This window comes from Excalfactoria chinensis, chromosome 3, assembly GCF_039878825.1.
Source record: "Excalfactoria chinensis isolate bCotChi1 chromosome 3, bCotChi1.hap2, whole genome shotgun sequence".
Classification (NCBI taxonomy): Eukaryota; Metazoa; Chordata; class Aves; order Galliformes; family Phasianidae; genus Excalfactoria; species Excalfactoria chinensis.
Genome location: NC_092827.1, coordinates 74498168 through 75041089, shown reverse-complemented (window position 1 = coordinate 75041089; position 542922 = coordinate 74498168). Strand labels below are relative to the sequence as shown.

The following is a 542922-nucleotide window of genomic DNA, read 5'->3' as shown; positions in this document are numbered from 1 at the left end:
AAAACAGCCAAAAACGAACACCACGGCCAGAAAAACACAAAACTTGCACTCCAAATACCCTGTTTGTAGGACGAGACGTAGTTGCTACCTTTAGATTAGGCATTAGGAGAAAAAAAATCCTGATGGAAACTTTGCAAAGCCTTGCAAGATGTTCCCAGAGAACATTTTAAAATCATTTACACAGTAAGGTTGCAGATGCACACTGGCTCTGAATTTGGGCCTAGGCTACCTATGAACATTTGCCATTAAGTTTCACACTTGGAGATGTGTGTGATAGCTGCCTTTAAGCCTTTATTATACCTGTGGTTTTATTCCATGTTATTTTAAAGAAAAATTCTCATTTACAAAAGAAGTTACTTATCTTTCCATGAAGCCTTCTAAACTATAAACATTCTACTGTTTTACTTTTTACTCCTCTCTTGTCTATGTATGGAATCACAAGATGCCATCTGTAATCGAAAGGCTGGTTTTAATTATTTATTGTAAGTCTGTCAGAGTTTGCAGAAATATTCCTCGCACAGGTAAGAAACTGCTGTTTTATAAACAGGGTATTTTGTGCTTTTTATGTATATATATATAATTTCTGGTTACTGTAAATGAGCGTTCTCAAATACTTCATGTTTTCTGCTGTGTTAATCTTAGAGTTTTTAAAATAGAAGTGTGTTCCTTACATTGTTCTCTAATGGCTCCTTGGAAGAAAGCTTTTGCATGTAGCTCTAGGCCTAGGCTATGTGTTCTCTGTGACATATCAGCTAGAGAAACTGCAAGTAGAGTTCCAGAGGGCCATATGTTTTCTTTTTTGTTTAAAATATCCACAAGCAGACATTCGCTTCCGTAGTTTTGTCTCCTTGGAGGAGCTACAAGTTAACCAGATTAACCCCTACAGGCCTTTAAGCTGCATGGAGCAGATAAGACTGCAGGCAGTCTGGGGCTTCAGTCTCCACTACCTGCTTTAGCTCTTCACTGTGACCTCTCATTTGGCCTCAGTCGGTCTCTGCTCCTGTGTACATGTTGTGTATTCCTGGAGGAATTTTGTCTTTTTGTGTCTTTGTAGAAGGTGAGTTTGGGGACCTTGACCCATTAGTAGGGTTCTTGTGCTTCTGAGTAGTTAAAACTACTTGTTCTGCCTTCCTGGATAATTGAGATTACTTTTCATTCTTGTGGTGAAAGTAAAGACTCTGGTAGTGGTTCCAGATCCCTTTGGGATTGCCCCTCTGCAACAACAGATGTTAACAGGTGGTAACATCAATGCACCGACTTTTGGAATGAATTAAAAAACAGTCCAACAGCAGTGAGCAACTGACAGTTTAGAAAGGCAAGTGACAATTCCTCTGCCCAGTTAAACTAACAAAGAAAAGCCCCACCCAAACCTAAATCTGCCCCCACAACCCTATCATTATAGTAAAAAAACACAATAATAATAAAATCAGCATTGAAGAATTGGCTCACAGCGATCCAACCCTATCATCCTAAACATATTGCTTATCTGGATCTAAATATCTTTCTTCAGTCACTGCTGCCTGAACTGCTGCCCTGTGAAGTATGTGGGGCTGTTGGGGGGTCCCATGGACTCCAGCAAGGCCCATGGGTTTTCGAGTCTTTTACTGGATGCTTTGGAATGTGGTTCTGTAATGTTTTCTTCCATAGGCACAGTAATCGTGATGGACGTGTTACACCTCTTCCAAAACAGAAAATCCTGCAGTAGTATGACAATTTAAGTTGCATTGCAAACTCAGAAGGAATAACTGTCTGAAGAACCAACATTTCTATTTGCATTTCTGAATTCTTTCTTGTGTTCATAGGTTATATTCTTGTTTTCCAGCACTTTTCCTTTTTACAGATTCTCCCAAGTTCCTCAGAGAAGAAACAAATCAAACTGCCTTGACAGTACAAAAAGAATGAAGCTTTTCTGGCCTCCTGTGTTTGTGTAACCCATGCATGAAGCACTAGAACTATGAATATGAAACATTAATATTTTTCGAGAAAATATTTTACTCCATTTCATTAACATAAACAACCAGTCACTCTAGAAACATCTGTAGAAGCAATGTTCAACGTGAGCTGAACTGAGCCCTCTGTCTCCCAGTGCTACTGACCCATGATGGGGATAAGCTACTTGCTCAAGTTACACGCATGCAAACACCATCGATCACAATTAAGCATGAGCTGGTTTGAACAGCCTGCCTACAACAAAACAGCCTCACCATTTTATCTAGGAATATTGTAAACTAAACATGTCCTATGGATACGGGCATGAATATGGATGTGCTTCTTTAACTCAGTTCGGTAGGTTAAAGTTTTTAATTAAAGGACAAAGGATATCAAGCTGGCTGATGAAATTTCAGCCCCTAAGTGATAGAAATGTTCCTGTTTTAAGTGGTGAATCAGCAAAGTGGATTAAACAGTTTGGCACTGTGGCTAAGCTTTTGTTTTGCTCATTTCTTTTTAATATTGGAAGAGGATCATTTCTGAAGGAATGTTATGAATTCAGGGATAGCCTGTGTAGCTAAGTATATGGACACACTCTGGAACAGGCTGCCCAGAGAGGTTGTGGATGTCCTGTCCCTGGAGGTGTTCAAGGCTAGGTTGGATGGGGCCCTGGGTAGCCTGGTATAGTGTTGAGTGTGGAGGTTGCCTGTGACAGGGGGGTAAGGGGTCAGATGGGCCCTTCCAGAGAAGAATCAGAAGTTAGATATACGTGACTGAGCTAAACCTTCTCCAGGGGCTCTGGAAATATCTTTGGAGGAGTTGTGTTTGTCGCTTGGAGGCTATGTTGCCACAGGAGCTTCAGGGAGACAGGCCAAGCTGCTGCAGGCAAAGGAGCAGTGAGTTCCTGCTCTGTGGAGCACACAGCTCCATTCGGCTGCTTCTGCGTGAGAGACCGTTTGTGGCACAGCCAGTGTGTGCTGTGATGGACGGTGTTTTACAAGCTTGTGCGCTTGCCCTCCAACCTGCCAGGGTCTAAGAGAAAACCTGGAAGCTGCCCTGAGGGAAGTTAACTGAGGACAGAAAGGATTTAGTAGCTCCTAGCTATGAGGTGTGTTAAGTCTCAGGCCTGTAATTAGCTGAATGCAAGAGTCTCTTCCGTGCAGAGCTTTGCCTGCCTTGGGGCCTGCAGCCCGGCCTGAGGGTGCCTCAGAGTCTCCTCCCACCCCTGGCTCTGCACTGCAGGGGGCTTATGTGGGTGGGTGTTGGTCTGCAGTGAAATTAAAGCAGGTTTGTTTGGGTGTTTTTTTTCATTTCTTCCCAGCTTAAAATTAATCCTTAAATTAAGATTGGAGAGGGGGCTTGAATAAAAATGAATTTTTAAAAGTTTCATACTGAACAGATGTGGATATTTTGTGTGCTGACAGTGGTATCAGATAAAGGCGAACCAGCTGAGTGCATTCATCTGGTTTCTGTGGGTTTCACTGGATTTACTCCGGCATGAAGGTTGTGGTTTTCTGGCTTGATCCGTTCTTGTTTTGAATGCCTTCTTTTATTTATTCAGAAGTTCAATGCAGGCCACGTTTTCTGTGTTTGTGTGTAAATACACATGAGAATATTTGCGTAGATTTGAAACTTCTGTGTCTAATACGTGAACTGAAAATTTAAGAAAGGCAGGAGAAGGAAAATAAGAGGATGTGCGGGAAGAATCTGACTTCCAAGAGCTGAGGTGAAACTGGCTCGTGAAGGAGGGTTGCTGCAGTTTGATACTTAGGTGGGCTTCTCTCTGAAAGACAGGATGAGTATCCCTTGAGTGTAGGGTGTTGCTAGGGGCCTGGTAAGCTGGGGAGGACATACTGGGCAATGGCACTACTTGAGACTGTAGGTTCTTTGTGACCTGGAGCTGGCAGTTCCTATTGGAATCCCCTTACATTTCTGACTTGAGGCACGTGGGCAATACAGGAAAGAAAAGTGAAAATTGCTGTAAAATTGGGTATTGGCTTCTTGAACTGTGAGCTTATGAACTTGGAAGGGTTCACGAACTTGGAACTGGGACGTTAGTAACCAATCTGTAGTCTATCAGCTGTGTCTCTTAGTGAGCTGATTGTAATCAGCATCTCCAGACATTGTGCATCCTTCTAGGGAATCTGTGGCTGAAGGGAGGGAGAGAGGAACCTTATGCAGTTTGAGGTGGTTTTTTCTGTCTTTTGAGGGTGTTTTTATTTTTTTGTAAGTAAGGATTATAGTGTGGACAGAGACGTGCTGGTGGAAGTTTGCTTCCTAGCTGTGTTATGTTTGACTTCCACTGGTTTCTTGAACTCAGTAGCCATTTACTGGCTGATTAAACAGAGTGAGCATAGCAGATACAAAGCAGAAAGTTTCAGGTCCACAGATTAGTCTTGGACTGTCTATCTTCTAGGTTTTTCTCCTTCAACAGACAGCTGTTAGAAAGACAGGGTGTCTAAGATGTAAAGTAAACCCTATGGGGGTGAGAGAGAAAATTTCAGGCAAGATTGAAACTATCTTAAGACATTAGGCCTGAAAAGATTATGCCAATATGCTTTCATAATTGCTGTCCTGTTCATTCTATAATCTCAGATATTTTCAGTGTAGAAAACTGGAAAGGAAGTCACCCATGGCAAACGCAGAACAAAGCTAAGTCTTTCTGGAGAGCAGAAGCCAGGGACAGAGGCTTCCGCATGGCAGGGACTGCTTCCTTCTCCTGCTCCTCTTCACAGTGGGTTCTGCTTGCTGGTGAAGCCTCTCCCTGCTGCCTCTCTCCTCCTCATAGGTATACAAGTGAGCTGTGAGAAACCAAGGGCAGACATGAGGCAGGACACAGGCAGGGGTTCTGTGGCCAGGAGAACAGGTGTCCATAAAAAGGCAGTCCTCAGAAGACGTGTGCATCTCCAAGACTTCAGTTTTCCAGGGTTTTAGAAACTGATTTTCAAAGCTGATCATGAGTGACTCCTCCTTTCTGGAGCTGCCTTTGATTATTATTCAAGTTCTGCCACAGAACGTTTAGAAGTGAGCAAGCCTGGATCCCTACTTTTACGTTTGCCTTCTGCATTGATATCTTAATGACTAGGTACAGCCTCCAAAATGTCTAATGCTTAACTGTATGGGAGATCGGTAATCACAGCCTGAACCTCTGATTAATCAGCTGTGGCAAGTGTGGGGTCAGCTGTGGGAGCACAGGTGAGAGTGATGTAGCTGTGCTCACAGAAGGGGTGGAGTTCGACTCCACCTCCTCTGAGACCTCATTTAAGGGCTGACCCCCCACTGAGGTGGTATCTCTTGGAGATTGCTCTTCAGTGAGGACTGCTCCAGCTTCCTCAGCTAAGGCACCACCACTGGTGAGTTTCTCTTTCATTATAACCTTTGTACATTTACTACCATCTTTGCTAACATCTGTATATTAGCCACCTATACATTAACACATAGAATGTGAACAAGTAATGACATATTTGCTGACTTAGTCATCATGTAACCATGTTACAGAAGGCAAGCTGGATGCCTCTAAAGGCAGAGCAGGTCACTTGAAGCTCAGGGTGATGTGGCATGTGTCCACCAGAGTGTTAGTGGAAGGGTGCCAGGCTTCTCTTGGCTTGCAGTGGTTTTGGAGACCATAAAGCAATCTCTTGCCCTTCACAGTCTTTTTGCATAATGAGATACATAGGAAACAGCATTTTGGTGGCCCCGTGCCTGGCTCCGTATTGAGCTACTTAGCCTAGTTGAAGAAGTAATGATGAATAATTTCTCCTTTCTTTCCCTTTTTGGGAAATCGCAGCCTAACAGTAACTTAGAAGAAAGTCTGTCTGCTTTGAGTTTGGTTTTTTCTAGATTGTTGTTATTTGGATGGGGGGGAGTGGGGGAAGAGAGGCAATAAAGATATCTTAAATTTCATGAGGTTAGTTGTTTCAGCATCTGCTTATGAGACTGTAAAGTCTAAAGACTCTCAAAGTTTATTAAGTATGAAAAAGCTGGAAATGTTAAGCCATAAGTGCAGCTGTTTTACTTACTTGAGTCTTGTATCAAGCAGAGTCCCCTCAAGTCAGAAAGAGAAGTCTTTGCCACAGGGCTAATTATTTCAGGTAATACAGCACTGCAGTATTACAGTAGTGACTTGGAACCGTCACTGTCCCTTAGGAATGTCCTGAAGTAATGAAACCTGTGAAAAGCTTTTTGTTGTGCTTCTGCATAGTCCAGTTTCTTCTTTAGCATAACTTAGCTGTCTTGTGCAGTTTAGTTCTGCTCAAGGTTGAAAATTAAAATAAATAAATAAATAAATAATAGAATAGCAAAGCCTTCAACCCAGCCTCTAAATCTGATCCTGAAAGGGGAGAGGGACCCAGATGGCCTGAAGCTCAGCAGTTTATGCTGAATTTAAGTGGATTGTTCATGGAAGTGATAGCCAGTAAGGTGTCATAAACTTAGCTGTAATCTACTTCTCTTGCTGCCCTGTAAGGTTGCAAAGTGACAGTATGCTAATGCCTTGGAATGAAGCTAGCTGGTGAAGTGTTCAGAGATGGCTGTTTGCACATTATGAAAGCCATAGTTCCTAAACCAACTGCAAGCCTGAGGGATGGGGGAAATTGATAGATTAGGTGGTGTAGTAAAGAAAACAGTGCATATCCACTGTAATGTTATGAGTGGTAATTCTGCAGGGAATGTAGGAAAATCATGATAGAAACAGATTATGTGAACTGTGATATATACTTTTCTTATTAATCCTTTTTTTCTTCTTTTTTTTCATGGAAATGTCTTCTGCACTTTCCTGGTATCAATATGCAAAGATGCGTGTATATCAAATAAAAGCAAATAAATGCTGGCATCTTGTCATCGTCTAACCATAGATCAGATCTCAGCCTGCAGGTAAGCCCTGATAAAGACTGCCATGTGGGGAGGTGTGGGGAAAGCTGATGCTCACGGCCCGGTGCTGGGCTGCCAGCCATGCAGCTTCATCTGTGACGAGGGGCTGCTGTGTGGAAGCCCCGTGTGTTGATTCAGTTGTTGGAGTTTCCATTAGTTGTGCGAGGGACAGCAATGCAAACATCAAAAAAGAAAAGAATGAGAAATGCGAGTGTGTGACAGAGTTTCTCCTTTGGCTCTTGGTGGTCTCCAGCTGCTTCCCAATTCGGCCAGCAGGAGCTGATAAGCCCACAGCTGCTGAGGTGCCTGGGGCAATGTGCTCCTTCTAGGAACACCATGGTTTGTTGTTTCCAGAGTTAAGTACTATGGGTTTTTAATTTGCCGTTTACTTGTTTCTTATTTACTTCATTTTTAGCATTCAGGCCCAACTTTGAAGATTGCTTGGGGACATAAGTAAATGCTTTCCTGGAGCTGGAAGTCAAATTACAGAACTTTCCAAGGACTGTCTCCTTAACACATGACAGTCTAGGGGGAGGGGAGCATTGCTATGAGGTCCGTAGCTTAAAACGTTAACTTAGCTTTCACTGGGCATCCCTAGCAACAGATTTGGTGAGGGGCACTGCAGCACTGATGTGCTGGTGTTATGTGCAACTTGCACAGTGATCATCCAGTTTCAACCCCCCTGCTATGTGCAGGGTCACCAACCACCAGAACAGGCTGCCCAGAGCCACATCCAGCCTGGCCTTGAATGCCTCCAGGGATGGGGCATCCACAGCCTCCTTGGGCAATCTGTTCCAGTGCTTTACCATTCTCTGAGTGAGAAAAGTCCCCCTGATATCTAACCTAAACCTCCTGTCTCAATTTAAGACCATTCCCCCTTGTCCTATTGCTATCCATTCTCCTAAACAGCTGTTCCCACTCCTGTTCCTATGCCCCCTTCACATACTGGAAGTCCACTTATTTCCATGACCAAGATATATTTTTCTGCCCCTTATGCCTAAGGTGTGAAACTTCAGGGTTTGCTCAGCAGATGTAGATATTGTGGCCATGAGCACAGATAAGTTAACATTCCGAGCTTTTCTATAAACTTGGTATTTAGATACAAATGCTGGAAGAGCCTGAAGCCTGGTGTCACTGCAGTCCTATCATCCATTCATTTGCATGGCTTCTCTGCCAGTGCTGGACAGCCCTACCAATAGTGAAAGCAGTTTATCATAAGTTTAACAGGGATTTTTGGATGAAATTCTAGGAGCTACGCAGACTGTGAAATTGTGTTCTGTCATGGACAATGCTGTGACTGGAAAGTGAAAGGAAAGGAATTAGCTAACTGGGATGCAGATGGCAGCTTTCTAAGGATTCACATGTTTTACATGGGAACAGAGCTTCCCTTCCAGCAAGGAGGCAAAAAGGGATTTACTGAGCTAGGAAATAATTGAAGTCACCCTGAAACGTTCCTAACAGGTGCTCAGTGTGGTCTCCCTGGGCAGAGCTGCCTTCCCCTGCATAAGATATCTCAGTGTGAGCATGTGGATAAGCTGTGCTTTTATGGCACTTGAAGGGCACTTTGGTGTAAGAGATTTTGTATGTATCTTATAATCTTGATCTCTGATGACTTTAGCAGAGCTGTCCAGTTTTCAAGGCAGGCTTCAAAGGCAGGATGAGGGTTGTACCTGTGTGTTTTTAACTATATTACTAGCTAAACAACAACAACAAAGCTGCATACAGCTGATGGCGTTGTGGACCTTCAGTGCGTTTCACTGGTAGAAGTTGGTGAAAGTTCTGTGGGTCAGAAAAGTGCCGATCAAGCTCTCTGTGCCCTTTGGAAACCCTTCTGCTTGTCTGGGGGAATGGGGAAACCTGGCAGCCCTTGAAATGTGCTAACATCCATCAGGATCTTCGGGCTTTTATAGAGTTGTGACTGACTGTGCACTTTAACCCCGTGCTCTGAATGAAACAAGTGGCTGCACCGTGCCTCACCAGCTACCAGCACAGTGGCTTCCGATGGTGTGTGCAGGAAGGTCCTGGGGCTGGGGCTCCAAACTTGGCAACCACAGGGGCAGAGTGATGCTGAGGGTGGTCTAACTTTCAGAGCAGCTCAAGGATGTGGTGACTGTCTTTAATTTGTTGGCTGGTGGTGTCTAAGCGGCTTTGTGAGTAATGGGGTTGGCAGTTGGTTCCAATACAGAAATTCATGTAGAAGTGCAGACTAATTACTGAGCACGAGTTGAAGGCTGTGCCCTTGAAAAAAACATGTCTGTCTCTTCTAATGCTGCTGCCACTGAGCAGTCAGAACTATACAGGCAATGAATTTGGCATTTGTGCCCAAACCATTTTGTACCTTCTAATGAATTTGGAGGTGATTTCTGTAGCATTTTACGAAGACTTATTCTAGTGAACCTCTGTAAGGAGATGTTTCCATGCAGTGAAAGAGGCAGCAAAAGCCTCTGCCAAATCAGAGATGCACTTTTGATGCCTGTGTGGGTGATTCAGCAGAAAGCTCCAGGGCTGTGGAGGAGCAAAGCTGATGTGAGAGATTGTGACCAACCTTTGAGCAAGGAGAGAGAGGAAATAGTCACCAGAGGCCAAAGGATAGAGTGGTGATTTTTCAAGTGCTCTGAATTTCCTCTGTCAAGATTTGGACTGACAGATGAAGTTTGTTTTGAGATTTAATTTTTGACATATGCTCAGTAAATGGGCATGACCTAGTGCCATGGCCTAGTAAAAAGTGCCATGGCCTAGTTAGGGACTTGGGTGTTTGCAAATATGTTGCTCTGTCTTTTGCTCTCTCCTTGACTGTAGGCCCAGGTCCTGGCAGGCAGCTCCTGGCTAAGGCACAGGCTTGGAGCACCCTGCAGCAGCCCTGAGGTCAGGTAGAGATTCACCCTTCCTGTGTGAGCTGGCTGGGCTCTGCAGGGAGAGCTGACAGTACATGTGGTTCCTATTAGCTCCAAAAACAGGAACATCTGGGGGAGGCATGGATGGCGTGCTGGCTCTGCTCAGCAGCAGGAGAGCCTGTGACAGATTGCTCTGGGCAGGCAGATCCTCTCCATAATATGCTGAAGCAGGGAGCAAACATTCATAAAATCCAGCTTGGAACAACAGGATACAGGCAGCAAAGGCTGTCTCAGGTTTTCTCCTCCTCTTCCTGCCTCAGTGGGTGCTTTTTGAAGGAAGGTGAAGGCGGGAGAGCCTTTGCCCTCCAGCAGCACTGGGACAGTGCTGAGGAGAAGCACTACTGAGGACAACAGGAGATTCCCCATTGAGTTGCCCATATGGGTTTCACTTAAAGAGCAATGGGAAGCAAGCCAGTGGTGAACATAGTATTTACAATGTGTTTACTGGAGGGGAAAATAAAAGGAAAACAAGTGAAGTGAAAGACTAGTTTGAGTAGTTACTGTGAAAGCAGAGTGACCACACCAGCTCCTGTGGCACTGCTTAGGCATGGGGTTGGACCAGGTGACCCCCTGGCCCTTCCCACCTTAATTGTGCTGTGATTCTGTGGCATTAGTTAGTTAAATGAGGGTAGATACTACAGTGTGGCCATGTTAAATCAGGGTGGCTCATTGAGTGCTGGTTCTCCTTATCTCTCTGCACTACTGAGAGGGTCTGGTAGCTTGTCTGCTTCTGAACAAGGCAGATGTTTGTCTGTACCATACGGTGAGTGGTCAGGGAGGGACATGGGTCATCAGTCACCCAAAGGTAGGTGTTCGTTGTCCACAGGCTGTCTGTGCCAGAGGAGATAAAAGGGCAGATGGGAGGAATTACCATCTTGAGGGGTAGTAGTGTCTTTCGTCATGAATTATAGTTTGTGGTTTCTGAGGTTCTGCAGGAAGGTTTAACTGCATTAGGAAATCCTTCAAGCTCATGTTAGCAAGGTCACGCTGGTGGTCGTGCTGAGCATGTGAGAACTGGGCTGGTGGCATTAGGGCAGCTGGGGTCAGAGGTTCAGGTGGCCCTGACATGCAGTTCTCAGTGGGGATCAGCTCCTGCCGTGTTAAAAGCAATTTAGACGTGACCCACACAGTTGTGGTGCAGATGAGGCCTCCCAGGCAGTGCAGGGCATGGGAGGGCAGCAGGGAAAGGGCTGGCTCTCTGAACCCACACAGTTGGTATTGCTCTGAGGACTGGGCCATTGTACCCGAGGGTGACACAAATGAATGTTTGAACGTGCTTCTTCTCCGTTCGATTGCACATCTCTCTCTGTTTTCTCTGGGCTGTTATTTTATTGTTGCTCTGTTTCTCCCTCTCATTTCTCAGCTGCCCCCCTTTCCCCTACACATACCAAATCTGAAGAACTATTGCTTCTATTCACACATGACCAAACCTTGCTGGATTTCCCCTGAAGACAAGCAGGTGCCTACACTAAAAATACAAACAAAAACAGATCAGGCATATTTTTATATTATTACAAATGACTTAAGTTCAATGAAATAACTGATTAAAACTTCAGAAGGCAAATGATTTCTATATGTTTTGGGGAAATAGTTGAAGAAAAGGGGCAGCAAATCTGCAGAGAAAAACTTAGTAGTAGTTGTACAAGGACCATGGCAGCAAATAAATGTAAGGATGTGGGATGTCCTGCCACTTGGATCTTTAGTAGGGAAAATGATGCTGGATACAAATCAGGATCCAATCTAGTGCTATAGAGAGCTCCAGTTACTCCATTCATTAACTTTTAATAAACCCTAGAAGAAAGCACTTGTTCTTCTAAGAGCAGAAGTTTATTTTCTGTATCCAGTTTTTGCGTATCGGTTCTCCTTTCAGACAGTTGATGGAGCATCTTTGTGTTCCAAACACTTCCCGAGAGGGTTCAGTTCAGCTGTAGACAGTTTTATGATTTTTATATGGAATAAAAACTATTGTATGCACTTATTCTGGGAACAGACTAGAACTACTCCAGCAGAAAAGCATTGTATTAATATGAGAGATAACTTGTGAAGATATGAAAGGAATCTTTCTGGCTGTTGAGAGGCATGAAGGTATTTGGAAGTGTTGTACAGTGAATACATCATCAGCCAAATGCTTTGAATTCTGGCTCTACTGATGGCTCTGAGGAAACCAGAAGCTGCCTTATGCTTAAAATGCAGAGGATAATACTGTCAGAGTGCTGTGCATCTGTGTGCACAGAGCTGAGTGTCTGGCTGCCAGCAGGAGTCAGACTTCTTGCTAGAAGGTTTCAGTTTTGGTACCGCTCAGCAGAGCTGCCCAGAAAGCTTCCCTGCAAAGCATGTTGTCCTGGGGTGGAGGTGTGGCCCTCCAGCTGGAAAGATGAACCCAGTTGTGTGTTGGAGCAAGCGGCAGCGTGACTCCGTGTCCCAGCAGCTTCGTGCATGAATGAAGGTATGAGAAGGAGTTCTACCCAAATGAAGACTCGTCTCATTGCAGAAGCTCAGTTTTCATTAGAGAAAGTAGTTTTTGTGAAGTCTGAGTTTAATCTCTAGTGGTGCTTTTATTTATAGTTGTACCGAACTATTCAAATCTCCTGAACTGCAAAGGACTGATGCCTTTATAGTTCATGATATTTTTTTCTCTCTAGAATGAAAAAGCTGAATCAAAAGTAAGGGTTACAAAAGAATTAAAATTTCAAGCTGCAGCTTTGAAGTTTTTCACATAATGCAAAATGTAAAAGGAACATGGAGCATTGTTTCATGCTGTTCTGCAGATGACTGCAAGTCATACCTGCTTTGTCAAGTCACAGTTGTCTTAAACGTTGTTTTTAATGGGAATAAGGGAGTCTCACCACATCATCTCCACTTCATGTGAGTAGAGAGAAGGCCGAATAAGTGGAAGTTATTTTAACACAGGAAATATGGTTACATTTAATCCCATTTATTGTGATGAGAGGATTAGAATTCTGCTTCTGTGCAATGAGTGCTATGCTCTAATCCAAGCTCAGGTTGGGAAAAGGGAAATGGGGGAAATAATCTTTATTCTTGTAGAGTACTCCTTGACAATAAAATGTGATCAATTGTGGAAAATGCCACTTCCCAAATCTATCACTCTGAGGTAACAGACAGTTGAGAGCTATCATTTAAACATCCCTAGTTTGCCCAGGGTTTCCTTGTGTTCTTTCTGTCATCAGCCTGGTGTGATGGTAAGGTCTGGTCGATGTGCTCTCTGACACTCCCTGTTGCTGATGTGGGTGAACCTCTCTAATGCCATTCGGAACTCCTGTTATCCTCACCCTGAAGTACTGTGAGTAAAGACTCTGCCTCTCTTTACCTGTCAAGGAAGCTGTGCACAGCTCCTCCCTAGCTGGAGGGCCTCCCAATGTGTTCAACATCTGTTTTCCTCTGCCAGCTCTCAGCCACTCCTATGTAGATCTGCAGTTGATTTATGTACTTCTAGTAAGTCCCATGTACGGACATTCCCTCCTTCTTCACATTTGCAGTTGAAATGCTTCAGCATCCTATGTTTTCTGAGTTAATTCCACTGATGAGTGTGTCCAGCATGGAAAGCATTGGAGTGACTGGGAGACTCGTTTGCTTAAGGTATCTCTAGTTTTGTCCTTTCAGGAAGGAGTAAGACTTGCTCAAGGCATTGAAGGACAGGGCAACAGTAAAAAAAACAAGCAACTTTTTGGCTAGTGGAGCTGTCTCAAAAGCTGACAAAGAGCCCTGAAGCAGGGATATCAGAACATCAACTACAAACTTCTTAAATGCTTTTGTGCTGTTTGTGCTCAGCACTAAGCTTGTTTTCACCTGACAATTGGTCTCAGTACAAATGACTACAACACGAAAAATCTCAGTTGCAAAAATGCAGAGCAGTAAACAGTGGTTATTGCTGAAACTTGAGATGCTGCATCTGTGCTGTGTCTCATATCAAAATAGCAGCACCATTCAGAATCCAGCCTTTCTCTTCATCTGTGGAACAGTCAGGTCCACCATCCCAGCTTGGACTCTTTGTGTGGGTGAACAGGAGATCTAAGTAAAAGTTCTCCAAGCTAAAGATACAACAAAGGTGAATGTTAACCATTCCCTTTCCATGGTAAATTCCTCAACTACTCTCAGGTACAACGTAAAATGCCTGGTCTCTGGTTGCCCTGCCTGGGAAATCTGCACCAACTTCCTATAGACAGCCCTATGCATCAGATCCTGCCACTCACAAAAACATACTGGATTAGATGCAAAACTAGTTGGAATTTGTTGCTGTGAATTTGCGTTTGGTTTTCATTGCACCATGCTGGTATTGATAGCTGGTCCTGCACTGAAATCCCCTCTCCTCTTTCTAGCAATGGTTGTTTCTCAGGTTCTGATGAACTCCTTATTGTTTTATCTTTGTCCTTTGCTTCAGCCACTCTGAATTGCCTTCTTCTGAAACCTGCGTGTTTAGCTACTGATTTCATGAGGAATGTAATGGTGCACATGGACAGTATAAATGTATTTCATCTGAAATCACTGGCCTACTTGCTTCCCCTCGTTGTTATGTAATGCGGTGGTTTGACAGCTACTGTTTTCCCAAGGAACATGTGATTATCTTAAATTCTCTCTGTGCTTCCTTTAGTCACTTAACCTGAATTGTGAAGGTGTTTCTAAAATTCTGGGAGATAGACCAACTGTGTGCACACATGGAAAGCAGACATGAGTTGACGTTTGGCTTTCCTGGCCCATGGTAATCACTGCAACCCAAGCATGAATATTTGAATGGGAAAGCAAATGTCTTCAACGCAGCTATTCCAGCTCCATCCATTCATTATTTTGTGCTGTATTTCATGAAGAAAGCACAACACGGACTTGCCCAGTATGGCTGTGATGACACCCAGTCACAGGCTGCTGAGTGAGACATTGATGGCACCAACACAAAATCACATGAGATGTTCATGGTTTGCTGTTAGACGTGACCTTGCCCAGCAGACAAATGACCTCACAGGGACAGTGTAGAATCATCTCCTGACCTTGTGATACTGCTCTTGGGTCTTTCCCCAGAGAGGAAACTTGTACTGTACTTATGCTGTGTGCCCCACTGGTCTATCTAAGCCATGCATGGGGTGTCTCTGTACATGGAATCTACTCTACAGGTTCATAGCTACTTTTAGGGGGTATTTTAAGTCCTCTTCAATGTGCCCTGCCTTCTTCCCCTCTCAGCTTTTGGGAGCGAAGATGTGAACATCTTGTCTGAGATAAGCAGCCTCATGGAGGAGACAAAGTGGGGGGACCTCATGGTGAGGAAGTGTTTTACACAAGCAGCATAAGGCATTCTTCACCATGGGATGGTCTTCACTTTGTGGCAGGTTGCACTGCAGGAGAATCACAAAATCACCAAGACTGGAAAAGACCTACAAGATCATCCAGTCCAACCATCCACCCATCACCAATAGTTCTCACTAAACCATGCTCCTCAACACAACCTCCAAATATTCCTTGAAAACCTCCAGGGTTGGTGGCTCCACCACCTCCCTGGGCAGCTCATTCCACGGCCTGACCACTCTTTCAGAGAAGTAATGTTTCCTAACATCCAGCCTAAATCTCCCCTGGCACAGCTTGAAGCCATTCCCTCTAGTCCTATCACTGGTTACACAAGAGAAGAGGCCAACCCCCAGCTCACAACAACGTCCCTTCAGGAGGTTATAGAGGGCAATGAGGTCTCCTCTGAGCTTCCTCTTCTGCAGACTGAACAGCCACTCTTCATAAGGCCTGTGCTCCAGACTCCTCACCAGCTTTGTTGCCCTTCTTTGAACATGCTCCAGAGCCTCAATGTCCTTCTTGCAGTGAGGGGCCCAAAACTGGACACAGTACTTGAGGTGCGGCCTCACCAGAGCTGAGTACAGGGGGACAATCACTGCCCTGTTCCTGCTGGCAGCACTGTTACTGATGCAAGCCAGGATGCCATTGGCCTTCTTGGCCACCTGGGCACATTGCTGGTTCACGTTCAGCCAATCATTGACCAACACCCACAGGTCCATTTCCTCTACACAGTCTTCCAGCCACTCCGCCCCAAGCCTGTAGAGCTGCCTGGGGCTGTTGTGGCCTAAGTGCAGGACCCAGCATTTGGTCTTGTTGAACCTCATCCCATTGGCTTCAGCCCAGATATCCAGCCTGTCCAGATCCCTCTGTAGGGCCTTGCTACCCCCAGGCAGATCCACACTTCCAGCCAACTTGGTCTCATCTGCAAACTTACTGAGGGTGCAAAGAATTCAAAGGGCTGTTTGGCCCTGAGATGTCTTTCCTAGTGCTCCTGGCTACACCAAGGTCAAAACAGAATAAACTGGCTTCGGGTAAACTGGTGTGGACCCAACAATATTGGGAACGTGTAGGTGCTAACACTAGGTACAGACAGGGGAAAGAAAGAAGGGAAAACCAGTTTGTGGGCTTGAAATCAGGGGAGGCAGAGGTGAAACTGAAATGTCAGAGGGAGGAAAATAACATAGAAGATTGGCAGGTATGAGAAGAAAGCAAAAGATGCTGAGAATTCAAATTCTGAGGAGAGCATCAGGGAACTTAATTAGCAAGGCATATAAGGAAGCTTAATGCAGACACTAAGGTGTGAATGAGCAGGGAGGCCTGAGAAAGATCTAAGTTCAAGATGCAGAAAGACCTTAAAACTTGGAAGAGAGTGAAAAGTATGTGAGCAAAACCTGTCTAAAATTCTAACACTTTCCAAATCAGTAATAAGAAAGTCACAAACAAAGCAAAGTCAGTACAAGAATAATTTTATTTAATGTTTTGGTAACAAGATGATCCAACTCAGAATGATCATAAAAGTTAGCTCACTGAACAAACTGCCGTACATTCTAATTGGGTGCTACTAAATTGGAGTAACTTTGCAGGTTATATGAGGCACTAATTGACCAACAGCTTTATAATTGGTGACCCCAACAGATGTGAGCAGTGTGAATGGAAGCTGCATTAGTAGCCAATGCATAGTTAAAGCTTTTGGAAGAGTACAAAATTGCAAAAGCTTTTTTTTTTAATTAAAATAATAATTAGTGATCTTTGAGTTAGACTAACTATTCAGTTGTCGGTTATATCCTCTATACTTTTTTATTTTTTTAATAATGATGTTCACAAAGGTACTAAGAAAACTGTCTTCCTACAAATTGATCTAATGTAGATCTCCATATGAAAATGCTGAATATCATATAAGGCTTTTCACAGGTATAGGCTAAGTTCTGGGATATCACAGACTCGTAATTCGGAAAAACACCTGAGGTTACTCCTTTTGCATGGAAATTTTCTTCAGCTTTGAAAAAGAGGATCAATGCCATTTGAAATCAGAGATGTTCAACAGGTATATCAGTATGACGTGGGGTTATGAAGTAGTACTTTTAGGCTTGGTTCGGGTTATTGAAATCAGTAGTAAAGTTTCTACTTGAGAAGGCCAGGATGGTGCCACTAGCCCAGCTCTTACCTATGTCAGCATGAGAACTGCCACTGCTGCCAACAGGATGGAGACTGGCCATTTACAAGATGCACATCTGTACTTGCTTGGGTCTCAACAGAGCTACTTTATATTTAAGCCCTTATTCTTTCTAGGTCCTAGACTTGATCACAGTAAGTCTTCTGAGATGCTCTCATTTCTGATAGATCTTGTATGTAATTGAAGGTGATCTGTATCTCCTAGGAAATATCCAACGCTTCTCAAAATCAGGCATTCAGATGTGACAGTTTGTTCTTTAGAGAAGTGCATGCTGCTTCATGTGCACAAACATTAGCCAGAAGTTCAAGGTTCTAAAGTTTCATCTATAAGTTTTACTTCAGAATAGTAGTGTTTTTTTTTTAACTTCTTGATGTCTTTTGCCCCACAAAGAAGTTGGAAGTTTTTTGGTGTTTTTTTTTGTGCTCAAATTAGTTTGCTCAGTTATTCAGGACACAACACGTTAGCTTTCCTTCTGAGACTTTGTTTCAAGCAAAGCTTGCTAAAAGTATTTAGTTAATTTAGGATAATAGCATTAAACTTGAGCTAACAGATTGACCAGTGAGCCAGGCTGTACGTGCTGTATGCATTACATACATACTTGTGACATGAGAGTTTCAAAACAGAACCTCAAATTCTTATTTCTACATACCTTGGCACACATGAATCTATAGTGGACTTACCTATGTGCTGAAGAACGGGTCTTTTACTCTTTGCTGGAAAGACACAAAGTTCAGCTTTTCCTTTACAACAGCTTTCTAATTCAAATATCCATGTTATTCATACTAAGGAATATATTAGCACATGGATTATATCACACTTACCATTTGATGAAGTATCAAATCCGATCTGTCTTTTCAAGCCTCAATGACAAGTTACTGTATTAGGACATCCTGTTCATTCTCACATAAAATACAAACGGTATTTTAAAATGCTGTGCTCATAAGCCATTTATGTAAACACTTTGGAAAGCTAAAGGCAAGATTTTACATTGGCATTTTACCAAAAATCATTTAAACATTTATTATCAAGGCATCGATACGCATCCCAGCAGTCACAACACGGGATATGCCATATGCTTATGGCAGGCTCCAGTAGGGTGAATTCAGAGAGAGGCTGCAGTGTTCGAAGCACTGTCTTGTTTTTCTGTTCTGCTTTGTTTTGTTTCTATAAGGAATTTTACTTTGGGATGTGGAGTCACTGAAGGCAAACTTAAGAGTTAAGGCAGAGCGCATGGAGATGTGGAAAGGATTGCACCCGCAGTTTCCAGAGATGCTCCAACCAGCCAGTAGATAAAATGTGCTTTACAATGGCAACTTTGTGAACATGCAAGAAAACGAAAGGCATACTTTCAAACTGCATATGTTTTATCGTTTAGTACATTAAATCATTCCCCTGGCTCTCCCTCTAGAATTAAAGAGGACTGAATTATGACTTGCGAAGTTTTCCTTCCTGCTCTTGTACCTTCAGTGCTGGCTGTTTTCCAAAAAGATCAGCAAAGCAAACTATAACTTATGTAATTCTAAGAAGAGAGGAGCGTCTTTCAATGCACGGCTCGGCGCTTAGGTGTTTGACGATGGCTGGTTTTCGTTGGCTGTTTTCTCTGCTTGCAGTCTTTGGACAGCCTTATCAAGCAAATCCATACTATCTCTAAGTGTGACATTCAAAGTAAATGGCTTGGGTTTGATGGTCAACCCGTATGTATAGTCCATTTTAGGATCCTCGTTTGGATTAGCAGTGAAATGGCACTGATGCACGAGAATGGAGGTAAAGAGAAACAGCTGCACCTTGGATAATTCCTCTCCAATACACCGCCGTTTCCCCATGGAGAAAATCATCACGCTACTGGTGAGATCTTTATTGATGAAGCCGTTCTCATCCAGGAATCTTGTTGGATCAAAATCCTCGGGGTTGGTCCATTTAGCTGGATCGTGATTCACCGACCACTGATTGACAAATATCACGGTGTCCTTGGGAATGAGGTAGCCCATGATGAAGGTGTTGGTCGTGGTGGCGTGTGGGATGGTAACGGGCACGAAGCTGCTGAAACGCATGGATTCGTACAGGAAAGCCACGATGTAGGGCAAGTGAGGCTGATCTTCAGCACAGGGCAGGCGGTCTCTCCCAACAATCCTATCCACTTCTTCTTGCATTTTAGCCTGCACTTTTGGATACCTGTCATTTAAAGTAAGCGTGTGTAGATGTGTGACACTGACACTCGTTTTTTAAAACAACACATGCTGCAAACACCTCTCACAGAACCTCGCCCCTCCTCTAAGTTAGGCAGGCTGAGCAAAGTAAATGCAAATGGTAAATGCGCTGCACAAACACGCAGATCTTGACAGAAAACTCTGAGGGAGGGTTTCAAGTTTCCTACACAAGAGTGTCATTTAGGTTTGCTCTGTTTTTCCCCTAATGCAATCAATTTTAAATGTAAAAAGTGAAATAACCTCCTGAAACGGAACGTTCTGATCCAATTTTAAAAATCCATTCCATAGCAAAGATTACCTTTGTTCTCAATTTTGGGGCTTTCTGTCCAAATGGGAACTTGGGGTTCTGTCTCTGCATCTGGCTTCTTTTAGCTAGCAGGGAGTTTACCAATAGGTGTACGGCATGCAGAGGGAACTGAACATTCCCTGCTTTGCTCATAACTGTCCGGACAGCTTTAGGAACATCCCACTCAGAGGTAGTTAAAGCTTCTACAATCACTACCTAAATGTTTTATTTACATTGTATTTTAAGACCACCGCCTTGCAGTGCGCCAGACCGTGCAGACTTCACATTAAGCAAGCACGATGCAAATATTCGTGCATTTTCTATTAGTTCTGCCTGGGCGCTTCTGGGGAGCTTTCCCCAGCACACGCAGTGCCGGCGCCGGCAAACGTTAAGGGCAGCAGCATAATAGCGGGCTTGTAACCCAGCGCACGAACTCTTTATCTCGCCTAAGCAGCTGTTATCCTTTTCCTATGATCTCCTTGATCTCGACCTGCTAAAATCCGTTACTTTCGGGTTTTACTCTGCTGCCTTTTTGCCAGCCGCTCCTTATGCACCATTACCGGAGCAGGGTTTTTTGTTCTTGTTGTTTTGTTTTATTATTATTATTATTATTATTATTATTATTATTATTATTATTATTATTATTATTTTCTGTCGGGCTTCCCCGAGCTCCCGTGTTAACTAAACGCCCCCTTCTCCCCGCGGCCCCCGTTATCCCCACGCCCTGCCCCGCCGCCGCTGCGGGAGCGGAGCGCCCACCTGATGAGGAAGATGAGGAGCCAGAGCAGCGCCGTGGAGAGCGTGTCCTGGCTGGCGCCGAAGATGTCGGTGACGGTGGCGGGCACGTGTTCGAGCTGCAGCCGCGGCTGCTCGCGCTGCAGGCGGATGAAGGCGTCCATCATGTCGCGGGGGGCCGCTCCCGGGCGCAGGCTGCGCTGGTGCTGCAGGAACTTGGCGCGGACGAAGCCGTAGAAGTCGCGGTTGAGGTCTCGGAAGGCGCGGTAGGCGGCGCGCACGGGGCTGGGGAAGCGGCGCAGCCAGGGCAGCGCGTCCACCAGGCTGCCGGCGCCCACGGCGCGCCCGAACTGCTCGTTGCGGCCCACCAGGCGCAGGAACTCGCCGTCGCCGTGGCTGTAGCGGCGGCCGAAGCAGAGCGCGCTCATCACGTTGGCCACCGCCACCACCAGCACGCGCGACGGGTCGAGGAAGGCGCCGCCGGCGCTGCCCCGCACCAGCAGCGCCACCAGCGCCCGCGCCTCGCCCAGCAGGTGCCGCTCCAGCAGGCGGCGCGTGGCCGGGCTGCCGGTGGAGAAGGCGCGCACCGTGGCGTGCGCCGCGCGGCGGTGCAGCTTCCAGAGCTCCGAGTAGCCGCCGAAGGCCAAGCTGCGCCCGCCCGACACCAGGCGGAACGAGGGGAAGGCCGGCCGGCCGGCGAACGCAGCCCCCTGGCGGACGAGCGCCTGGCGGATGGCGCTCTCGCCGTTCAGCACCACCACGGGCCAGCGCCCCAGGCGCAGCTGGAACACGGCGCCGTACGTGCTGGCCAGGCGAGCGAAGGAGAGGTGCGGGGCGCTGCCCAGCTGCGCCGCGTTCCCGATCAGCGGCCACGGGAAGGGGCCCGGCGGAGCCCGGCGCTGGCCCTGCCGCCGCCAACGCCGTCGCTGCAGGAGGAGCTTGCCCAGGTGCACGGCGGCCAGCAGGCACAGGAGCAGCAGCAGGGAGCTCTGCAGGGGCGGGGTGCCGCGCAGGGCTTCCCCGAGCCTCTCGAAGGCCATGCTGCGAGGAAAAGGAAAACGGGGACGGTCGGCGGGCGACGTCCCCCTCGGACCCGGGCGGGCGAGGGCGCGGTGGCCGACCCCGCTCCCGTGCCCGAAGCGGGGGCCGGCCGGTAAGAATGGGACGGTAGCCACGCTTAGCGGCTAAGCCGCCTCTCTGCCCCCCGGCAGGGCAGGTTCGCATCGGCGGATGCGGCTGAGGAAGACTCAGCAGGAGGCGGGAGGGATGCTCCCGCACGGCCCGCTGCCCGCAGCCGACTTCGCCCCGGGCGGAGCAGCGGGATGCCCGCTCTCCCGGAGCGGCTGTCGGCACCGCTGCCGCTTCTTGCTGCCGCCCGGCTGAGGCGGAGAGGGGAGGGAAAAGGGAAACGAGCGGCTGTCCCGCGAACTGACCTGTTGCGCGCAGCTTCCATCGAAGGTCTCGGAGAGGATGGAGCGGAGCCGGGCGGCGGTGGCGGTGACGGGCGGGGAGCGCGGCGGCGTCGGCGTTCAGATCCCGGGCTCTGGGAAACTCATCAGAAGCGCCGGCTCCTGTCACCCGGAGCTCGACGGGTCGTACGCAGGCAGACGCCGGTGGCACTCGTTCCCAGCATGGAGCCGCTGTCACCTTCCCGGAGCTGCAGCCCCTCGGAGCTCGCCCCGCCCGCGACCACCTGCCCGGCGCTGCCGCCTGCGGGCCGGGGGCAGGGTGGGTGCGAGCGGCTCAGGAGGTGACGGGGGGACCGAGGCTGAGCCGGAGCGGCAGCGGCCGCGCCCGGGCTCCTGGCATAGCCGCTCGAGCCTTTAAACCCCCGGCATCCGCGGTGCGCGGCGCGGTGCGGGCGTGCCGCAGACGGCCCCGCTGACAAATCGCCGCTGCCCGGCCCTTCCCCTGGCTCGAGGGGTCGCCGCTATTTGCCAGCCGCCCTTGGGGCCTCGCCAAGCGGAGCGGCTGAGCCGCGGATGCTTTTATGGCCCGGGCCCAAAGTTTCGGCGTCGGAGCCTCAGGGAGGGAAGCGGGGTGGCGGGCGGGCTCGCCGCCCCCCGTGTCAGGAGGCAACGTCTCGCCTGCATCTTGGGGGCTGAGGGAACTGGAGAGCTTCCCCTCCTCCGCCTGTCGCCTCCCCGTTGCGTGCGGAGTTTGCATTGCGTGAGCCGGGGCTGGAAAGCCTCCAGCCATCTCCTCCCCGGGCCCCTACCCCTCCTCGCAATACCTGACACCGGCTCGGGGGGAAGGCGGCGGGGAAGCGCCGGGCGGCCCGCACCCGGACAGCCCCGCTGCCCTCCGGCCTCTCCCCCGCTGCTCGCCCTCCTTTCTCTCCCGCTCCCGGCGCTTTCTTGATCCGAAAGCCGCTCCGGGAGGATGCCGCGCTCCGAGCCCCGTCGGATTCCCGGCGTCCCAGAACGGGAACCCGGGCCGCAACCCCACCCGCCCCTGCATAAAGGAAACCCTTCCCCGGGAGGTCAGAGAGGCCGTGATCTGTCGTTGTACCGAGCAAGACTAAAACTAAAACTCTTTCAGATGTTATACAGTCGCATCGTAAGGAGAAAAAGGTGTTTGGTAGCATTTAGGGATTAGGCAAAATTAGGCGCTGGGAGTCAGCCCAGACCAGAGCATGATCCCAGGCCTGGCTGGGGTTCTGCTGCTTCTGACTTTGCTAAATACAACCCTTTCTGCTGTCACTCTCAGGCTCCAGGGAAGTAATACTGCTACCCAAACCAGCATCAGCCACGTCTCTCTGCATGTCTCCAAACTGCTGTCTGTGTGCCTCAGTACACGCCGTGCTTCTTCCTGCCCCTGCCAAGGGGCACTGACAGGGGTGTCAGATCGTTTTCCCAGCAGTGCCAGAAGAAGCCAACTTCCTTCCTCCCAGCCCCATCTCTGGATGAACTGAAGGATGCCACAAGCCAGCCCCACGCATGGTCCAGCTTTAAAAAGCAGCAACAAACAGCTCTGTTCCTATAGCACGAGAGCTGAGACAAGCTTGGAGAGAGACCTCGGGCTTTGATCTCCCCCACAGCACCTCAGGTGCTTGAGACCTGATAGAAAACTGATTTCCCACAGTGTAACTGCTCAGCAGTGGCAAAGTGGCCTGTCCCACCCTGACGGCCACCCCTCCTGCCTTCATCAGTCACATGTCAGAGAACACAGGGCTTCTCCCTGCAGGCTGCTCTGGGTGCTGCAGCAGGCAGGAAGGACTTAGCTTGGAGCAGTTACCAGAGTTCTGGATTATAGTGTTGGGCAATTGCCATTGCCGGCAGGCAAACGCCTTTTTCTGGTAACTGTGAGAGTCAGTTACCTAAAACTCAGCCATTACAGCTTTTTGTAGAAAGTCCCCAAATCCTTTCTTGGAGGCATCACTCAAAATAGTTTATTGCTCTCACGGTTACAGATTGCCATTTGCTCTGGAGCAAACAGAAGAGATTCCATTGCAGCTCCCATGCAAATACTCTGTCATGACAGTACCCTGATGGCCCTGTGCTGCACTAACGGGGTGTCTGTAGTCTCAGGCTACTACCCCATTTCAGCTAGAGCATTAGGATGACAATATAAAACGAATGTGCACCTGGTTTTCTAGGCTCCGATTCTATATGACCTTGATTGGTTCATTGATTAGTCAAGCACAGCTTGAATGAAACCTCACACCTGTGTATTAGGGTAGTGCAAGAAAGCAGGCAGGGGATGACTGTGCCCTTGGTCTCAGTATATTCCGTGAACTGCCCTCCTGCCTACCACTTTATTCACTCATGTCTTTTCTTCTTGTCTTTGTAGAAATTCAGAATCACTCCAAGACAACGCATGTTTCTTTTCTCCAAGTTCAGGTGACTTAATGCTGATATGGGTCCTAATGAAGACAGCCCCAGATTTCTGAGGTTAAGTTAGTTTTGTTCAGGATACAAGACTGAATCTCTGCAAAGGTACACTGCCTAAAGTGAATTATTTCTGAGCCCCTACTTCATGCAAGGCACGGAAGACAGTAGGAGTTGAGGGGGCAGAAGTGGGTGGGTTTGGGATTAAGGGAAAGGAATTCGGGCTTAAGCTGTTAAAAATCCTGATTGATTTGACAGGAAAACCAGATGGAGGGGCTGGCAGAGTCTGTGGGGACATCAGTACCTCTGAGCTCTGGCTGGAGGTGCTTTTTGTAGGCAGACATAGGCCCTCGTTCTGGAGATGAAAGATTAGTAAAGGGAGAAGAAATGCAAAATCTGGAGAGTCTTCACTTGTCTTTTGAGAGGAAACTCTTAGCTCTCTGCCGCAGTCTTCCCTTCTTCAAGAAACCCCCTGAATGGGATTTTTGCACATGTTAAGAAAGAGCTATGTACCTAAATAAGGGTTTGCAGACTCAGTTCTCAGTTTTTCTTCTGTGACAGCCATTGGCTGCTTTTTTGGGTACTGGCAAGGTCAGCTAGGATCTGCCGCACATAAATCCTCATGAGCAGCAACTGGAATTTCTCAAGGACTTGTCACTGTCTCATTCTCTTTCCTTACCTCTTGCTTTTGCACCTTGCCATGGAGAACCCACCTATACCGGGTTTCTTTGGCTCTTCCCCATACCTGGGTGCTCACTCTTGATTTTATTACTTCTTAAGGCAGATTATACAATGGTTAAGCAATGCTTTATCCTGGAGTTGCTTCAGTACAGAACTTGTACAAATTGTTTACAGTTTATAGAGCGATCCAACCCATTCTTCATTAAACAATCCCTTGGAAATATTGTTTCCGATTGTCTGTTCCTGAATGTTGCACAATTCTCTATAAGATGAAGAAACGAATAGCGTCACTGTAAAACACAGCATGCTTGGAAACGTAAATGCAATATCCTATTGTTTCAGGCTGCTTAAAATTTTCCAGGCATTTGTTGGTACCTCTTGAGCTTGATTCTAACCTCAATAAACGGTTGGACAACAGAAAAATTGCCATTAAGCCAATCAGAACTAGCACCTTGTATGCTTCTGCTTTTACAGCAGTCTGCTCCAATGATGTCTGCGCAGCATTCAGCACGATGAGGAGTTACTGCTGTGCTTCAGGTAGATTCTGCAGCAGCCACTTCATCCTGGGGCAGTCAGAGCTGACATCTGCTCTTGCTGCTCCGCACCATGGAAGATGTACCTGCTTGCTCAGGGCTGTTGATGTAGCACTGAATTACTCAGTGATACGACTGCCCTAAGATTTGGGTACCACAACGTGGAAGGCAATGAGATTGTTCTGATGCACGTTCCTGCTGTTCCTCATTTTGGTACCTTTCCCATGACACCAGGCATGACATGCCAGCAAAATACGGGTAGCTGTGTCCTCAGTGCTACTCAGTGTTAGGTGCACACAGGAGCCGGCTGCAGCTCTGTGATTCAGGGATATTCATGTACTTACTTTGGCCTAAATTAAAGCATTTTTGGCGTGCTTTTTGAAGTATATGTATTTGTGGTCACATATCACATTCTTCACCTTCATTAATTTGCAGCTTTCTTTGGACTTTCACTCTGCCCTGCATTCCCACCGACTTCCCAGCTCCCATTTTCAGCTCTCCTTGGCTATTGTAAAGCCTAAGTCGGACTCCTAGCCCCAAGCCAAGTTCTCACAGCTGCCAAGGGAAGGGAAGGAACCTCCCAGTACTTGCTGGGGCTCAGCTCAGTGCCGGTCTGGTTTGTTGCCTCCCCATCTGTTTGCGTTTTCCACATTACTTGCAAAAGAAAGGCATATATTGTGGTGTGCTTCCACACAGGTTACACACAAATATGATTGCAGAAAACGAGGACATAATGTTATACTTAATTCCAGCATCAAGCTCATTTATTGAACTGTTTCAGTTTCGTGTTTCCAAATTCCTACAGGTTTTTTTTTTTCCCAAGCTTTTCTGCTTTTTCTTGACAGCATTATATGTAGCCACACAATTAAGTTTTCCTTGAGAGGCAAACACGGAGCTGATCACTTTGTGGCTACCCTCAAGGCAGCCTTTTTAAACAGTCCTTTGCTGTGAAGCAAAAGAGCAAAATCAGACTTATTACACTGCTGGGCCCTCATCCATGGCACTGTGTGTGTGTGGTTGTATTTATGCCATACAAGCAATCCTTACCGAAGTGCTCTGAAACACTTGAAAGCAAGATGGATGAAACAGCAACACTCAGGAAAGTTTAGACCCTGCTCAAGATTGGTGTCATTATATCTGTCCTCAGACACATTGTGCACGCAGGTGTTTACGCCTGTTCACTGTCCCTCTTCAGCCAAGGGATTCCCCATGGCACCTACCAGCTTCACCTTATTGTGCTTGTTCTGAGTCATGCTGCTGGGGGCCAGCATTATTGTGAGCTATAGGAACTTTATAGCCTATATGATACGATGGCTGACTCTGCAGCTTAAAACCAAAGGCATCGATTAGAGGTAATATTGTTAACATGTTAACAAGCAGAAATATTGTCTTTTTCATATATTTTCTAGACTTTGTTGGATGTTGTATTAGGAGTTATGTTATGGAGTTTACAGTTGTATGGGAGATCGGTAATCACAGCCTGAACCTCTGATTAATCAGCTGTGGCAAGTGTGGGGTCAGCTGTGGGAGCACAGGTGAGAGTAATTTAGCTGTGCTCATGGAAGGGGTGGAGCTCGACTCCATCCCCTCTGAGACCTCATTTAAGGGCTGACCCCCCACTGAGGTGGCATTTCTTGGAGATTGCTCACCAGTGAGGACTGCCCCAGCTTCTTCAGCCAAGGCACCACCACTGGTGAGTTTTCCTTTGCTTATTCCTTCTGTACATTTGCTACCATCTGTATGTTAACAACCAATACAACAGTGCAATTGTTTTATTAACTTGAAGAGTTTAGTACTTGCCAGTTTAGCAAATGAGAGTGCGTTGGTGTACTTAGGGCAGTGACAGGTGGTAGCTCAAAACATCCCCAGGCTGCAGTTGAAAGCAAAGTCTCCCTCACTCATAGGTTTTTCTTCCTAACATCTTACCTAAAAGTCCCCTCCTTTAACTTAAAGCTATTCCCCACTGTTGGAAACTGGAAATTTGTCCAAATCTGAGTGAATTATCAATGGAAGAATAAAAAGCAGACATGGGAGACAGAACATTACCTGGACAAGTGACAAGCCCCTGCTTTAGAGCCTGAGGCTACAAAGCATTTCAAAGTAAAGGTCACACAGTGTTTGTATTATCAGGCTATTTCCCTTGTTCTCACATGTAAGATTTTCAGCTGTTTTTAGACTGAACCTTTCTGAAAATTTCTAGGTGAAATGAGGATTTTCCTGAGACAGGAAATTTCGGAGCAGCTGATGGCAGTTGGACAAAGTTATATGTAACAGTGTCCTGGAGTTTCCAGCTAAGGGAACTCTGCATGTAGACACAGTGCACAGAGAGAAAAGATGGTGAAGCACAGATGGAAGAAAGAAACTTACAGTTCTTTGATGAGAGTTTTCCTGTCATGTGTCCTAGCCATTGGTTAAACAAGCCTATTAGTTTCTCCATTACAGAATACCAGTCATTTGGGTTCTTTAGTTTACATTACGTGTGCACCATCCTTTGATCCCTTAACAGCAAAATAGCCTTTCAAAATAAAATAGGAAATGCATTTTGAGTATTGCATCCTCTAGAGCTATCCAAGCTGAATTTCAAGTTTCTTCTTCCTTCAGAGAGATTAAATCTGGTTGTACAGTGGGTGTTGCAAGTCTGATCTAGGTAAGAGAGCTGCCCAAGGGCCTGACCATTACTTTGTCCTTGTTATCATACCTCCAGTCTTATAGATTAAGGGAGTTCTTGATCTAATAGTACTTCAGGAAGTGATGCCAGAGGCCTAGCATTGTGCAGATACACCTGCTTTCTCTTTCGGTGTCAGACTAGAGCCATTACTCTTAGAATCATAGAATGGCCCAATTTGGAAGGGACCCACAAGGATCATCTAGCCCAGCTCCTGGCACCACACAGAACTATCAGAAATCAGACTGAGAACATTGTCCTAGTGCTTCTTGAACTCTGTCAAGCTTGGTGCCGTGACCACTTCTCTGGGAGGCCTGTTCCAGTGCCTGACAAACCTTTTCCCGGTATCCAACCTGACCCTCCTCTGACACTACTGAGGCATAATATCAAGTGAAAAAGGCATGGCTTGGCTACCCATTCTCATTCAGGGCATTCATGGCAATGGCAGCATGTTTCTCCCTTCTCTAGTCTTCAGTTTTAACTTCAGAAAATCCTGTTCTACTTACTGGAACGTTCAAGTGGTTGTGCCAAACTTGCCTGTGCTGTTAGGCACGATCTCCTCAGGGTCTGGGGTAATTTCTTGTCCAAGTGGTTGAAATTTGGTACTAGGAAGTTTTTGGTGTTTTAAATAAATGTACATCCTTCACATAAGTTTGCCCCTTTCAGGTTTTCTGAGAGAGGAGATCGTGTCGGGCGCAGGCTGATTGTCAAGAGCACAGCAGAACCAAATAGGACACAATGGCATGTGCATCATGAGGACTATCCTTTGCTTTTAGTCACAAAGAACTGGGATTTCTCAAAGAAAATTCATGTCATGTACCTGAGAAATTTCATGTCATTCAATGTCATACATTGAAAAGTATCACCCTTGCTTAAACACACCAGGAAATTTGTTCACCCTCCTTCTCCCTTCCATTCGTGCAGTTCAGTAGTATTTGTGAAGAAGCTGCAAATAGCTCATCCACCAGAAACAGTGGGTCTCACTACGATGGCGAGGCAGAAATCTCCTGTCAGATGCAAATACATGAATCCAAAATGAACTTTCAGTGACATAAGTACTCATCTAAGGAAATGTTGCACATCCTTCCGAAGTAAGGGCACTCTTGGCTTCGTTTGCTCTGTTGTGCAAGGGTTTGGTGTATTCGCCTCCAGCAGTAACTGCGTTTTAGTGGTAAATGAAATGACTCAAATTCTGAGGACTGGAATGCGTGAGGGTAATATTCTAGCCTATAAAATTATTCATGCTTTTTCCCTGGGGTGTGGGAAATGTGAGTTGTTTATTTGCGTACTTTTTAATTCGAAGAAAGGCTTAGAGAAAATGGAGTCAAACCAAAGGGATCAGAGAAACTCCCTTTGCGGTATCTGTGGTCACTCATGGAAAACAGAGCATAGGATGTTTTTTCAGCATCCCCCTATAGACTTAATCAGGAGAGTTGACTCCTCCTGTAAGACAAACAATAGTAATTAAGGTTTCCTCTGAGTAAATTAGTCAGGGAGAGAAAACACTCTTGACACAAACATATCACTCCTAGCATTTGGAAGCAAACCCAGAAGAAGTGTCTGCTTCTGAGCCATTCAGGTCTTCTAACCTTCAGCAATGGCAGATCAAAGACTACAAGGGAAACCGTCCGCAGGTGCCAGTTGGGGCAGGTTTCATCTTGTCACAGCACTTCGGTAAGAGGCATTTGCTAATGTCTGTTAATCTCCTGGCACGCCAAGGGAGAAAAACAGAAAAAAAAATTGCCATAAATTCTTCCCTTTCCCCAGCAGCCCCCAGCCAGGCTCTGAATGGCTATGGGAAGATTTGCTGCTGCTACTAGGAGGAGAGAAGTGGGCAGCCCGTGCCCTTTTGGTGGTGGTGCTGGGGTCACCCTGTGGGGACCATCTCTGCTGGGGAACAGAGGTGGCATCTTGGTTCTCAGAGCAAAGAGAAGGACAGTAAAGGTCTTCCAAAGGAGAAGGCCGAGGGCACATTTTGGCCACCAGTGTCTGCCACTGAGATGCCCTCAGGATGTCAGGGTGGAAGTGTGAGACTCTGCACTGCGCCGTGAGGACGGTAGCAGCAGCAGAGGTCACTGGGCACTTCACCAGATGCAGGACAAAGGCAGGACTTGGCATAGCTTGGGGCTCTTGGGGTGGCTTTGGCCAGCAGCCAGCTTTGCTCCGTCTTTCTTTTTAGGTGTAAATGGCATGCAAGCCAGCTCCTCTCAGTGGCTTCTCCAGGAAGATAAATAACCTGATCCCCCGGTTATTATCCCCCTGCTCTCCTCCCCTTCCCCCTGACTGACTTTGATTATTGTAACTTTACATGCGCTTTTAATTTGCGTGCAGGCAAGTACAAAGGCACAACCGGATATACCTGTTATTTGCCAATGACCTGAAAGTGTATAGTTTATGTTAAGCCTTGGGTTATGGTAACGTTTGCACGCGATTCCTCAATATACATGCTGCAGGCAACTGATGGATGGAGGTGATGGAGGGTGGAGGAAACTTTTAAAGTGACAGAACCTGATTTAGTTTCTACTTAATCCACCAGTTATGTGCAGGTCTATGTTTCAGTTTTGTGCCAAGCACCACTCTTGTCCTCTTCAGGCAAGGAGCATATGGGCATGTTATCAGGGCTGTGGTCCGCTCATGGCTACTCCTGCAACTGCTGTCATGAAAGCTTTGTGACAACTAGGCAAAAATAGGCAGATAGGGTGTTTACACTGTAGCCTGGCAGGGAGAAGCTAGCTGGAGGAAGAGGAGGCTGTAGATGAGGTTCTTTGCTGCAGGGCAGCTGTGCTGAGTGTGCAGAGATGCAGCACCATCAGGGCTCCAGGGCCCATGCTGGTGTGGATCTCCCCATGTAGTGCATAGGTCTCAGCCCCCTAAGCTACTTGAAGAGACTGCACTTGAGCTAGCCTCCCCCAGCACAACTTAAAGAATACCTGTCACTCACTTCCCTGGTGCTGCAGGAGAGGAGGAGAGAGTGGTCTGCCTCATAGTTATAGCAGAAGACTGGAAGGAGATGTGAGGTCCGCTCCCAAACCTGCACACTGATTTACTTGCTCTTGACAGTAATCAGAAAGAGAGCCTAGTAATACTTATTCTTCAAACTTGCATTTCACTGATTCCACATTGAATTAGCCAAGTCTTCAAGCAGAAGGGAAGTCTGCCAGGCAAGGAAGTTTACCTTGAAGTCTCAAAGCTGAGTAATTTTATTTCAGGTATGTGTCTTAATCCCGTGCTGAAGACTGCACCAAAGGAATTAATCAGGCATTTTGTTTGAAGGCTTGGGAAAGGAAAGGATCCTTGTCATTCTTAACACGACCTCTCACACAATGTGATTTAAAAGCAGCTTTGGCCTTGTGGGGCAGACTTTTCCTTCAGAAACAAAGGGATAAAGTACAGAGAGTTGAATGTTACTCTTACAGATGAGAGAATCATAAAATAATGGTTAAGATAGCAGAAGACAAGATGGACCTGTTGTTAAGGGAGCAAATTTGTGTTTTTGGATATAAGCACAATTAATCTTTTCTGTGCCTCATCTTTCCTAAGAAACTGGGAATGGATGTGTGGATCTGTCCTGCCATACTCTAGGATGTTAAAATCGACCTTGTGCAGCCAGCATTTGGGAAAATGAAGTCTAAAATTGTGGGATAGTGATTGAGAAACAAAGTTCTTACTCCTATGAGCCAAACAAAACAAAGACATCTTCCTTTTCCCTGAAAGCCCACAGCAGGCAGCCATAGTTTGCTTGTGAAAGGCATTTATCTGAAGCAGCCTTGAAAGTAAGTGTTTGTATTTCTCTTCTCCACTCTGCTATTTCTTGCTTCCTGTTTTCATCCCTCTATTTATTTTCTGATTCAGGGAACTGGCTTTATTTTAAAAACTCTTCATTAACAGTTTTCTGCTTCCCATCGTGTTTTTCTGTTCCAAGCATCCAAAATACATGACGATTCTGCATATCTTCATTGTTATCCATCTCCCTTTGTCTTGGTTCTTTGGCTGAGTGTAGGAGACTCTCATCTACTGGCAGCTTCATAGAGACTGTGACATCCTAAACGTTTGGCTGGTCTTCCTGTGGTCAGGATATTTCTCTAAGCTAAAATGTTTGTACACACTTGTTCTGATCAAGAAGGTTTTCCTTTTGAAAATATCCACAAATAAATCACATTCACCATTCCTTGGCCTCAGTTTTGAATAAACCGAGCAAAATTATACAATGCTGCTGTAAAGTATTGGTGCACAAAGCAAGCCTTTCTAGTGCTGTGTGCTCAGAAACCTGAAAGTCCCATCTGTTCCAGTTGTGGAAGACATCACTTACAACAGTAAATGCTGTTGTGACAGGGTTAAACAGTTAGGAAAGGGTTACAGTCTGCCTGCTTGTCACTTGCTTCAGCAGGGGTTTAGATTGAGATGTGTGCCCTTTTTCTGGCATGAGGAGCTTGGGAGCCCCTGCAGCTGGCTTTGGATGAGGGAATAGTTTTTCTTTGTGTTACTTTATGAATTTGATGTTTAGATAATAAACTGTATCCTGGAGTGAAAGCTGAACTGGACTTGGGTATTTCTGTGCCTCAACCTTTCCTTTTCCTCTGGGCAACAAAGCCCACCAGTGTGCAGGCTGGAAACAAGCACATGACAAGAGGTGTGAAATATATATATATTTTCTTTTAATAAAGCCATTCAGGTTTACAGTGTGAAAAGAGAAGCGTGAGGAGGCAGGTACATGAAGCAGCAGGCCCATGTTTCACCTGTAGATGTAAGAGAAAGTCTCCCTTAAGGTAACACATCTTTGGATGAAAGCTCTGTAATTGAGATGGGTTTAATGATATCTGTCTAATACTCAGCATTTCCAGCGCCCATGTCATGCAGCAGTGAATGCTGGAGCATGAGATGTGTCCTTCATCCACTGAAGATTCTGAACTCGCAGACAGGAAACAACATTAGATGAGGGGAACAAACCAGCTGTTGTGACCTTCAGCTGGCTTAGAGTTGCAAACCTGAATGCAGAGTCCGAAGCAGCACACATTACCACGCAGCAACAGTAGGGTAGTGACTCTAAATCTGTTCCTGCTCTGAGGGCCCGCAGGGGAGCTCTGTCTGATTTTTAGCACCATATTTGAGAGATGTGGACAGACTTGTGGGGAGGGAGGAATAGAGCAGAAAGATTTACAGCAAAACTTTAACGTGCAGTTTTCCAAGCACTGGGGGTGGAGGGCATCCAGGAAGCTGCCTGCTCTGTGGAAGCCTTTGCACTTTGCTCCTTAGTTCTGGTAATATACTGGAGTGCTTTTTCAATCCTGTTAGTTGGCAGTCTAGTTAGATGATTTTACAGTTATTTTTAGTGTCCACACCAACAAGCATTTGTCCTTTCTGGCAACATTAACAACCACATCCCTTTTGTTTAGCTCTCTTATTTCTCAGAAGGCAGAGAAGCAGTGCAGTGTGCATCTGGCAGGTTGTCTCCCAGCACAGGCAGCTGTAGGATCACACACAACACCATGACAGAGTTGCGTCCCAATCACCCAGCAGGACAAATTTGATCTGACCAGGTTTTTGTGCTTCATGCCAAGTGTAGAAGATATACTAGTAAGAGGAGTATGAATAAGTCTAGGAAGGGATAAACTCTACATAGGTGATTTCTGCAGAATGCTCTGGACTGATTTGAACTGACGGAGCCAGACCGTAACAGTTTTACGGTGCCAAGATATTTTTGATCTGAAGTCCAAGTATACTTTCTTTGTGGAGTGGTTGAGCTGTACTTGTCCTGCCTGGTGTATAATTCTCACTGTTTCAATAAGATCGGCTGAAATTATCATTTCAGCACACAAGTATGTGGATTCTGTTTACGAGGCCCATGTCAGGCATTCTAACATGGGCTGCTTGCTGTGATTTTAACATCCATTTCCTTGACCTGTCCTGTACTACAGCATACTTCTTATGTATTACAGGATTGATTTTGAGTGCTCTCTCCATTGTTCTTTATTTAAGATTCATACAGCTGTCCAGATTACACAGCAAAACGGTTTAATAATAACCTATAATAAGTATTTCTGTCAGTCAATTGTGCTGAACCATGAAGGAGCGATCAAAGTGTAAGTAGCTGCATACCTCTTAATTTCAGGCAGCATATAAAACAGATCACTTGGGGATGCAGATGTATTTGCATAAGTGCAGATCACAGTGATAATGATGCAAGTAACATTTTTGAGGAAGTAATTGCAGACCCTTTCACTGTCACAAAGATGCCTAGCAGTGGAGAACAGTTGTGATGTGGGTAATTATTGAAATTCCAATTTAGGGTGGCAAACAAGATGAGGGACTTTCCGGAGACCACTCCTGACAATTATTTACTTAAAAAAAAGTCAAATGTAATTGCTTCTGTTCCTGTACCTTTATCCACAGACCTGTTTTTTCATTTTTTTCCCCCTTTCCCTTTTATTACCACTGAATATCACAGAATGGTTTGAGTTGAAGAGACTTTAAACATCATCCAGTCCCAGCTCCCCCCAGCACCCATGGGCAGGGACTAGATCAGACTGCACAGGGCTCCAGCCAACCTGGCCTTGAATACCTCCATCTCCATAGAGCTGTTGACCACAATTCCGGCTTTAGTCATCCAGCCAATTCCTTATCCACTGACTAGTTTTCTCTTCAAATGTGTGCCCAGAGAAGCTGTTGGTGCTTCATCCCTGGAAGGGCTCGAGGCTGGGTTGGATGGGGCCCTGAGCAGCCTGAGCTGGTGGGTGACAGCCCTGCCCAGGGTAGGGGGATGAAACTAGATAATCTAATTCTACAATCTGTGTGCCTTAACGTAGCTTCCAGGAGGATCTTCCCTGACACAGACATGTGGCTTACTGGCCTGTAGTTCCCTGAGTCTTCCTTTCTCCCTGTCTTAAAAATAGGAGTGTTGTTTTCCTTTTTCCAGTCGACAGCCATGACTTTCCAGATTTGATGGAGAGTATCTTGATGATTGCGTCATCCAGTTTCTTCATGACCTTTGGATGCATATCACTGGGACTCTTACACTTGTACTTGTGTCTTTGGGCACCGTAAACTTGTACTTTTTATTTTCAAGCAGACCCTTGCTAAGTGTTCCCACTGATACATGACTATGGACAGATATTTTCCATTTTACTAAGAAAAGTGAGGAGAAAACAATCATGTTCTATGCCAGCAGAAGTAAACACATAGTCAACTCCTCAGGCAGTCAGGGTGTTCGCCTTTTATTACATCTGTTAGGTATCATCTGGGACAGACGACTCAGCTCTCTGCTGTGGATGCGGTCATGTGCTGACTCGTGGGAGAAGAAACGCTCACAGTTCACACGCAGAGGCCTTGGCTGCAGATGCTCTGCTCACAGCACCAGCAACGCGTGTGTGAGCTGTCAAGAGTACACAAAGCTCCCCACTGTGACCCCTTGTTCCTTGGCTTCATGTCCCCACATGAAAGGTGGAACATCCTGGGAGGTCAGGAGAACAAAAACTGCAGCTGGAGATTGCAGAGGGGGAGTATGGAGCTGGAGCCATAGAGGACTGGGAAAGATCTCCAGGGAATCCCACCCTGCTGCTTCCAAGTCTGGATCAAATATGCCTGTAGCACTCCCAATAGATGCATGTCTGACTCCTCCTGAAAACCTTCCTTGATGAATATTCCACTCTTTCCTCTGACACTTTCTCTGGACTTCATTTCCCAAATGTCTCGCTTCAGCTCTGATTCTCACACTTCAGACACACCACCTTTGATCCACCAGGGACCCAGAGACCAGGCTGTTCTATCTACAGGCCCTTATATATTTGAGGTCAGACATAGCATCTCCCTTCAGTCCTTCTCCAGACAGAACCTTCCGGTCTCCTTATAGATTATAGTTCTTAGAGGTACGGCAATACTTGTCAGTTATTCCAGGCACCCAGCTGCACTATGTGTTATTCTTAAAGCCAGAGCCTAAAACAAGGCACACAAATGGGCACCGAATAGGACAGAATTATTATTTTTTTAAGGTAAATCTCATATCACACAGCTCCAGGGCTGCTATTTATATTATTTTGTTTCCTCTTTTCAGAGCTGAAAACAATTTCTTTTCAGTATTTTATGTTCTGCAACAATTTCTCAAGAGGTAATGGAAAATGCTGAGTAAACAGAGTATGAAGGAGCTATAATAGTTAAATATGTGTAACTAACTTCAAATTTCATTGCTTATATTAGTTTATTGTCATAGCGATGTTGTGGTGATTAGAAGTGTTTCCTGTTCACATGGGAATGACACAGAGGCTACTCATCCCCAGGAACAGCTACTTCTACTTCAGCAGGAGTTATTTCTATGATCTGCTTGGAAAACATTATTCTTAAATTCTCCTCCTCATCTGGCTGCTAAAGTTGTTTTGATGTTGAGAAAAATGCAGCACTGTGAATGTGGATATTTGGGTGGAGTACACAAGTAGGACCATCTTCTTCATCAAAATTATCTTTCATTTCCATGCTTCAGTAATTTCCCATCTCTTAAGAAACCTTTTCCAGTGACCGTGGAAATAAGACACTGCAATGACGTATCTTTTGTCACTTAAAATGTCCGGTTTGTTTTGTGCAGAAAGAGAACAATGCTGAAAACTGGGTGGACAGAGTGCAGCCAGTAGTTCTTACCAGGGTACATTTTCACCATGAAGTCAATAGATGTGCAGCTCTTCTGTGACCACACAGTACATTTTATTTCTCATAGCTAATGCGGAGAACTCATTTACTGACTGCACCCAATTACTGGGAACTTTCCCTAGTAGCCACATGAAATAGTAGCTGTGGGATTTGGAGGAAGTTACAAGGCATTTCCATATCCCAGTACGGTTCTTGGTGTGTTCAGTCCTCACAAACCTTTGGCTCAGCACACACCCGGTAGCATTTCTTCTGACTTGGACCATCTTTGGAGAAGATGACAGGATCCAGGCTAATATACTATGTTGAAAAGAAACAAGTTTTCCAAACCAGTTTCTTTTCTTTTTTCTCTCCTCTCCTCTCCTCTCCTCTCCTCTCCTCTCCTCTCCTCTCCTCTCCTCTCCTCTCCTCTCCTCTCCTCTCCTCTCCTCTTTTTTTCCTTTTCTTTTGCATGGGGGATGTAAACAAGCCATTTATTTTCACTAAAACTGTCTTTTCTGCCAGTGCCCATGCCTTCTAGCATAAGGGGCATCTGCTGTAATGGAAACTACATTTTGGAAAAGTTGTGAATGAGAAAGAAGGCAAGAATCCTGGGCAAAGAACGTTATGCTGAAGAAGCACAAAACACTGGCTATGCTGTGGAAAGTCAAAATGATTAAAAAGTGAGATATGTCATTTTATCTTTGAGCTACACGCAGCATGTGTTTCCCGTGTCTCATATTACAAGAAAACGTGAACTGAGGGTTTATGGTAATACCACCAAGGAAGTATGATATCATCTCTCCCACAGGTGTTAAGTCAGTTTTCCAAGGTGTGTTTACATGGTGTGCTTCAGAGCACTAGCACACATGAGTTGCTTAAGCAATATCTGTAATTACAGGAGAGTTTGAGGAATAAACATTGTCTAGCCAGGTATGAGCTGTAAAGCACCTCATGGCAAAATAGGTGATGTCATTCATCTTATCTTGATAAATACTTGCTAGGGCATGAATTTGAATGAAGGTAAATGAAGCTGATAATTTGGTTTATAAATGCACAGCACGTAGATCTTATGTAATAAGGCCAATCATTAATAAGATAAATGGCCTGATAGTGCAGGAGCAAATTTTCTTATATTTTGACATTTATAAGGCTATATTTCAGGCTAGTGGTCTGCCCTTATCCAAACGGTAAACCACAAACCAAATAAATGATTCAAGATTACGAGAGGAAAAGTGACAAAATCAGCATCAATAACACACCCAGCTTAATGCATTCATTTTCATTTTGGGTCATCAGGGGACTGGGTAACTTGAAATTGTTATTATTATAGAATCATTATCTGCCTTTCCATTCTTTGTTTTTATGTTTATTCAAAAAATGAATGCAGTTAAACATGATGGAAATGGCACATGCCTGCTAAGTCTATATGCAATTTGTTATCTTTTATATCAGGAGCAGGTATACTGTATACAGAAGCTGTGAAATTAAGTAAAAACCTGAACTTGTTATTTCAATTTAGTTCTAATGTATGGCCCAAGAACAGATTTACAGCTGTCTTTCTTTAAGGTCTGGGATATTTTGGAAAGAGAACAGTCTATCTTTAAAGTTCAGTGCTTGTGAAATACTTTAGACATTTTTAGCTTAGATGTTGCTGGCTCGTATATGAAGGTTTGGACACTACCTTTGTGACACCATTGAAACTCATCATAACCATTAAGAAGAGAGCATATTCACTGTGCTACAGACCCCGCCTTGACTATTGTCATAAATGTACAGTGAGCCACAGCTGCTGAGAATGATGGTTATTTGCATGGAGGGAGACATCCTTGAGATCTATATTGGCCACTGCAGGGGATGGTTACTAGAATGTCTGCTGGGCCAACACTGGCTCCAGGGTGGCTTCTCAGGGCCATCAAAATCAGCTCAGCAAAATGGTATTCATTACACAGCTCCTTCAGAGAGCATCACCCCTCGGCATTTCCTCCCTGGGAGCCCAGAGGCAGAAGGGGAAAGCTGTGTGTCTCATTGCTGCTGCAGTGCTGGTCCCTCACTTTGTTTTTCTTGGTGGTTTTTCACCGTCTGATCCCATTCAAGTGTCTTAGCAGATGTGCTTGACCACCTACAGTCTTTCTGGACTGTTTTCCTTCCTGGCTTTTCAAGTTCAGCTATTCATGAAATCTGAACTATGTGTTGATCTCTGAGACTCTTCCAATTTCACTTAATGCAGCAACTATTTTAAAAAAGAAGTGGGCAGCAGTTCTGCAAAATATTTGTCCACATTTCCCTTGGATGCTTTCCTTTAATAAGCAGATGAGGGAAGGGTCTGGTTTTAGCTGGTTTCCTGCGGAGGCAAGGCATGGGCAATACTTCCTGACTACACATGCGTGTGTCTTATTCCTCCCAAACAGCTTTTTGAATCCACTGGCTGCTCTGGGCTGGAGCTGCAGAGATCGGCACAATCCTGTATGTTCCTGTAAACATCAGTTAAACTGTGCAGAAGATAAACGCATTATCAAGGGTTTGCTTCAGCACAACTTCACCTTTTGATAGACAAAATGCAAGCACGAGACACAGATCAACAGGGACAGGTTCAGTGGCTCCACAACTCACATCACTCTTCATAGCACTAATCAAAGTGTGCTTCTTTATCTTGTGTAGGTGTAAGGCGGTGGGCACTGGGGTCTTGAATTTTATGGAAGTCTTTATTAGAGCTTATTTCTCTTTTACATTGCCTCTGGATAAGTTTGTTTTCTGGTTAGCATATGCATCAAGGAGCCCTACAGAGCTTAATGATGCACCTAATTCTTATGCATGCATGTTTTCTCAGTCCAGCTTCCCACTGAAGGCATTGCCATAAGGCATTGCTACATCAATCATTCTTCATCACGTCTTCTTTCCTGTTGTGTCATCTATTTCTCTTTCATGCTATGCTTGAGATTTAGTGTTTATAGGACATAGATTTTCAATAAAAAAACAGTACTGAGCAAAACTCAAGTGATATTTCATAAATCTCATTGTTTACAGCCTTTTCAGCTTCTATTTATAATCACTTTTTAATCTCTAAAACTATAATACTTCTGTCACCTCTTTTCATTCTTCTCTCCAAGGAGAAGCCCCAAGTTGTCACTGAGTTTTCAGACATAGCTTATACCAACATAGGGCCCAGTTGGATCCTCATGATCTGGGAATAGCAGGTCTCCCCTGTCCCTGTTCCCTCCCTGCTGTGTGTGTGCTGCTGCATCAGGGCTGCTGAATCAACCACTTCCCCAAGGGACCGACCTGGGGACAGCCAGGTTGCACAGCGGGCATGTGCATGCCTCGACGTGGTGATAGAAGCTGGCATCACACAGATCTCAGGCGGTGAGCACACCTTGCAGCAGTGCAGGGGCAGGCTGTTTCACAGCATCCTTGTCGTGCAAGAGATTCCTGCTTTCTAGGAACATATGAGCCTTTTCTAAGCTATTTAGTCTGCATATTTTAGATACCATGAATATGCACACTCAGTACTTGGGCCATTGGCTTGTGTTTTCACAGCAGGTGGTTTATCCTAAGTCTGACACAGTCAGGCTTGTTTTTATTCCTCACAAGCTCACACTACTCAATCCCAACTAACATTTTTTTGCAGGTGATACAATTTTCTTCTCACTGGATCAGCAACACATTCTTCTATAGTTGTTAGAGAGATATTTGCTACCCAAAGCCTGTATTTTTGACTACCAAGTGTGGTAAATTCAGTAAGGACACAGATGTATTCAGCTCATCTGAATTTCTTTATGAGAAAACCCTGTGTTTCTGCCTATACTTATTTGCTACAGATTCAGAAGCAGATGAGGTTACTTTTAGATTCATCAGTAGCTGCTGGTGCAGAAGAGCATCCGTTTGTGGCACTGCAAACAAAAGTGAGTGAGGTCTGGCACTGACAGCATATGGACATCTCTCATCATTTTCTATCTGCTTTGGTATATGAAATTGCTTTACGAGAAGTCCACAAGGACAGAAAGCTCTGTGCCCAAAAGGAAATTGTTTCATGAACATGGATGGATTTTTGTTGTTGTTGTTTGAGGGGAGTGCAGTGTCAGCATTATAAAGGGAAATATGAGACCTCCCAGAGGCTCTGATGTGGCTCAAAGGGATGAAGTGGTCCTGGGTAGAAAGTTTAAAAAGCTGTAGTAATTTAGCGCTCCAGTATTTGTAATTAGTGACACTTTAAATTTGTGCATTACACAAAGAAGAGCTTTAGGACCACTTTCCTGCTAAAGGTTTTGAGAAGAGGACTCTTGCTTGCATTAAGTTTTATACCACATCATGCAAATCATTTCTGGCAGTTCTCAGTTCTTCAGTAAGTTAATATCAGTAATGTGGGAAATCGGTTTGTGCTGTGAAAAGTACAAAGCAAACAATGGCACTTGAAATCTGAGTTTCTGCTTTCACTGGAAGAAAGCAAGTGTTCTCTTCAACCCAACATCACGGTGTAACCCGTATTCTTTTTAGGAAATGTGCACATTTCTTAGGTGGGTTTGAAACAGTAACGTTGAAATCTAACTATAACTACAGAAATCTGTGTGAAGGATAATGACTCGTGCCCTGCAACACTTGCTGTCAGCGTCTCTTTAGAAGAGGAGTGAAGTTTCTAACTTGAAAGGAAAGAAGGCAGCATTGGATTTAGAAGTGTCTTAAAGAGACTAAATGAACTACTCATGTTTCACCCGCTGACACCGGAGATAGAAGCTGTTTTTATTAGTGACTGACAGCACGGAGATGGAGTCACCCAGGAAAGCACCTGATAGTCTGATTTACTCATTGTCTTCCTGAACCTGAGAACAAAGAATTGTACAAGAAAATGATTTTGTAATGACGCCTCAGGCTGCTGCACGAAAAAGCCTTGTTTTCTCTGGAATATGCTTAGCTCAGCAGTTTGGTCTCCATGTCTTTAGGTATTCCCCACTAGGCATGATGTGTCTATCCCTTTCTGATTGCAGAGGTACTAAAGCCTTCCTAGTTTCCCCTCCTGGCAGAAGAAGAAGAGGGGGCTTCTGTCCCCTCCAATAAAGCCATAGAGAGTGAAAAGATGAGTTTTTTTGTTGTTGTTTAGGAGGGCTCAAGCAAAAGGGAATGCGTAAAATTAGACAACATAGGAAAGTATTTAGAGCAGTTAGATTTGTTACTTTTATTACCTTTCACACCACAGAGGAGCAAGGGGGCAGTAAGAGATGAAATATGAGCACATTCCAAAGAAATTAGAGGAAATATGTTTTACGTAATGTACAGCTGGAGCTTAAGTCTCATTGTCTACAGATAGCAACTAGTCTCAGAAGCAAGCAAGAGAAGGAAGGCAGATGGAGTATTTGTGTGAGCAGAGCAAATGTTCAGAGGAACTTTGGAAAGGCTCAGAAAAAGGCTTGGGAGGGATGTAAAACCTGAGACAGTTGTAAAATTTCCACAGATCAACCCTTTCAGCGTTAAACTTGTAACTGTGGTGCTCTTCATCCTTTGATCTTTTGAGCCTTTAGGTAAACGCACCCGTCAAACCTCTTTGGTGTTAAGCAACATATTAATTTGCCGGCATATGTGCCTAGCTTCTATGAGGTGCTGCTGTTTCACGGATGACATCCTGTCAGTGTCTAGCTTGTTGGTTTTTAAATTCTTCAAAAAAGACCTTTAATCTCCCAGGAAGAAGAATTCTACCCCTCCTCTCTCTTTGAGATTTTAGACAAGTGGGAGAGCCTGTTTCCCTGTTGGGAATGTTTGTATAGGAGATATATTTGGACAGGATCTAAGTACTTTACACGTAAAATAAGACTTGAACAGAACAGAATTTTTATCTCTGGTCACTATTGGCATGTAATGTTAGTTGGTCGCCTCTGAATCTAAGTGCTCACTCTCCAAAAGGGGGATTTGGGTACTTGCTGGATCTCTGCAGAAGATAATATTTATTTGCATGTTATTCTGTTCTATAAAGATGTCAGCTTGCAAGACTCTGCCTTCCAGCTCTGAGGAATCTTTACTTGGGTTGTGCTCTTTGTTCACCCTCTGAGCAAATGTATGGTCAACTTTTGCTCTTTTTGCCTACTCCAGGCATGGGTCTTTGGATTTGTCAAGAGGCTTAGAAGTAATCTATGGGTCAGAAAAGATGAAGTCCTTTCTGTCAGAAGGGAAAGACCTGTCTGTGCTCCCTGTGCCCCTCTGGTAAGACCAGGGAGGTGAGGGAAGAGACAACATAAGTTAGACGTACAGCGGTGACATTTGTGTCACCCACACTGTGAAATGCAGACCCACAAGCTAGACACTAAGATGAAAGCTTCCTTTGTCAAATGAGAAAAATACTTAGCAAACCACAGTGAGGCACTTCAGCCCAACTTCTTATTCATTCTTTAACTGCTTTATTATCTTGTAACATGAGCCATCAAAATAACAACAACAAAAAACTTTGATGTTTTTAAGAAGCATAGTTGCTTTTTGCTTGGTAAATAAGAAACAGACTTATTCTGCTGTAGCTGACTCTGAGATCTGTTTTTTGATCCAATGGAAAAGTGATGACAGGTGCTGTCACGCAGAAACTAATTCTTTCAGCGTAACTGTCCGAACTCTTGAATGATTTATTCTGTGTAAAGTATTTGGCAAAAGTGAAATCTACTTATCCTGTTTAAACAACAAGGGAAAATGGTTTAACCAGGCATTCTGTCCTGGCCTCCTGAGTGATGCTGGTTGGAAACCGGCACCCTCACCAGTACAACAGGCAGCGCAGAGGCTATTAAACTGATACTTGGCAAGTTCTCATAATGGGGGATTTTCTCAGTGAGAAGAATGCCCATGCTTGTTTTAGGCCAGCACCAAAACCATTGTTGTTGTTCTTGTTGTTGTTTTTCGCTGCATTAAAGCAGATTACAGCCTTAAAAACAAAGGTCTTCGCTCCCTGTGTCCATTACTTTGTTCTCATGAGAAGAAACCCGTGTCTGCCTGTAATAATAAACTGATGTACCAGATTATGGTGAAGTTAATCAATGCTGACAGTATAACAGGAGTGACTGCGGTTTACATTGCAGTAAAATATCTGTTTGTTTATAGATGGGATTTTGGAACAAACAAAGCGTTTTATAAATCAATGAGATCTCTCGCTGAACTTACCCTATTAAGGAGTAAGACATCTAATAACTAGAAAAAGATTGCTGTTTTGAGAAAGCCATTTATCTTAATTTCTTCTGAAAGGGCTGGTAGGTGAGCATTTTGTTTAATTCAGCCAGTGCAGCATCGCCATCTTTTATTTATGTCCCGCTGTTTCATGGGATTTATCCTACACCCCAGTGACATACAAATGCCAGTTTCCTCACTTCTCTCTTATTTCAAGTAAATTCACTTTGGATTTGAAAAAGATTATCAAACCAGGTGACAAAGTATGTTTTCTAAATTCTATTATGCATTACAAACATCATAAAATTCAACCCCTGTTACGAGACAGGTCCACTTTAGGAGCTTTTCATTCTTGTTTGGCAGTTTGGTTATTAATTATTCCCACTAAGATAGATACCATCAGGACTGTTGTCCCATTTGCATATCTCCCAGTCTTCATCTATAATTTGTAACCTGGTTGTAGGAATGAAGCAGCAGTTTGTGTCTCTTGGCCACTGTTGCTGTGTTAATCACCTATGAATTCTTCTTAGTCAGGCATTTCAGATATGAACAGATTTGGAGATATATTTAGAAAAACACTACCAAGAATTTTCTTATCACTCCGCTATTTCCAGAAAATGCATCTTTTGAATGTTGAGGATGGTCTGTGAGTACAGACTTCCCATCTTGTTGCACTCCTCCACATCTGCTGATACTGATCAATATTTTGTATGCTTTTAACAACTAGAAACCTTAAATGTGTTCTGTATTCTTCCCTCTGATTAGTTAAGAAAAATGGAACTATATTCATATTACGTACCGCAGAATTCCCTTTTCAATGGAACAAACTATTGACCAGTCAGTTGCAAGCTGACTGCAGGGAAGGTAACATCTCTTACTGGTCACTGCTGCATTAGTCACTTTGTCTAATCACATTGCTGGCTACAGGAGTTTGCATTTTGATAATGTACACAGAAGAAAAGGCAGCAGAGTAAAGAAACCCAGCTGCCAGAGTCCCCTGGTGCAGTAATTTGTAAAATATGAGAACTGAGTTCAGGAAGGATATTTTGGATCTTTGTACAACAAAACAACACTTAGTGTAAAGCCTGCTTAAACATGAAAATAAGGTTCATTCTTAGACTTAGTTGTTTAGCTCCTACATGTAGGTGGCTCCAAAGCCTTCCCCCCCAACAGTCAATCAGAACAGATCTTCTCCCACCGTAAAGCTCACCTGATGGAAGGAAATGGCAGCAAGATCATGTCTCTATTTTTCTTTCCTCAGGATAAATTGCTCCAGTTTTCTTCTGCATCATACAGTCCCACCGTCTATTGCCATCCTCATGGCCCTTCCTGGCCTGTCTCAGATTGAATCCATCTTTCCTGAACACAGGCTGCAAGAACTGTATTCATCTTTGTAACCGAGATTTCACCCATTTGTGCACATCAGTAATAACCTTGCTGTTGCTGGGAACACCCTGATTTTGTTAGCCTCACACTTGGTGTAACTCAGTGTAGTTGGTGTGATCCAGCATACTGTGTGCCAGCTTCACAGGGTGCACCATCATCTCTTAGGAGTCACTAACAGTAACTCAGCTAGCCCTTTTAAAATGAGTTTTAATTTGATTGTTAAGATTCACTGTTAACAAGTGCATGAGCCCTGTGCAGACAGGGTAGGCAGCAGCTGGCCTTGTTACAGGGAGCTAAGGGAAGCCGCACCACTCTCAAAATGGATGATGCAGTTTCTCCGTGAGGCTTGTTCTCAGATTCACCACTGTTTAGCACAGTGCATTGTTACTGCTGAGGTATTTCATGCTCATTCAAAACCCCCATTTAAGGGAGCCTGTCACAACCTGCCAGCTCCTTCCCTGGGGCAGCTGCTGAGCCCGGGGTGCTCTCAGCATGCTACTTGCTGGCCTTGTAATGTACCCATTTTTTTCTGGCTTTGTTGCAGACCTGTCAGGAAGGTAGCACGTCAAAACCACTCCAAAAGCAAAGATTTAGACAACTAGTGACCCTGCAGCAAGGTTTCCATAGCCTTCAGAAGAGCCAAGCCTGCTCCTCTGGCATGCCCCACGGAGTGGCTTACGACCCGTCTGCACCCTGCAACCCCCCACCTATTGCAGCATGGCCCCCTCCTTACCCCATGGCCCCTTCAGTTGAAATGATTAGGTTTTGCTCACACTCCTTGAGCTTACAGTGACTGAGAGGAACTGGAAGGCTTTTGCCAGCTGGATGTAACAGCCCAAATGAAGTTGTGCAGAGACATCTCTTCCCAGTGCCACAGAACCATTTGGAGACGCTTGTGTACAGCCAAAGGTTGCTTCCTATCACACAGCGGTGCTGTTGGAATTCTCTCATCCATGTACCTTCAGGGCTGGCCCTCCCTTCCCTGAAATGGTGAGATTTGAGATTAGCCGTCACGTTCTTTATAAACAATCTTAATTGGCAGCAAGTTCATGAAACAAATTAAAATGTGCTGTGGCAAAGCTGAGACAGTAGAATTAATAGCTTGGCTGTAGAATTAATAAGCAATGTTTAACTATGCTTGCAGCAAGAAACTCTGAAGAGTCTGTTCTATCATTAGCTGCCTCTTACCACAACAGTATCACACTTTCTCCTTGGCTGAGGAAGTTTGGTTACATAGGCACCTGCCTGCATCCTTTGTACTGGTGTTTCATCCCACTGACTTCAGTGAGACTGTTGCCATGCCTGCTTCTCGCAGTTAAAAAGAGCAATGGAGCCAGAGCTTAACTGTGGCTCTAGGCAGTCTGGGCTGGTGGTTGGCAATCCTGTCCATGGGGGTTAAAACTGGATGGTCATTATAGTCCTTTTCAACCCAGGCCATTCCATGACTCTGTGATATGATGATTATATGATTTGTTCAACGAATATTTTACTTTCTTGAACAAAACTGCTTTCTGTTTTATTTTGTGTAACAGAATCTATAGAAACACAGGATAATGCTAGAAGCTTTTGGCAACCCCTGAAGTTACACCAAATGGGTCTTTGAATTAATGTGGAAAGAATATTCACACAGCACAGGCTGTGTGAAGTACATTTTCAGGAGGTCAGGGTGAAGGCAGCCTGTCAGGAGGTGCCAGCAATTAGTGCACAGAAAGGGGACTGGCAGACAGTGGGCCACACAGGAACACAGCCATGAAGGCAGGCAGAGGTCAGAGGCAGTGGCACCGCAGCCCTTGTCTCGGGGTCTGGGCATGAGGGAAGTGCAGGTGTGATGCACCTGCGCATCATGGGGTGTCTGTCTCTGTTGGCACTTTTTGTCTGTCGTTTGTTGTACATTTGCAGGAGGTGTTTTATCATACCTAGCTCAAAGTGTGCTGAACCCAGAAGGAATCTGTTCAGTGATTTCAGTCAGATTTAAATTGCACTTTTAGAGTATGGCTCCTTTCCTATGCCAAATGCTCAGTTAAAATAATCTAGACTGTTTTACCAAATCCTACAGATCTAGCTTTTCAATTAAGCCTTTGGAAGTGAAGAATCAGTGAGGGATGCAGAGGGGAAAGCTATTGTCCATGTAGCTTTTGGGGCTGACTTTCCTGAGCCACCTATTTGCAGGTAAGCAGTGATTGAGCTGGCCCTGTGGTGGCCATGGGCTGGGCTGGGCTGGGTGGAGGAGCCCTCTCTGCTTGTCCTACCTGCAAGCCCATGCTCCTTCAGCACAGCAACACAAACTGCTTCAGTCAGGGCAGGGTGAGCACTCACATTCATCCATGCTCTTGATTCCATTATTTTGGTTTATTTCACATATCAGTTCCTAGTCTGCTGGGGCTGAATGGATGATACCATCAGTACCTGCATGAAGCACCTTTCCAGCTTAAAAATAAGAATGTGAAGAGAAAAGTAAATATGTGAAAAAAGAGGCAATCTGATTTTTTAAGACCTTTCTATTTCAGTTGATTTCCAAAAGAAAACCTTAAAAAAAAAAATCCAACTGAAATCCAATCATGAAAGAAAGAGCAAGAGATATTATTAATGAGATTGTATCTGCTGAAATTGGCCAAGTACTTACATAAGCTGCTGAAAGAAATTTGATGCTTAATTCTTTCAGACAATTTAGATGTTGCCAGAGGTGGTGTTCCACCTGCCTACAGGAAACTATCTGCAACTTTACATCTTAAAAAAAATAAATAAATTATATTAATCATCTCATTTACAAGCTACTGGTACTATACATGTTGCTGCAGATTAAATAACTCCTTGGCTGAGTTTCAAATAGTAGAAAACAAGGCTCTGCTCCCACATCTCCCCTTGCTGATTAGGTTGCTATTTAGATTCTTTTTATCGCATCTGGAGCTCTCAGCAGAAGGGATTGTTTGGCCCTGCAAATTAAGATTAAAATTGGTCTGATGACAATCTGATGGATATTTATCATGTTTTCACACTGACATTTAGGTCTGTGCAGGCAAACAAGTTACTGTGGTGCTAAATCAGCTAACCAGAAATGACAGGTCATGATCATGCTATTATATCTTGTACTCTATTCTGTAAGCTACCTGAGAGGGATAAGATCCCTTGCATTTCCTATGGATACTGAAGGGGCAGATCTTACAAACTGCAATCATTTTGAGCTAGCTGATGTGCTTCAGCCTTGGTATCTCCTTATTTTGATGATCTCCTAAGGAAGGAAAGGTGCCTATGAAGCTAAGGAACTGAAGAGGTGTATTTAGGTGTGAGGCAGGCTCTCCATCACTTCCTGCATTTGCAGATGGGTAAAGGGGTGAGGCATGATCAAGGGCACTTCTCACTCTTATAACAGGGTTTATGGTGAACAAATTTTTCTGAGCACTCTTCACTCTCTTGCTGCTTACTGACAAAGCTAGTTTACTGTCTGCAGGAGACACTTCTTTATGTCATTATGACTTTCAGTGCCTGCTTGTGTCTTTTCTTTCTTCCTTCCACCTTTCCTCTCTCCTTCTGTCCCTTTCTCTCTTCCTCCCACCCTCCATCAGTCCTTCCCTCTCTTCTTTCCTTCCCTCCTTCCTTCCTTCCCCTACTTTCTTCCTCTCCCAAGTCACTCTACATCCCCCGATGATAATATCTGGGTTAGGCGACGTTTCCTCCTGCACACAGAAGATGCTATTCTCCTGTTTTTCACATCCTTAGGACAGCATACTTTAACTTTACCAATTGTGTCTCACAAGATACATTACATTTATGCTCCCACCAAGGAGGATTAGTTTATTTATCTTGGCTAAGATCTTTGCATAAGGGTTGCACAGAATATATGAGCATGGTTAAGGTGTGGTATAATGTTGAGGTTGTCAGGATTGTGTGATTTTCTTTTTTTACAAACAAGGACACTACTAAGAGCACTAACAGAACTGAAAGGATCCCCTCAGGTGCCCTTCTTGCTCCTGTTTTTCCACTTATTTCCTAGAAGAGAAGGGCCATAATGGAAGATATGAGTATAGGATGTCATCAGAATCACCTATATGGATATGAGATAAACATGACACATGATCTACAGGGAATGCATACCTTTCTGGGTGGTGTCCAGAGGCCAGGAAATCCAGTGCACTTCAGATGCCTCTGAGTACTCACATTTCAGCTACTGCATTGATCCTTAGATTATGGCTGAAAAAACAACAACACAACAAGAAAAAAACCCACACAAAACAGACAAGCAAGTAAACAAAGACCTTACAATATGGTAATTATTCTCCAGAGGGGACAGGGAGGCTTACAATTACACATAAACACCACTGTTCCCTTTCTACCAAGCACGGGCTCAAGCTTCTGACAGCGGTGGTGGTCCTTCCTGATAATCTTCCTTGTTCACTTCTTTCTTTCCTTTTTTTTTTTGCGATTGTATGTGTCTTTGTGTCACTAAGCATTATATCCACATCTTGAGGCCAGTGCTTTGTGGGTTTAGAACCACACAGTGTTTGTGTGCCATTGCAGATGGAGATGTCTGGCAGAGTGTGAGGCTATTATCAAGCTCCTGGAAGCAAAGATGCCTTTATTGCATCTCTGTGAGCTTCCAGGAAATGAAGAAAAAGGGTGCCTTACAGATCAGTTTCTCCTCAAGTAATTGGGAAGAGTGGGTTGATTATTGATGACACACCATTAAATTGTAGTTGAAAACACTGAACTGTATTGTTTAACTTGGTTCTGGAGAAAAGTTACCATGATCCTGTAAATCATTGGTTTGAGACCTATTATTTCAGTAAACGAGATATTGCGGTCTCAGCTATTACACCTTATGTTTACTCTGAGTCCTATGAAGAGGCTTTCTATGAGGGCTTTTGACGACGGGAGATCAAAAGCTGATTATAAAAAATGATAATTTTTTATCCTTCTAGATATCCACACTTCTGTTGGTTCCAAAAGTTACTGTCCCTTACCTTGCTATATTTCCTACAGTGACTACTTATATTTTGCCTCCATTTTTTTTCTTCCCAAGATCACATTTGTCCCTTTGTCTCAGTTTGAGCAGACATCCATCCAGCCGTCTCCTGCCTGTTCTTCACTGGTTCTCATTTTTACCTTGTGTCCCTTGTGCAGAACTGAGAAACTCAAAGAAAGATCTGAATAAAGACGGTACATGTTACTCTCTTGTGCCTTCGGAAAATGCATATTTCAGTCCAACCATTTCTGAATACAGAATTGAGAGCTCTTGAAAAATAGCATTTGACTACAACATCTTCTTTACTGGGGAGCTTATTAGTGTGCTAAAGATCTACCATGTCGGCAAATGCTGATGAAGCCGCTTTATCTCTTTCAAGTGCAAGAAACTGTAAGAAATTGTAATAAATACCCTTTTATTCTTTTAAGCCTAGCAGACCTGAAAAGTCATCAACCTTGTTTCTGTGCAACTTTATGTGCAGTGTATTTACATGGAGCAGCAAACTATGCTATACCTTCTGTATTAATTAGAGGTACAAACCAGAAAGTTGATAAGGACTTTGAGCCTTATCATGAGCCTACGGATCCATTGTTCGCCACTGTTTTTTGGGGTATAGGCTCTGTTACATATTCAATCATTAATACAAAAGAAAAAACACTTATTCTTGGAAAATGCCTTTCATGACTGGGATCAGCAGTTTGGAGATCCTAATTGCAGTCTATTAGGAATAATGAGATTTGCATGGTAGAAGCCAGAGAATTACATGGATAAAGGAAAAAAATTCACAACATGAAAGGTTAATATAAACATATACTGCCTGAGAGTGCAAAGGACACATAAATTGGTGGCTCATTACTGCAGACTGACCCACGGGTAAGAATGTCACCCAGCTAGGAGGCTTTCCCAGGAAGTTTGGCTGCAAAAGTTACAAAAGATAAGGACATGCTTGTGGAAACCGCTAAACTAATGAGAGCTGAAAGTTGTTTGAAATATCCCGATGACCTCACAGATGGGATGCTTATTAAGGTATCTGCATCAGTCTCTTTTTTGTCTAACAGACTGTTGTAAAGCTTTGCCGAGGCGTAGCCAACAGTCCGTGAAGGTGTCTCCATGCTTTCTGACATACCAAGGGCATTTTTTTTTTTTTTTTGAATGAACACAAAATGAAAACCAACATGCATGTCCAATTTTTGTTTGTGGGCATATTTGTGGAATAGCACTGGCGAGGCAGTCAACTATGATTACTTCATCAACGCGGGGTCTGCCCACTACCTACGTGCCTATCTGCTCGAGTGCGCTGGTCAGGAGCCAACTGCAAATTTAGGTCTTGAAAGTCTGAAGAAAAGCGCTTTATGTGTGAGGGTCCCATGAAGGCTCCGTAATGCAATTAAGCCACATTTTAACAAAAGGCTGGACATTTTGCCGGAGCATGACATGAGTAATTAAAATATCATTTAATACAAAACAAAACAAAACACAAAAAACCACAAATGAGTGCTCTTTTCCACTCTCGGATACTGTTTGAAAAAGATCGAGGGACAAGAGTACAATTTTGTTTGTTCCGGTATCTCCAGAGGGGAAATCATGGGCAATGCCGTAAGCCAGCAACACTATATATGTACCCGAGCTCCTATGCAAAGCTATCAGTGTGACAGCCAACACACTTATAACCAAAAACAGCAGAAAAAAATATTTCCTTCTCTATTACAGAGAAATAAATAGGTTTTCTAGAAGTTTTTCTTAGTTTGTTGTAGATGACTGTGTGAGCATAGAAGTGGTTGTAGGAAAATCTAAGAGACACAAATCTAGAGTACAAATCAGTATGTGGGTTTTGCTTATAGTGAAACAAGGCTAGAATGGCATGAAATCATGGTTTGTCAACTGAAGTGGTGACAAATGGTGGTAGAATGAAAAACAGGGTCTGTAATTCCAGCAACATCCAAAGATGAGAATGGAAAAATAAATGTAAGAGGAAAAAGGTTGCACAAGGTGTGCCTAAGGAAGCAAATTTCAGTGACTTTCTCTCAGCAACACTTTTATTTGAATGCTTCCTGTAGGTGTCCCTAAGATTTAACAGTCGTAGTGCTTTTGGACAGATTGTACTTAATATATCCTATGAGACAGAGGTCCAGTGGATATCACAGCTCATTCAGCTTGGTTGTGATAGAGTATGTGGCTGCTATGTCATCCATTGTATTAAGAATACATATAGAGCAGTGAGATGTGACCTGCAACGAGGGATTCAGTAATAGCCCAAGCACTGCCAAATTCCACAAAAAATGTTTGGCAGCCTTTCTTTAGGGGCTTGCATTTAGATTTAAGAGCCTAATTTCAGGTTCTCATGACACAAAATTGTACCCACTCTCTTTAGGAAAAGAATAAATGAAAACAAATTAGAGAACTGCTATCTACAGCATCAGTTAGATCTTTCTGTGTGCCCAAAGCTAATAAACCCCCAAATACATATTTTCTTACCTGGCAGTTTTCCTGCATCACATTCAGGAAAGAGCCCAACAGCATGCTACAGAAACAGAAACACCATTTTGCTAAATTCCTTTGCTGACTCAGCCTGTCTTTCCCATCAGATCTGTTACCCTGAAGAAGTCCCACAAAAAATCTATATTCTTTCATCTGAAGCAGATGGGATCCCACCCAGGTGATGCATCAGACACCCTTGTCCTCTCCCTTCTTCCTGCTACAGGATCTTTCCTGAATTAAAATCCCAAAGAAGCCCAAGGATGATGATTAGAAAAAGACAGGGAAGATTCCACTCTGAGATCCACTTGGTCTGAACCACTTGAAGATGGGAGAAGTATGGCAGTGAATCTCAGAGAGACTCACTTAACGGTGGGGAAACTGTCATGAAAAACTTCTCTGGCTGATGTGATGTTCTTGAGACGGTGAGTCTTGCTGGCCAGCAAAGATATGTGTGTTTGCAGATGTTGCCAGACTCAGTACTTTCTTTGCAACTTCACCCTTCTCCCTGCTCTCCCAGCCAGCCCAGCAGCAATCCTGGGCTAGGAGTGGTGCTTTCAACCAAACATAATGAGTATTTTGTGGTAAAAATTGTTTTTTCACATGCTAGTACATTAATATCTAATAGATTTTTCCCTTAAGTTCACTGAGGAGTAAGTTCATTTTGTGGAATATGTTATTCCTACAAGTAAAGGTATTTAATAAACAATTATCACGTACAAATACATTATGATATTGCAATTCGTCACACTGAAAAATTGGGCTAAAAATGCCTGAAAATCTGGTGTGCTGTGTCTTTTACAACCCCCATACAATTAGGAGGGAAAGAGCAAGTCCATGATTATTCTTGGAAGTTACTCAAAAGAGTGAGGAAAGAGCATAAATATTCACACTGGAAGTGTGTCATTTCCAAGCAGCCCTGGTTATTCTGCTGTACGACACAACATACAGTGAGAGTGGTTGTGTGCTGATGGTGCTGGGAGTGTTGCTCCGAGTATTCAAGTTCAGCAAAGGTTGTAATTCAGTCTCTATAACCCTGTGCTGGGTCTGAACTTCTGAACTCCATATTGTCTTGGGTTTGTCTCCTGCCTGTATGCCCATCTGCAGCTGCGATACCATTACATTTCCATTTTCCCCAGTGAGCCGTCATGTGATTGTATTTTGAAATGAAATGGAAAGTGATTTACTGTGTTCAGTTTTTTTTTTCTCTTCTGTGGATGGATGCAAATCTAGGGCAATTTCCCATGCTCCTGCAACTAGACTTAACTTGAAAAAAAATATATAAAAAAATCTAGAATCAACAAATGAGAAAAACATTCCAGAACGCTAGAAAAATAGGAGCATTTCTCTCTGCCTTCCTGTGTTGATACAGCAGGTTTCTGCTGAGGTTGCTAATGACTGTGAAATGTCTTACCCGTAAGTTCTCTGAACCCCTCATAGTAATTACATTTCATAATGTTGTGCAACTGAATACACAAAAGACATTAAAATAACAGTCATGCAATACTGCTGAATTCTCGCTGTGAAGCTGTTTTAAGTTCAAGATAACCGCTACAAAGAGCTGTTCCACAGAATTAAAGGAGCTGTGAAAAAATGAATTCAGCAGGAATTGATGATAAAACTCATCGTGAATATTACTTGACTGGTAATACAACAGAAATCCAGTCAGTTGATAAGCTATCCAAACACTGAAATAGATGGGCTACGCTGATGTTAAATGAGGCACATATTAAGTATACGTCACTTAAATTACTAAATTTACAGTAATTGATGTTGTTTTAAGCTCTCGTTTTGTCCTCATACTCTCGGGGGATGAATTTCTGCCAATCTTAGCCGCATACCCAAGCAATTTTTCTCCCACTGGGATTGTGCTATTTCATGATGTGTGAGGTTTTGTTTTTTTTATATGGAAGATCATCTTAGTTTTTTGCCTTGTTATTTTAGACTATAAAATTTTAGGGTGTGTATCTCCATGTCGTGGGTAGCCCGTACCATCCTAAGGCCCTTATCTCTATTGAGGCTTTTAGTTTTGTGGTACAAATCACAGTAAATACTCTTAGGAAGAAAAGAAACATCAGCAGCTGGGTTTTCGATTTGCCTCATTCATCTAAGGAGATCTTAGCCCATTCTTAATGTGGCAAAGTTACTGCTATGTGAGTGATGAGGAAAGTCCCTCCTCAACAGTGGGTTGCATATGATGTTGCCAAAATACTCAGACTGAGAGCAATTTCCTCCACAATGTTGGCAGACACAGTGCTCTCAGAGCCAGAGAGATATCCAGGGGCTCATGTGGGACTGATAAGAAAACAGTTCAAGTGTATGGCATTTCTGGAGAGTATCAAACCTGGGAGCTTGGGAAGTCCTCTCCGTTGGCTCCTATCAATCCTGACTGCTGATTTTTGCTTCAGTATTTTCTTTTTTTCCAGTCAAAACAGTGAAGGACAATAAAAGTCTACAATATTAAACTCCTTTTCTGTTACTCAAGGAAATTCTAAGAAACAGGACAAACGGAAAAGGATGATGATTTATTAGAGATTTTTCTGCGTGGTGCTCTCCGCAATGGACACTGTGTAACCCAGGGGCTGTTTAGGGGCCTGGGAAAGGGGCACAACTTTGTGTAGACATCCTGCATTTTCTTGGAACAAAATGTGATTTGATAGGAAAGACAAGATCCCGCAAGCAGGATGAGGTGGCAGAAGCAGCAGTAATAGTCTCCAGTTTGGCAGGCAGCAGTGAGCTTTGCATCTTGCCTGGCATCAGAAGCCCATTGTGGTAGCTCCCAATGATTAATTTTGAGGATAACAACCTCCTTCCCAGTGCTGTGACCTGTGGCAGTAAGGGTGATGGGCTCCCCTTCAGATTGAATCACAGCACGATGGCTGAGTTGTTTTCTTAACCCTAACAAGATCTGTCATTAAAAGTTACCAAAGCCTGGCTTCCCCTTGCTCTGTCATTCCCCGTCAGCCTAGGCTGTGGGTCCTGTGTTCTTTGAAGCCAGCCAAGCTGCCACTCGCCTCACTGCCCCGCTTTGGCTATGTAATGGCAGAGGGCTGCTCTGCAGCTGAGTGCCCAGTAAGACCAGTGAACCATGGCTGGAGGAAAGGCCAGTGCTGAGGAAAGCCAGGGAGCTCTGCCTGTTGTATTACAAGAGTCTACAACAAACAGCAGTTCTGCAAGACCTCTGACGAGGAGAAAGTGGCCTGATTGTGCATCTGGTACCATGCAGGTTGCTTAATGAAGGAAGGCTGGGAGTTCTTTGTGTCTAAGGTTGCTGGCATTACATAACTGTACTAATGACCTGATGATTTTGGCTGGCAAAACAGTCTCATTAGCTAGGATGCTCAGCTATTATTTTGAAGCTCTTTATGGTATCACTTCAAAATAATAGAATGTATCGTTTCAGATTCATTCAATACCACTGTGCTTCCAACATGCTTCCCACGCTGGCCAGTGGCTGCAAGAAAACATGGGTTGGTGTTCTCTATCCAATGCATTCAGCTTCCTATGTCTTTTAAATATGTAAATAAATGTTCTTAATTCCTCACTCCTCCTGACTTCAGTTCTTTCCTCCTCTAGACATCTTTCAAGTTCTTGAAGCAACCATAACTCAGACGTGCTCCAGCTGACATGAACTAAATTGAAGTCAGCCAAAGATTTACAAATTGGAAGATTGTAAAAAACGTATTTCGTTTTTAATGAATGAAAACGTTAGCTGTAAGTTCCTGAGCCCTTCTAGTCTGTGCTCAATTACATGTGGTAAGCTCTTGCTCCTGTCCAAGTTTACAGTTGTGCATGATGATCTGCAGGGTAAGTCTGTTTACAGCTTCATTATTCAGCAAATTTAATTTGCATGGTTTATTGGTAATTAAAGTAATAAACACCTTGGAGTCAATAGTTCACCCAAATAACTTCAGTGAGAGAAAACAGTCTGAAGAAAGTCCAAGGCAAACACAAACAGCCACTGAAGACTCTTTTGCCTTTTCTTTTATTCCTCCTCAATTCCTGGCTTATGTATTTATTCCCACATCCATCTAAGGCCCAGGTTTCTTACTAGCTGTTTCACTGCTGCTATTCCTTGTAAAAAGCCTCTCAGCGTCTCAAAGAATGAGAGCAGATGCAGTGGGAAGTTGGGGGAGCAGTGCTGTCATTCCCCGTTTCTGATACGTACTGCCCACCCAGAAGTGGTCCTTTCCAACCCACCCCTTCCACATGCCCTTCTCCACCCAGCAACTCAAAGACTTGCACCTGAAAGGCAAGTTTAGATGACAAAGTTCACCACTCGTAGTATATAGGTATTTGAAACCATTTGTTTGCAAAACTGTACTGTTATGGCAAGTCCTTAGGACAAGTCCATAGCAGCAGCATTGGGCTCCCGTGAGGCTTTTCTTTTAAAAGGGAGGCTGATTGTCTTCTGCGAGATACTTCCAGGCTAAGACAAGTTGCCATCACCAGATCAGCCAGCTGGCTGAGGCACGATAATGGTATAATCAGGAGCCTGCTGCATTTAAACATCCTAAACAGCACTGTAAACTCTCGGTCATTGCAGAAATAAAATGCCACTTCATTTCTGTTCAGGTTACATCTCCCTCTGTGAGTTCAGCCAAGTGCAGGGATATTCATAATCTGTTTCCCTAGTGGGTTGTCCCACTCTGGCAGCTTCACATTCAGTGTGGACCTCTATACCAGTCCTTGCTTTCCACAGCTCTTTCAGCATTACATATTCCCACATTACTCCACTTCATAAACCATGGGTATTTTGAATTTTTCCCCGTAAAATGTCGGTATTTTTACAAGTCATGTCAATTAGGCATTAATCCCACGAATGTAAGTCGTTAGAGTAGAAGAGTAAGACTATTGATTTATATTTTTTCTTTCTGTTTCCAATTTCTGCTCCCATTGTACTGTTTCTCAGCTCTTTACCTTTTTATCACCTGGTTAGCCCAGAATTTGGCACAAGTAGCATATCTCCATGGACTTTCAATATGTGTGAGTCCGTTTGCACAACTGCTGAACTGGATGATTGCCTGTGTGTTGGAGGGTGAGTGAGGATATTGGAACTCAAACATTATTCCTTTCCTTTGGAAAGTGGCTGAAGACAAGGGGGCATGAAAACAGCAGGTTTTTAAACACCTTCCTAATCCCTTAAGCTCAAAACTGTAGAAATAAAGCAGAGCCACTCAAAACGTGATGGTTTGGGTTTTCTGCTTGGATGGTTCTTCAAGGATTGTTCCTGCTAATGCTGCTCTGGATTTCAGGCTGGGATTAATACCATGGAATTAGTCTTTATACCACACAAACCCATTGAGTTTCAGATGTGTTCCAGCTAAACTCATAAACTTCCTATCTAGACAGGTCTGGATGAATATCAGGTGGGTTTCCTTTGCACTCAACTGAAAATTACTAGGGATTCCAGCTGTCCCCATCTCTCATAGCACGTTAAACAAGACAAAGAGATACTGGGATGTGTCTGGCTGATGGTATTAATACTACTCTCTGATGGCAGATTCCTTCAATAGGAGAATCAGGAGAGCAATAAAAGCAATGAGAAGACCATATATTACTGGTCTTTCTTAAAAAAAAAAAAAAAAAAAAAAACAAAAAAAACTATTACCCTGGTTTAATTCCTCCTCCCCCTCCCCACTTCCTTCCCCCACCTTGTTTTTGTTTCAGTCATCTTTTTATTCTGGGAATTACATCAGTTTGTGTCTGATTAGCAATTCAAAATATTTTTCTCTAATCTTCTGAGGTGTATTTTTACTTGTCCGTTTGTTTTGTTTTCCCTCTTTTCATTATTGTAATCCTCATGTAATGGCAGGTCTGTACTCTCTCGATGTCACCTCCCAGCAGTGGCCCATGTTTAGGGGTTCTGCCTGTAAATGAGCTGATGTTGCACTCAGCATAAGACCTACCACGGGCCAGGCAGAAATATTACAGATACTATCTGTGTGCTATTTCTCTGGAACTTGGACTGTGAAGAAAAACAAAATGTCTGTGATGGATTAATAAGTACTGATGGTAGAAGCTGGCATACAGCCTGTGTAAGAGTGGTAATTAGGGCAGGTAAATATGCTTTCTGCAGAAGATTTTTTTATACAGTGAGCCCATGTTTTCATTTACAAGAACTTCACAGTTACTTTGCAAAAAAAAATCTAACTTTAACAGAATATTCTGTAGCCTTCAATAATATCAATGATACTGCTGAAAAATGAAAATGAAAACCTAAAGGAACCCCATGCTTTTATGGGGAAAAATAAAAAGTTGGTATGTAATGACTGAGATTAAAATGTATCCCTCCACTTAGAAGACATCTGTTCCCTATCTTTATGCACGGTATTCTATTCTGTGCAGATGCCACACTGTACATCAGGAGGTTTCTTAGCAGCTGTCACAATGTATTGAACAGAACTTCACATATCAGAATTAATTTTTGTCAGATTGTATGGTTTGCCCCCAATCCTGTAGCTGGAAAAAGTCTTAGAAGCTTAGAGACATTTTTTTTTTTTGCAACCAAGATGTGATTTGATAGAGGTACATGGAACTGAAAGGGTACTGCATGTCTCATAATGGTTATTCACACAGGCTATACTCCGTTGATGACTGGTTGGTTATGGACTGCAGGCTGTATCACAGCACAGACAGCAGAAATGGAGGAATCATAACCTTTCAATCCTCTGTCCCCACTAACCAGTGGATTGCACCAGTAAAGCATAATAGTCTTTGAGCTGAAAACAGCCAATACAGTAACATTCATATATAAATAAGGAAGCAAAAAGAGCATTAGGACGTTTATCAGTGGACACATACAGTTGATGTAATTTCAGTGTGAATAAAAGGAGGTCACCATACAAAGGTCCACAGATATCAACTTAGAAATGAAACTGCAAGGTTAGAAGGCAGTATTTGTAGTCACCCTCTGTGAATATAGTAAGAGAAAACTTCCAACATCTGTAAGTAGCCTATTCCATCAGAACTCAATAAAAAGATATTGGAGGTTTTTATTTCTTCTTTTTCAACTGTATGAGAAACTGTTAGTCACATCCTGAACCTCTGATTAACCATCTGAGGCAAGTGTTGGGTCAGCTGTTGGAGTACAGGTGAAGGTAATTCAGCTGTGCTTTCAGAAGGGGTGGAGCTTGACTCCACCTCCCCTAGATTTCATTTAAGGGCTGACCACCACTAAGGCAGCTTCTTTTTCCAGAGATTGCTCTTTTGTGGAGTTTTGGTGGCAAGCCTCAATATTTTCCATCTTGACTGAAGGCCTCAGAGTTGGTGAGTTTTTTCCCATAGATACCCTCTGGCTATCTATTTACAACTCTTTTTGTATTATTCTAACTATACATAACTTTTCTTGCTTTATTCCAACTGTACACCAACACCCAAATGAAATATTCTTTGCCTCAAATTAAGGTAATTTCTTCTTATCTTTCTCTGAGGGGAGAGAACCATCAGAGTCCTCTCTCAAAGAACCTTCCCAGCACACCACTGGAAATTTTTTCTTTAATCACCCTCCCAGACCTGCCTGCTTCTAGGATGAGTGAGCCAATCTTCTGTTGTAGTCAGTGCTTCAGCGTTTAGTCATCCAGATTCTCTCTCTGGTTTCTCATCTTTTAAAATTAAACACTGTGTAACATTTGAAGTCTTTTCCAGCAGAGAAGAAAGCTATCATTACCTCCTATGAAGTATGTATGATACTGCCATTAATACAGTTGAAATGAATTAGTATTGTTAAATTATTACTTTATATTCAGTTTACAGTCAGCTTCATCTCCAGCCTCCTTTTTTTGACACAACACTTAATTGGGAATTTGATTTTTCTTTCCCAAGTATGATACCATGCACTGTCTCTATTGAATGTGATTCTTGGCTTTATGTTTTACTCTTTCTGATTGTAGCAGTTAAGTCTGAATTCTCATTCCGGTCTCTAAAATGCTTTAGAAAAGCTTTTTATCTACCGCCTTTTCTGTTCTCTAAGTTCTCAGAAGTATTGATTAGAACTGTGCACAGGAACAGTCCTTGCAGGAGTATTGGAACAGGTAGACACTGAACTCTTGATATGTGCTGTTCCAAAGTGTTTTCTTTTCATCCACCTGAGCTCATTATACCAACTTGCTTATGTGAATGCTGTGTAAAATGCTGTTAAAAACCATGTTGAATCAATATGTATCAATAACTAGTACTTCCAACATACTCACTAAGCAAGAGACCAGTTCTTCAGATACCCACTCTGGTAGTCTTATTGATGTCTTCTAAACATCTGCAAACGGTTTGCCTAGTTATTTGTTCCTCAGCTCTTCCTGATATTGAGGCTAGTGCCACTGGTTTACTATTCATGAGATCCTTTCCAAAGACAAGCAAAATGTTTGATCTTCTCCCTGTGTAAAAGATATTCTCACTGCCTTGCATCATCAATGGCACCACTGTTTTCCTTTGAAGTGTCAGTGCAAAACGAAAACCTATAGTACTATCTTCACAAGATATGAACAAGATCTTTTTGGTACATGTTGGGTGTGGGAGAAAAGGCTATGAAAAGACAGACATCTTTACACTAACAAGATTATTCCAATGTGTCTTAACTATTCAGTGCTTTTATCTACCTGAGACATCTTGCTTTTTCTATATCAAATTAATTTCTCAAAGAATTTTCTTTGTAGGACCTGCTTCCAATGTATTTTAGAAACTCAGACAGTATCAGAGAGATCTCTTTTGTCTGCATGTATGTTGACTTCAAATAATTCCAGTGAATTTGTGGCATATGATCTGTTTGCAGTGTCAATATGCTGCCTGTATCCATGGGCTTACAGGCTGTGCTCTAGAACATTTCTGCTGTTAAGTCTGATGTAGATGTCAGGTTTGATTTTCTGAACGTTTCTTGGCTGGAGACATGCTGGTGGAGTGTCTTTTCACCCAAGATGGAGTTTGCCATCATTCTGCCTCTAGGACCCCTGTCTGAATTTGCTAACTTAGTTGTTGGTTAATGTTTAAAAAGAGGTGTTCAAGTGTTATATTCATGGTTCAACTATTCAGGTCTTAGAAAATCCCTACCGCAGAGAGAAGGGAAATAACAGAAGGCTGTTACAGTAAGCAGTAAGTACTATTCTCCATTTATCACCTTTCATTCACTAGAAGTGGATTACAGGAAGAAGCATGCCTTCCTAGCTCAGGGAGTTCCCTTGCTATTGTCTTAAATCTTCCAGTTTCTGAGGGCCAGTAGGAACGATGTGTTGTGAACCCAAAATCCAGAATTTCCCATTGTGTTATTGCATTATGGTTAAACCACAGAGCCAGCATAGCGTGACTGACTTGTTAAACCCAAGGTGTAGCATGCCAAGAACGCTGCCAGGTTTTTAGACTATGTCTTTGTTGTCTTTCAGGATACAGTCTGCCAAGGTATGTGGTTTGGATGAGTACCTTATTATTTCAGTGTATCAACATAGGAGGCTGGTAGATCAAAACATATTATTCAGTTCCAATATGCAGGGGATACCGGCAAAGAAAATGATTTCTTTATCTCTTCAACAACCGGACATCAGAGGATGTATTTCTGTCTGCGATGTTTGCTTTCAGTTCGTTATAGGTTTAGGAACACTGAAATGGATGCAATTTTATACCTCAAAAAAGAGTTGTGGATAGAGGAAGAAGCTGTTCTTGTTGGTGATTGGACTTTAGAGGAAATGAGGATACCTACCACAAATCTTCATGTGTTTAAAAAAAAAAGTGCAGGTGTTCCATAACTCATGACTGTGCATTCCTTGTTCACTGTTCTGTTGTTCTCTTGCTTCTAGGGATGAGGGCCATCTACCAATGCACCACAGGAAGCTCAGGGTTTCTTGTTTGCTTATGGCTTCTTATTGTCCTACCTTTGTCTTCTTCCAGTTTAGTTACACTTTAACTAAACACTCTCGCATTTGCTATGCATTGCCAGTTCTGCCTTCCATGGTACAATTATGTGGTTATCAGAAAAAGGAGCCTTCAGCCTTTGCAGGTTCTGGAATTACAAGATATATTGGATGGCACTTAGTTCCAGCTTCCAGGGGAGATGTAGTTATTCCTGTACAGGATTAACAGTGTTGTTTGCTGTCAGGCTACTAACCTCTGAGAAAGAATCTTTTCTCAATGGACATTTAAGGTGCTAGCAGGTAGAAATGACTACATTGACTAGAAAGAAAGATGCTTTCTGGTGCTTAGTCTGGTCCTGTGAATGAGACTGCAAGCTTACCAGTTCCCTGGCACAAATCAAGACAGCAGTTCTTCAGTATTCACCACTCAGAATATATATGGTGAGAACATCTAATGAACTCTAGTCCCTTTCAGGGAAGGGCAATGTCACATCCATGACCTTTTTGGGTGAAGGAGACCTGCTCGTAAGAAACCAGAGGAGATTTTAGGCCCTGGGAGATTGATTCTGCTCCTGTCATGGTCACTGCTTCAAATGCAGTAGTCCGGAGGTCATCTACCAAATTAACTGGCCTGAATGAATCTCAAGGTGTTAGTGGGGAATTACCAGCCCACAGGGGATTTTGGTAAGATGTGCTTCAGGGGGGACAAGTCACATGGAAACACTTGCTGGAATGTACTACTTCATCAGTGACATTGCTATTAATACCACAATCATAATAATTATCCCTGTCTCCAGCATCATTATTATCCGTGCTACTGTAGATCAGAATTGCTTTGTGCTAACAGGGGCGCAGTACCACTGGAGCATGGTGTGATAACCACAACAACAGTGTTCCTTGACCAAAAGACATTTTCCTCATCTATTAACATATAAAATGCATGAAAGAAATCGCATGTCAATCTTTCCTTCACTCTTCTCTATTTTTCATTAAACCCTGACCTTAGGGATCACAAGAGTTTACAACTGAAAAAAAATCCTGTTAGAATGGTAACCTGGTCTTTATAGTCTTTATTTTCCTTTTTTAGTGGATAGTGGGAAACCTAGTACGCATAGCCTAACTGGGTGTGTTTGGCTGCTCCTCAAACTGAAACAAGACTTGGAAGATTAAAGGAGAGCTTGGCTCAAGATCAGGTGAATCAGCACAGTTACAATGCCATCAAATGGCCTGCAGGATGGCCTTCTCTTCTGTAATTATAACAGGCTTTTTATGCCATACAGGCAAAGGAAGTAATTTACTTAATTTAATTCTAATTAAATATGTGACTTGAGGAAATAGTGACACGTCTGTCTGTGCTTCAGCTTCTTTTGGTGAGAAAGTGAACCGTTCTCTGCAGCATCTGCTTTAGCATGATCGTAGCCTTCCCATTAATGCTCATGCTCTTAAATGCCACTTATGTAAAAACTCTAATAGCAGGCTTTGGCTATGAGACACGGTGTAAAATTTTATTCCAAGAAACAGAATACTTTCCCCCCACCTTTTTATACTGTGTGAGTTTATGTTACAACTTGAAGAAGTCTCTTGGGGCAAATTCCCATACACACTGTAATGAAGTGAAATGTAGTTTATCATGACAGTGATGATTCTTAGGAAAATGAATTCCCATAGATGACAGCAGAAGTCAGGTTTGGCTCACAAGTGGCTGTGGTCTCTTTCAGCTGGGAAACAATAATGACTTATTAGAAGACATACTTGATGGCAAACATTCAGTATTTTCTCATGGGTTGGTAAAGGCCTGATCCTAAGAGCCCTGCTCTTGATTTGAAAAGCCCAGGTCAGCCCAGAGCAGGGATGTGCCAACGGAAAGAACTGGAAGGGGGGAGGATTGTGGTAAGTGAAGGAAAAGGATTTATAATGTCAGATTGTCAAATATTGCTCAAATATGGAACAACAAAACTAATAATTCTCCCACTGTGCTTGGCTCATCTGGGGCTGATAAGGGATGAGATAAGCTGAACATGGAGGAGGGAGGAGGGCATTCATTAGAATAAAAATGTTATCATTATTTTAGTACCACTGCGAATGTGCCTATTTAACACAACGCTATGTACTCTGTATGTGATCTGTGGGCACTTCCCTGTCTTTTTTTATGTGTGCTATTTGAAAAAGGACTGGGAATTTTTAAACCTTTCCCACCTCTGAAGAGGACGCTTCAGAGGAAAAATGATGCTTACCATTACCTGGCAGTGTTATTTCGTTGTGCAACCTTAGGTTATAATTGTAGAAGTTTTGCAGAAAGACTTGAAGTTCTGCCTGCTTAAGGATGAGAAAGTGTGCTATAAATTGGACTACAGCTTTTTGATGAGGCTTAGAGATGGGATTTGAGGGAGGAAGGAGCCTACAGCTTAGCCTGGGAACTTAAAGATAAAAGAGAAAGAGTGTTCTTAACTGTACTGTTCAGGAAGGCTTTGGCAAGTGCTACCCTGGAAAACTACCAAGGGAAAGTGATATTTCTGGGAGAAACTAATGGCTTACTCAGCTCCTGAAGACAGTGGTGTGAATAACTTGGGCAGTAAGGGGCTTGTTTTTGTCACCTGACATCATGCCATCAGTTGTCTGGGGCAGAGCCTTCCTGAAGCTATTGGCAAGCTGGGTGAGCACATGCTGCAGTCACTAGCCCCTCCACTGTGGTGCCTGCTGCTGTCTGTGGTTCGGGATGTGTTCTCATCACTTCCACTCCTCAGTTCTGGGAGTGCTCCTGGGTGGCAGCCCAAGCCTTGCAGCTCAGGAAGAGCATCGGACTGTGCAGAGCCTCTGCCTGGATGTGGCACAACAGCCTTTCCTCACTTCTTTTCCATCTTTTAAGCCCTCACCCTAAGAGTGCTCTAGCTGGATCCCTCCTCTCTGTTTGTCTGATGATCATGTGCTTGTTGACCTACACCCTAGGTCTGTAAAGCATCCTACCTGTGGCTTTCAGCTGGTTTCAACCTACAACAGTATATATATCCAAACAAGTTTACATATGGGTTTTGGTGAGGTTCTTGTGATACATCTGGTCTCCTGAGAACCTGATGTGTGCTTGAAATCTTGTCCCCTCTCCCTGTTAATCTTAATCATATTACTCAGATGTCAGCTGCACAGCCGTGTCTCAGAGCATGGAAGCAGGCAGACTGTCATTACTATTACCTGCTGGGGACAATGAAGCGACGGCCATGTCAGTGTTCTCCATAGATGAGCTGTCACACCCATAACATTTATGTTTCACCCAGTGGTATGATCCCTTTGTGAGAAAAACCATCTGATAACAAAAAAAGACCACTGTGGGAACCCAGCCTCCTCACAAAGGCAAAGCATTTAACAGAACAACTGTTCTGACATAACTAGGTGTAGTAGTAAGTTCTATTTAATTGCTGAATGTGCCTGTGTGTCTATATGTACCTTGCACACTTTACTGTTTCAGTTTTCCTGTTGGGTTCATGCTCAGCTGTTTCTGGTGCTGTTTCAGAATTTTTCCATCTTTTGCTAGGCCTTCCTTCATTATGCATGATAAGCATTTATTGATGTCTGGTGGCATCTTAGATCAAACACCTAGTGAGATCAAGCTCGGAGAGCATGCTAAGAGAAGACATTATACACTCTACAAAGTGACATACACCTTTCATGAATTTTAATGGATGTTTGTTAGTAACGAGGCACTACAATTAAATGAAATAAGCCTTGGCAATAGCTCTGCCATATCTGCCTGTGCAGTGCTCCCTCAGCAGCAGCACTCCCATGGGAAATTAAATATATGGCCTGTGCTATAGCCAGCCTTATTATCTGAGCATCTGCAGCAGAGTAAATGTCAGCTCTGCCTCCAAACCAAGCCTGTGTGGAAAGGGGGTTAAAAGCTTCTCTGAAATTTGGGTACAAGCTGGGGATGAGGCACTGCCCAGCTCCTGTGACACACCTGCCCCAGTGGAGTGGGCAACTGCAACGGGCAAGGAAGTCAGGAAAGGCCCAGCTCTCCCCTTGAGTAGGCTTGCTTCTGTAGGCTCTTCTCTCTACAGCAGACCGAAGCATTCTGAAATAGAAGCAGGAGCAGTAACAGCAACATGAAACAAGAGCACTGCCTTCCTGGGATGAAAATGTCCTCATGCAGACTGCTCTTTACCTGGGAAACCACTCAGTCTAAACCTTTCACCATCTTTATTCATCTTTTCTATTGCTGGGAAAGCTTGTGGAGCCTGAGGAGAGCAAGAACACCCTGGTGATAATGCTGAAATTCAATCTTCTTTTGGCAAAATAGGTGCTTTAGGGGACACAGTGATTGCCAAGGCTTTTTTGGATTAACCACCACTGCCATCCCACAAAAACATTGGGGGAGTGAAAGAGAGGAACCTCTTTGCTTGTATACTTTTGTCTAAAACCACTCAATGAGAACCACTTTCCATGCCCTCCTGGATCACGTGCAGTCCTTACCCGAGATACTGCTCACAAACTTGGTACTTGTTGTTTTAAGGTATTTTTATTTTTATTGTTATTTTAATTAAGTGTTAACTAGACTGGAGAAAAGAGCCTAGAAATGTATGAATGACTGATTTCATAATGATTTCTCTGGGCAGGAAAATAAGAAGACAATAATCGTTGCAGTGAATAAAATACATTGGTTGAGCACCTCTGACTTTCCAGAGAAAACTGAGTCAAATTCAGCCTGAGAGTTTCCTTTGGAAAACAAGTTTACTCAAAAAGGTTTCCCAGGTGCAATTAGCATTCTCAGATCTCCAAACTGCTCGGCTTCAGATGGCATTTTTTAAAATCAAGACATTAAAAACAGATCTCTCAGATCTAAAAATGATGCAACGCTTCTAGAATTTCTATTATACGTTTTTGTGCTATTATATCTGATGGTTAGGGTGGCAACATGATGTTGTGCTCCAATGTAATTTAGTTATGTCAGTTTTCCCGTGAGACTTAGCCACTTCAAAGTGAGCTCTGTGCAAATGCTGATGTCTCTAAACTAGGTAAGTCACACCAGAGCACAGTCATCAGTGCATTGCCACCACTTTCATGTAATCAAATATTTCAGAGACCTTTTACTTTTCAGGACATTTCAAAAATAGAACTAGAAAAATAGAGATAGTAGCAGTAAATATCAAGAAGCAGAAGTGGGAAAATGAAACTCAGCATTGAGAATGTGAGTTAGAACATTGGATGTGTGAAAAAGAATCACGAACGCAGTGAGAGAAATTAGGAGTTTTTCATCTGGAGTGAAACAAAAGATGACAGGGCTACTTTAGTTTTGGGAAGGAGATGTAATCAAGGTGAGAAGCTATTGATACATAAAGCCGTATGTAATTTAGAGATCAGTTCAGCATTTTTTTCCTGAAAGAATAATGGCATGAAGATACTCTAAGATATTCATTTAATCATTAATTGCACAATGCAAACATACAGAAAATACTGGAATGCATTTTAGTAAAGAAATTTAATGAAATTTATACAGAAAAATAGTAAAATCCAAAATCAAACCAGATATTTACATAATGAAAAGTATAAGGGCTGCCCTGAAAGTAATGCCTCCTGGCTTTATGACATTGGCCCACAACATCAGAGGTGGATGTTTAACACATCCTAAGATGTATTAAAGACAAGAATTAGAAAATGTAAATGCAACTTTTCACCACCGTGGAGGAGTTAGGAGTCCTGCTATTGTGCTCCATCACAGGACATAGGTCTTGGCTACTTTCCTCTTGTTGCTGGCTGATAGGAAGATGTGTGAATGGGAATTCTCTGAAAATGCTGAATTCACAAGTGAAACCCCTCTGCCGACCATTACTGCAGCTTCTTTTTTGTTATAACAATCTGCCACTTCAGCATATTGCAGTGCTATTTGCTGCATCCTTAACAAGCAGTCAGTGTTTTGTCTGCAGTGGTAATGGTTTATCTAAAGGAGTGTGCTGAATTCCTAATACAGGGGGAATTCTAAATGCAGGCAACAACACTTATGATTAACTGGGCTTGAACAGGCAAGACAAAGTGTTTGTTAACAGTGTCAGGTTATAATTCCCTTAAAAAAGAATGAACATAAAACCAGATTAGATTTGTGTGATATGCAGCATTAAAGTTATTTTTAAATAGACATCTTTATTAAAAAGGTCTCTCTGTTTGTGGCTGGATCTGTCTATCTGAGTTGGATAACATAGTATGAGCATGTTGTGGGAGAGCAAGCCACTTAGCTGAGAAAGGAATTTATTTAGCAGTTTTAGCAGAAGAAGAAATCCATCAGAATAAGGGATCCGGTCACCAGCTGCAGCAGTTTGTTACTTAAAAGCTGTTCGCCTTATGTACTCTGTTTAGAGCTCCTGCTCCTTTGAGTATGGACCACATCTTCTTGGGGATGGGTGTAATTAAAGGTGCATGTATCTTCATTTTTTTTCCTGATATATAAAACAGGAATCCCTATAATCTTTTGAAACAACTGTCTTTGTACCTACCCTACCACGGCACCCAGTTTTCACAACTTATTTCATTCAGTTCTTTTGATACAGAGTGCGGCTCGTTTGTTTGCTACCCACTGACATGCTGTCCTGAGAATCAAACAGCATCAGTGCAGAACTCCTGCCCCACACAGCTTATGGCACCAGGAACTGAGCCAGTGCATCACTGCACCCCCAGCCTCAGCTGCTGCTTTTGGGGCTCTAGTTTTGATGACAGCGGCTGCCCAGCTCCTCTCTTAAAACAGTGTTTCCCTAACTTAGGTGACATCTGCCTTCAAAATTATGTTGGTTTGCTGTATAATTTAAACTCAGCTGTAAAATCTCTTCTGTTCAGCTTTAGGAGATATATTTGCTAGTAGAAGGTGGCAATAAACTCAATTAACCAGGCTGATATAAACCTTATTTAAATCAAATTAAGGGCATTTCTGCAGCGGTTGGCATCTATTTCATTAAATGTGATTAAAAACTGCCTGGGAGTTAAATTGGTATGGCTTTGAATATAGATAAAGCCAGAGAAAATGGAGTTGGCAGCTGAGCCTGAACCGGGCTAGGAGGCTTGGAGGTCTCCTTTGTATCCAGAACACCAAAGCTTTGTTTGTTTTAATTAAAACTTGGATCCTGCAGAATGTAATGGATGTTGTTTAGAAAAGCCGCCTGCTTGTTTCTGATAATTGGATTTTTCTAGCCCAGATTAATATCCTACCATTCCACTTCACTATGTCCTAGAGGATTCCTCCAAATAATTAAAAAATGAGTGCTGAAGGCTGTAACTACCTCATTAAGATAAACTTACAACGGCGTCTTAGGTTTAAATAAGGAGTTATTTTCCTTTTTCCTGGAGAGAGGCCACAGTTTGTTTAGGCTCATAGTGGCAAGAAACTGATTTACATGTACGCAGAAAGCTTTTCAAGCCATTACTGCTGAATCATTGTGTCTCAAGTAGCACGCAAGTGAGCTGCTCTGACAGAGGGCTGGCGAAAAGGATTTCAAGAAAGTTAGGGTTACCAAATAATGAAAGAGAGATGCAAGAAATGCATCATTGTACTGCTCATGTATCTCATTCACAAGTGCAGATTTTGTTAGTATCTGATTATTATTATTACATTTTCTAAAGGACCAATACAGAAAAGTGCTGATACTTAGGTTCAGCCCTAAGAAACATACAGTCTGGGAAAGTTGACCAGCCTGTCTGGGAAAAAGCTGCTGGAAAAACCAAATAGGAAAATGGAGAATGGGAGAGACAGAGCTGCCCATGTGAAGGTTTAAAAAATATATTAAGATGATCGTAACTATATCTATATTTATCTATAACTAACAGGGTTAGGGGCAGCTATAGTTGCATGTGCACACACTCCTCACACACACAAGTCCCTGAGGCTCTGCTTGAATGAGGTATTCAGGTACAAGTTCAAATTTAAACCTGAGCAAACCAGTGACGCTCGCATATGTTGAAATGGTCGTAGGCTGACAGGGGCTCCACACTTTCCACAGTCCCTCTTTCTTTGCGAGAGGTGTTTTCAGATTGAAACTCACTTTACTGAGGACGTTTTCCAAGGGCAAATTTCACATAAAAAGCTATTAAATCCTACAATGTGACATTTAAAAGGGTAATTTTTTAGTGTCCATTTACAGAAATGTATTATTTTAAAGCAGTATTTTAAAAGTTTCTTAATCCTGGCTCTGGTCATGAGCAGTATCTTATATATAAATATAAACACCACGTGAAAGATCATGGCTTGGTTAACACGTGCCAACAGAAGGAAGCATCCCCACATAGAAGTGGAGGGCTGTTCCTCATCCTCAGTCAGGGCTGTAAATGACAAGCATTGTAGTGTGGTGGAGGTGGGATGTTTCCTTCACTGTGACATACCTTGGGTATTTTCTTGGTGCCACGCAGGATCATGGGGTATTTAAAATAATTATCATGGAGTTCTGGGTAACTGGGCAGCTCCCAGAAGTGTGTTTGAAAACATTTTCTTCCAAGTGTCACCTGTGTCTGGAAGATGAGTGATGGGGAAGTAAATAGATGGCAGAAGGCACAGTGACTGCATCTGAAACATCTGCAAGTTCTGCTGCATTTTCTGAGCTATTGATCTGTAAGGTTCAAGATGCCTTCTAAGATAATCTTTTCTAAATGAGAGCTGTGTATTTTATGCAAAGTACACAAACTTCTTCCTAATGATGGGGATATTTCATGGAGATTTTGGGGAGAAGAATATGTAGGAGAACATCAGTTCGGGTCCAGGTTGGATGAATGTCAGCCTTGTGCTGCCTGTGGGATGGCAATGCAAGGGAGGCAAGAGTAGATGCTGGGCAAGAAGGAAGAAAAGTGAGGCACCTTCTGTGGCAATCCTTTCCCTGTTAAACACTTTTAGCTGCCCACTGGTGATTTAGAGACTTCCTGAAGCTGTGCCCAAGCCTTTCTTTTCAGCATACACTTTTGAACGCATCCTCCTCAAACTTATTTAATCTTTCTGAGGCCATTCTTTAATCTTTCTTTGGCAGTCACAACATCCTGTGGGAATTAATTCTGCGTTTAGCACATAGGGTGTGCCAAAACAGCCCATGAGTTATTTATGTATACCTGTTTCCTGACGTTGCTGTAACTCTTGCCAGCCTTGTGCTCATCTGCAGAGGTGCCTGCCGTCCACGACTGAGATGTCTCCATTTCCCCATGGTGTTCAGGTTTAACACTCACTACTCAACATCCCAAGGTAGTTTTCTGCATGCCAGACTGCTGTGTGCTGACAAATACCTGCCAGCAGCTATAGGTTTTGTCTTGGGAAATTCCAGGTAAACATGATACCTCAGCTTCTTGGAGGTAGCAGCTGCTGCTTTTGCTCAAAGGGAATTCCCAGTGACTTTGATCTGTGAGAGAGGACATCACCCCCGAGTTGCTTTGCTGCAGCAATGTATAATGTTTGTTGAGGACATGTGGCAGGAGCAGCTTCACCAGCAGCAGGCCAGACTCCTTCATTACATCCCTAAGCCACACATGCCTTGCTTGCAGTTGGTCTCTTTGGTCACCCCAGTGACAGTGTAGCCAGAGTCTGAGGCAAAGAGCAGCCAGCAAGAGCTGAACAAATACTGGTTATTTCTCTCTTACGACTTGTGGGGATCTGCAGGAATGTTGGATCTTGGCCTTTTTAATATCAAAATTTGCTGTCTTTGGTGCATGGAAAGCACCGAAGCTTTTAGGAGGTCAGCTAAATGAAGAAATATTGTTCATTAGAACAGAATTCTAATTGGTTGTGCTTGCTTTGGGTGTGATGCACTGGCCAGCCTCCTGGGCTGATGTTATGCTGGGTACCGTGTCAACATGTAGTAAGAGTGCCTGCCCAGGGGAGCTTAGCAAACATGTCCTTTGAAGTGGATGAAACAAGAGAGAATTGGGTGGGCAGGAAAAGGAAAAGGAGGGTAGGAAATATGATATGAAGCACATGGCTCCATCAGCCTTGAGGAACAGCCTTTTATAGTCTTAGTGGTGAAAGCTGTGTAAACCATTTTCACCAACTATTCCAGTAAAACATCTGGACCAAAATATTGGTATTTTGTGTTATTCTGACCTGAGATTCTGACCTGAGCAAGGCACAGAGGTACTTCAAACTCATTGCATTCCCCCTATGTGATGTGCGTGTGTCAAGCAGGCAGCAGCTTAGGCAAGGGAGCATCCCACCTTCTAAGCATCAAAGAAAGGTCTTAGAGATTGTTTAAGGATGTTTTTCTCTGTGCAAATGTTTGATTGCATTATTCGACATGGAGAAGGACCTCCTCTAGCACTATTCCTATTGAAAATGCTCTCAGATGTGCCAGGGTCATTCACAAGACAGGCAGCTTCCGTGCAAGTGCCAGAAGTGCTTCCTTGTAGCAATACTCCTGCTGCACAGCTGTGTTCCCAGGTGGGAAGAGTTGCTGAGTGCCAGGGAATGTTTTGAGCCATTCCACTGCTGCACAGTTTGTACCCATGGTAATGGCAGAGCCTCACACCACACTGTTGTCCTTGGCCTAGAGAAGCTTCAGAGGAGGCTTTGTCTTGGCTTCGATGACCAAAGCCGCTGCCAAGGGCCAGACAGAGCTGGTGGCTGAGTCCCGTCTCCATCCAACGCCTGCTGTGTGACCACCAGCTACTCACTGGTTTTCTGAGGCTCATTCTCTCTTTATTAAGCTGGAGATAGCAACACGTGTGCCACACAATGCTACCCTTTGTTTCTCTGGACATATTGTATTTGTCACCGTATGAACAGGTGTTACTGCATGGGACATGCACTGAGCAAGCTCCATACAATTCAGAAATGAAGAATCACTCTGCAGGGGCTGCCAGGTTTGCTTTGCCGTTAGGGTCAATGTGAGTACTGTAGCAGAGATGCCCACGCAGGCTCCTGCAGAGGCGCGTGGCTGAGGCAGCCCTCCTGCTGCTCCTGCTCAAAGCCGATCCTCAGCTGCCACCTGCTGAGCACACAGAGAAAGGCAGCAGAATGCACTGCGTGGGTATGTGGGCTCCTCGTGGGGGGGGGGGGGGGGGGGAGCGAAAGTCATTACGGAGCATCAAACTCGCCAGTCGGTAGCCAAGGGGAGGTGGCACACACAGTGCCACGGGATTTGTGCATGAAAATCTGCCCGTGTTTTCAGGTGCCCAGGTAGGAACTGCCTGGAATGATGGCCAAGAATTCACCAGACGAAAAGAATAATGCAATGTGGTAGTGGGAAACAGCTTAAGGAAACCCTGTAGAAAGAGGAGCTCGGCTGAAGAACCTGAAATTAGCTGCAGGAGTTGAGTTCCTCTTTTGAAACTAAATTCAACAGCTACACAATGTAAATCGAACTCAGTTCAAGCACGGTGTGCCCATACCTTAATGGGGTGAACTTTCAGGCATCATAAAGCCAATAAACTTGTTGCTGATTTTAGGCACCTCACATTCCTGCTCAACAGACTGCTGTGCTTCTTGCAAAATATGCCTCAGACACCCATGCTTACAACAGAGATGGTACCAATCTGCACAGACCATAACTCCTAAGCAGGGCTGTTATGCCATGTATTTATACACTGCATAGTGAAAGAGGGTCTCCTCTCCATTTATGATGTCAGGAGGGTAGTGTGGAGTGAGAAGAAGAGTGCTCCAAATTATTTATGGCTGTCAGGTGTGTCTTGCATTTAAAATAGTGATTGGGGGAAAAATAAAGCTGTACCTACCAAACCTCTAACGCCATCTGCTGAGGAAACACTGGAAATGAAGACTTCAGCTGGCTACTTGTTGCACTATTCTTGATGTTGACGTCTTGCAAAATTTCCACTGTATAAATGCATTGAAAGGGTTGTAAGAAACTCAGCTGAGCAACTGTGAGTATAAGAAATAGAGCGTACTATTACAGATTCAAATGATAGAACTTTATTTTCAGTGCTACTCCAGACACCAGCTCCTTGTAATTAATAAATGCTACTGATATTCAGCTTTTAAAGTTTTCTTGCTTTGCTCCTAAGATAGGCACCTAAAAAAATTATCCTAAATTATATTTGCTTCATTCATTCACAAAGGGGAGGATACAAGGAGCACTGTACTCCTTAATGGCACTCGGTAATAGAGGAAAAAAGCCTTTTTCTCCAACAAGCTCCAATATGGAGCAAGTGCCTACAAACCTGAACAGAACACTGGCCCGTAGTGACTGAAAAATGGCACAGGAGAATAATGAAGCCTATTTTTAATAACCTTAAATTGCTTCATACAAGCAGAAATCTGCTGATACCTGAGCAGTTACTATGTATGGCAAAAGAAGGGAGGACAACGTTGGTGAGGATAGCATTGAACTGAGGCACAGCATTGAAAGAAAACAGACAAACAAAAAAAAAAACCCCAAATTGTTAATTTTGTAGACTTACATGAAAGTAAATAGATGTCTAAGGTAAGGGCTTGTTTTCATTTCAAGGTACAGCATAGAAAATGTAGAACAAAAAGTAATACAGTGTTAAGGTGAATCTCAGCCTGCAGTAGCATCTGTTTTTAACACACACAGAAAGTTTTCAGAGTAAAAGGAGAAAGGTAATAAATATCTGAAAGTATTTTAGCTGTCAAGATACCAGGTACCCTTAAAATACTGAGCTCAGAGGGATGGAAGCAAAACATATATTTGAATTACATTTACAGAAAGGAAAATAAACACGCTGTTTGTGTTGTTTATGCAATTCCTTACTGAAAGGGGAAAAAAGCACTTGGAACATTCAGGACCCTTCTTGTTTAGATGTCTGAAACAAAAGACAATAGAAGGCATCAACAGTTCAGCAAACAAAGGCTGTCAGTCCACCACTGCCGACTTCATGACAAATCAGTCCCAGTGAGATTTTACGTGCCACTAAAACACGCCACATCATGAACAGCAAAGAAAACCCAACCAATGTAACAAATGAAAACAGTTGAGACTGACAACCTCAAATAGGCAGACCTGACCTATTGCTCCTCTGGTGAAAACAGCACAGTAACTCTGAGGATACATGATGATCTAATTCATTGTAAGCATAGAAAACTTTCACGAGATTCTTAGTACTTGCAGAGCAAAAGAAGCACCAAGGCATATATTTAAGTAGTTGACACATTTTTATTTGTAATCATTAATCATTTCACAGACAGTTGGACCTTTCTTTTATACTGGTCACTACCTGGGGAAAATAGTCTTCCAATGCTTGCCTGGATGTTATGCTGGTGAGGACGCATGGTAACAGCATAAGTACATGAAAAATTGCTAGGGTGGTATATGGGAACTGTTGAATCACAGCCTGAACCACTGATTGAGCACCTGGGGAAAGGACCTGGTCAGCCCTGGGAGCACAGGTGAAGGCAATTCAGCTGTGCAACTTGAAGGGGTGGTGCCTGGCTGCACCTCTCTTAGGCCTCATTAAAAGGCTGACTGCCACTGGGGAAGGATCTTTTTCTGGAGGTCCTTTCTTGGTAAAGCTTTCCCTTGTGAACCTAGAATCTTCTGATGGGGTAAGCAATCCTCTTTCCTTCCTTTATAGTGCCTTACTGTCATGCTGGCCCTTCTGCCATCACACTTGTGTTGTCTTTCCCATTACATTGATCCGTCCAATTGCTACAGGTGGGTTTTGCTAAGGAAAGCAGAATAAATTGGATGTTTTTTCAGCTTTATTTCTGGAAGGGTTATTGAGCAGATGTCACTATGCCAAGTGACTTCCCAGAGCCACTGAAAAGTTCAAAGTTGTTCCTTAAATCTTTCAGCTGAAGTGTACATCTTAGGTGACTGCAGCCATAAATGTCCATATATACCACTACACCTTCAGCCTCTTACTGTATTTTTGCAGTACAGCTGATGTGGCAAAATAACCATTTCTGGAAATGTTTACTCCTGGAATATACTGAAAAACTGAATACAAGAAAGAAAGTAACAAAAGTGTATGAATGCACTAAGTGCATTAAATAAAATATGTATTCAAATGTAGTTTAAACTACATGCACAGCTCCTTCCATGTTGCCTAATAATATCTTATTTCCAAAGTATGAAGAAGTTAAATTTTAAGTGTGATAAAACTTTTCTTGAATGTGGTTATAGTAGAAAAGCCCAGTGCTTTGAGCCAATAATAATCCGAATGAACAGAGGTGGGGAAATGGTTGTCAGTGTTTTGCTTTCCATACAACATTCAGTTCTTTAGTCAGCTGTTCATCAGTGCTGATCTGGAAACTTTGAGGAAAGCAACTCAGATTTAGTATTTTAAACTTGCATTATGAACTTTGATATTTATAGGTGACTAACAGAAAACTTTGTTTTAAACATGCCGTTTACACTTTCTTTTAACAAATTGACAAATTTGCTTAGTTAGTTTGATATGAATGAAACTTTCACTGGAAGAAAGGTTATTAAAGCAAATGCATCCCAAACATGCTTGCAGCATACAGCTGCCAAGAAGCCAGTAAGAAATGTACGTACTCACATGATCTTGGTACAACAGCTGCCTCTCTCTCCTCTGATATTTATTATTGAAGTTCTCTGTGAAGTTTCTTCCAAGTATTTGATACTGCTGTGATTCAGGAAGAGAAGGACGTACAACCAAACAAATTAATGAATTGGATCAGATAGCAAAGGGAGTAGTGGGAGACAAAAGTTGCTTGCAGATGACTTTATAGAAAGGTGCACAGATTAAATTCAGGGAGTTCTATGTATCCAAATGGCAATATTAATACATGGTAAATGCAAGTTATAATGCAGACTTTCTTTAGGAAATGTGGTTTGCGTTTCTAAAAGACTTACTCTTCATGTTTTAGCACTATAATTTCACTTAACATTTTCAAAAATGCATCTTTTCCTGGTGTGTGAGAGCCTTCTGCTGAGCAGTCCTCAAACAACTGTTTTTATCGGATAGAATAAAAAGCTGTAATATGCTATATGAAACAGGCAGCGTGATTATCTGTGTTTAGGTCCCTTGCAACATAGGTGCAAAGTTGCAGTTTTTGCTTTAGACACAGCTGATGTCATCTCTGCATTGTTACGCCTCCTGTATGTGCACAGCACGATCTAGAAAGTGAGTTATAATGGAGACAATCCCATGGCAAGGCTGATAGAAAAGTAAAAGCTGCGCACAAAAGAACTGTATACACTACATACATTAGAGATACATTGCATTTCTATTTCTGTTCACATGATTTCCAGGTGATGAGTTTTATTAATACAGACTTCTGTTTAAAAAGTCCTCAAGATATCTTAGAAGCAAAAATAATAATCCTAATTTAGAGCCAGGCTGAAAAAAAAAAAAAGAGATCACTATGTATGTGAGCAGCCAGTGCTACTTGGCTCTGTCCTGCATTTTAATGCTGAGAGCAACCAGAATGGGATAGTTAGCTAGAGGGCAAATGCATAGATACAAAGAGTGCTGACTTCACACATACAGCCATGGGAGGAGGGACTGGTGCCCATACACTGTGAGGTTAAAAACAAAACTGAATAACTCATATTTATTTTTTATCACTAGAAGAATTAAGAGTATACTCAGTGCCTACAGGTCTACAATTATAGTAGTCCATAGCGTACACTGCAAACTCCTTTGAGGTAAGAGTATTAGGTACTATATATTTGCAGTTTTGTGACATGCTAGGTCCAGCTGCATTGAAGTCTAGGTGCTATTGAACAGTAAAGCTAAAATGTTAGCAATTTATGACCCTGATTGTGCCCAGGTTAGAAGTGTTTTGTTTTTGTTTTTTTTCCTGATTTCTGGCACAATTTATAGACAGGCCTTCTTGGCTGCTTTACAAATCAAATGGATGTACTGGCAAGAGCTGCATTCCTCCCTTCTTGCCTTTATGCTTACTTTTGAAGAGTGATCTTGTTCAGCCATGCACTTCATGTTAAGAACTTTGTTTACCATCCCTAGACAATTCTCATCAAAATCAGCCTTTGGTACTTTGCCCTCTGCCAACTCTGCCCTCAACTCTGGCTTTACCTGCATGACTAGTTGTGTAGGACTAGGGACAGGCTGTGTTTAAATATTTAGATAGGAAGCAGTTATAAAGTGATGGCTGTTCTGTATCTGGCAAATTATTTAGATATGGGAGAATGGTGTATTGCCACACATGCTGCTGCCCAGAACAATCTCTTGGAAACTGCAGTACTATGCGAGACCTCAACAGGCTTTGAATCGTGTGCTTGATCCTGAAGATGGTCATTTTTGAAGACAGAGTTATTCCATTTCAGCTCTAACTGAATCAAAATTTCATATTCATACAGTTACATTTAATGAATCTGTTTGACGCCATCATCCAGATATGATTATAACATATGAAGAAAAGATATTTGGGGAATATAAGTAATCGCATGGAGTAGATCAGCTGACCTGTGCTCTTAAAGTCCCTATCTGAATGACTGGAAGAGGTTCTGATGGTAATGTCACATTGTATGTATTTATACTGGGTGATAGGCAATCATGCCATAAATCACCTGTTTTAATATAAAATATAGAATACAAGCATGCATATAAATCTTCAGACCTTGTGTCTGGTAGCAGAGGAGCTCCTACAATTCAGCTATCCAAACTCATGTCATAACTCTTGGGGAATCTGTTAATATTTATTCTGCTTAGATAAACAGATTTTTCTTTCTTAGATTTTAGTGTTGTTTTAAAGCAATTATAGTGCTTCCAATTATAGTGCTATGACAGATCAAACTACTTGTCTAGCTCAAAAACATATTATTGGCATTTCCACATAACAAGAGCTTCACAGGAAAAGACAAATGGAACAGGTTCAGGGTGTCTGATGCATAGGAAGCTATGCGTTGTCTTTATTTCAGGAAGTTATAGAATATCCTGAATAGGAAGAGAACCGCAATGATCATAGTCCACCACCTTGCTTTACACAGCACTATCCAAAGTCCAGGCCCTATGTCCGAGAGCATTGTCCAAACATTCCTGCAACTCTATCAGCTCAGGGCTGTAGCCACTACCCCTGGCAGCCTGTTCCAGTGCTGACCACTGTCTGGTGCAGCGCCTGTCCCTAACCTCCATCTGCCCCCCCCCTTCCCTGACACAGCTCCGTGCTGTTCCCTTGAGCCCTGTTGCTGCCCTCTGCTCCCTGAGGAGCTGCAGCTGACATGAGGCCTCCCCTTAGCTCCTCTGCTCTGGACCTCAGCTTCTCCTCACACACCTTGCCTTGTAGGCCCTTCTCTATCTTCAAAGTCCTCCTTTGGGCACTCTCTATTAGTATTTTGTCCATCTTATATTTTCAATGATGAAAGCATTAAAGAGAACTGGTCCAAAACCAGAACCCTGCAGAAGCCTATACTAGTAACCGGCCATCAGACAGACATAACACTATTTACTATTGGCCCAACCAGACACCCCGTCATTCATCCATCACATTGTTTTTATTTAGTTTTAACACTGGATGTTTTATCTAGATGAAAAAAGTAGTTGCAAAATCTTTCCTGAAATCTGAAGAGATTATATCTGAGTAAACAAGGTAGGTAATTTTGCTATAAAAGGAGACTGAATTTGTTGAGTCGCTTTGATGAACTCTAATTTTGTGCTGAAGTTTTTCTGATGCTGCTACTATGCACCTTAATACTTTACATATACAAAGCCCCCCAAACAAGAACGGAGACTGAATGACATGCAGGTCCCATGGTACTTCACACATCTGGTAGAGCCATGTGCCTTCTTGGCGATTCCTAACCAGTGTTAGGAATTCACTGTGGTCCACACAGGCAGGTCAAGAAGTTTCCAAAATACAGAATTACTGCTTCAACCTTTGCAACGATGAGAACTACGCATATTCAACATACCTAAATATCAGGGTCATATGATTTTAGAGCAGATTCTGTGCTATTAGAAAACCAGTTACAATAAGACAGTAACAAAATGTTTTATAAACAAAATACCTTTATTAGACTAGTACATGGGTTGTCTTAAATACAGCTGGCATTAAACTGTTGTTACAGTTCATTTAATTTAAAGTCAGTGTTACTGAAATTAACCTCAGGAGATATTTATCTGAGAAATTGTGATTTAAAAACATAGATTTTCTCTTTATTTAGTGTGTTTTGGTAGCATAATTTAAACTAGACAACTTACCTAATAGAGCATATCACTAAGCAAAACCAGAACTTGACTGAAACTGAATACAGACAATTTTATTCATCTATTTTTTTTACTCTTGATTTGAAAATTATTCCACCATTACATGTATTTTTCCATTAATTAAACTATTTTTCACTTGGTTTTCTGTAACAGCTCCATCAAGGAAAACCATTTGAGTATTTAGATATTCCAGATACCTAATCCAGTTTTTTTGGGGTAATACTTCTTAGAAGATGCCCAAAAGAAAAATATCTTGTATCTTTTCTTCTTCTTTTATAGCAGCATCATAATAGCATTGCCCTAACTGGAGGCTGATAGTCACATCCAGCCTGGTACAGTACTCACGATGGAAAAGAAGTATATTCAGGTGTGGCCTCTACAGACCACACTATCCCCTGAGTGTTCAGTTACAGCATTTTCTTCATAGATGTAAGAAACTAACTGGCTAAAACCAAGGGCAAAACAAAGAACAGACTCATATAAGAGACCTTTTAAGCAACAAACAGGCTCTGCATCCTACTTCAGAATGATTCAACAGCAAGAGAATACAAGCCTCAACTTACATTAAAAAAACGTAACCTGGTAAATAAATACCCTTCAATCCTGAACTGTGAATTACTACTATTTGCTATTTTACATCACAGCTGGGTCAGAAACCTCATTGTGACACAAGTTCTTTCAGCCTGATGCTATGCAAGCAGTGCAGTTAAACTGCTTTGCTTCTATTCTGGGGTACTGTTGTAAACAGTTCCTCTAAACAGAATCCATGACACTGCGTGAAACTTCCTTAATTGTACTGTTGTTTACATGAATTTAAATTGATATACTTCTATACATTTCTTGCGCACGCTCACCCCAAATTCTCTTATTTCTTTTGTAGTAAGTATATGAAATAAAACAAATGTAAAGTAAGATAATAATCTGGGAAAGAGAAATCTTAGTGTTTCAGAGGGCCATCTCAGTAACATTTAGTTTCAAATGTTCCACCAAATGCATGTACATGTTAACTGTACACAGTGCAGCAATTACATATGATACCATGTTCCACATTTTCCATTTTTGTGGAAAAGTGTTAAGAAAGCCATTTACAAACAACTAACATCTCCAGAGTAAATCACATGAGACACATGGAAATGGGAGTAAGGAGGGACTGAATAGCAGTGCCATTCAGTCAAAAACAGCACTGATCCTGCACAGCTGAATCTGAGCGGTCATACACCTGAGCAAGACCAAAAACACTTTCTCCAATGAGTCTGATCAAAATTCCCTAATAAAATCAGACAGAACAATAATATGAACTGCCAAAGAAGTTACAACACAGTAAGATGATCACTGAAAATATCCCTGTTGTATCAGTGATGTTCTGACAAAAATCATCATCTGATTTACAAGTATACTGCTTATTTGCAGCACCAAGATGATATAAAGTAAAAACTTATCCATTGAGTTCCTCTGATAAATGGTCCCCTGTACAAATGCAAGTTTGTATGTACAATGAAGTACTTCTGGCTACAGGTACAGATTCCATAAAAGTCACTGCAAAGACTGGAAAAAAAATGCTAAAACTTGAAAAGGGATCAGAGAAAAATCACTTCCAAGTAGTTTGCTACATAATAAGTTCTATCAGTAAATTCCGGTTTTAGGAATAGCAAAATTCACTTCTGTTTCTGAGATAAGCTGTAGATGGACTGTGAAGGTCTGCAAATTGCACATCGCTTTCTCGCCTTCATGTTGTTTTATGTGCTGCCAGCAAGGTCTGAACTGAAGCTCTCTGCTGGACTTACAGGTCAGCAAAGCAAATAACTGCCACTGAATGATCAAAACATTCTGATTTTCTTTTCCAGTATAGAAACAAGGGACTTCCATCAGGGACAAATATGCTTTAGCCAGTCAGTCCAAGTAATTTCCAGATACAGGCAGCTAACTGCGCTTGCATCTTTTATATGAATCCAACACTCTGTTTTTACCCCGTTTCATTGACAACCGCGCTCCTCCTCGCCCACCCGCTGCTTAAAACATAACATACACGAGTTGAAAATCCTAGGGTCAGATTTTTATCAAGAGCACAGCCAGCAGCTCCCTGCCGCGCCGCAGCCCTCAGCGCGCCTCCGTCCCGCCCGCAGCACGGTCAGTTCCTAACTTGGCATTCACCTTGTGCTCTATCTTCTGCAGCACGGCCGGCAGATCGAGAACGGAGGAAATGATGTAATGAGGCACCGGGGAGGCATCAGCTGGGGCCGCCATCGACTTGTTTAACCAGACGGTCGCTCTCAGGCCGGCGTTCAGGCCTCCCTGGATGTCTGTGTCGAGAGAGTCCCCCACCATGACGCACTCCGCCGGCTGCACGCCCAGGAGGTCGCAGCAATAGTGAAAGATGGACGGCGCGGGCTTTTCCTCCTTCTGCTCGCCTCCCACCACGATGGCGTCGAAGTAGGGCTGGCAGGCGCACGCCTCGATCTTCTCGCGCTGCGTCTGCCGGTCGCCGTTGGTGAGGAGCAGCAGGCGGACGGCCTTGCGCAGCTCGGTCAGCATGTCCCGCGTGTCCTCGGCCAGCGTCAGGTGCCGCAGCCGGGTGGCCTTCCACAAGAAGTAGCACTCCGCGGCCAGGCTGCGGTTGGCCTCGCCGCCGATGGTCTCCTGGATCGCCTCCTCCCAGTGCGAGATCCGCAGGTCGGTGATGCACATCTTGGCGGGGTCGTGGCACTCCTTGAGAAGCTTCTCCTGCACCTTGTCGCAGATCCCGCGGGCCTCTCCCTCCCCGTAGTGGTGCTTGGAGCGGAGCGCGTTCACCACCTGCAACGCACAGCACAGCCCGTCCGGACACCGCCGCTCCGCCCCGCCCCGCTCCCGCTCGCGGCCGCCCCCGCGTACCTCCTCGATGGCGCAGCGCCCGGCCGCCGCCGTGTCCACCAGCGTGTTGTCCAGGTCGAAGAAGACCGCCTTGACGCCGTGCACCCCCATGGCGACGCCTCTCCGCCCCGCGCCCGAGGGCCGCAGCCGAGAGCGCTCCGCCCGCCGCCGCAGCGCGCAAAGCCGTGCGTGGCACACAGCGGAGCAGCCACCAAACCCTGCGGCCGCCCCGGCGCTGGGCGGGGCCGCAGTGGGAAGGGAGTTCTGCAGGGCGCGGGGCGGGGCCGGGAGCGAAGCCGGGCCTCTAGCACCTTTATTCTACTGTTAATAAATAAACTCCTTGAGTTACTTAACTCCGAGTGGGGTCAGGAATGGCTGCCAAAGGGGCCCTCCGCTCACTCAGCAAAAGCGGCCGTAGGGTTCCGTGCACCAACCCTGAGCCGAGCTGCCTGCGCCCGGAGATGTAAGCCGTAGCGCTGCAGGCAGGCAGGCAGGCAGGCAGCGGTCCGCCACGGCAGGGCGCTGTGAATGAGCCGCAGCCGCCCACCCGCGCTCCCCGTCCGCCTTTCACTTTCGTTTCGTGCCGGCTCCGCGCTGCTGTGGGAAACGGGGCGGGGCTGAGTCCGCCGAGCGCTGCGCGGGTCCTCGAGCGGTGCGGGACGGCGCGGCGGCGACAGCGGAGGTAACGGCGGCCGTGGGGAGCGGGGCTGGAGCGGGGCTGCCCGGAGTTCCCGTTACAAAGTAAGTGTCGCTGAGGCGGTCTTCCTGATTCGTCTGCTGTTTTTTTTTTCTGTCAGCGTTTTTCTCTTCCTGTTTCTATCGTGCGGGTCGCGGAGACTGACAGCCTCGTAGCCTGAGAGTGTGCGGGCTGAAGGAAGCAGTTTTAATTCTTTATGGAGAAACGTTACTGATTTCTCTCAGCATCTGCAGAAATCTGCTGAGAAATCGTCCTTCATCACTAAACACGCCATTCTGCTTTCTGAATCTATAATCTCTATCTCAGCAGGTTTGGAATACAGTTGCAAGCCAACGACTTGAATGAGAAATCAGAGTTCGTTCTCTGTGACCGTTCTCCTCTTGGCGCCGATCTGTCCCTTGTCACAGCGGTGCTCTGACAGAAGGGGGCTGTCTCTGTAGCACTGTGTGAGGCTCAGGCACGGCCCTGAATATTTCCCTACAGAATCTTTTGGTGCTCAGATATTGCATCGAGATGGACCGAAAGTATATGAGCCTGATCAACAGCTACTGCCAGAGGAATAATTACACACTCGATTACATCGACGTGGAAAAGAAAGGCCCACCTCATGACCCCGAGTAAGTTCACCACACGTACCAATGAACATCAGCACTAGGTAGAACTGGGTGAAGACAACAGTCAACAGAAGTTGATTTGCTTGGAAGTGTGTCAGAAAGCTGCCTGCAAACACCGAGGGGTGGGTGCAGGAGGTGTCACTGGGCACATAGGGCCTAAGGGAAACTTATCTCAGAGCTACAGGCTGCTTTTTGGGAGCACTTGTTGCTGGTGGTCATATTGCATTGATGCTTTGTGTCATGAATTATCTGAGGGGGTGGGTGGATTGCAGCCAGTGGTTTGTGATATGTGGTAATTTAAGTGCTTTGGTTTTTATTGAGTTTTACAAAGTAATTTGGTGATTCATGTTGTTAATTTCTAAGAGTAAAGGTTGGGTCTGCATTAATTGTTTGGTTAACAACATGTTTTTGTGTGGCGTTTTTGAACATCTCTTACAAGATATTAAACTGTTTTGCTTTTGTTCCTAGAGACAGAGGATGGAATATGTGGAGTTGTTTATTGTTTTAACACAAATGCAATGTCTGATGTCTTGCTTGTCTTTCCCTTACCACAGATACCCAATGTCTATAATATCTCCTTCTCTTTATTTGCTAGTTTGCATGAAGACAGATCTTATACTAATAATCAGGATGTTTCTTTTCAATGGTGGTCTCTTGTTGCCAGCCTGCACTGTATGTGCTGACTTATTCTCAGACTTGACCATAATCCCTGAGCAAATTATTATCTGTCTCTCAAGCCTTGATCTACTACCTTTTTTTTTCCCCCTCCCATGCAATTCATACTTCAATCATTGTATTAGTCACGGGACTAATACAATGTGCGTATAAATTCAAATCCATTTCATTGCACTTTTCCATTTTTCTGTATGTTCTGTTGTGTTTAAAAACGTAATTCAATCTGCTGCCTTGTATTTGTAGGTGATGTGAGCTGCAATAGTGTTATCTAGGAAAATCCTGTATGACTCAGGCTGTTCTGAGTAGAATACAAAGTTGGACTGCCATAATAAGCTGACCCTCTCGGGTGCCTTTGGTGCTCATTCTCAACAGACGGAACCAGAAGGGCAAAAGTGAGGAAAAACTGGGGAGTTAAAGTTAAGAAAACTGAAGCAAACTGTATGTGCAAGCAAAGCAAAATAAGGAATTCACTCACTGCTTCCCATCAGCAGGCAGATTATTAGCCATTTCCAAGAAAGCAGGTCTTCATCACACTACTGGCTGCTTGGAAAAGCACCAAACCCCCCTTCCTCCTCCTGTCTTTAATCTTTTTTTGCTGAGCCATATGGTATGGGCTGGGATACCATTTGGTTAGTTGGGGTCAGCTGTCCCCTCCCAACTCCTTGTGCACCCCAGCCTCTGTGCCAGCAGGGCAGAGTGAGAAGCTGAAAAAGACTTTGATCCACTGCAAACACTGCTCAGTAAAAGCTACTTTTTCATCAACACTTATCATTGCAAATCTAACACACAGTACCATACCAGCTCCTATGAAAAAAGCTGGCTCCACCCCAAGCTGACTGATGACAGTCACTCTCGAGTTTCCTGGTCTGACTCACTGTATTGCTGCCTGAGCAGTATGGCATGATTGGTTGTACACCAGAGATGGGAAGGATCAGTGGCTGGGTGTTCCAGGGTCAGGACTGGTTGCTGATATTATTACAGCAGTGACAGCAGAGAGTTACGCTGGAGCCTAGTACTAGACATGGAGGTTGGCAGCCCAGAGCTTAATGGTCCTTGAGGTCCCTTCCAACCCAAGCCATTCTATGAAGTGACTGGATAATACCATTCTGCATCTCTGATGCACCTCTGTTATTTTTTTGAGATTCAAAGTGGCAGAAAGGGACTGCTTCTAAATGTATAATATGGAACAGCAGTGTATGAGAACTGTTGAGTCATGGCCTGAACCATTGATTGATCACCTGAGTCAAGGACTGGGCCAGCTGTGGGAGCACAGGTGAAGGTAATTCAGCTGTGTGACCTAGACCCCATTTAAGGGCTGACTACCACAGGGGAATGATCTCTTTCTGGAGATCCTTCTTTTATGGGGTTTTCCACCATGAGCCTAGATCCTTGGATACTGGTGAGCATTTCTTCCATGATTGTTTCTTTTCCATTGTGATAATCTTTCCAACTATTACACCTGTAAAGTACCATCCTAACCATGCTACTCTTCTAACTGTACAAGCAGATGCATGTTTTGTGTTCACTAAGTAGTGCTTGCAGTACTCTCTGGAAGGTGAGTTTAGTGTCATTTCTGGATGCGTGAAATCAATTTTAGCACATCTTTAGCATTTGTGTAGTTTTATGGTGTACAGGTACTAGGGCTTCACAACCTTGTATTGTAACAATGACCACCTTATGCATTCTTTAGTAATTTTGCTTTTAGAAATGCTATTAGAACTAGTATATATGTGGTTGTGGTCTGGAAGGAGATAGTTTTTTGTTTGTTTGTTTGTTTTTTAAGATCTTTATAGTAAAGAATTATGATAACCAGGAGTTAGATACAATAAAAACACATGGATGCTCAGATACCTCCACAGGTAATTTAGTGCTTCGAACATACTACAACTGCAATTTTATCTGAAAAAGTTTTTAAGTATATATGAGACAAAACTTACTAATCTCACAGGGAAGTTTTCTTTATTGCAGGTTTACAGTTATGGTTTTAATAAATGGTGAAAAGTATGCTACAGGCGTTGGTAAAAATAAGAAGGAAGCAAAAGCAAAAGCAGCAAAAGATACATGGGAGATGATTGAGCGACGGGTGAGTAAGCTGTATGATTTATGTATTTATTTTACTAGCAGTGGTTGAAGATAAATCTCTGGAAGTAGCAAAGAAACTACCGTTGTTTAATTTAGAAGATATTCCAATTCCTTATGTTGTTTTTGTTTTGTCATATTCACTGTTTTCTACTTTTTTTTTTTAACCACTTAATTATTGGATTTATTTATTGTTATATAGAGATGAGGTAATTTATTTGTCTTCAAGCTTTAAGGCAGCTCTAAGCTGCCTCAGTGTACTTAGAGAGCACAGTGTTCCTTTTCCATCTTGGCAACTGTTCTGTATATAAAGTCCTTAGAATACATACAAGCTATTATTCAAGTGTGTGTTGCTGCTTTTCTCTTAAAATGGCTTACTTCCATTTGATCTGATTCGTTCTTCTTGCCATTATATTCTTTATGGTATAACTGATTCTGTACCTTCTTGATTTATTCACATTTGCATTTACCCTTCTTTTATGTGCACAGGAGCAGTAGCAGCCCTATATAGTTGCAGCATCAGCAGCTTCCTGCTGCCATCCCTTTTCTTGGCTCTGGTCCTTACTCTTTTATGAGACACTGCACTGCTTGTTCCCTGCCTTTTGCTAAAAGAGGTGGCTGATATGATAGTAGGTTGTTACACACCCTGTTGAAATACTTTGGAAACTTGTTATTGTTCTGAAATTCAAAACGTAATAATTTTGGCTTGTGGTGGCTGTCCTGTGTCATGTCCAAAGTTACACAATAATACAAATTTGGAATTTCTTAAAAGTATTTTGAAATGCTGGCAAACCTTGCAACTGTATTAGTTTCCACGTGCAGTTTATATTTAACTATTTATTAATCTGAAGTTTCTAAGTTATCTATTCTGTTTGCCTTGTAGCAAAGTAATCTTTCAAATGTGCATGCTCCAGATCCAGTGACATCTCCTCCAGCTGCGGATGTGCCTGCTCCATGTGACTACATCAGCAAGCTAAATGAGTATGCACAAAAGACATCACAGCTAGTTGATTACAGTAAAGTAAAGCGTACTGGAGACGCCCATGCTCCAATGTAAGGTGTACTTAGTGTTCTTTCTTGCTTTTAGTACTTCTTTATGTTAACTCACCATAAGATAAAAGCTAAGATTGATAGGAGTGGGGGGGATACTATTAGGATGACTGATTTTAATATAAGGGATGGTACAACACCATCCGAGGCTAATGGGGTCATCTGTGCTGCTCCAAGGAATACTGGGTTCAGGAGCTGAAATGCTTGTACGCCAATGCGTGCAGTGTGAGGAATGAACAAGATGAACTGTGAGCTTAGGTCCTTTCCCAAAACTGTGATATTTTTGGTATCATCAAGATTTGGTGTGATGAGTGCCATGACTGGAGTGATGGAACAGGGTTCTATGGGCTGTTTAGAAGGGATAGGCAGGATGTAAGAGGAGAGGCTAAGAGGACTGAGTCTGTTCAGCTGGGAGAAGAGATAGACTGATACCTCATTTGGAGTAGTGTGTCTGGGCCTGAGGTCCCTGGTGCAAGAAAGATATGGAGCTGTTGAAGCAGATCCAGAGGATGGCCATGAGGATGATCAGGTATTAGGAGGAAATTCTTTACTCAGAGGGCACTGAGGCTGTGGCACTGCTGCCCAGGGAAGCTATGGGTGCCCCATCCCTGGAGGGGCTCAAGGCTGAGTTGGATGGGGCCCTGGGCAGCGCAAGCTGGTGGATGGCAGCCCTGTGTGGGGCGAGGGGGTAGAATTATGTAATCCTTAAAATCACCTCCAACCTAAGCCATTCTATGGTTTTGTGATACAATGAAACGATAGCCAGTATTAACAAAGTGTCACTTAGTGCTCTGGCACCTCTGTGGATCTCTCTGCATGTGAGGACCCCTGGGAATCAAGTGTGAAGGAGAGACTGAATGCGTCTCCATATGCATGATAGTCAGTGAGTTGTGCAGACGTTCCAATTAATGACAGCAGAGGGGTGATAAAGAATATATACATGTTTTAGATGTCTAAAAGATATCTGTTGGAAAACTTTGTCGGCAAAACCAGTTGTTTTAAAACTTCCATGGTGGATAACTTGTGATTGTGGGTGCCTATGATAAGATGCTTTGAGTAGTTCAACCTTAAAAAAACGTGTTACATACCCACTTCCTGAAAATTACTTATCTGTCATTACTAATTATATTAAACATACACTGGAAGTACACTCTGGAAGATGCATATATCAGCTTTCTTTTCTATAATGTCAGTCAACTGTAGTGTTTAAGGTCATTAAATTTAAACTTCCATTATAGGCCGTAAGGAGATTCTATTCTCTGTTATATTTTACAGATATTCTTGTAGCTGTATAATTAGTGGTCACGTATACGGAAATGGCACTGGAAACTCTCTAGCTGCTGCAAAACAAGCTGCTGCAGAAGAAGCATATAAAGCGCTAAAGGAGCAAGAATCTTTAAGTGTATGTGCTATAGTTTGCCTTAAGACTGAAGTTAAATTCTCTAATCCCTTAAGCTGATTTCCTCATTTTGTATTAAAATATATTCTGTGGATTCCACTGGAGGTGGAAACAACCCACCTTATGCTGGTTGGGCTACAGGATTCTGTGGGTAAGATCTATCAGGGTTTCCTGTTCAATCGCTGGATCAAAAAAAAAAAACACCTCACAGTTGATCTGTTTTTATTTCAGGAAATGGTCTGATATGTGCATCCTTGAATGGCAATGTATATTAAAAAGTCAGACTCCTCCCTATTCTAATATGCCAGTTTTCTGTTCTGTGAAGTATTGTCAAGCTGACTGGCTGTAAGCATAAATCTTTGACTGCCTTCTGTTGGATCAATAATCTTTGAAGTGTGAGAATGGCAAAAGTGGCAGTTAGAATCAAAAGAGCCTGACTTCCATGATGTCCTAGGGGTGATTCTAGTGAAGCAATTGCTAATGCTGTCCTTCAGGAAGCAGAGCTGTTGTCTTTGTGACAGCCATTTTATTCCATACATGCACAAAAGTGTCAGAAATACAATACTGATCCCAAACCGTTTCTGAAATAAACAGAGAAGTAAATATGAAATAACTCAAACAATGGGAAGGCAGCACAGAGAAGGAAAGTAATCTTTTTGACTTTAAACAAAACGTAACAGGAGTTATATATTTGTGAAGGCATTAAAGGCCTTATTATTTTCTTACTGCTGAATTCAAATCTTTTAAAATTAATTTTTGTTGTGGGTATTATTGAAGTGTAAACTCTCACTTTTAGTTGGGTTATGGTCTGTAATAATTACATGTGTTGCTCTTAGCATTCTGTTATTAACATTGACACTGGAGACATTTAACTGTTGTTTTGTACAGTTGCACAGTTAGATTCTAAGTTAAGCAGATTATGTGTACCAAAGCCTGTGTACATCTCATTTTTTCACATAGACAACTGCTAAATGGAAACGTTCACTTTTAGTACCTGTTACTCTTTTCTTCATTTTTAATAGATCTCAGATTCCCATAAATGTGATCGCATTGAGCAAGGAAAAATGCTCACTGTGAGAGGGCCACGTTTTTAGTCTTGGGTGGAAGCTGGGTGGATGCCATCCTTATGTAGTGCTTTGAATGTTTAAGCCACTGACAGCTGTCTCTTAGGACCTTCCTCTTAGAAGGGTGTTTTTGTATTAGGGATTCTTTGTGATTTATTATTATTATTATTATTATTTTCAACTATTCTTTCTTTTTCCCCCGTTTTCAGCTGAAAAGTGAGAACTCCAATCATAGGCTTCATGAACTTAGTAATTCTTCTAGAAAGCAGAGTCTGTCTGAGTCATGGTAAGTTGGGTTCACTGGTAATATGATAATAGTACAAAATACTGATTTTTAGGGGATCATGTGATCTGATCCTAAAAAAAACTGTTATAGTTTCTTACTAATAGTTCTACCACATTTTTATTGCAACATACAATGAAGATACTCCTATCAGTAGTATTATTTCATGTTGTTTCTAACATTCATTTTTCTACTGTGACACATTTGTGAATGTAGTATAATTCTTTCAGTACTTTTCTGTACTCAACATTCTGATTTATGGGTTTTTTTTCCTTTCCTTTTTCATTCTTCACAAATCTTCATCCCTACTGAAGGCAAGATTTGCTTAACAAAAGCAAATGAATGCATATAGTGTTTTGTTTGTAATATCAGAATCTTGTGTCAAGCCGTTCATGCCTAGCAGTTAATTTGGCAGTAATGCCACTACCACTTTCACTTCATTTGTGGCAATGTAAAGCAATGTATTCTTAGCTGGCTGCACTGTGTTGAAATAAACCTCTGTATTTAATTTCTTTAATTAAAGGATGTCAGACTTCTTAGATTTTGTAGAAATGGAGGTGTATATTACAATATGTTACTGTTTTACTAGCTCTCCTGATAAAGTTTTGCAGTTTAAGTCAGTCATGACTGTTAATGCTTTCACAGATCTTTCATTTAAAAGCTGGCTTTATTTCTGTGCTTCATTTTTTCTCTATAGAAAGTTTGTTGTTGTTGTTTATAATTGTATACTTTCACTTAAAATCAGATGGTTATTTTCCATAACAGGGGTATTACCTTTAGAGACTCGGCTACCAACTTGGCAGAAAAAGTGAAAGACATGTCACTATCTCAAGAGCCTTCAAATTCTCGGGTATAGTATAAAAATAGTCCTCCTCAGAATTACGTTTTAGTCTCTGAATAGAGCAAGGATCATAGAATATCCTGAGTTGGGAGGGACAGCTCTCAGAGATAAAGTCCAACTCCTGAGTCCACCCAGCACCACCCAAATTCAAACCCTGTGCCTGCACTGGGGAGCCAGTTCTAGTGCCAGACCACCCTCTGGTGAAGAACCTTTACCTAATCTCCAGCCTGACCCGACCCTCCCCTGATGCAGCTCTGTGCCTTCCTTAGGGGTTCTGTAGCTGTCACAGAGAGCAGAGCTCAGTGCTGTCCCTCCACTCCCCGTGAGGAGCTGCAGCCACTGCGAGGCCTCCCCTTGTCTCCTCTGCTCTGGGCTGAGCAAACCATTAACCTCAGCTGCTCCTCATGTCTTGCCCTACAGACTGTTCACCATCTTTGTAACCTCCCTTTGGACACGTCACTCTAGAAAATAATGCCTCCTGTTCGTTTTCATGGAGACTGCTACAGATAAAGTACAATTGCACTATCTGATGGAGGAAAATTCTCAGTTACAAAACACTGTTTTCCAACAGTTACCACCATTAGCTGCATTTGTGCCAGTTTTAACTTAAAAGAAGTAAAAATACTCTGGATATCTTATTTGACTTTGTTTCTTTTTTTCATGTAGCAAAATGTGCCAGCTTCTGCCATAAAATCCAAAAGGTACGTGTTTATTTCTAGATTGCATCTTCCATAAACTATCTTTAAACCCACTTTATTGTTGTTGTTTTTTTATATGCAACAAGTAAGTGCCAGTTTTGGTTGTTATGTTTTGTTTTTTTTTTTCTCCTGTCACATATTAGAAAAACGGCTCACTATACATTTTATTTTTATCTGTTACAGAGTATTGGCACCTAATTTTGATAATGCAAGAAATGAGCGGAAGAAAGTTTTGTCAAATATCTGCAGAAATAAGGGTGAGGCAGATGATGAGTATACTGTGGATGAAAGGTAAGAAGTTTTTTCTTTCTAAGATCTATATAGCAATTACAGCATGTGGTGGTCTAGGTTACTTATTTATAATAGAATGTGAGAGAATATTGCTGTAAAAGTCATCTTCAAAGAAAACTGGTATTTGAGATTTGTTCTTTGGAAATTTCGAACGTACTGTGACAGCTGACTTGCAGTGATATTTAAGGCTTATAATCAAAAGCCATTTATGCGAAGATGAGAGGGGAAGTATCTTACCAGCTTTCAAACAAAATTTAAACTGAAGTTCAGCAGATAACATTGTCTTCTGCTGGCACAGTGATGTAGGTTACTAAGGTTATCCATAACATTAATAAAAGAGAAACTATCAGATATGCTGGTTTATGGCAGCTTATTATCATCAGGATCCTTCTTGATTAATCAAAGTGCCTCCTTGTTATTATCTACTGTCTGAAATATTAGCAAGTACTTTTTTTTTTATTTTTATTTCTCATGTTGTATTATGGGAAAAGTTCTTCATCCAAAAACTTACTAAAGATGGAATAGCTCATGATTAGTTGGACTTGCCATCTATCTGGGTTAAAACAAAAAACTGAAAGGACAGGGAGATGATATGAATTTGTCATCCCTTTTTCCTCCATAGAGTGGTTGAGGTTGGAAGTGATTTAAGGAGATCATCTCATGTAATCCTCTGCGCAGGCAGGGTTATTTAAAACAGGCTGCCTGGAACGATGCTCTGACAGGTTTTGAATATGTTTGAGGTTGGAGAGTTTGCTACATCTTCGGGCAAACTGATCCAGTGCTTGGTTAACATGGCAGTAAGAAAGTATTCCCTGATGTTTAGCTGATGACTCTTGCATTTCAGTTTGTTGCCATTGTCTCTTGTCCTGGTGCTGGGCACCACTGAAAAGAACTAGGTTCCATCTTCTTTGCACCCTTCCTTCAAGTATCTGTATATGTGATATCTATATGTATGGAATTTCCCTCTGGGCTTTTTCTTCTCCAGGATCTCAGTCCCAGCCTTAGCCTTTTCCTAGTTGGTCGTGTTAGAAGAAAGGGTATTCCTCAAGTTCAAAGTTACTCTGCAGAATATTAGGACCTAATTCTTAGAAATGTTTTCACGCTCTCTGTGCTCACTACTAGTACGAGGAGTTGATCTCCTTCAACTTTGTTCAGCTTGGTTCAGAACCGGACTTAAACTCACCATCTGGATGAGTCTCTTATCTTTAGGTGTAAGCACTCCAATGAAGTACTGCGTCTCTTTTTGTATACATTTTGAAATATTTACTAGCAGGATTGGAATCCATTTGTTCACATTTCAGATGAGAGCTGCAACTATGGAATATAGACTCAAATTCCCTTGTGTTGTTGTTTGTTTTGTTTTTGTTTTTTTTTATTTTATTTTTAAGACACTTTTATTTTTAAGATTCATATCTTTGTATGTATTGTTTGACTGTGGGACAGTTATATTTCAGCAGATGTATTAATCCTATCTAGGTTGTTCTTTTACCTTGTAAATTTAATGTTAAATAATCTCTCTCTCACTCTCCTTTTAAGATTTCGTCAAGGTTATAAAAATATAGAACCTATCGGTAAAGGTGGTTTTGGGAATGTTTTTAAAGCAACTTCCAAGACTGATGAGAGAACCTATGCAGTCAAACGAGTTGAGTTAATAAGGTAAGGACTGTATATCCGTTTGTGTTGGTTTTGTTGTTGTTCGCTTGTTTTTCTTTTAGGACATCCTTAATCAAGTTTTTTGTTATTTAGTTGTGTTATTTTTATTTTATTTTTTTTAGCAGGCTGTGGAACACTTAAGTGACTTTCACTATTAACTGTCTTTCTGATAAGCTGTTCATTTCTACACAAAGCTGAAAAGCATGCACTCATTTTTGCATGCACTGGAATTATTTCAGGTGCAGCCATAAGAAAGTAGATTTATTAAGCTCTGCTTTCTCCAAACACACTTGTACAGTGTTTTATGAATTCTAATTAATACTACACTATGTATTTAAGGAGAATTTGCTGCTTAATAAAAACACTGAAAGCAGCAGTGTTACTTCTGATGGGGTGCCTTGTCTGGAAATCTACTAATCCACAATTTACAATGGCTGTAGTTAGGGGAAATGGATAAAAGTGAAAGTAATACATTTGTGGTTTGTAATTGAAAAACGCTTTATGTATAACACATAATGTAGTTATTGTCCTTTACAAATCTCCACACAGAATCACGATACCAATATTTTAAAAGGCAATTTTCTGTAATTGGTACCTGGTAGAACAGACTTAAAACAGCAGCTGAAAAACTTGCATTGCTGTTCAATAATCTATCCAGAAAGTTTAAAGTAATTCCCTATGAAATAGTTAACTTAAATTTGGAAATAGCTGTCCCCTACAATATGTAACCATAGGGGTCAGTACTGAAAAACATTTTATTGATTCTTCTGTAAAGATTGCTAGTCTTCACTAAGCAATTTAACAGGAAGTGTAGGTCAAATTTACCAGTAGTTCACTGTGAATATTTACAAACTTCTGTGTATGTAAACAAACCTTTTGCAGCGTTTTTGAGTGCGGCTTTTCTAGTATGGTTACAACATTTCAGCAATTGAAAATAACTGAACCAATGGAAAAAAGAACGCAACAATTTGTGATTACAGTTTTGACCACATAAGAAGATTGTGCTATTTCTCAAAATTGATGTTAAGCTGTCTGAGTACCACTGCTTGATATCATGGCTTTTAGTTCACTCACTATTTAATTTTTGTAGGAAAATGCCACTTGTTTTGCTTGAGATTTTCTTTTTCTCCCAGTAGGAATGTAAAGCGTGAAGTGAAAGAACTCGCAAAGCTTGAACATGAAAACATAGTGCGGTATTATTACAGCTGGGAAGGGACTGACCATATGATTTACCCAGACGTAAGGTAACTACAGGACAGTCATTTGCACTCACAGACTTGTTTGCCATGGTGAATTTTGTATAAGCTATCATCAGCCTTTCTTTTTACAATACAAAATTGCACAGCTACAAATACATACAGATACTTACATACCTAAGGTTAGGAAATAAGGCATGGCACTTTTCAGCAGTAGATGGTTTATAATTAAATACCTTCTTGGTGAACACTGTCCATTTTGTATTTTTATCTTTCTCCTCTCTCTTAGCGTACAGAAGTTGCGGAATCTATAGAAAAGTGTAAGAAGGGAGAATTAAAGATATGAGGTTAGAATTAAAACTGGTAATTGGCTGTTGAGAGGGGATATACGTAATTAAAAGCTCTTTCACTAGAACTAGTCTTCTAGCACTAAGTTCTGGGAAGACAGAGGTGAGAATTTTACTGGTAAGTTAGGTTGTTAAAATTTCATAGCTTCTATGCTAAGCCTTTTTCAATAGCAATACATTCACGCTCTTTCAGGTAGGTAGCTGCATACAGCCATAAAAGGTCAATGCATTTGAAATTGTGGTGTGTGTGCTTCCTCTTCCTTATATTGTCCTTTTCCTCATCTCCAGTCTCAGATTATTCTATGGGCTGATAGTTAGGGAACTCTTCTGGAAAGCGTGAAGCTTCCAGCTCTGTGAATGTATGTCATTTAGACTTTCAACTTTCAGATTCTCACAGGCTTATCATATAATCATAGAATGGTTTGGGTTGAAAGGGACCCTTAAAGATCATATACTTCCAACTAACCTTGCTATATACAACTTGATCTTTCAGTAGACCAAGTTGCTCAAAGCCTTGTCCAACCTGACTCTGAACACTTTCTGTGTATGTAAAACATTTAAGTCATTTAACATTTAGTCCTTTCTTTAAAGGACTAAATTTAAAAGAATGTGATCATTTTGTGTAAGAGAGGAAGGTTAATGCTGTGCTTGGTTGTAATGGACCGGGGGTTTGCAGTAGTTCCTAGAGGGTGAGATGAGATCCAAGTACAGTGCCATTTCTTCCTTTATAAAACATTTTTCTACATACGGGGGGTGAAGGAAGAATTGGGGCACTCAGAGAATTTTCAGTGTAAACAAGGAGGTGAAGGAAATCTTCCATGGTTATATAGCAACTGAGCAGGGATTGCTTGTTTTGGGAAGTTATATAGTTAGATCTAGTACATAGTGGCGTAAAGTGTTATTTTAGATTTATAACAACTGAAAAGAGGAAAAGAAAAGAAAAAGTAGCTGGGTTTTTTGTTCATTTTTTTTTTTTTACCACTGGGAAAACCTGGGGATCGCTGATACGGTGGCTTAGGAAGAATTGTGTCTTGTCAATTTTCATATAGTATATATTTTCATTTATTTATTCATTTATTTTCAGTAAGAATTCTGTCATACCAGTTCCTTGCCTCTTCATCCAAATGGAATTATGTGAACAGGGGCCATTGGACAATTGGATTGAAAATAACAGACAAAACCAAAACTATCATACAGTGGCACAAGACAAATTCTTGCAAATACTGAAAGGAGTGGACTATATTCATTCTGAAAATTTAATTCATAGAGACCTCAAGGTAAGTAGAATAGGTAGTTAATATTTTTTTAAAGTCTTTGAGAAAAATAGTATTTATTGGAAGTTTAGATAAATGTCAGTTGTTCTAGTCTTTACTTACTGTATTATATGCTCTAGTACCATGCCTCTTTTGATAATACAGCAATATATTTTTTTCCCAATATCTGGCTGGATTTCATTCTAAAATCAGAAGGTGAACTAAAGGGCCTTAGCATGCAGTGCTTAAAGAACAATCAACAAGCCACCAGTTAACAGGCATTTCCAGCTTATTGTGTGTTACTGGTTCACAAGACAGCCCCTTAGAAAAAGGAACACTAACCATCTGTGGTAATAAAGTGATTAAAAGAAGTAAGATGTGAGTCTAGGAAGTTTTCACTTGTCAGATTTTAAGGGGACAGTATATCCTAATACATACTGCATTTGATTAAACATTGGTCTTGTTCTAGTATCATGTACTGCATACACATACTTGAAGGCTAGTTCTTTGGATACAATTTCACCATCTCTACAAGTGCATAACCATACAGTCTTAAAAAAAATATTTTTGAAGGACAAAATTCCAAGCCTTCACTGCTTCATGTACCAGCTATAATGATAATGTTGCTTATTGTTTTAAAACAGTCACTTTGTGAACAAGTTGTTAGAGTGGTGATGTTCCTAAATATTAAAGATGGCTGTAGTGCGTCACATCAAATGTTGATTCAGGATATTGTCCTCATGCAGTAACTAATTCCACGTACGAGGGAGCGTTAGAATATAGAGTTGATACAGTGATGCTGATCTTGATGCATATTCCATTCCTCTCAAGACCTTCAGTACATTTAACTTCATAGACTTCCTGAGTTAGAGGTTGAAATCTTCTGCTTTGCATTCAGTGTCCTTCCAGATGACATTCACTGCCCACTCTTAGAATCATGTCTCACGTGCACACACATTCACTGTCTTGTAGAATCCAGCCCTTCTTTGAGGCATATTGTTACAATACTAAAGTAAACCACAAATATACATTCATTTATATAGATATCTTGAAAAAAAGAGGTGTGCTAAATGCTCTTCACTCATTAACTCTTACCTCTGCATCTCTTCCTTCTTAGTCCCACTTTATTTTCACCTCAGTTCTATCTCCTGCTTTTCTGTGTTCCTATGAATCTACTGCCCCAATCTTTCACTTATAGAAACTAGCTGTAATCTGCTTCCAAATTTTATTGCTGTCTTGTCTGTCTGCATTTTAATTTAGGAACTTTGATCCCAATTAAATCTGTCAGCTTAGGTGCTTGGCCATCTGAGATCTCCCAGAATCACAGCTGCAGGATAGGTTCAAGCTTTCTTCATTCTGAGATCCACTTGTGCCTGGCATGAATGAAGCCTTCAGCTAGCGTAGCGGTGAGACACCATAGATACGGTTAATAAATGCGTATGGACTTTGTTATACTTGAAGAACTGTGCTGGGCATCCTTAACACAAAATCACTTTCTGTAAAATATTAAGTCTCTCCTGCCCTTTTAGTCCACCACATTTTCTTTGAGTAAAAGACGGGATGAGGCTGCTTGGTTTTGCTTTAATAACATTCAGAAATATAGTTTACCATCTTAGGAATGTTAGAAGATTTGGAAAGCCTCATTAAAAACAAACAAAAAACCAACAAATAAACAAAACCAATTCTATTCAATTTCTTTATGACTTTGTCAAATCTAAAAATGAAAGGTGGATGGTGAAAACTCAAAGTGATGCTGTGAGATGCCTGTAGTAAGCCCCAACTCTGCAATTAATTTTGTACAGATAATCCTACCGTTTCTAGGGAAAAATCTATAGTTTGAGTAGAATTTCATGTAAGCTTCCATGCTTTGCCCTAGTGCATAAAATCCCAGGACCCAGATTAAAGAGTAAAATGCATTTTAGTCTTTAACAAATGATATGCACAATGCAACTGGAGAACACTGAAGTATGATACAGTCATGACACCTAGTTAAAAGCAGTTAATGTAGCATATGCTATTTCAAATGGAGTTTGCATATTTAAAAATGAAGTTAATTGAAATTTCTTGGTTCGTACCTCCCACTGAATTCTTAAAGCTTAATTTCTGTGGACAATTAACAGATTTTTATGGGGAGCACTTCTGTGGTTGATTACACTTGATGATAAACCTTGGTCATAAAAAGTCTAACTGATTGACTTTTTTTTTTTTTTTACTACATATATGTATCTATAGCCTCAGAATATATTCCTATCACGTGAAGGTAAAATAAAAATAGGTGACTTTGGTCTTGTGACTTCTGTGACATATGACACTCTGACTAAGAACCGAGGAACACAGTCATATATGGCACCAGAACAGGTAATTAATTATCTTGCCATATTATTTGCCTTACTTGTGCGCATTTTTCATTATCAACTCAGCACTGGTTGTGTTCAACCAGTACTAAAGCAAGTTGTTTGAAGTTCTCTGATATGACTGTATACAAGGATAACCTTACTCTGCAGAGGGCAGTCTACAAATGCAATGGTTTAACTTAGCTAACCTCCTTGTATGAAGTCTGACAGTGGTGTGTTATGTAACTTAACATATCTGTAGTGGAAAGGGTTAAAGACTAATATGAAGATCAAGTAATGCTGGCCCTGTAGAGGTGCCATTTCCTGCTGATTTCAGATTTTGCCTTTAAGAAGTGCTTTCCAGACGGATTTCACACCTATATTGTTCTTGTGATCTTTGTAGTCTGGGGACAGATATGGAAAGGAAGTAGACATTTATGCGCTGGGATTGATTTGGTTTGAAATTCTTTCTGCACTGGTCAGTCATCATGAGAAAAACAAGGTATGTAATCTTTAAATTAAAAAATAGTCTTGCACTGACATTGTTTTGCCTTGCTGCTGCTATATATCACATGCTAATTATATGCCAAAAGGAATCTGTACAGCTAGAGTACTAGCTGTTTACAGACATGAATGAAGGGAAAATTGTCAGGCCCATTAATCCCTCATACTTCAGTTACAATATAACAACTGAAGAAACATTACTGGCTTTATTTTATTTTTGTTCTACTCATGTACTGATTAAAGCCTGACTCTTCTTAGCTATGTAAATATAACAATAGAGAAGCAAGTCAAAAAGCTAAAACATACATACAAAAACAATTCTAATTTCTGATAAAGCTTTGTTTGCTCAGAGTGTTGAAAAAGAATATTTCTTTATGTAAACAGAAAGTAAAAGTGAAAGAGTTTAGTCTGCCATACTTTTCTTCACTGCTGAGTGGGGGGCAAGAACAAAGTTGAAACATTTGCAGGTTTTCAAAATGAAAACAAAAGCGCTGTGAAATACATGAATTTCTTTCAATTGAAAACAAAAGGGTACTTCCACAAAGAAAACAATGTTACTTAAACTTTGCTTGAAAATGTATCTTTTATTTTTCTTTGCGTGTTTGCAGTACAACAGCACGTATGCTCAAACTTATGTACTTGGAAGATAGATATAAGGAATGTCAATACTTGCCCAAAGTAATTATTTGTTAAAATATTCATGTGGCTGGATCCAGAAGATCATGCACATTGTTAGCTTGACTCTGCCAATATAAGCAAACCATATCAAAGTATCTGTCTGACTCACAGATTCATCTTGGTTCCATTAGTTTACCTGGTCACATTTTCTAAAGACACCTTGTGCCTGCTTACAGCCAACTGCAAACATGCCCCTGGCCCCACAGTGTTCAAGGGCCAGACTAACTGGAAACCGTAATGTGAAAAACTAGTTGTTACCTACCAGCAGTTTTTGAAAGCCTTGCTTGCTTTGAGCTCTGCCTAACATTTTTTGTAGTGATACAGAAATGACTGTGTGTTCACTGGAACAGGTTGCCCAGGGAGGTGGTGGAGTCTCCTTCCCTGGAGATATTCAAGACCCACCTGGACGACTACCTGTGTGACGTGGTGTAGGGAGCCTGCTTTGGCAGGGGGGTTGGACTCGATGATCTCTAGAGGTCCCTTCCAACCCCTATAATTCTGTGATTCTGTGATTGTGTAACACTGAAAAAAGTAAAAAGGAGGAAGCACTCCTGCTTGGTTTGCCAATAACAACACCCAAACATTTTGAAAGTGGGAAACAATCTTCTCACATTGTGTGTTTTTTAATGTGGCAAGAAGATACAAAGCCATTACTTTTAAACTGAAAAGCGAATGGTAATAGTTATGAATTAGAGGTTTGCCAAAACAAAAGCCTCACTGTAGACTGTAAAGCTTTTAAGCTTACACAGGTGCAAGTTTATAAAAAAGACAAGATGAAGTGCAACTAAATGACAAACTTTCAAACTTCTATAGTTTCTTTTAGAATCCTTACATTATATAGATTTGTATTCTCTTAATTACTTCAGTAAATGATGTGGGTCATAAAATGAGATAAAGTATGATTAATGAAAGCGTACTGAAACTGTTCATCATGTATGAATTTCAGATATGGCAGGATGTTAGAGATGGTCGCCTTCCATTGGACTTCACCAAGCAATTTAAAATACAGGTACAGTATTTCAATACAGTATTTCAGTTAATTTATTTACTTAGTTGTTTAAAAAAAAATTACTCAAATTTTGTCTTTTTGCAGGCACCCATCATTAAAAAGATGCTTTCAGAAGACCCCTCAAAACGATGCCCTGCATCTAAAATACTTGATATTTTGAAGACTCCTGATAAAGGCAACTCACGACAAACTTTTAGTCATTAAGTGCCATTTTAGAAGGCTTTCAGACTGTGCTGTCTTGTGGCGTGATTCAAACCTTTCTGAATCATTCACAACAATGTCTGTATTAATTACTAGACTTCTCCCTTTTAAGACGAGAGGAGACTGGAAAGGCTACTTTTGGCAGAAAAAAATACAAGATACACATGGGTTACTCTTGACTGAATTTTACTTCTTTAAGATGAATTTTCTTCTCACTTCTCTCTAAAATTTAAAGATACTTTTTAAATTCAGGTCTTGCTTGGACATTCAAGTATTTAGCTTCTGGGAAAGAAAGGTATTTGTTCTGAACTTTTGAAAACCTCTGTTTTGTTTTGTTTTCTTCTTCCTTATAGGAACAGGTAGGGTCCTCTTAATACAGAAATACTCTGCAAGTTTTCTCAATAGTAGCCATTTAAAAACGTTTCTCAAGAGAGCACCTTAGACATCCTCTGCTATACTGTAAGGTTTTCATCACTTATTATGGCACAGGGGCATGCCTCACAGATTATAGGTGTGCTGAACAACTCTGCTGGCCTTGTCAGCTCAACAAAGGTATGAACAGACCGTCCATTACTATCTGGTTATATACTTATAAGATTTTATGTTTGACTTAATAAGAAAAACTGCAGGGAAGAAAAGATGGGCAAATTATTCCTTCTGACTCTCATCTTTGAATAGTTTGAAAAGGTGCTGCTCATTGCTGTGGCATCTGCTTATTTCCATAAATGAAAATGCACTTATAGGCAGGAAAGTATGATATGCATTAGAGATAAGGTAATATATGATTTGTTTTAAGTGTTAAACAGGTTAAAGGTGGGTGGTTGGTTAAAATATGTGAATTCTTGTAGTCTTGTCTGTAAATTTTTATAGTCCTGTGGAAATTGTTGCTAAATAGCCATCTGATGTTAACATTATTTTGTATGAATTCAAGTTGTTCCCCCTCCCCTTATAATGAATGTTATTGTTCATAAATAAAGCATTCTATTATTTTGGACTAATGCATGTTTCCTTGCAGTACTCAAGATGTGGGAGAGATTACATCCCGATACAGACAAAATAGCACTAGTTTTACTTCCTTTTAACTTTCAAATTGCTCTTCCAATATGGAAGTTGACATGGGACAAATTTCAGCTGAATTTCCTTTACAGTTCCTGGACAGAGCATCTATAACATCATTATTTATTTACTGATAGGAAATATTTACCTTGTACCAGTAGTTTTTGATAGTTTGTTTGTTTGTTTTTTGTGGTATTTATATACCTCAGTAATACTTTTCTATTAGTGGATATTTACAGCAGCAATTGTTATTCCCTAAGAATTTATATATATATATAAATGTATATGTATATATATACATATATATATATATATGATACTTATATATATATATATATAAATTCGAACATGCTGTATGATGTGGTAAGCACACATAATAGAATATTAATTCAAATGATATTAGTGGCATTTCAAAAGCTTCTAGAGTTCACAAACTCTAGAATAGAAAGAAAAAATAAATTGATGTTTAGTCACCCTTGTAAAAATTTAACACCCCCCCACCTGTTTAACATTCTTTACCACAGAGTAATTAGTCCATATATATACCCATTGTCAAACTGTCAATTTTATTATCAGTTGATCTTGCTCAGTTGCGGACAGCATTGAATAAAGACCGTGGAAGTCTTACTTGCCTTGAATTTACAGTAACTCAATGACAAACGTGAAGTTTTAATTCCTAATAAATGGTGCATCACCCAGAAAAGAAAACAAACAAAAAAAAAACATAGGAATGCTTCAGCAATGTGAAGCTGTCAGAATTACTACTCTTTGGCATACTTTAATATAAATTCTGGCACAACAATGAATTTTCTAAAAAAAAAAAAAAAAAAAAAAAAAAGAAAAATATGTCAGAGCATACCAACTATACATACTTATCTAGAACTCCTTTCTTTAGCAAGGCTTTAGTCATGATCTGCAGCACTGTCTCCAGGGCAGTTTGAAGACAAATCCTCAGCATCTATGGGATAAGCAGAAAAAAAGTAATCCCAGCTCAGAAGAGGAGAAAAAAAAAAAAGTTGCTAGATTATTTGAAGAAGCCATCAATGGATTAAGTAGAACTTAAGGTTGGTAGGTTATTAATTCCAAACTATAACTATGTTTTAAAAAACTGAACAGAAATGGCACCGCAAATTCTAGCCTCTCTGGTGCAAAGAAATGTTCTTATATGTTCTAAATATGTTCTTAATAATGTTCTAAACCTGCAACCTTTTTTTTCTTATGTTGCTATTTTCAATATCTGAATGTTTTATCAAAAAAGTACCGATTCATATAAGTGCCAGTATGAATTTTTTGTGCAGATACACACCCTTACAGTGGCTTACAGTGAGAATCTGTCATCCTTCTTGCAAACCAGCAGCTTGGAAGGAAAATGTGCTACCTATGTTTAAAACACTCCCATGTGAAAGTATATTCTCTGAAAACAACTGCTAGTGTGGGATAGTTCTATTTCCCCCACAACACTATAGCAATCAGACCATATAATGGTAAGGTTCTCATGAGCTAAAAGCCGGTAGCTGTAGGTTAGGTGTCATGAAGAAATTCTTGACTGAGAGAGTGATGAGGCAGTGGAACCCCTGGCTGAGCCTGCACAAATAAGCTGTAGATGCTCCAACCCTGGAGGCATTCAAGACTAGGTTGAATGGGGCTCTGGCCCCTGATCCTAAGCAGGTGGCAGCCCTGTCTGCAGGGAGATTAGAACTAGATCATCCCTTAAGGTCACTTCCAACCCAAGCCACTCTACAGTTCTATGATTCTATGATAAGCCAGTGTGCAAAACAGAAAACAAAACTATTCAGGTAGCATGTATAAGATGATGGGAATTCTCTTTGAAAAGTGTTTCTGATAATGTTGAAGCTATCTAGAATCAGCCATCTGCATTGTGAAATGGGATCAGACCCCCCCATATCAGGAAGTTGATTGTCTTTGATTCTGGACCTCAGAAATGGAGACATGACTTGAAAGAACAACTTCCACAGAAAGTGTGGGCATAGTTCTTATGAATGCATATGACAGGATTAAGGCTGAATATATACTGTATTAATTGAGTCTAACTACACAAGCAAAGTAAAACACTCAAATGCATGGCATTTTTACTCTCACCTTCATAGGTTGTTCCACACCAAATGCAATAGAAGTGTTCTTCTCTTAAATAAGCAGTCAGTATTTGTAGCTTTGCTGATACCTAGAGGTATATACAAGGATTCAGGATTAGGGGCTCATAGGATGTAAGACAGTTTGAGCTACTGGCATTGCTAAAACAGCTTGTTTAACCTTTTCCTGTGGAAAAGCTATTGTAGCTTGGTAAGTTTCCCACATTTGTAGTTTATGTGGCCTACTTGTTGGCTCATCATTCTTTCCAGTAACAAAAGTTTCACTGAAGATTTTGCTAAAAGTATTACCAAGCTAACTTATATTAAGTATATGATATTTTGGTGGAATTTTCCACACTTCATCTTTTCACTGTAAGTCAAATATGTTAAGCTAACAACAGTGGTATAATCTAGAGGTTCTCAGAAGTCATGAATTTCCAGTGTCCAGCTCAAAATCATCTGTAAAGTGTTCTCAGAAGTTACTTAAATGATTCTAAAGTTCAGCCTGAGATATGTGGTGGGGCATCCAAGACCGAAACTTAAAAGCAGATTATTTATCAAATATATAATTTTGTATACTGTGGCTAAGACTGCTCAGAATTTCATTTTGACTATTTCCAAAGATGTGCTCCAAAACAGATGAGCAATAAATCAGTGCTGTAATGTTACATATTTTGTCATTTAATTGCTGTAAAAATAACTGCTCTCAGATGGCAAACAGGTCATTTACTACTGCTTTGAAAATGATATATATACATACTTGATTTAAAAGGCACATTACATTTGATTCTGAATCAAGCCATTCATTTAGTTGCAAAACTTACACTTAAGTCTGAGCCTGTGCACTCATCATCCTTGTCTTCTTCATCCTTTTGATCTTCCTCTTCAGGTTGTAGCCAATACCAAATCTCTTTGGGTGCTTCGATATCCTTAAATAATGAAGGATTAGAATGAAAGTTATCTGCCTCTGCAGGTTCTCTTGAAATGCTGGATAAAAACAATTTCTAATGGCTGAGATGTTGGTCTCAAAACTTACTTGTATAGTATAATGAGGAATTACTGAAGTTGTAGGGGGAAACTAAGTACAGTAGTCCACAGGAAGGGTTATTCTCTTTTTTTAAATACAAATAAATGCACACTAACACTAACTATCAAGTTTTGTTTCATCTATGTTTGGTACATGTAAGGCCAAATCTGTGAACAGACATTCCTTCCTAGATGTAGTTCTACCAGCTGGAGCACACTGCTTAAAGACTTTATCACAACATCATTGGGTGCTTCCTAGTTCACCTTGGATGAAGTTAATTTAAAGAAAATAGTCAAAGATGATCTATGTTAATTCAGCTGACTGACTTTGCTCCTTTGTTTCAGTCTCAACAGAACTTGCAGGGCAGTATTTACCTCTATCATTAATAAATGAAGGAAAAAAAAAAAAAGCCTTATTTTGCTTTTAAGTTTTCAACTTATTATGAGGCAAAAAGGCTTCGGATGGGAGGGACCTCAAAGGTCATCTAGTTCCAACACACCTGCTGCAGGCAGGGTTATTCTTAGCCTATATCTGTAATACACAAACCTTCCTTCCAACCCCCCAAAAGTATATCTCACTTTCTGAATATCCAATTGCTGGCAGGCCCTCTGACTTTTTCGAAGGTCTCCTTCCATCTTACGTTCTTCTTGTTTGTTTTTGAATCTTATTCTGTTGAGAAAAGGTAGATAGCTAAAATAAGCAAGTAGACAAACTGAGATACATGGCAGTCAACAACATTTCTAAAACAGAAAATCTGCCGAGATTCTAGATAGACCACTTCCCTCAGGCAAATAACCCCATGCAGCGCTATAGGCTTGGGGCTGAGAAGAGGAAGGGACCTGGGGGTGTTGGTTGATGCTCAGCTGAACATGAACCAACAATGTGCCCAGGTGGCCAAGAGGGCCAATGGCATCCTGGCCTGCATTAGAAATAGTGTGGCCAGCAGGAGCAGAGCGGTAATCATCCCCCATACTCAGCTCTGGTGAGGCTGCACCTCAGGTACTGTGTCCAGTTTGGGGCTCCTCACTACAAGAAAGACATTGAGGCCCTGGAACATGTCCAGAGAAGGGCAACGAAAATGGTGAGGAGTCTGGAGCACAAGTCTTATGAGGAGTGGCTCAAGGAGCTGGGATTGTTTAGTCCGGAGAAGAGGAGCGTCAGGGGAGACCTCATTGCACTCTACAACTTCCTGAAGGGAAGCCTCTTCTCCCAGGCAACAAACAGAACCCAATGAAATGGCCACGAGTTGTGCCAGAGGAGGTTTAGATTAGACATAAGAAATAACTTTTTCTCTCAGAGAGTGGTCAGGCACTGGAATGGCTGCCCAGGGAGGTGGTAGTCGCCGTCCCTGGTAGTGTTCAAGAGGTGTCTAGATGAGGAGCTACGAGATATGGTTTAGTGGCTTGTGGTAGCAATGGTAACTGGAGGATGGTTGGACTAGATGATCTTGTAACTCCTTTCCTTTGTGATTCTATAATTCTATGAAATCAGGAGAAAATTAAAATAAAACCTGAAAGATTTACCCTCAATTTTAATCTGTTGCACATAAAAACTACTGCAGCAACAATGCCCTGGATTATCTGTGAATTTTATATTAAAAAATGACACAGTTCTCTAATTTAAAATGTTACAAATGACTTGAGAATTAGTATACATATTGTTTACAGTGTTAACAGTTAAAAAAGATGCAGCATACATTTCCAGTACTACGGTGTTTACCTGCTCTTGCTTTAGAGCTGAGAAGCAATACAAGTATATTTCAACCCATACCTCCCATTCAAACAACACACAGAATTGGTAACTCTAGAAGAATAACCAAACTAATGAATAAGAAGAACGGCCACTTACACCTTGTTTGGAGTTTACTGCATTTTACCTGAATTGATCTGCAGCTTGTTCGTTTGCTTGTTTTTTCATGTGGAGTTTTTGTCTGTAGTTTTCCAGCTTTTCTTCAGCTTTTCGTTTTTTGAACTCCTCATGACCAAGCCCACTTCTGCCTATGTAAGTACAACAGGAATGTAAGCAGCTGTGAAGCTGTAATGGACAACTAAGCAAATTAAGAAATGTCACAAACCTGTTTTTATGTTCAGAGGAATAGGTTCAACGATGCCTTCTCCTGTGAGGGGAAAAAATAGGCAAATTTGAGCACAGAGGTCTTTCTCAAACTATGGTTGGTGTGGTACAGTCAAGGAGCTTTTGCCATTAGACATGTACATCTTCTTCACATTTTGCTTAGCGTAAATAGAAAAAACTCACATTAATGTACACTTAGTGCTTTACAAATGACCCGGTTGAATTTGAGCCCCCTTTCCTTTTTCCCCCTCATCTGCTGAACTGCTGAGTGTTTTTTTCCAGGATGCTGGAAAAAGAGATAGAAAATGATGCTGGTTTCAGCATGCCTGCACTGAAAGCTGCTTTGCTACAGTCTCCTGTGGCATTTCTTATTCTAGGATTACACAACTTGAGAGAGATGAAGGATTATAAGAATCAGTCTGGGCCAGTTTATTTGCTGATCTTCTGCTACAGATGCACTTCCCCTCACGCAACCTGTGGCCGTGCCCTCTGTCAACCTTATCTAAGGATGAACAGATCTAATACCTCCCTGAGGGGACACCTGAGCACAGCGTGCTGTTCTGACAGTGACAAACTCACCGCTTTTGCCCAGGGCCTGCCCACTCTTGTAGCCCATCTTCTGGAGCAAGGCGAAGCCTTTGTTCTCGTTGCCTAAAGCGCTGCTCAGCACCAAGTCCCGTCGCTCTTTCTCTTCTTCCTTCACACTCTTCTGCCTGTTCTTCTCGTTGGCTTCTTTTTGCTTTTCCTCTTTCTGAAGAGCTTCTCTCACCCGCCGCACCATGGGCACCCCCGGCCTCACATCCTCCCTAAGGATACACGTCCCCAGCGAGCATTAGCCCACTTCTGGTTTTGGTTTTACGTGCTTACAATCACCGAGGATGAAACAAAAACGACTCCTACTTACTTAATAAATAAATCGGACATGTAATCTTCCTCTTCCTCGTCCCCCATAGCTAGCACGCATGTCCTACTCAGACCGGTTTCCTACAGACGCCGTGGATGAGGCTTACAGCACACAAGCCGCCTTTTCCGGGCTGACCGCCCCCCACCAGCCGGGTGCACGGCCAGGTAGGTAAGGTCTCCTACGGACCCCCCGCTCCCCAACACACACTCCACACAAGCGCTTGCGCGCGGCCGCCCCTTGCTCCGCCCCACCGGCGCCTGCGCACTTCCCGCTTCCTGCTGCGCTCCGCGGCCGGCTGTTTGCTGCTGAGGTGCGTTGGTGCTGGGGCTGCTCCTGTAGCGGCTCGGGGCGAAGCCGCCCGCATCTCCCTTTCCGCCGGTCCTCCTCTTGCCAGCCGGGTGGAGGTTCAGCGCGGAGCCGAGCCGCTGGCGGCGTCTCCTCAGCGGGAGCGTCTGGTCGCGGTGAGGGGGTGCGGCGTGGGGCCGGCGTCGCGCTGCGGGCTCCGGCTCACCGTTGTGCGGTGGGAGCGTAAGGTGCGCGCCGTTAGCGGCGGCCCTGCGGCCTGGGGGCGGCGCGGGGCTGAGGCGAAGCGGCGCTCTGAGGCTCCGGGCGGCTTCCCACGGGCTGCGCGGGCGTCGTTCGTTGTGCTCTCACGTCAAGGTGTTTTGAGGTGATGTACGTCAGTGATCGGCAGTGCTCGGAATTCTTCCCAACGCTAAGGAAAACAAACAAACAAACAAAAACCCCCAAAGAGCAGCGCCCCTCGCTGTCGTCAGATGGGGGGGCTGATTTCAAGGATGATCCGGTTATTTAATTGAAATCGTTTTGTTTCGCTTTAAGCTTTTGTTGGATTCGGCTGTGAACGGGGCAGCCTCGAGCACAGCAAGCATCCTGAGAATGCACGCTGTAGGAAGATGATGGCTTACATAACGCTTCTTAGGTGCTCTGCTTTTCCTGTTCTGCCCCATGCCCTCCTTCCTTCCAGCACCGCTGAGTTCAGGGTTTGGGTTCTGCTGTGCTTTTGTTGTTGTATTGCTTTGTTTTTGCCTTTTGGTTTGTTTTGCAAAAGACAGTTGACTTTATTTTGTGACTGTTAGGTTGTTTCCCCCCCTTTCCCCCCCCCCCCCCTTCTGTTGTGTATTAAACAGCTCTGTTCACCTAAATGTAACTCACTAAGGTTACATTGCCTTTGGTGTTTGCTTACCCCACCGGTGTGCCTTGCACCTACCCACCTTAGTCGTGCTGCTGCTACTTGTATCCTGGCAGCTGCCTGGATTTCAGAGGGCTCATCTGTCCGTTAAAGCAAGGCTGGTGTGTCTAGGGGTCCAGCCATCCCAAATTCTGTCATTCTTCCTGCCTCTCTCAAATGGATGGCAAATCCCTTTAATATCACTTCCACCTCCACACCTCTTATTCTTTCAGTTGCAGTTAAATAATTGCAGCCATCACAGAATTTCAAGTGCAAAGCTGTGTTAGGCTAAAGGATAACATCTACTGCTGTTTTTTTGCTCAATAGGTGAGTTGGTAGATCATACTGTGGATTCTTAGTGATGTATTCTAAACCATCACTAGTAAGTCTTATTTCTAGAATATATGTGTATCTGACTTCCTTAATGTGGTGCTGCTGTTTGCACGTGTCGCTGCTGGAGCTGTGTTGTGCTCTGGAGCTATGTTTAGTGGAGCACAAGCCTCGTGCTGTGCTATTTCTGTGGAACCCACGCTTTGTGTCTCAGGGTATGCACATATGAGAGAGAGAATCGGTCTGTCATTTCTGGAAGTAAAAGTAACTGATTCCCCACAGGTCCTCGTGGTGGAGATTCTTTCTCACCTTGTCTGTGGAAGATGCTGAGGAGGTGGCAAGATTCATGTCTAAGCCTCAGGAATGGGCTCAAGGTCTCAATTAGAGCAGAGTGAGAGCTGTGTGAGAGAAGGCAGTGAGATGTCTGTTAGTTCTTTTGTGTTTGTTTTATTTTTGTAGGCAGGGACTTTGGTATATATATCTTGGCTAAGGGTTTGCCCCTTAAGTTGCCCATAAGCTCTCCTTTTACAGTTAACAGCTCAGATCTCTGAAGTACTAATGGATGTACATGGTTGAAAATGAGTAGTTCTCATCTTGGACTCTGTAGTTAAGGTACATCTAGACAGGCTTGAATCATGTCATAATCTACAGGTTCCACCTTCACATTTTCATCTCACTGAAGTTTGATATTGTTGTACTGTATTTCATACTGATATTCCAATTTGTATTTCAGAGTCGCTGCCGTCTGTGATAAAACCAGAACTTACCCAGGGATGGAGCTGGCTCACAGTTTGTTGCTGAATGAGGAAGCATTAGCACAGATCACAGAGGCGAAGAGGCCGGTCTTTATCTTTGAGTGGTTAAGATTTTTGGATAAAGTGCTGGTTGCTGCTAACAAGGTCAATTGCTTTTTCCTCTTTCTGAAACATGTATTAATTTTATGCTTGAGACAGTAGGTAACATCCAAGTCATAACTGTGTAATTCTAGATTCAGCTATTATAGTTTGTAAGTATTGAATTGTAGGTACTCAATTGGGCTCTTTGTAAAAAGCCATTTAGTTTGGTTTCTGTTTTTGTTTGGAAAGCAAAACCTGCCTTTCCATTCTAAGGATTCTTGACAGTAAAGAGGATTAAAATGTTCTCTGTGCAAGTAATACTGCAATTTTAGTGAGTCATGTAAAAGAAGATAAAAATTACATAGAGCAACAGCTAATTCTGATCATTTATCACCCATCTCCCCAATTACTTGAGTGTATCTCATACCTCTGTGAGGCAAGCAATTTGTCAAATTATGTAGGAGTAGTGTGAGGTTTGCTTCAATCTCTTGTAGTTGTTACCAGGTGTCATAGGAAACAAGCTTTATTAATTTCATTAATTTTTGTTTCATTAACAGACAGATGTCAAGGAGAAACAGAAGAAACTGGTAGAACAGCTGACAGGACTCATCAGCAGTTCCCCAGGGCCGCCAACACGAAAACTACTTGCGAAAAACCTTGCTGCTCTCTACAGCATTGGAGACACATTCACAGTCTTTCAGACTCTTGACAAGTGTAATGACATCATCAAGAGCAAAGATGATACCGCAGCCTACCTGCCCACAAAACTGTACGTTTGGTATTAGTTGGGAAAAGGGGATGATTTTAAAGCAAAGCAGTCCTGTATATTGCAGAAATATCTGCCTGTATATGTGCGTGTTAAGTTAAATTTTGTCGAACTTACATTTTGCATGAGTAGTTAGAGTCTGTGCATGCTTGATTTAGAAGGAAGAAAGGAATACATTTGAATTTGGATCTAAATGTAGTAAATACACTTTTGTCTGAAAGTTGGATGCTTTCCCCTAGGAAAAGGAGTATGTAATGTTTCTTTACTTTCTTATGTCATAGGGAGGATAAGCAGTAGTTGAAATACTGCAGTAGAGAAGTTCTATTATTGGTAATTGGGTCCAGGTACCCAATTTACAGTGGAACCTGCCAGGATTGTCAAGTGGAAGTGGGAACGTTATTTATTGCTGAGGGAACTGTAACCAAATGAAGAAGTTTGTGTTGTTTTTGTTTTTTTGTTTTTCCTCGCCTCCTCAACCACTGCCAATTTATATTCCCCTGTTATAATGTAGCTTAAACCTCTCAAGGAGAATCTGTATACTTGGATGTGTCTGTGAGTGTGTCTGTGATCCTGTTTATCTTTGTAAGTAGGAGCAGTCTTATTTGTAGCAATCAATTAATACCACACAGCATTTACTGAAACTTCTTCAGTGCTCTCCCATGGTACGTGTGGGAGCATATCAAATATCTTGGCAGTGTCCGGCAGTCCCCAGTTCAGGCTGCCTTCAGATGTTATTGTTACCATTACGATAACATCTGAAGTCACCTTTGGGGCTGATACTGTCCTCCTTTTACCTGAAATTGTTGCAACTCTGTGGGAAACTTGCTGTTGTGTAGAAGAGCAGGGCAGGAGGCACACTAGTTAAGCAGCGGGCTGTAGGAATCTTGTACAATCAATGATGACTAAAACATCCATTTATACTTCAGTTTTTCTCTTCATTTATAAGATCCAGAAAATGAATATGCCTATGAATCCCTCTTTTTTTTTTTTTTTTTTTTTAGGGCTGCTGTGGCGTGTGTTGGGGCGTTTTATGAGAAGATGGGCAGAATGCTGGGTAGTGCTTTTCCAGAGACAGTGAATAATCTTTTAAAATCTCTGAAAAGTGCAGAGGTGAGTTTTGCAGCATTTTCCATGTATGGTCTTGATTCCATTTAAAATGACACTCTGTCCTTCCAAAGGGGTTTGCTAAAATGCCTTCCGTGTAGAAGAATGCAAATTACTTATCCCATGTTAAACCACGTGCATGTATTTGTTCTGCAGAGGGAGTTTAGAGTTTTGTCATATTAATGTTAGTGTAGTTGCTTTATTGTGGCATCAGCAATTAAAACTGAAAAAGGGTTGTAGGAACCATTTGAAATGCTGCATTAGGTTTCCACTTGGGTACCCTGAGTAAATGCTTATGTTTTGTAACAGAAATATACTGCTTGTGGGCAGGATACACTGTAAGAAGAACATCATATTGAGGGAATGTGCTGTGGGTTGTCAGTGGGTCTAACAAAACTGAAATAGCTCTTTTTCTTTTGAAATAAATGACAAATTGGAACAAGTGCTGACTGCGTAGATCTTGACTCCTCCTCCTGCACACATACTTACTCTCTGTGAGTAATGAACATTTATAATCCCACTGCTGGATTTAAAGTGGGGACTTCTATCAGCATTGAGTGTAACAATGGCTCTGCTTTCTGCCCTAAGAGTGCTTGTTTTCAGCAATACCTGTCAGTGGGTATGGCACAAAATGTGGGCTTCATGTTGACTCATATATTCTTTTTAGCTGCTTCTATTTAGTTTTTGTTTCTTTAACCCAAGGCTGCAGCAGACGGGGAAGGACAGCAGCAACTTTTGCCATTTATTGAACTGTGGGCACTCTTTTTAATTTATTTGATAATAGATGCAGTCTTACTAAAACCAATTCTAATGTTTACTGCCATCTACAACCAGACAGATAGAGACTGTGTGTGACTTCAGTGAACTATTATCCATTTTCACAAATATATATGTGCACTGAAACGAAAATGCAGAGGTGTGTACCTGGTACTTGGATATAAGCATTGTGTCTGCATTTCTGCATGAAAACCTCTTTATTTGTGCAGTCTCAGGGCCGCAGTGAAATCCTGATGAGTTTACAGAAGGTCTTAAATGGACTTGGAGGAGCAGCAGCTTCTTGTCACCGTGATATTTACAAGAACGCCCGGTCTCTGTTGACAGACAGATCTATGGCTGTACGATGTGCAGTGGCCAAGGTGGGTGTGTTTCTCCACAGATTTAGAAAGTCTTTGTTCTGTGATTGTGAAGTGCCTGCTTTTAAGCTTTCACCTGTTGCTTACAATGGGAAACTTGATTATTATTTGGGGAAGGTATGTCCTTGCTAGTTCAGATCAAAGGCTCAAATGTTTGACTTGCTACTTTGCATATGCTGAGGTACAATAGTATTGACTTCCTCACTTCATAAACAAATAATGAGATGCAGTAAATTAACTGTGGGTCTCAGCGGGAGTTTTAAGTAACAGGGTTCTTTTGTTGCATTTTTCTTATACTTTTTATTTATGTATTAACCTGTTCCTCAATTCTTTTGATAGCTCATTCTTACGTAATTTTTATAGAGTAGGGAGAAACTGAACTTCATATTAGAACGTTTGCTGAATAAATCTGACAATTGCATTGAAACTTAGTAGGCAAGAATAGTCTCCACTGGTTCTCAGCAAGTTTATTTTCAATGTCTTTTTTCCTCTTCAGTGTCTGTTGGAATTACAAAATGAAGCAGTGTTTATGTGGACAGCTGAGCTGGAGAATGTTGCAACGCTTTGCTTTAAAGCTCTGGAAAATTCAAACTATGGTGTGCGGGTTGCAGTGTCAAAGCTTTTGGGAACTGTCATGGCCACAGCACTGATACCGAAACAAGCAACAGGTACAATCCTCTGGACTTACCTTCCAAACAAATTACATCTTCCATACTGTGTTACATGATATGATGTTTTGCTCCAATACATGAACACCTGTAGTTGATTTGTTGTTGTTATTTTTGTTTTGTTTTGTTTTTTTAAAACTCCAAGTTTAAAAAGAGGTGAAGCTCTCTCATTCCCTCTTGTAGTCATACAAAGAAAGAGGAAATGGTCAAAAATCATTTGGGGAAAATAACTTATTTTGTAAGCACAAAATAAAGCCATTAACTGGAATGTTGGCTGGATTTATGCATCAAGACAACTCTGAATTGATCATTCTGATTTTCAGGATAATTACTTGTGTTGCTTGGAACTTTAGAATTAAATGGTTGCTTTTCTCTTGGCAAAAGTGATGCGACAGAACGTGAAGAGGGCTACTCTTGAGGAGGTCTTGGAACTCATGGCCACGGGATTTCTGCGAGGAGGGTCTGGTTTCCTGAAGAGTGGTGGAGAGATGCTGAAAGTAGGAGGATCTGTCAATAGGGAAGTGAGAGTTGGTGTTACTCAGGTTTGTGATAATTTGTAGTGTTTTTGTTTTTTTTTTTTCCTGTCAAATTAAGTGACATTTGTAACACTTTTAGGAGGAAAATATTTACTTCTGGTCTTTATTTGCTTACGGTAACTTGCAAGGCTAATTTGATTCACCTGTTTGGTGAAAAGTATGGGCAGTGTCATTCACCTGAGTTATATTTTATTACTGGTGTACTGTAACCATAGATTAAAATATGTGCTAGAGAAGGCTTATTTGATCAGGGTGTCTTGGGTGGGGCTAAAAAAGTTGTGAGAAATTAGTATCCTATCATGCTTCAGCCCTTTTGTGTGCTGGTTTTCTGAGGTTGCTGAGTAGTTTGCAGCCCTAGCTTATTAAACTGTGTTTCATTTCTCCATATGTCTTCCTTGAATGGATGAAATCTTGTGAATATGGAAGCACCATTTGTCTATTAGAGAAAGATAGCAGTGGCATATCTTCAAATTCAGGCCTTCCCACTCAGGCATATTTTTGCTGCAGACACTTGTTTGAAGGCAGATTTTTTTATCTAAGGGTATTTTTTGAAATAAATCCTGTTTGTTTTTCCTTTTTTCCCCAGTTGTTTTCCGGTTCATTTGGTAAAATTATGGTCTTCAACATGAACTAGAACATGTTTGTGTTGCTGATATTTATGTTGTTGTTGTAGATTGTTTTTTTAATTATTTATTTTCTATGAGAATAGATGTAGCTAGAACAGTGGGCAGGATGTCACTGTCATAAAATGAGTATTTTGCACTTCACCCTGCATGTAGCAGTAATAGAGAGCTACCCTTGGTGCTGGAAACAGTTCAGCAGTGACAGATACTGTCTAAATTCATCTTGTCTAGCATGCTCAAGTTTGCTTACAACTAACTGTTACTGCTGCTGCCGTGCAGTATGCATGGGTATTACTCTGCAATGACCAAATAGTCTTTTCTTACTATTTTAACTGGATCTGTATATAACTTCTGAATTTGCAGGCCTATGTTGTCTTTGTTACAACGTTAGGAGGTCAGTGGTTGGAGCGCAACTTTGCTACGTTTTTGTCACATGTACTTGACCTGGTCTCCCATCCTCGTGCGACTCAGACCCACGTGGAAGCAGTGTACTCTCGAAGATGTGTGTCCTTCATCCTGAGAGCAACTGTGGGCAGCTTACTGGGGGAGAAAGCACAGATTGCAGCTGCCAAAGATATATGTCAAGCCATTGCTAAACAGATGAAGGCAGTGGGTGAGAAACATATTTCCTTATTTGAGACTGGTTGTAAGTGATTGCTCTTTATGCTCTGTCAGCCATTTTTCCACTTAATTTTACTGTGAGAATTAGTTCTATTGCTACGGTAAAAGATAATTCAACTGCTTTCTATTTGAAATGTGATATCCAAAAAGTAATTTCTATCTAAAAGAAGACTGCATAAAACTTGCTTTTTATCCTCTGTTGGCTTTTGACATTGCATTTGCTTGAAATGCAAAGTGGAGCAAAAAGTGTGTTTTATGCAATCAGTCTTAGGATAGGTTGTACTAGAAGTTGCACAGTACGGCTGAAGACCAGATAATGTCCTTGTACCTGTCCTACCAATATGCATAATGAGATCCGGTTGAATTATACTGGTGGAAAATAAAGATGTAATTCAAAGGCAGATATTTAAGAAGATAAATGTGGACTCTCGAGTATGTGAGAGGACTGGGAATTAAAACTGTTGGCATTTGTTTCTTAGAAAACAGTGAATTTGAACTAGAGTTTGGAAGAGGAAGATGGAATTGCACAACGGTACATTGATTAAATAAGTGAAGAGTGTTTCGTTTCTTTTTCTTTCATTTTTGTTTTTAATACCACCATCTAATTTGATTTTAAATTAATGTCTTAATGTGTAGGAATGTAGTTGCCTTTGAAGCTTTTCCAGGTTTTTCTCGTAACCATTTTTTTTCTCAGGAGTGTTACGTCTGAGTTTAATTGAAACATCAATGTTTATCACAATCAGAACCCTTTTAGTTCTTGGTAAAAATATCCAAAATTCAACTTCTGAGATGCAGTAGTTGCAGAAATTTCTCCTCCTGCCACCTGCTTGTCAGAGTTAGAAGGAAATTCCATGATGTTTTTGAATATGAAGCAGTTCATCCCATCATAAATATATAAAATTGCAGGAATTTTGATTCTTTGTTAATTTATATTCTAGATCTCTGCAGTTTTATATATATACACATACATGTGTGTGTATATATGTATAAATTATTAGACCTATTTTTGTTTGTTAATGATTTGTTCCCTTCACTTAAGGAGGATCATTTGTTGAATTTGTATTGCATTGGATGTATAATTTTAAGCTGATACTCAAGTTCATTTTCTTTGAAGTGATTCTTGCAGCTTCCTTACCCATCAGGGTATCCTCTTACCCTTTACCCTGCTATTCCTGTGACATTGTGTTAGGGTAGAAAACAAAGTGGAGCCTGAGGAATTAATTGGATAACTGGACAAATTTATGATGATTAAAGGTTGACTCTAATTATTTAATAAAGTTCTTCAAAGTTCTTTTTTTTTTTTTTTTTTTTTACAGCTTTATGTTTTATCAATTCATGTAGACCTTACATGCATCAAGGCTGTGTTCTTAGTTCCTTCATCTATAGGTATATGTGTATACATAAATGCTGTTCATACGTATTATGTATGTGTATACTTATTTTTGCTGTGTTACAATGTTAACCCTATCTCTTAGCGTACTGTCATCCACAGTAACTTCTGGATGCCTGTTGTACATGGTCTTTGGATAATTATGTTTGACTGGTAGCTTTAAAATTTATTTCTCTTCAGGACGCATTCACTTTCAGCTCACAATATGAGCAAATTCTTGGTTTTATTTTAACATTTAGGGATGATGCTGAGACTAAATTGTTCCTTTCTATTCTGTGTATGCTGTATTCTTTGTATGTGACTCCCTCAAATGATGCTAAGCAGGATACTTCTTTCTTTTTTGCAGAAGCAGTGGTGAATGACGCTAACAGTGAAAATAAAGCAGGAGCTGCTGATGTGGCTGCAAGCCAGCATGTAATGGTGTGTGCTCTCCAAGAACTGGGCAGTCTGGTACAGAGTTTGAATGCTACTGCGTCTCCTCTTATTCAAGAACCCTCTATTGGTATGCAGATAAACTTACACTGATTGAGATATTAGAGCAATGAATATGAAATATGATCACAATCTGTTAATATAATAAATATGTAGGTAAGAATATTGATTTAACTGCATAGTGTTATTAACACTTCTGTACTTTTTAAAGAGAAGGGCAAAGTTATGAAGTTCAAGTTTTTCAATTCTGTCATTTTGAACTTTCATGTTGCCTGCTTAATACTGACTCAATTCAAATCTCGACTTACTAAGAAGCACATTGTGGTTTTAAAACTATAAACTCTTTTCATTTTTTTTTTTAATGTAGGTCTGTTGGAGACAGTAACGTCAGTTCTTCTTCATCCCAGCATGGCTGCTCGACTTGCTGCTGCGTGGTGCTTGCGGTGTGTAGCTGTGGCATTGCCTTTTCAGCTGACTCCATTTTTAGACAGATGTGCAGAAAGACTCAACAATCTGAAGACCTCTCCCGAAGCTGTTAGTGGTTACAGTTTTGCAATGGCTGCTTTATTAGGTGGTGTGCATCAGTGTCCCTTAGGTATTCCTCATGCCAAAGGAAAGGTGAGATAATGTGGTTTTTTTGTGAATAAACTAACAGATATAGTTTTTCAAGAAGTAATTGCTTTGCATAATGTGTGATGTAGTCACAAATTAAAAGGACTGTTGAAACTGAACTTGAACCTAGCATGAGCATTGGTTGGAGCCCTTGTTTGTATGTATGTCACTTCAAAATTAATGCCTCCCGTTTACTTCTGTAGAAGTTACAACAAATACGAAAAGCACAGTAACACTATTTGATAGAGCAAATTCTCAGCTAGAAAACACTCTCACCATAGTCACCATCATTAGTTCTGCATTTTTACCAGCAGTGACCAAGAGCTTGCATTCTGTACTTGTAGAAATCTGTACTAGCAGAGGGAACCCACTGTTACCACTGTTGGGATGAACCACATACCAGCTCACTGTGTTCACATCTACTGTTTGATCTTCGTGAGTGTTCAGCAAGTGTCAATGAATGTCAATGGGTGCCATTTTTTCTGCTTGGAGGAATTCAATTCCGTCTCATTTATAAGCAGTTCATTGTCAGATGCCCTTCTGTCACATGGCAACAGAATGTAATGCAATATTGGTGGGAAGGTTCAGCTTTCACTGCCACTGTTGGGATGCACCACACACCAGCTTGCTGTGTTCACATCTACTATTTGATCTTCATGAGTGTTTCACCCCTTGATGCTGTAGGCCAACATAATAAAGTAAGAGGCATTACTTTTGGAACAGCCCTCCTAACACTTCAGTTGCAATATTTACTAGCTTTTTGTTGCTATCTCTCTTTCAAACTTACACTGTTTGACATATTAGTTAATAACTACTAAAGAAAATATTACTTGTTGTATTTTCATGTGCATAAGGCTAGTTGTCTGCATGGAATATGATTGTTCTTTATGGAAGATCAGCTTAAATACTTGAGCATGTTTACACATAATCAGACGTTTTGTAATAGTGTGGTAATTTATATTTCTAAAATCCTTTTTATTTTTTTGTTATTGCAGATGGTGGTTAGTATTGCTGAGGATCTGTTACGAACTGCTGCACAGAACAGCAGGCTTTCCTTGCAACGGACTCAAGCTGGTTGGCTTTTACTTGGAGCGCTTATGACTTTAGGTTGGTAAAAACAGTTGTTTTATTTGATTTTAATGTTTGTCCAACATTTTTGATTATCCAGTGTAGCAAATAGTCTTTACAGATCATCAGTACTGTATTGATACCACAGGAAACAAAGTCTTAGTTCATTTATTTCAGCTGTGATGTTCATGCTGGGAAAACGTGGAATATTAGACTAAGCTGAAGGATAGCAGAAGGTGGTTATTCTTCAAATAAACCAACAAAATTAAAAGAAACAAAAATCAAACAAAAGAAAAAGGAATATTTTTTTTTTTTTTAAACATAGCATTTACTCATTCTGTGGAAATAGGAAATTCTGTGATGCAAGTTGTTTTATTAGCAGTGTATTTTTTGTCCAAGTGTGCCTCTGGATAAGCAACAATACTGATTAGGAACGATGGGAATGATGACACTTTAAAAGCTATTCAATTGCCTTTATAACAACAACAGTAAAACAAAAACAAGAGCAACAAGAAAAACACAGTCAAACTTCTTTTTGTGGTGGCAAGGCACTGGCACAAGCTGCCCGGGTGGATGGATGGATGCGCACAGATGCCCCTTCCCTGGAGTTATTCGAGACCAGGCTGGATGGGGCCGTGTGCAGCCTGATCATGGGGGTTGAAACTAGTTGAGCTTTACGGTCCTGTTCAATCTAAGCCATTCTGTGATTCAGCAGTTGATTGTTCATATGTGCTGTCACAGAAATATCAGAGGCGCTATTTTGAGAGCTTATAAGTACTCTTGAATTTTGAATCAGTAATCCTTTTTTAAAATTCTGAAAAATATAATAACGTTTTAATACATTCCTCGGTATTTTGATCTGTCAGCAAACACTGTGTTTTCTATTCCCTAAATTACATCATTTTGTCAAATCTTTTTCTGACAGTGTACCACTAGTTTGGTTGTCCTTCTGCAATATGCTTTTAGTGCGCTTTTATTAGATTTTTTATCTAAATATTTTTCATAAACTTTCTGTAAACCCAATTGTAAAACTAGTTTTCTAGTCAGTATCCACTGTTTATTTTTCTATCACATGAATAAGCTAAGATGGGTTAAAGAGCTTGCCTTCAAAATACTGGTAAAAAAATAATATTGGAAGTCATGATAAAAATACAAGCATCAGTATTTACATCTTACAGGATTCAATGTATGGAATTGGCTATTCCGTATTTTTGGTACAAATATCAATAAACAGTTGGAGAATTGTAGGGGTTGGAAGGGGACCTCCAGAGATCACTGGGTCCAACCCTCCTGCCAAAGCGAGTTCCCTACACCAGGTCACACAGGTAGGCATCCAGGCAGGTCTTGAATATCTCCAGAGAAGGAGATCCCCCTGGGCAGCCTGTTCCACTGATTCAGCACCCTCACCATAAAGAAGTTCTTGCGCACATTTGTGTGGAACTTCCTATGCTCTGGTTTCTGGATATTTCCCCTAGTCCTGTTTCCACACACTGCTGAAAAGAGTCTGGCCTCACCACTTTGCCCCCCACACCTTAGATATTTATAGACCTGGATCAAGTCCCCTCTCAGTCTTCTTTTCTCAAAGCTAAACAGACCCAGTTCACTTAGCTTTTCTTCATAAGGGAGATGCTTCAGGCCCTTCGCCATATCATATGTATCTTATTAAATGTCATTTTAATTTTTGCATAGGTCCGTCCGTTGTTCGTTATCATCTACCTAAGATGTTGCTGCTATGGAGAAATGTGTTCCCACGATCTCTGAAGGAGTTAGAGGCAGAAAAGGCAAGGGGAGATTCTTTTACCTGGCAAGTAACACTGGAAGGTCGTGCTGGGGCTCTATGTGGTAAGAATTTCAAATTTCAAAACTATAATTGTACAGTAGAACAGAATCCCAAATATTATAGAGAAAACTCCTATAATTTCCCTTCTTTCATTGAAAATGAGTAAGGCTTTTCAGAGTTCCACCAGTGACCTGTTTTAGGTACATAGTCTTATGAATGTGTCACATGGTTTTTGAATAAATATTTTTAGTTGCTGCTTTGTTTTTATTCTCTTAGGATCTGTAGTTCACTCATGCATTGTATTTGCATTGTGTTTTTGAGTGAAATTTTACCTACTTTGTTGCCAGCTATGAGAAGTTTTGTTGCTCACTGTCCTGAGCTCCTTACTGAGGATGTAATTAGGAAGTTGATGACACCTATAGAATGTGCCATGACAATGATGTCACAGTAAGTAAAAAGTTTTTGTTTAAGATGTTCTTGTGTCATTTTGAAGCACAGTGTGAGATTAAGAGACGGTCATTTGATAATAAAGTTATTACTAGTGGGAGGAAGTTTCTCTTCTAATGTGCAGGTGTTTTTACCCTTTGTTCTCATTTTTCCTGGGGCTGAAATACTATATTTATTTGTTTTAATTTGTTCTTTCAGAATTTAACTTAATACCATATTGTAGCTGCTTGTTCTTAGTGAGGGGAAAATACCACTTTATTGAGAACATCACTACTACAGCTTTTTCAAAGTATGTGATTCCATGGCATGTGCTGAAATGCTTATTGGAATAACTTTTATTAACCATACTTTGAATTTTCAGTGAGTTTTTTGACTTCATGGTTTTCTTATCCTTGTGCAATAGATGAGAAAGCTCCAATACTGGTGTACTACCAGATGTGAATCAGTAAACTGTCTGTTTACAAAATGTACTAGTGAGAAACTTCAGACAGTTTTTGGTCATATTTTGTGCTTTTAAGTAGCAGTTTAAATAAACTGGAAAAAAAAAATCCCTTCAATTTGATTACTTCAAAACTATCTGAAGTTATTTAATTAGTGCTGCTCACAGTGAAACTCTGAACACTATTTTTTTTTTGTTTGTTTGTTTAGAATAGGGACAAATCATGTGAAAAGAAATCTGAAATATTTTTTTCAGTAACTACAGTATTTCTAGCTGCCTGTTTTTCTTCTCTTGATCCTGTAGCATTCCATCAGTAATTAAAGCCCACGGAGCTCATCTGAAAGCTAGTGCAGCTATGGTCCGTTTAAGACTTTACGATATACTGGCTTTATTACCTCCAAAGACATATGAAGGTATGGGTTGTTTCTGATGATTATTATTAAAGTAAAAATTGCACTCTCTATTTTTGTGTGTTTGGTTTTTTTTACTACTTTTGATGTCTTTTTAGTGCTTGCTTCTGATACAGATACCAGGTGCAAAATAGAAAACTGGGAATCTGCAAGAGTCTTGCGTTGATCCTCGTTTTCTGTATGTTGTCTTGTCTGTGTAGATATTGCATTGTATCAGAGGAACACTGAGTATAAGTTCTGGTTTTGTTTGTAGGATTGAGAGATATGGAGATTGTGTTCTCCGTGTTTTATGGTGTTTTACATCAATACTTAAGATACAGAGACATGGGTTCTTACTCCCAATAGTGTTCTCAGATTTACTTCTGTCCATTCACTACTTGTAAAATTCAGATAATGGCACATGCTTTGATTTGGGACTTCTGACCTGTAGCTGAAATGTTTTGGTTAAGAAGTAACAATGATTCTTTTTAATGTCCCGTGTTCTAGGTTCCTTTAATGCGCTTCTTCGGGAGTTGGTAGCAGAATTTACTTTGACAGACAATTCTGCTAATACAACCACATCGCTCCTGAGGTCTCTTTGTCATTATGACGACAGTGTTCTTCTTGGCTCTTGGCTGCAGGAGACTGATCATAAGTCAATTGAAGACCAGGTAATAAGGAAGAAGGGCAGTAATGAATTGTCTGCAGCATCTCTCTGGGTTATGGAGCTTTGCTCCTTTTCTCTGGCCATTCTTCAGAGATCTGCCAAGTCTTTCCATGTACTGCACAATGTTTTGATAAAACTGCCTGCAGATGAAGTGGTCGTAACATTTACACAACTTGGATGGTTAGTCGGTTAACCTAGTTTCTTTAAAGAAACTATTTTAAAAATCTCTTTAGTGCAACAATTGTTCTCATACTTTTTTTTTTTTTTAAACAACTTAAGTTCCACTTGAATTGTTTTGTACAGAAATTGCTGTTGAAATACCAGTTGAGGAAGCATTTTCACAATGATGGGCATAAGCAGTTATAATACTATTTCAAAACCTTTTCTAGATAGAGAATCATTACAATCAAAGCTGACTTATTAGCATGCTGTATGTATTGTAACTCAGTACTCACAATGAATGAGTTGTTGTTTTTTTTTAAGTCAGTTTGTAGTTAACTGTTTCAGAAGCTGTAGCTGGTACCAGTAATTATATGCCTTTCTCTAATTTCTATATCTTACTGCTAGGAGTCATAGTTTGTGCACTTATTCAACTGTTAGGGACTGTCAGGGATTTAACTGGCCCTGTCAATGCTAATTTATGCATGTCTGGGGATGCTGCAGTTGCTTTTAATTGTTTGTAATGCAATTTTCTGTTCTTAGCGACTGCATAAGTCTTTGCAGAAAAAATTCTGACCTAATGGTAAACCAAAGATATATTGAGAAGTGTTCATGTTATGTGGCATTTTGCAGCTTCAGCCAAACAGTGCATCTGGAAGTGGCGCTTTGGAACATGATCCTTCTTCTATTTATTTGCGCATCCCTGCTGGTGAAGCTGTACCTGGTCCCCTTCCTCTAGGAGTATCTGTCATTGATGCATCTGTGGCTCTCTTTGGTGTAGTTTTTCCTCACGTGTCTTACAAACACAGGTCAGTTTACATCTGTGTTCAGTTTCAGCATCTAATGCCTTAGTTCCTCAGATAGTATCAAGTTTTTATTCTTGAAATAAGGATCTACTTTGAAATCAACTGTCTCTAAATTTAGTTGTCAGTATTTTGTGTTTGTTGTGCCTTAGGATTCCAGAATATATTTTCTTAGTTGAGAAACAAGATAATTCCCTTGCTTTATCAGTCTCGTAGATTGAGGTTAAGAGGTACAGGCTGAATTTCTCTCTCCTTTTACTTTTTTAACAGCAGTTATCTCTCTACAACCAAAAATCCCTGCAAAAATATCCATATAAATTACCTTAAATCAGCCTTGAAAACATAGCTGTGGAATTCTTTGGATTTCAGCTGGCTTCCATAAGTGAGACTGCATGATTTACACTAAGTGCTTTTATGCATAATAAAAAAAGAAGAAATGAATTCACATGAAACATGAAGGAAAATATGCTGGTCTTTATAGAGCTATCAGTTATCAGGACTATGTTTGTCATTTAATTTAGCAAGTCATTGCTGAGCACAAGAGTACAAGCAGCTCTAGGATTCATTTAAAATGAAAATTATCCTTCTGTGCAATACTGATGGAAACAGTTTTTTCTTTGAGTGGTCATTCTCATTTTGCAGTAAGCAATTGTAAGCAGTAAGCCTTAAGTCTAATCTCTATTGTTAATAGCTATGAAAAAACAATTAGCTTGTTAACTTAGTTGACTATGCAAGCTGCTCATTATACTCCTGATTTTGATGTCTTTTAGAAAGCATTCCTCTCAGTAATGCTTTATGACATGATGTTAAAGAGGGAAAATAATGGGAACAACTATAGGAGTGTGTAGAATAACACTGGCTTTGAATGATAGAGCAGTTGCAGCATTTTTCCAGTCTTATCTTAGTAGTTTTTCTAGTTGTACATTCAAGTGGTATCTGGAGACCTCCCCTCAGTGGTATTTCCTTCAAAAAGGACAGTAAGCACATATGGAAAGTGTAAAAGAACTAACAGCATCCAGAATAACTACCCTTTCTGCCTAAGTGGAATACTCTCTACAGTCCCTGAAATGTAAATTCTGTGACTGATTTTGAGTCTCTTTTGTTGTGAGTGTTGTTGCACTTCCTGCATTTTGGTTTGCATTTTGAAAACATCTCACTTAAATTATGCTCTTTCCTTTGTTTTAGATTGCAGATGTTGGATCACTTTGCTGAATGTGTCAAGCAGGCTAAAGGTGTTCGACAGCAAGCTGTGCAGCTTAATATCTTTACTGCTGTTCTTAGTGCCTTGAAGGTAAAACTTACAAGCTTGCTGTACGTGCCAAAATTCAGCAGTTTGATTCATAGATTTGTATTCTGTACAAAAAGCTGTTTGAAGAAACCCCACTGTACAGCTGAAGGGAATGCCCATTTAAGTACATGATATGGAGCATTTGAAACAGCAAAATTCAATCATATTTGGGCAAAAATGATTTTTTTGAGATTTTAGTTTGGTAAAGTTTTTGTGGTAGCAGCAAAAGTCAAATTTCTCCCCTAGGGGATGTCTGTCAAATGTCAAGTCTCTCTTTAGAACTTAGCAGAGTTTTTGGAGAGACAGTTGTCACAGATCTCAAGCTGGCAAAACATTACTTCTCTTTCTTGCTTGCTTCTTAAAAACATGAGCCATGTTGCAACATGAGACGCATGTTTCTGAGGCAGAAGCTTGTGTTTTGCCATGCTAAAAGTCCGGTGAACTTCAAAATTTCAGGGCAGAAAGTGGGAATGGTAAAGCCATTGGTGTTTTCTGCTCTACCACAGGCAGTTTGTACTTTACATGTGTTAAATTATTCTTCCCAAAGTAAGGCAATGTCTTACTAGTGGAACATGGGAACCAAAAAAGTTGCAGAAACTGTTGTATTATTTCTCTGTAACACATACAATGTACTGTATAAATTTTCAAAGATGTGAATGTTAAGGAAAAAATATTTATACCTACCTACAGTTTCTTTGAGCGTTTCTTGCAGAAAGGTAATAAAGTTGTGATTTTCCTCTCTAAGGAAGAGGTGTTAGTTTCCTCTAAACCTCTTTTTCTCCGTGCCCATCCTTCTTTCTTTTTCCCTCTCTTTCTTTCTTTTCAGACATATTCTGTGTGTAACTATGTTATATTAAATAGTACCAGTATGCATATAGCACTGTAACACATTTGTAAACAGAGACAGGTGTAACAAGTCCTTACTGTATGTGAAGTAGGTAGAATGCTGGCAAAGGTGAGACTGAGCATGTTACTGGTTTTGAGTTTTAAATGTTTTCAACAAGTATATTTTAGGAAAAGTGTACAGAAATGCAAACCAAAAAAATGTGTAATTCTTAAGTTCAAGCTCACTCTTAGATTAATATTGCTGTATCCCTCATCTGCTTACTTGGAGCATTCTTTCGTATTTGTCCATGTAGGGATTAGCTGAGAACAAAAGCACCTTGGGACCAGAAGAAGTTCGTAAATCTGCTCTAACACTGGTAATGGGTGCCCTTGATAACCCTAACCCTATTCTGAGATGTGCAGCAGGAGAAGCTCTTGGTAGGATGGCTCAAGTGGTTGGAGAAGCCACTTTCATCGCTCGAATGGCTCAGTACAGTTTTGATAAGTAAGCTGACTTTGATTCAGAAAAAGAAATAAAATGTAATTTAATGTATGTTGGAAAATCTTCTACTAATAACATATTGATTACTATTTCTTTTTCATACTTTATTACTGTGACTATGAAGGCCTTCAAACCGTGTCTTCAAACAAGTTATTAAAATTTTGGTGATATGCCTTATATGTAATCCAGTTTAATAATAGTATAGATTAAGTACAGATTCAGTAAGGCTTAAGATCTCTAAGGTGGATTGCAAAATGCTCTTAGAAGTAAAGTCATTTGAATAGATAGGGTACTTGAGGGATTTTCTTTTTTCCAAATAATTAATTGAATTACCTGATTTATTTAAATGTTTATAGGTTGAAATCTGCTCGAGATGTTGTATCAAGAACAGGCCATTCTTTGGCTCTGGGTTGCCTCCATCGATATGTTGGTGGGATAGGTTCTGGACAGCATCTGAAAACCAGTGTCAGCATTCTCTTGGCTTTGGCACAAGATGGAACTTCCCCTGAAGTGCAGGTAAAAATCAAAAGAAACCAAAACAACAGCAACAAAAAAACCCCCACAGTTGTCACAAAATGAATTTTAATTGTGAATGTTTTAAAATAGAAGTTAAATCACCTGTTTAGGTGCTTTCTAATAGAGATTGTCATATAAGCCAAACTGTATGGACATAGCATTTGGTAAGGGATGCTGAACCAGCAAATTTTGCTTTGTAGCTACAGTTGGTTAGGAATAGGCCCAAATCTGCTAGTGTTACCTTAGCTGTCTATACTAAGGCTCTAGTAACTGTCTCATGGTCAGCTGTTGGAGACTTAGCTGATAAATAGTAATTTTTCTTTGCCAAGCAATTCCAACTTGTATGAAATTCTGAACAAAGTAAAGCAGTACATCTTCCTGAGAAGGTTATACTATAATAACAAAATTTGAAAGCTCTTGTGGATAAACTGAAGTTTGTTTGCATTTAGGACAAAAAGAGAATATTAGGGGAAGTGGGGAGGCTTCTGCAGTTAATTTGTTTATCTACTGTTTTAATAACATGTGGAAGGTCTCCCAGGAAGGCCGTTTGACTACTAAAAGTTGTTGGTTGGGTTAGGGGGGAATAGATATGCTATTGAGAGCACTGCCTTTGGGACTACAGATTGTGTATGAATAATGTGTGATGCAGAATGTTTCCTAAGCTCAAAGTATTTGGAAATTGGGATAACAGGCTATGTCATAACTCTTCCAAAAGAAATGTGAGGGGAGCAGTGTCTTTTTCTATCTTTACTGCCCTGTAACTCCTTGTTTGTGGATGCTGCTGTAAAAAGAGCATACGGAGCAGTACATCTGTACTGACATGAAGTTAAATGTTAAAAGGCAAAGTGATGAATTTTTCATTTTCTTCAGCAATGAAATCTATCAGAGCTCTAGAATAATTGCTTTTCCATACTTTGTAGAACGTGTCTGAACTTCTCAGCTTGTGATGTAAATCAGTTCCTTAAAATGTCAAAGACGCTTCCTACGAAATGCTTTGACAACTGTCTGCTTCTGAATCTACATCCAGTTTTACGACAGAAGTGATTCTGTATTTTTCCTATCTTAAGGGTCACTTTTCATGTTTGCTTTTTTTTTTTTTTTTAAGGGGGGGAAGGGCTAAAGGGAACTTGTTTCTTTCTTTCTTTTTTTTTTTTTTTTTTTTAAATGTTTGCTCTAATTCCTTGTTTTCATCTCCATTATCCACAAAAGTGCTGACAGCCAAGCAGCATGCTAGAAATATTTCAACTCCCAGGTGATTGCTTGAGGTTATGATCTTTGAAACCCTTCTGGAGTCAGAGAAGATAACTAGATGTGCAGGGGTGTGCAGAACTAAGCTCAGTCTACATGTAGGTTTCTGTAACTTTCCTAAATACATTACACAAAAATCTTTTTTTCTTTTTTTCTCTAATAGACCTGGTCTCTCCATTCACTTGCCTTGATAGTTGATTCTAGCGGACCAATGTACCGTGGATATGTGGAGCCAACACTTTCGCTAGTTCTTACTCTACTCTTAACTGTTCCACCATCACATACAGAAGTGCATCAATGCTTAGGCCGATGTCTTGGAGCTATAATAACTACTGTTGGGCCTGAGCTGCAAGGTCAGTGTGAAGAGGAATTCTGAAGAGGAATAAAAACTTCTATAAAGCCAATTAATCTCAATCTGAAATGGAGGACAGTCAAATTTTGTCTGTTGCATTTGAAAGGTGTGGGGAAGGGATTTAACAGAGTGTCCTGCACAGAACTTCAATTCTGACTTTGAACATACGTGGTGGTGTTTTCTTATGGCATTTCATTTTTATTTTTATTTTTTTTCCCATCAATTTGAAATTTGTATGAAGGTGCTTCAGCAATTTATGGTGTTCCTTTTTTATAGCAACTGTGTTCTGTGTAAAAGATGGGAAGCACCATTGCCAGAAATGTTCTGTGTAGTACAAGAGGCAGTGTTTCTCCTTTACTTCTTCAACACATTAGTAGCTTTATTTTTGACTGACAACAAGAACTTAAGTTGGGCATAGTTGTTGGCGTTGTGAACAATAACTAGTTTCCACTCATTCTTGATATTTTTATATCATGGTACTTTATCTTAACTAGTAAGGGTTTTTTTCAGACCTAACTGTATCTGAAGTTCTGTGGCTGAGATGGCAAAAATATGGTCTGAGTCCTACTGGGATTTCTTTAGCAGTATTTTATGCTGGTCAAGACAGTGTCATAGAGCCACTTGAGAAATTAAAATTCTGAAAAACTGGACATACATTTCTGTTATGGGAAAGTTTCTTGATGGTTTGATTTAACTTGAGTGTCTGCTTGCTCTCTATTTGAATTGGGATGTTGTGACACCTTTTAATAAGCATCATCCTTATACTGAAAGTCTTTTGCAGGCAGTTTCTGTAATTCAGAAAGTTCTTGTCAACATCATACAGGTTAATTACAGGATTATTTTACAGATTAAGTTCTGCTCTTTAAACTATGTGTTCTGTTAGAGTAACGTGACTCATCCAATGGAGCTAACCAAAATTAGCTAGTATCTATGCTAGCAAAAGCATTGCCTAACACTTCAGAAAATGGTTCTGTGCATGAAATATTGCCCGTATATCATAGAATGGTAGATAATCACTGTTGAAATTCAATTACCCTTCCTGGTTTTATGTCCTGGGGAGGTATTTTCAAAATATTTTCATTTGAAGGTAGTTGATCCAAAATTTCATTTGCACTGAATGTTATTTAACCGAGCTGAAATACTGAGATGCTGAAATACTGAGATACTGGAACATGCTGTAGTGGTTCTTTCAAGTTGTACCATTTTTCAGTAGGAAGTCAAGAAAAGCTACATGTTAATTCATGTCAACTTTTTGTGCATCAGAATGTTTGTTGAAGATTTAAAGCCTACTGCTGTCATACAGAAGTCTTGCTGTGTTAAGGATGTCACGTTGTATCACCAGGTAATGGAGCTACAATTTCAACAATCCGTTCATCCTGTTTGGTGGGATGTGCAATCACACAGGACCATTCAGACTCACTCGTTCAGGCAGCGGCCATATCCTGCCTTCAGCAGCTCCATATGTTTGCACCACGGCATGTCAACCTATCCAGTCTGGTCCCCAGTCTTTGTGTGAGTACAAAATGCATGCCTTCTGTTTCTCCAAGTTTTATATGTGTGTCTAGCAAGGGGCACAGGAGAGGCATTTTGTAAGATGGCAAGGGTACCCGTTCATAACAAAAAAGTGACATCTGCAGAACACTGGAGTGCAGCAAAGGAGTATCTGTCCCCCAGCTCTTTTAGATGCTTTTCAGAATGCTGCCCAAATTAATATCATGAGGCTGGATTCACTCTGGCAGCACGCTAGCAAGAATTTATATGGTAACATTCAATAAAAAGATACTGAAATGCCTCATCCCTTCCAGTTGACTGCATGCACAGAGGGAAGAAAGTGAATCTGGGGAAGGTGGGAGGTCTTGGATTTGTTGTTACCACTGTCAGCGTAGTAGATGCTGATGCTCAAATTCTTGTGCTGCTGTTGTGATTAGCATTGCTTTCTCCCTGTGGTAGTGTTCTGTCAGCAAATCCTTTTTGTTTCTTTATTACTATTATTTATTTTTTAATTTATTTTAAGGGGTTTTAGCAGCCTAATGCTGAGAAGTTTGGAAAGCTTCTTCCTGAAATCTGTTCAGTGTTTTTGAGTTGTTCTTATTATTCAGTGTGAAATGAGTGTTTCTGTATTACCTTACGTCAATATTGGAACTTTTTCTTAGTCTCCCTTCCTGACTTTCCCCAAGACATCCTTGCATTGTTACATGCGTTTCCCTGCATGCATACTTTGACTTTCCCACGCACACTGGAATGATGCTGTGCAGCTCTTGTCCTTGTACAGAATTTTGCATGACAGTGTTGCAACATACCCAGAAATATCTAGGCCCTTTTGTATGAATACTGTGTGCAATGTGGCAAATAGTTCTTTGAGTTAGTTGCCTTGTAAGCACTAGTGAGTAATAAAAAATGAAGTTACTGCTGGCGTGACCAGTACTGTTTTGAAAGTTTTTTCCTAGGCTTTCTGCTATCCGTTTCATGTTTTCTAATGATCCTTTATTAAATAAAAGCTATTTTCCTTCACTTCTTTCATATTCTTTACTTCCAAGTCATGTGTAATTTGGTAAATTTTCCTTTGAATTGTCCTGTTTGCTTCTTTATACTGTGAACTTATAGCTAGGTAGGAAAAGTCTACCTTGTCTTTCCCTATTAACAAACTTTTCATTACGTTCTAACCTGCTCTTGTATGGAATTAATGCCAGGTATCAAAATTAAACCATGGAGTTACTTTCTGCTTTCCTGCATTGGCATCATAACCACTGGTTGTTTGTTTTGTAACCAAAAACAAGAAATGCTTCAGTGTGATATTTAGAGGATTGTATAAATGTGCATTTGTTTCTTCAGCATCGAAGTCTTGGATATTCATGACCGGAATAAAGATCTACTGTTAAAGTGCTTTATACACTATAAAACCCTTTCATTTAGGGTTGCAATTTCCATCCACATAATAACTTAATACTGAGAAAGCAAATGTGTATTCAGTTTATTAAAAACAATTTCCCCGGGGTAAATAAAGAGTCTGTTTCTTAAAGAGCACTCATCATCTCTTCCACTGTGGAAAAACATACAGTTCTGTGTACAGCTACTACCTCCCAAGGAAATAGTTACCATGCACGATTCTTCCTAAGAAAAATATTTGCTTGTACTTGAGGTGATTCAAAAGGAAGTAGAAGCCCAGTATCTGTTAGCAAAGAGACTTGAAGCTGTCGTCTTGACAGAAACATATAAAGACATATGCTATAAATTCTGGAGCATGCTTGAAATGGAAGATTTTATGGTAGTTGTGTGGTCTCTTTAAAAGTGACTTGTAGCTATGGCAGAATATGGTGTGGAGTTGGTGTTCAGTGTGAAACAGACTGGAAAGTATAATTTGTCTAAAATCATACTGACACAGTAGTTCTAATATTAAAGCTTTTGACAGGTAACAACTGTCAGCTCTGTATATGCCAGCTTTATTTTCAAACTTGTGCTTTCAATAAGTGCTTGCTTGTGAACTTTCAAGATCTTGTGAAGAGCTTAATACCTGGTGGCTCACACAGGGGCATGTAATTGGAAAATAGAATACTCGCAGTCCTTCATAGCACTTATTCATATGGGGGTGCAGTTCACTCACTTGCAATGGTTCTGATTTAGGTTCACTTGTGCAGCTCCCACTTGCTGCTTCGCCGGGCTGCAGTTGCGTGTTTACGACAGCTTGCTCAGAGAGAAGCAGCAGAAGTTTGTGAATATGCCATGAGCTTAGCAAAAAATGCTGGAGACAAAGAAAATAGTGGCATCAGTAAGTACTTCTTTCATGTGTTTTTTTGTTTTTTTGGGGAGACAGCTGAGTGCATGTATTCATTCACTTGTGTGATTTGCCTTCAGGAAGAAAAAAAAAAAACACTCTATAACCATCCCTACATACTCTAAAGCATTTCTCCTCACTTCTCCTTGCCTCTTGAATTTCATTTGTCATCTCATTTCCTGTGATAATTGGACTTAACCTTTTCTGCCCTACTGACTGATGGAAATCAAATAGGGAATACAGTGTATATACAGTAGGAACGTCTTACAGTTTTTCAAGTATTTTAGAGCTTACTCTGTAGAAAATTGACTTAACTGTGTGTTGTTTGGAGATAACTAGTTGTATTTAATTCTCTTAGCAGCACATCTCCTAGCGTTTGGGCTGTGCTGATTGGTTCAGTGCTGACATGCATCAGTTCTTTCTGAAAATAGGAAGTTCAGCAGTTTTGATCAGCACAGTGTTTTTTGAAGAATGTAGAATTGTAAGCTTAATTAGTATTAAATCCTACTAATCTCTAGAAAAACTCTTCAGAGTCAAGTATTATTGTTAGTGTTTATGAATTGGTGGGATGTGTACCTTGAAGGGAAATAGATAATAATTATTTTAGGGAGTAATACTCACAATTTGCTATTTGCCTTGGAAGGAAAAGGGGAAAAAAAAAAAATTAAAAATAAATAAATAAATATATATATATATATAAAAATCAGTTCCAATACTCATTTGGTATTCCAAATTATAAAATGGAGCTACTGGTTTCAGAAAAGATTTGTCATTATCATTTCCCAGACATCAATACCTTTACACCTGGAGCTGGCTCTCGGCGAGATGGTCATTCGCGGCATCAGGGTGTTAACATAACCGAGACGGGCCTGGAAGGTGTCCTCTTTGGTATGCTGGATCGAGAAACAGATCGCAAGTTGTGCTCAGATATCCATGATACTTTGGGACATATGCTCTCATCTCTGGCAGTAGAAAACCTTTCTCACTGGCTAATGCTTTGTAAGGATGTCCTTGCAGCTTCCAGTGGTAAGTGTTCTATAGCATGCACATAAAAGTTGGTGTGTCTTTAGTATTAGCATCTTTTGGCAAAATATCTATTTTGAGCTCGTCCTTTGTCCTAGTTAAGATTTTGCTTCTATTGCATGTGGAACTTTGACTGTTATTCATTAAAAGTACCCAGATGAAATCACCAATGTTCTGTTACATTTTTAAAACCAAGGTTTCTTTTAAGATAAAAAAAAAAAGTTGCTGCCAATTGTGAAAGCAGACGAATGCTTTTTAGTGTTTGTACGTCAGACCCACAAGGAAGGAACAGTGCTGTACATGCTCTGAGCTTTTCTTTATTCCCTTTGAGCTACTGATGTGAAGATGGGTTACCATGGTGATGAAACTTTTTTGCATGTTGTTCAGCTTTGCAGATTTGTTTGCAAAGATCTTGTCCTCTGAGACCTTAAACCTCATTTTCAGCTTGAAGGATAGTTGTGACGCAGATCCTGCTAATTTGCCTTGCATTTGTGCTTATTTATTGGCATACTGTGAGTTCATCCTGAAGCTTTTCCTAATGGTTCTCGTCTTTGTGTTTACTGATGAGTAATGCTGCCAGTCACTTCTTTATGCAATATATTTCCCATTTATCTATTCTGTGGGAAAGACCTCACTTCCTGAGTTTGAAGATGGGATGTTCTTTCCATACTTTATGTGGGATGGATTTTAGAGTTTTTAATACGAATGTCTGATTTCTGTTTAATCTTTTTAGTAGATGAAATAATCCGTGATGTTATTTAGATGAATTTATCTCAGTTGTATTTTAAGCCAGCAACTTCATTTTGCGCTCGTTGATATCACTGAGTGCTATATGAACAAAGTCTAGTTTGCTTTTTAAGTAGAGTTTTACAAATTATGTACACAATCTTTCCTGATTGATTTCTCAAAACATTCCTGTTGTAAGTTTTCTTCATCCATGTTTGATTTACCATAGCCTCTCTCTCTTTTGAATATCTTGGCTCTTAGAATAATAGAATCATTAATGTTGGAAAAGGCATCTAAGTCCAACCATCAATCCATCATCACCATATTCACCAAGCGAGTGCGTTTACAATCTTAAAGGGCTTGAGTATGTTCTTAGTCATCCCTAGTTTTCAACAGCAGGATTTTCTTAAAATTGTTTTTTATTGTAGACATGAGCACTGCAGCTCCCTTGGGAGGAGGTAAGGATGAGGAATCTGAGAAGAAGGATGAGATGGATGACGATACAATGTTTACCACCCTGGGAGAAGAAGATAAAACCAAGCCTTCTGTAGCACCTCGCTGGGCAACTCGTGTTTTTGCAGCCGACTGCCTGTGCCGGGTGATCATGCTGTGTGAGAATGCAAACAAGGCACACTTTGATCTGGCACTGGCTCGTTCAGCCAGACTGAAAAACCCAAAAAGTAATTATAGAATGTTCATGTTTAATTTTGTTACTTATTTTGTTGTTGATACTTCTTTGCAGCTTAAAAATTACATAACCAATATAAAAATGTAAGCTCTTTGAAAGTGAACTTCCTTTCATTCAAACAGTTAAAAACAGGGGAAATAGAAAAAGGCCAAAGCTGTAATTATGTAACCATTACAGTTAACACATGAGCATGAAGTGATGTTTGCTCGAGAATATAACTTTTAACAGACTGATCTGCTTTGGAGTGGGAGGGAAAAAATGGATTGCAAACTCTTTTTCTTTTAGTATGTAATAGGAGTAAACTTTTGGTAAAATGTAAGCTGGGAATAGTTTATCTGAGTTTAGCTTAATGATTGTGATGATATTCAATTCCTATTATTTTAGCATTTCCCCAGCAAAGGAGTGCTAGGTAGGAAAGAAGATACAGCCAGGTAATATTGCTGCAGTAGAGTGAGGGGATGTGTGAGGGATGTGAACCCAGCTGCTTTATAAAGTTCTTTTGGTATCCATGAGGCTGACAAATATCATGTATTCAAGATATCTGTATAACTTGGGGAATCATAACTGAGAGGCTGGGAATGACATAACACATTTTTCACAAAACAATTTCAAACTAGTAGCAGGAAGTTTCTGTCCTTTGATCATCGGTGTGTATTGGCTCTGGTGCATAGTGATTGCCTTCAGCTGTGTAGCATAGTGTTCATGAGGAGCTTATGTGAACATAGGCTGAATGCCTTATGTGAAGATCCTATAGTGCATAGGGTTTGTGGATTTTAGGACATGTGCTGTTACAGGCTTCTGTTCTGATATGGATATTTATCATGTGTCTGGTTCCAGAATCGTGCACTGGTTTTGCTGAGAATGTTGGCTTTTACTTGATTAGAGGCTGGGATCAGTGTTTGAAGAGTGAGAGGGAAGAGCTTTGGGAATACGATGTTGTGTTTAGAGGAAAATTATGAAAGAACTGCTTTTTCATAGGATCCTTCAGGGGATTGCACATTATAATCCTGAGAATATGCATCTCTAAATTTACTGCATGTCAGCTTGATTTGTTTGGTATCATCATAAAAGAAAAACTCACCAAACCTCAACCCACAGATTCAACTTACAAGTTATTTAGTGTGCACTACTTTATCTGTGCTGATCTAAAGAATTAATGACAGTCTTTACCGCTTGCATGCCTCTGAAACTTTCAGCTATTAAATGAATTTTCTTCTGTCTTCAGACTTGGAAAGATCTAGAGCTAAAATTGTGATTTTGTTTTTTAATTAATTGCCCTGGATATTAACGTTTTTAAATAATTTATTTCCATATTGCAAAATATCAGGTTGAAAGCAAAGAGAGCAATGAACAGAAGAAAAATCCTTTCACAGTGTTACTGAATTATTTGGTGCTTTTCTCTGCGTGTTGGTGCCTGCTTGCTGATGGCCTTGGATGTGGGTCTTGGATGTGGCCCTTGGGTGCAGAAGTAGAAAGGTTCTTACGTGTTTAAATTTGACGAGGCTTTCTTCTGTCAGCAGAGGTCACTATAAGCATAGGACTCAAGAACTGCCTTGAAGATTCTCTGTATAAGTAGGGCAGAAGGGAATCATGAAATCCATTTTACTGAATGTTCCAACCTCTTACAAACTACTCAGCCACATTTAAAACATTTTCTCCACTTCATTTTCTTTTCTGTCTCATATTTTACTTTGTTTCAAATTTGTGCTTAAAAATTAAGATTGTCTTGACGTACATGTTCTTATGCCAGTTTAAAGGAGGTGGGGAAAAAAAATAGGTTATGTTCTTTCTTGCATTTCTTCTATTTCCTAAATATGTACCTTTGGAAAAGAACGTGTGAAATTTGTACATCTCTGTTAGGAAAATATTACAAATATCTGTCATGTTAGCTATACTTTAAGTTATTAAATAGTTCTTTTGTTCTATTTTAAGATGACTTCTTAGTACTCCATCTCTCTGACCTTATTCGAATGGCATTCATGGCTGCAACTGATCACAGCAACCAGTTACGAATGGCGGGTCTTCAAGCTCTTGAAGACATTATCAAGAAATTTGCATCAGTTCCTGAGCCAGAGTTTCCAGGCCACGTGATACTGGAGCAATACCAGGCTAATGTGAGACCTTCTTTATAACTTCATGAAACTGTATATTTATGCCAATATGCTGGAATTAGCTTTGAGAACATTTTGTTACTTCAAAAGACCCGTGAAGAGGTTTTATGTTTGGAAAATGTACTGAAGAGGCAGATTTATTTACCTCTTCAAAATTCGTGCATCTCTTCCTATTTATCATAATTTATTAGCTGATGAAATTAAAAAGTCAGTAGCTATTGATTCTTGAAAGCCAAATGCTACAAATTAAACATGATTTTTTTGGCAAGAGTGTTATTTCATTTGTAGAATGACGAATTTGAAAATAACACTGGTTCATTTCCAGAATGAATCTAATAAATCTGTTTGTTTAGTTTTTTTTGAAGTAATGAATATGTTTTTGTTTGAACAAAAATGACTAAAGTATGGGAATGGGAGGTGAGCAGTTGAAGTTTTGGTTTGGGGGATTAATGTATTATTTGGTTGCATAACTTAACTCTTCTGTCTTTTGCTTTCACAGTTCTAAATATATCATAAGTTTTCCATATCATACTGAAATATCACTACTACAGTATAGTTGAAAATATATAACCTGCATAAAATTAATCTTTTGCCTGATTGTGAGAATGAGTCAGGCTTAAGGCTGGGGCTTTGCAGGGTGGGCTTTTAGTTTTCTTGGTTCACTCTTATCAGCTTGCATCTGTAATCAGTTTTGCTAATTCTTGCATTTAATTCAAAAGATCTCAGTCTTGGAAACAACTGTATGTGTGATTTATCCCAATGACTTCAGAATTTACATTTATCGTAAGATGAATGCCTGCAAGAATGAGTTTTCTTTTGGTCAGGTGTTCTATTTGAGAGAAGGGGAGGGGATCTTTCCCATGCTAATACTTGGCTAGCAGGGAGAGGGAAGTGATTGTCCCCCTCTACTCAGCTCTTGAGGGCCCATCTGGAGTACTGTGTCCAGGCCTGGGTTGCAGAGTTCTTGGAGTAAGCCCAGAGGAGGGCCTCTAAGATGATCAGAGGGCTGGAGTATCTCTCTTATAAGTAAGGGTTAAGGGAACTGTGCTTGTTTAGCTTGGGGAAGGGAAGGCTCTAGGGAGACCTCATTGTGGCCTTCCAGTGCTTGGAGGGAGTGTATGAACGGGGAGAATGGCTGTTTACGAGGGTGGATAGTGATGGGACAGGGGGGAATGGCCTTAAACTAAGATGGGGAGGTTTAGGTTAGATATTAGGTGGATTTTTTTTTTTCACTCAGAGGGTGGTGACACACTGGAACTGGTTGTCCAAGAAGGTTGTGGATGCCCATCCCTGGAGGCATTTGAGGCCAGGCTGGATGTGGCTTTGGGCAGCCTGGTCTGGTGGCTGGTGACGCTGCACATAGCAGGGGGGAAACTAAATGATCATTGTGGTCCTTTTCAATCCAGGCCATTCTGTGATTCTAATAATTACAAGAGAGCAATTTATAAAATGTTGAAGCATCATTTTAAAATGAAAAAAAACAAAAAAACAAAAAAACAAAAAAAAAACAAAAAACAAAAAACATAACCAAACTGATTTTAATGTAATTGAATCTCATTTATTCTCTTTGTGGTCCCTTTACTAATTTTACCATCAGCTGATGTTAATGTGGCTGTATTGTGTGCAAAAGGGGTATTGTACTATGAAATTTGTCATTTTTCTGCTTAAATAACTGTTTTCACAGCATTGTAGGATTTTTAGTAGCAATATTCACACTGTGATTTTCTGTTGCTTTGCAAGTCCTGGAACACACCAGTTATGTTTTGCTGATGTGCGTTGATCAATCTCTTTAAGTCTTTAAATGCATGTGGTTTCTAGACTGCAATTTAACTTAAGAATAGTCTAGATTAGCGCAATGGTCCATGGAAGAATCTGTGAGCATCTCTCATAATGTTTACTTTGTTTCTCACATGGAATCATACTTCTGAGTAGGGACATTTGGTATGAGAATTAGGAGGGTGAAATGGGCTCTCTAAATCTGTTGCCTATTGGAAATATATTAAAAGGAGTGAAGGGCTTTTTCTCCCTTTCCACTGGAATGACATGGCTAACTCTGGAATCACTCCTAGGATTGCATTGCTTTCCTCTAACCTTGTCAGGTTTTGCTATTCTATATCATCTGTGTCTACCACAGTTCTCTAACGCACCACCATTCCTAGCTTTTTTTCCCCACCTCAGGTTATCTGCTTTCTTCTGATTTCTTTTGTGTTTTCAGAATTCACAAATACTCCTTCAAGATGGGCTTTCATCCTATTCTCTTTTTGTCTTATTCTCCTTCTTTCTGTACTGCTGTAACTATTGCTGCCGTCTCTTTGACTTGGTTCCTTCTGTTTCAGAAAAACCCTGTGTTAGAACAACTGGCTAATTCTTTTTTTCTCTGTCATTTGGGATGATGTAAATGCAATAACGAACACTTCGTTTTGCCTTATTCTGTTGGAGTTCAAAAAAATCATTGTCTATGCAGCTTTAGTATAAATTGAATTCATAGTAGCTTCATGTGTAAAGGGATGCTCATTAACAAGAAGAAGAGAACTTCATGTATTTGCAAAGGTAGCTGAGGCTTTAAAAGACCATGGGAAGACAAGCAGGAGGAAAAGTATTTTATTGTCATTTAGACAATGCTGTTGCAGATGTTTGCGAAGTAGCAAGGGTAATTTTAGGGTATAACTATAAACACTGACAGTCTTATCTTGCATGTTTTGTGTATATTCCTGAACCTGAAGCAAGGTTAGATGAAGAGTGTTGTCACTATTGTTTTTAGTTGCATTTTTTCCTCTTACCAGGTTGGAGCTGCTCTGAGGCCGGCATTTTCCCAAGACACACCATCTGATATAACTGCCAAGGCCTGCCAGGTACTGAAGAGTATGTTCAGGTGGTATAAGCCAAACTGAATACATTTGGTGTGTTTATGCAGCGGATGTGTATGATTTTTCTTCTTGTTGGAAGAACGATGCAGAAGAAAACAGGAGTAAATAGCTGGAAAGTATTGTAAGCCTAAGCTGAGATTTTTTGCAACTTTTTTAGAGTCATTTGTTAATATACTTTTTAGTCTTTCGGAAAATAATTATATCTCCACGTCAATTTTACACTTGTTACAAATACAGCCAAAAGCTGTATTTGTTTAAAATATATCATTTGTGTGCCTCCGGTGGCGCAGTGGAATTGCTGCTTGCAACACCAGAGGCCCGGGGTTCGAATCCCCCCTGTGGCGCAAGTGGCAGAAATGCTGCTCTGCTACACAGAGGGTCTCGAATCCCGGGAGTTGGACTCGATGATCTCTAAGGTCCCTTCCAACTCGCACGATACTATGATACTATGATATGATGATATCCATTGTTCCAGGCCTTTCCTAAAAGAACTGGTTCTCTCAAAGCAAAATAAATTAGCAATAGGACAAGACTACCATCAGAAAAGTCTGGGAACTCTTTTTTCCCATCACTCTTCCCCCTCCCCCTGCTGTGTTTTTTCTTGATTTTGCTGTTCTTTCTCATCCTTGTGGAACCACTACCAGAATTTGTTCTTTTTGGTGTAAAAGCAGCTGCATTTAAACCAAAAATCTTCTGTCTGGGTGCAAACATGCTTCAGAGGATGAATGGCAATGCATAGCACTAGACAGAAAGTTATAATCTGTTTGATGTTTGAGTTTTAAATGCCTGTTTTTAGTTTGTTAAATCTAAAAAATAAATTTTAAGTAAGAAAGAGCAGGAGTAGAGAGATGCCCAACTGTCTGAACTCCATGTCAGGTGCTGACTCATCTAGAATGTGATACTGTTTGTTTCATACCACAGCCATATCTAAAACTTTTCATATTACTCATTTCTGGATGTTTTCTTAAAGTTGTTGATGAACTTTTGGTAGCTTCTCATTAGTATGGAGCCTTAACATGCAATTTGAGTTATAAGTTTTTGAAGATATATCATTATTTACTGCTTTGCAATACAACCTTCACTGTGAATGTGAAAACATACTACTTGAATGATTTGACCAGACACATGGGAATAGAATTCAAACTTTGTGATCACCTGTTTAGGGAGAATTTAGCTTGGAGAAGAGAAGGCTCCAGGGAGACCTCATTGTGGCACTCCAGTGCTTGAAGGGAGCATATGAACAGGAATGGGAACGGCTGTTTTCAAGGGTTGGATAGTGGATAAGGCAGGGGGGAATGGTCTTAAACTGAGATAGGGGAGCTTTAGGATGGAGAATAGGAGGACCTTTTTCACTCAGAGGCTGGTCACGCACTGGAACAGGTTGCCCAAAGAAGTTGTGGATGCCCCATCCCTGGAGGCATTCAAAGCCAGGCTGGGTGTAGCTCTGGGAAGCCTGGTGTGGTGATTGGCGACCCTGTCTGTGGTAGTGGGTTGGAACTCCTTTTCAATCCAGGCCATTCTATGACTCTATGAATTGCAAATTGAGTATTTTGCATGTATACTGAGTTTCATTGTATCAGTAGCCATTGCAAACACTGCCTTTGTAAGTATTCACCTGAACAATTCTGTTGTCATGAGTGAAGAAGATATCAGAATGGTTGAGATTTTGTTGTTTAATTTTTTTCTATGTTTTTTTATTTATTTATAGAGTTGTCTGTTTTTCTTTGTAATGGAGAATGATTCTAAGCTTTGTTGTTTAGGTATGTAGCGCATGGATAGGAAGTGGGGTTGTAAGTGACCTGAATGATCTCCGCCGAGTTCACAACCTTCTTGTCTCTTCTCTGGATAAAGTGCAAGCAGGAAAAGGATCCTCCAGCCAGCTTTACCGGGAAAGTGCCACAACTATGGAAAAACTTGCAGTTCTAAAAGCATGGGCTGAGGTATCCATTTTCTGTTACATCTTCAAATGTTTGAAAAGATTTAACCTCAGCAGCATCAAACCCTGCTACCCTGTTACAGCATCAAACCCTGGCTAGTCAGTCAGTTAGCCTTATATCTGCCATTCTCCCTTCCTGCTGCAGTTCTACTTGGTGTGTTTTCATGTCAGTATCTTTCTTGTTTCTTTTTATCTGCTGTTTTGTCTGGTGGTATCTTCGTGTTGCATTGTATTGTAATACACTGTCATACCCTTACAATGTATTTTCTTAAAATTTTGCAGTTAGCCAACTAGGAATTTTTTTAGAGTTCACAATAAATTGCAGGCTAGACATAGATATTGCTGGAACAGCTGAAACTTTGAAATAGCTACAAAAGAAAGTACTTATGTTGTATTCCTTCCTGAAATGTTATTTGTGTGCTTTGAAGCTACACGTCTAACTACACAAATGATGTTTTGATTTCTTTTGGAGTAGTACTTTGAGGAGCTTTGTATTAAATTTTCTTGGAAATTTATTTTGCAATTGCAAAGGAAAGTGTCAACAATTTAGCCATGTGAACCTGTTAATCACCCCATACTGTTACATTCAGCTTTGGTATGGAGCATCTGTTGTGTGAAGTTCCTAATTCAAAAAATGCTTATTTTTTACTGTATTTTTCTTGATACTTCTGCTTCCCATAGTGATGTGAAAATCCTTTTATAGCATGTTTTCAAGATGAACATATAAATGCTCTTGTATTCATGTCACCCACTAAAAGCCATTTTAATTTTGATGTATATCACACCTAATCTGCTCTGAGAAAGTGACAATTGCTCTAAGGGAAAGGCTGCTTCTGTTTTTCTGTTTTTTTGTTTTGTTGTTTTGATTTCATGATGTGAATTTTTCTATCTCTGTTTCTCCCCTAGGTGTACGTTGTGGCCATGAAAATTAAGAAGGAAGCAGAGGCCAAACCCAAACGTGTTTTAAAGAGTACAGAGGAGGATGAGGACGATTTTGGTACAGTAGATGAATTGCCACCTGACAGTTTGATAACACTTGTACAGCCGGAGTTGCCCTCACTTAGCCGTCTCTGGTTAGCTGCACTGAAAGATTATGCTCTTTTAACCCTACCGGCTGAATTTGCTACTCAGCTTCCACCAGATGGTAAATATTCTTGCATTGCTTTAAAGAACAAAGTGAACCTTCTAGCAGATGTATTAAAAACCTTTGAGTTGTTTATTTTGTTTAATAGATGAAAAAACAATACGAGTAATTTCTGTGTTTGTGGAATAGAAAGTTTGTGTGTTGTTTTTTTCTTCAATCTAAAATGAAAAAATTCTGTCTGATTTGCGAAGATGATTAAAGCTGTATTTTTGTCGAAATAGTAACACTTTTACACCTGTAATACTTTGACATCAAGTGCAAAAATGTTTACTTTAAGGAAACAGAGTCCATGAGATTACAGTGGATGCTGTCTTACAATGTTTGAGTGATCCATATGAAAAATGCTGTAAGATCTGATGTGTTTGAGTGCCACTCTTGACTTTCTGCTTACTGTTCCATCATGGCCGTTGCACTTTGTGAGATGTACTAATGTTACTTGTTCAGAAAAAGTGTTGGGATGGACTGTCACTAACAAGGGTTACATCTGAATATCTACGTGATTAAGCACACTAAGAAATTTAGAGTACATGCTTTATGCCTATTATTTGCAGAGAATTTCAGTTTACTTTTGCAGGGGGGTTCAGAATTGGTCTTTATTTTTCTCATTTAACAGGAGGAGCATTTTACACTCCTGAAACAATTGATACAGCTCGACTGCATTATCGAAACTCTTGGGCTCCTATACTGCATGCAGTGGCACTTTGGCTAAACAGTACAGGTTTTAGTGTTTCCGAGTCAACAGAAGAGACTGCTGCAGCAATGCCTAATTCACAGAAACGTGCCACATCTATTATGTTAAACCAGGCACCTGGAACTCCACCTACCACTAAGTCTTTGCCAGAGTTGAACAAAGATCGAATGCACTTAATTTTGGGTAAGCACTATGAATTTAGTGTGCAGTACCAGCATGCTATGTTACTAAATGATATGGGAATAAGGAAATTTGTTTAAATTGAGGAAATTTAAAATGCATTATTTGTCCAGACAGTAATGTTTTGAAATATCTCTATCTGTTGTACATTTCACAGCCTTGACAGAATATTTGTCAGTGTGATTATAACAATTTCTATAGAGAAGTTGTGATGTAGTTGTGTATAACTGATGAAGTGAACATTCTTCTTCTAATTACTGCTCTTTTCAGGTGTTAGCATACAGTTTCTCTGTTCCCCAAGACCTGAAGAGCCTGTTGAACATGTTACATCTTGTTTACAAGCACTTCACACTTTATTGGATTCCCCTTGTGCCAGGATCCATATTGCAGAGGATCAGGTACTGTATGAGCACATTACTTCAGCAAGCTTTCCTGGGTTTTGATCTTTCAAAACTTATTATTAATCTTGTGAGAGAAGTATCTGCTTGTTATAAACAATTGATGTAACAATTGGGAATTGTTAAGTCTTAATTAGTATATGTTTTGGTTTATTGTAGCTCCTTGGTGTTGAACTCCTGAGCGTACTTCACCGACTCCTCCTGACGTGGGATCCTACTTCAGTCCAACTATTGGTTACAGGAGTTGTCCAGCAGATAGTAAGAGCAGCTCAAGATTATTTGCAGGAAAAAAGGAACACCCTAAGTAAGAGTTTGCAAATGTGGCTTGTTTTGCAGATTAAAGAAGCAGTGGGTTTTCATACTGGAAAAGGGTCTCAAAAGCATTAGACTGTGATTACGCTGAGGAAAAAAATGCTGTATATTCCACAGATGCTGTAGCTGCGTTCATCATATTACCTGCTGATATCTTGACTCTTGTAAGATGTATCTTCTCTTTCCCTTCATAATTCCAGTGGTTGTTCTTTTTATGTCTCATTTTCTTGAATATCAGCAATGAAAATCACACTCAACAAACCACTCTAAGGTCTTAATAATACCTAGTTTCATGGAATCATTAAGATCGGAAAAGACCTCTACAATCATCTAGTCCAACTGTTTCATTGATGTTTATCTGTTGGCTGGATCTTAGCATTTCACTGACCTTTTTTTCTGAAGTTTAGTGGTTTGGTCTCCTGTGGTTTGTCCCTGTCAGGACTGGCAGGCCTGAGGTGAACTAATTGCTACTGGAACCATTGTGAAAATTTGATTACTAACTAAGTGATCTTGTCTGGAAGTGGAGTAGACTGGCATCTTGGCTCTTAACTGTCATGTAGGGTGTGTCTTCAACCAAAAGCTCTGAAACAGGGTGTGCAAACAGGAGCAAGGAAAGACATGTTTGTGCTTCCCAGAAGTGCTTCTCAAGACTGTTTAAGAGTTCTCGAGTCAGCACAATGATGGCAGTGACAGGCAGCAAGATACAGTTTGCTGGTTGAGGAACAGTCGCCACTGGCACATCAGAAATCCAATGACTTGAAATTCAGATGAAACTCCTAATGTGATTGTACTGGAGGCGCTTGTCTATGCAAGGCTAGAGGTGAGATTGATCTCATCTGTGGGATATGAAGGAAGTCTGTGTGATGGTAAGCAGACAGTGTAGTGTCTGGAAAGCCAAATGGCATGTTCTTCACAAAGGTCTTGCAGGGACAGGAGCCCAAGTTGGATGCCTCACATTAGGATGGACAGCCAAAGGCTATGCTGGAGTATGGAGTGTGGCACTCCTACAGCTGTGGAGGCTGCAAGGTTGTGGCATCCAGAAGATCTACGGATAGTGGAAGTGAGGACAAACTGCCCAGTAAGACTAATGGAGACATCTGGCCCAGTCTGGAGGGATGGATTTAGGAAAGCCTTGGTTTATCTGTGCAGAGATTCATAACGAGCTGAGACTCATTATGAATGTCACGTATGACAAGAAAGACCTTCATAAAATTGTTGTTAACAAAAGGATCAAGAAAATTTTGACCAGCCACAGAAGGGTATGCCAAAGTATATAGGAAAAAACTCAGGCTCTTATCTGCTTTAGCTTAGTCCTCAGACATCACTGTGTCTAGTGATAGAGTAGTGAGCATCAGGTTAAGGACTGCTTAGGTAAAAGCTGGACATACTCTGGGAGCAGATGAGGTGCCATGTTTTAGTTTACTTCAAGGAAGAAAAGTAAAACCTAAAGGACATGTATCTTACTAAGGAGAACTACTATATTGTTCTGGCACTGTATGCTGTTAGGACAAAACTTAGCTTTTACCCATTTTCTAAGTGTAAACAGAGAGGGGACTTTGTTAGAATTTGAGGAACCAGCATAGCTAAAATGTAAGCTCTGTTCCTTCATGTGAATTAATTGAGTTGTTTGCTATCGGTCTGGTAAGTAGCTTTTTTCAAATCAGCAAATGTGAAAACTCTGGCAATCTTTTAAATTCACAGGGGCCTTGTGAGGGTAGTTCAGGCCAGTTTTGGTGTGCTGAATCTCTGTTACTGTTTTATGGGAGAAGGCAGGACTGCAGCTGGCTGAGCTGCCATTCAAAAGAGAGACTTTCTAAACTGAATGCACTGAAATTGTGGAGTTAAACATAGAATCCTACTGTGCTTTTCTGTTCTCTTATTTCATGGTCAGCTTGGGCTGAAATAAGATTTGTCAGTGTTGAACACTTAATTTATAGCCATTCATTTGAAAAAAAAAAACAAAACACAACTGCAATGACTATTTTAATTTGACAGTTGTTGCCTTTAATTTTGCTGTTAAAGTGAAAAACATGCTGTGTTTTTATTTTGTTAGTACTTTTTTATTTCTAGTTCTGAATGGCTTTTTAAAACTATTGCTGCAATTACAATTATTCTAAAGCATCTTAAATCCCTTTAAGGTCCTTCAAACTAGAATGTTTATTTTGATGTGAGCCATGCTTATAGTATCTTTGTTTGAAGCAACTTTTTTCTTTGGATTTTAACACTTTTTTTTTTTTTTAGTGTTTTATGTAATCTTTGATATGAAATCTTTTTCTTGACTGTATCCTCAGCCATTCTTTCCTTTTTTTCTAGATGAAGATGACATTGGAGAAAAAGAAAATCCTCTTGCTTTAGGGGAGGGAGGTGAAAGTGGTGGTCTTGTACCTGGAAAATCTCTAGTATTTGCAGCTATGGAATTGCTCATGTTTATCCTGGTACGGCACATGCCCCATCTAAGTTCTAAAGTGTCAGATTCTCCAAGTCACGTCGCTGCCAAATCCCACCTTTCTGAGGAGAGTGCTCATCTTGTGGCTGCCACTGTCACTATACTGTCTGACCTACCTTCTCTCTGTTCTCCGGCAGGTAAAATATTGACAAAGTATATAAATGCTTACTATAAAGGATCTTGTGAGCTTATGATACTAAAACAAAATAATACTTTTATATGATATTTAAAGGTCATCTGTTGAAAGTGTTGCTTGGATTCTAGAATAAACTAGGAGCTCAAGCTTTTCCAGTGATTCAACATTAAGAAACCGGCTTCAAGTTTGCATGTGTGCTATAAGTTTGCTGAGGAAATGAACTCTATATCATTATGATTTTATTGTTTCTTTTTCACAGTTCTTTTTTTTTTTTTTTTTTCTTTTAAACCTCATGATTTTGGAGCCTTTTGACCAATTTTAATCATGTTGTAAAAGATTGACATCTCAGAAGTAATTAAATTTCTGAGAAGTTCAGGAGAAGCAGAAGCTTGATGAAAAAAGATCACACAGAGGAAAAACTAGCACAGTTGAGCTCTGCTGCGCTTTGCTTTTCAGCCATTGGCTGTTAGTCTTCCTGAAAGTAACTCTAAATAAATAAAGCTTTCTTCTGTCCAGGGAGGCTGTCACAAAGGATATGCCTAAACTAGGGTAATTGCTCTTCATGCTGTTCATTAGTAAAGGACACAAATACATGGGAAGTTTCTACAGATGTGGAAAAATGAGGCACAGAAAAGATTAAGAATTAAGTATGGAAAGAGGCTTAGCTGTCTGAAATGAGTTGTAGATTGATATTATGCACCTAAGCCCATTAGCACACTTCTTTCATTCCTGCGCCTCCTTGGAGTCTGTATGCATTACTGAAACTCCTTTTAATGAAGTTCCCAAGTGTCTAACTTGGTTGTGTTATTTGACCAGTACTTCTTGAGTTTGCTCAACTTGCACCTTTAGGGATGCTGCACAAAACTTAGATTGCTTCTCTGATGAAATCAGTAGCTATGACATATATGAGGGAGGATCACTTTGTCTCTTGTATAGAGTAATCAAATGGTTACAAATTTTACCCAAGACATGAAACTCTCTGAACTTCCTTCTTACTTCTGGGGCTCATAATACACTTTAGCTTCCTTGGAAAGTGCCTTGACTTGGATACCTGTTCACAGTTCTGTTATTGTTTTTTTTTGTTTTGTATTGTTGTTGGTTTTTTGTTTGTTTGTTTGTTTATAAAACCTTTGACACATACAGATCCTGTTTCAAGATATTTAACTCTCTGATGGCATCCATGAGAGTGTCTAACTCCTTTTGGCCATGTAGGGCAAACCTAATAGCTAATGATATACTTCCAGAGTACTGGTGAATGAATTTGGTGATTAAAATACCAAACTCCACATACTACTTTGTGATCTGGATTGCAGTTTATCTTTCTAGCCATATATATCCATTTTGGGAAAACTGATGACATTGTTTGGAAATAACTTCAAAATTTCTGCTTTGTCTTGTTTAGGTTGTATGACAGTCCTGCCTACTATCCTATTTCTGATTACGAGAGTATTGAAAGAAACAGCTGTAAAATCAGCAGACAATCAGGTCCCACCTCCAGTCAGTGCAGCACTTCAAGGTATAAAAACTATTGTTACTCTCCCAACAGTCAAGACTGATGAAACTCAGAACCAGTGGGCAAGTCTTATCCGCAGCACTTTGGCATCTGTACTGGAATACTCACAACCTGGTAAGTGATTTCCCAGTGCAGAAAAACTAAAACAGAACTGACTTTTGCTTTAATGAAAAGACAGGTATTGTATCTGCCTATAATTTTAAACAGCTTGCATGCCTGAAGGCTGGGAGTTAAAAGTGGTGATAAATTGCTTCTAAAACTGAAGATCTGAGTGCACACAGCTTAACTACCAGAAGTTAGTAGGTTGTGTTGGAGACAAGCACAAGATTGACTAAGAAAATACAGTTGTATGCTAGAAGTTTCCATCTCAGTTGTGTTCTTGTTGGGTCTTTTCTTTGGCAGTATTGGTCATAACCTCCTATTAGAAATGTTGCTATTTGCAACTCAGGGTATTTTGCTACATTAGTTCAGACTTCTCTCTTCTGGTTTGAATCCCATTATAAGAATAATTTTGTGCTTTAGATTTGCATTTAGGATAATTGTAGAGGTCATCATAGTTTCAGTGCCTTGTTTCTGGAACTTGAAATCTTCCTTCTGATATCTGTCAGCGTATCTGACACTGGGTGAAGGTCTTGCAAGTAAAATCCAAATGAGTTCCAAGCTGAACTCACATCATTTCCTAGGTCATGCCTCAACATCTCTGATTACTGGCAACTCATTTTGTCAAGGTTGGAACAAACTATCATTTCCACTCCACCTTTCCTTTTTCCACAGGATACCTGCTAGCTTAAAGGAAAGGAGAGAAGCAGAGAGAGCCAATCTGTTTACTGAGACTAATTGTTCAGTACAGTACATGGACTCAACACCTTGAATTAAACCTCAAAAAAACAGTCTATATCTTATAAGTGCTTGTTGACAAGTTTTGCGTAGTCTTAATGATAGTGAATGTTAAAGTGAATCTGCATGAAGACAGCAGTGGATAATTGTGGCAAGGTTCATGCTGGAGTAGGAGATTTGCAATTCTGTTGCAAGCTTTCAGTGGTTAGAAAAACATCCTACCCCTGCCAAAAAATAAAAAGAAGTCTGTTATCCACCAGCAGGATTTTTGCTGTGTCTCATTTAGAGAACTACAGGCTATTTCTATTGGCTCACGTTTGTGCTTTGTCTTGCTCTTCAAAAAGTGAAAAAGATGTAGTCTTGGCTTCATGGTTAGCAAAGGAAGACACAAAGATTTGCCATTCTCTTAATGGCAGTTCAGCCAAAAAGACATCCCATTACATCCCTGAGGAACCATTTATAATCTGAAGGGAAGCTTGAATGGAGTTACTCATGTGAGACAGGTAATTGCAAATGATCCTGAAAATGTCTGAAGGGGAAGGATCGGTGCATTTGTGTTATCTGAGTCAAAATTCTAATTTGATCTGTCATATCAAGTCTTGTCTTCCAGCCTTTTGTTACTGCAGAGTCTCTCCAGTTCATCTTTCTGCAGACGTTACTGCCTTTGTGCTTTATGCAGACTTCTGAAATCTTTCTCAGTTCCTTGCGAGAGTGTCAGTTTTCCTGTCCCTTTCCAGTCTTCTGTGAAGTGAAACACATCACACAAGAATATGAGCAAGGTCTGCTGCATGCAGTTTTCTTTCATAATTAAAAAAACATTGAAGCAGAGAAAACCCCCCACAAAAATAGCACCGACAGAACACCACCATGTTTCTCACTTAATGCTTGGAGTCATTTTCTGAAGTGAGTTTTCACATCATGGCTAAACCAGGCTAACAACAAGCTGATAACTGTAACAAGGATGTCATGCCGTCCTTGGTTTTGCTGACTGTATAGATGTTGCTGCTTTGGTTCTGCTCTCCCTTGAGAATCTTAGCAATTTAGCCAACAAAACCAGCAGAAAAGTACTTAATTTTCTTTTCCCCTGTTGGTGTGTCTTCAAGAATGATATCTGTGAAGAGCTGGTGCAAGCAGAGGAAGAATGATAGTGCAGATGAATTTGAAAAGAAGGGAAGGATAAAATAGGACTACTGGTTTGTTTTTTTTTGTGACAGGTAGATGTCACATCAGCCTATCGGTTATGTTATATGCCCATGGTAAGTGAGTGTTGTTGCAGAGCTGGTTATTACTTCTTTACTCTGCTGAATCAGCTGATGAGAACAAAAAAGGGAAGCCAGATAAATTTTTAATGGGAAAAAGGTTTCAAAAAAATATATTTTCACCCTTTGTTTACAAGCAGGAAACAAAAATGTGGCTCGTTCAGAGAAAAAGCGTGGGTGATGACTTTGGCTTGGTATTTGTTTTGGAAAGTTCGAATCACTTTATTAAAAGAGCTTTTGGAAAAGAGTTGCTCGGCTTTAAATTTTCAATCACAGTCAATAACAACAGAAAAAAGTGATTCAATAATGAGTAAATATGTACATGTATGCAGTTGTTGGGTTTTAGTTTACTCTAAAAAGCATTCAGAATTCATCTCACAACCTGGTTGTTGTGTTTTTTTTTCAGAAGCCTCTAAGCCTGTTCTCGATGAAGTAAGCATGCTCACAGCTATTGCTCTCTTCCTTTGGTCAGCAAGCACTGAAATAATTGGAGTACAGTCTTTACAGAACGGATGTATAAACAGATTTAAAAATGCATTAAATTCCAGCGATCCTTGGGTAAGGTTGTGATACAGGAATTTGAATGATATACAACTGGAAAAAATAGTAATTGTAATACATTTGCTGTGTTTCCAGAATGTTTTGTGATGGTTTTACTTCAGAGACAGATCCTGCTTGTCAAAATAACTAGAGTTTTCAATGGTGCATTATAGAAACTTCATAATGAACAGAAGAAACCAAAGTGCTTATTGGTAATGTTTGTTCATGGCCTTGTGCCAGGTTTATGACTTGCAGCTTTTAGAAAGAAAAAATATCTTTGAAATACTTAACAAATGAAAAAGAATGGTTATTGGGGAGCAGTGACAGATTACAGTAAAACTGGTCTATTGTAATACAAACTAAACAATATTACAGCCCACATCTCTGATGAACTTAGTCCTGTGCAAAACCTATGCTTGTTTTATATGTTCATACAAAATCTGGTTGAGAGAAATCTAATCCTGTGGTCACCACCAAAGGCATCTACAGCTTGTGAATCATCTTTCTTGCTTTCTCTTCTGTCCTTTGGATTGTCTTTATAAATTGTTTTCTAAATTATCTTCTTATTAATGTGAGAAACAAAAAACTTTTCATCTAGTTTTGTTCAATCAGATCAATATGCTTCGTAGTTAAGCTTAAGTGTTTCAGCCACGTATGTATCAGTTTGGTGGAGCAGCTATACAACTCAGCAGGAAAGAACTAAAAATAAGTAAAATAAATCTATAGCGTTTCCACAAACAAGTACTGCAGAGATTCCTCAGAAGGAAATGCTGACATGTGTAGGGTCACATCAAGACATTTGGAATCCTCTGCAGAATGAGAACTCTTAATCAGGGCTGGCATTTTCCAGCAGGGGCAAGAAACTCAGTTGGTTCTTTGCTGAAGCCTAACTTTGAATGAAAAGCTGCTTAAGATGTTAGTGTGAATGGAAGCGTCAGCTCTGTGAAGTGGAAGCTTTTACATCTTATTCTCTCTCAGCACTGAATAAACACACAAACAGTGAAAAGAAGTACATCTTTGCCCGCCCTGCTGGAAAGCTGTCAGTGAGCTGGAACTTAGCACTAATTTTGTAGTTCACAGGAAATGCTTTGCCAGGAGCCAGATTGTGTCCACCCTCCTCACTGATACGCAGAGCATATACTCTGTGATGCTTGTTGTTGGTTCATTGTAGTTTTTAAATATAAAACACTCACTGCTGGGTTCAGTTGTAAGACACTTATTTATAATAGAAGCACCAAACTGATTAGGAAACAAACAAACAAAAACCAACTCTTCTAAAGAAATACTGTTATCTTAAAGATACAGAAGCATTTTTGAAACTGCTACCACTTGCAGAGGTCTGAAGGTTTAGACATGCTGCATAGTAGCGTCTTTAAGGCAAGTTCATTTCCTGGAGCCATAGGCTCTCATTTTGATAGATCCTTCTCTCTTGATGCTGATTAGTAAGTTTTACAGGAGAGTGTGCCTTAGAAGCAGCCCTGGTTTTACATGTCAGTTTTTGGAAAACTTCTGTGAATGTGGAATAGTCAAAAGTTATAGACATACACATATTACTGAGTATGCTTTGGTGGAATTCTGCTGTCAGATGCAGATGTAAAACTGCACCTACTTCAACTATGGATGCAAGCTAAAGAAACAAAGCAAAATCTCAGATCACAGATTCACAGAATGACCCAGGTTGGAAGGGACCTCAAGGATCATGAAGCTCCAACCCCCTGCCTGGCAGGGCCACCAAACTTCCATGTTTACTAGATCAGGTTGCCCAGGGCCCCATCCAACCTGGCCTTGAACACCTCCAAGGACAGGGCATCCACAACCTCCCTGGGCAGCCTGTTCCAAAACAGCCCCTTACCCCTTATTTTTAAATTTAATACCCTGAACAGCTAGTAAGGAGTTTTAAAGGTGTAAGGAAAAAGAGAAGGAAATTACTTGGACTGACATGGGGAGATAGGGGAATAGTTTATTGAAAATGGCCAACGACTTTTTTCCCAATACCTTGCACAGCTTATTTTCTACGATGGAGCTCTCTTAAAAAAAGCATGGAAATGGTATTTGAGGAACGGTTATTATTTCAGGCCTTAAACATTAAGCTGAACAGAAAGCTTGCAGTCATACATTAACAGCAAAATGAGCTGTCCAACTTGTATTTTCTTACTATTAACTTATATTATCTTTCCTTTTAGTTAATGTTTCCATTTATGCATCTCTTATTTCAGCTATCCCCTCATAGATCACTGTGTTTAACAATACTTGGGAATGTTCCCATTCAAAACATGCTTGATAACTCATCCTGTTCTAGCTTGAGTGTAATTTGAAAACCCTGTGTTCTATCCTCATGCTTGCTGAGGGGCTTTACCTTTTCAAAGGGTCAGCATTGTTTGTGTGACATTTTGAAGCAAGAGTTTTGTGACCCCAACTCATGTGCATTCTAAACAAGATTATCAGGAAGTTGTTTTCCCAAAAGTTAACTTCAGTATTTCCTGCTCCTAGTAGGAAAAAAGGGGGAGAGGGGGGGCTAGGGAAGGAAGAGCATAAGGACAGATGGAAGGAAGAGGGTTCTGTTATCCAGCTTACTGTATACCTACGTGTATACTTTTATGCTACAAGATGGAGATGCAGAAGGAAGGATGTACCTGCCGCTGCTGACCACAGCCCTGGCTTATGTTAGGACAATAAGACAACTTTGAGATCTGAATCATTTTTGTAGACAGTGTTATTCATCTGAGACTGGTAATGTAAGTAATGATTTTGAAGATACATCTACTCTTCATGTTGATGGTATGAAACTTTACAGTGTAGTTCTCTGTGGACCTATGTGATTGTTCAGTATGACAGTAACTGTCCCTCTCGTTTCTGAGTTTGTGCTGACCACCATTTTATATCTGCAGTTAATTCTAATTGCCTTCTTTTATTGAAAACTGGGCTAGTATTATTTTAGCAAACAGCCTGTTTTGTTTTTGCCCTTATTTCATTAAGTTTCCTTCCCACATTTCTTTTTTTTTTTTGGAATCACATGTATCTCACACACATAGATAGGTGGTTGTATTATAATTCCTTGAGTTAGCAAGTAACTTGGAGAACAATGTGTTTATCTTGATTTCATTAGGTTCAAGCCAAGTGTTACCAGCTTCTACTTTCTGTGTTCCAACATACCAATCGCGCTCTGTCAACTCCATACATTCATTCATTGGCCCCTATAGTGGTTGAGAAGTTGAAAGCTGTGGAAAGGAACCGCCCAACCAACAACCTGGAGCTGTTAGCAGTCCAGGAAGGAATTAAAGTCCTTGAAACATTGGTTGCCCTTGGTGAAGAACAGAATAGTAAGTATTTAGTTATTCTAGATAATTGTGTAATTGTAAAATAAAATGTTGGATATTAGAACTCTTGCAGATTGATGGCATACTCACAAAAAAAAGAAAGGATGTCTAATGCACCTTCATAATTCCATTACTGAAACTTGTGTAGACACAAGCTCACATAGCATGTACAGTGTGATATGCTGTAGCATTTCAGTTTCTGGTAATTCTGATGCAAAGTTTAGGTGTGAATTGAAGTAGTGGTGTTTTCTTGTATTTAAAAATGAGTAATACATACTATTTAAATTTACTTTTTGCTGATGTTAAATGGTATTTATTTAGGCATCATTTTTATCAGGTTAGTTCTGCCATCTCAACAAGGCTCATTTAAAGAGACCAAGAAATACGTAGTATTGGTTGCAATATCTAGATGGCAGATGAAACCTTCTGTTGGCTTTGGTGGATAGAATAGTCTTTATAATTTATCTTTCTCTTCACTTAGAATAGCTGAAACAATATAATAATTGAAAGATTTAGTCTGCAGATGTTGAACTTATTCAGCATTTAAAGTCAATTGTAAAAATATATATTTTTTTTACTTCAGTGTATTCCTGTTGATATTTCTCTTCGTTGATGATGCTAATGCTAAATGTATGTTTTCTTGAGTGCCATTGTGCTTCTGGGAGAATAACTGAAGTGAGTGAGGAAACAAAACATTTGATTGATTCTTGCTAATGCTGATAGAAGGCAAGAATATAGGCGTTGTCAAAACCTCTAGGAGGAAAAGATTCTCCTTAATATTCTAATAGCCTACAGAATTTTTAGTAGATGGCTTTACCATTAGTGTTTCTCTAAAAGTTGCAGTTAACATGTAACGCATTTCAAGGCATACTTGTATCCAGGTTAGGAAGAAATATTAGCCGTGCTGCTTTGGTTTTGTTGGTGATTGTTGCTGTTCTAGAGGTAAACTCTGTTCTAGTGGCAGTAGCCTCATTAGGTCTTGTTAGCCCAAGTATTGTTACAGTGCTATTTTTTGAGGTGGTAGCTTTCAAGATGGAGTTGCATAGAGAAAACAGTTATGTTCAGTGGGGAGGCTGCTTTTCCAATTCGGTTGAGTTGTTTGTTGGAAGTGTTTTAAAGTCTTCAATAGCCTCTCTGCATTTTAAGATCTCTTATCTATGATCTGCAGTTGGATTGTGCAAATACATTTCTAAAGAAGTCAGGAATGAAGTATCTGTGGTGAGCAGTGGTAGAAGCGAGAAGCACAAGCCAGATAGGCAAGATTGGTGTGACCAAATGACAGGAAGCACTCTTCATTTTGCTTAGTCTTGATTTGAACGTTTGTAATCACTGGGCTTACTGTCAATTCACAAAACAAAATTTACATGTATCAGACTAGAAACATTTTGTTACTGGTTCTTTTTGTCTCATTCTGATCTGATTATTTCTTTTCTTTCATCTTTAGGAGTCCAGTTACTTGCGCTTCTTGTTCCCACTCTGATCTCCTACTTATTGAATGAAAATGTCTTTGCTTCTGCATCTACAGCATCTAAAGATCTTCACGAGTTTGCACTTCAGAATTTGATGCACATTGGACCACTTTACCCACATGCTTTCAAGACCGTAATGGGAGCTGCGCCTGAATTAAAAACACGCCTAGAAACTGCAGTCCGAGCAAGTCAGGCCAGCAAGGCAAAAGCAGCTGCTAGGCAACCACCACCCACAGTACATTCCACCCCAACAATTAAACTGAAAACTAGCTTTTTTTGAATTACTTATATTATTTTTGGACCGTTAAGTTGTCTGAAGCATTACACTGTCCCTGATGCGTTACTGCACATAAGTCTGTAATTTTGTGTAATTTCTATGTTAAAGGCTGTCTAATAGAGCTTTGTGTAATTATTTGAAATCTGTGCATTACAAGGGAAGTGGTGGTACTTGCATTTGTATAGCTTTTTGAGAGATTGAATGTCATCATATTTATGAATTTGCAATATAAATTATCTACACACAAAAAAACCAACACCCTGTTCTCTATCTCATGAGATCCTTTCATTTTTTAAAAGCACCCTTAACCTTTCTGAATGGAGTTTGAAATCTGGGGGCTGTTATTGTACCGCTGTGCTAACACAGTGGGGATGCAAGGAAGAGGGGAAACTGTTATGCAGTACTTACTGTGTACGTGGGGAATGCCAAGAGTAGAAATATGTCCTCTTTTAAAACAAACTAGGAAAGAGGATCACTAGACCTTGTAGAATATTTCTGCTTGCATGGGAGGGGGAGAAGAATTCAAAAAAGACAACTTGCAGTCTTTCTCAAGGTAAACAGTCAAGCACGCTGTGTAATGAGTTGTCTTTCCTTTATGTGGTATATCTTTCTTTTGGGTCCATTTTAATGCTTGAGTAAAGCATTACAAGAGTCTAATCCCCCTATTTCCTCCAAGATAACTTAAAAAACAAAACAAAAAAACCAAACAGTGCATTGGAAATTTATTTGATAAAGAGGACTGCTTGTTGTCTGCATTTGTGTTGCTGTGGAACTTGGCCCTCGCAAGGTGCAGTGTTAGCAGTCTCCTTATTCTGCCAGACACTGGTTGAATATGATGGCGATGTGTTACTGCATATTGTTCAGATTCTAATATTTACTTCTTCCTGCAAAATTTTAATATCATTAAAGTAGTCCTTGATAAAGTGTGCAGAACCAAATGACTTTGCACCTGTGCCGACTGTAAGGCAGCAGAACACAAGAGTGAGTGAGGCCCTCCATTTTTGCCTTCTCCTACCTGGCTTCCCTTTCTTTTTTTAAATATGCATGCCCTCCCCTCACGTTTTGAGTGGGTCTGATGTGTTGTTTTTGGATCTTAAAGATAGCTCAAGTGCTGTACAAACTGTACAGAACAAGAGCTCAACTCCCAGTGGTCATGTCCGCCTCCTGCCACGCCTCCCCCTTCTGTTAGCAGAGGTACAGAATCATGTATTTTCTTGTATATACAAGACTGACTCACATGAAGATTTTGACACTGCTATTGAATTTACAGAGTTCCATAGGGATCTTTCTATGCATATTGCTTTATAAAGAAAAGTTTGGTAACTGGAAGACTGGGCTTGGACTACTGGGTTTCATGTCTGGTATTTTTCTGGACATAACAGGGCTCTGTAAAAAGTGTGTATATATTAGGAACTTCTACTTGAACCCAAATATAACAAAGGGATAGAAAATAGAAGTAAGCATGGTTAACATTTGGTTGAAATATTTGTAGATTGTTATTTTTGCATAGTCGCTTGCCCCTCATCTCCCATAACAGCTTATGTAACCCTTTGGGTACCTATGCAAAGTGAAAGATAATGTTCTCTTGCCCTGTTGTATTGGATGTGTGTAAAATGTATAACATAGATCTGAAAGCCTTTTACTTCAGACTGGTTATTTTAGTACTAAAGTGAGAATAAGAAGTTTGCACCAAGGCAAGAGGTGCAAACTAGTATTTCAAATGTCATTTTCGTAAGCATGTAAAGATTAACTTTCAAGTCTTTTCTATTTCCTACCACAGTTAGAGATGCATGCAGCAGTGAAAAATCATACTATGTTGTATAGGAGGAAAGGGATTTCACTATTCTCATCCTGCCATCTTTGTGTAGTGGGATTTAAATTCATCAAGATTTATCACTTTCCAGTAAGCGTTTCAAATATTACAGTGCTCTTTTGCTAAGCGGTTGTTTCAAAACCCTCAAATGTTTGAGAAAGGTCCATTAAAGTGTTAAGGAAGCTCTCACTGTAGAACTGATCACAAAATATTTGCCATTAAAAATAAGGAAATTCAAGGTGTTCTCTTCCTTGATAGTCCAGTAACTGATAACTGGTGTTTGCTGGAAAGTTGGTTTTATGGTCTATAATCAAGGTTGTATTTACCTTATGTTTTTTATCTCATCCCTTTGATGTTTTGCTCATGTTGTAGGTAATAACGAGATGCTGAATGCTCTTAAAAGGGGTGGGGCAAAGTGTAGTAATCAAGCATGGTGAAGAAGTCTGTGGAAAAACACTAACAATGTTGGTGGAAGGGAAAATAGTCCTAGGCAGTTGCAGAGGGATTGGGAAAGGAGAGGTTGTTCTTTGCACTCTATGCGACTGTGTACAACAGGTGCAACCTAAATTAGTGTATGTGCCTCTCCTGTTTCTGTTCTTTCTTTGGTTTTCTTGCTCCAGACACAACAAGTAGAACTGCATGACTTTACATCGTAATTTTTGCACCGAACTTCATTTGATTAAAAAACAAAACTCAAAATGCTGGTAGTGCTTCTTGTTCTTCCTTCTGTTTTTTAATCACCCTCCTTTTCATCTCTTTCTTCGCTGCTGGGCTTTTTACTGCGTGTTTTCGTGAAGCTCGTTTCTATTTCCCCTTCACTTCTTTCCTCTCTCACCACTGTTTCCTTCCTTTCTTGCTGAGCAGTGATGTTCTGCCCCTGTTTTCTTCATGAAGTTTCTCCCAGTGAGCATTCCCTGTGGTGGGTTCTTGTTCTCCTCTGCTCCCTGATCCTTTCTGTCAGCTCCCATGTTTATCGTTCCCCTATTTAAAAGTGCTAAGAGGTTACCCACCCACCGCAGTCACATTTCCTCAGGGCGGGTTACAGAGCATCAAGTGCGAGTTCACAGCAGCCAGAAAGAAACAGGAAGCGCTGCTTGAGCAAGCAGGGTTGTGTGGGGCCTGCTTCTCTGGGCTGCGGGCTGAGCGTGGCCGACAGCATGTCTTATCCTCACCACTCTCCTCCTGCATCACTTCTCACGTGGAGCTGATGGTGCTAATGTAGGGCGCTACCAGTGGTGTGTGTCTCTTTAGAAAGCTCTTGTGCTACTGGAGCAGAGCAAACCATCTCTATGTGCCTGATGGTTTGTGACCCCTGGCCTGTGGTGTCAGCACCAGCCTCGGGAAGTCTTGTTTATTCTTTCAGAAGTGGTTGTTTCTGAGAAATGCTGTTGTACTCTCCTTGTCAGTGCTCTGAGGGGTAGGGAAGGGAAACTGAATTGCTGCTGGGATGGACTGGTAGCTTTCAGTGCTCTGGCAGAACTGTGTGGATGTGGCACTGAGGGACACAGTGGGCATGGCAGGGGTAGGTTGGTGGTTGGACTAGATGGTCTTAGAGGTCTTTTCCAACCTTAAGGTCAGTGTTCAGAACATAGCCAAAACAGAAAGGAATTCACCAGCAAGGAACTGAAATGGTAGGATTTGACAGAGGGTTGTGGAGCTGCTGCAGGATGCAGCCCTCGTTCCGTCCCTGAAGTGGGCTGCGAGCGTGCCAAAACCACTCAAGCCAGGCTCTGAGGGGCAGATCTTTTAGAATCAAAGAAGCATGGCTCCGAGCTCTCCTCGATCCCCGAGTGGCAGTGCGCGGGGAGGAGGCTCGCTGGCTGCGGCCTCGGCCCTGCTCTGGCAGCAGGGTGGAGCAGCAGCAGCCACTGCCCGCTCTCCTCTTCCCGCCCGCTCGGCGTGCCGCCGCCCCACAAACTACGTTTCCCGTAGTGCCACGCGGGCGGCGGCGCGAAGCGCTCTGACTTGTCCCCTGCGGGCCGCGGTAGCAGCCGGCGGGGGCGGCTGTCAGGCGGTGACGGCGGCGGGCGGGCGGGACGCGCCCAGGTTGTGCCGCTGCCGGGACGCGGCTGGGCGCGGCGGCGGCCGGTGGCGGTGGGGGCGGCGCGGCGCGGCGCTGCAGAAGCGGCCCGGCCATGGACGAGCAAGCGGGGCCCGGCGTTTTTTTCAGCAACAACAACAACAACAACGCGCTTCTGCTGCCGCCGCCGACGGGCGGGCCGGGGCTGGAGCCGGGCGAGGCGGCGGCGGCCGCGGCTGCGGCGGCGGCGGGAGGCGGCGGCGCAGGGGTCTCCTCCGGCGGCGCCGCCGCGCCGGTGTCGGCGTCGCGGGCTCAGTACAGCGTGCCGGGCATCCTGCATTTCCTGCAGCACGAGTGGGGCCGCTTCGAGGCGGAGCGCGCCGAGTGGGAGGCGGAGCGGGCGGAGCTGCAGGTAACGCCGCCACCCCGGTCCCCCTCCCCGCTCCCCACTGCGCCCCCGGCCCGTTGGGGGTCGGGGGGGGAAGCGCCGCCCCCCGGCCCCGGTTCCTCGCCGCCGCCCGGAGGGGCGTGACATGGCGGCGGCCTGCGGGGGGCGGCCGGGTGGGCCGTGGCCGGGAGGAGTCGGCTCCGCAACGCCGGGGCCGAGGGGCGCGTTGCGAGGGCTCCGATAGCGATCTTGTGGTTTAGGGAACTTATGAAGTGCTGGCCTGCAGCCACCGCGGTCGGGCGCTCCGGGATGCGCGCCTCGTATTAACGCTAATAACAGAGGGCGGCGCGGCCTGCGCCGCGGTGCTGCTCCGGCTTTGTTCACTAGGAAATCTCGGTTGTAAATCTTAACCGCCCGCAGTGCCGGGAGCCCCTTGTGGGTCCTTCCCAGCGCCGTGCTCGGGGCAGGCAGCGCTTCCTCTTGGGTCTCCTTCCCTTCCTCTTCCTTCCTGGCAGCTCTTTTCTTTCTGTTCCTTTCCTTGAAAGTATCGTCTTTGTCGAGAGTCTTAAGTCTGTTTAACAGCAAGAACCACTTATCTCTTGTGTTGTTATTGTTTTAGTTTTCTTCGTTTTCGTTTCAAGTGAGGAGGAAAGTCGGTTCCTTAGCCGTACTTCCAATGACAACGTCAGGCAAACCCTCGCGGAGGGGAGTGGTGGCACTGCCGTTCCTCACCGAGGGCTGCTCCCCGTGTAGGAGTGCAAAGGAAGTGGGCATGAGCGCAGGAGAGATGCGGTTTGTGTTTTAGCTTCGGTGATTTGGCGAAAGATTTGCTTGTAACATGGTTAGCGGGCACAGTGGCGGTTGATGGTTGGACTAGATGATCTTAGTGGTCTTTTCCAACCTTATTATTCTGTGATTCTGTATTTTGTTCACAACATCTGGTAAATACGATGTAGCAAGTAACTAGTTCAACTGCACATAATAAGAACGTTGCACGTCGCACCCTAAGGTATTTATGAGGCTCCACTGGGTGTTTTTTCATTGCTGATAGGAATCGCACAGGGTGCTCTGGAGGAAAACATGTTCCTTGGGACCAAAGTGATTCTGCTGATGCCCAGCAGCAGCAGAGCTGTATGTGCCCTCGGTGTCTTCCAGAAGCCATTCCTGCATCCCAGTGTCCCTCTGGGGAGCAGTGAGTGTCAGAGGTGAGCTAGCAGGAGAGGGGCCGAGCACATGCACGATGTGCCAAAGTCATGCGCTGTCAGTGGCAGGGCAGGAGCACAACCCCAATACAAGCTGTTTGCTTGAACTCCTTCGACTCTTGCCAGAATGTCTCAATAAAGCTATAATTAGCTGTGACTGGCATCGCCACAAGCTGCAACAGCATTTATCTACTGCAGAGTCATGTTCAGGAAGGTGCAAAATTCTTGGCTGTCCCTGCAGACATTGGGTGTGTGACGTCTGCCATGGCCGTTCTCAGCCGAATGCTCTTTGATCCGTATGAGAGGTTTGTGTTGTGGCTTCGGCAGCAGCAAGGGGGCTCTGAGTGATGGTACATGCACAGCCCCACCATGAGCAGCATTAATTAAAGGCAGATTCCACGTTCCTCTTGAAGCCCTTCATTGGCCTGGATGCTGTGGATTGTCTAACAGAATAATGGCAGTCAGAGGTCACGCAGTTTCTGTCTCTCGAGATAAAGATGCAGCGCTCTGATTGTACTCCAAGGTCTTCTGGACAGTGTAAATTAAATGCTAGGCTGTCTGCTCTCTTGGGAGGCCATGTGGCAGAGATCCTGCTTTGTACGGCGTTCTCTGTGTGCCATACATTTTATCTGTAGTGCATCTTGCTCCTCAGAGGCAGATCAGAAGTCTGATCTCTGGTTCCTTACCACCATGATACTTAAGTCCCTCAGATGTTGCTCTGCTTGGCTGCTGCTCTGTGCTCGACAGTTAGTTAAGCTATACTCTTTCTGAAAAAAACACCTTGTAAGTGAATCCAACTGCGATTTCCTGCCTTCCTTTTCTTCCCCTCTGGGCTTCTTTTTCTTTTCTCTGTTTTTTTCCCTCCCTCTGCAGTTACTTGTGGAACTCCACGTGATGCTCAGGTAGTGTACGGTAGTGTACCTTCCTGTTGTGCTGCGGGCTGCCTGCTCAGGTGACACCCACCCTTGCTGCAGTTAAAAACACACGAGTTGATATGCTGGGAAACTGGTTCTGTTCATACTTGCTGGCCTAGTTGCTGCTTTTTCAAAGTTTTTTTCTGCCTGTTTGCCTATTCTACTATTCTATTCTACTTATAATTTGCTTTCCCTGGCAAATATCTGTGTTTACTCTGATTTTCTAATTATTTTTCTTTAATCTTTAAAAATGGTTCTTGCCCATGTTATATAATCTTCCCCATTCAGAGGCCTTCAATATTTATATCTCCGTGAGTACCGTCAGCGTGCTGCATGTTTTGAGGCAGACTGAAAGCAGTCGCACAGGGCTCCCCTCGATGCTTATCTGCTAATTATGTATTTCATTATTAACGCTTGCTTCGTGTTTACGGTACTTCGACATCTGCAGATTGAAGAGCTATCCCAAGAATAAGCTGTCGTGGTGCCTTGTAGTAGTAATTCACTGAGTACTGACTGGATGAATTTTCCTCCTGGCGTTAACAAACCATGTGCTTAGCGCTGTCATTTACTGTCGCATCTTTTCAGAAAGCAGTGACTTTCTTTTTCCCACGTTCCATAGCAGCTGCTTGGGAGAGTTGACAAGAAAAGGGTTTCCTGTTCTGCAAAGTGCTTCAGCTCCAATTTCTTTTTCTTTTTTCCTTTTTCCTTTCGTTCTCCATTTTCCTGGCCTGTGTTTCCAAGGCATTCCAGGGTTGCTGTTGTGTGTCAAAAGCAGCCCACCGCAAAACAGCCGATAACTGATGTGGAGGTGGATGCAGCACAGAAGGCCAGAGGCATGCGGGCCTGGCACTGCAACTTGCTGGTGCTCAGCCTCAACCATAGGCCTCTTGGCTGGCAGCCCTGCCTGGCCATGTGCCCACTCAGGGGGAGCTGGGGAGTGCCCTGTGGGGCTGGGAGCCGGGCCACCTCCCAGCATACATGTGCAGTGGTACAGCTGTGTGTTGGTGAGAAGTACCATCTTTGAAAGTAACGTGTGTGTTACAGTGGGAATTTTGCTTTGGACAAATGAACATCTCGTTGGCAAAGATGCTGATCTGTAGGATTTTGACTGACGTTTCTCAGCGTGTTTCACAACTGCTGTAAATTGCAGCAAACTGCAATGCTGTATTTAAGTGGATGCATAGGCGTCCCGCATCCTGCTGAGTTTTCTCACTCCTGTCTTGTCTGTGGATGGGGATATCATTTCCTCTGACTGTTTTGGAGCGGTGGGACCCGGTTTGGTTATCAGCATTGTTCTGACCAGAGAAACTTCCCTTCGGGAAGGTATGCAAAGAAATTACAGAGGATGGGTGAATATGCTGGGTTTGTATTTACACAGCTCTGTTAAGAATATCCCACGTCAGAGAGTGCCAAAAGGAGAGAGAAAAAAGAAAAAAATAGAGAAGAAGTTATGAAATGAGATAAAATGTGGCTAAACGATAGCAAGCAACAATAACAAAAGGAATGTGATGGAAATAACAGATGAACCCTTGAGACTGGCTGTGGAAATCAGATTTGGCAGTAGCAGCTCTGGGGGCACTGGGGTGGTCCTCCCTGCTGTGCTGCTGCTCTGAGGCAAAAGGCAGTGGCAGAACAGGGGCTGTGTCCTCACCTCTGCTGGGCTGCAGTCATGGGGAGAAGGGGCACGGCGGGCACATGGCTCAGCTATTTATAGCGTGGTTTGGGGCACGGGTTACTTGGTTCAGAAATAGTTGGTATTTGCTGCTAGTTGGCCTCCTTATTTGTGAGGTTTCAGTTAGAAATCATCCTGGTGGTGGTCCTAAGTACTGCTCAGAGGAGAAGTAGTGAGTGTTGAGCTGATGGTATCGGCTGTTTGGGCAAAGGAAAACTCCCAAGCAGTTTCACGTGGTCTTGCCAATAAAATGAAGCCGTTCTTGAAGAAGTTCTGTTGTAGGATTTTCAGATAGGAGCAAGCACATAAAATCTCTGGAATTCGTGGAGAAAGATGAACTGGCAGAAGTGCTGTGGATGTCTTTGATAAAGTGTTTCTTCTCCTACGGCAGTTGTTACAAAGAAAACAGGGGTAAATATTCAATTCCCTTCCACCCCAGAAGAACAGTATTTTCAAGTTTATTGCTTCAAATGCATTGGATAAATGAAAAGAGGATGAAAATACGTCAGTCACAAGACTGACACGTTATTAGTTGGGAAAGTAGCGCTAAGTGGGTCTCAGAGACTACCAGATGGCCTTTCTTTCGGTAACTTCTTTTAGCAAACTTTCTGGTTTGTAAATTCATGTGAAGCAGGGAGAAGCTTCCATGTTCCTTTTTCTCCTGTTTGCTTACATGTGTGACTGCCAGCTAGGCCCCGTGTTCTCATTGATAAGCAGTCATGACTTGTCTTATTCAAACCAGGAGGACTGGTGGGTGTAGATGCTGAGTGACTAAAGAGCTGCAATACACAAATTTATAGCTTTTGTGCAGAAGTAGAATGTAAATATAGTCTGAGTGAGACCGGTTCTTTGCAGGTCTGTACTTGAGTTTTACGGACTTCTGATTTGTTTAATTGCATAAATGATCCCAGTTTTTCCAAGCACCACATTTTCTTCTCTAAACTCTTAAAACTTGTAACTTCATTCAGGTGTATAAAAATGTTTCTTAAATGGATACACCCCTTTGGGAAGGCGCTGGTGTAAGTGTGAATGTGGTATGAACAGAGCATAGGATTTTCCCATCGTGGAGTGGCTTACTGTTGGCTCCAGGTGGCCTTTGCATTTTCCCGAAGATATTATACTTCAGACAAATGTTTTGTGCTCTTCATGACTTACTATGTAATCATTGAATTGATGCCAAAGTAAAAAAAAATTAGACAGTTTGTATTGTTCTAGGTGCAAAACTTTGTTTTTTTTCCATGTCAGGTTAGCATATGGTGGAGGATCACACGTGTCTTTATGAAGGCGCATCTATAATCTAAATTGGCATATCTGTGCTCCTCCAACTGTAGCTGGTTTTTTTTTATGCTGAAGGTCTTGGCACATGTCACTTTCATTGCATAAGGGGTAAGTAACTCTGCACTGTTTGAACAAGAAGTTGCAAATATAACTCACCCTTTATCTGTGTCTCAGTAGACATGGAAAGTTCCTAGAGCAGGCTGTGTACAATTCTCTAAGGAAGATCACATATATCTGAGGAGTCTTGTGGTTCACCTTAATTTAATGCTGAAGGAAATAAGGCTGCAGAAATGTGAAGTCTTACGTAAAAGTGATATCTGTACACAGTTTGGTGAGAAAATAGGTATTGGTCATTATCCGACAGGTGCATTTTATCTCACTAGGCTGTGAGGCCTTGTAAGGTCCTTCTTTCTGAGTCTGTTAGCAAAGAAGTGGCAAGAACTTAGAAATAGGTGAAGGACTGTCATGTTTTGTTTTTTAAATGCTGAGAAGTGCTTGAGGTGGCTCTTCTGAGTTGCTCTGGAGCACTCTGCGTCCAACCTTTGCAGGCAGTACAGTAGAAGTGAAATATTCTTAAATGGGAAAGTAGGGATTTGCTTTGTTGTAGTGACCTTCCCAGTATGGGGCTGTTGCTTGATTCATTTGGAGGGTTTTGTTTTCCCCTCTGAGGAGAGTTTGCTAATACTAACCAGTACAGAATATATTGAAAACCATGCGGCAACAAAGAAATTGAATAAAAGACTGCATTGTGGAAAGATTGCATTTTTCTGCCCTTAGCCAGGGATGTGTATCTGTTGAGGGCAGTCGCAGAAACATCAAATGAAACTGGCACGCATCCTGTTCATAACCGTGCTTGTAAGCAGGAGGTGAGGACACAATTAGTTGTTTTTCTGTCTGTTCCAGCTGATACGTTTTGGGGTGGTGGTTGGTCCATGCATGAGCACACGAGGTAGCTGTTCTCAACCCAGCAGCCAGAACCAGTGGTGTGCCCGCTCCCTTTGCAAATGCTTGTGTGGTTATGTCTGCTTCATGCCTCTTTTTGTTACTGGAGCTGCTGCCTTTCTCCTTCAGATGCAGTAGCCAAGTGATGCCTTCAGATTGTGAGCTTCCGTGGTTTCAGTTTAGATGGCCAGCCGCCTGTTTATCAGTCTTGGTGCTGATTGCTGTTGCTGCATTTCTGCCTTCCTGTGTGTGGGATCCTCTACAGCAAGTGAAAGGCAAGCTGTCTGAGCATTTGGGCCTCATCACATGCTGCTGTTCTGTGACAAGGCACCACAGTGCTGCCTGCAGAGCTGCATCACCTCTAAAACTCCACCTCTTTTTGTCTTTCCATCAGTTTACATGGAACATGCCCCTGTGACTCAAAAGAAAAATAAAAGTAAATTCTCACCACTTAAGTGTACTGCAGAAAGGATTAAAGGATTAAAGAGATTTCTTGCTTCTGAAGAATGATTAAATGAACAGAATTTATATTGCTTGACTAACTCGGCAAATACTTCAGTGTTTGCAGTTGCTAGAGTAGTGAAAGGCGGCACTGAAGAGTGGATGAAAGACAGACTGACTATCTATCTGCAAAGACATCTGTGTCGTAAAGCACTTCAAGCTGTAGAAAGAGAAGTATTCCTGTTGGGTGAGATGCTTAAATTACTATCAGGGTGTTGCCAGGAATAAATTACTACATCACCTTTGATTCTGGATGACTGACAAGGAGTTTTAAATTGACTGATAACATATTGTTTCTGAAACAATGTTTTCAAAGAGGTGAAGAATGTAAGCATGTGACTCTTGCAGCCCTTTCCTTACCATAAGCCGTATCTCTCATCTCTTTTGGCTGGTTTAACTTTTTCACTGCTCAGCTCTGAAGCTGGTTTCGGAGTGAACTGATGTCTTTTTCTGAGTAAAATAAATCTTCAAATATGGGGCACAAATGTGTTTTAACCTGCTGCAGCTTTGCATTGCAGCGAATGACTGCAGGCGTGTGTAGAAGCATCCTAGCTCTGTTTGAGCAGCGGGCCAGCAGTTGGAAATTGGTGGGTGTGAGGTTTCAACTTTTTCTAGTGTGGCTGTTGAATTGTTTAGTTCTGGTATGAGGCCACTGCCATCATGCATACGCTCAGCTGCGCTTGGGTTTTCTCTCTTCTCTCCCTGACTCTTCAGGGCATGCCTACACTTATTTACAAGTGTGCTTGATGTGTTGTGCATCCGTAATCTGAAAGCTGGCGCTCACCTGACAGCCCACAGAGTTGTTCCGGTAAATCTTGGTAGACCGGTTAGTGCAGCTGTTGCAGACTGATTCATCAGTGTAGGTATTTCGTTATTTCACCCATTTACATATTTTTTACAATACTTTTCTCAGTGTTTTCCACTCCTTGCTCTTTTTCTTTCAACCTGTTAAGGCCACCTTATTGAGTGTCAGAAGCAGTATACATAGGATTGCTTGCCTTAATAGCTCTTACTTTGCCAAAATGTTGTAGTAAATACAAACAATTTGTTTGGCATCTGTGGCATTATTTCCTTGTAAACAGTTTCTTCTGGAAGTAGAATTTTTTGTTAATCCTTTGTTGTTCCTTAATATCAAGATGTCAGCCTAAAACATGCACAGGTTTTCTGACATCTGTAACACTGTGGATGATGGTTCCAAGAAGCGTAAATCCCAGCTTACTTCTTAAAACATTGGTAAAGTCCAGACTTCATTAAGATGGAGTGTAATTGTTTGATTATATTTCTGTGGCTGTTAAGTCTGTGTTAAAAAGGCACGACTTGAACTATAGTAGTAATAATAATAGTGCTTCTAGCCCAGCGCTAACTGGGTTGCCTCACCCTTCTGTCCTCTGCACAGGAAAGTGACCTTAGAGCCTCCTGGGGAACTTAAACCATAACATACCATAATGTTTTATCCTTTTGTTTTTTTTTTCCTCTCTTAGAAATGAATGTTATTTTTAAAATCTCATGGTGAAGAGGTGAAACAGTTAAGATAGCTACAGTGCTATTAATTTAGACCAGATGCACTTGAAACTTTAAACTTTTGTTGCAGTTGGCAATACCAAAAACTTTTAATAGATGAAAAAGGAAGGGGAAAGAAAAGGAAAAAAAAGAGGATTGTCCAATAGTAGCTGAAACAGACTGTTCCAAGTATTTAACGCTATTTTTTTCCTCCACCTGATTCTTGATTCTTCTTCAGCAGATGAGCTGTACCACAGTGACTCCTAACACTTAGCCTGGATTACACCAGAGTTTGATGCTGCTGTAGTTCTGTGCTGCTGAACTAGCAAGCTGGCCAACTTGTAGAGATCTGTGCCCCACCCATAGGGCAAGAACCAGCATGGGTTTTACGTGCTCCCATAGGCAGTTTTAGAGGTTTCTGATGACTGGTTTACAACTTAATGCATGTTAACCTTACTAGCTAGAAGGTCAGTTGTTACAAAACCTGTTTGTTGGGCATACTTGTGAATTCTTGACATTTTTGGCAAGCCTTCCTAGGAGTGGCCAAAGCAGAAGCACAAAGCATCACAGATTATTCAGAACTGAGGCATTCCTCCTTAGCTTTTTAGCTGCCTGATAGCTCCTACCTGAGCTTTGACTTGCACTAATGCTTCTACGATGGGGAGCTGCCTGTACAGCCCAGATTTATTTATAAATTTCTGCCAATTATGCTGAAATAATAAGAAAGCTGTAGTTGTCATGTCATCATATCAGCACTGAGATGTCTTACACATTGTTTGCATATTTATAAGGGGAATAGCTTAAGTATTTTGATCAGAATTTGTGAACCTAGAATTACAACATTTTGTATGAGGCTGAGAAAATTCTGCTTGCTCTGTTGCATGATTTGTCATATATATGCTTTGACAAGGGGGTTGCACTAGATGATCTCTGGAGGTCCCTTCCAGCCCCTACAGTTCTGTGATTTATTAATATTATATATATATATATGAATAGCTCATTATTTCATATATTACAAACTGTTTCATGTATGATATGAACATTTAGGTTCTCTCTTTCAGTTAATTTTCTGACTGTAGAGCAAGAAGTCTGCATATGGACTGCTGCAGCATTATGCATAATATAAGATGTCAGTTGCTACTTTTTATGCTGTTTGTCCTCATGTCCTCAGCTTCACCTTAATATTATCATGAAGAATTTCTTAACTTTGAAGTTTCTTGATGTCTTAGTGACTTAAAAATTTGAGCTAATGCATGTAAATAATGATTTAAGACTGACTTGACTGTAATTATCCCATATGCATACAAATGAGGAATAAGGATTACTAATGTCCTGTGAGAAAGAAGAGGGAAAACTGTCCTTACTTTTAGTGTCATGAAAATGACATGAAATGAAAGTATCTCGTTTTAGGATCCAGAATATCAAAAATAATGCTTCAAAAAACTCCACAGCTGCGCTGCAGGGCTCAGTGAGAGGACACAGGTTGTTCTCACGCCTTCTTGTGCACTCCTGCATTTCTTGATTTGGCAATAAAACGACTGACCTGAAAGAAGTATACTGACTGTGGGAGACTGTGGCAGTAAGCCTGTGTGGGGTGCAAAGGCAGCTTGTGGGCCTCTGACTCCAGCTTGCTGTTGCTGCTGCCTCCAAGGGAAGTTATAAGACATGAGTGACAGCATTGATGTACCTCTAACAGTAAAAGAGGTTCAAAGAATCAATTTAATTTCTTCCAGGGGGCTTTTCTTCGTGTGTAAAATACGAGCCATGACTGGGCTGGCTGTTGCTGTCCAGCTTCTAGGTACACTGGTGTTGTTCTTCTTGTGCTGGAAATGCCTGCAGGTAGCCATAGGTCCTTACAGCACGTGTCCTGGTACCATCAGGCAATCCTTTTCATTCCATCCAAATGAGTATTTACATAACGTACTCCTTTCCATTTATTGAGTAGTATGCTTTGATGTCATCTTGCTTGGTTGGAATGGCACTTGCATATTTCTTTTGGGCGTGTTTGGAGACAGGTAGATAGAAATTACTATCAAGGTGCATCAGTCTGAGCCTTGTAACCTGGGGGGCTGTACCGCTGTTGCAAACCAAGTTGTACGTGCTTGAGATGTTGCCCAGAGGGATGGAGCTGAAATGCTCCTTGCAGAGTTAAAATTTTCAGAGTAAACAATGCTGGCCTCTGAGCAGTACTGTGACTTGCCTGGTGTACAACGAGCATTAAATTGGATTCTAGCTTTTTGCTCAGTTCAGGTTGAGTGCTGAGGGAGAAAAAACTTGCTGCCAGAGTGACGGGGCCTTCCCTTTGATTCAGCTGAGGATTTTTGAGGAGCTGAGTACATTTCCCCTGGTGAAGATGAAGTGTGAGCTCTTTGGAGATTAGCCAGTATTTGTCACACATCATAAACTGGCTGCTGTAGTTGGGGGTCTGGTAGTAAGGCTTCTTTGGGTCTTTGTGGTACTACTTGCTGACTCTGAGCAATGAAATTATGTTAGATGCTGTAGCTGACACCAGCAAATGTGATAAAAACTTGCAGTCAGATAAGTTATTCTTTAGCAGCAATGGTCTCATTTAATTACAATATCTGAAGACTGCTTTCAGAATGGTAATGAGGACAGGATAATTATGATTCTCCCAAACTTCCCCTGTAAGACTGGTGCAGACTGCAATACCTGCAAAGAACACTTGGCTTATAGTGAGTATTTCTGTAAGAGAAAGGCTTATTAGTCATCATATTAACAGCTGGAGGTCTTGACCAGTTGCCTTTTATGCTGCTGAAGCTTTTCAGGACATAGATCTATGACTTTGCTGCAGAGGTTGCTGCTGATGCTGAAAATGGCAGGCAACTTGAAGAGTTGGTGAGGCTGAGGTAGAAAGTGATGGCTGTCCAGAGGTGATTCTGTCAGAAGTGTACCCTGTGAGTTGGGAGAGCAGAAGAATCTGGCTTTTATAATGAGCTTCATTTAATCATGGAGTATAGAATCAGGTAGTTCTGCCTTTATGATTAGGAATTAATCTTATGTGTGTCATTGTTGCCTATTGAAAGGAGCCTGTAATAGGTTATTGAGTACTGTCTGCTGAAAATTGACAAAGGTTGGGTGTCTGTTTTCCACTTCTGTTTACTTTCATGCCGTATCTCTCCTCTTCCCTCTTGCCAAAATATCTTCCTCTATTTTCTATTTTTTTCTCTCTGTTAAATTACTTCTGCAGAGCTTTCTTTAATTTAAGCATTATAGTTAACACACGAGACTGTACTAGAAACAGTTTTATTTTTATGTCAGCTGGATGTGCTGCATTTTAGTTCTCTTGACTAGTATCATGTATCTAACATAGATCTGTAGAACAGTGCACTAATTATATACTAGTTCAGATAGTAGGGAGAAATACTTTAACATCTTCTCCTGCTTATCATTGGTAAATGGTTTCATCTGGGAAAGGCATTTTGTATGTTTATTTTATATATTTTTTAACTTTGATTGAATGCTTAGCTATGAGAATAAATAAACCCTGTCAAACAAACTAAAATTTATTTCTTTCTTTGTGAGTTGTTTTTTTTTAATACAAAATGAGAGTGCAGTTTAGATGGCTTATCTGTACAGTGCTTAGTTTTAGCATTTAATGTTTCTGAAACACTAAGCCAGTTTCTTTTGTCCTGTACAAATCAATTGTAAAGTAACTTGAGGCAAGAGGAAGAACTGAGCTCTTCTGAATGGTTTTGAAGGAACAATTTACATTGAATACTTTCTTTGCAGGCCCAGATTGCTTTCCTTCAAGGTGAAAGGAAGGGGCAAGAAAATCTGAAGAAGGATCTAGTGCGGAGAATCAAAATGCTGGAATATGCACTTAAACAAGAAAGGTACGTTGGTTAATCAATGAGTACGTGATGACAGAATGTTGCTCAAAGTGAGGGAGATTTACTGTGAATGAAAAAATCTTTGTATTTGCCAGTTAATCAAATACCTGCTTCTTTGTCCATGGGAAGTTCCTTAGAAGTCTCCTATCTACTACTCCAGTGTTTTACTCTTGCACATACTTTCCTGTAGCTCTAAACTTTTGAGGCACACAGATTAATTTTACTGTGTTTCCAGAAGTCTCTACTCCTCCAGTGGTTTATTTCGTGTCATGTTGAGTTACTTTCAGTTTTATTTTAATATTTTTTTTTTAACTAATAAGTAAAAAAGGCTTTTAAAAGGAAAAGCATACTTCTACTACTGCTAAGTAATCATTGCTTAAATACTGTTTCCCTATCAGATAATTCCTACTTTTCTTTAAAAAAATGTTAATAAAATGAACTCTTTTGAATAGTTTACATTAGTAGAAATATACATATTTGAATGGGAGAATAGGATACGGCTTGAAAATGAGAAAAAGCTTCTAGTAGTTGTACATCACTATGTTGTTCTTAGACTTTCTCATCTTACTTGGACTGCTTGGGCACATGAGATATGCCTTACATTGTCCAATTTATTTGGTAGGATGGGGCTGCGGCCCCAGGGCTGCAGCATATTTGCTTCTTCTTCAGACAATTATCTGAGAAATACTTCAGGTAGATATCCTTTTTTTGCTCAGGCCTTCTTGCAGTATTTTATCTTATGTCAGATAGCATAGGAAAATATCAGATTTCTGCATAATGGACATGTTAGTTTATACCCACAGAAAGGCTTATGCTTGAAGCATGTTTTTAAAGATGAGAGTCACTTTAAAAGAAGACAGGGACAATGGAGTGCATTTTTGTGCAGTTAAAGGTATGCTCTAAGGAATAAAATAAGTAAGATTTATTGTATTTCAAAACTAAGGAGTATATTCTTGGTTACTTGGGGATCTCTCTAACACTTCCTGTTCATAGTCCAGGTAAATTAGCAGTTTATCCCAAATGATCAGACTATATGAATGTATTTCAATACACTATGATATACGTTTTGTAAGAGAAAAAAATAGAATCGCAACAAAAAAAACTATATCTATAATGAAAATGTCCACCAGTTGTATTTGGTAAGAGCCACTTAAGTTTCATTTGGTATTTAAATTCTAATGCTGCATACAGTGTCAGAATTAGGGAAGTGTCCAGATGGTTTCCTGTTGGCATTTTTTACGTATGTATCTTTTATCTTCTCTTATGTTTTTCGTGGGTTTTTTTTTTTTTTGTGTTGTTGTTTTTAATTTCCCTCCATATGTAGTATTAGTCTCGATTACTAAGGTCAGTAAGCCACGTGGGCAGCTAATCTGATCCAGTCTGACATTTTCTTTATGGGTATTGTATGGTTACAATTGTACAGTTACAAAGTTGATGGATAAACAGAGGTTATGTAATAGGAAGAGGATAAATGATAAATGCTCACTGATGTTGAGGCTTGCTGTAAAGATAGATGCACACTGATGTTGAAGTATGCTGTAAAACTCTACACAGGAGCGATCTCTGGAAAGAGATCCTGCCTTAGTGGTGGTCAGTCCTTAAATGGGATCTGGGAGAGGTGGAGCCAAGCTCCGCCCCTTCTGGTAGTGCAGCTGAATTACTTTCACTTGTGCTCCTGCAGCTGACTCATCGCTTGCCTCAGATGGTTCATCAGAGGTTCAGGCTGTGATCAACAGTTTCCCATACAATATACAGTAGTTCTTAAAGTAAATGTGGTGTCTGTGATTGGTGTGTGCTTGAGACGGCTATTTATAACAGTTTGTGGTTTTAAACAGAAGTATTATTTGCCAGTTACTGAAGAAACTGTTTTCTATTTTTGATAGAAATGTCTCCCAGCAAGTGCTCTTGCTTGATGCTTAAAGGAATGGCAACACACTGGGCTTGGAAGCACTATTCTCTTTCCCAGCTCTTCCCTAAACAACCCATAAGCTTGGTCTGCCAGTAGTCAGGTTGGATGCTGGCTGTTTATACAGGGATCTCAGAGCTGAAAGTGAGATCCTCAAAGGTAGAAGGGAAACAGTTCTGGTCAAGTTAGAACAAAGCTGATGCTTGTCATGGTTTTGTGCTGTCAATATTGACAATGACAATGCTGCTGGGAGAGGAAGAGAAGACATACCTGTGTTCTTGCACTTCAGCCCTGACCTTGCAGTGTACCAATCTTAATGACATTAAGTAGACTATTAATAATTGGACAGAATATTAAATCTTGATCCACAGTAGTTTATGCTTGTAGCGTTCCCAGAATAAGAAATGGTTGACATTGGCTTTCTCAGATGTTATTTTGTGAGCTGCTCTTGCAGAGTGGGTCTTCAGAATTTTTCCCAATCCATTTTAAATAATAAGTTTTGGAGGCAGTGTTCTTTTCTATTTCTTGGCATTTACCTGAATTTGTAGTGGGGAAGGTAGAAAATAATGTTTACACGTTATCATGGGGTTTTTTTCTGACAAATTTTGTTTTGTTCAGTCATTGTATCAGTGGTGGTAACATTACCTTTTTGTTGTTTGTGTATGTAACCAAGTTGTTTCTGCTGAAGAGTCGATACAGTAAGGAGAAAAGAACTTAGAAGGAGTTAAGCACTACTGTTTTTTTCATCAGCGGTTCTGCTGTAGGTTTGCCAGCATCCCATAGACATTCAGTGTGAGGTGGTTTTTCCTTGAGTGTTATGCTTTTGTCACTCTGTTGATAGGTGCTCCACCAGCAAATGGCAATATTTCCTTTGGATTTTCAGGAGCTAAACAAAATGTAGTACTGTTTCTCTCAAGTACTTGTGTAATTTAATAAGCTAGTCTAGGTCGTTTCCTGTCTTAACATACCCCATCCAGAGAACCCGACTCTTGAGCCATGTCTCTAGAAACACTTGATTTAATTTTATGTTGTTTTCTGCACTAGTGTGCCTGATCAGAGTGAGGCTGGCGCCCTCGCCCCTGGATAGAGTAGCTTACATTGCTGTTCCTGGCAGTCTTTCTTGTTTATGTCTCTTGGTTTGGAGACGACTCCTAGATCTTCTACGGATGTTTTGGCAGGCCCTCTCAGCACAGCTGGATCAGATGCTGCAGGTCTGGTGACAGATATTTCCAAGAAACAGTGGCTTTTTTTTTCCTTTTTTTTTTTTTTTTTTTTTTTTTTAAAAATTGGAATCAAGCTTTTCTATATGAAGCATTCAGAAAAGTTTAACTGCTTGTCAATTTTAGGAGATTTTGAAGGATGAAAGCCTTCAGTGTTTTTCTGAGCACCTCTTAAAGTGTTGTGGCAGCAAAGTTGAATGCTTTGTTTGCATAGAAGAAACACAGTTTAAAGAAAATGATAATAACAATAGCAAGATAAAGATAAGCTGTATAATGAAGTGCAAAAGCCAGAGCAGTATTAATGTATGTACTTACCTGAGTAAGTCTATCTATCTGGTGAAATAGTTTTATGGCCCCAAAACTGCATTCTTCAGACAACTTGCAAGGCTACTTTTCAGATGGAAATAACTCCTGTAAAGTTATGTTCTTAGCCTAGTTATTTTCAAGTCATTTTTCACTCTCTTCATACTGTTAATAATGCAGATGTCATTTTCAGAAACTGAAGTTAAGCCACCCAAGTTGTCATGTTTCAGATTATGAGGCTAGGCTCTCAACTTTGTGAGAGCCAAGTCCCAAAGTTACCTCACTGTTTTTAAGCAGATGATGCCAAGTTTGGAGGAATTTTGTTTTTTTCTGTTTTCTCATTTCTAGAAGGAATACTGTATTTGCGCTCTTTAGTGGCAGTAGCATCTCACTGCTGCGCTGTGTGAACTAGAGTTCGGCAAGACTGGTAGAGGGCCCATTTTAAGCAGCTAATAACTAGAATATGCGCTTTCTAAGGAAATGGAGAAATTAAACATGTCTGGTGGGCGGGAAATATGTTACTTGTAGGAACAGAGAAATATAAGGAGGTAAGTCATACAAAGAATGTGGAAAGACAACAATTAAGATTTATTTTGTGAGACCTTTCGTGCCCTTTGTTTTCAGTATGTGAAAGTGACTGATCAAGACTTCCTCTTCTAGACTTGGATTCTTAATTCTTGTGTTCAATCTTTTCCTTAGTAAACTTTAGAAAGAAGAAACTTGTGACATTTTCAGCTGTACCATAAGGATGTTGCTAATAATAAGTCTTGTACTTCCTGCTAGAGTGAGTTTAGTTGTTTTTTTCCCAGTCGACAGCTAGCTTACCTTACCCTCCCCCTTCCTTTAAACTGGAAGTTAACCATAACTGAAGATGGGTTTACCAGCTCAAATGCTCTGTTGTTGTATTCACGTTTATGTTTTACATCTCAGTGTTGTCTTGCTCAGCAATCTGAGTTTATACTAATTCATTGTAATTAATTAATTTTTGAGTTTTGCACTGGACTTTCATTTCATATGGGCAAAAGTCTATTGCTTTTTTCTTTTTTTGTCAGCTGTCTTTGTCAGGACATTATGCTTTTGTTGCATCTGGTCTCTGGTCCACTGGTCTCTGCCTGTGAGGCACAGTTAAATCTTCCTAAAGATGAAGTCTTAGTCCAGCTTAGTAATGAAATAAATTTAAGGACCTATGGTGTACAAGACCATGTAATCTAGGTTATCCTCTTGTATTAAGAAAGAGCAATAAGGGCTTCAAAAACTGTTACATTACAAGGAAGAACCAATTTAGAAACAACCAACCAAGAACAAGCAAACAAACAAACAACTCTGTTACTAATAGATTAGAATGTGAATGGAATGAATAATCTTACTATGCTGAGCTGATTTTTATCATGCATTTAATGAGGGGGAACTTTTCAATTAGAAGAAAGACAAAAAATGCTGCTGTTTGTTTATATACCCTCTAAGAACTGTAAAAAACAAAACAAAACACCAAAAAACAGTGAATATACAGAGGCTTAATGTTGGTAACAAATACACTGAGAAGTATTAAAAAGTACATATTGAATTTTTTAAAGTTAGGTTTTGGAGATAAGAAAGATAAAGGGAATGGTCCTTTTACTTACCCTAATAATCATTTTACTCTTAGGGAGAAAATTAACAAAATTTGATTAGAAAACTGGTGAATGCTTTGAGGATAATTTATATAAGGCCTGTGTGCTAAAAGCAAGTACCTTATGCCACAAAACCAGCTGCTATCTGAAATATTGTCGAGTATGGCACAGTATATATTTAGGTCACTAATCCAGATTTAAGTGAAATGTTAACATTTGCTTCTAAAAAGTCTAGTCAATGTAGATTAAACATTAAGATCACTTGAATTGCTGACTGCATAAAACTGGAAGTTTTTGTGTTTTTTTTAAATGGGCTATTTACTCTTGCTGAGGTAGCTTAGTGTCAGACTAGAGGATTTGTTCTCAATTCGTTACTTTTCATTAATGGTGGTGGAGTGAAAAATTGTACATGGTATCAGTATTTAACAGTACTTACTTGGGTTTGTCTAATTGGGGCAACTCCTCTCTGCTTGTGACGTGTAGAAAACATACTTTGAGAATTAAGTATTTCAGACTGGCATTAAACTTTGATTTTGTTTTATTCTTGGATCTTCTTTTCTGTACCTACCAAAATGTTTTTCCTTCACTTGTTTCTCTTCATATTGTTCAAATACATTCCCTCTTCTTTCCTCAGTGATTGTTGCTTAGCTTAGGCAGAACGTAACGCTTTAGCTCTAGAGAGGGAAGAGAATTACTTCATCTGTCTTAGTTGCTGTGTACTCCTAAGAGGCATCTTCACTCTGCACTCACCTTGCTTACACAGAATTGTTTATTATCACCAAAAAAGGTCCGGATTGATAGGAAACGTGTACTGGCAATACTGAGGCGTAAGAACTACCAAACATCACTTATATTAGCGTTATTTTATTAGAAGTAATGAGTTTGTTAGTGGCAGTTGCCTTGTGCAGTCATGAGGTGCAACACTTACTATTGTCTTCAAAATCATTTCAAATGGAAGAGTTCCTTTGCAAGCAGTGGAGCCTGTATTACTGTTGATATACATAAGGGTTTAACAGTTTAATTTTTTAAAAATCTTTTTGTCTTTTTTTGCCTGTATCTTGCCTTACACGCAGCTCAGTGTGTTTGCACTGGGGCAAACCTGCCTGTGTACATGCTGGTTGGTGTTACACTGTTGCCTGAGTTCTCCCTTGCCTTTTATTTATGACTGGAACAAGTGCAAGTGTTGCTTCTCCACCCAGTTAGGAATGGCTACAAAACTTCATAGGGACTCAGTTGGGTTTGAATCTTCCAAGCTTTTGTGGTTGTTGAAACCAATTATTGAGATAAGAATTACAGTGAGTGTGAGAGAAGGGGGGGAAATGATAGTGACGCTGGATAAAGCTGTCTTTGCTCTCAGTGTTGCCTTAGTTACTGTGTTGTCAGACTTTATCTATTGTGATTAATCTTTAATAAATAACTTAAATATACTTTTGTAGGACTGTACTACTGTGGCATTATTTGTAACGTGTATGTTTAAAAGTCTATAAACACTGGATCTGTAGGATGAGGCTATTTTTCTTCAAGCTACTCTTACTGTCTCACTGCATTCTTTGTGGGGCTTATTACAACAGGCCTTCTATAGGCTAAGTATTTTTGGAAGAGAACTCTGCATTTTCGAACTCAAGTGTCAGGTCTAGCAGCTGCATAAAAATCTGATGTAGCTGGGCTGCCATCAGCACTGGAATTTGATTTATAGTAGTCCTCAGTGATGAAAGCTTGAAGAAAAAAAGGATTTACTTAACTGAGGTGGCAAAGTGAAGTATTAAGTAAATGGCACAGAACTGAAATTCAGTGGATAGAAAAAAGTTTGATAGTTAAGTGATTTTGTTTTTAAACACAGAAGAGGAGGGGCAGGAGAAGCAAGCACATGTCCACAAACAAGGAAGCTTGGAAAAATTAAATAGGCAAAATGATGTGCTGAATTTCATTGTATTGTTTTGTACATATTCTAGAAAGAACTGAGTGGTTTTTATAGTGAAGACAGATGACATTTATATGCCTATTCATACCCTTTAAATGTGCTAATTTTTTTGTTGTGTTTTCTTTTCTCACCTCTTTTCAGGGCTAAATATCACAAATTGAAATATGGCACAGAATTGAATCAGGGAGATATGAAGCCACCAAACTATGATTCTGGTAAGAATTTATTAAGAATCAATTCATTACTGACATAAAAGCTCAACTATGGTTTGTACAAATGCTGAAATGGTGGTTGATGAAATATGTCACTCAGAAGAAGCAGTGGGAATAGACATATTAAAGTGCCTTTGTTCTTATCCATAAACAGCCGATATTGCTAGCAATCATTTGTTCAGAGGCTCAGAAAAAGAGAGGTCTTGACTGCAGCTTTGCTTAACAGTGCCTTCAGAAGAAGGGTTTTCGCTTTCAAAATTAATTTTTAGACAGATTTATCTGAGATATGTATTAACTCTTACACAAAGTGAGCTTTGGTAGTTGTGTGTTGGATCCAGCTGTGTTCAGTAGTAGTCAGGAGATCATTGTGCAATAGATGATTTCCCACGATTGCTATTAAATGGCTTCGTGAATGTTGAGATAGATAAAATGCATATAGGTCCCCTTATGTGTGAATTCTGATTAATCTTTGGTAGCTTCTTTGTTAGAGGATGTATTGGTATTTATTTATTTATTTATTTTAATTCACTTGTTTAAAGATGAACGACTTCCAGTATGTTCAGTAACTTTCCCATATCACTTACCAAATTATTCATAGGGTTATACCACAGGCTTTTCTTGTTCTTAATTTTTGTTTACGCGAAGAAGACTTTGTTCGTCCTTCAGTGTTATGACCACAAAGGCTTCAAATTTTGTAAAGCTTTTTGTAGATAATAAACAAAGATATTTTACCGCTTGCAACACTGGAGGCCCGGGTTCGAATCCCCCCTGTGGCGCAAGTGGATAACTGCCGCTCTGCTACACTAGAGGGCTCGAATCCCGGGAGTTGGAATCGATGATCTCTAAGGTCCCTTCCAACTCGCACGATACTATGATACTATGATACTATGATATTTTTATTATGGGAGTATATGCTTTTTTATTTCCTGAAGGAGGGGGGGATATGAGTGGTTCTGATGGGTATGATAAAATATTAAGGAAATTGGTTTACCGATACATTATAAATAGAAATGATGCTACAGTTAGAACTCTAGAGTCATAGAATGGCCTGGATTGAAAAGAGCCTCAAAGATCATGTAGTTTCAACCCCCATACTATGGGCAGGACTGCCAGCCACTAGACTAGGCTGCCCAGAGCCACATACAGCCTGGCCTTGAATTCCTCCAGGGATGGGGCATCCACAACCTCTTTGCTCAACCTGTTTCAGTGTGTCACCACCCTCTGAGTTAAAAACTTCCTCCTAATATCTAACCTAAATTCCACTGTCATAGTTTAAAACCCTTCCCCCCCTTGTACTATCACTATTGTCCTATCACTGTTGCATTTGATATTGTTAGCAGTTAAAGATATTTGTATTGAAACTTGAATTATGGGCAATAATTATATTAGAACTCCAAATTGTTTACATAATTGTATTCCCTTCAACAAGAAGGAGAAAGATGGGGCTGTTGGATGTGAGACCAAAGGGAAGAAGGTACTGATGACTAGAGGAAGTTGGTCTCATGCAGTAGTGTATAGTTGACAGTCTGTATTTTTGTATTTGTCAGTATTACAGCAGCTAGATTCTATATGGTTTTGTTGTTGTTGTTGATTGATTTTTGGTGCTTGGAATTTTTGTTTTGTTATCCAATCTTTCCTAATACTTTTAATACAAATTATGCTTATCTTGTCAAGTGGAAGGGAATATTGTTATAATGTCAGACAAAGAAAAGCTGTTTTTAATTAAATAATCTTTTCCAGATGAAGGGAATGAAACAGAGATTCAGCCACAACAGAATAGTCAGCTAATATGGAAACAAGGACGACAGCTGCTAAGACAGTAAGTGTTGAGAAAAGAACCTGAATAATGAATGCAAGAGAGAGTGTCTGTTAATGAAATATGATGATAGAGGTATTCGATTTTTCTGTTAGATTTTCTTTCAAGAAAAGTTAGTGTGTTGGAGTTCATTCTTCTTCTGTCCTACTTTTCCCAGGCTTCAGAACTCCAGGTGGGGAACCTTATGAAATCAAACAATCTCATTTGCTCTATAATAAAACATTCTGCTTGGGAGTATGGTGGCTCATGACGCCTTACATTTCTTTTTGCAATTAAAAAAGAAAACAGTTCTGTTAAGAGATATCTAAAGTAAATCTCCAGCCTGGGTTGCAGACTTGTTTTGGTCTACTTTATGTACAGAAATCGTTAGGAAGTTTAGAATAAAAGCTTTCTAATTCTTCGTTCATCTTAATGAAGCAAATGTCTCTTAATCTAAATTAGTTTTTGAATTCTGCTCATAATGAGTTATTCAGTTTCAGAGTATTTGGTCATATTTCTTTGGTGGTGTTTTTGTTTTTTTTGCCTTGATTACAGCCCTTGATTTACATATAGGTCTCTTACAAGACCTGTCATCAGGGTCACCCTGAGTCTGTTTTTCCATGCGTAAGCTTCATTTTTTAAGCCGAATGCTGGATTCTATGATGTTTAATTTTTTTGTGTTACAGAAAATTACATGGGAGGGGGTAAAGACAGCCTAGGGCTTATTGGAATGGGCCTCTTTCCAGTGAATTATACAGAAGTTAAAACTGTCCAGTTTGTCTGTTGGATGGCTTTTACTTTCTTTTTCAAGAACCCATATCTCTTCATTTAAGTTAATAAACATAAATAAAGTAATCTTGACTTGGATGACTGATTTGAAGGCAAGTCGTTCCCTCCCAGTGTAATTCATAGGTTATATGTTGCTGAATAAAGAGAGTTCATTACTGACAGACTTTGTTTTGCGTAGGTGTCTGGTTTGATTTTTCATATAGCCATCAGGCAGTATTCTTCTGAAGATGTATTTGCGTAGAGGATATCATTAAATAACTGGAGGAAGATACTTTTGCTGGAAAAGTGCATGTCCTTGATTTGTGACAGCTTTTATTGTAAAATAGCTTTTCTGCTCTTCAGAGACATCCAGAGTACTGACTATATAATTAGTTCAGTGTCCCTGAGAAGATAGCGTTATTAACTTTGTTTTGTAAAGGAAAGAACAGAGACAGATCTTTCCAGAGGTAATTCTGTGCATTGATGGAGGTGCCAACATTAGACCTTGATATATTCATACAAAATGTCCAAGATTTTTACTGCCCAGTCCTTACATGCCAGGCAAATTAATATTTTGCAGATAAATTGCAGAGTGAAAAAAAGGCACAGATTTTATCAAAACTACTGCATTATAAATAGCCATTCTTACTAGTAGCCGTAGCTACAGAATTTGGTTTTATTCCTTCTGTTTTCCTAGGATTCTAATGATTCTTGTAGGAACGTATCTCCCACTTCTTGTAAGGCTTCATGTGTAGTTTCCATGTGCTGAGGAATAAAATGGCTATATTGTACATGCAACTGTGATGATTTTTATAAGGCAGTTGTAAATATTTTAATTGAAAGTGCTTTTCCATCCTTTTTAGTAAATGAATGAATAACGTATTGTATAACCTCTGACTGCTAGGCTCTTTGATTTTTTTCCTCAGTGACTGTAGAGGCTGGTACAGCAAGAGACGATCCCTCTGCAGCTGGTACAGGACGATTTATAAGCATGTTTCATTAGCACAGCACCATACTTTCCTAAGATAAGATGCAGAAAAAGAGTTTAGGGAGAAGTTTTCATTTACTGTTTGGAAGAAGTAACATATACATGAAGAATTAGCTTGAGTTCTGTTCCTACAGGTATCTACAAGAAGTGGGCTACACTGACACAATATTGGATGTGAAGTCAAAACAAGTACGAGCTTTATTGGGCCTCTCAAGTGATGCTTCAGAGAAGGAAAACAGAAATCAAGAACCTATGGTAAATGGCACAGAGAGCCAAATTAAAGAAAACGCAATGATTGGGTGAGTATCATAATGACAGTATTCTCTTTCCTCATTAAAGCAGTTAATGATGTAGAACAAATTTTTGATTACTGAGATTTCAAAAAATTTTCATAACAGAAGATCAGAGTAATTATAACTAATTTTATCACGTTAAGCAGAAAATATGGAGGAACTTTTAGTATTCACAGCCTTAAAAACAGCATCTTTGTTGGCTTTTCTGCTTGTGTGGCAGCACAAAGGCAAATCAAGCCTTTTATATGTGATCATAGGTCAGTGTTGTTTCAAGTTAACAACTTATTTGAGTTGTTGAAAACTTCACTGTTTAGATTAGAGACATTGCTTTTCTGATGTTTGCTGACTTTTACATGATAATGTATATGAAATACAGGACATTTTGATTAGATTTGGAAACACAAGTTTACTGACTGTATTCTGATTTCTGTAAGGTCATGGTTTTCCCCTAATGGATACGCGTGTCCAAATGTAATTGAAATATAAGATAATTTATTTATCTTCTTTAAGGTCTCTATTACTATGAAAAGTAAGTCAGGGATAGTAAAACCTAGTGCTTAATTTTGCTTTTAAGTTGTTAGGTTTTCTTTGTAATTATTATTTTTATGTTATTTTTCTATATTTTCCCTACAAACAGATTTTGTTTGTTGAGGTTTTTCTTGTTCATTTTTCTATAAAGGAACATTGAGTATGAAACTTAAATGTAGATGTTTTCAGAAAGCAGTCTGCTTTTTTTTCTTGTTTAAGGTATTGTATTTACAAAATTTAAAGGATAGGGGAAATGATGCAGAATTTTGTCTGAACTGTATGTGGGGTTACTGTTCCCAGTGGCTTGTGCTATCATCTATGAGCATAGTTTTCTTCAAAGATTATCCCTCTTTTCTGTGTTATGGTGGCAAAATTCGAGACCTTTGTGTTTTAAAGTCTGCTGCTGTTATGTGACACATTTTGTCTTTAAGAAGCATTTGTAAAACAGTACTGTAGCAGATAGCTCCAGCAATTTCAGGCCAGTAAGTTATCTAAGGACAGAAGTTCATTGTTACATAATTAAATTTAATGCTGTGAGGTGGAAAATTTGAATGCATGAGAAAGCCTCAAGCTACATAGTTGACAAGCTGTGTCGTTTGTGTGCGATGGCTTTGTTTTTGAAGAATGGAGAATGCTTCATACATTACAGTAACAATTTTAGTTCAGTTTCTGATAGAGGCAGTTCTCGAGGAAACGGATAGATAAAGCTCCCCTTCTTATACTTGAAAACAGTTTATTGAACTGTTGTTATTTTTTTTTAATAGGTGGATATTTATAAGGTAGTTATGTGATGGTGAAAATGGTTGGTGGTTTTTAATATAGAAGCTTTTAATATATATTTATTTCCTATATGTTTCCTCTCTGGGTAGGTAGAATATCAGATTTTTTTTTAACACTAGTAGTGTGTCCTATATCTGAGGGTACTCACTGATGCAGAAAATAGTTCTTTCTGTTGTGGCTCTGCAAGGCTGTCAACTTAAAGGCTGTTCAGGCACATACATTCTAAGACTGTTTTCATCTCATTTGTAAAGCCTAAGATGGAAGACAGTATTAGAAAGATTAGGGGAGCATTTTGATATGTGATGTGAGACTTGACTCCTGGGTTTTAAACTGGAAGAATCTTCAAAAGATCTCATTCAAAACAGTCATGTCAGTCCTTGTGGGTTATTTTGTATTTGTGGATGTCGGCTGCAGACTTTTTTATTGAAAGGAAAAAGTTGAGATCTTACCAAAATCCTTGCTGAGTTTCAAGCTACTATTCTCTGTGATTCAAGTGCATTTCCTCAACATCTCTTCGAACTTTAGTGCAGGGGGCATTCTGTGACTGTCTTCCTAGCAGAAGCAGCCTGTTACTTAACTGCTGTTTCCTCTTCTGCTATTATATACACATTATACCTCACTATTTCTGTGGTATGTGGCACTTTCACCTCCTCCCAACAGCACTGTCACTTTCCTCAGAAGTTTAAAAATGCAGCTTTATGACATAATGAAAATCAGAAAGGAGATGCGGTGTTACTCAGCTCATGCTTTAGCAGCCTCATCGATTATCTTACTATTTTACTTACTACTTATCCTTGTACAGACTGGTTTCTTTCTGAAGAATGTTGGTATTTAATAGGTGATTTGCTGCTGATCCCAACTGGAGTTGTTACTGAGTGTTCAAAAACTTAGTTCAACGTTATTTTTGTCTGTTTACCAGAACTGCAAAAAAAATTAGATGGCTCAGCTTCATTGTGGCTTACAGTCTCAAGGTAGAAGTACTCTTTTAAGCAACCTCAACAATGCCAGGCTATGTAACAGAACGGAAAAAAGCCTGGCAGTTCTTTTAGTAGCCTCTTGTGGTTCCTGGTGTGCATATATAATGAAATGAGAATTGGAGTGTCACAGCAAGCTTGTGAGGTTGGAAGGACTGAAGTGAACAAGTGTTAGAAGAGGAAAGACAGTTACGGTGAGAGATTGGAATAACAAAAGGGAAAAAGAAAACAAACCAAATCAAAGAGATCCAAAAGCTTAGTGCAGTCTCCAGTGGTATAAAGCCGCATGTGTTTGTCAGGACCACCAGTCACTGGGTCAATTGCAAAGTAAAATGCGGATGGAGGGTGAGCCATGGCTGCGTGGATACAGTGAAACACCTTGTGGAAGAAGGATTTCCTATCATCAAAAACTGCTAACTTCTGAAGCCAATGGAATTTCACAAATTTTGTGGTTCAAAGCATTTAATGAAAACTGATATCAAGTACTGAGGCTAATGGTTTAGTTGTCTTTTAAGATCAGAGTGCTGGATAAAATGCATGGAAGTCCATCTATCCTAACAAGAAAAAGCTGTGTTAAAGTGAGGAAATTCAACTCAGAGAATGTTTGGTCTTGGAAGAAATGCATAATATTGTGGATACAGCTAAGGCTGTGTATTTTAAAGTCTTTTAAAAAAAAGGTTTATGTGGGAGGACAGACTTGAGATGTGAAGTTCAAGGAATGAAGGAAGAAAGCTTGTAGAGGAGAAACAATAAAGACCAATCAATATGGAAAGGCTGTGGGTGAACGTGATGAAGATAATGTACCAGAGAGTGAAGAACTGAATGAAAAATGGATGCGGTGGTGTGTTGCATGAACAGGAAAATGGAAGGCACATTCGATTTAGATGTTCTTAAGGATTTATCTGTATAGCAGTGTAAACTGCAGAAAGAACAGATTGGCTAAATTGCCTTCTGTACAACTGAACACTCATTTGATAAATTCTGTAGAAAGTAAGAAATGGTGTTCGATGTTTTCATGCTGCCATCTGGTTACCTCTTTTGAGTGGAGATAACAGAAATGGTGAGACAAATTTTCCTTTTTTATTCTTATTGTTTATTGGTATTCAACCAATACATTTTTAGTGAAACGAAAGTGGTAGAAGACAAAAAAGAAATTTGTATGGAAAAAAATTCCAGTAGAAGAACAAGAGGGACTTGCTTCTTTACACTGTATGGTTCTAGCATGCTTTCTTCGTGAGCCCATCAAGCTGCGTACAGTGATTGCTGCTACTCCTTAGCCTTGTTCAGGAATGTCTTTGATCTACAGCACTTCTGACAGTTGAATATACCCACGCTTTACAGTCTTTTTTCTTTATATTTACTTATTATTGTAATTATTATTATTTAATTTTGAACATGTCTTATGACTGCTCTGAGCATAAAGCTCAGATTGTTTTTTTCCTTCTGGCTCTGTCTAATGTGTATACTTAATGGTGGTGGTAGGGAGGATATTCCTCCTCTGCTCAATTCACTGCTTTGTTGACAGACTTGAATTAGTGAAGTCCATTGTACCAGCACTTGTGTCCTTACTTCAGCAGCCAGAGTTCAGACACTCAGTGCTCTTGTATTGGTAGTAAGCTGAGCCTTCTCACAAGGCTCAAGCTGAGATGCTTGTGAGGATGTTTGGAGTGCTTATGTGAAGGTGTTTGCTGTTTATTTAGATATGGCTAAGCTTACAGTAGTTACTTCAGTGCAAATAGTTGGGTCAGTCATCTTGATTGATAACAGACAAATGCAACTTGAATTCTGTTGATTTTCATTTATTTTAGAAAATTGCCATCTTGTCCATCAGCTCCCGTCATCCCGTCCATCATACGTATTGTAGAGTGTTATGGTTACATCAGAAAACTACCCACACCATTTTTTTCTTCTTTTGGTACAACAATGAGCTAGCTGCTGTTATTTGAAAGTCTTTTAAACCCATTTCAGTTTCTCTTCTAATTAGATCGAGTAGCCTCAGTTTTTGTGTGTTACTAGCTGCCACATCTGTGGGCAAATATTTGTATTCTTACATTGCCTATTTATTTGCTAATGTACAGATCCTCATGAAAACTTTAGTACTCAAGACATCATGTGGATTTTGAATGCACCCTGGAAGATTTTGATTCCATAAATGAAATGTTAATATGGTAACCTGAAATAGATGTAGTCCTGTTTCCACTTATTTCATGGAATTTAAAAGGGCATCTGTTTTCTGTTTCTTCAAATCAGCTCACTTGCATTACAAAAGATAAGTACCACTTGGCATGATTGGACTGAAAAATAGTTACTAAAATAATAACTTTATAATAATGGTTGAAATTGTTAACGCTTGCAGTGGGAGAAATGGGTGCTTTCCCTCAGCAAACTGAAAGATAAATGAAAGCTGCCTGCAAATGTGTAGGCTTAAAAATGTGAGAGTATTTAAGTATCGTTGGTTCACTTATTACCTCATTTTTAATAGCTTTATCTTATTGACTGAAACCTAAACAGTCAGATTCGTTTACTTTCTTGAAGTTGTGTATTTGACTATTGCTTGGTATGAATGGAAGCAAATATGAAAGAGGAATAGAACTGGAAAGAAACGAGGGTATACTGATAATACATTTGTATCTATATGCACATGTGCATATGTAAAAACAATATAGATAAATTATCTAGGTGTTTGTTATGAGTTGGTTGGCTAGAACTATGTTTAAATAGCCTGAAGAAATTTTTTAAAGAAAAATTGAATGGCGTATCAGCTTCTCTCTGAAACTGATCTGCTGCTCAGATTTTTATTGAACTGTATATGTCTTCCACTGCCTACACTTCACTAAAGCATCAAAGTAACATGTTTGAGAACAGATCCAAAGACCTTTTCAAAGATAAGAAGTAAACATTCTGAAGACCTTATATTTGTAATGTACAACAGATCATTCCAACTGAGACTACAGCAAATGAATGTCTTTCTGTACCAGAAGGCCCTAATAACTTTTGCATCTCTAAATCCTATTAACACTAACACGTGTAATGAAACTACTGCACATGGGCTGATGAATGTTGTATGTTAACTTGCTTATAAAATGGTTTATTTGGGAAAATATTTTTCCTTTTAGCTAGCCAAGGTAATACCTGCCATGAAAAAGATGACTAAGAAGAAAATATTGAGGCTTTAAAAGAGAAAAAAAAAAAATAAATCCCAAATTAGTTTGTGTTATTATAATTGGTTTTTTGGTTGTTTTGTTTTTTTTTCTTAACTTTTTCCTCCATTTATGCTTGCCCAGTCTTGCAGTGACCTAACAGACGTTTCAAAGATATGAGGTTTAGGTCAGACCTAGCCACTTATAACCAATGCATTGAAGCAGGAAAAATGATTAGATAAATTGGGGGGTTGAGTGAAGAAAGTTGTAACCAATTTTCATTACATTGGCACAAATCATGAGGCTTAAGAGTCTAAATAATTATTTTTGGAATTGTCAGGTAAAAGTCATGGCACAGGAGGAATGGGGAGAAAGAGACGGAAGTTGTGCAGGGAGAGAGAGAGAGACCATGAGAGGGGTGGTAAATGGAGAGCTAATTTCTTAACATTACTTCAGTTCTTTAAACACTGAATTATATTTATTTTTTAGAAAGCTTTTTTATTTGACACAGCATAGTTATATCTGACCACAGCTGACAACTTAGGAGGATTTCCTTTTTCAGTGGCATTTTTTCACGTTTCCAATTTGCATCCAAACCATTTTGTAAGTGTTGCTTACTGGTTGTAGCATGTATTGCACTGGTTCTTGCATCGTGTGGTGTGAATTCGTAAGAAGTTTTAAAGGTTGTGACAGACTTTCTAGCCTGCCCAGTGCTCCACGTGTTTTAATTCTGATGGTTATAAGCGTTCATTAGTTTATAAACTATTAGTTTGATATTTTCCATGCTGTATTATGATATTTTTTGCACAGTATTCATGATTTCTTAAACTGTTCTGTAAAGACAGGTGTCATAGGAAAATATTAGAATCTGCATGCCTTTATTTACTGTATCCAGTTTGAAAGGACTCCATTAACCGTGTTGAAAAGACTGTGTTAGAACGTGAAATAATGACATTCAGTGGGAAATTAATGAAAACAATGACTTTGTGCTATCACGTTTTGATAGTGAGAGAAGCCTAAGCCAACAAAAATGGCTCAAGGAAGAATTCATTTAACAGTTCTTCAGATGCTGGGCCGTGATGAGCTTTCTCCTGTATAGGTCCCGGAAACATTTCTCAGCCTCAGCTGAACCTGTGTTTATTTAACTTTATACTGTGGTATTCCTTCCTGCTTCTGAATTTGTCAATAAAATCTGTTTTTATTTAAGGCAACTTGTGTACGTTTTGGACTAAAAGCCTATCAAACAAAAATGGAACCAATCCAGCAAGTCTTCCTCTCCTTTTCCTGCTGGGGAGTGGATAGGACTGAGGCAATTAGTGGTTTTGTGGCCAGGCAGTTTGTGGGAGAACTTTATGGTACTCTCTATGGACGTGACCACAGAAACTCCCTGGAGTCACTATCAGGAGAGGGAAAAAATAATGACAGTAATATTGACAGTGTTGTTATGAAGAAAATACACATCTGTAATCTGGCTTTAGTCTGAGTTAAACCTGGCTTTCTAGTATGAAACATCTGGGTCTTGTTAGAAGCAGGAAAGGTGTCATCGATGAGCTGTTCAGTTACGTCACGTCTTCACTTTTCATATAAGTTATGGCTTTTACTTTTCCCTTAATAAGAAAACAAAAACTTCCAGAGGGTTTGAGGTAAGATCCTGAATGTTGAATTTCTTTAGACCCAGTTCAACACTGCAGGTTTTTTTTAAAAGCTTCTCTTATTTACTTATCAGGGCCAATTAGATTTTAAACAAAATTCTTGTTCTGAGCCTTGTGACTGTAGGGCAAAAAGCAAAGAGTTGGCTGCATGGGCCCAGCAAGATCCCAGCCTGCTTTCAGTATTATACGTTGAGCATCCACAAATTGTATTTCTTTCATTTCAAAGGAAGACATTATTATTTTTAATTTTAAAGAAACGAAAGAGTTGAGACACATCTGTATTATTAAACCACGTGTAAAATACAGGTTAGAATAAGATTTTCTGTGTGGTCGCAATTGCAGAAAATTCTAGCTAAATTTTCTGAGGATAAAGGTACTCACATGATTTTAGGTTTATATTGCTTTAAGAGAGGTGAGTACTGAAGTCACCAGCCCATATAATAACAAAAGTTCTGTTTTTTAAACAGGACAAAAGATATCTTATCGTTGGAAATCAGAAGTTCCCAGTGTGGGGAATTCTCTGCATACTGTCCATCTGTTATTACTAAGGCTGAGAGCCCTGCAGTATCAATGTAGCTGTATTTACATCCTGGCAGTACTTGTTTTGCTTGTTACACTTGTGATGAGCAGTTAGTCCTACTCTACTCGCTGGTGCACAAGCACTAGTAGCAGGTGTTCTCTGCCCAGAGGCTGCCCTGCCTCTTTGGATACGGCCACAGGAGAGGAGGATGTGATGCCCAGGCAGGGTTAAGCCTCACTTATAGAGAATGCTGTATTGGCTACATGATTTTTGGATCTGGTTGGGAAAGCAGCTTGTTCTTCTCCAGCAGTGTTCCTTTAGACTGTGAGACTAAGGAAGAAGGAAACAGCACCACTTCGAAAATGACATCCTTCCCTACTTGTGTTTTGATTTGGGACAGCCCTGTAAATAGGAATTGTCCTTTCTAGGGCATTCTTGTTCTTTCAGTTTCCCTGCATTTGCAACATTTCCTGAATCTTGCCATAGTCTTGCCTCACTAATGCCTGTAATGGAACAGTTCCATGTTGGTCCCTGCTCTTTGATCTTCTGTACTACTATTTTCACCCATCAAATGTTTTTGGTTTTTTTTTCCCAACTATTACAGACTGCAAGAACTCTGGAAGTGTTGAGTTGCATTCTTTTTTTTTCTAGAAGGGAATTTAAAGTAATTTATTGTACTGTTCTATCTCAGAATATTTTTTTGACACTTCTACTCTTTTTTTCTGTTGCTTTGTGAGTGACTCCATAACAGAAACCAACTTAGCAAATGGAGGATAACGAAATAAGCAAGCTTCACTTTGTCATCAGAGGGCATCTAGCTAAGCCCATGTGTTTTCTCTAGTGTGTTTTAGAGTATTCATAAGTTTTCATGTTGATGATAATATCTAAAATAATGCCTTAAGTTTATGTGCTACTAAGAAAGTGAAAAAAAATACCATAGATGAGTCACTGTGAGTCACTGTTGACAAGGTTGTTAAAATGTATTAGGGGTACAGTATAGCCTGTCAAACTGTGTATGAGTTTGAAGCTTCTTTTCTCTGTAGAGCCTTTAAATAACTTGAATATTTTCCCACTTCTGTTTTCTGTTGTTGTTGTTGTCTTACGAACTCTTTATTGGAAGCTGTGCTTCAGCACAAAAAATATTCTGTTGTACTATACTGACTTTGTACATTATATATTATACTTCTCTTTGTACATTATAGTAATGTACACAAGTTTTGAAATGTATGATTAATTACTGTATATTCCAGTGCATAAGGTGCCTTTTTTTCTTTTCCGTTTGTAAATGGCAGTACGCAGTTTAGTGTATATTCTGACTTCTAAACTACATAAAAATTGATATGATAGGTGAATTCAGACCAGTTACTTAATGAAAAGATAAAATCTCTTTTGGTGGTCACTGTCAACTTCACTGTAAGATCAAAGTACAGAAACTAATCTAGGTATGAATTACTACAAAGACTTTTACCTGTAGAAGAGTATTTGACTCATAAAAACAATTTCATTTAAAATCATCTCTTCTACAATTGGTGTTAGTTCATACATTACTCTGGTATATCTGACAGTTATTGCTATGCATCAGCCATCACTTTGTTTTTACATACATTATAGTCTGCCAGTGCAGTCATTACTTGAGGAAAAAGAACAGTATTAGAGGGGCAAAATACTACAAGAAGCAAGGCAAATTGGAAGCATGTTGGAGGCTGCTCTCATGTAAGATAAAAGACAGAAGAATTAATAAGCTTAGTAAAACCAGAGACTGTGAAAATGCACAGTAGTGCATCACTGTATATTATATTGCTGTGTGTGTGGAATTTATAGTGGCAAGTGAAATTGTTACAGGTATTTTCAGTCAGTGCAGATGGGTAAAGAGTAGGATGACAAATTGTCTTACAAAGATGCAGACATACTGGAGCTATACAGAAACGACTTCTGCTAATGATTATTATGTATGCCTAGAAATAATTGAGTGGAGGCAGCATAAAGGAGGAATTGTTTTGTTTATCACGCTATATTACACATCCAAGCTTTTGACCTTGAATGTTTCCTGTAATAAGCCTTGGCAAAGCGTTATGAAGAAACTCTGGAATAAAAGGCTGATGGACAGATAATCAGGTGTTTACACTACAGGGAGTTTACAAGGCCTTACTATATAGCATTGTCAGTTGATTGAACCTTTTCAAATGGGTCATGGAAGAAGCGAAATACAGCATTAGTAAGGCACTTGCTGTCAGAAAGGATGAGTGTACAAGACAGTTTAGAACTATAATTCTTAAATGAGAGGGAGAGACTTCTATGGTTTCAGTGGTTGTGAAAATCAAGATGACGTACATGTAGTGATGAACTATGCAACACCAACTGCTGGTTAAAGGTAAGAAAACAGTAGTGAAGTTTGTCTCCTTTGTAGTTTTAAAGTCACAGAAGTACTTTAAAGGGTTTTACTACTGTTCACAATGAATGTTTTTTTTTTTTTTTTTTTTGCCACTTTATCTCTGATAGAGAATTCATCTTCTGCATAGAAAACATACCTCTTAGCAATTTGGGCATTGCTTTAATTTTACATTCATTAGAATTTTACTTAGTGGTTACTGTTCTGTTTTTTTGAGTTCTTTCTCTTCAGCTGTTAAAATGACAACTCTTAGTTCCTGTTCTGGAGACACTCATTGAGTATGTGCCAGTGTTTGCCATCATAATTTGACCCAGTTTTCATTCTCTCCTCATTTGTTTAGTGTTAACATCTACGTAAGAGTCACTTAGTCATCAAGGATGTTTTTTCATTATATTGTTTTATAATGGCAAATTTATCATATTACAAAAGTTAATGGATGATAGATCTAGAGTTTTTTTCCCACAAGATGGAGATCATCAGTTAGCAGCAGAATTTTCCTGTACCCTGGGGTACACAGGCCAGCTTAGTGTAGCTGTAACTTACACCCTGGTTCCTACAAACTTCTGTGTTGATATATCAGTATTGATAAAGCTTTGCGGTATGTAACAACTGTAGTGTGCTTAAAAATGCTTCTAAAATCAAAAATGGAAATCATGACAACAAAAAAAACTGTAATGTGCCTGTCCTGGTAATTGCAGATGGATAAAGACTAACAGTTGGTTGCAATAAGATGAATTTATGGATAACATTTAGGTTTTTAACCAACAAATGTTTTTATCTGTAAATAGTCCATTTTTACCTGTAGGCTTATTTTAATTTCATGTGTTGTTAGACGCCATAAAATAGAACAGACTGGTAAATGCAAAAGTGATGTTGTAATGGTTTCTTTTGACTCATAGTGGTTGTTGTTGTTGTTTAGGAAGCCAGAATTGACTGACTCTGCCTCTCTGCTAGAGACCTTCAAGTTCCTCGAAAATGCAGCTGCAGACTTTAGTGATGAAGAAGATGAGGAAGATATTGAAGGAAGAGAGAAAACAATCATTGATACCGCAACAGTGAGTGGAAAAAATAATTGAAAAAGTTACGAAGAACAGAAAAAGTGAGATTAATGAGATGCCTATATGCAAAGTATATGACTGTGTATGTACACGTGCAAATCATTAATGCATCTTTATGATGGTCTGTCCAAGCATGTGTGCACAGGAGCAGTTCATGCATACAAGTTGAGCTTTGCTATCTGTCTTACTGGAAGTTTACAGTGACATATTTTGGACTTCTACTTTATGCCAAGTAGTAGTTTTGATATATGTTTGCTGCAGTTTTTAAAGTACCAGATATCTTTTTAAAAGATATCTTTTTAAAGTACCAGATATCTTCTTAGTAGGACAAGTGGAAATGGTTTTAAGTTGAAAGAGGGAAGATTTAGGTTGGATGTTAGGGGAAGTTCTGTACTAGGAGAGTGGTGAGGTCCTGGAACAGGCTGCCCAGGGACATTGTGGATGCCCCATCCCTGGAGTTGTTCAAGGCCAGGTTGGTTGGGGCTCTGGGCAACCTGATTTACTAAACATGAAAGTTTGGTGGCCCTGCCAGGCAGGGGGTTGGAACTTCATGATCCTTGAGGTCCCTTCCAACCCGGGTCATTCTGTGATGCTGTGATTCATTCTGCGTGATTCTTTTTGTTATTATTTTCTAACTTTTTTCAGTGCATTTTATATTTAAAGTGACTTGTAGAATTTTCTGCTTGCAAGGTTCAGGACTGAAATCCCACCTTTGATTTAAGTGAGTTGTTGAAGAAAGAAGAAGTATAACAGGAAATTTTTTTAAATGTAGTTAATAAACTTGTTTGTTTCTGTATTCAGTCAGTGCCTGACTCCCTGCCTCACTATGTATACTTTGCAACGTGATTTGGTCAAATGATCATATTAAGTACATACATGGAAACTATACTCAATTTTATCCTCTTCTTTTTGGAATGAATACTTACTCATTGAATTATGCTTCCAAAAAGTTGAAAAAGATATAACTTAACAATGGATGCGATCATTTTTACTATCAATCGTAAGAATCAACTCTTAAAATTGTAAAGGTATTTTTCAAAGAGGATCTTGTAGTTGGTGGGCTGTGAACCCACCAACTCTGTGAACTCATTGAGAGTCTGAGACACGTCTGTAATTTGAAGTATAACATAATGTGTTCACTAAACCTACCAGGAGTATTAAGCTTAGCATTTAGTATTGTTCTAGCCTTTGAAATTGGTTCGTTGTGTCTAGAGAAAGCAGCCATTCATCCTTATGAACTACAGGATGTTGTCCTAGGTACTAAAGTATTTTCACTTCAATTCACTTCCCTTAATGGGTGGACGGTTGGACTGGATGATTTTGTAGATCCTTTCCAATCTTGTGATTCTATGATTTTGCGATTCTATAGCAAGGTTCCAAGTCAAAGTGCCATGATTGATATAGTTTTTCTTTTTCTATAGAAATTTTTTTTGCTTCTTATTTCTAATTTGTTAATTTGTAGGTTAATCAAATAACTTCAAAGCAGCTTGTTCATTTTGAATATTATAGGAAAAGTAAATTTATGACAAGAAGCATACTGTGAGGTGTTTTGTTAAAGCACGTGGGTTTTTTGTTTGTTTGTTTGTTTCCCATTACTAAATTTGCTTTAAAATTAGATTAGAAAAATGCAGTTTAAATATGGAAGTACTGTGTATAAATAACTGTAATGTCTGAGGACGTGTTAGGATGAAATGATTTTTGCCAAACCTATGCAAATTAGTGCTTTCCTTAGGTCTTTTTCTAGGCTACTTTTTTAATCTTTTAGAGTGATTTCAGAGGTGAGTTAGGTTATTTTCAGGATAGAAGAACTAATTTGGCTTTGCTGAAGTTCTTCCCATGGCACTGTGTTGGGGTATTTTGTTCTTTGTGTATTTAGGTGGTTTTTCTTTGTTTTGTCTTTTTTTTTATCACTATCAAAAAAAAGTTTGTACTTTTCTGGTATTTAAAAGCCTGATAATCATATACATCATTGTAGATTCATTACCAAGTGATTGAGTATTGATAGTTACAGGAAGTAATTATACAAGTGATTTTCAATTTTACTTTGAAATTTGAAGGAAACCTTTATGTTAATTTTAGGTTTATCAATTTCTTGCTGATTCATACATTTCCTGTTAGAATTTTGTATAGAAGACAGTACTGATAGATATAAACATCATGCCATCTAATTCGGTTTTTTCTTTTCCTTCCTCATATTTTAGATTGTAAGGAAAAGAGTGCTGTCTGACAGTAGTGAAGACAGAGACACTGAAGAAGCTCTGAAAGAATTCGACTTTTTGGTTACATCAGATGAAGGTGATGGGGAATCGAGAAGTTCAGGAGATGGAACAGACTGGGGTAAGGAAATGTAATGGAATGTATCAGGAGAAAGAAAATGCACTAAGATTATATGGTGATTTGTTGATTGTGGTCTCTGTCATAATGGGAATGCCTTTTGAATGTTCATATAGTAAATCCCTTCATTGCCAGATTGAGATTCTTGTGACATGATATTCTCATTTTTGTTTATACTGCTTGTATGTGAGGGTTCATTATGTCTTTGTTCTTTTTTTAGTAATAGGGCAGATAGAACTTCAGTTCTATGAGTGGAATCTCACTGTGATTTTTCCAGTGCCCCTTTTGAATGAAGGACTCTGATGCAGATGTATCTTACAATTCCAAACATTCTTTGCTTTCTCCAACTTTGACATGAAAAGTAATGCATTTCAAAGAACTGAACTAGTTGAAATCTATTTATATATTTGCAATTTGGAAAAAACGATTCATTCTGTTTCTCAATTTTTTTGTTACAAGTTATTAAAAGTGTGTAAGTTCAACCCCTCAGTCATCAAGTGAAATCTGACAAACTGTTCTCCATGTCCTCAAAGTTCATGTCCTGCAACCAAAAGTGCCAGGATCCACTTTATCTTGCAGTAATTATTCCATATAAACACAATGCACAGGGAAGAGAAGAAGGAAGAGAACTGACTGAATGTTTTATGAGTGGTTGTTTCCTCCTTCTGCAGCTTCTCTGTAAAGTTTTACACATTAATGGGGACAGATTGGAGATATGGAAGATGAATGGGAGATAATTAATCTTTATAATGGCATTGAAACATTGACAAAAACCAACCGTGGCAGCAGTGGCACTCACATGAGCTAACAGTTCTGAGATACCATATTTCAGTGAAGTTACTAGCTTGTAGTTGCACTCCAAATTACTGTTCAGTAGAAGGTAACCTCTTTGCTGAGAAAGTACATCTCAGGTTTTTTTTGATACAGAAGTCAGCATTCTGATGACCAAGCAAATTTAGGAATGGTGCTCTTTTTTATCTTAAATCATTTTATTAAGTTGTTCTGATATTTCTTCTCCCCAATATTGAAAGTTCATCTATCCACCAATGCTTGAAAAATGTTCCTACTGCTTGTGTCACTGTAAAGCTTGTATGCCAACAGGAGCTTTTTTGTTCTCGGATTCACACCTTGAGTTTATTTTTACTTTCATTGATAACAGCTGAGTAAAAAAAAGAGCAAACGTCTAACATTAAAAAAGAAATTGTCATCAGAAATAGTTCAATTTCTAAAAGTGATAGGGGATTTTCTTTGAGTTACAGGCCTTCAGGTTTTTCACTTATTTATATTTCACAGTCTGTATCTTTCGTAATATTGGCATGTAAGAATAAGTTTCTTCAAGGGACTGCCCTTATGAATTGCTTATGTTAATTTCACATAAAAGAAACTGTTAAATGTAGCATAAAGCACCAATATTGTGTATTGAGCAGCACTGTGTATAGAAGCAACATAGGAAGTCCTTGGTTCATTCTTGATCCTAAACATTGCCAGTAAATTATAGTAATCTGTAAAATATGTTTGACTCTAAAGCTTCTCAGGAGCAGTCAGCTGATCTTTAAACTAAGTACAGTAGTTCAAGATCCGCTTGTGAAGTTGAACAGAACCTGTGGGACATGTAGGAACCATCTGGGGACAGTCTGTAGAAAGTAAATTTTTAAAATAGTTTCCTGGAAAAAGCAATTTGAAAGAGGTGGGATTTTATTCATCGTTAGGTATATTGAAATGTTTCTGTAGCTTTTTCTAAGACTAATAACTGTCCCGATGTATTGCTAAGTAAATGTTACTTACGTTTTTTGAACAGCTTTTGTATCTGGTTATAGAAATTAGGCATGTGAAATTTTATCTCAATTTCTTGTAAAGAAAATTGAGCAAATAGAAGTGGAATGGGAGTTGCAGTTTCATAGGTTTCACGAGCTTGGTACTATTTCTGTCTGTTTGAAATAAGACGAGTACAGCAGATGTTACCTCCTTCAGTTGGAGATCACTTGGTGACATGACTGAAAAAGGATGTTTCATTTGTTTCACTTTGTTTAGAAAAGGAAGACCAGTGTCTCATGCCTGAAGCCTGGAATGTCGACCAGGGAGTAATAACCAAACTCAAGGAACAATACAAAAAGGAGCGCAAGGGAAAAAAGGGGGTGAAGAGTAAGTGGAAAACATTGCACTTTAAAATCATAAATCCTACATCTTTCACACCCTTAATTCTATCTCTCTCTCAATGTTTTCCTAAAATTACTTACTCTGTTACTTTGCTGCTCCTGACTGCTTTCCTTTTCACCAGTTCCCAGGGGTTGAAATTAATAATAGTCAATCAAGTTACCTGATAAGTAGTTGGATTAGATACAGTTTCTTCCAAACAGGCGTTGGATTAATTAAAAATTCTTTCAGAAATGTAAATTATAAAATGCATCGGTTTAGTAATTTACACTTTAATATAGAAAATTTCATAACCCCGTCTTAGCTGAAAACATTCCAGTTTCACAGGAGGAATTAAAGTCTGGTGTGCAAATTGATCAGCCAAACGGAAGCTGTCTTGAGTATCATGTTAGGTGACAGAGGAAAAAAACAGGTTAATTTCTACCCCTGTTTATACTTAACATTCATGACATGAAAGTCATACTGTCATCGTAATTTGTTCTGCAGGGCTCGAAATAGAAAGCATCTCTAACCATCCATTTATTTGTAAATCATGGTATTAATATCACGGTGTTATATTTTGTTGGACTAATCTTTAAAAACAGTGGATACTTTTATCCAAACAAAAAACTGTGATCAGTATCTGAAATACAGTTTCTAGCCCTGTATTATAATTTTTCTTGAAACACATATCCATTTTGTAAAACAATGTTTTTCTTAACTAAGAATTGAAATATTTTTAACTCAGATGAAGTGTTTAAAATAAAACACAGTATGCGTAGCTTTATTTCAAGCATCTAACCATACTGAGAATTCATGTGCAAATGATGTAAGCTAGTAATACTATATGTAGTCCAGTAAGAAATGGGAGATGTTTCTCTCTGTGTTGGAAGATGCTTATAAATCCTGGTGATACTTCCAAAAGATATGTATAATGATAGAAAAGGTGTCAGACCCTTGTTTCACTGTTAGAGGCTGACTGGTATTAGATTAGGACAAGGACAAGGAGGAAAGATTAGATTAGGACAGGACGAGGGGAAATGGCCTTAAGTTGCGCCAGGGCAAGTTCAGGTTGGATATTAGGAAGAACTTCTTTACAGAAAGGGTGGTTAGGTACTGGAATAGGCTACCCAGCGAGGTGGTTGAATCACCATCCCTGGATGTGTTTAAGAGCCGTTTGGATGTGGTACTCAGGGATATGATTTAGCAGAGGTTTTTTAGAGATGGGGTACTGATTAGGCTGCGGTTGGACTTGGTGATCTTCAAGGTCTTTTCCAACGTGGGTAATTCTATGATTCTATGATTATGTATTGATGTGATGAGCTGCTTATTGCTCCATGGTAGGTTATATTGCTGAGATAGATCAATTTTAACCAAATACACAGAATAAACTTTTTAAAGTTAACCATTACCGTACTTCAAATTTCTTGGATATTTTTGTCATCTTTGGAACCATTTGAGTTACTGGAATTTCCAAGTCTAGTAAGAAGTTGAGTTGGACAACCAGAGTGCTTGTAATTCATAAAACTGTTTTTAAATTTCTTTATGGTCAAGATAGAGAGGGTGTACCAATATGTGACTTCAGTAAACTTGGTATTTTTAACTTGTTTGTTGTTGTTTTTTTAGTACATGGATGTGTTATATTATGTCAGAGCGAATAGTTGTAGGGTTAAGCTAGCATAAATGATTTAATCAAATGATGGAAGTTATATTCTTGAACAACTACTGAGTACTACTTCATTTTGGTAATTTTAAAAATTTAACTGCATACAGATGTAGACATTACTGGAAATCATTCTATACATTTATGAGAAAAATTTCTGATGTATGGCAGTGCTTGGTCACCCAGTGTTCCTTCATAAGGAAAACTACTCAGCACATTTATAGTATCTTTTTTGGGTTGACTTAATGCTTTGATCTTGGGAGACCAAATGGTTTGTGCAGAACAGAAATAAAGCATCTTTCCATGAGCAAAACATAGGTGGATAGGCATCAGTGCAGAAAAATTAGGAAGTCACAGTCATTTTCAGCTATTTGTTATATTGCACGTGGTGAAGAAGAATGTGAGGAAGGAAGTGGGGGGAAGAAAAAGGGACGAAATATCTTGACATTAAATTATAAAACAAAGCTAAACTAAAAAAAGCTTGTTACTGTAACTTTAGCTTCATCACAAATCATGTTTAGATGACAAACTGCTACCAACTATAATATTGTTTATATAAATCAAATGCTGTAGAAAAGCAATCTTGCAAAATCCTACTTCGTGTTACCTCAATCAAATAATATTTTTGTAACTAATGAGTTAAACACAATTTAGTCAATTAACTGTCATTATGGTTAGGGTGGACAAAGTGGAGTTTGCAATTACATTAGTAAACTTACGATTTTGCAAGGCTGTAGCAAACACTCCTGTGAAGTAATAAGAGCATACATATATTAAAGTACACTTCTGTGTTAAAGCTGCTTGAAAATAGCTGTATTATTGCTGGTCTAGGAAAAAAAAAAAAACAAAACATAATGGACTATGGGTAAGACATTTTCCCATTCTTAATTAAACTTACAACAGGAAAAACTACCGAAGATATGTTTCAGCCTCAATCCTATATAAAACAGTCAAAACAGGGATGTGGGAAAATGATGGAGCAAAGCACGGGTAAGTGTCAAGAAGGGCATGGGTCTTCACCATATATAGCTTCAGGAAGTAGGCCAGTAAATCCGGTTGTGTTTATATTTTAATGTAGTTATATTTCTTTAGATTATGTAGTTCCACAGTTCTACACTACTGCACAAATAAGTTGAAAATACTTTTCTTATGATAAGAATATGCTGCACAAAGAACCCGATGCACAAATATTGAAATATTCACAAATGCTATAAATTGTTTTGGAAAAAGAAATAATATAATAATTGTTGCTGTGATTCAGTTGGAGGCATTCTTCATCATTCCATGCAGCTGGCAGTACGAATGTGTAAATGTGGGGAAAGCTGTGCATTCACAATTCTTGGTTGCTTCTATCACTTTCTTTTCAATAAATTCATTTCACGCTGGGTAATTCATTATTACTGCAAATAGGTGCTCATTTTTGTGTATGTGTGTGATAACATTTTAATGCAAGGTAGGATCCTTCGTTGCATGTGCTGCTACGCTGTATCTGATGTAATAAGTAACGCTACTATGAATTACCCATAAACTATTTTTTGTTTGTTTGTTTGTTTCTGGTTAGGGCCCAACAGGTCAAAGCTGCAAGATATGCTTGCAAACTTGAGAGATGTTGATGATCTCCCTTCATTACAGCCATCTGTTGCACCTTCTTCTAGGCCCAGTAGCTCAAGGCTCATTGAACATGAGATAAACAGGACAGACGAAGGTAAATATTAAAAATGTGCTTACACTTTCATAAAGGGTAGATGTTTATAGTTACTTTTGCTTTAAGAGTACCCCCTAAGATATTCCATGCACTTCACAAATACTGACTCAGTATTATGAGTTCTGTCTAAATTCAATAATATATTTGTTCCCTCCAGTTATTAGGAAGATAAAGACAACAACCTAAGTAAAACCCTGGCTGAATACTTTTCAACATGGTGGAAAAGATTTACTGGGCATTTGGTGGCTTGTAATATGAGATTCTTAAGTCACTTGCTTGTATTGAGAGCCATGCATCTTTGCAGCATAGCATATGATTTCCTTTATTAGTATTGCCTCTATAAGTTGCTAAATTGTGTATTTGATTCAACATTTGAACTGCTGGAATACACAGCATAATAAATGTATTAGGATGTATAAACTTGTAAAAGATCATATCATGTTATTTATTTTGATGGTAAATATGTATTTAGAAAAATGAGAAAGATGTGGTTTTGGCTTTATAGTCTTACAATGAGTGTGAAAATGTAAGTTGTCCAAATTATAATTAAGATGTCGAAAATGCCCTGGTGTGTGACATAGTTACTGAAGATCTCAGTAGTTCTATTTCCTACATGCTTGGTGATTTTCTTTATGAAAGAAGGGGGTAACTTAGCAACACTTGGAGAAGTGTAGGAATTTTTTTTGTTGTATGCTTCCTTTCCAACTTTTCTCATTTGTACTGAGAGCCATATTAGCAAAACTCTATTCTCATCTTCTTTCAGGGTTGTGTTTTTAATTCAGAGACTCAGGCTGTGATGAAAACGAAAGAGAACAGTTGACTGTTATTAGTCCAAGTTTGGTGTTCCAAGCTACTAGTTGCATATTCCTTTGTAAATTTGATACCTATTGATATTTTTGGCATATATTTGTTACTTTAATTCTAGTAGCTTTCCAAATTTGACATTCTGTATGCACTGGGTACTGAGCAGAGTATTACATTGTAGAGAGAATGAAGACAAGAAAAGTTTAGACTTGAGTGTGATAAAGATACGAGGTGCTTGTAGTTAAAAGGTAATATCTAAGAAACTTCATCAAACAGCAGAGCTGAAGGGCTTTTATTTCTTTTTCAAAGGTTGTAGAAAGTAAACAGGACACTTCATAGAGATGTGGAGTGGAATGGAAAGATCAGGAAGATTGGGTTAGTTATGCTGAATGGCCTGGAGAGGAATTGAATAGCATCTGTACCTGATGCCTTCAGACAAGGGGAAGCAGCCTGAATATATCAGTCTGTTCACTGTAAACCATAGTTTGTTCAGTTTTAACTTATTTAGCATAGCAATATCAACACTACACTGCTGAGAATGAAATGGTGTTTATTTTATCTCCCTGGTAGAAACAGTATTTGCCAAAGCGTGTACTTAATGATGCAACTAAAAGAGTGGTAGAAGGGTTAGGAAGTAATTTACTGCAAAACCTTTGTAAGTTGACTTATACGGTATGCAACATTGAGTAAAGTCTGTTATGTCCAGAAGCTAATACATTTTTATCTATTCAGTCTTCGTTTTGTGATATATAGTTTTGGAGAGTTGTTGTAAATGGAAGTTGGTAAAGGCCCAGATACTTTCCAGTTGTTTCACTTGATGCGGAGCCTTATGGTGACATATATGTGAACTGCACTGATAGCCTTTTATCTTTCCATTTCTGGTGAATCTGCCTATGGGTATGTTTATGATATGGTGAATGGAGAGCTTATAGGCATGCTCTAGGAGCTGCGAATGAGTAAGATTGGGTACTGCTAGTAAAACATGGAATTCAATGCTAACTAATCTCTTTGGCAGTTGAACTGATTTTACAAGTAGCAATGAAGTACAAGAAGCTTCATTGCTTCCACCTAGCTCATTGCTAGCTGAAAGTGCATGTAAACAAGCCTCACTGTAGACATGCTTTTGTATATATGTGACTACAGTGTTATGAAGGAATCCCAGCTGCTCCCACCAACTCTTGGCTATTTTTTGTTGCTTTTTCAGAGTCTGTTAGCGGTGGGGAAGGGCCTGCTCTTTTCTGTGTTACTTTTGCATTATATATGTGTGAATGATAGCATAGCCCTTCCTGTTGTGGTTAATGACACTTAGTGTCTTGCACTTGCACACTTCAACTGTATGTATTATGTTCAGAGGATACATTTTAATGGTAAGTACAGTGATCCTTTTATATTTTTTGTACTCAGCTACTTAGTATTTTGAAGGTGGAAAATACACTGTTATAAATCAGCATTGCATAAGCCTGTGTTTCAGGGTTTGTTTTTTGTGTGTTTGTTTGTTTTGTTTGTTTGTTTTTCTTGCAGTGGAAGCTTTAACATTCCCTCCTTCTTCAGGGAAATCTTTCATTATGGGAACAGATGAAACCCTTGAAAATGAGCTGGGTCTTGGAGAGCTGGCTGGCCTCACAGTGGCCAATGAGGCAGATTCACTGACTTATGATGTAAGTGGTTGTTAACAGGAACTCAGTGTCTTGTCTCTAGTTGATGAAGGCATATGGAAGTTACATGTGTGTAGGTTCTGCAGAAAACCTTTTCCTGTTAAAATTATGCTGCTGAAGGGTGTAACAAATTTTTATTTGAAATATCTTTTTCTCATACGCAGCAGACTTCATTCTTGCCGTGCAGGCTCTTCTTATCTTACATGCTTGCTGCATCATTCAAATAGTTGAAAGTATCTGTAAATGGTGATAATGAAACAGCTGAGTACTTGTAATCCCACTGGCACTGAGCACAATTGCTAATAACATGGCCAGCTAATTGAGTGAAATTAGTGTTCCTGCTATGTTGAGCTGGTGAAACCATATGTGTGTGCACATTCGGGCCACTTCTCTTCAAGCAAATTGAGGAGAAACTGGAGAACCTTTGGTGGCATATGACTGATGAAGAGATGTTAAGGGGATTGATCTTGCTTAGTTTGATATAGAGGAGGCTAAGGGATCCTCTAGTAGTAGTGTATTGGAAAGATTCTTGTAAGGACAACAGACTCAATCTTCTCTGTTGTGCCAGGTGTTAAAACAAGGAAAGAATAAAGAAAACTATGGTGTACATAACAGAATTAGTTATGTATGGAAGAGCAACTAAACTACAGAATCACTACACTTAATACACTGATAACACATTGTGTAGTAAATTGGAGGTTTTAGGCTTTGCAGTAGGTTCTTGCTTGTTTGCCTTCAACTTGCTGCATCAGACATATTTGTAATCCTATCTGCATACCACAGCTATTTTTGGAATTTTCAAGTTGTATGCATTGCATAGTTAGACACATACATAACAATTAAAGACAAAACAAAGTCAAGTGCTCATTCTGGAGTGGACTCCTCCTCCCCACCAGCTGTGCTTTTTAAATCTCATACTAACTCACTGTTGTATTTTAGTGGGAAGAGAAAAAAAAGGCCAGCTGCCCTGTTAGTAACTGAGCTTGGAGCTCTTGGCAGTCTTGTGAATGATGATGGGGTGGCCAAACAGGCAGTGCATCAGAACTAGAATCTGTCTCCACCTCTACTGCTGACCTCCTGAGTGGAACTGCCCCCAGTCTGCTTCACAATTTATAAGCTAATTGTAGAGTCACAGAATGGTTTAGTTTGGAAGGGACCTTTAAGTTTAAGATCATCCAGTTCCAACCTCCTTCTACAGGCAGGGGTGCCTTCCACTAGACCAGGTTGCTCAAAGTCCCATCCAGCCTGGTCTTGAATGCTTCCAGGGAAGGGGCAGCCACAGCCTCTCTGGGCAACCTGTTCCAGTGTCTCACCACCCTCACAGTAAAGAATTCTTCCTAATATCTAGTCTAAATCTGCCTTCTTCCAGTTTAAAACCATTTCCCCTTGTCCTGTTGCTACAAGACCTTATAAATAGTCCCTCTCAGCTTTCCTATAGGCCCTTTCCTGTATTGGAAGTCTGCTGTTTGGTCCTTCTGGAGCCTTCTCTTCTCCAGGCTGATAAGCTCCATATATAATGTATATGCCTGTCCTTATAGGGGGAGGTACTCCAGCCCTCTGATTATCTTCATAGCCCTTCTGTGGGCCCACTCCAACAGCTGGATTTCATATCAAATCAAACTCTTTTGAAAGAACATTTTTGAATGAGAAACAAACTGTGAAAGCCACTGTCAATACTAGTGTGTCTTGTTAGGTGATCTGGAGTGTCTGTGGATTTGACAGATGTGACACAGGACCTGTGCATCTGGTATGACAGCTGGAGGCCAGGTTCAGTTCCTTCCATCGCCTAAGTAGGCGTTAGATGCTTGCCTTCAGGCGGACGAATTCTACTCCAGTTATCTGTGGCTACTCTGTCTGTGTTGCACACTTTTTACTGGGACTTTCTTGGCCAGTCTCCAGGAAACCTGACAGAGCTGCTAACTTTGCAGTCCTGCCCCATCCTTGCACCAGCTCCAGCATTTGTCTGTTTCCTCACTGAGCCAGCTGAGCTCAGTAGGCTGGCAAAGAAGTTGAGCGATCTCACTGAGCAGACCATACATAATTACTAAGAAATACAATGAGACTGAACCCCCTTTTTGCTATGTCTCCTTTCTTGTTTAAAATCTATAGAACCTCCTCAGTGAAGCATAGTAAATAAATCCAAAAACAACATTAAAAAAATAGAACAACTCTTGTTCTTAGACCTATTTTTGGTTCACATTCTGGAATAAAATGTAGATTCTTAAAAGTGTCTCGTAATAGTTCTTTCTTTATTGAAGTTGATAAAACTTAATTATTTGGGATTATCCATAGCTTTCAATATAGTGAAAGAATTTGTATCTTAAGCATGATTGTTTATATCAATGTTTTATTAATGGATTGTTTGCAGTGATTACAGCAGGGCAAATTTAACCGTGGCAGTCTTGGTTGAGAAAGTCATAGAAGTCCATTTGACTTTTTACAACATCTGTTCAGAGGAACAATGTTGATGTAACTGTTTATTTTTTAGGGCTTTCTTTATGGATCTGTGTAAAATGCATTCAGTGCCAAGTAGCAATCTCTGTGTATATGATATCTTAGTGCTTGCCAGTAATATTCTTAGTATGTAGCCAAGACTATTTTCCTGTTTAAAATTGTTTTCTGGCAAGATCATCTTGTTGTGTGTTATCACAGAACTTGTATTGCCTTAAGTGAATAGGTTAGACTGCTTTCCTTTTCGCATTGCTAGACATCTCTCCATTTCTGTTAGATCTCTACTAGATAGATAACATGTCAGTGGTACTTCAGATATTCAGGCACAGCAGTTTGCTTGATTCAAGCCCAGCATTAATGAATGGGCCAATAGCTATGTCAGCTTTCAAATACCAAAGTTTATAGCAGTATTAGTCAGAAAGGTGCTTTACGGCTTTTTAAATTGTGCAATCTAATAGTCATGTGGAGTATTACAGATTTGCACAGAATGCATTGCTGCAGAGATAGACTTGTTGCCTTTGTGAAGTATTTGTCTTCGTACTTGTTTTGAGTAGTCTGATGAGCTTTCAGTGGACTGTAATTCAAGAACAGGTTATAATGAAAAAAAGGTAATTTGTCATCTTCTGAAAATGGCAAATTAAAGCTCTGATATCCTTTCCTTGTATCTTCTGATTAATCACAAATGTGCCCTTTTTATTATTATTTTTAGATAGGAAACAATACAGATGCACTGAGAAAGACCTGGAACCCCAAATTCACCTTAAGAAGCCACTTTGATGGAATAAGAGGTTTAGCTTTTCATCCAGTTGAACCAGTGCTAATAACAGCTTCAGAGGACCATACATTAAAAATGTGGAATTTACAAAAAACAGCCCCAGCAAAAAAGTAAGATTTTTTTTTTTTTCTTCACTTCCTTAAAGCATTGTATTTATCGAAATAAAATTGTGGATATGGCTTCATCTGGTGGCCCTTGGGAGTTAATGGGAATTGTTCCTTAAGTACAAAAGCAAAGTCTTAGAGAATTTTGGAGACTTTTAGAGCATGCCAGAAGAAATCTATGCACGTTCATGAATTCGTTTTATTTTTTAAAAAGAAAAACTGTTCCTTCTTTTTCAATATATGTATTTTGTGCATAGACTAACATGGGAAACTAATTTACTAGTATAATATTTGGATGTGACTTCCTAGTATGCTTGAATCTGTGTATAAATATATAAACATACTTGCCTGTATGTAAAAAGTAAATGTATACTCATGTGCATGAATACATATGTACAGAATTAAACATTGATGGCAGTGTTGCTAGGTTTATGTGTACAGTGTTTCCTTCGTATTGCTAGGGACATGAGGAAACGTATATATTTGTAATAAGGCTAATGTAGTGACGGCTGTGCATCATACCTTTTATATGAAGACTGGACTATGTCGGTCATAGTCCTGAAGTCTATAATTAAACAAAACAAAACAAAAACAACCCAACACCTGACTGGGAAAGTCCTGAGCAGGAATTTCTCCTGAGCAGGAATTTAAGTGATTTGTAACTGTGTTAGAGCTTTGGTTTAAAGGCAAGGTGTTACAAATCCTTTCCCTGGGTAGGAATTTGTAACATTTAAGGAAATATTCCATATGATGCTGATAGCCCTCTACTCCTTCCCCACCACTGATGTACTCTGCACTGATGTGCAGAGATTTCAAAAGAGGTAGCAGTGATTTTTAAGAACTTATTAATTCTGGCACATTTTTGTAAACATAATGTAAGGTCATATGTGTGTTAACATTTTCTTGTACTTCATTTAGGAGTGCTTCTCTTGATGTAGAGCCAATATATACCTTCAGAGCACACAGGTGAGTTCTTGATAAGAACACCATCTTATTTGAGAAATACATGATCTTTAAACAGACACAAAAAGTTTTAAAACCATTTCCACCATGCCCACTAGTGATTCCATGCAATACTTTTATTCTCATGCTATTTAAAATACCTGCTTATTTTCATCTATTTTTGTCTGGCTCTGGGTGCACTACCATTTTTATAAGAGAAAGCTACAAATTATGCAGTTCACATTGAACTAGGTATTCCATTCCAAATAGGCTCTTGCCTTTTTGTCAGATATGTGTGTATGTAGAATGAAGCTGTGTCCAATGAATTAAAATGTACTGAATTTTTTTCTTGGAAAAATCTTCAACTTTTATAAAGGCTTTATAACTTTTATAAACTTCATAACTTTTATAAATGAAAATAATAAAACCTATCATCTCAAAATGTGAAATGTCTGAATTGTCCTTACTGTAGTTAAATTACCGAATATTGCAGAGATACTATTGTGGGAAGTAGTGTAGCCTATGATCCGAGAATGCAGAATTTCCATTGCAGCTAGTGCAGCAAATTAATTGTATTGAACTGGAAAATTTGAAGATGACAATATTTATCACTTAATGAAAATGTTAATGGTCAATTTTTTGGGATGTGGTTTCTTCCAGTGGACCAGTGCTTTGTGTGGTGATGAGCAGTAATGGTGAACAGTGTTACAGTGGGGGAACTGATGGCCTCATCCATGGCTGGAATACAACAAATCCAAACATCGACCCCTACGACTCTTATGGTACATAGCTGTCAAACACTGGCAAAAGGACACATTTAGTGACATTAACTTTGTGTAGCTAAAATAGCATTATTTGTAGGTAGTATTTCTTGGAAAATTTGAAAGAGAAGCTTGAACGTTTGCTCCAGTTAAAGTAGATTTTTGTTTTAATACTGATGTTGGTTGATCAGAAGATGGTATTTGTCATTTTCTTAAAAAGAGCCTCAGTCTCATTACAGTTCTGGCAAACAGCTAGGTTGAAAAAGTACAGGACTGACTAAACCTGATACCTAAGAAGGACAGGAAATGTATATATAAATGTTCATTGACAAAACAAATCTGTGCTGTTGAGATAAAGAGGTTGTAGAGTCTGAGACCAAAGCTGTTAATATTATCTTCAGACTGTTAAAATCGCATATTTCAGTAAAGTTTATGAGCTATAAACAGGCGTCAGCTTTGTCTCTGTTTTAAAATGTTCCTCACATCTCGTAGCATCAGATATGATTGGCCTCAAAACTGCCTTTTGGAAAACAGGCTAACATATACCCTTAGTGGCTCCATAAGAGTGAGTTTTAAAATCAAAATCTGTTTTATTATTATTTAATCTTTAATACCATTTCTTCTGCTGAAACTTCGTTTTGTTCCATTAATTACAAACTGGGAAACTGAATGCCACTTGTTCTGAAGAAATTAAAGAAGAATAGAATAATTGGAACTATTATACTGATAAGACCAGCTTGTCTTGGCTATTGGTTTTTTTTGTTGTTGTTTGTTTTGTTTTTTTTATGGACTAACTTGTTAAGGCTTCTCCATACACACAGACCAAGATAAAACAATTCACTGAATTCAATTTTTGTTTTGAAATATGGTTTGTTTATCTTTTGTTCACAGATCCTTCTGTTCTAAGAGGTGCTTTTGTAGGCCATACCGATGCAGTGTGGGGTCTGGTTTACAGTGGCACACACCAGCGTTTGCTGTCATGTTCTGCAGACGGCACTGTACGTTTATGGAAAGCTACAGAAGTTGCTCCAGCTCTCAATGTATTTAATGATAATCAAGGTATGGAATTTTAAGTTCATTAGCTTAACTGTTCGGACCACCATAATCTTGGCTACTGAGTAGAAATCTTTCATATTTGTTTACTGGATTTTATACTGTTATGATTGCTTAGAAGAGCAGTAAATTTTAGATTTTGACACCAGCCAATACCTACACACACGGAGACAGTCACACATACCTAAAAAGTATGTGTTGCAGGTTACTTGCTGGTATTACTGGATCCATAGAGTATGATGTAGCTGTTCCATAGTTCACATTCAAACTGAGTTTTCATTAGGCCCTTGCTACTGGTTTGTCAAGAATAAAAAACCCTTTCTTACCCCCAGGGAGGTCTGAAATAGGTGCTGCAGTGCTTAGGTCCAGCTCAGCATCCTAGCACCTTCCCAGTTGAGGTTCCTAGTGCTTCTGACAGGGATTGCTACTGAATTTTTGCATGAACTAAAAAGCAATAATCTAGTCATCCTAAGTGCTGTTAGTTGAAAAAATCTAGTCATTTAGGGTTTAATTACTGAAATGTAATGCGTGTACCAAAATCCTGTTGTTTAGAGCCAAGCTTCTCAAAGTTGCTGTTTGAGTAATTGCTCTAGGGTAGCTACTTGACATTGTCATCTTAAGAACTATCAACTTAGAACTGATAGTTCTAAAAGCAGCCCATGAACCGAGGCTCTTTCTTGGTTCTTCAAAACAACTTCAAGATAAAATGAACATTAATGTAATGAATTGATTTTCTGAACTGTGATATAAAGTTGATCAGATGTTCCATTACTTGTTAGTTAAATAGGTAAAGCAAAATATAGATGTTTCATGTAGTTCCATTTTGACAGAGCTGTGTTTCCAAAGGTCAGCAGCGTTCTATCAGAGTCATGGTTAATCTGTGGTTGACTTTACTGTGGTATCTATAGATACTTTACAACATTCCTGAGTACACAGCTAGTGTGTACAAGTGAGGTGTTTTTCTCGTGAGTCTTTAGAGAGGTGATAGTGTTCTTGCTTTGACTGGATCCATGGATATTAGATTACTTAATATTCAGTATCACACTCAACCTGGATTTTTACAAAGCATTCTATGCTGTCCCACACAACATTCTTGTCTCTAAATTGGAGACACATGGACTTGATAACTGGATCACTCAATGGATAAGGAATTGGCTAGATTGTTCTGGTCTAGGTGGAGACTGGCGATGAGTGGTGTTCTTCAGAGGAAAGCATTGGGACCAGTGCTAGTAGACATCTTTGTCTGTGATGTGGACAGTGGGATTGAGTGCATCCTCGACAGATTTGCTGATGACAGCAAGCTGTGTGGTGTGGTTAATACGCAGGGGGTAAGGAAGGGATGCTATCTGGAGAGACCTGGACAGACTTGAAAGGAAGGCCAGTATGAACCTCGTAAAGTTCAACAGGGCCAAACACAAGGTGCTGCACCTTGCAACCCAGAAGTATACAGAAGAACTGTATCCTGGGCTGCATCAAAAGAGGACCAGCAGGATGAGGGAGGTGACTGTCCCTCTCCACTCTGCTCTTGTGAGATTACATTCGCAGTACTGCATTCAGCTCTGTGGCCCCCAGCATTGAGAAGGGCATGGATCTGTTGGATCATCTACAAGAATGATCAGAGGGCTGTGGAGTAGCTTACCTATAAAGACAGGCTGAAATGGTCAGTTATTCAGCCTGAAAAAGGGAGGGCTTTGGAGGGAGACCTTATAGCAGCCTTCCTTTTCCTAAAGGGGGCCTGCAGGAAAGCTGGAGAGAGGATCTATTTGTCAGGAAGTGTAGAGATGGGAAAAGAGTATAGACATTGGTTAGGCATAAGGAAGAAATTATTAGTTGTGATAGTGGTGTGGCTCTGAAACAGGATAACTGGAGAAGCTATGGATGTCCCATCAAGGCCAGGCTGGCTGGGGTCCTGGGCAACTTGATCTATTAGATGATGTCCCTGCCCCTGGGAGAGGGGCTGGAACTGGATGGTATTTAATGCCCCTTTCAACCCAAACCATTCTATGATTTTACCTCTTCCTCCTCCAGCTCCTGACATCTGTTGGAAATGGTGTTGTTCTTTCATTTAGTTGGCAGGGAAAAGTACATTTGAGGACAGAAATTTTATGGGATGTTTCTCGTACTCAAACTCTGCTGATCTGGCTTTCTGTGCTGTAGAGTTGTGATAGCCAGTAAAGTCATCTGATATATAATAGGCAGGACAGAAAAAGTTATGTAATGTGAGGTTTTTAATGTACTTATGTAACTTTCCATGCTGATAGTTTCAGCATGTAAAATTTACATTTGGAAAGCTTCGGGTTTTTTTTTAAGCTCTGAAGTTGTCCAGTTTAGTAGCAACTTAAAATCATCTGTCATGTAAATGATTTTGCCGTTTTGATATTATGTCCCTGCACTGAAGGTTCGGCTGAAATTTTTTCTTGCATTCAAAGGAAGAGAGGTAGGGGAGGTGGAGCTTGTGAGGTTCTTGCTTTCCAGCACGTTTCAAATTAGATTTCAGTCCAGCCTCAGTTCCAGATAGAACATCTCAATGAAGAATGTTGAAATGCATATCAGAAAAATAGGTTTAAAGTGGTGATCACTCAAGACCATCAATTGGATTATCATAATGTAGATTTTAAAATGTAACATTTCCTGATCATGACTCTTTAAATATCAGAGTACGTGGTGTTCTTTTCCTATTTTATTTTACACAATCTGCTGCTTATGAAAATGTTCTCTGCATTGTTTTCTAGAAATGGGAATCCCTTCCTCAGTAGATCTTGTGAGCAGTGACCCAAGCCTCATGGTAGCATCCTTTAACACTGGACACACTAGCATTTTCAACATGGAGACACGGCAACGGATTCTTACCCTGGAGTCTGGAGTAGATAATAGTATGTATTCAAAACAGAAAAAAATTGCTTGATGGAGATCAAATACTGTTAATAGTCTTTTCAGTGTTTCCAAGCAATTAGGCAAACAGTGTATCCTAGTAACTTGCATCATGCATTATGTTAAACATTATGTTTTAAGATGTAGGAGTAAATTGTTATTATTATAATAGAGCAAGAGGCTTTTTAGTAGAAGAGCAAGCATAGCTTTGAAAGAAGGTAGAAGAGCTGCAGATACTGTAGTGTATTCCTTAAGGAACAGTGGTAGAAGGACGTTAACAAAATTTCCTGAGTTTTTTTTAATCAGGATTTTCCATTTTCTCTTGAGTCCAAAATTGCAAGTCAGAGATAATGTCAGACAAATCTCAAGTGGAAGTCGTGACAAATTTGTGAATTTATAGGGCAAGTTCTACATTTTTCATTAGTGGTATTGGCTCATTTTCAGTTAGTCTTTGTAGTTTTCACTGAAGAAGATGAGCAGAGCTCGCATGCTCCTTCATAATGCTTTGGATCATGGCAGTGTTCCCCATCATTAGGAGAGGGGCCAGAAGGAGCTAAAGCATGAGGATTCATGTTTGGGTCAAAATGGTAACCTGAGAACTATAAAAATATTCAGTCTTTTTAAAAACTTTGATAGTTATTTTTCAGCTAAAACTTTTATGCTAGTGAATGCTATTGTCTGATTATACTTTTAAAGGGGAGCAAGCCTTTCTTATCAGTTTTGCTCACCTCTTTTCATGAAGTTCAACAAATCTGACATTTTATAAGAGTGGACAGAAAATTTCACCTTCTTTCTTTGGATTATTACTTTATGGGGCAGGATTTTCCTCGCTGTCGTAAAAACAAACAACTGTACAGAAATATTTGTGGGTTTAAAAAGAAAAAAAAGCTCACAGTATGACATCTAGTAGTCTCTGTTTAGTATTTTTACTTACGTAAGTGTGCTCTAAAAGTTAGTTCCATTAAATAAATAATACAAGAATCAGGCAATAGGAAATGAGTTATCTGAAATGCTCTACCACCACCACTTAGGGACTCTAAGTCTCATTGAGCTTGGATATCTGGGTTTCTATTTAAAAAAATCAAAAACACCAAAATATCTTTTCTATATTTTTCTAATTCACATGCATGTGTGCATGTATATTTATATAAATATAAAATAGTGATACTTCAGGATTCTTGAATGCTGAGAAAGTGCCTCTCATAGGAATAGCCTAGTATTCTTTTCTCCAATTTTAATCACTATATATCTAGTGACAGTACATGCCCTTTGTTCTGTGGTGGTGAGGAGTCCTCTTTACTTCTAAAAATTCTTACTATGATGTTAACTTTCCTGTCTGCCTGTATGTTACAATGAAAATTTGACTTGACAATAGGAGCAGTGTGGAGGTGGGGAAATGCAAAAATAGTATTTTCACTTAGTTCTTGATTACTTATTCTTACTAAAAGAAAGTGGGCCTTAATTAATTATATTGACATTCATGTGTAAGGTAAGGCTAGCATATGCATTTGTGTGTATGTAATTTGAAAAGTATTTTAGAGTAAAACACATATAAGGTGTTGGTTGAGAGAGTTTACATTATATGATGGAATTACAATGTAAATAAAATTGATTACATATGCATTTTTTAATATCAGTTTTTCAAAGACCTTAGCAATTTACATGTGTCAATATGTCTGTTTGTTTTTTTTTACCTAGCGGTCAGTACTTCCTGTCAGATAAACAGAGTCATCAGCCATCCAACTCTTCCTATTAGTATCACTGCTCATGAAGACAGACACATCAAATTCTATGACAACAATACAGGTATGCATCTGTATCTTCAGCAGGACCTAGTCATAGTATTTAGCTGTATGACATAAAACACAAACAGAATTTCACTATGGTTAATGTTATGCATGCAAATGCTGAGGAATGTTAAGAACTGTATGTTCTCTGGAACAAAAATCCTTTTTTCACTCGTGCAGCCCCCAAATTGTCAGTAAACTTAAAAGTTTATCGTGATAATGATAAAGAACCTTTATCACTCTGTTAATTCTATTAAAATCACTGGAACAGGCTGCCCAGGGAGGTGGTGGAGTCTCCTTCTCTGGAGATATTCAAGACTCGCCTGGACGCCTACCTGTGCGACGTGGTGTAGGGAGCCTGCTTTGGCAGGGGGGTTGGACTCGATGATCTCTAGAGGTCCCTTCCAACCCCTATAATTCTGTGATTCTGTGATTCTGTGAAAATGCTTTAATCTTAGTGGCTATCAATAATAAACATGTAAGGCAGCTTCTTAATTTTCATGTGCTTATGTTCGTTGTGCTTGTCTTGAGTTGTATTGATATGAGGACAGGGAGCCTAAGCACCACTTATAAGACCTCTACTTGATGATTGGGAAGTACCAGTTCCCTTGCAGGGCATAATTCTCAATTTAATGCACTCTATTTCTCCATCTCTCTTTTCTGCAGAAACAGTAGACAATTAGAATACTTTTTCAAATCTGTGGTGAAAGTTGCACTAATCTGTATAATTATAAATTACATAAAGGAAATTTTTGTAGGAGTGGTAGTGTTGAACCGTCATTCTGATTGTAAATGTTGATTTTCTTCAGCTTGTGACTTCTCTGCTTCCAGATCACACAGCCCTAAAAGTTAAACTGAGACCTTTTGACATTCTAGTTGATTTTGAGCTAGCTACTCTTCATGTGTGTTAAATAAAAAGAGGTTGGAACACCCAATGGAAACTGAGACAAAAGCTGAAAATTGATTATTTGTTTGATGATATAATGCCATAATGTATTGTAGAGAGAACACTGAGCTTTTCAGGTTTTCCTTTATTATTTTCTCCAACTAAAAGTAATACATCTAAGCCATGATTTTGTGTGTTTCACATCAAATCGTTAATACTAATAAGCTGTTGTAGAGCACCAGTTCTCTCTGAGTTGATTAAAATCATTCTGTATTCTTATTTAGTTTAGATCCAACACTTACCAGAATACTCAGCACATGTCCTTCTCAGTCAAGGTCTTACTACTGAACTCACTTAAGTCCCTTAGGGGACAGATATTTAATGGGTACAGTGATTGCAGCGTCAGGATGGATTTGCACAGGAAAAACAAAGGACAAACAAAGTTGATGGTTATTAGTTCTGCAGCTTTACAGAGGCTGTAAACATTAAAAGAGTGGGTTTTCTTAGAATTTTTGCTGATTCAATCATGGGACGAGATAATGTATTTATTAAACGGGCTGTCATGAGGTTTAAACAGTGAATACAGATAACAGTGAATTGCAGAAAGTAACTTGAATCTTTTCTTTCAAAGGAAAACTGATCCACTCCATGGTAGCTCACTTAGATGCAGTTACAAGTTTAGCTGTCGATCCTAATGGCTTGTACTTGATGTCCGGCAGTAAGTACATTAAATTTCATTTTCCTTTTCTCATAGTGGTAGCAAACATGAATTTATAAAGAAAACCATTTCTCCTTTCTTTAGGTCATGACTGTTCAATTCGCTTATGGAATCTTGAAAGCAAGACCTGCATCCAAGAATTCACTGCTCATCGCAAAAAATTTGATGAGTCCATTCATGATGTGGCGTTCCACCCATCCAAATGTTATATTGCCAGTGCAGGAGCAGATGCCCTGGCAAAAGTGTTTGTATGACAGTGTGTGTCCCTTTCCAACTTTAGCTTTGTATATATTTAACCAGCTGCACAAAAGAGAAGAGAAGGGCATGAGTCTCCTGCCCAATCAGAGAATGTTTGTAAGTGTTTAGTTTTTGCAGGGTGCTGTTTTCTAAATTGAAATTTGTTCTGGTTTCTGTGAGCTCAGCTGGTGCTGAGAGCTTGGAAACTCTCAGTTTCAACTACTTTCAAAAAAGAAAAAAAAAGGAAAAAAAAAAAAAAAAAAGAAAGAAAGAAAAGGCAATTTTATTTCAGAGGATGTGAATTTTCGTCCAGGCAGGCCTTGGGTGAAATTAGGTCTATGTGTTCTCTATTATTAAGATGGAGTACTGGAAAGAAGGAGTCTAATTGCTTCAGGGAGAGAGGGAAAAGAGGGAAACTTCCTGGGATGCTTCTTATTGAGGAATCTTGATGTACTTAAGATTAAATCACCTGGAAAAAGTGTCAGTTCAGATGCTTGTTATTGTGTCATGTGAGAGGCACTTTGTCATCCCTTAATCCCTTTGGTATTAACAAGTAGATCACATTCAGAGAGCAGTAGCTGATACTTAATCTCAGCCACCTGGCTGCTAGCCTAAGATAAACGTGGATAAAGGAAAGCAAATTACTAACATGAATTGCAATACAGAAAAGTTTTATTAAATATTTGGTGTTATATGGCAAATATTTAGTTTGCAAAAAAAAGCTGTATAATTTTTTTTTAATTGTATTAGCATGTGGCTAGAAGCTGAGCCTTTAGTCTAGTCCCAGTTAACAGCAGACTGAAGCAGTCTGTATATACTTTAGTAGCAGATTAACTTATTCAGATTTATAATGCTGTTTATTCTTGGAGATCTGGCACAAGAAATTATAAGATTTCCCAAAGAAACTCTTATAATGTAATTACCATATGTTCATCTCCTCCTCTTTCTGTTCCTGCTAAAAAAAGGTATCATTCTGGGCATCGTGTAACCATGAAATACTCAATTTCTTTTGAAGATTAAACCTATACCTGATGCTTTGTATGAGTCCTACTAGCGTCATAGGTGCCTGCACAAAGGTCGATCTGTGTGAAAGTTTCTGCTACTTGTAGAGGCATTTCCAGACTACAGCATTTGTGGAACTTTTCCACATGTGCTTCACTGGGCGTATTGCGCCATTAATTAGGTTACCTGAAGAAGAAATGCTTTTTTAAATTGCTCAACAGATGTGTTTTGTCTTAGTTTTCAGAACTTCTCTGTTGATTCAAGTGACAAATAACCTTTAAAACAAAATTTGTTGTCAATTTAGCCCTTCCCTTTTATCCCTCCCTATAATGAAGGTGAGTGGATTCTTTTCTGTTATGCGTCACCATGAGAGCCCTTACTGCTCTTCAGTCTGGAGCTGGCATTTTCCTCAAGTTTGGAATGGAAGCAGGAATTTATTCTGCCTATTATTAGATTATTTCTGGTGCTGATGTGAGTAGGAAAGAACCCAACACATGCAATCCTTTCCAAGACCAGCCTGAGGCTATGACTGGAAACTGATCATCTTTACCTTTACACTGACACTTTTTAAGAGGGAATCATTGAAAGATATCAACATAGGATTTGACCGCGTTGTTCTTAGAGTGATATTTAGAGGTGGGACCACTTTTGATGCTGAACTTAGAGTTTAGATTAACTGTATTATTTAGAATAAAAGGTTGACCTGTGCTGTTTGAGCCTGCAACACGTTGTATTTACTGCTAAAGTATCCTGGAATACCTTTATTTTTTTGCTCCGAATATTCAGATATGTCACTTCATGATACTGATATGCAATGTATTTCCATAGGTAAGGTTAGAACTTTGACCATGAAACAGATGATTACGATAGTGATTCAGATTTAGGTTTTAAAAAACGTTTTGGTTATGATAAAAACGGGGGAAACTTGTCTGCAAAACTGAGCGTTCAACTTAGTGAGAGTTCTGTGTACTTGACTCATATTCTTTCAGTGTCATTATTTTATTTCTTTTTGGAGAGGAAATTACAAAGATTTATTTGAAAAATTCTAAAAGCTATGTATATTATATATGTGTATATATATTGTAAACATGTATTAAATATGTCTAGTAAGGGAAGACTCTATGGGTGCATTTTAATGTTTTAGTATTAAGAGTTCTCTTGAGTTTGTGTATACAAAGGATAATGGTGTGAGTATGAAATGAATGTTGTGCTTTTGCTTACACAATACAATATGTAGTTAAAGTTGTTTAAATTGCTGTACATAAAACAAATAGGCCAGCATGCTCGTTTTTAAAGACTGTCATTCTGATTACAATTGGAATGTAAGAAGTGGCTGTCCAAATGTGAATTGAAAGATGTTTCCTTCTCACTATCGAGCTTTTGCTCCAACTGAGAAGTGACTTTTTTTAAAGCTGGCAATAGCTAGAGGATGAGGTGCCTTTAAAAAACAAAACAAAACAAATGTAGCCTTACAAAGAGGTTGTGGAGTATATATTTTTGTGCTGGTCTTCATAATTGATGTCAGTGTCTTTTTACTGTACTTGTTCACATACTTGTAGGACTGCAGGGTATTGTGCATGAGCCTGTCAGATCTTCTGAACGTCATCATAGGAGTTAGGGATGAAAAATTTATTTAGGTTACCCAGTCCATCTGTTCGCTCAAGCAGGATTGTAGACTTGCGTATTTTAATATTGTCTTGGCCAGTGAGGTTCTGTATCTATTCTAAATGATTAATTTTTCTTCGGAAGATTATTTCACTGATTGCTTCTCACTGACGGGAGGATTTATGTGACGTTTAGTGGTTCTTTTTTGTAACTTCATGCCTGTATTTCAAGCCATATTTTGTGCCATTTTAAATATTCCTCATCACCTTTGTAATTTGGAGCCTTTGTGTATGCACTGTCTCTAGCTGCATATTTCCCTTCTCCTTTCTCCAGGCTGGTTTTCAGACTGCTCTGTTTTCGCCACTTGTTTTCAGCTTTTCGGCTCGTGTCCTGGTGTCCACAATGCCATTCCACTCGCAGTGCTTTGTTGGACTTAGTCTGAAGGCAACCTGTGGAGGATTTTGGGTTTTTTCCCCTCTACATGGTACTTCTGTGTAGAAAGACCAAACATTTTAGTCTAGCTAGTAACTCTAATACCCAAATCTCATTTCTGACAACTGTTTTCTGTAACTCAGCATTGCTGCTTCTCAAGTTTCTTCTTCACTTTCAGTGTGTACTTACAGTTCTTTTGCAGCTAGATACTTAATTCATAACCTATTTTTTATAGGCTTTGAACTGCTGATCTCTGAGGGAACTCCTTTCCATTTTATAACGCAGTTCTTTCTGGTTCAGTATAGTTGGTAACTTTTGTGAATGTGATAAATCCATCTGAAGATGCAAACAAAATGGAATTTAATGGTTATTCTTGGAGAAAAAAAGAAAAACCAACAAAAAACACAACATTTTTGTGCAACACTGTGTATTGCATTTTACCACTGCCCTTTTTCATGTATTTAATCGACATAAGTTTTTTAATGGTTAACTTGTAGAAATTTTTGTGTATGTTCGCCTGTGCTACTGATTCTGGTTTTGCCAATTAATTTAATGGGAGAATTTGCAATCCTTTCATACATTTAAAATGAGTCCACTAGGTTCAAATACTCTCACTTTTATTTCTAATTTATTTCACTGCTGTATACTTTCCCTTTGATCATATTTGATTCAGTTGCCAAAACACTTGCACAGAATGACTTGGAATAGCCTGGAGGAAGATCAAGACATAATTTTGTTGTGGAAGATATTTCCTTCTCTCCAGAAAAATCCCTGTGTTTTCCTGTTTGTTTTTTGTTGTTGTTGTTTTGTGCCTCAGAGGAAAGTGTTTTGACATACCAAATAAAAGATTTTGCTTATTACTTAAAAGACTTAAACAAGAAGTCTTAAGACATTGACATGTCACATACTGCCAGTTACTTTCTGTCTGTATGTTCTCAAACAGTGTTATGTAAAGCAGTCCCATACTTAATATGTTTGAGGAAATGTGTGGTGTTTACCGTACATTTTTGTGATCAGTAATCAGAAATGTGTCCTTTTGAGTAATTATGTGACAGATAAAGGACTTGGTTACACCGCCTTTTGCAGTACACCTATTTGATCTCAGGCTTGTCCCCTTCCTTCTCCCTCTGCCTCGTGTTTTATCAGTGTCATTTTTGGGAGCAGTGATTTTCATAAGTTCATGCATCACTTCTCAGCATTAGTCCATCACACAAGAAACAATAAGTTAAGAAGCAGGTAGAACCATCAGAGTGCTTGGAATGCCTCTGAAGATGAGTGTTTGCAACCATTTGCGGTCTGTGGTTTGACAGTGTCTTTGCAGACTGTTCTGGGTAGCATGTGATGTGAAATGTTAAATAAGAATATTCTCTAGTAAAACCTTGTAAAATAGGCTGAGTTGTGGAGGAAAATGCAGCTATTGTGTTTGTTCCTGTGCCTGTACGAGACTGCTGGAGAGCATTCTTCTTGGAGTCCTCTTTGCTGAAGCATCAATCTTGCAATCTAACATGAATAGCTCCTGCAAATGGTATTATTCATATTTTTGCTTTGAAAATCTATAGTGGTCACTATGCTGAACAGTGGGGGAGGATGTTTGCTGAACTCTTGACGTTAAGTGGTTTAAGTGCCAAAACCAGTTGTGCCCTCCTTGGGACTGGTGTCAGCTCAGGATAACTAGGATGAGAAGCAATTTAGAATTCAACCTGATGATAGCAAGGGAGAGCAAGGAGAAACCTTCAAAGGCTTCTTGTGAGATTCATTCATACACCCGTTGGTTACAGATTGTGTGAAGGACAAAATGAAGTATATGTTCAGATTCCAAATTGTGGAATAATTGTGTCAAAGGTGGAGATCATGCAAATTTCTAAGCTGTTGCTTTAGAGAAGCTGCCCCCAAATAATTGCTTGTGTTGCTAAATACTGCTGTGTCTTTTTAAACTTTACTTTCTCGTTTAAGTGAATGGGACCAGTGGTTTCAGTTAAATTGAGACTCAGTTGGCATGCATATCTTTCAGCTTTCTTGTGGACGAGCTGCAATTCATGGAAATAACTGTGAAAATGCAATGCTGCTTGTAATACAGCATCTAAAACACTCTGAAAATTGTGGCCCTTTGGTGGAAACTGTTTTGGCCTACGCTGTTAAAAATGGAGATATCAGAATACGATTGTAAAATGTAGATCGTTCTGTATAAAATGTGTGATTTTGGGGTGTGTGGGGGGGAGGGGCACCTGCTGCTGGTGAACATCATAGTGATGTTCAGTTGAGCGGTGTTACTACTGAGCACAGAGAGGAAGCAACAGTTTTTAAAGCTCTCTTTTTCCATGAAGGACGTGTAGTTATTGAAAATGTTTTACTCAAATCTGATAATATATTTAGTTGCAGAAGTTGCAATAGGGGAACTGCCTTGACTGTTTCATCACTTTAGAGGAGCGTGCTATTCCTGAAACTCATGGCCTGTGAACTGCTAGGAAAACCCTCTGCAGTATTTCTGCTGAATAGCAATGAATCTGACAGAAAGCAAAGTGGTAGGTGATGCAATACTCCATGTGAAAAGCTCACATTTTAAAACATAGTTTTCAGTGCAACAGAGTGAATGAAGAAACACTGGGGAGTGAGGAGGGCACAAGACTGACCTTTATGTAAATAGCCTTTGTATAGACAAGTGTTCAGTATGCAACTGATGAGACTAATCCAGGGTGGGAAGTTCTTGGCATTGAGACCTTCAGAGTTACAATTGCCTGTACTAACGTACGTACCTGTTGTGAAGGTTATCAGTCTTTTTGAAATCTCACTCTTATCTTCCCACTTAAACCTATCTTTTCTTGGAGTCGTAATATTGTAGCTGCAGTAGATTTTTATTACGGGAACAACTTCATAAAAGCCTATTGATCTAGAGTGTTTTTTGAAGAGTATCAGGGTTTCAACTTCAGTCCTGCCCCTCCCACCACCAAGACGCTGTTCTATACTTCCTTGTTCCCAGTTCATGTAAGTCTACTGAGTTCTCTTATCCTTCCTGCTGACCTGGTTTCTCTACCCTTTGCTCTGTTGTGAAAACTTAGGAAGTGCTACATCGTTCAAGGCTTTTGAGAGTCTTAATTCAACTACAGAATGTGTCATTCCAGTTCCACAGTACAGTTTATGGGTCTGAACTGAGTCATTCTAAAGGGAGACTGGATGGCAAAATGTGAATTACTCCTGAACTAAAGAGGTATTTAATAATACATGTGCGTTAGCCTATGTTTGTTCCTGATTGTCTCTGAATCATTGTACTTTGTGTCCAACTAATTTTGCATAGTTTGTGCCACCAGGCCACACTGCGATCCTGGGAGATTGCACCTCTGTTTAAACTGTGCCTGTGTGTGTGTGCTTTTGGAGCCTTGTGCTGGCAAGGTCCTCGAGCCCATACAGGCCTCAAAGATAGTCCCTACTACTTCTGAGAAACCCTTGGTCCTCACACCGGAGTGTTAGACTGCAAAGCCGAGAAAAGATTTGTGAAGCTGCATTTGTACTCTCCTGTAAGAAAAGGGATGACTTGTCTCCAAGCCAAATATTTGCATTATTTTGGATCACTTAAAAAAGCAGACAGAAAATGTTGTGTAAGGGAAAAGCAATGGACTTCAAGCTAATATTTTTCCATTGAGAATTTATTTTTTTATTCCTCCTCTCATGAAGATAAGTGCTTGCTGAATGTTGTCCATTTTCAGATGTGTGGCTCCTAGAACTGATTCCTTGCAGTCAAGCATTTGCAAACATGCATAGGTTTTGAAAACTGTTTCATATGTGTCAGCACTTTGTCTGGAAATGCAAAACGAGGATGTTTGCTCATGATTTCTTGTATAGCCCGCTATAGCCCAAGCAGAATGAAAATCAGACTTGTGCTATAACTTCCTTGAATCACGCATCTGAAAATCTTGTAGAAACCTGTGACAAGAAGACTATTGTTTCTATAAGGCTTCTTGTTGACATCTGTCAGCAGATGAACAACCTGCATTGTATTTCGTCTGAATATCTTCAATTGGTTTCTTTTAAAAGAAACTGTCAGGTTAAAAAAAAAATGTAGGTGAATTTCCTTGTCTTATGGGACTTGCATTCATAAGATTGAAGTAATTAAAACTGATTGGTTTTTCAGCATGGTCATGATTTGGATTGTTGTCGTTGTTTATATTCATCTATATTCATCTATACCCTTCCTCCTCCCCAGGGAAAGCTGTTGAATTTAGAGGTACCTGACAGTTCTTTCAGAGAAGATGCCACAGGTGATAACCACTTATATGTCAGTAATTCCATTTGGTCCTCTTCTGTTTTGGGTTACTTCCATGACAGATAGTTGATAGGAAAAGGCTACTGTGATTAATATATGAACTCTTGCTTAAACAGCTACAGGAAATTAAGATTCCCCTTCAGAATTACGCTGAGGTTATTATTTTGCACGCCAGTTTTGAATGACTACTTTGAAACAGTGTTGGGCTTCAAGTGTCTTGCAAAGTGGTGGGTCCAAATGAGAAATGCCTACTTGTTGAGAATAGTCTGCTTGTCAGTTTGTGTATGGCTCAGTACCGAGTTGTCAGAATACCACCAGATTACCTTCTTGAAATGCTACTGTTGTACAGAAGTGAATGTTATGTTAAGTGAGAGATACTGTTTTCTAATTCGTGAAGGAAATGGTTTACTTGGGAGTCAGGATCCCAAACTTTCATATATTTCAAGATTACGGAAAGGCTTTTATGGGAAACAAGAAAAGTGAAAGTCATCATTCTCCAAAGATTTGATAAGCCTTTGTTATAAAAAGTATAAATATTTGCTATGAAGATAAATGCTTCTGCAAACACTTCATATTAACTTTTACTGAAAATCAATATTTTAAAATCCTGGATAAATATCTCAAATGACGAAGACAGAAAATTCAGAGAGAGATTATTTTCAAATACGTCGGTATATTTTTGAGCTTCTCAATTGCAACCCTGAATTTTCTCTTTTTCGATACAATTCATACTTTGTGAAAGTTTTTGGGTAGGTTATATTTAAAACTACGTTCACTTGCCTGAATAGTCCAAGTAAATATTTTGTCATTAAAATTGTATAGGTCTGCATATTTTAGTGTGCCGTATAAAACGAGACCACATAGAGGTAACCATGCAGGTATTTATATTGATATGACTGTAGTGAAGTGGGATAGCTGTATACTGTACCCTCATTCTGTGCTGAGCAAAATCACATGGACTTCCAGAAATAAGCAACGGTTTTTAAAAGCAGCTTTATTTAATGTTACAGCAGCAAGTAAGTGTCATTTGTACCATATAATTATGTAAATTGGGTGCTAATAAATACTATTTTTCAACATCTTGTGTTGTGTTCGTAACTGTGTGTTTTTGTAACAAAATTTTATGTTCTTGGGGTATGTACGAGGAAGGGGATGTGCACACAGGCTAGCACAAGTAGACACAAGTTCAGAGGGACCTGATGTAACTTCATGTGGATGTTTTTGGGTTGTGTCAAGCGTTACCGTTTACAATAGTGTCTCAAGCTCTCTGTTCTCCATATGTCTTGGTTCTGTACTGTTCTGTCTTCTTGGCATTGTTGGGACCCTGCATGTTTCCATGCATTTAGGCAGTCCATCCCTGGTGTTTTTGTAGCTCTGCACGCATGTGAGGTGGGTGCAGCACCGCTGATCAGGAGCTGCTCCATCAGCCTTCACAGATCACAGCGAAGCATGATGCACTTCCTGGGTGGAACATTTGTTTAAAGTAAAAATAAGTGCATGAATCTACCCTTCAGGAGAGGATTAAGGAGAGCAAACCACACATCACAGATGGTAGCTGCGTTTCTGCAGGAAAATGCTCAGAACAACACTGTTGAGGGGGTGGTATGGGAACCTACACAGAACTGAGTAGAACAACTTGTTAGCAAGTCCATCCTGTTGGGTTTTTTTTAAGCTTGTAGGTGGGCTAAGTGAAGTTTTTGTCTGCTCTGTCTCCATGATAGGTAAAATAACCTTTCTGACTTAGTACTACTCCTCTCCCCTCCTCGTGGGAAAATAAGAATAGGAATTGTCTTATGAAACGATGGTACAATTGCTTTTACTCAGTGTTCTGCCTCTGGGGAGGGCCAACAGAAAATTCACGAGGTAAGGAGCAGGAGAAAGAACAAAGTAGGAGTAACACTCCCACACAGGAGGCCTAAAGACTACTTTGAATTTGAGACACTCACTTATACAGATGTATACTTGCAATGTTTTCAATATAGAGGCAACTTAGCAAATGTGGGTTGCCTGCTACTGTTCAAGACTTCCTCAAAGAGAGATGATAATGCAAAAGAAAATGGAATGGGCTCAAATTCTGTAATGCGGAGATGGTGGTGGGAAAGGCAAAACAATGGAAGAATGGTTGATGTGGTGATTGTGTTCAACCATGAAATAATTTAAGGTATCTACAGCACAGAAGAGTTTTATTACTGTCTGTTGTCTGATATGTTCTAATATGTAGTTTGCTTTGGCTTGACACATAGGTAGAGAGGAGCTGATGGGCAAGGTAGTAGATCCATGAAGGAGATTCAGATTGGGTTGGCCCTGTCTGGTCAGTTGTCTGTTTGTTAAACACCAGTGTTTACGGGCTCCTTGCACTGTTACCCTTCTTTGTTGGAGAGTGGTTCTGGAAAGAGTGTAGGGAGGAGAAAAGCTGCTCTGCCAGCTTGCAGAAGAGCAAATTGAGAAGCTGACACAGGGAAAGCCACTGCCTGCTGAAGCAGCAAAGTGGCAGCAGCTGAGGAGTGGCTGGGTGCACAGGAGAGCAATGCCTCCTGTGCAGGGTAGCACAGCCACAGCAGAGGTGCCAAGTGCCCCACTGCTGGCATAGCCATGTAAGACCCTGCTGAGGAAACTGAAATGTTGTTATCTTTGCTGAGATAACTGAAAAGTGCAGATACCCACGTCCTAAGGAAAGGGTGATTTTTTTGCTGTATGTCCAGTGAGAATTTTGGCTCCAGGTCCAACCCTTTGGTGCCCTGCTTTTCTGGATGCTTCAGCCAGGCTGCAGGCCTCACCACGATGGTCAGGAATCTGAGACTGAGTGGCCCAGCATCAAGTGCTGGGACATCTAAATCTTTTGACTCAGTCCCGCATCTAGAAGGAATGGAGCCTGTGTTTCTATTATATTTCAGCATCCAAAAGATGTCTGGTTTCAAATAAGACACAATCTTGCAGGCTTAGCAAGATGTGTGTACGTATTTGAGACCTTTCAGACCAGTAGACTGTTGCAGTGACTCTGATGGAATCTGCTGCTCCTGCCCCTGCTTGCTCCCTTCCAGGCTTGCTTTTTTCCAGCTAAGCATGTAGAAGAAACGCATCCAAACACTTGTTTGCTGTGTTTTTTCCCCATCCTTGCTTTGTCTTCTACAGCCTTGTAGAAACCCCAGCTGCATTTCAGAAACTGATGTGGCATGGACCATATTTGTTGCTTTTTTTCTTTTTTAACTGCATATATACAAATAGACTTTGTATGCCTTTGGGATGTCTTTATTGCAAAAGATATAGCAACTTGTACTCAGAAGCTCAAAACAGCTCGTATATGTTACAAAAGGAGTTCTGCTGCTTTCTCCAAACCAGCATAACACCTCCAAACGTTTATGAAGGTTTGTTATCTTTTATTACTATTATTGAGAGACTTCAGATGTGACAAGTGTTTTTATTGCTATGAAAGGTGAAGGGCTACAGGGGAGTGCATTCTGTGCTGATCCACTTCTGCTGCTGGAAGGCTGTATTGGGACTTCTGAGGCTTATGCTCCAGTTCACTGTGTTTAAGGCATCTCAGTTTAGATGAGAGCCAGATTAAAAATTAATCTTAAGGTCATCTCGAGAAGTAAATAGAATGGCTTTTTTTCATCTGAGCACCACAGGTGTTCTGTAAAGTCAAGATTATCCATTTAAACAACAGCAAACCCTGCCGTGCCCTAAGCAAATGTTTGATGAGGAAGATAGCTGCTCAGCTTCTCCGTGGAGAGTGAAAACTTGTTGTTGCTTGAAGTTTCCAGTAGAAGTGAAAATATCTGTCCTAAAGAACACCTGTGGCTCTGGCTGAAAAGCATGAACACAGTATGCAGGACCGCAGTGTGCTCTCGTGTGCTGCCAGGGTACAGCCATTGATATGCAGTGGCAAACTGTCTAGTAAGGATTAAACTGTAATATTAAGAATATGAAGACCCCAGTAAATCCAATGTAAGACCACCACTTCATCCATCATGGCTTTGGGAATAGTGGCTGTAGCACTTGTGAAGGGACCCTCACCTGGCTGGTGTCATCACACTGGGGAGTTTGTGTTGAACGGGCTGTTTGCATTGATTTGAAGTATGGTAATTCCCTGGGATCTACTTCAGTCGCATTTCCAAACAAAGATTTGAAAGATGGTGTTAGTTTTGTTGACAGAAAGGGTTCTCCTTTGGTGGTGGTTTATCCTAATTTGCTTTACTGGAATGATAACATCCTGGGCCACTGTTATTTACAGCACCTATAAAGACTTACAGATTTGACTTGTAAGAGGGGAAATGTGAGCTTTAATTTCTTCCAATTTCCTGTTATTTCCACCAACCTGTTATGGTGCCATAAGTACCACAAGGTGTATGAACACACATGCTTTTACTGCCACTGAAACTTCAGCCCTTTCCCTTGGTGATTTCTGCTTAAGGGATGTATTATGTGACACCAGATGGAAACCACCAGCAACTGCTGCTTGCTACCTGCCATGCAGCGTTTCTGACCTCTGCATGTCACTCCTCCCATTGCTGAGCAGTGCTTTGGCTGCTTCTCCATAGGTAAAACAGCCACGTACTCTGAATAACATGGGGCTGTAAAGGTGTGTTTTCAAACCAATCTGTACAACAGAAGCCCACACCAAATTCAGAAGAGGGTGCCTGTGAATGCTAGAAATACTGCTTTTCCCAGAGCGTAATCCAGAGCTTTAGGATACTTTCCTCTTAAGCCTTTTTAATGGCTCTTGAATAATTATCCTCCCCATAAAGTCTGCTATAGGCTGTTCTAACTGTGCCATGTTTGGTGACAGAGCAGTGGGGGAGCTCAGAACCCTTTCAGACAGTGAGCAACTGGAACCCACAGGTTTTACTGCAGGAGCCTCTTCTGCCTCCACACCTCTCCTGCTTTGCAGAGGCCTTGAACTGCATGGCAAAAAATGGTGCAAGTGAGCTAAGGGAACAAGGTCATTGTTTTTGATGTTTAAGCACATTTAATGCAGTGCTGTGGGAGATGGGATCCAGCTCCTGCGTTGGCTGCTCTGTAGATCTGGGGCTTGATGGGGACTGACAAATGGATGTGGGTCCCACAGCCCAGCCCTGGCCACTTGCTGATTTTCTGATCTCTGGGTTTGGATGAAGCTCAATACTTGAATTCACGTTATCTGCCCAGTTTGTGCCTGGGACTTCAGGATGTCAGTCCTGTCCTGGATGGCGAGGAATGGGTAGCATTAGAGGGAGTGTCAGAGGGAGGTTCTTCTGCCACAGCAGTAGAACAGTATAGCAGCTCTGGGGGGACCCTGGCCATTGCAGAGAGCAGGTGGTACACCTTAGTGCTTGTGTGTGCCCTGAGGTGAGAATCACCTAAGCTGAAGCTCTGTACTGTTAACAGCTTTCCAAACAGCTCCATTTACTCCCTCCGTGATGTCTCCTGCCTGTTATTCTATCCATCCAAATTACAGTTTCTGAAGCCTGCATGGGAAAAATCAGTAGCCTACACAGAGCGTTATCGTACATAGGGACAGAGATGCGATCGACCTCATTAACTGGAAAGTGCCAGAGAAAAACAATTCCAGTATTTGTTGAGCTTGTAGCTGGCATTGTTCCTGTAGCATTGTGTGCTTTCAGCACGACGCCCAAGGATCTCGGCCTGTTCCACTCCATCAGTTCCGTGGCTGCGAGTTAAATTCTGTGCAAATGTTTTGGATGAGTGGCTTAACAAATTGGTAGAGGTTGTCAAATTCATCCACAAAGAAGGAATGCTCCTTATCTGGATCTGTTGCAATGGCTTCCAGTTCATCTTCGGCAGCCCAAGCAATTCCAATGGAATAAGCTATAACTCCTGGAAGGAAACCCAAGAGATAAAGGTGAGCGTGAAAGTTTTAATTGCAATACATTTGATTCTTAAGACCAATACTGCAGACTTAGTTACCAGGCCATGAGAAAAGTGCCTGTGAGTAGCAGTGCTCTCTGTAAAAAACAGTGGCATTGTCAACATGGAAGAAATGCCTGATGTCTGCTGTGGAACTGCCCTTTGCCAATAGCAGAAAGGCTGTGGCTCTGAACAGCAGCTCCTTGTTTCTGTGTCTTACAGTTCTTCTGGCAGATGTGTGAATATCTTGACTGGAAAGCCTAAGGAGGCTTCATATGTTATCGAGACAGTAGAAATTCTCTGCTATCTTCTAGATCTAGCTGCATCTTTCTAGTTCTGTGTTACTTTCAGAAAGTTCCTTACTCAGATATACAACAGATGCTGGTCTTGCTTAGAACTTGATGAGACCCCAGGGTAGGTGCTTCCTTCCTAAGGATTCATCCAATGCCTTTGCATCACAGCAGAGTGTATTTCTCCTACCCAAATAAATGTGGAGGTCTGGAGGAGCAGATAATGATGGTAGAACTTACCGTTTTGGTGAGCTGTCAGGGCTGGCACTCGGACATCATCATAAGACCTGCCATCCGTAATGAGAATCATGATCTTCCTCTTGTTGGGTTTGGATTTGGTGAAGAGCTGCTCAGAGGCGTAGCTGATGGCTGCCCCTGTGCTGGTTCCACCACTCCAGTAGTTGATCCTTTTGATAGCACTCAGCACATCCTGCTTTGTGCTGTACTTATCAAAGCTGAACTCCAGTCGTTGCTCGTATGTGTACTGAATGGCTCCAATGCGGGTGTCCGTGTCTGAAATCTCAAACTCCTTGCTGATGTTGGCTACAAACTGGAGGACTGTGCGGAAATTGCTGGTGCCAACGCTGCTGGAGCCATCGATCACAAAACCGATGTCAGCCGAATTAAGACATGTCTTGCTGCAAACCAGCCGGTCGATATCACAGACCCGCTTCACCAACGGCTGGACGACCTTGTGGAGGCTGAACCAGCTGGGTACGGTGATGGAATAGAAGCCATTTGTTCTGCACACTGCCTGCAAAACACCACAAGTATGAATGCAGTGGAAATTCAGTCTGCTTGTTTCAACTGGGATTTTAGCTAAGCTGTAAATTTAGACTCCTAGAAAGAGCAATGCTGGAGTCTGGAGTGGGCTCTCCTGCAATTGCCATCTGCTTCCCTGGGAAATGACGTGAACATAACATCACAGGTACTTCTCTATAGATACTACTCTCTTCTCTTCCCTGTTTTAAAAGCTGTGGGATGGAGCTGATATAGCCATGAAAGAAATGCTATACCCAAGTTTGCCACCTGCAAGCTTTCTGAGATAAGTTACGCTGTTTGTAGAGAAGGCATCCAAATTGCAGAGACACTATTTGTGTGGCTCTACCTGGAAGGCCTGGCATTTGCCAGATGGCAACTTCAGCTCCCACCTTCCCAGTGTCAGGGCAACAAGGATGGATTTCCCTGCTGACAAACCCTCCTGCCTTGAACTGAAACCTGGGGCTGAAGCTGGATTCTCCCTGGCAGTACAATCAGAAAAAAAGAACAAGCAATTTTGATAAAAAAAATGCAAAAGCCTTTAGAGATTCCCAGTTGTTCTGGTTCGGCCAGATAATTCAGGACAGGCAGACAAAAACCATGTTGATGTCTGTTTTTATCACCAAATACTTGTAGGGAGCAGATCTGTAGGAAGCTGTTAGAGGATCAGAGGGATTTGGGTGAATGCAGGTAGAAACTCAGGGGCAGCATGGAGCAGGGAGTGCTCTCCCACTTGTGCTCTCCAGCCCGCTCACACAGACTCACTGTAGCTTTGCCATTTTGGAAAATACATGCAAATCAGGCTATAATCCAATTAAATGCTGACCAGAAACAACAGAATTCTGGAACAGCCTTGAAACTAATGGAAATTATTTCATGGCAGAGCAACGTGGCTCAGGCAGGAATCTGTTCTCTGAAAATAGCACATAGTTCTGCTGTGCTTCCTGAGCTCAAGCAAGTCTGGAACTTGGTAGATGCCTCCTGCCATAACCTTGTGTCACCTTGCCCTGAGACACCACTGAGCAGTGCCAAATGCTAATAGTGCAAGGCTTGCATTCTCTCTCTTTTTTTTCCCTTCTCTTTTTCTGTGCTTTGTCATGCTGCTGTACATTCAGAAAATCTTGTTTGTGCCAATGCTTGGTCAGCAAAGAGCCATTTGCTTCATGATGGAGCTCAGATCAGAGCTTTACTGTGAGACAAAGTTTGCTCTTAGCTTTCAGAGAGGTCACCTTTCTGACTTCAGAAATGCTGCATGGCAGTGTGAGGCCTAACAGTCTAAGCAAGGCCAGAAGTAACCATGAGTGGTAAGAAGGAAGGGAAATGTCCTGCATGACTGTGCTTAAGCCCCTGAGCAAAATCACTTGAAACAGGTAGAGTCCAAGGCAAGCACATAGCTGGAGCCCAGCCCAGTAAGTACCTTGTCCACAAAGTTTGGCTCAATAACGTTCTGCTTCTCATTTTGAGCAGCTGCTTCAATAGTGACAAAGAAAATGTTGATCCCCGATTCCCTGGCCAGTCTGGAGGCCTCCTCCACCCTGTCGGTTGGCCACCCATCCACCATTACCACCACCACATTGGGCGCTCCACCTCTGTTTCCATTAGCATCTGAGAAGAAGTTTTTGTTGACAAATGAAAGTGCCTTTCCTGAAATGAAAGAAGAGATTGAGGGTAAGTTACAGGGCTGGCAGCACTCCAGGCTCTGGAGCCCTCCCTGTGCTGAGGGTGTGAATGGAGCCTGTAACCTACCAACATTGGAAAGTCCGCCTTTCTGAGGGATTTTCTCAATGGCATTTCTTAGGTCCTTGGCGCTGGTGTATGTTTTCAGGTTAAATTCTGTGGAAGGGTCATCACTGGCAGATGGAAAGAAATATGAAGCAGTTGTCAGGTTTTTGCCTCACATGCAGCAGTACAAAAGCGGTAAGAGCTTTCTGTCCTATTTTGCTCCTGGGCCTGAGCATGAATAGTAGAATTAATAAGGCTTGAAAAAACCTCTAAGATCATCCAAACAACCACCTGTCCCCACCATGCTCACTAACCATGTCCCTCAGGGCCACATCCACCAGTTCCTGAACACCTCCAGGGATGGTGACTGTACTACCTCCCTGGGCAGCCTGTGCCACTGCCTCACCACTTCCTGAGAAGAAATTCTTCCTAATATCTATCCTGAATTTCCCCTGGCAAACTTTAACATGCTCCAGCCACGCACATATCTGGTGGTGATGGGAGCAGCTTGTCCCTAACAAACATTCTGAATGCCTGACTGCTCCCACAGGCTGTGACAGGAAAAGGAGAAGGCAGCAAGCAGGGATAAGAGACTTTCTCAAAGCAAAGAGTGTAACAGGTTGTAAAGGCAGGATGACACTGTTCTTTGATATGCTTGTGCCCATTACCCTTTGGGGTTCCCTGGGGGAGAGGAGTGCTGCTCCAGCAGCTCCTGCAGTGCTGGTTAATGTGTAACCATAGGTGGAGGTCACAGCATAGGAACACCAGCAGAGACAACAAAAAGAAGACCCCATGCTGTGAATATGGATGAAAAGATAAATTATCAGTGAGGCCACACTAGTGGAGTTCTAGAGGGTATTTCACTAACAACTGTTTCCAAATATAACAATTCTCATTTACAGCAATAATGAAACAGAGCTAGGTTTGTAGCCTGGGTGCAGAAGCAGCCCTTACCCGTACTGCACAATGCCCATCAGAGGCCCGGCGTTGTTGATGCCGAGGGCATGAGCCACGTTAATGAGGAACTGTTTCTGGAGCTGGAAGCGGCGTTTACCGATGCTCCAGCTCCCATCCATCAAGAAGGACAGGTCCACCTTGCAGCCTGAGGAGAGACACGAAGGCAGAGAAAATGGTTGTGGTCCTTTTAATAGCAGTACTCCTCATGAAGAGCAAAGGCCTAAAAACTCTGCACCTGGTGAGTCATCCTGCTGCGTGAGCTCTACCAAAATGCTGTTGATGGTGACATGGTAGCTGACTTGGGCCTGTGTTGGCACCAGCCATGCTGGGGTGTACTTTGGCTGGGTAATATGGGGACAACCAGCGTTTGAGGTGGGAGGTGGATGTCATTGCCCCTGTTCTGGGCCTGCCGGTGAGGTGGGGATGACATCTCCCACTCAGTCCATGTTTGACCTGAGCTTCAGTTGTTCCCAAAGCAGCTGTGGGTTTTACCTGTGTGTGAACAGCAGCACAATTTCAGAGTTGCCTGACTCAGATAAAAGCTGCATCTGCACTCAAATTCTTCCTGCTAATTACTCAGATGGACCTGATCTTTGTGCTTCTGCATGTGCTGCCTGTAGTCCCTGCCTGCCTGCTTCTACTTCTCCTCACGTTAGCGGTGAAACATTTGTCAGTTGAACCGTGACTAGGAGTGGGATCAAAATTTGGCTTAACTGGAGCGCTACTGTTTTCTCCTGCCATCTGTATCTCTTGATTTGTGTCTGATGACGCCTCCTACCAATCAGACTGTCCAAAATCGTGTGTTTTAATCATTAGATAGCCTGAAGGCGACAAAGTGCCAATTGTTCTTACTGGCTTATGCAACTGCCTCCCATCTCATTACTTTCAATTCTTTCTCCCGTAGCTGTCTTTCTAATTCTAATAATGCTGAATTAGAGAAGCGTGACCGAAAAGCATGTTCATTCACAGCAGAGAGTGAGGCAAGGCTGGGAACCCTCAACAAATAATACCTCAATTAGGGGCCAAATTTTCCTGAATTTCTTGGCCTTAAAAGGGAAATACCTCATGGGATGCACACACGCATAGTGGAAGTTTCTTAGCTAACAGGACATGAGATTTACATGCCTGCTCCAACTTAATTCCTGCAATGGTAGAAGTGTTCCTGAACTTGGTCAGCAGCAGGACTCTGCTTACGTATGCTCTGTAGGAAGCTGTACTGAGCTCCGCTTTTCCTACAGTGAGTTTGGATCTTCAAGGACAGATCCTTCTCTTTTTCTTTTCCTCTCTCTTACTTCTACACCGGTTTTAGGCGTAGTTGACATTTTTTGATGAGATAAAATGTGTTAGGATTTTTAGGTAGAGCAACTGGAGATATAGGAATGTTTGGTTCAGCATTTAAGGTAAAGAGCCCTTGAGACAAAAGTGAGCACTCAGCTGTGGGAGGATGGGCACAGGAGGCCCCGGGGTCAGGCTTCCCTTGAAGAGGTGGATGACCCCATCTCTGCATTTATGGTTTGCTTTCCCTTCCTTCTTCTCCTCTGGGCCCCATTTCAAGATGAGTTAATGGGCAAACCTGTCTTTAATTACAAAGGACTTTGCAAGGTTAGCTTTTCAGAGCATGTGACATCTCCATCTCCAGACAGAGAGCTCCTCAATGCTCCTTCAGTACCCCAGCCAGGACACACAACTTCTCTCTTGGCTGCGTCCATTTCTAAGGCGGTTTCTTTCCCTCCCACCCTCCGCAGCAGGAAGAGCGCCTGTGCGGCCACAGGAGTGTGTGCGGTCATCAGGGTTTGCTTGCCCATCCCTGGCTGCAGCTCATTGCTTTGTTGTCCTGCACTATCACAACGCCTTGAAAGGAGCTGTGTGTGCCCACAGCGTGGAACCGAGCTCATCCTGAAGAGGAGCAGTGAGCAGCCATCGTCCTGCCACCCAGGTAAGCTACATCTTGGCTGTGCTTCCCTTCTTGGAAAAGCAAAACCAATTGTATCTGTCAGAGGGACCCGCAGAGAGAACTTGCTGTTCCTCTGCAGAGGAAAATGCATTCCTTAAGTTTCTTAAGTTTTCTTTTAAAAGTCCTTGTTGCTATTTAATTTGAATGCCTTCTAGTAGCAGGTAATTAATTAAATGGCACAGTGTAATTATGAGATTAATTCCGATGTACATACTTGGATTCCCCTGTGAGGTCGCTTCCAGTGGCTTCAGGTTCAGTTCCTCCTTTGAAGCAAAACCTGGAGAGACGGAGGAGAGGAGAGGCTCTGTTGAGGTGTGCCGGGCTGCCCCAAGCTCTGGGTGTCTGCAGGGGTGCCTGGAGGGAGCCCCAGGGCTGCTGCTGAGCACCTGCAGCTTGAAGATGCTACATGTGAGAGGGAAGTGCGGGTAGGCAGCAAGTCCTGGTAACTCACGTGTACCATCTCCATTGCCAGGGCAGCCAGCAGCCCCACTGTGAGAGCACTGCATGTGTAAAGACAGTGGGTGGCCAAGGGACATCAGTAAAGGGCATTACCAGAATCTGATGGCAGCCGTAACAGCTCTGAGCTTATGCACCACTTGAGCTGACTGCTGGAGTTATTAATGACTGAGCCATAATAGTGCAGAAAATATTCAAGAAAACAGGAAATTCCAACTCCCACCAGTCTACCTTCTATTCTATTTACATCTACCAACTCACCTCTCATGGGAATGAGCACAAGAATACAACTTCTTGGAGCTTTTTCCCCTGCATGATGAAGCTGTGTGCAGTTTTGGGTCAGGAGAGGAGGTTTTGTCGAGGCTGCATCCTCAAACTGGTGTCTGACCTGACATCTGATCCCCTGTGCATGGCTATAATGTCCTACTAGGACATTACTGGGCAGAAGTCTTGCTTTGGCCTCTCACTTCTAAATTCATCTGCCAGAGAGGGAGATACCTTCTACAGCAGGGATCAACCAGCCCTGCCAGTTCCATTCCCGTGTGACTGCACTCTGCCTTTCTCACCTACAGGCATCTGTCACTGGGTAGGACACCGTGTAAGCTGGGCACTGTGCCTGACCTTGTGAAGGATGCTAGGTGTTCCCATATGAACGAGGTAGGAAAAGGGCACTAAGGTTAGCCCCATTTCATTTATGTTCTTTTTTTTTTTCTTCTTTTAAACCTGAAATACTCAGCAGCTTGCCCTCATGACTGCATATACTCCAGAGTAGCCTTTAATCACAGGTGTGTAACTTCTCTCAGTAGCAGACCAAAGCCACATTCCACCTCACAGTGCTGTGTTCCAACACTACATGCCAGCTTGGCAGCACATACACACTGCCCTCCTGCTTACCTTATTGCAGGTCACGGAGTAGGTGGATTAAAGGCTGTTGTGAGGTTAGATACTAACGCATGCCTCTCATTCTAGCAGACAGACTTTACGGAGAAGTTAATTCACAGCTATTCCCCTCATGCGTGTGTCTGCACTCGATAAAATCTGCAGCCCAGAGCTGCGATGAGCTCTGTCAGCACATTGCACCTGAGCACCATTGGCACTCCTCATTCTGGCTGCTGGTGCCACCAGCTGTTCTCAGAGGCTGTGGGTGAGCGGGCTGCTTTGTGCTCACTCTGACAATACGGTCACCCATCGAATAACCTTCCCCACTAATTGGGGAGGTGGTCGGAATCTGTGGGTTCTGCCAGTCCAATTTAAGGTTGTTACTGCCATGGGAATTTCAACTTACTGCACGGGCAGCCTACTCCATGCTAATTAAAGTTCTCTTCACTGATTGTCACAGCTGTCCATGCTGATTAAACTCCCCATTCATTTCAGCAAGACAGCAGTGACTACATGCACACCAGGAACCATTCCTTTGAAGTGACAGTCTGAATTCATCAGACTTTATCACACAGATGCTTCAGTTTGTGAGAAACTGTGGATACAACATCCCTTCTCCCACACCCAAACTTTCATTGCATTCAGTACAATTTGTCATTTGCTGTCTCGGGGTGCCCCTCTGCAGCTTTCTCTGATTAAACCCCCTGAAGTCTGGATAGAAACATGCTCTCTCTCTGGCTTAGAGTGCCACACTTGGAGAAGGGAAATCTGTTCATGTTTGAGATGATGCAAATTTTGACTGAAGAGTCACTGCCACTGGATTTGCAAGCTAATGCAAATAGGCATCACTGCTGGTAACAACCAGTGGTAGGATCAGTCAAACCTCGGCTTTGGGCGTGTGGGGGGATGGTCTTTGCAAGGGCCACCAACATAGCACAGCTCCCTCCAGAAGCAAAACTGGTGATGGAAAAGACATCTTATACATGATGTTCCAGCTCCTCGTAAGAGCAGCCTGGGATGAACTGCCATATCTTTGCATGGACTTTGCATGGTAGAGTTTGCATAGTCTACTTCAAATGTACTTAAGAGATCCCTTAAATACTGAATGTGTGGGATGTGCACTTCAAAACTGCACCTGGCTAAGAACTGCTCAAGTCCTGACCCTCTGCCTCTTGAGCCTGCTACAAATGTAAGGTTTTCTTTCTCACTCACCAGTAGTTCTAAAAATTCTGTCTTCTCATTTTAAGGCTAAAACATTAGAAAATTTCAGTAATACCTGCTATTTTTTTTATTCCCCATTCTCATCTGAATGCCCTTCCTTCTTAAGCACATTTGCATCAGAATAATTTGCCATCTTTTCATTGATGGCATTTCTAGCCTGCTTTCCCAGCTGTGGCATTCCCAAAATACCTTCTTATTTACAAGTGAATTTCAGGAGCTAGAACCCCTTTCCTGCAGTACAACTGCCAACTCTTTCCAGAGCACATCTGTTCTGCCCTCACTTTTGGCAGGAACTTGAGAATGACGAAGGCACAGAATAATTTTAACTACTAAGATGTAAATGACATACCTCATTTGTCATCTTAAATGCTGTAATTACTTCTTAGAATGAGACCGTTATCAGCAATGCCATGGGCCTGATGAATAGTGTGAGCTTTCCCCACATGTGATGGAAAACAACAATTCCCAAGCTGGTTATTAAATGCTTTAAATATTTACCTGTGTCAAAAAAGCTCAGTCCAGGTTTCCACAAGTCTGTTTCCATTGCTTTCATACATGAAAGAAAAGACAAAGTATTACTGAAAATAATGGAATTATTGGAGATTAAAAAGCTCAGTTTAGACAAACCAATTTATATAGTGAATCACTTTCCACGAGAAGGAGCTAAGGAAATCAGTAAATTTGGAAACCTTTACAGACACATTTCAAGCCACTTTTAACAGCCTTATGTCACTGGCTCCAGAGCTCTCATCTGTTTTATGTTTGAGTATACCTCTTTAGATCTGCGTTGGTTATGTTCCTCAGAACTGCACCGACACTGAGACAGTTATATACCTACTTCAGTATCCTTTTGCTTTCCCTAGATTTTTTTCCCACTGAAAATCTGCAGTCTATCGATTTCTGTAACGTTTGAACCTGTTCAAACACAAAGACTAAATCTTGTTTGCAGCCTATCAGGCATGTAAAAACTCCTACAAAATTGATGCTTTTATAATTAAGCCCCCAGGTGTCTGTTTTTGGAGCCTTGAGACCTTGCAGGGTCCTCTAGCTTATCTGACTATATAACCTCAGAAAAGTCATGTTTTTCAGTAACTCCAGGAAAAGACTGGTGTGGTTTTTTTTGTCAGTAGGAGGAATGGTGGACCCTTTCTAGAATTACTCTTCTCTATAACAACTGACTTAGATAACTGTGGGTCCTTCCAAATTCCCATATGTGGGTAATGAGGAAGAGCTGTGTATGGCTTCTTTGAGCAGTCTTCCCACGGCTTATGTCCTTTGAAAACTTTCTGTAGTGAGAAGACCTGAATGAAGACAAGCGCAAGTGCCAAGAATTTGAGTATCTGGCTGCAGACATGAAGAATGTGCTAATTCTGAGTGATTCATGAATCCAGGCAAAAAGCTCTATGCTTGGATGTAGTCCTAGACACATCACGGAGCAAGCTCTCAATTAAATGTTCCTTTGAAAGGAAAAAAAGTATTCAGTATTCTTTTAAGTAACTAAGGCTTTTTCTTTTTTCTTTTTTTGCTTAATAACGTCCACAAAAATCAAGGTTGGTTTTTAAAATACTACAAGACTGATCTTTAAAATATATATAAAAAATCTATAATTGTCAAGAGGTTGGAGGAGCTGGGACCTTCTTGGGAGCAGGGATGGAGAAGCCAAGCAGACAAATGGTGTACCAGGATGGGTGTTTTCCAAGCAAATCTTTTTGCTAACCTGAGATGAATAGAGGAAGCTCCTTGACAGCCCAGCCAAGCCCGCAGGCTCAATAGCTGTTGTTTGCTGAGCAGTGCGTGCTCGCTTTGCAGGATCAAGAAAAACAGCTCTCCTTTCCAAGAAAGCAAGGAGTTGTCCAGGAATTTCCCTTTGACCGTGAGAAAAATTGGCTGCTTGGAAGCAGCACATCTGAGCTGCCAGGACCTGGGCTGAAAAAAGACAGGGGTTGTAGGGAATACAACAAGTGTATGTTTGTGGGATTTTTCTCTTGCTCTGTGGCTGCGAAAACAGTTGTTCGTTATGGAATAACTGTGCTTCGCAATCATCTTGGGGAAACCTTCAGGCATGTAAGGTGGGATCAAACTGTGACTGATTTAAACAAGATTCAGCTCAGCATTCCCCTGCTCCTCTGGCAAAGGTTTGGAAAGACTGAGGCTTAGTCAGCACATCACAAGGCTCTTTCCATTTCCCTGCTGTACCAGGCTCTCCCTCCTGTACGCAGTGTAACATAATTTGTGCACTGCTTTGTTAGGCACTTTTACAGGCAATGTGTTCACTCTGCTGTTCTGCATGGGTGCATACTGCCCACCTGTTTCTCTTGTGATGGTGGGCATTGGATTTTGACACAGGCAAAGAGGATTGAGAGAACATAACGATTTAACAATTATGAGATTAAAAAGGAAGAAAAGGCTGTGATATTGATATGGCCAAAAGAACATGAGATAGACAAACACGGATGGAAATGAAGGGACAGAAAGAGACTGAAATAACAGGAATAGTGTTAAAGCAAAGTAACAGAATGAATCTCAGGAGGAGCCAGAGTGTATTCATTCTAAATATTCTGTACTGGGTCTGGACTGTTGTTTTGATGGAGAGATCACAGGACACGAGCACTTGACCTCCATTGCCCAGGAAGGTCCTACTGCATGAGGATGCCTTCTATCAGGACATCATATTAACATCAGCACACCTTGCCCTCTCCCCTGTTGCAATGCTTCTGAGGTCTCAGCTCTCACCAAAGCTGCCTCAGCCCTGGTACACCTGCAGGCACTGCAGCCTCTCCCTGCTCAGGACACTGGGCTACCTCTTCTCCTGTCCTTTCCCCTGCCCTGGACAAAGCCATCCCTGAAAAGCTCTGCTATCAGATCTGATGTTGGTATGTGAACTGAGTGCTCTGGAGCCACATGAAGTTGCCAACAGCCTTCCAGAGTGCCACTGAAAGGGCTGCTTGCTGATGAAGTGGATGGTGAATTGCACAGCTGAGAAAGAAGAACTGCATTGATTATGCTTCTACTCTCAGGGTTAAGATACCCCCTATCTTGCAGCCTGGAGTCAGCCTGGAGGCTCCTGAGAACAACAGGAACAGCAGAAAGTTTAGCTCTACCATAGACCTGATAGGCTGCACAGTGCTAACAATGAGTTTTCCTCATTTTGACTAACAAATAAGGTAAATTACAAACCCCATGGTAGATGTTAATTCCCACAACCTGAAACAACAGCTCACTAGTGGCCCAGCTGTCCACTGCCTGCTCATTCTGGAAGCTGCTGGTTGGCCCTCCAGTACACAGACAATTGCTCTGCAGAGCATCTTGTGGGCTAATTTGGGGTTACTAAAGCCATGAAAGAAGGCAGAAAACCTGCACCTAGCAGTATGGCTCACCCAGATGGGCTGGAGACCCAGCAGGCCTACGGAAGGTGGCAACAGGCTCTTGGCGCTGAATACCTGCACAGTGCGAGAGAGAAACGGAGGTTAGATGCCAGCTGGCCAGGATAGAGAAGCATGACCTCAAGGGATGAGGAGGCTCCAAACTATCTTTCTCTGTGTGTTTTCAGATCAAATGGAAGATGAATTAAAAAAAAAAAACAAACACCAACGACAAATAAAACCAACTCAAGTCTTCTGTGTTTCCCTCCTGAGATGAGGCCTATGGAGCCCGAGGCACAAAGTTCTCCTGACATTCAGCATTAGCAAGTATTATAAAGTACCTATGTAAATAGGTCTATAATATTGTTCTGAGAACAATTCTAAGTTTAATCATTTCTTTTTTTTTTTTTTTTTTTTTTTTTTTTTTTTTTTTCTTTTCTAGAAGTTATGCTATTTTCCTGCAATAACTACAGTATTATCTGTTTTGTAGAGGTGGGTGATGAGGAGAAATAAGAAAAGTGATTGGTTACCTGCATTGGGTCGCAAAATATTCCTGTTACTTGCAGAGGTGGAAGTGCCCCTGAATGCTTTGAAAGTATTGCACTGGTTAGTAAACAGAACTGAAAGACAATGCTTTCTAGCATTCTAGCAGTAATCCTGCTAGTTCATTCAGTACATACCTGTATTCAGTCCTCTTCCTTGTGAAGCCTGAACTTGTCCTGAGTGGACATCAAAATGAAGAAATGTCATTTGTACCCCACGTTTGGTGCAGGATTTCTGCTACCTAAATCTCATTTCATTGCTATCAGAGTTAATTGTTGATAGACAGAGTTTTCATTTATATCCATTTTCAGATGTTAAAACCTTACATTTTAGGTCAGCTTAAAGATGAATTGCTTTGTTCTGTCTAGTTAGATTAGTTAATATTCACTTCAGTTATGAGTAGTACTTGTACTTGCCTCTGGTTTGCACTTAAGATGTTTGTAGTTACTGCTGTGATTTGCTTTCCCCAATAAGTTTCCTTTCAGAATTGCTCAAGCTCATTATTTGTTTTTATTTCTATTTCAGTACTATCCAGTTGTGTGAGGAATGTTAAAAACAAACCAAAACAAAATCCAGACCAGATACCACACTTTCTCCATGGAGCTTACTCTCTGAGACAAGAGCCAGTGAGTAGATACAAGCAAGCAGGAAGACTGTAAATAATGAAACAATAACAAAAACAATGTGGGAGAATTCATGTGTCTGAATTGTCTTCATTGCTGTCTACACAAAATGCTTTTAAAATGTGATTGTGTTAATAAACTCCCGCTGTTCAAAAATACTGAATTCTCAAAGCATTTGCAGATGAAGATTGTCTTCAATCATACTTTTCCTTTCAATAATTGCTCTTAAGAAGCTTGTTAACATTCCAAAGCCTGCTGAAATTAGTAGGAATGTTTTATCTGACTTCTGAGAACAATGGATCCATGAGATATTTCTCAGTAAGATATCGTAAATGAGACCATTTTTAATGGTTGTCTGAGGAAACAGGAACTGCTGCTACTTGGGGGCTTTATATTACAAAATTAAGTGACAGCAAATAGTGTGTGTGTAACCCAAACTTGAACACTCACAGACTACTGGAAGCCCTTTAATGGGATTTCTGTGAGCTGTCCTGAGAGACCATGAAAATTTAAAAGACCAGGTGATCCTGTTTTGGGAAATCACAGGCTCACCTGCTAGGCTTTTAAACATTGGAGGCCTCTAGCTCTGTCTCCAGGTGATCTGCAGGTAGCACAAGCTGTCTTCTTGGTTTTGGAGAGTGAGCTCTGCTTATGCAGCAGCACTGTATAGAGTTGGGTGCTCTTTTCATGCCCGAGATAGGTACATACGAAAGAACTGGAAGAAGATTAACTTTGAGCCTGAGAGCTTGCCTTAGTTTGAGATTGCCTGAGTATCTACATTTACAAGGCCAAATGAAACAGTACATGAGGTAAGAGAGAGTTTAGTTCATAAGTCCCATGCACCACAACTTCTGTTCTGTCTCCACACTCGTTAGCCACTTGGTTTGTTTTCTCTGTTGCTTTTGGTGGTACCAAGACTTATAAATGATGAAAACTGGTTTGAGAAGGTGAGCAGCTACTCTATTCAAGAAACATGAATTCCCTCTGAAACTTAGTCAGCATCCCTGATAGACTAAGTATCCAAAGAGAAAAGGCTGTATCCAAAAACAGGCTCCATCTGTTCCCCTGAAGTGCAGCCCTTATCCAATTCTTTCCATTCCTATGAGCTAGGATGGTTTCACACTGTTGGATGTGAGTTTTCTGTGTTGCTTACAATGCTGTTAACTCCCCAGTGCTTTCCTATTTTCTTTTCTTACTACTATGGTAAGTCACAGCTGGGGATGAAAGGCTGTGGTAGGCAGCACCCAGCTAAAGTCACTGTCTGAAAAGAAAAGAGGTGAGGCAGAACTGAACAGGGCAGAGTGCAGAGTAGACAACAACAGGATGGAGTTTTGTGCCTGGTCCAGTGCTCTAAGCCACAAATTGTGCTTTGCTTTTGTCCCTGTGAACTTTTGCCAGTATTAGTGTCTGGGAACAGAAGCACCTTATCTAACTGCATACACAGACGCTCCTGTCTGTGCTCTATTTCAGCATTATTTACTTCTGAGAAGTCTTTTGCAGGCAAACTATGATACCCATTGAGAGGTAGATTTGTGTGACCTGAGAGCAAAGATACATTTGCTTCTGTCTGGTTAAAGCCTAAAGTATCATTAGAAACTCCAGCCTGAATATTATGAGTGAGTTCTAAAGGCTCCTCAGACAGATAAAGCTCATCAACTACTTTGTATGTGGTTGTAACTTTGTTTTCTTCCAGTTTTTAACCTTCAGAATCTAGAAGAAATCAGGAAAATTCAAGAAGATGGATAGTGAATGGTGTGGTCCTAGAAATTGAGTCCATGAAATCAGATGTACATCTCCACCAGTTCTCCAGCTCACAGGAACCTGTCTCTAAATTTCATCACTTAAATCTTCTGGGAGTTGATTTATGTCTAGAACTTCAGTAAAGAAAATTGTGAAGAAGCAGAACTGAACTGCAATGAAGAAATATTTGAAATAGTGAGTACTTTTTTAAAAATTACTTCCAACCTTTCTGCTTTTTGACTAAAAAGTTTGGTCTTATTTAGGACAAGCATAGCTTTTCCACTGATATCCATGTTGTCTAAACTTTACTCTTAATATGCACCTCTTACTGCCTGCGGAACCTCACATAGGTTTTCCTAATTGTCGGCGAAGAAAGTAATGGCCTCTTTTGTGCCGGCTGGTGGGAACATGAAATAGAAAAGAGAGCAACAAGCAGGACCAGGTTTACAGGCATGTTAGATACAGAATGATTCAGATTCCCACTGACATTAAACTGCTTGAAATTATGTTGGCACTTCTGTAGATAATGCCATGCACATACCTGCACATTTGACTCTATATGATTAACTTCCCAACTCCTGCCCTTATCCCAGAGCAGGGCAGGAGCATGCTCTGTTGGGTGTTACTTATTCCTAGCACATGGTATTGATGAAGGGGGATGCTCATGGTGCCTTGGTGTGGGCAGGCTTTCTAGGTAGAAGTAGCAAGGTAAAGAGACCTCTGGGCTCACACTTAAAGTTGACTTAATGATGCTTTCCCTCAAAACTTGAATTAACAAGAAGATGCCTGCAATGTACTCGGGCTTTGAATTACTCAGCTGTAGGTACGGCCACAGTTACATGTGTGAGAGCAGAACCAAGCTCAAGGCACTCAGAAATAGCAACAGTATGAATAGTATGAAATCTTCCAACTCTCTTTTATATAAACCCAATCCAGCTCTCTTTTATACAACATTCAAAATAGTGTCAGGCTCAGAAACTTGCAAAAAGCTGAAAACATTCTCCCTTTCTTGGCTAAGCAATTACCCACTGTATGAGAAAACCCCTCTACATACTTGCATTGCAGCTTGTGGGCTAGAATGGAGGCAGGCTTCTGGATAAAGCTGCAGAGCTCTGAATGGCCACAATTCTGTTGTCAAAAACACAAGTGATGTGCCAGGAATAACATTGCATTTATGCCAGGCTTGGAACCACAGCCTGAGGATTTCACTAAAACTGACGTTGGCATTTCAGAGCTCTCAGCCCTAAGTTTAAATAGCAATGCAACTGTCTGCACTACGTATCTTACAAAGAAATCAAATTTTCCTTTAAGAGAGTAAGACAGGAGGAAGCAACAGGAAAATACAGCTCCAACAGCACAAACTTCTTCTCAAGAGTTGCAAAATCCAGCATTTGTCAAGGCAGGTATTGTCACTTGCAGCTGCTCGCTAGGGAGGATTCCCCAGCATTTGTCACTTGCTGCTGTTCACTAGGGAGGATTCCCCAGAACTCTCAGTGATCTACATCTCTGACATATTAGGCCTAGCATATATTTTTCAGTTTAAATACAGACTTGTATTCAACCACTGCATTTGCTGAGGCATGAAAGGTTACTGAATCATTGCTTCCTTAAGATACACCACACTGCATGCCTTGTGGCATATGCTTCCTTACTGTACTTACTTGATGCTGCAGCTGCCACAGAGGAATATGCAGGGTGGACGCTGCTAGAACCTAAAAATAAGAGATTTTGATTTTCATCTACTGAACCACTCAAAAAGACACCAATATATATGAATAAAAATAAATGAAGAGAAGAAAAGTTTAGGAAAAACTGGATGTGGAAAAAATTACACAGGGAGAATTCCTTCAGTGTTTTCATCTTTAAAATCCAAGAGCCAGTAGAAAAACATATATTACAACTTTCATGTATTGGAAGTTATCACAGAGTTTAATCTAAATTGAATCTTAACCTATATTTTGAACATTCAGTCCAGATGTATGAATCAAGAAAATTGTGGCCTACTCTACCTGAAAATCATGACAATGTTTGGAGATGGAAAAGTTCCTCCCACAAGAACCAGTATAGGTGCCAAAGATAATGACTAGCTGTAATTGGTCTGCTTATTGAAGATGAGCACTTATTTTGGGGAATCTCACCACACTGAGTTGATGTGAGACAAACCACTTCTATATGTGTTTCAGAGACTATACTACAACTCTAATTCCAGCAGATGGGCAGGAATTAATTTCTTTATCCACTCATAATATGCCTATGTTGAACTGCTGTGCTAATGATCTACTAAATACCAGTATATTCAACTGTGTGTCTTGTTCCTTTAATTTTAGAAGAACTGTTGGTCAGGAGGAAATCAATGCAAACATCTGTAGTACCAACCTGTATCCCTGACCCTGTGCAATCCAGGTCGAGGCTTGGCTGCAGCCAAGTCTGTTGTGATTCTTGTTGTTGCAGGTGTTGTGGTTGGCTTTGGCGTTGTGCTGAAAGGATCTGTGGTCGTGGTTGTTGGGGTTGGTGTTGTAGCTGCCATTTGTGTCGTTGGCATTGGTACCGGTGATGTCTGATACACCTTGTGGACTGTGTCCCCTGTAGGAACATTGACACAATCACTCTGTTACATCCTATGTGGCACAGAAACATCATTAGTGACTCTCACTGTTGAAGGCCAGCAAGACAGTGATGTTTTCTTTAGGATATCCACAAGCATCCTCATCTCTGGACCCCATTAGGGCCTTCATTATTGAAAGGATGAATAGCTCATGTGCCTGTGTAACATTGGAGTTGCTGACAACAGCCTGTCATAGACTTAGTGTTTCCCCTGCACTTTCTCTGCTTTGAAAGAGAGAAACTCTGCCTTACAGTTGTATCAGGCCTGTGCAGGGGTTCAAACAGCCAGTTGAAGTTGCAGTTTTTGTTTTACCAGCATCTTTTCTCAGTGTAATTGAACTCTTTGAAAATCCGTATAAATAGAAATCAACAGACATCTGGTAATAAAAGATGGCAATTCTGAGTCATAGACCAGAATGAAGTAGGCATTGCCTACTACCACTGAAGTGCTATTGGCAGGAGGACAGGTTTCAGCGATTCAGGAGAGGGTTGGAGCAGGAGCCAGGGGGGCTTTGGCTTAGGCTTACTGTGAGAGCAGCACCCAGGGGTGCCCATTTCAGCTCAATTTGACTCAGCTGACAATTGCTACTGCTTTTAAAATGGTCTGTCATGAGAACAGAGACAATTCTAGTTGCAAAAATGTGCATCCTACATAGTCTTATACAAAATGTTCAGTGTGCTTCCAGTGCTTTCCAGTCAGCATATTAGAAGTGCATTCAACTTTTACTTCTTCACTTATCTACCAAAGTCACCCTAAAATATATTCCATGTTCATCTCAGCCTTATTCTCCTCCCTGCCTTTGTCCCCAGTGATGGCCTGACAGATTGGTGTGCACTGAAAAGGAGTGGTGTGCCTTCATACAGCCTTTTCATTGTAACATAGCACAAGCTTGCATTTTACTGCTGGATGTTCCGCTTTTGGGAAGCATCAGCGTGAAACTGGTGGTTTAATTACCACCTAATGCCAGCCAGAGAAAATCTCAGGTCTCGGACAGTTTTAATGGGATGATGCTGAAAGCAAGCTTGGAAGAAAAACAAAATGACTCAGCTGAAAAACCAGCATGAATGGCTCTCTTTGAGCTGAGCAGCACCCTGCTCCATGCTTCTGCACTAAGCAAAGGAGGATAGAGGGCAAAGGGATACTTCCTGTGCAAGACAGTGCTGAAGAAACAGGGAGTGGGCACAGCGCTTGTTTCTGTAACCTTGGCTGCATGGAGCAAGGAACCTGCAAGCTTACACTACAGCAGAAAGCCCAGGGGCAATGAAGCAAGAGGCTGACAATGTAATTGAGTTTCTTTAGAAAAAGACATGGAGATCCCCAACCCCTACCTTGTTCTGAGGTTTTCCCTGGTATATCAGACATGGATGCATTCTTTGTAACTTTTAGGTCTTGCTCTGGCTTCTTAGGCTCTGAAGGAAAATGAAACACATTAAGAAACACAGCTCTCGAATAAAATAATTTAATGATTTCTATTAGGAGGTTATCAGTCCCCAAAGGGAGGCATCCCACCACCTAGCATTAGTCAATTTGGTCAGTCTAATCAGTGCTTCCTTGCTAGGAAAGAAAAAAGTGATGGATGAGTGCCTCTAGACAGCAGTCAATGCATGTTTTTGGTGCTTCATTTAAGCATCTGACTGCCCAAAAGCTCCTGCCAATGTCAACAGAATTTCTGAAGTGAGTAATAAACACGGGGTTTTACCACTAATAAACCAATCCTCATAAGATTAATGTGAGTCAGGGTCCTGGTGTGTGTAGGTAGTCTGGTGAATACCAACTAGCATGTAGTATTTTAGTCACTAACTCACATTCAGGTGTAGTTCTTTCTTGCCTGACACTGTCATATCTTCATGGGGCCAAATCCTGGATGTAATGGACTCACTTAGAAGGAAAGAGAGATTTTTACTTGGCTGAAATAATTTAATTCCTTTCAGAAGTCTTTGCTCAAGACTCACATTAGTTGGTAGCTGATATTCAAGTGTACATGAAGTGTCTCCATAATGGAAATGACATTTGTTTGTGCTCTTTTTATTTTATTTTTATTTTTGCAACTGTGTAAATTCAAGACTTTTCCTCTTGCTCTTAGCTTAGCTGAGTTCAAGTCTTCATGAGCTCATCCACTGTAAAGAATGATGTAAGGAAATGTGCATTTTTCCCATGCATTCAAATGTCTGTCAATGGGTGCATCCATCCAAGGTTGCATGGCAGTTGTTTGGAGTTCATTATTCTTTGGTCCTTGGAAGGAAAATACAGAGGTCTGTCCTCATTTTTAGGTTTTCACATGCACAGTGGCATCTGAACATTGTAGTTGTTCAGCCTGAGTGTGCATCACTCAAAGTCCAGCCTTTAGTTTACAATTTCTTTGCATTTATGTTCCACAAGGTACAGATCTGTATGTATATCTTGATGTAGAAACTACTGACACGTGTTATTTAAGCTGAGTTGAAACTGGCAGAATGGGATGCAGGCTAAACAAGCTATACAGAGTAACTCCTTACCATATGATTCTTATCTAAAGCTGCTGAATATTGCCATCTGCATTGTTAACATTATTATGTATTACTGTACTCTCCACATCAAGTGTCCTAAGAGACAACACAAGTAGCATTAAGAGAAAGCTAACACATATGACTTACTTCAAATATAACAAGTACAACACTGTACTCAAAGATTTAAAGTAAGGGGGAAAGTAGGTGAGAACAGAGACCTGTAAATCTGGGAAAGACCAAAAAATTGAAATTGTCTGGGATAATTCTGTATGCTTAGCATAAAAAACACCACAACAAAACTGAATGAGATAGTAACACTGATGAGCATAAGGGGTACATTATCTTCAGCATCTTGATTCTTAAATTTTCTTTATTACACAGTTGAGATGCTACAACAAAGAGCTGTGAATTGATATAAGGGAAAGTCAGTCATAATTACTTGCCTGGTTTAACAGCTGTGCTTTTTGAGGAAGAGAATTCAAGAATTGATGGATATGTCACACCCTTTCTTGGCTTGCCCTCTGCAAATAAAAATCATTGTAAAACAACACAGAAAATTATAAGAAACAAAACCCTCCCATCTAACATGTATGTTCAGAATCAGATCCCACTTTTTCACTGTCCAACTAATTTTCTTGAAGATTTCTCTCATCTGATGGAGGAATCTCAAAACCATTACATGAAAAATACCAATGCTGAAACTCAGAATAATAAGGAAAGATAGAAAGCATGTAAATACAGGCCTGGGAAGGATTTGTAGAGGTTATTCAGTTTATTTCTTTGCTCTTGCATGGTGTTAAGCATGAGAGGATCATTCCTGAATAACATCTGTATAAACTGCGCTTAAACCCACTGCCTCCCCGGGCTGCCTTTTTCCAGCTCCCAAATATATAGTTGAACTAGAAAGCGTATTTGATGTGGGATTCATTTCGTCAAGCACACACCATTCTTTTCAGACCTTGCTATTGCAACATGCCATTTCTGGCAATGATCTTTTGCAGTAATAACAGTGAGAGAAGGCTATGTTTGTGTGTAGGGACATATGGTTGCTATATTGAGATCTAAAATGAGAGTCCTGTCTTAAAACAATGAAGTATGTTTCCCAGTTAAGCATTAAAACACAAATCTTTATAATGCCACACCAGATGTCATTCCTATTGGTACATGTAGCTGTGCAATTCCATTTCTTTGGACAGTTTTATATTCTCTGTGCATATCTGTCTGTATCACTGAATAAAAGATTTTACAGAGAGTCTCAGTGTAAGTAAGACTGCTCTGCTCCTTAGGAGCTGGAAAAATCATAACTGTGCAAGCTTGGATATATAGATAAGGATATATAGTATACTATACTATAGTACTATATATATATATCCATATATATAGTGTATATGGATATATATCTATATATATAGATAAGGACTTCCAGTCCCTGGTGACTCTCTATAAAATGATATGTCATGCGTCTGGACCACCTCTGCTTAGACCTACCTCCACTTCCTGCAAAACCTGAATTTTGATGATAAGATTGCTTTCTCTTATGTCCTCAGTGGTTCTTTTAGATGAACATTCAGCTATCATCCTGGCTAGTTAGGGACCAACAGCAGTCAACAGAACTCATCTGTACAGACTGAGTGTTGGAGCAGGTTGTCCCTCTCATGTCCCTTTGCATGTCTCTAGCCCCTTTTCTTTACTCCTTTCTGAAATATCAGATATCAGTAAAGAACTTATGATAACTTTGTAGAAGTTATTTTGAGTTACTAATGGGACAATGCTGTAATGATCTACTTCATCTCTCATTTACATTGGTATAATTTGAGAGTAGCTCCACTGAAGTCAACACCGCTCCCTCAGGGACAGGACAGCAGATCTTTACTTCCATTTTTTCCAGAGGCAGGAGCCAAGTGGGAATAGGGAGCTCTTTTCAAAATTTGGCATAAAGTTGATAAAGATACACAACCGCAGAAAATATCTAAGTGCATTTCTTTATCCCCAAAAGTTCAGAAGTGTCAGGTAAGTTAAAGGTACACAGATGTGGCAGTAGCATAATAATCTTAACTTAGAGCTAATCCGATTTCTAATGAAAACCTCAAGACTTTCACTGTGCTGTCTGCCAAGGGGAAGCTGGCTACTCCTGAACTCTGTGGTTTTCGATAAACATCAGCTTGCATCCCGTATGTTGTCAAATGGTAGCTCTGAAGTCTGACCTGAAGGTGGCCCTGCTTTCTGGAGCTATGGTAGTTTGCCTTTTCCACTGATATGTCATCTGGAGAAAAGCTGAATCTAGGTCAAAGTTTCCTTAACAATTGAAAACCTCAGCTTCTGGCTGTTTGGAGTACAAGACATGGGGTAGTGGCCGCTCACCCTCTTGTGCCTATTTGCAATTAGCAAACCCAGAGGTTTAGGACTCTATTTTCTTAACCCACTTGCTTCAGACTCCCCCTAAACTGAATGGAGGCATTCAGCTGAGAGCCAAGGCATTTCAGGGCTTGAAAGTGAACACCAGTGCATTTGCATACCTCCTGGTGTGCTGGCTGTTTTAATCCCAGGGGACAGACCTTGATCCCCATTGCTCCTAAATGGTGCCACCTCATTGCCTGACTCTCCCAAGGATTCTTCCTCTATGCTCTTTTGTGTGGTTGTTTATTCATAATGTGAACATCACAAACTCTCAATGACAGTATCCTAACTGGAAACAAACTGTTGGCACAGCCTTCCTGAGAGTTTAGTCTTCTGAATTTCTATCTAAGATTAACACGTATTCTGCAGGTATAGTTAGTAAGAATTTCCTTCCTATTTGTATGAAATGTGGTATCAAACATACTGTGTTATGTTGGATTTATGCTTGAAGCAGTTTGTAAAGTAGTTCTGCTGCAACAGAATGACAATTCAACATGCTTGAAATTGAGTCATGAAAGACGAATCTCACCATGCCTACATGTGTGCAGATATTTCATCTTCTCTTTACCTATATTTCTAACTTTCTATAGTATCATCTGTCATAGTGACTCATTGATTAAGAGTAAAGGTATGTTACTACAAATAAAACAATCCTGCAGTTGTATAGGATGACAAGTGAGAAGCTGCTGAGGTAAAAAGATTTTATTTCCTATGTATGTAGCAGAATTACAATGTGCTGTTTGTTGGGAAAAAAAACCCAGCAGCAAGTACAAGTAGCAATTCAGCTATTCCAGGAAAGCCGTACTCATCCAAAATAAATCCTTCTCATGGTGTGGTGTACCCATGGTAAAATGCTGTAAAAAGTGCATCCAAATATATTAATGCAAACTCCAGATGGCAGTTCAGTTTGGTCAGCTTCTGGGACCTTATTAAATAAGGTCCACTAATTTTCACATGAAAACATTTCTTTATTTCTAGTGGCTGTTCCATTGCTCTAGCTGTTGATTTTTCCAGAAATGATGTAGTTAACTAATATCAGTTGGTCATACCTATCCCAAACTTTCAGGAGCATGGACCAGCAAGAGATGGTCCCTTGTCTGGATGACAAGAAGTCATGTCTGGATGGCAAGAAGTAAGACTTGCAAATTGTATGTTAAGTAAAGCAGACCTTGTTTGTGTGTTGGCAGAATGAGATCAGGCAGGTTTGAGATAATATGAAACCGGTGCAAAGAGAATCTAACCTACAGAAATATCTGTGGCTTTCATCACTGAATCCGAGTGAGCTGTTGTGTGTACTGGGTAGAAGAATGGATTAGTATTAAAATGCATTTCCTTGTGCTGGGTAGATATCACAACATTCTGGCTAAGAGTGAAGGAAGCATTTCATAACTTATTCAGGATACAGCAATAGAATTCCTTAAAACAGTGCTTTGTACAAATGCAATATGGCATTTGTACATACATGGATTTGAGATGGGTTGACAGCTTTTTATTTTAAATGTATATATCATTAAACTATGCATACTTAATTTTATTTAGGAATTCGGAGAACTTTGGTCACTGCATCCAACAGGTATACTGAAACTGTGTTGCTTTACTCATAAAAGAAACCTTCACATCCCAGAGCAAGGCAGACTATATAGCTTCACTGCAGAGCCCGAGTGGCAGCACTGAAACAAGTCACTTCAGAAGACACGGACGTAGACTCACACTGAGGGGGCCTAGCTTGCTTGGATGCAGTACTTTTCAGGAGAGAAAATGCAAGGGGAGACCTGCCCATCATTCCCAAGGCTTGCATTTTAAATATCAACAGCAGGAGCTGAAATGCCCACAGGTAGTCTGCGCAGACCTATCAGTTGAAATGGGCAGTGAACAGCTCCAGTGGAGTGTATTTTGCTTTGCTGTCTCCAAAAGAAGCCCAGAACAAAAACTAACCAAGGTGTTCAGCACAGTACCTGAGACGAGGAAGGACTCCCTCCAGCGTGGCAATGACAGCGACCGAACTCCATTGGAGAAGCTCCCCCGGTACCCAGCATGGCCAGCCACCTTCTGAACAAGGATCTTTCCACCTGTGTTGTCTATTGCACCACTGCAAGGGGAAAACATAGTAGTTAAAGGTGGAAATTCTCCCCCAAGCCACAAAAACTGTTAAACTGTGCAAGAGGTAGGAGGTGGTCACATCCATTTTTAAGCCAGGAATTACAGTGAAGCTATGAAGCTACCACTAAATCTGCTGCTAAGAAAAAATTGTGCTTCATCAACACAGAAGAGCAGTCAGCTACACAGCACCGTCAGTCTCTGTTTTTTTCTTGCCATTGATCTTCAGGGTCAGTGTTTAAGGCTGACTGAGTTGCACAGAAGGACAAGTTTCTGCCCTCCTTGCAATTCCTACAAGCATGACTGCATGACTGAAGACACGTGAAGATGCACTCTGAGAGCTGAAAGGCCAGCCATGCAACAACAATAATTTAGACAAATCCAAGGCAAACCTCCCATTTCCCTGACTTGTTCTTTTTCAAAAACTGTTTTCTTTGTTTTTCAGTGTCCATTATCCACAGAAAACCAGGCCTGCTTCTGACTTCAGCCCAGAGTAGGCAGAATACAGTGTTACCGGAAGCTGTGGAGGTGCACCATGTAAGTTAACAAAGCCAAACCCAGCCTGCAAATGGGGAAACTGAAACCTTCACTCCAATAATACAGGGAACTGGCATTTGGACTACAGCAGATATTCACTATCAGTATATTTTGTACCTTCCCACTGGGACAAACTCTGCTTGCAGAGACACAGTTTTCACCGTGCACTAATATCCAAAGGAAGAATTTTGTTGTGTGAAAGCCAGTCGTCCCTTGAAGGCCATCACCAGAGCACAGGGCTGAGCAGCAGCCGCTGTAGTCAAGATATGGCAGACCTGTACCCAGTGACACCTAGGGGTGCAGACTTGTAGTGGCTCTCACTTACAATGCAGTCCTTCCTCGGGCAGTGGGCCTCAGCACCAGAAGGGTTCTGCTGTCCCCTCATAATCATCACCCCTTACAGCAAAGCTTTTGTCTTTTTACATGTTCAAGTGAGAATTCATGCCAGGCAGTCTGAATTAAGAAAGCTAAATGTTTTGCATTTTATATTAATTTAGAGACAGCTTTCCATGGCAACTAAAACTTCACATTAACACATTAACACAGTTTTCCATCTCAGCAGGTCATATTGAAGTATGGCTGATACATATTGAAGTATGGCTGATACAGGGCCACAGCAGTTCATGGGATGGAACTGCAAAAGGAAGGAGGGCAGAGAATTCCCACTGGTGGAGCAGCTGATGTCACCCAAGATTCATGAGCACTTTTACTTTCTCAGTGCTGCTACAGTTCTCTTACACAATATTAAGGGACATTGTTTTTCAAATAAGGTACAAAGTCTGAAAGTCTGAACTATTCAAACTTACTCAAGTTCCCAGATATTTCTCAGAACTGGAAGCACTGTGATAACTCTTTGAGTGAAGCCAAGATGTCAATCAGACTCTACAAGTTCTTCCTGCACTTGTATCTGAATGCATCTTGCCTTTACATCCTGCCTGCAATTACAGTGTTCTGGTGGTGAAGTGAATTTCCATTAAAAATATCTGCACATTTTTTTGCATGGCAAATTAAATTTGGCATAATTAGTGCTATAAAATCTTCATTATGCATTTCTTTGTCCAGTATTTCCTTCTGTGGCAAAAAGGCACATTACTCAGCCTTTGACATCAAGACCGGTTAAATTCAAATCTGCAGAATTAAAGCCAGTCCCAGAAGTGTGTGAGCTGTACATATTCATTACCAGTGATACATGTCTTTTTTTTTTTCTGAAACCTTATTAGTAGCTGCAGTTCCATCCCACTTGAATGAGAATAGTTTAATAGTCTGAGATGTGCAAATCTCAAGACACTTTTATAGCTGAGAAATACCTCCAAACACAACTGATTTCAGTAGGAATAGAGAGTTGTCAGCCCTGGATTCATAGTAACATACACAATCTTTCTCATGTGCTTTCCACCAGAGCAGCAGCCTACAAACAGACCTACAAGGCACTGGGAACTTTGGAGGACCTGAAAAGCTGTAAGTGATGATTCTCTCTGGGTGCCTGGCTCAGTTTAACCCACTCACCTGTGAATTGCAGCACTGCACACACTGGAAAAAGAAGCGTAAATGTCTGTGCCATAGACACGGTATTTTGCATCTTGACATCCTGGAGGGCATTTTGCAATGAATTCTGGATTTATTATCTTCCCAGCCTTGACATCGCAGTCAATCTGAGGTATGTCTGTGAGAGCAAAATCTTGGTAAAGTCAGATTGAATGTTTTCATACCTGAATGATCTTGTCATAAAAGAATGAGCAACTGAATGAAAGGGATGCCCTCCTCTTATGCTCTTACGCCAGTGCTTTTGTGATACAAGTAATGTCTGTGTCCTCTGCATCTACAATATAACACATAACAAGCCTTGTACCAAAGACTGTGGCTGTATGGCTGGAATGAGGAAGTCTGAGGATATTCACAGAATCAGAATTGCAGGGGTTAGAAGGGACCTCTGGAGATCATTGACTCCAACCCCCCTGCAAAGCAGGCTCCCTCCAGGATTATTTCTGATCTTCAGTGTTTATATCTTTGGTGGAGATGTGACTCTCTCTGCTTGAGAGAGAAAGAAATGTGGTTACCTGGGCTATGGTTACCACTGAGGAAGGAGGCAGTAGGGGAAGAGGTGGCCGTGAGTAGAGACCATGAATGACCATACATGCAGGTGGCATGATGCTTCCCAAGTCTCCCCTGTGCTCTTGGAATTCTGTGCCATCTGTAAAGCTAGGCTGCAGCCACATCCCATTATCTTCCCTTTAGTTTTAAAACTATCTGCTGGGTACAATTTGCTTTGAACATTGGGTTAAGTATAAGTCATCACTTCCCAGCATATTTGTATTTTGACTAAATAAGGAAAACAGTCTGTGGAGACTCTAATAGAGTAGGACTGAAAGTTATGCATCCCAGTGTATAAGACATACACAACCTCTCTCATGCTAAAGAATTACATATGCTTTATGTTACAGCAGATCCATGTCATATATTTAGATCACTTTCAAACGCCTTACGATGACCCCTGTATGGTGCGTGGGGACAAATGAAGACACATTTTAATACTGAAATGCACAGTGTTGCTTTTACTCATAGACCAGTAGCATACATTTTGATGATTTTATTCAGTAGAATGTTTTGTTACTTAATATATGTTTCCACTGACCCTGTAGAGAACTGTGAAGAGTTACCAGAATATCACTTCAGACATTTTTATGCATCAGTCTCGCTTGCTGTAAAGCAGCCAAGCATACTAATGGGATCACTTACTTACATAGCTTAGCCTTCTTGGTCTTCTTTGTGGCTTCCTTAGCTGCGTATGTACATGTGAGAAGTACACCTAGAACAAAAACAGTTGCAGGAAAAAGGTGAACTGGCAGCATCAGTTACCACAAGCTCCTCTGCAAGGGATTTCCCAAGTTTTAATCAACTGGTTGAAAAAATGAAATAGGAATATTTAATGACACAACTAATTTTCTGCTTGTTGGTTAACTTGTCCAGTCAAAATGTTATCTACTGTGGGGGAACTTTCTAAAGGGGGTTCAAGAACAATAAATCACACGTTTATCTGTAGAATTCATTGTCAAAAGATGCCATTGAGTCTAATGGCAAAGACAGGAAATTTGGGTGGCCCATTTCTTACTTACTTACTGCTTACACCACCAGCAACCAGTGATCAGCCAGAACAGGGGAGCCTACAAACTAATAACTGTAGCGCATCAGCCGTACTTACCAAAGAAGGTTGCAATGACTGAGGCCTTCATTGTGACTGAAGCAAAATGGATCAGTAAGGAGCCCTGAAATGGAAAATGAGTATATCAGGTTACATTTAGAGGTGTTGTAGATGATACCGGGATGGGAAAGGGATGGTAAGGGAATATGTAACATTCATCAGACTATCACAGTCCCAATGTCCTGTGTCCCTTTCTCCTGGGCTGAGTTTGCTTTGCAGAACAGCAGAGATGACACTAGGGCTCTAGAACAACCAAGGAGTCATTTTTTACTTCTGTCAAACTTTCTTTTACCTCAGCAAAACTAAGGTTTCATTGGTTTCAAGGTTTATTTCTGAAGCCAGTAGTAGCAGAGGACATGACAGATATGGACATGCAGTTTTTCAGGTTAATTCACTAGTTTTCTAGGGAGTGCTCACAGATCTGCACACTCAAGTGCATCCTGTAGCGTCACAGATGTAAGAGGAACATAAGTCAGCTCACTCATGAAGCAAGTTGGGCGAAGTATCTTGCAATCATACCATTAATTGTGAGACAAATTATTGGTTTCTTTTCCTTTAAAGAGGATATGTGTGCAAGCCTGAGATTAAGAAGACATCAGCCCTTCTGAATGGCATTTTTCTCTAAGTCTGTTTATGTGGTTCCTGACTCCTGCTATCCCTGAAGATCTTGGCCAGCCTACAAGACTACAAACTAATCACAGGTATCCTTCTCCTCCCATGTTGCTTTTCCCCTCTGTAACATCCAGAGGATGTTATAAGGAGGAATACTGGTTTATCTATATGCTCTTTTTTTCCTTAGGATCAGAAAGAATTACAAGCAGGCTGAATGGATTGTGCTTGAGCAGTCAATGGATAAAAATTTAGCAGGACAACGAATCCATAAAAGTATGTATTTTTACACTGCTATACTAATGAATTATAGAGCTGGAGATGCGAAGCTTTTGATCTTGGATGAAGAATAATTCAGAGACACTATTTTAAACAAGTCATATAAGAAAATATATTGTGATGATTTCATCTTCCTTTTTATGTTGACAAATTCCTCACCTGTAGTAAAAAGTGTTCAATATTTGGTGGTTGTTGGGGAAATGCTAAGCTGGATGCTCCTAATTAATGATCATTAAAATAAAGCAAAATGCCCAATACATATCAGAGTAAAAAGTCTGTGAGTGAGAAAATATTTGCGTGAATTAGAGGAAAAACGTTAGGGTCAAAATTAAGTTGATGTTCAAAGAAATTGATAACATGCTTACAAATGGCAAGATCTGCACTAAAGACAAAATTATTATGCTATCAAAGAAGAAAAATGGTGATATTTTTTTCTCTGGAAAGGAAAGGGAAGCTAGGGCTCTGATCCTGCAAATGGACCTGTGCATGCACCAGGTTCTGTACTCTTCAGAGATCCAATGGCAGATTTGGGGATGTTTTATATGCAGAAGATAAAAAATGACACTTTGCTGTTACACCAGCGATACCATCCTTTTATAAATTTACAAAGTTAATAGATCCCATTAAAACAAAACTAGAAGTTTCTGCTTCGAGTTAGACTATACTATGAGTTTCACTGAGATTTCTCCTATTTTACTGTCATGAGTCTCACTATTATGATTCTGTGAGCTGCACATTAGATAAAATTATCCATGCTTTACATGATGTTATGATGTGGAATACTGATAGCAAAATTACAAAACCATGACATTTTTTTTACCCCATTTTTTAAAAACCTAAAATAATCCCTCCATGCATGCAACAGTCAACCTGCCTGTGAAAGACAGAAGTTGCACAACAAAGTTATCATATTGTTTTACTTATGAAGCATACAAGAAGTATCCAATTTGCCTTATTTTCTTTGTTTTCTTCTGAAGCGAGATGTGCTTCATGTAGGTCTCGTATTGATATTCCCTTTTGCTTCCAGATCTTATTTTTGTTTTGAAGATTATTTGAACCTATTTGAACCTATATATGCAATATATATAATTAATATATACTATATAGTATACACTATATTAATTAATAATTAATAATTAATATATTAATAATATTGATTGATATATTATTAATATTATTAATATATTAATTATATATATTGCATATATAGGTTCAAATATACAGATATAATACATAATACATAATACATAATACATAATACATAATACATAATACATAATACATAATACATAATACATAATACATAATACATAATACATAATATATAATATATATGTACCCTCTGAGAAATAACTGATCACAGAGTCCTCCATTGAGGTTACCACAAATATACCATCATGTGGCCACATGAATTTCCACGTTTTGTTCTGCCATACTTTTCCTGACAACTCCCTACTACAGAAGTATACTAGGACAAACCACCTGCCTTCCAGAGATGTGATGCAAGGGGCCACATGGATATGAAAGAAAACAATCCACACTGTAATTAACCTTACAAAAAACAAAATGAGAAGTCTTATGTGTAAGAGAAGTGTGCTTGTTATGGCTCCATAGCCATGACCAATTCCACCCAAATCTCAGATGGTCAGCAAAACAGGGGAAGGAATAATTTATCCTCAATCTGGCATTTTATTCACTGAGCTGTGCTGCCTCTGCTGTAATTTGGATTTTACATATCTTTATTTTCCCAGCTCCATGAAATTGCTTTTACACACACAAAATGGGGAAAAAAATGTTCTAATGCCCAGAGCCCTGTTTTTGCTTGATATGTCCTTTTGCTGTGGACCCTTTCACTCCCAGCGCTGAGATGCTAAGGTGCCTTTTGAATTTGTGTCTCATTAGTGAATGACAACAATGGATGATCTGGATGATAATTTGTAAGCCCGATTCACTGGCATCTTCCATTGCTTTTCTGTGACTCTCTTCATGAGTGATAATGCCAGCTATGCTTAGCAGATTTCCATTAATTATTTGCAGGCAGCAAGTGACCATTTATCATTAAATCTCCTTTGTCTGAGTACATTTCCTCATCTGTACCCTCTCAGCTGCCATAACATGCATTACTCCTATACCAGGAAAGCAGTGTATATGCATTATATTAACACTGCTGAAATCCCAGTCAAATCAAGCACAAATGCAGCAAGAAGCATCTCCTTCAGTTTTTTCAAGTATAAGTATTATCCCAACCCTTTGAATTCAGGTTTCTGTTTGAAAAAATGTTGACTCCTTTTTTTTCACCACCACAAATATTTGAAAAAGCTTGAATGCCTGGGAAAAGAGAGAATTAGCAAGCCATTCTTCCAGCATGTGAAGTAAGTCAGACTTTTACACTGACCTTTTATTATATCAGCTTGGCTTTTATAAAGCTCTCCAAGAGAGCTGCTACATGAAAGCAGCACCTGAAACAGACGGGTGGCTTTTTATTGCTATAAATTGTCATTGTATGGAAAACTATACATTTGATGATGGAATTAATGGTTTTAAGTCCTTGATTCTTGGTGTAAGACAATGCTGTCAGTCACATGTGCAAAAAGAAATTCTTTGCTGCTGTCACGTGCTTTGTCTCTGCAGGCGTAAGCAGTTTATTTCCTGTAATCTCCTGTGCTGCAGAAATTAATTTCTGTACTCTCTTTGTACCCAATAGTGTGTGTTATTGTTCTCCTTCTCAAGGGGCTGTAATACAGCAGCAACACTGCTGCTGCTAAAAAAAAATAGAAGTGGACTTTGTTTGAAGGATATTCAAACAAGTAGCTTGGAGTTAACGGGGCTATCTTTAATCACTGTGGGTTGAGTTAAATATGTGCTCCTTACAGGAAAATGAAGTGGGCTTGGTGTAGGTGTGCGTACACTGGTTCAGATAAACAACAGCTTATCATCATCTTATAGGGTAACAGATTTGGGATTTTTAAAAATTCTTTTATTATTATTATTATTTTTTAAATTATGTTTCACTCTTTCCTTGTTTCATGCTATCCCCTTAGCTCACCACTATAATAGCTGTGTGTTTTGGTGAAAATGAGATAAATGGGCTAATACCTACAATTTTGTTTCCCCTCCTCTCTTCTCAGAGGGAAATAACAAGATGGTCTACAGTGATCCTCCCCACTGTGGGTGATCAAACCCTCATAGCAGGGTGGTTTTTGCTGCTGTTCCTGCTTGGTGTTTAGGCCTTTTGCTTCAGAGATGGGAGCAAGGTCTTGGACACCACTCTGTTGCCTGAAGATGTGCTGTTATCCCCCATGTTGTTACATGGAGGTAAGTGTTGGCTCTGTTTTTCAAATAAATTCAGCTGACTGGCTTGTGGCTATGTCTCTGGGATTGTAAGAGCTGTGAAGGTGCCAAAGCAGCCTTGCTGCAGCTGTGTGGCTGGGACATTCACATAGGAAGTAGAACGCAGTGTCCTGGGACCTTCCCTCACCCAGATGCTCTGCTTCTGCTCTGCTCCCGGAAAAGCAAGCAGGCAAGCACCATGATAGGCTCCTTCTCACTTGCTGTCTTTTTATTCCCATATTTCTAGTATGGCTGGTTGTGCAGGGTACTGCTTTATAGCAGCAAATGGGAAATATCCCAATCTTTCATGCTCTGGAGCCTGACGCTCCAGAGAATTGGGTGAATTGGGTGACGCTCCAGAATGAATTGGGTGATGGAAAAGTGGGCTGAAAATCTCTGAGGTTGCAGAGTGCTCTGAATACAGTTCTACCAGATCCAGGGTCATCACAACTTGCCTCTTATTATAGATGCTTTGACTGACTACTGTATCATACTTTAAGTGGTGCCTGATCTGCATTATGAGGTCCCCATCTTAGAAGAGAACTAGTAAGGCCGCTGTTACCCAGTACCCACTGGGTTGCTGTAGTCAGATGTCCCAGTGCCATCTAAGTTGCACTCTGGACACACAAATTCTTTTTTTTTCTTTTTTTTTCTTTTTTCTTCTTTTTCTTTTTTTCCTTTCACAGCCACTTCAAGAAATGTTTATGTGCAGATTTTCAAGAAGAATTTAGTGTGAAATAGCCCCAGTCAGGCAGGTATAATGAAAAGATGCTATACCCAGCAATTTACAGCTAAATAAAAACACCCAAGCAGCCCTGTGCTACTCATTTTATATTCATGCACAGATCTGAAATTAAACCAGGGTTGAGGTAACAGCGATGGATGCTTTCTCTGCTTTCCACAGAGCTCTTTCAGGAGAAGGTAATTTATTTAAAACTATAGTGTGATTTAACTTGCCAGACCTTTCTCAGTGCCTAAATAAAACCGTAGTGATTATACTTTCTCATCTGTCTCATAGAGGTAACCACCAATTACACTGGTCTGGCCTGTCCCTCCCAGCACAGGAAGAAATACACTTAGGATATATTACCCACTCACAGAGAAAGCATAACTTAGAATATCCAGACAACTATTTCTATGATGATCATTACACTGTGCTTCCCTGCTTTCTGCTAAATCATCATATGTTACTTTTTTTTTCATTTGGATGCACAGCTTTCCTGGTTCATTGGAAACTGCTGTTACATGCAACCTGTGAATCTCTGTCCAGACAAGTACCTTTGTCTGTCTGTCTCTCACCAGCTCTTCTGTCTCATGTATGTGCACCCATTTCTCCTAGACTTGAGCCCTCCTCCCTCTGTGCACTGGAACTTGCTCACTGTTGGAGGCAACCTCCTTCCCTTTTGTAATATAATGACTTCTGCTTAACACCAGCCAGGGCCCAGGCAGATTCCTTGCACTGCTGTGTTCTGAAGAAACTGAGAGCAAAGGGGTGATGGAAGGGGAATGGAAAAATCTGCAATCCAGTAGGACCTGGAGGCTGTGCTAGGTACAAAGTGAAAGATTCATGGCTACATTTCCTTTGCCCTTGTAAAACACAGTTTTCTATTAGCAAAATGCTTGGTTCTAAAAAGTCAAAGGGACATTTTAAAGGGCAGTACATGGTTTCTCAGGTTGGATACACATGCACAATTAAAAAAACCACTGAATAACTGAGCTGTTGTGCTGCCTGCAAAGTAAGAATTATTGCAGTGTGTCAGAATTCCCCTGAAGGTACATATTTGGCCTAAAAGTGAAGAATTTGTGAGAAAGGAGCTGAGGAAACTGTGCATCACTCTGGGGATGGCTTTTGAAATTTTTGTGGCATGTTCTGACAAAACTTATCATCTTTTTATGAGGTAAAAACTTAGAAGCAGAAATATAGAGAAACATTAGTATGTTTATGCTCTGCTTATTAAAGGTACATGCATCCCTTTGCTACAAAGGTGAGTTATATGTCTATGTTGAAAGCAAAATTGATCCTTAAGCATGCTGATGAATTTATATGCCATCTTACAGGAAAAATAGAATGGAAGCTGTATTGGTTCAGTCAGTAAAACTATCACTGCCTCATGCCAAAGCCATGGACTACTTGGATAACGATTCACAAAACATATGCAACTAAAAAAACTACCTGGAGCTATTCTGGCATGTAGCACTGGTTTTAAAAAAAGCAGTAAGTTGTTGAACTGAATTGATTGATGGTGACTTGATTAAGGAAATCAAAATATCTTCAGGAAATTGGGAAGCGTCAGGATAGCTGCAAAAAGCATTTTGGAAATCTAACCTGCTTCTGTGATGGTAACCGCCCCAGGCCATGCCCTGCAGGCACAGATCATCTCTCCTGAGCGCCCTTCTATAGGCATGGGATATAAAGGGGCCACTGGCGTGCTCAGAGGAGATGCATGAACTGTTGAGAAAGCCAGATGCAGAAGGATTGTTGGTGGATCTCCTGCAGACTCAAGTCTGTCAGATCTGGGCCATAAGCTCCAAAAGCAGCTCCACAGGTCACTTGCTAGCTTGTGCTTTCTTACTCTCCTCACAGGGGATGGCAAAAGTTAGTCTTTAGTCATTGAGCTGAGCGTATATACTTCTGTGGACAAGTTGCATGTATTTCGCCTGCTTTACAGAGAGATCTTAAGGCTTGAATGTCTGACCCCTCTCCTCCTCAAGGATTGGAGTTCTGCTTCTCAAGGGCTTACAGTGCAAGGCTGCAGTGCCAGTAGAGCCTTACTCCTTGCACAGCAGCAGGCTGACCTTCTCAGCAAGTGGTCATTGCCACTTTGGTTTTCTTTCAGGCAGTCTCAGTTGTATTCATCTCTCTGGTGTCAGGCCCACCCGTAGTCCAGCAGGCATGTTCAGTCTGAGGACTATCACTAGACATGGACAGGGAGCCAATGGAAAACTATACTCCTGTGAATATTGTTTCCAATTTTAATGGCTAAAGAAGACATCTTGAGACTCCAGGCTGTTTTGGGGATAAAAGTGGGCTACAGGTTTGCACGAGCGCTAGAATTATAAGTGAGGATGTTATGGGTAGTGCTGGATCTCTATAAAGGTGCTGCAGGTCCAAGAATTGACATCTATATGGCAACTGTTGAGTCACAGCCTGAACTACTGATTGAGATACTGGGGAAAGGACCCGGTCAGCCCTGGGAGCACAGGTGAAGTCAGTTTAGCTGTGTGACCAGAAGGGGTGGAGCCTGGCTGCACCTCTCTTAGACCCCATTTAAGGGCTGACTGCTACTGCAGTAGGATCTTTGGTTGTAGATCTCTCCCTTGTGGAGCTTTCCCTGTGAGCCTAGATCTTCAGAGACGGGTGAGTCCTTTTTCTTTGTAACACCTTTCTACTGTGCTAGTCCCATTGTCATTACACCTCCTGTATCACCATTCTGCTACATTGATCTTTCTGACTGTTACAACTACACACAGGTAAAGCTGTGCAGCCTCATGGTATGCATATTGGAAGACTGTGGCAGATGGTGGGCATGGGCTCTTTAGCATACTGGTCATACAGGCAGCGTTATGTGGTTTTGCTTCTAAAACTGTATCCCCTGGGGTATGAGTGGTCTGAGGCACTTGAAGAGCTAAAGAAGGTGGTGGCAGGGAGCAGTGCCTTCAGAGTCTCTCATGAATACTGTAACAGTGGAGGTGCAGCCAAAATTGTTAAGTACTTCTCAGGACCAGGCTGATATTGACTTACCAGTTTTGCCAAATGTAAGTTTTAAAGCCTGCAGTTTCACCACAGAGATGAATCATGGGATTCTGCTTCTGAGAATCCAAGATCAAGTAGGAAAACTGCACAAACTAGGAACAATCTGACAATCACACATCAGGAGGTTGTAGTTTATGATCAAAGCTCTGTTTGAAAACCAAAACAATGCCTGTAAATCTCAATATTACTTAATGGATTTTCATGCTTAGGAAGTTTGTTCTGATCTTTGGCTTGGAGAACTTTCTGTATGAGTTTTTATTTCTAGTTATTGCTTAACTTACATATTGCTTTTGATGCACAAGTGTCACCAATGAGAATAGAAGATGTGGACTATGGAAGCCTGAGATTCTATAACCAAAATTACCTTATTTTGAGAGGCAGTTTGGTAGACAGAATGTCACCAAAGCAGGCTGAAAGAAAATCTGTCTGACCTGGGCATACTTAAAGAAAATAGCAGGTGTCTACATTTGTTCCTGGTAGATTCATGGGTACATGTTTGATACCTATATTAGGCCTTGCAAATGGTTCTTGCAGCATCAAATATTCCAAATTATTCCAGTGCAATTACTCTAAACTTTATAACCATTTCCCTCTCTCATTTGGATGCTCCTCTCCTTCTCCCTCTCTATTCTCCTCTCCAAGCAGCCTCTCTTCCTACTCTTCACATCCAAATACTTCTTCCACCAAGCCCAAGAGAACAAAATGCTTGTGTGCTGCAGATGCATTGTCAAGGTGGTGAGCAAGATGGGATTTCATCATCCTCAGCTGGCAATGCCTACTGCTACCAGAGTCACAGAGGAGTACCTTTGCATCACTCACATTCTCTAGAGGTGGCTAAGGCGAGGGCATACAGCACTGCCGCCAGCTTTCCTCTGTGTCTCATTCTTGTTCTAGGAGCTCCAGAGTAAGCTATGTGTTTGGTGCAAATAGAAAGAATGGAGCTTTCTGAACCCTTAAGGGAGCCTGGCAGAGAGATCGAGAAGTACAGATGTGGTCACATTCAAACTTTCCTGTAAACAAGTGATCTTGGAGAGGTAAAAATTTCCACAGTTTTATGTATAGGCCTGGAGGCACTAAAAGTCCCCTGTCCATCCTTTAATGTCCCCACCAGGATTGCAGGAAGCTACACAACGATCATTCAGAATTTTTCCAGAAGATTTGGCACATGTCAAGCTGTCATTTGGCAATTGAGTTTTTCATAGGGAACCAGCTGCCAACTGAGAAACTCTTGGCTGCTGTGTTACATGCGTTACATTTACAAACCTATTTTATAAGGTGGCAAGCCAAAATATGGTTTGCAAATATTGTTGGCATCTTTAGAACTTTTTCTAGTATCTGTAGGATGTCCTGTAGAATGAGATACATTCTGGATGTATGGGTGAACTTTTAACACATCTTCAGCTCTGGAGATAAAGCAGAGGTAGGATCAGCTTAACAGATATCAGAAAGCCAGGTGAGTCACGACAGTAAGATTTGGCAGGTTAAGAACTGTTTAAACAATTTGAATGAAGTAAAAGTGTTTATGAATGCTCTTCTGCATCCAGAGGTGTTTCCAGTTTGGGGGATGAGCTATAGATGTGGGTACAAATTGTCTTCAAAAGCAAAGTGGCAATGCAGACAGTATTATAATTTTAACTGAAATGCAGCTGCAATTTAAAATGCAGGTTCTGATTCACTGGGAAATATTAATTCTGCCCAACACTTTCTGGCTTTTCCCAGGGCTCATCTGCTGAAAGAAATAGTGTAGTCATGTCCCTCTGCGAGGGAAAACGAGGGTGCTAGCTCAGAGGAAGGTAGCAAGAAGTTGAGGGTGAGAGAGTTATGGAGAGAGGGAATGGTGGCTTTGCTGTTCTGCTGGCAAGGCACGCTGCAGAGGATGTGGGAGCAGCCCTAAAACACCGCAAACACTGCAGCTGCTCCAGGGCACAGAACTTGGAGCTAAATGTTTGCAGAGACCTGAGCCAGCACTCAGGTAGCTGAACCACGAGTGCTATGCTGTCCTGACTACCCACTTCTGATTCATCCCACTGTCTGCAAGAGTCAGACATATCCATGTGGGCTGCAGTCACTGCTGGCTAGTATAGCTATCCCCGTAGATGCCTTAGGAGCCTACGCCACATCTGAAGTCACCCCAACACATCTGTGGACCACAGTACTAGAGAAAATCTCATCTGTCATACACAGTCTTGTGTTAGCTGCAACAAGCCCCTTCACTCCTCGCTTTTTGTTGCAGTTTGCTCTGCAGGGCATTTCAGGGAGTCAGTTTCACTGCTCCCTCCCTGTAGCACTTGCAGCCACACGTGTAGTCTCTGTGGGCTGGGAGCTAAAAAAGTTCACCCGCATGATGCAGGCAGTCATGAGCCAGACAGTTTTTAATTTACTGAGGTAGATACAGCCTAAACAGCTACAGCTTTTCTGGTCACTTCTGCACCGCTTGTGCTGCTTCTGTAGCATTCACGGAAGTTTTCCAAGTGTGAAGTGTGTAATAAAAAAACGAGCTAGGATGCAAAAGAATGACATCTGCTCCGAGACTGTTGGAGAGGCTCTTTTACAGGCAAATGAACCACCAATTTGTAGTAAGACATTGTTTTCTAAACATAGAATAAAAACTGTTATCTTGCTTGGCTGGTCATTAGAAGAGAGATAATTATAGTCTCAGTGTGACAATCGGCTCCAAACAGTGGTTGCATTGTCCCGCTCCCCGGCTGAATCCCAGCACAAGCAACCAAGGCCAGCAGCTCTGGGAACAACAGGGCTCCTTGTGCATGAGCGAGTTCAAAAAAGTGACTGAAGTGCTTAAGTAGGTGTTAAGCACCTATCTCTCCCTATCTTTCCCTGTGACTCTTGGCCTGAAAAACTGCTCAAGGTGGGCAAGGTGGAAAAAAAAAACAGCCTCCAACTTTAGTTCTGCCTTTGTTTCTGTTTTGTTTTGTACTTCTGCTTGCTAATGCAAAACAATGAGCCCTGTGTGATGGACAGGCTTTCAGAACGAAGGGCATGCTTAATGTTCAGTGGTGTTCAGTTTCTGAATTCTTGAATGGTGGACCCAGAGCTTCAAGAGGCCACAGTGTCTCCCTGGGCTTTCAGGAGACTCTGGGCAACTTGTTCAGAAAGCAACCTACTGCAATGGGACAACCTGTGCCCCACTGATCTGGCACCTGCCCATCCATCTGTACAGACATTTATTGACTGTATGCTAGAGCCTTTTCTCTGCATTTAGCCACAAGGCACTGGGGCAGGAGTACAACCATAGATGTTGTGTTAGCATGTTGAGCTACTAGGCACTATTTTCTTTCTAGAGCTGTATTTGAAGCTCTGAGGTGAAAAGGAAATAGATAAAAATTTTCCAGATAGGCAAGTTACAATTAAGTCTTTGATGCCACAGTTACATAAACTTCAGGTTTTTTGTTTGTTTGTTTGTTTAATAGAGTTTTCTAAAATCAATGGCCAGAAATAATAATTCCTGAAGTAATTAGTTTTTTCCATCTTCTGTGCTCGTGCTGTCTCAAGCAGACCTCCTGTAGAAGTACTCATTTTAATCAAGTTTGACCCCAGGGAGCATAGGAATTAATTTCCTACTACTTTTGTGAAAGTAAGTAGCTGGGTGAATACCTTATTAATACTCCCACTAAGGGAGAGGCTTCACTAGGATCCCATTATTAGGCATTAGAGAACCAACATATAGCCCCTTTCTTGGATCCTAGGTATGAGGAAACCTGGTTTCCTTGGCATTGTTGCTTATAAAACCACTTGGTTCAACAAGCAGTAGTAAGTCTTGTGCATGAACACTGCCAGGGAACAAAGTGTTGAACAGAAAATAGTGAGCATATTAAGAACTTCCTGCCTCAGGCACGAGCACAATGCAGTACTCAATTCTATAGGTAAGAGAGTTTCTCTTTTAGATATTTATTAAATATTTTGTTTACCTTGAATAACAGAAACATAGGAAGGTTTGTTTGTTTTTTGTCAGCCCAGCAACTTAAAGTAATAGAAAAATATGGAAGCAAAGTAAGTTGGTCTGTAAGAAGATACTGATTCAGTATTCAGAAAGTAATGTGCATGTGCAATGCAGTTACTTTTCCTTGAGCTCTGTTTGTGTTTCCTAAAGAGACTGGCCTTCAGGTCATCACTTCAGCTCAAGTGATGATCTGAGTAAAGACTGAAGGACATGGTACTACAAATACAGAAAATGATATCCAGTCTTTGACCATAGTAAAACACAAGGTGTTTTTAACTTTATCATGCATACAGCAGAACACATTACTAGCATACATGCCTCCATTGCAGTTCTCAGTCAAATAGATATTGTAAGCCATCTAAACTGAACTAAACTTTTCTTTGCGTATTCTTTCTTGGTTTTGGTCTTCTGTTTAAATTTTGGAGATGCATGCTAAGAGGGATCTACCTCTTCAACCTGTAGCTCCTGTTTTGCCCAGGGTATAGCATAGTTCACATAAACTCTAGGAACAAAATATTGAGTAGGCTTGAAAGTTTGCTTGGGGCATTTGGTTCATGTTTGTACTAGTCTGACAGAAATCACATTTTGAAGAGACTTATCAGGACTCTAATCTCTCTGTAGAGAGCTGAATGGCTATGGCAGGCTTGACAGTGCTATTCATTTTTGGAAGCAAAGTAAGCACTCAACACAAAAGGATACGTAAAGTCTAGGCTACTGTACTGCTTATACGTCTGAATCTATCCAACTAGCAAGTGAGTTCACACAGTATAAGTACACATCACTAGAATAACATAATTTTCCACTTGGTGTCTTGGAGATCAGTGTCTTCAGAGACCTGTAGATCTAATTAATGCAACACATACCTTCCCATTGACCAAAGAGATGAAAAAAAAGTCTTGAAAGCAAAATCACTTTAAACATTAGGAACAGGTCACATTGCCTATTGCATGCTATTTGAACAACAGCCATATATGTGCCTATTGGTGTGTGACTAATATATACTATGCTTTATGAAGCAGTTAAGCCCTTGCTATTCAGGCAGTGAGTATATGTGTTCACTTTAACAGCAGGGGTTTAATGCTTTTATGAATGCTTAATGAAATAAAAATACAGTACAGTTTCATTTTACATCTATGTCTTCATCTTCCTGGGTCTTTTATCCTATGCACACAGCTGGAAGGTTAAACAAAAAATTATGTCCCTACAGTTTCTTAGCAGTGAAAATATTTAACTATCATCAGCACACACAAAAACCCAATTCCCTCTGACCCCAGAAAACGAATATAGCAGAGAAATGACATCAGAATTACCTTGCTTGAGGTGTGCAACTTTTTATTCCTTTTCTCCACACAGTATGAAAGTGCTTTTTTTTCCCAGTTTTTCTGTACCACAAACTCCAGCCAACATTATTCTAAAGAATCAGAAGCAGGCGGCGAAGGGAGGCCTGGACACCTTTTCTCTTTCAAAGAGGAGCTAATCAAACATTCCCATCGAGCTCCCAGCTCTGTGAAAGGCACGTTGCCCTCCCTCCCTCCTCCCTCTGCTCCTCTCTCCCTCTGTCTCTCCCTCCCGCATACACAGACCTACAGAGCTCCTTACAGTGATTTAGCAGCTGAATTAGGCGGTCCTGTTTTAAATATATGTTCCCTCCCACATGTTTTTGGTAGGGATTTCTATGCTCCTTTTGCAGCAGCCTGTCAGATGCGTCAGGTTTTTCTCTTTTGGAAAGAGAAGCTTTATTTGTCTGATATTCTGGTTCAACTTTTTTCATTTCCCAATGCAGTTCAGCACCGTATTAAGAAGACTATATCTAGCAGCCTGGAATAAATTCAACAGCTCTAGAGATCATAAGTACCAGATTGCTTAGGTGAGAGTCAGATTTAAAGAGATAAATACCTTCTGAAAAGACAGACTGATGCCTTTACTCTTATTTACAGCATCTTATTCTGTAAACAGCCACCCTGGAGTTGGAGGATTAGTAACAGTAAATCCGTGAGTCTGACTGCAGTGAAGCAGAAGTATGAAATAAGCATTAGCATGGACTCCTTTCTGATCAGTTTGGGTGCAGAAGTTTAACAAAAGGTTCTCAGAGGCTTCTAAACCAGCACTCATTTAGTGCGATGGTACACAAAATGGCTATTTTTTTTTAAGTATCTGTATATGGAGCTCCTAAATTTGTCAGGTAACTTTAAGAGGAAAGTTTTATTGAGACTTTTAAGCTCACAGCATTCTCAATGTTACCACAGAAGGGGGTATCGTACCCTAGGATGCTGGAATGCAAAGTGTAATTTGCAATTCCAGCTAAGTATTCAGAAGTTTGTAGGTAACCCATATGAGTGAACATAAACAGTTTTATCTAAGATCATAATTAGTGAAAATTCGCATACAAAAATCTAGAATAAGTACAGAAGATGAAGCTCAAAAGACGCATTGAAGAGATATGTAGTTCTTGGCTACTTCTGATGTAGCGGTCCTGTAAATACATTTGGCTTCAGTGAAAGCAATTATTTGTTTGTGATTCTCCTGTCCAGTACTTACAGAAACTGTAAGATAGCTCAGCATACCAATAAACAGTACAGCAACAGAGGTTTATCTAGAAGTTCCAACTGTTTTACTAACTTATAGTTATTCGTAATCATTTGATTCTCTCAGTTATGCTCTTAAAACAGAAATCTAGCTTGCCACGGTAATTCCTCATGAGGCGGAAAAAAGTGTGCTGACAAAATCTTGTCCTGATAGGAAATCTACTAGCAGACCTACCCAGCAAATCTACTAAAACAAAACAAAAAAAAAAAAAACAACCAAAACAAAGCCCAGCAAAGTCTTGCTATTTCAAGTTAAGACTTTCAGAATATCATCATCAGCTTTTTCATAATGAGTTGTGAGGTTCATTTATTCAAATAATGCTAGGCAACACGATTGAGACTTTAGGAATTTTAGAGGTCCTGAAAGCCAGATATCCAAATACTGGAGTTTTACAGTTAAGCAGCTGTGCTATTTTCCAACACTTCTGGATGAAGTGATAATCTCTTACCTACAGATGTTGCTAGAAATACTCTCAAGTGTTTGTATACATACCTTCACTGGTATTTAGCCACTTATTTTCCACTTAAGAAGACTATTTTCAGAAATCCATAAGCATGTATAGCCTATGTAGCTCCACAGTAGGAGGTCAGTAGTTATGTAAGAAGATTCTTGAGGTCAAATCAATTAAATTCTAAACTGACGTTGAGAAAGAGCTGTACGTCAAAGAATGAGAACCAAAGAAATATGATGATGAGAGTGCTGATGAGCAAGGACCTGGCAAACCAAGACCTAGCCAGGAAGAAAAAGGTTCAGGTTGTGCTGGCAGATCACAGAAATAGTCAAACTGGTACCGTACTATGGAAGAATGAGAAGAAGTGGATGAGTGGGATGTACATGCAAAAAGTTCTCCTGAGGTTCTCATTCTGGTATTTGTGTTAACTTGTTCAGGGCTGTGGACATAGGCAAGCTGAATAGGGTCCATAAGGTGTTGGTGCAATTGTCACACAATTGCACATATGCAATTAGGGGGTTGTAGTCTGTACTTCACCCACCTGAGCTATGCTCAAGGCTTGGGCTCAAGGGTGCTGCTGTTGGGCTGGCACGTTTTTATGTTACCATGAGAGCTAACTATGCATCCTGGAAATGAGCATTTTGGGAACTGTGGAGCAGAAAGACTGAGTGGGCAGAAAAAGTAAAAGTTCCTAAGTTTGTCACTATTCACCCTCTCATTGTCATGTGTAATGGAGAGCTGAAGAGTATCAAAACAAAATGCTGCAGTGGCCATTGGCTGTCTCTCTTTATCACAGTGTTTCCCAGCACTGCTGTCTGTGCTCTTTCCTGTCAGAACTCACTCCCAGCCACCCAAGAGCTGGCGGCACAAAGTGAGGGAGCAAGAGGTGAACCCTGCTGTGTGGTCCCACTTTGGTGCAGGGATTTGCACAGGAAAAGATCTACTCATGAAAGAGGTGAGTGTGCAGTCAGAAAGCCACTAGTTTGAAGACAATAGCTATTGAGCACTATTGTCTAAGGGGTGGGAAAACAGATTGGTGTCTGTGTACTCATGCCTCCCACCATCAGTTCTAATCAGAGGACTTCATTTGAGTTTTCTGTTAACTGGTTGTACTGTTTGCGGTGGTAGCTATGAAGTTTTGCCTACATTGTGGGTTTTTTTTTGTTTGTTCAATTAAGGATTTTAGGTGCTGTAATCTTTCTACTGCGTGACATATAAAGATATACAGAAATACATACATGCGTATATACCTAATAAGTAAGGTTGAGGCATATCACAGCCTCACTCCCTCACAGCAGTAGCTCAGCTATTCAATTCAGTGAAACATTTTACCAAAATCACTGCTTTATTCTTTTCAAGCAGGCAGCACTGATACATGGGGTGGCTTTGTTTCCACTGTAATACGAAGCTTGAAAGCAAAGGATGGAAGATCTCTGACCCATCCTCTCAAAGCCTTAATGAAGCAGAGAGCCTAAATACTTCAGTTTCAAAAAGAGTTTGAGAATATTCTTCATTTTTGAGGAAAATTTAGTGACCATGCTGAGTTATGATCTACTCAGAGATTATCAACACGCTGGAAGATCCAGAGAAAACTCACAGAGATGTTATGATATATGCAGACAATGCTGGCGTGGAAGAAGTCAGCCAAGGCTCTAGAGTGAGGTATGTTTCAGAAGAGCTGGAAGACCAGACACTTTCTGATGGATCTGTCACTCACCCTTAGTAAGTCTTCATTTTGACATCATCCGTCAGGTGGAAGCTTTAAAGTATACAATTTCTGTTTAAAAACAACATTGCTGGAATAACCGAACAATCTAACTTCCCAGAAAGGAAGTTCACTTTGCCTAATGAAAACCTCATTACAAGTCTAACTAATTACAACGTTTTTTCCTGAAGCTTTTGTTTATAATATAGTTCGAGGATTTACATATTTCAGCTGACACAGAAATGCATGGTGCCTCATGTCTCTCTCTTTCTGCTGAGATGTACTGGTAAATGAAAGAGGGAAAATCTCACCTACTTGGAAGCGGTAAACAAATTCATCTCTTCCGGATCTGATTCTCAGCAAGCAGTATGTCTGTGGATTGCGGCAGGTGGTGATGTTTTGTATATCACACCCTGTTTTTTCCTCTCTATTGCACTGCATGGGATTTTCTCTCTGTCCAGCAAGCACTGTGCTGGGATCTGAGCATGCCTGGGGGCACCTCCCAAAAACAAAGACCCCCATTTCCGTCTCCCCTCATACTGCAAGGCTCTTGGCTTAGCATGGATGGTTTGTTATAGAAAACCTTTTAAAAGGTCACTCTACAGCCCTGGACGTACCTAAACTCAGGTGGGTAATTTTTAGGGGGAAGGCCAGGAGTCCTCCATGCCTCTATCCCACCTGCAGGCCCAGGGCACATGCTGCTCTTCTGGCACGGGGCTGTGACCACCTTCTAAAACTATCTCCCACAAGTCTTTTTCACCAAATACTACTGCAGGAGCCACAGAGCAAACTGTTCTCCCAGTTACAGCCCCACTAGTTATTCCGCATAGCCTGGCAGCCCTGCTGGCATGGCAGCACGTGACAGAGCTGAGTTCCCAAAAAGCAACAAGAGATTCAACTTCTGTAGCATTGCTGTGTTCCAGATACTCTATGAAATAAAATATTAACTTCTGCACTCCTGCACGTAAGGTAGATGTTCTTAAAGACCATTTCTACATTAATAAAATAAGGCACAAGTATGTAGTAGAAAGTGAAAAGTATAGTTGGGGTAGGAGGGCTACTAGGGGGTTAACATTGTTTGGTTTTAGCTGCTTAAAGCACTTACATCTAAATTGACCTCAGGTAAATAAAATAACCAGTGTCCTGGAAGGCATATATAAAATACACTGATGTGTTTGTCTTGTGCTTGAGAAAGGTACGAAGGCTGAATTATGTATACGGGAGTTGCTGCCAGCATCAGAAACTCTAAATAATTAGAGCAACTGAGTAGCTGAGCATCTGTTTTTTATTTTTATGAATGGAAAGACATCATGGAACAAATGAATGAATAATGTTGGCTTGCCTGGTTTAAATGGATGGCTACCAAACTCATACGGTGTAAATTTGCCTCAGTGGGTATTTCTCAGTGAAGATGGCAATGGTCATCTTTCCTGAGACTATAAAGAAACTGGGTTCTATCAGTAAGCCCCAGGCTCCAAGTTCATTTGCACAATCCACAATGAAGTTGGAGACAGGAGATGCCTAAATCAGCCTTTTCAGTTGTGACAGAAGTTATAATAATATGAGAACTGCCAAGTCCCCACTCTGGGTCCCCTACAGCATGCAGTGTGAAAATCTGCCTGGGAATCCACTGTTCTGATGGGACAAGCTCAGAAACTGAGATTCACAGCAGTAAATGCAAAACAGATTCTAATATGATACTGATGAATGACTTGAGCATCTCTTGAGTGGTGAAGCACTGGCACCAGTTGCCCAGAGGAAATGTGAACTTCCCATCTGCGGAGGTGTTCAAGTCCAAGTTGGATATGGCTTTGGGCAGCCTGGAGTAGTGGAAGGTGTCTGTGTCCCTGGCAGAGTGCTGGATCCATACAGTCTTGAAGGTATCTTCCAATCCAAATCATTCTGTGATTTGAGGACTGTTAACCATTTTTGGAAATTTTTGATCTCATCCACCTCTACAATAAGCAAAATAATCAAAAGACAAAAAACTAACTCAGGCCTGGACAGAAAATATGATGAGATATTTGAGCAACTCAGAAATTAGTATTATCTTTAAAGAATGTTTGTATGCTTTGAGAGAGATCTAATATGTAGTGCACTAGCTATTGGCAAGTAGAAAATAATGGGACCAGGATGTCAGCTGGGTTTTCTTGTAGATCTTAGGCTGTAGCAGAAAAAAAACCAATGCAATATTGTTTTCCTTTAATTATCTCAAGATCTTTCTCTGGAAGAGTAAAAGGAAAACAGACAGAAGATCCACTTATAATTGGGATGTAATAGGGAGTCATCAGTGCATCAAGAAATCTTCGTTATTTAACTGTGCTGCCAAATCAATCCTTACCCCTACCTTCAATCCCCCATATTGCCAGATTTTTACCAGAGGCTGCTACAAATGCTTTATTAAAACTTAGCTAACGTGAGCAGTGGGTGCCAGAGCTGGAATGGCACCCAACACATCTGGGGTCAGCAAATTCCCTGTGAAGCTGTACAAGAGGAGTTTGCAGACACAATAGCCTTTGAATCTGAAGGGCTGCAGCCAAGTTTAGATGTTGTTGTGGTATGGAGGGTTACTGTAATGTTTGCATCTCACCAGCCTGCTATCAGAAAGCAAACAGTCACTACAATGGAATCCCATTTAAAGGATCAGTTTTTCTGGCAGCGCTTCCAGTTATAGCAAACAAAAAATGCATGGTAGCTGAACAGAACAGGTCTGTAACAAGCCAAGCATATGGATTTTGTTCATCTCGAATCCAGTGTAGGTGGGGATTGAGTCTTCCCAGAATAAGTGGGATGTATTCTGTAGTGGTACAACCTCATGTAAAAACTGATTCAGTGGCATAAAGATCCTGGTATGAAGAGTAAAGTCATCTGTTTAGGAGAGCGCTTTTTGTTAGTGAGAGGTTTCAGCTGAATTCAGTGCTGGAGCCTGCAGGTGAGGATGACAGCTCTCTAAATACAAATGGCTTTTTCAGCATGCTTTCCCTATCTAAGTGTTTTCAGTGTGAGCCACATGCTATCGTTGGCACTGTTAATTCAGTTTGCCAAGAATACCAGGTCTCACTCTGGATCCTGGTGCCCCTTGCCTTGGCAGTAAAGCTCAACCATTCACTGCAGATTGGGCCTGGAAAATGTAAAACCTGTAACAGTCTTCTATCTGTTCTTCCTGACTGTTTTCCTGATGTGTTTTCTGTTTACGCTCTGTAGGGCATCAGGTGTCAGTGCAAGTAGGTGCAGCCAGTAAAAGCCACTTCACAGTAGAAAGCTCGTGGCTGACTCCCAGAACCTGAATGCATCCCCTCTGTGGTGCCCTTATCCTTGTCTTCTCCAGCTTTGGCTCTCGGCACTGAAGACTATTCAAAATGCAGGTTTTTTCTGGAGGCAGCATGCAGAAATCATACTGCTGCTCTGGCACGCCGAAGTGTTCAAACATGTGGCAGGGCCAGAACTGCCAGTGTGTTTAATGGGTAGATTAATGTATTTGCTTTGCTTATATGCATCTTTCAAAATGGGTATTTGCCAGAGTTCATGAAAAGCCCCTCTGCATGCAGCCCCTGTGCAAAGGCTCAGCATGAAGGGGCTGAAATCACTGTTACTAGTCTTGTGGCTGTTCAGTTCCCTCCAGGATCTCCCTGCCTCTGAAGACTGCTGGACTTGTGGAGGTCCATTTGCCTTCAAGAAGACAGAATTTCCAGAAGGAACTCAGCTGGTGGATGGGGGCATTGGTTGGTAAGTCCATGTTCCTGAGTGGGAAGGTGGAGGGAGATCAGCCTGGGGAGCTCCCTCACCTTTTGTGTGGTGCTGCATCCATATAAACCTCTTACTGTGTGGATCCAGGTGCTGGCAACACCTTCCTTGAGGAATGGTATGTGTTATGGAGACAGACTGTCTTGTGTTTCAGCAAGGTGGAACTCAGTTGGGAAGGAGACAGCTTACGGGGTCCTGGGGGCTGGAGGAGAAGGCAAAGGCAGAGGGGAAGTGGGAGGGGTATGGAGCAGGGAGAGGATTCTGGAGGATTAGAGCCCCAAGGGGTCTGTGTGACATGGGTACAAGGAGGGTTTGGAGGGATGAAAGAGCTACCCTCAGCATGTGGACTCTATGGACTGGCAGAAACACTTGCATTTACCTTCCCTTCTTCCCTTCCCTGCCCCACCTCTCTTAGCGAAAGCAGAGTGGGAGAGATGGTGTTATGGTTCTTCTGCTAAGGTTCTCATTGCCTCAGTAAATATTGAAGATCTGGACTACTGTTGGTCACTGAAACACATTCAGATTTTTTCTGGCGGGGTGTCTGAACCAGCCTGACACTGGAAGTGCTGTTTGTTGTCCACCCAGGGCAGGGCTGAAGGCTGGGTATTTGCTAATAAGCATTTATTCCAATACATGTGCAAACAGTTCAGGTCTGGGGAGTGCAAGCTCAACATGGAGAAAGAACGTCTGTGACCCTTTTTGCTGCCCTTTTGCATGCCACTGATATTTTCTGCCTGTGCAGACACAATTCCTTATTCCTTGCTTCCTAAGGACGAAGGTGATAGAAATATTTGCTACCCACCATGAATGTGAAGTGAGCACTGTTCATCCCCCAACAGCTGGTCTCCTTCAGCACGCGGTCTCAGTCAGCTGCTCAGTACATTAGCGCAGTGTTCATGAACAACCTCCCCTTTTCTACCATTGATCTAAGCACCAAGTTGCTTGGGGCATTTCCAGCCCTACAGAGCAACGGGGTGTGCCACAAGGGACAAAAGATATAAACACGAATTTCCACAGTGCCAGCCTGCATCTGTGCTTTCTGTAAGTCAGTAATTTCTCATGATTCTTTTCAAGTTAAAAAAGCAGAAAACAGACAGTATGCATAAATATCACTCCATGCTGTAGCAATTCAGTTAATTATAAACTCGGTGATGTAGAAATAGAATGGCAAAGAAGAGCCATGTCTCTTTCTTCGATGATGCCTTAAAGGCTGCGGGATTCAATGTAATTTTAAATCCTTTGAAATCAAGCCTTGAGAAGAAAGGATGCTGTCTTGTTGTATTTAAAAGAAAAAAGTGAACTTTAAAATCTCATTAGAAAAAGAAATCTCTGAATAAGCTCTGTCCTCTGTTCCCTGCTTCTGTTACCACAACTATATAGTATAAAGTAAGCTGTGTGTTTTGATCCTCAAGTAAATTATGCCTAATAAATTGCTTTGTCCCAAGCATAGTTAAGCTGGCAATACTATGTGCGCTCTTTTAATTGCCAGCATCAAATCTCCATGAGAACTGCAAGAGGAAAACCTCCACGTTTCTTAGAATTTTTTGGTGTTCTTTATATTATGAAAAATACTGTCAGCTCTTTCAAGCTTCAATAACTGACACTTCTCACCTTAGGTTCTCAAGGCCCTTTGCAAAGAAAGGCAAACAACGAAAGAATGTGAAAAATGCTTTTAGGAGAGAGAAAATTACGCTCCTGTTCTTACAAAATACCTGAAGAAAAGAAAGGTAAGCAGCATCTACAGAGAGAAATCTGAGAAGCACAGTGCTCACGGAACAGAGCTTGGAAATGGTGTTTGAATTACAGAAGACGCAGATGAGCACAGATACCTACAGAAAACCCTAAAACCTGTCTCTCAGGGCTCTTTCCACTCTAAGCAGGTGGGCATAACAAAGAGGTTACTGCCCACAGCTGTTTGCCGCCAGCCCACCTGCCAGCCCCAGCTGGCCTGATCCATCCATACCATAACAGGGCCAGCCCCAGATGGAGCTTGTGGAACAGGGTCTTGGTTTCTTTTCATTGATGAGGACTCTTTCACATCAAGATGACTCAGAAGGTGACGTTGAAACATGGTGATTTCTGTCTGAAAAGGTAGGAATTGGTGTGGAAGTTTATTATTATTTTTAATCTATGAATGAAAAAGAATCATAGACAGGTTTATGGGGTTTCACAGCCTTGTGAGAGGTTTGTGTGTGATTTTTATGTCTTCCTGAGAGAACTGGGGTACTGCAAATATATGCTGCAAAGGGGAAGGAAAGTGCTCAGGACTCAGCAAAAGGAGGATGATTCATGTTGCTCTTTGATATTATCCTGTATGCTCAGATCTGTGCTTGGAGCACAGCTTGCAAAGTGCTGGTAGGATGGCCAGAGAGGGTTAGAGGAAAGGAGAATGGATGAGGCATCTGTTGCCTTGGTTTTGCTGAGTGTGTCCAGATTGCAGTTCAGCTTCTGCACTTTCTCCCAGAAGCAGAGCAGTGCAAAGCTGGTTTAAAATATCTGCTGTGAACTTACTGTAGGCTGTTATGTTCTGGTAATGGTTTCTGTGGGTCTCTTCCCATCAAGTGAAAAAGCAGTTACGATCAGTGAGAAACGTGGATTGCGTGTTGTGATTGTCTAATGTAGTTGTGGTGGGAACACAAGAGTCAGTCCTGATTTGGGCCATTGTAAGAGAAGGAGGCGTGTGGCCTGTGGAGATCTGTGCAATGTTATGTTCCCCTACTCGGTGAGCTAATAAAGGACAAAACCAAGCTGTGTCAGCTGTGATGTTAAATATTATGCGCTATCCGATGTTACAGCTCACTGAGCGCTTTGGCTGTTTGCTTTGGTTCAGTGGGGTGGGTAGAGCTGCTGCTGATGGTGTGCTAACAGCCCGAATGAGTTGTAAATACTGTTGAGGCCACTGGTGCATCGTGCAATGGGTCTGTATTCAGCCTTAGTCGTGTTTGCTGAATGCCCCTTTCAGTGCCTCCTCTATACGTGGGGCTTTATGCCATTGAGCCATCTTTGCTGTGGATTGGGTTAATCTTCATTTTTACTCTGCACTGATACTTACAGAGACTTCAGCATAAAGGAATTCAGATGCGAACATCTCTGTTTGTTTCCTTTGTGCCACTGTATGGGAAAGTCTATGAAGAAACCTGTGAGTGCTGATAATGTCCATACAGCCGTTTTTGGCCATTTAAGCTGATTTTGATTTTAGGGGGTGACTGTTATATCTTAAAGCTTCTGCTGCTCCAAAGTGAATTTCTGTGCCTTCCATAAAATTCATGCTTCGTAGACCAGTCTAGACTGAGGTAAAATAGATAAATCCAATCTTTTATAAAATTCAGGAAATCCAAGAGTGTTCCTGGCCCCACTGGTAGAGCTTCTGGGTACTTTGCCAGAGCATGCTTGGCATCAAACAGCTTGCAATGGCAATTTGAGAATATATATGCTGTTCTCAAATGACAATGCCAGGTCAACTGATGACAACACTTCTTCTCTGGAAGAGAATGAATGAAGTATCTGTAAGATAAGTAGATCAATTTCCAATTTAAAAAAAAAAAAAAAAAAAAAAAAAAAAAAAAAAAGGAGAGAGAAAAGAAAAAAGGACTTAAAGTTTTCATCTGTCCTAATTCATTGCATTATCACATCAGCTTTTCTACAAGGATGGTACGTGTACACAACACCTAAACAAGAGCTGTTCTGCAGAAAATGGGTGGTCAGGAGGTCCATGAAATTAATAGCACCTAGAATTAAGGACAGTTATGCTAGTTTTCAGCTCTTTCTCTCTCTCTCTCTCCCTCTCTCTCTTTTTTTCTTTTATTCTTATACGTTTTTGAAGTGGTGTCTTTGGTACCAGTTTTATTTATAGGAAACTGTGACAGTGCAAGTGAATCTCCATGTGGAGAGTTGCTATGAAGAAGATAGTTTCTAGGAACTTGCGATTCTTAGGCTAGTATTTCAGATGAGGTTTTCAGCATCATCATCTCTACCATCAACTGACATATAGAGTGGAAATAAACAGGCTTTATCAAAAGGGCTTCCAGAGAATGCATCAGTGGGTTGGCAGATGTGGTGTATTTGTGTTTCATGAGCTTCTGGTGCCACGCTGTTGGAAAGTATCATAGGATCACTAAGGCTAGGATCATCTAGTCCAGTCATCAATCCATATTTACCATTCCCAATAACTATGAACTTCAGTGCCACAACTACACATTTCCTGATCAGATCCAGGAATGGTGACTCCACCACCTCTGTGGGCAGCCTGTTCCAATGCCTCTAGAGAAGGAATTCATCTTGATGTCCAACCTGAGCCTCTCCTGGTGCAATCTGAGGCCATTACCTCCCATCCTACAGCTGTTACCAAGGACTGATTCTTATCTCACTACAGCTTCTTTTCAGTCAGGAGTAAAGAGTGGTAAGGCCTCCTTTGAGCCTTCTCTTCTCCAGACTAAACAATCCCCAGACCTCTTGTTGTGACCAAAGAGTAGGACCCAGCACTTTGTCTTGTTGAACCAGGTCATGTTTTAAAGCTGTCATGGCTATGAACATTGCAGCAGTACTGTTATGCAGGGATAGGGGAATTTGCCCCTGGATTTGCAAAGGATAATGTTTGTGATGGCTCTTTCTGAGTGAAAGCAGGGGTGGTGGGGTTTGCTACAGTCACATGGCTTAATCACAAGGTTTTACACAGTAAGGGTCAGTACTTTGGTAGTGGTGTAAGGAATGTGGGCTGGAGCCCTGAATTTTCATCACTGCACGGGGGCAGAGGAATTAGCTCTCTCTCTCTGTGACATTTAGGGATTTCTTGAGCTGAATGCCATTACTGACCACAACATCTCAGATGAATAGACCTACACAGATAGTGTACTGCTGCAACGTGGATAATTGCTAGCGCTCCTCAATCTCCCCTTTCCCTACCCCCTCAGCCTAAGCACAAACACTCATTTCAGAGTCAAAGATACACTCTTCAATCACTTCTGACATTTCTTTGTTGCTGCCTAATGAAGACTGGTTGATGGGCTATATAGAAGGGTTATATAAGCATTTGCTGAGCCTACATTGTAGGATCATAAGTGGGCAGCAGTTGCAAATGTTAGCATTTGTCTCTGGAGTTTCTTTAATCGCAAGCGTAAATGCCATCATGGTTCAGGGGGCCTTATCCCTGCTACCAGGGGACATTTCACTGAGTCCCAGTGAAATGTCACAGTACTAAGGACTGCAGGGCTCGAAGAGTGGCCATGCTGCTGTCCCTGCTGTGCTCACAGGGAATGCAAGAGGACTTAATCCTTGCTGGCTTTATTGAGATGACAAAAGATGGCCACCAGAGGCGGAGTGTTTGCTTGTCATTACTGTGGGTCCATTTTCCCATCCTCATTTTGCAACAAATGATAAGGTTCTTAGAGGTGACTGAAGCATATCATCTTCATTTAAAAACCTGTGGGATCCTAGATATGATTGACCACAGAAATAAATGCATTCTGTTGCCCTGACTTCAGTGGTCTGGCAGTAGCTCCCTCAAGTTGTAGGGTGATATAGATCTCTTCTCTGGATCTGAAATTTAAGCTTTAAAATTATTGAACTGATCATTTATCTGGAACAGTTTTGTCTAAAATAACATTTGGGGTTGTTTCTGTATGTGAGTACCTTTCAGTAAGCATAGTTGAACACTGGATTGTTGTGTAACATGATGAAAATCCATTACTAGGAAAAATCCATTTTCCACTCCCTTTAAATCCACACATGTGATAAATGCTGCCTCAGGAATTATCTAGCTTGCTCTTGGGTAAGTTAGCTTCTCCCATTTCATGCAGCAAGTTCCTCACAGTATTATGCACATCCATTTAAGTTTCTCTCACTTTCCCATATAAATATAGTATGATACTGTAGTAGAAATGCTAAGTCATGGCTCACACCAATGACTGAGCAGCTGGTGGGAAGGCAGGGCCAACTCATGGGAGCTCACATACATGCAATGCAGCTGTGTGACTGGAAGGGGTGGATCCTGGCTCCACCTCTAAGGAGGTGGACCTCCTTTAAGGGTTGGCAGTGGAGGGAAGGGTATCTTGCTGGAGATCCTTGACTACCTGAAGTCTTCTGACGGTAAGCAAATCTTCCTTTGTTTCTGCATCCATCAGTGCTGCACTTGGCTTTGTCCTTTATTTCCTGCAGCCAATGATTTTGCCACCCTGCTGTTACTGCTGTACTTTCCATAACATTATAGCATTACAGATACAAATCCCTTTGATATTTATTTCTGGTGTGTGGCAAGGGTTTGTCAGGTCACGTTACTGAGATCTGCTTGTGCTCTTGTTTGTACTGATGAACATCATTCTTGATTTAATACTTCTGTATGCAAATACTATGATGAATATAGGCCACAGGCACCTATTGCTTGAGCAGCTTGCACTGACCTTGCTCTAAATCCAGCAGAATTGCCTCTAGCCACATGTGCACCCTTTGTGATCATCTGAACTTTGTTCAAACAGTAGCTCATTGCAGTGGTCAGGCAGGCTGGAGCGGTGTCAAAGGCTATTGAAGGCTGTCATATTATCAGCAAGGTGGAGGGGGCTATTGAATTAATCTCTGAGTCCTTCCACTTCTGTTTTACTAGGATATGTCCTATTACGTAATTAAATGCTATGTGTTTGTTGTCCCCAAGGGGGCTTACGTCTCATTCACTGAGCAATGAAGTTGATGATTATTGACACAGACAGTTGGTAGATGTTTTTTTTGTTGTTGTTGTTGTTTGGTTTTTTAATTTTTATTATTTCAGTGTGAATCTATTATTATTATTCCTTTCCATTTAGTAAATTTCTGACATCCTTTGAATCTTGAATTTATTCTTGGTTTTTCCCCTGCACACCAAGCATAATGTATTCTTGACACTCTTTTACAATAGGCTATTATTATATAGACAGCTTACGTGTCAAAAAAAATCTAATAAAAAACAAAACAAAACAAAACAAAAAAAAAAAAACAAACCAAAATCAAGCTTCAGGGATGTACTAAATACATATTGTGTAGTCAAAACTGTAGATAAAAGCATAGGCCAAAAGGTAAGCTGCTGTCTTCCTCTGCAGTCAGTGCAATGTAGATACCCACACTCAGACTGTGAGAGTTATATTAGACTGTGTCTACTTAATCAAGCTTTACAAGAGACATCCAGGTATTGCAGGACTAATGTACATCTGTGTCCAGTAGTATCTATGCTCTGCTCTTCTGGAGAAGATCATGATTCCATCTTCCTCTGCAATCACCTGAAAGCAGGAATATGTACTATGAGACCCTTAGAGCCATTTTATTTCCCTGACTGCAGCTTTTCCATATTGCATAGGTCATCAATATATGAAGGAATGGGGGTATAACTACTGTAGGGTCTTCACATCATGCAAAAATGGAGCACTTCAGACCACGTAGTAGACACAGGCCTGTTTGACCCTGCAGGCATCTTTGCTTTGGCCCTCAGAGCTCCCAAAGAATTTTCAGAAGTCCTTTGCATTTGTTGATTTACTGAAAAGTTCAAAAATCCAGGCTTTTGGCAATCTAAGGGAGAGAGGGAGGATCAGATGCAGAGAACCTGACCTGCTAAGCTAACTTACAGTGTTTAGTTATCCAGATAGTTGAAAGTACAAGTGCAGTAACATCACACACCCTATTGCCCAGGGATGTGAGCATTCACAGGGCAGAAGAATCTTGTTCTGTTCTAGTTGGGGAAGGATCTCATCTCTCTGTCCATCACTCCTATGGGTAGGACTTGCTCAGATGGGCACAGTCTGTATCTCCCTTATCTAGTCAGTCTTTGAGGCAAAAAATGAAGAGGTTTTTGGGGTGGAAAGAGACCCTGCAAGAGTGTGCAATCCTTAGTAAGTTCATGCTGTAGTAAAGTCATTGTCTTCATAGGGATGAAGGTAGGTGTCCTGTTTTCTAGTCTCTGTTACATGAAATGCTTTACATGAGTCATTAGATAAAAAGGTATAAATATCACTGAGAACAGGGACTGGCTTGCAGTATGCTGTCCCTCCATCTACACACTCCCTTTATTCATATTACCATTAGAAATGTCAATGCTATAAAGAAATGTCGCTATGTACTTCAGTGCGCTGACACCCCAGAGGGATTTTCAACTTGGCAACTATGTCAGCAGGGAAAATGTGAGCCCTAAAGGTTTTCTTGGCATAAACAAACAAATCATAGCTTTGTTTTTGCTTTTTTTTCCCTCAAATCAGAAGAAACTGTTTTTATGCGTGGAAACTGAACATCGGTAATCCTGGCTTAACTTCATTGCTTGAGGTATGTACCCCAAGTAAAATGGTTGTGTTGGTAATAGGGAGCTACCTGCTAAGTATTGACAACTGCAGTGATTATGGTGTAATACTGGTATGCTGAATATTATGAATAATATAGACAATAAGAACTAAGTAAGAGCTGAATTTTGATACATGTGTAAAAAGTTAATTAAATAAGTAGCCATTACAAATTTACCTGCTTGAGTGTATGAATGAATAACTATTCAGAAATGTTAAGCCGTGTTTGGAAATGAAAACACAGAGTATCTAAAGGCATATTTAAAGGGTGGCTTAAGTGTTTCAAACTGTTTGAGGTGACTTTTGCTGTGCTGTGGTTTTTGCCAAAGAGTACAGAGATAGATGGATAACAGCTAGCAGGGTTTGCTGGCTGGTTTCTTTGCATCTAGCAGTGAGAGCGAGCAAATGGATATCTCAAATCATGCTGGAACAAGCCAGTAAATGCTGAGAGCATCCTTGGGAATGATAGGGTTGCTTGTTCTACTATATTCAAAACAAGCACAGTACTTCTAAACAGAGAGCTCAGAAGCAGGCATTTGCTTCAGTGAGGGGCTGGGGAGACCTCCCTTTAAAGACCATCTTGGCTGGGAGCATTCAAAGCTGCAATTTACTGTGAGCATCCTCATCACCAGAGCATCATTCTCTTGCATCTCTCCTGGCAAAATTCATCCACTGTAAAAGAAAACCCAAGGTTTGGCAAGCAGTAGGGTTGGCAGGGAAGTAATTAGGTTTTAGGCTTCTGTATGCCTTTACACTGTACTTCCTTGTTGCTGACTAAAAGGCATAAAGAAGCATAAGGAACAGAGCCTAGGACTCTGTCACACCCTTTCTGTATACCCAGGTTGTGTTTCCCCTTGCTGGTTCTCTCAACCTCTGCACTCTTTGAGGCTCTCTGAGGTCAGTGATATGGGCTTAGTGAGCAGAGGAGCAGGGCCAACCCTTGTCCAGGTAAGTGTGTGACCAAAGACAAGGGGAAGAAATAGAAAACTGGAAAGCAGGATGGAGGCCAACTGTTATACAGTTTGATGTATGTGGATTTGCACACTTGAAACCTTGAAGCGTATCTGCTTACCTGCACTTGAACACTAACTGGTTCTGGATGTTTTTTCCTGTCTTCAGGTGCTTGTGGGTATCTTGCGTGCAGCTACAGAACACTGATGCTTGAGGGCTGGAAGCATAACAACCTGAGTAACTCTAGTGACAAATGTGCTGTTACAGGGCCTGGAGCACAGGTCAGTGCCTGCAAAGGCATCCATCCTCTTTCTTTTCCCCCAAATAACCTGCAAAACCAGATGTTCTGCACTGCAGTCATGAAGTCTTGTGGTACTACCATGTATCTATCTACAAGGACTGTAGCCTCAGGCATGGCAAGAGTGAGATCTGCACTGTCTAGTCAAGGCTTTTGTTGCATTGGCAGTTTCTAGTTGTTTTTGAGCAGGTGTGTGTCCTGAAGCTGTTGACCCCTCTCTTCCTAGCACATCTTCTTTCCCTCTTATGTTGCTTTGTCCTGGTTCACGTATCTTATTCCTGTCTCTCCCTTGCTGCTGTGTACATGTGCAATGGCACATACGCTTTCCGGAAACATCCATAAATTAGCAGAAATAGTGATTAAATGCTAACCAGTTGTCTGTGGCTACTTGCCAGTGCCTGGAGTGGCTGTCGCTGTGGGTACCTCTGTGAACTGCACCCAAAGGGATGCATGGCACTCCTCTTGAAGTGACTTCTGGGTGTGTGCAGCAATGGCTGAGCTCAGTCCAGTGGGGCTGCCAAGGAGGATTTGTGGTTAGACATAGAAGCTTTTAAAATGATGTGCCAGCTTTGGCTGGCCTAGCCTGCCTTCATCCAGCTGTGACAGGGGTTTGCCTTAAATGGCTTCGTCTGTTTCTGCAATTATAGCATGCACTTTTATCTGGAAGTCAACAGTTTACTTATTTGCCTTTAATTATTTACAGTAATGAAATAGCACCCGTATCTCAACATTTTCCACAGGGATGAATATTCTTGTAGTTCACATCTGTGGCTGTGAAAGGAAACAGTTCCAAACTGTTGCTTAAAATGTTTATTTCTTTTTAACTTCAAAACACAAGTGCTTTTCTCAAAACAAATAGAGTAATGGAGGAGATGAAGGTGGGCTCACTTTGATTTTTCCAAATGTGTTTCTTGGGGAAGTTACAGACTGTTGGAAAACAACTATATCTGAGCATGCGCTCAGCGTGGAAGATTCCACAAAGTCATAAATATCACTGAGGTTAGCAACAAATCATTTCATTATTTTTTTTCCCCCCCACCACCCTTGCTTAGCATGCAAATGGCACTGAATGAACCCACAGAATTTCCAGGGTTAATACAAAGACATTGTGATGGAAATCTCTGTGTATTCAGTTAATTACTAAGATGGGGAATTATGAACATGTGCCTCCTTACTTTCGTTCTGTGAAATTAAATTGTTGGAATAATTGGGTGTTATAGTGTCAGGTATTCTCACTGTTGATTTAATCCTGTAGTGTTGCTGTTTAAATTGCTATCCTTTGTTGATACATGCTTGCATTTATCTTGAAGTCTTATTTATTTATTTATTTTGTGCATAGTAGGTAAGTGCAAAAACTTTATTTAACAGCAGCAGTGAATTGTTGTCAGTTTGTATTTTGTAAATAGCACTGATGCCATACTTTTCTGATACTCTTATTGCCTTACTCTTACTGTCATTGGTTTCATTGGCTGCAAAACATCTCATGCTCCACCTTAATGGTCATCTAGTAAAGCAGTTGAGATAGAGAGAAACATCAGGAAAGTTAAAGCCAGCTTTTGGGCATGTGCACACTACAGCCGGGCCCTGCTCACTGGAAAAGTCAGGAAAGATGGAAATAATTCTGGAAACAATCAAGGAAAAGTATAAAGTCTCTGTTAAACCTACAGTGACTACAAAATACCAAGACCTACAGCTCCTAGCACTTGCATAGACGTATGTAGAGTTGGGCGTGCACAGGCAGTCTGATGCATACCTACATGGGCATAGCAATTCTACTCCTGTAGGGGAGGAGCAGCTGTGTCTACCAGCTTGCAGAACTGGAGCAGCAGTTCCATAGCAATCTCAGGAGGATCCATCTTCTCCTATGGGTGGGGACTGTGCTACACCACAGAGCTAAAGAGATCCTCTATGGTTGGGACTGCTGAAGAGTAGAAAATACATTTGGAAATGTAATCTGATGATAAAATTGGATTAGAAACATACTAGTTTTTTGTTTTTTTGCTAGCTAATGCTTGTTCTTTCTTATTTGTGAAAATTGAATGTTTCGAGCACTGTGTGTGCTGCTCATGATGTAATATGTTTTGTAGCATTTTGTACCTACACAGAAGGAAAATATTTGTCATCTGATTTGCTTGAGTTGTTGCATAGTCGTCAGTGCTATAGCAAGAAACAGATGGATTGGGAGTTGACATATCACTTAGACAGTGATCTGAAGAGGGTTTTCCTGGACACAAAGTGGGTGCATGTGTGAAGTGGCCACAAAACTTACAGTCTATCACACTCGATGTCAGGGTTATTAGATGGTGTATCAAGAATACCAAAATATTCTTCCCTGTTTGCTGGAGGTGGGGTGTTGGTTGGACTTCCCACACCAGAATCTGGGCTTGGTGCAGGATGCATTTCTGCTGCATACTTCTCTTCTTTCTGAGAAGGTTCTTGTTTTTGCTTGAGGTTCTTGAAACGTTTGAGCTTCACAGGGTCCTTGACTTCCTTGGCACAATGGAACAAGATAAAAATGTCCCTCCGAAATTTGGAGCTCATTCCAAAGTAGATAATAGGATTGTAGAAACTGGCAGACTTAGCAAACAAACTGGCAAGGATGCTGGTAAGGTTGGGCACAGGGTGACCATACGCAGACCATATAGAGATGACAGCATATGGTGACCATGCAATAATGAAGGCTGTGCAAATAACAATAGAGACCTAGAAGACAGAAGGAAAATAGCCTTAAATCTATTCTAGAAGACTAAATCAGAGGTGAAATACACTGGGGGAAAAATAGCTTAGAAACTGAACTGGAAGGGAAACATTCAGGTTCTCCTGAAGATATGGCTTACAGGACTGCACAGAGAAGCAAAAGCTGTTCTTTGATAGCACCAGCCATGCCTAGAAGCTATATATCTCATTTGGAATGGGGTATGCATGAGCAGTGCCTTATCTAATGGAACAAAAACAGCTGCAATTCCCTGCAGGTTTTTATGAATTAGGAGGTTTGGTGTAGATTTCAATCTAGGATAAGTAATTTGAAAGCTCCCCTGTAACTTCTGTGTATCCTCAAGACTAACATCTCTTCTGAAAGAGAATATGCCAAACCAAACTTCTGTTTTTGTGTTGTATGACCTGTTCTAATTATATTTACTTTTCTCTTGTGATGTAACTACAATTATTAAGCAACCAAGGGAGTTCTAAACAATCCACGTGCTCACTGAGTTCAGACTTACTAGCGATTACAAAGAAATTGAATATGGGTTACGGGTTTTGTTCATGTCTGTCCTAGTTGAGAGCAATTTTTGGACAGAGATTTCACTGAGATAAATCCCACAACATGAATCCCAGACTTACCCTGGTGACATCGCGCTCCATTCTCCTCTGTCTGTCTGTGGGATCACTGAGTCCTGTTAATGCATGGCTTAATTTGACAGTATTGATAATTGACACATATGAGAAAACCATGACTGTTACAGGTAGGAAGAAACAGCAGATAAAAATGGAGACAATATAGGACTTGTAGATTGTAGAGAAGTTGGCCTTTGCCCAGTCTATCTCACATGTTCCATACATGCGATCTAGAAAACAAAGGTAGGTTGGTTAGCATTTTTAGAGCATTTATCTGGCTTTGTATGATTAATTTATCACGTTTAATGCTGTATTTTGCATCTTTTGAGCAATAAGCATCTTTCTGGTTTAACAATTTTTCAATTACTTCTATAGACCATTGCAATTTTAGTGCACATTATCATTCTGTCTTATTTAGATTTCCAGTGTAAATCTGTAACTTACAAACTGTTGTTTCAGGGCAGGAAATGGTGACGTTTCACTAGAAAATGGGCATTCATTTAGTGTGTTGATATTGCAGAATGATGAAAAGAATTATCTTTTGTTATTTGGCATATTCTTCTGCAAGGTAACTTTCTAAGGTGAGCATTTATAACAAGTAATTGTAAAGATGCTGCATGTAAGTCGTCACATAGCTAAATAAGAAAGAAATATAAATGTTGAGTGGTTGTTTAATGTTCTTAAGTAGATGTAAAAAGGCAGTGAAAACTTTATTGCAGTGGGAGAAATGAAAGAGAATAGGGGAAAATGAAGTATATAAATGCTTAGCAAAATGTTTCATGTCTTTCTAAATGGAAAGCAACTACAAAGAAGCTTCAAGCTCTTAAAAACAATGTCAGGCAAATGGCAGAATCTTCAACTAGAGGGATTTAGAAAAGGACAGTAGCTGATTAGATAGCTAGGGAGAAGGCATTGGGAATAAAGAGCTGTCTCTGCTTAAATGCTTTTTATGAATAACAGTTGGCTTATCTAGTCTCTTTGATGTGTTTGTAAATGTGTCCTGACAGAGAAGCTGAGTTTGACAGCATCAAGGATTGTCTGTAGTTTGTGAATTGTAGATTTTTGTTTTCAGAGGGAAGGCTGTTTCTCCTTTTCTATTCTTCCTTCCCCCCCCCCGCAACTGCCATGAAAAGAGGCTGAATTATTAAATAATTGAAGTATGAGCAAAAAATACAGAAGTCAAGTATTAACAAGTTCTGGAAATATGGTACAGGTGAAGCCTGCATGATTTAACAACAGCTTTCTCGCTGTCATCCACTGATAAGGGAGATTTTTTTTTTTCCTTCAGAGTTAATTCCTCATGGGTGATGGGAGTTTCCTATAGAATAAATTAAAGGAGCAAAAGATTAAAATCTCTTTTGAGTCTCATCAAAAAGAGCTCAGTATTTTTAACACCAAAAGCTTTAGGCAGTGCTTTCTGGCTGTGCTCAGTAATAGAAACATTTTTATTTATTTATTTATTGGTTTTGTCTCCTTTGCCTTTTTCTCATCAATGGATCCCGAGATATGATTCAAAAAGATAACCATAACTTCTGACTGACTTAACTCTTGATTTCTGGCTCGTGAAAACTTTTGACTGAAAAAGTCAAATAAAGCATCTTCCCAAAGAAATGAAAAGAAAATCCTTCAGATTTTTTTTTGTGTGTCAGAATTGAGAGCTGTATTTTCCTTTTTCTGCAGGTGGCATTTCCAAAAGTCAGTGGGGACCTGTGGACCTCTGAAGCTGCTGTGCAGAAGTGACAGTTGGGAAGCAGGAACTCGTCTTATGCTGTGGTCGGCTGTCACCGTCATGCTTGGCTGCCAGACCTGCCATTGCTGGGCTCTTAGGTCTTCATGGGTCTCTCTATGGAAAATGTGTTCAGAGTCAGATAAACCAGGAATCTGAAACAGCTGTGATTCTCAGCAGGGAGAAGCACTGAAAGAAGCTGTCTTGAAGACTTGTTATGGAGCTGAATCCAAATTACCAGCAGGAGCCAGGGGGGCATTTGAATGCCCTTACAGGGGGTCCATGGAGCCAAATTAGGGCCAAAAAGGGATATAAGAAAACATTCTACTGATGAAGAGCTAGTTGGATTCTTGTACATACAAAAGTCCAGGTTGCTAGGAAATGCAGAATGCAAAGCAAATCACAAATTCAGACCACCCAATTTCTAAGATATACCTAGGGTGCAAGAAACATTACATAACATTAGAACAGTTGTCCTGTCTCAAACAGCAGGTTCACTGGGCCTAGTACTCTGATAACAGCTTAGTCTGGGAAAAGGACATCAAGGTTCTTAGAATCTGTTGCTCTCCCATATGCATCCTTCTCCCACATGCATCCTTTCAGGTACAGACATGCCTCAAAGCTTTCATACTTAATCAATATTTGCATGCTGCAGTACTGTTTTCAGTCTTTTCCTAACACTTGCCCTGGCCCTAAACTTATCTCTAGCTCTTGATCTTGGAGTCTCATAGCCTTAGTTTCCAGCTATTGCTGCCATTATTTATTTCTTCATTCTACAACCTCTTTATAGCCACAACAGAGACCTAGGATTTTATATTTTAATCTGTTTTCTGGTTATATCTCATTTTCTCCCCATTTGTCCAGTTCTAAGCATACTTCTTACATTTTCATAGACCTATAAAACCTAGATCCATGTTTTGTTTTTTACAGTGGGTAAACTCTATTTTAAGTGCACTGAGGCTAGGTGTGTTGTTGTCTTCTCCCCCCAGATGTTTGGTTTCTAACTTAAGATGCCTTAGCTCTGAAATTATTGCATTGGTTTGTTTAGAGACTTAATTTGAGACAATTTCTCAAATGTTTCCCATTGTGAATTTTTCTGGTGTGTGAATAGCCCTTAGCCACTGAATTACCTCAACATTTGCTAATCCAATTTTTCTCTACTTTTTTGTTTTCCTATTTTTTTTCCTATGGCCTTATCTTACACCCTCATCACTTTTTGGATTGACTGACACCATTTTCATCCTCTGCTGTGTTAGTTTTCTTACTTTCATTGAAATATTTCACCAGATCTTTCTAGCTTGCCTTACTGTAGTTTCAAGTTTAACTCGCTGGGACTTGAATTATTTTCTAGCTTCCTAATCTTGACAGTTTGTGAAGGATGTGTTTTGATAATTTCCTTTATCTCATTGCTTAACCATGCCAAATATTTCTAGCCCCATTTCCCCTCCTCCCCCTCCCTCAGAGTTAATACACATTTGATCCAAGTATTTCCTGTAATATCTTCAAGAAATCTCTTTATAGCTGACACCAAAGCAGGCAATGCTGCACATCCATCTTGCCTGATGAATGATTTTTCTCAGTTCTACTGCTAATCAATTGAGTTTATCACAAACAGGTGGAAGATGGGTAAGTATCTTAGTTCAGTTCAGTGGAGAGGTGCCAAAGAAATACAACTTAAAGATACCTGTTACCTGTATAACTGCCCCAGCCGAGCAGTGGAGCTGCTGACCAGAAAAAGGCTGCTAGCCAGATGAGGACCATAGCCACTGTCATACTGTTGTTGCTGATACAGTGAGCTGCAATGAGATGATGGTTTAACCAGAAAACAATACTGAAGAAAACACAGCTGGGCAGTGGAGTGGGCTGCCCAGGGAGGTGTTCAAGGAAGGTTTGGACATTGTGTTAAGGGACACAGTTTAGTGAGAACTATTGGTGATGGGTGGATGGTTGGACTGAATGACCTTGTAGGTTTTTTCCAACCTTGGTGATTTTGTGATTTTCTCAACACGCAAATTACAAGTAATGAATGTGTGATACAGCAGAGCAAAAGAGAAGCATTTGAGAAACATTGCATCTTATGAAGCCATGAATATAAAATGGGGGTGAAATGAACTTCAGCAAATCTACCACTACAGCAAACTTCAAGAGAACCTCCTGTAGAAGAAAAAAGGACCTCCATGAAGAATCTCTTCAAGCTGATACTGCTCATGCTACTAGAAAGAAAAACACGTATCTTGTATCCATTGTTTATGCAAGCTTTAAATGCAAATATTAATGGGTTCTTGCTTGAGAGGTGGTACAAGCCACTCTTAAAAGAGCATGCAAATTGATAATGCATTATCTAAGGATGGTGAAAGCTAGACCAGGGGAAATTTATAGAATGTGGGCATAGGTCACTCTGAAAGTAACGCCTTCTATTTATTTTCTTGGAAACTACATTATGTTATGGTTTCCATATGTTATGGTTTCCAGTGTATCTAATTTATAACTGGTAAATTCTGTAACTGAAAGGAGATCAGTTTTTTACAGCAAATTTGATGAAAGCGCAACTGGATCTGCCTTTATTCCTTACCTCTCTCAGGATGGCAGCCTTTTATATAGCGAGTCACACTGATCACTGTGAGGGTGTTAATGCTAGCCAGACCAAAGAGAAGTGTAAGGAAACCATCAACCTGAAAAACAAAACAGTACAGAGTGTTCTCTTACTGCAGAGTGCCTAGAGGGAAAAGAACTGCAGGGATTGCTCCTGTCATTTTCACGTTAATGCTCTCAAAAGTTTATCCAGCAACCCAACCAGCGCGGAAATACAAGATGTCAGGAGCAGTCATCTTCTATAGGATCAGTGAGCAAGTCAATGTTCAGAAATTAGAAAAGTGCTCTGTAATGTGCATCAAATAAACACGCAAACACACCCTCACATGCACGCTTCCATGAAATAACTTGCCAAGAGAAAGAGAAAAAAGTTGAAATGAAATGAATTAAAACCCCAAATGTACAAAAATGCATTGGAACTACCTCACTGAGGTATAGAAAAAAAAAAACAACAAGCTGTACCTATGAGCCTAAGGTCAAAGAGAGAAGAACACAGGAGAGAATGGGCTTGGCTGAGCGAGTAAAGCTTTTCAAAATATTAAATAAGATCATACAAAACTATGTCATCCAAATGGATTGAGTCTCAGTGTTACTGACCACGTGCTATATACCAAGTGAGGTTTAGGAAATGGGGTTGCTGCTGACTGGTGAAGATGGATATAGCCATCTGCTAAGGAGCACGATTTGAACTAGGAAAGTCTCCAGGCAAAATGCTGAGGGTAATGCTTCTTCTGAAGCTTGCAGTAATGTACAAAACCAGCCAGAGCAGAAGAGCTCTCTAAGGCACCAGTTGTACACCAAGGGAGGTGGGAACAGGGAGCAAGTGTCACCAGGCTGACTTGGCATTCAAGCAGCAGAAATATCAAAGGAGAGGCACAACATTATTCCAAAGGAACAAACTGTCTTTGTGTGAATGGCACAACTCCCATGGAATTTAATTTACCCTAGAGCTGAATCTGGAGCTTTAATCCAGGCTCAAAACTGAGACCATGGCAGATTGTATAAATTTAATTGGGTGAAGGGTTAGGAAAGACTAGTTCATTATTTCTTTTACTGGTGTATTTTCTTACCATCAAGTCTTGCTACTGCAACAAGCCAAATATATCTATGTTCCACATGCAATTGATTCATACTTGGTATATAAATGCAAACAAGAGAAAATAGACTACTTTGAGTGCCTCTGCTACATACTACAAGCTGCACCTGGATAAATTTTGCCCACTATGTGTTGTGGAGGTTACTGAAACACCTGGATACAAAAATGAGCTCTGCATTTCATTAGCCTTATTAATGCAAGCAGCTGTCACTGCTCCACCTGCTCTAACAATGCATCATAAAAGCAGAAGAGTAAAGCATGGCCAAGGGCTACTGAAAACCCACACTGCGTAAGCTTAACCAATCACATTAGTTTTTAGGTTAGAAAGGAAGCAGTATTTCAGGGATGATTCAAAGAAGTACTTTGAAATTAAATCTAAAAGACTATGAGATTTAATACAGGAGAACATAAGCAATATGTATCCATTAATATAGAAAGTATATTGAAACTGGTTGTTTTTTTCCTGAAACACATCAAGGTATGTTTTGTCACCTGCAGGTGCGACTACAGCTGTTCCATCCCCCATTCCCTCATGTCAGTGCAAAACAAGACAATTACACTCAGTCACCAGTTCAATTAGCCCACAGGCACACTTATTTACAAAGGAGGAAAGTGAGCTTAGACCCTCTTGCCCTTCACCATCTCAGATAAAGTTCTATTACCGTAAGAAAGAACAAGCCAAAATATTTTCTTTCAAGTGATGCTCCTCTAAAATGCACTTCTCCTTAAATCAGCACAGTTCAAAGGACTGAGCCATTGTCAGAACTACGTGAAGTAAGAGTTGCACCAAGTTCATCATGTGGAAATTTTGATCCATCAGCTCTCCTTTATACCCATTAAGAAATAGGAGTAAAATAGCAGTTTTAAAAGGCTTTCTCTCAGTTCTATACCCACGCTGCTCCTTTGGGTATGCGGACATTCACAGAACTGGCTTATTATGTTGCCTAGAAGACAAGGAACAGCTGAAGAAAAAAACAATCTTACTAATATTCACGTTACAGTATCTGCAACCCAAAATACAGAGAGATCATTCCACATGCAAATTCATTTCTTAAACTTACTTTCAGCATAGGGGAAGCCTGGAATCCCCAGTGCACACCCAAAATTTTAGCTAGCAGATTGGGTGTGCCCAAATTTCTCTGCCTCAAAGACTTTCATATGTTATCTCTAGTTACTACATAAGGGTTGTTTCCTTTACAGCAGACGGAGTAAAATACTGCCTGTTATTGTATGAATCAAGGTTTGATGGCACGAAAGCAGTTTGCCCAAGTAGCGATTACGTTTCAATTTAGGCTGAAACAGTGATCTCGGTAGCCAGAGCAGCTGCATTGCTCCCTCTTCTGGCCAACAGGCGAGTCTACTGTAATTTCCCTAGTGCATCAGCTTCCCTTCAGAGCCGCAGACCTCCCCTCTATTTGAGGTAATAAATCTCTAATCACCTAATAAATCTCTAAAAAATACATCTTGACATACTTTATAATAGAGAATGTTTTAAAGTTTAAAAAAAATCTTAGGGTTTATGGTGAGAAAATACCCTTTTGTGACTACGTTATTCTCCCATCCCTCCAGTACCCCAATCATATGTCAGTGGGGCTGTTTTCTCTTAAAATAACCTCTGTCAAGTGGAAGAACAGCCAGGGTTCATGATAAAAATCACTCTCCACAGCAGGCTGCTTAAAACTCCCATTGCTCAAATTGATTCTTTAAGCTTTAGTCAAATACAGGAAGCAAAAACAATCCACCTCAGTTTCCACAGTCTTCTATTCACATCACCCTGCTGTGCTATGGCTGCATTCTGCCTTTCAAACTCCCTCAGCAGGATTCAAGGGTAACTCTATTTAGAGGTGATTACATTAATCCAATCCATTACGTGTCTCTGATACAAGCAGCAGGTAATTTTCTGATAGGCAATCAGAACTAATACGTAACAGGATTAGATAGTTTAAGCCATTAAGTGAGAACATCAGATGCCCAGTACTCTGCATTCACCAGGTGATTAAATCTTTCTATTGGTGGCATATATTTTAAAGATATAGGAAAAGTATGAATGCATTAGTTAGACTACACAGTTACAGATACATAATTTTATTATTTATCCATCTACCATAAATATGCAGTTGATGTTAGCTATTAAGATATGCAGATTTGGCTTTAGCAATGTTAAATAATTCAAAATAAGTCTACTTGTTTTTGTGTAGTCATTTTAGGTTTATACAGTGGCCTGATGAGATTCTACTTATGGTTACTTTTGGTGACTTCCAGTTATTAAAGTTGCTGCTTTCTCTGGTCACAACTTATACTCACGGTAGAGCATGCCGATAAAAACGTGTGTGGTTCTGAACTGCACCAAGTGCACAGAATTTAACAAATTCTTTCAGAATTTCTTTATAGAACCTCACCAGATGCAAGAATCACATTTACACATGCTTGTCCTGGCTCTAGGTTAATGCTGTGGAACCATGACAGGTTCCATGCCTCCCCAATCCATACTTAAGGAATGAACAGGGAGGAAGCAACAAAGTATATCACTCAAGACATCCAGATCCTAGTCCAGCAAAAAGATTATCATCTTAAATGCTTAAACAATGGTTAAATGCTGCATTACCATTGTCTTTCTGTGAACTACTATACAGGGAAATTTAGCACTAGATAAGAAACTCCAGCACTGTCCTCGGGGGATGTCCATGCAATGCTCCATAAAACTCATTTCAGAGAGCCTGAGCCCAAACTTCTCTCTACTTTGGTGGTGTGAAGACAGAGGCTGCTTGCTTATTATTAGCAGTACCATTATTATAGATGCATAGACCCAACTGTATGCAGACAGATAGAAAACAGCCTCATGAGTCACCTCTGTCATCTTTACATTTCCACAGAAGCAAAGCTTGGCTTTGTGGCCTACTATAACACTGCCTTAATAACTGTGATCATTTAACATCAGATTAAGTAACACTTTAATTTTCAAAGTAAAACTGCACTAGTTTTGCCTTTCCAAAAGGTCGTAGTAAATGTTTCTGTAGGCTTACGTGTTTCTCAAGGGAGAAGGTCCTGCAGACCATTCACAGGCTCCATCAGCCCAGAAATTACAGGTGACCCTCCAAGTTCTCCAATAGACAATTGCATGTGCTGTTTCCCAGCAAGAAGGAATCTGCTTGCATAGCTGTCACCAGGTTAATACAAGGTCACCTCTGATTGCTGGCTGAATGCCTACCAGTGAAGCTATTCTTATGCTCATAAAGCTCCTAGGCACAAAACAGGGCAAGCTAATAGTGGTGCCAGTTCACATGGAAGTGGCCTAGACAAGAATTTGTTACATGCCTGCATAACAATCAGATCAACACAATGGAAAGGTGATACAAGAAGTGTAATAACAGAGGGACAAAGCTGCAAGGGAAGGAAGAAAGGACTCACCCATCTCAGAAGATCTAGGCTCACAGGGGAAAACTCCACAAGGGAGACATCTCCAGAGATCCTTCCCCAGTGACAGTCAGTCCATAAATGGGGTCTAAGAGAGGTGCAGCCAGGTCCATCCCTTCTGGTGACACAGCTGAATTGCCTTCACCTGTGCTCCTAGGGCTGACACAGCCTTTCCCCAGGTGCTCAATCAGTGGTTCAGGCCATGACTCAACAGTTAGCATACACCCTAGCAGTAGGAACAAGAAGAATGACTACTTGGAGATCTCTTACACAGCTACTCTTTGATCCTGTTTCTCAAGGTCCTGTGAGAAGAGGGGCTGGTTCAGGAACAGGAATTCAGGCATTGGGAATTCCCAGCTCTTTATGCTCAGTGCTAGACAGTGAGTGCCCTTTCCAGGCAGTGCGGTGCTTGGATGACACAGGAGGGGCTGTGCCTGTCATGTTAAACACCAAAACTGATAGTCTGAGTGGTCTCCATTTTTCAAGTACCAAATATATTTCTTACTTAATTTGTTGCAACTGGCTGCAGAAATAATCATTTACAGCAAAAACAAGGGAGATTTCATAGCTAATGAAAACTGGCATAACTTCCCTGCAGTCACATTAGTTACACTGAAATGATCTTCTATGCTGCTAATGATTCTGTTTGTGCAAAGGAAATTTTTTTTCCCCCTCTTCCCTATAGATGAAGTATTTTTCTCATTAAAGTTTAGCTCACACATGTCTACATGAGTTGCTTTTACCTCTCTGACTGCAACATACACACCCTTCAGATGACATCAAGACAGACCAAGGATAAATAAGTAGGGAAGACTAATACATTCTCAATTTTTTCTCCGTATCCAAATCTCAGTAATGCAAGAAAAAGCTCAGAGAGTGAGGTGACAGCCCAGTATTCATAATATTTTAAATATAAAAGTTGGGCAGAAGAACATAATTGGGTGCAGAAGAGGCATCGTGTGGCACAGTACAGGCAAAACAAAATATATCACTTTTTGAATTTGCTTTGTAGTTCAGTCTCCATATCCCACCTTTCACGGTGGACCAGTGTGTTAGGCTAAGCTGAATACAGAGCTAAAGTTGCACAGCTTTCCTTCAGCCCCTTTAGCATCTATTTTATCTCTTAATGCTCTTAGTGACAGTTCCATGATTTGACTGCAGGTTATTTTCATCTTACTGAAATGTCAGGAATGATAAGCTATATATAAATAAAATCCCAGTAATATCACACCACAGCACTGCACTAGGATATTCATTAGCTATTTTTTTCCACTCCATTTTTACATTTGTTTTGATTTCTTCTACGTCATATAGGTATATATGACGTAGGTATATATGAGCACTTATCAACTAAATAAACATTGGGTCACATTCCTGTACCATTATGATTTGAGAGAAAAATTCAGGTTTCTTCTGTCCCAGCTTCAGTCTTAGAGCTACACTTTTGGATACTGGGATACTGGGATACAGAGTTTTACACCAAACAGGGTTGAGCTAGCTTGGTTTTTGGATGGGAATCCTCTGCTCAAGCCAGCCAGCTGCAGAGAGCCATACTAAAGATGGATGTACTCCTGCAATGTGCATTCTGGCCCAACTGTGCATGAGCAGCAGTGAACTCAAGATATGCCAGCGAAGACAGTTCCCTACTATTTTCTTCTTTCATCTAACAGGAGTTGAAAAGGAGTCTGTGACTTTTTACTTTGATCCTTCCATTTGCCATTGCGTTTCCTACCTGGCTGTGCTGACTGCTGAGGTACGACTGCTGACCAGTCATCCCAGAACATAGAGGAATGCCATACCAAACACACACTCTAATACATAAACACACTGGAAGTACTGGATGCATTAAGTCTGGAAGCAGTGACTGGAATCTGAACGGGATGCTTCCAGGTCCTTGGAGCAAGCAAGTGCCAGGGCTATATTGGAGAAACTATAGCAGGAGAAGGACATCATGTATGAGTGGTCAGGACAACCACTCTAAAGAGGGGAACTGCCCTTGCCCAAGAGCAGCACTGTTAATAACGCAGGGCTACCAAACATCCAGATTTTCTTAGAGGTCCATGTTTGTCTGGGATTTCAACAGGAGACTTCATCAGCTACAACATCCCAACTCAAAAACCCTGTTATGGTGCAAGAAATCCTAGACGTTGGTCATGCACTCCTCAATGCAAACGTGCCAAGTCTCAGAAATGTTGGACTTTGGGCCAGGCAGCATCCTTTCCAGATGCACATATGCTACAGGGCTGGTGCTGGCAGGCAGATGGTGCAGAAGTGGACTAAGGATGACACCATGCAAAGTCAACAATGCATACATGCCATGTGGGGCCTGCTGCAGCTCAATAGGTTGCTGGGTTGTTTCTATCCGAGGCGTGCCTCACAAAAATATGGAAGCACTGTATAAAGCATCAAATCAGAAACCAGAGCAGGATTCAAAACAAATCTCCTCACTGCTACAAAGCCAACCAAACCACACAGCAAGGCAGCTACCCTCACTTTGTGATTTTGAGCACTTCCCCTTGTCCTATCAGTATATACCTGTATAAAACATCAGTCTCCCTCCTGTTTATATGCTCCCTTCAAGTACTGGAAGGCCACAATGAGGTCTCCGTGGAGCCTTCTCTACTCCAGCCCTGAACGAGCCCTGGACTTCTTTTTGCACACTGAGGATTTATCTTATGCATAGGAAAAGATACTCAAGGTCTCCACTAACAGTCTTAAGTACAAAAAAATATATTAAGAAACCTATGATAACAAAGCGAGCACATGTAAGAGCAGTCATTTATCCTTATCTTCATGCAGTCCTTATGTATTTACAAAATTAACATCAGAATAACTACATTGCGTCCTCATACAAATAAAAATAAAAAATAAAGTCAGTGGAAGGTAGTTTAAATCCAAGTATGAGGATTAGGAAACATTTCAAGCCACAGCCTATTTTCAGCTTCTGCAAATCAGATAGGTTATAATATTCCTCCCCCCCCCCCCACCCCCCCCCCACCCCTTATACTGAGGTTCCCTAAAATCTGCAACTCTTATATTTACCAAAAGATTAGCAGATACAAGAAAAGGTTTCTGTTGGTAGATTAATATGGTTTAGAAGAAACTGGTGTTCACATCAAAGGGTTAACATTCCTTTACTTCCTACATGTAAACAGTGCCATATTATTTACAGGTTTCATAGCAGCTTCTAACTCAGCAGAACATATGAATAAAAACATATAGAAAGGACAAAGGCATATCTTGAGGTAGCTTCTAATTATAAACATGGTCAGTAGGGGAACAGATGTCTGTTGGTCATTGGCTTATATTCACTGACCTGAACTTTACTAGATGAACTGTACCAATGATTTGCCGAGAGGCAAAAAACGAATGTGTCAGAGATTCTCCTTCCTCTGTCCTGATCGGGACTAAAACACAAGGTTACAGCAAGGAAGGGATAAAAAATGCTGTGAGAGAAGACCACCCTTAGAAAACCATGTCTGTACAGAGCACGTAGCTGAGCAGTGTTTGGGTACAGACCTGCCACGCAGCCTCATTCTTGAGAGCAGAGCTCTTTCAAGCCTCCAAAAAGAAAAATAATGCTTGGTATGAGGAAGAGTAGTCATTTTTCTGTACAGAGGAGAGATTCTGTACAGAGATGTATGTACAGGAGCAACATATCCTGCCTATTCAGCAAGAATAAAACAAGACAGCCATTTTATCATAAGATAGTTACAGTTTTCACAGACTAGACTGTTGGAGAAGAGGTTATCTGTGTGCATTCTCCCCACTCCCTCTATCCGGGACAGCCAAGAATGGTGAACCCTACAGTTCGAAAAACGTCACCTGAGGGTACTGAAGAGAGCCCAAGGCAGAGGAAAGGAAAATAGCTTTGTGGATTAAGTGAGGAGAGCTCATGAATTCTCTTTGTAAACAGAAATGACAGACTGGCTTGGAAAAGTAAAGTTTTGCTAAGTATACCTGACAGCAGAGGCTGACTGATCAAACAGGAGCAAATGTTCAGTGAAATGGACAGTAACAGAAAGCCCACATTCTCAGGTCCCAGCAGCATCAACCAAGATGGGAAAGGGAACACATAGGTCATGCTAACAGCACGCTGGCCACAATGTGATCCCAGCAACTGACCTGGGAGTTTGAGTGAGACGAGGCAACTGAGAGATACACACTCGTGACAGAGAGCTGTGGTGAAAGGATGGGCTTCAGCTGCGTGGCACCAAAGTCCTTATTCCCCTATGTTCCAGATGTGAGGCCCATTCTGGTCTGACTATGAATGCATCAGATCTAATAAATAAAAACTAATGCAATAAAACCCCACTTCTGTTCAGCACTAAATGGTTTAAGAGCTCTGTGGTGGCTGGCTGTGCACACACAAAAACATATAATTTTTAATAATATACTGAATCTTCTCGTTATTTTCTGTACAATACCTAAATACCTAAAGCTAGCCACAATACTTTCAGAAAGTAAAAAATATCTGAACAAATACTTTTTCAACACAAACCCGACTTGTTGCTGAATATATCCTGAACTTCACTCAACAAGTCACAGCCAGTTCCAGCTATTCATAAGGAGTAAAAAAAGACTTTTCCAAGCTGCCATGAATTTTTAATTAACATTAATGGGATATTATTTCCTATTCTAAATGATCAATTTAAACTTTGATAATCCTCTGTAGAAGTTCTGAAAGAAGCAACTGTAACATTTTGCAAACCAGATTATTTAGGAAAGTTGTTAATGTGCTGTCAAGAGTACTCCCTTGCAAATCAATGGGCAAATCAATTCCTGTGTACTGTGTTTTACATGGCAGCACCCCCTTCCGAAACAGCCTCAGCATAGACCTATGCAAAATACATCCAGGACTTATCAGCCTCTGGAAGAGCTTGTAGATTTTCTGATTTGAGTAATATAATGGGTTTTGCCAAGGAAACATTGAGCTTCGTTTTAATGAAATCTTTTCTGCCAGATTGATTTAGACATACATTTTGAGTGAGAAATTAAATATTTTTTTTCAATGAAGCTACAGCTCTTGGGTTAATCAGAGCCTTCTGTAGGAAGTCCCACTCCCAGAGTAAGGAAATGCAAGCTGTAAAAGTATTCTCAGCTGCAGTGCACAATAGTTCAAACTCCTCTTTAAATAAAAACAATAAATACCTATGATAAGAAAACAGGATTATTTCTCTCTCTCTTTTCCTACATTGTGATCTTCTTTATACCTTGCCGGAGGCTATCCTGTCAGTTTCAGCTTTTTGATTTCCTCGTGAAACAGACACACTAAATATAATCTTTCTCATAGATATTTCCAACAGCACCAGGGTGCCAGGATTGCGCTTATTTATCTATGGGACATGTTTATATTCTGTCTTTGTACGCGTGAATATTTCACAATTAGCTTTAATAACATTTTTGAAGTTTCTTGCTTCCAAGTTCAGGGATGACTGTGCCATAGAGAGCAGTCACTCATCCTACCATAGACCCCAAACCCACAAAGACTTCAGGCTTAAGAATGCAACCAATTAGGTATGAGTAGCTGCAGGCTGAGATTTATGGGTGTACTCAGGTCCTGCATGGATGCTCTGAACGCCTTGTCAAGCAGGAACTTAACAATTAACTTAAAGTTGCATGAACTGCCAAAAACAAGGCTGGCCACAAGGAACTGGAGAGAACCAGAGTCTACGCCTTCACTTTCCAACATGAGAGGGAGGTATGACATGAAGTCAGAAACACAGGTAGGAGGAACTACTGCAAGTAGATAGAGCTAGACTCTCCAATTGCTCATGTAAAGAAAGGCTTGTTACCTACAGAGAGCTAAGTATTCTTTGGTAAGTGTGGGAGGAGGAAGGAAAGGAAGAAGGAAGGGAATGTGCAGGTCTGCCTCCATAAACACAAACCCCCAGTCAACTCACTATCTTGTTTTCTTTTAATTTAAATGCCTAAAATACCTTGCAAAATACAAGAAGTCCCTTAGTGAAACACTGCAATCACAGATAAGAAAAAAAAAAAAGAATATAAAGCACAAATAACAAGAGAGAAATAAATCTAAGATAAAAGGATATAAATAAGAAAATAAAAAAGAATATAAGTGTTCTTTTCTAACTATGAAAAAATATAACCAAAACAATAACAGCGGGTTCTAGTCACTGATAAACCTTCTCTATGGTATCTGGTGGATTGAACTGATCAGTGTTGATCTCCTCAAGCACCCACAAGAACACAGAATAAAACTGCAAAGGAAGGACAGCTCTCGTGCAATAGCTGTGAAACTTGCATTATACAAGCCTTCTCTAAGATTTCTTGACCTGCTTCTACAAGGCACAACATGAATCATAAATATGCGTAATCATCTTGTATAGGGAAAGGGCAGCACTTAACGACAGCATCCTCCAGCTGGGTGGGAATGTTGACCTTTGTGGTAGGAAAAAGTCATTGAGAATTTGTCAAAACCTGATCAAATACACATTTATGGACATAACAAAAGAGAACACTGTCATTTAGGAAGGTGAATCAGCATTTTTTTCTTGTTGATTATACACAGCACATACACAGAAATAGTTACACTTATATCGCCTAATTAAATAAAATCCAGTTTTACCTGGCAAGTCCATATCGACGTGATAATGAATCCATCATCTCTGAAGACATTGAATATTTCAATGATCCCCCTTGAATAACCAAACACAGAGATACTGGCATCTGATACAGCCAAGTTAAATGTGAGGTAGTCAGTGGGCTGCAGAAGATGTCTCTGTTTATACAGGACAAAAATCACGACACTATTTCCAAACCAAGACATCCAACCTGAAAAACAAACAAACAATACTTTGATGTCAAATGTGAACAAGCATCAGTTGGAGGTGTAAATGATCTCATCTAAATAACCTTTTGTTCAATTAGAAATGAATTGAAACAGCTTATTTTAACCATTGAGAAACTTACCTATGAAGCACTTTTAAAGTAGCTAGATGTATTGCAGAAGCAAGAATAAGTGAATAACTGGCAATCAAATAGTACAAACAGAAAACACTGCTGCTGGGTTTGGCAAAGAACCACCACTTTACACAACTGCTATCTCAGTGTACTGCTACTGTATGTTGACACAGCAATATACAAACACACATACTGAAGGAGGATGTAACTTGATGGGCATTGCATAACAACTCTGGGTATTCAGAAAACACCCAGAATTCCTTTAAGAAGCATAATAAGCCTGCATGATGGGAACACAGTGTTTCTCTGCTGGGCTCCATATGTCCAGGCCACCTGGGAGCATCGCAAGCTGAAATACCAGAAAGCAAAGCACAAAAACAGTGACATTACCTATGTGGATCCCAGTGAGATGCTCCTGAGTCTGGAGTGGGAGGGACAGACTTGGTACAGCACTGTGAACAGCTTTTCTGCAGACTAGTTTCCTTACTAATAACTTCATTTTGCAGAACTGCCAAAAAGCTGCTTACTTAGCAAACAAGGCTGGCTCGCTAAAGAGCTTTTGAATTGGGAAGAGCTGATATGCCAACATATGGCATTAACCAGAAGTAGACACTGATGAAGTGATACATGACGATTCTTCTGTGTGGGTATATATACATGCACGTGCGTATATAAGCATATATATCATTATAAGATCAACAACAGTAAGTACGTCTTATTCTGGCCACTAGGTGACAATGTTTCTTAATGGAGTCTCATTTCCAACAACAGTGTGCAGCTCAAGCTGGGAATGGTTTCCAACTTTTTGCTGAGTTTTGGTACCATTAACAGGCATAGAAAGACAGGGGAGGACAGACTGCTTTGGGAACACAGACAATTTGCAGTGCAACCATGATAGATGTGCTGCTTGCATGTATCATCTCTACAACCTCTGAAGTAAGATGGTTTTCAAGGTAGTAGATAGAGAAACATTTTCCCTGTCAGCAGTAAGGCACAGCACTAAAATGGTAGATATCACCTCCTTCATAAACAGTACAATTTTGTCAATATGATGTAATGGATAGGAAGGGTGTCCTTGAAAATCCCCCTAGCCTGGAGGGCATGGGAGCTTTCAGTTCAAGTATTTTAAGGAAGAGACTGAGCAAAACAATACAGCTATGACAGATGTCAGAAATGAGGTAGTTGTGTTCACTTCTGAAACTATGTTCAGATACTGAGGGTTTAAAGACACAGTATCGGGCACTATGCTCTGGATGAGAGCAGGAGTTTCCTCAGCTGCTCTGCAGGCAGTAGGTGCCTCAGGGCAGGCTGCAGGCAAATCCATATCCCAGAAAGAGAACTGTGAATGCTGAAGTGCTAGGAGCAGTGGTGTCATCAGGTGACCTCTCAGTAACATGGGGAATGGAAGAGAGTCAGCTGAGAGAACCCACTCTGCCTTCTACAGGACACCAGCAATATTCTCCCACAAGAGGATACAAAAAAATAAAATCAAAACACCAAAACCCAGTCTCAGAATCCTCAGGCAACCCTGGCGAGAAAGGACGGGTTCTGGTGGAGACCCATAAGTGTCTGAGAGAAAAATAACAGATAGGATGAAACTGAGCACTTCATCCCAAAGTTCAGAGTACAGGGTCACCTTTACTCCTTGGAACAGCACTGAGAAGAGCTTTTCTCCAGCCACAGTAATACAGTTGGTATTCACATTTGCAAACATTGGAAACTAGAAGGAACAGGATGGGAAGAAATATTGAAAGACACTGCATTACCTTTATAGAATTCAGCAGTAATGTTTCCCCTGGAATAATACAGCCCAATGGAGCATTTTACTCCATGGATATCAACACTCTCCACACGAAGGGGTTGGTGCTGTTTCCCATGACTTGCAGGGGAAGAACAGCAGGGTTGCTAAGCAAGTGGTGGAAGTCAGGAACCAAAACCCTATCAGCAAAGCCCTGAATCAACTCACTGTCTGCCAGCCAGTGCAAAAAATGCACCCTGACTACAAGAATGGCTGAGGAAACTGAAAACTTCTCTCCTAAAAGAAACAGGAAACAACATGTTCAGCTGGGAATGCTAAGAGAGAATGCAGCAACTCTAGGAAGATTCCTGCTTGAATTCCATCCAAACCTGAGCATGCAGCCATACCCTCTATTCCCTCTAATGTGCATGAGAAGGACAGTGAACAACACTGCCCATGTTAGATTTACATTTTTGCAGAGTTTTGTTTGGTAGAAGGGAACAGAAAGCTCTGATCTGGTCATCCACACTTTCAGTGGATGACAGCACCAATGCTCAGCTGAGATAGGTTTCTATCCTCAGGCTTTTTTTTTCTTTTTACTTGACATGCATTGCTATGTGTCCTTTACTTGTAAAATACTATGACAGTATTTCTAGAAAAAGAGAGTGTTACACTTCACCCATCTGCAGTTTGAAATATACAAATCCTTATGAAGGATTCAAGAAAACAATAACAAAAGTTGAAGGCTCAGTGTCACAGGACAAATTGTACCTTTCCCTTGGCAAATGACCTGATCTGTAGGAGGGAAACTGGATTAGGCACTCAGAAATGGAGCAGGCTTGAATGAAGTTGAGCGCTGATCCAATTACTTGTACATGAGCATAAATGTCTGTCTGGAGGGGTTTGCTGTAAAGTTTTCTAATCTAAAACAGTGGGAAATTGTACAGTTTACAAAGCTGTCATTAGCTGTTGAAACTGTGAAATGATCTTGCTCTGCTTTTAATCATCACCGCTAATTATACAGACACAATATTGTACCCAGGGCACATTGACAATTTTGGCAGGAAAGAAGAGTCATCGTGTTTTAAACTTGACAAGGCACAGAGAGATTATTTGTTCAATAAACATGATCATTTTGTGGATGAATGCTTTGTGAATAGCTCGTTTCCTTTCCCACCTTCTCAGATTTGGCTGTCAAATAACGTCCCAACATAACACTCATCCTATCACCTGTCAAACAGTATACCATCACCATTCGGAAATGTGTGCCATTTAAAGGCAAGTCTGGGCCTTGTGGTTTGTTCCAGTTTTCAGATCAGGTTGGTAATGCCCTCACAGCATGCCTTCACAATATGAGTACTCACAGAAAGACATAATTTGCTCTCTATCAAATATTCTGTCATACTCACTTGACATTTCATTTTCCTTGTCAGCAATGCTACAGAGTCCTGTGGAAGACACTGTGGTGGCTCTTACAGCACACTCAATTGGAAACTTCTCAGCTTTTCCTACTGTCCTTGATATCCTATTTACAAAGTCTTTAATTACAGAGTTATTTATATTTCATACAGAGTTACTACAGGTCCATAAGCGAACTTCTGTAGGGAAGATGAAGAGTTGATAATAGAATGATTATGGGATAATAAGCATTTCTGAACAGCAGCTTATGCCCTACAAGTATTCTTCCAAACAAATTAGCATAGAAATATTAAGATATCTTCAATAAAAATTCTACATCCTACTGTATAGTCTTTTTTGTTTTTCTTTTTTCCTTAAATAGGTGAGTAGAAAAATACTGCAAATGGATCTGAGCCTACACAATACATACATGGAAGTTAATAGTGAATTTCCTCCATGATCAGACCCAGAAGGAAGGGGCTGATCTTGTTTGTGTTCACAAGAGGTTTGGCATAGCCAGAAGGAGCATTAGCAGCCATGGCGTTGCTGCTGAAAGCTTACAAGAACTATCAGCGATAGAGGATGACTGGATAGCATACAGAAGTAACAAGGGGATTTTGAAGACTGCAGTAATAAGGTGTTAATGAAAATTAACTGAGAAGTGTAAAAGTTTAGGCACTTAGGTACTTTAAAATGTATTTGCTACAAGACATGAGGTCAGCATCAGGAAGCAGCAGAGGAAATATCTTGCTTGTCAACTGATGGAAGAAGTGTGCACTACCAGCATGATGCACAGGCAGCACCAGCAGGAGTTAGCAGAGCTAGACATGTTAACATTAATGAATGGTGATGGTGAGACCTGGTTCAGGTCCTAGTATCTGACCAAAAATGAGTCCTAATTGGAACAGCAAAAAGCTCCAAGGATGATGAACTATGATGATAGAGAAAACAATATTGTTATATAGGAGAGATAAAGAGAACCATCATTTACTGAACAGGAATGCAGGTTTGACCATGAGATAACCTGAGTAGGAATACAGAGTGGCTGCAGGCAAAAACTGCAAGATACAAAAATTATTTCATTGAAAAGGAGGGACAAAAAGGTTAAAGTTGGTGTGCTCACTTCAGCTAATGATTTAAGAAGAAGCTCCTATGCAACAGGGGAACCATGTCAGGAGCAAGCTGTCAACTGGAAGAGTGACAGCAATGGCAACAGCAAAAAGCTCCTAGCCAATTATACAAGGAAGCATGATAGCTTTGTAAATGGGATTATGTGTTGCCACAGCAGGGGAATGGCCTTAGTGACTCGCCAGGTTCTTTCTAGACTTAAATTCATCTGATTAATCCATTAACTGATGGTGCAACCATTTGTGAGGAGGTGCATGCATGTGAACAGACTGGGGATAAACTGGGACAATTCTGCTTTACCTTACAGACACTGTTTTAATTAAGCTTATAATTAAGATAGAAGTTTGGTTTTTTGTGTGTGTGTTTTTCTTTTTTTTTTTAAGGACCTCTATTTTATTCCAAACACGACTTCCCTCCACCCATACTTCCTACCAATAAAAAAACCACAAAGTCTCATATAAACATATTAAATTACTTAACACTTTACATCGTAACACCGACAGATCTTTCTCAAGCACTACCTAAGGGTTAGTAAGCTGCTTGCAATGTGTGAAAAGCTTAGAAAAGCAAAAAACATAACAAAACAAAAAAAAATCTACTTAGGTCAGTCATTCAAGAGGAGAAACATTTTTGAGGATGCAGTTTAGAACAACTGATGTAATAAGTCCTTGCTTTCACATTTTCCTGTGACGGTGTATAATTGGAAATTCTGATTACATACCAAACCAGCATTTTTTAATGTTTCCTAATGTTTGCTTATCTCCTGCACTGGGTCTGTCCCAAGTAGACAACATTAAAAAAAGAAAAATGCAAAGCTGTGCTGGGATCAAAGTGAGTTCACATCAGGATCCATTTTCAAATCCTTACTTTACCCACATAATGTCATCATGAAGGAGAACCAAAATGGTACTGAAACTGCTAACAACGGGTAGTGATCTGCAGACATTAGACCTCCCAGAGATCCTGTTTGAGGGTCTAATTATTTCTGACGTCAAACATTCGAAGTAAAAACAGTGCAAATATTTTAACAATTCAAAACCTGTAGAGCTGTATTTTCTGCCTCTGCAGGAAGTACTTGTATGTTGCCAACTGACTGGCACCAGTCAAAATTCTGGAAATCAAAGGACATTAATTCAGTGTCTTCTCGTTTCTCGGTAGCAAAGAATTATTACATACATTGGAGAGGGTATTTTACCTTTATCTTTTTTAAGTCTTCCTACTTGTTAAATTCAGCCAACAGTAGTTAAAAGTCTACAAGCTTGGTTTTTTTCTTCTCAAAAATTCTGCATTGGTTATTAATCTGTTAACAAAATAAGGCCGTACCTCTTTGATCTTGTAATAGCTGAAGAAAAAAGCTGTGCTTTATAACAACCTGTTCTGTTACAGATGAAAAACAAATGAATCACTTTAAGCTTTATACCAAACTCTACCAAGAGTGTAATTTCACTATAGCAAAGCCAAGACAGAGTACATACCTAAAGCCAGTAGGTAGAAGCCTATAATGGTCTCTCCTTGTTCTGTGACAACAGCTTCCCTGCTCAGAAAACTGATGTTGTTGTTCCTCCAGGGCGCCTGTGGAGACAACTGGACAGACATTTTCAGCAGAGCTTATGACCCAAAACTTGCCTTTTCCCCAGTATGTCTCAAACACCAGGAAAAATAAAATAAATCCAGCCTTTTCTTCTTTTTCTGCTCAGACTATTCAGGGAAGTTCTTCAACGAGACTAATAACCTAAAGAAGGAAATTGCAAAGGACAGGAGCTTTGTAGCCTCCCAACCTGTTCTTATTATCTAATCCTATCTCTTAGTACAGGCTGTGAGCCTGTGACCGGTGAAGGCAGCAGATTTCCTCACATCCTTATTACTGCTGCTTATAGAAATCTTGAATGAAGAGTGTGTGTCTAACAAAAAGACAACCACGTAACCCACAGGTTTTACAGACACACCAACTAGTGCAGTGCATATCAGTATATCAATGAAATGCCATTACTTTTGTCTTTTTGTCTTCACCAAAGTCCCTTAGAATTTTAATTCAGATGATATTTGGAGGAAAAATATCTTACAGAGGTTTAAAACAATCAAACAAACAAAACAGATAGCTTCAATACAGCAGGAGAAATAAACTCTGAAATTACTTTACCACCAGGATAGTTACTAGTTTCAAATAGAGGGAAAACAGCTTTCAGCCTTTACTGGAAAGTGCCTTAAGAACCATGATTCTTCTTTTTACATCATTAAGAACCTGCCAGTATTGCGCATTCTAAGTACAGTTGGATTTTTCCTCCACAGTTGAAAAATGACTTGTTGTCTTCTTGACACATTTTATGCACTTTAAGTGAGTCAGCTCAGGGTACATTTAGTCTTCAATCACAGAATGATTTGGGTTGGAAGGGAACTCAAAGCCCACCCAGCCCCAGTCCTCTGCTGTGGGCAGGGCTGCCACTCACCAGCTCAGGCTGCCCAGAGCTGATTCAACCCATTCTTGAATGCCTCCAAGGATGGGCCATCCACAGCTTTTCTGGGCAATCTGATACACTTTGCACTTGTTGCATTTTTCTTTATATCTTTTTAATCTCTACCGAATCAAAAAAAGAAAACATCTATATCCAACAAGACAGCACTTAGCCTTGAAAAGGATAATCCTGTCGTAATGCCTGTGGACTTGGTTGCTACAGTAAGAAAATGAATTTTATATTGGTCAGAAATGATCTTCCAAAATGTGATCATGTAGTTGTTCACTGCTTCTAAGCAAACAGACTTACCGAGGCCAGTAATGCTTAAAACATATCAACAGATAAATGGGAATGACTGTACTAGCTGCATGCTGCTTGCAATGTCTACTTTTAAGAAAGCAGGCCTGTGTTATCCTACTCTGCAGTATTGCCACTTTAGCATTTAATTTTACATGCTACACACAACAGCCACTTGCTACTCCTATCCCTACAGAAGGTATGGTTATATCACAATTGCAAAAGCAAGTACAATGTATCAGGAAATAGTTATCCAATCATAAAAGCAAAATAAAACAAACAAACAAACAAGCTCACCCCAAACCTGCTGTCACAGCTAAGCCAGATAAAAGACAATTCCAGATAGGCCAAGGTGCAACAGCAGTGGTGTCAACTGTATTTATGGGGCAACTGGTTACAGGCAACAGTATGATAGAGCTGCATTGGCTGCAGTGAAGTTTTATTTACTCACATCATCAAGCATCCATTACCAGAACAAAGCAAACATTTGCCTATGAAAACATACACAGGTGTGTTTGGTCTGTGGTGAGGAAGGTGCGAGTCTCCTTTTTGACAATGCTTTTTCTTCTCTCGTTCAGCTCCAGCATTAAAACTGAAAGAAACACAAATTCTATCTTAGTGTGTTCAGGTGAGATTATGTTCAGGAAGCAAAAATGAGAGCAATCTCCAAGACACTGTGCTTTCATTTTTGTCTGTCATCATGTCAGAGAAGAGGATTCTTTCTTCATTCCTTCTACTTTCTTTGTGCTTGCCTGGCACAAGATGCCCCTGAAGTCACAACCTAGTAAAGATCACACCCACAGCTTCCCATTCATACCCGGGTTCCTAAAACTTTCATTGAAATCGATGAGCTTTCCAAGTTCTTAGCCACAGTTAGAATTTAATCCTGGATTAAAAGAACACCATGCAGGAGGAGGAAATCACCAAAAATTTAAATAACTTTAACCTAATTTATGCTTCCTTCAGCTGATATCACATAATTGTTTACTGATGCCAGTTGCTATTTGTATGGGAGATTGGTAATCACAGCCTGAACCTCTGATTAATCAGCTGAGGCAAGTGTTGGGTCAGCTGTGGGACCACAGGTGAGAGTAATTGAGCTGTGCTCACCGAAGGGGTGGAGCTTGACTCCACCTCCTCTAGACCTCATTTAAGGGCTGACCACCACTAAAGCAGCATCTCTTGGAGATTGCTCCCTGGTGGAGATTGTCTCAGCATTTCCCAGTGAAAGCATCCATATTGGTGAGTCTTTCCTTATAAATAACCTTTCGAATATCTGTTACAATCTTTGTATTGTTCCACCTTACATTATTATAAATTGTATACTATGTACACTATATGCTGTAAACTAGATTACTGTGAGGTCTTTAATACTGTACTTGAGTAGATGTGAGAGCAGATAATAGAAGCCTGTTGTAACAATAATCAGCCTAGGAGGCTAGCAAAGAAGCTCTAGACAAGGTGGCTTCTTACACTCTTACCTTTTCTGAACTTCCTGTAATAGCATTTATTTCTCTGTATTCAGAAATCTGAAATAACACCTCCTCTCAGGATGCTGAAAAGGAAAGGTGTTTTTTTTTTCTGATGCCCAGTTCATGTGCCTGCACCCACCATGAACCAAACTGATCTGATGGAGATTTCCAAGGTAGTGAGAGAGTCACTCCCTCCAAAAGTTGGAAAGCATTGAGCAGATGATCCCATCTGAAAACAGCTCTAAGTGGTCAGAACACCACCTGTAAGCTGTGTAACAAGATTTAAGTCAGAAGTATAAAGTTGGTAATGGAGAATCAGGCATTTTCCCCTAATTACTCTACATTGTTCCTTACCATTGTATATTAACCATTTGCTTTTCTCTCATGCCAGGTCTCACCTCTTTCTTAGAGAAAGCTTAGTGTCTACTGATATTTTTCACATCTAAACTTGCAAGAAAAAGGAAAACTATAAGCTCCTTCCTATCATATGAATTACGTTACTTCAGGACAGCACTTTTCCATGTTCACAGGCTGCTCCTTCTCCTTTCCAGTTGGCACAGCTGCCCTCATGCCAAGATCTCCCTTGCCTCTCCTTAACATCATTAAGGTTAAAAGTTGCCCTTCGTGGTGATTCAGGTGGATAAATGCTGATGAAATTAATTTTGAATAAACTGAGGCTAAGTGCAGCTGCCTCTCTGGCCACAATAACAAGCACTGTCCAAAGCCTCAAATTACTGCTGCTAATTACTAACATGATTTCAGCCACCCACACCTGTGTGCTGTTTTGCAGGAACTGCTTTTTTGCCTGGCAGGATAACTACGTGTTCTGTAGGGAGGCAAAACCACAAACTTATCTCAAAGATAACAAACCAGAAAAGTTCAGCCATGTCTCTGATTGCAGACAGTGGGCAGCATTCAATTAGCAGGCCTTGAGAAAGCAACTACAGAACACCTGTAGCTTTATGCTTCAGATCATAAAGTAGCCTTTAACTTCTACAACCCACCACAGGTTTAGCAGATGAAGGTGTGCTACAAGGAGCAACAGCCTCCTTGAGAGTCCTCCTACGAGTGCAATCACTAAAATGCCAGTAGGCAGATACATCTCTGCAAGGAAAATACAAAGGACAAGCTTCCCAGCTGACAATAACACACTGCCACCAACTGTGAGGAACCCTCTTGTGAGGCCAGGCATTCACAAAGTGCTGGTGGTTTCTCTAGTAAAACAAAAAGCCTGATACCTGTCCTGTCTGCTACTACAGAAATTAGGCTGTGAACAATTACCTGTTCATTCACGTACAGCTTGATAATTGAGACAAAGCAGGACTGCAGACAGTCACTACTGTTTTTCACCATGGTAAAGGGGGAACCTGGGCAGGATGCAGCTGGAGTCATTCTAGCTGGAGGAAGATGAATTTTGGAGAAATCATTATGGTGGCAACTCAGATCACAGCGGTCTTTCATAATTTCATTCTTCTTTCCCCAGATGTTGCACCTCATAAAGCATGAGAATGGAAGATAATTTCTGTAAGTGTGATTAAGATGTTTTTAACATTCTGCACAGGAGGTTTAACAAAACATCACAGCCAAGTGTACATTTCTTTTTTTTAACATATATATTTTTAATTATTATTCATATGAAGACATTAAACTGAAAAGCTACTTTTTAAATCACAGAATGGCTTAGGTCAGAGGGGACCTTAAAGATCATCCAATCCCAGCCCCTATCATGGCAGGGCTGACCCCCACCAGCTCAGTCTGCTAAGTGCCCCATCCAACCAGCCTTGAGCACCTTTGGGAATGGGGAACCCACAGCTTCTGTAGGCAGCTGTGCCAGGGCCTCAGTGTCCTCTGAGTGGAAAATTTCTACCTAAAATCTAACTTAAATCAACCCTCTTTTAGTTTAAAGCCATTTCCCCTTTTCCTATCACTATCAGTCCACTTAAAAAGTCAGTCTCCTTCCTGATTTTTAGCTCCCTTCAAGTATTACAAGGCTGTAGCGAGGTCTCCCCTGACCCCTGTCTTCTCCAAACTGAATAAACCCAACTTCCTCAACCTTTCTTTGTAGGAGAAATGTTTCAGCTTCTGTCAGCTTCTTTCTTAGCATTTAATAGTGCCAAATGAGAGTTACTAACACTTTTTCTTAACTTCTTTAACTCTTTCATTAATAGTACATGCAGGGAGGGCGGCTATCATTATACCTGGCTGTGTCCTTCCCCGTAATGTTGAGAAGACAGATGCCATCACCTCAGTAATCTTCCAGGTGCCATTGCTGTTCATAGAACAGCTGGAGATGCAGTCTTTCTCATGGTAAGCTTTGATGCAAGGCATATCTAAATAGAAAAACATTCCTCATTTTTTTCTTTTTTTAAACTTTCAAGAATTTCACATTTCTATGGTGATCTACTTAACAAAACAATATTTGCACAGCAACTCCAAAAGGCTGACAATGATGCAACCTGAGAATTTCTCATAGCACTTTGCTACATAAAGGATATGAATATGTAAGTAATAGGTTTCAGTAGCTTCTTCTGAAGAACCGTAGAATCACTTGAGATGGAAGGGAACCTAAATGCCATCTGGTCCAACTTTCCTCTGATGAACAGGGACACTTTCAGCTCCATCAGTTGCCCAGAGCCATGTCCAACCAGACCTTGAATGTCTCCAGGGATAAGACTTCCATCACCTATCTGGGTAACCTGTGCCCTCACTGTAAAAAACTTCTTTCTTATATATAATCTAAATCCTCCCCTCTTTTAGTCTGAAACTCTGTACCCTTGTCTTAATACCATATACCCTGGAAAGTGTCTGTCCTTTCCACCTGGTAGCATCCCTTCAGATACTGAAAGGGGTACAGGCAGTTCTTCCATATGATGTCCTGTCTGAGTGAAGTTAGCATTACTAGAAGGATAGGAGACAAGCCCTACAGAATACGTTCTCTCATCTTACCCTGGGAGGTTTTAACACCAATGCAGTTTGCAGTGCTGCTCAGGCACTGAAGAGAAAAAATGGAAGCAACTGGTATCTCAGAGAAGAACCATGAATTAACAGCTTCAACAGGAATTTCACAGTGGCTTGCCTGAAAAAATACAGCCTCTCTGATCTTACAAATAAACAGAAAAGTACTTCAAAAGAAGCAGTATCATCTTTTCAGGGCTGTTTGCTTGGAGCGTAAGCAAATGAGCTGCTTATTTGGGCAAGAGCATGTGCTGCCAAGTAGGGTCAGAGGAGGTGAGGAGTTACTGACATCAGAGCTGCACGGCTGACACACAGCTGAGGAGTCAGGCGCTGCACCGCACTGCCGCTCCCATTCATAATCCTGGAGAGGTCAGCTGGGGCTGCATCTGCTGAGGGGAAAACAGAGACCATCACTGTTCTTAGACACACATAAATGAGCTTTCAAAATGCTGTCAGCCAGTCCTCAGGTCACTTCATTGGTGCAAACAGGAAAAATAAAGCCTAAAGTTTAAACAGCACTTTTCACCATTAGGGTGCCAAGGTGTTCCACAAAGGGTGTTTTATTTGCCCAGGCAAACCCAACAGATCCTTGGCAAGCTCATGGCCCGGTCACATCTTACTGAAGTGATCTAAGCTCCCTCTGCACCTGCAATGAGATTAAGAGGTCCATTCCAATACCAGGAATGAGATCAAACACATTTGCTCCATCATATGTTTTCAAACATACTCTGTTATTTGAGAAAGAGAACTGCAAGGCTCAGTTTTTCTCTATAAGCCTACCAAAAAATGACCCTTTAACAGCCTGGCAGGAAAGAGGAACTGGTCATGCTGTCCAGACCATAGCAGTACCACTCCTTTTTTTCTCCCAAACACTATTAGAAAGCTTTCATTTCTTAAAGATATGCACCCTTCTCCATCTTATGTCCTGCATCTCCTCAAAGACTACCTGAGTTTGAGGGGCCAAGGTGGTACTCCAGGCTACAAGATCTGTCTTGTGCTGGCAAAATCCTATCTACCTGTGGGATAGGAATGAGGAAATTTATCTCACTTTCAGATTTATCTTCCCTCCCCATAAATACAATATGAAGATTTGCCTTTCATTCTTGCCACCCCACTTACAGCTGCACATGAGCATGTCCTGGGTCTTGGTTGGATGATTTATAAAAAGAAAACATACCAATCCATGAAACCCTTAGAGGAGTCAGTCAAATGCTTTTCCTCAAAGCTTTCTTTGAAAGCAGTGTTGAGAAACCAACATTTGCTTCCATTTAGAGTAAGACAAAACCACATGGAAAGATACTGAGGTTATTCCAAATGACAGAGAAAAACTTTAATAATAATAATAAAAGAGCAAGTTGTCATAGATGGAAAGTCATTCCTCTCTCTGAGATTTTCTTTCTATCCCTGCAGACATCCACATGGCAGCTGAGATGGCTCTCTGTAGAAACACTGTTTTTTCCACTCTATTTGGGATTACAAATCTGGTTTAGCATTATTCTCCTCAGTCTATAGATCTGTGGGCAGCTGTAGACACCTGAATTTCTGACCCACACAAGATTATACAGACCTTATCAATGGCTCAGTTGTTCCCTCTCCTTCCATAGCTCCATAACAACAATTAGTACATTGTTACATAGGCTGATGGAAGAAGCCAAGGAAGTCTTCCTGTTGAGAGTGCTGTTAACAGCTTTGAGAGCCTCTTGCTTGCCTGGTGCTGGGCTCTGCAATACTGAGTCACACCAGCTGAATACTATAACACACTTTGCTCATTGTGATGCTGAGGTTTTCATTCATGTTACTCTCCTAGTGAATTACTGCATTTCAGATTAGCTCCCGGTGTCAACCATACACTAGTCTTCAGTTTCTCAGTTTCAGCTTGTTTCCCTTCTACTTTTTTTACTGCTCTAAATTCATTTCCACTTGCTGCCTTAGTGGTGATTTTGTATTACTTTTGGCCCAGCTCTGTGCTCGCCCTTCATGTTCCAGTCAGAACACCTTCCATGGGCGCATTCACTGTGCTGTGCTATCAACACTACTGCAGCTAAGCAGAATGCTATGTAACAGAATTTATACATTCTGGTGAACAAGCAACAGAGGCTCACTGGAGCTAGCTAACAGTACTGACACTAACATGTCACAGGCAATGCTATGGGAGCTGCTGCTGCTGAAGGTTCATATCAGAAATCCATCCGGTTGCAAACTGCAACTGACAAAGTTCATAGGCAGTGTCCAGGGAATGCAAGTAACACCAAACCTCTGAACCTCTGTCAAACCTCCACCCCATCCCACTTCAGAAATCCCAGATCTTTTCTCTGCTTGGGAATGCAGACATGCCTGTATAATACGTCTTTTGCAAGCTGGGTACAAAATATGCTCTAGGGCATTGACACTAAGTAATAGAGCAAAAATAGAGTCCAAGCCAAATCAGATTACATCCCATACTATGTACTTCACTGTGCTGGGTGAAGCTGAGCTCCTTTTGAGGTTGGAAGGGAAGGAAGATACCATCACTGATGTCCTGAAACAAAGGGAAATTAAAAGCCTAATTGGTTCTGTACTTGCAAGAACAGAGTGAGAAACAGCAGTAGAGCTAAGAGTCCCCATGTAACAAAATGGCGAGGTTTCTAGGATATGAAATGCAGGTCTGTGACTCCACTCTTCAAAACTAAAACCAGAAGAAATTCTCAGCCTCACAGAAAACCAGTATGTGCTCCTCCACCTTGCTCAGCTGTGGATGTGATAAAAGGCCCCGTGTCAGCTACATACCCACAAATAACATGTAAAGAAGTGTAAATACCAGTTCACTTTCAACATCAATTCAAAGCTTGTTTTATTTGCATCCAGGAAGTAGCTTTGCAACCCCTCCACAAAAGTGGAAGTTTAGGCAGAGGATGCTGCTTTTGGTTGTACATTCCTGTTCTTCCTTCCTGACACTGCATGGCTCTCCTTGGTCCCCCAGCCTGGCATCCCAGCTCCTTCAGGAGGCTCTCTTGCCTCCCACTGCTTGTCTTACAAGGGCTGGGCAGTCAGGTTCTCTACCAGTTTTGTAGATGCCCTGGACTGGTTGCTCCAGTGGGGGCAGAAGACTGAATTTAGTGGTGCATTATCACCATCACTGTGGGGGTGTTGACCTTGATATGCACATCCCCCTTTCACACCAGCCACCCTGCAAGGTTGACTCACCCCGTCTTTGTGCTTTGCTGGAAGAGCTTCTGGTGCTCTCTCTGTGCCTGGTAATCCTCTCTTGCTTCAGAGGATGCTTTGTGGTTCCCAGCTGTGGCTTGCTCATCTCAGCCGTACTGTATGTGCTGCTGAGCACTCTGTCCCACCACATGGATTCATGACTTTCTGACCATTCATGGAGTGATTTACAGGGCAGTCCTGCCAATTATTTCAAGCTAAACTAAAAAACAAAAACAAAACAAACCAAGAGACAAAGATATACCCACCAAAAGATAGAAGAGGCCAAGAACCTGCACTTCCCAGTGCAATTCAATGGCAATAGAAGAGGGGGATGAAACTCTGATCCTTTCACTACTGGCTCTGCAAGCCATCCCAGTGCAGTGCCTGCAGTAAGGCTGTCCTGATAAGAACAGCTTACATCTGTGAACCTTACAAGGTTTGGAGAGAGACTGCACAGGTAAGGCACACAGCCAGGGCAGAGAGCTCATTAATTAAATATCTTGCCACATCTCTGCACTTTTGTTTTTAATTCATTTTAAAAAATTGTTTTCTCCACCAAAATAAAAAAAGGCTATACCTCCACAGAGTAGGACTTCCACAAAATAATTTCGTTTTACTGAAATCTGTAACAAGTTTAAGGCTATAAATCCCCCTCAGCTTCCACATACTTTTATTGTATGCAGCACTTTTACCACTCAGTGCTGGGGTAGTCACTTTGGTCATAGCTGGTTGGTTACACTGATGGCAGAACCAATGAGGGACCAGCAGAAGCAACTTAAAAGACCCCCGGTTGTAAAAAAAAATAAATATTAATTTCAAGCATTATTACAGATGAGGTGATAGCAAATTAGCTCTAAGCAAATTGACGTGCATTTTATAATAAGCTAATGACTGGTGGTTATAGGCACTGAATTCCAGGAAAATTGAAGGAATATCACAGCAGGGCATCCATCACATTGCGGTGATAATTCAGACAACCCTATGGCAATGGAATCTCAAGTCTAGAAGTAGCATGAAGCAGGTACTCATTAAGAAGAGATTACACACCTCTCTCTCTCTCAGTATTTAACCCCTCCCAAATGAACTCCCATACAGACAATATTATATTATATTGTGATAAACTTTGTAAAGCATGTCTTTCATTAATAATGGATAAAAATGCACAAAGCCTCACCTGTGTTTATCATAGCATCGACCGAATGATCTAACTTGAATACTCCTTTAAATGCAACCCCAGAACAGGGAGAGGATGCTTCAAACCTGGCCGATTGCTGCCATCCTGTGGCAGGTTTATGTATTTCAGTTCAGTACCGGAGAGAAAATGAGGCTTTAGAGGTCGCGTTTTACAAAGATTTGCTATCAACTAATGCTTTTAAATGCTTGAGAAGGAATGCTTACTGTCTGTTAGCAGCGGTTTTCAAATCGTAGAAAGCCACGAGCCTTTACCTATAGGGGCTGTGAAGTCTCTTTTTCTGGAGATATTCAGAACCCATCTGGACACTTTCCTGTGCAACCTGCTGTAGGGGAACTTCCTTTAGCAGGGAGTTGGACTTGATCTTCAGAGGTTCTTTCTAACCCCTACAATTCTATGATTACAGTGATTGTAGCAGAAGTGGCCCTTCCAGGCAGAAAATAAAGATATCAGGGAGCTCGTGTCTCTCTTTTAAACAGAGAGGCATTGCAGCATCCAGTGGTCTAAATTCCAGAAATGTTAATGCTAACTCACCTCTATCCACATCAGACTGCCAATTCCAGCATAAATTGGTGCCTCTGTTTTTGATGGAGAACCTGGTTGTACCCTCAACCAGGAAAACCAACAGACAGCTGAATCTAAACAGTGTGATAGGAAGGGAAACCATCCAAAGAGACTTGGACTACCCTGAGAAGTGAGCCCATTTGAAATTACTGAGGTTCAACAAGGCCAGGTGTGAGGTGCTGCAGGGATCTGTGCTTGTTTAGTCAGAAGTGAGGGGCTCTAGGGAGACCTCACTGCAACCTTCTGGTACTTAAAAAAAGGTTTACAATCAGGAGGGAGATTGACTCTTTAGTCTGATAACAACAGGACAAGGGGGAATGGTCTTAAGTTAAAGAAGGGAAGATTTAGATTAGACGTCAGGGATAAGTTTTTCACTGAGAGGTTGGTGAGGTGCTGGACCGTGTGGCAGTGAGTCTGAAACTAGACAATCTTTGATGTCCCTTCCAACACAAGTCATTCTGTGATTCTATGATTCCATCTCTGGCATCAAAGGCACTACTTGTACAGAATTATCTCTAAGATAACAGGCTCTGTGGGAATCCAAGTGCCAATTTACAGCAGAGTAAATATCACCTGCTGCTAACTTCACCTGTGCTGCCCAAGACCTCAGTAGACAAGTCATTCAGCCAGATCATTAAACCTATAGGGGAGATGAACACTAGGAAGGTCAATACAACCTCCATCATCTCTGAAGTGTGAAGCCTGTGCCAAAAAGATGAGAAGCCGCTCTGTACACCACACACAGCAGGACTGTGCCCACAGATATAAGTGCAGCACAAACCTATTTTTCTTTTAGCACATGATGACAGAAGCAGAAAAACACCTGAGACCCTCTACACCCAGCTGAGAGCCAGATAACAGCCTCCACAAACGAGCTTGTTCCAACATAGACGAATGGGAATTTGTCCCCCAGAATCCTCTACTACTCTCTGAATCACGCACAACCTCCTCTTTAATGCAGATCTCCTGCTCACAGCAGACCCTTCCTTCTGTGCTCAGTACTCGACAGCTTGCAGCAGCCAGGCAGCCTGCACTTCTTCCCATCAGTCTCTCACGTGCTACCTGCAGCTCTGCCAGTGTTTCTCCAAGCTAGCAGCCCACCCTGGCCAGCTTTGCCCTTAGCAGCAGCACCCCCATAACATACTTGCTCAGTCTCTGCACCTCTTCTTGATTGTTCAGACACAATTTGCCCAGCTCCCTCATGCATTTGCCTTTGAAAAAGACGTGAATCTTAGCTACTTACACTCTACAGGATACGTACAAGGGAGAAGGGGCTTACAGTTTGAAAAGCTACCCATGTAGGGAGAGGGAGAAGGAAAAGCCACTGGTCAGGAGTAGCAAGGGAAGATGAGTGGGCCCACCACACTTCTCTTACTGAGATTTTAAGTAAACACGACCACATGAGGTGGTCTGAGTTACAGAGGGGGCATGAGAAGGCGTAGGAAGAACAAAGGCAAGGAAAGAGGCAGGAAGGTCCAACAGGGAAAGAAACAGGGAAAACACACCACTGCGGGACTTGGCCCTGCCCAGGAAACTCAGGCTGAAAAGAGGTACGTACAAGGCCAAAACAACAGCAAAAAGATTATCTTTTCATTGGTGCTGCTACTTCATCTGCTGAATCAGCAAGTCACTGCTGAGGGTAACACTGAGAATCCAGTCTTACCTTTCTTTCATCCATCCACAGTTGAGCTCCAGCTGAGCACCTCCATAGCAGCAGAGAACAACTGCCTTCTGACATGCTGTGATGTCCAGACTCTCAGCTGTGAGAAGGGGACTGTTTCTCATTTGCAGGAAACCAAGCTTTTACAAGAGAATGAATGAGTACCCATCCCAGAGCAGCCTCTTTTCATCTGATGTTCCTGATTCTGCTCTTACTACTGAACTGCACTTGTGAATTGTTTAGGAAGAATACTAATGGCAAGAGCACTGAAATCCATTCTGCATTCTTGAAACACTTGGCTTTCAAATGGGCTTTTCAAACTGGAGCACTTCTTTGCAACAAAACAAAACAAATCTGCCCAGATAGGCAAACTTTGTTCAGGGAGCCATTTCTAAGAGAACGCAGAACTGTCTGTCACAAGCCAGCAGAGCTTTTGATCAATCCTTCAAAAGAAAACATCACTATCAAGAGCTATTTTTGGTGTCAACGTGTGCATGATGAAGAATGATCACCAACAGTTTGCAAACCCAAGCATGAAGGTTTAGGAAACAGATCTTTTACAATTACACTGGACTTTATAGGATTTTACTCATTTTTCACACATCCATGACAGCAGCCAACACACATACAAAGAAGCAGCTCTGTACTTGATGGTTTTCACACCATTGCTGGCAGACAATACTAACTTCTGGAACAGCAAGTGACTCTATCTGCATTTATTTATTTATTCCTCAAATTTGTCTCAAGTAATTTTTTATTCCTCGGGTTATAAGGAAGTGAATGTAGGTAATATTGTGGAGGTGTTTTGGAATGACAGCTGTAAGGTATTTTGAAGGAATTCCATACTAACTTAGTAACCTTCCAACCCCAGTTTTAAAATACAGACATGATCTACGTGGGGCTAATTTGGTACAACAAATTTGTAATATATTACAAGTGTAATATAAACAGAAACGTTCCTGAGAGCAGTTGGTGATTTGTCCATGGAAGGAAAAAGCAAACATTTTAATAACAGGACCATTCCACCCAAAAGACATCCTGTACTGTTTCTGCTTGATCTGTGTGACGGACTATCACTGAAGGCCAAAAAGGCAGTCACTTAACTTGTTTAGTGCTCTGAACATTATCAAACCATACACTTGTGCATGTCTGCCTAATAAAAAGGAATGTATGTAGGTTCACAACTTGCTTTCCCTATTTTTGAAAATAGGTGGACATTTTCCAGATGTTTTTCCTTACCAAGGAAACCTAAACATTTTACCTACTTAGTAGAGCTTTTCATCCTACTGCATTCAGTTATAGCACGCTGCTTCCAAGAGACGTGTGCATACAACACTAGAGAAAAATCAGAATTAGTTTTTATTCCATAAAGTTAATGTAAACCACAAACAGACGGGTTTAAAAATGAACAAGGAAATAACTATGAGTTCTGCTTGCATTCAGTGCAAAAAGAGGATTCTACTCTACATCTGAAGAGACTGAAGGGGGGTGGAGGAGGGGGATAAGAAAACAAAACAGTAACAAAGTTCAATAATTAGTTCTCACAATTCATAAAGCTTCTCCACCTATTCTTCTTAGAGTACACAGTGACCAGGCAACAGGGAATCATCACTGATCAATACATAAAACCAAAAAGAAGTTCTGAGTTAGATCCCGGTCAAAGGAAGCACGTACTTTGTTCCATCAGCAAAGACAAAGCAATTCAAACCAACAAATGAATGTAAAAACCCACAAATCCAAACAAAGTAATTCCTTCTCATTCTTCAGCGATAAAAAACAGTCCACAAAGAAGGTACCTAACACTTCTCCATCACTAGATGTGTCCTATGTTACCTTACTAAAGGTCACTGCTATCTGCAACAGACATCTTAAAAATAAGTCATAGAATCATAGTTCTGAGCACATTATCTTTGTATTACAACAGGTAGATTTCCTTTATGACATTTTCACATTTGGCTTAAAATAAACAACACTGTGCCCTCAAGACAGGCGGGAAACAAAATTCACCTCACAGAATTCAAGACCCACGTTTTTCATTTTGCACTGAAACTTCATTTCTACTTGATGAGAGTTTTTACGGTTTCTGTACTGACTTCATACCCAGGGATAATTTAGAGCCAAACAAGAAATATTAAAAATTAACACTGCTATCAAAATGAGAAAATAATTCCAAACCCAGAGAGACTGTTGTTAGTACAATAGCATAATAATCCAATAGGGCACACTTGGTGGAATGATGGGACAAGTCAATAAATTAAGGCTTGGATGCATCAGACGTGAGAGTGCTTCACTAGAGAGCTTTGCTTGTAGGCCTTTCCTGACTTCTAAGTGAACTTGCTGATCTGCACTGACCATTAGTGACACAGCTGGAGAAGCAGGCTGCACACGGGCTTTGTACCACCTGGAACTTCAGGAATTAAAGCTTGCATCTTAAATTGACCCTTTGGAAATGAGGAGGCAGCTGCTGAAAACAATGCTGTGTAAAACCAACACTGCTGCTGAGCACATACAGTACCACCACCTTCTGTGCTAGCTGCAGTTTCCAAGCAACATGCATGCAGAAAGAACAGCCAAGGTAATCTAGACTGGAAGCAACAAAGATGCGAACTACTGCTATAAAATCACCACACCAAAATTAAGGATACAATTACCTGGCCAGGTAAGCAGCAGATATTCTTTACCACCACTTATCTATACAGGTATCTGTACCGCTGGGAGAACAACTAGATTATTTTTCACACTAGGGGAATAGATTACAGTATTGTTTTATTTTTTCCTTAACTGAGACTTACTTCAAGAATTCTTGACCAACCTGGGACTTGCTGCCCATCAGTGCCCGTCGCTCACCATTTGATTCTAGCAGCAAGTGAACAGCCTTATCAAATAAAACAACCGAAGCTGAAGTTAAAAACAAAGCTTCTAAAGTAAATTATACAAATACCTACCTTTAAGTAACTTTTAATTCTGTGATTTTAATTCACTGAATTCACACAGGAGACTCCTAGGAATTTTCATACAAAAACTGAACAGTAAAAATGCAGGTATTTGTCAGTAATTACTCCTGAGTGTGTCCATCTTACTGCTATCTTGCAGAAACTAAAAGGAATAATGAAGCCCGGCTCCCTCAAACCATGCAAGATTCAATATTGGAACTGGAAAAAGGATGCATGAGAGAATTTGAAGTATATAGAATTCCTCAGAAAAACAGAGTTGCATGGTTCTTTTTACTCACATGCTTTGAGATTTATAAAGATTTCTATATACATATGATATTTACCACTTTTGGGAACTGAATCCTACATACATAATAAATGGGTATTTTTTATCGTATGAATAGGTACTTTTAATATGTCTAATGAAGGACACCACAAATCCATGCAGATACTTGGGTCACTAAAATTGTTTTTGTTTTTTAGGGCTTAGTTTGAATAGATCTCATCTGGAGACAAAATGAGTTTCACCCCTTTAAAAAAAAAGTAACAAAATGGGGTCATCTCCCTCTCTTGGTCAATTTCCGGTTATCAATAATCACAAGTAAGCATTTCTAGAGAAAAACATGCCATAACTTTATAACACATCAGCTAAAGAAATAAATGGTCTCTTGCTTGTTACAGGAACTACTAATCGACTATAACAACAAGAATACCCCTTCCCCATGTGTGACATACTTACACTGAAGGTCTCTTATTGCTGATGAGTGTTTAATGCAATTATCTGCTGGCTGTCTGGTGCTGAGAGAGGATGGGGGGGGGGGATGAAAGAAATTTAAGCTTAAAGAAGTTCAGCAACAAAGAGGCACAAAAGAAACAATGCAGAGGTATTTAGAAAGAAAAGTCAAAGTGTTCTGAGAACTGTTTTCAAGCTATTCTTCTCCTTTTAGCTGACCAAAATGAAATAATTTAAACAAAGTCTGACAGTTTTAAATGGAAACCACTGTTTGAAACAAAGACACCGCTCTTTAGAATCTTATCCACCGGGTGTTATTACACATACTATTAAAACCTAGCATAGAATTAATAGAAACTCAGCCTAAAAAAGCTCCTTCGTTTCTACTAGTATTCCTTATTTTCTAATGTAAATTTTACGACTGGCAAAATGATTTGTGGCAAATATTTAATATGGAGATCACAGGGTATGTTTCTTTTACAGGATTTGCAAAATACATTCTCGTCTGTTTGAATGCAGATACACCATCACAGAGGAGACAGAGCATACAAGAAAGATTTGTAGTGAAGTTCAGAGATGCACACTGACCGAAGTCTCAATATAATACTAACTTGGAACCCAGGTGCAAGTTTTGTCCAAACTGTACACATGTTTTGAAAAAGATATAGCCTTGCAAAATGTTTATATACTTAAGCATATTCATTAAGATCAAACACGTATTAAAACCAGTAAAATTATAGCAGCAATATGAAAGAATATCTGAGCCATGTGAACATTAAACAATTCAAATAAAAACAGCAATTAAATATGAAAAATTACACTACTCTGATGTTTATGTTAGATAACAAATATAAGTAACACACCAATTACATATGCCAAGCCATAAAAGAATAAGGACTTGTTCACTCTGTGAACAATACTGTTGTGTAGCTCAATCAAAGTTAATGTTTAAAAGAACTGTTGAAAGCAAATGTCCACCAGCACAGTCCCGGAGTGCTTCCTGAAGAACTCATCTGAATCGTTCTGTTGAGTCTGTACAATGACAATTTTTACATTTTGGCTACGGACTCCTTACAATTAGGCTTATGTTATTTACACTATTCAAAGTTTACTTTTCCTTCCCACAACAAAATGTGCAGGAGGATTTACATGCTATACAATGTAAAAAGAGACTTTAAAAAGCCAGAACAACGCGAATAAAACTGTACAGTGTTTGTTCCCTGCTCCAGTTCATTGCACTAATAGGTTAAAATGGATGAGTTGTCATGCCCAGAAGACTTAATGTAGGATCAGAAAATCCACGCACACACAAAGGAGGTAAATGGGCACTGGTTTAGGTATAGTACCAAATGGAAGAAAACACTGCGAGTTATTTCCATGGAAAGCTTCTCATCATAGGAAGGAACACAGTTAGTTCTGAAAGGCAGCCCTCTTCATGTAGGACACAGAACTGTAAGAGACCACAAAGATATCTGAATAAACATCAGTGAAGTTAGTCTGTATAAAAATATGTCATTTACACTAGAATAATTAAATCTTGAATTCTACCCTATCGGTAACACAGCAAAATCTAGAAATCATTTGAAACTCGCAATTAAGATAACATCTTCTCCTCAAAAGAAGATTAAATGACACAACCTACGATCTTAAACTAACATCATCCAGAAATGAGTTAACTAAAGGTCATGTCTTAAACAGTGCTTTATGTGGTGCTATATTAGAGAACAGAATGCTAACTAAAAGGTGACACATGCAATTATGTATTAAAATATGCACTGAAAATTTGGGATTCTAATTCTACTTTCTAAATCTGGTGTGTGTACTTGAATCACAGACAGTGGGAAGACAAGACATGCCCTTCACATGTTTCTCATTCCTGTTTCACATACAAGACAAACCTCGGAGCAATCCAGCTTTCAAACCAATGCTAGCACAACACAAAAGCAAACAGAGAAGTCAGCTGTAACAATAAAAGAAAAAATTCAAAGACAAGTAGATGAATATTCTTGTTATGTTAAATGTGTATTTTATTAGTAGAATAAGGGTTAAGATCTCGCTTCATTAATAAAAAATGTTCTGTTGTTTCTTTAGCCTTTACCAGATGCCTAAAAGATCAGATAATTAGTTGGAAAACAAGCTGCAAGATGAAAATTATTTCTATTTTTATGATCTCTACATACAGAAAAAAGCCCAAGAGAAAATAACACTATATATATTTCACCTACTTTACTCAGTGATTATATATTCGGTATGTAACTGTTCAGCACTATATTTTTTATGTCACAATCACTGTTTAAGAACTATTGGACAAGAGCACAGAGCTTAGCAACACGTTTTAAAACAGCTTACTGTCATGATACATCTGATACCAAAGCCATTTGTTTCATCTACATGTACATACATACACGCATACTCAGACCTAGCAACTGCTTTAAAAATGTCAAAATTTATTTGCACTTCACGTTTATACTGGAATTGAGGAAGAAAGCGGTCTTGCAGCGAATGATGTATTCAAATTGCATACTGTACTACTAGTAATATATTCTATCCAACTGGAATTAAATCCCCACATTTTGTAAAAAATAAAAATAAAAATAATAAATATATATATAAATATATATATAAATATATATATAAATAAAAATAAACTCAGTAATTCTGAAATAACATGTCAAATGCGATACCAGACAAACTATTCCTAAAAATGTTGATTCTATCTATACGAAATGTATTGATTTGCTTCTTAACTATCTGAATTAAGAAATGTTAGCTTCCTGCAGACTTCCTTAATGATTTCTCCTCACCTCCATAACAGTAAAACTGGCTAACTCCACTTCCCTCCAAGCTTTCCTCATCTACTACTTTAAATTTGCTGTGAACTTCTCCCTAGCAGGTTACTCCCATACTGTTTGTTCTTGCCATCATGCATAAGAAGGAATAATACATGAGGACAACATAAAGTAATGATATATATAATTTTTTGAAACATTCTTGAGGTAGCAGAAAATGGAAAATGAGATTATTTTTTATTTTTAAGTAAAAACCAAAATGCATCATATGAAAACTAGTACTCCTATTCAGAAACACACAGGGAGTTTTCTTATTTCCTGACATAAAAGGAACAATGCCTGTGCAAACACCTCTGAGAGCTCTGAGTTGCACTGGCCTTTTTCATTTCTTTATTATACTGCATCTGCAGACAACATTTCAGATGACACTTTTACATCAGTTATGAAAAAAAAACATAGGAACGATCCATGGTAACACAGGTCAGTAGGAGATCTAGTCATACAACTCTCCTTCAAGTTCTAGACCTACGCTCCAGCTCATGACTAAACTGCTTTGCCAAAAGAAAACTACTCAATCATCATTAAAAGAATCTATCAAGTATTAGATGATACATATGGTGGGGTTGGTGGTGTCTTCCTACATGATCCAAATTTAGTCTTTCACAAGCTTTACAATTAATTTTGGCATTTAGTTCAAGATATTTAAAATAGTGACGTTTCTACCAAACACTATGAAATTCAGAGAAGATACAAACTTATTTCACTTTCTTTTTGTTTCTATCAGAACAAAAGCAGCTGGACTTGCTGTAAAATGAACGCTTACTGCTTGGTCTTAGAGTTCTATTAGGAGTTCTTCTTAGGATTACAACACTTTTTGTTCCAGTATAGTAGACCAATAATACTATGGAAATCATTAGCATCACTTTTCACTGATATTTTTTCTTCAGCTCTTGATTCTAAACAATTAGAGCAAATCTTGAGTGGTAGGTGACAATATCTACATTACAACGTAATGCTGGCATATGAGCTGTAAGTATTTAGCACAATCTAAATATAGCAATGTGAAACTCAGCTTGGGCTACAGTGACAGATTAATATTCCACACTGATTAGATTGAATATTGTGCAAGCAGATCCACAGAAGAGTAAGAAAGCCTTAGTTCATGGTTTCTTAGTTCAGAAACTACGATATCTGATGGGAAATACCTCTTCCTTTCACTATGAGTGAGGTGAGAGAGAGATTATCCTTTAAACTCCCCTAATTAGTCTTTTACAATAGGAGGCACAATGCTTCCCTGAAAGTATACAAAGAACTGTTTGATCCAACACATTTAATGCGAGCAGGATATTTTTGTAATTGGTGCAACTAGCTGGTAGAACATCCCTGGTGACTTTGGAGTCACGAGCGTGCAGAAAAGAGGTAGGAGGGAACCTCAGGGATTCTTAGATCACCCTGTCGTATGTTCAGCTAATCTGTTTTCCTGAGTTCTCTGCAGAAGATTCCTCCTTCCCTCAGCAGCCAGGATGCTCCTTCTCAGCATCCAAGTAATATAAAAACTTCTCTCAATAGTTCTGTCTAAAAATAAGGGGAGAAATTGTAAAAAACACTATCCGTTCAGTTTCTACCAGATATATTATCACGGAAAGCAAACAGCTCTAATTGTTGACAACAGTTCATTATCTTGGAACAAAAATTCTGCTTCATAAAACTAAAGTTTAGTGTCATCACCATTAAAAACCCCTTCATCTTAAGCTTAAGTGGCTCTCAGCTCATAAGCAAATATCTAACACAAGAAAGATTTTCAGAAAGGGTAAGCAAACAGTGGAGCAATCAAAGGAATCAACTAAAGGGAGCTTTGCACTCTTACTGTATGCGGTAGTTCTACGCTACACGAAAATCAGAAATGAGCCTCTTTCAACAGACATCTGTTGAAGCTTCTAGAATGCTGTGTGGTTCTCTTATCAGTTTTTCTGAAGCAACAGTATTCAAAACTCTATGAGATGAGTGGTTAGAATCTGCATGATAAATACACAAACCTTAAAAACAGCAACTAAAAAAGCCAAACCCCAAAACACAGTGAAATGACTATATTTGATAAATAAATAAACATTAAGACTTGGAAAACTTGATGCCAAAAGGAAAGAAAAACTTTTGAAGCATAAAACCGTGAAGCTGAACAGCTGAATATAATCCACATTTGAGTGACAAATAAAATGTCAGCCATCATTCCTCCGGTATACCTGCTTGTTCTGATCTTTGAAGTTTGATTAATGTTTAAACACTAAAGAAGTGAGAACAACGTATATTGCAAGACTTAAGCAATAACGTAAGCGTTTTTAAGATGTGGGCAAAAACAAAGTCGAAGAAGTGTTTAGAAGCAATTTAACAACCTGGAAACTACCTAGAACAACTCCTTAAAGTTAAAGCTAGCAGTGATTCTCAAAGTCTGCCATTCTGCTAATAAAAATCAATGCATAAAACTGGAAAATAGATGATTAGTACTCAAACTTCAAGTAAAAGATGGAGATACAATAAATAAATGTAAAATAAATAAGTAATAGAGATTAAAAGGTAACACATTTTTAAACCAAGTTATAAGCACTTCATTTTGCACATACTAAGTAGTCTGAATTCTGATTCTGAAAACTTAGTAACACACAAATGAGCTACACCCATTTAACTTTGTAACCCAGGCTGCTCTGCTCTCACTGATGTGAGATTCACCCATGTGAATATACACATGTTTTTCACGTATAAAACAGCTGTTCTGTATTATGAACTATATGCTCACAAGCCCCTGAATGGATGAAAGTCTTCTGCAATAAAAGGCTAACATAACTCATGAATGCTGCACTACTCTTTTCAAATACATCTTTTATATTCAGCATGTTAATATAAAATAATTTAAAAAAAAGTTTTTTTTTTGCTAGGAAACGTACTCACCCTTTAAAATATAGTCTGTTAACAAGCTTGGCACTTTCTCGCTATCCTCTTTCATGGCATGAAGGACTGAAGTGTGGAAACAAAAACAAACAAGTAATTCAGATATTTAGACAACATTCATCAAACAAACAAACAGCAAAGGTATTTCTACTATTCATGGGGATATTACATATTACTAGCAAGAAGACCCTTAACTGGAGTACAAGAAGAAACACAAGAAGGGACATGTAGTACCTTCACCCTTCACTTGTATGATTCTCAATGTACTCCACAGCAGGCAGATGAAAGAGACTCATTTTACACAGCTAATTATTTACAGTAAGATGTCACCAATAATGACAGCAAAAATAATTTAAAAAAAATAATAAAAAAATCATGGAATCATTAAGGTTGCTAAAATCATCTTGTCCAACCACCAGTAAAACTCCACTGTGCTCACTGACCACATCCCTCAGTGCCACATCCACACAGCTCTTGAACACCTCCAGGGACAGTGACTGCACCACCTTTCAAGTAGTTATAGAGAGTGATAAGGTCTCCCCCGAGCCTCCTCTTCTTCAGACTAAACAATCCCAGCTCCCTCTGTTGCTCCTCCTAAGACATGTGCTCCATCCCCTCACAGCTTTGTTGCCCTTCACTGGGCATATCTTCATCATGACAAGCCTTGCTAACAAAGCCACCACATCTGGAAGTGAAATATACTATCAGGTGCCAGAGAGCTGGAAATCTTCAGTAAGAAAAGCACACTGCACTACTTGTCTTTTGCCATCTTCACCTGAAATCAAGCAATAATGTTACTTTTCCAGAGATGCACTGCTGCAAATGATTGGATAAAAATGATCATCTATTCTTGGACTTCTTATATTAGAAGTTTAATACTGATTATAGCAATCAATATGGAGAAGATTCAAAATGTATGTACAACATCTTTTATGTTTAGGGAGATAAGTACATAAACACGTATGCAATGGCATACGTCCACAACTATAGAACACCACAAAGCTTTGGGGGAAATAGAAACCCCCCTCCAAAAAAAACCTTTCTTTAAGGTCTATGATAACAACAGCACAAAGGGGCTGTCATGAATCAGCAACTGAGTCACAGGGTTGAGTTCCAGCCAACCTACAGAAGGCCATCCTGTTAATACTCTTTAGAATATTATTTAATTTTCTTTTTCTTTTAGCAAGACATTTTGTTAGTAAACCATTAAACAATATAAGCCATTTTCAGGGGGCTCTTACCTCTCTCTTATTTATCAAGTTTTTGTTAATATTTTCAAGCAAAATTTGAATATGGCAAGAGGGTAACATTAATCTGAAGGACTAAATATAAAAAGTGAAATAGAATGTATACTGCAGAAAGACATAAGGAACCTAACTTCCATTTGAACATTTCATTTCCTTTGGAATTTGTCCAATATTTATTTTCTCTTTCCAGGAAAACAACCAACCAGCCTGTTACTATCCTTGAGCCACCTGTAGAATAACAAGTGTGTAGCTGGAACACACCTTATGGCATCATTAGATTCCAAGCACTGCACTATAATATGGATCCATTTTGGGTCAAACTGATCAGCTGGATGTGACTCTGGGCAGCCTGGTCTGATGGTTGCAGGGCGGTTGAAACTCGATGATCTTTTAAGGTCCTTTTCATTCCAGGCTGTTCAGTGATTCTATTATTCTACGAATTGAAAGGTGACCCAGCCCATGGCAGGGTGATGGGACTAGACAATCTTTGAAGTCCATTCTAACCTAAACCATTCCGTGATTTTACCATCTACTATCAAACTGTTCCTATAAATCTAAAAAAAATAAAAATTAAAAAAAAAAAACAACCAAAAAAACCATTGATTCCCTGAGATTTGCTGCTTTACTTAATTATAATTAGTATTTTATTTTTGAACATACAACCTTAATTATCATGCAAATTGGAGTATAACACAAAGGACTTTGAACTTAATAATTTCAAAGATCTGGCCTAAGAAAGTAAGTGTCAAAACTCAGGTTTAGTTCACATGCCTTCATTACTAAAATTTATTATCAACAATTAATCTTATTTGTTTCTGCATTCATTTCAATTTCTGTAAGTCATTACAGAAGCAAGGCACAGTAAATTTGAACAAAAGGAGGTATTTCAGGTACTAAAAGGTAGCAGAGACAGATACATTCTGGATTATTCCATGACATACAGTATTGCTTCAAGTCCCCACTCATGGAAACAATATGAAAACCTTTGTTTTCTGATGCAAGAGTTTCAGGCAGTAACTAAAAAATGAATAGTCTGCAGGGACTCAGAAAACCTCAGAAGAGGAGGTCAAAACACATCACATAAATTATAGAGTGAGACAGAAATAGACAACCATGTACATATGATTCATTGGTTTGAGCAACCACTTCCATTCACAGAGGACAGGATGAACTGGGGAAACACCTTTATACTTACTTTTGGTTAATGTTTGAAGATCTTCAACAGATGGGGGACCATTTTTCTTCTCATAAGGAATGACGGTTGTTAAATACTGTCAAATAAAGAACAGAATTACTTGGCAACCTTTTAATGCTACGTATGTTACCCGGATTCTTTTTGTGAACACTGTAGCTATTAAAATTGCTAGCCCAAAATAACAGCTTTTCAAAAATCGTATTTCGCAAATGATTATGATTCTACTCCTCACACCTAAAAGCTGTCATTACTGAAACTAAACTATTTCTTTTTCCAAATTATGTAAACATCTCTTTAAAACTCATGCAGCAGAACACTAACAAACAAACAAGGCAACAACAAATGGAAGTCGTAAATAGTCTGACATTCTTTCTCAAGGCCTAAACTTGGCTGTAGTAAAATCTAAAATCTCTCCTCTTTCCAGATGTCAAGAACAAGTCCTTCATATGTTTTAAGTACTTATAGTGAAGCAAAAGCTAGAACAGCCATCTCACTCTCTGGTCTTAATCAATTAAAATACAGATAAGCCATCTTCAAATGGGCTCCTTCAAATGTAGTGTAAGTGACACTTGTATCAAAAATCATAAAGTAACCATTTCATAATATAAAAAAATATACATTTCCAGATAAACAATTCTTATTTATGTTTCCTTCAAATCATTTGCGAACTGATATTACTCAGCCTTTAAAGGACTGCAGAACACATCTGATGCAGGCTGTGAAAGGCACATGAAATAAGATGTTCAGGTTTGTACAAATGTGCTAACAAGTATTGAGAAAATTTGGCCATAGGTTATGTTAGAAACATTTCAGAACAGCCATGGGATTTTCCCAGTCACTGCTCAACACCTTCTAAGTGTATGAAACATTCCAAGGACCTTGGTAGATCAAAGAGCACCGTCCATTCCCATCTCTGAAGGTGATCTGGTACAGTCTTCTGTACAAAGAAAATTAGACTGCCCTACAGTTGGGTGAAAATGAAAAGAGACAGCTTTCACCTTCTGACCTTGTAATGCTTCCAACCAAAAGGAACAAAGCAAACCTAATCAAGCATGAACCCATCACTTGCACTTAAATTTGAACTCTCACTTCTACTAGTCAAGAATGCTGGTAGATCATTTGAAACCAACTTCACATTTGCTTTATTTATGTCCTTGTATTGACACCTCACCAAAACCTTGAGCAAAGATGGGGTGCTTTACTCCCTCCCTACTGTTTCAGCATTTTCCTCACATTCACTTAGCACAGCAGAGGAAAGCATGCAGTGCTTCCAAGGAAACCATCCACGAGTCAATTTTCAATTTCTTCCCCAGCAGATGTATCACAAAGATTTACATTATTCCCAAAACCAAGAAAATCAATAGCTAGATACAAGGCTCTTAAATCTACATATGTCAGAGACAAAAGTAGATCTATTAACTCAGAAATCAGATCTCAGGCTCTGCTTTCCAGCCCTCAGAACATTCAAGTGGCATTCTACCCTTTACCAACCTACACATTAAATTACTGATACATTTTAATGACCAAATACACGTTTCCTGTTTTCCTTGCCCCATAATATCTACCTACTGATTTCCCTTTACAATGAAACAGACAAAAACAATGATCATGTAATTGTTTTCTTACTTTCCAAAAATCACCTCATTTTTCTCATCACCGCTTTACTGTTAACAGTGAGTCTCTATAGTGGCCCTATTAAAACTCATTCCCTGAATTACTCTGTGAAGAACACATTATGAAAATGCTTTGGGTATAGCTTAATGACATGCCCAAGCATTAAATCCACTGTGACCTGTACATTTTTGACACACATTTGACGATATGATAAGCAGCAATCCCCACTGTAATTTGTAGTCACACAAAGTGTTTGATATGTATAATAAGTGAAATGAAAATATCTTGCAATTCCTTCTGGAGATAAGATCACAGAAAGAACTGACAGCATTTTGATGCTTCTTGTGCTGTTGTTGGTGTTGTATTTTCCCAGCTGCATTATCTGATGGGAACTGGTAGTTCCCACTGGAAACTTCTCTTTAAATTCTACCATCAGTGAAGACACTGAAAAATTCTAAGTCGTGTTTACTCATGTCTCAAAGACAAAAAAAGGACTACAGTTTTCTAAAGGAAAGTACCTACCTAGTTTTCAGAGTAGCACTATCCTGAAAACAGCAAAGGTGGCAAAAGCCATAGAAATTAATGACTGACAGGAGCTTAGAAAAGAACTGAACAAACATGTCAGAAACTTTATGCTGCGATTGAATGGGTATGAACCTCAAACTTGTAAGGCACTCAAAAAATTTTGTCTGCTCCTGCATTATTTATTTATTTATTCATAATACAACCTCAGGGAGTTACATAACTCTTTCCAGCCACACAAAAATACCTGAACTTAAGTTTACAAGCACAACATGCCCCGAAAAAAAAAAAAAAAAGAAAAAGACTCAAATGTTGTGAGAGAAGTACTAAGCAAAATTAGATTAAACTAAAGTATCGCTGGGTATATGATGGTACTTATTCTGCTTTCTAACTTGCTGCAGTAAGAAAAAACACATCAGTGTCTTAACAGAATGGCCAGAGTTGGGTAAACTGACAAAGCAAAAGTGAGCAAAGCAAGCAAGTGAAGAACACAGTAGGACTGACACTGGAAGAAAAGTTTTATAACATTACCTAGGAGGCATTTACAGAAAAAATTCCTTTCAGTTAACAGACTTTAAACAAATGCCATAGAAAATGGTCTTCTGGGACTACTTTAGAAAGAGGTAGTATCACACCTTCCTTGCTCCCCTCTTTCTCATTTTAAACTTCTTATTTTCCACAATTAGCTTTAGAATGCAAGAGAGAAAAACAAAATATATCTCAGCTAACAAGAAATACTATAAGATACATCAGGAGAAAAGTGCAATCATCGTAAAAAACAGCATTATTAGATTAACAGGAAAAAAATTACTAGAAGTTATTCAATTAGTGATATTGCAAATAAATGACTAAGCTACTTATGAATAGAATCAAGAAGAAAAGATGTGTTTTTATAAACATACACATAGAAAATAAGTCTGAGCTGCCTGTTCCTATATTTGAAACGCCTAAAAACAGCTGTAGTTAGTATTGTCTGGTAAAGACAGCAGCAAAAACAACAGAACAAACAGCACAGATGTAACTGCAACTGAAGAGAATTGAGATAATGTGAGGCAATGCAAATTCTATTGGGTTAGGTCTAGCCACGTGCTCAAGATTCACAAAGCAAGTGACAAATAGCTGAATATATGCTTTCATTAACACATAGACACATACCTTGCTTGAGAAAGAGGGTAAACCCATGATTTATAACCTCATGATAATACTACAGTTCTGAAACAAACAGTGAAGTATTATTTCGGAATAAAATATAAAAATCTTGTTTCTCAGGTGTATCTATCATCTCCAGGGATGCCCACTGAACCTGGGCTCTGTATAAGTTTCAACAGTTAAAGTCAACAAGACACAAACATGCCTTTCCCTTTTGTGTTACCTCAGTAATCTGTATTGTACGTATTCCACTGCTTTTTACATCATGCAGTTTTTCAGTGGCAATAGGACATACAATACAGTTCATGCGTTTTGCAGATGCTACTCAGTTTTAAAGATATATCAGTTCTGACCGCTGGAAGAAAAAGAAATTTCATTGTAGACATCCCCCAAGTCCTTTGATACTGAAAGCTAAACTGGAATGTCAAATCCGGTATATGTTCTACTGTTGGACGTTTGATTTGCACAGACGTGCAACATACCCAAAGCAGACATTATGTCAAATCAGACTTTTAGTCTGGGGTAAGCAATAAGAGCTATTATTGCAGTGCATCAGGGTATTGAGCCCTGACTGTCTCATCCCATTGAGGAAAGAAGGAGAGACGGTAGGCTGATCGGAGTCCTGAGGCAGACAAAGACTACAGATATCAACATTTTTGTCCTATTTTTTCTTTTTCTGTCTTGGCATATATATTCAACTAATGGCAATTTTCAAGATCTCAGCTCCTACCAAAGGTTCAGACAAAGAATGAGGAAAAGAGAAAGGATAGCCCAGCACCTGTTTCTCTCCACCCGAGTTTCCAAACGTGTGGCGGAAGCCATTCTGAATGACATTTGAGATCCCTTCCATGCTGAAGCGCTAAAGGTAGTGAAAACATGGCAGAGAAAAAAAAACGGACAGAGAAAAGTTCAGAAAGCTAGCATTGATCAGCATTTATCACAACAGAAAGACAAATGACAAAGACAAGCTCTGAGATGTATTTCAGCACATTTCTACTTCTTTCATTCATCTACTAAGTTTTCATTAATAATATGCAACCTGACAGTATCAGCTGAGCAGTATATCTACATAAAATTAAATTAAACAAGGTCTTTCACACTTCAGATCCAAAATTTGTACTTTTATTTTGAGACTTATATTTTAAGGTTTGAAGTTTCATGTTTAAACATACAAAACACTTGAAGTTTAGTTCACAGTACAAACCTTTTAAAGCTTATGTTTGAGCAGTACATCTCTAGAGACATCAGACACTGCTGATATCAGTTTTATAGATTTTAAGCATCTATAAGAAATATTTTTCAGAGGCAGTCATTTTAATTCCAACCTCTTCAAAACATTTTATGCTTCCTTTGCCACTGAAGCAAAAATAAGCTATTATCTGTACTTCTTCCCCCCCCCCCCCCCCCCCCCGCCTTATTTTTTTTCCTCAGATAAAATATGCACAATTGGTTAATAAAGCATTCATGTTAATTTCAAGCTCCATTACATGGAAACCAAGTGAGGAAAAAATAATATATAATCGAACTGCAGTTTTCCTCACACATATTGTAATCCTTTTTGCTTGCAGGAAAAGATGATTAAAAAAAGAAACTGGAACAATTTTGACATTCAGGATTAAATATAAAATTCAGCAATTGGCAAGAACATAAAAAGAAGAAACTGCTAAGCTGCTGCCAGAGGGCAAGCAGTACGATGTGCACACCAGAGCACACTTATCTAAATGTATATATTTATGGGAAGAGGAGAAAAATGTGCTGGAATACTGGATTCATTTGCTTTCCAAAGCGCAAAAGGGTCAGTAAATAAAGACGCAGATGTTACCAAAGCCATCTCAAGTCTTTTAATATATCCTGCTTAAAGGAAACAGTATCTTCATGACTTGAGTACTTTCCATTACTCTTGCTACATCCTTGTGAAATAAGCGTTGGAAGTATAAGAAAATGACTTACCCAAAGTCTGCATCAACGACAAAGAATTACAACCTGTATTTGTTCAAATTCAAATGATGTATCTATAGAAGAACCAATTTTCTCAGAATATGAAAATGTAATCCTATTTCCTGTTAAATCCTATTAAAGTTTTGTATTTAAATGAGACTTCAGCGTAGTTTTAGCTAATAGGTAATTAATTGCATTAACAAAAGCTCACTCTTTACTAAGTAATCCAAATATACTACTCAGATACACACTCTTTGCTCTTCCTTGACGAAAAGAAAAGAATGTCAAAGGAAGAAACTTGCACTTTTGCTTCTGACTGAAGGTTCCCAAATCTGTATAGATAGTGGAAGTTGTTTTCAAAGGAACCACACGTATTAAGCCTAAAGTCTATCTGCAAGATAATCAGTCAATTCATCTAAGGAAACAATCTGATATGTACATCTTGAAGCAACCAAACCTGAGAATATTTTGTAACAGGACCAAATACTTTGGTTCTTGAAAGCATTATTCAAGCCTCTAAGCTAGAAAATAATCAGAATAGGCAATGAATCACCTGAGTCAAGTTTCAAAACCAAGTAATCAGGTTGTTTTTTCTTCCTAGTTAGAATACCACTTTGTGACTGAGCGCCAAAAAGGAGTATATATCAACTCTCTGATTTGCTGTCGCAAAGGGATAAAAATTCCATATTGTTTTCCAGACATCCACTTTCTCTGAGTTCCATTAAAACTCAGCTATACACACAAGGAATGGTTTTTCATCTGGATTGGTAGACTTCCAAATTTATATAAATTCTTTTAGTATAATTAGCAAAGATTAGCACAATTCCATGTAATTCCAGCCCACAATACATCAAGCACATTTTCTGTACCCTATAACAGAAGCTTAGGAATTCTAATAATGACCCATTTCAAATTACACCAGATAGATAAGACAAAATTACATTGACAGGATAATGACCTAACTTTTCTCACTGTCTACCTCTTCTTTTTTTCAAAGTCAGTTTGAAAGACATTTTTCCTCCTCTTGCTATCTCCCGCAAAGAATAAACCAAGTTATTTCCTCCCTGTACAGCTGCATTAAATATTAGCCTTACCTCAATCTATTATTGGAGTTAACAACTTCGACACAAGTTTCAGAGACTCTGGGTAAGATTTACTCTTTTCTAGCCCCAGGTCAACGTGATTAATAAATATCTGAACAGCTCCATCAATAATACTGGATTTCCTATAAGACTAATTGCAGTAAACATACTGAAATTCACACTGTAAAACCAAATGAAACAGATGGATGAGCTTGCCTAATCTGATAATAGAACACACAGCACTACATCAAAAGACAGCATTACTGGCAAGAAAGGTATTCTGATTCCAGGCAGATGCGCAAACATCTTATTCTCAAAAAGAAACGTAGAAAAGCAAAATGTTTTATCAAAAGGTTATATCAATGCATGGAAAAAAGATCAAAAAAATAACTAGGATGTGTCTGGGAGTCTTGTTTGTGAATAAAGGCATGAAAGATGTACCAATTATCTTGGTCTAATCAAGGACTATTACTTTTCCATAGGGAAGAATGAAAAATATTTTGAGTTTAACAACAATGATAAATATACTCTTACTGTTCCAGGCATATGACCTCTTTCCTGCTTCCCATTCTGAGGACTACCATTTTTCAGCTTCTTTTTCTTCTTTGCTGTTTCTTTGTGCTCTCTCTGTTTATTTTGTACTTCGATGAGGACAGAAATGAAGCTGTTTTTCACTTCCTTCTCAAACTCCAACTCATCTCGCAGTGCCAACTGCTGTACCAGCTCCTCAGAATAATCCTTAATAGCAGTCTCAATTTCTTCTAGCAGTTCGTTTAACTCAGCAACAGACAATCTTTTTACTCCTGTAAACAGTTAAGAGAAAAAGCAATCTGTCACGATTCTAAGCACGAGAACATGTGCAGGGTGACATGAAAACAATACTCAGACTTTTTTCAAAACAACAAAATACATTCTAAAACTACGTAGAACAAATCAACATTCATAAAGGAATAAGTTCATCATAGAGGAAACTAGATTAGTAATAAGTGAATTTTAAACTTTCTGCTTAGTTCTGAGAAATCTGATACAATCCACTAATACGAGGGGAGTGCTGTAGTTAAGGAAGCTGAAGTAACCACTAGACTTGGAATAGTGACACCTTTGTTAACTATCTCTTTCCTCTTGCACCTACTCTTGAGAAGGCTTTTCATACAAAGCAGTCACCACTTTGACACTGCTGGAATCCATGGATTTTTCACTTACAGTAATACAGAAACTATGTATATGCTGAGCGAGGGGATTTTCCTAGGGACACTGGCAAGGCACGTACGCATCTTAATAAAAACAACAACAAGCTTTTATGATTTTTTAAGATGCATTTAGCAGGGGGAAAAAACAAAACACTAACTTCCAATTTCTTTATCCAGGAATGATAATCAGAAGTATTGCCTGAAACAAAAGCGCAGAACCAAAACTATCTAATAGGCTTGTTTCCAAGCAAAAATCAGTCCTGCTAGTTTTGAAAAAGCACAAGTCTAAATTGGTCAAGCCTACACAAGAAGACTTAAAAATAACAGTTCAGAAATTAAACCAACCCTCCAGGTGTACATTTTAGAAGTACTACTGCTACAGACAGTGAATTATGACCACGGAGGATCTCTTGAGGCTCACTTCAGCTCAATGTGAGAAAGCTTTTTGAAGACTGCTTTCCATTTCAGAACTCAAAACAACATCTTGCGTGCTTAAACTTGTAATTCCTGGATGCTATGTCAAAGAGCATCACTTCCACTGGCATTTGAAAAACAAGCAGTTCTGATTACAAGAGTACAATCCATTTAAAGACACTGCATATGTGTTTGTAATTATTTGGTTATGTTCCATTAGTCTAGTAAACTGTTAGACAGGAGATTACTCATGGCAAGTGCTGAAAAATACAGATAAATACACAAACTACAATACAGCAGCACAGCTCTCAGAAGCATCAAAAGGTAGTAGTGAAACATGATTTTCTCTCTTAAATTAGAGCAGGGAAAATTGATTGATTCAGGAAAGCTCCCTCTCACTTACCAAAGAAGATGCAATTAAACCTCTTAGGGCAGTGAGCCTCAGTTTTTTCAGAGTAGCTTATGTCTTAAACTCTGCTAGAAGAATGTAGCAGTATGAGCACAGTACAGAACGGCAAAGGCTATAAGTTTCAAGTAGATTGAACTGAACAATTCAACACATTTCCCATCCAAGAAGAGAGCTTTGATTTCTTGCTTATAGTCCTAAAGATTAACACCTCTGACTTATCCTACAGAAGACAGACTAAGCTTCCAGGAAAAACCTGCAACCTGTAAAATTCAACAAATTCAAAGAGATGCTGACAGAACTCAGAAGCAGCTTTGCATATGAATAAAAAGCAGCAAGAGCTTTCTATAAAACAGTGGCCTGAAAGATGTGAAAGCTGGTTCTGAGGAACTGGTGAAGGAGTTAAATTATCTGATGAAAGAAATTCAAGGAGTTATTTGGTCAAGGCTGATTTTTAATCCATAAAGAGAAGATGCAGCAGAGAAGATGCAACAAAGAAGATGATATTTATTTTCCTTTTCCCAAGGCAAAGCAAAACAAATATGGTATGAAATACAAAGCAAGCTTGATTAGCTCCAAACCTAAGGACATATGGAACTGTCAGAAGAGCAGGAAGCCCTGCTGAGCAGGATATGCTATGCTTTCACATCCCTGAAATTTATGTGTTAAGACAGCTACAAGTCCAACCATGAAAATGGAATCTCCTCCATAAATCTGAACTGTAGCAGAAGCTGTAAGGCATGCCACAAAAGGTCAGCTGGTTTTCTGAATCATCTGCAGAATTTATACTGCTGATCCAGACTACGAGGAAGCAAACAGCAAAGTCCTATCACTTTCAAGTACAGATTTGACAAACTAGCAAATTAATCAAATTTCCATCATGAAATTGATTAATTACAGCTTTATGTTTACAAGCAAATGCTTAAACTACACATGTAATCTCTCCTTTTATATAGAATATTGCAAATAATTTCCTTTGAGCAGTAGAAGAGGAACTATTTTTCCTCTTAAGGTTTTTTGAAAGGGAATGGAAGAGGTGGAAAGGGTTGCAGTCCTCAGATAAGAAAAAATGGGATGGTTTCCTTACTCCCGTGTTATCATGTATCAAGATTAGTTGCAATGACTGAAACAGTACTCAAGAAACACTATTTCTTATTCTACTGTATAGCTTTCAAGAGCTTTAGCTAATCTCCTTGAACAGGAGCAGTAAAGCAGCCAAAGAAAGCATCTCACTTCGGAATATATAATTTAATAAATAAAAATAATAGGCATCCCATTATCTATGAAAGGACTTCATTACAGTGAATCAAGCTCCAACACATAAATTCTATGCAGTTTCATTTTCATTCTAAGTGAGGGAAGCTGACAAGGAAACATCTTCTATTTACATTCTAAATATACTCCCTCCTTTTGGGAGAAATCTAATATTTTCAAAACATCCTTGGATGCAGATATTTCATCAGAGTCACTATAAATGAAGTACGTGACAAGCTTACCTATTAAATTATTTCCAACAAGCCTACTGAAATAAGACCATATCATTTTCAGTAACTATTTCTTATAACAAAATACTAAATAAAAACCACTTACTCTCCTCGTAGCTGTTGTTTGTACTGGATCTCTTGAGTGTTTGAATTTCCTGGGAAAGTATGGAGAGACGATCGGACTGAGTAGGTGTTTCGTCGTCTTCAGGATCAGGAGATTCCTGCATCATTTCTTCTATTTCTTCAATTACCTTCAAAAAAGACAATCCTTATGAAAATGCTCACTGCAGGAAGAGACACAGGTGCAATTTGAAGCAAATCTATTCAGAGATTCTATCCTAAGTGAAACTCATACTGAGACTGAGTTCAGAGGAATGAATAAAATCACACTGACGTTTCCTCCCCATCCTTACTCTTTGAGAATAAGTGCTTCTTTTCAAGGTACCTTACTCTGGTAGCTGTGCGGTGATCTTGATACAAGCAGTGTGTTGAAACCACACAGTTATTCTACATGAAGGTACACAAAGCTCTGTTTAAGAGAAGTGAAGTGTATGCTGGAATATCTTTCTGGAGGATTCAGTCAAAGGATTCAGTCAAAACGGCAACAAAATCAAAGAGGTTTTTTTATACTCTCAAATTTCACCACACTTCTCTAAGCAAAGCTCTCATGTACTTTTATGGATGCCACTTTGAGAGAAAATTCAGCACATATGGAACAAAGATGACATTTCAAAACACCACCCAAAATAATCTACTGTAAATGGAGTACTGTGTTCTCAGCTCTTTTAAGTCTGAATGTTTTTCTCCATATTTCTGCTAACATGGCAAAACCTACCTGCTAATCCAGCACTTGCATCAAAATGGAAGATCCCCACAACACGATCAGCAGACAAAAAAAATAGTACTACCAATTCTTCAGAGCCATCTCAACCACAACCCTTAATACTATTTTACCCTGAATATATATTGCATTACATTTGCTTACTGAAGTGGGATGGACATTAACTTTACTCAAAACAGTAATTCTGAATAGAGCATAAATCCATGCATCCAAAAAAGAAGCCTTTAGATACCACAATTTAAATGCCGATTAACAGAACTATTAGTTTGCTCTCATACAGGCAAAAACTTCCGAGAATTCTCACTAACCACAAAGCCATATGCAGACATGAATGTTGTGAAACTACAAATATTACAGTAATCTTAATATACTGAAAATGTTTTGGCTTCTTAACCCATATATTTAATTTAGTAGCATTTCCAACTTATTCACAACAAGAAGGGTAAAAAGACTATCACACTATGAGGGTAAAAAGCCTCACCTGAAGCACTGGAATACCTTCTCAAACCTGAATGATATGAATAACATCTCACACATTACTATGACTAAAAAAAAACCAACCCAACAAGAACCAAAGCCAATCAAGAAAGCAAGCTCCTGTAAACAGCAAGGAAGAAGAATACAACATAATTACAGGTGAAAAGAAAATACTACAATATCACCACTGTGCTGAAAAGCATACCTGTTCTGCTGTGAACAGCGGTTCATCATTGATGCAGGAAACAATGATGGAATGCATATCCAGCTGTTCTCTTAGCTCTTCATCATCTGACAGGTCAAGGTTTAAGTTATCATTTACCTAGAAAGCATGAAAATTGAACACACACAAATAAAAATACATATGCAGAAATGTATAAAAACATTCACAAAAGGGGAACTAATACAGAGTTTCACAAACGAAACATTTTCCTTGCCCATAATACTGGTTTCAATGCATTGTGCTGTCACGCACACAGAAACTGAAACAGCTTACCCACTCCAATTGTTAAGAGAGGCACCACTCTTGAAAGATGAAGAACTCAGCATTTAAAGACCACATACACAACATCATGTAGATATCTGTAGGGTAAGCTGTCAGCCCATTGCATACATTTAAAACACGCAGTTGTCTTAAAAGAAGACTGATGTTTCCACTCCATGCTGAATAACCTTCATATAATAAACAGCATTACACATCTGTGGCTTTATGTGCTTTTAGAGTTTTGCTTTTTCACATAATGAAAGCAACATAAAAAGTTGTTTTAAAAATAGAACGTTTCCTTAAATAAGTCCCCTCCTTCATCAGTCACACACATTCTCATACCCTGACATATTGCAGCTTATTTACCAAGTTGCTTCTTTTTCTGCATTTTGGCTATTATCACATTCCAGCCAAAACAACCCAGAATAGCTAAAATCATCTGAAAACACACAATTTGTATTTCTTCAGACATCAGAAGGAAGGCGGGTGTCCTCTTTTTTCCAGAATCAAGACTAACCATGCAATGACAGGCCTCTCCCCTTGGAACATCTGCTCACCCACCACACAGACACATCTCAGTTATGACATTTGTTCACGTCTGCAGTCCTGAAACAGTCAACATCTATGAGATGGTAAGCAAGAATAACAGCACATCCAGAAGGAGGTCAACTCCCCCTTCCTGACATCCCCAGAAACAACATTTTGAGAGATTCACTGAATATATTCTGATGGTTAGGCTAATAAGACACTTAAAACAGCCCAAAACACAGCTGACACTGACAGGCCATACTGCATGCCCATTCCTTGCACTGGCAACCTAGGCTTTTGTACCCGCCAAGCAGATCAATTCCAGCAACAGCATGTCTAAAAGTAATCTAACAATAATATAGCACAAGCAATTACGCAATGCTGTTCCTTACACTACTGCACAACACTTCCTCCCAGCTTCTCCTTTTACTGTCAGAGCTACATAAAAGTATTCAGAGATCTGTGACGCTGAAGCAACAAAGATTTGATGAAGCAATCTCATTCACTTTACGTATTCCTCTTCTAGGAGAGGAATACCTCAAACACAAACCCAGTAGCACATTACTAGCTTCAAATGCATCAAGGAAGCATTGCTTAGCTCTTAGCATTCATTGTAAGAAAGTTAAAACGAGCTACTAGCTGGTCCATATGTGCTGTCACATATCCAGAAGTACTGCTGAAACAGAGAAGTAGGAAACGAAATGGTGCTGAATGCCTCCAAACAGATGGGCTTCAGACATCCAAAGGCATGCCAGGTGGAGTGGAAGCTGAAAAAACTTGAGCTATGTTTAATTCATAAGCTAATTTCTTTTCTACTTCCATCATACCTAAGATTCTTTAGAATCCAGCAACACAGCTTCATATTTATGTAGTTCTGTCATAGTTTCCTTGCAAAAAATTCCACTAAATATTTGTATATTGTAACTGCTTACTTATTAAGAAATCAGCCTTCCAGTCTACTGTTTCAGTCACATAACACAAACACAGCACAGGGAACTGCGACTGTTTTTAACTTTAAATGTAAGGATTTAATTACTCTAAAACCACTTAGGAAGTTTGAGTATGCAACTAATAAAAAACATAATATATATAAGCCAAAATTCAAGAGATAATCATCAGACACAGAAGCTCTGCAGGGGAAGATGGTGAAGTGTTGCTTTTTTTTTTCTGCTATCCTTTTCACCAGAACAATCACTGCTCTTGTCAGCATAAAAAGTAGCTACAGATTCCTTAATGGATGGCAGAAATCAAAGCATTAATCTATTCTCAGGTTACACACTGAGATATTTTTACAACGTAATCCAACTTCGCTGTGCTTAAACAACTCGTTCCCTCAGAAGACCTGAGAGATGAGAATTCTTCCTAGCTTTCTTCCTCAGGTGTTTTAATCCACCTGTAAGAAGCTCAGAGGACAACCTCTTCCATAAACCTCACTGAAGCTCTTCCTTCCCTAGGAAACTATTCATTTGTTAAATAAGAAAGCCAAAACAGAACTAAGTCACACTTCTGTTCTCCTTGGTCAATTTTCCCATTAAAGAATCACTTCAGTCTCCAAATGAATGCAGAATGAGATCAACTTTTAAAAAGTCTGTATGAGATTTACTAAATCAGAACACCCCTTTTCTTCTCCCTTACCCAGAACACTCTTCAAAATGAAATAGAGAGGAGAAAGCGCTTCAGATAAAATCTTTTTCACTGTACAACTGTCTACCACGCTGTGGTCTCTAGCACTGGCCTCTAAAGGCCTCCATTTAACCGCACGTCACTCCAACACATGTAGAAACACACATCAACAATTGTTTTTCTCACGTCTGATATCCGACAGCCTCATGTGTAATATCAAGCAAAATATTTTAATCTATTTAGTAGCGATAGTCCTTTATACAAATGCAAATTGCTTTATTCCCCTGCTGAGTGTAAGAAAAGGGTATTTCTGCAGATTGGAACTTACCCCTTTTTCTGAAAGGTTCAGAGTTGGCAAGTGCAAAGCTCTGGTGTGGGAAGATTTCCAGTCAACTGGCATTACATTACCATAGTTATCAGTCAAAGCATTCCAAATCCTGGAGAAAGGAAAAGAGGAATTAAAACGTACAGCATAACACAGTCAGCGTACCTGAAATGGGAATATCTTTCTGCAAGCGAGCATCCATTTCCCTCCCTAAATATTCACCTGCAATTTACTGACAACATTGTTATTACACTCTGAAGTCAAGAAGCCAAGTTTTAACAAACATCAATTATTTCTCATTTTTAATCCCAAATTTAGGCAGAGCAGTAAAGTAAAGCAAAGTGAAAAAAGACACAGCCTTATTGCTAATTATATAACTCCACTCAAAGTCTTCCTGGGAAGTGGGGAAGGCTTTCCCTATTGAAACTTGAGCTCAACTAGAAATTCTTTTCCTACAGTTGATCCCGTCTTCCTTGCCTCCTGCAGTTTAAAGTCAAGAAGTAGCAGAGGCTGACAGCAACGTCTGAGCCAAACCTCTATTTTTACAGCTTGCTTTAGCTTTCATAACACTGTTTTTTCCCCCGTTTATCACAGAATAACAAAGTCACAATCATTTTGCTTTATCCAGCAGTACTCTCGCTGATCTCAGCTCACCACTCTACAGCTCGTCTTAATCATTTCTACATACAAGGGGCTTGCACATGCAGTCCTACTCTGGTACAGCAGTTCAGATCTTGGACTGCCCGGAAGCAATGCGGTGTGGGTGCGTGTCTGGAGCAGTTGCCTAGCCAGGCTCAGAGGGCAGGCAGAACCTCAGCACTGAGCAATGCCTCTGACTCACCGATGACCTCGCTGCTGGTACAAGGTAGCCAGGCATCTGCTGAGGGGCTTTTTCTGCCCTTCTCTTGAAATAGGACATCCAACCGAGCTAACTCAAAGTAAAAGAAACACCGCAGTGTTTCTAACGAAGTAATCTGAGAGTGAAAATTACCATAAGCTATAACAATGTTTAAAATGAAGTTAAAAGCAGGAAGGCACCATAGGCCTGAAACGCTCTGCTGCTGAGGGGAGAAAGCAACGACCACGGCTGCAAAACTCGGAGATGCCGTTCCCCATCCGCTTCCCATACTTTCCACACGTAATTCCAAACGTGCGTTCGGTCAGAAGGCAGACCAACCGGGGACCCGGCCAAAGCGGGGTGCAGCGCTAGGCCCGCACCCGCAGGCCCAGCTGTGCAGCACAGCGGGGCACCGCGCTCCACGCCGTTCCGGACCGGGCCTCCCCATCCGGCCGGAACGCCACCGCCCCGCTCCCCCTCTCCCCGGGCCTGCACTCACTCGTCGTCCTGCAACGCGCTCTGCTCCGTGAGGGGCCGCAGAGGAACGCGGCTCTCGCCGCAACCGGCAGCGCGGGCCGGGGGGGGCTCGAAGCAGAGGGACAACTTCGCCCCCAGATCCCAACCGCTTTTGTCGCTTCGGGCGGCTTCGGGAGCGCTCCCCGCCGAGGGCTGAAAGCCCGAAAAGTCTTGCCAGTCCCCCGGGTCTCGCTGCGAGGCCGCCGCCGCCATCGCCGCAGCTGGAGACGCCGGGCTGCGCGCCCCCGGCCACGGCTCAGGGCGCTGCGCGCTCCCGGCGGCTCCGCGGGGTTGGGGGGGTGTTGGGGGGGGGGAGGCGGGGCGCGTGACGAGAGGGCGGAGCGCGGAGGCGTCGGGCGCGGTGGGCGGTGCCTTCAGTCCGGTACCGCCGAGACGGAAACTGCGGGCGGCGGAGATACGAGGCGCTGCTGGGACAGCAGGAGCTGCCTGGGCTTCCTGGCACTGCTCGGTTCGGGGCGCACACGGCACCTGCCCTGGAGCGGCGGCTCCCTGAGATGCTCTAATCGTCGCTTAGATGCGGTGGGAGCAGAAACGCTTTAAAGGAGTTCTGTCAACACGGTTGAATCGAAGTGACAGCCGCGGGCCTGAGGCTGCAGTAGTCACAGATAACCCGAGCTAGAAGGATCATCGAGTCCAACCCAAGGCTCCGCTCAGCACCACCCGAAGTTCAAAGCCTATGTCTGAGTTGCCCAAGCAATATTGCACGCTCAGTTTTGAACCCTTATGAACAGGATATCTAGTGGGTCGAATGTGTCTAGGGAAGAGCAGTGAAGCTGGTGAAGGGATTGGAAAATAACGCTTAGAAGCTGCTGGGGGAACTGGGGCGGTTCAGAGAAAGAAGGTTGAGGGGAGACGTGGATCCCTCCAGCTCCCTAAAAGGAGTTTGCTGTGCGGGGGATGCTGGCTTCTTCTCACCTGGCAAGTGATGGGACATGAGCCAGCAGCCTCAAGTTGCACCACGGGAAGGTTAGGTTGAATATCAGGAAGAATTTCTTCATGGTGAGGGTGGTCAAGCATAGGAATGGGCTGCCTGGGGAGGTGGTGCAGTCTCCCTCCCTAGCAGAATGTAAGGGATCATAGAATCATGTTGGTACTCAGTAGGTTTGGCGGGTGGTTGGACATGATATTCTTGAAGGTCTTTTCCAACCTCAGTCATTCCGTGTTTCTAGGTTTCTCTGCTTAACTTCTCTTATTTGTTTTGAGCCTTAAGTTTCTTTTCATTTTTTCCCCACTTGGTGTTTAGAAAGAGACAAATCGTCCCTGTTCTACATAGGCATTCCAAATGCTACCTTTTCTGATAGCGATAGTACTGCAAAGGAGGCCAGGACTGCTTCAAGCATTCAAACGTGGATGCACCATCATTTTATACGTTAGCATACAGTTATTTCCTGTTCGGTGCAGATGAAAAAGCAAGATCTTCACAGGCAGCATCTAAAGATACTGCTCTAGAAGACAGTCTTCCATAGACAGTCAGGAAGGAGCATAAATGTTGGTTCAGGGAAATATGCAGATAAATGATCCAAGGGATGGAACACCTCCCCTATAAGGGTGGGCTGAGAGAGCTGGAGCTGTTCTGCCTGGAGAATGGCTCCAGGGAGATCTGAGAGTGGCCTTTCAGTATCTGAAGGGGTGTTATAAGAACAAAGGGGACAGCCTCTTTATCTGGGTCTGTTGTGACTGGACAAGGGGAGGTAGTTTGAACTGAAAGAGGGCAGTGTTAGGTTGGACATAAGGAAGAAGATTTTTTTTACAGTAAGGGTAAAAGCCAGTTTGGATGGGGCCCCAGGCAGCCTGATCTAGTAATAGAGGTTGGTGGCCTGTGGCAGGGGGGTTGGAGTTTGGTGATCCTTGAGTTTCCTTCCTTCTCAAGCCATTCTGTGGTTCTATGATTTTTAGCATGCTGAGGCACTGACACAGGCTGCCCAGAGGGATGGCTGCCCTGTCCCTGGAGACATCCAAGGTCAGGCTGGATGGGGCTCTGAGCACCTTGATGAAGGTGTCCTTGTTCACTGCAGGGAGTTAGACTAGATGGCCTTAAAGGGTCCCTTCCACCTCAAACAATTCTATGATTCTATGAAGTACTTGAAGGGTCAAGTCCCACAGCCCTTCTACAGGACCTTGTGTCACAGTCCGGCGCGATCGACTGTGGGAGGTACAGTTGGACCAGACAGAGTCAACATCAGAGACAGAGCTTTATTTTTGACTGCACTAAAGTGAAACTATCTGGAATGCCGCAAATCCCTTCAGTGTGGAAATTCTTTAGTGTAGAACCCAGAGCTCTCAGTAACTGCAAACAGTTCTTCACCCACAGTATTTTTCCTAACTGTTCTGACCGAAGACAATAAATGACTTGTCACAACACAAAGTCAGAAGTGAATGCCTGAAGGACTGGTGTGTGGAAGCAGTAAATACGAACGTTTCAGGAAACAGACATCAGTAGGTTTAAAACTTTTTTTTTCTTTTTATTGTGCTGCCAAGAGCCAAATTACAAGAAACCGCCTTACAGTTAAAAAAGTAAACAAGCAATCTGCTGAACCGCAGTGCACTCCGAGTGCCACATATGCATCTATTCTTCAGAAAAATTATATCTGCATTTCTCTTACAAGAGCACAACAGGAACCAAAGTAAAAGAGTGTAATGGATACAGCACATAGGATAAATCATATCTTTAAAATAATAATAATAAAATAATAATAATAAAAAAAACATTTTACACCATGTCCTATATCCTGCTAATATTTTCAGAATATGGCCTTGATTGTAAAACAAAAGCAAGCATTTACAATTTCTGGATAAAGACTGCTTACTCTTATGCAAGGAATGGATGTCTTGTCTTGACAACATCTTCGTAGCGACTGGACAGAAACGTCTCTGTTTCAATATCAGATTGAGTACAAAACACTGGGGAGACCACATTTTTTCTTATCGGTGGTTGGAAATGGAAGTTACATAAGCAGAAAAAATGTTGACCCTTTAATGATACACCTATTTTTTGCTTTGATGCAAACAGCTAGAACACCTTTTTGATATTCTAAAACAAACAAAAAAAATTGTTAATCTTCAGATTAATAAATTAGGTCATTATAATAATAAATTAGGTTTTTTTTTTTTTTTTTTTCTTTTCAGTTTTTAAAGTTCAGCAACCTCTGACCAAGTATTTACAACAATACTTGAGAGTTCCTTTACAAAAAATACATTTTCTTTTCACATTAAGCATACTGGGTATCTGTGTCTCTTATGACAAGCATTTGTAAAAGAAAAAAAGGCAATGCACAAATGGGTAATTAGTATAAAAGTGCCAAGACCTGTTTGGAAAGTTAACATTGTATAATACAGCCAGAGTTATAAATGAGGCAAGCTACAACAAACTTCCAGCTTAATGTGGACAATATTCCAGTAGTTGTTTCAAACAATTGTTTGAAAAAACAAAACAAAACAAAAGAAATAAAAGAAAGAAAAAAAACCAAACAACAACAACAGAAAATCCAGGAGCTGATGGTGTTATTCTATGGAGCTGATTAGTGCTGCATGTATATTGTCATCAGTGTCTCTAGCCAACGCATTCATTAAGAAGCCTTTTTAAGGCTAAGCAGGAAAAGAAAAATAAGAAACACCCTGAAATGTAGCAAGTAGCAAGAGCAACGCTTACTGCTATAATCGTGCACGTACTGTACACACGCAAACACAAGAGTGCACACACACACACACGCACACACACACAAACACTTTCAAATCAAATCAAACTGTAGGTAGAATGAGATGCTCTTTTCTCGTCTTTTCTAAACTCACAAGTGATTAAGCACTGATATGGAATGCCTGTTTATCTGTTTCTGCTCTGGGTAAAATCTCTCTCAGATAAAAATACATTCAACAAGAAAAAAAAATAGAAAAAAATATATACTGTATACATAGTATTTTATATATACAGTATATATACGTATAGTGTACATACACATGCATGTATATATACATACGTATACCTACATGCATTTGTATATACATATATATATACACAAACATACAAATACTTTTTGTTGTTTTTAGCATAATTATATTTACATAAATATTCCTATAATGCTAAAGTTTAAAGAAGCATGATCTCCTTTTTTTTTTTTTTTTCTGAGCTTCAAAAAAGGTGCTTGAGTAATATACAATTAAAATTAAGCAGCTTCCTAGCATGGAAGTAGTTTCTAAATCTGCATACCAGTAAATAAGAACATCAACAGGAAAAAAAACCAAAACCAAACAACAACCTTAAAACAGTCTCTTTTTTTTTTTACTCTCTTTTAAGCAAGAGCTTTGTCCAACAAAAAAAAAATATTTTTCCTTCTCCTGTATGAACAACCAGAGATTGATATCAAATAACAAAACGAAACCACAACAAGACAAACAAACAAACAAAAGCCCCTGGAACTGCATGGTGTTCTTGACTTTTCCTTCCTTCCTTCAATACTGCTGTCAAAAGATCCAGTGCTCATTTCAGGAATTACTTAGGCCTCAGTCATATGCTAACTCTGCCGAAGTCTGGCTAATCTAGCCAATCAGCTTTGAAGAAAACAAAAATAAAACAAAAAAAAAACTCAACCAAAAAGCAGCACAAGGTATAATTTTGTACATCCTTAATAAACCCACCCTTTATTTTCTGCTATAACCTTTTCCTTGCTATTTCATTAACTACCGCAGCTTCTCAACATATAGAAAAATATTTGCAGCTACACCACACCTGTGATGTGACAAATTCTGTTCTATGAGTATATTATTGTAGCAACAGCTGGAAAGAAAACGTCAGACCTTTTTATTTTCTTTTTCTTTTTTTTTTCTTTTTTTTTTTTTTAACCTGGGGTTAGGTTAGGATTTGCTGCAACAGATGCAATTTCAGAACAACAAGAAAAGCCACTGTCCTGCTGCTTGGTGGTATTTATTCATTTTCTTCTCCAACCAAGCATGACCAGCTTTTCTTCTCCGAAACTTCCTTTAACCTCATTGCCTACCCCTAGCCCCTGATTCCCCCTCCCAAAAAACCTCTATAGCTATGTTACAAGCAAATACACCTTAACAAGTTTTAAAACTTTGGTTCTAAGAAAACACTTGGTCAGTTATCTCAAGGAAAAGTGGGAATGCTTTTTCTGGCACATTGCAGGAGTCAGAGCTCATCCCAGTAAGGTCTTAGAGCTGTACATGTAGTCACAAACCCAATACAATCCACTAAGCAAGTGCACAATTCTAGCTTTATTTTAATAGCAGACTTAGTCTCTCTCCCTCCCTCTCTCTCTCTCTCTCTTTCTCTCTCTCATTCTTAAATCCGTGGTAAGGGTGCAATTCTTCAAACTGTTTGATAGAAATTATCTGCCTGTAGGTTGTTCTGTTTCTGCATGCTGTAAAATCCGCTGTATCTTGAATCCGGGTCTGCAATTCTTAGCATCCTCTGAGAACTGTCCACCTGGACCATAGTACCTTTCTTGCAGTCCACATACACCAGTTGATTGTTTAGGCAAGATGGCTGTTAAGACAGAAAGAGAACATTGAATCAGTTATTTTTTTTTTTCTGTATTCAGCCCACAGCTAGCAGATGTTTGTGGTACAAACCCATAAACACAAAAGGAAATCAAACTGACAATGAAACAGTTTGGACTCTTGCACAGCACAGTAAAGGTTTATGCCAAGCACAATAACAAACCAACAGCCCCTTACAAATCACTATTTTTCATCTTCTCAGTAAAGTTCTGGTATTCTCTTTTTCCCAGTTAAAAGTGTTACCTATTTGTCTCCCGCTATGCAAGGACTTAAACTTGTTGCCTCAGAGGTGCAGGAGGTTGTTTCCAAGACTTTAATAGCCTCTTTATAGCTGATCATTTTCAAGAACGCTTTGTTCTTGGTGACAATGCCACTAGGATAATGGGAGAGATTTCTTTTATTTTTATTTTTATTCAAGCAATTGAAGTTGATTGTCTCCTCCATTAAATGTGAGATTCTGTTACCTTAAGGAGCAATTCTACAGAAGCCAGTTGACTTACAGGTAAGAAAAGAGTTTACAACAAAACAAGGAATAAAAACATAAAATAAGGCCACATTTTACAATATTAGTGTATAATTTTATGTGACAAGAAGGAGCAGGAACAGCAGGAGACAAGATCTCCCATTTATTTCCTAGACTAAATTCGAGAGCGTATAGCAGAAGTGCAAAATCTCTCAGAGAATTGTGGAAAAACCTGTCCTTCCTGACACAGAAAGAAGCAGTATGTTTTCTTCAACTGTGCACACATCTTCTACTGGATCTGATATATCACTGTCCTTTAAAGACCACTTCTTCTAAGGCGCGTCAATAAAATTAGCTAATCCTGTATACTATGATATATAGTACCTATGTGTCTATTTTTAGATTAACATCAAATGTACTGCTTTCTCAGCAGATTTAAATATCTACAAGCCGCAAAACATTTCTCCTACAGTCACCATAGAGAAAGCAGAAAGTAAACCTGATGACATGCAGCTTAAAGGGCATAATGGAGCATGTACTCCTCTGAAAAGTAGTTCCAATCTCCAAACTCCTAGGAACAACTAAGACTGTGGGAATATTTTTGCTCAAAATACTAGACTATTTCATTAGCATCAGGAAGATTAAAGAGATTAAAAGCTATATAGTAATGGTTTATAAGATCAGTAACAACTCCATAAAAAATGAAAGATATCCTCTGAAATAGTAAACTCGACTATCGAAAGTGCCATTTCATGGGACTTTGTTATCATTGGACAGGCTGAACAGCAGTGTTTAGTCTATGATACTTCTAGTGTAAATAAAATCTGTAATGAAAATCCTTATTGGTTTCAAATTCATTAAACTTCTTGCAACCAACCAGTGATATTATGTTAAAATTGTCCAATATGATGCAGTTATTAGAAAATGTGATGAACTTTAATAACACAGTATCTGGTACTTTGAAAGTGGATGGAAGTTTAGAAAACAAAACCTTTCTCCCATGTGAAGAATGCAGATGAGAACTGCATACAATTACATACACACATATAAAGTTGGGGATATTTTTGGATTTTTTTTTTTTGCTGAGCTTGATTTCCATCCAGACTCCACTCATCACTGCATCAAGCAAGAAATTACTGGCATTCATTCGATAATGAGAATAATTATTCAGGAGATTAAATAAATGCTACCAGCCTTGAAGGTGTAAAAAGGATTCAGGCTTAAATGAAAAATAACGGAGTTTGTATGATGCGAATTCAATTGCATCTCACAAAATATTCCAGTCAATCTCATTTCTCAGAAAGGTGAGAACTTGGAAATAGGCATGAATATGGCACCTTTGTTGGAGCTTTGTAGCAGGACACTGGAATCCACTGCTTTTTCTGATTGATGAGCAGAAAGATGATGATTACTAACAGCGCTATCGTGATTGGAATTGTCACCAAGGCAACAGAGCTAACTGACGCATCTTCACTGGGGTGTGGCCCACTTCCACTTCTGTACTCTCCCTGGAGATGATTCATGTCTGCAAGACAAATGTGGGCATTTGACATTAGTAATCGTAAATGGGTCCTAATCCATAAATAATATAAGAGTCTTAATCACAAACCTTGTCATTTTCATGAATTTGGACTTTTCCTCCTGAAAAAATGTCCCTTTTTTAATATATAAATTAGAATAACTGAAAGCTAGTACTTGGTATAGTGACTACATTAGCCAGGAAAAGGCCATCAAAAAGAGGAAATTGGATGGAATCTAAAGGAGCAATAATAAGCAACTGTGACAGCTCACTTGTATTAACTTATCTTCTCTGATTAGAACCAAATTCCCACTCATAGAAAAAATATGCTGTATTTCTGTGCAGCAGAAAACCTGGCAGGCTTACAATGAAAAGGTGTTTGTTTGTTTGTTTTTTAATCATTTTTAATTTTTTTTTAAGCTGATAGAGCAGTTCAGTCCTGTCTGTTCTCACCTGTTGAGAAATTATTACAATACTTGCATCACCCAGCCTGGGAAAACAGCCCACTGGCAGTCTAATAGACTCAGTTTTTCATGTAATTTCAAAGCATGGCCATTTTTAGTGATAGCATTCCCACACAGTTTTCAGTGCCCATTTACGTTTTCTCAGCCAGGATAGGAACAAGCCAACTACCAATGCCTCTGAAACATGAAATGTTGCAATTATAAACACTTTATAGTTTTGTCAAGCTGTTATATTTCAGGTATCCTTTCTCCTAGCCACCAAGTAGTAGCATGCTATGTTTTGACGTTTGCATACAGAAAAAAATATATACAAATGTGAATAGTCCTTCAATTAGAAAAAGTTAGCAAAGAGTGTGACATATAGTGCTTTCCCCTGCCCTGTAGGGTAGTGTAGTTTTAAAACTGAAGATGGATTAACACCATTAGACAATTTGAACAGTCCTGTGTCATTACACTGAAGTGTTCTGTTCCTCAGCCATTTTTCTGATATATTCAATGCGGGACTCAAAAGTATGAGGTGAGACTCTTTTAAGTGGTGAGCAGTATAGAATAAGAGACAAAAACGATACCACAGGAAGTTCCATTCAAACATGAGGAAGAGCTTCACTGCTAGGGTGACAGAGTGCTGGAACAGGCTGCCCAGAGAGGTTGTGGAGTCTCCTTCTCTGGAGGTAGTTTAGACTCAGTTTCCTGTGCAAACTACTGTAGGGGACCTGCTTTAGCAGGGGGTTGGGCCTGATGATCTCCAGAGCACCCTTCCAACCCCTGCAACTCTATGAAGGTATTGTACATTCTTCTGTTTTTATCTTTTAATACAAGAATGTCAAATAGTCTAAATTCATTGATGCTTATGACATAATAGCATCCTGCTTTCTAGCTTGTGTATGAAATAGACACTGCAGAATCACTTCTCATTCACCAGTTTATCATATTCATAACTGTACAGGACTCTGTCGTACCAACACAGATGTGTCTTCCAAGCTGAAGGTGTAATGATAATGAGATCAAATTTGCTTAAAGTATACTTTAATAGACTGAGTCCTCTTTGCTCAAGACAAATACATGTAACAGTTACAGTACTGAATAATGTTATCAGATAACCATTTTTTTTCAAAGCATTATGCAGATGCTACCAGAATTGAAAAAAATAAGTGCTTTATAACATGGGGAATAGTTACGGACCTGAGTTAGTTTACAACAGATCTTACCTCTGTGAATGTGGATGATGTCATTTTCACTTGGCGTTGACCAGTTTGGCACTTCTAGTTCAGCGTCTCCTCGATGATTTGTCTTCTCAATAGGGATGTTAGTAGGTTCAGGTACGTACATCTCTGCAAAATGAGATGAATGTCTTTCACAAATTACAAGCTTCTTTATTTTCTGGTGCTGCTCTTAATTCAGAAGATATGTCTGGCTATGTACAGTGCTTTGTATTACAAATCTTTTCATTTGTTTTAGAATTTTCACCATTACAGCTATGGGATTTGGTTTTAATTTGACATAATGTCCTTAATTTGTGTTAAAAGATTTCTGCTGTATACAAGATACATGCATGTTGCCATAATCATTACACAAATGTAAAAGGAACGACATAGTCCTGTAATCAACTTTTTGCTTTCTGAATTATCAAAATAGATAGTCTCACTTTTTAATACTAAATATCAAAAATGCCAAGACAAGGCTACATCCTTCCAGCTGATACATAACTGAAAATATTTTTCTTTTTTTCCCCCTCTCCTGTAATCCCCAGCATAGGAGAACTGAAAGAGGGGCTACTGCTGAATTGTCCTGCCAGAAGTAGTTACTAGCTGACTCAATAAGAAGGCAAACACTTGCAAAAATATGGCAGGAGTAGCTTTAAAAAGCTCCTTCTCATTCTCATATCCCTTGTGTCAGTATGAAGACAATTTCATATTACATACGTATCAAGTTAAAATACATTAGTAATGAAATATTTGAAAGGTAGTAACCTAGAAGAGACAGAAATGTTAATTACTGGGCAAATACGCAGAAGTGCAAAACTATCAATTTTCTTACTTCATTCATTTAATTTCATAACTTTGTGTACCATCAGGCAGCAAAAAAAACCCACCAAAAGTTCTTAGAGTAAGTAAAATTCAAACTATATGTTTGCACAATGTGCCTATCCTGTTATTCATTTTCCCAAAGCCTAAATGTCTCTATGACATCCTTCAGCATGGACTGATGTTCACAAAACAATAAAAAACCTGACTGCCAGTCCTGGAAAAGAGCACTGCAATAATCTAAGTTGTTACATCGCGTTACCTGGGCACATGGGACAGCAGCTTCCCTCCACATTGATGGGTTCAGCACAGGGGAGGGGTGGGCAGCTGACAGTGGAGCAGAGAGTCTGGCCCTGCAGGCAGTAGCAGTGCGTGCAACTGTCGATGTCCCAGCGTTCCTCATCTGCGTATGTTTTTCCATTGAAGTGGCAGACCACTTTCTTTGGTACTGTATCTTCTGTTGAAGGAAAACAGAGCAGTGTCAGAATGGCCGATTGCACACAGACTTAATCTTTTCCCAAAATATAACAGTGAGAAAACAGCTAAGAAGAAATCCCAGCTATAATTGAAAGACCTTCTCCGCATATTTTGTAGATTTTTCAGAACTATAATTTCTGCTTCTTTATAAAGTACATCCAAACTGATGCCTCTGATTTTGCTCATGCAAGAGGCTAAAAGACGGATGACTGGGACATGAAGCAGTGATTATCCAAAGTACTGTGAACATTAAGATAAAACAAGAGATACTTTTTCTTTTCTTTGACTATTTGAGACTCCTAACTCATCCTCCTCCTCTTTTCCTAGTAAATCCTATTTAAACCCTATTTAAGAAGAAAGCCAACCTATATTTCTAATTACCAAGGTTCAAGACAGACAAACTCAGTCTGGAATACTTTAAGACAAGACTGGACAGGATGCCAAGAAGAATGAAGCAACTCTTGAGGGATGTAACTAGAAGCGTTTTGACTATTTGTTATACCAAAACAGATATGAAGGGGATTTGATTATTCTTTGTAACCTCATCTATGGGAACTCCCACAAAAAAAGGTAGCAAGAAAGTTGGAAACTGGCACGATTGTAACCCTTAAAAAACTGAGGTTAGGCTCCAGAGCACTTTTTCCAAAGATTGAGAGCTACAAAACCAACATTTTTTTCAGACAGATTTTGATACATTATGTAATATTGACCTAGATGTGATTGATAAATAAAGTAGGTCTTGGGAAAAGACTTAAAAGTAGCAATCATTTTCTTTTTAAGCATTTGATATATCTTCATTTTAATGCTGATACCTACACAAGTCTTTCAGATTGGCTGTATTATACCTTCTTTTTTCACTGTGAAGATGATCATGAATTGCTCAACTTAGGATGTTTATCTGCTGCTACAGCATTTTAAAGATTATCAAGCAAACGAAAAACAGTACACAGCAGAACCTCCAAAACCCAGACAGAACCTCATTTTCATCATAGCTTCTCAGTACCTTTTTCTGCTAGAGGCAGAAGTTATTATGAAGAAACATGGAGATGATACTGGATTTGTAGATTAAGCAGATGCATGAGACAGCAGAACCAAATTGCAAAGAAACTTACTAAGCTGTTAGAGAAATATTGGTTTAATATTCATGCAGATTACGTATATAAATATGTCAGCTAGAATTACCTCCCAAATATAAGTACAAATAGGTACAAATCCTTTTAAAATATTTTGTCCACCATTACAGATTTTATTTAGAGACAATATAATAGATCGATATCACCTAGAATAAAAAGGTTTGCAGTCAGCAGACCAGTGTCATATATTTGGACATAGTAAATTTAAATACAAAGAAGACTACTGAGTATTACTAAGAAAATAATAATGGAAGCATCTGAAAAGCTTAAAAGTTCCAGAAGACCTTGGATTTGGCATCCATGCATTCATGGATGTAGACATGGGTCCCAGCTCTTCAAGCAGAAGATTTCTACATGAATATGGAATAGATATAGGAAAGTAGGAGCAGGAGGAAAAGGTGGTCAAAAGCAGCAAAATAACACATCACATTTTCCATTTAATAATGACACCTTTTGGGTTAAAAGTGTTCACAAAGAACCAATGAAGCCCTGTTTAGGTTAAGATGTAGGTATGGCAAAGCAGAGAGAGAGAAGCACAACCTGAGTAGTTCACTACTGCTTTCTTTTTATTCAGAACTCAAGCTGAGCACTCCCTGTTCACCCTGGGCTGATATACTCTCAGAAATGTTACCCTTTCCCACTCAGGACAGCTTCTTCAAGTCTGCAGCCTTCTTGGCTGGATAAGTCCTTTAACTTGCTCAGATTTCATGAGTTTATACAGAACACATCAAAATTTAATACATGCAGTGTTTTTTTATAAAAATCAACAAGGATAAACTCTGATGCAGTGTTGCATCTCTGAATCTTTAAAGGAAGATCCTGTGCATATCTTCTGCTTGATGTCCATCTCTATAAGAGTATAAACACAGGATAAAGATGAAGGCTACAACACCAAAAAGCACTTGAGAAGAACCCACATGGAAAAATGCAGTTCAAAAGACAGCGTGCAGCTCTACTTGTCTTTTCTCATATTTCCTCTAACTTCACCAGGAAATCAAGTAAATCTTGTGAACATACAACATCAATGCTGCTTTCTGCATACAACTAATCTTTTAACTCATCAAAAGGATAACCCTTTATCCTCGCTAATGAAGATGGTTATATTTCCTAATTAATCCTTCTGTGCACAAGAAAGAAAAACATTGAACACAGGATGAATTTGAGGATTCAGAAAACAACAAAGCATCCAAGGCCTGCAAGATTTTGAATTTAAACCTGTGCTGACTTCCTAGACATGGACAAGATCTGGATCCAGAAAGAAGTAGAATAAAATACAATGCTAAAATCCAGCAATATTTTTGAAATTCCAGGGAAGGAAGAACCTCTACCAAGATGTTCTTCACAGTTCTAAAGAAATGAGCAAAAAAACTAAGAAACATGAAGGTTTCATTTTTCAGTCTGTGTGTATGGGAAACTGGTAATCACAGCCTGAACCTCTGATTAACCAGCTGAGGCAAGTGTCCGGTCAGCTGTGGGAGCACAGGTGAAGGTCATTTGGCTGTGCTCCCGGAGAGGGTGGAGCTTGACTCCACCTCTCCTAGACTTCATTTAAGGGCTGACCACCACTAAGGCAGCATCCCTTTTGGAGATTGCTCCTTCATGGAGACTGGGTGGCTAGCCTCAGCATTTTCCATCCAGGCTGACGGCATCAGCGTTGGTGAGTTTCTCCTACAAATAACCTTTTGGCTATTATACCATCATTCTTGTATTATTTCCTGTACACTGTGAAATATCATATGCTTCTGTTTATCATCTGCAGTTGTAATCTTTTATCTGCAGAGTTGCATACCTTGATATAACATATACATTATCAGTCAGATCTTCCTTTAAATCCTCAAGTCTGTATGAAAATTATATCTTTATATTCCTGCACTTGTACCTTGAAACTGCAAATAATGATCCTCAAAGCTCCCTAAGCAGATTTTAATCTTCAGTTCAACAGAAGGCACAAATAGCATTTCCCCAAAACAGGAAAACGTATTTCAACTTGGAAATAAATCTTTCCAAGATAGGAGAAGCAAGTTATGGATTACGTATATTTGCTTACCAATACAGTAAGGACAACACTGTCCCTTTCTCAAAACAGGTCTCTCACAGGATACTGGTGGGCAAGACTCAGAGTAGCACCTAATTACACCATCCATGCAGATGCAGCTGGTGCAGACATTGGGCTTCCAGGACTCAGCTGTCAGAAAAATATCTCCTTCATCATTTTTGCAGTAACTGGGCATGCTGACATTGCTTGACAAAGAAGGCTGAAGAGGCTCATCTGTAAACAAATAAATACACAAATAAAGTTAGTTAAAAACTAACATAAACAAATTAAGTCAGTTAACTTACAGTAGCTAATTTCTTTGATATTTCTTCTACATAGAGTTTGTCCTTGTCATGCACATCAGTTCAGTACCTGCAGTTCATAAGGATCACATTATATGCTCTAGAATAAATTTAAGTAAACTCTGTAAAGGTTTACTTCAAAAAAAACAAATAACCAACCAAACAAAAAGCAAATTCATGCAATGATCATTACCAGAAGCAGCCTCTCAGAAAGGGACTCAGTGTTCTAAATGGACGGGCATATAGGAATTCATCTTAAATCAGAGATATTGATTTTTAAGTCTAAAAGCTGAATCCCAGATTCAGTTTCTGGCCTCCTGTGATGCAAAGTAAAAAGCTACTACACTGCTACCATCTTCTCCAGACTTATATGAGATAATTATAAGCTGTGGAGAAACAGATGGAGCTTGATCAGGTTTCATCTTGATGCTGATGTGTCAGCTTTGATTCTCAGGCACTCACACGGGGGGGATATGAAGCTGTATCTTAGCAGACCCAGAAATATGAGTGTAGGTGCAGAGAACACTTAAGAAGATAAAAAGATTCATAATGGGACTCAGATCAAGTTTTCAACCTAACTGTGCAAAATAGGAGACTGAGCTTCTCACATAACCAGTGAAGAAGGATGAAGTTCTCCAAACAGTATTTAGAAGTTAAACAAAATAAATGTTCACAGTAATTAATAATAGAAAAAAATGGTTGTTGGGAGAACAGGCTAATGTTTTAGCTGAAAGTATGTTGTTAGGAAAAAAAAACACAACTTCCAAACCAACAAACTCCCTGTGGAAGAAATGGCAAAGAATACTTTTTTTTTTTTTTTTTTTAGGTAAAATGTTTAGATTTTTTTTTATTTTTTATTTTTTTAATAAAGAAAAACATTATCTCAATGAGTTTACATACAGATCCTAGGTCTGTACTGAATTTCCACTGCATTAAACCCCATTTGCTATGTAAAACAGGAATTCACATTTACTTATAATTGTATTTCTATCCCTAGGGAAAAGCAAATCCTGTTACCTTTTTGACACAGCGAGGCAGTCTACTGCTGGGCTGGAATGGTCTGATATTAGTCAGCTGCCTTCAAGTCACTCTCAAATCATATCAAGTGAAGATAAAAACAGCAAATGTTCTTTTGTGACCAAATCCCAAATATCCAACCCTGACACTATTAGATTTCCCTCAGAGAAGGTGTCCAAACTTCAGGACCACAATTCTCCCAGCAGAAAAGATAACTATTGCACACAGTCAAATTTTGCAGTTGAAATGGGAGGACTGCAGGCTTAAACTCCAAAATGTTAAAATAAAATGGCAATGCAACAACCAACTGTGCACACACTGAAACAACTAGTATTCATAACACAAATTCTAAAATCAAGAAAAGACCAATGAAAACTAGATGTTAATATATACCTGGGCACTGAGGACAGCAGGAATCCTGTGTGCGAGTGGGGTTTTGACAAAGAAGAGGAGGACAGACTTCAGTCTCACACAGGACTCGTCCACTGTGGCATGTACATTGTGTGCAAGTATCAATGTTCCATGTTTCTCCTTCTACAAAGTATTCTCCACCAGGAGCATGACAGATTGATGGACTAGTGAGCTCTGGCTTCTGCACAACTATTTCATCTGGAAAAAACAGAATTAGAAAGTAAGAAAGATCAACCGTGATTCCAATGATTAAAACATACTCAGCTTTGCTGTTGTTACTGAAAACAGGACTAACAATACCAGCTATAAATCCATTCCTAAAGAAGCTCTTTTTAACTCTCTGTCACTTACTTGTATCTCACAGAAAAGAAAAAAGATGAACAAGGACCACTTCAGGAACCAATATGAATAAATGCTGGATAATATACATCAGAGATAACCAAGTAATCTTGGAATTTTGGAAAGAAAACAAACCAACCTATAACATAGAAATTCCAAGAGACAACTGTCATTTTCTGAACATCTATTCAAATTGCACAATGTCTTAATTGCTAAATATTAATACAAGTGCAATTTCTGAAGGGGTGGGTAAGTATGTACGCAGTCTGGGATTTGAGAAGACTCAACTGCCTATGATAACATTCTGATGTGATTTGTGCCTGTAACATTCAATGCCAGACTAAAACCAAAAGCAGATAATCTTCATCCATAGCCCTTACAAACTTAAAAGCACTTAACGCTAGTGGAAATATGTCAGTGAAAGATTGTTTCTTGATGAAAAATTAAAAATTAAAAGAAGTAATCTGCAGTAATGACTGAAGTAAAAACAGCATCCACGATGAACCCAGTGAGTAGACTTTTATTTTCAGTGATTATCTCACTGAATTAATCTTAGCTCTTTTTCACGCAATTAATTACATTAATCCTACAGCCCTACCCAAGGACGCATCCAGCCTGGATTAGAAATCCAGGAAGTTAGAGAATGGATCTGACCTCCTTCAAGTAGAATCTGCATGAGCATCTTCCAACCACCAGGACATTAAAATAATGAGGCTCTCTTTACCAATTGGTGTTTTAAAAATAAAAAAGAGACCTGCCCTACGTTAAGACAGTGTTTAAGCAATTACCATTGGTGAAATGCAGCCATGGACTACACTTGCACAGCCTGGTTAAAAAGCTCCCACTGCACATAATGGATGAATTACAAAACAACAACTTTGTAATATTTTCTAAGAAATTTAAATAGATGGCAGGCTAGCATGCTGGTTGGTGTGGACCTGGCATGAACCAACAAGCTTTCTCTGTGCACTGCATATAGGAACCAAGCTGCCCCACTTAGCATGCATTATTTAATTCCATGAGCCATGAGTTTAACCCGTTGCAATGCAAAGCTGCAGGCATATTGCTCTTTGGCCTCAATTCAACCCAACTGATGTTGGACATTAAGAACCAAGCTCCCTCAAAATCCCTGTGCTGTGAAGGGAAGAGATTAGACAGTGACCTCCAGGTAATTATTCAGTATCCCTAAACCATTTTCTGTAGGTCCCGCTCTCCTACTTTTGTCATTTGGATAGCCCTAGGCTAACAAAGTACATGTGCTTCTCACCACACTCTTAATAATGTTGTATTTGTCTGATGAATTAAGTTTGTGCACTTTGCTCTACGGTGCTGCTTCACAGAAGATGCCCAGTTTCATCACTTGCTTTCTCTTCTGGAAAATGACAGGTAGAGCTCAAGAAAATAGACTAAGGCTGATGTTTCCCTGTTCAGAAAGTACTTTGGTATTTCTTCCTTAAGGGAATTAACTCATCTATCAGTGATTAACTTATGTCACCTTTTTCCCATTGCATACATTCCTGAATAGCAAATAGGATTCAGTTGCATTTACCATACTTGAAGTGACAGCTAGTCTGCTGCCCTGTCACTGTCTGACTTATTTCAGCTGGAACAATCTATTACATTTTATGCAAAAAAAACCAGGCAAGCTTTGCATTAAGTTCTTTGCTAAGGCACAGCTTATATACTGCTCATAATCCTAAATGTCTTACCAGAGAGTACTGCTGTATGTACGTTACTGCTTACAGCTCCCTTACCAGCATTGGTATTGATGTATTATTGCAATTGAGTTGCTGAAAATGTGCAATTACTATATTCCTAATGGAGTAACTAGCAAGGCAAGCACAGTCTTTCTGAGATGCATGGTTCTGCAAAACACTATAAGTTAAAGGATTTCTAAATCTTGCAGGAAACCTGGAGCTTTCCACTTGAATCCCATAATATATAGAAAAATGGTTTTAATGAGTGTTTTAGCCAAGTATTTCTTTTCTGTTGAAAACTAAATGTGAAATTGAGCATAAACAACTTTTTCAGTCTGAAAAGAGATTTCTAAGTGCTGCCACTTCCCTGTCTTCACACTGCTAAAGTGTGATTTAAAACTCACTACATTAGGACTGCTAATTATTTATGTTAGATACATTTGACTGTCATGCTCACAACCTCACAAATACAACTGCATTCTTATCTGTCAAAAGCCATGATATTCATTTAATAGCAGCGGCATGAAATCAATACACTGCAAACTGAAATCAGAAGTACATAGCAAACAGACAGAAAACCTTGGAGAAAGAGAACACCTCAGAAACAAATTTGGCCACATTAATTAATACGCTTACATGTAACAAACTGAAATAAACTAATCTCTGGTTGCCCTAGCATTGTATGATTTTGCACTAAGTACAGCTTTGCTAGCACAGAAGCTACATGATAAGTACCCTGTAAGGAGCAAAGGATGTTAGGCAGAGAAATCTAAGTAGATACCCTATCTTGAGACCTACAACTGGACTCTACTAGGATAACACTGCACTCTGATGTGGCAAAAATCTTAAATACAAACTGGCAAAACCAGCCCGATGCTTAATAATGGGAGAGAAGGAAGCAAGTAAAGGATGGATCCTAAAGTGTGCATAAATAGCAGGAGTAACTTCCTTCATATTTCCACGTCAGCTAACAATTTCAATAATGGTTGTCATTAATATGATGCTAAGCAGAAATTGCTCAGCCTCAGTAACCACTGCTAAATTACTCAGTATTAGAAATAGCTCTGGTTCTGTAACAAAAACTGTGCCAAAAGCAACACCATGACTGACACTGGAACCACAGATACCAGGCCCAGTCTCAATACTGGGAGCAAGTGGTACATGCTGAGAGATGCTGAAAGGCAGATCAAGCTTTTGCAGTCCCACGTCCTTTTGAGGACTATGTTTTTCTGTTTACAAGAGGGTGCAAAATGGATTGGAGATCAGCATTTGTTGAAGCATTCTTTGAAGAGATCTATCATCTGGGGCTGTTCAGCCTGGAGAAGGCTTTGTGGGGGACTTGAGAGACACCTTTCAATATCTGAAAGAGGTATAAGAGAGAAAGGGACAGACTCTTTATAGCAGGACAAAGGGGAAATGGATTCAAACTAAAAAAAAAAGGTTGATTTAGATTGGATATGAGGAAGAAGTTTTTTACAGTAGAGGTGGTGAGGCACTGGCACAGGTTGTCCAGAGAAGTGGTGGAAGCCCCACCTGTGGAGACATTCAAGGTCAAGCTGGACAGGGCTCTGAATACCTCATGCAGCTGTAGGTGTCCCTGTTCATTGCAGGGGAGTTGGATTAGATGGTCTTTAAGGGTCCCTTCCAAATCAAATGATGCGATGATTCTATTATCTTATGACATCTTAGAAAGGATACACTCTTTTCTGTCACTTACAGAAAGAAGATCTGGCAATATATTTTGTTCCTAAGATTTCTTGTTCTTTTCAAGGAATTTGAAACCATTCATAATTGCTTGAATCATGCAATTTACTATTTCATTATTCCTATTAGCATCCTGAACCTTGTTCCTACTTGTAACATGACTTATGATCAAGTCATAGACAATAGCGCGCTATTACAAACTAATCTATTCAGCATATAAAATACTGTAGGAATCAATATTAAGACAGGAAATTACTCATCATCTGTCCACATTCTAATACTGTAAAGTTCTTTCATAAATGTTCTGCATTTTATCACTTCGCACTACAATTATATTGGAATGCAGAATTTATTGTACACGTGTGAAAAGAAGCCTAATTATACAAGAGAACATGTTACCTGGACATGATGGGCAACACTGCCCCGGATGTATGGTGGGGTTGCCACAATTAGGAACGGGGCAGGTGATCAAGGCACACATTTCTCGTCCATTGTGACAGTAACATTCCCTGCATCCATCGTGCCAGCTCTCCTCATTTTCATGTCGGCGCCCATCCATTGACAGGCAAGAGCCTGTTTTAACTGGAGGCATAATAGAAGCAGTTGCCTCTGCAAGAAGTCAAAAGAAAATGTAATTTCCTAACAAGCATGCTTTGCTTAGAAAAATATAAATATTGCATGCCTGGCTTGCATTTATTTTTAAAGTACACATGAGATCAAGTTATTAATAAATGTATCATTGATATTTAGTAATAAAGTAAACTGGAGACATATGAAGTAATTACAAGGTATACTGAAGGCTGTAGTAAGACACAGTAGAATTTACTGTCTTGAAAAATACAATCACTTCTTTCTGTTGTGCTTATACCATCTTTAATCATAAAGTAATGCAGTATTGGCTAAATAATGTAAGGAAACGGTAGAAAACATGAGGCATATTTAAAATTAAACAGAATAGTTTTAGATATTATCTGTAGTACGAGTACCCGATAGCTAGTAGAATTTAAAGGTATTTACAAGATGGCTCTATTTGTATCATGAATTAAAAAAAAAAAATCACATTCATAAATGATGTTTGGAAGATGAGTGCTCTGCCATTTTTATCCCTCATTCCTGGGTTGTATTGAGATGACAATACAATTGTCTGGACTGCTGTATTACTTGCTCCCAGCCAGGACAGGGAGGCTTTTGGTCTCAGGATGATAAAGTCTCATTTGAATCTTAAGGGGTATTTAAATGCAGAAGGACTCAGCCTCAATAAATTCTCTGTTAATCAGCAGTGAATTTAGATCCTAACAATCCCTAACAGTCATCATGACAGAGGATTTTGGGTCAGTTAGTCAGTGAACTGACTTGCTTTCAGTCGTACACCAACACTTACATATGTAAAGCTGTTTGTATGAATATGCTTGTCAATTATTCATTTTAAAAAATGGTGCAGAATGAGAAGACTTGTTAAAACGTGTCTCTAGTTAGTTAAAAAGAAACCACAAACCCATCAAAAAACTAAGAGCACTCCAGCTGTGGTGGATCTATGAATGGTGGCCTAGGAATGACAAGCAGATGCTATGAAGTCGGTTTGCTGCACATCATTTGAATAAGAATTCAGTATACAGACATTGCACTACCAGGCTGCTTTGTGAAATGTAGAAAAAAAAAGGCAAATGAGTACACTACTTCTATGTTTTAAAATATCTGATGTATTCAGGCATTTTTGTTACTAAGATATTCTTACGTCTACTCCTAAATTTGGAAAAGCAAAGTAAGCACATAAGCAGATATCCAAGATTAACACAACAGCTTGAGATAGTTTTCATTTTTCAGTTTTTAATTAAATGTTGTACAAAAGGAAATAACTTAAAGAAGAAATCAGGTTCCCAAATACAAAATGAGAATAACTCAATACCTGGAGGTATGGCTGAAAATAAACCGAGAATTATAGTAGTTTACAAAGAAAATGTGAGTCAGGAATGCTACACCACTGTAGAAAAGGCAAGTTCAGCCTCAGGTACAGTAAGGGAGCATCAGACATTTAAATGTAGCTCTACGATCTGCACCAGTGGCCTTTTTTTTTTTTTTTTTTTTTGCAGCTGCAAACATGCAGTATCCATTTTCAGAACTGTGAGTAGAGATCACAAGACCTGTGTTTCGTTGACTTTGATAATAACAGATTCAGGAGTCTCTAATTGCAAACCCTTAAATATTGCCAGAGTTCTACAGGGAATGGTGATAAATTGTTCCCTGAGTCTGCTGAGAAAAATAAGTAGATGGTTTAATCTCAGAAAGGAAGATGGAAATACAAGAAAACTCATTTTAAACTGTCTCATATTAGTAACCACATGAAAATATAGGTTAGAGAGCTTGGAGTAGATTTTTCTTTCTTTTTTTTTTTTTTTTTTTTTTTTTTTTTTACTTATTTTTGGAGGATTGGAGTTTCTTAAGAAGTGAAGTCATAGACAAACATCTGTTGAGGATTATCCAGATGCATTTGGTGTTATGTGAGGGCAGAGAAATGGACTCATCTGTTTTTTAGAGGGCTATCTGATCTCTGTATTTCTATGGTTCTGCTTATTATTATTTACTCTAGCATAAGTTAATTCCAGAAGAGCTAGATTAGAAAGCAGAGCTAATTTACAGGTAGGTTACTTACCAACTCACTCATCCTACATAAGAATTTTGGATCAAAGCTTTAACAAGGACTCATGGCTCCCCCAGAACTTAATGATGGTTGCCCTAACTATTCTTGGATGAGTTGCTAATGATCACATAATTTAAGGGATAGTTCATGATGATCCAGTGTTTAATCTCAGGATATTTTGTTTTACAGTAACACAGAATACATTCTAGGTGGCAATGTAAGAAATGTTTGTTGTTTTTTCTTTTTAAACACAGGAGAGTGAGATCAATATTTGAAAACTCAAGCAGTAAAAAAAATCAGAGGACATAATGAATCTGAAATATGGACAAATCTGTGAAGTATCTCAGTAAATACCCACAGACTGTGAAATCTCATAGAAGTATTTTTGTGAATATGTTATATTTAAGAATTTCTTACATTAGCCTATTAGAATTTTACATAGATTTATGGTATGGCATTTCAATTCGTACAGGTTCTGTGTAGGATTCCTTTGATCTGGCTTCCAAATGCTTTAAAAACATGTTGCAGTGATAAATGGCAACACCTACCTCTGCATTTGCAGATAACACACCCGTGACTGTTCTGCTGGAAGCCCATTGGGCAGATTTTACCACAAGGCATTTCCGGGCATTTCTTACATCGACAGATTTCACAGCCATGCTTGTTCTTCCTAGATTACCAAAATAATTTGTTAAAGGTCAGCAGGATACCTTAAAAATGTCTAAATGTCATGGTTAAAGCAAAAGCAACCTCTAAAGTGACTTATCAAGTAAAGAAAATCATCTTTAACATTCAGTTACCTCCAGTTTGTGCATCAATGTTGCTGGCATGTTCTCATGAAGGGCAACAGGCATTTGGCAGTTTCAAGCCATAGCAGATAATACAGCTCTATATGCTTTTGAGTCATGAATGTACTAAATTACTACAAGACTAAATAATTATAGTGCTAAAGAGAGATTTGATATAAAATGATCTTCAAACATTTCAGCCCTTCATGCTACAAACTGTTATATTCACGGTTATCATTAACATTATTCAATTCATTAACATCAGTGCCATTATTAGGATATATTTTGTAGACAATGACAAGGTTAGGTTGCTTGTTTCCTTTAAAAAACAAACAAACAAACAACATACAATAGTATTATTAAACATCAAACATTTTAAAAAAGCAACCACACATTTCATATAATTAAAGTATACCCTTTATCTAAAGGCAGAATTTAAATTGATGAATTTCAAATTGAGTGTTTCAAGCTCAGTTTAAGTGTACAAAAATGCAACTGTAAGACCATCCCAAAGATAGGGCTCCTGATGTGGTAGCATGAGCTTTGCATCAGCTTGCTTTTAACCACCTTTATCTTACTCCAATGCTACTATACCATGCTTATTATTATTTGCTATAATTTCTAAAATACCTTTGCTTGATAATTCACACAGATTTACAAATATAACTGTTTTATGCATACTTTAGTTAGAAACAAGAGAAAAAAAGTGAAGAGAAAAAGAGTGTTTCAACTTAATGAAGTACCGAAAGAACACTGAGATTTTTAATTTTCCTCTGTAGGTCAATATTCTAAGTCAGTCACACATAGAGGGTAAAAAATGACTACTCTTAACTACAAAAAGTATGATTCTGTGAGAGATTCAATGTTATCATTTTATAAGACCTTCTATTTGAAGATGAAACAGGTTATTTGGTGCCAGCCCACAGAGCAGTCCTGAAGGGCATAATGCTTGTTCATGATCTAAAATGAAGCGTGCAGTTGCAAACGTCTCCTTCTCACTAGGCAAATGATGGTCACCTAGCATCCATGGCAACCACACTAATATCAGTAGCTGCCTCCTTTCAACATCTTCTTTTATTTATTGTACTTTTTCGGTTTTAAATTCTCAGTGCTTAAACATTTGAGTCACCCCACCAAAACACTGGTTTGTGATTTGAGCTTTTTTTTAGATTCACACCAATGACCACTGCAGTTCACCACTTGTAATATGTTCAGTCAAAGGAATTGAAGGAGCCAGTCATTATTAGTCCCATCATTCTTACGATCACTGTTTCCAGTAATACTCTTCTATTACTTACGATGGGGCAAGCTTGCTTCTGTATTTCAAGTAACAAAGGATATATAAATATATACATATCCATTCACATAAGTTCAGTGCTAACATCCAAATTGATGTTAGCATCAATTGTTTATTTTTAAATAAAATTATATTTAAACTTTAATTTAATTTTGACATTTCTTTCTCGTATTTTCCCCAATTTTCTCAAAGTGAACACAAGTATATGTTCCCAGATTTTGCATATTTTCAATACATACAGGTATATCAAACAAGCATAAACATACAAGTTTAGAGTAAGAACACTTACAAGTATCCAAAGGGACAGTACTTGTCACATACAATAGGTTTGCATTTCTTGGGCCGTGGACGACACTGACAGATCTCACAGTTGTGGGCATCAGTCTGGAACCCAAAGGAACATTCCAGGGAGCAGCCTGATATGAGGCCCGTACACAGCTCTTCTCCTGTGAAGAACACATGTAGATGATTGCAAAGCAAAAATAGTTTATACTAGACAAATGGATACAATGGGACGTCTTCAGTTCCAGTTCAGAATTTCAAGAGTAGATTCAATACCCCATACTAACTTTATTTTGTGAAGTTATACACATCCAACCAACATCCATGACTGTCAGCCCATAAGAAGGCATTTACAGTAACATCAGATTGTGATGCACCATATTCATTTAATAGGTTTATCTTCAATATAGAGCAACTTTTATTTCCAGACTACATATTTCAAATAGAATTGAAAGGCTGGAATGTGAAAGCCTTTATTCTTTACTTAGGGTGTTTGCTGTCACCTGTTTGCTGATTAAAAACTTGCTTCTCAAAAATATAACTGTAATACTGGAAGAGGTGATTAAAACTTAGAGACGTTAGACTAAAAGACCTTCCTCCTGAAATCCATTATTATGTTTTACTAGCCTTTTGTGGCAAGGAAAGATGATGTTGGATTGGTGGTATATAAAATAAATTAACTAGAATTAAATTAATTAAAAGAAATTGGTGGTATTATAAAAGAAATTAAACTCTGTTTTGACCTCTGATGTGGTGTAAATTATGACGTTTCCTGCTGATGCTCTGAACTGACCCGTGAATAATCCTGGAACCACACAGGTAGGATTGATGACTACCATTCATTTTCTGAAGTGTACTTTGTCACAGAGATGAAGTGTTTGGGTGGCTGTGCGTAAACAGCAGGCTCATGGAACATAGGTCAAGGAACAACAGGGTACAAATGGAAAGGTACGGGAGTAATAGAAAAAAATAAAACCCTAAAGACATAGAAACAACAGGATTATTTTTTAGCTGGCATGTTTCTTTAGGTCATTTGTGTCCAGATTTGTGTTTAGAACAGATTTCAAAGTGTGGCTTCCTGATTTAAATATGGAGTAAAATACAGCGAAATGGTGACTTCTTCAGGATCTTATGGCTAAATATGTTTTCACTTTCAATATTCTGTTCTGCTTTGATTGTTATGATTTGTTCAGCGACACTGCTTTTTGGAAGTGCCATACATATTCTTACATGCAAAATTAATATACTTTATTCAAAGGGTCAGAGTATCTAGGACAGTAGCATACAAACAGAATGACAGTGTCTTATCCTAAGTATTTCATGCCAATAAAATACTTAAAATTTAAACAGTCAGTTGACATACTAACTTGACAATCCAGTTTCAAGGCAATCTTGTCCTTGCTTAATCATTTATGTATTGAGTTATCCTCAAAGGAATTCTGAATTCTGTCTTTTTAAAGTCAAGAATGGATGACTGACTGACAAACATTGCCTCTCAAGAACAGATGCTGAATAGTATCCTCATTCTCATCATGCCACATAGAAAATATCATCAAAATTCTGTCTGTTCCAACATACAGATAAAGTTTGCTGAATTCAGTAGAGACTACTGCTCACACCTGAACTTACTGGTGTTATGTCAGTGCTAGACGAGGACATCAGAACAATCTGTACAGAACTCTACAGGCAATCCTTCTAATAAGATGCTGAAAATGATGCCTTCTGAGAAGCTTGTTCTTACTAAAATTAATATGCTCTCATATTTAAATTTCTGGCAATACAATATTACAAGCTGTGAACATAGATTCTCAATGGGTTTTGAGAAATATTCTCTATAAAGAAATTTAGTATTGCGGAAATTGTTGATTCTGGCCTGCTTTCTAACTTCACATCTAGCTACGCACATTTCTTTTTACTGAAACACTATAAAAGACATGGAAAATTACAGGCAGTCACAAACTGAAGTACCATCTGGTACACATGCACAGGCCTCTTGAAAACCCTATTCCACAGTTTTAAACAGGGCATTTTTTCAGAAAACTGAGAGTGAACTTGCCAGTTTTACAGGAACAGAGTTTAGCTCTATGAGGAAAAAAAGGAAAAAAAATAAAAAAATAAAAAAAAAATACCAGGGCTAGAGATTTACACGTAAATAAAATTTAATGTATGTCATTCTGACACATAGCCATAACTATAACTTTAAATTCATTGTTAGTAGAATTATCACGAGTTCAATATGAAAGACAAGTAAAACCAGATTTCCTCCTAAGACTCCGTATTACGAGTAAGAAGTACTAAAGAATAAAGACAACTGCAATCTACTCATGAAAGTCAGCTGCTATTATCTGATATTTATTTCTGAAAATATCAGGAGGTAATTTGGGAGGCTTTATCCACTTTTGCTTAAACCATCTAGAATATGAATTCAAAATCATGCAACATATTCACAGGGAAGGGATCCAGCTAATGGGCTACTAACAGTTTCAAGGGTGTATTCAAATCAAGCAGTTTGAGGATAGGAAACACTTCAAAAAGTTATCACTGAAGGAAAACTGCCTTTCAGAGGTCTAGAAAACTGCATTATGTGCTTACATGTCACTGCAACTCTAACAGCATAGGCAAGCTTCGTTATTACAGAATACTTGTTTTTCTCTGACAGTGTTATAACTAATCATTCAGAAACTCAACTAATGATTCAATAGAAGGTACAGGACTAAACAGAAATGATAAAATGAGTAGGAAACCAATTAAACAGAAGGCATCTTTCACTATGCTGCTTGAGAAATATGTGGTTGGAAATTAGAGAAATAGAAACAGATTCAGTGATATTTCTTATGAACTGTGAAATGCCAATGAGGTAATGTCAATACAGAGAACAATCCTTTTACACAAGGTAATAGGAGGGCTTAGGATGATAAAGTAATGACAGTAGAATGAAATGTAATACTGAAAATGTATAAAATGCATAAACTGAGTTCACACGCATGAAATCGTTTGATTTCAGAAGGATATTAAAGCAATGTGACTGTAGAAAGAGACAGATGTGTTCCTGAATGTCTCAGGCTGATATAACCGTACTTTTAACACAAACATTTTAATGTGAAGATAGGTTTTAGATGAAATATAAAACAATATATAAAACTAAATTCTAGGAAAATTTAAACTGAATCAAACACAGAAAAAAGCTAGCGCAATAACCAAAGAAAGATTGCCCTCAACCAATGACTTTATCAAAATAGCTTCCTACTGGGAATAAATACTCCCTTGAGGACAAACATGCCCTCAATACTTATAGCAACGAATCCATTCCATGCAACAAGACCATACTACTTCATTCTCTGTGTACACTGATTGCAAAGGTAGCAGCAAAGTCAGTTACCAACAATTCCATGTTTCTAGCCAGTCTTCACTAGGTCTCACTATACCAACAAATGCTATTGCTTAGAGACTTTGACTCTTCTGAACACAGCATTTCTAACAACAACTGTTGTATGTATGCAGTAATTCAACACATTATATGCTGACTTGGATACAGAAATTCCACATTACTAGACGCATTTTGATCAGTTTAATAAGATATCACTAGAAAAATATAAGAAAGGAAAGAATAGTTGAAGGTGAACCAGTCTTCCAAAAACATCAGCGAATTCTTAAGATACAAATTGTAGGATCAGAGTTTCTAAGTCAGGTCACTGTTGCCAAGAAACTACTCTTAATACAACAGTTTCTTTCTTCCCACTTCCTTCACCCACTCCCAAACACATGGGAGTTTCATACACATGGAGTAATAAAATAAGTATTAGAATTTCAGAATTGCGTGATGCTGCTTAAGGAGAATCTGAGTGCAATATGTGGGATGGGACATGACTGTCAGAAGAAGAAAATCTTATCTTAAAGGCAAGGGATTACTACTAAGATATGATGAGACTGCACAGTGCTATGCATACAAAAGATCTGGTGTCAGTAATTCTTTTCCTCTAAATACCTCATTTTCAGTACTAAAATAAATTCATTTTAAAGGATTGTCCAAGCACTGTAAGATGGAATCACTCACTGCTGAAGAAAAATATGCACAAAAATCAGAGTGTAAGGGAGGTTGATATATTGATGTGACATATAGATACCACTCTGCAAACAAGGCGACAACCAGAATATGTAAAACCACGTAATACCATTTGTTAGGGTTCTCTCAAAACCCAGATATTTCAGATACAATGTAATCTCTCCTTTTCAGGTATGAAACCTTTGAGGCGGTATATCTTAAAATAAATCACAGGTCTTAGGACAAAGTTCCAACCATCAGATGTGCAATTTATTCCTGATTTCAGATTATTTACATCCCAAATTTGCATGAGTAAGAGAAAATATAGAATGTAGTGAAATACTTCTCAAAAATCAAACCATAAAGTAGACAAACATCAGTTCTGTAAATTGTATGTTTGGGTCTAAAGCTGTTCTCCCATTTGAAATTTAACAACTTGACTGTAATTCTAAATAGCTCTTATATAAAAATAGACCTTAGTTTCTTTATTCTAACATATACATGGCATATATATAAAAAAAAAATCTATGCTGTAAGATAGGTTTTTCCCTGATTTATGATTTTATGTATGGACGCTGATAATTTTATTCTGAAGACTGAACGCCCTCTTAGGCTAAAATTTTAGAAAAGGCATTCCAGAGACGCAAAACTTGTTGAAATACTTTTAGTTTTTAACCCTGTAGTTCACAGTGAAAAAAAAAAACAAAACAAAAAAGAATAACTTTTGGACAAGATTAGTAGATACTTGAGAAGAATTATGTCAGTATTTCAACTTGGCTTAGGCCAGTGCCCACTTAAAAAAAAAATACAGATTTGTAGCATTGCTAGACAAAGCTAGCTACATACCTTCACCATCATTATTTTCTTGACGCTGAGGCTAGATCATACCAGGAGAACTGTTTCACAGTACCTTTATAATTAAGCACTCCTCAGCCGTCCTCTCGGTGTGGATTGCTACTGCTGGTTAATCTTCAGGGGTGGGGATCTGGGGAGGCAAATTTATGAAGGAGAAAACTAGGTTACTTATCAGTAACTGGAATTCTCTGAATATATTGCCTCCACAGATCCACACTAACCCTCCCTCCTTTCTTTAGAATTAACTCACGATTCATAATAGCTGGATAAAAATGAAGGGACTGGGCACTGTGATGCTAGAAAAAAATAATCCCGTGAGTCCATGGAGGCAAATTACCCACATGGATACCTGCTCTAAACAACTCTAGGATTCACATACAACATATGACTTCATGAAAGTGACATCTCTCAAAGGTGGAGTCACTGAAAAATGACTGAGCTTCCAAAACCCTTCAAGAAGCTTTTCTAAAAAACAAAAACAAAGAAACAAACAAAAAAAAAAAAAGAAAAAGAAAAAAAAAGAAAAACAAGTCAAGCAAATTTGCTTTTATTGCATTAGATTTATTGTCAGCACTACTAAAACTAATACACTGTATTCCTCAGAGATCCCCACTTTTGTTCTAGTAGGAAGACAGATGATATTTATTTAGCATGAGTTGTTCATCAGAATTGTGTCCTCTGCAGGGAGTACTTCCTGTACATTCCACATGTGCATTTACAGTTAGTATTTCAATTTTACATACAGCATGTATTATTTTTTTAAAGAAACATGGTTCATCTCCAGTTTCCCATGGCTATATTTCACTAATGGAAGACTAACAGATTTAGGCATTTCCTTTCATATCACTGCAGGAAGGTAATCAAACATTATCTGCCAAGTCTACTTTACTGTTCAAAAATCCAAGACACTCTCTCCTTGCACTAAACAAAGCTAACAGACTGTTTTTATCTGTCCCTTTTTCTTCCATGGAACTTACTGTTAAATCGTGATTACAACAGTAGAATAGAAAAATGTTTCATCATTCATATTTTCCTTTCTGTTTCCAAGAATTATACATTGTTAAAAATGTGAATAGTGTGACTAGTTTTCCCACCTGACATTTAGTATCCAAACAGACATAAAATACGTTTACTTAAATGGACCACATTAACACTGAGAGAGCTTAGAAGTGCTTAGAATGCATAGCTAAAAAAGGATTTTTTTGTGTTTTTTTTTTTTTACACAAATAGATTAAAGGAACCAAATGTTCAAATTTTCATTAGAAAGACTAGAAGATTAGGAAAATTCATCCAAAACTGTAACTACTGAATGATGAACACAGAAGAGATTATTTGTGATATATTCACCCATCTTTTTTCCTCATCATTAAGCCATATATATATATATTTTCAGAGCTTCAACACTGCTGCTCATAGATGGTGAAATATAAACCTACATTACTTTTCTCAGATCTCCCAATCCCATGCTTCAGTCTTCCACAGCTGCCTTAGAATACTCCACAGCTAACCCAACTCTCATACTGCCAAATCTAAACTTCACACTGGAGTTCCACTCCTCTTCATCAGCTATGAAGGGAGATGGCGTGACTCAATACTGAAGTCCATGTTGCAGGTATCTGCTAGTACCAAACTTTTAAACTCCATGACAGGGATATGTTCTACTCATTTTAGGAAAATTTATCAATCAATCTGTGTTTATATATAACGTATTTGGAAGAGAGGGGATGTTTTATGTCTATTGAACTGTGCAAACATGCAACATACATGAAACCTGATTTCATGACTTGCTTTGACAAACAAAGTAGACCATAACAGGATGAAGATGACAAAATGCTACAAAGTGCAAGAAAAACACCTTGTCTCTATAGCCTTCTACAACTGCATCTCTCCACAAGCACTTTGGAATTAAGGAAACTGTATGACAATGGCCTTCTGTAACAGCAAAGCTAAGCCTTTTGCATGAAACAAGAAGGTTTTAAGTTTACGGAAATGTTCTAATTTCAATAAGATCTGAAATGTTTAGCCAAAATGCTCTCAGTTATACCCCGAACAGTACTTCACATCCAACTCATTTAGGGTAAAAGATTGCAGTCTATCACAGAAGTTACAGGAAAGATTTTAATGGCTTTTTCCTTTTCATGTATTTAATATGGGGAACAGATAAGACGAGATAAGCTACTGGCTCTCACTGCAGGCTCTCAGTAAAAAATGATTTACTGTTCAGCAGCAACTTTCAGACCTTAAATCTTAATTTACTGCAATCAGCAGGCATTATTCAATGTGATGGTTAGTCCTCTTTGGAGCAACAGGAGTCCTGCCTCATAAATATCTGATCACTGGTTTTATTTCATTCCTCTTATGTACTCCTCCTTCCAAAGACTTTAATCCACTTCATTTCTCCCTATGAAAGCACAAGCCTAGACACTCCAAACACAATCGCAACTGCTGCACTCTACAAGTAACAAGTTGTTGTTTGCTTACTCTTTTTTCCCTGTTTGTTTCTTGTTCTTATATATTTCATTATTTTTTTTTCCTATTGTTGTAGTACTGTCTCACTTTCACTGATGCCATTCTGCAGCAGTTCTTCCTACAAACTGGCCTCTATTTTTTTTTTTTTTTTCTTATCATCTTCACGTAGTGCTTTGGCTTCTGTACATTCCTGCTCAGTGTTATCATTCCTCTTCCCTGATCATTTGTGGCTCCATTGCTACTCGCTGGAACGTTTCCTTTTATTAATCTGTGCTCACTCACAGAATCATAGAATGACTTGCTTTGGAAGGGAACTTAAAGATCAACTTGTTCGAGGCCCTCTGCCATGGGCAGGGTAGCCAACCACTAGAATAATTCTATGCTCAGTGGTAGATTTTTTCTTTTTCTTAAAACTATCATCTGCCCCTGCTTCTATTTATTTATTTATTTATTTATTTATTTATTTATTTTGCTTTACACCAAGTATGTTTTCACTGTGTTTCTGAAGCATGTTTTTGCATTCACTGCAAAAACAAGGAAGAAGGATAATGTATCCTTCTATTAAGACCACTATGTTCGAGAAGAATTACCATTTGCTTTCTTCCTTTCTTCTCTCATTCTGTAGTCCACTTGAAATGAGCTGGATAAACTTTAATCTAAATTACAATAAAGCACCGCACAAGCTTCATGATACCATATGTACATTATCATGTAAAATAAAATTGCTGTGTAGATTTTTAGCTACAGAAATGTAAATGAAGATAACAATGAGGAACCATTTATAGATTTGATGCACTTTCTTCTTTTCTTCTTTGTAATTTGGCTTTTATCCTGACTGAAATGAATAGAAGTATATATTTCTCAGTGAAGATAGCTAAAGAGAAGTTAGCAAAAGTGGAAATGCCATTGAAAGGACATTAGTAGAGCTTGGATAAGATGGATAAGATGACTTCAAACAGTAATAAGAAGTATGTGTACCTTCTGTACTCAGGTACTAGATATGACTCATTTGGGCAGCTCAGATCAGCAAACAGAGTGCCGTGTAAAGATAATGATACTCTCAAATTAATTTAGATGTAAATCCACATGTGTCTGTGTGAACCCAAGGTAATACACATTCTTACATTTTTAGAGAGCCAAGATACAACTAAATTAGTTTAGACTTGAAAGTACAGAGAAATAGAACAGTATGTTTTCATTATATGTGACCTCAAACTGTTTTCTTCTTGGTCCTCGTGCAGTCATTTGTCCAGAGTCTGGCAAGCGAGAAACATTACTTGACAGAAAAATTCTATCCCTGTCATTTTGACTGATATCCCACCATTGATGAAGACTACCAAGCTGTAATTTTTCTTCCCTTCTTTAGTAAATAAAGGTTTCTTCTCTCTGAATGACTTGGGAGATTTTTAAGCAATCTACAATTCAAGTTATTTAACTGAGAAAAAGGATGACAGACAAATGATACTATTAAGTCTGCTTCTGACAGTTTGCTACTGCAAAATGAAAATAATTGCAAGCAAATCTGGCAAGAGAAAAATCTCCTTGAATAGGTTCTTAAACAGTATTAATCAGAAACACTCCAAGAAAGCACAGAGATGTCCTGGGATGCAGCAAGCATACATGTACAGCCTGACAGTCTGGGACAAAAGAAATAATACTCTGGAGTGACAGGCCTCCTGTGCAATAAACTGAAAGGCAGGACTGAATGCACAGGCATACATGTGGAAACTTTATGAGTATGTCTACCTTCTTTGTCAAACAGGAAATGCTCCCCCTCAGTCCAGTTAATACTTCAGCAGTAAGAAAGAAAAAAATCAAATAACACTGGTAAAAGCAGAACTTTCTAATTTTGTAGGCAAGGCAAGTATGTGATGGAAATAAAGCATGTGCCTTATCTACCCTTGAAGAGGGTGCTTTTTCTTTTATCCACCGATACTTCTGACACATCAGCTTATGACTTCATTTCAAGGCACCATTTCTGTGTTGTATAAACTCTTGTAGTTGCTGTGTCTCAAACTGATCATTGAGTCATACGATCCTAAGATGAAATTCTTTACTCTTCTCCAGAGAGGATGCAGAATGTGCAGCACACCCGCTGTTGTGCATAGTTGAAACAACATGAACTAGTAAGTAACACACTTAATCAACTAAGATACAACTAAAACAAATCTGGAACAAATGATATAAACAGCACTGTGTGTTTTATAAATAGGGGAAACTCCTATCCGTATTTTAAAAAGTAGGAAATAGATGTGGACCTCTGTCAAGTTCCTGTGGAAACCTAAGAAGGTCACCCTTGCCAGGAACACAATATGTACTAGAAAATATTATTTCTGTATTATGATAATAACATAAATTTAGTTGATGTCTCCTGTCCCTTATCAACATGGAAACAAAAAACACACATTTTCCAAGAAAAAGAAAAAAGAAGATAAAGGCACCAGAACAAACCCTTATTTTTTTTCCTCCTTCAGCAAAACACCAAGCCACTCCCTAAACAAGAAAGATGCAGAGCTACAATAAAATTATGAAGGGATTTAAAGCACTCCTAGCTGGGCTGGTGGGTGCAAGAGATACATCCTCCAGCTGAGTTGTCCTTCGGGTCTTTGTTTGATAATTCCAGGAACAAACCTGACCTTGCTTTACATTTCATGCATTAACCTTGAATTCTTAAGGAAGTACATAGAGAAAGCACACTTCTGCTGTTCTTTGTAGATACTGTTATCACTGATAAATGTAAAGTTCTCACAAGGTCCAATGCTTTGTCTCGGGTTAGAATAGATCACAAATTAAAGCCTGTATAAATCTTACATGAAGTGTATTCATATATGTTACATAAATAAAATTACATATGGCTACACTTGTATGGAAACATATATCCCCTAGAAATATCATTTCCAAATATTTTTGATCCTCAAAAGCAATAAACTATGTTAAAAATAGAATGTTTAGCAAACAGGAGTTTTTGAAGTGCACAAACCTGATAAAAAGGCACATCGACATTAATGTGAAATGCCAAATCATAACTTGTTTTCCCCTCTTTTTTTACCTAGCTGTTAATTTTTATCTGCATTCATACATTTAGTTTTACCTCCAAACACATTTTAAGCAAGAAATGTCAGACACTGGCAACCTGTCCTTTAAAGATAAACAAATAGAAAGCGCACATACAGTAACGCAGCAGCCAATTAACAGTATGAACAGAAAAAACAGCTTACTAACATCTTCAGCAACAGCAGAATTTAACAGGTGTAAGCCAATGTATTTTTGCATACTCACTGGTTTTGCACTGACAAATGCGGCAACCATTTTGATCCAGTTTGAAACTATAGATACAGTCTTTCTCAGTCAAAGTGCAGTTCACCAAAAGCTCGCAGGTGGGTGGACCTATCGTTATGTAAGTTGGCTCTAAATGCAAGAAAAATAAAACAAACATATTTGATCAATTTGATATTTTAAATAGATCAGAAAAGGCAGACAACACAACAGCAAAGAGAATCATTTTTAACAAATTTTGTTTCTGATTCATGAACATTCGTGGTATTTAATTCACGAAACAGACTTTGTTTTGAAGTGATATATACTCATTACATGCAGTATGAACCTACATAAAAATTCTCAAATAGTAGAACAGGGAAAAATGATACTACATTGTAGCTCAGTGCAAAATCGGCATTCCTGCATTAAGTTTAACATTGAATTCAAAAAAGCTATTCTACTCATTCTTTTGCCAGAAGTGTTTTATCAAAACTGCTTCGATTCTTAGGAATTAAAAGAGGACAAAAGTTTATCCCGTGCTCGGTTGATTGATATTACCAAGCTGCAAATCCAAGCATGCAGCTCAATAGATCCGATCTTTCTTTGAGTGAATAAGATCACTTCTACACAAATTTAAATCAGAAGAAACTTTGAATGCCAAATGGGAATGGAAGGTACAAAGTGTGTGAAAGATCTCTTGGAGCCACTTAACAGGAGTATTTATCAAAAAAAATAATCTTTTACAGTATAATTTGCAGTATGAAGTTGTGCTTTTTGAATTTGAAGGTATTATTGTAAATCATTAGACAATAATTTACAATGTAATACTTGCTTTCAGACACTGTTTAAGTATGTTACATCATGGAATTTGTTTTAGCATATACAGTAGCAAGAAATATTCCTGCACTTTAGTACACAAAGTTACTGGAATAAAATAAAAAAACCCAAGATGCAAGAAAATAGCAGGATACCTCAACGCTCCCATCAAAAAATAGAATAAAGAAGGAATGAAAAATCTTATTCTCCAAATAACTTTTTTTGTGTGAGAATAGTTTTTTCTATCTTGGGTGTTTGTTTTTTATGGAGCTTGTCACTTAAGTAATAAGGAATTCACTTATGAATATTATTAAGATGCTACTAAACATCATGAAGCACAAATGACATGATTTTTAAGGAAACAATTGTGAGCTTTCATTGCAGTATTTAAGTTGACTGAATTACTATTTTTCCTGATTCTCAAGAAACAAAAACATTTAAAGGAATTAAATTTTAAATAAATTCAAATGGATGAATTGGTCAATTGTGAAAATATGGAGAAATGGTACACAAACAATCATTACAAGAATAAGGTGTTTTATACAGCATGAACATTTTCACCGACTGAAGATAGCCATATCATCTCTCCTCCCCAGACCAAATCCTTTGAATAGCAAATTTCATCACCCATACTCAGAGGCAAACAGTTGTTACTCTCAGACTGAGAGTAGAACACTACTCAACAGTTATTAAGTTATTAGAGGTATATACTGTCAAACAAAATAGCTGCTTATTTCTCTGCCTATTGTTTCTGCACCTACCAGGCAGCTACAGCACCCATAGCTTCCAGTCAAGTGAAAACTATCCCATAACAAGAATGTGCCTTTCTGCTTTCATTGTCTTGTACAATGTTCTGCTTTCACAGCTTCCCTCCAGCCCTACTCTTCCCTTCACAACAGTTTATGCAGTGGTTGAACATTTTTAATCCTTTTTAAATTAGGTCAGCTAAGTACAAAGTTAGGAGCAAAAAGAATGCATTGCATGACAGGCACAGAAGATTTTAGTCTTCTCTCTCAGAGATCATGGTTCAGGTTCCTCACTTTTCTGCGGGTTCTAAAACACTATTCAAGTTCTGTTCTGTGCAATTTTTGTAGAAAAAAAGTTTCTATATATATCAGCCATACACAAAACACCACCAACAGCTTTGTTTAAATCAAAGCTGGAAATTTGGATAATGGTATCTCTGTGCCTGTAGAATCCTCAAATCTCTTACAAGCTGAATTACTCCTCCTCCCCCCTCCCCAGATCTTTTCCAGGAATTTAATAGACTATTAGTTTTCAGGTCAAATGAGAGATTCTGTAAATTTCTGTGAACTATTCATTTCATGGCTCAGAGTATGCAAGCACAGCATGGAAAAGCAATCGTAGTGAGCAATTTGTTTTAGAACAAATGAATTCCCAAACTAAACTATTTTTAATTGCAATGAACTGCTTGTGTTTTTTTCAAATTCATTCAATGAACTGACTGAGTTACGTTCATACCTCATATCTAATGTTTGCAGCTTCAGCAGATCATTAGTTTAGGAATGAAGACCAAATCAATATACACCAGTAAAATGATGTACTCCAAAAACTTCATTAATTCATCCCATTTGTTTAGTGCAGATCATAATAAACTATCTTTGCAAATAAACTGATTTTTAGCATCTGATTCTTACCCTGAAAACCTCCATTCCTACCTTGCTGTATTCTTTAAATAAAATGTCCTCAACAAGCAAGAGACCACAACACAGCAGTTACCTTGAAGCTACATGCAGGTTACTGTCCAGACAGCCCAAATCTGGCACTTTGAATGACAAAAAAGCAACAGTAATACTTATCATCAGTGGTAGTTAAAAACATCACTGATCATATGTATCACTCATGCTGTCCAAAGCAGGTGGCAACTTTCAAAGCTCTCTTTTGTGCTTTGATGCTCTTCTGTTTTGGATGCTGATGTACCAGTTTTGAAATGTAGCTACCTAGAAATACTGTATTGCTCAGTGTATCAAAGTGGGGACAAAATTAAAAGGTTACTATTTTAATTTAAAAGATTTTTGTGAATCTTTTATTTGTTGTGGTTTGTTATGTTACCTCTCACTTTTCTTTCTGCTCTCAGCATCCTGAGTGTTTCCAAGCAAGCCCACAAATCTGTTTTTCCTCCCTTCTGTCCCTAAAGGTAAGTCCTGAGAGATACAGTAATTTTATATGCATGCCTGCTTCTCAATGAGCTGCGAGTGGAGGACAAAAGAAATAATTTCATTCCCTACCCCCACATGTGCAAAAATGCAGCCAGAAAAAAAAGTATCAGCCCTTTTCACTTCGCTAGACAAGACTCAACAAATAAAGCCAGCTTTGCTGCTGCCAGGCTGCTGGCTATTTGAATAGGCAAGCAGTAGTTAGGCTTGAAAAAGCATGTACAGCCACATGATTCCAGTTAGGCTTTCACTGCTGCTCTTGGTAGAAATTGCAGAAGAAAGATCCAGTGCACAAATGAACAGACGATTGGTGAGAAAAGCATACGCTATTTCTCTTTATGTATTTTACAACAATAAAACTATAATGAAGAAAGAGGGAAGGCAAAAATAAAGAGAAAAGGATTGATGAGAGTCTGCTTGAAAACAACGCTTTTTTTTTTGTTTGTTTTTTGTTTTCCTAATAGAACACAGATACTGCTGATGTAAAGTGTTTATGAGTAAGTCTAAATGCAGCTTGATATTAGCATATCTTGTTTCCCTGTACTCTCTCTGAGCATAACATTTTCTATGCTGAATTTCAGTGCACAGGATTACTAATTTGCTTGCTATAAGGATGATCAAAATGTTGAATTCATTTTTTCTGCTTTTTCACTTTGCGATAAATATTCTTCAGTTAACGAGAGCAATTCTACAGCAGTAAATCAAGCAGGGTACAAAATTGGTATATGCATGTCACATCAAAAAGAAAATGTTCTTGACTTTATGTTTAAAAGTGGTAAAGAAAGAAGGCAATAGGAATGTATTGTTCCACAAATTGCTAACATTTAACCATGGCCTTAGTTAAGTCTGCTACACAATACCACTGCCCACTCTTCCCCTCCATCTCAGGATGAGGCAAAAGCGAGGCTGCTCTCAGCTGGAGGCAGATTTAAATCACTATTTGAGATCCAGACCTATCTGAGGCATCAAAGAAAGCATAAACACAGATACAACACAATTCTGCACCTAACATTTTACTTAAAAGTCACCTCAGAAGTTACAAAATCCACAGTGGATATTCCAGCTGCTCGTGACCTGTCAGTCTGACCCACTGAAAAAACTCCACAGTGCATGATCAAATCCCCATATCTCACTCATCCTAACTTGAAGTCAAAGCATCCTGCAGGAAGACAGTGATATCCCACCAATACCTGGAACTGGCTTTGTCTTTCTGGACCTACCTTAGCAATAATGCCACAAAACTCCAGTGTAACACACAAGGAAATTTTCAAGGTGGAATAAGACCATATTGCCACTGTCAGTTTTCTAACCAATCCTCAAAGCATTTCTTTCCGCTATTTTCTGATTTCCGAGACCTTCCACTTCTATTACGAGAGATGTGACACAACTGTTGTCATTTTCTTCAGTTAAAAATGTGAAATATATAGAAGAGGACAGGATGGTCCATCCAGGTATTGTACTGTGCCTCTGACAGAAGCAACAGCCACTGTCATACACAGATCTTGTTATACATGGATGAGTACTAGTACTGAAGTATTCAGAAACTGACAGAAACTGATTTTTCCATGCTTCAGTGACAGCAAGGGAGAAAGGTTCTAAGGATAAGAATTTTCTTATACGCACAGTTTGAACATTTAAAATTGATGAAAAAAGAAAGAAAACAAATACACTGATGGTTGCTGAAGCCATGGAAAACAAGAGCAAAAATGAATCTGAGACCATCTGCAGCATTCTCATGACTTCAGTTTTTCATTAGAATGTCAAAAATGAACAATTCATTGAAGATGTCATTTTTCCTTCCAACTTTGGAGACTGCATTTACAATATTTAATTAGTTATAAAGTGAGATGAAAAAAAATACAGAAGTGCCCCCTAAGGCTGATATCAGTTATATGCATTTGCCTACCACACTTTTAAATTGTTTAAAATTTGAACTTTGGGTAGTGAGTTCATAACAGCAAAAGAAGTGGGATTCCACTTAACTGTATCACAGCAAAGCTGCATGTATTATAAGAGAACAGTAAGTGTTCAGTTTTGGTCTGTGTGAAGGATGAGAGGACTTCTTGTACCAGCAAGAGCAAAGCAAGCAGGTTCAGGGAAGCAATGCTTCTCCTCTGTTTATCACTTGTGAGACCATATATGGTGTAATGTCCATCTTTGGCATCCTTAGTAAGAGAAAGGCTGACATTTCAGAGGGAGTCCAGCATGGGGCCACCAAACTGGTCAGTGCCTGGGGTAGGTGGTGTAAGAAGAGAGGGGATGAGAGATTGGGGCTTCAAGGCAATGGGGTGATTCTTCTGCTGTCTGAAACTTTGTAATAGGAGAATAGAGGGCCCAGTTAATTTTGGGAGTGGCCAAGGGGATGATGAGAAGCAACAAACACAAATGTAAATAAGAGAAATTACAATCTGATACAAGTTGTTTTGTTCTCCTTTTTAAACGGAGTGGTCAAACTCTGTGATGGAGTACTAAAGAAATCTGGGGATTTTTGTCCTTGAAAATACTGCAAACTTCATTAGAACAAGTCCTGAACAACGTTCTGTAACTGAAGGTAGAGCTGGATAATCCCTAATGGTCCTTCCAGCTTGTGTGATTCTAAGAACTTCAGTTCTCTAGTGAAAGCAGTAATATCCTTCGTGGATCAAAAAAGTGAAATGCACAGATAAATATTTCAATTTCTGTTTGTTTCTGTATTCCTTTGCCAAGTACAGATTGTCTTCCTTATTCGGTAAAGAAATATATGCAGTGACTTAAGAAGTAGCTTTCCATTCAAGAAGCAAAACTTCTTCCAGGCACTTAAAACAGTAGTTCTCTACAAAATGTTATTTGCTGACAGCCACAACCACCTTTAATCAGTGCCACCTTATTGTTCATCTATATGCTAATACCTTAAGAACAGCTTCTTCAGCCCATTATTATTACTAAGACATGAAAGTACTTAAGCTCTTTGCTTTGTTTAATTTGTAAGGCAATATTTAAACTCAAAACAGGCCTCGTTTCACACTTTCAGTAAAACTACATCAGGGAAATTCCTACTCCAGTCTTTAACAAAATTGGCTTTAAGTAAGGAAGTAATCATATTTAACATATTGTTTAATGTTCAAGTTGCTATATTTGACTTTGTTAAATATGAATGAATTTAATAGCAAACACAAAATTCTGGCTTCTGATTGATCATTAGAAATCTGAACTGTGTATCTTAACACAAAATAATTACAAATGTAAGAGGACAGATAGTTGACACTACTAAATCAGCCCAGATTTTAATTCCACTTGCAAATACTGTCCTTTCAAAATAGAAGAAAAAAACTACTACTACTATAAAAATATTGTTTCTTGACACAGAAGTGTAGAAGACATTAGCATAAATCAAACACCTACACTAAATTACTTTGTTTGATTCAAGAACAGTGATTATTCCAACTTAACAGACACAGGGGTCTGATTTCCCCTCTTAATCACTTCATCTGTGCTCCCGGTGCAGTTTGACTCAGTATTACTCTTAAGCACATATGCTTCAAAGCTAACAACTCTTACCAACATTTGCTGTAGTTTCCCAAACATGTTAGAGACCCATTTGCACATGCCATAATAATAAATTAGAGCAACAGACTATGGGTTGACTACAAGTACATACAAGTGATCTATGGATCTACGTGTTGTTTTGTTTGCTTCATTACAGTTTTTATATACACTTTTATCTATATGAAACTAGAATTTACCACCAACTTCACATTAACAAAAAACATTTCAGTCTGCCTGACTGAAACACAATCAAAACTATAAAACTGTAAGCTCTATAGATACATTAACATAGAGATTAAAAATTAGCTTTCAAAAAGGTCTTCTTTGGATACTCAAAAAAAATGGATTTTGTCAATTTCATTGAAAGATTGCAAAGTACTACCCAAGTACCTAATTCAGAATTAAAGAGGAAAAAAAGACTTAACAAATCTTTACCAAACCAACAATTTTTTCATTAATAGACAATATAAAAATTATGTCCCTGGAACCTCCTAAAATACTGTTTTGTATCCTATTTGTATTTATTCAAAGCTTGTAAGCTGACTATTACTATCACGTACAAAACCAAATTTTCAGATAGTTATTATAGTCTAGTATAGTGATAGTTACTATATAATACACATGCATTATACTACAAAACAATTAATTTGATGAATTATTTGGAAATTATTGCTCATGCAATTGGAAGACAAAGCTGCCAGTGATTTTCAAAGAGAAAGCATTTGTACTTTCAAAAAGCTTAATTATAATCAAAATAATTTCAACGTACAAGCTCATATCAATAGTAACTCAAATTTCTCAAATATATCTATTGGTCATACAGTACAAAAAGCCACCAGGCATGAAAATAATCCTAAATTTAAAAGCTGCAACTGTAGCATGAGAAGTGGGATTGTATACATCAGCATTCAGTGCTAGCTCTGCTTTCAGTCTTTCATATTCCCGTTTTACTACTGTGAACCAGTTAATGCTTTTGCTAGAGGCATCTAGATAAAATTGATTAATTTCATGTGTGTATTATTAAAAAAGTTGGAACCTTGAAACAGAGAATAGCACAAAAGTTTTATGTCTAGTTGTGAACACTACAATGGGTGTAGGCTGCTCTGAAATAACGCCTCCTATTTATTTCCATGAAAATGAGAACAGACAAAAAACGCAATAACTCTATTGGAGAGAACAAATTCGCAGCTACAAGTCACTGTTTTTCTACATGTTTTTCACCACCATTAGCTATGCATTTTTTGCCAATGATAGAACAAGAGCTTTCATGCTGCTCTCATAAAGGTGCACCAGCAGAGATGATCCGCTATCACCACTGCTACTGCTGAAATGCACCACCCACAGCCTCACTGTGTTCACATCCACTGCTCGGTCTCTGGAAATGTTGATGAATGTCAACAGGTGACATTTTTTTTCCACATGGAGGAGTTCAGTGACACCCCTCTGTTTGCTAATACCCACTTCCACATCAGACACCACTTTGTCAGACTGCCCTTCTACTGCCGTCTGTTGCACGGCAACATCATTAATGAAACATTGTTAAGAAGGTTTAATCCACCAACACCCATTTCTGATGTAGTAGGCCAGGTAATAACACAGGAGGCATTACTTTCAAAGTAGCCCTCATACTTTCTTTTTCCCCTCTTCCCTTTGGACCAAATGTGTTGACCACAATTCCTTTTTAGTATAAATGGAAAAAAAATAATAATTCCCTCCAAATTCCATATGTAAAATCTAACCAGTGATATTTCCAGTACTCTTAACAATAATTAATTATGAAAATTATTATTATTACTATTTTTTATTAGGAGGGACAACAGTAAGAAATTTTATATAAAAAGTCTCATTGTACACAGCCACAAACTCAAAATATAACTCTTTGTGGTGCATGCATTTAATTTTTATCTCCAGAGAAGCAACTCACATAAAATAGCACTGCATTTAGATTCAGCATTGATGGGTCCTGAGACACTGGGATAAAGTGTTAGCCAATGTGAATGTACCAGAACAGGATTCTGGAAAGCTCAGCATGTCACAGTGTGTGAAATTGAAATGTGTTCTAGGGGAGGGAGGGAGGAAAAATGAGTCAAAATCACATTCTACACATGAACAAAGACCTCCAATAGCAGTAATAAAAAGCCTGCCTGTGTTTGGGGAAAGTGGAGCAGCTCCCTCTTCTGCAGCATTTTATACCGCAAGCTGTATATTAGGATTAAGACGCTCTGATCCTACAAAGCCAACGCCAACAGACTTACAGAAATATAGACTCAATGCATTCAAGCATTTACTATAAAAGTTAAGAAAAAGCATGAGTGAGCCACAGTCTAGCTCTATACCAAATGTTTTACCCAATAACTGCCTGTGAACTGGTCCAGAAGGGTGTGCTGCTCGACAGCCTTTCGTTGGAGTCTATATACTTGTTTGACTTCTGTCTGCAGTCCAAAAAAGTTAACTGCAGCCTACTAAGCAGCAGCATGTGTGTTTACTTAAGCTTCCTGTAAAAACATTCATATCATTCCAAGAGTGACTAAATGTTTTCCATCCTCATAGTTAGCATTCCAGGCTTCCCCGCCCCTCCAGTCCATTACATGAAAAATATCAGTACCGAGTCCTGAGCAAGAGAATTTCCTTCCTGGGCTTGAAATCCCTAATGACTCGCAGGATTTCCCCCCCACACACACACACCCCTCCCAGTGTTTAGCTGTCTGTGTTAACTATCAATGTTTAGCTATTACATAATGTAAAATGTATGCAAAGATTTAAGCTGCAAATCTATTTTAGTGTCACAAAGAAGTAACGGAAAATATACTCATTAATATATTAGTACTTCCAAACACATGGCTCCCTGTTGCAGAAAGACTGTTAATTTCAAATGTTATTTTTATTGTTAACCCGAAAGTACTTAGATACAATCTGTTTTTCTCAAAGGCAACTATTATAATCCAAGACATTTTATTGTTCCTTTGAAGAAGCCTCCTGTGAAGCAATGGTGCATGTGTGTGAGTGATGCAATCAAAATACAAACTTACTACTCCCAAGATGCTAACTTTTAAGCTTTTATCTGGTGCAATCAGTCCTTCTGGTTTTTAGGTACAGACTCTCATTAAATAGATGTTAATACTCACGAGGCTTATTTTTTTGACAACCCAGTGTAAAATGACACAGAGTAATAACCACATTTATTAAAGCAGAATTGGTTAAACTTATTTATAAAGAAATGTCCAACTAGATAAGGCCATTCAGTTATCATCATGAGGTTGTGTTACCAACACACTAAATTACTGTGTATCTGGGCCAAATCTATGAAAGCTGTAGGCACCAAAAAGAATTAATTAGATGATCCATACGGTTCTTTAAAAGCAAGAAATCCTTAGCTGCACTGAGATAGATATACATATACATATATGTAATCTGGATTCACAGATTATTTATCCTTTCAACAGCCATCTTCTAAAAGTGATAAACTTTATCACTGAAAACAAGGGAAAGATTCTATTTTACATTTGTCTAGCATTCCTGACTTTCTTATATGCAAAGACTTTCATTGACAGAATGTCTCAGTGAACCCTGGGCTGCGTGGTTAAACAATCTCTACTGTCTTGTCTTGTCTAAAAAAGCTGTACTAAATCATGATTTGGCAAAAGTAAGCTCAATTCTCTACAGCACTGCGTTTGAATCTCTTAATTGACTTTGATGAAAAGACCCATCTAGACCTACAGTGCTGACACTGAACAATAACTTGTACTTCGTGCTCTAAGTAGATGCCTGGGTCCAAATCCTATGCCAGTGAACACTGTTCTCTACTACTGACTTCATTGTGAATGCATCAAATTTCTTTTCATGGGACTATGGTGCCTTTTTTTACTTAATGATGTGTTGGACACACTAAAGGAACTGAACTGAATTACTTTTCAGCTACAGTTTGGAGCCCTTTATTGATGAAAAAGTTAATTTCTTTTTGCAAAGATAAAGTGTCAGCCTTTATGACAGCGAAGTAATGCAGTCCTTATTCATGAAAGTCCACTGAGAGGACTTTGTCTAACACTTAATTTCTCATTCATAGCTTATGCTGGAACCCTTCCACCTGTACCTGAGAGCTCTCACGCAGAACGACTCATTGGGTGACAGCCAACTACTATACATCAACTGACTTGGCTGCAAGCTTTCCCTATCTGTAGCTTGAGCCTGTGGGAGAAACAAGGGAATGTAGGAAGCCTCCAACATTCTTAAGAGACATTTTTGGTATCAGTGCCAAATTCTCAGTACTTGTATTTATTACCTTCTTTTCAAAGAACCAAGCATTTTCCTAATACTCCACTCAATATTTACTTCCTATGAACATGACTGTTACTCCTGTTTGCAGATGGCATGGGGAAGGCATGGTTATTTATGTCAGTGTAGCTTGTTTGGTGTTACATATTGACACTAATAGCTATTTGAAGCTCCAGTAGTATCCAATTTTTTAAAAACTTCATTACAAATGGAATTGCTGCTTAAACATTTAGGAACTAAAACAAATGGTAATCCAAAAGAGAAGCAAACAGCTCCAGGAAAAGCAGCACTAAGAAAAGCCTGATTACCTACGGATCCATTTCCTACAATAGGACAAGCACTCAAACCAGCTTCCATGAAGAAACTTGGGATAACAAAGTATGAGTTCATCCCCAAACTTCACACTCTGCTCCTTCTAACTACCTATCTGCTTTCATTAAATATGTAGGAATGTGTTATCTCTGAGATTTCTGTGCGTTGTAAGTGACCACTGGCTCTAAAACTGTGAGGAAAGCACAGAGGGCTAATGTGATTACCTAAACCTTGTCTCTTTATGAAGACAGTCTAGAAAACAAAGAAAGAAAAAACAGACTAAGTAGATAATAGATTAAACAAACAAAAGCAAATCCCTAAGCACCAATATCATTACAGCAGCTACAGAAGTTCTATAGAAGCATCCATCAGAAGCTTAAAACTAAATCTTTGTGTTCGATCCACAGAACATGATGGGCCTGCTGTTCCCAGCTCTGACTGGTGAAAGGAGATGGCTGCCTTGAAAACCAGCATAGACTGAAGAGCTCAAGGATGGGTGCTGGCTGATGAAGGAAGAAATAATAGAGAAAACATCTGGCTTTGTCTGGAATCATCTCTTTTCTGCAAGGGGAGAAAGCAACCTTTTCCAGAGGGAGAAAAAGCTGCACAAATTATTTTTGCAAGGCACTGGGCTTCATCTTTAAAGGCAACCTAACACTAGCTTTGCAACTTCTTATTATCTGGAATGAGTGTTTGATATTGCCCTGTCTTGTTCCTCCTTCTGCACTGTCTCTCTGTCCTCATGCCTTATCAATTGGCCCTTTTTTTTTCCCTCACTCCTGCCCAGACACTCTTACCTCAAATTAGCCACCCCCTGCTCCCATCCTGGACTTTTATCCATGCATATCTTGCACAAGTATAATCCACGTGCATTGCTATATTGGAAAACTGGCAACAAGTGATGGGTGGGCACAGAGTAACCAGAGTTCTTTCCAAAAGGACTTTGATCGCTTTTATGCTTACTTTAAGAAGAAAACAACTGTATGTTGTTGAGTAACAGTCATCACCTGCATAAACACTGAAAACTGCATATCAGCTATTGTAACTACTTTCAGTTATGTATGCAATTTCCTGAGAGCATCTCCTCTCACTGAGGCTGAAAATACAAACAAAGCAGATTCCCTAAATGAAGCAAAATGACAGTCTCAGTCAAAACATTCCACAGGAGGAATTTTGTTTTCCTCAACAACTATCTACCTTTCTCTAATACATATCTTCCCTTTTGCAACTCAAATTCATTATTTTCAGAAGATACTGCAAAATATGTTTCTTGCCTTTACTTTGCATCAACCTTTCAGGCACTTGAAGGCTGATATCTTCTCATTCCAGTCATAATTTCCTTTAAAATAAACCAAGCCAATGTGCTTTTCAGAACTCAGACTATGCTCATAACTCCTGTTCAGACTAGTGTCAGCTTGTCCACGTGGTTTTTGGAGGAATAATGTACAGGAAAGGACCGAGGACTTAGGATGTCAGCTAGGGACTTACCCACAGCAAAGAGATCAAGACTTGGCATCTTGCAAAGTGTACCTGTGGCCTTTATTTCAGTATGGCACTTGCCTTCACAAGGCTCTGATAATCTATCTTGAATTTCTGTTCAGTCATCACCAGACCTCTACTGGAAAACAACTATGTAACAATTACCCTGGGTCAGGACTTTTGAAGAACCTCCTCCAAATATAGTTCAGTAGATATTCTCTTGTTGAATTCAGTCAACATTTTTCTACTTTCTGCTTTAAAGCAAACAATTTCATGCTCTGCTCTCCAAGATACTGGTGGCCCTTTCCAGTTGCACTGTCTGGAAAGTAAATGTATTCAGTTTCCACTGAGTTTGCAGGTATGCTAGTGAAAACATCAAACAGAACTGGACATTGATGCTAATAGATGCTAACTACAGTGCAACTCAGGAAGGTTGCCCATGGACTTAAAGACTGAAGCAATGTATGCACAGCCTGCGATATTGCAGTGCTACACCTCTCCCCTCCATATGCCTACCCCATACTTCTGCTCTCCCTCTTGGCAGCTGCAGTGAAAACAACTTGGAGCCCTTCACCTGACTAACCCCTCCTGCAAGCACAGGACAATGAGAATCTGCGAGGGCCTGGGGGTTGCTGAATTATTACCCTCTCTGCAAGTCCAGTGAAAACCCCTAACAAGCATTCAGAAAATTACACATTTCAAACTGTTCGAAATTCCACATCCAAACGACATTCAAATTCCCTGGTCAGTTCCATGTGGCCTCCTGCCATCTGAACTGTTCACATGCTCAGTCAGTTCTGCCCACCTTTACTAGGCCTTAAGGAACGTCATGCTCTTCTCAGCACACAGTGACTGCTGCTGCCACTGCTGCCATTACCAGTGACAGCTTCCTACCATTTCTTTTACATCACCTGTATCACTTGTATCACACTGACATTTGTCCATTCCCATTGGAGAAGAAACCACTGCATACAGAAAATACTTAGATAACTCTATCTGTCTATGCTACTTTTCCTAGCTCACTCACATACACATTAAGTGTGACAGCACATACTCTGTGATACCCATCATGAGAGAAATCACTGGGGATTAAAACTTGCTAACTTGCTTCATCATAACATTAATTCAGTGTGAAAGTAGTAATTTTCATCACTTCACAGGCAGACTTAAAACGTTATCAGAAACCTTCTTCATATCCTGTGATGTGAATTTGGACATGAAAAAGCACCAAGAAAAGTCTGTGCTCCACAGATTTCTCCTAAGCATCAAGTACCCAGTGAAAATGGACAGATACTGTAATCAAAGAAGGGTGACAAGCTGTTATGCAAAATTCATTTCAAAATTCATTTAATTCCATCAGAGATGGAACAGGAAAAATAAGTGGTATCTCACTGAGCATGTACCCCTTCAAGCACCTATACACTGTGAATAGAGTTTGGAAGACAGGTCTAGAATTATGATTTAGAAACTGAGTGATCTGGTATTTTTCATGATGAGCAACTACTACCAAAAATGCAACTGTGAACATGCAGATTTAAAAAAAATATTCATTTGCAAACATTCATATTTTCACTGCCATGTTGGGCAGGTGTTTGCCATATCACAGAATCATAGAATAGTGTGCGTTGGAAGGGACCTTAAAAACTACCCAGTTCCATCCCCCTTGCTGCAGGCAAGGACACCTTCCTCTAGACAGGGTTGCTCAAAGCTTCATCCAGCCTGGTCTTGGATGCCTCCAGATAGGGATCATCCACAACCTCACAAGGCAGTCTGCTCCATACAGGTAAGGTAAAATCTCAGTTTGTTTTTAAAACTGCATGCATTTCCACACAATGTAATTACGTTTTAAACTCTAAAATTCAAGATGCATCTCCTAACTAATAATCATCCCATATAAGTTTCACTGAAATAATGACCTTGCTTTCATAGTATAATTGTGTCCATTCTCAAGCTATATTGTGTGAAGATTTTGAATTGTGAATAAATGAATAAGAAATTAGGAGTAATTCAATTATAAGTAATAGCTGTAGATGAACATTTTGATCCTCTAATTCCTCCTATATTTATTAATAAGCCTTAATAAAAGCAAGGAGTCAAATTAGTTAATGATATTGATCTTAAATGATTACTATATTAGACCAAAAAAGCAGCGAACATGGCCAGATACATTTGCAACTAAACCATGCTGTAATTTAGAATTTAAAAATTATCTATTTTTATTCCCATCTAATTAATTCCAACCAATTTGTTAAAGTCACAGGAAATACTGTGACAGCTACTTCAATCCTCCAAAATTATAAAGTAAATCAGGAATTACCATATCAGAAGTCACCGCGACAGTATGAAGTATAACAAAAGAAATGCAGATCTCACCTTCACATACTGGGCAGCACTCTCCTGGGACTTTGACAGGATTCAAACAGCTCTGCCCACAGGCTGTAGCAACACAGTGCGGATCACCATTGATACACTGGCAGAAAGTACAGTCATCCTCTCTCCATCGGTCTCCGTGAGCTTGGATCTGACCATTGGCGTAACAGCCAGCAGGATTATTTACAGGGTAAACTGGGTCTGAAATAAGAGAAATTGCAATAGAGCAAGAAATATTAAACTTCCTTTTATGCCTAAATATAACGTATGAATTGCTTCAATGTCATGATTTTGTATTATTTAAAAAGAGTTAGGTGAGGACATACCAAACAGAAAGAATCACGCTGTGGTATACAGAGATACAACAATATAGGCAACAACTTAAGACATTTCAGTATTGAAATTTACTGTTGAAAATGTTAAGACAACTTATATTGGATATTCATAAACTCAGTGCCCCATTTTAAAACTTTTCCACTCAAATTTTATATTTAACAAGCAGATCTAGAAAAGGAAAATGTATCTACAGATGGCTGGATATTTTTATATTTTTTTACAATGTTTGGTTTTCTTATTTTCTGATTTGTTTTTCAAAACAAAATGTATCGTAGATCTACTCTATCTTAGATCTACTCTATCTACTCTTTTTTCTTTTTTTCTTTTGTACCAACTTCACAGATTATAAAGGAAAACTGGAAACATTTCAACGAAACTAACCATACAGAAGTGAGAAATTTGACTTGAGAGACTTGAAATTTCTAACTTATTTTGCTTACTGAGATGTCATTCCTAAGTCTACTTTTAACCACGCAGACCAGGAGTGCTTCACAGGCCTTTTTCTATGTCGTGGCCATACCCTGACCCACAGTAGGGCAAGATCCAAGTGTATGGCGCCAGCCCTCATCTTCCTCCCCTGGAATCCTGTTTGTATTCTGGCAGAAGATGTGTCAAATATTTTCCAGTATAAGCAAGAGGGTCAATGTGAAATTTCCCACAGGATTTTTTTTTTTAGGAGGACTGCAGGCCTAACAAGCAGACGAGCAGACTGTCAACAGGGTAAGGGAGGAACAGAAAAACACTGGAGCCAGATTATTGCCCTGGTTCTTTGCTATAATTGTAAACACTGTTCAGCAGAACAGAAGAGCAACAAGTGGAAGAAGCAGGCTGCAAAGATACAGTCAGAGACACACTGCTGCTGCTTTGGAGCATAGTGAAAGTTAAACTACAAGCTAAACGAGTAATTTCTGGTGCAGAAATTAGGAACAGCTCAGGAAGAAAGCACCCAAAAGGTACAGAACATGTGACCATGTGAAAGATCACATCAAGAAATGTAAAAGAAAAACCAAATTAAGGAGGAGCTGACAAATTTTAGAACAACAACAATATGGAACACTTCTTCACTCATTTTCAATGAAAGGACAAAATACAAAAGCAGGACACAAAAAAAGGATTTAAAAGATACCGTACCTTCACACACTGGGCAGCACTCTCCCTCTGGCACATAATACCTGTCACAGTGTAGCTCCCCACACTGGGCAGAGAAGCAAATAGAGACACCACCTTGACACCGACAGAAGCGACAAGCATCCATTCGAAACATGTCTCCATCATAATATTCCATGCTGTTAAATATGCAAGTTGGCTTCACTTCTGAAAGAAGAAAGAAATGAGTCAGGTATTTTACAGATAATAATAAATGGTAAAGAGTTAAACTCATTTTGCTACTGACAAAACCAGAGAGAAGGAAACCACTAAATTTTCCTTCATTAAATAATAAAAAAAAAATCTGTTTTCTTTTAACTACACAGTATATGTTATTGTCTGTTTAAACAATGGAAGAAATGCTATCCAGATTCATTTTTAGAGCAGCTAGTTATTCATAATTAGAATTCTGATTTATTTAAAATACTGAAGGAAAGTTGTTTTCTTTATTGGTGCTACATCTTTTTCATTCCAGATGAGCAAGAAGCTATTTCAAATTTCAGCAAATGAAGCAATGCCTTTTTTTTTTTTTTTTTTTTTTTTAAATATATGTTAAAAAGCGAGTTTCTGTTGTTTTTAAGAACAATCTCTTTCTACAAGATTTTAGTACACAAGTGGATAAAATTGCCTTAGAGTTGTCTGGTGGGCTTCCTGTTCTTGTTTTTCTTCTTGTTGTTGTCAGTAGTTAGAAAAAGATATATTTATTTTAGGATTGCATGATATGAATTCCAAACACTACCTGGTTCAATCAAACTGGATCCCTACTAGTCACCTCACTGCTGTACTCCCCACATAAAAATAATCTCCATTGTAATGACCATTATTTAGTCATTTCAGTGTTTTTAAAACACAGCAAGACGTGACTATTTCTCTGACTTGACTATTTCTTGTACAGCAGATCCCTAACTTATGATTCAATCCAAACTGACAGGCCAAAGTTCCCAAATGTTTGGGAAAAGACTTGAAGGATATGTTAAGTTTAGCCTGCTACGGACACACACACTGTGTTTTACAGCTTCACAGCATACAGCTGAATCACAGAACTGTTTTGACACAGTAGGACAAACACAATTATAGCATACCACATTCTATACCACATTAGTCACCAGGAAGTCATGACTTCACAGTTTCATCATTGTATTATTCATTGAAGCCTCCTTTCTCTTTCCCATTATAGAATAAGCTCTGCAACTTTCCCAAGACTCTGGAGAGCAGATAGCTGAAGTAAAATAGTGTCTACTTAGCAGATGTATTTGCTCAGTTAGCTATGAATCTATTATTTTTAAAACCAAAGCATCTGAGATAAAGGAAGCAACTTGTTTCAGACACAAAGTCAAAATCAAAAAGCAGGCAATTGCATATCTTGTTGATTTCCATGGACTGTATGGAAGACTGTTTCCTTACTTGCATGTATGAAATAGCTACATGAAAGGTGATAACTGTACCTGCTTTGAGGTCAGGATTTCTATTGTTTTTGTTAGCACTCAATCTCACTTGGGAGATGAAAATATTTAAATAAAAATTCAGGATTTACTGTATCCTCTTGAATCTTCTTAATTTTGGAGTCTGAACTTTTCATATAGATTATTCTTGACATTCATGTAGGTTTTCTTCAAAATTCTAAATGATCTCAGTGACCTTAGTAGTTCCTTCCACTCACACTTATGCCGAGCTCCAGTCTCAATGTCATTTAATATGACTGTGAAATGTTAAGAGCTGAAACTTGGAATTATCCTGAGCAAGGTTTGATTTTTACATGCCTGTTCGGTCTTCAAGGCATAATGTAGAAAGCAGTGTTTAAAAAAAAAAAAAAATAATAATAATAATAAAAAAATATATATATATAAATAAATAAAAAAGAAAGTAAAAAGAGGAAATACCACTGTGTCCGGGAAAACAGCTATGACCTCATTAGAAAGCTATTCACATAAACAAACACTTGAAAAATATTTCAAGTTTATGTAGCTCAAGCTGTTAGTCTAAAAACTTTCTTAAAAAGGAAAAAGTGCCAAGAACTTAAAAGGCATTTAAATCCATTTGTTCCTGACGTTACTATTTTGAATGCAGCTTTCTAGATCTTTTTTTTTTTACTTTTCCGCCCCAACAGTATATCTGAATGTCTGCCTAGTTTGGAAAGTACAAACATCTTCCATGAATTATCATTCTTTTTTTTTTTATTTTTATTTATTTATTTTTTTTTTTAAAGAGAATCAAGAAACTGAAAAGTCCTGAGAGGAAACAATGTATTTTACTCCTACAATGAAAAATGCTGTAAAATATCACTATATGTGTATTTTTACACACAAACCAGGTTTATGGTAGTGTATACACATTCATAGTGAACTACTGAGCTACCTATATGCATCCAGCTATAAGACAAGGATTACTGTTGTTAGATCTGTGCAGTCTAATGACTCAGTCAAGCCAGAACAAACATAATAAGAACTCTAGGTTTAGATATTCATAAAGTGAATAAAAGAGCCAACATCTTGCTGTGGAATTTGAACCAACACATTTCTTTTAGTGGGATATGCTGGAAGATACTCAGAGTTCTCTCTCACTTGTTTTTGTTTTAAATAGTGCTAATTTTATTGCTTTGCTGACCAACATATGATAGCCACAAAGGAACAAAAGAGTATAAAGCTATCATTAAACAAACACAACTTTTTCCCAAAAGGCTGGCAACCATGAATTAATTATTTGACCAACAGAGAAAATGCTGCATATAAAATTCTTCAAGTACCAAACCTCCCTGTGTGACAAAACAGTTACAATAGACTGATGTGCACAGTGTCAAGCAGTCAAGTGCATCTGCAAACCCAAATCCCTTTTCTGATGCCAGCTGCCAAATGACACAGTAGGGATGAGACAGACACCCAGGCTGTGGATTCATGAACCTGACTTCAGTGTCTGCCAGCTATCAGTAAGCCTATGACAGAAAATCCAGACTGGGCACAGACATTCAGCCACAAACCTGTGGAAGGAGCCAGTGCAGAACAGACATGACCCAGCACAATGAAGTGTTCCTGCTGGCTTTACACTGCTTGTGATGGGACAGATATCAGATCTCTGCTCCTGACTAAGAGGGCACAGTTGACTTGGCATTGAAGTTCCTGCTCCAGTTAAATCAGGGAGAACTCTGGCATAATTTTTGCTTTAGAGATCGCTTCAGTGATCTCCATCCTTTTTACTGTGAGTCCTACAAGAATCCTATAGTCAAAGCTGCACTCAGACATGCAGCCATACACTATCTGAACACATAAGAGTGCTCACTTCTGAAGACCTTTATCTCCAAACTGAAGACAGACACTATTTATTTAAATCAAATCAGTTTTCTATGTTGTTTTACCTTGTACCTTTAAATCTAATAAAGACCTATAGGCTGGACTAATACAAAATAAATTCGCTGTTACAAAGACCCCTGTAGTTTCCCTGTACTGGTGGTAATCTTTGCTGAACAGCTCAGAAACATGCATGAGTTTTGCAATCCAGTCCTTGCTAGGCATTATTCTGCACATGGTTATTTCAAGCACATTTCAAGATGCTCAGGCATCAGCTGTCTGTAGAGGCAAGTTTGGGCATTTTCTTCTAGCCCATATGAAGTGGAAGAGAGATTAAAAACAATTTTCTGTTGTTAAAAGGATGAAAAGGTTTGTAGTTGCAGCGCTCTGGACATTCTTTCTGTCTACAGAAGAATTTGTACCAGACTCCTGGAAGAAATTGGTGCAAGTGCTGTAAACTTTCCATTAAATGAAAGGGAAGGAAGCTGACAAAATTCAGCCCTGTGTCAGTACAAACAAAATACAGCAAAGCTTTCTGTTTTTCAAAAGCTCGGCTGATAAGGAGTTTAGAAAAGAAAAGGATACACTTCAGTTGAATTAGTTCATAGAATGTAAAAAGGCAACACATTGTATGCTTTTGTTTACCCGCAAACATAACAGAGCAAGCCAGGTGGAAAAAAAATATGTGGTTTCTTACTCTTCAAACTTTAGTACTCTATGCAATGTATTCCCTGTTAACACATCTGTGGGACCACTCTGCAAAGTCCTTTTGTCTTGCATCTAAGAACATCAATCAGGACTAAGACAAACCTGTAGCTATTATTTATAACTCAGTGTAATTGTTTATGCATGCTTTTACGTAATTATTTGAAGGAATGAAACATTATTTTGTTTCCTGTTATTTTGTTGCCATCTGTAGAATGTGAAAGAAATTAAAAATGACAGGGCACTGGGGTATAATATCCATAGAAAACTGTAACATCGAAAAAATCACATTTAAAAACAAATGGAAAAAGTTAGGTTTATATAGAGAGGTTCCTAGTAGAGGAAGTCTGTATCATCCCATTGGAAACTACTCAGGTATCCAGATGCCTTAAGCTATATACAGCACCTACCTTCATCAACAGTTTTCTTGGTCTACCTCACCAGCAGATTCCAATCCAGTAACCCAGCAACTTCTTCAGAGGAAGAAAGTTGCACAGGTTGATACTGATGTCTTTTTTTTTTTTTTTTTTTTTTTTCCTTTTCACAGTAGACAAGACCTCATGGCACTGCCTTCAGAGAGGGAAGACTTATTTTCAAGTCACCATACAGGGAGAAGAAAAGAGTGCAGAAAGGTACTACAACAGAAGCAGCTCCACCTAAGACCTTCCCAGTCTTGCCTTTCTTTAAACCCAGCAGTAACTAAGAAACTGCAAACTACTGAAGAATTCCACAGTTCAGCTACTGCTACTAAGCTCAAATTGCAGCAAGTGTAATTCAGGTTAGACAGAACACACAAAAAAGTAAGTTATCCAAGTTTCATTACTTTTCCCATCTTCAGAGTAGACAAAAATATATATAACGCTTTTCATTGCTTTTTCCCAAACTGCAATTTTGCTTCTAAGTGGACTGATCCTGGGTGTCTCCATCTCCGCCTTCTCTTGAGGCTTAAGAACACACATTCCTTTCAATTTTTATTTTTTTTTTTCTGAATGAGTTTATGCTTCTATATGTCAGATTGTTGGTTTTCCTCCAGGCTTTCTTTCTTTTATCTGCACATCCTTCTAGAAAATATCTTTTTAGCATCATGCGGTAAGCTAATGACATAGCACAGGAATCCACCTGGATGGCCAAAGGAGGAGCTGGGGCCACCAAGCACTGTGGCAATACTCTAAAACCCACTTGCTGTGCAAGATTTTGTACATGAAATTTCCAAGCATCTTGTGGAAACAAGCCATGTCCTTTGTAACAGAGGAATACAATTAACTATAAGTATTCTCTCTCAGTCTCCCAAACTAGAAAATACATGCTGTGATCTGTTTAGCTCTAGGCATGCCAATAGGACAGAAGCACCTGCAAAAATCTCAGCACCATTGAAAGCACTGCCATAGCTCATCACTCATCACAAGCCCATCTGTGATCTGCCTCCAATACATGAGAGAAGTTTAAAATTGGAGGGAAAAGACCCAAATCAGTTAACACAAGGTTGTGGTTTGGCATTATAGCTAAATGATAAAGCTCAGCAGTAGGACTTCTGCATAGCTCTTGTAATCTGTTCCTCTCTTTAATAAAAATAGGTAGTGCTAACCTTTTCCTCCAAAGTGTTGGCAGCCTTGTCCAGGTTTAAGCATCTGCAAATATCTGAGAGTCAGAAGACATTTCCTTAACAAGAGGATTCACCTTGGCAAAAATATTACTACTTCAGAAAGTAAATACTAAAAATTGCATTATTTATAAAACCACACAGAACTGCACCATCTAGCATCTAATATACTTCTTACATGGCATAAAATCAGTTCCAAAAGGTATACCCCCTATCTTGGTTTTTGTTAACAGACGTGAATAAATGAAGTTAGATTACTCTCGGACTGGTCTTCAGCTTTTCACACCTCTTCTTTTTTATTTTAAAGTAGGTGGCAATTTACAGCATAAAAAAAAGCCCCTTTGTTTTTAGATGCTTGGGGAGTAACATGGAGTTGTATTTAATTAGAATCAGAATTATATTCAGTTCTCTGCTCTATGACAGACTCTACAGTCTTGGTCGGATCTTTATTTCTTTGTGCATATGGAAAATAACATTTTCCTCTGTCACATACATTTTGTGAGGCTTAGTATAGTGAATAGCGAGATCGTATAACAAACTGATGCCTGTGGGGTGTTCCACTTGGACTCATCTATTTCTTTTAGTGAAGATGTTCCTGGCTGGCACCATATTCTCCACATCAAATGTCTTTAGCATTCATTGATGCACCCTTTAGAAAAAAAAAGTGATTCATATTTCCCTTTAGAAGTAATGACATTACCTTTAACATCTTCCATGCCGTGAGCTTAATAACAGAATAATAAAGCCTGTGAGGAGTAATTGCATCAACAGGTGACAAGAAGTGTGATTAGTTAAGCTCTCCTCCAATGCAGTACCTCCCTTATAGAGCCGCAAGTGTGAAGGAAGCCAGGAGGTACAGAAAAAAGAAAAATGGCTTGAATACACCAGCGATATCTTCTCAAATTTGGAAAAAATTTACAGGTGCCATTATAAAGCATAGGTTCTATGTCACATCGAGTGAATGAGCTTGATGATTTAGGAGCTCACTTCCATATTATCATGAGTAAAGTCTGGAAAAGCAATAAAGAAGAGGTCACAGTTTCCCTGTGGCAGTTGTCATCCTTGCCAGCCTGTAATTTTGGGTCACGCACTAAGTACTCCCATTCTCAATTGGAAGGGCAACAGAAAACTGGCCTTCACCTCCGGGGGCAATGGAGGAGCCGCAGGGCTCCACAGCCACTCCTGGCAAGGCAGGGGCAGAAAGCAGCCTGCTCCTCCCCACCTTGGAGCTCTCAGGCAGTAACTAGGCCCATTCTCACACAGGCAACCGAGTGTCTTTCATAAAGCCATCAGAGACCCTTTTAAAGTAGTGGCTGCATTCAAGGAAGCTTATTCAAAAGTGGAAGCCCTGACTGACAGAAGAAAGCAGCTGCAGGATGCTTAGCAATTTGCTCTCTCAAATTTCTAAAGGCATAGCTCCCAGCCAGTACGTGCAACAGCACAACCTATATTCAAGAGGGCCATGCGTCAATACCTAATTAGAGAGCAGGCATTTTGGATGCTCTCTTGTTTCCAAACACTTCCACTCTTGCTGCACATGTAGCCTTCAATCTATTTAGATTCATTTGTTGATGCTTGTAATCAAATGCTGAATCATTTTTTTTTCCTTACGGCCTCTCCCAGGAGAGAAGGCAGAGCACCACTGTTAGCAGACAAAAGTAAATGAGTAATAAAAGTTGAGTGTATCTGGAGAAACCTCACATTCACCTCAGTAAAACACAGGGTGAAGGAATCTCTTGCTCAGTTTTCCTCCAAAATTATAACATGCTATCTAATACCATCTAGAAGGAAAGATTTGAATACCTATTCATTAGTTGTAATGGTAAATTATTTTAACCACAGTAGTGTTTTTAAAAGTACAAAACTATGTCTCCAGTCACTATATCAGCTTTACGTAAAATCTTCTGTTCTCTGCTTATATGATGTGGATTCAAATCTCAGAAAGAAATATATGGAGCATCTCTCCGTAGTACATTTTGTGCACATCACCAAGAAAGTTTTCACAACACTTTCCAAAAGCTCAACAGACAAACATACAATGTTGATATGATGTAACTTAATAAAATCTAGTTTCATTAAATTGAAACATTAGAACTGTTTCCAAGCAGGAATAGTACTGTTTTGTTTAGAAACAATATCTACATAATTATGTGTCAGACCATAAGAAACAGGTGATTACACAGGATGAGGAACATGAAGGCACATCAGTATACCAGGGCTGCTCTGAAAGTAATGCTTCCTATGTTACAATGCTGGCCCACAACATCAGAGGCACATGTTGGTAGGATGGCAGTAGAGGTTGAACTTTTCCACCACTATTCCATTACATGTTGTTGATGTGTGACAGATGGCAATAGAGGGGCAGTATGACAGAATGGTGTCTGACATGGAAGTGCCTATGAAGTAAAAGGGTGTCACTGAGTTCCTCCATGTAGAAAAAATTGCACCCATTGACAGACTGACACTCACTGAGCACTTATGGAGAACAAATTGTGGATGTGAACACAGTGAAGTGGTGGTGGTGTCTTTCAGCAGTGATGACAGTGGGTCATCTCTGCTGGTGCAGATTTTTAGGAGCATAGTGCGCAGGCTCTTGTTCGCTGCAGGTAAAAATGCATAGCTATTGGTGGTGCCTATATTAAAGAAGTGTTCTGTTGCTGAGAATTTGCTATATCAACTAGTACTATTGTACTCTTTCTGACTGTTGTAGTTTCTACAGAAATAAATAGGAGGCATTACTTTTGGAGCAACCTAATTAAATATGAAGCATAGAAGCAACAATGAATGTAATGACTTACTGCCATACTTAAAACGCGATAGGAATAAGCACAGCAGCTACACAACATGCAAAGAATGACTACTACTGAGGTGTCTATCAGTGCAGGTAAGCATGTTTTTCCGATGGATCGACCCAGTGGTATTTTGAGACAGAGTACACTTGTTACAAAGAGAACCACATAAAACCTACTAATCTCTTGCGGGACTTCTAAAACAGCACAATGTTAAATAAAGGAAAAGCTTTTGTCAAAAAAGACTGATGTGAACACTGACAAACAGCAAAGATGATGCTAACAGTGTCTCTATGTTATTTGCGTTTTGCTGACATTACACCACCCCTCAACATCAGTCAGTTCTGTTCTGGGACAACCAACTCTTCCCTACCCTTTCCAGACAGCCTCCCATCTCTTCACCACCCTATCTACCCCATTCACACATACAAAGTACAGAAGGCAGATGTGCTTTAACACTGTACATTATTAGGGTCACCTAACAATACAACGTAGTTACACCACAGTACATGCACTAACTGGACTGTTTTGTTGTTGTTGTTGTTTTTGTTTTGTTTTGTTTTTTTTAAATTTGAAACCTATTTGAAGTTATTCCTTTATGTCAAGTAATTCAGAGGATCAGTACTGATGATCCTGACAGCTTTCTATTCCCTCCACTCCCCTAGTTTTATCATTAAATAGACATTATAACAACAGGAAAACTGTATGAATGTCAATGTGAGCAATTCCTTTTTACTACACACTCTTCCTCAATTTCAGAGGTTTTCAAACAAGAGAATTAATTGAACTAGTTCATAATTAGTCCACTTACCATCTACAATTCCATTAGCTTGCATTTGATAAAAAAACATGCTCCTCAAAATGGCAATTAATCATAGTTGGGAAGCAAGAAAATAAGGGATTCAGCATCCTCCTAACAGTTTGTGCCAACAGTCAGCCACCCTCACCACTGAGAACAGCGTGTGCTAGCACTCACTGATTTGGCTCTCATTATGCCTATGGCATTTTTGTTTTTTAAATGAAGAAACTGATCTAAGCCTATCATTGTAATATATTTTCCCCATCTGTCATTGATATCTAAGGCATCCATTTTATACTTACTAATATTTCAAGATCCTTCTGAAAACCAGAACCATATATTAGTGTTTAGGCTTTGAAACTCTTAAGCAACATTCCACCTCCTTTTCTCTTCAAAATAACAAAATTAAGGGTAGAGATTTTATTCAACATATACATATTAAATTTATACTTTCATAAATTATATGTATATATATCATATGTAATATGGCAAAAAAGGATATGTATATATATATACATCATAGTATCATAGTATCATAGTATTGTGCGAGTTGGAAGGGACCTTAGAGATCATCGAGTCCAACTCCCGGGATTCGAGCCCTCTGTGTAGCAGAGCGGCACTTCTACCCCCTGCTCCACAGGGGGGGATTCGAACCCGGGCCCCCTGGTGTTGCAAACGGGAATTCTACCGCTGTGCCACCGGAGGCACACATATATATACATAATATACATAATAATACATGTATATATATATATACATATCATTTTTTGCCATATTACACATTTATCTAGTAAGTTATTGTCAGTATTTATCTTCTAGGACAGCACTGTCTGAGAGGTGTCTTGCATTATTTGTCCCTGATACATGATGAACTTGACCATTCTAAAATGCACTTGTAAAAATCCCAAACTATAAATCAACACAGGTTATTTTTAAATCATCATGCTAGAATATTCTTATGTGTAAACATCACAAACATTCTCCTAGGAGAGTGTCTGTATTAGATATGTACATTTATGTGCATATGCAGAAAAGAATGCCAGAATAGCTTTAAGCATGTGAAACATGCACAACGGAACACTGTTGGATAATGCTTAATAAATATTTTCATAAATAAAATAACAAGTAAATATTTAACCAACACATAATTTTCTTATGCTCAGAAATTATTTGAGCATGCAGCCTTTCAAGAATCTTTTTCTTCAGCAGATGAATACCTGCCTCTTCCAACTCACCATACACAACACCGAGCAATCCTGAGATTTGCATAACAAATCAGAAGTTACAAATTTGCATAACAAATTTAAGTTTTTAAAATATATTTTTTCTAAACATTTCCATCTGGAAGAAAAAAAAAAAGAGAGAGAGAGTCGGTCTATTCCTATATTGAACTGCAGTTTCCAAGGATTTTACACTTGTGCTAAAACTTACTGTGTTTATTTAGAGTGCTTTTTTTAAAGGGAGCCCAACAGTCTAAACAGCTCTTCATTACAGCACTCCAAGAAGCTGATTCAATGCTTAGCAAAAAAAACCACAAATCAACATTTTTAAAAGGACTCTAGAGCTTGTACCTGACAAAAAAAAGTACCTGGAAAACACACAGTGGGGGAGCTTTTCACTAAAAATTCTAACTCCTTGGCTTTACAGAGAAAAACATGCTTTAGAAATTAAAGAAACCTGACAAAACTTGCAAATGATGTTTTCCCTCTACATGCCTTCAATTAAACTTCCAGTTACTTCTTACTGATTGAACTCAAAGTAAATTATGTCTCTCAAATCTTGACAGTAGAGTATGAAGAACCATATACCCAGATTCTCCCACAGACACAAAATCCTCCTCTCCAGGTACAAGAGAAAACTTCACGTACCATTGACACACTCAAAGACATCACAGCACTTGCCAGGTGTTCCATCTCCACGTGAGACTATTTGAGGAACGGAGCCTGCCTCGCACATGGGGAAACCACATAAACCAGAGAGACACTCGCATCTGAAACCAAAGAAAAGTAAGGAAAACCCCATCAATGAATAAAGCCACACATAAAGGGGAAGAATAAGGAAAGGGAAAATGAAAAGCTGTAGAATAAGTTTCAGTAATAGTATGTTCATATTTTAGAATCACCTTTTATTAACACAATGACCAAAACCATTTATCAATGTAAAGTGTCATACAGTACAACATCAAAACTTCAGTTGAATATTTTTTCAGATTGCTTAAAAATAGCTAAATTCATTAATTTGAAAACATATGCTTCTCCTTTTATCCCATGAAAAACTGAAATTGATGAAATGCTAATAAGCTGTAACTGTACCTAGTCAGAAGAAATTGTGTCCTCTCATTAGGAAATTGTATTACAGCCAATTTTATATAAGGAATAATTAAAGAGAGGAAGATATCATGGAGAATCATTACATCTAAGCCAAACAGAAATAATTTCAGTGTTGGTTTTTTTTTTTGTTTTATTTTGTTTTTTGTGGTGTTTCCTTTATCTGCAGAAGAGTAAACAATTAAATATTGTGGTTAGTTGATTGAATCATTTAAATGCATTTTCTACATGCAAATATTTCCTTATTTAAGAAAATATCTTAAAGAACTGGAGTACATAAAATGTGATAAAACAGCAGTCACATTTGTTTCCAGATTCACTATTTTATGTTTACCGTAAGTGTTTAAAAGTTAAAGACTTGAGATGTCCATTGAGTTTACATTTAACAGTCCTTGCCCTAAACAATGGGCATAATAATGGGATAAGCAGTAATGAGTCAACAGAAGTAGGAGACACAACAAAGAGAAATATGCAAATGTCATAGCAAAGCAGCATAGAATATAACTTATTTTTTTTAATTACAGGTGACAAAATTTTTAGTTAAAAATGTAGACTAATTTAGCATTCTACAAATACATATGAGCTTCAAAAGGAAAAAGGAATTCAGAAGAAAAAAGCTAAAGAAATGAAAATAATGGCTCTATGTATGACTATTTCAAATACATTTAAGTGTCCCAAGACAATTCTGAAATTAAAACACTCTTTAGTAAGATACATTATTGGTATTAAAAAAAAAACAAACAACAACAACACAAAAAACGTGCTTGTTTTTAATCTTAAAATGCAAGAAGTTTGATTCTCTTCTACCACGCAGATCTCCTTAGTGAGCAGGGTTCAATGAAAGAGAAAAAGCCACCTCTCAATAAAGAAGGTTTTAACAGTTCTTCCCTTAACTTCACTGGCATTAGAACAATGTATTACTCTTCTTTCTAAGGTATCAATGAAAGGAAATTTCCCAGTAGAAATAAAAGCTAGATCAAGAAATCTCTTGGGACTTTTATTGTAATACCTGAAAAGTGTTTTAAAATATTCTACTATAACACTGTGTATTTCTAAGGGAATAAAAGACTCCTTAAGAAAGTAGTATTTTTACACCATATTTCACAATTTATTTCACAAATTCATCACACAAATGATTATCTGGTCATTAAATATGTCCAAATAAACAGAAATAGAATCACAGAATGATAGAATCACCAGGGCTGGAAAAGACCTCCAAGATCATCCAATCCAAACATCCACCTACCACCAATACTTTCACATAAGTACAACATCAAGATGTTTCTTGAACACCTCCAGGGATGGTGACTCAACCATCTCAATGGGCAGCCCATTCAAGCACACGATCTCTCTTTTGGAGAAGAAATTTTCCTTACCATCCAACCTGAATCACCCCCAGCACAACTTGAGGCCATTCCCTCTAGTCCTTTCATTTATATGTAATATAATACTCCACGCACATACCTCCTAAGGCTTAAAATGTATTTCAGGAATTTTGATAGCACTGCACTTGTCTTAACAGTAAAGAACAAAAAATTAAAACAATAAAAAAATCATGGTACAGAAATTTAAGTTTTATTTATTATATCTTTGATTTCAACAGTTTTTGTTTGATTGTTTGTTTGTTTTTAAACTAATTTATTTACCATTTATTTACTGTATGCCCTTTGCCTTCAGGGATGTAGAAGGGGGAAAAAAAAAAAAAAAAAAGCAAGACAATTTCTACTGCATGGAACTGAAAAACGTGAAGGATTTGTGATAGCAGTTTACCTTTAAGATTAGTCAGTCCCTTTCTTCTTCAGCTTGACAACGAGGTGATAAAGTTGGATGGTAAAATGCAGATATGAAGGAAAAGAAGTGGGATGTACAAATGACAGAGAAGAAAATTAAAAAAAAAACAAAAAAAAACACTTATCCCTCCTTTTTGTCATCCTACAAATAAAAGTAGAACTTATGTCTAAGAGTATCAGTAGAATAAGGCCATGTAAGACACCCTTTGGCCAAATGAAATAGACAAGAGTACACAAAGATATTTAAGTAATCTTAAAGAAAACTGTACTAACATCTCACCTTTCCCTACCTCAGTAAAAGGAATACACTAATTGAGACAAAGAAAAAACAATCAATAGCAAGTGAAAAAGCCCTGAAATAAGTGCCTATGTATTCCCGAAGTAGAAAAAAAAAATCTTAAAAAATAAAGAAGTACAGACAAAACTAATGGGATTTTAGAGGCCTAAATAAAAAAGTACATTTCATTTCAACCATCAACATACAAATAACTTCTGGGAAAATATGCAAATCAAACTTAATAAAAATTCACGTCAGCAGAGAAAATGGCAGACATAATGGAAATACAACTGCAGATCTTGACATTTCAAGTCCTGTGAAATGGGCTCCTGTCCTTTCTCTCACATATTATCATGAATGACTTGATTTCAGGAAGAATATTAAGTGGTTAGGTTAATAGCTCATAGCTTCTTTTGGTCTCCCACCTTCTCAGTCAACTGTTTTTAATGATAAACTGTCCAACAAATAAACAAAAACCAAAACAAGAAATAACTTACAGTAGACAATCTTCTAAAACATAAGCCAAAAAGATGTTTAGAAGATTGTTAGGAGTCAACGTTCCTTTCTGCAGAACTGAGAATAAGGAAAGCTTACCATGTTCATTCAAAAACAGCAAGAAGAGTCTAATCAAAGAAGACACCACCCTCCAAAGTTTTTATAAGTTGACTTCCCATTTGGATAAAAAAAAAAAATCCATTCATGGGAGAATGTCAAAGCAGCAAATAGTCTCAGATGGACTTTTAAATACTCTGCATTCTTTTCCTAGCACTGCTAGGAAAATCTTTAACCATCTTCCAGGCTATTAGCATGGAAAACATTGTTTTGGAGACAGAAGTCTTTCAATAAGAAACCCAAGGAATTCTGGTAGCTGATCACAGCTGAAGCACAGCCAGAACAAAAACATCTGGAAATTCTGAATAAGTGATCCACTTGTTAGTAGGAGAGAAAAATCAGCTTTATACTACTAGATTTTTTTTTATTTTTTTTTTTTCTTACTGAAGAGTGTTTTAGAGAAGACAGATGGAAGAGAAGTTTTATTCCAGTTTTGTGCTTCATCAAATGCAGCTGTCCATGTGCAGAATGTATCTTAGCCTAGTTACAGAGCATTAGGTTTGGAGGAAATTTAGTAGGTTAGACTGTTAAAAGTCTGTTGCCAGTGGCCGTGATCCCTACCTAAGTAATTTCTGTGAAATTCAGAAGTTCAGGCTGCTGGTTTGTAAAACACAACATTGCCTCTGAAGTGCTCTTTCTATAGTCATAAACTGCCTAAGGAATACATACACAGCATAAGTTTCTATAGGGAAAGCTTCTAAAAGAGATGACTGCTTTACATACTGCATTGTCTCTCAACACAAACTAGAATAATGGAATCATAGAACGGCTTGGGTTTGAAAGGACCTCTAGGTCCATTAAGTCCCAACCTCCCCGCATCAAGCAGGGTTGCCAGATGCTAGATCAAGTATTAGATCATACTACCCAGGGCCCCATCCAACCTGGCTTCAGACACTTCCAAGAATGGGGCATCCACAACTTCTCCGGACAAGCCTGTTCTAGTACTTCATCACTCCCACCACTCCCTCCTGTCATCTAAATCTTCCCTAGTTTAAATTATTCCCCCTTATCCTCTCACTATCTACCTGTACAAAAAGTTGATTTCCCTCCTGTTTATGATCTCCCTTAAAATACTGGAAAGCTGTAATGTGAACTCCCCACAGTTTTCTCCAGACTGAATAAGCCCAGCACCTTCAGCTTATTATTCAAGGAGATGTGCTCCAGACTATTGCTACATTATTGCACAATGAAACAGTGCAGTGACACTGAAAAACTGCAAGATTAAAGTGACATCACTATTTGAGATACCAAGAAGCTGACACATTCAGTATCTCACTCTCAAATTCCTTATTAGAGCAAAGGCTCTAAGCAAACACACACCTCAGGATAGCAGCACATACCCTAACAAGAGAAGTCAACAAGGAGTAATATGTCCTTTTAGCAACTAAGATGGACAGTCCTGTAAGAGAATACAGTCTACTAATAAGAGCCTAGAGAGAGAAAAAAGAGAATCAAACAATCATCCAAGAGATATCACAGAGGACATCCTGAAAAGGTGACAGAATGACCAGAAAGGAACCAGAACCTAGCTCACAAGTTAAATAGACAAATTTTGATGGAAAAAATTAGAAAACAGAATCAACTCAACTGGTAAAAGGGAAATTTCTCCAGTCCTTCAGGTTAAAAAAAGAAAAAAAAAAAATCCCTGGAAATTTCAAAAACCAAGCAAAAGTAATTTCAGTAAATAACTATATACAAGACTACTCTCAAAATCCAACTGTGTTCATTAATGTCTTGCAGATAGAAATAGGAACAGCTTCAGTAATACAAATAGCCTATTTTTTATCATTTGAATTTATTTCAGTATTTAAATTAATTTTGTCACTTGTTATTTTGTTTGGTTATTTGCCTTTTTTTCTTTTTTTTCTTCATTTCTAACATCATTTTTCCTTTTCTTTTTCTGTTTTTTTGTTTATTTGTTTTTTTTTTCCCGTCACCAGAATTTCAAAAACAAAAAAGAATAACAAGATATTTGTAAATGACTTTTTTTTTTTTTTTAATTTAAAATCTAATTATCTTGGTTCATTTGCTTCTGTTACTACACAGCTGAAAAGAGAGAAAAGCATAGTAGCCTCAGAAAAGCTGTTTTGATGGTAGGATCAAAGAGATCTCTAAGCATAAACCATAATGGCTATGAAAATAAGAACAAGCACTCCAGAAAAAAGACATAATACCAGTGAATGGGAAGGTTGGAATGGGGCTAAGGTTGAGAGAGGGATATTTATTTTAAGGATCAAAACAAAATCAAGTCTGAAACAGCGATAATGGAGAAAAGCATTCCTGAAACATACATCACATTCCTGTTGAAATCTTATCACAAGCCTCTTCTTTTTTCTTCCTTGCAGGACTTTAGTACAATTTATGTTACCATAACTAGCGCTTACGTTAGCTAAATGTACTGGAGAAAATTATTCCCAACTAGAAATTCCTTTCCAGAATTCTGGATAAACATATGGGTTAAAATCAATTACAAATACAGAATATAATAGTGAATTTTTCCATGAGTGTAATAGTCTTCATAGACATGAAACTTTTAAGCATCTCAAAAACAGATTACATAGCTTAAATTAAAGATGCTACAAAAAGGAACTGCTTTCATGCATCTTTTCTATATAATTACTGCTAGGAAGTAGAGAACAGATGTTAGGAAGGGGAAAGCTGTAAAATCATCATTCACATCAAACAGATTACCAACTTTCCAAGCTTTACTCAAACCCGAAGATGATGACTCAGTTTCATCCATTGGTTGAATGGTATAACTGGTCTGTTTTCCACACAGATGAGAAGGAAAAAGAGAACGGCCACATGAAACCAGCAGACATATAGCAACTGGCAACTGTACACTGATATAAGTACAAACTCTTCAGAACTCATCTGAACATTAATAAAACACAACATAAATCAGTCTAATCCTGCATCTTTCTAATATTTCATCTTAGCGGATGACATTTTTCTCTCATGAAAATGTTTTGTTGTGGTTTTTTTTGCTACTAGGTACACCAGCTACACTTTCCTTAGGTTTATCAGCCTTAACTTTCATAATATGAAAATAATTTTTAAAAACCAAAGTTATCAAGTTTTAGTGTTATACAAATGACAATTAAATGCATTACAAGTACCTTCTTTTTGCACTACTTTTGATGAGCAATTATAGTATGCAATTCGCATACAGATGGAGCACAATCCCTAATGACTGCAAGTCAGAAAGCAATATTACAAATAATAGTTTTGTAACTAATTCACTGTGCTGGCTTCAGTATTCCTATAAGTCCCAAGTTTCATGTTAACAGACAAAAAAATAAATGACATGCAGAACCCCTTCTGAGCATTCCAGTGGATGGGGATGGCCAGAACAAGTTTACACAATTACTGTAAAAGCAAACATTGAATGTGAAGAAAAAAAAACCAAACCACACAAAACATTTCTAGACTGGAAAAGAGTGCTTTCTCTTTGCTAGAAATGAATTATGGGCCAATTCCAAACTGCTCATGAAACTTTAATAGCATGTAAGTTCATTCTTCTGTATAATAGATTTCCCTGGAACTAAGCTACCAGGATCTTAAAATAAACAATCCAGAGCAATGACACAAAAGACAGGTAATTTTTAAGAGAAATAGAGAGCTACTTTTAAACTCACCTTGGGCTTGTCTTTTCCAATATATTTTATTATTTATTTACTTCTAAGTTACAGGTCAAGACTTTAAAAGATTGTGTTCATTTTCCATTTAATAATGAAATAATAATAATAATAATAATTTAAATTATGAGAATCTGGAAGTGGATCAATAGAGAAAAAACATTTGTATTAATTCCAAGCACGTACTGCTTTACCAAAATAGTGCTTCGTTAAGGTACAATTGCTCTTTATAGAACATGTTAGGAAACATATCTCCAAGGTCTCCTAATCATATATTTATTTTCCTCATTTAAGAGAGTAATAAATGAAAAACTCAATGTTACGCACTCCTAAGCACATCATTGTCCTGCAATGATTTCTCCTCTATGCTCTATGGTGCTTAGCAGAATAACAGCGAAAAATCATTCTAATAATTTAAGTTACAAACCAACAAATATCACTTAAATGTCTCTCAGATCTTTTCAAAAGCAACATACAATTGAACACCTGTAACAGGTCAGATTGAACAGTCATCTAGCAAAAAAAAAAAACTATTTGAGTTCACTGGTTTGCTGTACTAAGTAAAAAGTTAAGAAAAAGGAGGGACAAGAGTTATTACAACACTTTTCCAGGACATCATTAAGCAATTCTTCATCAACACAGCATAAAATCCACCTCTGGGTACACCCTCTGTGAAAACACCCATGAGGAGTTGGAACCGTACCTGCAGAGCACATCCCAAAGTATTCTGGGATGCCAGCTACAGTGTCTACAGAAACATCCTATACTCTCAAACATCAGGATCTTGACAAGTAAGTTTATTATTTACATTCCTATCCCATGTTCAAACAGACAGTGGTTTATGAAAGCCCTGTCCCTAGAGACACTCAAGGTCTAGCTGGACAGGGCACCCTGATGTAGCTGTAGATGTCCCCTGTTCATTGCACAGGAGCTGGACTAGATAACCTATAAAAGTCCCTTCCAAATCAAATGATTCTATGATTCTACTCAATATATCTAGGAAAGAATAGGTATCCCTAAAACCAAACCATCAGAGACTACAGATAAGCAGACAAAAAAAAAAAAAAAAAAAAAAAAAAAAGCAGTTTCTTCTTTTTAAGCTTTTGAGATCCCCTATTTTTTTCTTTGAAAGAAAAAGAAATAATTACATATTTAGTTTCTCTGTGCCCTTCTCATTATTAAATACTTTTTGCATATCCCAGAACACAATTCTGTACAAGTTTAAAAATACACTAAGAATCTCTTTTGGAAACTGTTCCATACTGTGATCATGCCCATTGCCATTCTCTCTAGCAAATTCACTTCTATCTAGAAGGGGCAAACATGACCTTCCCAAATATAAGGATGATTATTTAGCTTCTGAATGTATTCCATTAAGAAGTAAATTTAAAAATGAAGCCAGAAGATTGCTACAGAACACCCCAGTGATTCTGAAACCAAACAACTCCATTCAATTAATCACATATTTTCCATGCAGCGGGAATAATGTATTAAAAAACAAACAAACAAAAAGCCCTTTTTGCCAATAAGTTTCTTGAAAATTCACCACTGAAATTTCAAAGAGTAGTGGACAAATTATTTTAAAAGCATTCACAAACTTTTTACAATTGTACTTAATTTATCTGCTTACAAAATTAATGTTTATAACAGTAACTTGTGGCTGCTGAACTTCAACACAATATTCCCTGTTATTAACTAGAGAAAACAGATCTTGAAATTCTTTTGATATAACCTAAGTAACGGTGATGTTATATGCTCTGATGATTGTTTGCAAACTGCTGGGAAGTTCTCCTACCCTATAAACAGCAAACATCCAAGTGATATTTCTATTTCTTTATTATGAATATGGATCTCCCTGGGCATACAGTGGTGAGCTTGAGGAGAATTGTCAAGACCACTCATCTTTGTGTTAGAAATACAAATTTGCCTTTTCATGTCAGCAATTATTCTGAATTAAATTACATACTCAATTGCCAGATAAATTAATTAGCTGAGTAAGTAGATGTAATCAAGAAAAACAGAGTGGGAAGTGGTTATGATCAACATTTATTTCTCCCGTGAAAATTGCAATTCAGTGCTTCCTTGGAGTTGATGGAAAGGAGTGGTGGAATGTGTATTTATAGCGTATCCAATATACATGCAAAATGCTGATATTTTAAGAGGCAAGCAATGAACCCCACAATGTCTTACAGCTTCCCCTGCAGAAGACTCATCTTATAGTTCCTATGAAAATGTTTGCAAATTTTTGACTTAGAAGCTAGCCATCAAGATCCTGAAACATTTTTTTTCTGTTATCTCAAGAGCTTCTTTTTAAGTTTTACTGATAAGTCTTGAAAAAATAAAAAATCATCTTTTTCTCATCTATGGACTTCAGGAAAATATGACTACTTTCCAAAACAACCCACACTGTGAAGCTGGATGCCAAGGCTACAATAACCATCACACTGAGATCATCCAGGAATTGCTGAGACAGCTGTAGTAAGGGAAGGAGGAGTGTGCTCCAACTTTGGATTAGCAATTCACTACACCTCCTGAGAGGCCAAAATGAATGTAAAAGATTGGTTACCTATGAAGATCACATGTCCTACTTTAATTCTTGTTCTTTGTGGATTTTCAGTACAGCACACTCAGTATTCTGAACTGAATAACTCCTCAGATAACAGACCTGAATGAGGAAAAATGGTTTTCCTAGGAAAGATATTTGCTGTTGAAAGACTAAAACACATCAAAGTGCCTAAACACCTATTTTCACACATTATGAAAATTAAGGGGTTCTGATTAGGCTTTTCATCAACTCTGTTAAAACCTAAATGCAAACCTGAGCTTGATGCAAGATGGTTTAAATTGGCATCATTTGAAGGCTTTTCACTGATAAAAATAAACTACCTCTCCATGGAGGAATAGTGTCTCCAATTCAACACCATGTGTGATAACTGCACAGTACTCTGCACTCTTTTCTACACTGCTATGCCTTTAAAAGTCATTTGACTTTAGTTATGGTAATCTGCTTATGTACTGTTTTAAGTAGAATTCAATTTATATCCAAATATAGCCTAACATAAACCTTGAGTAAATAAATGGTTAGCTGCTACATGAAAGCATCACTCTTTTTCCTAAAACTGTAAAATTTTAGGTACTTGATAATCTGAATATACTGTAGTTTACATCTCAAAATGTAAAAATAAATAAATAAATAAAGCATAGAGTTCAATGCTTGGAAACTTAAATAGTCTAAATTCATTCATCATGGCAATAATTTAGAAATTCCACACTAGTGTACGTATAATCATATTGAAAATTGTTTTGTTTTTTGTTTTTAAACATTAATATCATTGACAGGTACTACGTCGGAAAAATGCAATTTGTTAAATATCAGTGGCAGGGATCGATTTCATTGATCTCTTTCAAACGATTTCATTATCTGTTGACAAATACTGTACAATATCACCTTAAATTTTATTACATAAAGTATGTTCTTGTTTCCAATGCATACATTTCAAAATCATTCTAAGGAATATTTCAGGTTGCATATTCTTGTAAGGTATGCTGCTGGTGTTTTTTTGTTTGTTTTTTAATTGGGCAGGGTGGTTGAGGCTATTTTCCAATTACAGCTTAATGCAGGAGAAAAACAAAACACACATGTGAACTGTCCCCTGAAAGAGCTGAGTAGGTCACTGCAATGTAAAACAAACATTTTATCATATTACCCAGAGAACTAATACTTTTGCTTGTCAAATAAACATCATTTTTTATGATACTGCAGAACAACCTCTGGAATTGTCATTCAAAGCAGCCACAGATTGAGACATTGCAACTGCATATAAAGTAAAACCAACAGGGCAAAGGCTATTCAAACAGGAAAAAAAAGAAAGATCTATGACTAATTCATTGGAGAAACTCTTTCAGAGGTTTACTTCTAAACAATAAGCCTATAGTGCTACTCCTCCACACCACTCTATCCAATTGAAAGTTTTGCATTTGCAACGCCATGCAACCATCTGTAACTAAGTGATGGTGAATTGGTCTGAATCAAAAAATCTTGATTCACCCATTCCTCAAGCTGAAGCCTTTCAAACTCCAATTTTGCAAGAAAGTAATGGTATCTGTCAAAAGCCATTCTTCACTTTTAACTGAAATATGAACTAATTAATCTTTATGACTTGTATTCCTGTTTCATTAATTTAACAGCCCACTCTTCTTAAAGTTTGTCTATAATTTGCTCCACTTGTGTTTCATTTATATTTGTTCTTTACCCTTGTTCTCCCAACAAAACCTTGAAATGGCATTCTTAAAGCTAAAACTCAGACAAGGCACACTACTTGAGATTTTGTTGGGCAAACATACCAATTATTTCAGAGTCTTTTCTAATCTAGAAAATATTTGGGCTTCTGGTGTGAACTTTTAAAATAAGCAGGTCAAGCAATCTTCTTACTGGGATTTAGCAAACATACTATTGGATGCTTGTCTCCTCTCAGGAAAGTAAGCCATGCAATCAGCAAGATATTCAAGCCAACATGTGCATGTTTTCAGAGTTCATCTAAGGAGATAAAGGACTGTGACACTGACTCATTGCGACTGACTCACGCCCAAAAAATGAGGGAGGAAGGGTGCAGGAAATACTTATCTTCAAGGTGTTTAGGAAAGGGGAAACAACAATACTGCATATTAAAAATGAGCCAAGGACAAGCATACATCTATCTGCTCCTGCTGTATGCTAAGTTGTCAGCTGTTAACCAAGTAAATGAATGGCACACAGCCATTCATTCCTTACCATGATACTCACTTCTCTTCACTTCTGTTGTCAAGCCACTATTTTAGTTGCAGAAGAAAGAATTTTTATTTCTTGAAATAGACAATAATTTTAATAAAAATAGTTTAATGAAGACTAAAACCTACAGATACATGAAGCACACTCTGCTTTAAAGTTATTCTCAAATGTACAGAAAAGCATACAATGCTACTTCTGACTTTAATGATTACAAATAATAATGATATTGATTTAGGCAGTTCTAAACTGAATCACAGTCAATGTGTTGTTAATATTTCAACATGTTTATTAAGGAATTCTAAAATTAAAGTGTCCTCCTTTCCATGTATAGAGTCACTCATCCATAAACCTTGACTCTGACTTCAACAGTTTTGATAAGAAAGCCTCATGGGACATTAAGATCTGAGCTTTCAGTGTTTCCTCCATCCTACCAGTTCCCAGCCTGATTTCATATGGTTTGATTTTCATGCTCAAAGTAGCTGAACATAGTTTTCCTTTCTGCCTTTTCACCTTTCACACCTATGCTTCTCTTCTGACCTTTATCTAATATTTCTTTTTGGTTATTCCCACGTCTGCCGTGTTACTTTATTCACCCCACTTCAAGTAATACCCTTATATCCAATGCATCTGCTGCTGTGCTACTTAAGGAAGGTGGTGCCATAGTGATTCTAAACAATTGATCGTCAGCAGGCAATGCAATATATAAAACATCTGACATGGTCTTAGCATTGCCAGATTTGGCTATCCATCCCTTCCTACTTCCTCTGCTAAAAAGTGAGCCATTGCTTTGGTTTAATTAATTTAAAAATTGGAATTAACACAATCCAAAAATATACTCTGCTGTGCTACAACTGTATAAAGGAACATAATCTAAGTCACAAAATTAAAATTAATGGAAGAATATAAGACTCTCATAAATATTTCAACCTGCCTGAAGATCTGGAGAAGTTATTCCAAGTATGTTTTTCTGCAGCTTTATACAAATTTTAACACAAAAACACGCTCAGAAATTCTGATCCGATCATAAGACTCCAGGAGCTCAGAACACATCTATCGCAGCCCTGATCCTGTTAAAACTCTGAACCCAAAAATGCATAACAATCAGATTTTCAAGTGGTTTCAGTGTGATTCCAAATTATCTAATAATTCGCACAATTTGAGCCTGCTTGGGGTCTTTGTATGCAGGAGATGGGAATATACTCTTTTGGTCACTTAGTTACCATGCAGACATGCAAGTACATTTCAGACAGTTACATTTTACACACAGCAAAACAACTGGCTATATTTTAAAATATTATCAAAGAAAGAAAAAAAAAAGATGATTTCAAAGAAAGAATTGTTTGCTTAAGATGTTTTATATAAGACCAGTTCTCATGCATGCCCTAGAAATAGAAAATATTTTTAAATGATCATTTTTCTGAAGCAAATAAAGTTTGACTTTTTCAGTATTCTGTGTTCGCTAATAGAAGGAATGCTTAGATCATTACATAAAAAGATGAAAGTGGATTATTTTTCATTCTCCAAACAAAATAAAACAAAACAATCCAACAAAACACAACAACAATAAAAAACCCACCACTTTTACTAGTACAGCACATGGCAGAAATATAAAACTCAATCTTATTTTTTTTGGAAATGAAACCTATTTGGCCTATCTAGTTTTTAGTTGAGGAAATCGAAACAAATTTGAAAGTTAAAATTTACCACTGTCCTCATATTTCACGTAAACAACAGTTTCCAAGAATCTACTATATTAAATATGTATCCAAAGGGTACCCAGTGGTAAAGATCTCCCTTGTGAGGTCCCATCTGCAGTACTGTGTTCAGGCCTGTGGCCACCAGTACAAGACAGATATGGAACTCTTGGAGTGGGTCCAGAGGAGGACCACTAAAATGATCAGAGGGCTGGAGCACCTCTCCTATGAGGAAAGGTTGAGGGAACAGGGATTGTTTAGCTTGGAGAAGAGAAGGCTCCAAGGAGACCACACTGTGGCCTTCCAGTACTTGAAGGGAACGTATAAACAGGAAGGGGAATGGCTGTTCACGAGAGTGGACAGTGATAGGACAAGGGGGAATGGTCTTAAATTGAGACAAGAGAGGTTTAGGATAGACGTTAGGAGGAAGATTTTCACACGGAGGGTGGTAAAGCACTGAAACAAGTTGCCCAGGGAGGTTGTGGATGCCCCATCCCTGGAGGCATTCAAGGCCATGCTGGATGTGGCTTTGGGCAACCTGGTCTGGTGTTTGGTGACCCTACACATAGAGGAAACTGGATCATCATTGTGATCCTTTTCAACCCAGGCCATTCTGTGACCCTGTGATTCTAGGGTTGTACAGCCTTTGCTATTTTCTTCTTTCTGAACTCACAAATTTATTACCATTTCACAGATTTACAAGTGGCTGGGTATGTGACAGATCAGTACAGTGTGAAAGACTTTCATGCTAAAAAATCCTGCCTGTTTCATATCTATGATAAATAATCTCTGTATTGTGTAAAATATTTTCAGTAAGGGTATCTTTTGCTTGAATAGATATTTATTGGGCATAACCCTCAATCAGGTTTGAGAAAGTAGGTTGCAAGAAGCGAAGCTGAAACAGTGGCACAGAACTTTGGGGGAAAAAAAAAAAAAAAAAAAAAAAAAAGTAACTCAGAATTGTCTTATTTTCCTGAATTGTAGTAAATTACACTTACTTAACAGACTGAAATAAAATGAAATGAGTATCTGAAACTTCTTTTTCCCTATGGTTTCAGACAGCCATCATCTTTCTGCACATTAAAGGAGAATTCTACACAGAAAAAATACCTTGTTTTCTTTAGCTAGGTAAGATTTTCTGTCAGATTTGCCATGCATGGCCATCATTTAATTCCATTTTGTAAAACAAATTGAATACACTGGAAACTCAATCAAAAAAACTGAGTAAAATTTGATGCATTCGCACAAGAAGAATCTTCTTCTTGAAAAATACAGATTTAATATTTCTATCAGCCTGATAATCTTTTAACCAACTGCATATATGTTCTGTCCTGTATTATATTCTATTGCCTCTGAGGTATGCATTGTTATCTTGCATCTGTATTATTTGAATTGCAGAATTAAAAAATAGATGTCAAAAAGAATACTCAACAATGCAGACACAAACCTTGTGGGCAGGGTACAGCAGCCATCAGCCGTCAGCCTGACTTGGGTTTCATAGCTATCCAGTGGGCAAACCACTTGCTGAACAGGAGGGCATTCCACTGTGCTGCAGTCCACACTGAACACTAAGGAGGAAGGGGAAAATAAATTCATTTTACTCATTTTTTAAAAGCTTTTGGTAAATCAATTAAGCAATCAGTTATTCATCAGTCTTCAAATTTAAATCAGAAAATGCAACTACTGACTGCATGCTTGGTGGATAACACTGGAAAAAAGGTTTTCATCCTCTCTAATATTCACTGTAAAAAATTGTGGACTTGGTTATCAACTAATATCACTTAATGAGAAAATTATAAAAGTTGTACAGGCAACCTCAAGTAATCATTAAATTAGTGAATAACATTAATTATTAGAAATATACTTGACTACTGGAATGTATTTTTTCCCAGAGCTTTAGAAACGATTAAAAATAATATTGTTTCATTCCTTTCCCAGTTAAAACCTGTTTAAAATGTAAAATTCCTTTATTATAGGAAATAGACAAACATATGTAAAAGATACACTGGATTTGTGTCTGCACATGCACAATCTATTTTTAAGGCTTATTCTGGAGTTGTTTAGTAATTTATATATATATAGATGGATAGATTAGTGAAACAGAAATGCACATTATTAGATCCATCTGTGTTGACAAGATGAAGAGTTCTTCAGAATAAAGAAAACCAAACGTTATGTCAAAGTACTGGTCTGTCTATCCAGTTATCTCCAATGGTGACAAAGAGAGATGCTAATTAAGGACACCATTTATAGCATTCCTTCCTCTTCTACCAGCCCCCAAAACTCTCATACACATCTATGTACCTGTTGTGCATCAACTTGTCTAATTCTTTTTCTTTTTTTAAATAGTTGCTCCATAATCTCCTGTGGTAGCAAGGTCCCACCATTCACTACTTTTTTACACTGACCTCTTGCTAGTATCAGAATTCTAATTCTTGTTAGGATTAGTAGGATTTGGTGAACAATGGATCTACAGTGAGCTTATCCACTACTCTCAGAATTTTACAATCCACACTCATATGCCATCTCAACATTTTCTCCAGGCTAGGAGGTATCTGTTATTATATTATTGAGATAATCATGGAACGGTAGAGAATGGAAAGCACCTCTGAAGTTCAGCTGGTTTAATCACCCTGCTCTAACAGGCCACCTAGATAAGGCTGGTCAGGACCATTCCTATGCATTGATGAGATGTCCTCTGAGTTCTCTCCTCTGCAGGCTAAACATTCCCAGCTCTGTCAGTCTTTCCTCACATGACAGAAGTGAAGAGAGGCAAGAGATTAGAAGCAGAAAAAAAATGTTCCTGCTACTTCAAATTGAAATTGGTTTCTCAAAATTCAGAAAGTATTTAGCTTAACTTTCCAGTATGCTGAAAATACTGTAAGGTAACAGAACAATCTATAACCACATTCTGTATTACTTACAAAGTTTTCCTCAGATTAGCTGCATTATTCTAAAAAATGAGACAGCAACCGTTCACCACTGAAATGCTAGACTTGTTTTTAGGTCTTACTTTGACTCCAGCAATTATCTAATGTGTGCATTTCATGAACAGCTTTAGGGTTAGAAAGCGAACAGAATTATAAATCCTGTCTAAATAAAATTATTGTTGTCTCTCCTAGAAACATTAAGCTGTAGACATCTGGTTTGATGAATACATCACTTTAAGAACTCAAACATGTTGAAATTTCCTATTAATGAAGCCGCACTCAATGTTTATGAATCGTCAGTTCATGCACTGAATTTGTAACTGTTAGTGTTATTATTTTTTTTTCCTGTAAGATTGTAGCAGAAACCCCTATCAAGGTTGCAAACCATGCCTCACCTCTAGCACTGTGCAATCACCTCTGTAAACTACAAAACCAGTCATAAAACTATAAATACTAGGAGAAAATAACTTTCTGGTGAAATATATTAACGCAGTTATATGAAGTTCCACCTTTACATACTGCACTAGCTTCTCAAACAATAGCATACATAGTGCAGAGATGAGATCCAAATAACTGCCTGCACATCTAAAGGCTGAAAAACAAGGCAGTATTTGCACCTGCGGTTCAACACTGGCTCAGCACAGTGAAGTCTTTGTGTTTTTTTATAGTTTTGTTTGGTTTTCCCAGAAGTAAAAGTTTCCTGAAGTTCTATTGCAAGAGTACAAAGTCAACTGCTACAACAGCCAAGAAGCATCACACGACACCCTTTGCTTTCAGACCAACATGCACTTCAACTCTTCCCTCATTAATGACATCATACAACTTGACTACATTTGGTAACATTAATTACATTTTCAAAAGAAAGAGGAAAAACAAAAGCCACAGAAGCCCTTCCCATCTCCTCCATTCCCTCTACATTACCTGAAAAAAATTAGGATCCTAAAATACCCTCATATGTTATGTTTATAGTTTAATTTGTTTTCATCTCTCCTTGACAATCCATCATCCTCTTTACACTTCTTCACACCTTAGAAAATGCTAAGCACAACAGAAAAGATAACATTCCCAGACTTCCAGAGCAGTTCTCTCACTGACTACATGACTTCATTCACTTCACTGTCACATGTACTTCCCAATACATCCCTGCTGCTTTTACTTATTTTTACTGAGTAGTTCTAATTGCTTTCTTCCTTACCATTATCAGCCATTTCTCCAGCTGTTAGAAAAGTATCTAAGACTTTTCCAATTGATTTTCTTAAGTCTTTTTCCAAGCTCTTTCAAAATCACCTTCTAAGAAGGCATCTAAAAAAAAAACTAACCAAGCAACAACCATGTACTATTTCTGAAAGCAATGAATAATGAAGTTACATAACTATACTTTCTACTATCTACAACATTTGATTTTTCTGACCCTTGTCCTTCATGCAAGCCTGTAAAAATTCCAGACAGAATTTTCTGTGCTAAAGCTGTACCAGGGTGGAGCACAACTTAGATCCCTATGCATCATCTAACACTACTCATTAAATATTACCGCTGAGCTCAGACTTTCCATCAGGCCTTGATTACTCAGAAAGTCAAATTCTCTGAAGAAAGATTCCAAATGGCAACATCCGATTTAGAATTGAAAGTGTTTAAATGATTATTAGGTACCAGAAAAAGAAGATCATTTCAATTGAAGTAATTCCCATGCCATGAACTCATGCTAGAGATAAGTAAATTAAAGTTCTGCTAGAAAAATGACAAATGGACAACCTTTCCAATAGAGGTTCAAACACAAAAGACATTTTCCAAAGCTTTCCAAGGATGTTAGAATTTAAAAAGAGATGATATTACTTACCCCCCTACATACAAAAAAGTTGTCAATAGAGATATAAGAAACATCTGTAGGATGATTACTAATTTACCTTTCTTCACTCAAAAGTGGAAACTATATCACAGCTTCAGAAAGATTCATCTCAGATCAGATTTTAACTCTCTTTAAAAATATGAACTTGCTTTCAAAAAATCACTACTCAACCATGTTTTAGCCTTCTTAGCAAGTAAGACAAATACCATCACAATCTTTTCATGGGTCATTTTTATTTTTAATGTTAACACATTATGCAGATCTATTTAAGACCATTCACTAAGAAACAAATGAAAAGAAAGTCTTTAAGGAAACAAAGCACACACAGAAAAAAAAGCCACCCTGATTTTTTACAGGAACCATAATTTCTAACTAAGAACTGAATTCCACACTTTATTCATTGAATGTATTACTCAAAGTCTACTTACACAGTGAGTAGAAATAAAGTACTGTTTTACAGAGTATTCTTTTGTACAAAAAGTCCACTATAAAGTTAGTAAAAAACCTAAGGCTGATGGGTCAACCTTGTTATAGTAAGTGGGATTACATCAGGCTAGTGGCCAGTCATTAGTGAAGTTCCACAAGGCTCTAATTCTCACACCTTGATGTGATGGCATACAAAGAAAGTTTGTGCATGACACTAAATTGGGCGGAGCTGCTAAATCTCTCAAGGGCAGAGAGGCAATGCAGAGAGACACTTACAAACTGGAGAGATGGGCAATCATCAAACACATGAAGTTTAACAAGAGAAAGTTCTGGACCCTGCCCTTGGGATGGAGTAACCCCGGATATATGTACAGATTGTGGAATGAGAGGCTGGAGAGCAGCCCCATGGAAAGAGATCTGGAGGTTCTGGCCACTGACAAGCTGACTATGAGTTAGCAATGTGCTATGGAAGCCAAAAGGGCCAATCATACCCTGGAGTGAATCAGACCCAACACTGTGAGCAGAATGAAGGAAGGAATGCTCTGCACTGTGCAGCCTCACCTCAAGCACTGGGTGCAGTTTTGGGTTCCACAATTTAAGAAAGAAATAAAAGATCCCTGGAGGCATTCAAAGCCAGGTTGGATGGGATCCTGAGCAGCCTGATCTGGTTGGTGGCAACCCTCTGCATGGCAGGGGGATTGGAATTAGAAGATCTTTAATGTCCCCTCCCACCCTAGCCATTCTATGAAAACTCTTTGAGAGCACCCAAAGGGAAGTGAAGGTGTGTGAGGAGCAGCTGAGGCCCCTTGGTTTTCTCAGCGCAGAGCAGAGGAGCTGGGAATTACAGAACTGCAGTTTTTAAGCCTGTAGTAAAATATGGAGAAATTTTCTCCATTCCACATGTAAACTTCATAGACATGCAAACATTATTCAACAGAATGGATATCAGCTCCATAAGAAACTCTGCATGAACAGTTACCCACATGTAACTACACATATGGCAGTACATACATATATATATACAGAGAGAATAAATGGCACAAAACAGTATAGAAGATGGAACAAACAAGATGACCTCTAGAGGTCTCCTCCAACCTAAATAATTCCAGAATTCTATGATTGTGTATACAAAACCTTAATAAAACAAGATATTCCAGCGCTTATTCTCACAGATAAAAAAAGAAATAAATGAAAACTTACTTAAAACGATAGTGATTAACATGACACAAAAGTTTAGATAACATAAACCATGTCATTTTGTTCTGACTTGCAAACTTGAAAACAACAAAAAATGAGGAAATATTAAAAAAAGATTTCAGTATTCAGATTTTCTTCACGTACCAGGTACAAATTATGTTGTCTGTGGAAGCACAGTTTACATCCTTGATAACAAGGCTCCTCTGAAAACTCAGCAACAGTTGAGATTTACAAAGATTCAACACTAAAAGAAAAACAAACTCAAAACGTCCTCTGTGGTAAGGAATTTGTAGTCTACTAACACTTGCCAACATTAACTACTCCGTCCTTTGTTTTTCGGTCTTGTGTTGACTTGCTTTTCTTTCAGTCTTCCCACTACCCCAAACAGTCAAAACACACACAAAGAAAAACACAACTAGTGCAGCTGCTGAAGTCTAACTTGACAAACATTGGGCTATGGAGTTACTAACAAACTCATCTGTAATTGTACTCATTTTTTTCCTAAAGTCAAGGCACTGCAAGCAAGTAGTCAGTAGCTTAATCATTCTGCCTTTCATTAACCATCTTTGCCTGGACACAAAAGAGTGCTCACCTCACTGAGCCTCTCACCAGCACTTCAGTTCCTGTTGTCTTCAAACTGCTGGCCTCCCTCCCTGTTCCCTCAGCTTCACTCTTCCATATATCCAAGCCAATGCAGACTCCTCCTACTCTTCTCTTTCGCTTCTGAATCCTTCAAGGATTGTTGCCTTTTCTAGGTTTTTACCATACATCATATAAGTTACCCAGCTCTGGGAGACGATGAAAATATGTTTCTTCAATAACCAAGGTCTCAGACCCTCTGCTCTCTGTTAGCCCCTCAATTCCTAACCACTGTTGCAAAGCTCTATTCTTCCCTTAAATTCTGTTAGTCTCCTTCTGGAGACTCTATAAGGCCTCTGCTTCCTCTACCCTCCAATAAGAAATGCAAAGCACTTTAGAAAAACAATATATAGCCGCATAACCCCATGAAATGAATGGATTACCACATAATCCAACTGTAGTTTCTGCCGTCATCCTACAGAAAGATCTCAGGTTCACAGAAATCACAAACTAAATAAATCTCAAGGGTTCACTCTTAACCCCCATTTTGTATGAAATGCCAGAAGTAATTCTTGTACAATTGTACACTAAATACTGCTGTATTTAGTGCTGACAAAGACTCATCCAAAATAGTTCTCTGCCTTTGAACATCACATTTTAAGGAAATATGGATAAACTCAGGAAACCTTAGAGAGGAGCAACATAACACTGAGTACAAGGAAACTATACCATAATAAACGTCTACTTGCTAATTCTAGATGAAAGGCAATTGAGGTTGACAAAATATTCTAGAGCATATATTGTAAGATTTGTTTGCCACTTGTTTAAGACAGAGAATGAGAACATTTACTTAAATTTCTACATAGGTAGATTCGCATTGGACATTAGGGAAAACACAAGCAGAAGAGGCATGAGAGACAAAGATTGTACAACATTTTGTGGAGCATTTAAGAAAAGGTATGACAGCGTACTAAAAACTCTTTACATATGAAATTTCAGATATTACTACTTTATATGCCTGTTTTGATTCCTCTATTTTTATTACTCATCTTTACCAACACCTGGATCAAAAAGAAGAGTGAATTGTATCTTCTACTTCATCAAGAATAATAAATCACAAGAAACGGTTGTTTGTGTTCACATGCAATGGAAAATGGGTAGACAATGCAAATGCTATAAAGCCTTTGACTATGCTCTTCTGCTGTCCTCTTGCTCTGTAATTTTTAAGTGTCATCAATTTGTAACCTAGATAAATCTTAAGCACTGAATTAAGATTTCTGTTTTATGCACAAAGTATTCCCACGGTGAAAAAAAACTTTTGGAGAATAAAATCTTAACAAATTATGTCACTCTCACTAGTATTGTGTGTTGAAGTACAGTATTTTCACTAAAGATTGCTTTTCGCTGGTTGCTCAGTTTAAATAAAATGTTTTAAGAAAAAGGGAAAGAAAATTTTATTATTATTATTTTTTTAAGTAGGTGTTGACCACAAATATCTTTTAAATTTTGAAGATCATCCAGATACTACACAGGTTTAATCAGATTCAATTATATAAACTGTTAGATAGATTAGACTGAAAATTGAAAAAAAAAAAAAAAAAATTGTGTCCATTTTTACCTGGTTTACATTCATAGAGATCACAGCATTCCCCTGGCTTTCCTGATGCCTTAGAAACCAATATATTCAAATAGCCAGGCTGGCAAACCTTCCTCAAGCAGCCTGCAGGGTTACACACACAACGGCTTGGGAGAGGACAGCATTCCCCAGGAGGAGCATAACCTTCAATCAAGATGGAATCTTCTGGACAGCGAGGAGAAAACTGGACCTCACAGCGGGCCTTGGAGCAATCAGGTTTCTCTTCTGAAAAGGAGAGAAAAATCAGCATGCCATATATGTCAGTAAACACTACTCTGAAGCTGTAAAGATGAGCTCAGATAAAGCTCCCTTTAGTCTCACTCTCCCAAGACAGTAGAAAGAAAGAAAATTGCTGTTTCTAAATTGACTAGCAAAAATTATGGAATATGATTAAGAATATGTTGGTATTTGCAAGTTGGCCAGTGCGTTATAAAATATCATTCTAATATATATATAATTCATGCCATCTGTGTGATTGGTGAACTCATTCTTCAGAAACAACAGTGAAACTACACATTTGGCCATGACATTAGGAACCAACTTGCCATACCATGCACAGCCCCAGTGCTCACATCTATACCATTAGAATTCATAAGACTGTGCATTTTGAGTTATTGGTGTTAGTTGACCTAAAGTGAGATTCCACACACTCAAAAAACTGTGTCACAACTTTGGGAACCCTATACATTAGCAGATTTTCCCTGTACACGTTATCAGTGCTTATATTAAAAGTGTTATTCCTATGACTTCAGTGGCCTGAAAATCAGAAGAGATAAAAAGTTTGACTACCTAGGAAAAATGAGACACTGGCTGCTGACACACAACAATAAAAGAAGGAACATTGAAGAACAAGTTCAACATGTTGATTGTGAATAGTAACAAACGACAACACCAGCACAGATAAAGCAACAATGAAGACGAAAGGTCTTCCAAAACTTAAAGAATCATCATAATCAAAAACAAAATCTCAATTCCAATAGAAAAGTTGTGTTGTGCCCTCCAATTTTCTAAGCTACACTAGAAAGAAACAGATCACTCCCCTGTGACTGATTTGCAACATAATTCAGAGTAAAAAACATTCTCATATCCAAGAGGATCCCACTTTGCTTAACAACACCTGAGTACTGTTAGATAATAATAAGTGGATACCAGACACTCAAAAATACAGCATTTTTAAGTCAAGATGAGATAACGACAAGTTATATAGAATAATAACTTAAATGTGACACTATATATTGCCATAATTCTCTTCTTATAGTTAAAATAAATAAATAAATAAATCACACTATTTCCATCTATCTTAGAAAGTAGCCTCCTCTAGGTACAACTTCTAGTTAACTGTATTTACATAACTTGGTATAGGTATATATTATACCTCTAATCATATAATCACAGAATGGTTTGGGTTGGAAGGGACCGTAAAGCCCATCCAGCCCCTGACTCCTGCCTTGGGGGAGACCAACTCAGGCTGCCCAGGGCCCCATCTAACCCAGCATTGAGGGACTGGGCACCCACAGCTTCTCTGAGCAGCCTGTGCCTGTGTCTCACTGCCCTCTGAGTAAAGAATTTCTTCCTAACACCTAACCTAAATCTCCCCTCTTTCAGTTTAAAACCATTCCTCAATACAGTATGCATATATATGATTCATATACATAATTTATGTACACATATATAAAATGTGTACAATTATACATAAATTTTTATATAAGAATATATTCAATATGACTTGCATCATTTTCAGAGGAAATGGATTTAAAGCAAACAACCATCTTTCAAATATCTGTTCGTGTTTTAAAACCAGGTAAATTAGAAATCAACTTAAGATTCTGTTTTCAATCTAGTGTCACTATTATTTTGTTCATCATTCCCCCCAAAAAAACCAAACACCACCCAGCAACCCCAAATCCCTTCCTATGGCTACTCAAAAATATACTGCTTCCAAATCATATTCTTAACCTATGTACATGGTAGAAGATTACCATTCCAGCATAAAAACAAAACTGAGTAAAAGGAATAACAAAGAGAATCACCCAGTCTGTATCAGGCAACAGGTAACTCTCTAACTCCAGGCACATTTAACTCAAGGGTAACAAGAGCCCCTTTCTGAAGACGAGGGCATGATTGAGTCATGCATTGAGGCATTACTCTCAAGAAATCACTGAAAAAAGGATCAATTTTTCCTTTTGTTATCTCAGAAACTCACAAACTTCCAAATATATGCATCTTCTTTATTTACTTAAATAAGTTTTCTATATGATACCTATTTCTAAAACTCATTGTCCTTAATTAACTTACTAGCTTAACTTTTCATTGCTTGATCTAAGGATGTGTTAAAGTAATATTTGTCATCTATTTTGTGAACAAATTCAAATACAGCCACAAATGTCACTGCTTTAACAGGATTCCTAACTTAATCCCATTACGTACTGATGCTTAAGATCTCATCAAACAAGGAAAACAAGGAATTGCTTGTCTAGAAATTATTCTCCTTTAATAACAAACACTTCCAGCTCTTACAAAGGAAATATATAAGAAACTGTTTGTCAGAGCAGAAAAGAAAGAAAATGTAACAAATGGCATTTCACTGCAAAAAGCTGCAAAGTACTTCACCAAAAATATTTTTTGCTGCATTATCCCTTCTCTACACAACAGGGACTATGGAAAAATGGCTTCTTAGCAGACCACAACAGAATCTTCATCTGTCATATACATACATACACTGCGAAGCACTGGTCTATCTCTCAGAAGTTGTCCATTACACAAGTCAAGACCTTCCTGACCAACATCTTCAAAGTCAAACAAGGTATCAGATTTAAGACTCTGCTTTCTCACTCATCTGATTGAATTTATTTTTGTAGTAAACAGAACATACATCACTGTTACAAAATTTCCCATCCCTTTCTGTGCACAGGCACAGGAGAATTTCATTTTTCACAGTAGTCAATTGAACCTAAAAAGTTCTGATTTTCAATTAAGGGGACAATTACACATATGACTATGAAAAAAATCAGCATAGACAAGTATCACATTCTCCTAATTGATAATGTAGACTCTCTCACAAGATCTATTTCATACAACTGTATTTTGGAAGAAAACTTAAAGCAGATGTCTCATTTATAATTGAGAGTTTATACTCAAGACACTTTAACACTAATTAAAATAAATTCTTATAAAACACTGTTCAACCTCTACCCTTGAAGCAGCTGATAGGTCTCCTTTAATAAGCTGACTGCTTTAGTAAGAGCTCACAGAATCACAAATTAATTTAATGACATGAAGTCCTATATGCTGTTTGCTTTTCACAGAATCAAACTGTTAATGGAAAAAGCACACACAGCCTAATCACATTTCAGTCTCTCCTTTAAAATAAAAGGAAGGCATTAAAAAGGAGAGCAATTAGTTACTTGTCAAGGATACATCCATCAAACTTCTCATAAACTATATTGGAACAGATAACCTACAACCCAGTTTAAAAAAAAAAAAAAAAAAAATCTGTTCTCTGAGAATGTTGCTTTTATATTCAAGAAAGTAGCATTTCAAATGACTACACAAAGAAAAGACACTGTTGGCTTGCTGATGAGCCCTCTCTGTGGGTTACATTCTCTGTAGTCTTTCATCAAACACCATTGGGGCTAGAAGCATTCAGTAACATTGCAATCTCACCAGTCTGAGCCAACAAAGAATCTCTACCGAGATAAAGGAGGAGTCTGGATCAATCAAGCTCAAAGTTACACAAACTACCTATTCAGAGGTAGCCAATCTTCTCTTTGGAAGTATATCTGGAAAATAACGTTTTTAACAAAATGAACACAATCAGAAGAACTGATATTTTGATGAAGCAAACAAACAAACAAACAAACAAAAAAACATCTAGAAAGGCATCCTTAAGGACCATTTAATAAAAAAATCACTGAAGTTAGCAATGATAGTGCTATTTTTTGGTATAGATTATTTCAAATTTCAAGACAAACATGACTTTCTGTGAGTCTGAAGACTCAGGTTTACTTGCCATAACTTAGCAATTCGCTTGCAAAAAGAACCTGCCATTACTAAGTATATGACAAAGGAAAACCTACAAATGTCAGTAATAACAGAACCATCAAAGTAACTACACGCTGTGTGCTTTAATATTAGAAGAGGGATCATACATTTAAAACGTCCGAATTTCTCAGCAATGGTTTTCATTTTTATCCAATTTTCATTTCAGAAAACACACAGAAGTAGCATCTCAAAAGTCAAGGCACCGTAACATTCAAGATAACCCTCTGATGCAACCACAGCATAATTGTTGTAAAGTGTACAAGAGCAAGGAGAGCAACCTTCAAACGGATAAAATAAAAAGAAGAAATAAAGATGTAGCTTTTTATTTGTTTATTTGTTTTTCAGCTTTAAATTTATGGAGAGTGAGTTGGAAAGCAGCAGCTGTCAAGGTGGAAGGAGAAACCCACCTTCTGCAGTTTCTTCGTTTGAAAAGCGCCTATGTATTTTTAATACAACATTTCCCATGACCTCATGAAGTTATCATGGGGAAGTGCAAATATAATGGCAAGTTACTGAAGCTTATATTTTAAATCAGCACTTTCTAAGGTAACTACTTTACCTTCCTGAAAGAGATATACAACATGGGGCATTTAGACTGGCCACTAGTTAGAGGTGTTTCATTAATACTGCATTGAATAAAAGAAACCTAGATCTCAGGAATTTTGCTTATTTTCTTAAGTACAGCAGTTGAAACAACTCCTAGCAAACAAACACATACTACATCTATGAGCCCCCCAGACAACTCATCTTGGCCAGCACCAAAGTGTGAAAATCAAAATGGCTTCTGAAGAATTAAAAACACAGCTTTCAGATTTCACCTCTGTATCAAATTCTTTTCATTCATTACATTTGCATGCTCTACTTTGACACGCAGAGGACGTACATGCCAAGTTTAGTTAATGAGAAAAGCAGAGAAGTGAAAGCATTGGTTAGCACAGTGAAAGGTACAGCGTATTGTGGGAGAAAGTGAGAAGAAAAACCACTGCTGGGGCAGAAGGCTATTCTCCTCATTCTTCAGGTGAAATGAAACAGATCTGTGCTTTTCTGGAAACCTTTTGAGGGAGTGATTTTTATCATATTGTCAAAAATTCATGTGACCACAGATGCCTTCCCTCTGTCACCATAGAAACAAGGACAGAGTGTTTTAATAGGAGTAGAAGGTTAAAGAAAGCAGTAGGAGATTCAGGTCCTAATGCTTCTATGGAGACACTTAACTTGTTCTACAGCTATTCTTTTAAAAACTGGTTTTTATTATGTACGCATTTCTGTATATACAGATGCACTTAGATAACAAGAGAATAAAGCTTATTTTTCTTCTGTTCATCCCTAAGATATGTAAAGAATAAGACCAGTTTTGAAATAGCTAGTTTCATATCTGAGAACTTAATTTTTTAAAGAAGTTCAAGCCAGACTGTAGTTCATTATGATGAATGCTGTATGAGTAAGCAAAGTGATCAAATTGTGTCAGTGTACACGATTTGATGACACATGCTGTCCAGTTTTGCTTCTTTATTTGTAAACTAATTTTGTGAAGTCTAGGCTAAATTACAGCCACTTTTACTCTACATTCTTACAGCTTGCACTGAAATACACTGCAAACAAAAGGCACACTGTACTGCTATACAGTGGCAGGAAGGAAATATTAAAAGGATTAGAGATAAACAAGAAAAATGATTACCCAGCTGAAGCTGTCAGACAGACAGGGATCGATATCGGAATGCAAAATACCCAAAAGGATTTTGAAGAATCAAAAGGACAGTTATAGTAGATTAAAAAATGAGATTACCTTACACACACAATATGCACAGTCCTGTATACGGATGAACTGCTACAAATAAAAAAAAGCAGCTAGAGTCTGAACTTTTACCTAAAACTGAACTTTATTTGAAATCCATTTTGTTTTGTAAATGAGTTTTATTTGCTTTCTAGCATTCTGAGAGCCTGGATTTCACATACCACATGATGGAACAATCCGTCTGACCCATACTATATGCTAATCTTCTTGTGATTTAAGAGCAACAATCTGCATTTAACATGGGTATGAAAACTCAGAACAAAAAAAGACAAGTTTAAGTAAATATGCATATCTCAACATACATATTTGCAACATGCTATTTTCTATGGATTTGCCAAAGATATTTCATTTCAACAACAAAATAACCACAAAAGCGTTATGCCACTCAATATAATCAAGTAAGATAGTAATCCCATCTGAACAGCAAAGCTATTAAGGCTGCTATATTCAATTTCTTCACTTTTTTCTATTCCAATACTGAAAGAAAAAAAAAAAAAAAAAAAAGAAGGATCAATACAGATCTACTGTGGATAATACTAGCTGATCAACAGAACTGTACAAGCAATACATAAAGACAAGAAAATGAGCCTAGCAGGTTGCACACCAGGAGGGGAAGTAAGCAACTCCAGGGATATGATCCACGCTACCAGCAACCATGCTGCTTTTTACAGGCATTTTTGAACTTCAATATTTAAAACACTTTAGGAGGCAGACGGAGAAATGAGTAGATGGATACCTGGAGTCAGATTTACAGCAGTGAAGAGCTTGCACAATGATGTGGTCATGCACCTATGATTGACAGAAACATCAAGGTACTCAGCATAGGGCTGAGTGGCTGGAATACCATTGTATAAAATAAATAAATAAATAAATGAATAAATGGGAAGGAAAGGGGAAGGAAAGGGAAGGGAAAGGAAAAAAAGAATATTCCAAGACCATCTTGATTGGAATAACACTGCACACTACAATTTGTTTATAAAAGAGAGCCTATTATTTCTGGATGAATGATACTACTACTGGTCAAGCTATTTAGCTGTGAATCAACTGAAATTTCAAAACAAAGAAAGTATGTAAACAGCAACGAGGTGGTCTCAGCTACAGAGCCAATACTTTAAAGAATGCCCAAACATTTTGGAAGTAAATAAAAAAATGAAGACACTTAATTTGCTTGCAAACAGTTTAAAGTGCGTACCCTTCAGTGACTTGCAAAAAATGTACACTAGGAGTAAGTTTACCTACAGGTGACTAATAAAGCAGTTTGTATTCCTTATCGCAAAGATATAAGCAGTTGCAAGCCGTACATAGCTCTGTATGGGTACCAAACTGATGACAAGGAAGAAAAATTCGGAACAGTTCAGTTTAGTACAGCTTAAGAAAAATACAAACAAGTTGACATCTGGAGGAATAATCACAAGAGATGACACTTGATAAAACTCTATTTTAGATCATTTCAATGAATAAGGAGATGGTGGACATCCCACACCAAAAATTTTTCTCCCAAGATGAAGTCAGTTCTAAGAAACTACTACATATGAAACTTAAGATGTAGGAAGCACAAATAAGCAGTGAAGCAGAAGATTAAATTGTAAGATAAGTTAAAGCACTCTGGTTCTTACTCCAGAGGCAATTTCTCATATTTAATGCAAAATCAGAGAATATTTGAAACATTACAGCCTATGGATGTATGCTTTCTTGAACACAAAGAATATGTGCAATAGGAAAAATAACGTTAAGAACTTCAGTGTCACAAACTTGACTTTGCTACATTCCAAGCTTCACTTGCAATATCTGTTTTACGCACTAACTTCTATGATTTGATCTTTTCATACTTATCAATCACATGCACAGGAAAAAAATAAATAACACACACACAAAGAAACAGCATCAGAAGAGAAAAAGAAACATACATAATTTTATTTATATTCCAGGATCTATACAGTTTGAGGTTGAGGACACAGTTATCCAACTGTTTGCACAAAAGTTTTTGAGAATTGATAAGAAAAATAAACAGGTTACTGGAAATTTGTGAATCATCTTGCTCTTTCTGCTTCCAAAGTATAGCAACATCCAAATCAGACATACGTACTCATTTAGAATCATAGAATTACTCAGGTTGGAAAAGACAGCAAAGATTATCAACTCCAACCGCAGCCTAACCGTAGTACCCTAACTCTAACAACCCTCTGCTAAATCATATCTCTGAGCACCGCATCCAAACAGCTCTTTAACACAGGTTTTTTAAAAAAATAAAAAGGTCAACTGAACCTATGTAGATATATTAATACCCAGTCCTCAAACAGAGCAAATACCACAAGAAATCAGATAGAAAAAGGCCAAATAAGTTGCTCCATTCTATTACATTTTGTTGCCATCTGACAGATGGCAGCAGAGGGGCAGTCTGACAAAATGGTGTCTGACATGGAAGTTGTATAAGACAAGGGGGGGAGAAGGGGGGAGGAGAGGGTTCTGAATTTGTCCTTGCAAGGAAAAAAAAAAAAAACAAAACCAAAACAAACAAACAAACAAAAAAAAAAAAACGCTGCACCCATTGACATTCATTGATATTTGCTGAACATTTACAGAGATGTGTATGTGAGCATAGTGAAGCAGTGGATGGTGCATTTCAATGGTGGTGACAGCAACATGAAGGAGAAGCCATGTTCTTCGATCATGCACAGCTGTCATACCTCCATCAGCTGATTCTAGTAAATCAGTGGATTACAAACAGGGAACTGTGTGCAGAGTCTAATGTTGGCTTCACTGTGTGTTAGAAATAATGGTGGCAACACTGGAATACTGCAAAGCTTGCACCAGAATCGAAACAGCATTTCATGGAGTGAAAGTGCTCATCAAGTGCTCAAAATAGACAGTACAATTGGAACACAACTTTGTGTCCACCATATGTTAAATGTTACCAGATATCCCCACCCTGTTGCAGCATCTCTCAAAGCAGCAACATCATGCAGAGAGAATTAAACTTCAAAACTACAGAAAAGCACAAAGTTCAAGCTTACACAGCACTGAGCTTCTGTTAGCATTAGCACAAGAATTTTGCTGACTGCAGTAGTCATTAAACTTGTACCCCTGTATTTAAAGCTGGATCAATGCCACCCTCTTTTATTACAAACAAAAGACAGCAAGTCTGGAAAAAGACCAACAATCCTACTCTCAAAACATACAAATAATCTCTCATCTTTAGCATATTGTTGACTGCAATGTTCTTTCATTAGAATCAATTTCTGATCTCATTTAACTATACAGTTGGGTAAAAACTAGATAGAGAGCTCCCTTCCAAGAGTAGCCTAAAGGGAAATTATTTAAAAGACTGCAAGTATGGATAACAGTTTTTCTTGTGTGTATCTTTTTATTTATCAGAACCACAAAACTAGGAGAGCTTCACAAATTACCTTGCTCAGAGATTTGTTTTGCTTCTTCAACCCTGTGCTTTCCTTATCCCATCCTCTTTATTGTCCTTTCCTCTTGGCTTATCAATTTATTGTTCATGTCCACTTGAAAGCAAACCCCAAAACTATTTACATCAAATCTCTAACCTGTTGCCTTACTTACTATACACCTTCCATACTTGGTTTCTGTAACAATCTACCTTAACACAAAATAGTATTTTCTTTCAAACATCAAAGATAAGAATATCTGTGGCATTTTGCCTAACAACTTCTGTGATGCAACTAGAAAAAAAAATGAGAAATTCAGTTGCATAAGTGTTTGACATTTTCTCTGGGCAGTTTGAGCACTGAATGTATTATTTACATAACACACAAAAGCACATTACACACCTTTATGAAACAAGGTGCACAGCGAGGATGGTTATTGCCAGGAAACTATATATATGGTTGCACTTCACAAGTGAAGTGAAACAAGCTGATACGATTTCTAAAGAGACATGATGTATTCCTTGCATAGGTTTGAGATTCAGTCATATCCAAAGCCATTTTTAGACCCAATTCTATGCGGTGCATGGCTCAGGAGCTGTACACAATCATGTACCTTACCCCTAAACATAAATTTGCAGTGATAATAGTCAAGTCATATCTGAAAGTACCTTCTAAGATACTAAGCTGGGATAGTAAAATTTGCTGTTGAATTAAAGAATTACTAGCAAACCATGTAAGTATATGATAGGGTCACAGCATGAGATGCGAGTATCTCCAAAACAGGAGAGAGAAACCAATTATGTATTTCGCAGAATCACAGAATTGTAGGAGTTGGAAGGGACCTCTAGAGATCATCAAGTCCAACCCCCCTGCCAAAGCAAGTTCCGTACACCACGAGAGGTATTTGCAGAGGCTCCTTGTAGAACCTGATAAACCTCCACAAGAAGGAAGATGACACATGCGCTTTTGAATGATATCCACTGAGAGCCCTGAGAAAGGAACTACCTCTGTCAGCTCTTATGTCATGATGATAGGGATTCTGTTCGATAATCACGCTCTGGGAGGCAACACAAGCAGGGAGGCCAGATTGTTAGTTGATAGTTGTAAATAAAATCCTTCTATCACCCAAGCATAGACTAATGAGAAATGGAGGAAAAATATATTAGGTTACTAGCAAACACTATGAAATTATAACACGAATTATAATTCGTGTAACCTAGACATTGTGCTTATCACACAACCTGACACAATGTATTTCTTTAAGAAGTCCAAAAGGATAAGAAAATATTCCTTCCTACAGGCCAAGTTGACAACTGGTATTGAAGGAGTAAGCAAAGCCTGAGCAGTACTAACCAGGAAAGACTGCTGACATCCAACAAGGCAAGACTGACAAAGCATTTCTTTCCTGAATACCACAGACTCTGATGAACATGTTTCAAAGCAGTTATACTCTTTTAATTAACAATATTTGGATTGTTTTTCCCCACTTGTCTAGAAAGAAAAATTATTAAAGAGAATAAAATCTCACATGTTGAAGACTCCTCCTCCCCTGTAAAATTCATTTAACAACATCCCTCCGTGTTTCACAATAAACCAACAGCTGCTGAAGTAAAGTGGAAATAATGAAAAATATTTATGTACTCAATTGTTGCTATCTGGCAATACAGATTTAATTATTCCTATGTAAGTTTGATTTCTGCAAAGGAAAAACCTAAATGAGCAAATAAACTTATTCAAAGTGCTATAAGACATCAAAAGTAATTAAGAAAGCCAGCAAAATTTCTATCCTATCATGTAATCGAAGAGATGGTAGAAAAGTGGTTAAGAAGTTTTGCATTAATGCTCTAATTCCCATTTGAACACCTCTTTTCTTTTAAAGATCCTCTCGAACTATGGAAACATCGGTTTAATTTCTAGTGAAACACTTTTAACAATGGGTATTTTGCTGCAGTCATCTGACAACTGCGTATCAAGCCTTTTAAAGCCCTGAAGGGATGGAATGAGTGTATATATAGAATCTAACAGACATTTTGTAAAAGTAGTGGTAAACAAACAATCAAAACAAAACCAACAATTTCTTCCCTCCTTCCCCTTATCCCCCCCACCCAAAAAAAAAAAAAAAGACTTCATAAAATACTTTTTTGTACTTATCATTAAAAATCCTTAGGTTTCAAAAAGCTTATCTGTTTCATTTCCTCCTAGCCGATCATAACTACACAACCTTATTATTCAGAGACAGATCTTTAGTTAAGGAAATTCTAGGTTTTAATTGTTAATGAAGTGTGTTTTTGTTAGCTTAACTTAAAACGCACACTTTTTTTCCCCAAGCAAATGAAAAAGTTACATAACATACCATCTAGGTATTACCACTGACAATCAAACAATTCTTCTCTAATCTTTCCAATCTAGGCAGTGAATGCATTTTCTCAACAAAGAATAAATACTTGCTATCATGGAATTTTGGATCAAGACTTACAATGGTTGGCTGCAGCATAAGCATGCAGGAGAGAGATGATTAAGTAATGTTGATATTTCAGTAATGTTAAAATAGGGTACAAATAGTTCAGCTTGCACCTGTAAAACATGCCTCCAGAATCACACCAATGTAAAGAGAAAGAATAACTGAAGTCTATCAAGAAAGAATTGGTTATTACTTGACATTTCTTACACATGCATTACCCACTCTCTTTAATGCCTTACATGAATACTTTAAAGGAAGCAAAGGGAAGGAAGTAGCTAATAAGTTAAATCTATGAAAACCGCTCCAAAAGTAATGTCTCCTATTTGCTCTATAAAATAGTGTTATTGTGCTTTTCATTTCAGTTGTAATTTCCTTAGAAATAAATAGAAGGCATTCCTTTCAGATTGACTTATGTATTGTTCACATACTTAATATATAGCACAGATCCTAACTATATGTTATGCTTATCCCACCTAGGACCCCATGAAATACATTTTTAAATATCAGAATATGCCGCCATTCCCCTATCACACTGTAGATCTCAATATATTATTCTAAAATTCCACTTAAGCACCAACCATTCCAAAAACAAACAAACAAAAAAGATAAGCAACAGCTGAGATTAAATTGAGAACAAAAAGCTGAACCCAAACTAAAATCCACACTGTTTTAGTCAATCTCATATTCTAGCCACAACTTTTATCACACTAAAAAAACAAGCAAAACTTACGCTGCATAGCAAAATCAGCAGTAGGACAAGCTTAAATGATGTGTAAATCTGTGGTTTATGAAATACAAGAAGATTCTCTTGGGAAATAAATAATTCATCTAGCAAGATTTAAGATCAGATCTTCAGTTAGCATAAATTCTCTTAGATGTCTGACATAGTAATCAAGGACTTCAAGGTACTTACATGCATTTACATCATTTCATGTCTCATGTATTACTGCAGTAAATAAGAGCATAGACCACAAAAAATTTGGATCATAAAAATAAGAAAAATAAATAAATCTCTGACGTGCAGAGGCATATATAAGTAAGAAGCCACACCAAGAAACACCAAGTGGATAGAAAGAATGCTCCAACAGATAGAAAATTCACAAGATCTGACATGAAATTTTAGCACTACATTCAACTAGACTGAATTTTCATTCCTAGCTTTGTGAACTCAGACAAGCTCGTTTGCTCCTGTTTCACTTCCCAATCTACCATTCCTTATATAAATACATGGCTTCACAAAGGCCTGAGGAGTGCTCATTCTACATGTGGCATCATGCTTTGTACAGTGATTGGTTTTTTTTCAGTCAAAATCCCTAGATGCTGCCAAAAAACAAATTTGTCAGGTATGTATCTAAAAACACTATGTATATGCCAGAAAATCTGAGAAAGACAGAATATTCAGGGCAAAAAAGTACAACCTACAATTTTCATTTGAAGACTTGTATCGGAGTATAATTCCTTTAGTAGAACCAACAGAACAGAATGCAACATGAAGTACCATCAAATGAGTTTTTACTAATCAGTCACTGTAGCTGTAGTGGATGTTTTCCTATTAATACCAATGAAAGGAACTTCAATTTACCAAGTTTTAGGTAGTCAAAATTCAGATTAAATCCAAGTATGATAAATTCATTTTTCTTCTGATATTCTAGTGTCCATGCTCAAGACAGTCAGATAGCTCTCTAGAAGCATATTACAGAGATTGGAATAAAGCAAGAATGGAAGAAAGCACATTTTGATTAATATTCCTCAAACAAATTTTCAGAAGAAAGATGTTGTATGTGGGAATGTGTAGCAATCAAACCACATATTTGGGCTCCAGTGCACTGATTTGAAGTCTACACTCTTCCGTGTATTCTCCTAAGATCTTAAATCTTCATTCTGAAACAGATATGCAGGAATGTGTAACAATGGCAGAATGATCAAGGCCATGACATGCATCATGTACACTGTCTTGCATATGTGTGCCAAGTAAATACAGAACTGAAATGTTTCCCTGTCCCCTGGCAAAATAAGCAGATTCTTACAGCGACTGTCCAGCTATTTCATTGGAACTCATACTTAGAACATGTTCTGCAGAAGGCAAATCCTAGCTGATAATGAGCAGTCTACAACCACTCTCAAGAACTGTAAATGTTGCAAGGTAAATTTGACTCCCTCTGCCGTTTTTGGTGAGAGTTTATCCTCATTTCCCAATTTCAGGATAATTCCAGTCCAAAGCAGCCTTTGTAGGTCACCTGATCCCATCCCCTACTCAGAACAGAACTGCTGTTGGGTCAGACACTCAGGTCCAAGCAATCTGGATGGCTGTCAGAATGGCAACCCCACCTCTCACTTGGAAGCCTTGTCCTATAGTCTGATCGCTTTCATAAAGACGATCCTCCCATAAAATCTAAATGAAACTTCCCTTGTTATGGCTGATGACCTTAACCCTAATGTCCTCATACAATGCCCCAGCCTCCTACTCAACCATTCTTCTTGTATTTTGGAATCAAAGACAGGGCACCATTCTACGGATGAAGTTTCACAACTGCCGAGAGAGGACAAATGTCTCCTTCCTATCACTGTTGGCTGACTACTGCTGGCACAGCACAAAGGCATGCAGCTGACTCGTGTCAACTTGCTGTATTGCCAGCAATATGTAGGATAAGCCTCTACACTGTTAAAGATGTCGTGAGAGTAGAAATTTCTACAGTCAGGATATCTTGCTCCCACTGCGGTTGTTCCATTATTAAGAAAAAGAATCCAAATTAGGTTCTGCATTTCATCATTGACTTCTGCAATCCAGCAAGCCAAGACGAAATTCTGAAAACATGAATTACTTCCTTATTGACCCTTGATGTTTAAAGCTGACAACAAGAGAAATTCAAAAACATATTTTTTAATCCCAAATTCAGTTCCCAGCCTCTCTCCCTCCATCTCATTTACATCTCCCAAAGCTGATCAGACGTTTATTAGCAATATAGGCCTGTGAATTGCACCACACTGCATTAAACATAGAAGTTTTTTTTTTCTTTTGCCTTGTAGGGCGCAGAAGTATCAGGGGGAGCACCTGCATTGAATAACAACTCAAGAGAAGCACTGGTACTCCTACCCCCAACTCCAAGACAACTCCATCTCAAAATATTTAAAATAGCCTTAAGTAATATTAGAACCCTATCGGCAAAAAAAACCTAGACCTAAGAAGTTGATATATTCTCAAGAGTTCCTATTTCCTCCATCTCCAGGCAACTGGTGCAGCCCCTCTTCAAAAGCATGTTCTTGTTCAGACATGTCTGCAAAGAGGGAAGCCTTGTTTATATAGCAAGGCACATCCCAGCATACCAAGCCTTGAAACAACAGGTTACATTCTTCCATGTAAACACCCCCACCTTTATGAACAACTCTGGTTAAATGATCAGAAACCTCTGTTTACGCTGAGTAACAAGTTGACCACACATGTTGCACTGACACAGCAAATCAAAATGATCACCCCACAATATATAAATATATATATGTTATACCAATATTATGCTTAACCATGTACATGGCTAGCCTTGCCAACAGCACAATACAAGACTTCCAACAAGAAATCCTTTTTACTTCTGCTACAAAGCACTTGCTTTGAGACTTGGTTGCAATGAACACTGAAATACAACAAATATACTTGCATTCAGGCCAACTGACAAAGCTTTTTGTTTGCCCTGTAATACCAGACCTATTTATGACAGTATATTGATTTTTCAGTAGTGACTATAGTTTGTTTCTACACCATGCGGTAGTGTAGGAATGATCTGAAGAAAAAGGCAATGTCACACAGCGGTCAGCAGCAAGTGGGCAAGAGATGTTATACTCAGGTGGCTCAAATGCTATAGTGACATCACTACATGGCTTCACAAACTGAATTACAATTAAATAAAACAAGTGACATGTCTTATTACTTGTTAACTTTATAATGCATGAAAGCTGTTCCATTTAAAGATTTCAAGTATTGTTTCTCACTCTCAGTATGCACATGTATGTACATAGATATCAATAAAATTTAGATTTGCATACTTAACAAGACTAAATATGCAATGTGACTTACTTTTTCTTCCCCCAAAGGACACTTGAACCCTTCCTCCCCGTACTTTTCAGGTTATAATTTCTCGTAATACTTATTAAAACAGAAATTTGCTTGCACTTTACAAGAAATTTTACTAAGGAGATATTGACAGGACAGTAGAATCCTGTATATTAGAAATAAATACTTTGCATATTAAGCAATACCTAAACAGCATTTTCCAAACACATATGTGTGTGGAGTGGAGATATTGCAACTACAGCAGGTTCTTTGCATTCCCATATTTACTAGAGCAATTCAAGTTCATTAGCAGTAATACCAAACAAAAGGATTTCTGAAATGTCTTAAATTACAGGGTAAGAAGTCTAAATGAAGCAAAGAAGCAAAATGTCAAATATTTGTTAACAAATATATGAAATATGTCAATTATTTCAAGCTTTGATTTGTTAACAAATATATGAAATATGTCAATTATTTCAAGCTTTGATTCCAGAGAGAGAAAATGTAAAGACCTAGACCTTCCAGAACCTCACCTCCCTTTCAGGTGCCAGCCTCTTACCATCTACTTACTCCATATGCTTCCATTCTTCCTTTTTGAATCCTTGACACTGTTTCCCACTTCTTCAATTGTCTCACATTTATGTTCCTCATCCTCTCCCTCTTCCATACCTTTTTCCCCCTTCTACAGATTCCATCCCTTGTTCTTTTCCTTATTCTATTCTTAGCTATGTTATATTTCGTTCAAAAGAGCTCCTTCTGAATATTATCCAAGCATGAGTGGAGCAATAAGACCATGGAATTCTACCCTTGCTTTCAATCATTATAGCAGATAGCAATGTGGAGTTATGACACTGCATTAAGTCATCCCTAGTCTTCACATGTCCAAAATACACTGAATCCTCTCAGAACTGAAAAAGGGAACCCTTTTTATTAAACCTGTAAACAGTAAATTTGTTCCATATATCTCTGCTGAACCTTTGTAAACTTTTTTTTATTTTGTCCCAAGGTTTTATAGCCTTGCAAACTATGAGCAGTGTCTCCTTTGACAGCCAATGTCATAACAAAACCAAGAGATAGCTGATGAGGAAAAGAGTTTGAGTATAATGAATAGTGTGATTCCTTGTCAATTACCTCAAAGCAAAACAATCATCAAAATCAAACTTAAATCTGATCCACAGCGCATTGTTGGCAGAGCTTTTCTATGACAATAGTGCAGGAAGCTTTGAACATGAGCATTACTTTTAACAAAACGAAACAACTAAACGAAACAAAAACAAACCCTAAGCCCCGTACCAATTACAGTTAGAACTCTCATCCTGCCCACCCAGCCTAATGTGGTACTAAGTGCACAAAAGAGAAGCAAAACAGCAACATTCTACCAGCAGTGCTTTTAACAGCCTTCATACCTTGTATGCTACAGGACAAACAATAACAGTAGGAAGAAACACACACCTAGTTGAACCTCTTAAAATAATTTTTTAAGTGATAAATTTGCCAGTATTTAAAGGCACAAGATCAGAATTCATCATTAGCTGAAAGCATGATTGGAACGTAAAAGCAGGAACAGGAGAGACAGCCTGTGATAATTAGTAATTTTCAGAGACAGCACCATAACAGAGTTTGCAATAACAAATATGCACCTGAAAAAATGACATAAAGCAAGAACCTAACCTAGGTACTGAACGTAAGGAAATGATATACTGAATTTATATGCATTTTTGTTCCTTTCAGTATGGCTGTACTATGGACTGATTGCAGCAGTGCTTCAGTGGCCTAATCCATCCAACTGAGGCAGCTTTAGTTGCCACTGTTACTCTCTTGATTTCATCAGTATCACATTATTAAAACATAGTGCTTACACAACTGGATGACTCTTTTTTGGAGACAAGTTTCATATATGTGTGTGTGTGTGTGTGTGTGTGTGTGTATGTATGTATGTATTCTGAGGCAAGAAACATTCTGCTTTTAGAAAGTACTTCGTAATTGACATACTACTTCAGCAATGAGCTCCAAGAAAAACAAGGCGGGTCTGTGCTGGACACCTATTTTTCTCCAAGAGAAGCATAATTAAGAAAAACTTATACTGAAGTATACTTTGAAAGACAATGTATATGACAGACCACAGGGCAACTCGCTGAGACAGCCTGACACCTAGCATAAGCCAAAATCTTTCCTCTGGGTTTTGCACATGCCCCAGAAGCAATGCAAAAAAACTGGATGAGGGAAGAAGAAAGATGTGGTGATTCTCACAACTGAGAAAGATCTCCCTGAAGGACTTTGCCTCCAAACCCTACCCTGGAGATCAGTGTGTAAGACTCATCACGAAATTTAACAGAAATATATTTTTTTTTCCCCCCCAAGGAAATGGAAACATTTCAAAATTTCATTAGGCATTAAAAATTAAATACTTTCTCCATATTATGCTGTTCAGGGATTGAAGGCTTCAGTACACTGTTAAAACAAGTTACCACCCTACACCAATTAATATTTATGCAATTTTATACATAGTAAAAAAGCTTCAGTCATGATAACAGCACCATCTTCTACATGTGAAATGTAGTTCAACATAAGAATCTGGAAAGAAATAAAAACATGACAATTCAAGCTCCTATAATTGCTCTTTTGAAGCCAAATGAGCTTTAGAAACCGAGAAACAAATACAGCCAACATCTGAAAATAAAGAAGTGAACTTATATAGACAAAATGAAACAAGGGATGGTTTTAGATATGCCAAAGTATTATAAAGAATAATCTGATATAGCTGAAATGTTGGAAGAGTATGACTGGAATGGTAAAACACAGATCTATTTTCTGTGAAAACTTTAAGTAAAGCACCTTTGTATGTACTAGTTATCGAATCAAAGAAGTTTTGATTATGAATATAAAGAGCAGAAAGAGACAACTGGAAGAATTTGATACAAGATGAAATTGGATGAAATCACATTCCCTGTAACTTCAGTAGACAGAGCAAGGGTTGGGGAATGTTTTTTTTGTGTGTGTCTAAGATTCACAACCAGCTTTAAAAAAAACACAATGAAAGACAAAAAACAACACACTCGTAGGTGTCCAACTTTAAACTTATCTAATATTCACAAACAAAAGAACCAGTTCCCAACATTTAGAGCTAATGGAAAACTAAGTAAAAATATACATGCTCAAAGACAACCAGTTGGAAAAATGTTTACTATTTTCAAGCTGCAGACAAATATTAGAGACGTACAAATAATGGTTAATACTCTACAATTGAAAATGGGAGAAAGTAAAGAAATAGTTAAATCTTGTTTTGGTACAAGTGTTAATGAGTAAAACTGTCAAGCTGTTTACACAAACAGGAGGTTGAGACATCTGGAAAATGTCTATAGTTTCTAAAAAGTTTATTTAGTTCTGATTTATAATTTCTTCAGTCACTCTACAACAGCTTCACTTCACATAAAGCAGTCTTCCTTAATAAATAATAAATAATACTCCACAATAAAGTTAAATTTTCACAGGTTAATGTAAAACAGAACAAAAGTAATCATGATATTACTACTTTGAGACAGACGAACTTTGGAAAAAAATCTGCTATAACCAAGTACATTTATTCTTATCACAGAGCACACAGTTTTGCTCTGTATATTTCTGATCACACTGCATTATGTATAAGGTTTGAGAAGACACACAGTTGTTCTCTTGAAATGAAACAGAAGTAAAGAGCTACTTGTTTTCTTAAAGAACCTTAATAGCAGAAAGATGATTTCAAAGAAAAAAAAAACTAAAATACTGTAACAAAGTATTATATGGCTTACCCTGAGAAGACCTCCCTCATTGCCCTAAAAACAAATGAATTATGTGTTCTTCAGATTCTTATGTTCCTAAACTTCCCATTATAAAAAGTAATGGCTTTCACGAAACTGACAATAAATACAGGCTATGAACCAGTGCTACATCAAATGGCAGAATTTTAATCAGAGAGGTGTACTTGTATAGTTTGCTCACTAAAATTACGGTTAAATTTGCTGCTATAATATTTGTCCATATGCAAATACTGAAAATATCTATAATACACATTTGTGGGTTTTTGTCCTGTTTACTATTGTAAACATTAGGTCACAGGCATAAAGCATTACTGGAAACAAGCACTGGAAAAGAAAGAGCTATCAGACCTTAGAAAACAACCAATGTTCTTTCAAAATACATATTTCTAGAGGAACCAAAGCTGTCCAGGTCCTCAGTCACATTCTAGAAATTTCCACCATCACAAAAGTGAAGAAGAAAGAAGCATATATTCAGACCAATTTGGAAGTCATTATAGCGCTCAGAAGAAAAGGTGTTCATTACTGCACTGTATCCAAAAACATAGGCAAGAACATCTCTGTTAAGGGAGAGCTTTTCCATGGTATTGCTGAAGCAAGTTCCAAGTAAATGAACAAGGACAGGCGGAAATTCCTTCTTTTTTGTCTTGAGAAAGACAGTTACTCAGACACGTAACAAATTTGTAAAGAGTTAAGTTTGAATCATGATGAGGAATGGCATGACTGCAAAACAAGGCAAATACTAAAGAAAACCCAGATCTTCAAATTGGAAATACTGTGGAGTGTGTGTTGTTTGCAGTCATTGCACACGCACTCCTTGTTAACAGAGCTTGACCTCGTAACACAATCAATAGCATCACAAGCTGCATGAAATTAAGAAATAAAAGATGTGGTTATGAAGCATTTTCATTTTAAGGAGCCTAAATTTGCCAAAGCACCAGACATTGTCTGTGATGACAAAAAACAGTCAATGCGTTGATGGAGCCATCACAGCACTCACTGTTGAGAAGCAGGCTGACAGCAGCTGACCTCAAACACATCAAAATAAAACAGCAAAGGGAGAGAGGCAAGCCCCAATCCCAGAACCACTGACAGCCCCTTTTGGGTCTCCTGCTTCAGGCGCATGCTGTCTTTGTCAAGTGTTACCCACCAGGACAAGGCTTGCCCTGTACTCCTCCCCTCTGTTCATAAAATAAAAGCATGTACAGGAGAGAAACTACTCAAACCAGGTCCAGGTTGCTACTACAAAATACGCACAGGTTACTGGAATGTTAAACAGGTTACTGGAATGTTTAACAGCCTACGACACTATTTTACCAAGCAACTGAAGAGACCAATACAGCTCTGCCCACTGTTAGAACTGACCACAAAGCTGGAACTTGTGCTACCAAGAGAATTTACCATTAGGTGTGTAACTGCCTAGCTAGAGGAGAAGGCTTGGTGTCTCACCAAGCCCAAAGGATTTTGGCTTCCCAGCCATAATCCATCTCCCTTCAACAAGAGTGGCTGCTGTCATAGCAGGGGAACCATGCAAATTCACACATTCCTTCTCACTTGTTACACAAAGATCACAATTACTTCACTGCACCAAAACCTTCTGCATTTGAGGTGACTCACAGCATGTTCAGTCTCCAGTCCAACAGTAAAAAGCATTTTCAATATATATTTGTGAGAAATGTAATATTTAACTTCATTTATATATACTCATTTATGTAATACAATATATAAACCTTATATGATGCATATTATTATTATATAATATAATAACTTTACCACAGAGTAAAAGTGACTTTCCACATCTTTCATGAATGTGAAATAGCTACGTTATGTGGACGTGGGCTTTGTGCATCGACTGAGCCAGTTACAAGAGACATGGGCGTTTTTCCTCTCAGATCTAGTATCCATCTAAAGTATAATTCAGCTCTCCAGAATCAGTAACAATGCAACACTGCTTGTATGAGTACCAGGGCTTAATAAGAACTGCAAAACAGACTAAGATACTACATTTAATTGCTGCCTATTTCAAGCTGGTAGGTAATGGAGGTCTCTGCCTTAATGACAGATCAAGTACACAGAGAGGAACAAGTTGCAACACATACCAACCAAACAACAAATGAAAAGGATGGCAAGGTAATATTCAGTTTCTCCTGCATATCAAAAGACTGTTTTGATGAAAAGACACATAAAACAAGAAATAAAACATAAAAATGCTAATGAGAGGGGAAGCATCACCACTTACAATATAATGAACACCACCACTGGTTGCGTTTTAACTAAAGTAACAGTTGCTGTGTTCCACACAAAATGTTAGCAATGAAAAAAGACAAAAGCATCCCCAAATATTATCTGTTATGATCTGCAACCCTTGATGGTATCAGTGCATTTTTTAAAAACTATCGTATCTTCTAAATTGTAATCACAACAGCAGTACGTGTATTTGACACTGGATGATACAGCAGTCTAAGCAGCACATTAAACGTTCTTCTTGAAGAATTTTCATGTCAAAATTAAGTATAAAGTTAAACTAACTGATAACAAGAAGTAATGCAAAGTGACAGTAAGGACAGATGCAGTTCATGATGAGATAACAAGAGGCCTAAGATGCCTCAAGAAATTCAAGAAGAAATTTCAAAGTTTTAGAAACAGTCGAAACTTGAAATGATAAAGCTCCAAGTTTGCATGAATACAGCTAATCTCTTTTTATAAGCAATGCATTTGTTTTTAATCTGAATTTAACACATCTTTACTTACACTGCTCTGAGAAAGGATTCACTAAGTCTAGTCAAACTGACCAAGCTTATCTGTAGCACCTGTACCATCAGATTTCCAAACAACTGATTACCATTCAATTACATAAAAAAACAGGAAAATTTAATATAAACTACTTAAGAATACTAGAAGACTAAATCATAGTATAAAATAAAAAACAAAAAATACACATAAACCCTGGAAGCATTTTCTATCACATAGCATGTTTACTTCAGAAACCTTCCCTTGTTTGGTGTTGCTCGCACAAACTTACTTGTGGACGCGAGGTGCTATATTTTAAATAATGGTGAAAGACACTAAGGAACAGCAGTGGTCCACAAAATCAAGGATCCACTTCCCAATCGTTTTAACATTAACAGATTCTTATTGCTAAATCATGAGTATGAGAACCTCTCAGGAACTCCTTTAGTACTAGCTGCTGCTACGTAGGTTTTTAAATGCAGTGATTTATCTCAAAGACAACATTATGCAAATCGCAAGTGGAGCTACTAGTAAACCAAATAACACCTGTTGTGATAGTGACCTTAAATTCCACCATTTTTGGAAAGAGAAAACCTCTGTACTTGAAAAAGTTTTTCTAAGTTGTTGAATTCAAGCATCACTTTCAAAAAGAGAACCTTCACAACCAATGATTAAGTATCACATTAAACTCCTTCAGACAGAACAAACTGGGCTTCAAAAGGAAAGCCAAACAGACTCTTTTCAACCTGTGGGTTTTGTTTTTTTTTTAAAGCTAACTTCACTTCCAAAAATATACAAGAGGAACCCTACAGACCACCAAAGACCTTGGATTCTTAAAAAAAAGAAAAAACATTTTGTGGTTTCATTTGTTCTTCCCTCTCCTACTCTTATGTAGCAGCCCTGCACATCTCCACCAATTTCTACTAACAAAGCAGGACTTAATCTGAGCCAGATTCACCAAGAATACAAAAGAAAGCAAGCACAAGACTATGTTCAAGCTACAGTCTAGGACACTTGATGGTCTTTTAGGCTTGTGACCAAGACTGCTGGAGGAAGAAAGGAACCAGAGACTGAGAAGTACATGAGAATGGTTGCTTCTTTCTCAGTGCAAGGACAAGGAAGAAGTTACTCGTTTAGTGAGGAGATGCAGAAAGGTCTGATGAACCCGTAGCTGGGAGGTTAATACAGCTTTTCTCCAGATGAAAGTATGTGTCAAAAGACCACTATCATGCCTGTAACCTAGAAGGAAATACAAATGCTGATGCATGCCAAAACTCAAGGAAAATTCACATGCTTCCTGGGAAGAAGAGAAGAGTAGTAGGTAGGAGAAGAGGCACTACTGTCCCGGCCTCTGTTCCAATGCCCTCTACTCACCCTCAAAACTGCTGAGGCTGCTCCTCCCCTGAGAAGTTCATCTGGGGGCATCAACAGCAGAGTGGGAGAAGCCCCACTGTGCAATCAGGAAAGTAGAGAGGGGAGAACACCTACAAAAAAAACAATACAAAACAAGAAGCAAAATTAAACTTAAGGAAGCTGAGATAGAATTTAGAATCTGTTGAGTGGCCTAAGAAATCATTCGAAACTTTAAAGGAAATGGAATTAAATTTCACAAGCTTGGAAACTGTCATCTAGTTTGTTTTTAATAAAATGGATGATTTTATCCCCAGTAAGTGCCTGGAAATGTTTCAACTATAAACAGTTATATTAGGAATTTAGCTTAAATAAGAACCAATCTCATGAACAACTGACACAAATAATCTAGAAGACACTGTAAGAAAATAAGTTAAATTAATATTATATGAACTAATGTTTCCACATTCATGTCAATCTACAAAAAACAATGATATCTATGTAATTACTCATGAGTTCTTGGACAAAGCCAAAATAAAAGCACAAATGTGATGTCTGAAAAGAGACAAGAGGAGGGAGGGAAAGGGCAAGTAACATTTGTCTACATGAAGACTTCCCCCCTTTTTCTAAGCTTCAATTATGTCAGAAAAAAAATAAAGGCTTGCACTGCAAAACAAAGTGACATTATATCATACTGTCACAATCCAGGCCTTGAGAACTATTAATATAAAGACAAAGATACATGAAAATAGCAGTCTAAATTTATGACAAGGAATAAAAAAGTGTATTGTTCAGTTTAAACACAAAATATTACAAACTCAACTATTAATCTATTTTTTTCTACACAATAGTATAAACCTTCAATAGATCAATTGCCAATGACTACTAAATGTGTATAGAGTGTATGTTCCTCCACAAAAAATAGGATGGATAACATCTTAATTACATTTTATATTCTGTGTTGTGAATTACCAGATTAAAAAAATTTCCAGACACACTTGACAATCAGTATCGTCATAGATTTTTGAAATAATTAATGATATTGAAAACAGATGAGTTCTTTATTTAAAGACTACAGCTACAAAATAAATGAGGTGTCATTTTTATACAGCTATTTAGAATTAACACAAAGGCGTTTTTGCATGAATGGTTTTTGCAATTACAGAATTCTTGGAATGCAGTTTCAGTTATGAAACCAATTAATCCAAAATTACTTAATTATCTCTCTGATCCAACACATAGGAAGTTTGTAAAATACAAATGAAATGGGAGACAAAATAAAGGGATTTATAACTAGAACCTTTAATCCATTTCAAAGAAAGAACTATCCTTATAAAGTCACAGTTACAACTGTAAGGCAGGAACCCAAGCATATAGCACAGGCTACTCTGGATGGAGTCTTTCTGAAGTGCCATGATGTAGTCTATGTAACATTTGCATGTATTTGCATCATAAAAGGTGGACATGAAATACTACCAGTAGCAAGAAGCAATTCAGATTCACAGCTTACTTCAACAGGCTCATTTCAACCTCTACAGTTACATCTGTTTCTTTTTTTAAAAAAATTTTGTTCAATTTTTGTCTATATGTACATTGTACAGATATGTCTGTCTGCGGTTTTCTTTGAAAACCAACCACAAGCATCATGGAGATTTCCCAGAGTTTTCAAACAATAAGTACACTATGTTGAGAGACTATATAGAAAAATACAAAAACAAGATAGCATCAGGGCTCTGATTTGGTTATGATTTCTAATGCAGAAATGTAATTAATGCTATTTACTATTTCCCTTTGAAATCATACCTTGGTTGCTTATAGCTGAACAACCAAGCCCATTAGCCTGGAATTCTCTGCATTTCATTCCTGGTTTTACTATTAAGGGGAAAAACCACCACATTCTAGTGACAACAACTAGTATTTCTTGAAGAGTATTAGAGAAGAAAAGCAATACTGTAATTTCTTACTGAGATGGAAAGCAAGCTGACAATTTATTGTATTTAGTTTTTTAAGTTTAAATAATTTCATGCAAATTTGTTGCCAATTTCAACAAAATTACAGCAGTTTGAAATACAGAAAAAAGCTCAAATAAGGAGAGGGACAAGGAAAAAGAGAATAAGGATAGTATATGATTATTGCCATTAACTGGTGGCCTGATGAGACAGAAAAGTGGAGATTTTACTTTTTACTTTTTTAGTTTAATACTGTTTTGATTTTTAAAATAGTAAGCAGACAAACATCATATGCATAGCTGTTGACCTGTGCAGATCCCACTAAAGACACAGTTAAAAAGAGAAAATAAAATGCAAGCCTGTATAGCAATGACCAGGAACTAGTAAGGGAACTCCAAATTTTACCACCTAGATACATTCAACTTCAGACATCCAGCTCAAGCATCTGACCTATGTACACAATTTCTCCAGGCTGACATAATGCAATGGATAAGCCTGGATAAATGCAAGGGCAGTTTGAACCTTTAGAGGCCTGGATAACCTTGGCCAACATTCCCCTCCCTGCTCCAGTCCATACTTTTGACACTTAAAAGGAAAGGCAGAATATATCTTCAACCCTTTCAAAGGGCAGGAGTATAACTGTGTTTTACCCTACATGGCAGTACTCTTACAGTACCAAATGGGAATTTTTTAAAATATAATACTAGCAACAAGCATGCAGTTTTGGAGTCTTTCCATAAGAAGGAGATGTGGGGAAAAAAGAGTGAGATGAGAAGATGAAATACTCCAGAAAGGAAGGATTAACTTGTTGCTTAGTTTTTCCAATACTACGAGTAATTTCTAGACCAAATCTACATTCATATGCTGAAAACTACATTAAGACCAAGAGTAAGCTGCACTGTTGCTAGACAGCATACATACAGTTTACTGTGAAAAAGACTGTGTTTTCTAGAAGTAGAGAAAAAGGATATACCTGCAATTATTAATTATTAACTTTGTAGTACCATAATTGAGATAGAAGGTAAAATCAGCAACATAGAAGAAGCACTGGTGGAGGAACTGGGAGTTTAATCTGAACTGACAGCTGAAGGCTGGGGGAGCACGTAGGAGAGGAGCTGGAGCCATTCAACGTAGAGAAAAACACTCCAGACAGTTATCACTCAGCGTAATTGTCAGATGGTTCAAGCAGTTTCTACTGCTGCTTGAAGGGTTAATTTTGAGCTCTTTAGGACTCTTCTACAAAGCTACTTTTTGAAGCCCTTTTGCTTCAGTAAAAGAAACTCAGTGCCCTAATTAAATGAAGCAGCAGCTTTGGCAGTCTCAAAATATCATAACACACACAACTGGCAGGTGATGACTTACCCACATGTGCTAAAGCTAACTGTGCACAGCACGTGAAAAAAGTGAGTGCAACATCACCTGCACCTATCCTTCAACAAGGCTTTAGGAAGGACAGTTAGAAAATGACTGCTTTTGTCAAGCTAACATGACATGAAAAGCATTTTTAAAAATAGAAATACTATGATTTTGCAAGGATTTCTCCAGCTTTCAATTTGTTCCATGAATTAAAGGATTAAGCACTATGCGGAGCAATGGAGATCAGTCTAAAAAGCTCTATGGAAGCTTTCATCTTTGTACATTTAAAGCTTCTGCCATGAAACGAAGAGAAAATTAAGACTTAGTCTATTACGCAAGTATGGATTTTCATGCTGTCTGAACTATAAATTCTGTAGTACTTTCAGTGAAGCAGAAAAACACCAAAAGATTTCTGAGGCAGAGCAGGGTATTCACGGAAAGCAGTGAGGAAAGAGGTACAAAACCCCCAAAGTGGAATTTAAATAAATAAATAACACCTCTTGCCTCAATTTCATATTTGTCTGCCAAATAACAAAATGGGAAAAATAATTACAGATGCCAAAATTCACTCAACTTTTTTCCTCCCCAAGATGAAAATAGATGTAGAGATTAATATCAAAAGCTTTAATCTGCAATTTCAAGTATTTTGTTTTAATAATAAAATGTTAACTGCTGCGTTTCTTCAAACAGCACTTCATGGTTATTTACTCAATGGTTTTGAAACAAGGCAATGATGGCTCACAGTCAGACTTTGAAATGAAAAGTGTACAAATATGAACAGGGAGCATATGCTAGTGAATGCTGTATGTGAGCTGAGAGACATCACAAAGATAAATTTTCTTCCAAATTAAAATATGAGAAGATAAAGCCACACTGTAACAATTAATAACAATTTGTTCATTCATTCTTTCTTAACCAGTGGAGGGTAGTGGGTGAAAGCTTGTAATAACCACTCAAAAATATCATAAAACTGTTTCAGAAAGCAGTAGTTTCACTCCAATCATGTTTTTTCATAGCATCTCTATTATTAACTACCATTTTGTGCAAAATGGATACTGCATCACTGACTTAGTATCTAACAGTCTTCCCAATTCATGACAATAACACAGAAACGTAAGAAAAAAAGAAGACATTCAAATATTCAATTCATAATTGTCACAACTGGACAGTATTCCTGTTGGTCCAAAGTTCTCTAAAGAAGCAAAATGCTTGAGACTTTATTTCAAAGGTAGGGCTGACAGCAATGATTAGTCTATGTTCAAAGGACAGAATGGCACAATCCAGGCATTGCCTTCCTTTCATGTGTGCCATTATAACCACACCCTGGAAAATTTCTCCTATAGTAAATAGTGCATCTATTTCAGTCAAGCAACAGATACCACACATCATATTCATCAGCAACTTACATTGAAGTTCACTATTGTGGAAGAAGACATAAAATCCTGTATCTTTGTCTCAAGCAGGCTTTTTATTTATTTATTTATTTTAATAAAGGAAACAAACCTTTTCTCCCATAAAACAAAGTCAATAGCTTTCTATCTAAGGCAGGGGTGTGCACTCCTAATATATCACTGTACAAGCAAATATTTTTCTTAGCAGCACACAGCTTCCTCACAAAGGCTGAGGGGTGGTATAACTTTGTTTAAGTCAGGAAGACAGAAATAAACAAGTTTCAATTTCAAGCTTTAAGGACTCAGGTCCCAGAGTTTTACTTTAAGCGTCTTCTCTTGTCCAAGCTGCAGAGTCTCAACACTCTCAGCCTTTCCTCACAGGAATTACCAGCCCACTAGGCCCCGTCTCTCTGATCTCCATTCTCTGGGCTCAGCCATTCAGTTTTCAATCCACCTAACTGCTCATCTAGCACAATATCAGCTTCACCCCAAGGATCTTACTGCAGATAGTGTCAAAAGCATCACTGAAGTCAAGGTAGGTGAAATCCAATGCTCTATTTATCTTCCAAGCCAGTCATTTCATCATAGAAGGTTATCCATTTGGCCAAGCATGATTTCCCCAGGTGGTGCGTCCATGCTGCTCCTGATGATTTGATTGCAATATAGCTCAAGTACATACTATAAAATCAAAGAATGCCTTGGGCTGGAAGAGATCTTAAAGATCATTTATTTCCAACCACATCAAGCTTTGCATCAACCAGAGTTCACAAGACCTCCTCCACAGGGCTGTTCTCAGACTTCTTCCAGTCTTTATACATATCTGAGATTGACCCAACACAAATGAAAAACTTTGGTCTTGTTGAACTTCATTATGTTCTTCTATGCCCACTTTGCAAGGCTGTCCAGATTTCTCCCTGCCTTCTATATTATCAACTATACCACTCAGTCGGGTGCCATCTGCAATCTTGCTGAGTGTACACTTGATCCCATTTTCTATATCATTCAAAAAGCTGTTAAAGAGCACCAGCCTCAAGATGGACCCCTGGGAGAAACCAGTTGTGACTGGCATCTATCTGGATGTAAAGCCACTGACCACATCCCTCTGGCTGCAACCTTCCAACCAATTATCTATCCACCAAACAGTCCACTCTTCGAGTCCATTTCTCTCCAACTAAAGAGATAAGGATGTGATGCAGAACCCTACGAAAGGCATACATTATTAGGTTCTTTTAAACTCCATTCAAATAAACCTCCAAGTATTTAATATGTCTCACTAACTGATCTTAATACCAAGAAGAAAAATCAGTGTTATACAATCTGATCTGCATAGCACATACAAAAAATTCATGACTTTCTCCAATTAAGCTCAAGAATCTTTCCAGAAACACACTCAAATCTTGATTTTGAAACTACAAGTGGCAGAAAAATCCACAACTTAAGGAAACATAACATTAATTGGACTTTTTTTCCTAAGTTTTATCTTTCATGTTCTAGATCTGTTACATCTTAATCTTACAAATCCACATGTCCATTTTATTTACAGATTTTTTTTCTCCTCTTACATAATTGTAGAAAAATAATCACTAAGACATCTCTTTGTAGTTGCCTTACAAGGTGGAATGTTCCTTTCTAGATCTGCTAAAAATCAAAATCCTAGCACATCTAGAAATACTTTTCCTATGAGCACAAGCAAGTCATTATTAGTACAGTTTCTGGACTGATACACACAAAAAAATGGGAAAGCTCTGCAATAGCAACATTAGATTTTAATTTCCCTGAAATGTATTCATATTACTAAAGAGAGCTATGGATATAGAGAAAGTAAAAAAGAAAAAAGTTAAACAAATGGAATGTGCATTAAACAGAAACACTTGATAGAAACGGAACTTACATACGGTGCCCTGGAAAACCAACCTATGCCTCAAACTGATACAGCCACTGGTTAATAAACAATTAGCAAATACTCAAGAAGCATAACAATCATCCAGATATATTAATTCTGTCCTACCATAACTAAGATAACAAAGAAAGTGAAAATGAACAGTGAGGCTGAAGACAAACGGAGTTTTAAGACACTCTCCAAATTGAAATGCAATTGCTATCCTCAGATTACTAGACTGTCCCATCCTGTCATTGCCTATACCCTTAAGTTCCTTATAAAACACCAAGGATACTTTCAATACTACATTTACTCTGTGACAGCCAACTATTCAGTAATTCTTTGTGCTTACATATTTGTTGGTGTTCATCATTCACTTTCTACATAAGTTAGACAGAAACATATTTTTGTTTTCTATTAGTATAAACCCTAGCACAATTGAAACCAATCAGCCAGGCATAGGTTATAATTCCCCTTCTCAATAAAAAAAAAAAAAAAAAAAGAAAAAAAACAAAAAAAACAAAAAAACACCAAACAAAACCAGTCTATCTAAATCCATTGATGATTTGATGGTTCTATTTCACCGCTATATTTGATTACTGCATCTCACAACAAAGAATAAATATCAATTTTTAGTACATAGTGCAGATGAAACAAAGTGGAAAAGCTATTCATGAGCATATGATTGCAAGATATGATTATGTTGATGATACACTGGAATTCTTACTTTCCAAAATTCATCATTCTTGTCTAGCTAAGTTTCAACAAAAATTGAGATGTCAGCTAAAGCAACTGTAAGTAATGCATTTTGACAGCCTGACTGATAACAGAGAGGGAGACCAGAATCTGGCTGGCTGTGAAAATGAACGGAAAACCTCAGCATAGAAGGCACTGGCAAGTGCTGGTGTCATGTGTTTTAACTGCCAGAAGGAAAATTCAAGTTTTGGCTGAAGAAGATTTCTTTTGTTTGAAAAATATCCTCTGCAAGTTACAGCAAATACAATATTTGGAATGAGTGGCTATTACTAAGCTTTACAGAAAAATCGCAATGCAAAAAGCTATGTTTTCATTTAAATACCCAATTTTTACATTTAATTTTGTTTCTCCTTTTTGAATTGGCCTTACCAGTTCTGCCCCTTCCCAGTGCTGGAGCTCTGCCAGCACTGACAACAGGAGCTGGTGACAGACTCAAGCAGACTTCCTACGGTTCACCACAAAGTAACAACCCTGTGGTGAACCATAACAGAAAGTGCTGTGGAGCTACCACAGTAATGAAAGGCAGACCACTGGTTGCTGGGGAGTTTTCCTGCCCATTTTCCCAGATATTAACATCATAGAGAAGGCAGAGACTATACACCACAGATTAACCTGTCATGTGCTCGCTAAGCCAGATACACTCATGTTAGCTATTTCAGTGCATAGCCATGCCATATACTCATGGCCATACTTCTAGCACCTTTTGTTGAGTATGCTATTCTTTGGGTAGGTACACATTGGTGTGGATGGGTACTCATGAGGAAGATTGCCCATTTACTTCATCCACAGCCTTTTGAATTCTTTCAGGTGAGGTTTTAAGAGAAAAGGGAAAAGTGCTCCTTCCTCTGGAAGGAGCTAACTGTACCAAGCCAGAGGAGGTTGCTATGACGTAAGAAAAACGTGAAATGGAGATAGAGAGCAAGCCAGGATCCTATTGCACTGGAGACCCCTAAGACAAGCCACAGATGTGAGCACCCTGAATTCTATGCAATAATATTACTTGTCAGATGAGGAGTAATTAATAAGCCCAGTGGAACTACTACTGCAAATGCAAGAGATTTTGGAATTTCCTCAAACACTGAAAGCCCCCTTATTTTAGAAAAATATCAAGGAAACAGATGCTTCTGTTCCATTAGTTACTGTTCCAGAGTGAAACCTCTATACATCCTTCACATCTGAACTGTAGCTCACGTTGAAAGCTGACATAATTAGCAACCTAGAGGAAGGAATCCTTCAAAATAATCACAAGCATTTTTTCCACTTCTTCTTGGCTCCTCTCCCCAAAACCATTCCACTTAACTGCAAATATTTCTCCTTTAATTCCTGAGTATTCTTCTAAAAAATTCAGAAGCTAAAAACTGGACTCTGAAGAACTCTGATTAAGAAAGCTCAAAAGAATGTATAATTAACAACGTTACCTAAAAAAATGAAATTTTAAGAAGACAGTGAAAAATATAGTGCCAAATTTCCTTGAACGATGTAGTTCCCAGGATGTTCTTTCACTCTTAGTACTGGATCAGACTATGTTACAGCCTGAGTAAAACCATTTAAAGAGACATAAACTGTTCCTCTTCATCCGAAAACTATGATAATTAAATTTAAATGTCCTGTTTTAGAAACACTAAGAAAATACACAGAGTTACGAATTACAGAAATTGACATTTATGTGCACAGAAAACACTACAAGAAAGGCTGATCACAAAAAATAGTAAGATGAAGTTTCGACAACCAGATACCAGACCTAAAATTTCCATTTGTAAAATCTCAGCTTGAATAAATACAAGCGATATACATTTGAATTATGAAGTACTGGTAAAGAAAGGAAGATGAAAAAGATGATGAATCTCCACAGAGCTTCAGGAAATAATCCTTATTTCGACTCCAAGATGCAAAGGCTATTTAAACAGCTCATCAAATGACCTAATTACAGTATGTGTATGCATATTAGTCCCAACAGACTTAATTCACTATGCTGTTCATTAGGCAGTTGTGGTTATTTTTTTTTTCCTAATAATTATTTCAGTTTTCTCATTTGCCCCCACCTCGAGTACAGACAGAAAAAAATCAGAGAAGAGCTTGTTATATATTTCTAGTTTCTCTGGATGCATATAAAATACTTTTTGTACAGTTATTCAGTTCATAATACCGTGGAAGCTTTAATACACATGCTGATCATTACCACTTCCAGAACACTGAAATACCAAAACTTACTCTATCAACAAAATGCAATAGCCTAATCTACTCTTACATTCAATATTATGGCATTTTATATTACTCTTCATTATAGTCACACTGCTCTCCAAAATGTGTGTGTATTTCAGCTACAAGTGCACCTAAAATGCTGCTTTATTACATTAACACTTGCTTAAAGCACACTTATAAATTCTTGAAGTATTTCTCAAGTACAGGGTGAACAGTTGACAACATTATGAAAACACCAAGGCTAAAAAATAGAAACTGAACATTTTTCCAGTCATTCTTTTCTATATTGTTTAATATTATATAATGCATGAACTACCTATACAGCTCCCACTGCCTATGTATGTACAAAAGCACGTGTCATTGCAGTAAATTACAAGTAACACAACCAATGAGGAGGCTACTGATGCAACATTAAGTCAATGCAAAAATCGAAGTGCAGAGCGACTACGAATAACCAAAATCGCTTTTTCAAGAGGACAGTCAAGGTGGAAAATCTCCACAGGAGACGGTCCACAGAGATGCTTCTGATCAGGACCTTCTGCTGAGGAACTGAATATGGGAAAGGCTCCTTTATCCAGCAGTGGTTATCACCCACAGATCCAGGCACAGATTCATAAGGTAATTCTTTTGCTTGCCTTTGTCAAGTACAGAACTTTTTTTTTTTTTCTTTAAAAAAAACAAAAAACAAAAAAAAAAAAACACAAAACTTTTTCTATTAAAATTTTCTGAAGGTTTAAATTTACTATGAAAGCATGAAGATAGACTTAGTTATAGACATTTATCATCATTTTCTTCACGTAGATTTTTTCATAGTTGTACTGAAATAAAACTGATTTTTCCTTATCAGAAACAACTACCCAAAATATCAGTGTTACTAGTGAATATCACTCAAATTCTCATAATCTGTATCTTAGGTTTTACAAATAATCTTCATCAAATGCTAGTTTTCCAAAGCTTTTATCTGCATTTCAGCTTTTTATTCCCCAAATATCTTCAGCAATGAAAGAACATATCACTTAACATCTTGGAAACAAGGACAGAAACCAATGATGCTTTTCACTGAGTTTGTAATGCTGGTTTTTGCTAAAGCAAAATCTCTGCTGCTTCAGGTGTACCCAAAACATAATAAACCCCACTGCTGAAAAACTATTTCTTAAAATATACTGTCCCTGTACAAAGTATCAAGTTTTTTCTTAGTCTATGGAATATACAGTATACAGTACAGAACATTCAGTATACAATAGCTTAAATCTTTGAAAAGCTGAAATAAACCCAACCTTTCCCTCATCTGTTCTGAATTAGAAATTCCTGACTTCAGATTTAAAATACTGGGTATACAAGTGGAGTTCAGCTACTGTGGAGAAATAGGAAGACACTGCCTAGGCCCACAGATATGTAAGTTAGGAAAGCAGAGTTTGTCTGGATTTTAAACTTATGATGGAGTTGAAAGAAATTAGAATTTCTGTAGGCTCTGCTGGCAGCAAATCTTATGATTATGGAAAGTGAGGGCAGACTACCTAGTGAATGGGAAATCTAGATACAAATATTCATGGGGAAGGTCGATATACTCTGTCTTCTTTGCCTCAGCATTCCTGGTAAGGTCTACTGTCAACTTGGGTCTCTGCCACCATGCATTGTGACAGAAGAAGGAATAATTCAGGGTAGAGAGAGACAGAAAAGTTGATAGATGAGAGCAAACTGTGCTTACATAAGCCCATGGGAGGGCATAGAGGATACACCTGAGTATGCTTAGGGAGCTGGTCAGTATCACTGGGAAGTTCCTTCCCATCATTTCTGAAACTTTATGATAATTACAATGACTAGAAAAAGGCAAATGGCAACCCTATCTTCAAGAAAGCCAGGAGTAGGAGAACCCAAGAAAAAAATATGGAGCAGGAACTTGCAAAAGGGACACAAAGAAAGTGACTAGAAACAACCATTGCTGATCAGATTATGCCTAACTGCTTCTACAGTGATATGACTAGTTTTGTGTATGCAGAGCAGTGGGTATAATTTACCTCTACTTCAACAATGCTTTTGATGTAGAAACCCTGTAACATCTTAGCAGCCAAACATGGAAAAATGGGCTAACCTGTTCAATGAATACAACAATGCTGCTGTGGGAATGAAGTAAATCCAAGCAGCAGGTTAGAAAAAGCAGCTAGCTTTCCACAAAATAATCTGGTGAGCCTTATTTGGCAATGGCTTGCATATGAGTCAGCAGAGTAGCCTTTTGGCAGCAGGTTACCACACAGGAGGCTAAAAAAATATTATTCCTCTCCCTCTATAATTTGCATATTACACTTGAAACACAACTTGAGGATCCTCAGGTACAAGGCAGTGAGGCACTAGAGCAAGTCATAAGGAAGAACCAAGGTGAACTGGATCTGAGGCATACAGTGAGAAGTCAACTGAAATTGGCTCATCCCTCCCCAGAAGGAAGCCAAAGTGGATCTCACTTCTGACTTCAACTGCAAGATGGGAAGCAGCAAGAAAGGCACACCAGGCTCAGTAAGAGTGAAGGAAGCAGCATGGTCAAAAGCTGCAGCATGAGACATCCCAATTAGATCTAAGGAAAATGTTCTTCATTGAAAGGGTGGTCAAATACTGGATCTGACTGTCTGGAAAGATGCCCAGAACTATTACATTTTAAATTCTATTACTTCATATACTACTTAACTATAAACAATCCTTTTGGTTAGGTGCCATATTTCTCTTGAACATAGTGTTCTTTAAGCTCAACATACAAGTCACAGTAAGCATTTCTGTTTTCTTATGAAGTTCGCCACACAGTCTATCTTTTTGTTTGTTTTTAAATCAAATTGCATTTCTACTTTTCACTGTGTATTACTCACCGTTAAATAGTGTATTTTCCAAAAATCTGTTCATGCTTGATCTTGGAAGTTTTTAGGTACTGACCAGCTGTTTTTATTTCCTCTCACTCTCAGCATAATATAGACCTTAAACAATTTCTGGCCTTGAAGGGATTTTTTTTCCCCTTTAAGGTCTATTAGCAATTTGTAACAACTATCATGAGCTATAGCCACTTAAAAGGTAAAATTAATTATTAGTCTGGTGGCTATACTTTTCCCTGTGCACATAAATGGAGTATCAGTAACTATGGTGCTCCATATTATACCATAATCACATACTATTTCATACTTAAAGACTTCTGATCATCTCCATAGGGGGCATTCCACATGTAAGTTATTCATCAAATCCATATAGTTAATTGAGAAGGAAAATCTCCTATTGCCAAAGGGAGGAAATAGTTCAATTCATAGAGATGCTATGAGCACCCTCTAAACTTTAACAAACTGCAGATTAAAAAAAAAAAAAAACAACTTGTTTTTCAAAAGGTTGTTATCACACATGGTGACTTTGATGTTCTGACTTTAGTAGCGGATCTACTAAACCATTTACTTCAAATCTGGACAGTTGTAGCATAAAGTCTGATCAACCATTAATGTGGTATAAAAACAAGGGAAGTTTTAAATTCTGAATTCATCAATTTAATTTCTTTTTTATACAGAAATCATTATGAAGGCAGTGTTTCCATTTAAATAAGGGTCAAGGAAAAGTTTTACTTGTGGGAAGACAAGATTAATTTATTTTCATGCATACAAAGCAAGCATCTCTCATCCTTCAGTGTTTCTGATACTTGACCAAGTACTCTTGAAAGACAAAAGGGATAACTTTATTTTCATAACAAAACTTTCTTCTTTTTTAACTTGTAAAAAGGAACCATTTATCCTTGATACCCTGGGCTCTAAAATAAATACATTCAATAAATCTGTACACCTTTCTTCAGTAAGTCTTTGATTATCATACAAACTTCAGCAAATAAGTAAACTTCCTTGTCAACATGGAGTGTCTTGGCAACAGTTCATGGCCTTTTGGAGACTTCCATATGATTATGCAAATCTACCTCAATTTATTGTTAGTCAGAAGAAGAGCAACCATTAGATGAATGAATGTTCTGCAACCTGCTTTTGTGATTACACTTGCAGAACAGTTTTTTATAGGTTCACACAGGAAAGTATGAACAATTCTTTTGTTCTCTTAAAAGAATAAAATATTCTAATTTTTAGTACCTTATGAAAGGCATAAAGGAGCTGAGGCAACCTTAGCATAGAAAGCCATGATCAGAATGGTTCCTGAAGTCCTTTAACTGATTTTGTATGGGGGGGGGGGGGTTGGCTTTTGCACGTAACAACAGTTGTATGTTTTCCACCTAAAATATACATTGCAAAAGATCCTTAATGCTGATACTGTACATAAAACTAATAGCATTCATTACACAACACCAACATTTCATTCTGGGGTCTCCTGTGCCATACAAAAGTTGATGAAGAATGAATTTAAGTAGCACTATTCACTTTTCTTACATATGGGTGAACAAGAATGGTATCTCTCATGGTTTTCTATTTCACTGGTTGCAAATGAGTGAGCTATGGACTTTGCTAATACCAGTACGTGTATATTAGTATGCGTACACTAGTATCTTCTCAGTTTCTTCCTTAAGCTTACCAAATCACCATCCAGAAATCTTTAAGATTTTAAATGAATGTTGGAATGAAACACGTCATCCCAAAGGCATATCAGAAACAAGTCAAATAGTAAACAGAAGTTTGGCTGTCAAAATGCAATACAGTCAAACAGCAGGTAACTTTCAACTGTCTTAATGTTTTTTTTTTCAAGAGAAACCATGTTCTTCCATCTGATTTTGCCAATTTTTACTGAGGATGAACTTTCTGTTCTTATTACACTTTCTACAACCATACTTGATTTCTCCTAATCAGAAGACAAGATGGAGGATGAAAATCATGGTATTTTGAAGACTCTCAGATTCAAACTGTCTTTCAAACTACTGTTACTTGGAACTACTCTTTACTACTCTTGACACCTTGAGAGTTTATGACTCTCTAAACAACACTGCAAGTTCCCTAGAACATCTCAGAAACAGACGCTTTCATCTAGAATCAATCATACTTCTAGAATATCAACCATATCTCCCTGAAGAGTTTTATGAGATGGCAGGAAGTTATTACTTACCACTAGTTCTGTTTATTGCAGTCTTCCTCTTCCTCCAGCCTACAACAGAGTCCTTACACTAAGCGTTATGGCTCCCACCTACCAGGAAGCAAAAGAATTGTCATTCAAGGTCATTATGGAAGTACCAGCCTGTCCATTTCCATCCCAGTTGCATTTCCATAGCATGGAAACCTAAAGTGCTAGAAATGCTTCATCACCAATCTGTAATGAGGAAGAAATAAAAAGTGAAATAGTCATTTGAGGAATGCTTGGGAGAAAACATGGCTTGATGATTTTTCTCCCCTGCCATACATTTCTTAGGTAGGAGCCTCTGCTAAAGAAATCAGAAAGAAAAGAAACACTGCCATAAACAGTTACTTGAGGTGAAATGCATGCTCAAGGCTTGCATCCAAATCTCTACAGTCTAAATGCTAGAACACTTGAAACTTAATGGGGCATAGCAAGTTACACAAAAAAAGGACTTGGTTGCTACGATGGATGCTTACGTTTTCTGCTACACTGATAAGATATGGACCTAGGCCAAAATATGGCAGATACTTGAAATTTTAGATACCCTAGCTACTGTACTCTACTCTAAAGACAAGAGACATGAAATAATCTGTTTCACTATTAATTCAATTTCCAGACAAAAGACTGTTCTAAGGATTGATGTATATACTCTTCCAGTTTAAATGACTCTACCTGTATCTCTATATAATTAAATTATTTAGTTGCAATACATGCAAATAACTTTTAAATATGTTGTGCTCAAGCACGTTATACTTAATTATTCAATTTCTTGGAATTTAAGAAAATATACATTAAATTAATTTTTATAGAGAGGAGAAAAATGACCTATTCTCTAACTCTGAAGAGAAAGAACATAAAATATACAGACTAGCACTAAACAGTGTTGTTAGGAATTGTATAAGCTGATGTAAGACAATTTACCTGTCTACAATGAGGACATACGACAAAGATGTCATAAGACTTCATGCCTTTGACATTCTTCATACTACCCTCCTCCCCTAAGTATTAAACTTCTCTTTTTTTTTTTCAGTTTAGATGTAAAAGAGAAAGGCATCTCAGCTGCCACTCTTACTGGCATAATCACATCTTAAACTCAGTCTCTGTGGAGATCAAAGTTATAAAATACGTAGCTACAAATAGTTGATGTGATGATGCATTAGGTAACCAAAGAAAACAAGAACAAGACCATCTTTCCACAAGAGCTGCACTCTTCACTAGTACTAACATGTAATTTCTATTTACAAGTTTCTCTACATGAATTTGTGAACTTGTTCCTTTTGGGAGCTGAGAATCAAAAATAACCCACTGATTTCATAAATGATATCATGTTTTAAGGGATAGGCATAGATTGCTTTCATTTACAGAAACTATTATATAAAGCTAGAAATATTTCTATTTTTGCTCTGTACAGCATGTAACATAAATGTTACATGTAATTGTAAGCAGATAGCAAATACAACTACTTAGGAAAGAGAAGTTGCATGAGAAATATTAGTAAATGAGGAGAATTGTTGTTGTAGATAAACCAAACCATAGAAAGTGACCTGTGTACCAATTAAATAAACCAGAGACAAAAGGCAGGACATCAGTGAAGCAGTAACTATATGATTTATTGACTTAAGACACCCAGTAAGCTCGCTACATTTAGGGTGAGCTTGGCCTAGGCAACAACTCACTAGGGTGTGAATCTTGAAGGAACAAAGTCTCTTCATTATTGACTGCCAACGAGAGTATTCTCAAAGAGGTAATTCAAAATAATACAACCTAATTTCTCTACCGAAAAATAAAATAAAAAATACACTCACATTTTGAGAACTGGGCTATTTGTTAAAAACAAACAAACAAACAAAAAAAAGCAACACAATTTAATAGGGGAAACATTAAGTAGTATGTTAAATGGGAAACAAACAAGTATTAAGCTTGTTTAAGAATAAAGTAACAGAAGCAGTGTCCATTCTTCCTATCATTCAAAAGAACTCAATAACAACAAAAAAAGTGGAGAACCTTCGTAAGTAGAATGCAGAAGGATGACTGAACTGGATTTGAAGGTTCCCAGTCTGAAGCTACAAGTAGAACACCCCTCAAAATTCAGAACTGATTTGTCATTAGGCACTAAGCCCATAGCTTTAAAAAAAGTCCCTGGGGCACTGAAAAATTAAATTCCACAACAGCAGGCATTGTATAACAAACACTGAGAAAGAGCAAAAAAAAACCAACAAAACCCTAGCCAGAGCAGTTGCTTTAAATGCTGCTCCATTAACTTTCACCCCATGCTATATAAATTATTTACAACAACTGAGTATTTGTTCACACAGATGTTTTAACCCAGGAAGACAAAGTAGTTATTGGGAAATACTGTGGTTCTTCATGCTGACAAGTGGCACCTTGCCATTTTTTAGTATCTATCTTATCAAACACTTTCTGAACACATTTGTAAACCATCAGGCTGTCAAAAGCCCTTTAACAGGTATTTAACACTACAACAACTTTCCCAGGAGGGTGATATCACTTGCTTCTATTATATGTGACCTCTTTGTCACAATCAAACTTAAAAAGAGTCCTTAAATTCCCAGTTCACACCTGACCTTTCTGCCTCAGAGAACTGAGACTCTTCACATCCTCTCAATCACATCTTCTGTACGTTCTCTGTCACTCACCATCCAGGAAGATAGTTTTCCATAAGAAAAGAGCAGTGCTTTTTTTTTTTCTTTTTATTCTCCCTCCTCCCCCTCTCCCCCCACAGTCATGGGCCAGACATTCCTTAACTGCTCCTGAGCAGCGCACAGCCTGCTCCTAGTTGCTGTTTTCCACCCAGCACCACGGACAGCTATGCCGCCAGGATTCTCAGCCACCGCCTCCTTCCATCCAGCCTCACATGACTCGTGCCTCCATCAACATCTTCAGCCATATCAATTGCTCCTATGCCTTTCTATGCACCAGACCAACCTCAACTTATAATTCAACCTTTCTTCTTTCATTCTTCCTCAGGCCACAAGCCTTCAGTATGATACTCTACTTGGTTTCTCTCTTCTGTTTCTAAGTCTAACAAACCCAGTCCCTGGCCTTGAACATGACTTTTCCTTTAATCAAAAGTGCCATTAGCTGGCACTACCACATTTCTAATTTGCCCGCTGCAGTTTTCAGCTCCTTTAGATAGTGTTAATTAAAAAAACCATTCCTATATACTGACACTTGTCTGTAATATTGCTCCACATCTTGAAGGAAATCTTTTCTGTATGAAATGTTATCAGACAGATTCAGCAAATACATGAACTGTAAAGCAGCTCTTGTCTCTCTACATTCAAACAGCAGCTCTTATTTTTTTGCTCTTTGAATTTTGCCTTTTTGTGGCTAAATCCTAGTTTAAAACCAAGCTGGAGAGAAGGAATCTCTTTAAAGCTCCAAAATACTACCATCTACCATCACTTCAGTCCTTACTAGAATTAACACATCTGCTTGTTTAATAAGAAGTGGTCCAAGAAAGACTGCTTGCTTCTCAAGGTTCATTATAACTACATTAGTAACCATAACCTGGAGGAATTTTACAAAGAATGACAACACCAGAAAAAGATTGAACTGAGTAAAATGATATTGAGAATGCAGAATAGCTTTGAAGCAGTAGGGACAACTAGCATTTAGAAAGCATCCTTTGCTTTTCTTAATGTAAGCAAAGTCTATAACAAAGTAAGCAGTAATTTGCTTAAAATACACTCAGCAGTTCATCAGTATTAGTTTTTGAAACTGCTGAAAGGAAACAGTGATTCCAGTTCTACTCACAGCAAGTCCATTGCATGCAGCTCCCAAGAAAAAAAAAGAAAAGAAAAAAAATGATGTGAACAAAGAGTCCTTGCTTTTACTGGAATACATTCATTAGTGGACTAATGAAAACTTCCACAAAACTTTTCAGTGAATGAAAATGAACATATCATACCTGAAGGCATTCAGACTTAAGCATCTGAGGATATTTGGAGTCAATAAAATTAAGATAAATGTATGTAGGTTCTTTAAGAAAAAAAAACGTAGGCGTGAAAACAGACTCCAATGAAACTGGAAATAAAAAACAAGGCATTTGAAAATGTCTGTATATTTTTTTTTTCTAGGATGATTTGTCTAAAAATTTCAAAAAATTGTTTTATCACTGAAAGAACTCTCCTGAGCTTTTTTGTTATTGTTGTTTTGTTTGTTGCAGCACTATGAAATATGGGATATTAGTAGTCAAATTTAAAGCTAGAATACTTCCTGTGGTCTTAAACTCTGAATAAGCTGTCTTCACTGTAGTAACATTTTCTTGTCTTAAGAAGTTAGTGCTTATCTGCTAAGCAGTGAAAAGAAATGAAAGGGTGATTATTCTGTCCCAAATGTGAATTACAACTAGATAAAACTATTGAATTTTAATTTGTATTTGCAGCAAACTAAGCATATAGACAAGAGCAGTTACGACAGCTTATTCAGCTGACATTCACTCAGCTACCATTACATCACATTCCCACATCCTCAGTAAAATAAAAATGATTACAGAAGGACTCAAAGGGGTTTGAGTGTAACAATCAGTTTTGTTAGCAAATAATCAGCAAGATTTAAGTGTGGATCTAAGATTCTTTCAGATACATTTCCATGGATGCTTCATGAAACAACTCCCTACCATGTTCAGAAAGCTGTGCTTTACAGTAATATGTGGGTAAGCAGAGCTGATGAAAAATATTCTTACTGTGAAAGAAATGGGAGAATATGCTGTAAGGAAGAAAGCCGGAGAAGAAAGGGAGCAGCCTACAGAAAGTAATTTATCAGATTATCTGAAAGAAATGAGCAACCGTAGGTCCAAGATGAGAGAAGGGAAGAATTAGAGACAGGATGATTAACTCAGCACCATTCAACTTAAAAACCAAACACACATTTTCATCTAAACAATACAGTCCCTTCACAGGACTACTAATATTACAAGATTACAGACATTTTTTATTATTTTTTTTTCAGTTAATTTAGTACACTTACCAGCATTTGCTGTATAGAGAATTTCATTGATGGGTCAGTTGTACTTCCTCTCTAAAGTGCTTTGAGGGGAGCTCAAGTGCATCCTCTTCCTCAATCTTTGAAGTGTTTACCTGTACCACCAGCTTTGAAAGTAAAAGGCAACAGGCAGGCAATGCAGAGACAGGAATGAGGCTGAGTACAATATTATATTAGTCCGAAAATGTTTAGTGTTGCTGTTAAAATCTTACAGGGACACAAAGTCCACATATATTTACTTATTTTTTCAGTTGAGATTTTAGCCACTATTTAAAAGAGAATTGACATTTTGGAATTAAATCAGCGATATATCAGTTGACAAGAATATATGAACAAATAACCTGAAATCATTTACATCATATACACATACACATAAAACAAAGAGGATTCTTAATGAATAAAATTATTGGTGTGTTATAACACAACATGAAAAACCTCAATACAAATAAAACAGAACCACAATTGGAACCTAAAAACTAAAGGGAGCACGTTGTATTGAGAACGTTGACAACTGTGGCACTATCAAGCAATTAATTATGTTTGTATAAATATAGTGGAAAAGAATTCAGATAGTGGTGGAAATACTAAAAATGAAGACTAAAGCTGTCAAAGATTCCCCCTCACAGCAGGAAAAAAATGTACTTAAAGGACTAAAACTGAGTTTTATTCAAAATTCACATCATATATTATCTATTCCATAAGTGACTAGAAAAGGTATTTCTACTCTGTACTGTCACAATTATTAAATTTTATTGTAATTCAAAACCCACCCAAATACAGTTACGGGGTTAAATGTTTAATGCAGGAATTTAGAACAACTGGCAAGAGGCCAATTTAAGCTACTTTTACCTATCATATTCATCTTCATATAAAAGAACAAGTGTGACATGAAAGTATCTGAAAGACTTTGCTTCTGAGCAACTAAGGGAATTCACACCATCTTTTCTGAAAAGTTAGGAAGCTCTCTGAATAATATAGACTATTTTCATAGTCTATATTATAATTCTGCTAATATAGCAAGATTAACCTGCTTTTATACAAACTGAAATTTAAGGGAAGGTTGGGACATAAAGGACAATTGGCTTCCATTGAAAAATAAATAGATATCACTAGTAGACTCGATGCACAACACTTGAGGGTCTAAATCCCACTATGCATGAGCAAAATACTCAGAATCTCAGGACTTGAGAATCATACAGAAAAAAGGCAGTGGTTGTTGCTTCTCCTACCTTCTCCAACCAACTATTATTGTTGGATTTATTGTTTTTTCTGTTTTTGGTTGTTCGTTTGTTTGTTTTTTTTATTATTTAAATGACTTAAGATTTTTTTATTTGTTTTGCTTGATGACATAAGGTGAGAAACAAAAGCATTACAAACATTGGTAAGTTTTTTCATGTTACTTCCACATTCAATAAGCAAGAAGTAATTCTGGAATGATAATAAAGTGGGAAAAGCGCATGGATGTCTGGGGAAACACAGCACAGGGTAAAGACGTCTTGACTATATAGACGGAAGAATTCTATTGTGAAGAACAGTAAAAATGTTAACCCTAGGAATGAATTAAGTGAAAGGTAAGAAAAATAAAGCTCCCTCTACTACTGAGAATAAGTCAGCGCAAATGTTTGTCTGTAAAAGAAAGAGACTACAGGCCAAAAAAAAAAAGGCAACGAAATGAAAAGGAGACAAAAAGAGATTCATAGCTTTCCATCATGTTTGCTGGTGGAGTTCACAGAGGAGTGAAGAGGAATTTTCCAAGTCAAAATACCATCAGTAAGACAAGAACTATAATAATCCCATATTTACTAGAACAAATGTCAGAAATGAAAACTACATTGCACCAATACCATAATTTCCACTGAATTTCTACCCTAAGATTCAACACTTATTTTCCAGGCAACAAGGCCAGAAATGTGACAAGACAAATTCAGTATCCTCTACAAAGAAGCTTCAACATTGTGCACATCAGAAACACCAAAGTATTCATTATGAATGCCTAAAAAGCAAGTTAATGAGAGTTTGTAAGAATTATTCATCTTCCCTGACTCTTAAATTCATCCATCACTATTTTCTTAATGCTTTTTCTGATTTTTAACAGTTATTATATTAATATATATATATATATTAAGAATTGAAAAAACAGTGACTCTAGGTGAGAGAAGGCAAGCGAGCTCAATTAGACGTTGGTGTCTTTGCCTGTACTTTTCCACATGTTTTACTGCAGAATAAGGACTGAAGATCTACAAATACCTAGATAACTTCTCAAGCCAGGGAAAGAAGAAATCGCAGTCTACTATCTCATCTGGTTTTAGCCATTAAAAATCAGTGTGTTTCTAAATTTTTAAGCACATATTTTAAGGAAACTGTATGACATGACTTTAAAGGAGACACTTATAAGTTTTCACAGATAAAAATATGCACATTTAGCATTCCTCTCACCAAGTCTTAATGGGGCAGGGAAGGCAACAACCACTTATTATGCTTGAATGAAAAGAATTCCACCACCACCCTCAGGGAATGAGGTCAACAGCTTCGTACGCACCAGCACCATTTCTGAAAACTTTCTGTAAGTATGGTTCCTGATTGGCTCGTTTATTTATGTACAATTCTTTGTATGAGCTGCAGCTCATTCCCATGGCTCTAGAGGAGTGAAGAGCAGACATAAGCCTATTTCCCTCCAAAGTGGGGACTAGCTGCTGATAGTTTCTGCAAATGCCTGCAGTTACTGAGGCCTGTTCTTCGTCTACCCCTGGCTGGACCCAGCAAAGCCAGATTTGCAGAGGGAACAGGCACTGTTCTTCAGTATTTTGAAGTCACCATGGAATCTAGCCAAAACATTGTGGGCCTCAGAAACCCACGTTCTCTGCAAGAGTTATGATCACAGCATGATCACTTAGCATGTGCAGCACTAGTGACAGACCTTTAATAGAAAAGTAGATTTCAGACAGCTTTCTCAGGAAGGAAGTTCATTCTTAGGGGACTGAATACACAGTACAAGCCCTCATAGTTACTGATGAAAGTGATGCTGGGTTTCAATCATTTTATTTTATTCCAAAGAAAATTCCCTTTTAAGGGACTTACCTTCTCCTGTGCCAGCGAATCCACAGGCTCAAGACTGCGAGGAACTGCAGAGCTGATAGACATAATCCACCTGCTAAAAAGGATCATGCTGGAGCTGGTAAGAACCACTGGCTGTACAATCCAAACCTAATTCACTCAACCAAGTGTGAAGTCCCTACAAAAATTTATTCTCTAGCATCTTGACCACACAAGGCCACAGAAGAGATCTGAAACCAACAGCCCAGGGTTACACCAGTCCCTAGGCAGGCAAAGGACTCAAGAAACCTAAGCATTGCTCCCAAAAGGTACTCTCACAAACAAGCAGGAAAAGAACATCCCATGACATCAAGTGATACCACAGAAATAAAACAAGGTATAGTCAAGTCAGCTCTTACATCCACTGTGAACTGGAAAAAGAACTTCAATGCTGAAATTAAACTACTTCATACAGAAGCTAGCATGAAATCCATTTGAACTTCTTTCTCCAAAGGCTATGGCCACAATCAGGACATAAGACAACACTATCAGTCTTCTCTGTTTCTAGTTTCAGAATGGCTGATAGATCATTATAATCAATTCAGGAATCTAGAAACACCCTTCCTAAATAAAGCTCGCTGTACTAATAGTCTCAGTTGATACAATGTTAGAATAAAACACTGTTTTAAAGTAAGCGTGTATCAGTACAGGAAGATACTATATAACATTGCACTGTCTGAAACAAGGAAATAGAACTGGGCACAATTCAAGGGTAACACAACGTACTTCTCATTGGATTCCCAACTCCTCACTCTATACAGACAAAAGCTCCACTTATGGTGTCCACAGCAAAAGAGAACTCTTTAACATTAGCCACTCTCTCATCACTAGGACAAAAAACAACAACCACCAAGCAACGAACTCATACCTTTACCTCTAATGCTGCTTCTCCAAATGCATATTCAACAGCAATCTTTGAATTGTACTTGGGATATTTATCAGTAAAATAGTACTTTCAGAGTTCCTACATGCTCACAACATTCTTTTCAGTAATCCTCCTTGCTAATATTATACACCTTGAGACTGAACTCTTCAGCATCCAAGGCTGAGCAAGGCTATCTCTGCCAGCTTCAGAAGTTGTTGTCTCTCTATATCTTTGCTACAGCTTCATCAAAAGTCAGCAACACTACAAAACAGTCAGAGTGGGAATTTTATACCCAAGCATCACTCTTGCACACAGTTCAACAAATTAGTATGAACTTGCTTTTTAATATCAGTTCCGTATGCCAGGCTGTGTACTGACTAAAATGATTGTATGAAGATTCTTGAGGCAATGCACACATCTTTAACATTAGAGCTCTCAAAATGCGCGAGTTCAACCACCACCTGTTCTCAGCAACAGCACAGGGAAACACAGAGTCAAACACATTTCTTTCTAAAACAAAGAATTCTGTATAGAAAGCAAGTCTTCAAGAAGCATCGAGGTCTAAATAAAAATAAAGTTTTGCAATTCAAATGGCTGTCACCATAACAACAAGCCTCCTCACAAACCTTTAAGAAACATTAACTTCAAAATGCTGTATGAAATAGGAATTTTTTTTTATTTATTTATTTTTTTTTCAGAAAAAGCACATATTTTGCACATATACCCAAAGTTCTTGCATGACAAATACAAACTACTGAATGACCTCCATTATTAGTTTGTAGATAGCCATTATATGGAGTGGATGACATCCACTGGATGGAAGTGAGAAACCATACACAGAGTCCTGAACATCAAGGCATTTTTCACAGCTTACCATATTTTAAATAATATATTTATATTAGAAACAGCTGAATTTTGAAATAAAATCCCAAAATATCACTTATCTTCCTGTGATTAACAAACCTACAGCCAAAGTAGCTCCCTCCTGCAAACAGTCATAATTTTTGGCTGAACTTCTTCACGGTAATTCTCTCAACATTCCCTTACAAACAAAGGCTCTTCAATCAAACGCTAATAATTTTAAAGGAATAGTAAAGACAAATCAGCTTAAAATATAAATACCCATAAAAACACAAACATGAGTTACACCTAACACTATCAAAAACAGAAATTCCCAATTGTTCATAACACATTCTCAGAGTGGTACTGCAGAGATGGATGGTAGCTGCAGTAGCATTTGCGTTTCTTGATCAGCTATTCAGAATAAATCGCAAAACAGTGAAGTGCGGAACAAGTTGTCTATGAGTTGTGGCCACACACAAGATCATTATCAGAAAAGAGGATTGATTCAATGCAAGGAAGCTGGGCAAAAGATGGTTAGGAGCAGGCAGATTAGATTCATTAGGGAGGTGAAAGAGTAAGAAGACTGTGCACAGCTGACTGTAGCACTGGAAGAAAATCAGGAGAAACCTTTTGTATAAGAACTTCAGTTTGTGCTTACTGAGAAATGAGAGACTTGTACAATCCCTACAAGACAGTACATTCCAAACATCCTTTCTACCCATACATTTATTCAGAACTGCAAAATAAAGTTATAAACTAACAGCCAGGTAAGCATTAAATGGAATACATTGGCATTCCTTCACGCTTCTTCAAAGGTAAACAGAAATATCTATTTTAAGTTGCCATGTTACAGTAGAGCATCAGCTTCAACAAAATCCAAAGTAAATATCACACTGTTAAGCAATTCTGACCCCCTTGAAAACCTTCTTAAAAATGGCTTTGAAGTCTGACAACTCAATTTTACTCAATATTAATACTCCAAACTGAAATAACCAGACGTTTCTTAAAAAAAAAAAATAAATAAAGAAATTTATATTGTTCCTTTTTGGATTTACTCAGTATTTATCCAATTCATTACCTGCATCCAACCACCAAGGTCCATATTAAAAGAGATAGTAAACTTATGAGGTAGATCAGAAGAGTATAGATGCCTTCTGGTCTTTATGCTGGTCCCAGTGTATCCCAAAATGCACTATGAGGACTATGCCTCAACTACTACTATTTGCAGATGTACAAAAATAGCTGTGGAAAACACTGTGTACCTACACACAGGACATAGACAGATCTCTACCAGTAAATGCAGACAAGCAACGACTGTGTTCTCACCTCCCTTCCCAGCTGCTCAGCGAGTCAAAAGAACAATAAAATGAAGTTAAAATAATCTGTAATATTGAGTGGAGAACAAGTACATGACTAGCACTAAGAGAAGAAACACCACCTTAAAGACCATCACTAACTGGTATAAAAACTATTGCTTTGAAATGCATTAGCTTCCAAGAGGTAACTCCATTCAGCTATGAACACATCACCAACAGAAGTGAGCCACTTCACAATACTTTCAGTTTCCCATACTCAAAACTTGTGCTTTCTACCACAGGTCAAGCCCAAATTCACCATCTCTATGCCACATCTATTAGTCCTTAAAACTCAGTTATTTTAAATATTACTTTGTCATTTCTTAAATTTTGATCTATTAACTAGAGGAACTCCAAAAGAAATTAAGTAGCAAGAAAAAAAAAAAAAAGAAAAATAAGAAAAAAAAGAAGGTCATTTGTGAACAACTAAATGCAAGCTACTACTTTAACAGACATTCCAGATGGGACAGAAGTCTTAACAAGGGATAGAGCATTGAAAGTGTGTTTCCTACAAAAACAAGTGATGTGAGCTCTATTAAGACAGCATCTCATCGCACCACTGTTTAGTCTCATTATACATTGAGTATGAGTAGCATCCGACAACCTCACAGATGGAGAATCAAGACACAGAAAAAGACATCCATAGAATAGATGCAGGGGGTCTGCCACCTAGTGGCATTTAGAGCCTTAAATTATTGTTTCAATTGTCATTATTATTGATAACTCTATTTTAATGGGGAAGCATTTGACAGGAAAGAACAAAATACAGAATGAGGAGTTTTACTTACAATGAAAATACTAGCCATGGGGAATGAGAACAGGACTGTGTAGCATCAAGGCAAAGAGAGTTTCAGCTGAGCCTTTTCTAGCTGTCTAGATAGTCAGAATGCCTCTTCATCCCACCTCCAGCTCACATAGGCTCTCTTCAGCTAGTACTAAAGTTGACTTTATCTTGAATAGTCCCTCTCACAGTCAGCTGCCCAATTTCAGTGCTTTCAGCATTATAACATCTTCAAAATCCCTATCCATTTAATATAACCACCGGACTTTGATAAATCTCAAAAGTTACCACGGCCAGGAAATGGAGAAAAGCAGATGCTGGGAGACAAAATCAGCAGAATCATAAAACCTTCATTTCCTTATGATATATCTGAATTACAGTTTGGCAATAAAGAACTTTTGTCAGCTCTACAAGTATAAAGGATTTCCCTGACCAGTACACAGACTAGACAGTTATATGAGGCAGCAGAGAAAGGGCCACTGGAGAACAGGGTCAACAACACTGTAAAGCAATGGGCCAGCAGGAATCCCCCTTTTTGTCAAGCCATAATCTCAAAAGCCTCCTTTCCCCCTTGAGATTCAAAGACAGAAGCATTTTAATGCCTAAACTAGGTCACTCTTTGTTTACACAAAGCACAAATGAGAAAGGAAGAATCACTCAAACAACTTATTTAGGATCAGTCCAATCCAGCAGACTACAAAGCCCAAAGCAGAATATCACATCTTTTCCCTTTTGGGGTTTGTTTGTTTTAAGAAGAAAAATTCAGAAAACACACCTCAAACAGACACAACCAAGCAGCTAATAACTTGATTTTGTATCTAACAGGTATGCTTCTCCAGCAGGAGTTTTGAACTGTCCTTTGAAATTGTCCCATAATCTTACTTGGCTATAAACTCACAGATGTTTCAGGTTCCGGTCCCTCTTTTGCAACTCTGTTAGCATTTCTGGGCTACTTCTACTATAGCTGCCTTAGTAAATAACACTGAGGTTTGAGCATCTTAGTTTTAGCCCTGGAGAGAAGAGGGGAAAAAAAAAAAGACTGATAGCAATACCATAATACCATACAGGTGTAAGACTTTCTATGACATTTTCCATTTACCTTCTCAAGTTTTTTCCCCTCAAAGTCCATAGCAAGACTACTACAAAGTTATCAGTGATTAACAGATTTGTGCTGGATTTAATTTGAAAATGAAATTTAATTTGAAAATTGTGTGCCCCCGGTGGCGCAGTGGTATAAAGTGCTGCTTGCAGCACCGAAGGGCCCGGGTTCGAATCCCCCCTGTGGCGCAGGGGGTAGAAGTGCTGCTTTGCTACACGGAGAGCTCAAAACCCGGGAGCTGGACTCGATGATCTCTAAGGTCCCTTTCAACTCGCACAATACTATGATACTATGATGATACTATGAAAGGGAGAACTCTAAGTTACACTTATTGCTCTGAATTCCACAGGTTTGAATTTCAGCTGTGTTAACGTCCCACTGTAAAACAAGCATTTAAAAACTACCATAGCAATGAAAAGCAGTGCATGCATACCTTGATGTGAAATCACATTTGATCACTCAGTGATGAATTTTCTTTGTCTTTACAGCTGCAGTGCACACTAGATTTCTGCTAAAAAGGAAAGCTCTCTCTCTCTCCCCCTTGTCAACAAGCTAGCAGCCTTCACAGCAATATTCCATTGGATTGAGAAGGAAAACAGAGATCGTTGGAATAAATGTGCTGGCAAGGCACTACTTTGCAACTGGAGGACTGTGGGTAAAAGCCAAACTAAGATTCTTCTGTCTGCAGCTGCCTGAATCAAACCACTTATAACCCAGAACAGGGAGTTAGGCTTTCTTACAGTGAGTATTTGTGGTACAGTCTACACGCAGAAAGCTAATTACAGTATTGAAATATCCAGGTATCGTTTAAAAGAAGCAGAGGATGAACTTTAGTGAAGGCACAACTTTAAGTGAAAACTGCAATAATCTTATGTTTATGCTGGTGCTGAACAGTTCTGACAAAGCTCATCTGTAGTGTAAGGAACTTTCAGAGCACAGAAGTAAAGTATAGTCCCTTAAAGTAGGGAAATCTTCATTTAGAACTGTTAGATAAAATGTGTTTCTTCCCATTTCACACCCTGTCCCTCCAATTTTATACTGCTTGGCTCACTTGGTGCTTTCAGCTTCTTGGAAAGATGAGATGAAGACTATTACCTTACAAAGAGCTCCTTATTACAGAACTTCTGGAGGCTGCAAGAATCTCATTCAGTGACAGACCAATTCAAAGGAGTGGCATTTACCCCCCCCAGAACCTCTGGAGCTTTGGCAGGTGAGTTCCAAACTCAAGACCAACACAGTATGTCTGCTTCACAGTACAACAAATCCCAGCAGAAGGCCAGTTACTCTGTCTGGAAGCTGAAGGTAATAGCTTATACATAGAGGGCAGGTAAGGACTGGATGTTCAGATAAGCACCAGAACTGTATGCCTTAATACTAGAGTAGATGGATTAGCACAGAATACAAGAAAAAAAAAAAAAAAAAAAAAAAAAAAAAAAAAAAAAAAAAAACAGCATTCAGATCATAATTTGATTTTTATGTCAGATGTGATCTATCCATGTAAGGAATAGCCTCACTGCCCACATGCTCTAATAGAACAATAACTGGTCTTCAATGGGTTACTTTATTCTACACTAAGTTTCTTATCCAGTATTCTAGTATGATAGTCTATGATAGCTTAAAAATAAATAAATAAAAATCCCCAATAAACTGACATTTGAAATAGTTTCCTTCAGAAGAATCCAGATTTGCTTCCCAAATTGTAGCATTTTTATTTAAGTTGTAGAATCTTGATTCTCCTTTTCTAGGCTTTTAAAAATGTACAGGAGATTAACTACTTAAATTCCAAACCCTCATAAAACAATCAATACAAATTACAGAAAAACTCAAAACAAGAAAAGATGAAACAGGATGCTTATGGTATTACTTTGTCCCCTACTCACTTCTGCAATGACAACTGAAGAGAAAAAAGATCAGACCTATACACAAAAGTGTGCCAAAGAGCTGGAAGCCCTAGCTCAGATGGCTAGAATGTGAGGCATTTCCTCTACTACAGAGTATGTGACTGTATCTGCTAGCCAAAGGTCAAAAGCAGACTTAAGTTTCCAGGTTTATTTTTTTATTTAAAAAAAATTAAAAAAAAAAAAAACAAAAACACAAAAAAACAAGAAAATGTTTTCCTTGCTTGTTCTAAAATTACATGCCAATGCCAAACATGTTTAACACTTAACATATTAATTCATTCCTTTACACAAGTTGAGATTCTAGCATATGTATCTGACAAGTCATTTAAATTCCAGCACCTTAAATTATGTAGATTGGTTTGTCACTATGACAACAACTTTTACGTGTCTGTAGAACAAAGTTGATCATACGAAAGTACTGGATGTTCTCTCTCTAGCAGGAGTTAAGAGTTAATGAAAGCTTTGCTTCTTCTGGACAGAAGGATGGAATTTACATCTGTTAACATAAGACGATGTAACATATGATTCCAGATGAGCTCTTTAGTGCACATGTATGTTATTTCATGAATGAAGAAGGAAGTTTTCTTGGATTCAAGCAAGGCTGCACGGTTATGTTGTTTGTTTTAAACTTAAATACAGTATACCTGAAGGAATCCAGAACAAAAGAAGGCCATGCACTGGGAGGGAGGGAGGGAGTAGAGCTATTACTCTTCTATCCTAAGGCTGTCTTTTTTTTTCTTTTCTTTTTAGACATTCACTCAACTTCATGGTCAATGCTTCACTCATAAATATGCACTTTTTCTCCAAGTATTTGTGTAGAAGATTCCTTCATCATTAACCAGGAGCACAGATGTGACCAAGATACATTCACAGTGTGCAGATAAGATGCCCCAGAATCTGGAATGCAGATATTTTATTTTTAAGTATCTATAGAGGGCACACATGTGCCATCTACACTCAGATTCAGCCTGTAAAGGTACCAGCCCAAGTACCATTTCATTGCAATGTCACAAGGGAAAGGTACAGATGGATCCTAACAGGCCCATTACAAATAAGTAACTTCCATACTCTTAATCGCACATTTGGACTTAGTTAATATTGTGAAATAAATGTGTTAATACTCTTGGCTAAGGCAAAAAAAAACGAACAAAAAACAACACCACCACCAACAACAAAACCTGACAAGAAATTTCTGAGGTTATCTTATAAAATTTATGTGGTTTTTTTTCCCCCACTTTAAGGGAAAAAGGTGTGTACAATCAAACAACACTTGCTCACACTGACCTTAGAAGGGCACAGTAACAAGCAAACATGAGTGGTAAGCTCAGAACAAAACTTAATGCCTAAATCATCAGATCAGTCTGTCAGTATCAGTTTACAGCCAGTTAGATTGAAGAAGTCATGCCCTACAGGGAAACCAGAAGTTGGGTTTGCGCCCCTCCTCCCCTCATCCCTTTCTAAAAGGAGAGAACAGATTATGCATTTGTCACATAGCATCAACTAATAACCCAGAGAAGAAAGGTTAGCAATGCAGAAAAAAATTCAAATCATTCTGTCCATCCCCATGGGCAGATGAGAGAATTAGCAAGCCTTAGATCAAAAAGGTAAGAGTTTTAATTGTTATAGCAGTAGAGCTGTTATCTGAAGGTGTACCTCCATCAGAAAAGCAATCTTACCCAGGAATACAGTGGCAGATATTTAAAGTGAGTCTCAATGTACACCAAAAAAGGCTAGCCAACCAAGCAGGTATGAGTGCTTTAAAGCACAACCTCAAGATAAATCCACAGCAGTATCCAACTCAAGAATTGCTTTTGAGAGTTTATTACACTGAAGTCCTTTATATAATTCCTGTGTCTGGAAAAAGTTAAAGCTTCTTCCCCTGCAGATTAGCACTCTGCTGGTGGCAGAGCTGAGAGGAACCTTAGCTTGATGGCTCCAAAGGAGGAGGTCAGCTAGAGCCCAGAAATATGATCAGCAATAGATAAATCTCCCCTGCATTTACCCACACAGAAAAACAACACTGAGAAGGCAAATCTTGTCCCATGTCAAATAAAGTGACACAAAGAATACCTTAGTTAATGTTTCCAAACAAACATACAAACAAAAAAACATCAACAAAAAAACCCCACCATTTTTGGTAGGGGAATAATTTTACCTTTCTATTAATATCACAATTGCAAATATTAATCCTTTTGCTTCCTTACATAGCAAGATGTTCACTTTTACATATTACTTGGTAGAGACATCTATTACTGCATTAATTAGCAAGTGCTTTTATATATATGGGGGAAGAAGTGTTTCATCTTCTAGCAATAAGTACAGATAAAGACAGGCTCACATTTTTGAAATGTTTAAGTTGAAAAGCATTCACTGAGTTAAGTTCTCAAGCATCTTGAAAACTGCAGCTGAAACAGCCATATGAATTATCCTTACTCTGTTTAGTTGCTGGGGAAAAACAAGTTTATCAACCATCCACTAACTGTGGGATGTCCTGAAATAGGGCAAATGGAAGTTTTCCAGAAACACTGCCTTTTCTTCCCTCTTTTCCCTTTCTACCTTCAACCCTCTGCAAGGGATTATTTAACTTTGCTGAAATAGCTCCAGAAATGAACTAGTTCTCACTATCTTGCTTAGACTCTTATCTCCATCCATAAATTCTATAACAGACAGTTTTACTGGTACATTTTGATCTATTGCACACTGAAGTCTGTTTCATGCTGTGGATGCTGCAAAATATTGATTGGTTTTTTAATTATTATTATTTCTTCTTTCATTAGAACAGTCTTCATGAAACAATGAAAGGTTTAAATCTAGAGACAAAATTGAATTGAAACTGTTCAGAAGTTATAAAGCACTTATAAAGCACTTTAAGAAAAAAGGAAAGGGACAACTATGAAGTCTACTGGATATGATCAAACACAAAAGCTATTACTATTTAACCAAAAATTGTTTATTATTTACAGTGACATAAACATCGTCATATTGACCAGCCACTGATACATACCACAAGCACTGGATACACTCATCCAACACTTGCTTATCTCTATTGGTATCAACAGACCACATATCCAAACAAAATTTGCCCTATCAGAAGATGACCTATGACCCAGCACACCAAGTGCCACAGAAATATTGCTTTTTACTAGTATGCAGCATTAGGATAATGTTTACAGACCATTTAATTCCAGATCTTTGCTCAGGTCTCTTCTGTCAACTGCTACAACTGCTACATTTTTACTTTATTCTCCAATTTTAACAGAAATTAACATCAAGCATTCATTGAAACCCATAGCTTGCCACAACCATTAAGATGGATGTCCTTCAGCACAGCCTATTCTTCAACAAGGGAAGGAACATTTAGAAGGCAGTGAAAACAGAATTGTATCTGCTGCAAGATCTGTCCTGATCTTTTACTCCCCTAATAGAAGATTCAGGTTTAATGTAATACACTGTATTCAGCTTCAGATAAAAGCAGGTAAGCATCTGAAATAGAAAAGGGCAAGACAGGTACTGCTTTGTCTCTAGGAACAGTGTTTTGACCGTAAACATCTTACGGCTAGCTTTGTAGGATGCAGTGGTCACATAGTCCAAGGCTATAGCCTACAATTAATGTTATCCTTTTATTCACAATAATTGTGTAAACTGCAAGTTTGAAGGGAACTAAAGTGCAGCATATTGATGAACTGGTATTTTTTGCATGAATTTTACATACTCAAGGGATTTGGATGTAGAAGGAAAAAAAAAAAAAGGCAGGAGTAGCATCTCCACAGTAACTCACAGGAGCAAGTCTAGCACAGAAGGAAAATAAGCTCAGTTCCTAGAAACAACACATATTTACATTACAATTCACATTTACAATGAGCCATTTCTATTATGCTAACACCCCTGCATTTTTTATCTTGTTTTAAATAAGCTGCCCGGTTTTGGGGTTTTTCTTCATTTTCCTTTCCTAAGAGCATCTGCAATACAGCTTTTCCTCACTGCTACGCATCGTGTGATCCAAAAATTGGGCTTAATTAAGTTATAAGTTTCCAGACAAATACAGAAATATGAAAGTCTGTTTCCGCTTTTGATTTGTCTGTGAATCTTCCAGAAGGGATTCTTAATGTTAAACTGAAATTTCACAGAACAGATATTCACTACGTGACCAATGGTTAGAAATAGGATGAGCAAATAAACAAACTAGAAAAAGAACATGCTGGATCTGGGAACAGTTCCCTGAGGAGTCAGAATCAAGAAAGGTGAAGTCCTGCAAATTTAACACTCTTCAGTTATGCTGTTAAGTCAACTCACTGCCAAATGTCTCACTCTCATAAGATCCTTCATGAGTTGGTTTTCACTTCTCTCCCCCCTTCAGTTCCCATCCCCTCCAAGGGAAGGGGAGGAAATGTATATCAGTATTCTTAATTTGCATTATTTCCACATCAAACATTTATTCCTTCTATATCCATGTATTCAGGGGAGGAAAAATAAAAGCTATGCTGCTATTTTCCTTTTCCGTGAAATTTTGCCCTTGGATGAGTTTACTTGCCTCTCATAAGCACATTCAAAGGTAAAATCTGGACCTTTGCCGCAATCACATTCCTTATTGCAAATACATGCCAACCTTCAAAGTTAAGTTATTTGAGTAAAAACATACATTAATTGTTATGCGAGAGGAGTGGAGAGTGTATCAGATTAAACACATCTGAAAGTACTGCACTCCCTCTGTGCCTAATAGCTCAGCAAAAACCTTGATTTACTCTATTCTGTTTTTTAAAGGTAACCGTCAGCTATGAAGACTACAGAAATGAAGTTTAACACAAAATCACACTAAACAACCAAACAATTATTTAGGATAAAATTACCTTCTCATATTTGTTATTCCAAGACTGGTCTGACAGGTATTGCAACATTTGCTGGTATAAAGTTATTCAGTTACATGCAAAAAATAATGGAATGCAAGGAGTATGTTGCAATGAACAAGCATTTTAAAAAGATACCAGCAATTTAAAAGCTTTTTTCTTTCACCTATGAAGGACAGCAGAGAATGGCTTGGGAAAACACAAGCCAAATAACTGAGAAGAAACTTGTAAAATAAGAATTTCAGTAATAACAGGAGATCGGGAGGTTTTACATGCAGAGATGCAAGAGAAGGTATTCTTTTACTGAAAACGTTAATCGCATTTTCCATCAGAAGACCACACAAACTTTATCCACCAAATAGCATGAAAAAAGATTGGCTTTAACCTTTTCATGTAAAAATTTCTCACTTCACACTCTACCAATAGTGTAAAAACTGATGATTTATTTCTCCTCTCATAGTTCAAATTAACACTTGACATAACTTAAAAAAAAAAAACAACAACAATATATCACCACATTTGCTAACACAAACAGCATTTATGCTCTCTCCAGGACTCAAGAACACCATTGTCTTTGGATAAAACCAGGTACTTGCATGACACAAACACTCCTGCCTAACAATTTTAGTTAAGCAGGCTAGCATCAGGAAGTTTCTCATCTTTGAGGTAACGGGCAGACTGACATCTTCAGTAAACACAGGTGAAGAGATCTGAGCTTAAAGTATCACCCAACTATTGCAAGACTAAATGCTTTTGATCCATGACTTTTGCCCCCCCACACTTCCTAGAGGAAGGGGAAATAGCTACTTCAGAAGTAAGCATTTTTTTAGAGAGCAAGAATTGCCACCATTTCCTTTGATGAGGGAAAGCAGCAAGGCAAATTCCCTTTCCATGGCTAGTTCACAAGAATGCAGATCCTGAACTGCTCATGGCAGAACAGGAACAGACTCAAGAATATCCTCAGGTTTCTCTTTTTCGTAACTTTCCTAGATTATTTAAATACCTGCCAGAGCCTGGTATAGGGAAGGGAAGAAACAGATCTCCGAATTGAAATAGTTAGAAATTACTGAGACCAGATCACTTCAGGTAGTGACTTTCTAGTGGCTCTTCATATGTTCCAGGAAAAGTTTCAAGACTATTTCACTGGAGCTAAACAGCAAGCTTTCAGTGCTGCAACACACACAAATATCCGGCAACTGTATCCTGAAGAATAAAGTTACCTCCTCTTCCACTCCTCACCAATCCCCAGTCACTCACATAAAATCTGAAGATCTGAGTCTTCTGCACTACTGCCTACAGTTAAATTTTAGCAGATTGTGGCTGCAAGTACATGTAAATGCGATTTATTAGACTTCTGTCTGTGACTCAGCAGACAGATGGCATCTCAGTACTTTCCATCCTCAAGCCATATCAGCCACAGTCTGCTTCAGTGGCCCTAGTTCAATTGAACTGCCATCATTAGCAGCCTCTTGAATAGAAACAAGCCTTGTGCACTCAAGAACACAGGATTTCCTGAACCATATCAGAACAGGCACTAGTCAAGACAATAACCATCTGAAAAAAATAATAATAATAAAGCAAGGAAAAGCACAACACAACATGGATCTACTATTATTTAGTTATGTGATAGTTTTCCCAGACAGTTCATTTCTAGCTGAAAATGTGTCTATTTCCTCATAGTAGAATGGTTCATGACCTCTATCAAACCTTTTGTATGAAAGGCGACTGACTGTCTATATAGAGAAGAAGGCACTCTAAGCCTGGTAATAAGGTTGGAGACCTCTGTGGCATAAATCCTCTTTCTGTTACATGTTACTTGAAGAGAAAGTATCAAATCTTTGGACAGTTGCAGTAAGAGATCAGCAATAAGAGATCAGCTAGAAATTATCTACCAATTTTTTCTACAAAACCAATTCTTTCAGATGTATTCAATCCTGCTGTATCCCAGAAAAACAAAGGCACAGAGTGGGGACAGCTTTCTTCAGTACCTTCAGTATTATTGAGAACCTATAGTATCCTCTCAGGATGTTTCTTCATGCAAACATCATCACCCCTACAGAAGTAACATAGATATGCTTGGGAAAAGCTCCTTCGGGGCAAGACAGAACAAGTCCTGGGGACACAGAATAAAGAACATCTCTTTCTGGCCCAGTCAGTAACATTAAGCAACATGAGGTTGAAGCCCATGCAGCCTGACTTTGGGGAGGAAGGATAGATGCATAAATTACATCAGTCAAGCATGATACCTTTGAGCGAGCTGGAGAGCAAGACAAATGAAATAGGCAAGGAAAAAGCAAAGAGAAGGTGGGGCAAGGCAAAGGTAGAAAGGAAAAAAAAAACAAAAAAAAAAAAAAACAAAAAAAAAAAACTGGTAGGAATAAAAAAGCTTTTGATTAACTGTACAGGTTGACAGAACTTGCAACTACAACTAACAGCCTCAGTACCTCCTGTGCATTTATCTATGGACACTTAGTGCCATTGGAACAATAGCCTAACTTCACCACTCATTTTTTCTTCCAAAAAAATAACATATTAATGCAAAAATAAAATAAAAAATAAAATAGGGAAAAGGCCACACAGCTAATTTCACTAAGAACATGCAAATCACATGGCACACCACTGGCCTCTATGATGCCTTTACATCAGTTGCTCAAGAAGCTGAACGAAAGGACCTCTATTAAATTAATACAGTCCAAGATTTAAATTGCACAGTTATGACTAAATTAATGCAGTTACTTGAACCAGAGTTTATCTAGATGGAATGTGTAACACAAACCATTCTTAACTGCCTAGTAACTATCCTCTACAGAGAAGAAAGAAAATAGAAGCAGCTAGTTTCTACTTCTGGCACTTTTCTTCTGTGAGTTTTCTTCAGGAACTGTGATTATGGTATATCCATCATTCAAGTACTTGACTAGTGAGTTTTTAATCACACTATCTTTAACTGTCCATATGAGGTATGGTGAAGAAAAGAAAGTTAGATTTCAAATACTTAGTCTTTTTTTTGTGTGTGTGGCAAACCGTAAATCATGGTATTTCAACACCTGAATGACCAGTTTCATTTCTTCCTGCTATTATCTTCAGCAGACAAGCCAAAAGAAGTATAGAATGTATAGAAGTATACATTAGTACTTGAAATTGCAAGAAAATCTTAGTTGGACATACTTAACAGGTCTTATGAACTATTCATTTTTACATTATCCTACAGTTTAAGGCTCAGCTTGCCTTGAAGGAACTGAGGTTTCTCAATTGTAACATGCTTAGAGCCCTCAGGTTTGCACGCTAAGCCATGTTTCAGGTTGACTTCCTAAACAGCTGAATTCAACTTCTAGACCATGAACTTTGAAAGCCTGAAATACTCAAATAGCAAACACTGTATCTGACGCATCAAGATGGCTATCCCATTTAATTCAACAGACTTGGCTTGCTTACCAAAAATGCATGTGGCAAGTACAAGCGAGTAAAAAAGTTATTCTTCCTTTCCATTAGCTTACAAACAAGACAAAGCAGACATTTAATCATGGAAATAAGAAACAAGTAGTAACACATTTAAAGGAGCAACATCCATAAGCAGTAAGCATTCAATCTCTAATTGTAGCATAAGAATCCTACCCCCATGATCACTACTTAGTATCTCCTTGTTGCACATATTTGGAGAAAAAGGATAATGTGTTAACAGTGCGGAACACAGTAAGCTGATCTGACTGATTATGACTGTCTTGTGCAGACAAAGCAATGCTATGCTTTGAAGGAAAAAAAAACAAAGTATATAAGTTAGTGTCAATGCTTAGAAAAAGGTCTTCTTCCTATCCAAATAATGACATTGGAGTGAAAATATTATTTGAAATGGTAGTTAAAAATAGAAAAAAAAGCACACTACCATACTTGGAGCAGTATGTTTTGACATTATAGGAATTAATCAAAATCCTCTGGAAATTTATCTAAGAAAATGAAAAGAATCTGGAAATGTGAAAAGCAAGTTAAAAATCAGTAGTCTCCCTTTTTATTTTAGCCACTTCCGAGACAGCTTGCTGTAGTGATAACATTTGTATCTGCCAAAGTATTATTTCAGCACAAATATATTCATTGGAATTGCCTTTATTTTACTGCCCTATTATTAATACTTGTTGAATGATGATTTCTTCTCATCTACTGAGGAATACAGATGGCTCTAAGTTCAAGCAGTTCTCAGTGATAGGGGTTTGACAGCGAGGAAGCAAATGCAAATTCACCTTCCTATGCAAAATCTGGACCATTGCAACACTCAAGTTATACTTGCAAGATTTTTGGTGTTTTGGTGGTAATGCAGCACACTTGCCAAGCCCATCATTCTTTTTAGAAATGGGAAATTAACTAAAAAAAGAGGTTTCTGAGGGCAAGCTACTCAAAGAACCAACCTGATTTTTCTATGCCAATTCACAAAATAAATCACACTCTGCAAAAAGCAAAAAAGACACCCTCAACAGATTCTCTTAGCAAATTAAACACACAATTATATTAGCATAACATCAAATAGCATAAATGTTATGGTAGAAGAGGTTCTGATGAACTATTACACAATTAATCACACACTGACAAGTAACAAAGAAGCCATCCAGTAAGGTTATTTAGAAATACATATATGCTACCGCCCACTACTTCAGCAAGGATAGAAGGCCAACACTACTTGTGCTTTCCTGTTTCTTTACAAAAAACAAACAGAAAGCCACTAACTAAACAAGCAAAACAAAGCATTTGTACTCCTTCAGGGATCAACAACACAGATGATGATAATGAACACGTTTCTGCCAGCTATGTTTTTCTTACAAGATCATCTTGTCACATAAGGAACGTGATGACATCAGATCACACTCCCACAACTCAAAAGAAGATAGCAGCTTTAAATATGACTAGCATCCTTACAAATACATTTACTTTTGCATGTGATATTAAACATTGCTTTAAAACAAACTAACTAAGCAGGTTCATACCACCAATCAGCTTTTGTATGTTCCCAGACACGCTGGGAAATAAACAGCAATTACAGCATTACAGAAAGAACATGAGATCAAGCTTGGGCACCTGCTCAAAACAATCCTAAAAATATATCACGTGGATTGTATTACAATTGGACATGTCTGAGCCATCTCACTTTTAGTTCAGCAATCATACATGGTATTTGTGTACAGAAACACAAACATGCACAACCTGATACAACTCAAATCAAAGGTATGCAAAACTGAGGAGTACTAGCAATAAAGTAGTGCTACATTTCATATTTCTAAAGAAAACAGCAATTCATGCATACACAAAAATACAACTGTAATCAACAACTTCTACGTCTTGCTTTACACCTTTGCTACTAATATCTCCTGCTCTTATTCAACAATGCTTCTAAAAAGTTTTCACCCACTGCCTAACAGCCAAAGATCCAGAAAAGTTGCTACCACAAACCATACACTCATGCACAGAATGCTCACAGGTTTAAATACTGAAGCCATCGTAACACACTTAAGGCACAAATCATTAGTTTCTTCAGTCTTAAATTTAAGCATTTGGATGGCCAAGACTGCTAAGCTGTCTCTTTCTTTAAAGCAAATAATTGACTTTTGAAAAGTAGAAGGCCACTGGTATCTGAAACTACCGAAGTCAACCTAAAAAACAATATTAACCTAATTCCAGCAAACACGTGAAACAATTAACTCAATTACTGAAGATGACTTCTTACCTTCAATCCTTTTCAAGGCTGACAGGCAAGTATCCCGACTTGGAAATTCAAATGGATTATTACAGGTCCGAATAGTGTCACATTCGCATTTCCCGTTGATTATGTTACAACCTGTTATAAGGTTTTCATTGCATGGCTCAAATCCAAGGAGCTGATCATCATCCCAGTTTTCATCTAAAATAAACAAGTAGAAAAACTCACTATTGATTTCAATTACAGTATATAAATTCAGCTGCTTCGGGGTCGGGTGCAATTTATTTCAAATTTAACATTGTGCTAAACAAGATAAGACCCCAAAAGAATGGATTAATCTAAATGATAAGATTTGCCAAATATTGTGCTTCACAGCTGTTCTACTGCCCATTTTGCCCCAGTTACTGGCATTGTTTACTTCAATCTGCATGAAAACTATCACATCCTGGGGAAAAGCATAGCTGTAGTACAAATGAGTGCTACTGTAAACAAAAAAACTTCTACAGATACTTTATGATATATTTATCATGGAAGTGAGAATGTTGGAGAGAACCTGCAGCTGTTAGAGAAGTCAAAACTAAGTTAAAAAGAGAACATAATTAAACACGTTTTAAAAATACATCATATAGAATTCACTCCACAGAGATTACTTTTTACTACAAAAATACTGCAAGATGCCCAGCCTTTGATTTTGTAATATGACCAAAAGCAAGTTTCCCAACCCCTCTGAACAACCATTATCATTCCAGGAGAATTGTTCAAGTACATTCTGCTCCTTGCTGTCAAGTGAAAGGGGAGTGTAGCAGGGCTAGAATGCATCTTTGCTCTTTCAAATGAGTCTGATATATCTGTTAACTCCCATGTTTCTACTGTGTAATTGTCTGTTACTTCTCAGTTTACATGCAATGGGACTATTTTCCCTCCTCCAAAACAGAGAAGTTCAATCTATCCACAATTCTGCTATGACTGCAGGTTCCACAAAATCTAAGCTTCCTGGGATCAACAGGACATACAGCAACATCCAACAGACTCAAAAGCTTAAGCAAGACATATACCTCTAGGCATGAGGTATTTTTAGCTGTTGCATGCTAAATCATTTTCCAACCTGTCCAATCTACCAAATCAAGTACTACAAAACAGTCATAGAGATGCTCTGCTGACTTTCAGATGTATCCCATAGTCCTGAGGGAATTAGCTAACGTAGTTACCAAGCCACTCTCAATGATATTTGAAATGATTTAAAAAGGACCTCGGGAACTACCGACCTATCAGTCTCACCTCAGTACCTGGGGAGATCATGGAGCAAATCCTCCTGAAAGCTATGCTAAGGCACATGGAAAGCAGGGAGGTGATATGGGAGAGCCAACATGGCTTCATCAAGGGCACATTTTGCTTAACCAACCACATGGCCTTCTATGATGGTGTCACTGCATCAACGTCATTTATCCCTAAGGTCATTTATCTCAACTTTAATAAGGCCTTTGACACAGAACCCCACATCCTTCTGTCCAAGTTGGAGAGAGATGGATTTGATAGACAGACTGATGGACAAAGAACTGGTTGCAGGACAAAGTCCAGAGAGTGGTGGTCAATGGCTCAATGCCTGGATGGAGATCAGTGATGAGGGAACACTCTTTAGCAGGATTTGTGGTGACAGAACAAGGGGAAATGGTTTCAAGATCAAAGAGAGTAGATTTAGGTTAGATATAAGGGGAAAAAAAAAAAATAAAAATCTTTTACAGTAAGGGTGATGAGGCACTGGAAGAGGTTGCCAAGAGATGTGGTTGATGCCTAGTGCCTGGAGTCTTTCAAGGCAAGACTGGATCAGGCTCTGGGCAATCTGATCTAGCTGCTGTGTCCCTGTTCATTGCAGGGGAGTTGGACTAGTGGCCTTCAGAGGTCTCTTCCAACACTAAGGATTCTATGATTCTAGAACTATTTTCAAACACTATCAACAAACAAGTTTTCAACAGGGATCCTGCTAAGAAACACTTTTTAAAAGCTGAAACATCTTCCAGTGCTTTGTAGCACTATTGTTGCTCCAGTTTGTTTAAAAAATAAAATAAAATAAAAATAGGAATTGAAGTATGCCTTTAACAAACATTCCCTGCTTGCAAGATTTAGAGCTTTTCATTCTGAAACAGAGTTATTTTGGAGAAGTAAATGACAAAATAACCTATCCAAACTGACAAGAGAATCCCTGCAGAGCACTCCTCTATTTTAATGAAAGAAAGGGCAAACACAGCATTGTCTAAGTGAACAAGCTGCAAGGCAACACGTGCACTGACATTGATGGTTGTGCTGCCGTGTTTCTGTTCATAACACATCACACCAGACCTTGACCTCAGGAGCATGTGGAAAGCAGAGACCCAGGCACGTTTGGGTCCCTCACCCAAACAAGCAGGCGTGCTGACCAGGTTGGGCACTCAGCTGACTCCAGAGTGCAGCAGCTGCTTTTGGGCCAGGCACTGAGTGCTAGCCATGCCATCAGCCAATCCTGCTGACCCAGGCACTGTTGACAGAGAGCATTAGTTCTTATCTACATTTATGCATTGTTCAGAAGGAACATATGTCCTCAGCTGACTTGCATCCCCTCCCTACACAGTTCTACTGACAAAAAGAAATTAAGAAGACTTGTGGGGTTAATAAATTTCTATTATGCAATTTTTAGTCCCAGACACCCTTTAAGCTACGCCTTAGAGTGAGCATTAGAAGCTGCCCTTCAGCACAGCAGACTGCAGCCAAGCATGAACTGTTTTGTCATTCAGCAGCCTGACACTGAACTGAAGCCTAAAAACCAACAGCAAATACACACACTGAAGCTGATGTGTAAATACTCTCTGCTCATAGAGATGTGCAGAATATCAGTTAACCTGTCTGCCTGGGGAAAAACAAATAAACAAAAAGCAACCAAAAAAATCCCACACCTCCACGCAACCAATACCTGGAAACTGCAAAGAGGCTTGTTTGTTTGTTTTTTAAACCAGATAAAGTACAGTAGATGAACTAGAGCACATCACAGCAGCTTCTCACCAGCATGTTTCTCTCTCTACAACCAGCTACTTATTATCTATTACAAGTCAGCAGAACACCTCGCTGACAAAGAGCACCAAACAAACAACCAAGTCAATTTTAGACATGAAGGAGAGAGCATCCATGGGAATCCCATGGCTGTTTTACTCCAGAAAAACAGCCAAGGAAGAAGAGTCATTAACTCCAGGAAGTAATGTATTAAGTTGACCAATCATCCCACAGGACAAGCATATCAATAAAAGTCAAAGGAAGCACAGAAGTTCACGGAGAGAAACTATTGAAATTCTTTCAAGGGAAGATGCAGATTCAGTAGTTTTTGGGATGCTTGCATGATTATGAGGCCAGGCATGCACAGGGGAAAAGAACAAAACACTGGGAATTTTGAGAACAATAATATATCCTGTTTTTGAGAAGCCGGAATACAGCTTGGACAATTTGTATGTTACAAATCACAGCAGTAATCCACGTAACAACAAGAACAAAAGAGGCAATGGCTGTACCTTAAAATTCAGTGTGCCAAATTCTGTATTAGACCACAGCTTGATCCAAATCAGACTTCTTAGTGGTCTGAAGAAAAAGAATCGCTCTGTTTGTTTGCTGAATTCTCCCTGTCTCTGATGCACAGGATCTTATCCTCTGCTCATTGCTAGATCAGGAGCCCAGACCCCCGCAAGGGCACAGCCACCTGTACTGATGACTGCTGGGCCCCTAATGCTCAGCTCTCCAAGCTGCTCTCTCCCACCAGACTCTGGAAATCAGTTCAATGCAGACAGATGGGGCAAAGGGACTACAATAACAGCACACTTTTTGCTTTTCAAACAATCCAGTTCATAGCATTTGTGAATGCTATGGCATTTCAGCAATGAATTTTTCAAAGAACAGAAGCTGCAAGCTGCAGAGTCCCTGTTACACAACAGCTGCTTGCCCTAGGTGAGAAGGAACTCACCTGTGTGAGTGGAGTGTAAAAACAGAGCAGTGCCCTACTCACAAATGACCATTTTGATGCAGATGTATCAGAAACCCTGGAACTATCCACAGTATTATCCGATTTCCACTACAGATGTTTGATATCTGCCAACTCTCATGGATTTTCAGATGAAGGCAGAAAAGCATACACACAGAGTGCTTGGCCCAGTACTAGGTGTACTTAAGTCATCAATACCACACCCCTCAAAAATGAGCTCAACAGTCTTTAAAAGAATAGAAAAGAAATCCCTGAGGAATATGTGCAGGCAACATCTGACGTAATTACTCATGAACCAAGGTATTTTTCATTACTGCGAGTGAATACTAAACAGTCACATCCATACAGGCATAACATAAACCCAGTGTTAGCTTAAGCATCTCTTAGCAGACTGCTTTTCACACATTTCCGTTCAGGAACATGGTTTCCATCAACGCAGTAGCAAATGTGCAAGAGAAAAAAAGCTTACTGTAGTTTAGTAAATCTATGCAAGCGTAAGACTCTTATCCCTAGTTGATGTTGTACTTCCAAGAACAGAAACAAATTAAAGGTTTTGTTAAGTGATTCCCTGATTATCAGTTAGAATAAATCCTCATAAGTCACAGCAGTGTAGACAGAACAAAATTCCTTGAAATAAATCATATCATCACCTGAAAGCACTTGCATGAGCTAGAAGACCCAAATCCAGTGTCTTACTTTGATTTGAAACATTAGTTACTTGAAGTAAAAGCATTTAATGCTCTGTATGGTGCACACACATGGCAGTCCATCGCATCATGCTTGCTCCTTTACAGGTCAGCAGCATTTCAAGTGTGTATTGGTTGTTAATATACAGATGGCAGCAGAAGTACAGAAGGTAAGAGTAAAGGAAAACTCACCAGTGGTGGTGCCTTGGCTGAAGAAGCTGGGGCAGTCCTCACTGGTGAGCAATCTCCAAGAGATACTGCTTCAGTGGGAGACAGCCCTTAAATGAGGTCTCAGAGGGGATGGAGTCGAGCTCTACCCCTTCCGGGAGCACAGCTACATCACTCTCACCTGTGCTCCCACAGCTGACCCCACACTTGCCTCAGCTGATTAATCAGAGGTTCAGGCTGTGATTACCAATCTCCCATACACAAGTGATACAAAACCACATCTCGAACAAAGTTTAGTACCTGTGAACCATGAACACTCACTCCTACTATTCCCAAAGTCATAACGGCCTGTGGACCACTCCAAAAAATAAACTGGTACATTGGTCTGAAGCCTGGGACAACCCAGCAGCAGTGTGCAGCACACATTTTCCTGTGTGCTCTGTTCAAGTGCCTCTGTGGTTTTCTTTTCATGCAAAAGCTCTTTAATGCATACTTCTAAGAAACGTGGATAATATGAACAACAACAAAAAAAGTGAACTGATATACAACCATTTCTGAATACATCTCCATTTGGTTTAAGTCACAAGCAGAACTGACAAAAACCAAATAAAAAAATTAGAGCCCCTCAAAGCACAGTATGTATATCTACTAACTCACTTTGGGACACACACACAAATATATTTAGATTTTAACATTCTTGAGCTTTTAGAAACAGTCCAGCTGAAAAGCAGCCCAAAATTAAATGGTTGTTTTTCATCCCAACTGATCTGAGTTTAGCTGCAATTTCCACCACCTCATTGTGCTGGCATGGTCAGGTAGAAGCAAGAGAAGGAAAAGACCACTCATTTTTAGCAGTCCTGAGTTTACACTGGTCTGTTGTTGTACAGCCACTCAACTGTCTTTCACACTCGTGCCTAGAAGCAGTTCAAAGGCTCAAAGCAACCTGCTAACAATAGCATAAAAGTCACTCTTTCAGATCATTTATATCTACATACAGCTCTTCATTCTTTCCAACTCAATTGGGCAAGCTCTGTTTTCAGACATTAAAATAGTTCTGCATTTACTCAGACCAGAGTAAACCTTGGACATAAAGCTTTCTGAATTCTTCCAAGTGTGCACTCATAACATAAGGAAGACATGGGAGGGGAAGGATCATATTCATTCCAAACCTTTTTCATTTTCTTCTATCATTCACATAATGATTTGCTTTCTGCAAAGCAAATATTTTCAGCTTGCAAACAATCCAAGTACAGCCCTACGTTACCGAACTACCTAGTCCTGTCTTAGCATGCTTCTAAAGTAGGGAAGAGGATTAAAGCATTAACAAGTTGAGTAAGAGGTCCTTAAACAACAGGTCCAGTCTGGGAAACAACCCAAGAAATATGCCTCAAGTAAGCAGCATTCCACAACTTCTCCCATGCCAAATCCTACATACAGGCACTCACATCAACACATTGCTGCAGCTGTTTGCAGAATACAGATTTGCTCACAAATAAGTGTGCACAAATACAGTGACTTTTTCTCTTTTAAGGACTGGAAGTTGTAATCAGACAAATCCGATGAGTAATCAGGGAGTGTGATAGAGATGCAGGGCTTACAATTGGAATACACTGCTCAGTTTAATACATTTGCCTCCAGAAGCATGCAACCACTAAAAACCAACTTGGAGCATTATTTCTGAATTACACACTATCTCAATATAGCAGCACTGATTACCCCACATGACAAAGATCTCAAAACTACTGCAATTAGAAATATAAGGAAAGACTCTTTAAAAGACTTCTCCACTGCTTGATTGCGTTTGCTGTCCATCCCCTCCATCCTTCAAGATTCAATTACTTTGGCCTGACACAAATCTTCTCTTTCATTCTTTTTGTGTTCTCTTCTTGTTTGGGCATCTATTGAATGTCAGCTTTTAAAAAACCAAAAACCTATATACTAATCTCCTTCATGCTTTACATAGGTACTGCATGACCTCAAAACTGCAAGTCACACACTGGAATAGCCACTAATGTAGCACTATTGAATACAAATACATAAGCATTGTGTCCACAATAATCCTTAAGTGCAGGAAACATACTGAATCATTTCCCCTCATTTATGTTTAACTGTAGCATGTTACTCAACTATTTCAGGCTTTTTAAAGCATGGCAGGTCGGTTCTTAAGACATATAAAGAAAGATCAAAGACAACCTCAGTTGGCAGCCTGAAAATGGAAGTCTCAAATGAGATCTAATAGAATCCTATAAAATACTGCGTTTGAAAGGGGAGAGAGAATGGATTTCAAGTGGCAGAGAAGTCACTTGAAGTTGCTTCCTGAGGCTCTGTCCCCTGGAAAGGGAGGGAAAACTTGCCAAAAGCTCTTCTATCAAACCAGACCCAAGCTCCGATTCCCCATCGCTCCACTGCACTATTTCACACAGAAGTATTTACAATAAGTGGTATTCATTAAGATGGTATGAGACTCTGAAAACATTCTACAGATTTTTCCAAAATTAAAAAAAAAAAAAAGAAAAAAAAAAAAAAAAAAAAAAAAAAAAAAAAAAAAAAAGGAAATACTTCTTGCCAGTAGGCTTTGGCTTCACTTTGAACAGGAAAAGAGAATGATGGAAAGGAAATTCATGTTTTGGAGGAGCTGAACAATAGAAATGACTAATCACCACTAAAGAATGCTTGAAACCCAGCCCCAGACCTTGAAAAGCAGCAGAGGGAAAGGCTAGCCTTGAAGTGAATTTGTGCTTATGTACTGGCGGCAATCCTCTCCCACCTCACAACTTATTCCTTCAATGAAATCCTGAGTCAGGGACCAGAGCCGGCAGCGTGTTCTGTGGTAAGTCACACTAATAGTTTTATGATAAAGCAGATTTTCCACCTTTTAGAAGAGTCTGCTATTCAAGATCAAATCTTCCTGCAGAATGCATGTAAGCAGCAAAGGGCTTTATAAGGTTCCTGATAAAACTTCTAGCTAAGGCTAGAGAAGCTGTACCATAACACTTAGATAGTTTAGGAAAACCATACTTATAAGGCTTGTCTTAAATCTGAGCTCCTGCTTCATCCTGTTCAAACTAGAACTTCTATCTCAAGCAATTACATTGCCAATAACATGAAAGATTTTCACCACAGCAGCTCCCCACGTGTCTCAAGGCAGTTATTTCACACTAAAGAATGCTGAAAGTATTTACACAAACCAGCTTTCCACTCCATTATCAGAAACCCCACAGAAGCAACAAGGGAAGTAAAGAAATAAATGGAAGTGCAAAGCAATGCACATGACTTGGCCAGCTATTTTAATAGCCAAAGTATTCCCTTGCCTACTGTATTTCAGTCCTCCAGGTTCCCTCTACTTTAGAATAAACAACAACAACAAACAAACCAAAGAAAAAACCCACACAAACAAAATAAAACCTCTAAAGTTTCACTGCTGGGGTTCTTCCAACAAGACTGAAGTATATTTCCAATAGCTTCTGCCCAAAAGATGGATTGAAACAACAGAATTCAAGATGTGAGACCTGACCCCTAGACATTTAAGAACCTGAAATAGATACTTGCAAATACGTTGTTTTTAATCTTGTGACCAGCACCACATTTTGTTTGTAAATAATTGACTGAAAACATTATGCAGTGTAGCAGGACTTAATCTGTCAGACAGATCCTCTGCCAGTACTCTGCTGATTAGAATGAGCATGGACAGCAGCATTTCAGCTGCCCTAGCAGATTTTTCCTTCAGCTCTAAAAAACTAAAGACAAAACAACAACAACCCCTAAAACCTGGAAAAAGCCAGAGGAAAGGGCCAAGCCTTTGTGTCTGTTTTCCAAAGGAGGCTGAGGTTCCAATGCATTTCCAGATTGCACACTGTGCCCATGTAATTCAGAAGCCAGCATGTACAGCCACATGTTGTAACTCCATCACAAACAAGCAGCTGACGGGCAGTTTGCTGACACTGCTCATCAGAAGCAGAACGGACAACAGTAGAAAAAAAAAAAAAATCTCTAAGATAAATTCTGGAACAGTGCCATGAATAAAGCTGGTTGTATTCAGAAGAACCTGCACTATTAGGAGAAAGCTGTTATTCCAAAACTCTTGTCACTTTTGCCCCCAGACATTAACACAGAATCACAGGATAGCAGAATTACAGAACCTTTTGCAAGAGCTACAAAAATTGCCTGGATTTAGAGTTAGCACCATAAAGGCTTTTATGAATACCAACTTAGAGATAGACATAAGACTGGCTCTTTCCAGTATCAAAGCAGCACATTCTGTGCTAGCACATGTAACACCATCAGGACAATTATCCAGACACCAATTTGACCACAAGCCAGCAGCATATCCCTGCTGCTAAGGGTGATGGTGTCCTGGGCCTCACTGAAGAAGGGTTGTCAGCAAGACAAGGAAGGTGAACCTTCTCCTCTGCTCAGCACTGGTGAGACCACACCTGATATTCTGTGACCAGGTCTGGGCTGCCCACTGCAAGAGAGACATGGACACATGAGACAGAGCCCAGTGAAGGGCCACACAGATGACAAGAAGACTAGAGTATCTCTCCAATGAAGGCAAGATAAGAGAGTTGGGACTGCTTCCTCTGGAAAAGGCTTGGAAGGTATCTCATCAATGTACAGAAATCCCTAGAGGGTACAAAGAGGTCAAAGCCAGACTCTTTTCAGTGGTACCCAGTGACAGGACATGAAGCAATAGACACAAACTGGAACACAGCAGGAGCTTTTACCCATGGAGATCTTCAAAAGCTTCTGGGACATGGTCCTAGACAGCCTGCTCTGAGTGGCCCCACTGGAGCTGGGGTTGGGGGAGTCCAGAGGTCCCCTCCAACCTCAGCCACTCTGAGGAACAGTCTCTCTGGAATGAGAAACAAACAGACTAAACAAAAACAAAAACCTGGAGCGAGGAGATTGCATATGCTGTAGTACAACCTCTATGTTTACTTTGTTGCAAGGAGAATATCAGTACCAATGCAAGCAGCTATACAAAGTATAAAGTTTATATATAAATAATATAAAGTTAGTCACCACCTGGGAATCCCAGCAAGCCAGTGCCCTTCTTCCTGTCCCCAGCTACACTCTCTTCTGCTTGTTTTCTGGCTTTAAGACCTACACTCTTATGACCTACATGGCATTAACACAATCTGCAGACACAGAAGTACCTAGAACAACCAGTGAAAGCTGCTGGAGAATGAATTTTGCCTCTGGCAAAGGTGTGAACTGCTTCTTCCATTCATCTTCACACATGAAGGCTTGCATCCTCCAAACATGGCAAAACTAGTTTGCTTAAATAATTCCCTCAGGGACCACCTTTTAATAATCTGTATGATTCTGTGGAATTTAATCTAGATAGCCTTTATACAAAGTTATCTTTACATCTTAGTTTATATTGGTTTTTCCATACACACAGGCTTTCTATGTCAGCATCAGTCATTTTCCAAGTTATGTTCATATACAAGGAAGAGTTAAAGTGTAATTCTGTAAGGCTATATAGAACATCTGTCACATAACATCTTGGGCAAGATTCTGTATTCACAGTTTCCATGTTTATATTCCCTGTGGATTAAATGAATTCTCAAGTAAAGGAGTTTGCAAGTCATGAGACATTCAATAGGTCACTTCTGGAAAGTATTTAAACTATTAAAACAGAAACACGTGGTCCTTTCTGCATGATGCTCTAAACTTTATTCATTGAGATTAAGGATACTTGTGGGGGCAGTGCAAAGAAAGGATGGGAAAAGGCAGACATTTTTTGTAACATATTGATGGAGTAACTATTAAAATTTACCTGTCAGTCAAATGACATTCAGGTTGACTAAATACTACGCAAGAAGTTAAACTAAGTGAGTGTTCTTGAATCAGCTAGAGGGTACTTGAAAAAGCAAACATGCCTAGGGGTACAAAAATTACAAGTAATCATTTCGGTAGATCTGGCCAACCTATCTAGCAAGTTTGAAGATTGTTTAATAAAAAACAAACCTGTATAAGGATATCTAATATGGAAGCATATTCTTAAAGGAACTGAAGTATAGAGTAAAACTAGCAGTCTCGCTAACTTTTCAAATGTGTCATTAAAAGTAGTCCAGCTTGTATTAAACAGTTAAAAATCAACTAATTCCAGCTCATTTTCAGTGTTATTTCATACGCTTCTGTTATGCTTTAGAATAGTTTAGCAGAGCAATCAAGGCCTTTACGTCCAAGAGCACCAGAAACTGAAGAAGCGTGAAAACAGAGACAAGAAAAGTCATCACAAGAAATGCCTTCACAGAATAACTGAACCCTTAGACCAGAGCTTTTCCCAAGGTCTTCCCATAGCCCAGAAAGACAGAGCTCTGCAAAGCCTGGTTAACGCAGAAGCCAAGGCTAATGTGTTTCTGGAGAGCTCTTGCCTAATTTGGAGGTGCCTCCAGGTCTTCGCTCAAACACAGAGTAGTCCCTGCTCAAAGCTCAGTTTCTTGATGCCAAGAGGTTTGGCTTTCAGCCAGCTCTGTGCTGTTGACACCTCAACAAACCAACCCAACAGCTCTCCTGGAAAGTCAACAGAGGCTGGAGGTGTTCGAAGCCTCTCAAGGTCACCCTTCAGAAGTACTCAGCCATATCTGCAGAAGCTGACCTAAGAATTATTCTTCATCAAGAACCCAACTACAGGAATGTATAATAAATGCAGGAAAGGCATTTACAGACACCACAACAATGCCACGGTCTGAACCATAGAACTGCACAAAGACCTGCACAGTTAATGCGGTGAGATGACTGAGCACTTTCCTCAGCACTTAGAAGGGTAAAGAAAAGAACTTAAGAATTAACAACAGATTTCATCAGTAAGCGTCAGCTTAACGAAAACAACAGCCATTAGTGACAGATTCCATGAAACTCTTCCATCAGGTGTCACAGAGCTCACTCATGCTGCGTGTTCTTACAACGTTTTTATGGAATACTAACATCAAATTAGTAGGCAAGTATTCTTTCCTGGTGTAATTACAGCTCAGAGTTTTTCCAATCAATTACATGTTGATACCCTGAACTAAGCCAAAGCATCCCATTCATGACTCAAAATATTAATAAAAAAAGCTTATAACTATAACCAGTAGGGGTCATTTCAGTGTAAAAAATTGCAGTGAAAGAAGGCTAGAGACAGGAAAGAGAGTAAATACATCAATTTCTATTCACACGGTTCTGTAAGTCAGCTCCATTTCCCTCTGCCTGAACTAGAGTAGCTGGCATAGGGCTTTCACTCCCAATAGACAGTATTGGAAGGAAACAGTCTTTGTTCTGTTAGCAGATAAATGAAAACCATCGCTCAGTGCTACTGATTCATCAGGTATACAAGCCCAGTCCATTTCATGAGTGCTGGTAAACTGCCCAACAGTTTCAGTCACACCAATTAAAAACACAGAGCTAATCAACTTTATTTCAGAGACCAGAGGCAGCACATTAAGTCCTGGTTTTTGTTTTTTTCCTTGCTGCCAGCACTCAGACACAGTACATGCTGTAAGAAACAATGAATTTGCTTTTGCTGCTTAGAATGAGGCAGTTTCCTGATAATTCCCTAATAGGTATTCCAGTACTATTTATTAGGCTGACAGTTCAGCTCAGTTGCTTTTCATTTACGAGAATGAAAATTAAATAGATAGCTTATCTCCCCAACTATTCCTATAGGGACAGCTGGAACTAGTTTCTAACCACAACACTAATTGAAATGCAACCTTGCCAACAAATACTTCATACTATTTTCAACAGTAGATGGGACGTGTTACGAGTTGAACTACAGCAACGTACAGATTGCATCACTTCAGAGGAATGAAATACTCCTAAACTGCCAGAGACGTCCATACTCCGATACAGTAAGGGAGCTAGAACATCGAGACGTCTAAAGACTGGAGACTTTCAGATCTTTTAACCAAGAGGGCAGCAGTTCAAGCCAAGAAGTTACTTAAACAACATGCAAAACCAAAAATCCATTCAAAGTAAGTACTTCAAAAGACCTACCTATCTATTTAAAAACAACTTTTCCAATACAAGCTAAAGAAAAAAACAGAGAGACTGCAGCAACAGACAAATTTAACCTCGTGGGTTCAACGAAGGTGTTCAAAGTAGTACAAAAGCATTTTTAATTCTTTAACAGGGTTTTCAGCCCTGCAGCTGCTTCTGTTGCAAGCAACAACACACAGGACACCCTGGCTTGCTGTGGTCTACAGTTCACCTCTAAGCAAGACGAATGGAGCTGCAAATAAAAACCTCTGCCAGAAGCAAGGTCACTGCCCACCAAGAAAGATCGGTTTTAGTTGTCTCAAAACAGTGTATCATTTTAAAGGCCAGGTTTTGGACACTGTCTGCGACAGCTTTCTGGACTTTCTACTGCCCTCTACCCGTCAAGAGCAGCAAGCCCCGTTCTTATTTTCCAGAATTGTCGAAGCTCACACTCAAAGTCTCACATACATTTCTACATATTCCAAACTACTGCTTATTTGTAAGCTCTATACAGCGCCATGTTTCCCCTCAGCCTGGGGGAAAAGCAAGTTGGAGGGACACAGCAAGACAAGAGAGGTTGAAATGCTTCTCTTCAGCCTTGTGGGAAATGATAGGTGAAAGAACTCTTAAGAGATCCCGATAGATTCAACATTTGAAGAGGAGCTGCGAGCAGATCTTTCGCACTTCACACTAGTTCATCACTTCATAAGCAGCAGGCACACAGCTGGAGCGGCTGCGAGTTGTCCTGCCATGAGGTTTGCTCCTGATGTGCAAAACACAGACATGCCTTATCGTACAGCGAGCGTGTGTGGGCAGACAGGCAGGCAGATATTAAATGACAGGAACAGGAAGGAAAAACTTTACAACAGATGATCAGCCTTTGTGTTTCCTTAAGAAGAAGGAATCCGGAACAGACATCATGTGTGCAATGTTGACCTCCCCTGATCTCAGGCTGGCAAGCTGTCCCCGGGTCCTCTCCTATCAAGGAATTCTAGAGGGGTACCAACAGCTGGCTGGCTTGACATAAACTACTAACAAGCCAGCAAGCTACTAAACAGAAAACGAAATTGGAGCAGCCTGACGTTACTGCAAGCTACCAAAACTAAGGGTGAACTTTCAAATACTCTCCCTCCTAAGCGGAACGGCTCGGAAGACGCTCTCGCAGTAGACCGGGGCGGGTAGAACACGGCAAATCACAACAGCATGCAAAGCGACGCGGGCAGCTCCGCACGCCGCCCCGCTGCAGCCCTCCGATCCGGCTGCGTTACCGCGCCTGGGAAACGCGCTGTGGGCACCGGCGGAGGGGGCAGGGAGCGGCCGAGGCATCTTCTCGCCGCGGGGCTGGGGGCGTTTGTCCCGTCCCGAGCCGGCGGCACGACTCCGAGCTGCCGCACGGAGGAGCGATTGCGGGGCTCCGCACCTGGGACAGGAACCGGAGAGAGGAAAGGAAGGTAGAAAGGGAGACAGCGCGGCGCTCGGAGGGCAGGGTCCGGCCGCCCCTCACCTTCACAGACGCCCACTTCGTACTCGGTGATGGAGTCGCCGTTGAGCGGCGGGCGGATGACACAGCGCAGCCCCCGGTCGCAGGCGCCGTGCAGCCCGTAGACGCCCCCGCAGCTCTCGTTGCGCTGCCGGGCGCACATGAAGCAGCAGCCGCAGATGCCCAGCACGATGCTGCCGGGGCAGCTCTTGGGTTCCTCGCACTTGGACTCGTCGCAGGGCAGGCAGACGAGCGCCCGCGTCCCCGGCTGGCCGAGCAGCAACGCCAGCAGCAGCAGCCACCCCGCCGCCGCCAGGTGCCAGCCGCCGCCACCTCCGCCGCCGTCTCCGCCCGGCCGCCTCCTCCCCGCCGAGACCGCTGCCAGGTACATCCCGGCCGCCGCCGCCCGGCCCGCGCCGGGGGGAGCCACGCCGGAGCCCCCGAGCGCGCCGCGAAAAGCCGCCGAGCGGCGGCTCCTTCCCGCCGCCCCCGCCTCCGGCCCCCCGAGGAAAGTTTCCTCTCTCGGCGGCGGCCGCTCCAGCCAAACTTCTGCTCCGGGCGGCGGCGGCTCCGCCCGCTGTCCCTTTGCGGGAAGCGGCGTCCGTCGGTCCGTGCGTTCCTCGCCCGCCGGCTGCCGGCCCCGTCCACGCCGGAGGAGCGGCGATCGCGCGCGAGCGGCTGCGAGCCCCTGGGTGCGGCGGCGCCTCTGCCCCGCTCGCAGCCCGAGTCCCGACTCGCCTCCTGCCTGCGGCTCGCCCCGCTCCGAGTGCGTCCTCCGCCCTTCCCCCATTGGGCGGTGATCGCCCTCGCCCCGCCCCGCCCGTCCTCTCGCGCCTTCTCATTGGCTGCCGCCTCGGCCGGCTCCGCCCGCTCCTCCCACCGCCCCAGATGCCGGGGCCGGGGAGAGACGCAGCAGAGGCGAGGAGCGGCCTGGGCCCCACGGCGGCGGCCGTCGCCTCCCCCTCGCCCCTCCCCTCCCCCGCCCGGAGCTCCGGGCGCGGAGCGGAGCGAGGCGAGCGCGCCAGGGTCCGGGCGGGGGCTGGCGGCGGCCGGGGGGGGGGGGGAACGCGGGCTTCCGACGGACGACGGGCTATAGCGGGCGCGAGCGCCGCGGAGGGCGCAGCCACGGTGCGGGAGCCGCGAGAGCTTCCTTCGCTTCCTCCGCCCGTCCCCCGAGGGAACGGGGCACCGGGACGGGCAGCGCCGCCTCACGCGATCGGCCCCTGCGCGGTGGAGAGCGAGCGCCTCCCGCCCCGTCCCGTCCCCGGATTCCGGCCCGCTCCGTCAGCGCCTCACTCGCGGGCAGCGGGAGCGGCTCGAGCTGCTGTAACGGCCGCTCCTCTCGCGGCTCGGGCCGCCCGCCGGTAAACAAACGCACGGCACGGCCGGCTCGGGTCGCTGCGCGGCTCGGGCCCGGAGAGCTGCGTTTGTGGCGGCGCTGCCGCCTTGGGCCCGGCGGAGGGTCCGGGGACCGGCGCTGCCCGCCCGCGATGAGGCGGTTCGGCCCCGATGGGCCGGCAGGAGGCAGCGCGCCCCGCACTCCGCTGGGTCGAGGCGGAGGAACATCCCGAGGGGCTGCAGTGCGAGCGGTGGTGCCTGCAGGCTAAAAGCCGGCTTGCTGAGCTCAGGGAGCTGCCTTCCCCAAAAGCAGGGTCATCGGCAGCGCACGAGGAGGAGTGTCATCTGTCTTGCTTTACTTTTATTCACTGGGTGCCGAGAAGGCTGCGGGATTAATTTATTCCGCTATCAGAATCTGTGTATGATGATGTGGAGATTCAGAGAAGGAAGTAATTTACTCAGCAGGTGGGATTATGTCAGCTGTGCAATGCTGAGCCTGGAAAGTCCTCAGTTGCGCACATTGGTGCCAATGATGTGGAGAATTTAAGGAGAGAGGGAAAGTTAATATAGGTTATTATTAAGAAAGGTGCCAAGGTATGGATGGTTTCTCTAGTTCCAAACACTCCATCCACTTTCCCAGAAGAGCCAGTTCTGATGTCAACTGGTGACCTGCTTTGGGAGGGTAGTGTAACAGGCTGCTGGTAACAGAAGAAGCACTCAGATGAAGCTCTGTCAGCAATGATGCATCCTTTTGCTGTGTAAAAAGCATTATGATTGTTGTAAAAGTTTGTTTTTCCAGAGCTACAAATGTTTTAATTAGCCCCAATAGCTTGCAAGGCACTTGTCTTGATCTGTGCTTTTTAGTACATCATTACAGTGATGAAACACTATCAACACAGCATACATTGCATGGATTAGGGCCATTTAGCTGCCATACCTCAAAAAGAAATGGACAATGAGAAGCAGCCATCTACTGGGCAGCAGTATTTGAGCCGTGTTATGTTTTTGAACATGTTTGGGAAGTAAATGATAAGCTGATCTCATAAAGGTACTGCGTTTTGGTATAAACGACGCATGCATTTGACAACAAACAAAGCGTGGTACGTCGCCGTGTTCTGGAAAGTATTTAGTAAGGAGAGCTCTGAAGGTCGTATTACACAAGCACTGAACATTATGGCAGGCTGGTGGTGTTGTATCAATGGCTGTATCAATGCACTGAGCAAGAAGGTTTGTGAAGTGCTCACACATTTTCACTGTTGCCTCAAAAATCCCTCCCGCAGCCTCAGCCCACTGGTGTCAGTCTCCCAAAGCACCTGCAGGGGTCAGAATACTTTTAGTTCACCAGAAGTTTCCACCAAAAACACAAAACCCAACCAATTCTAAACAACGCTGTGATTTTGATGAGAACACTTTGTAAAAACACGGGGTTTCCTATGATCCGGAAACACTGCCTTTTGCTCATGCCTCTTACTGACAAGGCGTATGATGGGGTGTTACCTTCTGCTTGTAGCTTTGCCAAGATGGGTTTTAGAATGAGGCATGCGGTTCTCGTGGATGTATTTTTAAAGCGCTATTCACGAATCTGAGATTGCACAGACGGGAATTTTAAGAGTGATTTCGGTGTGAGAAACGATGCAGCACAATAGAATATGTGATGAAAGACTTATATGCAATGTGCTTAGCTGATCAAAAGATGCAAAGTGATCTAATTACAGTGCGTTACAAACTTCAAGTTGAAAAAGGAGCTGGTCTGTGCAAAATACGTAGGTATTTTTGCAGGACTGGCAAACACAGCCAGCATGGAAATCCCAGACGTTGGATTGCATGCACAGGAGGCTCAATATTTCCCAGACATGCCAGCCCTATGAGTCTTGTGCTGCACTGATGTGCGGTGTACTCAAGGCACAAAGAATTCATTGGACCTAATGTGTCTTTGCATGTGTGGGAACAAAGAAGCATTAGAAGCAATAGAAAAACAGATGAAGAGGAAAGCTAGAGACGGCTTAGATAAGAATGTTGTAGGGCCCTGAGAAAAAGAGAGCAAATTTTTGAGCTGAGTGCCAACAGAGAGAGGCTTCAGCTGTGAGCAGGATTAGCACCCTGCGTCACAGGCCGCTTACCCAGTAATAGCTTCACGGGAGGGAGCAAAACACAAATATTTATGCAACAAGGACCAGAATTTAGGGTTCCCATACCCTCACGCCTTGTCCTTTACGTGTGAGTCATAAACAACTCTTACTTACACTTGTATTTCCCTTTTCTGGCCTCCCTAAATACTTCATTGCACAGTGGCACAGGTTCAACAGGAAAGGCAGAGAGGGCTCTTGCCCCAGATCTGAGGAGAGTCCGTAAGGGCAACGGAACCCCTTGGAAATCAGCAAATGCAGTATTTGATGAGTTTGCAGGGCAAGTGAATTTCCCTGCTTTCTCCAGCAAGAAGCAGTGATGGACCCTTACAAGAAAATTCACTTGACTTACTGCCTTTTGTTTTACTAAGAAGTCTACTGATGCAAATTGCTTCACAACAAATAGATGGAGGTACTGAAGTGAAATGCAGCTCTTAATTTTTCCTAGAAACAGTTTAGTAAATACCACAAAATACAGCTGTGAGAGGAAGAGAAACAGTCTGATAAACAGACTGTAGCAGCTGAATCTTTCTGGGCTTATTTTTCTGCTGTGCTAGCATTACAACCACTTCTAGGCTGGATGAAGTAGAAGAACTAATAGGAGTGGAGTTACAGCTTGGTCAGTGTAGAACTTTTGCAAAACTGGACAGTGCTAATGAGAAACAATTACCCCATCCACTAAATCCTCAGCTCTGTATTATTCGCTCCTCTACGGCTGAATATCTCTGTGTGCAAAATAGGTGCATGTATATATCCCAGCAGGTATTCTCTGTTTTCTTCAGTCCTATAAACCTGTCCTCTCAGTAGAATTCCTAGCTTGGAATAACACAGTAGTTTAACAGTTAAGTCCAGAATTGTTTATAGCTTTCTCCTAATGCACCTTGGGCTGCTCATATGGAACATACAAGTGAAAGGACCTGCTTTTTCAATAGAATCAGAGCAACTGCATAAGCAGTCTTGACATAAAATTGCATTACTAATTTACTTCTGCATGCTCTTAAACAGATAGTAGCTATAAATTAATAAAACTGATTAATAAATAACCAATAAATTAACGTGGCTGGCCATTTACATATGCAGCTCCTTCACATTTCACTTGGATTACTGAAAGCATTGCACATTCAAGCTAAGGGTATTTTTTTTTGTATATAGGCACTTCACAATATTTATCTCAGAAATTATAAGGTTAAACAACTGGGGAGTCAATATCTGTTTAAGCCTATCTACCAGGAGACTATCAGGAGAAAAAACTGCTGTGTATAGAAATCCAATTTTGTATTTAAATTGATCATCCTCAAGGTCATGTGGGTTTTAGCTTCTTTAGCATGAAGAAAATCTTTTTAACAAGAAAATACAGTCAGTAAAGATGGAAGATTTGCTGTCAGTTTACAAAAGAAAAGTAGAAGTATTTAAAATGAGTATGTCAATCCAGCAAATATATGCATTTTTATTACAGAAAACCTGGCCACCAGAAAAGTAGGTGGATTCGATCAGCATCGACATTCATTTTCACAGTGCTGCATACTGACAAGATTTTAAATGTTAAAATATAAAACTGAAAATACTGCTTATTTCACTGCAATCTTCTGTGTATTAATAACTACAGTACTAAATAGATAAAATCAAGTAGGATGAGGGACGCAGTAGATGTGATCTAAAAGCACTGTAACTAATTCTCCGGCTCGGTAAGTCCAAAGGAAGTTATCTTTGGAGTGCAAGGCAAGGAGCTGCTTTTTCTCAAACATGGTTTTGAACTCCTGAAGGAAAAGCACGAGAAGGTAACGTTAGCAGGACTAAGCTGTTGGGCAGCTGCTTATCAAGCCAAGGCAGGCCTCGGTTGCAATACTCTTTATTTCTGCTCAAATTTATCAAAACTTGACTGAGCTTGAAACTCTTAAAAATTTGACTGAGCCTCGGTAACCAATTCTTACAAGGACAAAGAAGCTCATCCTTTGTTTTGCATGAATCAAATGGTAAAAGGAAGAATGTCTAATCACGAGTGAAGAGCGGCTGCAGAGGCAACATAAATTGATTTTTAAAGGGATAATTTAAAAATGATATTTAATAACACAATTAATGGAAGCCTCGCTTTTCTTCTTCTGAGAGAATTACGGTGCTCTCAGGAAATGTCTTAAAATATCTATAAAATGTCTAAAAATACATGCTTTTTGTGCTAGAGAAATTTTACTTCATCAGTACATTCATATGTGTGGGACTCTTTGGCTGTTGCTTATCAATAGTAACATGAAAAATGGAAATAAAAACCACAAAACCCACCGCCAACACAGCTCCCAAGCCCACAGGCAGTATTTACATGGGAACACGCAACAAGAACATACAGAAAAGAGAGAAAGTTGCCAATACTGTTGGCTGTAGAGTTGGGGATGCCTGAGCTAGCCTGACCCAATGGGCATGCCCCTTTCAGACATCTCTGCTCTTGCAATGTGGTTAATCCGTAACCCAGACAAAGTATCAGCTGTTAATTGGGAGGTGCTGCATGGCAAGGGGGCTATATAAAGCTCTGTGAGTTTCCTGACAGTATTTGCTATAAATTTCTGGGCAGTGTTTCATATTCTGGCTGTATTCTGACTGTCTGAACTCATGGAAGGCAGGGTAAGACAATCTCAACCTGGTCGTTTAGTATTTAACAGATCATGACTATTTTTGATGTCTTTATTAAAGCTGGATAGACCTTTCATTCCAAGAAATCATAGCATATTTCCAGTGCTATTTCTAACACTTTCTAGATTTTAATGCTGATAAATGTAACTGGCCATAAAACAACCAATCTCTACTGATTTGCTTCCATTTGTGTCTCTAATCACCTTCTCAGTTTCTTCAGATGATGTGGCTTAGCAAAAATGTGTAGGGCAAAGTCAGATGCTCTTCTGGATATTACAACTTCACATATACCAAATCACAGAGTTTGATTTCAGATATATACCAAGTATGTAGAGGAAATCAGATTTGGATGGTGTCTCCATCCTTGTAAAGTAACATTGCTTTTGAGAATAAAGCAGAGAGGTTTTCCCAATGTGAAACAGTTCTTCTGTAAATTGTATGAGCTTAATTTCTCTTTATGGATAGAAAATAACGAGTAGAACTGTTCGGCTTCTTTTGGTTAGAACTACACGCAGCTTGGATACCATTTGCAATGCCCATATGTCTAAAGCTACTGCAGTATGTTTATAGAAAAAGATTAGTACAAATCAGCATTTATAGTTGTTGTTTCAACATGTTTGTTTTAAAAACTTCTTTGGACAAAAATAGATTACAGATACTTTTTTCAGGACTAACTAAGCCCCATTCCTTCCTTGCTTGTTTTCTGTTACGATTTCCCTGTTTCTGCTGTGATAATAGTTGGCCTTCCATAGCTGATTTCAGTATATTAAAGGAACTATTCAATAACATCTGTCATTTTTCTTCTGTTTATCAGAAATATGGTGGTTTGTCTTCTGAACTGCTGACTAGACAGAAAGATTTGGCCAGTTTGGAGTTCACGTAGGCTTCAACAAATGTTAGTGCACTCAGCCTATACCAGAAGACGTTCAACATCAAACAAGATCACATTGCCTTTCCTTTCAGAATACAAGAAGACCTATTTAGTAGATTTCCTGTTCTGGCTTGTCTAAAATAAGCAAATGAATGTTGTTTTAAGCCCAGTATTTTGAGCAGCATTTATCTTTTCAAGTATGAATTCGGAATCACAATTTTAGGGAGCAAGGGGGTTTATGTAAAGAGGCAGGAATGTAATTATATGACTTGCATATGAAAAAGGTAGCAGTACACTTAGGAAGAGAACACAGCATCTCCTGCTTCTCAATACATTTCTGCTTAACAAACTTAGTATTTCATATAATGATGGGAAAATTGTGGTACAAGGAAGCAAGGCCTGAACAGCAGAGAATCCTCAGCAGTAAGAAAGGCAGGAAGGAAGATGATTTGGTTAGTGTGGCTCAGTAGAGAAGAACTGGGCAGGAAGATGTGGGTATGTGGAATAGCCTCCTACTGTAGGTAGGATCTTTCAAGATATTAGCAGCTTCCTAGACATTTTAAGCTTTCTCACTTCCTAGCAATAAAACATGATCAGTATTGTTCTCCCAGTCCTCCACTCTTAGCTAATCAGCTCTCACAAGCCAGTCTTTAATTACAATCCAAAACACTGCTATTGGGCTCCTTGTTGTTTTATGGCAGCAAACCTTCTTTGAGATTTCTTTCTAAGTAAGGAGATATTCTTTCTTATAAGGAGAAAGACTGGCTGCTGTACTTTGTCAGCAATGCAGACTACCAGTAAAATGTTAGTTTTCACTAACCAGTTAATCTGGCTCTAGAGGTGATTTTTTTATTGCTAGATTTGCAAATAGCAAGCAGATAACTCCTGGGAATGCGATACAGACTGTGTACAGCCTTTTCACAGTGTATCTCAGCTAGAACCTATCATAGGATAGTGTAGCACTGTCATCATCCTGACTTGAATCTTATAAATGCTTTTCCATGCATTCAGCTAGATCTCTTGATGAGACTGAGATTAGGCTGCTGCTCCAGTCATGCTGTCCTCCTACTCCATGTAGTATGTTTTAGAAGGGGAAAACTACTGTTGTCAGTATTTCCTCACACATGTTGTCTGAAGAAAATGAGCAGGTGAGCAGGAGGAGGACAATAGTTCACAGTCCCTCTGACAGACTTGAAAGAGACTGAAAACAACTGAGGGCAAGATGTAACCAAAGCCAAGTCCTTCCTACTCCTTCTGAATCAGTTTTTATACCCAGCATCAAACAAGAGTCACCTTAAGTCACTTTCTTTGGTCATCCAATATAGGACTCAGTAGATCAAGCTGCCAGCGAACTACTTCATTAATATTTTTCCTCTCTCCTAATTTAGAGCATTTTCTTTCACTTTCATACAATAAAGCACGATCTTTGATTAAGCTGAAGTCCTAAAATTGTAATCATAGCAATTTTTAAATTAATAAGGTGTTTTGTAAAAAATCAGTCAGAATAAATATTAAAAAAATATATATTATTTCTTGAATTTCTCTATCTTCATTCTCAGTACAGCGATTCTGAGACAATTAAAGGTTTGTGCTGTTTTGTTTAAAAATATATATATTTTCAGTTCTGTAACTGAAGCTAAAAAAATGAGTTACACAGTATTTCATGTCCAATTGGTTGTTAAAAAGGTTTCAATAATATTCATGATTATTTCAATTTGTTGTAAGAAGGAAAGGCCTCCATAGTCAAAGCCGTGTTTACTCAGTCATTTTTGAACCAGGAAATACCTCATCTGGAAAATCTAAAGAGACGGAATTAAGAATTTAAGAGAAATAAAGGTGTGTTAATTCCCTTTCTATCTTCACCCTATCTACAGTGCTGGTAATAGAATCTCTGTTTCTATGGTTCTGTAATGAAGAACTGTGGTACTTCATAATGTTTATACTACTGTTGACCACAGAAATTGAAAATAAATAGAAATCTCACCTTTAAGCTTCCACCTGTTCAGCTTCCTTTTACGTAACTTCAGTAGTAATCAGGCATGCTTCTAATGTACAGCATCAACTGACCAACACATCTGCTTTCCAAACACTGACTGGCAAATACATTTTTCCCTTAGTTCTGTAGAGATTTGCTGTTTTAGCTGAGATTACTGTAACTGTCACTACGGCCAGTGACCTACAGAGCTAGCAGCCTGAATCATTGTAGCTTCTGCAGAAAAGCCAGCACCTCTGGGCAAGAGCTACCACAAACTGGGATTTCTATGAGATGAAGGCAGTGGTCGATGCATAGACATAGAGCTCAGTGGGAAAGGAAAATGAGTGGCACGTAAATGAAAAATTTATCTGGTGGCTCTGACTGTGGTTTGACTGTGATGGGTGATTTTAACACCAGCTCATGGGTGATCAGCTTTAATGTATATTCTTAGTGTTTGGATTGAGCAATCAATTCAAGATCTGCAGTGGTGTTTAATCACTTGCCCTTCAGGTATTAACTTTAAATCCCCACTACACACACAGGCATGTGACAGAAATGGTTGCTGTAATGTTTTGCTCTTTGCAGAAGAGTTATGCAACTCTTTGATTTGACAGAAAATTCTCTAGTGAGTTGTTAATAGTTATCATTAGCAAATACATCATTAGTCCTTTCCTAATTCTATCTAATCAGCAAGAGAGAGGTTTTAGCAGCTCTTCTGTATTGGAGGTTTTGGTTTTGTCATAAAAGGAAATGAGGTACCTGGGAATTTTAGATAGCAGCTAGAAGTAGCGAAAGCTGGTATTTTTCCTCTTACTGTAGGAAATAATGTCTCCAAGTTTCTAGGGTATTAGGAAAGTCCTCTTGGTTTGTTTTGCTTTTCTTTGTATTAATGGATAAGCCAGGGCAGATTTGTCACTGATATCTCTGGGTTCAGCAGAGATCTCAGGCTGAGTAGAGAATATACAACAAAGAGAAAATGTGTTATTGAAGGAGAGAACTCAAAGTAATTTATGTATTTTTTTCCCCTCTTTTTAGAAAATAGGTGTATTGGTTTTAAATGTACAGATGGAAACAAAATGTACAGAAGGTATATAAGTGAATGAGTAAAGGGAAAAACTCACCAACGGTGGTGCCTTGACCGAAGCAGCTGAGGCAGTCCTCCCTGGTGAGCGATCTCCAAGAGATACTGCTCCAGTGGGAGTCAGCCCTTAAATGAGGTCTCAGAGGGGATGGAGTCAAGCTCCACCCCTTCTGGGAGCACAGCTACATCACTCTCACCTGTGCTCCCACAGCTGACCCCATACTTGCCTCAGCTGATTAATCAGAGGTTCAGGCTGTGATTACCAATCTCCCATACACTCCACCCCTTCACAGCGTGAACCAATGATTAGGTGAGTTTTCCCTTATCACAGAGACCCAACGCGACGCTGATACAATTTCCCGTCGCACCGAATGCTGATGTTATTCAAATGATGATTGGATGGGTATTCACGATCTTCCGTGGGCCAGTGCTTGATAGATGTTACTGGAGACAAGCCATCTCGAGGTGCAGGTCCATTTGCGTTTCATCAGTCCACACAAACTGTTCTCTGATGGTCCTAGAGGCTTAGAATCTTAGGGAGAGTAATACAGATGTTTCAAGGGTACCAGGAGAGGAAGGTCTGCCCTCCAGGGCAAGATACAGGCCGTATTCTTGTCTTGGGTCAATACTTCTGCTCGCACCGGATTATGTCCCGGCCTCCGATACCATACCCTCTGGCCAGATATCTGTGGCTGTATAACTATATCTGGCACCAGAGGAGGAGTCCTGATCTGCCATAGGGACATGATGGGTGTCCCTTTAGCAATAAAGACCGGAGTATTGACCACGATGTCAGTAGGCCATGTACCTATCACCGAGGGGGTAACTGAACCTCCCACCTCCAATAGTCTCCCCCAAGGTGCAAGTAGGCCACACCACTTAGGTCCTACTTGCACCTTCCAGGGCCAATTTATCTTATGGATTCCTGGTTTTAGATTCTCAGGGGCAGGGAGCAGAAGATTATTGTCATTACCAACCTGCGGTTTTACCTCATTATCAGCACCTGTAATTTGAATCCTAAGAGGGGAGGCCCATATAGTGTGTAACATTTTCAGAGCACTGGGTCTGCCATCCCGAGGTCTTTCGTTCAAGTCCCGCAGGGTTTCGTATAATCTTTTTGTCCACCCCTGCAGGGACTGAGAGTCTGTCTTCAGGGCAGCCTTAAGAATACCATTGTAGCGTTCAATAAGGCCTGCCCCTGTTGGATTATATGGCAGATGGAATCGCCATTCAATGTTGTTCTCTTCTGCCCAGCGCTGTATCATCGCTCCAGTAAAGTGAGTCCCTTGGTCGCTCTCGATGACTTGAGGTGTCCCATATGCAGACATCAGTTTAGTGAGTGCCTTAATTGTATATGCTTGATTTGCCTTTGGTACGGGATAGGCTTGCAGCAGTCCACTTACAGTATCAACGCAGGTCAGGGCATATCTCGCCCCCTCAGACCGAGGGAGGGGCCCAATGTAATCAACCTGCCATCTCTGAAGAGGACTATATCCTCTAGCAATGTGGGATGTTGTTTCAGGCAACGGCCTTGGTCTCATCTTCGAGCAAGCGTCACAGTCCTGACATGCTTGGACGATATCAGATAGCTGTACAGGCAGTCCCCATGCTTTAGCAGCTGCCCACATTATCTTTTGTCCAGCATGCCGTAGCTTCTGATGTAACCATCGGGCAATATTTTCGGATTGTGAATTCCCAATCCATCGAACTCGGGCCAGTGTGTCCGCTTCATCGTTTCCTGGTGACTGCAGGGGTTGATGACCAGAGACATGGTAGACACATACCGTCCTGTGTTTGACTGTATTCCAAATGTCTACCCACATGTCTTTCCCCCAGATCGGTCGGGCGTGGATAGTCCATTCCTGGGTAGCCCACTGCGTAATCCACAGAGTAAGCCCCCGGTACACGGCCCAACTATCCGTACAGATGTTCAGGATGCCATCACCAGGTTCTTTAGTTATAACCATCCACACGGCTCGTAATTCTGCCCATTGGCTGCTCTGACCATCCCCCTCATCAAACCAGATTGTCTCAGTAGAGGGATGGTATGCTATAGCTCGCCACTTGCTCGGGTTGCCTCTGCTGGACCCATCCGTATACCAGGCATCTTCAGGAATAGGATATCTTCCTTCCTGAACAGGGCTCTTCTCTGGTGGAGCGACAATTGGTTCTTTCGGCGTATCACTGCGATATGTCACTGGGCCTAGGATCTTCTGTAATTCCTCCTTGAGTGGAGACGAAGACAGGCTGCTTCTTTGACTTAGATAGGCGACCCATCGTGCTACCGTCTGTGCTTGGGCCACCCCTGTCTTAGGAAGGTGAGTTAGATCTCTTACCCACCCCTGGATCGGTAATGTAGTTTTAACTATAACCTCTGCTGTTTGCGTTATTGGCTCTACCGCTTGTAACGCTGAATAGGCAGCCAATAACTGTTTTTCAATCATGCTGTATCTTTCTTCTGCTCCGTGCCAAACCTGAGACCAGAATCCAATGGGGGTTCGAACAGAACTCTGGCGTTGCCACAGGCCCCAGCCAAAACCATCCTGGGTAACATGAACGTCTAGTTCAGCTGGGAGGGTCGGATCAAATATACCCAATGCCTGGGCTTGTTTAACTGCCAGCTTTGCCTGTTGGAAAGCATCTTGTTCTACCTTCCCCCAGTTCCACGATTGACCCTTCTTGGTAAGCTTATACAATGGCCTCAACAACTGAGCTAAGTGAGGTATAAAGGAGCGCCAATACCCCAATATACCTAAGAACTCTTGTAGCTGTTTCGATGTTGTAGGGACTGGGAACGCTTGGACTTTATCCACTACTGCACTGGGTAGTACTTTGGTTTTTCCGGACCAAATTACTCCCAGGAATTTTACAGATAGCCCCGGACCTTGCACCTTCTGTGGGTTTATAGCCCACCCTCTCTTTTGCAGATAAGCTATCAATAAATCTGCTGCTTGTCTCACCGCCTCTAATGAATCGGACGTTAACAGGAGGTCATCAATATAATGATATAAATTTACATTATGTGGCTTCTGCCACTTAGCCAGATCACGCGCCACCAAATTATGACAAAAAGTAGGTGAATGCACGTACCCTTGCGGCAGAACCTGAAAAGTCCACTGCCTGCCTTCCCATGTGAATGCAAACTGGTCTTGTGATTCTTCACTAATCGGAATACTGAAGAATGCATTCGCTAAGTCTAGGACACAGTGATACGTTTTAATTTCTCTACTTAGTGTGTCCATTAGGGAGGCAATATTGGGTACGGCTGCATGAACGGGCGGCGTGACCTTGTTTAATTCCCTGTAATCCACTGTCATCCTCCATGTTCCATCCGATTTTCGCACTGGCCATATTGGGGAGTTGTACGGGCTATGTGCAGGCCTTATAATACCCACTCTTTCTAATTCCTGCACTGTTTTTGTTATTTCATCCTGCCCACCTGGGAGTCTGTACTGTTTTACATTAGTAATCCGACGTGGCTTGGGCAGACAAATAGGCTCATGTTTTGCATGGCCTCTCAATATTGTCTGAATTGCCCGGATACTAATGCATCTCTGCCGCAACCGGAACTCTCCCACTGTTGTGTGGAGAGCCAGACCCCACAAGATATCAATTCCCAATATGTACTCCGGAATTGGGGCAATAGATACCTTGTACTCCCGTGGTGGGAGGCGCCCGACCCCCAATTTTACCCACGTTTGGGTGACTGGAACGGTCTGTCCCCCAAAGCCTCCAATCATTACTTTGTTCCCTCTGAATTTTGTTGGATCTCCATAAATTATAGATGTTTCCGCCCCCGTATCAACGAGGGCCATAACCTTCTGCACATTTTCTCGGGACCAATATATTGTCAATTCCACATAGGGCCTCCGGTCCCGTCTAGAGGCCCTAGGGTGACTGACGTCCCTCATCACGCCATAAACTGGGCCAGATTCAGGTCTTTTACCTCTGATGCCTCTGGTACTATGACCCGAGGCACCTGAGGTGGCCTCTTTTTCCTATTTGGCACGATAAAATCTTCTAGATTCCAAACTGTTGTTGGTCGTCGTTCTATAAGCCTTATCCCCGGTCTTTTGGGGCGGTTTTGAAATTTTTGTTCATCCTTCAGCTGTTTCCACAACTGAAGCAGAACGTGATTGGGCTGCCCATCAATTTTGGCAAATTGAACACCTGCTCGGAGTAGATCATTAAACATTTGTTTTCGGGACACCCTAATGGGTCCCGCCCGAGGGGTTCGTGGAGCCGATCTCCTGGCTCGGGCTATTGGAAAAACTTCAGGATCTTCAATTACTCTAATATTGCGCTTGGTTCTTAGGCGCTCCGTTTCCCCCAGGTCCGCTACCAATTGGGCAGCATGTTGGACTGCTGCCTCTGCGGCCACTAGAGGATTCAATATAGAAACCAATGTTCCATACATATGTGAGGGAGCCTGTTGTAAGATTAGGTCCCTCATTCCCGCGGAAAATTTCACCATGTCCGGACTAACAGATACATCTTCATAGACAGCCTCTCGCATGCCTAGTTCCCGGATATAATTTTGTAGGTCTTCCATAGAAGACCACATTCCTGTATGTATTGGCATGTCTGTTTTATTTGACCATACCATACGGCAGGCAGCCATTATCCAATCTACGATCGAATGATTCTCTTCAGGGAACTGGGACCCTGAGTACAATCTCTGCCTCAGGGCAGGATGGACTGTTATGGTTGCTAGTTTAGATACCTCGGAGCCGTTAACTATTACACTTTCTGCTCCCGAGTCCCATAATCGTAACAGCCAGGCTGGGACACTTTCCCTTGGTCTTTGCCTGAAGCGCTGTACTAGATCCATAAGTTCGGTGGGCGTATATGGACGTGCTGTTACGTGTAAATAGGAGTCAGCAGGGGTCCATTGATCAGGAGGCACCCCTGCTGGTCGCTCCTGGACTTTTTTTGTTTTTTGGGTTACCATAGGACGGACTTCTAATAAGTCCGTCTTAAGTGGCTCTTCTAGGTCAGATTTAGTGACCTTAGTTTGATCCGATGTTTCAGGATCCTTACTATCATCCATTGTAATGTATCTAATTTGGGGGGTGTTTGAAAAAAATGATGAATTTTTCCCCGTTAATAGATTAATTTCGCCCTCCAATTTTTCAATGCGGGCTTTTAATAATTGATTTTCATGTTCAATCTTATCTGATTTAACCTCTGCCTGATTTAAAGCATTCAATAAAGGCCAAGCAGCCATAGATGCAGCCATTTGCCTTTCTTTGGTTGTCAAAATATCTTTTTGCAACCCCTGAAAGTATTCAGTTAGATGGTAAGGGGACATATTGCCCGTTACCCGTAAGGGCCCCCATTGTTCGATAATCGTCGCTAGTTGAAAATATGGGGATGCCTCAAACCCTGGTATTTGTCCAGGGAGGATTTTCCCTAAGGGGGTGATCTTCTCCCCCTTGAACCAACTAAACACATTCCACAGGAAAGACATTTTTTTTTCCGATATTCGCAGGCTCCTGCCTGGCTCGCCAAATGTATTGGTTTTAAATGTACAGATGGAAACAAAATGTACAGAAGGTATATAAGTGAATGAGTAAAGGGAAAAACTCACCAACGGTGGTGCCTTGACCGAAGCAGCTGAGGCAGTCCTCCCTGGTGAGCGATCTCCAAGAGATACTGCTCCAGTGGGAGTCAGCCCTTAAATGAGGTCTCAGAGGGGATGGAGTCAAGCTCCACCCCTTCTGGGAGCACAGCTACATCACTCTCACCTGTGCTCCCACAGCTGACCCCATACTTGCCTCAGCTGATTAATCAGAGGTTCAGGCTGTGATTACCAATCTCCCATACAATAGGCAAAAAAATAAATAATGAAAATTATCAAAAGGAACACTCCTTGGACATTTAGCGTTCTTTCTGTATCAGTTAATTTTTCCACGTTGCCATGAATAATTCATGTAGACATCTTAGTTTATATTCCACACTTTGTCTTCTTGCTACTTCAATGCAATTTTTAATAAGTGAGATTTAAAGTTTAAGTTTAAATGAGACAAAAAGGGGTCTTGGTTTAACTATGGATTTATAATGAACATATTTTTAATAAAGAAAAAAATCCACATTTGTCTCGCTCAAAGGCTCACCTGTTTCTAGTCACAGAAGCAATGTAAGAGACTCTATTGCTTACCTACATTATACATCTAATTGATCTCAGTTTTTATACATCTTACTAATTTAGCCAGACTCTAGCCATGACAATATTGATAACACTTGTAGAATAAACAGGACACAAAACTGTTTACCTAAGAAGAGCCATCATTTAGAATATTACCAGGATATTTGCAATTCTTAGATGCAGATTAAGCTTTATATTCTAATATAACCTCCTGTACTAAAAGCAATTGATCTAGTCATTGTTGTTATTAAGAGATACTTGTTCAGAATTCTTTTTGACTTCGTATAGGGCTGAAGAAGCTCCATAGGATCCTTCTTTCCCTTGCTGTGCCATGGATGTGGCTGGCTGGCTGTCCACCTGATCTACTGGGTCTCACGGGTAGAAAGAGCAGAGCTGTGGTCAGAGGTGCTACTTTACTACATGACATGGACCTGTTGTTTTGGGATCATCCTCTGTTACATGTGTATGCACTGTATGGCAAGTTGGTCCCAAATAAATACATAATAAGAATAATTCAGTGACTTTTCTTGCCATGTATTAAGAAACTTCAGGTAGAGTGGGTTACAGAAGGGGAAACAAAAAGTCCTGTTATCTCACATTTGTATCTAAGCTTATGGTAATTTGAATGAAATGAAAAGTAATTTTTTGTTTGTTTTTGTTATACATTAAACTAATCTATCAGTTCTATCCCTATAACTATCATTAAATGTATAGACTGCTAAACCTGACAGTTGTCCTTTAAATTATCTTCATTTAAATGTTAAAATGTCTCTCTATTTAATCCTTCAAGACAAATATCCACCGGGGTGCTGTGTTTATTTCATTTCTGATTCTTTGATTCTTTGCTTTGTATTTAAGCTCACAGAGAAATTTTACCATCCACAGCATCCAGTGTTGATTTTTCAAAACCTGGGATCTTGATGCAAAGCACTTCATTCCTGATATGGAAAGATTTGATTGTATTGCTATCAGACTGTCTGAAATTATTGTTTGGAGTTTACACCAGAGCAATCAGTCGTCCTGTTTTTTGCAAAATTTCCCATTCATTCCAAAACACTGTTTTATTTGTGCCTGTTTTCTGAAGCATTTTCCTCATCTATGTTTTCTAGTTCAGAGCTTTGTCTCATTTCAGTCAATACAAATGAGCAACAGGGCCATAAAATGAGCTTTGTTGACAATCTGGGGACAGTGCAGATGACTGCCATCGCTTGTCATGGCGTGTATTTCAGATGACTCAGATCAGAACTCAGGTTTGACAGTACAGTGGCAATTTCTGTCAAGTGGAACAGGTTATTGATGACCTTTACTGCTGGATGAAACCTAAAGGAAACCTGAAACTCAATATAACGCTGGGGGGATTGGGAGGGAACAGGATTCTCTGGCAGCCCAAAGGTACCTTAGGTACATTTTCCTGCTTCTTCCACAGCTATACTGCCTTCCTTTCTCTATGTTAATTTTGTTATAACAACAACAAAGGAGGCGGTCAGTGTTAATGTTTGTCAAACCACTGTTTCTAAAGTTACATCTCTTTATAGGTCTTCCTTCAGGCACTTCAGTCACCACAATATTGTTAAATTATCGCAAATATCAAAGGCTGATGTCACTTATTAAGTTCAGCAAATAAAAGTACAAATAATCATGAGCTAAAATAAGAAAAGGGAGATAATTTCCATGGGCAACTAACAAACGCTGAATTTCAGGAAACAGCTATTTTCTGTCACAGCCACACATTATGTTTTACACTACTTTAAATATAATTAGAGCCAATGCTGTATCTAAGTGAATAGAAAGGGGAGTGGCAGCAGGAGGCAAGTGGAGGGTGGTTCATCATTGCATGACATAAGCAAGACGTAATGGGGAAGTTAGTGCCTGCTGATTTTGTATCCTTTGGGCAGTATCTTCACAGCTCAAGGTACCATTTACTGCTAGTCTCAGCTGTCCATTCAATGGCTATCTTCTGGGGAAACATCTACAAATAGTTAATTAATTAGCTGGAATTTGCCTGTGGTCCAAAGGAAACACTATAAATACAAAATATCTCTAAGATTTGTAAGCCTGCTCACTAAAGCTGTGGAAACACGGACATTTAAGGTAACTATCTGTAAGCTGCCTCTGCAGCCTGAAGACACTTCTCACCCACATCAATATTCTCCATGCAGCCTCCTCAACTTTCTTCAATCTTGGTTAGAGCTGCACTCTCTACTTTCTTTTTTTCACCTCTCACTTTTTTTTTTTTAGGGTGGACAGTGATGAAGGGGTTTGTGAATAGGCAAGTTAGTCAAGTTTAAAAGCACAATTTTCTACAGGTTTTGCAGATCTGTAGCTATCTCTGCTCATATAGTCCTATGAAATTGAATTTATATTGAACCTGAGGGGGGAAAAAAAAGCCCTGCAAGATATTTCTGTAGTTTGGATATTTAAGAAAACTCACTTCTTGCTTGAGTTAACTCTGCTGTTAAACATAAGTTCCTCCAAAGATTTGGAGAATTATTTGAAGCACTGGCTTTATGCATTAGCACACCAGATCTGACTGTCCCAGGAGCTTTAACTAACAGCCACAGGATAAATTCTCTAGGGCAAGAATTTCTTCCACACCTTCATATCTTTGAAATTAATTTCCTTTACCAGTTTTGATAGAACACAAGTTTTGTTAGTTTCAGAATGCAAAGAAAGACTATTTAAGTGAACTTCTTTGATTCTCTACTTTCCTTTCAGACAAGGAAACTTAGTCTAGACTCTAATTGCAATCTTTGCGAACTGCAGGGATCGGACTGTGCTTTCATAAAATAAGTGTAACCTTAGTAGAGAAATTAAGGTACTACTAAAAAGACATGCATAGTAGCAAAGGAAGAACTAGCTCAGAACATAGGCTGAAAAGGCTGGTATACAGCATTCTCTGACACCAAACACATTGCACACAAAGAGAATTAACGTTGCCTGTTGATGAAAGTGGTTGCTGAATAGATCAACTCCTCCTTTAACGTGAATACCCATATAATATCAGTGACAGCATATTTCACTTGGGAAAAAATAGGCATTTTATGACATTTTTAAAAGTTTAGTATTCATTAAAATAATTTGTTTTAATATTGCTTGTAGCATGAAACACATTTCATAATAGATTATATAATCTAAATCACTCAGATTCTTGGAAATGAAACATTCGTGCTCAACAAATGCCATTTTTAGTTTACGTCTTTTCCCTTTATACAACAGCAGCAAACACAACGAAAACATTCTTCTAAGATATGGGAGGTATGGTAGCCACGATAATATTGTGCCTGAGTAACCATTAACCTACATCAGCAAATGCCAACTGGAAATCTAAAGGGTACTGAGACAATATTCGCTGCCCCAGATATGCAGATGAGAAAGCTGAACATCTCTACATGTATCCAAACGTGCATTAAACAATCACATGAATTCCTAACAGTCAGAAGAGTTACATTCCAAAAACTGCTGGGAATTCAGTCAGAAAACAGACCATGAATTATTCAGCAACATCTGAATGAGATTTTCTTTGAATGGTGACAATTATTTCCATTACGCTATACAAGGAACCTTGGTTTGAGACAAAGATTGAGTTTTATTTTCACTTTTTTTTGTTGCTGTTACTCAGTTGCAAAAAAACAAAACAAAAACGAGAAACAAGAAATAATACTGTCAGGATATTTCTATTATCAACACCAAAACCTAGAAAATTAAATGGAACCCACTTTTATTCCAGAATAGGCAAAACTTATCTTTGACCCCCAAACTTGGATTTTCTTGGAAGTATTGACTTTGAGTTTGCTATTTCCTTTCAGTTTTCACATGCAAACTGATAAAGGTCAGGGAAATAGAAGTTTAGAGTCATAAAAACATAGAACATCCTGAGTTGGAAGGGGTACATGAGTTTCCTGAACACTGGCAGCTCGGGGCTGTGCCCACTGCCCTGTGCAGCCCGTTCCATGCCCACCACTCTCTGGTGCAGACCTGTCTCTGACCCCCACTGCCCCTCCCCTGGCACAGCTCCATGCCGTTCCCTCGGGCCCTGTCGCTGTCACACAGAGCAGAGCTCAACTGCTGCCCCTCCGCTCCCTGTGAGGAGCTGCAGCCACTATGAGGCCTCCCCTCAGCTCCTCTGTGCTGAGCAAACACAGGATGCTCAGCTGCTCCTCTGCAGACCCTTCACCATCTTTGTAGCTCTTTCTTTGGATGCTCTCTAACAGTTTTATGTCCTTATACTGTGGCACCTAAATCCAAATGCAGTTCTTGAGGTGAAGCAGCACAATGCAAAGCTGAGTGAGACAACTGCTCCCCTTTCCCAGTGGCAATACCAGATCTGGTGCACCCCAGGGGGCAGTTGGCCTTTGGTCTGCCCAGGCACACTGTTGGCTTATGTTCAACTTATTGACATCTCCTAGCTGTACTACATTAAGGAATAAGGATGGGCTGGTGCAATACTTCAGTAACACCAGCTCAAAACTTCTCAAGAAGTTGGAATGCAACATGAGTCTCCAATTGCTAATCTAAACAGCCTAATTACAGTGTCTTTCTTTGACTTTTGTGTCACAGAAAGGTCAACAGGCAATACAGGAATGCAGTAGCAAAGAGACTAGTACAAATGGAATAGTATCACAAAAGAAAAAAGTTAGGTACTCACCCATCCCTGAAGAGCTAGACTCACATGGAAAACTCCACAAAGAAGGGATCTCCAACCAGAGATCCTTCCCAATGGTAGTCAGCCCTTGAATGGTGGAAGGGGGGTGAAGGGGTCTAAGAGAGGTACAGTCAGGCTCCACCCCTTCCATTCACACAGCTGAATTGCCTTCACCTGTGCTCCCAGGGCTGACAGTCCTTTCCCCAGGTGCTCAATCAGTGGTTCAGGCCATGACTCAGCAGTTCCCATATGTACACAAATATCAATATGTTGAAACAATACTTCTTGTGTATATATATATATATATCAGAATGCTTTTTTAAATGTATATCTTAAAAGCATTTCTGCTAAAATTACTTGGTAGATTCAAACCAAATTGCTATCCTTGCTTTTCTCAAGCTATATGTTTTTAGTGACATCCTCCCAAAAAGCTATAGAATGTCTAAATACATTCTGAATGATATGTAGTAAACAAAACTTTTAAACAAAAATTAAGAGTAATAAGAGAATATCTACAAGCAGTAAAGTGCAGCAACCCAAGCACAGTCTCTTTCATTGAAGTGCTTTCAGGTATTTCTGAGAGGTGGCAGAAATTGGGATTTTTTTAATGCTCCAAAGCTACTTTCCTCAGACAATTAGCATTATGATGATCATTCAGATATGTAGCCTGTAGATATATCTGTTTCTGTTACTCACAGATGTGGTTAGCAAATAGCAAACTGATTTCTTACTATTTTGTTGTTAGATATTATCCAGCTTCTCTATTTTCTTCTCTTCCAGCAGGCCAGCTTTTGCCTGCAGAAAACTTCCCTTTTTATGACACATTTTGGATAATTGTAACTGTAAGGCAACTGTCTGTTTCCCAAGCTCCTAGTGACATGCTGTTCTTTTTAGTGTTCTGTAGAAGATGGGGATCCTCTAGCAAATTATTTTTTTTTTTTGTTAAAATTAATAGCAAATTAGATAATTAAAATAGAAATCTTCTTATAGATATTGTAAATTAAATTCTACTTCCATAACTCTCCAAGCTCCCCCACTCTGAATTCTTTTCCTCTCAACTAAATGATTCCCAAGTAAATCTGGCAATCAGTTGATATAATTCTCTCATAGTAAATACCTCAAATACTGTATTTTAAGTAAAATATTTCTCTTTCATATCATTTTTAAATGTCTTTTAGTAAGCTGAGATTCTCTCGATAATAACATTTTTTAAAGTAAGATTTCATTTTATTTTAAGAAATATAAGCTCAAGGATGAATATCAGTCCCTCTTCCAAACATGATTGCTACCATAACCCAGAGTAGTATATGGAAAATATTTTAATGTTTAATTTTAAGGAAAATGAAATTATATGTTATGAATCTGGAATGATTTCAAAGACATACCTTACTGGAGATATCATCATCTAAAAATACTTCCTGCAACTAGTTGCCCTTTATAGGAGGAAAAAGCAGGTAGGAATTGGGGTTAATTTACTGGTTTCGGTATAATGTGTGTCAAAATTAATATGTTACCTGAGTTGGAAACAATATCAGAGTTTACAGAATTTTAGTTTAGACTTAAAAGAAAAAAAATCTTTTAGGAAACCTAAGTATTAATACATAATTAACTAGATTAGAACAGACTACATGTGCTGTTAAAATAGGCAGTAGCATCTCTAGCTTTGAGAAACAGTGGATCAAATATCAGGGCTCCATCTTCACAGAAGAAATGGAATTGCAGACGTTCCTTGTGGTCTGCTTTTTCACTGGGGTGTCACCATTTTACTGGCAGTATATGTTGCCTTTTCTCCCATTTATGTTAACACAAAAAATCATACTATCATTAATGGAAACAGATTTGGATCTCAATATCTCTGTCTTCTCTGACAATTCATAGACTGTGGTTCTATCAAGGGCAATTGAATCATAAGTTCATTCCGTAGGGGCCTGAAAAAAAATATTCCAGCAGTGAAATGTTACATAAAAATGTTCAGTGTGCCCCAGTTAATGAAGGTGCTTATGTTCTGCGTCAAAAGCCATAATCCTGTTGAAGACTACTTACTGCGTGACTTGAACAAGGCGCAGTTTAGATTTTTGCATGCATACGTGTGCTTAAGGTATTTTCAGAAAACTCTTAAAAGCTTTTGTTGATTTGAAAGATCTAGTCTTCACAATCACTTATGCTCCATCACATCTTATTAGTGTGCTACCAGTGCCCACAGTCGTCCAGTTCATGGGGCGTGATGGAGCATGCTACTGTCTGGCCCATAGGAGTGCTTTCTTTGCTTGCTTTTCATGAAGGCAAGAGCAGGAATATGAGAGAGAAAGACTAATTTATACACTTGGCCTGCTATTCTTTTAGGATCCAGTCCGGGCACATTCCTGGACTGGAAACTGTTCCTATATGTGCAGCTTATTTTTAAGCCTCTTTCTTTTTTCCTTTCAAAAAGTATTTTGGTCAGCACACATACATATTGATACAATGATCAGCAGCTTAATGTAGGCTTAAGCAGGCCAAACAGTTTCCAGTAGCAAAAAAACATAACCCCAAAATGAATTCTATAGATGGAAACAGTGTTTCCTTTTCAGGAATGTTCCTCCTATTTTTGGACATTGAGGATCTGCCATAAAGAGAAGTAAAACCAGGCACTCAGGTCTACAAGCAGTATGTCTTAACTGACACTAACTTTGCGTGGCCACAGTTAACCTTTTTTGCTTCTGCTACAGTGGCAATTAGTGAGGCGGTTCTTGACAGTAAGGTTCTTTGGGATATGAGAACCCAAACTGCAATCTGAAGATGCTGACACTGAGTGTACTTGGTTGTAGATCCCAATTAAACTTAGGAGAGCCACTTGGGCTGTAACCACTGCTCCTTCTACTGGAATACAGACTTTCTTTTCTCCCTGAAAAAACAATACGGTGGAAACTCTTTCAGGAGCGTATCATGGAATTTCCATTTCCTCGTGCAGGATTTTCCTGTAGAAGCCTAATCTGGACAGTTAATGGTTTCTTAGCTGAGCTGTAACATAGGTTTCAAAAGCATATGAATGCTCTCATGGGTGGAATAGCAGGCTACTGGAGGATATGAAATATTTCCTCTATGGAGACATTTACCGAAGCCACCGTAGGACTTGCATGACTTTATGAAAGCCAAGTCTTCTGAAAATTTTCATGCTAATTTATATAGATGTTTTAAAAAAGGAGTCATGGAATTCCATACCTCATATACATTAATTTTCCATCCAACAGAATAACTTTGGCCATCTTGTACGTCAGTGAAAACCACCTCTGTAAGCAGAGTGTGACTGAAAATGAACTAGCATAATGGAAAGTTTCATTTCCAAAATATAATAAAGTTGCAGGAGCAGCAGAGGAAGTGAACACTACTTGCACTTATGGTACACTCATTTATGCTTTTATGACTATGAATTTGTATTTTTCCTTCTATGCTGATGTTTGCATAACTGAAATCTACCACCACATTTAAAACTGGATTCAAATGCTTCTTTTGTTTCTGTTTTTTGGTCTTTTATAGAGTAAATTATATATTAATAGAGCTATTATAAAAGTTTATGATGGGTAAAACTATTCAAGGACATGGTCTAACACCCACTTAATTAAGTGGAAAGATTTCTTTGATGTTCATGGTGTCTGGATCAGGCAATTGATATGTCTTGCTGTTTACATGTAGCAGTGTACAGAAGTGTTAATGCTCTGTGAATTAGCAAAGACACTATTATCATCTGAATTTCCAGTGCAGACATATTACCTAAAACAAGTAGTTCCATGAGCAGTGGAATTAATGAGGTCTAGTTTTCTATAATTTATATCTGAGGGTGAATTTCCATGTGGCTTCTCTAAAAGTCTTTCCTGTCATGAGAACAGTGAGTGTGTCCCTCTCCTCTCCCTGGTTACTTATGTTCATGAAATGTTTAGAAAATGAACACAGAGACATTTTGGGTAAAAACAGCCAACAGTTTTACTATGGGCTGGCAAATTGGTGACAAAAAAGCTTACAAATCTTATACTTACAAGAGACATTCCTGGACTACAAGTAAACAAATGCACACAATGGACTTTGTATCATCAGACTTTGATATTATGCTAAGGGAACAGTTAATAAGAAACCACAAATGTAGATTTAAAAGCAGCCAGAAGTAATCTGAGTTTTAATAAGCAACACAGAAATCTTGGTTGTCCCCTTAAACATAGCCATGCATTATGTAACCTCTTGACTTCCCAGGGGATGATAGAGGCATCTTGTTCCAATGAGACCCAATGCCTCCTTGAGCTTCCCAGCGTGGAGGAAGTATTTAAAATATTTATGGTACTGCAAAATGCCTTTTGGACTATGTGACTTGCAAGAATTAAGATTTGCTTTGTAAACCAAAGCAGAAGGAGAACATATTCTGCCTTGGTTCTTCCCTCTGTCCTTTGGTAAATGAAACAGGGAAAGATCTTATTTCATTCTTGGGGAATGCACACCAAATAACAAGGGAAAAGTCCTTACATGAGTCAGAGGATGGAAAAGGAGAATTCACAACATCAGGCCGTGCTCTTTTTTTTCCTATTTTTTTATTCCTTCTATCCTCCAAATCTGCATTCTTGAAAAGGTTGTTGCAGAAGTAAAAGCAAGAGTACTGGGCCAAAGCCAAAATGATCATTAGAATTGACTTCCCTTAAGTTATTCTGGGAGGAATTTGATCCTAACAGTTGTTGGCTTATGTTGTTGTTGTTGCTTTGATTGTTTTTAAATTAATTGCATTAATATTTTATAATTTAGAAGAGATTATAATGTACTTCATAGATGTAACAATCTCCACACATACATCTACCCACAGTGGATCACAGTAAATAATATAGAAATGAATGCATTTTAGGAATTCCCAGTAGTACCCAAAGTTAAACCATGTTAGAACTCATGATGCATTAGGAAGAACTTTCCTTAGCATTTTTGTTGCAAACATTTTGCTGGATATAAAATAAAATGTCACATGTGCAATGCTGTATGCTGAATATGGCTGTTTGTTGTTCATCTTGTAGTGTACCATCTTATGAAATTACTCCCACATTTTTGAGACTGTGTATCCATCCCGCTATGGACTATCCTCTCAAATCTATTTGTTGCATGTTGTTTCCATAATGTGAATGTGCTAGCACTTTGAAATGAATACAGCATGCTCTGTCATGTAGGTGGTAACCAAAAGTCTCTTCAGATTTGGCTGCATATTTTATAGCACCTGTTTCACTAGATCTTAGCACCTGCTCTTCTCATGGGAGCACTAAGACTTTCTTCAGTAGTAATAACATCCGATCACTTGTTTGTTGATAGTCTCATAGGGTATCACCAGTTACAATACTAGAAGAAACAAACAGTATGTACTTCCTTCCTCCGAATACATGAGCAGGATAGCTAGCCCACAGATCTTTCTTTTCTTAGTGATGTGGCTACTTGTGTTACAATTAAGTGTTGTCTACTACAAATAAAGTAAGCTGAATGCCAAACTTGTACCTCCCTGTGTTTCCAGTGAAGACAACATGAAATAAAGGTTTCGCAGAATATGACTTTATGCTTTTAGGAAACACTTCTTTATAGAAAGGGTATTTAAACACTGGAATAGGATCCCCAGGGAGGTGGTTGAGTCACCGTCTCTGGATGTGTTTAAGAGCCATTTTGATGTGGTGCACAGAGATATGATTTAGCAGAGGGTTGTTAGAGTTAGGGTACTATGGTTAGGCTGTGGTTGGACTTGATGATCTTTGAGGTCTTTTCCAACCCGAGTAATTCTATGATTCTATGATTTATACAACCCTCTGCATTGCTTTTTATACCATAACATGGCAATGATTTAAGAGAGGGCAGAGTGGGCAGCAAATTTGCACACTGTCTACTTCTGACACTCCATTGCAGAGTGCTTCATTAGATACTACTTGGACAGGCTGTGAGAGATTAGGAATTAACTGTATTAAAGGAGAATTTCAACACTTA

The 542922-nt window shown here is 39.5% G+C and overlaps 10 protein-coding genes and 3 long non-coding RNA genes across 28 annotated transcripts; 5 read left to right on the top strand and 8 right to left on the bottom strand.

The window, feature by feature from the left end:
- Positions 1-16430: 16430 nt before the first annotated feature.
- Positions 16431-22586, bottom strand: CYP1B1 (cytochrome P450 family 1 subfamily B member 1). The gene is made up of 3 exons (XM_072331954.1): positions 21816-22586; positions 20407-21423; positions 16431-19326 (listed from the first exon to the last, which is right to left on the bottom strand). Exons 1-3 carry the CDS (start codon positions 21833-21835, stop codon positions 18714-18716), a joined length of 1650 nt encoding a protein of 549 aa, XP_072188055.1. The 5' UTR covers positions 21836-22586; the 3' UTR covers positions 16431-18713.
- A 57739-nt stretch (positions 22587-80325) lies between these two features.
- Positions 80326-83636, bottom strand: NANP (N-acetylneuraminic acid phosphatase). Its single transcript, XM_072331657.1, has 2 exons — positions 83409-83636; positions 80326-83330 (listed from the first exon to the last, which is right to left on the bottom strand). Exons 1-2 carry the CDS (start codon positions 83496-83498, stop codon positions 82635-82637), a joined length of 786 nt encoding a protein of 261 aa, XP_072187758.1. The 5' UTR covers positions 83499-83636; the 3' UTR covers positions 80326-82634.
- A 363-nt stretch (positions 83637-83999) lies between these two features.
- Positions 84000-103248, top strand: EIF2AK2 (eukaryotic translation initiation factor 2 alpha kinase 2). Of its 5 annotated transcripts, none has more exons than XM_072331654.1 (16): positions 84000-84128; positions 84568-84701; positions 87342-87456; positions 88336-88505; positions 89778-89904; positions 91175-91251; positions 92014-92098; positions 92756-92790; positions 92971-93078; positions 94615-94734; positions 95865-95975; positions 97359-97551; positions 99760-99885; positions 100264-100362; positions 101989-102051; positions 102136-103248. In XM_072331654.1, the coding sequence occupies exons 2-16, from the start codon at positions 84598-84600 to the stop codon at positions 102253-102255; spliced, it is 1653 nt and encodes a 550-aa protein (XP_072187755.1). In that variant the 5' UTR covers positions 84000-84128; positions 84568-84597; the 3' UTR covers positions 102256-103248. The 5 variants fall into 5 exon arrangements, with proteins under 5 accessions (XP_072187755.1, XP_072187756.1, XP_072187754.1 ...); XM_072331655.1 differs by having other exon boundaries at positions 95868-95975; positions 102136-102383; XM_072331653.1 differs by having other exon boundaries at positions 95868-95975; positions 101989-102383.
- On the bottom strand, positions 94729-109654 carry GPATCH11 (G-patch domain containing 11). 3 transcript variants are annotated; one of them, XM_072331658.1, is made up of 9 exons: positions 109403-109654; positions 109078-109304; positions 108500-108541; positions 108302-108422; positions 107004-107094; positions 106223-106327; positions 105409-105490; positions 104181-104266; positions 94729-96235 (listed from the first exon to the last, which is right to left on the bottom strand). In XM_072331658.1, the coding sequence occupies exons 1-8, from the start codon at positions 109447-109449 to the stop codon at positions 104211-104213; spliced, it is 771 nt and encodes a 256-aa protein (XP_072187759.1). In that variant the 5' UTR covers positions 109450-109654; the 3' UTR covers positions 94729-96235; positions 104181-104210. The 3 variants fall into 3 exon arrangements, with proteins under 3 accessions (XP_072187759.1, XP_072187760.1, XP_072187761.1); XM_072331659.1 differs by having other exon boundaries at positions 95905-98534; positions 109403-109646; XM_072331660.1 differs by lacking the exon at positions 94729-96235 and adding an exon at positions 100932-101107 and having other exon boundaries at positions 109403-109646.
- On the top strand, positions 109622-158216 carry HEATR5B (HEAT repeat containing 5B). 5 transcript variants are annotated; one of them, XM_072331646.1, is made up of 36 exons: positions 109622-109712; positions 111655-111820; positions 112315-112526; positions 113525-113633; positions 114614-114763; positions 115257-115428; positions 115813-115970; positions 116951-117200; positions 118945-119100; positions 119398-119648; positions 120638-120749; positions 122400-122552; positions 122838-122937; positions 123680-123789; positions 124273-124436; positions 125225-125400; positions 126580-126685; positions 127822-128012; positions 128366-128525; positions 129937-130126; positions 131468-131637; positions 133747-133891; positions 134684-134923; positions 136075-136326; positions 138267-138448; positions 141229-141297; positions 143073-143252; positions 144155-144392; positions 145006-145266; positions 145534-145661; positions 145821-145965; positions 148287-148556; positions 149958-150182; positions 152571-152722; positions 155811-156024; positions 157466-158216. In XM_072331646.1, the coding sequence occupies exons 2-36, from the start codon at positions 111695-111697 to the stop codon at positions 157768-157770; spliced, it is 6222 nt and encodes a 2073-aa protein (XP_072187747.1). In that variant the 5' UTR covers positions 109622-109712; positions 111655-111694; the 3' UTR covers positions 157771-158216. The 5 variants fall into 5 exon arrangements, with proteins under 5 accessions (XP_072187747.1, XP_072187748.1, XP_072187750.1 ...); XM_072331647.1 differs by having other exon boundaries at positions 109680-109863; XM_072331649.1 differs by lacking the exon at positions 109622-109712 and adding an exon at positions 109916-109935.
- Positions 158217-161625: 3409 nt separating this feature from the next.
- On the top strand, positions 161626-220893 carry STRN (striatin). Of its 4 annotated transcripts, none has more exons than XM_072331245.1 (19): positions 161626-162012; positions 173748-173851; positions 180950-181023; positions 182761-182839; positions 184706-184870; positions 195767-195902; positions 198107-198242; positions 200271-200381; positions 202939-203025; positions 203597-203740; positions 206096-206202; positions 209360-209535; positions 210448-210495; positions 211132-211253; positions 212124-212291; positions 215018-215158; positions 216855-216962; positions 218461-218547; positions 218632-220893. In XM_072331245.1, the coding sequence occupies exons 1-19, from the start codon at positions 161716-161718 to the stop codon at positions 218799-218801; spliced, it is 2460 nt and encodes an 819-aa protein (XP_072187346.1). In that variant the 5' UTR covers positions 161626-161715; the 3' UTR covers positions 218802-220893. The 4 variants fall into 4 exon arrangements, with proteins under 4 accessions (XP_072187346.1, XP_072187345.1, XP_072187348.1 ...); XM_072331244.1 differs by having other exon boundaries at positions 206066-206202; XM_072331247.1 differs by lacking the exon at positions 202939-203025.
- An 8422-nt stretch (positions 220894-229315) lies between these two features.
- On the bottom strand, positions 229316-273248 carry VIT (vitrin). 2 transcript variants are annotated; one of them, XM_072331906.1, is made up of 19 exons: positions 272996-273248; positions 259756-259819; positions 259297-259362; positions 258063-258219; positions 255878-256011; positions 251969-252046; positions 250368-250448; positions 248811-249017; positions 248096-248146; positions 244209-244247; positions 244059-244115; positions 243544-243606; positions 240665-240712; positions 237825-237887; positions 235654-235801; positions 234724-234827; positions 234395-234621; positions 232459-232972; positions 229316-231898 (listed from the first exon to the last, which is right to left on the bottom strand). In XM_072331906.1, the coding sequence occupies exons 2-19, from the start codon at positions 259784-259786 to the stop codon at positions 231720-231722; spliced, it is 2247 nt and encodes a 748-aa protein (XP_072188007.1). In that variant the 5' UTR covers positions 259787-259819; positions 272996-273248; the 3' UTR covers positions 229316-231719. The 2 variants fall into 2 exon arrangements, with proteins under 2 accessions (XP_072188007.1, XP_072188008.1); XM_072331907.1 differs by lacking the exon at positions 244059-244115 and having other exon boundaries at positions 272996-273203.
- Positions 267281-277948, top strand: LOC140250713 (uncharacterized). The gene is made up of 3 exons (XR_011903245.1): positions 267281-267331; positions 275519-275677; positions 276085-277948. It is a non-coding gene; the product is annotated as an uncharacterized lncRNA (long non-coding RNA).
- Positions 277949-282175: 4227 nt separating this feature from the next.
- On the top strand, positions 282176-295611 carry LOC140250373 (uncharacterized). The gene is made up of 4 exons (XR_011903151.1): positions 282176-282262; positions 288382-288445; positions 289579-289691; positions 294725-295611. It is a non-coding gene; the product is annotated as an uncharacterized lncRNA (long non-coding RNA).
- LOC140250372 (visual pigment-like receptor peropsin) lies at positions 291974-314656 on the bottom strand. Its single transcript, XM_072333066.1, has 6 exons — positions 314536-314656; positions 308462-308667; positions 297343-297442; positions 296462-296566; positions 293051-293274; positions 291974-292411 (listed from the first exon to the last, which is right to left on the bottom strand). The coding sequence occupies exons 1-6, from the start codon at positions 314654-314656 to the stop codon at positions 291974-291976; spliced, it is 1194 nt and encodes a 397-aa protein (XP_072189167.1).
- A 16278-nt stretch (positions 314657-330934) lies between these two features.
- Positions 330935-354413, bottom strand: FEZ2 (fasciculation and elongation protein zeta 2). Of its 2 annotated transcripts, XM_072331694.1 has the most exons (9): positions 354091-354413; positions 352757-352865; positions 349999-350115; positions 348582-348726; positions 345516-345784; positions 342740-342820; positions 338677-338752; positions 336235-336300; positions 330935-331952 (listed from the first exon to the last, which is right to left on the bottom strand). In XM_072331694.1, exons 1-9 carry the CDS (start codon positions 354318-354320, stop codon positions 331936-331938), a joined length of 1110 nt encoding a protein of 369 aa, XP_072187795.1. In that variant the 5' UTR covers positions 354321-354413; the 3' UTR covers positions 330935-331935. The 2 variants fall into 2 exon arrangements, with proteins under 2 accessions (XP_072187795.1, XP_072187796.1); XM_072331695.1 differs by lacking the exon at positions 342740-342820.
- A 2162-nt stretch (positions 354414-356575) lies between these two features.
- On the bottom strand, positions 356576-516670 carry CRIM1 (cysteine rich transmembrane BMP regulator 1). Its single transcript, XM_072333167.1, has 17 exons — positions 516174-516670; positions 501881-502054; positions 438166-438408; positions 431017-431137; positions 416332-416453; positions 405275-405457; positions 403811-404008; positions 388878-389006; positions 378240-378396; positions 376414-376535; positions 373627-373836; positions 369470-369685; positions 367770-367991; positions 364375-364569; positions 363297-363419; positions 361443-361630; positions 356576-359628 (listed from the first exon to the last, which is right to left on the bottom strand). Exons 1-17 carry the CDS (start codon positions 516538-516540, stop codon positions 359452-359454), a joined length of 3147 nt encoding a protein of 1048 aa, XP_072189268.1. The 5' UTR covers positions 516541-516670; the 3' UTR covers positions 356576-359451.
- Positions 516671-521195: 4525 nt separating this feature from the next.
- Positions 521196-537033, bottom strand: LOC140249437 (uncharacterized). The gene is made up of 3 exons (XR_011903011.1): positions 536956-537033; positions 534180-534279; positions 521196-521370 (listed from the first exon to the last, which is right to left on the bottom strand). It is a non-coding gene; the product is annotated as an uncharacterized lncRNA (long non-coding RNA).
- Positions 537034-542922: the final 5889 nt, after the last annotated feature.

What these genes read in the sequence shown, in the direction of transcription:
- CYP1B1 (XM_072331954.1), bottom strand. Translation starts at nt 21,835, where the DNA reads ATGGAAGCTGCGCGCAACAG. An exon ending in ATGGAAGCTGCGCGCAACAG is followed by an intron (nt 21,424 to 21,815) that starts GTCAGTTCGCGG and finishes TTTTCCTCGCAG; the next exon opens with CATGGCCTTCGAGAGGCTCG. An exon ending in CTCCTCATCTTCCTCATCAG is followed by an intron (nt 19,327 to 20,406) that starts GTGGGCGCTCCG and finishes TTTAAATGACAG; the next exon opens with GTATCCAAAAGTGCAGGCTA.
- NANP (XM_072331657.1), bottom strand. Translation starts at nt 83,498, where the DNA reads ATGGGGGTGCACGGCGTCAAGGCGGTCTTCTTCGACCTGGACAACACG. An exon ending in GGCGCTGCGCCATCGAGGAG is followed by an intron (nt 83,331 to 83,408) that starts GTACGCGGGGGC and finishes TGTGCGTTGCAG; the next exon opens with GTGGTGAACGCGCTCCGCTC.
- EIF2AK2 (XM_072331652.1), top strand. Translation starts at nt 84,598, where the DNA reads ATGGACCGAAAGTATATGAGCCTGATCAACAGCTACTGCCAGAGGAAT. An exon ending in CAGAGTCTGTCTGAGTCATG is followed by an intron (nt 91,252 to 92,013) that starts GTAAGTTGGGTT and finishes TTTCCATAACAG; the next exon opens with GGGTATTACCTTTAGAGACT. An exon ending in GAGTATACTGTGGATGAAAG is followed by an intron (nt 93,079 to 94,614) that starts GTAAGAAGTTTT and finishes TCTCCTTTTAAG; the next exon opens with ATTTCGTCAAGGTTATAAAA.
- GPATCH11 (XM_072331658.1), bottom strand. Translation starts at nt 109,449, where the DNA reads ATGGGGGACGAGGAAGAGGAAGATTACATGTCCGATTTATTTATTAA. An exon ending in GCAGGCCCTGGGCAAAAGCG is followed by an intron (nt 108,542 to 109,077) that starts GTGAGTTTGTCA and finishes TTCCCCTCACAG; the next exon opens with GAGAAGGCATCGTTGAACCT. An exon ending in GTGTGGAACAACCTATGAAG is followed by an intron (nt 104,267 to 105,408) that starts GTGAGAGTAAAA and finishes CTTATCCCATAG; the next exon opens with ATGCTGAGGATTTGTCTTCA.
- HEATR5B (XM_072331646.1), top strand. Translation starts at nt 111,695, where the DNA reads ATGGAGCTGGCTCACAGTTTGTTGCTGAATGAGGAAGCATTAGCACAG. An exon ending in GCCTACCTGCCCACAAAACT is followed by an intron (nt 112,527 to 113,524) that starts GTACGTTTGGTA and finishes TTTTTTTTTTAG; the next exon opens with GGCTGCTGTGGCGTGTGTTG. An exon ending in TGAGAGTTGGTGTTACTCAG is followed by an intron (nt 115,971 to 116,950) that starts GTTTGTGATAAT and finishes CTGAATTTGCAG; the next exon opens with GCCTATGTTGTCTTTGTTAC.
- STRN (XM_072331244.1), top strand. Translation starts at nt 161,716, where the DNA reads ATGGACGAGCAAGCGGGGCCCGGCGTTTTTTTCAGCAACAACAACAAC. An exon ending in TATGCACTTAAACAAGAAAG is followed by an intron (nt 173,852 to 180,949) that starts GTACGTTGGTTA and finishes ACCTCTTTTCAG; the next exon opens with GGCTAAATATCACAAATTGA. An exon ending in CAATCATTGATACCGCAACA is followed by an intron (nt 195,903 to 198,106) that starts GTGAGTGGAAAA and finishes CTCATATTTTAG; the next exon opens with ATTGTAAGGAAAAGAGTGCT.
- VIT (XM_072331906.1), bottom strand. Translation starts at nt 259,786, where the DNA reads ATGAAGGCCTCAGTCATTGCAACCTTCTTTG. An exon ending in AGGGAAAACCTCAGAACAAG is followed by an intron (nt 249,018 to 250,367) that starts GTAGGGGTTGGG and finishes ATGTTCCTACAG; the next exon opens with GGGACACAGTCCACAAGGTG. An exon ending in ACTGAGCTTTTTTGACACAG is followed by an intron (nt 237,888 to 240,664) that starts GTAAATATTTAA and finishes CCGTCTCTCCAG; the next exon opens with GTTTTGCTTCAAAGGAGGAA.
- LOC140250372 (XM_072333066.1), bottom strand. Translation starts at nt 314,656, where the DNA reads ATGTCTGTCCAGTTGTCTCCACAGGCGCCCTGGAGGAACAACAACATC. An exon ending in AGGCTGCCATCCTGAGAGAG is followed by an intron (nt 296,567 to 297,342) that starts GTAAGGAATAAA and finishes ATCTCATTGCAG; the next exon opens with CTCACTGTATCAGCAACAAC. An exon ending in TGGAGCGCGATGTCACCAGG is followed by an intron (nt 292,412 to 293,050) that starts GTAAGTCTGGGA and finishes TCTGTCTTCTAG; the next exon opens with GTCTCTATTGTTATTTGCAC.
- FEZ2 (XM_072331694.1), bottom strand. Translation starts at nt 354,320, where the DNA reads ATGGCGGCGGCGGCCTCGCAGCGAGACCCGGGGGACTGGCAAGACTTT. An exon ending in TGAACCTTTCAGAAAAAGGG is followed by an intron (nt 350,116 to 352,756) that starts GTAAGTTCCAAT and finishes CATGCTTTCTAG; the next exon opens with GTAAATGATAACTTAAACCT. An exon ending in TCTTCAAACATTAACCAAAA is followed by an intron (nt 336,301 to 338,676) that starts GTAAGTATAAAG and finishes TCCACACTTCAG; the next exon opens with TCCTTCATGCCATGAAAGAG.
- CRIM1 (XM_072333167.1), bottom strand. Translation starts at nt 516,540, where the DNA reads ATGTACCTGGCAGCGGTCTCGGCGGGGAGGAGGCGGCCGGGCGGAGAC. An exon ending in TGTCTTTGAGTGTGTCAATG is followed by an intron (nt 405,458 to 416,331) that starts GTACGTGAAGTT and finishes TTCTTCTTTCAG; the next exon opens with AAGTGAAGCCAACTTGCATA. An exon ending in GTGTTGTCCTTACTGTATTG is followed by an intron (nt 364,570 to 367,769) that starts GTAAGCAAATAT and finishes TTCCTTCAACAG; the next exon opens with AAGATACAGTACCAAAGAAA.